This window comes from Mus musculus, chromosome 13, assembly GCF_000001635.26.
Source record: "Mus musculus strain C57BL/6J chromosome 13, GRCm38.p6 C57BL/6J".
Lineage (NCBI taxonomy): Eukaryota > Metazoa > Chordata > Mammalia > Rodentia > Muridae > Mus > Mus musculus.
Genome location: NC_000079.6, coordinates 20551419 through 21041074, shown reverse-complemented (window position 1 = coordinate 21041074; position 489656 = coordinate 20551419). Strand labels below are relative to the sequence as shown.

Genomic DNA, 489656 nt, shown 5'->3' with positions numbered 1-489656 from the left:
AAGATTTAGAGTGTAGTAAAGAATTATGCTGCCCCAGCACAGTGGTGGTAGTAGATTCTTTTCTAAGGTTCATGACCTCATAGCCCCAGGAAGCTGAGTAGGTTTTCAATATCAGGCAAGATTTGCGGCCTGATGATTGGACCTTAAGTCCAATTACACAGCTGGTGGTTGTCACCAATATGTGAATGAGTGCCACTTATTGCATCTTTATGCATATCTTGCCATGCTGATAATTGTAATTGTCAAGGTTCATGTGGGTTGCAGCTGGGTATGACTATTTAATTGCTTTTTTCCCTTGGTGGCTTTGTGTTAGTCTGGGTTCTCTAGAGGAACAGAGTATAGAATAGAAATATATACATTCAACTGAACACAAGGCACAGATCAACATATTGAGGGAAGCCCAGCCCCATCTATATCATACACGCATGTGTGTATGCACAAACACACACACATACATATATACATACATGTGTGTGAATTTATATGCATTTTATGTATGTATGTGTAATTTAAGGGCCCCAATAATTTAACAATGGCTGTCTACCAATAGAAAATCTGAAATTCCAGTAGTTGTTCAGTCCACAAGCCTGAATTTCTCAGCTGGTTGTCTTCAGTATATGCTGAAATCCTGGAGAAGTATGTTTTAATGCCAGTGAGAAATGTACTTACCAACCAGAGTGAGGGTAATTAGGCGAAGAGAACAAGTTTCCTTTTCCCACGCCTTGATTATATAGGCTGTCTCAGAAAGTGTGTTTCAGGTTGGAGGTGGATCTCACCACCCCAAAAGCTATGGGTGAAAGGTGGATTTTCTCTCTCCAAGAGACCCAGATTAAAAGTGGGCTTTCCCACTTCACATGATTTATTTATTTATTTGAATTTTTATTTTTATTTTTTTATTACGTATTTTCCTCAATTACATTTCCAATGCTATCCCAAAAGTCCCCCACACCCCCCCCCCACTCCCCTACCCACCCATTCCCATTTTTTGGCCCTGGCGTTCCCCTGTACTGGGGCATATAAAGTTTGCCTGACCAATGGGCCTCTCTTTCCATTGATGGCCCACTAGGCCATCTTTTGATACATATGCAGCTAGAGTCAAGAGCTCTGGGGTACTGGTTAGTTCATAATGTTGTTCCACCCATAGGGTTGCAGATCTCTTTAGCTCCTTGGATACTTGCTCTAGCTCCTCCATTGGGGGCCCCACATGATTTATTTAAGACAAAAATCCCTCACAGATGTACCTAGCCACTTAGGGTTTAGGTAATTTTGGATGTAGTCAAATTGACAGCCAGGAATAGCCATTACAGCTTACATTGTATTTTCTAGAATTATGTAAGCTGGACTATAGGAAAGAGGCTTTCAGGTCAGATCCAGTTCAAATCATCAGAGTCCGGAGACCTAATCCTGTGGTGTTTCCAGTAATAGGGTCCCACTCTCAACCCCTGAGAGGCAACCAAGGGCTATACCTACAGTGTTTTTGGAATCACTTGGACTACTCTAACCTGCCATTCAAAAGGAGGTTTCTCATGCTTGGGAATTCTGTTTGTCTACAGTTCCTGTGGGAAGTATTGTAAGCCCAAGTGACTTAATTTCCTTTGTGAGAAGGAGAAGGAGAGGGAGGGGGAGGGGGAGGGGGAGTGGGAGGGGGAGTGGGAGAGAGAGAGGTATATACATGTATGTACTGGGTATGATTTTAGGTAAATATAAAACAATATAATATGATTCCTTGAGGTTTTATCACACTATCTTGGTCGTCTCTGTCTCTCCTTTCTTCTCCTTTTGTACTGACCACTCTCCCATCTCCCCAGGTGGATCTTGCCCTCTATTATGCTCTTTCTTACTTCCTATCACCTGAAGCCTGATATTCCCTTCCCAAGTAGCACCCTCTACATCACAATCCCTTTATACTTTTCTGGTTTCTGGGGTTACTCTACATATATACTGAAGATTTGGAGCTAGGGACCACAGATAAGAAAGGTGCAGTATTTATCTTTCTGGGTCTGGGTTACCCTACTCAATGTAATCTTTTCTAGGTTCATCCATTTACATGGAAATTTGTGTATCTTTATGGATGAATAATTAAAAGTATTCAATTGTGTATATGCGCCACATTTGCATTGTCATCAATTGAAGGGCATTTAGGTTGTTTCCCTTTCCTGGCTATTGTGAATAGGGTGGGTAATGAACGTGGTTGAGCAAGTATCTGTGGAGTAGTTGAGTCCTTCGCACATGCTCCAAGGAATGGTATAGCTAGGTCATATGGTCGATTCATTTTTAGTTCTTTTGAGGATTTTCCGTAGTGATTTCCAGAGTGCTGGCAGCAGTTTGTATCCCTTCCATCAGTGAAAGAAGGTTCTTTTCACAACCGCATCAGGATTTACTCTTCTGTTTCTACAGCGTAAGGGCTTGTTATCTCTGTCCAGCTTAAAAAACACTTTTAAAATTTTTATTTAATTGTGTGTCTGTGTCTGTGTGTGTTACACAGATTTAAAATTTATGGATATTACTACATTCCTCTAGTAAAATTTCTGACCAATAATCACCAGAGGCCAGTAGACTGCCTCTGTGATAAGTGTATGTGTTTCTGCTTCCATAAACAAGTGTCAGAACAGTCAATAGTGTTTGTTCTCAACCCTGATCATACCAGCTATAAATGTTATTGTAAGTGACATACTGTAAATGACATAGTCAAACATATAAACAGATCAAAAAAAGATCCCTTTTCCACCTCTGAGAATTACAGGGGAATTTACAAACCATGGTTATATTAAGTGTATATAAACGTGGAAAACAATAGAAACAATGGAGGAAATCACCCAGAAATCCCTTAAGTCTCTTCAAATTCTGATTCTCTTTAGAGACTAGGATAGTGCATACTGGCTGCTTATGTGTGGAAGAGGTTGACTAGATCATTCTTCAGACTTCTGCACAATGACCCATCCTTATGCTGTAGCTGGTGAACTTAGAGGAACGTTTGAAATGTGAATATAATCACTTACAATGCTTGCCCACCTAAATTGACTTTCTTGTTTAATTAATTATGTCAGATACAAGGATTCCTTTTAAATTGAATTTTAACACTGCCCTTTGTTGTAATACAATGAATTCTGCTTTTCTTCCTGTTTATTTTAAGGAATGTTTTGTGATTCTTAGCTGAAAATATTTTAAGAAAAATTGTAAGGCCTTTTCTTCCAATGAACTCTTGAATTCTATTCTTTGTGTCTGAGCAGCATAGCTGTAAAGTTAAATGATGGGTTTGACAACAAAATAGAGAAGTCATCTCCAGGCAGCTCTTGACATTGATTTGAAATGAATAACATGACTGGGCTAGAAGACAGTGTCATTCCTGACCTTGACAAAGAGTCACTGCCTAGTGGGAATTAATTTGTGAAAGGTAAAAAACAAACGTCTTGAGAGAAGCCCTCCTTTCAGACCCTCCTCTTATTTTTAACCTGCCTTATCTTAAGGCTAAATGAGATGCAGGTCTATCCCAGAAGGCCTGTATGAATACAGACAGTAATCACATTCCATAACTAAGTGTCCAGACAACTGGTTTACTGGTGAGACTATTTGAAATGGAGGCATGAACTTCAGTTTTGGTATGAATTTATAAAAAGCAGGGGCCATGACTTGGTACAACCATTAAAAATCTGAATTGATTCACTGTCTGAAGGGAGTACCTGTAATAGCTCTCTCTAGTCTATTCCTGAGCAGGCCTTTGGGATGAGAGAGATACCCTCTGTGATGGCAAGTCTTGGTTGTCAATTTGACTGCATTTGAAATAAGCTAGAACCTAAGCTGCAGGGCATTCCAGTGAGGCATTTTTCTTAATCAGATTATTTGAATCAGGACAGCTTACTTTAAATCTGGGCCACACTTTCTGGTGGCAGCCCAGATAAAAGGATATGGAAGAGGAGAACTTTGCTTTTTTGCCCACATTCTCATTGGCAAGTTCAACTGTCAGGTTGCTGCCAAAAGTTTTAGTATTCCAAAACAGACTATAAAGACCAACATCTCTCTAGGAATCCATGAGGACTCCAGATTGGGATTTCTGAGACATCCAGTTTCACTGACTGAACAACTACCAGATTCTCAGCCTTTCAATTATTTGGCAGCCATTGGAAAGCTTCCAGAAGGAAATCTTGTAACCCAGTATAATATCTTAATATCTCTGTGTATGCACATGCCTGTGTGAGTGTGCATGTGCGTGCGTGCGTGCGTGTGTGTGTGTGTGTGTGTGTCTGTGTGTGTGTGTGTGTGCGCGCGAGCGAGCGAGAGAATTAAGACTGTAAGGTCATATTTTCTTTTAGTTGTGCAAAGAAAGATTGAAGACAGTGAATAGAAGTTATCTAATTGGGAGTAGGAGTGAGGCTATCTTTGTAGGATATTTTAATTTTAATTACATTTAATGTACTACCTATTAAATGATAAAATAAGATAGAGATTTCTAAATTTATGATTTTGATCTTTTTATTACTAACTTGGAAAAATCAATTAGTAAAACCTTTTGATAAGATCACCACAGATACAAGATAAGCTTTTACTACTGGCATGCATCTATAGGGACCAGCCTAGACAGCCACCCTGTCGTCTCTAGCAACTAGTGCAAAAATCAGGCCACATGGAGCAAACACTCCAGGAAGACACAGGAACTCTGATAGCAGTGACTGCTATGAGCTAAGATGAGTCCTACCTGACTTTCCCTCACTTTCATCCCAGTTTCCATCTTTGGATCAAGAGGAAAGAGCCCCATGTATTTCCATAGGAAATCACAAAGAATGTTCCACTGTGGGTTAGCTGTATCCATCTTATCATCTGGTTAGTGACACACATGGCATACCACTTTCCCCACTGTAAAATCTTCCCAGACCTTAGTTGGTGAGCCTCTGCCAAATGTGACACATGGAGGGGTTGGCTCTCTTGCTACACTGTGCCAGCTCTTTGTCACTTGACTTGGTACCTGAAACAAACAAACAAAAAAATTAAAATGGTAAAGGTCTATGTTGTTCTACACTTACAGGACTTTTAGTTCATGGTTGCTTGCTGTTCAGAAGTGTAGTGGTACAGTCCAGCCTCAGGAAATGGGGGAGAGAAAAAAGAGGTTCAAACTGTTAGGGCTAGCAAGGCAGTTTGGCTGTTAAGAGCACTGGCTGTTGTAGAGGCTTTAGGTATGATTCTCAGAACCTGAATGACCACTAACAACCTTTTGCAACTTCAGTGCTTCATGCATGTGGCACATGTATGTATGTGTAATTAGAACACACACACACACCAAACTGCAAAGTATCCATGCTCTGGGTGAATAGTCTTTGCCAATATAATTTTAAATATTTGCAGGTCTTCCCAATTTTTAACTTAAATGCACAAGCTAAGAATGATTACTAAAACATCCCTGTATTTATTATTATTCGCTTAATATATTTAACACGTTCTGAGATAGATTAGAAGAATGTTGAATTCTGGGAACCTAGGGATTGTATGTGTATATATGTGTGTCTTAATTCTCATATAGTAGGGCTTTAAAACACCAACTTGGTGTTTTTAATAATATATATATTCAAGTGTATCATTAAAACCTCAGGTTGGTGTTTTAAAGTCCTACCATATGAGAATTAAGACACACGTATATACATATATACATTATTTCACGTGCTAAGAGATACATTTTTTTTTAAAAAGACACTTTTCCGGCTATTAGTGTGAATTTTTATATCAATAAAAATTCTAGGAGGAGGTCAAGGATTTGAGGAAATAATACTGGCCTGTCAATCAAGAGCCTCTTTGAACTGAGGACTGAATTTGTTAATTCCAGTGAAAGCTATAATGCACAGTTGAAGTTTTTCATCTTTGCCACCAGATGGTGCAAACACATCTCTACTGGTTTTGCTAAGTTGCTTTGGTATCCTGCTCTTCAGAGGTGTGGAAAATTGAAGTTGAGTTATGCATGCTCTTAACTAAGTTAAGGTTAATCATGAGTTTAGCTTTAGTCGCAGCTAAGTATATTTACAAGTGCGACATCTGAAGGATGTATCTTTTAGGACAATGTGTGCCAGACAATTAAGCAGCCTGAAATGGAGTATTATCTATCGCCCCTCACCTTGTGTTTTTCAAATCCCAGGCTCCACAGGTTAGTTCTATCCAGATTTCCCCTTGCCTAGCATCTGCTGCCATAAGGACAAGCCATACACTTGTTGTGAGGTGTGTTCTCAGAATGGGCTGTCATTCCCACATTAAATACCTTGGCTTTGTTCATCTGTCCTATGGTGTCCTGTGAACAAAGCACTTGTAGTTTTTCTTCCTTAAAGTCTGTGTTCTTGGGACTTCAGTGCTGGCTGGAGATGCTTTGCTTCGAAGCTGTACTTCTTGGGCCAGGAAATGGTTCATAGGGTAAAGGCAGCTGACACAGACTTGATGACTTGTGTCTGATCTCTGGAGCTCCCGTAGTGGAAGGAGAGACCTGATTCCTGCCAATTGTTCTCCCATAACAATAACATGTGTGCCACTCCCAACCTGTGAACATAAAATAAAGGAATAAAATGAAATTAAAAATTAAGAAAAAAGAGAAACTATTCTTCTCTCTTGGAAGATGAGGCCACAGTCACTGGAATGCTGGGGATGCACCCCAAAGGTGGCATGGTCAGTTTCCACAGACTCAAAAAGTCTGCAGAAACCATGCACTGGAAGACTTGGAATTCGGTGAATTGGAAACAGGGAATCTATAGAGAGGTCATTAGGCACATTGTCTCTTACCTGCAATTTTGTGGGCCAGATATGCATCAGAACAGGATGTTTTGAGTTTATAGAGGAGCTGAAGGGATAGTATAGGGGTTAAGACCATATATTGTACTCAGGGGACCTGTTCATTTTCTAGTACATACTTTTGGTGGTTCACAATTGCTGTTACTCCAACAGCAGATGAAGGTTATCTAACAACTTTTTCTGGCCTCCAAGGGCACTACACACACACACACACACACACACACACACACACACACACACACAGAGTTAAACATAAATATGTTTTTTTTAAATTCATTGAGTTAATCTGGTGTATAGATAATGTATAATGTATTATGTCAAAGGATTGAGAGAAACTCCCCAATAGCCCTCATTTTTCTCTAGGGAAACAGAAATGCTTTTGTTGAAAGGGCTAAGTAGAGACCAAATGGTGTTATGTCCAAGTAGATGAGGATTTGCGTTCAGATGATTTGTGGTTGATAGGGAGTTTTGGATTGGCGTATGTAGGCAAGGTGCTGGGGCCTGTAATAGGTGTCCTAGATAGGTGTGTTAGTTCATCCAGCGCTCACAGAGCTCGCTTATTAATCATAGAATAGAAAGGGGGGTCTGTGAGAATTGGTATAGGCAAGTGGCTTTCCCAAAGTCACAGAGCTCAGCCAACATACAAACTAAGGCCTGACTCCCAGTGCGTATGTTACATTACATCGCCTCTAACACGTTCTAGAATGTGAAGTGTTATACGGGGGCAAGAACTCTGGAGAGATTTGCCAACATTTGGTATTTGCCCATCTTTCACATGGTTCTTTATTTTCTTTGGTGTCTCTGACAAAAAATATGGTGCCACAATGATCATTCCAGCTGATGGGCAGAACCAAGTTGCGGCTGGCACTACCGCTGAGAAGCCAAGTATGGCAGGGGAGGAAGCAGAGAGCAAGTGCAGCCAGCACGCCAGATGGCAGCATAGCCAGTGCTCTGAAGCTCCTGCTGTGCACAGGGTCTGGGCAGCTCATCTGCCTTAGTGCTGTGACAACAGAATCTGGCATCTAATTAATGTCTCCTGCCTCCTTTTGCAAACTGTGAGTGGACTCTGCTTCTTTATATGACATAGTAGAAGTCACTGGCTTAATAAATGTCTTGGCCATACAGGGAAAACACTCTGGCTTTGTTTTGTGTAATTTGTCAGGATGGGAATGAATTGAAGTAGTGGAATTGTAAAGTTGTGCTTTCAAGGTGACTCGCCCTTTCTATAGCCCAATTATGTCTGCTCCTTTCCATCTAGCTTCCCTTTTCTAAATTATTACACTGAGGTTTAGGAAGGTAAACTTTTATTTTGTCTCATGTATCTTTCTTGTAATGAAATCAATAACTTAGTAAAAATACAGGCGCACAATGCTTTTTATATGCTTGTAAAAATATTGCAGGCCACAATAAACCACGTAGCATTTTAATAGACTTTCCCAGTGACCATTTATAGACTTCCAAGGTTTCTTAGAAAAATGACCTGACTATAGGACTACAGTATTAGTGTCGGCCTTAAGGTCTTAGAAACTCCCTGTTGACTGACTCTGATCATGGTGAATGGCATCTGCATGCGTTTGAGCATCCTGCCTCTCACCATCCCATAAAATTGGTACATAACAAAGCAACACCAATCATAGGTGTTCCAGTTCATGAGTTTTAAAAACCAATCCCTCCACAATTTCACATGCATACGTAATGCATTTTGATCATATACTTCCCCATTATATGTATAGTTCCTCCCCTGCCCAAAACTCTTTTCTATCCAATTGTCCCATTCCTTCCATGCCCTTTGGGGAGGGGCCACTGTACTTCATTAGAGCAGTCTAGTGAGCATGGGTGGGAGGTTATTTTCTTGAGTGAGGGGAAAGCAGCAGTGATGATATCACTGAAGAATCTGACCCTTCATTAGTGACTGTTAGCTGCTCCAGCTTCTGTTGGTGTGTGTGTGTGTGTGTGTGTGTGTGTGTGTCCCTCTTTACCATGACTAACTTCTTAATGAAGGTAGGGTAGATCAGCAGCTAGAAACACGGACCTGAGGCCTAGCTTCACCGTCTTGCTTTCTAATTTGTGAGCTGTGGCATCTTGAGCAATTCTTCCCTCCATGTAAAAGTAGAGAACCATTGCAGGCCTGCCAAGGGGTAACTGTTATATGAGAAAACACATGCTCTATGTTTGTCATTTGCCACTCTGCAAGCACAGCTCTTGCCAAGGCTAGCTGTAGCATCAAGATGCTACAAGCATCGCTCTGACATGGGTAAGACTGGCACCAGGATCTGGAGAGATGCTCAGCAATTAAGAGTGCTTGGTGCTCTTCCAGTGGACTTGTGTTCAGTTTCCAGGACCCACATCTCACAACCATCGGTAACTCTAGCCATAAGGGCGCCAACATCTTCTTGGCCTCTGTGAGCACCCTCCCCATTATATCATCACCCTAAGCACAATGAAAATAAATCTTAAAAGGGGGTGGTGGCAAGATGGCTCAGGGATTATGAGTATTTTCTTTTGTTCCATAGGACCCAGGTTTGATTCTCAGCACCCACACCATGGCTCACAACTCTCTGTAATTTCCGTCCTAGAGAATCCAGTGCCATCTTGTGACCTCCATGTGCCACATGCACATGTAGATGTGATGCATATGCATACATGCAGGCAAAAAGCCTATAAAAATGAAAAAAAAAAGATGGCCTAGTCAGCCATCACTGCAAAGAGAGGCCCATTGGACTTGCAAACTTTATATGCCCCAGTACAGGGGAACGCCAGGGCCAAAAAGGGGAAGTGGGTGGGTAAGGGATTGTGGGGGTGGGTATGGGGGACTTTTGGGATAGCATTGGAAATGTAAACAAGGAAAATACCTAATTAAAAAAATAAATAAATTACATCTATATATTATACACATCTCAGTGTGGTGTGTGTCTGTGTGTGTGTGTGTGTGTGTGTGTGTGTGTGTGTGTGTGTGTGAGTGTGTGTGTGTGTGTGTGTGTGTGTGTGTGTGTGTGTGTTACCAGTCCTTTGGCCTTACCACTTTCTTGGCTTTGTGTTGCCATGTGTCCCTTCCAGGAGCCTGGAGAACAGAGACTGTTCTTCACATGATGGTTAGACAGCCTTCGATCTCCACGAAGGCCTTAACAGTCCGCTGCTCCCTGGCATACTTGCTCTAAGACCTGGCTTCTACTGATATTTGCAGAGCTACAGTGTGGAAATCACTTTAAAAACACGAACACCTCAGGGGCTTCCTGAGCCTGTGCAAAGCACAAAGAAATGGAAAGGTCTCCTGGGTCTGGAGTGCCTGGAGCTGGCCAGAAGCCCTTGGTGCCACCTTCCATCCACCCTGTCCCTGTGGCTTATCTGCTTGGGCTTGTTGAGCTCAGAAGATGTACTTACAGGGTTCGGAGGCTGCAGGGATTTTTGTAAATGTCCTACTTGATTCATTTAAAATAAAACAGGAAGTTTCTTAGAGCAGTCTCTAAGAAACTCTTACACACTCTGTTGTAGCCTTTGTTTCCTCTTCATTTCTATCCACCCAACAGCTTTAGACGTGTAATCCTCCTTAACATTGATTCCTCATGATGAGACCATTGTTTTTTGATATTGTGGTTTTAAGATATGACCCAGAAAATGGGCTTAAAAAGCAACATCTCTCCACTCTAAGCAAAAGACCAGATTAAAAGAGTCCCCTGCCTGCATGAATATTTATCCTGGAACCTCTGCCAAATCAGATGAAGGAAGTTCATCCTGCCGGGCAAACATGGATTCTGTACTCAGATTAAATGAGAAAGTGACATGGTAATAGCATACTGATGCATCCATTTCTCCACACAGCACAGAGAATGTGTACTTGGGGCCCAGGAGAGGGCTGCCTTTGGTATTTCTGCTAGGGAAGCAACTGTCATGGAAGAGGATTCCAAATACATCTTGCTTCACAATAGATAGGACTTGGAAAAGATGTCCTTAATGTCCTGGAAGAATATCAGACAGAAGAGAATCCCTACAAGCAGCATCTTTCAGGGTGTTTGTAAAGAATGTGAGGGCACAGGGTGCTGAGGTTTCATGAGATGATGAAGCTCAGGTCAAAATGGTGGATAAAGAATGAGCCGAACTGACTTCTTGGCTCCAGATCTTCAGTCCTGTGACCATCTAGGAGACTCTTCCAAACATATCAGACAATGGATTTCCTCCTCTTTGTATCAGTCCCCAAAGCAAGAAATCTTTGTACCATCCCATCCCCTGTCCTTGACATACAGACACACATGCTAAGCAGCCTCAGGTTCCTTTTTCAGAACAACATTTATTCAGTTATTTGAGATCCTTTCTTGCTACATAGCCCTGCCCGGCCTTGAACTCAATCCTCTTACTACCCCTCGGCCATATGCGCTTCTTTTGGAAGGTGGTAAACGACAAAATTCAACAGTGGCTGTAATAATCTCAGCAAGTTCGAAGCATTGATGGCTGTGAATGATGTTTCAATATAAAACTAGATACTTATTACTCGTGGATTATGCATTCGGGGATTGTGTACTTGCTAAAATTTGTTTAGAGCATGAAGTTAATACTTGGGGTGCTTTTACAGCTATTCATGGCTATGGCTATGCTAAGCCATGAAAACACGTATCTGCAACTGAGGTCTACGTAGACATTCTGATGCTCGCTTTCAGCAGTCCTAGCACAAACAGGTGTCCTTTACTTGCTATATTTAGTGACACGTTTTTGTAGCGTGTGTGCATGTGTGTGTGTGTGTGCGTGTGTGCGTGTGTGTGATTTCACTGAATGAATGTCCTCAAACAGTGTAACAGTGCATTTGTGCTGCCTGGTGTTCCTTAGTCAGTCAAGAATGCTGCATGTCTGAAAGAGAAAATATGTGCTGAGAAACTTCATTGAGGCATGTCGTACAGTGCTGCTGGGTGTGAGTTTAATGTTAATGAATCAATGAGATCTTAAAGAAGGCATCTTTTTGGAAAAAGCTCATTGAAAGGAAAGCTATAGATTGATTGGCTGCTGAAATGCTGTGACTGCCTGTTGGAGGCTGAAACCAGGGTGATGTGTGGTTCCTCTGCTGGAAGCAGCCAAGCCACTGTTTGGGAGGACACGTGACGACTTTCCAGCCTCTTAAGAACTGTCTCTGTAAGAACTGCAGGGAGACTTAGAAATATCTGAAGCAAGTTCAGCTACTGAATTCAGCTGAATTTGTTTCTTACATGCATGATGAAAGGCAATGTTCAAGTTCAGTTCAATGACAGAGAAGACCTAATATTTTCTCACTGAGATGCTGGCTACTTCTAGTTAAGCTTGTTCCTATGGTTCCCAGGTAAGCACACCTTTTCTAGGGAGATTACATAAGAGTAGAAATGGGCCCAGAACACTCATTCTGCTGTATTAATTTGAGTCTCACATGAAGACTGTTAGCAGACCTGTTTTTCTTGTGGGACCTTTCATAGTTTTCCCTTTTACTAGATTCCAAGCCCATAAGACTCTTTTGTGGCTGGAAACTGGAAACAAGTGGACACAAAGGTTTTTATAATTGTTCTGAATGGAGCATAATCAACTCCATTTGAGTAAAGGGGCACTGGACAGACATGTATTTTGGTAATAGGAGGAATTAATTATGAGAAAATTTAGGGGTGTATAGAGGAAACTTACACAGCAGACCCAGGTCTTGTAACCAGGGTACTTTGGGAGGAAGGCAACCTTTTAGTAGACAGATTTTCTTCCTTCACTTTCACTACATGGACCAAAATCCAATGGATTTAATTTGAATGTATTGATAGAAAGTTTTTTTTATAAAGCAAAAAAGAAAGGATGATCTATAAGGCACCATTAACCATTAATTAATAATTAAACTGATTCATTCATTGGAGGTCACTTGTGGTGGGTTAGTCGTTGTCCTAGTGTCTATGAACACAAGAATAAACATGGCAGCTACCTTCTGGCTCTGGAGCCTCGATTCAAGTTTAGGCATTTATCCTTAAGATATTCTAGCCTCTGAGCTGAGGAAGAACATGGAGAGAGGGGCAAGGCACCAGGTGCCTCTCAGGGAATGGCACTCACCATCATGATTTTGACAAATCTAAGGTTGAATACCTGACTTCAGGGTTAGCCAAAATGGAAATATTGGGTAGGATCTGAAACCTTCACAGTTGGCTGCAAATGAAAGGAGTCTAGATGCTAGAAGTACTTCCAGCACTAAGAGTTTCCTCAGGATGTTTCCAATCCTGGAGGAAGACCTGGGCAAATCTCAAAGAAGAAACCTGAGTGAATTGGCCATTAGAAGAGAAGATGAAGACAGAGATGGTTCTCCCATTGGCTCCTGTGATGGTTGATACTGTCAAGTTGATATGATCTAGAATCACTCAGAAGACAAACCTAATTAGGCCTGTGAAAAAGTTTCTAGATTGAGTTAATTGATATGGGAAGACCCACTATGAATGTTGGCAGCAGTGTTCTATGTTCTGTGGTCCTAGACTGACTGACTAAGAAAAAAGTGAGCTAAGAACCAACAGCTATCATTCTTAGCTTCTTGATCATGCTAGCTATTATCATCAGTGTTGTCTTTGTCGTTGTCATCATCATAATTTTGGCAAGATCATACAGCCAGAGTCATCTGGTGAAATAGAACCTCAATTGAAAAAATACCTCCACCCATTTGGCATGTGGACAAGTCCATGGGACATTTTCTTGATTAATGACATCATGTTGGACTGTACCCTCAAACGGTATCCCAGATAAACCTACCTTCCTTAAGTTTCTTTTGTCAAGTATTTTGATACACCAACAAGGAAATAACAACCTAGCCCCACACACCAGTTGTTGTGACAGTATTGGGATTCATTACTTATTTTCACTTCATATTTATTTACGTCGCATTGGTATTTTTCTCAAAAACAGAGATAGGGTATAGTGGCTTGAATATGCTTGGCCCAAGGGAAGTGGCACTATTAGGAGGTGTGGCCTTGTCAGAATAGGTGGCCTTGTTGCAGGACGTGTGTCACTGTGTAAGTGAGCTTTGAGGTCTCCGAGTGCTCAAATTGTGCCAGTGTGGAAGAGACTTTTGGCTCCCTGGGGTTCTCTAAGTTTAGATTTTTCAAAACCTATTTTAATAAGGGTTCTTAAACATTTCAACCTCCATTCTAGCCCACTGATCAAAAGTATGGAAGAAAGATTGTTAATAGGAAAAGAGGGGTGTGGAGCTGTTTAGAAGTAGTTCTTTCGGGTTATTTCAAACACGAATCAGCAGCAGCGACTCGATCCAGAAAAAACTGAGAGGCTCTGCCAAATTGGCATGAGTTCATGGGAGTGGCAAGAAGAAGCCGGAAGTTCTTTGGTGCATTTCTCGCTATGAAGTCACAACAAGCAAAGACCAGCAAAGCATTGCAAGGTAAACCAATGCAAGAGCATCGTCACTGTCTGTTGGGTTCCACTTATATTCTTTCCAAACTTCACATATCCCCTCAAGTGTCTGCCCTAGCAAAACATCCTTTCATGTTGTCTGCTTCAGCAAAACATCCTCTCATAAGACAGCTTCTAGAAAAACATCACATGACACAACTGAGTCTCCAAAGAAACCAGAAATGTCCACTTCACAGTCCCCTCCTGGCTGCCTTTGGAACTCGGCTCCTCCGGCACCATGTCTACCTGCACACTCCATGTTTTCTGCTATGATGATAATGGACTAAACCTCTGAAACTGTAAGCCAGCCCCAGTTAAATGTTTGTCTTTATAAAAGTTGCCTTTGAACTGGTGTCTCTTCACAGCAATAAAACCTTAATTAAGACATAGGGTCAACGGTTCTTTTGTGCCCCTTGATTCCTCAGCGCTCAGGAATCTGGTCAGGGCTCAGGTCTCAGCCATTAGTGCCCTCTTGGGCTGAGCCAGTCTGGAGCTGGAGTTGCTGTGCTATTCTTAGGATGCTAAACATTTCTCAGAGGCTTAGATGTTAAAGGCTTGGTGCCTGGGGTTTTGGGGAGTGGGTTAAGCTTCAAAGAGGTGAAGCATGGTGAGAAGGCTTTAGGTGGCTGGGTGCCTGCTGCTGCAGAATATTCTAACAGCCTGGCCTCTTCTTCTGCTCTTGCTTCCTAGCTCTGTCACGAGAGGTTTTGCTCTACCACAGTCTTCTGACAAGATACACGGCCCCGTCTTGGGATCTCAACAATGAGTCCATTTGAACATGTGCAGAACTAAACAACTATGAGTCAAAACAAATCTGCTCTTAATATAAGTTAATTATCACAGCTATTTTGTGAGAGTGACAGAGAGCAGAGTATTACATGGTTCAATTACACAGCAAGGTAACTCTGTAAGAGACTCTAGGCAGGGTTCTTGGCAGTGCCAGGAAGAAGGACCCTTGAGCTCCTCTTTACTCTGACAGCCTTCCTATTCAGTTCCACTGGATTCCTCACATTTTTCCCTTAAATGCAGGTTTTTCCCTTTAATAAAGACTAATTCACTTTATATGAGGAGTGTTTTGCTTGCATGTATTTATATGTACCACATGAGAGGTCTGAAGAGGGAGTTGGATTTCTGTAGCTATGGGTGGTTGTGAACAGCAGGTACTCCTAACCACTGAGCCATCTCTCTAGCCTGGTCCTTACAACTTTTATCATAAGTCTGGTCCCTTTGGCCATCTGGAAGATAAGACCTTAAAATAAAATTCTGTGCTAGCTTTCCCTTCCCCTCACCCAGCAGCAAAGCAATAAAAGACAACCAACTTCATGTGTATTTTGGGAACAGCAATGAGATGCAGTGAAAATTTTAGAAATTATTTTATTTGTAGGTGTTTCACTTGCATGCATGACTATGTACTACATGTATCCTGGTACCTGTGACAGCCCAGAGCAGGGTGTCAGATCCACTGGAACCAAATTTACAGATAGTTGTGAGTCTTGATGCAGGTGCCACATTCAATTAAAGTAAGAGCAGTCAGTGCTTTTAGCCACTAAGCCACCTCTCTAGCCTCAACTATAGATGCTTTGGAATGAAGAGAAGTGGATAGACTTCTTGTTAAAGCAATAAGCAGTTTTAGTGCAGGACTCTCTGAGCTTTATTGAGACGGAATGATTAAGATTTCAAATAAAACCAGTAACAAAATTACATTGTAACAAGTACTGGTGCTTAAAAGTAATATGAGATGCCAAAACACTGAAATGAGTTGTGTGATTGACAAGATTGCATAAGAGGACACATTGGAAAGTAAGCATGCTCGGCTTCCAGACTCACACCCAAGCCTTGCACTCTCAAACTCATCTCCCACGTTCTTATCGTCTCCTTTAAAGAGTAGTCCCTGGTAGTACGTCAGTGCCTCTGGTGGATCTGCCTCCAGGGCACATGCTCAGGTTGTGCTCAACCGAGAATGGTGCTGTGAGGGAAATGAATGGTGTAACATTTTTAAAGTTATTGCTCCCTCCCCCACCAAAGCTTACATAAGTCTTGGCAAACAACCCATGAATGGAGCTGAAGCTGCTAGGATGACTGAAAATTCCCAGTGTACCTTCCAAGGCCCCAGGAGAGACCTTCAAAATGTGTCCACATGCATTTTGAAGCTTGTGGAAGCATGGTGTTTCCAACATAATGTTTTCAGGTTATGAGTTACAGTCCATTGTCATGGGAAGCCATGGCAAAGGCAGCAGTGCTTATTGGCTTGCTTCTCTTGGCTTGCTTAGTCTGTTTTTTTATGCAACACAGGACCACCAGGGGTAGTGACACCAGGTCTGGGCTAGGCTTGTCTGTTATAATTGGTAGTCAACCACATCAATCACTAATCAAGAAATGCCCTATAGAACTGTCCACAGGTGAATCTTATGGAGACAATACCTCAGCTGAGGTTCTCTCTTCCCAGATAACTCCAGTTAGTGGCAAGTGGACAAAGGTTAACCAGCACATGGGCCATGGATGAGGAACAAGATATGAGATGAATGGAACTGGAGGCTAGTTGGTGATGTTGGCTTCCAGGCCTCAGGTGTGCCTGGTGAGTAGATTTGGTTCCTAATGGTACCTAGTATTTCATTGCCAGAAATACATTTAATGATAAAGCATGAATTGTGAACTCTTGATGACACAATTATGCCCACACCAACCTTAGAACTTTGACTTTATTGAGGCAAATATTGGAGTGCAGACAGTTTATTTTGGAAGCAGGACAAGAGAATCAGGGCTGTAAGGGGTGGGGGTGGGCCAGCATTGCTATAAGAATGTGTTCAGGTCATTGTTGTAGGTTAAGGGGGCTGATGTAAGAAGTCCACCAAATGCCAGTAACTGAGGAGACTTGTGCATGATTTCAATAGTTCCTACTTGCCACTGTGGGGCCAACTGTCTCATACCTGTGGGCTACACCAAGCACAGGGGTACCTCTGGGCGTACAAAGATTGAACCCTAAATCTGTGGCATCTCAGAAAAGGCTGAGGAAAGTGAGACACAGAAAAGAAAGTGATTGCTAGACTTCCCTTTACAAGGAACTTGAATGTCCTCAGACCCTGGTATCCTTGCAAGTCCTGGAGTCAATTGCCCACAGAGATGGAGAGAAGACTCTAGTACAGATTGAAGTTCATATATGCACAGGAACTCTGATCAGGATCCTTGTAGAAAATGGTATATAGTATTTGTATATAACCTACACATGCCTATGTACTTTCAATCATCTCTAGATTATTTATTGTGACGTAAGTTTTTCATTACTATAACAAATACCCAAGATAATCAGCTTAAAGGGGATTTTCGGGATAGCATCTGAAATATAAATGAAGAAAATACCTAATAAAAAATTGGAAAAAGTGTTTCAGAGTTGAACAGAGAAGACTTGCTGTGGGAAGCAAAGGACATTGCTGTTAATGGACATTGCCATTAAGGTCTGTCCCCAACTGAGAGGAAAGTGGTCTGCAGAGAGGCTGCTGAAGAAGGTCTTCTGGGCCTGTTGCACAGCAGCCCCTGGAATGAGCAGGTGGGAGGGTTTATCCACCTTTCTCTCCCCCAGTGATGCGCCTTCCGCGGAGACTCAGTGTCCTCCTTGGTCTCCAAACACCTCTTCAATCTGAGAGTTGAATGGATTCTCCTTTCCCAGGACATGAGGCCATTGAAGCTGTATCTTTTCCCAGACACGATTTGCTTGCAGAAGTGAAGCCACCTGCAAGAGAGCCAGAGGGAAAAGGCACTTCATGGCAAGGGACCGATCAGTAGGCCTGGGATGCCGCTCAGTTGGCAGAGGGCTTACCTAGCAGAGAGAAGCCCAAGCTTTACTCCAAGTGCCACATGACAGATCACTGAGGCACACGCCGAATCCCACCTCTCTAGACGTAGAAGCAGGAGGATCCGAAGCTCAAGTTCTCCCTTGGGCTACATGATACGTTTGCAGCCAGCCTTGTATACATGAGATCTTGTCAGACAACAGCACAACAGGAAACTCACTATCCTGATTCAGTAATTCTTTATTTCTTAAACTTTTTATCATATCGATGCTAATATTATCTGGGAGAAGCAATTTAAAAGAGGAAGAATTTCCTTTGCTTATGGACTGCAGATACATCATGGAGCAAGAGTATGGTAGAGAGAAGCTGTTCACCTCATGGCAAACAGGAAGCAAAGAGGAGACCGACTGAGGCCAGGGGCATGATGTTTTTATAAACACCTACTGTCAGGGACTCCATTGCTTCAGTCAGGTTCCAAAGTTTACTGCTCCTCTCACAATCATGCCATCAACTGGGGAGCCTAGAATTTAACACTAGAGTCTGGGGGACATTTCCTGGTCAAAGCTCAGCATTTTCCATTGTAGGAAGATCTGAGGACTGTCCCTGAGTTCCCTGCTTCCATCTCTGTGTATCCAATCCCTTCCCCTGAGGTGGGTGGGGTCTATCACCTTGTCCTAATCATTACAGTGGTGATGAACAGATGTCACATTAGTGATTGTGCTTCATAAAACAGAACTTGGTCTTGCTTGTCTGATGCTATAAGCAGCTGGTCTGATGCTATAAGCAGTGAGCTGATGCTATAAGCAGCTGGTCTGATGCTATAAGCAGTGAGCTGATACTATAAGCAGTGAGCTGATGCTATAAGCAGCTGGTCTGATGCTATAAGCAGTGAGCTGATGCTATAAGCAGTGAGCTGATGCTATAAGCAGCTGGTCTGATGCTATAAGCCGTGAGCTGATGCTATAAGCAGCTGGTCTGATGCTATAAGCAGCTGGTCTGATGCTATAAGCAGTGAGCTGATGCTATAAGCAGCTGGTCTGATGCTATAAGCAGTGAGCTGATGCTATAAGCAGCTGGTCTGATGCTATAAGCAGTGAGCTGATGCTATAAGCAGTGAGCTGATGCTATAAGCAGCTGGTCTGATGCTATAAGCAGTGAGCTGATGCTATAAGCAGCTGGTCTGATGCTATAAGCAGCTGGTCTGATGCTATAAGCAGTGAGCTGATGCTATAAGCAGCTGGTCTGATGCTATAAGCCGTGAGCTGATGCTATAAGCAGTGAGCTGATGCTAACCCCCAGCTAAAGTCCAGCAAGAAGCCGGGTGCTCAGTCCTACTCCAAATCTGTCAACTCAGGTAAGTGTGATGTTGTTTTCTCCGGTTTTGTCTCTGGATGATCCCAGAGCCTGGGTAATACACCTAGATTGTAGTTTGTGGCATCCATCCTAAGGGCGGGGCCAGGTCAGGCTATGACTATCAAAAACTTCAAAGTAACATGTCCATCCTTTTAAGTTCCTAGATTTGTGACTTAGAAACATAATAAGCACATGTTCCCCAAAACCCACTCCTGTACTCCAGGAGACAGCTAACAATTCCTTCTGGTGGTCTAAGGCCTGGGTGCTAATGAGTAGAAGAAGCCTTCTCTGGAGGAGCTCCTGGGTAGGCCAGCAGCCAGACAAGTGAAGTGACCTCACACCTGGAGGGCTATGAGGGAGAAGCACAAGCCAATAGGGAGGAAATACCAACTCTGCATGGAAGGAAAAGGAAAGGCCCTCTTGGGAGAAGCTGAACTTTTAAGGGTAGGCTCAGGGTGTTTCTTGGGGAAGCTGTGCACTAGGCAGAGGCTAAGGTGTATGCAGATGACCCATAGCTCATGGGAAGGGAAGGAAAATGACGAGGTCTGGGAGCTTCAGGCACCCAGAAGATGAGGGTGGACAGGGAGACTGTTAGGGCTTGGATCCTGAAAAGACACTGGCTTGGATTCCAAGCAGGGTGAGCATGGTCTCTTATGCCAAATGCCACTTTCTTGGCTTTTGTAGCTTTATGCTGGATTTGCTTTGTCCCCAGTGGTAGCAGGAGCTAGTCTTGGTTGTCCAGTTCTCTGCTATCCCCTGTGCATTGGATGAGGAGGCTTTTCCTAGGCAGATGATGCAAGGTCTGGCTGGTTGTTGGACCAAATGACTATCTCAACAGCAGTGTGGAAAAATAAGAGAAGTGATTGCTGAGGGCCTGAGAGGGGAGCACACTGTGGGATGGGTGGGACACTGCCCTCATGGCAGTTCACCATGCCACTTGACAGTGCTGTGTCACATTGGGTAGCTTTTTGGCACCCTGGGGCCAAATTACACCATAAATAGGAGAGAGTCAATGATCAAAGCTCTCTCTGAGTCTAAACTGTGTGTAATATTTTAGTAATTGTTAGGGAAAAAAAACCAAACAAAGCCGACTGAGTCATTACATTAATCAGCCCTAGAGGTTTTATGAAGTGCCAGAGCCTTCTGATGTGGAGCTAAAGTGTTTCCATCCAATCAGACTTTTACTTTCAGCTATTGCGGTTCACACTCAATATCACCTTGTACATGCCAAATAAACACTATACCACGTGCCCACCCCAGCCATGCATCCAACCAAGCATGTGATCACTTTGTTTCCTATTGATGTTTTAGTAAGCATACATACTGGGGTTCTTCATGAAATTTTATACACACATTTCATTACACCTCACATATTGATCTCATCCCTCTCCCTCCCCTCCTCCTCCTGGTCCCTTCTCCCTGAAAAGATACCCTTCTTCTGCATGTGCATAAGAACATATGAGGTCTGTCTCCCTTTGTCCTTGCCATATCCTTTCTTGTCTTCCCCCACCCCAATTAGGTGCTATCTTTCTCCATATAGCCCCCTTTCTATTTTCAGCATATACATATATTTAAATCTAAATTATGCAAGTGGGAGGAAATGTGATATTTCTCCTCGTGTGTATCACACATATTTTCCTTAACACGATGGCCGACAATCACCCCACTTTTTTATGAATGTAATTTCATTCTTTTTGGTTGAAAAAAACCCCATTGAGGACAGTAACACTTCTTCATCTGTTCTTGTGTGGCATCTAGGTCGCCTCCATATATTGACCATTGTGAACAAGGCTGCAGTAAACATGAGTGTGCAAGTCTCTGTCCTGTGCTGACTTAGAATCCTTCAGGTATACTCCAAGAATTGTACAGCTGGATCAGGTTCCATGAGGAACCTTCATATTGATTTCCTCACTGGCTATATTAACTTATGTCCCCATAAGTATGTAATCTTGATAATATCCATCCAACATATTACATAAAACATATACATGAACTGTATGCACACAGCACACACATCATCTGTCCATCCAGCACACATCTACTGACATGACACACACTTTCTTCTTTGTGCTTAATAGCAGGAGCAGGGCTCAGGATGGCCACCAGGCTGGCTGCAACACTCATGAAAGACTCAGACTGTCATTGAGGACAGGGGCCTGGTCTTCTGGCTTCTTTTCCTGACACTCCTCAATAAAGGATGCTGCTTCCAGGTCTGTGGAAACCTACTGGTGTGGTTTTATTTTATTTTATTTTTTAACTTTCAACCTGACACATTTAAATTATCTTTTTAATGATTATGTGGAAACAAGTCCTTTGTGGGCATTTATTTTCTTGACATTAATAAGAGAAGAGATAGGGGTGGAGGAAGGAAGAGGAACGTGAAAACGAATGAACGCACATTTGAGCTTGTGGTGACTGGTTTGAAAGCAACTAATTGGCTGTCACTCTAACAGGGATTAATGTATTTATGAGTATGCACTGCTGAAATACTGTGTCTACATTGAGATTGGCATGTCAATATGCTAGGGAATTCTGAGGATATTACCTACTTCATTCATTCATTCATTCATTCATTCATTCATTCATTCATTTGTTCATTTGACTCTCTTTGCTGAGTACCTTCTGCATGCATCTCCTCTATCCATTGTCTGTTACCACTCCCATGATGTGCCACCACACAGGGAGCCACATAGGCATCTTTCACTTCCTTTATTCCAAGCCAGCTGTTTCTTAAGCATGCTGTGAGTCTTTGCCTCTATTCATAGTTTAAAATATGAAGCTAGTATCTTGTCATTCTAGGGCAAAAAAAAATTTAACAAACAGAAAAATAGAATAAAAATTATTTGTAATTAGAATGGAGGAATCTTTCCTAACATTGGGTATTGGTCTTTTTAGATTACACACACACACACACACACACACACACACACACACACACACACTCACAAACATACACACACACTCACACGCACACACACACTACATGCATACAAAGGTATATTCATCTACATAGTATTTTAAAATACATTTTCTTAAAGTGTAATGCATAACCTATAATGTTAATCTTTTTGTGGATAGTCCCAAGAATATGCAGAGGCCCAGAGTTGTGACATTGTCCATATAATTACTTGCCTTTCCATTATCATCACATTTCCATGTTGGACTGTTTTCTTAAATGTAGATGTATGTCACTGTCTTTACCCAATGCACACACTGTGCTCCATAAGGGTGCATTTATTTTACAGATCAAACTTTATTACAAATTTTCCTAGTACTTGAGAGGTTCTCTTTCTGAGAATATCCACATCCCAGTGCAGGAGAGTACATAGGCTCTTGGCTCACTCACTGATACACTGAACATAGTCACAGAACTAAATCATGTCCAATGGAAGGTGAGGGAGTGGAAGATGACCTGGGATTTCTGGATTAAGTCCATGCTTTTTCTTGGATAAACCATTTAGAGTTCTCTTCCTTGCTCAGATGTTGCAGTTACTTTTCTTGCTTTTGTGACAAAGTAACTGTAAAAAGTTTGGGCTGCAAGGCTTCCAGTTGGCCCGTGTTTCAAAAGATTTCAGTCCATCATAGCAAGGAAGGATTATAACTGCTGGGGCCATTTCATCTCTGCCAATGCGGGATTGGGGCACAATGTGTTCACATCATGTTGGGTCAAATCCTGGGTCAATCCAGGAAACAGAGCACTCAAGTCCAGAACCAGAGACAGATGTAGCCTTCAAAGTGACCTACTCCTAAGTGACTTATTTTTGCCAGCTAGGGACAGTCTAAAAGGTTTCACAGCCTCCTCAAGCAGCAGTGCCACCCAAGGACAAACCCTTCCCGCATATGAGCTGAGGAAGGCACTTCATATTCAAGTCACAACAAATGCACATAAACACCGGCTATCTAGAGCACAGTGAAGCCATAAGTGGTTTACGAATTCAAGTTAGCTTCCTGTAGTAGAGCATGATGTTTGATTTAATTATTTGATGATCTGGAATTCTGCCAAGGGTCGTCCTATTGGTCTGTGGTCACTACTGGGAATTTGAGCGGACTGGGAAAAATTGACATTAACCCCAGGAGATATTGGCATTGGGTTTTTCCAAGGACATCTCATGGATATAGAACTCACTTTGCTTTCTTCTATGCCTGCTCAGTTTGACGTTAAACACAGAAAACGCCTTTAGTGCTTAATGCTTCACAAGGAAATCTTACTTTCCCCCTTCTTTTGCCTCCCAGAAGAAATCTTTCAAAGTGAGTTTTCTCTTTTCACCAAGATTCAGATGAGTCATTCTGAAGCTTTCTAACTCTGTGACCCTTTAGTTCTTCAAGTGGTGATGACCCTCAATGATAAAGTTATTTCTGTTGCTACTTCATAACTGTAATTCTACTACTGTTATGAATTGTAAGGTAAATATTCATGATGGTCTTAGGCAACCTCTATAAAATGGTTGTTGGCCCTCAAGGGGTGGTGATCTACAGGATGAGAAACACTGATTTAGACAGTGAGCATTAGATTTCACAGAGCAGCATGCATATGAGGTTGCCATTTTCTTTTATAATAGCAACACCTTATACATTTGTTAGGGAGGACAAGGCTTTAGGTAGGACAGAGGTTCTAAAAGTGTGTCTTTCAACGTAAGTTTTTATCACCCAGTATGTTTTCTGCAAGGACACATTCTCTGAGCTTACACATGAACAACCCACAGGATGAACCAAGGAGAGAACAAGACACACAGTATTATATCTTCCCATTTAGCCCCAGGAAATCCTGATTACTGTTATACCTGAGAACCACTGCTTCACACTGCTTCATTCAGTTGTGCACACTCACTGAATGTGTAGCTTTAGGAGGCCAGTAGTGTGGCTTTGATCAGATTTCATTATCAGCTCAGCAAATGAGCCTATTTCAGTCACGAGATTTTGAATAAAGTAGAAGAATGGAAGACCTCACAAAACCCTCATGTTTTCTTGGCAATGATGGCGTTAGACTCAAGTCATGAGCCGAAAGGACACCACTTTCACTGACTCCTTACCTCTGTGCTATTGCAAGCCTTGACTGTACAGAGGCCAGTCATCTGCCAAAGGGCATGACTGCATGTAGATGGCTGTTTGTGTAGATGGCTCCTGCTCCAAAGGTAAAGCATGTCTGAAGGGATCTTCCTGCTCTGACAGGCTCCTGTCTACTGTCATTCAGAGGCCTGAACGTTGGGTAAACCATGATATCCCCAGATCTACTGAAAATCCTTTGTTCTTCCTTAAAGTTCTCTTAGAAGAATCTACAAAGCAGGAGGGCTTATCCCTCTATTGTCTCATGTGAGTTTTCAGTGGAGTGTCTCTTTTAGTTTTTACACACAAGGCCTGATCCCATGGGGTGAGGAGGGCAGTGGAAGGGAGGAGGTGAATGGCTAGATAACCTAGAGCTTGCAAATTCCTCCACCCTCAGATGACAAACTTTAGACAAAGCTATGCTTCATGGGCCAACTGGATTGCTGTTGACAGGAAAACTTCCCCAGGAAGTGCTCTACCCCCCCCCAACCTCCCCCCCCCCCAAGCAAATGCGTCTGTTCACCTCCCAAAGTTGAGTAAGAAACACCAGGAAGACAGAATACCAGCAGGGACTGGAGAATCCTCCCACCCTTCCTTTCTATAAACTACTTTTGTCGGTTTTGTTTGTTTGTTTGTTTGTTTGTTTGTTTTTGTCTTTGTTTTTTAGTGAAATAACCATAGAGGTAAATACTAAGCCAAAAATACCTGTCTGTATTATTTTCAAAAGAGCAAATACAATTCAGAGCTTGACTATATAGAATTCATTGAAAACTTAAAATGGCTTGATGCCTGTGAAGTTGAACTGCTGCTAAATTTACACATAGACTTTATCAGACCAAAGCTGAAAATCTGCCTGGGTTGTATTTTCTCTGAAGTGCTCAGAACTCTGTAGAGAAACCAGTGGCCAAGAGTCCTCTGCTGGAGGAGGCCATTGCTCTCTTCTTCAACCTCCTCACCTGCCTCCAAACAGTCTCTTGAACCTGGCCATGTGTGGACAGAACTGATTTAAAATCTGCAAACTGAAAACATGGCAGCTGTATAAGATATTCTTAAACACTTCCATTTAAGAAGGAACTTAAGTTCTTTGTGGTGAATGGATAATGGTTGTTAGTGTAAAACACTGGGCTAGATACATGGTGGTTGCTGATTTGCCAAAAGGACCAGTCTGAGGTGGTGACTGCTTAGGAAGTAGGTTCATTGGCCCAGGCTATTCTCCTTCCTGGCCCCAGTCTCTGCACAGTTGCCATGTGGGGTCTCCTTAAGCTTTCCCAGAGAGTTTGTCTCATGAGCTTACAAAGTTGAGGCAAATGGAGACCTGGATGCTGCTCAGCTCTTTAAATACACCCATTGGCTCTGTGTTGTATGTCTCCAGTGGTGGGCATGATCAGAGTTGAAGAGAAATGAAGGGCTTGATTTATAGAAACTTCTTTGCTTGGAATAAAATAGTTTCTATTTTTCTCAGTTGGGTAGAGACAATTTATTTATCTCCAGACATAGACAACTGTGTTTGTGTGTCCTGCTAATGTGTTCATGGGCCTTGTACTTCTTTAATGTGGTCACTCTGTAGACAGTCGAATGTTGCCTGTGAGTTTATAGAGGAGGCTTTGAGTAATTGCCAGGATGGAGTGGAGGAGGTTTTTTTGCAGGGTGAAATGTGTGAGGCTTCCACGGCCGGAAGCATGAAAGATGTTGACACGTGACTGAGGAGGACCCAGGAGAAATTAGGTCTGGTGAATGCTTGTGGCTCTTCCAATGTCTTCTGATTCCTGTCATCTGAATATGGGCCCAACTTCTGAACAGGCTTCCAATTTGATAGATATTGAACCCTAAAATTATTTTAAAAGTCAAGCAGAGACAGGTTGATATTTGATATAGCAAATGAGTATGGCCTGAAGGATGAAGGAAAGCTCTCTTTGAGCTTTGAGCATCTTCTTTGAGTTTGGCTTTAGGTGCCACCATAGCTGACCTCCTTTTCATATCTTTATCCTTGGTAGACTCAGAATTCTGTTGTGCCAAAGAAATCCTACTTCAGTGAGAGCAAGTATCCTATATGACTTTAGTTCTAAGTAGGTGGGGATTGAAGCAAGAAGGATCATTTGATCCCAGAAGCCTGAGGATACAGTGAGTTCTCATCTCTAAGAAAAGGTAGTGGGACCTCACATTATTTAAAAGAAGAAGAAGGAGGAGGAGGAGGAGGAGGAGGAGGAGGAGGAGGAGGAGGAGGAGGAGGAGGAAGAGAAGAAGAAGAAGAAGAAGAAGAAGAAGAAGAAGAAGAAGAAGAAGAAGAAGAAGAAGAAGAAGAAGAAGAAGAAGAAGAAGAAGGTGCACCTTTTCAGTGGAGCCAGATCTCAATAACTAGTTTATAGGCAATAATTCTCTGAGCTCTCATCCATTTGATCCACAAAATTTAAATATTCTGAGTGCATTAGTATTTTTTTTAAAAATTGGTTGTTTTGGACCGTGAAGTGGATATTTAATCTTCTTCAAGTTTACGATGAGTTGAGGTCTTCACTGCTGTTCATCTACTAGGCAGCACTGTCCTCTCCTTTATTCTTTCCTCTTGAGGTAATTCTTCACCATGCCTGTGAAGTTGCTGAGCCCGAGGCTGGGTCAGATTCTTATGGGCATGTTGGCTCTTCCTATACATATCCAGGGGGTGGGGGCCTTGTCATTGTCATGGCCAAAGCTGGGTCAGAATGCCTGTGGTGACAGAGGACTGCCTGAAGCAAACGGCCAACCCTCCCTGTGAGGAACCAGCTTTCAGGATTTTCAAATGGCACAAGAACTCCCCCATGCTTTCTTCTCTTTTTAAAATAGAAATGTCACAAGGTGTCAAGTATATGGGACAGATAAAAGTGGAGCTTCTATGGCTGAAGGCAGGATAATAGGAGGGGAGTGGGACACGTGTTACTGAGCCCCAGCCCTGAGCTCCTGTGTGTTATACAGAAGCCAGAGCGTGGCCACTTGGAATCATTGGTCTTTGTTGGAATCTGAGAGGAGGAAAGGCTCTTACTGCAGACACTTGCAAAAGGCATTGTTCTCTCACAGTGTTCTTTTTAGAGACATCCATACTGTTTTCCACACACCTCACTTTCAGGAATCCTTGCAATTATTACTATTTTAAATATAATATATACTTTATTATTTTTTGAAAAATTTATACATGTATGTGATGTATTTTGATCATATCTCACAATCATCAATTTTTCTAGGTATTGACTTTTTTAATGGAAGGCATGGGTGATGGCTCATTTCTAATTGGCCACTAGAGAACCCAGAGCAGGTTTTGCAGGTCTCTTGGGGCAGTTTCTCAGGACTGCCCTGCACATAGTCTATCAACTATAGGAACTATATAAAAAAAATCTTGGTAAAATTTCTTTAATCTTATTTTACTTTGTAATTTTCACATTATTTTATTGAATTTCTATGTTACTTATATGTGAATACTATCTAAAAATCCTTCTGGGAATAAAATAGGACTAAAAAAAACCCATACAAATGCATGCATATATTTTAGAAAACCAAGCAGATACACTCAGTGACCACTCTGTGGTAATTCTTACCTCATTGGGGTGGAATCCATCCACAGGTTCAATAAGCTGCCATGGCTGTCCACCTCTTTTCTGCCAGTCCTCTATTACTGAAAGGCACATAATTGGAGGATTATTGGTGAGTGTCATTATACCAAGAACAAGGAGCACATGTGTCATCAGTATCCCCTGCTTTTTTCTTTGATTCTTATGTATGTGTGTTTTGCCTACATGCATGTCTATGTACTTGGTGACAATGGAGACTAGAAGAGGGCATAAGATCTGTGGGTTACAAATGGTAGTGAGCTACTCTGTGGGTGCTGAAAATTGAACCCTTCTGGAAGAGCAGCCAGTGCTCTTAACCACTGATCCATCCCCAGGCTTTGTTTTATTTCATCATGGCTTCCTCTGAGCTTTGCCTTGGGCTGGGAGCTTTCAGAACAGTAATGATCTACCCATTGCATGATTTTTTTCTAAGTCAGAAAGGGTGTGTGTGAAACGTGCTGGGTGAATGAGGCTTGCACAGCAGGGATGGCAGGGGAAATCAAGTGAGCGCTAAAATGAGCAACAACAATTTAGGTCCATCTGATCTTTTCCTCATCTGGTGGCACAGGTCTTTTTCAGACATGAGGATGACATTTTGCTAACATCTCCTTTCACATGCTGCCATTTGCAGACACTGCCTACGTGTGTCAAGCAATCACCTCGAACAATCACACAGCGTGTCAGAAATATAATTGCATAAAATTATCTCAACTTTGCATTTAGAGAGAGCATGGCTACAGAGAAAATATTATGAGCCCCAAAGTGATGAAAAGTAATAAAACTGTCCGTCAACAGGGATAAGACACTGTGCATGTCAGTTCCTCCAAGGCAGCTGTGCAATTAATTCTATGTTGTAATATCACAAAGCCAGTAAAACTTCCTCATGGAAATTGCAGTCCCTAGAGAGCCTTCATACAGAACCATCAGAAACTTCTGCTCCTGGTGAAACATCTCACTTTCCTAGTGTTCATAGAAGCCAGCTGTGTAGCTATGATTCCAATTTTTCTTTACACACCTTTCTCTAAGTCTCCCCAATCTCAAGGCCAAAGGACTATGCCATTCTCATCTCCTTAACCCAGGGAAGAATTGAGAGACTGTCTGGTGAACTCACAGGCATGAGACTGAACCAATCCTCTGTCGTTTTTGTCACTACTGCAGAGATGTCGTCCCCTCTTATTGTTCAACCCTTGTCCCCGAGGTGGCAAATAATGTTCTCCTTGTCAGAGTTCAGGGGTGGGAATGTCATGCTGATGGTGCCCTAGCAGTGTGATGCTAGCTGGCTTTCTCTTTTTCTATGTTTTGAGGTGGCCTTCACACTTGCTAGATTTCCAAGAATGGCCTTGAACTCCTGATCCTCCCACCCCTATATCCCAAGTACTAGCCTATTTCCCACATGCCTCCACCGAATCTTTTATAGTGTGTTCCTGGGTTTCCCTGGTAGTTGATAGAAGAAGTTGCTGTTGGGAGGTTGCATTCACATTTCTTGTAAGACTCAAAATGAGCTGGCCACTATGCTGTTGTGACAAGATATATTGCCCATATAGAAACCCAAATCAATTTATACTGCTACAGAAGGGCTCTTTTTTGAGGAACCGTATGGATTTGTCCTTTCAATAGATAGCTAAGAGCTGTACTGATAAGCGAGCCATACACACTTTTATGAAGAAGGGAGCTCAGTTGGTTCTTTTAAACCAAATTGCACCCCTCAACCATTTGTTTCTTGCCTTTGGAGTAGTCCCAGAAAGCTGGCCTGCCTCTGTTTCCACTTGCCTGTTCTGTGGCCACAACCTTGGAATCAGGCTTTCTGTTTTAGTTTCAATTCCTCTGCTCTAAATTCCCTTTTGTATGTCATGCTGAGGCTCCTGCGGGCTCCAGGTCACCCTTCCTGACCTCAGGGCTGCCTCTGCCTGCTCATCTGCTGTGCAATCTACCCGTGCTTATCTCACCCTCTCCACTTTCCTCTTGTCCAGGAGGGGATGAGCCAGTTTTATTCCCTTTTCAATTTTCGAGCATTGTATTAATTGTCCATCAAACCCACCTCTGGCCTGAACATCTAACAAGTTACTTGCAATGAAAGAGCCAGGAATTTGAGGAGTTTCTGTAAATGCAGAGCTGAGGTCGCCCCTAAGGACCTTTGGGTGCTCTTTATACTTCCATGGTATCCATCTCCTTTCTTCTGGAAATCCCACAGAGGTCTCTAACACAAAGATTGACAAAGATGGGGTGGGGCAGGGATTCCACCTAGTACAGACTTGAGCCTTAGTCCTTAAGACCTCATAAGTGACATTGCTTCCACTCCCTTGTGTACTTTTGCTCCACTCATGTCCCTGAAGCTGTCTCCATTTTTAGATCCAGGTCACTTTCTGCGTGTAGATATTCATGGAAGAAAGAATAAAGATGATCTCCAACAGGATGTTGGATGGACTGATGTTGGGGTCATTCTCAAGTTCATACACTAAGAGCCTAACTCTCCTGAGACGGATGGTGACAAGCCTTTGCTAGCTAGCTAGGCCATGAAGTGCAGCCCTCATAGATGGAATTAGTGACCTCATAAAGGGGTCCGAGGGATCTGTTGCCATATGATAGTTCAAAAATCTAGTGGAGGGCTCTCACCAGAACCCAACTGTGTAAGCACTGTGATCTTGGATTTATATCTTTTAGGACTGAATAAACAAAACTCTGTTGTTTATGGGCCAGTCTGGCTATGGTACTTTAATAGAGTAGCTCAGGAACACTAAGAGATGTTCAGAAATTCATAGGTAGTGTTCATAAGATCAGGCTAGTAACTGAGCTCAACCAAGACCTCAGATGCAGCCGACAAGAAACTTGTAAGAGGTGAATGAGGGAAGCCATGAGTCAGAGGCCTTTTGTATGGAATAGATGCATCGTGAGCTGTGGACTCGACGCAGACCCCCCAGGCTCATCTTGTGTGCTGGGGTAGGAAGCCTCACACAGGACTTTTTGACTCTCCATATTTGCAGAGAAAGTTGGCAAGTTCAGCTAAGATGGTTCCTTCGCCTACTCCTATGTATAACTGATAGGTACTAACAAAAACATTTGACACAAGAATGAAACTAGAACTAAAATTAACAAGACTAATTTTAGTGCAGTTTGTAAACTAGCTCTGAAAGTAAAGTCAACAGTCAGACATATGGGTCCTTAATATTTCATTTTTAGTAAGTGTTATTAATGAGTACTTTATGTGTAATAAATCATGCATGTTTCAAGTAAAAACAAAACTAAACTTGTACCTTTAGTGGCCAAAAGAAAAACTGATGAAGGAATTGCCATGATTGGGAGGTCAGGTAATTTTACAATGGAAGACAAATGTGAGTTTGTTAAATAAATGGTTTAAGCCAACATGGGGTTCCTGTGTTAAAGAGGCCAGCTTCTTTTACGTAGAGTTTCTTCTAGCATGCTTTAATCTTGGCACTAATGTTTAAAAGTGTTCTAAGTGTTTCCATTTTGATTTGAATTTTATGTGTACCAGTAGCTGCCAAACTTTAGCAGGCAGAGGCAGCCCTGCAGTCAGGAAGGGTCACCTGGAGCCCACAGGGCGATAGGCAGAGGGAAATTTAGAGCAGTAGGAATTGAACCGTCAAAGGAGTGAGATGTTGATGGATATTTTCACAGAGCAAATAGACAAAATTCAGTCATCAGAATTGATGCACAGAGATGGCCATTCCTTCTTACTCTCTTTGGAGGCTAAGCAATCCTACAGCTGTGGGAGTTATGGAAGGGGAACACAGCAGCAGAGTATATAGGAGCATACTTGCTTGCTAAGTTTTTCCAGGCAACAGAGATGTAATGTAGGCAGGAAGGGGCTGTTTTCTCCTTGTGGTGTGGTGATGAGGGCACTGGAGTCCAGGGCCCCTGTACAATGGACAGGAGCTTTAGCATCAAGTTGTTACTCCAGACAAGAACTTCTCCTTATCACCATCCTCAAGCAGTTCTACACGGAATCAATAGTAATATATTCCACCCTGCGGGGAAGCTTCCCCGTTCTCCCAAATTCTGTTCCAATTTCTGTATTATAGTAGACGACCATGGCAAAGACCAGACTTCAGACTAACTGGTTTGCCATATGAAATAATAGTCAATATTAAAGGAACACGACACCGAGTTACCAATTACACAGTCAGTCAATCCATAGGGGAAACATTGCTTTTCACTTAACTATCGTGTTTTCAAAGGTTCTTGTTACCACATAGAAGGAGCCACCGGACTATAAAGCTTAAGGGTAGGTAACTCCCAGGCAATACTCTGAGGTTTTATTTGTACCTTGACTATCACTAGACAAAATGGTTCTTTGTGACAATTTCAGGATAAGACTCTACTTTTTCCAGAGAACTGCAACAGCCGACATGGCATTTATTTCTTCCTCAATTGATTTTAGAGTGGGAAGCCCCATCAAACTCAATGCAGCAAATTGGTCTTTTCCGTGTGTGTGTGTGTGTGTGTGTGTGTGTGTGTGTGTGTGTGTAGGCTAGAAATAAAGACAAGGCTTCTCATTGAACCTGGAGCTCATCAAGTTGTCTTGGCTGTCTGGCTTAAGTTTCAGGTGTCTGGCCAGTGGTGGGATTACAGACATATGCCACTGTATGTGGGGCCTGGGCATCTGATCTCAGGGTCCATGGTTGTGTGGCTGGCCCTTTACCAACACAGCCATCTCCCCAGTCCATCCAATTTTTGTGTTGTAAGAAATAAATTAAGCAACTTGAATGATCTTGGAGCATCTGTTGGGATTTGGTGCATGATATATTTTCTTTATCTGTAAGTCAGAGAAATTTCACTCACAGCCATCTTTTCAGGGAACCACCGAAGCAGTGGAGGAAGATTTATAGGACATGTGCTAGCTCTTTCTTTGATGAATAGCAAGCTAGAAGATATTTAAAATAGAAATCTACATGCTGATCAGCACCATGAGGTCACTGACTGCTTTTGCAGACATACAGGGGAGGAAACGAAGAGCCTAAGTTCACTACAGCTGGGCTGTCTTTGAAGCCAAGGGCAGCAAGAGGTATGTTTAAGCTGTCTATGTGAAAATGGTCTTATCAGCTAAGTGGCATTTTCCTTCCACAGCTGGGGAGATGGGGTAGAAAAGAAAAGAATGTTACATGCTCAAGTTGACATTTCTCCATGGCAAATTTGCTATGTATGTTTAGTAAAGAGCCAATTGGAGAATGAATCAGCAAAGAGACAAACAAAAACAAAAAGAAAAACAAAACAAAACAAACAAAAAACAAAACAAAACAAACCACCATCACCAACACCAACACTGGACATCTGGCAATGAGCCACTGCCTTTCAGTGCTGGACCCAGACTGTCACAGTGGAGAGCAAATAGGTCTTGTACCTGCCTTCAAGTGACAGGGATGCTCAGCTACGAATGTTTCTGTCATAACAGTGTGAAATTGTATATTTCAGTGTGATGAGAAAGGAGAACATTCATGGTGCAGAAGACAGCTCGGAAACAGTGTGGTAACACAGATGGTTTTCATAGGACTCCACAGTGTGGATTTAATAAACGCCTCTGCTGGGTTTTTATTTCTGATAAAAGAAGACCTGGGTGATAATGAGCTACACCTATACCATATCTTCCTCTGGGAAACTTGGGAAAACATTTCCCTAGGTATGAGTGATGTAGGTAGGTGGTTGAACTCTGAAAGAGAATCCTTATGAGGTTGACTGTGGGGGGGTGCTTTACACTCAATGGTAATGGAGCCCAGTGGATGATGTCAGCTAACAGGTATCAGTCCTTGCTATTCTCCAGTCCTATGGACTGTGTCTGAACTGAGATAAGGACAAGGCTATAATTTTGGTCTCTTCCTACAGTTGCACGTCACAAGCACTAGGGCTAGATTTCCAGGATCATATGTTGCTGTGATTTCTAGGACGGGACACTACTCTGAGAGGTGGATCTGGAATAGATGATCCTCCTACATACTATGATACATGCTAGGATTTCAAGTTTAAAACACAAGACAAGATATTATAATAGTTCCTGAAAGGGTGATAAAAGTTCTGTCCCTTTCAGAAGGACACATGACAGGACATGGTCATTGAATGTTGTGTGAGGTGTTCATGCAGACAGGTTCCATAACATCATTCCTCTGCTACCACTCTCTTCCTTACTATGTCCATCATTGTAATAAAATGTATTAGATCTCGGCCCGAGGTTTCTACACCGCTTTAGCTATTTAAGTTCCAGATGAAGGACACACACACAACTTTTATATTTACAATAAGCCTTTTGTTTGTTTGTTTGTTTGTTTTGTTTTTGTTTTTCGAGACAGGGTTTCTCTGTATAGCCTTGGATGTCCTGGAACTCACTTTGTAGACCAGGCTGGCCTCGAACTCAGAAATCCGCCTGCCTCTGCCTCCCAAGTGCTGGGATTAAAGGCATGTGTCACCACCTCCCGGCAATAAGCCTTAAACAACATAAGAGCTGGGCAGATCCTACCCTCTATGTTGTTAGAATATACTTTCCTTTCTATAACCCGAGTTATTACTTACTATGTTTCATCTGGACTGCTCTTAACTCTAGTTAGGCAGCCCTCAAGGTCACATTCTGTTGACTCCTAACCCGTGCTGGCTTCTCCTTCTTCCTCCTGCACTCTTCTTTTCCCTCCTGGTTCCCATCCATATATCTGTAAATAACCCTAGTGAAATCATTGCACCCCACTCAGACACAGAGCCATGAAAGTAAAGGGGGTGGGGCTAGCAGGAAAATGGAAGAGTATTAATTGTGTGTGGGAGAAGGACAAGAGACAGTATCACGAGGTGAATATGACTGAAATATATCACGTGCGTGTTTGAAATGTCATAATGAAACAATTATTATGTATAATTAATATACGCTAATAAAAACATTTAAAAAGGAATCCCCTTTTGGAGGTTTGGAACCAGAGAGGTTAGAGATACCCAGCAAATTGCCTGCAGCACCAAAGATAATAAATGACAGTTGTAGAAATAACTCTGGACAATAAAAAAGTGTCCCACATGGATGTTAGACGTTATTAGATTTTTAATATCTTTGATCACATTCAAGGATGGTAATGATCAAAGATCACTTGGTGGTGCATTTGTTTATACCAAGAATTCATTAATAAGTCTTTAACTCTGCATTTTAATGAGAGGCTATTTATCAAAAATGTCTCTCCCCATGAGAGAGATGTGTGTCATGTAGGCAGGAGATCTGGTAAAGGCAGATCAGTCTTGTTGAAAGGATGTTCAGAGCTAAAGTATCAGAGTCTGTAATGCAAAATGTGTCAGCTAATGTAATATTCAATAATTCATGATGGCCATCTGCCCCATTCCAGATGCCTGGGCTGGGGGAGGGGGGCTGGGAGCGATGTACCGAGATGAGGAGTATTCCCTCTGCTGCACACACTGAAGCATTTCATTAGCATCATCTCGCTGGCAGTCAGGCAACATGGGTTTTTCTCATGGAGAAAAATGGCTTAACAATGAAAATGAATCTTGGGAGGGTTACAATCAATAACTAGGGTTTTCTTTTAGAGAGTCAAGATGTAAAGGATAAATCAGCGGCTCTGGTTAGCAAGCCTGAGTTTGTACGGCTACTTGTCAGTGACTCTAAAAGAAAAAAAAAATTTTTTTTTCCCAGAGAGTTGGGACGTGGGTTTACTTTTCAAATAGCATTTCTTTACATTTTGCCCCTCCCTAAGAGATTTCAGTTAGTTACAGGTCTAGGCCTGTTCAAGGTAGTCCAGCACTCCACCAGAGGAGGCATGGCCCTACTCCTCCCTTTGGTCACCTTTAGTTTTTAATACATACATAGAAATAAGGCATCGCTAATCTGGCAAGAACTGTTGGGTGCTCCCAACAGTTGCTTCAGAGACTTTTCAGAGATGGTGAAGTGAGGAGGTGACGTTAAGTCTCAACTTGTTTTTGCCTTTGCTCAATGCTGAGAGTTATGTCAGAGAGTTAGGGGTGAACCTCCCTAGTCTGTCCAGTGTGCTTTGTAACATAGCCCCCCACTGCAGCTGCTGTGCTTGCCTACTGTCAAGACAAAAACAAGCCACTTACTTTCATGGAAGGCAAAATCCACGTAGAAAAGATCGAAGTTTGCAAACGTCTCGGTGGTTGCAATTTTTTTCAGTGTATTGGAGAGTTGTTCGGCTCTCTGGAAGCAAGGGAAACAGGAAATTCCATGAAACCTCAACTTTGACTTTCATGAGACAATTCAGGCAGAAAAAGAAATCTATCTTCCACACACCATTCCACCGTGCTATCTCTAAGCTATCAGCGGAAACAGCTCTGCACCTTACAGTGTATTCACGTGCAAATGACCAATGAACACGAAAAATGTTACTATTAGCTATGAGTCAAACTAGTATAAATTAAAGTAATAAGAACCTACTTTTCCTGCATGGTTTGACAAAGATGAGGCAAATAACCTTGATATTACCAATGTCAGAAGCTGAATGAATGAAAACATTGATCGGTTTCATTATTTAGACAACAGCTTGACAATATGAACCAAAGCCTTACATGACCAGTATGTCTTATAACAGTTTGTATATAGGAAATAGAGATAGTACAAAACATACATCTTGTTATTCATCCTGGTGAAGAGTTGGAAACAACCTTGTATCTAACTACACAGCAGGATGGAATAAATCATCTCACATTCATATGCTGGACACGGTGAGTAGCTGTATCATTATAATGTGCAGAAACAATTTATGAACATTGGAGTATGTAATCTCAATCTAGAGGGTAAACCGCAAGATTCTTATCTATGGAAATGATGAGACACTCATATACTGATACATGGATGATATTTTTCTCTGTGTGCACGTGTGCACACATCTGTAGGTGTATATGCCTATGTGAATGTATGTGTTTAGATGAGAAAAGATAACCTCAGACAATATTGCTTAGGATCCATCCACCTTGGCTTTAGAGGCAGGAACCTTCATTGGCCTGGGTCTCCTCATTGGGTTAGGTTGTCTGGATGGCTAGTGAACCCCAGGGGTTCTCCTGACTTCACCTTCCCAGCACTGAAATTACAGGCGTGTCTCTGCTTTGGCTGTTTCTAACGGGTACCAGAGATCAAACTCAAGTCCTCATGATTACCCAGCAGACACATCACTCACTGAAGCTATCTTCCCAGCCTACAATTCATGAGACAAGTTCTCTTATTGAACCTCGAGCTAGCCTGGCAGCCAGCCAGCCCCAGTGATCCTGTCTCTGTCTCCCATGGCACTGAAGTTATAGGTATATGTGCAGCTATGCCCAGCTTCTTATGTATGCGATGGTGATTTGAACTCAGGCTCTCAAACTTGTGCAGCAAATGCACTTAGCTACTGAGCCATCTTCCTTGACTCAAAGTTGTAGCTCAGGCCTTAAACTTGTTATCCTCTTGTGTCTGCCTCTTCAACATATCCTACAAACAGTGTGTACTATCACAACTGGCTGCAGCCTGATTTTTGTTGCTGCACTCTGTAGATTTTTGTATTTTACATTTTTCAATATTGATTTTTAATTTTATTAAATAATGATTTTCAATATGTATTTTTAATTTTTTATCTCAATGTATTTTTTATTAGCAAGTTCTCTATAATAAAATTTTATTAGCAAAATATGTAGGTGGTGGGTCATGTCTGCAATCTCAGAACTTGGGAAACTGAGGCAAGAAAGAAAATTTCTGTGTGTTCAAAGCAAACCTGGGCCATATAGCCAGGCTTGTTTAAAAAAAAAACCCACAAATGTTTCCATAATCTTTATAAAGGTAATTTACCACCTACGAATAACATATAAGATATTTTGCTTGGGAAATGGATTCTGTCAGACATGTGAGGTGATCCTATCTGAGTAACAAGTCACACATAAAGGTTATCTTCCTCAGCTCCCCAGTTCACTACCTCAGGTCATATACAAGCTGTGGTGTATGTGTATACAAGCTGTGGTGTATATGTATACAAGCTGTGGTGTATATGTATACAAGCTGTGGTGTATATGTATTACAAGCTGTGGTGTATATGTATGCACACATGAGAAACATGTGCACTTGCTAGCAGACAGCCAGAGAGGTAGGCATGGAGAGAGGGCAGAAGAATACACAAATTCTTTTGGCTTCTCTGGCTCCCCAAATGTAAGATTTTGTTATTTGCCAAGTTGGTAACCATTATGCTGTAGAAGCCCATCCTGAGGAAAAGTCTGCAGCAAACACAAAGACGGGGCAGCAGCTCTACCTCTGAAGTGAGAGTCCGGAGGGTCTTGTTGGAAGACATCCAGCCGTTACAGGGATTGAGCTGAGACGGTAAAGAACACACTGATTAAAGAGGCAGAGCCACAGGGAGGTGTGTGTACGCATGCTCGTGCATGTGTGCGTGTGTGTGCAGGTGTGGGTGTGTATGTGCATGTGTGTGTGCGTGTGTGTGTGTGTGTGTGTGTGTGTGTGTGTGTGTGTGTGTGTAGCAGACCCTTGGGCTTACCTGCAGGCATCTTAGAAAGGAGAAGAACTGTGCATAGGTCACATCTTTATTTAGCTGGCCTGGAAAATGGAGATCTGATGTATCATATAGAATCAAACAGCAATGCTCAGAGACATTGGTAGGTGACCCTGCCACCCTTTCTGTTGGTAGCATTTGTCCTGGTTTGATTTGTCATTCAGCAGAGCTTTGAGGAAGACCTGTATTTTACTTCTGTCTAAGCCCAAATTAGGAAGGGGTCCTAAGGAGTCTATGACCATGTCCTTCTTAGTCTCCGAGAGGACAGGTCTGGGGCGGTAGCTTCATCTAAGTCTCTAGAGAAAGGGGTAGAGTCTCCTACAGCTCCGAATGAACCAGAGTGGCCTGAGCAAAGCACATCACTAGACAACGCCTTCTTCTTGGTAAGGTCATGAAATTCATTCCAAGTTTCTACGAAGCTCAGGGAGCCCAGTTTAAGGGAACTGACTGAATCCTCCTTTTGGGCTTATGAAACACTTAGGGCTAATTCCGTTGTTCCCTGTTGAGGAGCAGGCATTCAGAATATCTGAAATCCTGAACCAAACCCCTTTAAATAAGGCTGGGGTAGCTCAATTACACTCGGGTGGGGAGGAGATGCCAGCAGATTGTTTGTTTGTTTGTTTGTTTGTGGTTTTTTTTGTCTTTCTTGATGAGTTTCTCTCTGGTTGTCTTACTGAGTCCTAGTTAGGAAATATTTTTTATGGTTATTTTCTGGTTCAGGTTAAAGAAGTGCATAAGAATGAAGGGGAAATGCCACATAGATTATTATAATTTGTATATGAAATCCACCTCATCCTATTTCTGAAACGCTTGTTCCCTAGCCTGTAACACCCCTAAGACAGTGTCTGGAAAATTTGGGGGGGGGTGTGCCTAAATAGAAGCTGTAGGTCACTCGGAATATATCTTTAAAGGATATGTCTTGTTTCTAGTCTCTCTCTTTCTGTTTGTTAGCCATCAGGTAAAGAACGCCTACCCCCTCCACACACCTCCATCTGTAGAAGTACATGGGACCAAGCACCAGGGATCGAATCTTCTGCATTATGAGCCCAAATAGACAATTCTTTTTTTTTTTTTTTTTTTTTTTTTTTGGCTTTTCGAGACAGGGTTTCTCTGTATAGCCCTGGCTGTCCTGGAACTCACTTTGTAGACCAGGTTGGCCTCAAACTCAGAAATCTACCTGCCTCTGCCTCCCTAGTGCTGGGATCAAAGGCGTGCTATTTGACTCGAGGTATCATGTCATAGTGGTGAAAAGTCTAACACCCTGGTGTCTGTCCAGAACTGTTGAAAACACTAAATAGAGGCATTGAGATACCGTCATTCTCCCAATGCTACCCTCTCCCTTTTACAGACACACTACCCCAGATACAGTTAGTTTCCATGCTGTGACTGACATAAAATTCAGCTCCCCCACCCAGATGCTGTATCCATTAAACACTTGTCATGCTCTCAAAAATTAAAGAGGATAATAGAGCGTCTCAAAGTAAACAGAAAGATTGCCGGAAACACAGCTATAGTTTTCACTTGGACCTTAGGTAAGTTACACTGAAAAGTAGAGTTGACTTGATCATGGAGGAGACACTCAAGCTCCCAGTGTGGTGAGGGAATGCCAGATCTAAGAGCCCTAGGCTGCTACTGCTCTCTCTCTCTCTCTCTCTCTCTCTCTCTCTCTCTCTCTCTCTCCTCTCTCTCTCCTTCCCTCCTTCTCTCTCTGTGTAGGCCAAAGATCAATGTCAAATACCTTTCCCAGTTACTTTTCGCCTTCTTTCTTTGAGAAAGGGCATCTCACTGAATCTAGAGCTCACTGATTCCACAAGACTAGCTGTCAGGGAGCCACAGAGATCTTGTCTTCACTCCCTGCCTTGGAGCTGGGGCTAGATGGATCTCTCTAAAATCATCATTTCCCTTCCTTTACTCTTGTACACAGTGCCATTTTTGTCTACCGTTTTTAAGTCCACCATAAGCACTCTCAATCATTCTTCTACTTGAGAGCCCCAGAGGCATCCAGGTCATTCTTGTCCACCTGATAGCATTATGCTTCTCCTAGGAAGAGCACAGGGGACTTCATTGCAGGCCAGGACTTAATTGTGATTGAGCTCCTGCCCTGACCCCTTGAGCATGCTTTTATATGGGGAGAGACTAATGGCTGGCCCTAAGGCAGGGTTGTCTTCTTTTGACCTGGGAATGCAATTGAATTCGAGGTTAGACTTTCATCAGCAGAAACGTTCTCAGCACGCCTAAACTTCAATAATAGAAGGCATTTTCCTTCTCAAAGTTTCTAAGAAGCCTGTTTAGCATACTACTTATCTTCTAGTTGTATTGAAGGCAGCTCTCCTTTACTTCAATTCTACTATGTGTAACTTAATACTTCTTAAGCAAGGTTTTTAGTGAGTCCTTTATAGCATAAATTTTATTACTTCAAATTTGTTCTGTATTAAATTCATATATACATATAACACATGTCATACACATTATATATACATATCAAACACATCACACACATCTACACTCACACATTGCACATGCACACATTATATGCATGCATTGCTCATACATCACACACACACATACATATATCTGCACACTCATACAAATAGCTAAAGAGGAAAAGAATCTGCAAATATAATATACCTAGAGGGTGGTATCGGTTGTGCAAGCTATCCCAGAGAAAAGTTCCATCTGGTAAGCCGTATAAAATAACGTGGCTGCCATTGGGCAGGTGAGAATTTAGATGTGTCAGAGTCTGCATGACGTTGGCGTACATTTGTTCAGGAGTGGTCATTTCTGGTACTGTGTCAGCTTTCCTATTGGTGGAAGAAACAGGAAGTATCTTCATTATCAGGTCAGTAACATAAAAAACACACTGTATGTCCTGTTATTTGTACCGTTTTGCAAACTACTTATGACTTCCTACCTTTCTGGCACATAGTCAAACTGCATTTAATAACTCCAGTGGAGCCTACTAAGCTATGGAACTGGTCGTATAAGACTCTGGAATGTTTTCTCTCCCTTCCTCCCTTCCTTCCTTCCTTCCTTCCTTCCTTCCTTCCTTCCTTCCTTCCTTCCTTCCTTCCCCCCCTCTTTCTTTTTTTAACATATTGCTAGTGTAAGGAGTGTTTTAGCAGTGTGAGTTATATCTCCAGTTTGAGTTTGAAGAGAGAGGGAGGGAAGGAGAGGGAGAGAGAGGGAGAGAGGGTGAGAGAGAGATTGTATTTTACTAAATTAAAAATATCTAAGAGAAGGGGATAAAGAGAGAGAGAGAGAGACTTCTGAAGAACATGCAGAGTAGTAAGAACTAAAATTTTGCAACTTTATACTACTAAGATTTTAGAGGGTTTTTGGCAGATTTTCTGTTTTGGAGCATAAGCTCATATACCCTTACTCATGGCTACTGGAGAGGGTCTGGTATTACTTAAGACTTATTTGGAGCTTTGAGACCTAACATTTGCTTTTTAAATACTGCACACAGACCAGCATAGGAGGCAGAGGATCACGGAGGGATGGTGTTATTTTATGTGTACACACTTTGTTACCCTTTATTCTCAGTTTTTGTACTAAATTTGGGCATTCACTATTTTTCTGATAGACTACAAACCTTCGCTTATTCTTGCAGTGAAATTTACCAAAAATGATATTTCATAATCACTGTTGTTCTCTATTTGATAGTAGTTGTTCTATGTAGAGCATATTAAAAACACAGAAATCTCAAAAAACTTAGTTATGTATCTTAAGGCTTTGGGAAAAGAAAACAAGCTAAACCTGAATGTAGTAGATGGACAGAAATAATTAGATTAAGGCAGAAATAAATAAGCTACAAACAAACAAAGCTACAAAGAATCATGAAACAGATTTGGTTCTTTGACAAAATTACCCTTAGACAAACTATCAGAAACAAAGGAAGAGTAGATCCAAATTAATAAAATAGAAATGGAAAGGGAGTTATTACAACAGATACCAATGAAGACCAGAAAATAATGAGTCTATACCTTGAAGATTGTATTTTACTAAATTAAAAATATCTAAAAGAAGGGCATGTATTTCTAGATACTTATGACCTATCAAAGTTAAACCAAAATGATACAAATCAATTAAAGAGATCTATAACCAATAATATTATAGCAGAAGCAGGAAGTTACCCAACAAAGAAAAGCCCAATATCCTTCAGAAAGATCACACACCAACACTTCTCAAATTCCTCCATAGAATAGTAAAGGAAGAAACTCGCAAGCTCTTTTATGAATCCACTACACTCTAGCTAAGGCCTCCCACAAAAGGAAGAAAAATCACAGGCCAATCTCCATGACTGACACAGATGGGAATATTCTCAACAAAATACTTGAAAACCAAATTCAAGAACACATAAAAAAATGCAATCACCATGACCAAGTTGGCTTCATTTCAGAGATGCAGAAATGGTTTGACATATGCAAATCAATAAATATAATAATTACATAATTTAACTTGGCCTAAGGAATTAAATAATTTTAAATGAAATGGGCAATAGCTATTTTTTTAAAGTGCCCAACATTCTCAGCTACCAGAGCAATGTAAATTCTAAACTAAAGTTCTATTTCATCCCAGCTATAGAAAGCTACAATCAAGGACAAAATGCCAATAGATGCTGGTAAAGATGTAAGAGAGAAGCAGATATTCCCTTTCCATGGGACTTTAAATAGGTATGGCCACTGTGGAAAACTTATATGGAAACATCTTGAAAAATTAAATTTAGAACTACCATATGAACCAACTAAACCATTCCTGAGCATATACCCAAAGAACTCTGTATCCTACCATAGCCACATTTGTACGTTTTTGTCTGTTGATGCTCTTTTCATAATAGCAAGGAACAGAATCACCCTAAATGTCCATCAGCTAAGGAATGAAAAAATGTACTTCATATACACAATGGGATTTTACTGACCATCCAAAGTTTCTGCTGCTGCAGGTAACACACATTTGTTCTCTTTCAGGAGTGTTTCACCTTTTGTGTCACATTAAAGAGTTTCAAGGACAGGGATGGGTAAGTTCAAGGTAAATGAAATAGCTCCATAGTGGAAATGCTTTGCCTTTCTTCCTGAACTCCTGATCCAAAAAGTTGTCTTCCAGTTATGACCTTCAATCACTTACAAGTACTTACTGAATAGCCACATGTAGTTAGAGAACCGAGGGACGTGTGGCTGCATTATTTCAAGAAGAGCTAGCAACATCATAAAAAACATAAAAAACAATAACCAAACCAAACCAAACCAAACCAAAACAACAACAAAAAACCTTGAAGGTGTAAACAAGAGACAAACCAAATTCCTGAAACTTACTCCTGGAGAGACCTGTTATGCAACCCTCTGGCTTGGGTTTTGGATGGAAGCCCTTTGTCCATTCTGGGGTATCTACTCCACTTTGATGTTCTGCCATTTGTTTTTATTTTTCTAACCCCTCCGCAGGACATCGCAAAGAGGGTACTGCAGGGACATCCCACATAGCCAACTCTGTTACTCCATCCAAATGATTGTTGCTTCTCGGCCCAGATAGATCCTGGCCCCCCGTGAGGTCGGCACAGGTCTCTAGCTGATGTGTCCTTTGGCTCTTTGGGAAAAGGAAAGCAGGAATGGGTTGGAGGGACCTCTGGTAAAAACACGTTTAGTGATTCTAACTTTTGGAGGGAGAGCTCCTCTGCAGGCACTCTATCTAGTTGTAACCTGTTTGCTGTCTGTACCCAGGGGATCCTGGTGTAGGGACTGAACAGATGTTATCTGGCCAGACCAGTGTTGTTCTCTTTTGCAGTGAAGGCTGGAAGCCACATCTGCCTCTCTGTTGTGAGCTCCCTGAAGTCAGCGGCTCAGGCTTTTGTCATTGCATTCCATAGCCTGACCTAGTACTTGGCTCACTGGTGGTGATCAACATGTGCTTTAAGAAAATGAAAGAATCATAGATTGTAAGGAAGACCAGAGTGAGCCAGGCAAAGAAGATGGAATTTAGTTAGAGATCCTCCAGCTTCTTCCTTTGCTATTAAATGGCAGTAGAACAAATTTCTTTACTTTGTGAGCCTCCGCTTCCTCATCTGTAACAAGCAGACAGCTATATTTGCCTTTTTGGGTTGCTATAGAGATGAAACGAAACAAAGAGGAACATATCTTGCATCAGGCACAGCAGACCTTAAGGGGTATACATTCTTTACTGCAAAGTCCTGGGTGGCTCATCATAGAGACAGGGATCTAGGTCCTCACAATGTAGCATTAGTGGCTTTGGAGTCCTGGAGGGATCTAGGGAGGGACTGGCCCATGAGCAACTATGGCTCATAGAGGGACATGCTCTGCTTTGAACTGATTTATCTATACTTCATTTAGAGTTCTGTGGAAGCAAATGAGCTTTAGTCCTATTGGGCTTTGATCTCAGCACAGGCTTGGGGTGCTCAGTGAATGGCTAGGACAAGGGGAAGTTATGTGAGCAAGGAGACCTCCAGCTGGCTAATAATCAGTTATGCTACCTTAAGCAAGTCTCATGTCCATTCATGGCTTGTCTTTCTTGTTTTCCTAAAATACTAGACATATGGCCACTGGGAGTTGCTCCAGATACTGCTTCATGCTTTGTTTACCTTGAGCCACAACCACAGGCCAGATGCCTATATGCAGCATATTTTTAGGGGTATACATGGATTTTGATACATCTCTTCAAATACTGAGGGGGAACTAACAATAATGCGTAGTTTAGCAAAACCCCTTTTACTCTGGGCTATCAGAATAAATAGGATTGAATGTGAATTACATGTAGTTTCTTTGCAAATACACAGCAGCTATGCTGTTTCTTCTGCACCAGGCTGTGAGAATTAGCGTGTGGCATGTGTTCTTGTGAGATGACTGTGCTTCTTTCTATTCTGCTAAAAATGTCATGGGTTCTAAGTCTTGGATCTTGGTGAAGCGTACGTTTTTTGTGATATAACCCACAGTTGTTCCGCACATACCTTTTTGTTGTGATGTCAGAACTGACAGCTCATGGACCTGATTCACTTTTTCAGTTTCACATGACTGAGTTCCTGTTGAACTCACATACCCAGGATTTCCTTCTAAGATAAACTTATTTGACATTGGCATATTATAGCAGAGTAGACCAGGGTAGAGAGTGGAAGAGGAAGAAAGCCAAAGCTAAATCCCAGCGAAGTAGGCCCATTGTTATTTTCTTAGCACTGTTCTCATCCCTCTCAATGACTTACGAATTACAAACATCGTTTCCAATCATGGCATAAAGGACAATGGCTGGATGGTCTGATGCCTGGTTCCTAGACAAGCTGAGAAACATAGGGGATAATCTCAATTCAATTTCCTATTAGGAAATGGCACATCAATGAACAATACAATAAAAGTAGATTCAAATCCCAGCTAAATAGATCCAGCACCACCTTCGTAACATCGTTCACAACACTTATTATCCACAGCACAGGTGAGTTAATTAAGTTTCATAGGAAATCCTCAGAGTTGTGGGGTCAACTCAGTTCACAGAGGTCAGGGCTTCCCAAGGCTTCTGTTTAGGACACTACAGCTCACTTCTGAATTTGAATACCCAAATAGAGGCAAGAGTATTAACATGCCGGGCATGTTACATCAGCACATAGGAAGCCATGGTAGGAGAACTGCATGAGTTTGAGATGAATCTGAATGACATAATTAGCTCTGGGGGTTACTGCATGAGGCTCTGTCTCAAAAAAACAAAAACAAAAACCAGAAACAAAACAAACAAACAAACAAACAAACAGAATAGTATTCTTAATTATAAAGCCAGACTATGATGTGATCATTATGTTTTTCTAGTTACTTCTTTCAGAGCTAAATTTTACTCAGTTCAGATTCATTTTATAATCCTTTGTGAACATGCACTTTCCAAGATTACTTGCCCAAGAAGACGATCCCCTGTGTCCCGATGGTGACTAATGAAGTGTTGATATTCAGTAGAAATGATAATGGGTAATAAATGAGAGTTTAATTCCTTTCAAGATAAGCTAACCATATTTAAAACAGTTTCTTATATTTATGTTCCACTGACCTTTCAATAAAATTCTTCAGATTTCTGGAAGATGCACCTGAATAATTACAATTAAGAAAGTAACTGTTAGTGAGTTTCATTGGCACCATTGACGTGTGAGTCTCACTGGCTGTCCAGACCACACTGTTGATAGCAAGTGCTTGTTTCTGGTGATTTTCTGTGATGTGCTATCTTGGACCTCACCTTCCTGGGTTCTCTGTTTACTTGCCATCCTACTAACAGAACTTAAAGCCCTTTGGATTAGTGGGTTGCCATAGATGAGTAAATGATTTAGTGGATATAAGGAAAAAGTATCTATATGTCTACAAAGAGACAAAGTACCCCAAAAGGATCAGAGAGACAGAGAAAAGTACTCTCTGAGAGAGACATCTTCCTGGAAGCCCCCATTTAAGGTCCCTGTATTCAAAACACTGAGTACTGAAAGCTGAGACTCTGGGCAGTCAATTCTCTTCTAGAGGGAAGAATTGCACAACCTCTTGGCAGCTCAGTGCTGATGGTGTCCTATGATGGCTCACATATCTTCTAGGCCCTTCATTCAGTTCTACTCCAGGACTCTTAATCTCTCATTCTCAGAATAATAATGAATCAAGAAGTGTCATCATTCTTTAATGTTTTTCATAATGATAAATAAAAATCAAGAAAAGCTCAAACTTTTGTTATCCTAAAATTATAGGAGCAGGTGGAGCCACTTGAGCCCATATGGGAATTTGATGTGCAGGCCACCCACAGAGCTTCAGAAGAATAAGACTGAAGAGTTATCATAGCTGGCTAGATGGGTTGACCCTCCCCATAGGCAATTTTATCCAAGTCTCTTGTCTACTCAGGACAAGGATTGCCTCGCAGTTGTATGTAGGTAGTCATAGTAGGTCTAAAAAGGCAGCCACAGCTGGAGGTGGTGGTCACCTATAATATAAAAGCATTCCAGAAGCAGAGGATAGAGAGTTCAAGACCAGCCTGTCCTGTGTAGTGAAGTCCTGTCTCAAAACAACAAATGAACCCACAAACAAACAACAACAACACACCCCCCACAAAACCAAAAAATAACCACAAAAAAGAAACAAGGAATTACTTATTTTTGCTTGTACAAAATTTTCTCTACTACAAGGTCTTTACTATTTTTTTTATCTTCTTTATTCCTTGTGGAATCTCAATTTTACAAAGTTGCCTAAGTGGTTTGTGTTTTTCTTTCTTTACTCTGTCATCTTCTTGTTTCTTTCATTTCTGCTATGCTTTGGCCAGACTCAGCTCAACATCTTTCATCTGTCTAGTCTCTATTGTCCTCTTCTGAAGGTGTCTCCCCAGCTGCTCACTGCTGATATGTTTGCCATTGGAGAAAATATAGAAATGGCAGCTGATAGGTAATAAGAAACACAAATGACGTGGCAGAACAAGGCAAAGATTTGAAAAACTTACACATTTTATACCCTGAAATTATAGTTTCACAGAAATGGAAAAGGTTGACCCTGGGATAGAGGACTTTTATTTATTTACTTATTAAGGTGACCGTGTGTAGAACTTACATATTACTTGTTATGAGAAGAAGAGTTCATGTAGACCTTTCTTGTGGTGTCCTTTAAATAGGGTGTATTGTATCACAAGAAGATAAGGTCTCATGATTTCAGCCTCAGCCTTCTCTAACTGAATTTTAATGCATGTTCACACTGCTAGTTGGTGTTGACCATACCATCAAGTACCTCACATTCTATGCATTCTCTCAACTTCAAAAATAATTTTGATGGTCTTCTAAATGAATCTGTTAAAGTTAGGACCTGACAGTAGATTCCAGATTCTTCATAGAAAAACAATATTTAAATATATCTAGAATAAGCCTTCATAAATTAAATCATTACTTCAGCAAAACATATTGATTGTTTACTATGTTAGGTGTTGTAATTGGTTCTGGATATAGATCAGTGACTAGAAAAGACACAGCCCTGTCCATAGCCCAGGTTCAGAGCTAATGACCTCAACTTAGAAAGAGTAACCATCACTCAGCCCTGATGAATTTTTGTTGTCTAGGAGTGTCCATTTTGTTAGACTTGTCTTCAAATGGAAGTTAGAAATATGGGACTTTTGCCAAAAATGTACTGATTTTAGACATTGGCAATGAATCCAACAGGTTACGTTTCAAAATGATTTGATTATTGAGAGAACCACAGGAAAGCATGTATGACAAAATGTTGGGTCTCAGGGTTTAGAGCACTGGCTGCCCTAAAAGAGGACCCAGGTTCTGTCCCTAGCAACTACAGAGCAGTTCACAACCACCTGTATCTCCAGTTCCAGGGGATCCATTGCCTCTTCTGCCTTCTAATGGTGCTCAGACACATGTAGAGACAAGTATAGTCAGACACATAAAATAAAAATAAATAAATCCTTTTAAAATAAACAAAGTGCCACATGAACACAGTATTTTCTGATTTCATGTGAGGATATACATTTTTCATGTGTGTGAAAACATTTGGATTGCTATTTCTAGAAACATTTTATGACTTTTGCCCATTTTTGTTTGGGCTAGCACATATATTATATATTCAATATATGTGTAAGTATGTATGCACATGTATACATATGAGTTTTTATATCTGTAACAGGTTAAATATTTGTATTGCAGAGAAAGCTACAGCATGTACAGAACAAAACACAGCTGTGGTCGCGTGTGTCTTCCACCTATCTGAGCCCTCTCGTGCACAGGATGAAGCTGCATCTAATTGTTCAGAATAACTTTAAGACCCCAGATTTTTCTTTGTGTGTCATAACAGAGGACACTACTTCTCTAAAAACTTAAGATTAAAAAAATGATTTTTATTTCTCTTCTTTCTGACAACATGGTTCTGGGATTATAGGTGCATGTCACTATGCCAAGCTAAACTTTTGCTAGTACTCTGTTTAAAGGTCTTGGTGGTTCTCCAGGGGTCAGGGATGCCACTGAGCCTTTCTTTGGAGACAGAGTTAAGACAGTAGTCTCATCAGTGTTAGTCCCTCAGAGGTGGAGCCTCACAGGGCTCGTTACAGCCTGTAGAACCTAGAGAAATTCTGATGACAATGTCTCAGCGTATTCTGCTGTGACACTTGCTGTGAGTTTCACAAGCATGTGGCTCACAGAGGGTCTTGGGCCACCAAGCCACTCATGAAGCAAAGGTCTTTTAATAATGGCTATGACAGGATGTTAGGACACTACTTCTCTAAAAATTTAAGATAAAAAAAAAGATCTTTATTTCTAGATTTCTAGGGTTTTCTAGATGTGGATGTTTCCTGCCAGTGAGGCTTCCACCACTTTTTGTTTGGACCCACCTTCCTTTTCTGCTCTTTTGTGTGTACTGTCCATAGGTGAGGATGTGGATATGTGTGTCTGCATGCAGATGTGGAGGCTAGAGGAGTATACTAGAGGTTTCCCTCTACTATTCTCTGCCTAATTTGAGAGAGGGTGTCTCACTAAACCAGAAGTTGGCCATTTTGACTAGTCTGCCTGGCCAAGAAGCTCTTGAGACCTACCTGTCTCTCCACTGCCCCTGAATGCTGGAGCTACAAGCACAAGTAATCATGTCTAGCTTTTTATATAGGTGCACAGGATTTGAACACAGGTACTCATGCTTGTAGAGTCAACACTCTTACCTACTGAAACAACTCCTTGGCCCCTTTCTGCTCTTTAAAACATCTGTTACTGAAAGCACAGTGCTGGTTTTGTGAACTTGTCTTAAGCCATGACTCCTGCCATCTGCCGCTGTGGCTCTTTCTCATCATGAGCTGGAGCTCCTCAAACCATCCATTCACTAAGGAATGGACTCTGGTCTTTCCCTCCTCTTTCATGAGGTTTCCTATTTTTCTTTGCTTTTAAAGCTAGAGATGTTCAGGCACCACCCACCTCTTCTGACAGCAGTATCCTGTTTTCTTCGGTTCATTACATGACTAGTCTAGTAGACCATGCCTGCATATCATCTGCCAACTTCCTTTCTCCACATAAACTAGATTTTAAATGACGTAGATTTTTCTTATAGTTTTATAATTCATCGAGAATTTTCAGAAGAATAATTTGCCAAAAAATGATAATTTTACATTTTTTCTTTTCTAAAAATGTTTGTTTGCAATAAACAGCATCATTCAGACTAAGATATTGATCTTAAGTCCCAGATCCCAAGCATTTAGCAATCATATGTTGTGACAGTTTCTGACAGTGTTTCTACTGCCGAGGATGTTTCACATTACAAATGTTCCAGTTACAAACAAGATAAATTCCCTAAAATTATTTGAATAGGGTAGACTATGCTTCCAAATGTGTCTGCGTTCTACCTCCCAGTGACTGTGCTTTGCAAGCACTCTTCCCCTGTGTTGAGAGAGGGAGAACTTGGCATCTCCCCAAAGCTGTTTTGCTCTCAGGCCCTACCCACCACACTTACTTTCTCCTTACACCTTTTAGATACTGCTCAAACTTTAACTTTGCTGTGAAATCTACTTCTCTAGAATTAAGTAACTCTTACCTCCAGAGCGTGCAACTTACTTTTGTCCTGGTAACATTCCAACAGAACTATGATTATTTTCTTGTTTGTCTCTCTTTTGGTTTTGTTACGATCTCCATGGAAGTGGAGCCTTTACCTTGCTCATCTTCCTATTTCTAGAACCCATTGGAATACTGAACAGGAACAAAGTAAAGAACAAAGGCAAGGCACATCCAGGCTTATATAAATCTCGAGAGTATTTAAGATGTCAATAGACAGAGCAGATAGCTTTCTGTTTGATGTCTTTTATCTGAAGCTCTAAACAAAACAGATTATTGAAAAGAGATGACCTATCCCTTCACCACACTGATAAGTGCATTTATTTGAAGTAAAACATTTGCAATGCAGGTGTGCTGATGCTAGGTTGGTGAAATTTCGACAAACAGCAGGATCTGAATTTTTCACATGGCTATTGTCATGAGACTTGCTCCTTCCTGGACCAGTATGTCTTGGTTTCTTTTTGTTGAGGTGATAAAATACTCTGACAAAGGCAACTTTGGGGAGAAGAATTTATTTTAGTTTACAATTCAAGCATGGCTCATCATGTTAGGTAAGACAGCAGGAGCTTGAGGTATCTGGTTGTAACCAGACTATATCAATAGTCTATAGCAGAGAGAAAATAAATTCATGCATGCTAGAGCTCATCTCTCTTTCTCTACTTCTGTATAATCCAGGATCCCTGCCTAGGGAATGGTGCTACCCATAGTGGATGGATCTTCCCACCTCAATTGATGTAATCAACACCCCAATCCTGAACATGAAAAGAGGCTCATCTCCTAGGTGACTTTAGACTTTGTCAAGCTGGCAATTAATACTAACCATCACAAGGATGTATGATGAAATCTAAAGAAATAGTTCTCCATTGTTTTAGGATTTGTTGAATTCCAAACTCTTGCAAGAATTAAACACAATGAAAAGCTAATACATATGAAAGAGTAATTTTTCTTCTATATGATATATGTGTCATATTGAATTTTTTTCTCTTAAAAGTTCCTATAATTATTAAATACTGTGTTTTCAAGATATATTGGATTCTTATAAAAAAACAATTTTGAGCTGTAGTCACTGATGCTTTTATATCATTTTGTTTTCAGAGTGAGTATTTAAGACTTGGATACTAAAGACTTTTTCTAGTGCTTTGACCACATTATTTCAGACTCCCCAAACAGAAATGCCCTAGATGTTCTGCTATAAATAACCTTTTCCATCTCCTTTCAAGGTTTTGGGTTATGATCAAATATTCAATCCAATAGTGGTACTCCCCACATGATTCCTGGGGCCCTATTTCAGTGTGACACAGGTGACCTTAGAAATTCCCTCCAGTGCTGTTGTAGCTTTTGAAAGTATTTTAAGTATTTTCATTTTGAAATGATTGCTAAAGTTCTAAAAAATAGAACAAAGATATATACACATCCTTTACTTAGATTTTTCTAACTATATACATCTGCAATAATTACAATGATCAAAACTACAAAACTAACATGTGAACAGTACTGTTGTCTAATCTGCATACCTAAGTTAAATGTCCCTGATGACCACTTTCTTGCCTAGGTCTAATTTACTCTACTTGGATCTCAGGCCTCTTTGGTCTGCCTTAATCTGGAAAGATTGCTTAGTCCCTGTCCTTATGACCTTGACATATTTTGATGGTACTGGCCAGTTCTTAAGTGGCTTTCAGTTTGGGTTTGTCTTAATGTTCCTCATGACTAAACTCAGGTTATGCAATTATTTTGGCAAAAATACAATACCAGAAGCTCAGTTAGCTTAAGGTACAAAACTTATTTTGTTCCAGAATAGAGATCATGGGAGGTCTAAAAATAAGGAGTCCTTACGTGTGGAAATGAATTCAGCTTAGCCTGCAATAATATACTTTTTATAGTTCAATTATAGTTTGTCTCTTTATCCTTTTCTTTTTTGCTTTTATTCATTCTCAGGGAGACAAAGAGAACTGGCCCAGAGTGTTGAGTTAAAGTATCTAATTCTGACAATTCCCCCTGGATTGCCAAGACAACCCAAGACAGAAAGATGGCAAATCTAGAAAGGGGAAAGTGTAGCATGGCTTTTGGGGTTGTGACCTTCAGTAGGAGACAGCTATGATTAAAAGTCTATCACTGATGTGGTAATGGATCATGGGAATGTTATGTAACTTTCCGAGCCCCATTTTTCTCATCTGCAAAATAGAGTTGCTTTGTGGATTCACTGAGAAGAGAGCACATGTCTTTAGAGCTGGTACCTTTCTCCCCTTGAGTTTTATCAGTGAGAAATAAGATAGACAACCAGTAGTTGGGTGTAGTGACATATGTACAAGGTAGGAATTCATGAGAGAGGGGATGGCTTAGTGTCCTGTATTGTGATTTACAGATATGGTCCTATAAGCTTTGTTGATGGCTACCTTGTCTGCTGGTGGTATGTCACTGGCAGCAGGAGACATAACTCACTGTTGTTAGCTGTTCAATAACCAAGATGGAGACTAACTTTACAGAAAAGAATTTCAGGATAAGTCAGTATTACGATTTTTTTTTAAAGGACAGCGGGCAGTGGTGACACACGCCTTTAATCCCTGCACTTTCAAGGCAGAGACAGATGAATTTCTGAGTTCTAGGCCAGCCTGGTCTACAGAGTGAGTTTCAGGACAGCCAGAGCTATACAGAGAAACCCTGTCTCAAAAAACCAAAATAATAATAATAATAATTATAATAATAATAAAATAAATAAAGGATAGAAGTGCACACCCAAGAGTAGATATATGTTTATGTGGAGAGAGTGGTTCTAAATGTCCTAAAATAAAGTATGCAAATACAGTGTGTGTGGCTTTTGAAGTTACGTTGTTCAAAATATAGAATCAAAAGATTAACTAAAAATGTTTTGATATACTTATTTTTACCTAATATTTTTTTTCTTTAGTAAATTATAAAGTAGTTCATGTAGTATTTCTATACAGGTTTATAGAAAGGAATGCTAATGGTATGAGAACGTAAGTCACAAAGGCCAAACTAAGCCTTAGGTCCAGAGGTCACAAGAGGTCACTAGATGTATGTGTGTGTGTGTGTGTGTGTGTGTGTGTGTGTGTGTGTGTGTGTGTGTGTGTGTGAGAGAGAGAGAGAGAGAGAGAGAGAGAGAGAGAGAGAGAGAGAGAGAGTTCCAAAACAGGAGTCTGGGCCCCTTGTAGACAATTTGGTTAGCTGTGTGATAGTTCTTGACTTTTAGCCAGTGAGACAGTCACACCAGAGCTACCTGGCCAGTTTTATTTCTTATGTTTCTCTAATTTTTCCATTTTTCTACTCTACCTCAAGGGTAGTGGTGTGCCAGGAGAGCAGAGTTCAGTGTCCACTCAAAGGCTGAGCTGTGGGCAGCAGGGAGCTGTCATGCACAGTTTCTCATTCTGTGGGGAAATCACCTCTATTGTTCCTCACTCCTCCACTCATTTAACCCCAGGGCCTCCTTTCTCAGCCCCACTGAGGAATTTTCCCTTCACCCTCTGTGCTACAGTCTCTCTCTTCTGGACTCTGTTTACCTGATCTTCTCAACACTTTCTTAAATATATTTTATTTTTAAATGATTTTTGTTATTTGTATATGAATTTGTTATTTGTATAAGAGTGTATGGATGTGAGTATGTGTATGGATGTGTATGTGAGAGTGTATGAGTGTGTGTGTGTGTGTGTGTGTGTATGTGAGTGTGTGTATGTGAGTATGTGAGTGTATGTATAAGTATGTGTATGTAAGCGTGATGGCTATAGTCAGTTGTCAACTTGACTATATCTAGAATGAACTATAATCCAGAAACGGAGGGCACACTTATGATCTAGATCTTGAGGCTGGAGACACAGGCTTTTAATCCAGATCTTGAAGCATAGTGGCCCTGAAAAGCTTAGGCCCAAGCAAAGTGATAGATACATGACTTTAATCTCAGGAGACATAGGCAAACAGACCTGTAAGTTCAAAGCCAGCCTGGGACAGAGCAAGTTCCAAGTAAAGAACAGGTTAAGTCCAGTTGTGGTGGTACACACCTTTAATCTGGGGCATACCTTCTGCTGGAGGCCTACATAAGGACAATGGAAGAAAGAAGGCTGAGTCCTTGTTGGCCATGTGAAAGGGAATTGTGTGACATGTTTTTCTGCCCCTAGAACACTGTGACTTTCAGGACAGTCCTTAAGGCTGTGGAAGAGAACTTTGAAAACATGAGTTCAAAAATATATAATTTCTTTACTATGCAAAATATAAGGATGCATAGAGGCAACTGCACTATGAGGCAACTTGTCAGAAAAATACAAAGGCAGGAGATTCCTGAATTCAAGGTCAGCCTGGAACAGATCAAATTTAGGTCCAGGGGTAGTCAAAATTGTAATCTTAGGACAGGGTTCCACCCCACCTAGTTTATTGTTTATGCTTACAAAGGCAGGCAGATCTCCAAATGTATTTTCAATGTTAAAAACTGTGTTTGTTTTCTTTTTCTAAGAATTCAGTGGTTGGGCTGAGGTCAAGGAATGCTAATTTGTGGGTAATCAAAGGGGAACCTGGAGTAAATGACTGAATTGATATGTAAATAAAAGACTTGGGCTTTGTGGTCTATATGAGATGAGCTAGCAGAAAGCAACAACAGTTCTTCTTTTAAGCATTTTTTTTTTTTCTAGCAAGAGTTGAGCTGTCTGGAGATCTCTGGAGAACAAACACAACTCTTTTAGAATTTTTTCTAACAGGATTTCTGTTAGAAATTTTTCTAGCAGCTATCCAGAAAGAACTGCTTAGAGAGTGAACACAGCTCTTTTAGACATTTTTTTTTTTCCTAGAAAATTCCACTTTTTTCTTTTTTTCTAACAGCTTTTCTGACTTTGGTCAGAAAATACAGTGAGCATGTGAGTGTGTGTGTGCACACGAGTGTGTGTGTGTATGTGTGTGTGCATGTGCAAGTAGGGGTGCTTCATCACTTGTGTGGAGGTCTCTGCTTCTGCTCTTGGTATTTGGCTTATATGTCAATGTCAAATGCTTATGTTCATGGCCTGAGTCTGTATTTCTCAGGCTGGCCTGACTTTTGTCTCTTTTCCTAGCTTCTCTAGGTCTCTTATTCTTCAGAGGCTTAACCAAACCCAGAGGTAGGAACAGGTCAAGTGAAGTTTCTTCAGAGTGTGGAGTTTGTGGCGTTAGTGGAGAACATAAGCGTTTCATGACCAAATTAGCTTTGCAGCAAGGAGCGGGGTGGGTGTGGTATACAGGTGAAGAGGCAAACTTGAACTTGGGCAGATTACAGTCTCCAGTAACTACTCTGGGCTCTTCACAGGGATCCCTGCTCTCCACTTTCTCTGCAATGTGCACACAGGAAGAGAATCCCCCTCCCTCTGTGGTGGGAAGCTTAATCCCATGGAAAAACATGTCTTCACTATTTTAGCATTTCTGAAAGCAAAAACCTCCTAATCCAGGTGCTTATATGAAAGTTTTGCTGGACTTGCAAAAACAAAATGAGAAAGATTGCCAGTGCAGAGTATCCCAAGCTTATAAAATCTCATTTGGCATCCAGAAGGAGCACTCAGGAGCATCCTGTAAACCTGACAGTGTTTTTCTCTGTGGACTGTGAGCTGGAGTAGTAGGCCATCGAGACTCAGGAGTAGGGTTTAGTTGTTTTAAAAAGCACAGGAGTCTTCTTTATTTCAGAAGACGACTTAATAGACTTTTATTTACTTAAAAATATGCTTTATAGCCGGACGTGGTGGCGCACGCCTTTAATCCCAGCACTCGGGAGGCAGAGGCAGGCAGATTTCTGAGTTCGAGGCCAGCCTGGTCTACAGAGTGAGTTCCAGGACAGCCAGGACTACACAGAGAAACCCTGTCTCGCCGCCCCCCCCCCCCCCAAAAAAAAGCTTTATATCACTTCCCCTAGTCCTTGGTCATCACCAAGTCATCCTTTGCTTCTGTGAATTTGGGTACTTTAGATGCAGGGGCTTCCTCGTTGGGTAAGGCAGGATTCCCTTCTTAAAAGACTGAATAGTATTGCATTGCATTTACATATATTTTCTCCATCCATTTACATGTTGGTGTACATTCAGCCTCGTTCTACATCTTGGTTGTTATGAATGATGATGTAATGAACAAGGGAGTGCCAGTATCTCTTTGAGAACCTGTACTTAATACCTTGGATAAATAAATATTCATAAGTGGGATTGGTTAATCATACAGTAATTCAAGTTTTCATATTTAGAGAAATTATCCTGCTACCTTCTATAATGGATAGATGACTTTACATTCCTCTTTACATGACTCTGATTTTTCCATGTCCTAGGCAGTCCTCTTCATTAGGTTTTTATATATACAATGGCCATCCCAGCAGGTGTGAGGTGGTGTCTTAGAGTGGTTCCTGCCTTTGATATTAAAGGAAGGAAATCACTGTATTCTAGTTGTAAAGAACCATTGTCCATGCTTTAATTCTCTTCAAAGGTTGAAAATAACTTGAGAGTTTTTAGGTTAAAGAAAAGAAGTGTTAGTTGGACAAGTCCCTGCTTACCAGTGCTAACTGAGGGGGCATTAAACAAATGGCTCCTGGCCTCACATGCCTTCTGATTCCTGTCCAGCCATGAACTAGACTTAAAGAAAGTGACCCTCCTTAAGCCCAAGGAAGCTCAACTTCAGCCTTGACAAAGAACTTGTGTGACATATTTGGCTCTTCTGGGTGTAGGGGAGGGCATGGAATCAGTCAAGAACACAGAGGGCTGGACCTGCTAGTTTCTGCGTCCTCTGTAAGCATGAATCATGAGGACTAGTGAACACTCAGATGTGAAGAGTGGAGCACTGTAGCATGAGTAAAAGAGGTAGCTCTGGGCACCACTGCTTCTAAGACAGCCTCCAGAGATGGGTGCTAACTACCTCCTCTATGGTCTATTTTCTAAGGGATGAGCTCTTGGTTGGAGTAATGATGACATCTCAAGCTCAGTTCTCCTACAATTTATCAAGTTTCAGCCCTCAGCATGATCCTGAGCTCAAGAAGCCAAGGCTATTATCCAGCCCCTCCCCTCAGCAGTCCTACCATCCTCTGGAATTCACCCCTCCAGTCTGCCTCCAGTGCCAGTGGAGTTTTGAGGAATGGCCCTCTTGCTTCCCAGTCCTGGCAGGGTGTAGCCCAAGGACTTCCTGTCCTAAAGACTCCTTTCCTTATCTGGATCATCTCTCTGTTCCCTACCTTAGCTCTTGCTCTCAATCATAGACTTGCCATCTTTAGTTCATCATTTCTCATTCCCCTCCCCTTCTGGTCTCTTCCCAGGAGGAGGAAATTCTGCCTCCAGATCCCTCTGCTGCCCCATACACCACTGTTTCCTTCCTGCCTGCCAGTGTCCTCAAGGACCTGGATGCCTGGCCTATACACTGCTGCTCCATCTTTGAGAGTCCTGGTTCATACCATTGACAAATCTCTTTTATATTTACTTGCTATGTTTTAGAACCTTTGACATTGAAATGTGACTGATTTAAAACTACTGGATACATAATAGTACAGATGTGACTGGCAGCCATTGTTTCTATGGTGCTCTGATGATGGATGTTTGAAAATGTTGAAGAAGCTGTGTCTCCTGATCCTCCTGCTGCCCATCTCTCCACACCAAGCCCTGTGGCACTCAAGTATTCTGCTGATATCTCTTTTATGTATGGTGGCCTATCTGGGTCTAACAGGCTCCGGGCTTTATGATGTTTGCACAATAATAATATGGCAGGAAGCTAGAACTGTAGTAGCCAAGGGGGCTGTCCTCACTCATTACTACATTGACTTTGGATTCTGTGCCTCTCCAAAGAAGAATGGGAGTAGATGATCCACTTAAGCAGGCTTGTCATCCAGGCCACACCAAGTCAAGATTCTGGTATCACATCCCAGGTCCAACCCTAAAGTCAGTTCTATTTTTATTCTTCAAGGAAAGATTTTTGTAAGTTAACCAGAGGGGGAGGTCTCTGTTTCCTGGATCTCACTCCCTTCTCTGAGAGGTAAGGTGAGAGACTAGCCAAAACACAGCACTGGGCAGCATACTGGTCACCTCTTGTCCTGTCTGTTTCTGTAGGTTGGAGCTGAAGGGACCACTGCAGATTACCTCCCTTGCTGAATATGAAGAAGATAGGGTGGGGCTGCTCTTTCCTAAGCCTGACATCAAAGCATTATTCCTAGAATCATAGGGACTCCCACACTTCACATTCTAAAAGGCTCTGCGCATATCTGCAGACACATAAAAAATATTTTATATAACAGTCAAGATGAAAATAGGAGCTGTTTCTTTAATTCGTACCACACAATTTAAAAGAAACTCTTTAATATTCTATTCAACTATTTCTTCCCCTTTTTCTCTTTCTTGCTGGTTCTGAAAAGTAAAAGCAGCCATAAATATGCAGAATGTGGAGAGCTGACTTTTCCGATATCTAATAAAAACCTTGGGGAGTAATTGAAATAACTTGGTGTGGGCAGTCAGGTTACACGCTGCATAATATCAAAAGAAAATGCACAGCAAGGAAAAGCAGCAGAAAATAGGAAGAGGAGCTGGAGAATAAAAGCAGGACATTAGATAACGGGTAACTATGGGAAACTAAAAATATCCTCTTAGAATTCCGTTCTTAGAAGATCTGATGAGACTTGTATTCAGAGAAGCAATAATTCGAGACAAGGTGAACATTTGTATAATTCTGAGGAATGCAAATTGAAGAAAGAGAAAGCTCCCCTCCTCTCCAGCTTCCACTCACTGCACAGACAAAAGCTGGGACTTTGCCCTGGACTCACTGTACACTCTGTTGTGATGAGTGTCTCTTCCTACCTCCCTTTGCCTTTTGCTGTGAAGTGCCTGGATTTTAAAGGAGTGTGCATAGTTAAGGCAGTAGAATACACAAGGACTGGCTAGCCTTGGTTGCTGGGGGTATTCTTTGGAGCATCTCACTCTGGTCATCATGAGTTTGTCAAAAGATCGCCAGATTTTGGGTGGGGAATACGATATTGACATATTTGAGTCTTGAGATAGAAATGTTGACTCTGAAGTTACACACAAGGAAAACAATTAGAGCATGCATGTCTGAAAGAGTCAGACTTCTCATCACCCTGCCTTCACCGCATACATTTATCCCATTACTCTTTCCAGACTCAATTTATATATATGAAACATTTCAGAAAAGTAGAGTTGGAGGGAAGAAAGAAAGCAACCAATTAAAATATCTCAATGATCCTTGGCTTCATCCTACTTATCTTTCTTCTTAGATGGAGCTCTTCCCCATTTCCCTTTAAAAATATGGTAAAAATTGAACTATAATATCCAACTTATGGTCTAATTTTTCTTAGTCTATATTTTATCTTTCCTGTTTAAAAAATAGACTATTAGTCCTAATGTCCTAGAGCTGTATACAAAATGAGCTTCTGGTTTTTCTCCAGTCTATATTGAAAGCAAGTCTCTATTGAATTGGGGGCTCTTTGAGCCTCTCACAACAGCAGAGAAGTGAAGTTAGGAGTTTATATCTGTGGGGGTTCATAATCAAGTCCCTTGTGCATTGTTCACTCTCTACTAGTTGTGTTCACACATAGAGCAAGGCTAACCTTTCTCCATTGACCACTGAAGGTCACAGACAGGAAGAAGGCCTGACCTTCATTGGTGTCTGAGTAGAGTTACACAGGGTCAGCAGAAGTTTTTGTCATGTAACTTTCTATCTCTGTGACATGGGACAAGGCTGTTGACCTGTCCAAGTCTCCTTTTTCTAAGTTGCAGCAATGTGGGTAACCTCATATTTTTCTCATTCTGAGAAAAATGTTTTAACATATTGGGTAATTGAGTTGAGTGTTGTAGTGAATGTGTATATTAGAAGTTTTCTTTCCCATTTCTACCCTAACACTTCCAGAGTGACTGCAATCAATGATATCTTAGCTCTGAGAAAATACAATAATACTTGCTGAACTGTTTATTGTGTATAGGATTAATGGAAATATACATAAAGATACAAACTTAAAGTGAAATATGTTTCTCAACACTTGTGGGAGTTAAGTAAATGCCAGCTACTATTAAACAGTTAAGACACCTTTGTCATTCTTAGAAAAGTAGGGCATTCATTCCATGTAGAGTACTTATTCTAAGAAATATAGTATTTTTTAGGCAATACATTTAGTTAAAACCCATACTTCTTGGATAATTTCTGCACATCTTTAGTCAGTGAGAGATGGTAACTCATGGGCATTAGCCAGGCTGTGGTTTATTAAGCAGGGGTCTTATGAGTCTCTTAAACCAGTATGGTGGGCAGACTCACATGAGTAAAGTTTAAAACTCTGACCTCTGAAGAAATGTGGGTGAATGCTCTCCTGGGCAGAGTAGAGCTTTTGCAGTGACCTTAGTCACTTGTTTAACCAAGACTCACTTAGGTTCATGCTTCTTGAGCTGTGAATCTCTGCATTTGCCTGAGAATTATGAGAAACTTTTTGAGTGTTCGGTGACTGATCTGGCTTCCACAGTCTCTTGTCTGCATACTCTTTTTCTGTGTATAAATGTCTGGAAGGCCGGAAGACTGTGCTCAGAATGGGTAGTGCTGTTGGAAGGGAGACTTCACTGTGTTCTGGCTGTCTAATGCTAATTTTTGCAGTAATTCCCAAATAAAGTAAATTCTTACATGTGAAAGCATAAGTGACAGGCTACGCACCATTTTTTGAGATACTCTGATAGTCTCTGTGATTGCAATGGTTTCTCTTTCTCAAACGATGGTAAATGGATTTTTCTTCAATTCTGAAACAAATACATAAGTATATATTTAATATCCAGATAACCCAATGTTGATATTAAAAGAAACATGTTTCTTTGATGCTTTTAGAAGTGCAGTAAAAATGAACTCAACACACCCAGGCTTTACTGACACAGTGTCTTTATGCTGTGAATGTATTGTTGGGTAGACTGTGACACAAGGCATACCCATAGCGGAAGGTTGCTGTTGCTATCAAAGTTTTGCTTTTGTATAGGTCCCTGCAAAGTCACATCTTTCTAATACTTCCACCAAGAATGGTTGCTGCCATTTTTCAGGAACCACTCATCTTTACCGTTCTCTTACCCATTCTCTTATGTGAAAGTGGAAGACATTTTCTTTCTTGGCTGCTGTGAGACTGTGAAAGATGCTCTCGCCTTGGGGCCTGCTCTTTTCTGTACACATGTATGTTACAGAGCTTGAAGAAGCATTTGTGTCCTCATGGAAAAATGACTCCATTTCCTGTTTCCCTGTGCCTAGACTGTCTGACAGATCTTTGGATAGTGCAAATGAACTAGAAGTGTGAAGTGGCATCTAGTAATCTTTATTAGGGAACACTCTGAAGGCAACACCTATTCTTTCTTTCTTAATTCCCTCTCTGTATTCTGCTGCCCAGAATAAGAACACTACTGTTTTGGACAGTCAAAGATCCACCTTAGAAAGCCATAAGCTGGAGGACCCTGTATCCCTGGGGAGACTGGGTAGAGTAGAACTTCAATACTAGTCCTAAATTGCATGTCTCTGAGCTTTTCTGTTTAAGAAAAGCAAACTCAATTTTTATTTTATTCAAGCCATACATGAAATCTCTTCCACTTGGAGCTGAATCTAATATTAATGGACACATAGCTTGGAGACAAATTTGACACCAGTATTGGGTTATAATTATAGAACTTTTAAGCAATTTTCTTGGCTCCCTTTTGCACTATCTTTGATTTTCTATTTTATTTTGCCAAGATTTTAATTTAATTTGAATGTAATTTCATGTTATGTTGCCTGTATTTTTATAGACTTCCTAAAATCTTCTTTGAAACAGGACTATATATAAACTAATGAAGGATAATTTAACTCATAAATATTCCATTACTGTTAAAATGCATTTCCATTTTCACAAATTTGTATTTAACATCCTTGCATACAATCATCCTTTTTTTTTTCAAGCATTATGAAAATGAAGCTCATTGGATCACAGTACTTAGTAACTGTCTCAAATAATTCAGGGAGGTCAAAATGGAGGATGTTTGGGTTCTCAGGGTGCGTGGAAGAGGCCTTCAGGAAGGCTACAGATGACAGAAGAGGGGGCTGAGGAGGAGAAGGAAGAAGAAAAAGAAAATAAACAGAAAGAATACTCCCAGACTTTTATGAAGCCAGTCTCATGCTAATACTAAAACCATGTAAAGACACTACCCCCACCCACCCTCCCAAAAAACCTCTCCAAACTACAGGACAGCATTTCTGATGAACATTGATTCAATAATGCTCAATAGAAACTTGCAAATTGAATAAGAGCATACATCAAAAAAAAATTATCCATTACAACCAAGATGGCTTTATCCTGGAGATGCAGAGATGGTTCAACATACTAAAGTCAATAACTGTTATAAATCACAAGATGAATGGAAAGACAACACTCACAGGATTATTGAAGTAGCTATAGGAAAGGCCTTTGGCAAAATTCAGCATGCTTTTGTGATAAAGAAAATCTACGACGAGTAGAACTGGAGCAAATAGACCTCAGCATAATGAGTTATATATGAGAAACCTACAGCCAGCTTTATCTTTAATGGTGAAAACTTGTAGCAATCCCACTGAAATTAGAAAAGAGATAGGGCTGTCCATTATTCCAGTCCCTTTCAATATTGTGCTTGAAGCTCTAGCTGAAAGAAAAGAATGAGTGAAGAAAATCCAAGGAATACAAATAGAAGAGGTCAAACTATCCCTATTTACAGATGACATAATATTTATTACTAAAAGATCACCAAAATTCTACCAGAAAGCTTCTATAAAATGATACACTATGTCTTTAACACAACAGGTCACAGAATCAACTTGCACAAATCAACAGCTTTTCTATTCCAACAACAAACATAGACACACTCTTAATCACAATAGCCTCAAAGAAAATAATATATTTAAGAATGAACCTAATAAAAGAGGCAAAAGACCTCACAATAACAACTTCAATTCTCTGACAAAAGAGGTAGAGAAAGACACTAGCAAATGGAAAGATATCCCATCCTCATGGATTGGTAGAATTAATATTATGAAAATGATCATTCTACCAAGGGTCATTTATTAATTCATTGTAGTGTCAATCAAAAATGTCAAGTTCATTCTTTATAGAAAGAGAAAAAAGTTATACTAAAATTATATAAAACCACAATAGACCCTAGAGAGATAAAATAGTCATGAGAAAAGAGCAGCCATGCCACAACCATGCTACATCTCAAGATCTATTACAGAGCCAATTTGTGTGTGTGTGTGTGTGTGTGTGTGTGTGTGTGTGTGACAGTATAGTACTGGCACCAAAGCAAACACACAGACCAGTAGGTCAAAACCAAAGACATAAATACAAGTACCCATAACTACAAGTATTTAATATTTCACTAAGATGTCAAAAATACAACTGGAGAAAAGACAGCATCTTCAGCAAATGGTCCCAGGAAAACTGTATGTTCATATGCACCAGAATGAAATGAATAAAAGAAAGAATATTTATCACTTTGTACAACAATTAACTCCAAATGGATCAAATTCTAAACATGAAATCTAAAACATTGAAACTGCTAGGAGAAAAACATAGGCAGTACCCAATAGGAGACAGATATAGGAAAAGACTTTCTGAATAGAAACCCATTTACTCAGAAATTGATGCCAGCAACTGGCAAACAAACCATATAAAACTAAAAAGCTCCCAGACAGCCAAGATAACAACCAACTGATTAGATAGAAACTACTAGCTATACATTGGACATAGGATCAATATTCAGAATATATAAAGAATTCAAAAAACAAAGAGAAAGAAAAATCAAAAAGCAACCAACCAATCAAACCCAAATGACGCATTCAAAAAATGGGCTTGGAATTTGAACAGAAAGATTTTAAAAAAAAGACATGAAAATGTCTAAGAAATATCTTTTAAAAGTTTGTTGTTCTTAGCCATTAGCAAAATGCAACTCAAAGCAACAATGAGAGTTCATCTTACCACAGTCAGAATAGCAAAGACCAACCAAGCAACAGACAGGAATGCTAGAGAAGGTGTAGGAGGAAAAAGATGGGCCTGCAAACTGGTCCAGCCACTTTGGAAATCAATGTTGGGAACTCTCAAAAGGCTAAACAAACACCTATTATATAACCTAGCTATACCACTTTTCAGCATACTCCTAGGGGGTTTGACATCCTACTCTACAGATACTTGCTTAGCCATGCTCATTGCTGATCTATTCATGATAACTTAGAAATGAAAACAACTGAAATGTCCTTTGATGTTCTTCAGTTGCTGAATGGATAATGAAAATATGGTATATATACACACTGGACTAGTATTGCTTTGTAAAGATCACAAGGGGACCATGCATAGGGGAGGAACACTAGAGAGGGGAATAAAAGGGTACATGCGATTTGGAGGAGGAATTGGAAAAAATGAGGATGGCACTATTGTTAGAGAAGGGGGAGAGAGATGAATACAGAGGAAGGATAAAGTGGCAGTGAAGGTGTCTGTTAAAAGTCATTAGGAATCATAATACTACCTACTTAAAATTAGAAACAATACTTATAATTCTGTTTCTACCTATACATTATAGCTTAAATGAAACCTTCCACCTGGGTTGACAATTCTCCTCCTAAAGAGATGTAAGCTACCTAATAAAATCCAAATACCAGGCATAAGGAGCTCTTTTTTGGGTTACTTGCCAAGGTTATACAAGAGACTCCCAAAATATTGTAGGCCAATACTGTTGCCTTTGATTGGTTCCCAGATGTAGAAGTTAAGTCCCTATTGTTGTAAGGCACATACTTTTCAGACACAGGACCCAGGTGACCTGAGACTTTAAGTTTCCTTCCTGAAAACCAGCTTTTGTGGTACCAGATGTTCCCATATAAGCTTCTAAGAAAAGGAATCAACCAATACTTCTACCCAGCTATGATGCCTATGAACTACAACAATGGCCTGCATGGCATGATAACCCTAATGGTACAGTAGTGGCATGCATAACTTGGTGGTAACCACAGCTCTTTAAAGTCTCTTAAGGTCTTTTCAACATGAGGGACACCATGCCTGGTACTGTACCTAACCAACTACACAGTATAATGAAGTCAGAGATCTTGGAAAAGAGCCAGTAATTGCCTCTGTACTAAAATAGCACTATACATATACTATATATATATATATATATATATATATATATATATATATATATATATAACTATATATAGCTATAACTATATATAGCTATAACTAACTATATAACTATATAACTATATATATATATATATATATATATATATATATATATATATATACATATAGAGAGAGAGAGAGAGAGAGAGAGAGAGAGAGTACTAAAATATCCCAGGTAATTTTTCATCCTCACCAAAGAAAGTTACATATATTTTCAACAGATGGAGACTACTATAGAAAGCTACAACAGATCACAATGAAGATAACAAGCATTCATGTGGTACCCAGTTTCTACTGATACATCAATAATGTAATTCCTGTCCCTAAGGCTCGGGGAATACTGTAGAAAAGAAAAGGGAGTAGAAAGATTGTAGGCATCAGAGGAACAGGAAATTTGCTGTGAGATTATGTCTCCTAAAAATGACAGAGAGGCTACCCTCATGCAGTCTCATTAACAGGACAGCCTTGCTTAAGTCCTGATCAGCAAGGACACAAATGAACAGACTAACATGGCTGGAAAAAATCTCATGGGACCTCAACCCTAGACAAAGAACTACAGGCATCTGGGGAATGCTGAGGTGAAGATAAATGGTCTTCCGCAGGGACGTTCTCCAATGGGTTATCCAATAACAAGTGGTCATCTCCAATGTGTTATCCAATAACTAGTGGTCATCTCCAATGGGTTATCCAATAACAAGTGGTCATCTTCAATGGCTTATCCAATGACAAGTGGTCAGTCACGAGATCACATGGATGCAGGTAGCATTACACATTATACAGGTTATTTATGTAGTTAGGTTTACATGTGATAATAATTAATGAAAAAGAGACTATGAATTTGAAGAGAGTGAGGTTGGGTACCTGGAAGGGGCTTTTAGGGAGAAAGAGAAGAGGGGAAATGATGTAATTATAATTTTAAAAAGTTATTATTATAAAAAGTCTATAAAGGGGCTCTAGTGAAAAAAGGTGAGAGGAATCCAATTGTAGTTGGTCGTACAAATGAAGCTCTCTTGGATCATTCTTTCCAGCACAGCAGTATGGTGAATCCCACTAAGTACTCAAGGTCACCATTCTATGGAGAAAAAAAAAATGACCTGCTCCAAGTGAGGATGCTTCAATCCCACTTGGGAGGAAGAAGAAGAAACCAGAAGGCAGGGGTTGGGGGGAACTGGGATGGAGCTGGGAGAAGGAGGGGTAGAGGAAAAAGGAAACATGATCAGGTATTGGCATTGGGGGTGGTGGTGGTGATGACTGGGGGGAACAACGACCAGGAGTGAAGCCCTGAAGATCAGCAGAAAGAATGGAAACAGGCAACCTCGGGAGGTGGGAGGTGAGGCGACCCTCTAGAATGTACCAGAGACCTGCAATGTGAGAGAATCTCAAGACTCAAAAGGAGGGACCTTAAAATGCCCAGCAGTGGAAGAGGGAACTTGTAGAGCCCACCTCCAGTAGAAAGACAGGCATCAAGTGGAGGAATGGGGTTGCCATCCCATAATCAAAAACTCTGATCCAGAACTGTTTCTGTCTAAAAGAACTGCAGGGATAAAAATGGAGAAGAGATTGAGGAAAAGGAGGTCCAGTGACCGGGTCAAATTGGGATCCATCTTGAAGGGAGACTCCAAGGCCTGACACCATTACTAATGCTATGATGTGCTTACAGACAGGAGCCACCCTCTGAGAGGCCCAACAAGCAGCTGATTGAGACAGAAGCAGATACTTACACCCAACCAATGGACTGAAGTTAGTGACCCCTGTGGTTGGATTAGGGAAAGGCTGGAAGAAGTTGAGGAGGAGGGCGACCTCGTAGGAAGACCAGCAGTCTCAACTAACCTGGACCCCCAAGGTCTCTCAGACACTGAGGTACCAACCAGGCAGAATACACTATAAGCTGGTCTGAGGCCCCGACACATACACAGAGGACTGCCTGGTCTGGCCTCAATGAGAGAAGACTCATCTAACCCTTGAGGAACTTGAGGCCCAGGTAATGGGGAGGCCCGGCTGGGTCTGCGCATGTGTGTATGGAACATCCTCTTGGATATGGGGGAGGAAAAATGGAATGAGGAACTGTGAGAGGGCAGAATGGGAAGGGGATAGCAACTGGACTGTAAAAAAAGATTAAAGATGAAGGAGAAGAGGAGGAGGAGGAGCAGGAGGAGGAAGAAGAAGAGACTGTAATGGCAAACAAACCTGAGTTACACTCTAAGACCCTATCTTGAAAAGGAAACAATAAACAACAACAATAAAATAGTCTGCTAAGCTCAGCCTGAATTCCCCCTCTCTAAACTATGAGATCTTAAAAACAAAACAAAACAAAAAAAAACTTGTTTTTTTCAATTTTTTCCAATTTTTAATTAGGTATTTACTTCATTTACATTTCAAATGCTATCCAGAAAGTCCCCTATACCCCCCCACCCCGGCTCTCCTACACACCCACTCCCACTTCTTGGCCCTGGTGTTCCCCTGTATTGAGGCATATAAAGTTTGCAAGACCAAGGAGCCTCTCTTTCCAGTGATGGCCGACTAGGCCATCTTCTGATGCGTATGCAGCTAGAAACACGAGCTCCGGGGGGTACTGGCTAGTTCATATTGTTGCTTCACCTATAGGGTTGCAGACCCCTTCATCTCCTTGGCTATTTTCTCTAGCTCCTCCATTGGGGGCCCTGTGTTCCATCCAATAGAAGACTGTGAGCATCCACTTCTGTATTTGCCAGGTACTGGCATAGCCTCAAAAGAGACAGCTATATCAGGGTCCTTTCAGCAAAATCTTGCTGGCATGTGCAATTGTGTCTGCGTTTGGTGGCTGATTATGGGATGGATCCCTGGGTGGGGTAGTCTCTGGATGGTCCATCCTTTCATCTTAGCTCCAAACTTTGTCTTTGTACCTTCTTCCATTGGTATTTTGTTCCCTATTCTAAGGAGGAATGAAATATCCACACGTTGGTCTTCCTTCTTGATTTTCTTGTGTTTTGCAAATTGTATCTTGGATATTCCAAGTTTCTGGGCTAATATCCACTTATCAGTGAATGCATATCAAGTGACTTCTTTTGTGATTGGGTTACCTCACTCAGGATGATATCCTCCAGATACATTCATTTGTCCAAGAATTTCATAAATCCATTGTTTTTAATAGCTGAGTAGTACTCCATTTTGTAAATGTACCACATTTTCTGTATTTTCTTTTGTTGAGGGAAATCTGGGTTCTTTCCAGCTTCTGGCTATTATAAATAAGGCTGCTATACTGCATGGTACTGGTACAACAACAGACAGGTAGATCAATGGAATAGAATTGAAGACCCAGAAATGAACCCACACACCTATGCTCACTTGATCTTTGACAAGGGAGCTAAAACCATCCAGTGGAAAAAAGACAGCATTTTCAACAAATGGTGCTGGCACAACTGGAGGTTATCATGCAGAAGAATGCAAGTTGATCCATTCTTATCTCCTTGTACAAAGCTCAAGTCTAAGTGGATCAAAGACCTCCACATAAAACCAGAGACACTGAAATTTATAGAGGAGAAAGTGGGGAAAAGCCTGGAAGATATGGGCACAGGGGGAAAATTCCTGAAGAGAACAGCAATGGCTTGTGCTGTAAGATCAAGAATCGACAAATGGAACCTCATAAAATTGCAAAGCTTCTGCAAGGCAAAAGATACTGTCAATAAGACAAAAAGGCCACCAACAAATTAGGAAAGGATTTTTACCAATCCTAGATCTAATACGGAACTAATATCCAATATATACAAAGAGCTCAAGAAGCTGGACTCCAGAAAATCAAATAACCCCATTAAAAATGGGGTACAGAGCTAAACAAAGAATTCTCAACTGAGGAATACCGAAGGGCTGAGAAGCACTTGAAAAAATATTCAACATTCTTAATCATCAGTGAAATGCAAATCAAAACAACCCTGAGATTCCACCTCACACCAGTCAGAATGGCTAAGATCAAAAATTCAGGTGACAGCAGATGCTGGCTAGGATGTGGAGAAAGAGGAACACTCCTCCATTGCTGGTGGGATTGCAAGCTTGTACAACCACTATGGAAATCAGTCTGGCAGTTCCTCAGATAATTGGAAATAGTACTACCGGAGGATCCCGCAATACCTCTCCTGGACATATATCCAGAAGATGTTCCAACTGGTAATAAGGACACATGCTCCACTATGTCCAAAAAAGCTTGTTTTAAGCCACCTAGTTCAGAGTACTTTGTTATGTGGTAGATACCTAGAGCAGATGATTATGGAGTTCTAGGTTATGACAATTTCCTTAGATGACTGAAGGAATTTACTCTTGAGTTTCAGGCCTCCTAGCATAGAATATGAAGCAATTGTGCCTTGGTATTTTAGTAACCTGGAATATCACTTTGTGTCAACTATTCTGCAGTGTTTGCAGGGCAGGCTTGGTGTGAATTTCTGTCCATGTACAGTATCAGACATTCAAAAGACCTTTTAACTTAGAGATTCATGTTCCACAGTTCTGAGATATATTTTTGAATTATTTCAAAGATAAAATTTCCATCTCCTTTTGTCTCTCCTAGAACTATCATTTGGATAATAGCTCATCTCAACTGATCTTCTAATTGTTCTAGGTTTTTGTTTTTTTTTTTTTTTTAATTTTTGGTTTTCGTCTTGGTTTTTTGAGATTAGGTTCCCCTGTAGGATTGGCTGTCTTGGAACTTGCTCTGTAGATCAGGCTGGCCTGGAACTTATAGACATCCACTATCCTTTACCTTGTAAGTGCTGAGATTAAAGGTGTGCATTAGAAGACCTGGGTTCAACTTCCAACATGCCCATGGCAGCATAAAGCCTTTGTAATCCCAGTTCCAGAGGAACTGGCACCCTGCTCTAGCCTTCACAGGCACTTCAGAACACTCACACACATGAAATTAAAAAAGTTAAAAACATATAAAAGAGAAAAAAAACCCAAAAATCTTTGAAGTTTTGTCAGGTGTCTAATGATCTTGGGTTGTTTGATTATACTGGATCATTGGAGCCTTCTGCATACTAGTCAACTGGGGATGGAACTGCAAATCAGTTCCCTGAATATGGTCATGGTTGTAAGATGAGGTGGGTGGGTCTGAGAGACAGTTTATCTTAGGTTGGCCCATGAACACATCTGTTAAGTATTGTCTTAATTAAGTTAATGATGTAGGAAGTCAACCACTGTGTGTGGCACTATTCTGTAGACAGAAGGTCCTGAACTGCTTAAGAGTGGAGAACTCAAACCAGCCAGCACCCCACGTTTGATGGTTTCTCTCTGGGGCTGACTGTGGCTTCATTGTAACAAGCTACTCTGGGTGTTTGTCTTTCCCACAGTGGTGGACTATCAACCAACACTGCAAAAGCAGACCCCCTTGTCCCTAAATAGCTTGTTAATGGGTACTTTATTACAGCACCAGAAGACAAAACTAGAACACTTGCTCTTAGTGTCTTTGGGACTCTCCTCTAAGTATGTTCTCATTGCTTGGGAAGGTTTGTCTGTTCCGTAGTCATGAGAATACATGACAAATTACTGACCCAAGGGTTGAGTGGAGGAAGATTCTCCCAGTCCAGACAGAGGCTGTTGACCTTAGGAGCTCTGAAGGAATAATCTCTAGCCTTCTCCGAGGTGAGATAGCACAGTTGCCCACCTGTGTAGAGTTAAGTAGTCAGAAGGGCTGCATTTTCAGTCAATGCCAATATTTCTGCTTATGGCTTTCACCTCCTTTTTACAGCCACCTGTATAGATAATCCTCCAGTCCTGTGGAGTTTTATAGTGAAAACTGGGGTTGATGGGTAGCAGTTCCTCTCAGCAGCTTGGGATGCAGCCCTCCGGAATCTACCATGACTTCCCTATTTGTTGTGTTTCTTTCTGGCTCCAACAGTCCCTGGCTGTTGACTCGTCCTCTCCTCTTTGTCCTTTTGGATGAAGTCATTTACTGTTCTTGGTGTAAAGCTTCTTGGGGAGAGAAGAAAGTGCTTGTTTTCGAGCTGCTCGCTCATCCAGAAGCCTGAAAATGAATACTGTGTGGTTTATGCCCTCTGCCTTGACTACTTTATTATATTTTGTGAAAACATATGGGAAGTGGACATCAGAGGTGAGTTCAACGCTAAAATAATTTCACGGTCAATAAAGAGTGCTTATTTTCTCTGGGAAAGTAATTGTTACCAACATTTAGTCATAAATATATTTTTAATAATTCCAAAAATGAAATTTATGTACTGAAATATTGTTTTGCTCACGGTATGCTCAGCTCATGGAGACTAAATAACATGGCTATTAATCTTAGAGATACAGTCATCTGCACTGCTCATTATTAGAATACAGTTATCTTTGCCAATCACTGATAGATTCATTAACATATTTGACTAAAAGCAGCATCTATAATTTTGGGATTAAAGTCTTTACACTACATCTTGGGAATATTTAAATAACCAGAAGTACTATCTTCTTTCGTAGCCATTCCAATAAGTAATTTTCCTCATAAATTTTAGAAATTGAATTTCCTGGAATTGTGACAGATTTGGGGGTGGTGAAAGCAATTTTCTGAAATGCCTACAAGTTAAGATGGCTGACAGGGGAGTTTTCTTTATGCAGAGAGAGCTGAACTACAATTTGTGAGCACTAACTAGAGTGCTAACCATGATGAGCTGGACTACAAAGACTGCTCTCATTTCAAAACTCTTGTTCTGTGATGTTCGAGTGGATTCAAGTACCCAAGTGCAAGCTTTTGTTCTGTTCTTTTTGTTTTATTGCACTACAAAACCAAGGGTAGCGGATCAGTAGAAGAGATGATTGCTTCATGCCTGCGTTTTGGTGATGTCCCACATTTGGCCTACTGCCTGCAGCACAGACTGGCATTCTCCACACTGCTGTGGAAAGGTATATCAGGATGCTTTCCCAGTATGATCATTCCTGTACTGGACGGCCAGGCAGTGCTGGCTTTGTAGGGTTCCATTTTGGATTTTAGCACTAAATTAAGAATAGATATATGCACATAGAATGGTTTCTAGTTGCTTTCCCCAAGATTTGCTCAAGTAATGAAATTACTTCTCCAAGAGACTTCCAGAGCCCCCATTTCATTAAAGTCAAACATACAGAGCCATTCCTCCCCACCCTACTTCCATTTCTTAGGAACTCTACCTCTTGGCACAATCTCAGGGTCCTCCTAGCTTTTTTCACAGACCCTCCCAGCCCTCCTTTCTAGCGTATATCATCCCTTCTTGTCAGTTCCCAGCCCACAGGAATGTTTTCCATCAGAGACTCCCAGTGGCAACACTGGGTGGAAACACAGATGAGCACCTCAGTTAACCGACACCCAAGCAAAGAAGCTTCTTTGTTAGTCCGAGAGAACTTAACACAGAGACCCACACCAAGACAGAGGGTAAGGCGCTCTGGAGCACTCCATTCCGAGTGGGTTGTCATTACCAAGCTCTTCCTCTCAAGTCTCAGGGATCTACACAGAAGAAGAGGTGGGAAGATTTTAAGAGCAAGAGGTGATGATTGACTCCAAGGAAAGTGTTTTCCAGACAGAACAGGACTGATACACATATAAACTTAAAGAAACTGTGGGGGCACACTCAATTCTTGTGCAGGTTCAAGCCACATGGGGTCCAAGCACTTTGAGGGAGAAGTATACATGGGTCTCACTCCTAACCAATAAGCTATTTGCAATTGATACTTGAGAATCAATTACTAGGAAAATCAATTTTCTCCAATGGAGTGTCACTCTGTATATCAGCTATGCTCTAGGGTAGCCCTAATGCCCAGGAGTAGTTGCCCAACACTAAACAAACTCAATGATATTTTTGTAAACTTTTTGTTTCTTTTCTTCCTCTCTTCCTCTCTTTCTCTCTTTCTTTCTTTCTTTCTTTCTTTCTTTGTTTCTTTTTCTTTTTCTCTTATTGGTCTTTGCCTATTAAGTTTGCTTCTCTGTTCAATGAAGTTTTTTCTATGTTTGTTTTTGGATTTTTTTTAATTTTTGAGAAAGAGAGAAAAAGAAAGAGAAAGAGATAGAATGAAAATGTATAGTTGTGTGAGTCAGGTGGTTGGGAGAACATGGGAGGAGCTGAGGGAGAGGAAAACATGATCAACATATATTGTATGAAACATGGTAATGAAAAAAAATCAAGCAAAACAACATAAACTCAAGAATGACCCTCAAGGATAATGTAGATAAAAGTACAGATTTATGTGTGGAAATGATCTTGTATTGCCTTAAAGTAGAACTACTTGGAGAAGGGCAAGGGCACTTCCCAAAGTGTTAGTTTTTCATCAGAGCTCTTTATGATAAGTCAAATATTCTGGGCTTCCAGCAACAGCCATTTATCATGTCCTGGTAAGCTTTCTTATGCCTGAATTATTTTTAAGAAATTCCTATATGAGGACAGCATCTATGTCCTTCCCGACTCTCCCCCACTCCAGCTCCATCTGTGGCACCCCACCTTTCCATCACAAAGTCATGATCTCTTCATTAACTGTTATTGTTACATATATATGTAACATACTATGTATACTATATATGTTACCTATATTGCTATTATTATAACATTATATATAACTATATTATATATAATATAATACATATATGCACACATGTATATATAACATACTGAGTCCATTTGCATTGCTTGTATGTACATGTGTCCATTTGTGAGCACATGAGATTGGACAACCTATCTGAGAGCTCATCTTGGAGAAAACAGATCTGCCCTCTCTTGGTAGCCATTCATCACCTCCTGCTTATTATCTAAGGGTAGAACTATTTAGAAATTTCCATTTATGAAAATTTCACAATTTTCATAATTATGAGTTGGGAGGCTTTACAGCTGGGTAAAACCAAAAGCTATGCATTATCTAATAAACTCCTAGTCACAGGCTTGGGAAACCTCCCACTGAGTTGTTGATAAGAGGAATGCTAGAGTTTCCCATAACAAATAAGGTTTTGCCATTGCCCTTGGCTGCTTCGCAGAGCTTGAGAGTAGACCCTATCACTGAAGACACTACACATGTTAAATACAGACTTGGACGAACTGAGCTGAAATGGACCTGGAAGCCTGAAGACTGGCTCGCAAATGGGGAAGGAGTTCCACAGCTGCCAAGAGACAGGTATGACTCTCAGAGAAAAGGAGCTCTGCAGCTGCTGAGAGACAGGTCGTCTTGGGCCATTTTTTATTCTTTCCACAAACACAAGTAGTTTGGATGTAAATTTTGTGATCATATTAAGTTAGATCATGGGGATGATGGAGATGATGGAGAAGGCTAGCTGTAGGCTCTGGAAGAGATAAAGGGCAATGTTGGATGTGAAGGCCAGGGCAGATGAGTGAGTTAGGATAAAACTGGGCAACTTGGAGACTATGCTGGCTGTACTGAGGAAGGAGCTTTTCTATTAGGTAACTTTGGGGAAAAGGGTGGATCATTTACTACCTGATGTGGATGTGGAGCCAGGCCACTAGAAGACTAAAGGAAATGGATGAGAGGCCTTTACAAATTCTTCTTTTCCTTCGATACTAGTCACATACCAGAATCCTCACTTGAATTGCCAAATCACAGAGCCACCAAGATTCATTCTTGGAGTTGGGTCGACATGGAGATATGACTTGTTGAGTATTCAGAGGGACTGGCAATGGGCTAGTTAATTCTGCAGAGGAACAGAGGTCACTACAGAGAGGAGGTGCTAGGGTTCAGACAAGAAAAAGTCAGCAGGATACATTTTGAGTTTGTAAATGGGAATAGACTTTATGGACCTTATATTCAATATTCATGAGCTGCTGAACTCAAAAAGACAGCATATCTATTAGATTAACTCCCTGGTAAAATTTTTTTTTTTCTCTTCTACTGCTCCATGAGTTGAGGAAGTTATAATTCTCATCACTCTGGCTTTTCTCCACCCCAGATTTAAACAATTTATGCTACTAAGTTTGTGAGATGACTAAAATATGATAGGAACTGAGAGAATTAACAGCGTGGGTCCTTGTGAACCTCAGCTGTGACAGAAAAGATTGTTTTAATCTGACAGTGTTTCTTAGAAGGTGCTTCATGGAGCATCAGCTACTTAAGAAGCATATTTCTCTTAAACACACAGTCTTACATTGTTGCATGTAAATGTATTTAGGAAATGTCTCATAACAGCAGCAAAAACAGACCAATAGACTATGTTGATTTTTAATATACACAAAGGTCTTGGGCATATGTAATGTCCCTTAGTCAATGAATATGTTTCTCTTTATTTAAACTAGCATTTCCAAAGCTTGCTTGAATTATGAATTTTTTTAGAAAATGCACATATTATTTAACAAAGAAAACAAATATCCAGGTGAAGAGATATCCTACAGAATGGGAGAAAAATCTTTGCTATGTATACACATCAGAGGATTAACATCCATAATATACAAAGACCTCAAAATTAAATAACAATCTAATAAAAAGGGGCTAATGAAATGAGCAAATAGCTCTCCAAAGATGAAGTACAATGGTCAACAAAGACTTGAAAGAATGTTCAACCTCACTAGCCATCAAAGCAATGCAAAAAAAAAAAAAAGCTATGAGATTCCATATCATCTTTGTCACATAAGAAACTGCAGAATTTTCAACCCTAAATGGGCCCTGCCTACCAAACTATCTTCTCCCAAGTTTAAAGGATCATTGTGGAAAGTGGAAAGATTGTAAAATCCACAGGTGATGGATGGCTACCAGGAAACAGTATCCTCTGGACACAACAGGGCAGTGGTGCATATGCATTCACATCACTGTGACAGCATGCATGTGCTCTGTGCAAGCAGGAAGTTCCATCCATAGTTGGTAGCGGGAAGAACAGATGTGTGTGTGTGTGTGTGTGTGTGTGTATGTATATGTATATATATATATATATATATATATAGAGAGAGAGAGAGAGAGAATAGCTCTTTTGATCACATTCCAGTGGAAGGCTATATCCAAGTGTATACAGTGAGCACAAATTGGACTTGAATTAAGTCAATCCCAGAAGAACAGATACTGAATGCTTTCTCTTATTATAGGGTCTAGACATCATAAATATATAAAATTATGTAAATACTAATGACATAAAGATAAAAGAGACTGTCTGGGAGCAAAGATGAAGAGTGGGAAAGGGGAGAAGGGGGAGAGCAGGGGTAGTATTGGGTGCTATGCTTAAAGTACATATGTGTTTGCATTCTAATCACCTTATCCAACCCTGCATAACAAACAAGAAACTATAAATAACATTTCAAAACTGAAACTTCAGGCCTTTAATGCCTGCATTCAGGAGATGGGGCAAGTGTATCTCCATGATTTAAGGTCAGGCTGGTCTAGGCCGCATAGTAAGACCTTGTGTCAAGAAAAGGCAGGTTGTAACCTTTGTCATCTGGCAGAATTAGTATTAGAATAGTTTTTGAGGAAAATTAGTGGATTCTGTATTTGAACATTGGGATGCTCTAAAAGTCTCATGCTGTTGGCTATAAGAATCCTATTAGAGAGTTTGGAGGATGTTAATTTATTTTGGTCACTGTGGGCTAAAAAGCACACTATTCTCAGTGGAAGTTCAAAGAGAAGCTTAATTTGTCTGATATTGCCCAGATTCACCCCATAACAAATATGCCCTTTCCTTTACTCTTTCTAGTTGGCCGTTGAATTAGTAATTGTCCTTTAAACTCATTCCCTCACATTTGCTGATAACTATTCTCATCCTGTTGGCTGAATGCTGCTATTTCGTACACAACATTGCTTATAGGGCACACTTGGAAGTCCAGGGTTAAAGAGATGCTGATTGACTTTGGCACAGCTCTCATTATGCAGCTGGTGATTCAATTGAGGCTGTTTATGCTCCTCTTCCCTTGCCCTATCATCTTGCCTGAAATGCTAATTCCTGCAAATCTGGTTTGATTTGGACAATCTAAGAAAATGCATATGAGGGAGCTTTGTGACTAGAAAGCACGGTACAAATGCAAAGGGACACAATGAACTAGGTTGGCAATTCTTTTTAAGAGTTACTTTTATAATTATTTTAAATTATATGCATGTGTGTATGTCTATGTATAGGTGTGTACAGGTGTCTCCAGAGACCAGAAGAGGTCACTGGACTCTAGAACTGGAGTTAGAGGCAGTCATGAGCTGCCAAATACTGGGTCTGGGAATTACTCTTTGGTCCTTTGCAATGCAATCATCTCTATTAACACCAATCCACCTCTCTATCTCTCTCTACCCTAGGTTGGGATTTCTTTTGCTGAGTACCCATTATATGGTACACGTTGTTTCAGGTGCTAAGGCTACAAAATGGAGTAGTGTGATTTCAACCTTTGAGATGAGATGCTCTGTCTGAGTGGAGGGCAGGTGGGCTTGAAGATAATGAGTAGCCAGCTACAGTAAGCCAGGCAACGCTGCCACTGAGCACACAATAGAAGCTCAATGGGAATCATCCAGTAGAATGGGAAGAGGCAACCTGAGGGTTGATGCATGGCAGGGAATAACCAATTGGGACAAAGGTGGGGCAGATGTTTATGGAAAAATGCTCAAGCTCCCTCATAATCAAGAGATTGAAAATTAGAAAAATAATGAAATATTATTAGATTGGAAGAACATTAAAAACAAAAACAATAAAAAAACCCAAACAACAGAAAAACACAAAGCAAAATAAAAAACCAATATACTGTATTATCAGAATATGGGGAATCATGTTGTCACACAGCTGTGAGAATATTAATTGGTAAAGCCTAATTTGGAAGGTTCATGAAATTAATAATGCATATAGTTTGATTGAACAATTTTCCCTATAGAAATCTTTGTGTGCATTTGTAAGATGGCAGCACAGGATGTTCATTGCAGTATTATTGAGGATAAAGAAACTTTGAAGATAACCTGAATGTCCACAAGAGAAAGGAACCTTACTCTGAAACGCTATGTACATTAGAAAAGATCAAGGAGGTTTGATGTATTGCTAAAATAAAACACAACGTTCAGTATATTATATACAACACATTATTTATGGAGAAATTGTAACAACACACCTACTTAATTAACTACAAATGTAACCGAGGGAATACCTAGGAAGCACTGGATGAAATTGCATTACACTGATCTCAGCCCTTTCTTCTGGGAAGAGGTAAAATTCTTCATGTGAATTCACACATAAAGGGGGACTTTCATTCTTTACTCTCAGTAACTTTTTGTAAATCAAAATTGGGGAAAAATTCCTGAACAGAACAGCAATGGCTTGTGCTGTAAGATCGAGAATTGATAAATGGGACCTAATGAAACTCCAAAGTTTCTGCAAGGCAAAAGACACCGTCAATAAGACAAAAGACCACCAACAGATTGGGAAAGGATCTTTACCTATCCTAAATCAGATAGGGGACTAATATCCAACATATATAAAGAACTCAAGATGGTGGACTTCAGAAAATCGAATAACCCCATTAAAAAATGGGGCTCAGAACTGAACAAAGAATTCTTACCTGAGGAATACCGAATGGCAGAGAAGCACCTGAAAAAATGTTCAACATCCTTAATCATCAGGGAAATGCAAATCAAAACAACCCTGAGATTCCACCTCACACCAGTCAGAATGGCTAAGATCAAAAATTCAGGTGACAGCAGATGCTGGCGTGGATGTGGAGAAAGAGGAACACTCCTCCATTGTTGGTGGGATTGCAGGCTTGTACAACCACTCTGGAAATCAGTCTGGCGGTTCCTCAGAAAATTGGACATAGTACTACCTGAGGATCCAGCAATACCTCTCCTGGGCATATATCCAGAAGATGCCCCAACTGGTAAGAAGGACACATGCTCCACTATCTTCATAGCAGCCTTATTTATAATAGCCAGAAGCTGGAAAGAACCCAGATGCCCCTCAACAGAGGAATGGATACAGAAAATGTGGTACATCTACACAATGGAGTACTACTTAGCTATTAAAAAGAATGAATTTATGAAATTCCTAGCCAAATGGATGGACCTGGAGGGCATCATCCTGAGTGAGGTAACACATTCACAAAGGAACTCACACAATATGTACTCACTGATAAGTGGATATTAGCCCAAAACCTAGGATACCCAAGATATAAGATACAATTTGCTAAACACATGAAACTCAAGAAGAATGAAGACTGAAGTGTGGACACTATGCCCCTCCTTAGAATTGGGAACAAAACACCCATGGAAGGAGTTACAGAGACAAAGTTTGGAGCTGAGATGAAAGGATGGACCATGTAGAGACTGCCATATCCAGGGATCCACCCCATAATCAGCATCCAAACGCTGACACCATTGCATATACTAGCAAGATTTTATCGAAAGGACCCAGATGTAGCTGTCTCTTGTGAGACTATGCCGGGGCCTAGCAAACACAGAAGTGGATGCTCACAGTCAGCTAATGGATGGATCACAGGGCTCCCAATGGAGGAGCTAGAGAAAGTACCCAAGGAGCTAAAGGGATCTGCAACCCTATAGGTGGAACAACATTATGAACTAATCAGTACCCCGGAGCTCTTGACTCTAGCTGCATATGTATCAAAAGATGGCCTAGTCAGCCATCACTGGAAAGAGAGTCCCATTGGACACGTAAACTTTATATGCCCCAGTACAGGGGAACGCCAGGGCCAAAAAGGGGTAGTGGGTGGGTAGGGTAGTGGGGGTGGGTGGGTATGGGGGACTTTTGGTATAGCATTGGAAATGTAAATGAGCTAAATACCTAATAAAAAATGGAAAAGGAAAAAAAATTGTATCATATCCTGAGTAATTAAGTGAAATTTATAAATAAGTAGAGGTTAGGGGAAAGTTGCAGGATGTGGTAGGGCCAGTCACTGCAGCTGGAGCCACACACAGATTTTATAGGGGATGTTCCCAGTTGGTACCTTGGTGTGCCTGGATTTTGCTCTTCTTGCCTCTGTTAGGGTTTCATTCCTATGTCTGCCCTTCTTTCTGATTTTCAGACTCTGTTACTACAAGAATGCTACAGAATTTTAAAAAGAAAGGAAGGAAGGAAGGAAGGAAGGAAGGAAGGAAGAAAGAAAGAAAGAAAGAAAGAAAGAAAGAAAGAAAGGGAAGGAAGGAAGGAAGGAAGGAAGAAAGAAAGAAAGAAAGAAAGAAAGAAAGAAAGAAAGAAAGGGAGAAAGAAAGAAAGAAAGAAAGAAAGAAAGAAGGAAGGAAAGAAAGAAAGAAAGAAGGAAGGAAAGAAAGAAAGAAAGAAAGGGAAGGAAGGAAGGAAGGAAGGAAGGAAGGAAGAAAGAAAGAAAGAAAGAAAGAAAGAAAGAAAGAAAGGGAGAAAGAAAGAAAGAAAGAAGAAAAGAAAGAAAGAAAGAAAGAAAGAAAGAAAGAAAGAAAGAAAGAAAGAAAGAAAGAAAGGGAGGAAGAAAGAAGGGAAGAGAAGGGAAGAAAGAAAAAGAAAGAAAGGAGGGAGGAAAAAAAAAAACAGTCTTATTCCTAATTTATGGTTTCTCTCCAGGTCTTACTTTGTTTTGTAGCAAAACTCAATCCACCTGTGTTCATGATCACCTCCCGCCCGTCTCCCGACCCGTTCTTTCCAAGCAGCCTGCCCTCCCACCTCCCCCTGATGGAGTGCCTGAGCTCTGAGGCTCCTAGTACCCACTGCCATGCCCATCTGGTCTTCCTCCACCCTCACCTTCTTCCTGTAACAGCATTAGCTGATGGCCAGGTCCTAGAAGCCCTTTCTTTACCTAAGGCTCTCTAAATTCCTTTCCAGTCTCCGCTTAGCCTGCTGCTCCTAGATCATCTTCTGCTCCTGTGGGCTGCCTTAACCCCTGTCCTCACTGCTTTGTTTCGTCCCTGCCTTGGAGCAGAGTCCTCCAAGTTTTGAGATCAGACTCATTTACACTCTTAAAATAACTGAGGATCCTAACAGAGTAGTTGGTATGCAGAGACTGGTCACTATTTGTAAGGATATTTGATGAACATCTACTTATTAATTATGTTTAAATAACAATAACAAATCCACTACATGTTGGCATAACTTCTATTTGTTTGATATGCTTGCAAATGTCTTTCCTGGATAGCTTGGTAGAGAATAGCTGAATTCATTGCTTCCAGCTCTCATTGCTATTCAGACATTACGTGCTGTTGTGTGTGGAAGTATATGGAGAAATTCCGCCCTGGTGTACGTGCAGCTGGAAAATGGAGATGCATCTTAATATGCATTTTAGAAAATTACAGATACACATTTTGGATTTTTACATCAACACAACAAGCGGTAATTCCTTACAGATTGGTCAAGTGAAGTATGTAATGTGAAATTACATTAGTGAACCTTTTCTACCGTATCCCATTAAAATGCCTTGGCCTACTTTGTAGTTTTAATGACCTTTTACCCCTGTTAAGATTTTACACATTATATCGTGGTTATATGGAAAAAACTATGGACTCACTGAGTTACGAAAATACTATGAATACTGGTACATTTCATATCTTTGAGAAATTTAATTTTTAATATTGTCATGTATCTTATTAGATAAAGTCTAAATATTAGGAGTCAGTCAAGGTCATAGGAGGAAATACAAATTTTCTGTAATTAAGTTTTTTCCTCTTCAGTTAAAATTTTATGACTAGCAGCTAATATTACTATGTATTTTTCTTGAAGTGACCTGCTTGTTTATTTTAGATAAAATATTTACCACATATCAAAGTCTAAAAATCATAGTTCATTATGCAGTCATTTTTCTTTCAAAAAATTGTTTTTCTTTTTTGGGATAAGATTTCTCTTTATAGCTCTTACTGGCCTGGAACTCACTACAGGCTAGCCTTGAATGTATAGAATTTACTTACCTCTGATTAGTGAATGCTGGGATTAAAGACAAGGACCACATATCCAGCAATACATATTCATTTTTCAAAAGAAATGGAGTTCTATGAAAAATGAATTCAGCTCTCAGCTTACTTACATGTGTGCTTCCCCTTAGACACTACTGTCCTGTTAACACTTCATTATGCATTAGAAGTTCTCACCCATATTTGTATTTTTATCAGATTAAATGATAAAGTCATAAAATAGCACTGCAGTTTCACTGCTTCACAGATAGTTTCAGTTTTGCTTTTGAGATTTGGTCTCATGTATCTCAGGATGCCCTTGAAATCACTATAAAGCCAAAAATGACTCTGCACTTCTAATCTTCTTGAGTATTGGAATTACAGGTGTGCACCACCATGCCCAGTTTATGTGGTATAGGAGATCAAACCCAGGGCTTTGTGATTGCTAGGCAACCAAGCCAAATCTCCAGCCCTATAGGTGACATTTTTATGGGAAAATGAGACCCTTGTGTCTTATGCTGGGAAGTGAAGGATCAAGAACATAATGGCTATGAATGTAACTGACTGTTGCAGGGTTCACCCTCACATGTTCCTGGTTTTATCTCCCATTGCTTTTATATCATCGGTACAATGGCTCATGGCAAAGGCAAATTCTGTCTAAGACTGTTGTGAAAATGGGCTGTACCTTGTGGCCCCTCTAAAAGGACCTAGCAACCACAGGCCACAGTTAGAGATTTGCTGCTTCTGAAACATGCCTATCAATCACACACAATGCAAATGGCCAGCTCCATGGATAATCATTTGTTTAAACATATAAGTGTAATAATGACAGGCCTAATCATTTGCAATAGAATCACATGTAATTTGTGAATAATAGACTTAATAAGGTTATTAAACCCATTAGTGTTTAGTGCCTACCTGTCTTCTTTTTAAAACATGAAATTAGGTTAACAAATCTTAGTTGTAAATCCCTACTCTCCAATTTTACTCCCCAAGTGACCAGGTTCAGAGTGATGCATCGTTTTTTTTTTTTTTTTCCACAATTGCTCTTTCTGTTAATGTCTGTGGGATGCAGAGAATAGATAACCTTTAACTCTAAGATTCTAGGACACATCTCATTTAAAAAAAAAAATGTCCCTCGATGGCATGATTGTGCCACTTATAACAATGGCTTTCTGGGTTTCTTTCTAAGCATTTGCTGTGTCTCTAGTTTAATAAACTTAAGCTGGAAGCAGAGATGACAATGTTTAAACTAGAAAACTCGGTCTGCTTTGATTCACTTATACTGACCTCATTCTTTGTGATGGAGTCTTACTATGGTCTTAAGTGTGCCATCCCATCCTTCTATGTGCCGCCTCAGTGCTGGGTTTAAGGGTGTCTGCCATCACACCTAATCTGTGGCCTCTATTCTTACCACTCTACCCTGAGTCTGATATTTGCTAATTGGCTCTGTTTTTAAAGTTTTGTTACTTTTGTGAATTTTTATGGTTAGTTTTGGTTCCTCTGTGTGTGTGTGTGTGTGTGTGTGTGTGTGTGTGTAAGTTCTGAGATAAGATCTCTCACTATTAGTTAAGTTGGCTGGCCAGTGAGCATTAGGAAATCGCCTGTCATTGCCTTCCCCAAGGAATTACAAGCACACACCACCATTGCTAGAGCTTTACATGGATGCTGGGACTTGAATTCAGTCCCTTGGGTTTGACCATCACACACTTTACCCTGAGCTATCTATTTCCCTGGACTTCCTCCCAACCCCTCTCTTTTCTTTCTAGCTTTAGAGGCTACCCTACTCCACTCCTGCACTCTCACAATCAGCTGTAAGCACTGTCATTTAGCCCTGGCCTGCAGAGCACCACCTTTGGATAAAGGTGATTCAGATAGTCATTAATGGGTTCCATTGGTTGCTTATTCATTTCAAAGAAAGAACAATTTAAGCCCTTGATCTATTAGGGTAGGAAGACTTTGCCATAGGTATGTAGATACATTGAGTCTATCCTCAGGAAGCAGACAATGGACAAGAGGTGAGATTCTGACTATAAAGCTCCCTATGACACACTTCTCTCAGGAAGACTCCACCTTTTAAAGGGTCCATGCCCTTATAAGACACACTATCAGCTGTGGTCCAAGTGTTTAAACACACAAGTCAAGAGATGACTTTTACATTAAACAGCAACAGACATTAAATTTATAAATGAAATTTTAATGTATTTAAATGATTTGTAATTTTAGGTTTATTTTTACTTTCCATCAAGAAACAAATAGAAAACATTTTAATATTTCCAAAAATATTTTATTTTTTCTCAGATTCCCTCAACCCAGGTCTTAGAAAGCATCAAGGAAGAGTAGGTAGAGAACATAGGAACCAGGGGATGAAATCCCACCCAGAGAGAGCTAGTCTCCCAGGAGAGCTGACACACCTAAAATCACACAGGCTTACAGGAGGGACAAGCTCCATTTAGAGACAGCAAGACCAACTAACACCAGAGATAACCAGGTGGCGAGAGGCAAGGGCAAGAATATAAGCAACAAAAACCAAGGCTACTTGGCATCATCAGAACCCAGTTCTCCCACCACATCAAGTCCTGGATATCCCAGCACAACAGAAAAACAAGATTTGGGTTTAAAAATCATATCTTATGATGATGATGATAGAGGACTTTAAGAAGGACATAAATAACTCTCTTAAAGAATTACAGGAGAACACAGACTTGAAGCCCTTAAAGAGTAAATACAAAAATCCCTTAAAGAATTACAGGAAAACACAATCAAACAGGTAAAGGAATTGAACAAAACCATCCAGAATCTAAAAATGGAAATAGAAACAATAAAGAAATCACAAAGAGACAACCTTGGAGTTAAAAAACCTAGGAAAGAGATCAGGAGTCATAGATGCAAGCATCACCAACAGAATACAAGAGATAGAAGACAGAATCTCAGATACAGAGATGCTATAGAAAACATTGACACAACAGTCAAAGAAAATGCAAAATGCAAAAAGCACCTAACCAAAACATCCAGGAAATCCAGGACACAACAAGAAGACCAAAGCTAAGGCTAATAGGTATAGAAGAGAGCAAAGATCCCCAACTTGAAGGGCCAGTAAATATCTTCAAAATTATAGAAGAAAACTTCCCTAACCTAAAGAAAGAGATGCCATGAACATACAAGAACCCTACAAAGCTCCAAATAGATTGGACCAGGAAAGTAATTCCTCCCATCACATAATAGTCAAACCACCAAATGCACAAAACAAAGAAAGAATATTAAAAGCAGTAAGGGATAAAAGGTCAAGTAACAAATAAAGGCAGATCTGTCAGAATTACACCAGACTTCTCAGCAGGTGCTCTAAAAGTCAGAAGATCCTGGACAGATGTTATACAGACCCTAAGAGAACAAAAATGCCAGCCCAGGCTACTATACCCAACAAAACTCTAAATTACTATAGATGGAGAAAACAATATATTCCATGACAAAACCAAATTTACCCAATATATTTCCACAAATCCAGCCCTACAAAGAATAATAGATTGAAAACGCCAAAACAAGGAGGGAAACTACACCCTAGAAAAAGCAAGAAAATAATCTTCCTTCAACAAACTCAAAAGAAGATGACTACAAAAATATAAAAAATAACATCAAAAATAATAGGAAGCAGCAATCAGTATTCCTTAGTATCTCTTAACATCATGGACTCAATTCCATAATAAAAAGACATAGACTAACAGACTGGATATGTAAATAGGACAGAACATTTTGCTGCATACAGGAAACTCACCTCAGTAACAAAGAGAGACACTACCTCAGAGTAAAGGGCTGGAAAACAATTTTCCAAGCAAATGGTCCCAAGTTACAAGCTGAAGTAGCCATTCTAATATAGAATAAAATAGACTTTCAACCAAAAGTTTTCAAAAGAGATTAAGGAAGGACACTTCCTACTCATCAAAGGAAAAATCTACCAAGAAGAATTCTCAATTCTGAACATCTATGCTCCCAATGAAAGTGAACCCATACTCATAAAAGAAACTTTACTAAATCTTTTTTTGTTTGTTTGTTTGTTTTTGAGACAGGGTTTCTCTGTATCGCCCTGGGTGTCCTGGAACTCACTCTGTAGACCAGGCTGGCCTTGAACTCAGAAATTCGCCTGCCTCTGCCTCCCAAGTGCTGGGATTAAAGGAGTGCACCACCACCGCCTGGCTAGCTTTACTAAATCTCAAAGCACACATTGCCCCACACGCAATAGTAGTGGTAGAGTTCAACACCCCACTTTTATCAATGGACAGATCATGGAAACAGAAACACAAATAGTAAAACTCACAGAAGTGCCTTTAATCCCAGCACTCAGGAGGCAGAGGCAGGCGGATTTCTGAGTTCGAGGCTAACCTGGTCTACAAAGGGCTATACAGAGAAACCCTGTCTCGAAAAAAAAAAAAAAAAGAAAAACAAACAAACAAACAAACAAAACCAAAACAACCCAAACACAAAAAAAACCCAAATAAACAAAAAAGCCCCGAACCCCCCCCCAAAAAAAACCTCACAGAAGTGATGGAACAAATGAATTTAACAGATATCTATAGAACATTTCATCCTAAAACAAAAGAATATACCATCTTCTCAGCAACTCATGGTACCTTCTCCAAAATTGACTATATAATTGGTCACAAAACAGGCCTCAAGAGATACAAGAAGATTGAAATAATCCCATACATCCTATCAGATCACCATGGACCAAGGCCAGTGTTCAATAACAACAAAAACAATGGAAATCCCACATACACATGGAAGCTGAACAACACCCTACTCAATGATATCTTGGTCAAGGTAGAAATAAAGAAAGAAATTAAAAATGTTTTAGAATTTAACGAAAATGAAGGCACATTATACTAAAACTTATAGGACACAATGAAAGCCGTGCTAAGAGGAAAACTCATAGCTCTACATGCCTCCAAAAGAAACTGGAGAGAGCATACACTTACAGCTTGATAGCACACCTGAAAGCTCTAGAACAAAAGAAGCAATACATGTAAAAGGAGTAGACAGTAGGAAATAAACGCAGGACTGAAATCAACCAAGTAGAAACAAAAAGAACTATAGATAGAATCAACCTAACCAGGAGTTGTTTTTTTTTGAGAAAATCAACAATGTAGATAAACCTTTATTAGCCAGACTAACCAGAGTGCCTGGAGATAGTATCCAAATTAACAAAATCAGAACTGAAAAGTGACACATAACAAGGAAACTGAGGAAATTCAAAAAATCATGAGCTCCTACTACAAAAGCTTATGCTCAACCAAATTGGAAAATCTGGATGAAATGGACAACTTCTAGACAGATACCAGGTGCCAAAGTTTAATCAGTCTCATAACCCCTAAAGAAATAGAAGCTGTCATTAAAATTCTTCCAAACAAAAAAATCTCAGGAACAGATAGGTTTAGTGCAGAATTCTATCAGACCTTCAAAGAAGACCTAATACCAATACTCTTCAAACTGTTCCACAAAATAATAATAGAAAGAACTAATTTGTTTTTGAAGCCACAATTTTGCTCATACATAATCACACAAAGACCCTACAAAGAAAGAGAACTTCAGACCAGTTTCCCTTATGAACATCAGTGCAAAAATATTCAATAAAATTCTTGCAAACTGAACACAAGAACACATCAAAACGATCATTCTCCATGATCAGGAAGGCTTCATTCCAGGGATGCAGGGATGGTTCAATATACAGAAATCAATCAATGTAATACACTATATAAACAAACTCAAAGACGAAAACTACATGATCATCTCATTAGATGCTGAGAAAGCATTTAACAAAATTCAAGGCCCCTACTTAAACATAATAAAAGCAATATACAGCAAACCAGTAGCCACAAACAAACTAAATGGAGAGAAACTTGAAGAAATCCCACTAAAATCAGGAACTAGACAAGGCTCCTCACTCTTTCCCTACCTACTCAATATAGTACTGGAAGTCCTAGCCAGAGCAATTAGACAACAAAAGGAGATCAAAGGGATGCAAATTAGAAAGCAAGAAGTCAAAATATCATTATTTGCAGATGATATGATAATATATTTAAGTGACCCCAAAAATTTAGCAGAGAACTCCTACAGCTGATAAACAACTTCAGCTGGATATAAAATTAACTCTAACAAATAAGTTGCCTTCCTCTACTCAAAGGATAAACAGGCTGAGAAAGAAATTAGGGGAATGACACCCTTTACAATAGTCACAAACAATATAAAATACCTTTGTGTGACTTTAACTAAGTGAGTGAAAGATCTGTATGACAAAAACTTCAAGTCTCTGAAGAAAGAAATAGAAGATCTCAGAAGATGAAAAGATCTCTCATGCTCATGGTTTGGCAGGATTAATATAGTAAAAATGCCCACCTTGCTAAAAGCAATCTACAGATTCAATGTAATCCCCACAAAATTTCCCACTATATTCTTCATATAGTTAGGAAGAGAAATTCTCAAATTCATCTGGAATAACAAAAAATACAGGATAGCAAAAACTACTCTCAACAATAAAAGAACTTCTGGTGGAATCACCATGCCTGACCTCAAGCTGTACTACAGAGCAACTGTGATAAAAACTGCATGGTATTGGTACAGAGACAGACAGGTAGATCAATGGAGTAGAACTGAAGACCCAGAAATGAACCCACCTATGGTCACTTGATCTTTGACAAGGTAGCTAAAACCATCCAGTGGAAAAAAGACAGCATTATCAGCAAATGGTGCTGATTCAACTGGTGGTCAGCATGTAGAACAATGCAAATTAATTCATTCTTATTTTCTTGTACAGAGCTCAAGTTCAAGGGGATCCACATAAAACCAGATACTCTGAAACAAATAGAAGAAAAAATGGTGAAGATCTTTCAAAACATGGACACAGGGGGAATTTTTCTGAACAGAACACCAATGGCTTATGCTCTAAGATCAAGAATTGTCAAATAGGACCTTCTGTCAACAGGATAAAATGCCAACCAACAGATTGGGAAAAAAAATCTTTATCTATCCTACATCCGAAAGAGGGCCAATATCCAATATATATAAAGAACTCAGGAAGTTAGACAGCAAAGAACCAAATAACCCTATTAAAGATGGGGTATAAAGTTAACAATGAATTCTTAACTGAGGAATATCCAATGGCTGAGAAGCACCTACAGAAATGTTCAACATCCATAGTCATCAGGGATATGCAAATCAAAGCATCCCTGAGATCCCACCTCACACCAGTCAGAATGGCTAAGATCAAAAATCAGGTGACAGCAGATGCTGGAGAGGGTGTGGAGAAAGAGGAACACTCCTCCACTGCTGGTGGGATTGCAACCACTCTGGAAATCAGTCTGGCGGTTCCTCAGAAAGTTGGACTTAGTACTACCTGAGGACCCAGCTATACCACTCCTGGGCATATACCCAAAGATGCTCCAACATGTAATAAGGACACATGCTCCACTATGCTCAAAGCAGCTTTATTTATAGTAGCCAGAAGCTGGAAAGAACCCAGATGTCCTTCAACAGAGGAATGGATACAGAAAATGTGGTACATTTACCCAATAGAGTACTACTCAGCAATTAAAAACAATGAATTCATGAAATTCTTAGGTAAATGGATGGAACTAGTAAGTATCATCCTGAGTGAGGTAACCTAGTCACAAAAGAACACACATGGTATGCACTCATTGATAAGTGGATATTAGCCCAAAAGCTCAGAGTACTTAAGATACAATTCACATACCATATGAAGCTCAAGAAGAAGGAAGACCAAAGTGTGGATGCTTCAGTCCTTCTTAGAAGGGGGAACAAAATACTCATGGCAGGTAGAGGGTGAGAGGGACTTGGGAGGAAGAGAAGATGGGGAGCGGGTAAAGTGGGGCCAGATCAGGTAAAAGAGAAGTCAGAGATGATATACAGAGGGTCAGGAATTTGAACAGAGGTGTATAGCAATGGGGGATGGGTAACTGGGGGTAGCCACCAGCAAGTCCCAAATGCCAGGAAAACAAGAGACTCCCAGGACCCAAGGGGATGAGATTAGCTGAAATGCCCAACAAAGGGGAGGGAGAACCTGAAGAGACCATGTCCACAGATTATGCAAGGCTCCTGGAGGATGGGGCCACCCACTCATCTCCAAGTTTTTAACACAGAATTGCTCCTGTCTAAAGGAAATACAGTGACAAAGTGTGGAGCAGAGACTGAAGGAAAGGCCATCCAGAGACTGCTCTACCTGGGGATCCATCCCACATACAGACACCAAACCCAGACACTATTGTGGATGCCAAGTACTTGCTGACAGGAGCCTGATATAGCTGTCTCTGGGAGGCTCTGCCAGAGCCTGACAAATACAGAGGCATATTCTTGTAGCCAACCATTGGACTGAGCACAGGGACCCTAATGGAGGAGCTGGAGAAAGGACTGAAGGAGCTGAAGGAGTTTGCAACTCCATAGGAAGAACAACAATATCAACCAACCAGATGCCCCCAGAGCTTCCAGGGACTAAACTTCCAACCAAAGAATACCGTTGAAGGGACCCATGGCTCCAGCTGCATATGTAGCAGAGGATGGCCTTTTCTGGCATTAATGGGAGGAGAGACCCTTGGTCCTCTGAAGGCTTGATACCCCAGTGTAGGGGAATGCCAGGATGGTAAGGTGGGAGTAGGAACACCCTAATAAAAGCAGGGGGAGGGGGATAGGACGGGGGGGTTTGCAGAAGAAATACCAGGAACGGGGATAACATTTGAACTGTAAAAAAAGAAAGAAAAAAAGAAAAAAGAACCATGGGATGGGGAGGAGAGCTATGCCATGCTGTTGTGTGGATATGACCTGGCTGTTGTACACACATACTCAGAGTAGCTGTGGTTCCCTGACTAAGACTGGCAGAAGATGAAGCCACTTAAGATTCCAGTGGGATTGAAGAGGGCCTCACTAGGACCCACTCTGAGCTGAGGTGCTATTGGCAGGTAATGATGGCTGTTGTGGGAGGAAGAACAACTCATCTTTTGGGATATGGCTAGTGGCAGGTTGCTCATGTTCCAGTGGTTGACACCAAAGCCATGCACATATATATGGACAGAACTAATAAGACACAGAGGGTTATAAAAACGAATGAGTGCTTATGACTCACAAATAAACCTCACTAAAGTAGAAAGCAGTTGCTTACTGTCATCCAATAAAACCTGAAACAACACTAGGCAGTTACTGTTACTAAGAACTTGGGTTCACTTATTTTCCTGTGAAGGAAGGGAATATCAGTGATAATCATCAAGGCAGTAATGAGAGGGGGATGTTTTTGTTGACATTCTTACAGCCATCCAGTAGCTCACATGCAGAACTTACTGTATGGGAGCCTATTCTTTACTGCTCATGAACCCTGCCTTTGTCAAACACGGGTCTGAGAATGTTTCACACTGTGTACATCTTATCTTAAAGGACAGGCTGGTTAAGACTTGAAGAAGGCATGTGTGTAGAGGAGAATGAGAACTCTTTTTCCCCCCCGAGAAGTGCCAGCAAAGCAGCTAAAGTCCTGACTTACAGCAGGATCCTATCTCCTTATACCACTGAACCTGCATGCTGGGAGAACTTCCGCCTAACTCAGCTTTAGCACATAAAAGAGGCCAAGAGGGCAAGGTTTCCATCATGGGTAGGAGATACATAGGATCGCCCTGTAACAGTGAATACAGGCTTTGTTTCCCTCTGCTGTGGTTGGTTGCAGGCTTTGTTCCACTCTGCTGTGGTTGGTTGGTGATTTTAGATGTTACTTTCAAAGAGAGCCCCACCGCACTAGTGGATGAATGACTTAGTGTTGTTTCTCATCCTAAAGATAGGATTTTTGTTGTTGTCACACAAACCTGCATTTGAAAGTTATCTGAACTCAGGTAGTCTTTCTTATCTATAAAAATACTTTTCATTTACACTTTTAATTCTCCTTTCCACAGTCAAGTTGCCAACTCCCGCAGTTGTTTTATTCTGTTTACTTAACTTGTTCTTGAATCACACTGGAGAAAAAAGAAAAATCACATTGGTCTAAGGTCAGCTTCTTACTGAATTTCTGAAGCGAGATCCAGGGGAACAGATGTTGTTAATAGCAAAATTAAAGGAACTCAAAATTCCTAAAACTGAAGGGTCATGTTTGGGTTTTGAGATGTGTCAGGGCTATCATTTGTCTTCAGCTATGACAGACAAACTATGTTCCGAGAGGCTAATGCAGTTGACGGAGGAGGGAAGGATAGGAGACAGTTTCTCTTATGAACTGCATGCTTGTACTTTTATGAGGTGTATTGTTAAATATTATCGCTCACACTCATGCTGCAAGGCTGATCATAGATGCCAGAGAGCACAATCGAGAGGTCCAGCTGAGTGGAGCCCTCTGTCAGGTCTGTCCCAAGTGCCCAAACCACACCTCCCAACTGGGCTATACTACTCTTGCTCTTTAAATTATTATTATTATTTCTTTTTTAGTAGATATTTTCTTTATTTACATTTCAAATGTTATCTCCTTTCCTGGTTTCTCCTCTGAAAACCTCCTATCCCTTCCCCCACTCTCCCCACCCAGCAACCCACTCACTCCTGCTTCCTGGCCCTGGCATTGCCCTACACTGAGGCATAGAATCTTCACAGGACCAAGGGTTTCTCTTCCCATTGATGCCAGACAAGGCCATCCTCTGCTACATATGCAGCTGGAGCCATGGGTCCCTCCATGTGTACTCTTTGGTTGGTGGTTTAGTCCCTGGGAGCTCTGGGGTTACTGGTTAGTTCATAGTGTTGTTCCTCATGGGTCTGCAAACCCCTTCAGCTCCTTGGATCCTTTCTCTAGTTCCCTTAGTGGACTGTGACTCTTTTCTCCCTCCCCAAGCTGTATTTGGTCAGTGTTTAGTCACAGCAATAGAAAGCAGACAGAGACACTGTGCTCAGCCCAAAGGTTAGCTGAGATTATCCACCTCTGTATTTGTCAGACACTGGTAGAGTGATTATTATTATCATTATTATTATTTTGTGGTGCTAGGTATCAGACACAGTGTCTCTGTCTGCTTTCTATTGATGTGACTAAACACTGACCAAATGCAGCTTGAGGAGAAAAGTCACAGTCCATTGAGGGAAGCCAAGATAGGAACTCCAGGCAGGAGCCTTGAGGCAGGAACTGAAGCAGAGACCATGGAGGAATGTTGTTTACTGGCTTTTCCTCCATAACCATCTCAGCCTTCTTTCTTATACAACTCAGAACCGCTGGCCCAGGAACAGCACGAAGCCCCTGAGCCACAACAATGGCCTGGGACTTTCTGCATCAATCAAGAAAATGTCCTATAGACTTGCTTATGGGTAATATTATGGAAACATTTTATCAGTTGAGGTTCTCTCTTCCTAGACAACTCTAGCTTGTGTCAAGATGACAAAATGCCAGACAAGTCACTCAGGAACTTGTATATTCTAGGTAAGTGAGTGACCTCAATATTTCTTGTCTTCTTTCTACCAGTAGAGAACCTCAACCATACATTAATTTGTCTTGGATATTTTATATTCCCTTTAAACATTTTTAAAAAAAGATTTATTTATTATTATATGTAAGTACACTGTAGCTGTCTTCAGGTGCACCAGAAGAGGGAGTCAGATCTCATTATGGGTGGCTGTGAACCACCATGTGGTTGCTGGGAATTAAACTCAGGACCTTTGGAAGAACAGTCAGTGCTCTTAACCGCTGAGCCATCTCTCCAGCCCCTAGACAAATTAAAAATAATAACAATAAAAAAAAAACAGTTCAAGGGCCGGAGACATTGCTCAGAAATTAAGAGCATTGACTGCTTGTCCAGAGGAGGTTGGTTCAATTCCCAGCAACATGGCAGCTCACAACTGTCTATAACTCCAGTTCCAGGAGATCTGACACCCTCACACAAACATACATGCAAGCAAAACCCCAATGCATAAAATTTAATTTAAAAAGGAATCATCAAAAGATTTTTTAAAAGCATGATCTTCTAGCACAGATTATCTGCAGGTATAAGTTACATGATGGCATATAAGATGGTTTCATAGGAGCGCCATCCACAAGGGGTGTATTGAATGGTGATAGACACTGAGAGTGTCAGCTCCTAACTTTTCTTCTTAATGGAGGAATCCATTGTAACTGAGACGCCAAACAGAGGATTTTCCTTTTAATAAATAAGAGTTAGCCTGTTTATCATTTTAGCTGAATGACAGGAGCCACAGGTGTAGTGGTTCAGCTAGTGAAAAGATAGCCAGAGGCCCCACAGTGTGCGGAGGCACAAGTTTAAAGCACAAGAATAGCCAGCTGGGCAGTGTGTCGTCCACCACCTTAGAAACATGAGAGACAATATGTAGAGTCCCACTGAGCAGGCAGAACAAGCAGACAAGGTTTTTATAGATAACAATACTCAGAACAAGGATGGCTTTCACACAGGTCACAGCTGGATGGCATTTCCAGAATGAAATGTTGCTATGGTTTTAATGTGTTCCCAGAAAGTTCATGGACTGGAAACTTAATCCCCCAAATTCATTTGTTGATGGTATTTAGAGAAGGTGCTTTAAGGAGATAACTAGGGTTGGAAAAAGTCGCAAGAATGGAAATGCTGTGGTGGAATCAGTGGTTTTATAAGAAGAGGAAGAGAGACTTGAGTTAATAGGCTGCCTGGGACTAGTCATGTAATGTCCCTCCTCCATAAGGACAATAAGAAGGCCCGCACTGAAGTTGGCACTTTCACCTTGGACTTTCTGGTCTCCTAAATGATGAGGAATTAGTATATTTTAGAAAGGATGGATAAATGAGGAACTGGAATAGAGGATTAAGTGGCGAGGGGGAAGGGAGAAAGGGATAAGAGAGAGACTACAAGAAGAAACAACTAAAATTAAGCCAAATACTGAAGAGACAGAGCCTCAACTGTCCATCTCGTCACCAAATGAAGCTTTCAGTATCAGGATTGGGTACATCTTGTTGGGTTGTTGGCCAAAAGGGTCCCAGGCAAACCCCCAAACAGCACAGGCTGTTGCCAAGATATAGGTTGCTCTCCAGAAACTGACAGCAAGGCTCCATTGCTGAAGGCAACATCTAGACAGCTCACTGAACATGCAGAATTCAAGCTGGTGCCTACAAAGAACTTTTCCTCCTACATTTTAGAGTCTCTGGTAGAAGGAGGTACTTTGCACACTGTGAAGAACCAACCTGCCTCCATTTTAGGCTTAAAGGTAATCTTATAGTAAAGACAAAGACTAGCTTCATTCCTGCTTATGATTAAACCCCTGTTCCTCAAGGATTGGGCCATCCCCCTACCCACACCCCCCCCCCCCCATATAACCTTAACCACAAATGATTCTGTCTGCACATTCTAGGAATGACAATTATAGTTTCAAAAAGTTGTTCATAACCATTTTGCAACCCTACTTCTGTTTCAAAAAGTTGTATGAGTACCCATGACGACCTTGCTATGGCTACCTGTTGAGATTATCTTGTTTTGACCACCTGTTGTAGTCTGCTCTTGTAATCCCGCCTATTTTCCCCATTTGGAAACCTCCTACCTCTGAGTTATAAAAGCCTTGGATTCCTTGTTAGAGGCTGCCTCCCCTATTTCTGCCTTCACTGTTGATTTTAATATGGTTTAAATAGTAACAAGCCCCCATTCTCTCTATTGTTCAGCTCGCAGTCTTGTTTCCAAAGTCTTGGCATTTGTGCTTGTATTTCTCAGGAAAGATGAGATTTGTGTTCTATGGTGCAGACTGTTTTTCAAACCAACAGACCACAAAGACCTTCTGAAAACCAGGTTGACTTGATTTGAAAAAGGAGGCTTTGCGAAAGAGCTTTTCCACAATAACATTAAAACTTGTAACAGTGTGTTTATGCTAAATGTTAATCACAAAAGTTTCACTTCTGTTAAGCTTTGCTTTGCCTGCAAAACTCACAAAGGGCCTGTGAAAGAATTCCTCTGCTACAGCTTGGATGCCACTTCATCCTCCTACTAAGCTTGGCCTGGCCATAAAAATACAATTTTTGCCTTGCAATATCTTGGCTTTAGATCATGATTTTTGACACTATTACATTCATCATAACCTAGGCTGACCACTCAAACCCTGGTTTGAGGAGAGGCAGCCTGTGTATACAAATAAAATAACTTGCTTTAATTGGTTGACCATGATGATTTGGGTTGGTGGTCTTCTCTAATCTTTGGGATTAACAAGTACCAATGGAGAAATGTAAACACCAAGCTGATCATAAACCCTTTAATCTACAATGATGTCCTGCCTGCAAGATACTCTAGTGCAATGGTGGCACAAAGCTTGTGGGGGTAACTAATCAATATCTGATGTGACTTAGAGTCCATTCCGTGAGATGGAACCCATATATGACACTGTTTGGGTGACCAAGAGCCTGAGACTAGATATCCCAGAGACTTAGGGTAAAACCAAATACTACTGTTCTAAAAACAAACAAACAAACAAACAAACAAAACAATACAAAGCAAAACAAAATGTAGTATAATTTGTGTAGTTAGAATTAAGAAAAGTGACTTCTAGTGTCTTTAAGTTATATGTGGAAAGAAATGAGGAAGCAGGTTTGTACATTTTTCTGGAACTCAAGGCAGGAACCTAGAGGCAGGAACTGAAGTAGAGGCCATAGAGGAAATGCTACTTACTGGCTTACTCCTCATAGTGTGCTCAGTTTGCTTTCTTCTACCACCTGGGACCATCTATCTGCCCAGGGGTAGCATCTGATGCCTAGCTCCACAGAAAGTTTTAAAAATTGCTTCATTTCACATTCTGAGTGGGTCTAGTGTTGGGGTGCCTCACAGATCTTGCAGCCAGCAGGGAGATGGTGTGTACAAGGTGAAGAGTGAAACTCGAGCCAGCACCATCTTTGCAGGACCTGGGTCAAGACTTCCAGAGACTGACTGCCAAAGACGGACATCCTGGTTTACGCTTCTTACACATTCAAGCATAGTAAGACATTTGAAAAATGTTTTCACTTGACAATTTTATCACAACAAAGCTTTAGGCATAGCTACAGAGAAGCTCCCTAGCAAGACAGCAACGTACCTGTGACCTTTCCACTAAGAAAGAATTCTATTGCATGATAAGCAGAGCTCAGGACTAGCGTCTAGAGGAAGGATCTGTGAGTGATAAGCATAAGGACAGATTGTATAGGTGGAAGATGAGAAGCACATGGGGCCTCTTTCATAGGAATGGGTTCTATTCACCCTGAGATAAAGCTAAGTATTAGGCACTAAAAAATACTCAGGATACTGGGGGAATCAGGTGGAGCTGGCTCTGTACCATAGCAAAGGGCATTATGCCATTCTACAGAACAAATACAGTGAAAGTCTGACCACTTTCACTGGCGACCCAGGTGACCAGGATTCACTTCCTTCCATTGAAGAAGATAGGCCATCTCATTTTCTCCAGTGCCCCTCTAATCTGTACTTCCTATCAGTCTAGTAAAGATGTAAACTACTTAATGTTAAACATCAACCTGGCATTTCCTTCTTGGCAACTTCCTGAGGTTAAAAGATGGCTGAAGTTTATAACATTCCTCTATGAATTCAAGCTTGCATGTTTAGAATGAGAAACCCAACCAGTTCCATTATTGACACACAAATATCAACTAGGGAAAATTTCCATGTATTTCCATGCACAGGTAACTGGACTGAGTTGCACTTTACTTTCTTTTTCCAAGACCATATACTCAAGGTGACATTGGCTGGAGAGACTCATATTCATATGAAAGTAGCAATGCATGGTGGGAGTTCTGAGTTGGGGCCCTTCCTTCCCTACCCTGCCCACTTCTATTAGCGGTGTGACCTTGGTCAAGTTTCTTAATATGCCTATTTAACTTTAGATCCTTAGCTGCAAAATGAAATAAAACAAGATAATCTCCCTAGGACTCTGTATGGGTGTGGTCCTAGGATACACACTTTGGGTTCTCAGTCAACATCCATCATATGAATCCAACTGACTTATTGGAGTATAGCCTGTGTTCAAATCCAGAGCACTGAAGCTAGGATAATTCACAGACCCTCCAATGAATTCCCAGTTAATTTTATCTATTATTTTTGTTATTGTTAGTTTGTTGGATCAAACATCAAGTAAACTGCTCTGTCCCTTGAGTCAGAAAAATTCACAAATGTGCTTGAGTATTTTCTATTGAATGTAAATTGTAGCCCCCAGTAGGCACATTGCTTCCTCCCTGTAGACCAGACCCTGTTGCGGTGGCTGGACCACATCAGTGGCAGGCTTTGTATATGTTACTCATGGTCTAGAAGCATCTCAAATAATTTTCATTTTAGTATCTTGGGAGCAAGCTCCAGCTCCTATTCTCTCTGTATACAGGTGAGATACAGTGTGTGGGTGTGCCAATAGCATGGGAGTGTGCCAACAGCATGAGAGTGGGCCAACAGTATGGGAGTGTGCCAACATACCCACTCGTGGAGTCCAGAAATCCAGTTACACCAGAGAGTTGGGGCCAGTTGAGCTCATCGGTAAGGGCGGACGGCAGGTTGAGGAAGGAGTTCTAAGGGAAAGAAGTAATAAGGTAGTAATTATTCCAGGGACACTTTGTTCCTGAGCCATTGGCACCTAAAGAAGATGGTTAATCTGTGACTGCCACCTGAGAATTCACAGTAGTCAGAATCACTGGCTGCCAGTAGTCTTGGGAAGCCCGGGAGCACCTGGAGCGTCATACAACCGAGAGGGATGCACTGGGACCGGGACCTTCCCAACATCTTTCAGTTGAGAACATCAAACAGTTGACTGCTTACAAAGTATTTACCCTGAAAAACAGTGTTCCAAGTCTAGCAAGAATGTCCCTAGTCAATGGGGGTGATGCAGCTGACCCTGGGAGTCAGAAGCACTTCTGAGAAGCAGATTGTGGCTTCCTTCCTCATAATATGCAGCTATATTCAAGATGGCCTACTGTAGGGACTGGAAACAAAATGTGCTGTCTTTCCCATCAGAGAGCAAAACAAGGCAAAACTCCATTTTATAAATTACAAAGAAACCACTAGCAAATATTCAAACTCTTCCCCAGTAGGCACATTTTTGAAATCAATATATGTGCTCAAGGATGTATGCCGTTTTTTATTGGCTACACTTCTTTGAGTTAGCTGACCTCAGTGGAGTGTGAGGCCAACCTCTGGCCACTCAGAGTGAGGCACAGGACCTCCCTGAATTGGGAATAAACACTGCTGTTGGATGTGTTTGCCTGCTTGAATTGGAATGGCTACATTGCTGCAGAACTAACACTTTTCTCTAGTCAAAATACTTTGGGTTTTGTAGTCATTTTTCTGGGGACCCAAGATCCATTTCTCGCACTGTCATCTCAGCAGATTTGCACACCTGCTGTGGTGTGAATATGGTTTGTAACCTCTGAGACTAATATTAGAATTTAATCCCCAGGGTCAGGCATCCAGAGAACAAAACATAACCAGACAGACTATGGTGTATAGAGGTAGAATTTTTGTGAGGTAATTAGGGTCGGATAAGGCCACTAGGGAGGAAATCTATGATTGAATGCTGCCAGCTGTATAAGTAGGGGCACACGGTCACCATAGAGTCACATACACATATGCTTTTGGTCACCATGTGATGCTTCATACCCACTCAGCACTGCCAGCAAGGGCACCATTACTACATGTAGCCTTTAGACCTTGAGCCTCCAGAGACAGAAGCTAAAATCAACTTTATAGTGTATCTTGTCTGCAGAAGTTATTAGCAATAGAGAATGGATATACGCCCCCTTGTGGCCATTGCCACAAGGCACGCGAATTAGAGTGTTGATACAGGAATGCTCATTTGAGTCACATTTCTATGGTTGGTGGGAACTCGAGGAAAAAATGGTATCCAGCTCTGACTGCTTTTAAAAATGACTCCTGGCACAAATCCTTCCAGGGACCTAATTTCTAGAAAGTGCTCACGTAGACAGGTATTAGACACCTACTATGTTGATTGATTTGCCAGAATTAGCCATGTAACAAACAGGTGTTCATTTATAGCCACGAGCCTGTCTTGCATTGTATACTTCTCCCATGCTGACATTTACCTCAGGGTGATTTCTAGCACGATGTGTAGAGATGGGGGTGAAGAGGAAGGGCATGGCCAGGGAGGGTTGGTTTCTTGACATACACCTGCCCTGATTGTAAATTACGTCCTTTAGAGGCATAGAAATTAATTCTTTGAGGTTTCCAGGCTATCTCAGAGGAGCATGACGTCCCTAACTAAAACTTTGTTGCCCTTTGGTGCTCTGCTGGCCCACTTTTCCTCTAAACTCTTGTATTACCGTGACTCAGCCACTCTGCCTTGTAGTTCTATTTCTTCTACCACCGTGGAACAAAACCTTCCTCTCTGTCTGGTATGTTTTTGCCCTATATCTTTTTGCTTACAATGTTTGTTTACCGTAGGATTTGAGAATATTCAATTCTGCTAGAGAAGGCAAGAAAGGCAAACAGAATACATAAAGCTCTTAAGCCATATTAAGCAGAGAGATGAGTAAGCAAATGGCTTGTGAGATATAGGTAGAATTCATGAGCTGGTTACCCATAGAGCATGTTAAAAATGAAGAGAGGATTGCACTCCCCCCCCCCCATTTCTGTGTCTATAAAGTGGTGACTCCAACTTGGAAACCCCAATTGAACTAGATTGTAGGGTCTGATGGGGCTGCTCTTTCTTCTAAAGGAAGGAATGGGGTCAGAAGTTTGCTAGCATGGGAAGACCTGTCTAGTACTCTGTCTTAAAATAATAGAGGAGGAGAAAGCCATTTTGAAAAGTGCCAGCAACAGAAGGGCTTCATGCTGGGAACCAGATCTGTCTTCCACGTCCAGTTCTACAGATGCAACACGGCTCTACGATTTGAATATAGCAGCTTGAGACAGGGCTTCCGTACTCCATTCAGGCACTGTGCTATGCCCCAAGTGTTCCCTCTACTTATTTCTCTGACAAACTGGGACTAAATTACTAGCGTAGTTCCTGAAATCCTTGCTAGTATCCAGGAAGCCCAAATGGCTCTGACGTCACTCTATTAGCATTTAAGCTGTGGTGCACAGCGGCTGGTGCTGAATTGCAGCTGGAACCCCAGTGAGTTTGTATTCCATGGCTATAGTCCAGACTAGATGCATCCATTTAACCCTGGTGATTTGAATAACTTCAAAATAATGCAGAGATATGTTTTCCTCATTGAATGTTTTCAATTTCACTCATGGCAGTTTGGCAAGGTCTGGTTGTTTCTAGAGACGCTTGTCGGGAAGACGCTAGCAGTTCCTCGGGTTCAATATGTTCAGATTCACCAGAGCTTTGGGGAAGATCCAAAGACAGAGTGAGGAATGGGATAGCCAACTGAAGGACCAACACAGTGCAAAACATGTGCTTCGGATGGATGGGCCACCCCTTTCCAAGAGGATCATCCCAGCTTCCAGGAATGTAGTTTCTTGTTGGGTAACAGAAATCATTTGAGTGACCAGCTGCAGACTTCACAGATTCCCCCCACCCCCACCCCCACCCCCTCCCCCACCCCCACCCCCACCCCCACCCCCACCCCCACCCCCACCTTCTTTCGTAAGCTTGATAAACATGAAAGCAACAGCCATTAATAACAAATGTGTGAAAGTCCTTAACAAAAGGAGAACGTTTAAATCATATTAAGCAGTAAAAGCCACATTCATGCAACATTATACCCAAGACATTCCCGGCATTTACAGCAGGAGAACCACAAATGAAGAGTTCCCTCATCAAATCTTGCTTATTTCTCATGAGTATTGATGTTCTCGAAAGTTTCCTAAATGTATCGTAAATCATATATATGAAAGACTATATTTACCAAGAAAATTTTCACTTAAAAGAACTCATGATGTTCAGTGAGAATCAGGCTGATTATTGTACTGCTTGGAGTTTTCCTCTGTGTTTTCCAAAGACATGACTGAATTTATATGTCATAACTGACATATGTCTACTACTTTATGTAGTAGTTTCATTTAACATTGTTTTATGTGTGCTTTCATATATCCAGAAAAGCAGTTTTTTTATTTTTAATAATAATTATAAGTACAACAATTTGGATCCTTGACTATTTTTTAAAGATTATGTTTTACTTGCTCTTTGGCAATTTCACAAATGTATACAATGTATCTTTAGAATATCCAACCAAAATCATTCCTGGTTCATGCCTATTGGAAGCCATCATATTAGTAAGCTGGTATTATGTTCCTTTGAAGTTTTGTTAAATGAGAACAATGACATCAACTGTATGTTATCTGGCTCTTTTAATCTTCCAATGTCAGAGGTGGCATTTGGTTTGCTGCATCCCGCAATACTGTAAGCAGCTTTCGCAGTGTGTTCTCTTTCCTAACGTGCCTAACTGGGCTAGACATGATTATTTGAATACAACAGCTTGAGACATGGCTGTGCTATTTTCAAATAGTACATAGTCATTTGAAGGGATATACAGGTAACCATTATCAGAAAAGGATATAAACCTATCAGTTAAATAGGTCATTTATATTTACTTACCAGGAATGAAATTGTTAAAGAATACAAAGATGGATTGTTTTTAGAAAAAAAGGAAGTAGCTGTTGTGTTGGTGTTTCGATCACATAGAGCCTCAAGTCTGAATGAGCAGAATCAAAAAAATTGTTGGGATCATAGATCCCTGAGCGCCACTGGCCCGCGGTTCCCCTGTCGTCCTGCAGGTGGTGCATGTGAGCTTCTCTTGTTAAAGGTTTTTCAGTTCTGGAGTACCACCATACTGCTGGCTGCATGTTCAAGTTCTCTACCCATGTCACTACTGGAGTGTCTTTTCTTAAATAAACATCAAATTATCCAACTTTTAGAACCCCCCCCCCCTTACTTTCTTGCAAAGTTCCCTGCCCTTACCCTATGCCTTTAGGCTTTGCTACATGACTGTACTATGTTGCCAAATGGTACCCATTGGCGAACATGTTAGAACGTGCTGTTTTCTAAGTGACGCTTGTAATTTTCAGACAGAGTAAGAAAGTAATTATCACCGAATTCCCCTTACATGCCAGGCAAGAGGACAGGAAATATGCACAAATTGTTTAACTTAATAACAGAAGAATTTTCTTCTCCCTTTCCTTCCTTCTTTGCCCTCTCGTAGAACATCTCAGCTGCGTCTGTTGGCTCATAGTTGTATTCCCAGGTAGAATGACTGCGACTTTGAGGCCAGTCTGGGCTACACTGAACCTCTCTGTCTCACGACGCCGACGCCGATGCGGGCACCGACCACCACCACCACCACCACCACCAGAAGAAGAAGAAGAAAAAGGAAAAGGAAAAGGAGTAGAGAATTTCATGAGCAACACACTATCATGTGTTCACTCCTCAATATTCCCTTCTGAAAAGGAGTCCAGACATCCCCTTCAACCAAACAGCAGTACATTGATGTACACTGATGTCCAATCACTAACGAATGAGAAGTGTGGGAAGGGTCCCTTTCCACCCTGTATCCTATGGCTGCTGGTGTGGTCCTTGGAGGATTTCTATATCTTTTTTTCTTTCTTTTTTCCCCCTTTCTTTCTTTCTTTCTTTCTTTCTTTCTTTCTTTCTTTCTTTCTTTCTTTCTTTCTTTCTTCCTTCCTTCCTTCCTTCCTTCCTTCCTTCCTTCCTTCCTTCCTTTCTTTCTTTCTTTCTTTCTTTCTTTTTTTTGTCAGAAAAATCCCTTATGACATGTGGTCTAGATCATGCAAGAGCTCAGCTGAGCAAGACTCAGAAGACGTCTGGATGGTATGGTTGTGGTAAATCTCCAACCCAAATAAGCCTGGGCAAAGAAAACAACTCAATTAATATGAATACATGCTGTGCACCTAGATTGGGCATATCTACCACTACACTACCATCTTCCCCATCTATGAGACCCCTTAGAACTTACAGTTTCTCCAGGCCCCGTGCTTCTGCTCCACTTCCCTTCCATCTCCTCTGTCTTTCTCTATTCTTCCCCCACCTCCTTCTCTCTCAAACTTTCAGCTTCACCTTCCCTTCTCCAGCCCAATCACTGGCTCTAGCCTTTATTTTACAAATTAAGGCAGGGAGAAGTTTCACAAGACTTTCATTCCCCTGATTGAATGATTCATTTCTTGTTAGCAGCCCCTCCCTAGGAGATTGGAATTAGCATCAAAATACAACAGCCCCAGGGCTATCCACAACTGGTTTGCCCAGGCAACAGAGCTGGTAAGTAATGGGGCTGGATGGAAGTAGAAAGGGAGTAGATAGTGGCCTTTGCTATACTCAGTCTTAGCCCTCTTTTGTGTATGCATAGCTCTTGCTTCCCCCACATGCTTCAAAAATCCTATGAAATCAGAATCAGCTGAATTGGAATGCTAGTTGTTGGAAACAAGGCTTCTTGGTTGCCTTGGATGCTCTGATAGTCTGAGTTTTGGAAATAAAGTCCACAGATCTTAATCACTCCTCATCTTCATTTCTCTTCTATGGAGGCCACATTTAACATATGAAGAGTGCAGAATGAGTATTTTGGGGATAAATAACAAAACATTATGAGGCAGGAAACAGAGCCCACTTTCAGGTGCTCAGGATCTGTTCTGGCCCCTGATGGGGACAGGAAGCACTTTGAACAATGTACTTGTCATTGTGGAGGTGGTGATGGGGCATGGAGTTCTGGAAGAATAGAAAGAGAATATATCACCTGATTCCTTTCCTTGTGATCTCAGGCTGAGTGAATTACCACAGTTTAATAAAATAACATTTTGATATTTAAATATCAACAAAGAAGTTTAACTTTGTGTTTGCTTTATATACTCCCAGATGCAAGAGACTGAAAGAAGTCTCATGCTGTAGAGTTAAACTCCACTGCACACACACACACACACACAAGGAAATCTATCTATCTATCTATCTAGCTATCTATCTATCTATCTATCTATCTATCTATCATCTATCTCTATCATCTCTCTCTCTATCATCTCTCTCTCTATCTCTCTATCTATCATCTATCTCTATCTATCTATCTATCTATCATCTATCTATCTATCATCTATCTCTCTCTATCTCTCTCTCTCTATCTCTCATCTCTCTCTCTCTATCTATCATCTATCTCTATCATCTATCTATCTCTCTATCTCTCTCTCTCTCTATCTCTCTATCTCTCTAATATCATCTATCTCTATCTATCTATCTATCTATCTATCTCTATCATCTATCTATATCTCTATATCTCTATATCTCTATATATCATCTATATCTATCTATCTATCTATCTATCTATCTATCTATCTATCATCTACCTATCTATCATCTACCTCTCTATCATCTATCTATCCATCTATCACCTATCTACCTACCTATCTATCATCTATCTATCCATCTATCATCTATCTATCTATCTATCTATCTATCTACCTATCTATCATCTATCTCTCTATCTATCTATCTCTATCATCTATCTATCTATCTCTATCTATCTATCCATCTATCATCTATCTACATCTATCTCTATCTATCTATCTATCCATCTATCATCTATCCATCTATCTACATCTATCTATCTATCATCTATCTATCTATCTCTATCATCTATCTATCTATCTATCTCTATCATCTATCTATCTATCTATCTATCTATCTCTATCATCTATCATCTATCTATCTATCTATCTATAGCAGGAACTCTGGAAGTATAGCAGGTACTCTTAGCCTCTGAGTCCTCCCTCAGGCTTGCTTATTTCTAAAACAGCTTCACTTTCATTGTTTGGGGTGCCATAATCCCACCCGAGCACCCCAGATCATATCTGGAATTTGATGCCAGATGAGTCCAAGTTTCCATTCAAGTTAGAGGTGTAAGAGATCTTACTAGGTCCATGTAATAAGTATACACCTGACCTGGGTTCTCTCGCCCCACTATCCTGATCATAAACAATGCTTTCACATTATTCTTTCCTTCTGTTATCTTATAGGCTTCCACAAAACATTGCTGTACACTGTGGTGGTTGGTTTTTGACTTGATGCAAACCCAGACATATCTAGAAGATGAAACTCACTTGAGAAAATACCTACATCCAATTTCCTATAGGGAAGTCTGTAGAACATTTTTCTGATTGATTGATGAGGGAGGGCTCAGGCCACTTATTTTAAAAATATTGTATTTGTTATTTGACAATTGTACACACACACACACACACACACACACACACACACACACATGTTTGTGTGTGTGTGTGTATGTGTGATTTATCTTGATCATATCCACCCAAACTAAACTAACTCTCCCGCACTCCCCTTGACTGCCCCCAATAGGTACCTCTCCACTAATATATGTCTTTTCTTTTTTTAAAGTTATCAAGTCAAATTATCACTGTTTGTAGGCATATTTACAACCCCATGAATGGCCACACCCCTAAAGAAAAAAAAAAAAAACAAAAACGACTGCTTCTCCTCCAGCACCAGTCAATTGCCAATAGCTCCTCTGCTAGGGATGGAGCCTCGTGAATCTCTTCTCTATCCGAACTGGGATTTTTGATTAGTTTGATCTTGTCCAGGTCTTGTGCAGCTAGCCACAGCTGCAGTGAGCTCACAGCTACAACAGTCATCTCTTATCCAGAAGACAGCATCCTTCAGCTCTCTTCTCTAACCTCTAGCTTTTATGGTCTTTGTGTCTCCTTTGATACAATATTTCCTAAGCTTTCCAGGGGGTAGGTAGAGCCATAGTGTTTAGGTCTGAGGTTCAACAGTCACTTATTCTTAGACCTTTGACTCCATGTAATGACTGTTCCCTACTACAAAGAGAAGCTTCTCTATCCAAGGTTAAGAACATTACACATCAGTACAAACTTAAATATTTAGAAGATATGTCCCGCTCAGCAAAATAACATGTAGAGGTTTCCTCCCCATATTGCTAGCATGTTGAGTGCAATTAGAGAAGCATACACATAAAGTGGGTGATAACATAGAAAAGGACATGCTAGAAGGAGAGTTAAGCAGTCCAGAGAGGACTCTGCGGGGACTCACGGTTTAGCTGACTTCTGCTCCATGAGCCAAAAATGGCCAACAGAGATGGTGTATTAGGAGGTAGAATTTATGATGAAGCCTAGCATTACAAAGGGGCAGGGGTAGGCTCCACATCAGCTTTAACGGAGCCCTACCAGTTTATTGTCCTGCCAAAAGTGCACTGGGTTCTTTATCCTCATCCTCGACAACACTTGTTGATGGTTTTCTTTCTTTTTACTTTCCTTTTCTTTTTTTTTTAATTGGATATTTTCTTTATTTACATTTCAAATGTTATCACCTTTTCTGGTTCCTCCCCTGAAAACCCCCTATCCCATCCTCCCTTCCCCTGCTTCTATGAGGATGTTCCTCCACCCACCCACCCACTCCTACCTCCCCACCCTCAATTTCCCTACACTGGGGCATTGAGCCATCACAGGACCAGAGGCCTCTCCTCCCACTGAGCCAGACAAGGCCATCCTCTGCTACACATGCAGCTGGAGCCATGGGGCCCTCCATGTATACTCTTTGATTGGTGGTTTGGTCCCTGGGAGCTCTGGTGTGTGTGTGTGGGGGGGGTATGGTTGGTTGATATTGTTGTTCTTCCTATATGGTTGCAAACTCTTTAGCTCCTTTAGTCCTTCCTCTAACTCTGCCATTTTCTTGATGACAGACATTCTGATTTGGAAGGCAAGAATACAAGATGAAATTTCAAAGAAATTTTAACTTGCATTTCCTGATGGCTAAGGAGGTCAAGTACTTTTTCAAATACCAAATTACTATTTTTTTAAATGGCTGAGTTTCTTCTTCCTATGTCCCAATGGTTTTGAGATTCTTGGGGGTTTCCCTGAGATGCACTAATTAAATGGGATCCATATAGTGGTTAATTTGGAGGTGGGTGAAGCCAAGTGTAGACATGAATAACCTGAGGACAAGGAATTGTTCTCTGGTCCTAGTGCTCACTGGGTAGCACAGGAACGGACTGAGTCCTGATGGAGATGGGATGGCACCTACTGACTGGGAGACGGGGATGTGGGGTGGGCAATTATAAATGCCTTTCCTTTCAGATGTATGTTGCTTAAAATAATTCCACCTCTCAGATTTTCACAACCATGGGTACTTGGCATTTTAATCTTCTCAGAAGGCACTGGGGGCTGAAATACTAGATTTGCACCCTATTGGAAGGAAAAGACCAACTGACCTGCTCATTCTGAGTACTGTGAGAAGGCACAGAAGCCAGGAATGAGCCATGTCACCCATGCTCAAGAATAGGAAAGGAGCAGAAGAGCATTTTTTTATTTTGTGATGGCTGCTACAGAAAGGACCTCACTGTGGCTAGCACAGTTGTCTTTCTCTGCTAGAATAAATGAGTGATAACTAGAACTGAAGAATTCCTTCTCACCACTTAGCATCTTTCACCTGCTGCCCTGCAAGTTGTCAGACAAGCAGGAAATGCAATTTTGTTCAGTTTTTATCACACAGCAGCCTTTCCTCATCTTAAAAAAAAATTTAAAAAGTACTGAAAATGCTCAGATATTTCAGGAGTGGACATGAACTCAGACTGATTTCCATATTTTATGGGCACCATGAAAATAAGCCTTTATGCATGGTGGAAGCTTTTTAAGTACCCAAGAAATCCAGAGTATGGGAAGCAAAGTGGGTGGGGAGCAAGGGGCTGCAGAAGCCCTGATCCTGTCTGCGTGGTTTGTGGGCTAATAAAGAGATGCTAAGCTGACACACAGAGGCATCTCAAACAGGAACGAAGCACACAGGGCTTAAAAGACCTCGTTTCAAACTCTCGGGTGAATATGCATTTTCTGCTGCCAGATTAAGGATTCATTTTTGTCCTTGACACAGCACAAAATTCAGTCTGTGCTCCTTACCCTACAGACAACAGCCTAGCAGGGGTCATGCAAAGAGGTTATAATAGGACAGGCAACAGTTTCACAAGCAGAACGAATATTCGAGAAATTGTTTTTTTTCAGAACCTCTTCTCTTCTTTTACTTTCTTCCCCAGCCCATCACGTAATGCCAGTCCAATGAGTGGCTGCATTTAATATTTTGAAAACAGCACTTGAGCAGATGGGTGAGCAAGCGGGAGGGCAGTGCCTACTGTTGGCCTCCATGATCTTTTAACCATGCCTTCTTTTCTGATAAAGCAACCCAAGCTGTTATTGTTTTAACTTTGACAGGAAAAACAAAAAAATCCAATCAATACCATCCGTGTTCCTTGATTTACTCTGATTTTCTTTGAAACCTTTCTAAATTGAGGTCTTCCTCTTGAGGCAAGTAGCTTGATTTGTGCTTCATCACTAAGGTTCTGATGTGCTGGAGAGACGTCAAGGCTGTTTATCAAGGGAGGAAGGGGCAGGAGCATCTTCTGGCCCTCAGAGGAATGATGCCTGGAACCATGAGGCTGACTCGCCATTCTCCTCACTGAGCTACAAATACACTCCTAACCTGATTTACAGTGAACAGGGCTCTGAGGTGTGGGCTGCCTAACTGGAGGGTGGCAGGTTAGGGTGGAGAGCCTGTTGCAGGGAGAAAGCACAGGGCAGTGGACACTTTCCAGTGGAGAGATTGGGGTAGAATGCTTTGCCTTATTGGAAGACAAAGGCAAGGCATGCTGAATGATCTCAGAAGGGACAGAACAGCTTGCTTTCCCATAGCCTTAAACATGTGTGAACACAGGAAACTATTGTCGGACAGGGCTCAGCACATTATGGCCCGTGGGCTAAAACCTGCCCACTTTCTATGATGGAAATTCATTTTACTAGAACACAGCCACATTAATTAACTTACATACTGTCTGTTGCTGCTTTCATATGGTAACAGCAAGCTAAGTAGTTACGATAGAGATTATAGTATTCTAAAATATTAAATGTTCTTTTACCTGGCCCTCTATAGAATTGTTAACATTTTCACATATTTTTCAAATACATTATTAATCATATATATATTATTTATTTATTTATTTATTTATTTTTGTTTTTCGAGACAGGGTTTCTCTGTATAGCCCTGGCTGTCCTGGAACTCACTTTGTAGACCAGGCTGGCCTCGAACTCAGAGATCCACCTGCCTCTGCCTCCCGAGTGCTGGGATTAAAGGCGTGTGCCACCACGCCTGGCTCTTAAATATATTTTTAATTGAAATAGAATTATATCAGTTTATCACCTCCCTTTTTCCCTTGAGTGTCCTCCCATTTTCCTACCCCACTTTCAAGATGATAGCTCTCATTCTTTGGTTATTAATGTTTTACACACACACACACACACACACACACACACAAACATAAATACAACTGGATGAGTCAGGTTCTGTTGTTTGTGTGTATATGGTTTTAAAAGGAGGAGCAACAAGAGATAAGTAACACAAGTTGGTAAAGCCTCAAAGAATCATATTATTTTATATTTATCTAAAATTCTGAAATAAATATAAGAACGAATATCTATCTATCTAACTATGTATTATCATCTTTCTGACTACATATGGAAATTATACCACTTGGATTGACAGTACTCTCCACAAGAACCATAGGCTCTCAAAAGCCCCCAGTGGCAGGCACAAGAACACTCCATTCAAATGATGGATCAGGGTGGCCCAAGTGATTCCCATAGCAATAGAGACTATTAATGATATAGCCTTTGGTTGCCTCTCAGGGGTTGAGAGGTGGCTCTTATTGCTGAAGACACCACACACATGTGTGTGCATGTTCCCTAAAGTCCTATGTGTTAAATGCTGGGTCCTTACCTTACTGTTGTTGGAATGTTGTAGACTCCTGGAGAAGAGGGACTAACAGGAAGTCCCTAGGTCACTGATAGTGTGACCCTGAGGTAGACTGTGAGAACCTGTGACAACTTGCTTCCTGGCCAGAAAGTAGACAGTTTTGCTCTGTAACATGGTCTCTCTGAGCTGTCTCAGCACAGGCCTAATGCAATAGGGCTAATTAACCTTAAACTGGAAGATCTAAAATGAACTAAAACCTTTACAAGTTAATTATTCTGGGTATTTTTTTTTACAGTGACAAAAACTGATTAAAACAGTGACCTCTTTAGTAATTGTCATCTGGATGCATGTCTGCTCTGATTCTAGATGGCATATGAGTTGTCTGTTTCTTTGGCTTCTTTCTAGTTTAGGACACTGTACTACAACTCTAACAGCCTCCTAGATTGAGTTTCCCTGCTTCAAGTTTGCCTCTAAACTAATGTGCCCGTTAAATCCAGTAAATTTTCTGCAGTTCAAATATGACCAGCAAATTTTGCAGCATTAAGCCCTTCAGGGCTCTGGATGAACTATGAATTCAATTCTCCAGGGCTTTCAGGCCCCTTGGAGATCCCCCTCCCACACAGCTCTAATCTTGGTTTCTCACACGTGTTTGGTGAGTTTTCAGCTAACCTTCATCAAAATTGTTGCTTCAAAGCTTTGTCCATGCAGTCTTTCCACTATTGAGTCTGACACTTCTAGTTCTTCGAGCAAGTGATTGCACGCAAATCATTCTTCCATTTAAAAGATGTGTTTCTTCCTCTATGAAGCCTTCCCTTTAGTGTGGGGGCAGGTACGCTTCCCAGACTGGAATGCTTGGGAATTGCCATTTCTGGTGTGTGCTTTCTCATGAGCTACAGAGGGTCAATGGGGACCTGGCTTCTGTCAATCACATGGCTCAGGGCACAGGAGGCTCTGATAGTGCCTGTTGATTTAAACAGTGCATGGATAGTACTCTGCAGCTGGACATACCTAGTATGGCTCTAGAGATACTGCCTGAGATGTAGTTGATACAGTCAACACACGCCACAAGCACTAAAAGCCAAACTACAGAAACCTGAGACTTCTGAGCTCAACAGATTTCATACATATCTGCTGGACATAATTTTCATACCTAGCTGACTCCTATCATAAATGATGTAATTATGTACATAAAATTTCTTTAAAATAGGAAGTATTTATTTAAAGGAGCATAATTCATAATAGTCCTGAAGCAGGCATGAAGCAGCTCAGCATCCAGTTATGCCTGGATGGTTTGGTACATGGCTACATGTCTACTGAAAACGGCACTCTGGGCATTAACAAAACTGATCACCTACAGACAAAACACAAACACGGATAAGACAACAGTGAGTGCTAACTGACCAACTGGAAATTTCTAGTGACTAAACACATACAGACGTATATATAGTGAGGACGCAGAGGAAATGAGTGGAGAAATAGCAAGAAAAATCTGAGATGTGGGGTGATAGATGACTTTGCAAAATTGGTCCTGTTCTTATTATATCCTCTTTTCTGAGACAATATTTTAAAATATTTGAAAACCTGTTTGATATTTAAATGTTGTCATAGTCAAGGTTTCTATTCCTTCACAAACATCATGACCAAGAAGCAAGTTGGGGAGGAAAGGGTTTATTCGGCTTACACTTCCATACTGCTGTTCATCACCAAGGAAGTCAGGACTGGAACTCAAGCAGGTCAGAAAGCAGGAGCTGATGCAGAAGCCATGGAGGGATGTTCTTTACTGGCTTGCTCAGCCTGCTCTCTTATAGAACCAAGACTACCAGCCCAGAGATGGTCCCACCCACAAGGGGCCTTTCCTCCTTGATCACTAATTGAGAAAATGCCTTACAGTTGGATCTCTTGGAGGCATTTCCTCAACTGAAGCTCCTTTCTCTGTGATAACTCCAGCTGTGTCAAGTTGACACAAAACTAGCCAGTACAAATGTTAAGATACTTTTGTCTAGATGGTAGAATTAAGAAGTCATTTTTAACAGTTCTTAATAATTTCAGTATTTTATCTTTTTATTCACTACATACTTGACATTTATAATTTTTTAAAAAATTAGCTCTCACTGATGTTAATTTTTCATGTGTAAATGTGTTTTTCCTGTCTGTATGTGTATGCATCACACATATTTAGTGCCCTCAGAGGCCAGAAGAGGGCCTCAAATCCCTTGGAAATGGAGTTACAGATGGTTCCGAAGCATCCTGTGTGCTGGGATAGAACCAGGGGCCTTTGGAAGAGCAGTCTGTGCTCTCAACAATAGAGCCATCTCTCCAGCTTGACACTTATAATTAATAAAAGCATCAAAGCAAATCATTACTCCACTCCCTTTCCTACTTTAGGCAGATATACTTCTTTCTCCTTTGAGAGGTACTACCATCATGTGACTCTAAGCTGGTTTAGCGGAGGATATGATGCAGTAAGTGTGTTTGTATAGGGGGCCATCATTTTGAGAAGAGTATGATCAGGACACATTATCTATCTATGAAAGACGAGCAACATATAAACCTGGCTAGGGTCTAATATGGAGCTTGGATCTAAAACCAACACAGTGTGGCCTACAATAGGTAACCTCAGGTGACTCGGTTATTTGAGAACAAATCACTGTTGTTTTAAGTCACTGGCATTTGGAATGATTGGTGGCTATTGTAATAACTGCGTGATAAAAGTTTATTTTCAATATCAACTTACTAAATGAGATGCCTCTTTTGTTCTTGTCCTGGCTTCACTCTTATCACGTGATATACTATACAAATGACTGGTTCATGATGCTAGTAGCTGGGCTGACCCTGTAGACGAATGTCAACCTGAAGACCTTTTTCAGAACCTAGAAATAGCAACAGCCTAAAACAGATGATTAAAAGACACAAAAATAACATTGGTCTCTTTCTACATAGAGTATTGTGACCATGTTGATATTTGTAAATACTGATTACTTTCATACCTCCTTTATTTCTACCTCAGCATGCTGCCCTCCCCCTTTAAAGACCTAACATCTCTATGTACCACTAGGGGCCCTGGAACTCTATGTAGACTAAACTGGCCTCAAACGCATAGAGATCTGCCTGCCTCTGCTTTCCGGGTGCTAGCATCAAAGGTGTACACTACTATGCTAAAGTTCATCAACCCACTTCCACAGTCATATCTCAAAGCTATTTATTGGTGGGGGCAGGGAATCCAAATCTACACTGACAATCACCACTGTGCAGTCATTTAATCAGTTAGCTTTTGCACACAGCAGATGAAGACCATGACAGCCCACATAAAACATTTAGGCTTCTAGGTGGGGCCTACTGCCAGCCTTGATGAAGTGCATGCCTGCAAAAATCTTCTTGGTGACTCCCTCTTTTCTGCAGAAAAGATTATTCATAATTCAAGTGCAAATATTGCTTTTGTCCTATGGGATATACATCTTATTTATCATTCTTTCCTCATGGGCTATGGAAACCCCAGCTTGTGATCTTCAAGCTAGTTTTATTCACTCTGCTCATATGTTAGAGGCTATGAGAATTTAGAGGTGGGACAGTCCTTCTTTGGAGTAGTTTGATGGAGTCTCCTCTCTAAGTCAGCTTCCATATTGGTTTGTCTATTTAAAGGTTAGAGTGCAAAAGAACAAGTTTCATGGTGGCATTTTCATAGTATGTGTCCTTATGAGGGGTCTCACTCATTGCCTTCCCTAGTGCTATCCCATGTCCCCTCCCCTAGTTGATGTCCTTCTTTCCTTAGTTGGTCCCCTTTCTAACTATCACAATCACATCTTCCATCACCCTATGTCACAGCTCTCTTAAAATCTCTTTCTTCCCTATCATGATCCCCTTATAGCTTTGTGACCTTCATGTCACTTATATAACATACATGGGTATTTTTGTAAGAGAGTTTAAATTCAAGTTCTGCATATGAGATAGAACATGTAGTATTTATCTTTCAGAATCAGACTTTTTTTTCATTCAACATTATTACTTCTAGTTGTACCCATTTTCCTACAAATGCCATGATTTCATTTTTCTCTATGGCCATATAAAATTCCATTGCAAATTACACATTCATGTGTTGATAGGTAGGCAGTCTGCTCAATTTCCTGTGCACTGTGAATAACTCAGCCTTAAACACAGATGTGGAAGGTACCTCTGTGGTACACACCACGGAGACTTAGCATTCTTCATATGTAAGATAGCTCAATCATATGGCAATTCTATTTTCAGATTCCTGAGGAATGTCTACACTCATTTTCATGGTGGTCACATCAGTTTTCATTTCCCCACATCTTTGCCAGAATCTGTTTTCTTGACAATAGTCATTCTGACGATGGAAAGATGGAATCTTTAAGGATTTAGTTCTTAGAAAATTTCAGTGAGATGGAATCTTCAGCCAGCTTAATTTACATTTCCTCATGGCTAAGGATGTTGCGTTTTAAAAATATCAATTATTGTTTTTATTTCTTCTTCCAAGAGCTGTCTCTTCACTCTAGTGAGCCATTGCTGATAGCAGGATTTGGCCTTTGGGATGTTCCATTTTTGTAGTTCTTTATATATCTTGATATTAATTTCCCATCTGATGTATAGGTGACAAAGATTTTTTTTTTACCATTCTGAGTCTGTATCTTCACTCTACTATAACCTTCCATGTAAAGAAACCTCTTAATTTCATTTAAACCCACTTTATATCCTGTGCTGTTGCAGTCCCGTTCAAAAGAATCATTGTCTATGCCTGAATTTTGAAGTGCTTTCCCCTAGTAGTTTTAAAATTTCATATCTTATATTAATGCTTTTGACTGCCCTCTACATTGATTTTTTTTTAATGGAAAATGTTAGATACTAGATCTAGTTTCAATGTTTTATACATGGAAATCCAGTTTCCCCAGCACTATTTGTTAAAGAGAGACTGTCTTTTCTCCAGTGTATGCATTTGATAGATCGGTCAAAAATTAGGTCATTGTAACTGTGTTCATTTATTTCTGGGTCTTCTATTCTATTCTACTGGTTTACATGCCTGCCTTTGTGCCAGTAGCATGCTGTTCGTGTAATATAAATTGAGATTATGTTTTTTTAAAGATTTATTTATTTATTTATTTATTTATTTATTTATTTATTTATTATATGTAAGTACACTGTAGCTGTCTTCAGACACTCCCAGAAGAGGGCATCAGATTTCGTTATGGATGGTTGTGACCCACCATGTGGTTGCTGGGAGTTGAACTCAGGACCTTCAGAAGAGCAGCCGGCGCTCTTAACCACTGAGCCATCTCACCAGCTCCATTGAAGAGCATGGCTCTTTATGCTAATAATTGATGTTATTTGTTCCATATAAATTTTAAGATTTTTTTTCTGGGATTTTAATGGGAATTTCATTGAATCTGTAGGTTACTTTTTGTAGTACAGCCATTTTTGCAACATTGACTTTGCCTATCAATAAAAATGGAAGCCCTTTCAATATTTTTAGTGATGTTTCCAACTTCTTTCTTCAACATCCTAAAGTTTTCATTGTTAAGGTCTATCTTGGCTACATTTATTCCTAAAAATTTTAGTATTTTGAAGCTATTGTGAATAGATGTTTCTTGGTAAAAGTTTCTATACTGGCATACAGAAAAGCTATAGACTTTTATATGTTGATTTGGTATCCTGCTTCTTTGCTGAAATGTTTTTCACATTTGAGTTGCCTGGTGAAGTATTTAGATTCTTCAGAAGTATAGGATCATGTCATCAGCACATAAGGGTAATTTATCTTCTCCCTTTTCAATCTGTAAGCTTTGGTTTCTTCGTGCTGTCTTGTTCCTCTAGATAAGATTTTGAGTATTGAATTGATATTGAATACTAGATACTGAATACTAGATATTGAATACTAGATACTGAATACTAGATATTGAATACTAGATACTGAATACTAATATTGAATACTAGATACTGAATACTAGATACTGAATACTAGATATTGAATACTAGAAATGGAATACTAGATATTGAATACTAGATATTGAATACTAGATACTGAATACTAGATATTGAATACCAGAGAGAAGAGGCACTGTTGTTTTGATCAAGATTTAGAGGAAATGTTTTGATATTTTCCCCATTTAGAATAATGTTGGCTGTGTGTTTGTCATGTATAGGTTTTATTAAGTTGAGTTATGTTCTATTCCTAGATTCTTCGTGGTTCTTGTCAGGAAGAGTTACTGAAGGCTGTTTGCTTATTCATCAATTGAGATGGTTGTCAAGTTTCTGTCCCTCAGTCTATTTACAGGTTGAATTAAACTTCTTATTTTGCCTGTTTTGAACCAACCTTGCATGCTTGGGAAGAAAAGGTATATAATCAAGTTAGTGTGTTTTAAAATTTGATTTGCAAGAATTTTATTGGGGCTTTTTGTATCTGTGTTTATGAGGATAATTGGTTTACAGTTTTGTTTCTTGTGTTCTTTAACTGCTCTTGACATTGGGATGATCTGTCTTCATGGCATGCGGTTGGAAGTGTCTTGCCTTCCTATTTTATGAGACAGACTGAGGAGTCTTTGTGTCACTTCTTCAAAGTATGGTGGAATTGCACAGTGAATCCATCTGCTGGAGTTCCTTGGGAGACTTTTTATTATGCTTCAATCTCTTTGATTGCTGAAGAGCAAGTTCCCAGCCTGCACCTCTCTCTGTCCTTCAGTGCTGGGGTTACAAGTGTGTGACTACACATGGCCTTTTACTTGGCTGGTGTCAATCCTAACTCAGTTATTCAGATTTGAGTTTCCTGGTGAAGTATTTAGAGTCTTCAGAAGTATAGGATTCTCAGTTCTTCAGCCATCTTATGCATTAAGTCATCTCAGCATTTGTATTTTAACTTTACACTTCTTTGTTATTGCAAACACTAAAAATTTACAGAACTGTATTTAAGATTATTTCCTTTGGCTTCCTCTTATAGTATCATGATAAAGACACTGGGGTATTTCTTGAATGCTGCCCACCCTGGGATGGTGTATGTCTGGTATGTTTTTTAAGCCTCAGAAAATGTTGCATAGCTTTGAGAGAGAATAGCTTGCATAGAATTTTGGATGTATATTCTTTCCTCCCAAAGCACTGTGGAAGGGACTTCATTGGGCTTTAAAATTCAGCATTGTGATGAAAGCCAAAGCCAAATGGATTGTTCCTATTGTCTACCTGTTTCTTTTTGTCCTCCCTCATTTTCAGAAGAACATTTGCAAGATTTTGCTTGATCTTTGGAAATAAAAGTAGGACATGATGAGGAAGAAGTTTGTGTTGATACTTTGACCTCAGTGGGAGTTTTGATCAAAGACCATAATTTTATTATTATTTGGTGAGTCACAGCTTTCTCTCTGCTGTTGGCTTTTCTCTTTCTGGGTTTCTTATTCAGCACCTAGGACCTCCTGACATGCCTTTCATCCCAAATGCTTCATCTTCCTCTGAGACTCCCAGGTTCCTGAGTCAGATGACTCCTTTGGACATCCTGCTTTTGGTGCGCTCCAGCTTCCTGGTTGGTATTGGTGCTCCAGTTGTGCCTCTGGTAAGAGCAGTTTTCCTTGATCCTGCATTGCTGTCAGCACCATCTCCTGCCAATCATTGTCAAGATTTGGAATTTACTGTTTTCTACAAATCACTTTCCTTCCTCTAGCCATTTCTCAAATGGATACATAAAAATTCCTTTTAGATTTTTTCCCCCTATTTTACATGTAGGAATGTTTTACCTGTGTTCATGTGTATGAACCACATGTGTGCCTGGTTCTCGAGGAGGTTAAAAGGAAGTGTCATATCATACTCTGTGAACCTGGACTTATGGATGGTTGTGAGGCATCACATGGTACTGGGAATTGAATCAAGATCCTCCACAAGAGCAGCAAGTGCTCTTAACCATTACTCCACTAAGTCATTACTCCAGTCCCCCAAAAGCACCTTTTTTCCTACCCAAGTATTTTGTATATTCAGATGTTCAGATGTGCTTCCATGTTGCTCAGTTTTCCAACAGGACCAGGGGATGGGTGTTTGGAGAGTGTTTGGGTTAGTGGTCAATCTACTTAATTTGGAGAGAACATTTAACTCTGAAGTTTGATGACTTGAGATTGGTTTTTGCATTCTGGGAGCCAGAAGAATCACATTCAGGGATGGCTACATGATAAGGGCTTCCACTCTGCCCCCCATCCATGAACATGCATACCCTCTAGCTATAATGGACAGGGAGGTTCTTGCCATGATCTGTTGTGTACCTCACGTTTCTTACTGCACTGCTTGAGCCAAGTCCAACCCAGAAGTGTACTTCAGTCATGAACTATCACTTGCAGGGCTCTGGGTCAGATGCATGCAGGACTTCATGGCTACAAAAGCAACTCTGAGCTCTGTGTTCAGAAAGACTTGGCACCTGGTTTAATGCTCTGCTTAAGAGCTTAAGAGTCATCTATTTGCATTGGAAGTGTTACATAAACATGCGCCAATGAGGTAGCAGGAAGCTAAACCCATACAGGATTCTGTTTTCTGCCATCTCCAAGGGAATTTGGCGACTCATTCTCCCAATACAACTCCTTCCTCTGCAGATGCTGTTTTCTCCAATGGAATAGTGGCTGTGTAGTATAATAGGGGAAGGTCTGTCTTCTGATGGTGCCCCCTGACCCTGTGGGAAACTAGGCACAAGAAAAGTAAGAGTTTGGGTCTGGAATGGAAACAGTTGTTTTCTTGCTAGCAGTGGGCAAAGAAGGTGATTTCCATCTCCTGACTTAGTACTTGCCCTGTCTCAGGGCAGAGATTTGAAGACTGTTAGACTCAACTGACTACTGCAGACCTAGAATAGCAAGTTATGAGCAAAGGAGGTACCTGATTGAATTGAAATTCTGAGGTGTTTTAGGAACTCCAGAAGGTTTAGGTCTGTGTGTCTCAGGGACGATGAGTCTGCACTTGTCCTGGGTACCTTCTGTCTAAGGAAGCATTTGGTCTGGAAGATCTGGGATTATCTGAGCATCCTTCCAGCCTCTCTGAGTCCGGCTAGTCTTTCTCTGTTCTGAGCAGTTCAAAGCAACCTCCAATGATGAGTTGCCAAATAATTGTGAAATTTTGGCAGTTTCACATGAGTCCAATGCTTTTTCTATTGTATGTAAGAACAGCATTGCATAACATAAAGATGAACAGAATGTCCATGCTGGTAATTTAAGATTTAAAATTTGTTAGAATGTTTAATGGCAAATTAAAATCACCGTGTTAAAGAGGACACTGCCAAAGAAAATGAAAAGAAGAGAACCTTGTAGTTTAGCAACCATCTTAGTTAGAGTTTCTATTCCTGCAGTAAAAAGCAACTTGAGGAGGAAAGAGCTTACTTCAGCTTGTACTTTTGTATCACGGTCCACCACTGAGCATAGTCAGGGCAGGAACTCTAACAGGGCAGGAACCTGAAGGCACAAGTTGATGCAGAGGCCACGGAAGAACGCTGCTCGCCTGCTTGCTTCCTACAGCTTGGTTTCTTATAGCTCTAAGGCAGTGTTTCTCAACTTGGGGGTCCCGATCCCTTCAGGAGTCACATATCACATACCCTTCATGTCAGATAGCTAGCTTTACAATTCATAAAAATAGCAAAATTACAGTTATGAAATAGCAATGAGATAATTTTGTGGTTGGGGGACACCACAACCTGAGGAACTGCATTGCATCCCTAGGAAGGTTGAGAACCACTTCTATGGAACATCAGCCAGGAATAGCCAGGTTGAGAACCACAGCCAGCTGAGCCCTCCCACATCAATCATCAATCAAGATAAAGTGTTATAGACTTGCCTATAGGACAATCCAATGGGGGTGTTTTCTCAGTTGCATTTTCTCCCGATATGGCTCTAAGTTGTAGTAAAATGATTCAAAACTAATGAGCACAATTGACGCCTTTCAACTTGAAAACACCTTCTTTCAACTAGAACCTTTCCTCTTCAACTTATCCCCAAAATGATATGTTCCTATTAATATGACAATATATAATATCCTAACTTTTAAAACATACTAATCTTAAAATGTTAAAAAATCCCATCTTTTTAATTATCTAAAGTCTCTCTAACCAGGAAATAGGAAAAATCAAATCAAAGCAAAACCAAATTCAACAGCATAAAACGTTCAGTGCTTAACATCTGGAACCCACTCATGAGCCTTCTAGGCTCTGAAGGGCCTGAGTCGTTGGTTCTTCCCAGCCGGCCATCTGAAGCAGACCTAATTTTTCTTATAGGCTCAGGCTGTTTCCACTCTCCAATTGTGGCTGTCCTTGGTGGTTGTGCTATGGTACTGGCATTTTCTGCTGCAACTTGGCTGCACGTTCACAAATAGCCTTTTCTGGGTTTCTTTTAGGGATGTGAACTTTGCAATATGGTGCCAAGTCTCAACTTTTCTCCACTACCCCTTCAATTCTGGGCCTTCTACCATAACTGTGGCTGCACCTCTAACAGTAATCTCTCCCAGTTTCTTCTCATGGACTCCAGCTCTGCCACACAGTCCTATGCCTCAGTTGACTTCTATCACTCCTTCCTATCATTAAAGCAGACACACTTGGGTTTGGCTGCCAGCACGGTATGCAGCTCTGGTCCCCTATGGACTGTAGCTTCTGTATGCTGACCTTTAGGGATTCCTCCCAGATTTATGGTCCTCAGTGATGCTGTTCTATTCTTAATCACAGATAATTTCTCAGCTTCAGCTAGCCAGCACCAATTGTTCAAACGGAGCAAATGTTTTACTCCAGTGGTGTTGGTCTCTTGTTTATTAGAGCCAACTCTTCAACTCCAGATGATCAGATGCCATAGATACATAATTCAAACTATTGAAAGGCCTGATAGGGTGTGGTGCTGAGTTCTGCCTCTCTCAGGGTGTCCAGGTGCTCAGAGAGAAAAGAGTGAAGTCTGGTACGGGTCGGGGTCGCAGTCTGCTCTCCCTCTGGAGCATTAGATGCTGCTGTTCACTAGATTCAGGAGGGGGAAGCAGAGTTGGAGATGAGCAGGTTCTGTTCCAGGTACTGTGTGCTACATTACTGAATACTTGTGACCACCTTGTTGGGGGTCTTTGGGTATGTTCTCCGAGGTAGACACGGAAACTCAATATGAACCTAAAGCAAGTCTTTAATTCCTGATGCTTTCCACAAATGATTAGATTATAGATGTGTCCTACCATGCACATCTCTATTTTGCATTTTTATGAAAAGCAAAATCTCTACCTTTATTTTGCACTGGGCCCTGACAGTTGTGTAGATGGCTCCAGCCCAGGTATTGGCACATTCTCTCATGACAACTCCCACCTTAGGAAGCTGAAGCTGCAGATGACGGTGCCCTTTGTTTGGTTGTGGCATCCAGACTGCCCTGCCCTGCTCTCTTGGTCTTACCCTTTGCCACATAAGTCCTAGGTGTTTGCACAGGTTAACTGGGGAAGATAATAGCCCTCCTGATAAGCTGGCAGGTGTGTGCCCAAGTGCTAACCCAAGAACAATCAATCAGTTGTCATTCTATTTCACCCCGTATTGTAGTCCCTTGGCATTTGTGAGGAATGGTTTCTGAGTACCTTTGACTACCAAATTTTTAGATACTGAAGCCTCTTATATAAAATAGAACAGTATTTGCATATGACCACCAACCGCCCCTGACACTTTTAAATACCCCTGGATTACTTACAATCCCAAATACAATATGAGTGCTGTGTCAATGGTTAATGTGCTATATTTTTCAAGGAATAATGACAAGAAAAAGTCTGCATGCCTATTACAAATGCTGTTGACATAACCTGCTTGCAGCCTCTATCTATAGTTGGTTGATTCGGTGGGTGTGGAACTTGCCTGTATGTGTAGTTGCCTGTATTCCCGATCTGATCATCTGTCACATGAAAACCCCTTCCATACTGCCCAGTGTTTGATAGGGTCAGTGATTACTGCTATCTTCCTCCTTTCCGTGTTAGCTGCGAGTCTATCGTTTATGATGACTGTTGACTATGTTCTTTACAAACAAAACAAAACAAAACCAAAAACCAAAAAAAAAAAAAAAAAAAACAAAAAAACAAAAAAACCAAAAACCTTCCAGGACCTTCCTGTTCTTCAGGAAAGGGTGGGAGGTTTCTATGTTCCTTATGCTCTCCCATGGAGCATGGCTATCAGGAGCCCAGAAGCCTGCTCTTTCCAGCCTCATCCTGATTATAGACAGCATCCAAGCTGGAAAGACTCCTCACGCTCCTGACTTCCAGGGGAATCTGAAACATGACTGTGTTCCTTCCGCATAGCAGCTGGGCTTGACTGCCATCTTTGCCTTTATTCTGGTGGGAGCTGGGTTGAGCCTGAGAAGGTGAGGAGGAGAAGCCCTTTGCCTGGAACTGACAGTGGAGATAACCCACCCCCACCCTCACCCCCACTACCTTTATAGTAGCAGTAGTGATTTTGCAAAGGGAAATCTGCACCTGTCTGGAGCTGGCTCCACAATGAGAACACAGAGAACAAATGCAAAGGCCAGCACATCCGGAATGGGGACTGCCAAAATTACTTACCACAGACATCTGTGAAGCTGTCAGCCATTCAGGGGGGATGTGAAAATGAGCCCCAGCTGAGTCTCCCAGCAAAATGATTCCCCTGGGCTGTGAACCTAGGAAGCACAATTTATTTACATTATTTATATATGCAAGCCGTGGGCAGCCTCCAGAGTGAGTAGCTATGTGAGCAGATAGCCTGGTGTGTATGGAATGCACAGTACACCCCAACAGTGATGCATTGCCGCTTTTCATGTGTTGGAGAGTGTGAGGGGAGCATTTAGGAGGCGGGTGGAATTTGTCAGCTGTTGGAACTGCTAGCTAAGCGGCCACAAACACAGGTGTGCTCTCTGGCTCAGCATAACAGCAACTGCTGCACAACAGCCAGAGCGAATGATGGATGGACACGTGAATCAGACTTGATTTGAGTTCAGAAATACGCCTTACATTTTGGTTCTGGAAATGGCTTTCTTAGTGAACACAGCAATTCTCTTTAAGAGCTAATGACCTCATGGAGCAATTTTGATAGTTTAAAGATGTGATGGTCTCTTAAAGTCTTTAAATTCACATACACAAAAGGCACTGGATGGACAATTCTGGCTGATTAATAGAGAGAAGGAGATAGAAAGGTCTCTGAGCAGCCTGCATGTCTGGATGTCAGAATCACTTAATCAGATTCTGAGACGCTTCCACACAAATCACTTACTGGTGGGTACACCCTTCTAACCACTTATTGGCCTAGAAAAATCAAATTACCCCTTCAGAGTCAGATAAGTCTTTTTTCCTCTACCCCCAAACCACTGGAATGAGGCAGAGGATGAGCCTAGCTGTCGGGGCTCCCTAGCCTATGGAAGCTGCCCCTGGACCATAAGAATGGAGACAAAGAGGGTCTAGGACACCTAGGTGGATGATGTGGAGTTTCGGGGTTCTTCCTTCCTAGGCTCACTAGCCCAGAAGGTTTAGTGTTTCATCTAAGTCTAGACTTAGTTATTACTGTGGTTGCTGTTTATCGCAGTCCTGGAGACTGAACCTTGGACCTCACGCATATAAAACTAGTGTTTTAGCACAGAGCCACTTCCCAAACTCCAGATTTATTCACAACTTTATCTCCTCCTTTTCTTCTTGTAGTACTGAGGATTAAACTGAAGAGTCAGCACATGCTAAGCAAATGCTCTACCACTCACTATGCTATACCCGAGGCCATCTTTTTACTTTTTATTTTGAGACAGGGTCTCCTTAACTTCCTCATCCTTTCAAGTATTTGAGATTACAGTCCTGTGTCACCGGGCTTGGTTATAAGCATTTTTTTTTTGTCACTCAACAAATATTTCTAATTTGTAATTATATTATTTACAATTTATAAATTGTATCTATTTATAATTATGCAATGGGCCTTTCAATTTCCTCTCCTCTTCTCTGCCCCTCTGCGAGCATAGAAACATTTAGGTTTTAGGTTGATCTTTGTCAATTACATTTGATCAAGTATAGCCCTTAGGATAAAATTAGAGTATATCCAGGTAATACCTGTTGAATGAGTGCTTGACCAAAAAAGCATCTTTGGGGGTGGGTGGGTGGGGGAGGGGGAGTATTGACTAGCATAAAACGGGCATCGGGTGGGGATGCCCTAGTTTTTTTTTTTTGTTGGTTTTCAGATTGGTGGCTCAGATGCCCAGGCATTTTGGCTTTTGGAGCAGGAAGCTTTTGCTTTAGTTATTTCTGGAACTCTCTGCCGGCTAGAGCCTGGCTTCTCTCTTAGGTCATTCAGATGTTCATCTTCAGAGACTGTCTCCCCATCATAGGGTGATTAACCTTGACGTATGTTGAAAAGGACATGCAAATGATTAAATATTACTTCCTGTGTCATCATTTGGAAAAGTCCCAGATTTTGATTACTCTGCCATCCACCCTGCAGTCTTCTCTAATGTTGTCATTAAGGTTTCCAGTCCCCAAGTGAAAGAGCCAATTAAACAAATTACATCTGCATCTTCTAGATCTGCCTTCTCTTCTAGTACTGTCTTTTTCCTACTGATTCTAAAAACTAATATAAATTAGGTTCTTTAACTGCTAACCTCAAACACTGCTACATAAGGATATGTATGTATTTTTTTCCTCTTTCATTTGACTCAACTAGGAAAGAAGATCTGTTGTAGTATGGCACTGTCTTGTAGTTTATACCTTCACAGAATTTCTTCTCATATGGAATTCCATCTTTCGGATCAATACCCTTTAAAAGAGAGATGAAGAGATTAGCAGTGTGATTTTAAATGTATGAGACACATACTCTAAATCCTTCCCAACTGAATTTAACATGCAAAGGCAAATCAATATATGAAACCCGTTCAAGCCTTTTGGGCCCCTAATCCAGCATAGCAATACTTCATGGAATGAGTTGGGTTTAAGAGGAATTGGGGATAGTACAGAAAGATAACAGATGAGACCCAGTGCTTCAGAGCAATCTGGGCCAACCATTTAGAAGAAGAGCTGGTCAGCGTGACTCTTCTTGGAGCACTGAAGACTGATTGAGTCTTGAGGACTTAGTCAGGGGTGTGTTTCTACAGCTCTAAGCTGGAGATAAAAGTGTCCAGATACCTCAGGAACACCAATTTTCATCATTTTACCCTTTCGCCCCACACTTATCCCAGGGGACATTGATGAAGAGTAGAGATGCTTGTGGTTGTCACAATGCGATGGCTTACTCTTGATATCTTGGGGACAGCAGCATAGGAGGCTGTAAAATACCCTACAGTTTATAAGATGACATGTTGAACTCAAATGTTGACAACTCCAGGAGTTTAGAAAACCAAGAAGGGCAAGTTGGTCCTGAATGGGATTAAGTCACCACAGTCAAACCTCCAAAACGAAGTGGGACAGTCAGGGGAGCACCTCTCTCTTGGAAGAGGCAGTAGTAGTATTTTAAGACAAAAGTGCTTGGTGGCCAGGCTAGGATGGAAGCATTTAGCTCTTGCTCCTGGTCTTGAAAGCCCCTTGCTCTTAACGCTGACAAGAGCCATGCCCCCACTCATACACACATATTCACAAACACCACATACACATTCACAATACTCACATACCACTCACATTCACTCACACACATTCATGCACATACATTCATACACACACACACAGACACTCACATTCATATCCACATTCACACACTCACATCCACAGACTCATACACATTTACACACACACTCACACACATTCACACACACATTCATATACACTCACACACACTCATACGCATTCACCACACATTAACATACACACATTCATGTACACATTCATACATACACACACACACACTCACACATGTTAAAATACATGTACACTCATACACACACATTCACACACATACATTCACACACTCACACATTCACACACACTCACACACATTCACACACACATTTACATACACTCACACACACTCATATGCATTCAACACACACATATACATATACACACACATTCACATACACATTCACACACACACTCACACACACAGACACACACACACACACACACACACACACACACACACTCAACACATACATACCAGGCACACACACATACCACAATCAACATTACAGCCAGTGGCTACCGTGTAATCAGGGGCTGGCCTTGATGGCTACAGTCTACTTGTTCCTGAGTTTGGGATCCTGAGACATTTTTCCTCTGCAGAAAGAGACAAGTATGAAGATCTGAAGATCATGTCTTTTTCTAATTATGAATGATCAGCTTCAGGTTTTGCCTCCTGTCTTTGCTTGGCCATCTCTTTATGGAGATGGCATTACATGTCACAAAAATGTAGAGACAAAGAAAGCATTCTCACGTACTAATCCTTTCTCCTGAGGTAGGACAACAAAGCTCCAGTTTATCACAAAAAAAGAGCTACCTTGGGTCCTCTACACTGTAAAGCTCTAGTGCTGATATTCTATCCCATAAAAAGGTAGCATGACTGAGGGTAGAATGTTGGACGTTGACTCAGTTATCTGCCATGCTGTCTATATCCCAAAAGCCACAAGCCCTGATGCACACTGGAGGGAATTGCTAGAGCAAGCCTAGGTCACTGGTGTCCTGGTGAGAGAACAATGCTAATGGGAAGTTTCTTCTCTTTGTCTAAGCAGAAGAATGAAGCAACAGTTTCCTTCAAAGCCAGGAATCCTTATCTTCCATGCTCCTTGTTTGCATAGTTCCTACATATGAAAGTGCTGGGAGTGGCTGAGAACATTCTAGATCACTGGTTCTCAACCTGTAGTCATGCTCCCTTGGGGTGGCATACCAGCTATTCTGTGTATCAGATATTTACATTATGAGTAATATAGCAGTAGTAAAATCACAGTGATGATATAGCAACAAAATAATTTTATGGTCAGGGGTCAGCACAGCATGAGGAACTGTATGAAATGGTCTCAACATTCAGAATGTTGAGAATCACTGTTCTCGGAAAAGCAGAGAGGCCATGCTGTCATTGATAGGATGTAAGTATTCCCATATAAGCACTTCAGGCTTGTGAGAAAAAATTACCTCAAAAGAAACTGACCTGAATTTTCAAGACTCTGATGATTTGTAAGAATTTCTTTCATGTTTCTAAGAAATTATCTGGTTTCATACTTGAATTTGTGTTTATAAGTTGGCTTCTTTTTTTTTTTTCCATCAAGGACCCTCAAATCATATAAATTTAAGATGACTGTAGCATATGAATCTGCAGCCATTGCTGCCTACAGGTAAGTCTTGGGTTGGCTTTCTCCTTTCTCCCTGTTTCTCTTCTTGAAAGCTACAAACCCATTATGTGTAGAGAACTGGGCAGCAGAATCAGAAGCGTTGGGGAGTGAGTGATGCATGCAGGGTAATTCCCATGCTCCCTGACAAGGCTCATGAAAGAAAACAAATGGGTGTGACAAAATGGTTCCAACACCTGTGTGTGTGCTGCAAGACTGTTACCATCAACTCCCCTTCCATCACATTGTTCATACAGAATGAAGGTGTTAGACTGGGGCTGCCACAGCATGGCTAAAATGCACTGTGCCTGGGGGAGCTTGACACCAGCTCTTCATGTGTGTTAGAAAATCTTTATCCCTTATGCAAGCAGGGAAGAACAGGTCTTGTAGGCTCTCATCTTCCTGATGTGGCTCTAGAAAATACACACTGGGGAGGGCTGAAAGTAAGACATGGTGTTCGGATTCAAATCATTGCTTACCCAGATGCCATTACAGTTGGAGTCCTGATGGATATCCCAGTTGTCTGGCCTACGACGAAAACATCAGCATTGGATTTTGGCACATACAGAATACTCAGTGAAGGTTCTATGAACATGGTGTCACAGGAAATGGTACTGTAAGATAACTGTTCTTCAAGGGTGCACTAAATGTGCTGTGACATGCAAAACCTCCTCTTAGCCTCTGCAGTCTTGATTTCTGGAAACCTAGTCTTGAAGCCAGCTTAGTGTTCCTGTGGACAGTTTAGTTGTGGAGTGGTAAGCATAAGAAATAAGTCTGCAGACCATTTTCTTTAGCAAGGTGAAGCCACCAACATTGCTGGGAGCTGCGCAGCACCCATCAGCTTACAGATTTTATACCAGAATTAGTGTCAGCAAATGATGGCATAGCTTTGGTTGTTGTGAGCTATGGTTCTTGGCCAACAGGACTCAAGCAGGATATGTGTCAATGTACATGGAGTCCACACCTTGCTCTAAGGTAACAGGACACAACTCCTGGGTCTGACTGGTAGAGTTCACTTGGGAGTTGTGTCAATGTCTACAATCCTTTTTGTGTAACTTGTTTCTCCCACTAGACAGCTATGCCATAAAAGAAGCGACCTTTAGTCTTGTTTAGTGCCTAATGTTACCTGGTGTGCTTTGCAAGTATCAGGGTTATGTTAAACATATTTGGACAAACAGCTGTGTGCATGAATAAATGCAGGACCCTTCTGCAGAAACTGGGTTTCTCAAGGTTGGGGAAAGCCATTGTGTCTCACTCCAGTAAGAGTTACCTTCTGCCCGGGTACACTGTCTTGTCACTGTCATTACAGTCACGCCCTCGCCAGTGGTAGCCCCGCAGCGTCTGAAATTGAAGAGCACACACAGGAGGGTGATTATCCTGCTTTGACACTGCCCATAGTGAAGGTTAATCAGGGCTGTATAAGAGACATTGACATCTGCAATTTGTAATGCAAATATTGAAGATGGGTAGGGAAATTATGCTTAATATAAGATAAGCCATGTGAGGGAAAATATGACACCAGACTCAGAAAAAGGTGGGAGTGTATGTTTAAATGAATATGTGTCTAGGGGTGACATTGAGTGTGTGCCTGTGTGGATGTGTTAGAGTGTATTCATATGCATATACTTGTGTATACGTATGTACGTGTGCCCTTACATGTATGTGTGTGTGACAGGTGCATGTGTGTGTGAGTGTATGTTAACCACCAGTCTTCTCAGGATATAAAATAATTGAACTGTTTTGCCAGTACTAAATCTTTTGTTGGATAATCTAAAAATAATCTATGCCAACTGCCAACCATTTGGATTCCTACGGTTCTGAATAGTTTTAAACAATCAGCAAACAAACAGGCAAGATGGCCAGCATAAATCAAATCCAATCTATTTTATCAGATAATGTTGTTCCTTCTCGAGGTTGCTCATCCTTCGGGAAGTTCAGGGCAGGGCACCTGTTTGTTTGCTTTCCCAGAAACCTCACTGTCACCGTAACAACTCTAAACCAAACCCACACATGCACACACTTAAAGAGTAAGCTGAAGCAGGCTTATGAATTTCCAAAATAAGTCCACCACCCTTTTAGGAAACGCTAGTCCCATAGAGAACTGCAGCTGGGCTGGAAAGATCAGGGAGCAGAACTGGGTGTATGGTTTACTTTGATGACTGGTGACTTTATGAAGTGAAAAAACAAAAAAACAAAAAACCAAAAAATCCCTGAAAATTGTGAACTGATATATATTCATAAACAAAATTCAGTCTTGTCTTATTAAAGGAGAGAAGTTTGTAGATGAATTACAATATGCAATGAACAGCTGTTCATTCACAGCAATACTCACTGGGAAAACACTGTGCTTGTCTGAATCTATGTCTTTGAATGGCACGGCCTTCTTTATAGATCTAGAAAGGAAAACAAAACACCTGGTGAGCGGAGAAAAATAGAAATGATGTTTGTGAAAATAAGCCTCTTCGGATGCAGGCTGTTTATGTGACAGAAGCTGATCTAAAAATAAAGTCCGGCATCTGTGGACCTATGAGAGCATCAGCTGCACTTGGCCAATCACTGTTCTTTTTTCAACAGGACAGTTTCTCTCCATTGTTTAACTTGGGTCACTTGGAGAGGTAAAATAAATGAATTGGAGTTGTAGGGGACGTGGGATATCAATGTTATGGAACCCAGAAAGTAGGAGACTGCATGTTGAGTCTACTCAGTGAACTGGCACTCCTGTGGCAACTTGAATAGGAACAGCCCCCATAGGCTCAGAGATTTGAATGCTGGGTCATTAGGGAGTAGCCCTACTTGTTAGAGATTAGGATTAGGAAGTGCCTTGCTGGAGGAAATGTGTCATGTGGGGTGGACTTTGGGGTTTCAAATGCTCAAGCCAAGCTCAGTGTCTTTCTCTCTTCCTGCTACTGGTGGATCCAGATGTAAAAGTCTAACGACTCCAGCACCATGTCTGGCTACATGCCAGAACTCTCCTTGATATGACAATGCATCAAATCTCTAAACCTGTAAGCAAGCCTCAGTTAAATGCTTTCTTATATTAGCCTTCCTATGGCCATGGTGTTCTTCACAGCAATAGAACACCAAGACATCTCTAAATTGTCTTTGTACCCTTAGCATACTCCGTTAAGGAAATCTTTCTTTTTAACCACTCACTCTAATAATTTTGAGTATTTAATGAGCATTAGCTGGTAACTTACATTCCTCCTTATGAGACTGGGTAGACAAAAACATCAGTCATGATGGCCAGCATAAATCAGATCAAACCTATGGATGCTTTGATAGGAAGGACATCCTTGTGCCTTGCTATAAGAGAGGTGCTTCCTTCTTCAAAGTGGCAGCACTGCTCTCATTTGGAGGAGAATCAAATACAGGACAGAAGAAGAATGCAGCCATGAGGTGGGATAAAGCTGTTCCTGGAACTTAAAATTTAGCCTTAGTAACAGAGAACTGTCTGGGATTTTGTAATGGTTTTCTGAATAAAGGACATCTAAACAGATTTGAGAGCTTTGAGGCAAATGAATGGAGCTCAAAGCAAGTGCAGTCAGTAGCTATAATCTATTTATTCACCCTAAGCAGAGGGTTGGGAGTCTTGAGGGCTAATGAGAGCAGAGACTGAATCCAGCTGTCAGGTTTATCCTATGCCAGATCCATGGCCACTGGAGAGTAACTTTACCTGTCTGAAAGGGATCAATAATAGTGTCTGCCTCAACATATACAACTGTTCTTGATACATAGAAAGCACGAATCAATATTTTTATGATGGTGATTTCTGAACCACAGGTTGATTTAGGGAGCAAAGGAGGCTGCACTTATGTATACACTGTAAGCTGTAAATTACCAAATACTTTTCTGTATGGTACAAATTATTATTGAATGATTTTTTTAAAAAAGGGTCAAAGCATGCTATTTCTCTTTTACCATACAGGAATAATTTTCTTTTTAAGTTGGGCCAAGAAAATCCATGGTTCCAGATGCTCCTGAATTCAAAATTTCAAAGGTGGTTCAATTATAGACTTGTCACTTGGATGTCATTGGGAACTTCAATGATGCCATTAAAGAAGAGATGGGGGTCTTATATCAGCTTGAGCTGGGCAGGATGCAATGATTGGACACCTGGGGAGCTGGATGCACCCCAGCTTCAAAGCATCTTCTTTCATGTCTGACATTCCCTTCTTCTCATAACTTGAGACTCCCTGCACCTGACCTCACCCACAGAAAGGGCTGATGTTACTGGGATTCAGGCCAGTTGGCTGCATAGATCTTGTTGGCAGATGAGCTAGGAAAAGTTTGTAGCTCTTTGACTCTTAAGAGACTCTAAATGTGGGTCAGAATCATATCAGCTTCCCTCTTTCTCCAGCTATGCTAATAATGGCTGAGATCTTCAGCAAATGTAGTCGTCACGAAGCTCAAGAGATGATGGATGGTGGAGCACTGGAACACTTTCATCATGGCTTGAAGTATGTTCACCGAAACATAAGTTGAAGTTTCAACTCTCAGTATCTGTGAACCTGGACGTAAGCCAAATAGGTCTTTGAAGATGTAATCAGTTAATATGAGGTCCTTAGGATGAACCTTTATCAAATGTGACTGCCAGGCTATGACAGGTAAAACAAACACTCAGGGGAAAATGAGTCTATGAATGGTAAAGATAGAGATTGAAGGGATGTAGCTCTAAGGATTGATGGCCATACAGCATCCAGGAAGAGGCAGGGGATCATCCTACTCATAGAACCTGTCAGAGGAGTATAGCCCTGATGCCCTTGGTTTGAATTTCTAGTTTCCAGGCCTGAGAGAGCATACATTGTGACATTTTGCTACAGTAGCAGCAGGAATCTTACACAGACCCTAAATGAGTGGCTCACATCCATTAAAGCATTATTTGTACATTCAGTATTTTAGCTCTGTCTCCTGACTTGCAGACAATTATTGGACATAGGCATAGGGGTCATGGTTGAGGACAAATTGACTCACCAGGAGAATGTTTGAGAAAATGCAGTTCTTTCTCACTAGGTCTGGGGCCAAGGAATTTGGCTTTTAAGGTTGTCAGATGGTTCTGAGATATCGAGGATTCAATTTACAGCTTGATTTTAGATAAAGGAAAACAAGACCAAAGGCATTAAGTGGCTCAAGTTCTTTAAGTTAACTTAAGAAAATAAAATCTCAGCCAGGCGTGGTGGCGCACGCCTTTAATCCCAGCACTCGGGAGGCAGAGGCAGGTGGATCTCTTGAGTTCGAGGCCAGCCTGGTCTACAAAGTGAGTTCCAGGACAGCCAGGGCTATACAGAGAAACCCTGTCTCGAAAAACAAACAAACAAACAAAAAAATAAAAAGAAAATAAAATCTCTGAAAACAAGTATGAAGGATGCAGGGAACTAAATACACCTGGGAGAGGTTGAGAAGGTTGGGTTCTCATGGCACACAGGAAGTATTTCTTTAAGGCTTAGTGTTATGCTTTGGAGGTAAAATGTCCCCAGAGGCTTCTGTGTAGAAGGCTTGGTTCCCAGCTAGTGGCACTGTTAAAGGGTAGCTGGATGGGGCCCCATCAGAGGCAGCCCCTGAAGAGTGGGCCTTTGACTGGTGTTTATTTTCCAAGAGTGGTCCCCTCTAATCACTTATACAGAAAAATAAGGATAAAGCTAGACTATTTTGCTCCTCTTACTACTGCAGATATGAATTCTATGGTATTTAGTTTAAGCCCAGATATAGGATGAAGCTAAGTTTCGATAGTTTTACAGTTGTCTTTTACAATGCTGGAGACTGAACAAAGGCCTCTATGCTTCCTGGGATAACAGACTACTATTGAGCATCATTCTCAGCCTAGGAGATGGCATTGTCCATGGGTATGTTTTGGGCAGGTTGTGGAATTTTTAGAAATGCCCTGTGGTTAGAGCAATGACTGTGCTGACTGTGGGAAGTGGAGGAAGCCCTGAGAGAGAGAGAAGACCTGAGTCCTGAGAAAAGTGCATGCCTCTGACAGGGCACACAGCTCAGTAAAGGACCCATGGGAAAATGGCAAAGTCTTCTCCTGGGGTGAGGCTTGGAGACATAGTAAAGTCTTTCTCTGGTCATGTGTAGATGTTGATAGTGTGTGCAGAAGACGTCCGCCATCCTTTTTCCCATCTTGATATTTACTGCCTGAAGACTACTATCCTACAGAGATTACCCAAACCCACAGCTGTATACCATAAACCCCACCTCCTTGTTTAACTGTAATAACCCTCTTTTCCTTGTCAGCTGTATACAGTAGCCTCGCCTCTCTAGTCAATTCTATATAATGAGTACCCTGAGCTTTAGCCGTTCTGAGACTTCTCCATCAGAGACCCGGGTCCACCCCACCTCAGCTTTTCTTTCTGTCTCTCTGTGTGCTTGGTTTTCTTCATTTGCTCCCCACCCCAGTCAGGTAAAGTCCTTGAAAACATGGAAGAATTTGGCAGCCCACTTCATTCATATGTTATGTGGCAAGAAGGAGTGTCAAGCAATGGTTGCCTAAAAATCTCACTGGAATTCTGCATGCTGGGGCTAAGATTGCCTGTGATACATTTCCAAAATTATTCAAAGCAGGCTTGCCTTTTAGTTTCTGTACAAGTCATGTTTTGAGCAAGAAACATGATCAATTTAAGGAGGATGCCTTTTAAATATGAATGCCAGTTTAGTCCCCATAAAACCAGGACAAGCAGAGAGAGAGAGATGTCATATCTACTTGAAGAGTAGAAACAGTATACATACAATTCAATTTTCTGGCAGATCTTGGTCAAAAATGGTAGGGAACAAATGTTACGACCACTTCTGGGATATTTCTGGGGAGGTAAAAAAAAAAGACAACAAGAAGAGAGTTGGTTAACTCAGGAAACGGTTCCCACCATGAGACCCCTCTGTGGCCCTGATGGCTGGACAGGAATCTGGTTCCCTTTTGCTTATCCAGTTGCAGTGCTTGCTCTTGTTGCTACATCCCATATTCATTTTGCCTTCTGTACAGTGGCCTGTGTTCCTGAGACTGGAACCCAGCTTCCCCTCCCCCCAGCCCGCTGCTCCCACTTTCATAGCCATCCTTGGGCTTCTTCCCAAGTGGCTCTTGCCCACTTTGGTCAGGTACTCAAACATTTCTCTTCTGGAATGCTCTTAAAGTACACTTGAGAACACGTTCAAATAAAATGATTCTACCCTATTAGGATAGACAGGAAGAAACAGTTGATTCCCACCAGCCCAGAATCCCTCAGGTAGCTATGAGGTGTACTTGTGGGCAGTAATGTTATTTTAACTCTGTCCAAGAAGAACTAGCAAAATTTTTCAGAATAATTGTGATACCTTCCCAGCACTCTAGAAATAGAGGAGTAACCCTGATGAGTAACCCCCATGTATTCAAGGCACACAGATGTCTTCAGCTCACCATGTGGGTGGAGGTCCAGCTTTTAGCATTATCTGTGGGGTCCAAAGTGGAGGCACTAATAAAGCTCTTTAAAACCCTAGAGAGAATGCTGGTGACTTAGAAATTAGGCAGAAAGGGGATGGTAGGAAGTAAGGCAGACATGCATGGGACTTTATAACTCAAGATATACTCTATAGCCTATGTGAGATGTAAAATTTCATCTGAGACGTACTGAATTGGACACTTCAGGATGGATCCTGGAAGTCTGTCCTTTCTTATTTTTTAAAATATCATTTTCATGTCCACTCTCCTGAGTCAGTCTGCTGTCCACTAAGGCTCAAGAAAAATGATTTCAGGTCCTAGCCATTCAAGGTATGGCCATAGTGTCAGTGGCACCTGAGAGCCCTGAGAAACGCATAGCCCTCCCCACCACATATCACAAGACAGTCTGTATTTCAACAAGATCTTTGATGTGCACACCAAAGCTGAATAATTCTCAATCCTTACTCAGGGAGCATGCTGCCCCATGGAGAGAACATATGTGAAGGCTTGGCACATCAGGGGATGATAAAACATTTCAGGGTTGCTGGAGCGTTGGGATCCATAGAAGTCCACGAACCATGCAAGAAATAAGGCATTGTGACAGCTTAGGATGCATCTTCCTAAGGCTCTGAGCACAGTGGAGAATCCTTGGAGTGGTCAGGCAGAGGACTAGATTTGTATCTCAAAAGGATCCCTAGGGATGGGTTGCCTTGAGCAAGAGGGGGCGGGGAGCACAATGGAGATGTAGGTGTGGGCTTCCTAGCCTTAGGCTGCCTTGTCGACCATGTGACAGCTTCTGCTTGCTTTATGCCAGCAACACAAATCAGTCTCTAGGCTGTGCAAAGTGGCCCCTATCCTGGGATGGAGGTAAAGAGCAAAACTAAACCAGTTAGAAACCATGTTGATGTGAAACAGGGTGCAAGGCAGTAGCAGTGGAAGAAGGGGTACTCTAGAAGGTTTGAGTGAAAGACTTAGAGTCTGACTGACATCAGAACTATAGACACAAAATAAAGCAAACATCAGCATGGCCTTATACAAAACACTGGAGGCAGGTTGGAAGCATAGACACATCCTGAGACTAAGCCAGCTGCACTCAGATGTTGGAGCTGCTTCTCTTAGTATTTACTTTCATCTGAAAGCCTGTCTAATGAGTCTAATGACAATGTGGAGTTCAACATTGATGAAAGCCAACCCTTAAAAATTATGCGAACAGTCTTATAATTACTACACAAGAGGTACAATAGAATAAAATTTTATAATTGCACAACTGTTCATTGTCAAAATGCAGCTGGAAGGCTGCAGCTGCCTTTGATGTTCATTTAGCAGACACTGAGGTCAGGAAGTGCGCAGTAGACAATGTAGCATGTCCAGAGTCCCTCTGCTTCTTCTGTCTAGACAGGGTTGTTCTTATCTGATTTTTTTTTTTTTTTTTGTATCACATAAGAAACAGACAATTGTCCCCAGGCCACCTTCCCAACTGCAGACAATGTGCTTGCAAGGATAAACTGAGATGGACATATGAACCACACTACAGAAGTCCTTGCTCACACACCTGCTGACCCCTCCTTTCAATGTGAACTTTGCTAGACAGAGATGGGAGGGCTGTTATTAATGCAGAAATGGATTTAAAATTCTGTATTTGGCTGTATTCAAACCCATCTGAAAGGAAGGTGTAGGATCTAGACCTCTTCTGGGGACAGTGCCATCTAATCAGTTCCCCTCGCCAGAGGGTAAGTGATGCAGAGCAACAAACAGGGCTTGAGTAAAATACATTGGGGTGAATGGCATCAATAAAAGGTCAAAGAGTGTCTGTGTGTGTGTGTGTGTGTGTGTGTGTGTGTGTGTGAGAGAGAGAGAGAGAGAGAGAGAGAGAGAGAGAGAGAGAGATTGAGAGAGGGGGGAGAGAGAGAGAGATTCAACCATTTTTCTATGCACAGTTAACATGAAACTGACTTCTCATATGGCAGAGTGCTTTTTGACTTTGTGTGTATTACCTGGCTTTGGTTGTTCTGGGCTGGGTTTTGTTCATACTTGACCACAGGCATTTGTTAGCTTCCCAGGTGACTAGATTAACCTGTGCTTATTGTTTTGTGTACAGCTGAACAGGCTGTCCCCAGTATAATCCAACATCCACAGAGACCAATACAAAGGTGCCGCTCAGGTTCAGCGCTGAGGAGGCTTGGTGGGAGAACTCTCAGCATAGTCTCACTGGATGTGGGAAGAGCTATTTCTGGATTGAAGTGAGGCACTGCTCACGTACTAGCTACGTAAAGAAAGTAATTGTGTCTCAGCCTTCTCATCTCTAGAATGAGACAGAGGAGAAACGCTCCACCTAGTTTGTATGGGTGAGAATTAAACAAGAGGTCCACAGCAGATATTCTAAACGATTTACATTTATGTATAAGTGTGTGAAAGGCTTCAGAGGGGCCTCCATGGGCTTTCCTGCCATTCACACCTTTTCCAGAGCTTTCAATTCCTTTGACAGAACATCATTTTTCTCCAGTCCAATTTTTTTGAAAAGATAATTCTTTTCCTAAAGATTAGTCCTTATTTTTTAGGTTTGTCTCCATGTGCGTGTCTATGTCTAGGTTTGTACTTGAGAGTGTGATGTCCTCAGAGCCCAGAGGAGGTTGTTAGATTCCCTGGAGCTGGGGTTACAGGAGGTTGTAAGCTGTCTGACAGCAATGCTGAGAACCAAGTTCCAGTCCGCAGCAAGAACAGTGCGTGCTCTTAACTTCTGAGCCACATCTCCAGCTCCATCCTGTCTCTCCTTACACAGGAGAAGGCTGTGAAGAAGGCATAGTACCATTTACTGCACATTGCTCTCTGGGTCGTGGCTAGTAGTTCTACAGTTATAGTAGCCATCATGTAGAATTAATTGCAGCCAATATCCCCTGAACAGACTGTCAAAGCCCTCACACATTTTTTCCTTGATAATTTTGATCTGGAGTGGAAACATTCAGGGAGAAGCTTCTGGGATATTTTCTTAATTGTTGAAACATTCACTAGATTTTTTTTTTTTCCTTTCTGAAATTATACTTCTGTCTCACCAATTATGCTTTCAAGTCTGGTGACAGAAATATAAAAAACTGTAAAATCCTAATTAGCCTTTGAGTTCGTGCCAAGGCAATTTGTGTTAGTAAAATAAACAATGCCTTAAAATAAGTCTTCAGCCCTCACTGAGACCAAAAGACCAGCTTGTCTTCTCCTGCATTCTGCTCAGATCTCTGAAGGTGCTGGCCATGGGGATGCTGTAGTGTTTCAACTTCTTAGTCAACATAGTAAGCAGACTAGAGGAACTGGCTACTACCAACTTTTAATTATTCTGTGAATTAGGCAGTGCTGGTATCGTGATTGATTGATCAATTATGTAGAAATGTCTCTGTGTTAACATTTACCTCGGATCAGCCTTGCACATCAAAACTCATAGGACCCCTGCAGGTTGTCGTATCAAAGTGTTATCTAGGACATACAGAATGAATCTTGTTATTATTTAAATTTAACTGGGGCATCTTATAATTTTTATTTGCTGAGTCTGGTCAGCTATGAGATAAGTGATTTCCCTCCCTGCTGTTTCTCTGTTACTAAATCAATAACACTTAGACACATTGCCTGATGGTGAGTGATGAGGTAAGCCAGCAGGGAGGAGACAATGGCAAGGTCTGCATACTCTCACGACTGCTGAGTGCTGTTGCCAGCCTCAGCAGCCAGCCTACTTTCCTGCTTCCCTTTCAACTGGGACTGTCTTGCCCCACTTACAAGAATTGAGTGTAATTGCCGAGGCAGGATTCCAACAATTCCTTAGAAAAGGAGCCTAAGTCAAATACTGAACTGGCTGATGCTTGTTAAGCATTCCCTCTGTTAAGAAAGAGTCATTACAAAGAGGGCAAAAGGCAGTGGTGGTGCTAGGTACTGTGTCCAAAGTGCATGGCAGGATAGCAGGTGCTTTGAATATATAAGTCCATTAGTCCTTTTACAGAAGAGGCTATCATTGTCCTAATCCCACAGCCAGGAAACCTGAGGCTCAGTGATGTGAAGCACTGCCTGATACTACTGTGCTTTAGAGAGTTGAAGAGACAATGCTCTAACTTTCACTAGAACAGTCTGTCAGAAAGCGCAGGTTCTCAACTTGGAGACGTCATGAGACATCTCTGGTCATCACAGCAGGGGAGGGATAGATAGTGCTGCTGACATGCCCTGGATAGACAATAGAGACAAGACAGTGTTTGATAGTGTCTGATGCCACCAAACGCATGACAGGTCCTTCAGAGGAGCCAGTCCTGAATGTTGGATTCCTGGGGCTGATCTTGTCTGCCACAGAGTGAAGGCCGTGGTGGTGGTGGTGGGGGGGCAAAAGAAAAAAATGGAAATTAGCTCATGTTGCTATTTCTGTCCAAAGCAATTGCAGTATCACTGGGCTTTGCCCAGAGAAGCCTCCGGCTTCTGAAGTGTGCGAGCAGAGCCTGTGAGAGCAGAGCAGGCAGAGAAAAGAGCTGGCCTGCTGCCAGCTGATTGCTTACCATGGTAGAGGACCTCCTGAGGACTTGTCTCGCCTTCTCCAGTGCAGACTCCCAGGCCTCCTATGGGAGCAGAATGAGGTCACACCGTAACTCCTATCTCACTGGCAATTTACACATCTTTTCTAAAATCCCAATCAAAGGTTACAAATACGCAGTAAATGAGTCGTCCCACTAATTTTTGATAACATAATTTATAGAAAGGCAATTTCTTTTTACTAGGTGCCCTCATTAAGACTTTACATCTTTGCTATGCTAATTATCTTGCAAACATTACCTTGGTCAGTAGTAATAGCCATGAGAGATGCATCTATAGCAGCAGGAGGAGGAGGAGGAGGAAGAGGGGGAGGGGAAAAAGAAGGGGAAGGAGAAGGGGAAGAAGAAGAAGAAGAAGAAGAAGAAGAAGGAGGAGGAGGAGGAGGAGGAGGAGGAAGAGGAGGAGGAGGAGGAAGAGGAGGAGGATGGGGAGGAGGGGGGAAGAAGAAGAAGAAGAGGAAGAAGGAGGAGGAGGAAGAGGAGGAGGAGGAAGAGGAGGAGGAGGAGGGGGAAGAAGAAGAAGGAGGAGGAGGAGGAGGAGGAGGAGGAGGAGGAGGAGGAGGAGGAGGAGAAGGAGAAGGAGAAGGAGAAGGAGAAGGAGAAGGAGAAGGAGAAGGAGAAGGAGAAGGAGAAGGAGAAGGAGAAGGAGAAGGAGAAGGAGAAGGAGAAGGAGAAGGAGAAGGAGAAGGAGAAAAGGAGAAGGAGAAGGAGAAGGAGAAGGAGAAGGAGAAGGAGAAGGAGAAGGAGAAGGAGAAGGAGAAGGAGAAGAAGAAGAAGAAGAAGAAGAAGAAGAAGAAGAAGAAGAAGAAGAAGAAGAAGAAGTCGTCAGCAAATGCACTAAGCAGAGAAACTGCTCCAGGTCAGTGAGGAGGGCTGGACCTCTGCTCCCTGACAGCCATGGTGCAGTGACATGCCTGAGTGATTCTGTCTGTCCCTCTGTAAACTCTGTCCTCAGCAGAGTGTCAGCAGCCCTGTGGAATCTTGGAGCATTGCAGGTGTGAATAAGGCCACATGAACACATTGCATCTACCATTTCCCTGCTCCTCTCCTGGTTTTATGCTTGCTGTTCTCTTCCATCTGTTTCTAGAGCATTTAACTGCACCTTTGAAGTATATGTACATACATTGCAAATACAAAGAATTAACTCATGGTCAGCAAAGATGGTGAAAAAATTCTAAAGGACTACTGTATTTGTAGTAGGCAGAGAGCTACAACTTGAAATGTGGAGAAGGATTGCCCAAGCACTGCTTCCCAGGACTGGTATTCCAGCTCTAATGTTCCCATCCTTGGCCTGCCCCTGGGCAGCTCTGAATCTCCTGCTCAGTAACTGGCACATTCATTGGAAAACTCCATTTCTTACCCTTCCTTGTCTCCCATCTGATGCTTGAGTAAATAACCACTCTTGGTCACTGATAAGGTTATCCTTGTTTTGAAGCAGTGACCACATATGGAGGAAGAAGACAGAGCAAGAGCAAAGCCTCATGGGAGATATGGGCCTTGGCATTTTCAGATAGTCAGGAAGTTTGTCACTGATTACCTTTTGTCTGTTGTTCCTATGAACTCCTTTTCTTCAGTGTGGGCCTGTGTGGGGGGTGGCAGAGAGGAGAGAAACAACTTCCCAGTTTGAACTGGAGTCAGAGTGAACCTTCTAGGAGGAAGGAGCTTCTCAAAGAAGCCAGTTCCATTCATTCTCTAAGGGCAGACACTGAACCCCACCCCATCCTCAACCCCCACCCCACTGATATCTGTCTGGAAAAAAATGCTCCATAGTTTCAAGTTCAGAGGTTGCATTAGGTCAAAGGCAACAGACTGGTGGGTAGCTAAGAGTGCACAGGAATGACTTGGAAAAAGATGACATTCCCCAAATAGTCTTGGTGGCCAGAAACCTGGTACAAGGTATGATTCTTAGAAAACTAAAGCACCACTGTGCACTAAAACAAACAAACAAAACCCTAAAACAGCAAGGCCCTGAGTATGTTCTCTGCTATTCCTCAGTCTATCTAGCCTTAAAGAACATCCTAACCTAGGTCAGCTAAGGCTTTGGTGTGATGGAGCCATACAGTAGGCCTCTCTGTGCTGCATGCTAATGCCATACCCACTGTTGATTTCTGTTTGTGAGCAGCAGGGACAACAGAAGCGACATCAGTGATCTCTCTGACAGAAAGACTAATTAGAGTATGGCCACTAAAAACTAATCTTAGTGAAGTACCTTGCTGAATTACCTTGGGATTCCTAGGAATCCTGGAAGATCCTGGAAATTATACCTTTGGTTAAAGTCATCCTCTCTGGTGTGGCCAGGATAACCGACACCAGATCTGCATGCTGATTTCTTTTTTTGGTGGCTCTTGTTAGCCTCAAGCTCATTCTCTACATGTGAGTCTTTCAGGCCACTTTCTCTACATGCCTAGCTTTCCTCTGGGGTGGATTCCCTTGCAGACTGGGACCCCTTAAAATATTTGCAGGGCCCAACACAGCATCTCATTCACATGCCAGGTGCTCAAAAGATATTGCAATAAAAAACAAAAGAAAACTTTTATGTTGACTGTACTCTCTGCAACAGAGATGTGAGAGGAAGGAGAGGATAGGGAGGGAGAGGGGCAGAGGGGGAAGGAAAGAGAGAGGGTGAGGAAGGGAGAAGGAAGCAAAGAGAAAGGGAGAGAGGGGGAGGAAAGACAAGAAAAGGGAGGGAGAATTGTCAGCTTTGGCAAATTCAGAGGAAGGAATGATGCATCGGAAAAGAACACCCAGCACATGCCCAGAGCATCCTGGAGACATCATGTTGTTTGATTTAAAGTACCTTCTTGTTTGATAGTTTTATTCTTTTATATAGTGAACTTTAGTCACTGTCACATCCATTTCCCTCTTTCACCCCTCCCTTCCCTGCTGAATTTCTTCAACAAAGCACTTCCTCCTGTCATGTGTTTTCTTCTTCTATGTTCTTTCCTTTGATTATACCCACTTAGTTTAACTAGAGGTTCTCGACTGCATATGGGTGGGAGGCTATTGACTGAAGCAAAGGTAACTCATTGGTGGCTACAGCACTGAAGAAAATGAAGCCTTCATCCCTAGCAGTCTCTAACACTTCACAGCCATTCCCTCTGGCCTCCAGGTCTTACATTAGTTCTACTTCTCCCCTTCACAAGGAAGTGAAAGACCTTTATAATAAAAACTTTAAACTACCAAAGGAAAAACAATAGATGTTAGAAAATGGAAAGACCTCTCATAATCATAGATTGGAATACTTAAAATTGTGAAAGTTGCTGTACTGCCAAAGAGCAGTCAGTAGGTTTGATGGCATCTCCATCAAAATCCAAAAGTCATTATCCACGAAGAAAGGGAAAAATCTTAAAATTTATATGGAAATACAAAAGAGCCTTGATAATAAAATGATCATGAGCAAAAATAATACTGCCAGAGGTATCACCACACATGATTGCAAGTTATTCTGCAACAAAATTAAAATGGTGCTGGCAGAAACATAATAGAATAGAAGTCTTGGATACAAACCTATGTAGTTTCAACCACCCAATTTTAACAAAGATGCCAAAAATATGGATTGGAGTAAAGATTGCTTCATCAGTAAATGGCTCTGGGACAAATGTTTACATGCCGGCAGATACAGAAGAATTCAACTATGCGCATCCCTCACCCTATACAAAATTCAACTCATTGTTGTCTTAATGCAACAGTGGAAAGTTTTAAACCGTTAGAGGGAAAAGTAGGTAAAACTCTTCACGATACAGACTCAGGCAAGGGCTTTCTGAATAGAGTCTAGTTGCCGGAAAAATAAGACTAATAGTTGCTAAATTGTTCTGCCTGAAACTGAAAAGGAAATAGTTGACTGAGAGACAGTCTGTAAGATCTTTTCTAGCTTTAAATCTGATAGAGAATATGTAGAATACAGAGAGCCCTCAAAAACCCAGTCAATAAGAAAACAAACTACCCAGTCACCAAATAGGCTAAAGGTATGAACTGAGAGCTAAAAAGACAAAAAAAAAAAAAAAAAAAAAAAACAATACAAGCTTTTAACAGTGCTCAATATCCTTAACCCCTGGGGAAATGCAAATGAAAACTTCATTGATATCCTATCTCACTGGTGTCAGAATGACAGTAATTAGGAAAGCAAATGAAAAACATTGGCAAGGATCAGAGGGAAAAGAATCTGTCTACACTGCTGTGGGAAACCAGCTAGTTCTGCTACTGTGGAGCTCCATACAGAGATTTAGCCGAAGAAAATACAAAACAGATCTTCCCTGGGATCCAACTATATAAGTCTGAGTACCTGGCCAAAGGACTCCAAGCCAAACACATCACAGAGATGCTTGAACAACTATTGCAGCACTATTCACAACAGGTAAGCTATAGAAACAGCCTGTCTAGCCATCAGAGAATTGGATAAAGAAAGAAATACATAGGATTTTTTGAGCCATAAAAGAGTAAAGTTATATTATTTGCAGGAAAATGGACTCAACTGGAGATAGCAAGTGGTTCCTAGATTTTAAGTAGCTTCATAAATCATGTGTGATGGCATGACAGAAGTTCGACAATGGGGACTATGAAAAGTGGGGAGGGGAGTAAGGGAAAGGTATAGGGACATGGGAGAACAAATGTGCCAACATGCCATCCATACTTGTGCTAAAATGTCCTTAAGTCGTATACTACTGTGTACAATTAATATATACTATTAATTTTTCTATCTTAAAAAAGTATTGCTATTATGTTAAGGAAGAAAAACGGAGTTCCTGATTTTACATATACAGAAAGGCAAAGGAATATATCATAGTCACTGTGGGGTAACATTGTTTCTTATTCTTTCTTTGTGCCCTCTAATTTTAAGAATGAAGACCACTCCATCAATATTTGCTTATTATTGTCTCTGTGTATTGTTGGGAATGAGGGGGTGTAGGGGAAGTGGTGGGGGGAGGGAAGAGCCCAGGTCCGGCCAGAGCTCCTGTACTCTGGGCAGGCAAACGCAGGAGAGCTGCCAGATGCTTTCCACTCAGCCCTGGGTGGGCATCTAAGCCACTGATCCCACTCTACGGGATGGGGTGGGGGTTCGACAAGGGGCAGCCCCTGATACCAGGGCCCAGGGTGACACCCTTGGCCCCAGGGTTATGGAAGAGTGGGCAGAGGGAGAGAGGTTCCCACACAGGTAAGAGTCCTTAGTCGGGGCCTTGACTGGGGCACAGGAAGGCCTTCCTATGGGAGATTAGAAATGGTTCATTAGGGGAAAGCCTATCCCATCGTCCAAGCACAGTGGGCCTTGATGAACAGAGACAGTCTATAGTTTTAGAGCTTTATTGTAGAAAAGCAGGGGGAAAGAGAAAAGGTAAAAAGAGAGAGAGAGAGTGGCCATGGCCAAGAGGAGAGAAGGGGAAAGGGAGAGAGAGAAGAAAGGCTAGAGAGTAAGAGGGAGAGTAAGAGGGAGAGAGAGTAAGAGAGTGAGAGGAGAGGAGAGGAGAGTGAGAGAATGAGGAGAGTGAGAGGAGAGAGTGCGGTGGGGCCAAGCAGCCCCTCTTATGGTGGACTGTTATCTTACTGTTGCTAGGTAACTGTGAGGAGTCTAGCCTGAAGGTCAGAAGCTTGGGACATTGTGTATGGGACTACTAGCCACACTTCTCCTGTGGGGGCTGTGGAGGCGGTAATTTCGACAGGAGCCAGGGGTCCAGGAGACATGGTCAAATGCCTACCATCCCATGTAGGTGGGAATTACCATCCATTGGGTTCTCCCAGGGTTCAAGATCTAGCCTCGACTGGAAACCGGGCTGTCTGTACATAGCCCATTGCCCCACAGTGTATGGCATAGCATGTGCTGCAACAAAGGCTCCCAACTCCAGAGAGTTCTGTGTTGACTCTGTGACTCTCCAATGAGGGACCTAGGCTTGAACCCCAAAGGCACCCCTAGGTTGGGGTGTGCAGAGAGGGCATGGAGTGCAAGCTTCAGTGCTACAGTGACCTGGAGACAGAGCCTCTGATCAAGTCTGCTAGGCCAGGGGCCCTGTTGCAGCCATACTGCCTCTTGATAAAGACCATTCCTGGAGTTTCTGGGTGACTATTGTGACTAATGGCTCTGCTAGCTGTTTTGGCATGAGGTCCAGACAGTGGCAAGTTACTTTATTCAGCAATGAAGGGAAGAACATAGGGAAGCTTCAGAAGATGCTCTGAGCCCCACCCCGAGCATCACCCAGGAACAAATAAGTCCCCCTCCTCAGTATTTACAGCACAGATAAGGGCTCTAAATAAGGCTCAGGCATGGAGTTCATGGATGGGTAAACCTACTATTTGCTTCCAGGGGTAGGACAGCTGTGTGTAATGCTTGAGACCTGAGAGGAGTGCAGATTGTTTACATTAGCACACTGTAGACTTGAGAAGGCTTCTCAGTGGCCTTGTAGATTAAGATGGGCCCTTACTAAAATCTCATCATCCCCAGATGAGCTATTTCCTTATTCTCCAGTGTCACCAATGATAACAAAAATCAAGTTTCTGGGTTATGGTAGAAAAATCATAGATACAGAAGGATATATCCAGAACTGTCATTCTGGAAGGTACACTCACTATTGAATTAATATCTCCTAGCTTTGATGGCTCAGAGCTATCATTTTGGGTTTCCCATGATGTCATTAATAGTAGAACAGCAACAAAGACATGTTGAAATAAATCACAAGATGATTGAATGAGATGAAGATTACTAAATGGAGACCAGAAATACATTGTACACTGCAGGCTAGTACTTTGAAGGCAACACAGCAGGTACCAAGCTAAGGAGTACAGAATTGGAGAACTGTGCAAAACGAGAGGTTAACTCTCCACCTATTTGAATTTTGACATTCAATTAGGGAATAAGACATGCACACACTGGAGTATGTGGCCATGAGAAAAATAAAGGAAACCAGAAAGGATGCTTTTACTGGGAAAAGGGAATGGCAAGATGATTTCAGGAAGAAGCAGTCTTGTGCTGTTTACACAGTTGAAAGTGGGTGGAAAGCCATTGAGTATTTTAGTTATCAGAAATGCTATGAGGGTCCAGAGGGGCAATATATGGGTCAATATGTTGAATATTCCAGACATTGTGGCTACAAAAGGAACCTGGAAAAGTGCATGATAGATAGAGAGTGGGAAATGTTGGGGCATAAGTGGCTTATGCCTTTAACAGAACATTTGGGAGGCAGAGACAGGCAGACCTCCATGAGTTCAAGGCTAGCATGAACACTAGGGCTATATAGTGGGACCTTATCTTTATTCTTGAGTTAGATGTTGGTTATTGGGATCTTTTTAAAAAGGTATTCATTTATTGCCCTTTACCCATTTCCCATCTTGATAGAAGTGATCTGAAGGCCACAGGAATCACACCATTATCTATTTAACAAAAAAAAAAAAACCTATAATACATGCAATTCTGTATATAAATATGCACATATAGTTTTAATAAACTTTCTTCGTCTGGGTTGATAGTGCTCCCTCCAAGAGCAAAGATTACCTGACACAAACCTCAATACCAGCTGTAATAAGTCTTCTTTTGAGTTAACATACAGGGTTAACATACAGCCTATTGGTATTACCTCCCAGAGGTGGAAAGTGTCTACTGCTGAATTATTGAAGACAGCATGTAATTCAGAATCAGAGCCCAGAGACCCCTTGACTGGAATTGACCTGAAATGCCTCTCTCTGAGGACTTGCTTATATGGTGCCAGAAGGTCCCATGAAAGCTTCCAAAAGAGAGAGACAATCAACATTCCTACCCAGCTATGAGGCCTATGAGCCACATCAACAAACAGTATGGCACTATCACCCTAAGTGCACATGCCCAGACATTAGAAGTAGTCAAAAGTTCTCTAATAGGACTTAGGACCCACTCAGCAGCGGGGAGACCGTTTTTTGGTACTTGTAACAAAGAGAACGACTCTGCTAGTGAAATTATGGTCCATGGAGGAGAATCTACAATCAATAATCTACTAAATGTGCACAATCCTTAACAACAATCTGAGAACATTTGTCTTTATGGCCACAGAAAGTGTACTCTCCACCACTCATCAAGGAAATTTCTCTTTGCAAACAAAATACAAACAAAAAAAACAAACAAAAAAACCAAAAACAAACAAAAAAACAAAACAAAACCCAACAACCAATCAAAATGCAGTTGTACATCTCAATCCCAAAATGTATACACCTAGAAAACATTCCTACACCCAAGGCTTAGGGAACATTGTAGAAGAAGATTCAGGAGTTTCCTGGGAAATTGTGTCTCCTAGTAATATCAAAAGCTATCCCTATAAAATCTCATCAACATGATTGCTCAAAAGTGATCTGAACAAGGATGCCACTATTGAAAATGCCAAACTGGATGGAGAAAAGCCCATGAGGTCTCAAGCCTATAACAGAACTATAAACAACCAAGAAAAGCTAGGATCAGGAGACATAGTCTTCTTTGAGGAAAAGCATACAGATTTGTTGTCCAGTGTCAAATGTCAGCCTTGAAATACATAGAAGTAACTTATTACAGGCTGAACAGGTTATAGCTAGGAATATATGTACATACCAACATATACATGCATGCAATAATATTTAGTGAAAATAGCCCATACATATGAAAAGGAACAAAGAAAGACATATGTGAGGGTTCACAGGGAGGAAATGGAAAGAAAAATATAATTAAATTATAATTTCAGAACTAAATAATAAATCCTGAAAAAGAGAGTATATCAGGTTTAATGACAAAACCAAGTTAAAATCATGGGCCCAGAGAGATGGGTCAGCAGTTAAGAGCACTTGATGGTCTTCTAGGGGACATTAATTCAGTCCCCACTGCCCACATGTTACCCTATATGGTTCACAGACATATAAAACACCCATACACCCAAAATAAAATATTATAAAATATTTTCAAAAATTAAAAATGAAGAAAGACCAAAGTGCCAGTCTCTCATACTTACTAACTCAAACTAAACTTTTGCCAAAATAAAATAGGAATTTAATAAAATGTCCATTTAGTGATGTGAAAAGTCAGAGACATTTAGGAAAGCAGATTAGTGTACTTGTTCTAATGACAAGCACACTGAAAGTAGTGCTGAAAATAATTGCTATGTGTCCTTGGTAACCCTTGAGTGTTGTCTTTGTTTATAAAATAGGAGGGCTGCTCTTTCACAGTATGAAAAATTAGACTTTAGAGTAGAATACATATTCTAGTGAGTAGTTGAAGAGAAAGTCAGGCCACATAAGAAAATTGTGCAAGGGATCCAGGATGCTGCTTCCAACCCAGATACAGTGCTTATTGGGCAACATAAGCACGTTCTACACTCGAACAATGGATGTGGTTCTCCATTTGAACGTATACTTAATTCTGGTGTTAGGTATGGTCAGATCTTTTCAGATGCTCTTTACTTTCTTCATTTGCTTATTATGTTTCCTCATTCCAGATTCAAACCCTCTTTTTCTACTTATTTAATATCGTTATGCCTGGGTTGCTGAGCAAAACATCACTCAGACCCACAAAGCTATAATCCTTTAGACTGCGCATATGGTTCAAAGAGCCATGGACATATAGACTGGACATCTACACTCAAGTGCTGGCAAAGTACTGAAGGGCAAAATGGCCTGGAGCACCAATGATCTATGAAAGGGGAGAGGAAGAGTTACTGTTTCACTATCAGACCACATACTATTGTTTGCTAAAACACACTGTTATAGTTATCAGTCCAAATTAGAGCTATCTCAAAGATTTCTGACAAAAGGATGTTAAGATTATTGATTGACATTGTCAGTTAGATTGCATTTAACCTAAATTCCTATGTTTAAGACCTAATCTCTCAGTGTCCCAAAATATATTATACTGAAACAGGGTCATTGAAGATAGAATTGGTTTAAAAAGATAAGGCCATTCTAGAGTACAATGGGCTCTTCTATGTTACTGGTGTTCTTATAATTTGGACATGTGAAAAGGAAAGGCATAAAGAGGACAGATGACATGAAGACACAGGAAGAATGCCATCCATCTATGAAGAATACCACAGATTGAAGGCAAATTTCTAGAGCAGATGAGCAGGGGACACTTGTTTCACTCTACTCAGGAGGCTAATGCTGCTGACACTCAAACTGTAAACCTCTAATCTTCAGAATTGTGATACACAAAACTCCTGGTGTTTCAGCTTCTTAGTGTGCCATGGCAGCCCCAGAATATGGCTACAGCTTTTCTTACTCTCCAGTGGGGTGATAACCAAGAGTACTTGATCTTACCCTAAGAGGAGTTTGGATAATAGAAGAGCGGGAGCTTGGGCTCACTACCATCAGTGTCTTGGGCTGAAGGGTAGCTTGTTGAGATTCTGACAAGCCACAGAAGAACGGGAGCAGAAGGAAAAGCATATGGTATAATGTATAAGCTCTGAGGTGACAAAGCTGACATCTTCAATGGAAACTAAACACACCATACTATCAGAGACCATGATTCCATTGTTATTTTCCATTTAGCATGAATTTGGAGCAGACAGAGCTTGTAAGTTTGGGTCTCATCACTGGCTACCTATGGAATTTTGGGCAAGTAACTTTAGCATCTTGTCCTGAACTTTTTTTTCCTCTGTAAACTGGAGACAATAAGAACAAAATAATAAACATGACATTAATCTAGCATCAGTCCTAATGACAACTGTAGTTTTTATTTTGGATTGTTATGATACTAATATACACTGGAAGAACGACAATGAGTATGCCAACCTGTGTAAACTCATGATGTTTTTTTTTTTCCTTTTTAATGGTCCTGAAGCTACTTAGAAACCAGTATTATAGTTCGTTTTTTACAAATGAGGAAAAAGAGACAGAAAGATTTCATAATTTAATGAGTGTCTTTCTGTGGGAAGAGGCAAGATGGACACTCAGGTTTCTATACCCAACCATCTTTCCCACCATCACCATACTGTTTTCCAAGAGTAAAAATTTAGTTGACATTTTTCCTCTAGGAAGAAAACAGGACCAATGAAGTTTTGCTAAAACTTGGGGAATGTCAAATGCAACTCCCAGGGAGTAATGCGGGTCTAATGCAAAAGATCACATAGTCAAGGGAGACGGATGGTTTTCTTTGTCAGGAAGCCATGCACCAGGCATAGAAATTCACCCAAATGCAGATGTGGCAGCAAGCATGTGGATAAGTGTGAAGGAGCACAGCTTTCTGTCCACCAGTCATTTCTTATGTCACTGTGCTTACCCATCTTAAAGATAGTTGCTGGATATATCCATGCTACATTGTCTCATGAACTGTTTGTTAAAGCCATAATGGGACATCTGAGATTTTATACTGTGGGGTGAGGTTGACAGTGAACTCCATTAGAATACACTACAGGAAATGGTAAGTAGTGCTGTTAGTATTTCTATTTTATATATGAGGTGAACTGAGACTTAGAGTGAATAAATACTTTATCCAAAGTTAATTCCATTCAGACTTGCTTTGTGTATGACTTGCTTTGCTTTCATTTTGCTCTGAGAGATATTAGCAGGTGAGCTAAAACAAACAAACTAACAAACAAGCAAACAAAGCAAGTTTAGGAACTCTGGTAACCATATCCTCTTCCTAGAGAGTCATGGCGTATGTTACGTTTGTTGCTTTGCATTGCTTTGTGGGGATAGATATTATATAGGTGGAGTATTTCCCTAGCTGGAAGGTTTCATCCAAGATCGCTTGGCCTCATCAACTATAATGAGGAAGTATGAGGAGAAGACAGTGAACAGGGATTCGTAGGCATCTATATGCTGCTCCTGGACACTGTAAAAGCCTTGGTGAATTGGACAGGATTAGGTCTCTAACTCATCCTTCTTGCGTTCCATGATGTTACAGACCTAGATTCTGGAGTATGAGAGTGAAGGAGGTAAAGATGAATAGTGGTGTTAGGCACAAGTGTCTACGGTGACAGTTTTCAGTGATCCAGTTCTGTGCTATCAATCATAGCAGCAGTGGATTTGAAAAGTACCCCAAATGCCTTTTGTTCTGTTCATGTTTTTGACAGCAGTGACAGATTTCCACAAAGGAGAAAGCTCCTGGGATGGGAAGTGGTGATGACTGAGATGGCTGACTCTCTCTCTCTCTCTCTCTCTTTTTTTTTTTGTCAAGAGTATGCTGGAAAGAAGAGGTTTTGGGAGTGCGGAATGATCAGTCATTTACTCTGAATTTTTTTTCTAAAAGTTTATGAGAACAGGTTGTTCCTTACATCAAATTCAATGTGCAAGTTTACCTTTAAAATGGTGCAACATTCAGAAAATACTATATTCAAGGTCATTGCTGTCTCCTCGGAGAGATAAGCACAAAGACCACGCTAGCCTAAGGCACCTCCGTATACTGAATGAATGCTTGCATGCTCTCTCCTCTAATCCATAGGTTGAAACTCTTATTCCAATTTGGAGGTGGGGCTTTGTATGTGATTAAGTCATGAGAGGGTGCAGCTGACATGACACTTTGTGACCCAAGAAGAAGGCATTCCCGCATGGTGGCTCAGATCTGTAACCCCAGCACTTAGGTGGTAGGTAAAGGAGGATCGTGAGTTTGAGGCCAGCCTGGGCTATACAGGAAGCACCTGTCTTAAAAGAACAACAACAAACAAACAGTACTGAAGAAGATTCCATCAAGCTCTCTTCCTGACATGATGATGCAAAAGAAATCTGCATGGTAAGACCCAGCCCTTCTGAGCTGCCATCTTGATACATGACTTCTGGATTCCACAACTGAGAAGAAGGTTTCTGTTATTTATAATGTGTAATACTTTGACATGATAGTTTTAACTTATTCCTTGCAAACTTTATACATATACACAATCATACTTAAAAAATCTTAAGTGGTAGCCCAAGATGACCAAGACAGACTAGAAACAGTCAACCAAAAAAATACAAAAACAGCTGTGGGGTGATTTCCAGAAGTAGAAATGTGAAGGAAAGACATCACATACTTTTTGAGTTTGAGTTTCCATCACATATGGGCAACCTGGCCTTTGGGTGGAATTTGCAGGCATATTTACGCCTGTGTGCCATGATATCACACAGTGACTATTTGCCAATAACTAGGATTTAGCTTTAGCAAAGCCAAGTTTTATGTTCTGACATTTTCCAGCTCTGATAGCCATTTATAACTTTAAGATAAATAGAAAAAAGAAAGTCAGATTCATATTGTTTGCTTCCAGGATAAAGAAATATAAAACTAAGACAAAAGGCCACTTCTTTTAACTGCTTTCTTTTTCTTGCACAATGCTTCATCTTCATTCAAATTTCATCACTACCTACATTTGCTTCTTTCTTGCCCATGCTATACTGTATAGATAGCAATGAGTACCACTGGCACATTTAACCATGGCTCTTGCTTTCTTTCCTTAAGCAATGCCTTCTTTTACTTAGCACTTTATCGACCCTGCTCCTTTTCAACCATTCATTGTCTTTACCACTAACACCACGGTAATGGTTAATGGTTAATCTACATTGTTATCCTGACCATATTTAGAATCACCCAGAAGACACATCTCCACGTATCTGTGAGGACCTTTCTTCAGAGGTTTAACTGAGTAGTGAAGGTGCGTCCTCTTATTGGCTAGGGTCCCAGACTAAAGCAAAAGGAAAAGTCTACTAAGCAACAGCATTCAATTCTCTCTGTCTGCTTCCTGACTGATGACAGAATGACAAGCTACCTGATGCTACCACTGTCACTCCTTCTCTGTCAGGATGGGCTATAGCCTCTCAAACCACAAATCAAAATTAGCCCTTCCTTCCTCAGAGAGGAGCACTGCAATGAGAAAATAGGTAATATAACAGTCCGTACAATTGAGTTCTGCTTTGTCATGGATTGTCTTCCCCACTTTCATGACTTGAAAAAAATGTTTAATTCTGTGTATATGGGTCCAGTATGTGTGTGTGTGTGTGTGTGTGTGTGTGTGTGTGTGTGTGTTTGTGTGTGTGTGTGTTTGTGTGTGTGTGTGTGTGTTTGTGTACAACTTTTGGGAGTTAGTTTACTCCTTCCCCCATGAGCGCTAGGGATCAGACTCCGGTCTTTAGATTTGCACAGCAAGCATTCTTACCCACAGAGCCATCTTGCAGACCCTGGTGCTTCCTGTTTGGTAGAAAAGATAGCATATATTTTATTACTAAACTTTACAAAGTCAGAAAAAACATTTTCTCGACCTCCCTTTGTAGATGAGACCAGAAGACCCAGTGTTGCCAAAGAGGTTGTTAAAGGCTTTGCCACTGGCAATCGTTGCTTCCTTTGATTCCTCTGCTATACTGTCTCCGTGTTCACAGGGCTCTCCAGTGCAACTCTAAGGTCTAACCTTATTGATAGGATGCTAGCATGTTCTCTAAACAATGATTTCTGATAAAAATGAACAGGACAGCCAGACTGTATGTTCCATTATAGTTTTATAACAGTAGTGTTACTTTTGTTATTATTGTTGTTGTTGTTATGATGATGATGCCATTTTTCTATTTGCCCTCAAATTGTTAAATAAATTTTGCCTAGTGTTAGACAACTAAGCAGTTTGTATGCTTATAATTTTCTTATTAACATGTGTGTGTGTGCACACACACACACACTTGGGTGCAGTTGCCATGGTACACATGTTCAGTTCAGAAGAAAACTTGCTGGAGTCAGTTCAACTCTTCTACCATGTGGGTCCTATGGGTTATCAGGCTGGAGACTACCACCTTCACCAGCTGACCTATCTCCCTGATTCTCTCTTCCTTCCTTCCTTCCTTCCTTCCTTCCTTCCTTCCTTCCTTCCTTCCTTCCTTCCTTCCTTCCTTCCTTCTCTCTCTCTCTCTCTCTTCCTTCCTTCCTCTTGCTCTCTCTCTTCCTTCCTCTCTCTCTCTCTCTCTCTCTTTCTTTCTTTCTTTCTTTCTTTCTTTCTTTCTTTCTTTCTTTCTTTCTTTCTGTCTTCTTTCCCTTCCTTCCTATCTTCCTTTTTTCCTTCCTTCCTTCCTTCCTTCCTTCCTTTCTTTCTTTCTTTCTTTCTTTCTTTCTTTCTTTCTTTCTTTCTTTCTTTCTTTTCTTTCTTGCTTCCTCCCTCCCTCCCTCCCTCTTTCTTTCTTTCTTTCTTTCTTTCTTTCTTTCTTTCTTTCTTTCTTTCTTGTACTGTAACAAATTACCTTAAATGTTGTGGTTTTAAGAATGAGAATTTATTCTCTTGCAGTTTTTGAGGTCAGAAATCCAAACTCAGTTAGGGTGTCAGCAAGGCATGTCTCTTTTCTTTACTTCTTCCAGTTATCAGTGTTGTCATATTGTCTGATGGCCTTGTCACTTCATTCCCTGCCTCTATTGACCCATTTTCCTTCCTTTTTTTATTCTCTACTTCTTTTTTTTTCTTTTCTTCTATGTGAATGTATATGTGTATGTGTGCACCTGTGCATATAGAGGCAGAGGACAACCTTGGTCACAGAAGCTATCTACCTTGGCTTTTGAGACAAGGCCTCTTATTCAGTGGCACTCACTGTTTAGACTAGGCTTCCTGGTCAGTTAGCACCAGAGAACCACTGTTCTTGTCTCTGCAGTGTCAGGATTGTAGTTATATGCTACTGTGCCAGGCCTTACATGCATTCTAGGGGTTACATTTTTATATGATAAACATTTTCCCAACTGTGCTATCTCCCTAACCCCTATAGTTACACTTGCTTTTCTCACTCTGATCCTAATGTTTGCCTCTTAGAAGAATCCTGTGCTTATGTTGGACGGACACAGATAATCCAAGATAATCCCCCTATCCAGAGATCCTTAACGAAATCACATTCAAAAGTTTCATTTCTTCCATAAAATGCACCATACTTAAGCTTCAAGGTACTAAGGTATAGATCTCCATGGAGGTACAGAGGGGATTATCCTTTCTACCCTGCTCTGCAGTCACTAAATAGCTGTTGAGAGGTTAATATCTTAAAGGAACTGTGTTAGGAAGTTGCTGGAAATGGCACAGCTAGACTCTCCCTCTTCTCATGGAGTTTTTATTTGAATGGGAGACAGATGTTAAGTAATGACATGATTACTTAATGCGTTCCTAGTAAATGGTAGACAGGTAGACTGAACAGAAGGGGGAAGTATCACACAGGATCTGGCTCTACTAGGTGCTTTAGAAATACGTTTCCAGGAGGAGATAACTTCCAGTCAGAACTCAGGTGTAGATGGCCCATCGTGAGAAGAGAAGGGTCAGAAGTCATTAACATTCTAAAGCTCAAAAGATCTTTTACAACAACTCAGCTTTATTATGGTGATGAGCTTTGGGGAGCTAAAGAGGAAAATCATTTCCTTAGAGGTAGTTTTCATTCCTGAAGTCCTCAAGAATAAGAGAGGAACATTTTTCCTTCCTTCAGGAGTTGTTGTCATTTTATTATTTACATAAAATTAAAGTTCCTCCAGCAATATGTATACAGCGACTATAACTATAAACAATCATGCCCTCCCATTATTGCGTACACAATGACTATAAGTAAAAGCAATCACGCCCTCCAGTAATGTATACACAATGACTATAAGTAAAAATAATAATGCCTTCCAGTAACGTATACACAATGGTTATGGAAACTACACTTTTACTCCTCAGATTTAGGTGAGGATTTATTTTTTTCTTTTGGGTTTTAGAGACAGAGTTTTTATGGGTAGCCCTGGAACTTGCTCTGTAGAGCACGCTGGCCTTGAACTTACAGAGATCTGTATGCCTCTGCCTCTGGAGTGCTGGGATTAAAGGCATCCCCCACCACTGACCACCTGGGATTTACTTTTTACCATTTCATTTTATAGATTTGGTGACCTCCCCTTATGTTCTCTGGTTCTTGAATGTTTTCTATTTTATGCCGTGGCATGAGCAGTACTTAGTAACTTATTCAGAATTATAATCAACTGCTGCTACATTTAGTTATAGAATACCCTAAAGAGCACTGTACTAAAGACTTGGAATATAGTGAGTGGTTTTAGGTGGTTGTGGATATATTCTTGAAAGGGATGAGTGCAGGACCCTGGTTTCTAGGCCCCTTTGACAGTCTGGCCATCATATGGTGTTACTGCGTGCTCCAGCCATGATTTTCCACCACAAACCTAGAGCAGCAAGGCCGATTGGCCATGCACTGAAATCACCAAAATCATGAGCCAGAACAATGGAACAATTTTTAAAAAATATCTTGAACATCACATAAGAACTTTCTCCCTGGCTTCTCCTGATTTTTTCCATATACATGAAGTCAGGGGTAACTTATTTGTATCATTGTTTTTCTTCCAAGATAGTTAACATTTCCTTGAGTTTAGTGGCATCCAAATAAGTCTTTAAGGAAATCTTAATGGATAAATTCTCCAAGACTCGAAATCTGGATTTAAAACAGCAACAACAACAAAAATCTATCTTGGCTTCTCCAGGGAGATCCCTTAGATGCTCAGAGAAAAGACCAAGGAGTGAACCACGTCCCAACCACGTTCTACGCTCAGTGTCACAAGCAGACTTACACCTCAAATAGTTATGGAGCAGTTTAACTTAATGGCCTTTGGTACTTCTGAGATAACTTATTGCTTAATGACCATCAAAGACTTATGTGGCAGCAAATACATGAGGAACAAAGGGAATCTCATTTTCAATTTTGCCTTTTTAATGATGAAAAAAAGTAAGTGAATCTTTACCCTTAAGTTTTGGCTCTTTGAACTTTTTTCTTCTTATGAATGACCTGTTCGTGGTCCTTAGTCATTTTTCTTTTTTTTTTTTTTCCATTTTTTATTAGGTATTTAGCTCATTTACATTTCCAATGCTATACCAAAAGTCCCCCATATCCACCCACCCCCACTCCCCTGCCCACCCACTCCCCCTTTTTGGCCCTGGTGTTCCCCTGTACTGGGGCATATAAAGTTTGCAAGTCCAATGGGCCTCTCTTTCCAGTGATGGCCGACTAGGCCATCTTTTGATATATATGCAGCTAGAGTCAAGAGCTCCGGGGTACTAGTTAGTTCATAATGTTGTTCCACCTATAGGGTTGCAGATCCCTTTAGCTCCTTGGGTACTTTCTCTAGCTCCTCCATTGGGAGCCCTATGATCCATCCATTAGCTGACTGTGAGCATCCACTTCTGTGTTTGCTAGGCCCCGGCATAGTCTCACAAGAGACAGCTACATCTGGGTCCTTTCGATAAAATCTTGCTAGTGTATGCAATGGTGTCAGCGTTTGGATGCTGATTATGGGGTGGATCCCTGGATATGGCAGTCTCTACATGGTCCATCCTTTCATCTCAGCTCCAAACTTTGGCTCTGTAACTCCTTCCATGGGTGTTTTGTTCCCAAATCTAAGGAGGGGCATAGTGTCCACACTTCAGTCTTCATTCTTCTTGAGTTTCATGTGTTTAGCAAATTGTATCTTATATCTTGGGTATCCTAGGTTTGGGGCTAATATCCACTTATCAGTGAGTACATATTGTGTGAGTTTCTTTGTGAATGTGTTACCTCACTCAGGATGATGCCCTCCAGGTCCATCCATTTGGCTAGGAATTTCATAAATTCATTCTTTTTAATAGCTGAGTAGTACTCCATTGTGTAGATGTACCACATTTTCTGTATCCATTCTTCTGTTGAGGGGCATCTGGGTTCTTTCCAGCTTCTGGCTATTATAAATAAGGCTGCTATGAACATAGTGGAGCATGTGTCCTTCTTACCAGTTGGGGCATCTTCTGGATATATGCCCAGGAGAGGTATTGCTGGATCCTCCGGTAGTACTATGTCCAATTTTCTGAGGAACCGACAGACTGATTTCCAGAGTGGTTGTACAAGCCTGCACTCCCACCAACAATGGAGGAGTGTTCCTCTTTCTCCACATCCACGCCAGCATCTGCTGTCACCTGAATTTTTGATCTTAGCCATTCTGACTGGTGTGAGGTGGAATCTCAGGGTTGTTTGATTTGCATTTCCCTGATGATTAAGGATGTTGAACATTTTTTCAGGTGCTTCTCTGCCATTCGGTATTCCTCAGGTGAGAATTCTTTGTTCAGTTCTGAGCCCCATTTTTTAATGGGGTTATTTGATTTTCTGAAGTCCACCTTCTTGAGTTCTTTATATATGTTGGATATTAGTCCCCTATCTGATTTAGGATAGGTAAAGATCCTTTCCCAATCTGTTGGTGGTCTTTTTGTCTTATTGACGGTGTCTTTTGCCTTGCAGAAACTTTGGAGTTTCATTAGGTCCCATTTGTCAATTCTCGATCTTACAGCACAAGCCATTGCTGTTCTGTTCAGGAATTTTCCCCCTGTGCCCATATCTTCAAGGCTTTTCCCCACTTTCTCCTCTATAAGTTTCAGTGTCTCTGGTTTTATGTGAAGTTCCTTGATCCACTTAGATTTGACCTTAGTACAAGGAGATAAGTATGGATCGATTCGCATTCTTCTACATGATAACAACCAGTTGTGCCAGCACCAATTGTTGAAAATGCTGTCTTTCTTCCACTGGATGGTTTTAGCTCCCTTGTCGAAAATCAAGTGACCATAGGTGTGTGGGTTCATTTCTGGGTCTTCAATTCTATTCCATTGGTCTACTTGTCTGTCTCTATACCAATACCATGCAGTTTTTATCACAATTGCTCTGTAGTAAAGCTTTAGGTCTGGCATGGTGATTCCGCCAGAAGTTCTTTTATCCTTGAGAAGACTTTTTGCTATCCTAGGTTTTTTGTTATTCCAGACAAATTTGCAAATTGCTCCTTCCAATTCGTTGAAGAATTGAGTTGGAATTTTGATGGGGATTGCATTGAATCTGTAGATTGCTTTTGGCAAGATAGCCATTTTTACAATGTTGATCCTGCCAATCCATGAGCATGGGAGATCTTTCCATCTTCTGAGATCTTCCTTAATTTCTTTCTTCAGAGATTTGAAGTTTTTTTTTTTTTCCATTTTTTATTAGGTATTTAACTCATTTACATTTCCAATGCTATACCAAAAGTCCCCCATATCCACCCACCCCCACTCCCCTGCCCACCCACTCCCCCTTTTTGGCCCTGGTGTTCCCCTGTACTGGGGCATATAAAGTTTGCAAGTCCAATGGGCCTCTCTTTCCAGTGATGGCCGACTAGGTCATCTTTTGATATATATGCAGCTAGAGTCAAGAGCTCCGGGGTACTGGTTAGTTCATAATGTTGTTCCACCTATAGGGTTGCAGATCCCTTTAGCTCCTTGGGTACTTTCTCTAGCTCCTCCATTGGGAGCCCTATGATCCATCCATTAGCTGACTGTGAGCATCCACTTCTGTGTTTGCTAGGCCCCGGCATAGTCTCACAAGAGACAGCTACATCTGGGTCCTTTCAATAAAATCTTGCTAGTGTATGCAATGGTGTCAGCGTTTGGATGCTGATTATGGGGTGGATCCCTGGATATGGCAGTCTCTACATGGTCCATCCTTTCATCTCAGCTCCAAACTTTGGCTCTGTAACTCCTTCCATGGGTGTTTTGTTCCCAAATCTAAGGAGGGGCATAGTGTCCACACTTCAGTCTTCATTCTTCTTGAGTTTCATGTGTTTAACAAATTATATCTTATATCTTGGGTATCCTAGGTTTGGGGCTAATATCCACTTATCAGTGAATACATATTGTGTGAGTTTCTTTGTGAATGTGTTACCTCACTCAGGATGATGCCCTCCAGGTCCATCCATTTGGCTAGGAACTTCATAAATTCATTCTTTTTAATAGCTGAGTAGTACTCCATTGTGTAGATGTACCACATTTTCTGTATCCATTCCTCTGTTGTGGGGCATCTAGGTTCATTCCAGCTTCTGGCTATTATAAATAAGGCTGCTATGAACATAGTGGAGCATGTGTCCTTCTTACCTGTTGTGGCATCTTCTGGATATATGCCCAGGAGAGGTATTGCTGGATCCTCCGGTAGTACTATGTCCAGTTTTCTGAGGAACCGCCAGACTGATTTCCAGAGTGGTTGTACAAGCCTGCACTCCCACCAACAATGGAGGAGTGTTCCTCTTTCTCCACATCCACGCCAGCATCTGCTGTCACCTGAATTTTTGATCTTAGCCATTCTGACTGGTGTGAGGTGGAATCTCAGGGTTGTTTGATTTGCATTTCCCTGATGATTAAGGATGTTGAACATTTTTTCAGGTGCTTCTCTGCCATTCGGTATTCCTCAGGTGAGAATTCTTTGTTCAGTTCTGAGCCCCATTTTTTAATGGGGTTATTTGATTTTCTGAAGTCCACCTTCTTGAGTTCTTTATATATGTTGGATATTAGTCCCCTATCTGATTTAGGATAGGTAAAGATCCTTTCCCAATCTGTTGGTGGTCTTTTTGTCTTATTGACGGTGTCTTTTGCCTTGCAGAAACTTTGGAGTTTCATTAGGTCCCATTTGTCAATTCTCATCTTACAGCACAAGCCATTGCTGTTCTGTTCAGGAATTTTCCCCCTGTGCCCATATCTTCAAGGCTTTTCCCCACTTTCTCCTCTATAAGTTTCAGTGTCTCTGGTTTTATGTGAAGTTCCTTGATCCACTTAGATTTGACCTTAGTACAAGGAGATAAGTATGGATCGATTCGCATTCTTCTACACGATAACAACCAGTTGTGCCAGCACCAATTGTTGAAAATGCTGTCTTTCTTCCACTGGATGGTTTTAGCTCCCTTGTCGAAGATCAAGTAACCATAGGTGTGTGGGTTCATTTCTGGGTCTTCAATTCTATTCCATTGGTCCACTTGTCTGTCTCTATACCAGTACCATGCAGTTTTTATCACAATTGCTCTGTAGTAAAGCTTTAGGTCTGGCATGGTGATTCCGCCAGAAGTTCTTTTATCCTTGAGAAGACTTTTTGCTATCCTAGGTTTTTTGTTATTCCAGACAAATTTGCAAATTGCTCCTTCCAATTCGTTGAAGAATTGAGTTGGAATTTTGATGGGGATTGCATTGAATCTGTAGATTGCTTTTGGCAAGATAGCCATTTTTACAATGTTGATCCTGCCAATCCATGAGCATGGGAGATCTTTCCATCTTCTGAGATCTTCCTTAATTTCTTTCTTCAGAGATTTGAAGTTTTTATCATACAGATCTTTCACTTCCTTAGTTAGAGTCACGCCAAGATATTTTATATTATTTGTGACTATTGAGAAGGGTGTTGTTTCCCTAATTTCTTTCTCAGCCTGTTTATTCTTTGTATAGAGAAAGGCCATTGACTTGTTTGAGTTTATTTTATATCCAGCTACTTCACCGAACCTGTTTATCAGGTTTAGGAGTTCTCTGGTAGAATTTTTAGGGTCACTTATATATACTATCATATCATCTGCAAAAAGTGATATTTTGACTTCCTCTTTTCCAATTTGTATCCCCTTGATCTCCTTTTGTTGTCGAATTGCTCTGGCTAATACTTCAAGTACTATGTTGAAAAGGTAGGGAGAAAGTGGGCAGCCTTGTCTAGTCCCTGATTTTAGTGGGATTGCTTCCAGCTTCTCTCCATTTACTTTGATGTTGGCTACTGGTTTGCTGTAGATTGCTTTTATCATGTTTAGGTATTGGCCTTGAATTCCTGATCTTTCCAGAACTTTTATCATGAATGGGTGTTGGATCTTGTCAAATGCTTTTTCTGCATCTAACGAGATGATCATGTGGTTTTTGTCTTTGAGTTTGTTTATATAATGGATTACATTAATGGATTTTCGTATATTAAACCATCCCTGCATCCCTGGAATAAAACCTACTTGGTCAGGATGGATGATTGCTTTAATGTGTTCTTGGATTCGGTTAGCGAGAATTTTATTGAGGATTTTTGCATCGATATTCATAAGAGAAATTGGTCTGAAGTTCTCTATCTTTGTTGGATCTTTCTGTGGTTTAGGTATCAGAGTAATAGTGGCTTCATAAAATGAGTTGGGTAGAGTACCTTCTACTTCTATCTTGTGAAATAGTTTGTGCAGAACTGGAATTAGATCTTCTTTGAAGGTCTGATAGAACTCTGCACTAAACCTATCTGGTCCTGGGCTTTTTTTGGTTGGGAGACTATTAATAACTGCTTCTATTTCTTTAGGTGATATGGGACTGTTTAGATGATCAACTTGATCCTGATTCAACTTTGGTACCTGGTATCTGTCTAGAAATTTGTCCATTTCGTCCAGGTTTTCCAGTTTTGTTGAGTATAGCCTTTTGTAGAAGGATCTGATGGTGTTTTGGATTTCTTCAGGATCTGTTGTTATGTCTCCCTTTTCATTTCTGATTTTGTTAATTAGGATTTTGTCCCTGTGCCCTTTAGTGAGTCTAGCTAAGGGTTTATCTATCTTGTTGATTTTCTCAAAGAACCAACTCCTCGTTTGGTTAATTCTTTGAATAGTTCTTCTTGTTTCCACTTGGTTGATTTCACCCCTGAGTTTGATTATTTCCTGCCGTCTACTCCTCTTGGGTGAATTTGCTTCCTTTTTTTCTAGAGCTTTTAGATGTGTTGTCAAGCTGCTAGTATGTGCTGTCTCCCGTTTCTTCTTGGAGGCACTCAGAGCTATGAGTTTCCCTCTTAGAAATGTTTTCATTGTGTCCCATAGGTTTGGGTACGTTGTGGCTTCATTTTCATTAAACTCTAAAAAGTCTTTAATTTCTTTCTTTATTCCTTCCTTGACCAAGGTATCATTGAGAAGAGTGTTATTCAGTTTCCACGTGAATGTTGGCTTTCCATTATTTATGTTGTTATTGAAGATCAGTCTTAGGCCATGGTGGTCTGATAGGATACATGGGACAATTTCAATATTTTTGTATCTATTGAGGCCTGTTTTGTGACCAATTATATGGTCAATTTTGGAGAAGGTCCTGTGAGGTGCTGAGAAGAAGGTATATCCTTTTGTTTTAGGATAAAATGTTCTGTAGATATCTGTCAGGTCCATTTGTTTCATAACTTCTGTTAGTTTCACTGTGTCCCTGTTTAGTTTCTGTTTCCACGATCTGTCCTTTGAAGAAAGTGGTGTGTTGAAGTCTCCCACTATTATTGTGTGAGGTGCAATGTATGCTTTGAACTTTACTAAAGTGTCTCTAATGAATGTGGCTGCCCTTGCATTTGGTGTGTAGATATTCAGAATTGAGAGTTCCTCTTGGAGGATTTTACCTTTGATGAGTATGAAGTGTCCCTCCTTGTCTTTTTTGATAACTTTGGTTTGGAAGTCGATTTTATCTGATATTAAAATGGCTACTCCAACTTGTTTCTTCAGTCCATTTGCTTGGAAAATTGTTTTCCAGCCTTTCACTCTGAGGTAGTGTCTGTCTTTTTCCCTGAGATGGGTTTCCTGTAAGCAGCAGAATGTTGGGTCCTGTTTGTGTAGCCAGTCTGTTAGTCTATGTCTTTTTATTGGGGAATTGAGTCCATTGATATTAAGAGATATTAAGGAAAAGTAATTGTTGCTTCCTTTTATTTTTGTTGTTAGAGTTGGCATTCTGTTCTTGTGGCTGTCTTCTTTTTGGTTTGTTGAATGATTACTTTCTTGGTTGTTCTAGGGCGTGATTTCCGTCCTTGTATTGCTTCTTTTCTGTTATTATTCTTTGAAGGGCTGGATTCGTGGAAAGATATTGTCTGAATTTGTTTTTGTCGTGGAATACTTTGGTTTCTCCAACTATGGTAATTGAGAGTTTGGCCGGGTATAGTAGCCTGGGCTGGCATTTGTGTTCTCTTAGTGTCTGTATAACATCTGTCCAGGCTCTTCTGGCTTTCATAGTCTCTGGTGAAAAGTCTGGTGTAATTCTGATAGGCCTTCCTTTATATGTTACTTGACCTTTCTCCCTTACTGCTTTTAATATTCTATCTTTATTTAGTGCATTTGTTGTTCTGATTATTATGTGTCGGGAGGAATATCTTTTCTGGTCCAGTCTATTTGGAGTTCTGTAGGCTTCTTGTATGATCATGGGCATCTCTTTTTTTATGTTTGGGAAGTTTTCTTCTATTATTTTGTTGAAGATATTAGCTGGCCCTTTAAGTTGAAAATCTTCATTCTCATCAATTCCTATTATCCGTAGGTTTGCACTTCTCATTGTGTCCTGGATTACCTGGATGTTTTGAGTTAGGATCCTTTTGCATTTTGTATTTTCTTTGACTGTTGTGTCGATGTTCTCTATGGAATCTTCTGCACCTGAGATTCTCTCTTCCATTTCTCGTATTCTGTTGCTGATGCTCGCATCTATGATTCCAGATCTCTTTCCTAGGGTTTCTATCTCCAGCGTTGCCTCGCTTTGGGTTTTCTTTATTGTGTCTACTTCCCCTTTTAGTTCTAGTATGGTTTTGTTCATTTCCATCACCTGTTTGGATGTGTTTTCCTGTTTTTCTTTAATGATTTCTACCTGTTTGGCTGTGTTTTCCTGCTTTTCTTTAAGGGCCTGTAACTCTTTAGCAGTGCTCTCCTGTAATTCTTTAAGTGACTTATGAAAGTCCTTCTTGATGTCCTCTATCATCATCATGAGAAATGTTTTTAAATCTGGGTCTAGATTTTCGGTTGTGTTGGGGTGCCCAGGACTAGGTGGGGTGGGAGTGCTGCGTTCTGATGATGGTGAGTGGTCTTGATTTCTGTTAGTAGGATTCTTATGCTTGCCTTTCGCCATCTGGTAATCTCTGAAGCTAGCTGTTTTAGTTGTCACTGTTAAGAGCTTGTTCTTCAGGTGACTCTGTTAGCCTCTATAAGCAGACCTGGAGGGTAGCACTCTCCTTAGTTTCAGTGGGCAGAGTATTCTCTGCAGGCAAGCTTTCTTCTTGCAGGGCAGGTACCCAGATATCTGGTGTTCGAACCAGACTCCTGGCAGAAGTTGTGTTCCACTCACTAGAGGTCTTAGGATCTCGTGTGGAATCCTGTGTGGGCCCTTGCGGGTGTCAGGCGACTCCGCTGGCAAGGTAGCCCGGGGCTCGAGTGGAGCGGAAGGGGTTTGTGCCCCAGATCAAGCTCGGGTAGCCTGCTTCCCTATGTACCGCAGTCTCAGGTTCCGCGCGATTGGATTGGGGCAGGCGCTGTGTTCCACTCACCAGAGGTCTTAGGGTCCCGTGGGGAGTCCCGTGTGGGCCCTTGCGGGTGTTGGGCAAGACTCTGCTGGCAAGGTAGCCCGGGGCTCAAGTCGAGCGGAAGGGACTTGTGCTGTCATTTTTCTTCCTACTGATTTTTAATAGTGCTTTGGATCATAGAAAAACATTTCTTTGTGTGGCATATTATAAAAACATGTTTCAAGTTTTCCATCTGTCCTTTGACTTTGTGTATATGGTAGATATATTAATATTTTTCTTTCAGAATTCTTGGTCACAAAATATAATTCTTGGTCCCAGGGTTTTGTTTGTTTGTTTTTGTTTATGGTATGGCCCTGATCTTTCTTATTCAAACTCCAGATTATCTGGAATTTGCATTGGTATCATGAACAAGTAAACATGCAGCTGAATGCTCCCAACACATTCACATGCACACTCACATAACCACATCTATTTAATTCTAAGATGTAAGTAAAGAGCCCATGTCTTACCACTGATTTCAAATGTGTTAATACAAAGATATCTAAAACACATTCGGGTTTAGTTCTGGACACCGCATTCTGTTCTATTTTAGGCTGATCTTCTGTTTTTAAATGCCTTTTCTTTGTCTATTACACTGTTTTTAAAAGACATGGGTGTTTAAACATCTTTGGGAAGTTTTTTTTTTTTTTTTTTTTTCATTTTTTTTAATTAGGTATTTAGCTCATTTACATTTCCAATGCTATACCAAAAGTCCCCCTTACCCACCCACCCCCAGTCCCCTACCCACCCACTCCCCCCCTTTGGCCCTGGCGTTCCCCTGTACGGGGGCACACAAAGGCTGCTTGTCCAATGGTCCTTTCTTTCCAGTGATGGGCCGAGTAAGGCCATGTTGGGATACATATGCAGTTAGAGTCAAGAGCTCAGGGGTGGTGGTTAGTTCGTTATGGTGGTGCACCTATAGGGTTGAAGATCCCTTTAGCTCCTTGGGTACTTTCTCTAGCTCCTCCATTGGGAGCCCTGTGATCCATCCATTAGCTGACTGTGAGCATCCACTTCTGTGTTTGCTAGGCCCCGGCATAGTCTCACAAGAGACAGCTACATCTGGGTCCTTTCAGTAAAATCTTGCTAGTGTATGCAATGGTGTCAGCATTTGGAAGCTGATTATGGGGTGGATCCCTGGATATGGCAGTCTCTACATGGTCCATCCTTTCATCTCAGCTCCATACTTTGTTTCTGTAACTCCTTCCATGGGTGTTTTGTTCCCACTTCTAAGGAGGGGCATAGTGTCCACACTTCAGTCTTCATTTTTCTTGAGTTTCATGTGTTTAGGAAATTGTATCTTATATCGTGGGTATCCTAGGTTTTGGGCTAGTATCCACTTATCAGTGAGTACATATTGTGTGAGTTCCTTTGTGATTGTGTTACCTCACTCAGGATGATGCTCTCCAGGTCCATCCATTTGGCTAGGAATTTCATAAATTCATTCTTTTTAATAGCTGAGTAGTACTCCATTGTGTAGATGTACCACATTTTCTGTATCCATTCCTCTGTTGAGGGGCATCTGGGTTCTTTCCAGTTTCTGGCTATTATAAATAAGGCTGCTATGAACATAGTGGAGCATGTGTCCTTCTTACCAGTTGGGGCTTCTTCTGGATATATGCCCAGGAGAGGTATTGCTGGATCCTCCGGTAGTACTATGTCCAATTTTCTGAGGAACCGCCAGACTGATTTCCAGAGTGGTTGTACAAGCCTGCAATCCCACCAACAATGGAGGAGTGTTCCTCTTTCTCCACATCCTCGCCAGCATCTGCTGTCACCTGAATTTTTGATCTTAGCCATTCTGACTGGTGTGAGGTGGAATCTCAGGGTTGTTTTGATTTGCATTTCCCTGATGATTAAGGATGTTGAACATTTTTTCAGGTGCTTCTCTGCCATTCGGTATTCCTCAGGTGAGAATTCTTTGTTCAGTTCTGAGCCCCATTTTTTAAGGGGGTTATTTGATTTTCTGAGGTCCACCTTCTTGAGTTCTTTATATATGTTGGATATTAGTCCCCTATCTGATTTAGGATAGGTAAAGATCCTTTCCCAGTCTGTTGGTGGTCTTTTTGTCTTATAGACAGTGTCTTTTGCCTTGCAGAAACTTTGGAGTTTCATTAGGTCCCATTTGTCAATTCTCGATCTTACAGCACAAGCCATTGCTGTTCTGTTCAGGAATTTTTCCCCTGTGCCCATATCTTCAAGGCTTTTCCCCACTTTCTCCTCTATAAGTTTCAGTGTCTCTGGTTTTATGTGAAGTTCCTTGATCCACTTAGATTTGACCTTAGTACAAGGAGATAAGTATGGATCGATTCGCATTCTTCTACATGATAACAACCAGTTGTGCCAGCACCAATTGTTGAAAATGCTGTCTTTCTTCCACTGGATGGTTTTGGCTCCCTTGTCGAAGATCAAGTGACCATAGGTGTGTGGGTTCATTTCTGGGTCTTCAATTCTATTCCATTGGTCCACTTGTCTGTCTCTATACCAGTACCATGCAGTTTTTATCACAATTGCTCTGTAGTAAAGCTTTAGGTCAGGCATGGTGATTCCACCAGAGGTTCTTTTATCCTTGAGAAGAGTTTTTGCTATCCTCGGTTTTTTGTTATTCCAGATGAATTTGCAAATTGCTCCTTCTAATTCGTTGAAGAATTGAGTTGGAATTTTGATGGGGATTGCATTGAATCTGTAGATTGCTTTTGGCAAGATAGCCATTTTTACAATGTTGGTCCTGCCAATCCATGAGCATGGGAGATCTTTCCATCTTCTGAGATCTTCTTTAATTTCTTTCTTCAGGGACTTGAAGTTTTTATCATACAGATCTTTCACTTCCTTCGTTAGAGTCACGCCGAGATATTTTATATTATTTGTGGCTATTGAGAAGGGTGTTGTTTCCCTAATTTCTTTCTCAGCCTGTTTATTCTTTGTGTAGAGAAAGGCCATTGACTTGTTTGAGTTAATTTTATATCCAGCTACTTCACCGAAGCTGTTTATCAGGTTTAGGAGTTCTCTGTTGGAATTTTTAGGGTCACTTATATATACTATCATATCATCTGCAAAAAGTGATATTTTGACTTCCTCTTTTCCAATTTGTATCCCCTTGATCTCCTTTTGTTGTCGAATTGCTCTGGCTAATACTTCAAGTACTATGTTGAAAAGGTAGGGAGAAAGTGGGCAGCCTTGTCTAGTCCCTGATTTTAGTGGGATTGCTTCCAGCTTCTCTCCATTTACTTTGATGTTGGCTACTGGTTTGCTGTAGATTGCTTTTATCATGTTTAGGTATTGGCCTTGAATTCCTGATCTTTCCAGAACTTTTATCATGAATGGGTGTTGGATCTTGTCAAATGCTTTTTCTGCATCTAACGAGATGATCATGTGGTTTTTGTCTTTGAGTTTGTTTATATAATGGATTACATTGATGGATTTTCGTATATTAAACCATCCCTGCATCCCTGGAATAAAACCTACTTGGTCAGGATGGATGATTGCTTTAATGTGTTCTTGGATTCGGTTAGCGAGAATTTTATTAAGGATTTTTGCATCGATGTTCATAAGAGAAATTGGTCTGAAGTTCTCTATCTTTGTTGGATCTTTCTGTGGTTTAGGTATCAGAGTAATAGTGGCTTCATAAAATGAGTTGGGTAGAATACCTTCTACTTCTATCTTGTGAAAAAGTTTGTGCAGAACTGGAGTTAGATCTTCTTTGAAGGTCTGATAGAACTCTGCACTAAACCCGTCTGGTCCTGGGCTTTTTTTGGCTGGGAGACTATTAATAACTGCTTCTATTTCTTTAGGGGATATGGGACTGTTTAGAAGGTCAACTTGATCCTGATTCAACTTTGGTACCTGGTATCTGTCCAGGAATTTGTCCATTTCGTCCAGGTTTTCCAGTTTTGTTGAGTATAGCCTTTTGTAGAAGGATCTGATGGTGTTTTGGATTTCTTCAGGATCTGTTGTTATGTCTCCCTTTTCATTTCTGATTTTGTTAATTAGGATTTTGTCCCTGTGCCCTTTAGTGAGTCTAGCTAAGGGTTTATCTATCTTGTTGATTTTCTCAAAGAACCAACTCCTCGTTTGGTTAATTCTTTGAATAGTTCTTCTTGTTTCCACTTGGTTGATTTCACCCCTGAGTTTGATTATTTCCTGCCGTCTACTCCTCTTGGGTGAATTTGCTTCCTTTTTTTCTAGAGCTTTTAGATGTGTTGTCAAGCTGCTAGTATGTGCTGTCTCCCGTTTCTTCTTGGAGGCACTCAGAGCTATGAGTTTCCCTCTTAGAAATGTTTTCATTGTGTCCCATAGGTTTGGGTACGTTGTGGCTTCATTTTCATTAAACTCTAAAAAGTCTTTAATTTCTTTCTTTATTCCTTCCTTGACCAAGGTATCATTGAGAAGAGTGTTATTCAGTTTCCACGTGAATGTTGGCTTTCCATTATTTATGTTGTTATTGAAGATCAGTCTTAGGCCATGGTGGTCTGATAGGATACATGGGACAATTTCAATATTTTTGTATCTATTGAGGCCTGTTTTGTGACCAATTATATGGTCAATTTTGGAGAAGGTCCTGTGAGGTGCTGAGAAGAAGGTATATCCTTTTGTTTTAGGATAAAATGTTCTGTAGATATCTGTCAGGTCCATTTGTTTCATAACTTCTGTTAGTTTCACTGTGTCCCTGTTTAGTTTCTGTTTCCACGATCTGTCCTTTGAAGAAAGTGGTGTGTTGAAGTCTCCCACTATTATTGTGTGAGGTGCAATGTATGCTTTGAACTTTACTAAAGTGTCTCTAATGAATGTGGCTGCCCTTGCATTTGGTGTGTAGATATTCAGAATTGAGAGTTCCTCTTGGAGGATTTTACCTTTGATGAGTATGAAGTGTCCCTCCTTGTCTTTTTTGATAACTTTGGTTTGGAAGTCGATTTTATCTGATATTAAAATGGCTACTCCAACTTGTTTCTTCAGTCCATTTGCTTGGAAAATTGTTTTCCAGCCTTTCACTCTGAGGTAGTGTCTGTCTTTTTCCCTGAGATGGGTTTCCTGTAAGCAGCAGAATGTTGGGTCCTGTTTGTGTAGCCAGTCTGTTAGTCTATGTCTTTTTATTGGGGAATTGAGTCCATTGATATTAAGAGATATTAAGGAAAAGTAATTGTTGCTTCCTTTTATTTTTGTTGTTAGAGTTGGCATTCTGTTCTTGTGGCTGTCTTCTTTTTGGTTTGTTGAATGATTACTTTCTTGGTTGTTCTAGGGCGTGATTTCCGTCCTTGTATTGCTTCTTTTCTGTTATTATTCTTTGAAGGGCTGGATTCGTGGAAAGATATTGTCTGAATTTGTTTTTGTCGTGGAATACTTTGGTTTCTCCAACTATGGTAATTGAGAGTTTGGCCGGGTATAGTAGCCTGGGCTGGCATTTGTGTTCTCTTAGTGTCTGTATAACATCTGTCCAGGCTCTTCTGGCTTTCATAGTCTCTGGTGAAAAGTCTGGTGTAATTCTGATAGGCCTTCCTTTATATGTTACTTGACCTTTCTCCCTTACTGCTTTTAATATTCTATCTTTATTTAGTGCATTTGTTGTTCTGATTATTATGTGTCGGGAGGAATATCTTTTCTGGTCCAGTCTATTTGGAGTTCTGTAGGCTTCTTGTATGATCATGGGCATCTCTTTTTTTATGTTTGGGAAGTTTTCTTCTATTATTTTGTTGAAGATATTAGCTGGCCCTTTAAGTTGAAAATCTTCATTCTCATCAATTCCTATTATCCGTAGGTTTGCACTTCTCATTGTGTCCTGGATTACCTGGATGTTTTGAGTTAGGATCCTTTTGCATTTTGTATTTTCTTTGACTGTTGTGTCGATGTTCTCTATGGAATCTTCTGCACCTGAGATTCTCTCTTCCATTTCTCGTATTCTGTTGCTGATGCTCGCATCTATGATTCCAGATCTCTTTCCTAGGGTTTCTATCTCCAGCGTTGCCTCGCTTTGGGTTTTCTTTATTGTGTCTACTTCCCCTTTTAGTTCTAGTATGGTTTTGTTCATTTCCATCACCTGTTTGGATGTGTTTTCCTGTTTTTCTTTAATGATTTCTACCTGTTTGGCTGTGTTTTCCTGCTTTTCTTTAAGGGCCTGTAACTCTTTAGCAGTGCTCTCCTGTAATTCTTTAAGTGACTTATGAAAGTCCTTCTTGATGTCCTCTATCATCATCATGAGAAATGTTTTTAAATCTGGGTCTAGATTTTCGGTTGTGTTGGGGTGCCCAGGACTAGGTGGGGTGGGAGTGCTGCGTTCTGATGATGGTGAGTGGTCTTGATTTCTGTTAGTAGGATTCTTATGCTTGCCTTTCGCCATCTGGTAATCTCTGAAGCTAGCTGTTTTAGTTGTCACTGTTAAGAGCTTGTTCTTCAGGTGACTCTGTTAGCCTCTATAAGCAGACCTGGAGGGTAGCACTCTCCTTAGTTTCAGTGGGCAGAGTATTCTCTGCAGGCAAGCTTTCTTCTTGCAGGGCAGGTACCCAGATATCTGGTGTTCGAACCAGACTCCTGGCAGAAGTTGTGTTCCACTCACTAGAGGTCTTAGGATCTCGTGTGGAATCCTGTGTGGGCCCTTGCGGGTGTCAGGCGACTCCGCTGGCAAGGTAGCCCGGGGCTCGAGTGGAGCGGAAGGGGTTTGTGCCCCAGATCAAGCTCGGGTAGCCTGCTTCCCTATGTACCGCAGTCTCAGGTTCCGCGCGATTGGATTGGGGCAGGCGCTGTGTTCCACTCACCAGAGGTCTTAGGGTCCCGTGGGGAGTCCCGTGTGGGCCCTTGCGGGTGTTGGGCAAGACTCTGCTGGCAAGGTAGCCCGGGGCTCAAGTCGAGCGGAAGGGACTTGTGCTGTCATTTTTCTTCCTACTGATTTTTAATAGTGCTTTGGATCATAGAAAAACATTTCTTTGTGTGGCATATTATAAAAACATGTTTCAAGTTTTCCATCTGTCCTTTGACTTTGTGTATATGGTAGATATATTAATATTTTTCTTTCAGAATTCTTGGTCACAAAATATAATTCTTGGTCCCAGGGTTTTGTTTGTTTGTTTTTGTTTATGGTATGGCCCTGATCTTTCTTATTCAAACTCCAGATTATCTGGAATTTGCATTGGTATCATGAACAAGTAAACATGCAGCTGAATGCTCCCAACACATTCACATGCACACTCACATAACCACATCTATTTAATTCTAAGATGTAAGTAAAGAGCCCATGTCTTACCACTGATTTCAAATGTGTTAATACAAAGATATCTAAAACACATTCGGGTTTAGTTCTGGACACCGCATTCTGTTCTATTTTAGGCTGATCTTCTGTTTTTAAATGCCTTTTCTTTGTCTATTACACTGTTTTTAAAAGACATGGGTGTTTAAACATCTTTGGGAAGTTTTTTTTTTTTTTTTTTTTTTCATTTTTTTTATTAGGTATTTAGCTCATTTACATTTCCAATGCTATACCAAAAGTCCCCCTTACCCACCCACCCCCACTCCCCTACCCACCCACTCCCCCCCTTTGGCCCTGGCGTTCCCCTGTACCGGGGCACACAAAGTCTGCGTGTCCAATGGGCCTCTCTTTCCAGTGATGGCCGACTAGGCCATCTTTTGATACATATGCAGCTAGAGTCAAGAGCTCAGGGGTACTGGTTAGTTCATAATGTTGTTCCACCTATAGGGTTGAAGATCCCTTTAGCTCCTTGGGTACTTTCTCTAGCTCCTCCATTGGGAGCCCTGTGATCCATCCATTAGCTGACTGTGAGCATCCACTTCTGTGTTTGCTAGGCCCCGGCATAGTCTCACAAGAGACAGCTACATCTGGGTCCTTTCAGTAAAATCTTGCTAGTGTATGCAATGGTGTCAGCATTTGGAAGCTGATTATGGGGTGGATCCCTGGATATGGCAGTCTCTACATGGTCCATCCTTTCATCTCAGCTCCATACTTTGTTTCTGTAACTCCTTCCATGGGTGTTTTGTTCCCACTTCTAAGGAGGGGCATAGTGTCCACACTTCAGTCTTCATTTTTCTTGAGTTTCATGTGTTTAGGAAATTGTATCTTATATCGTGGGTATCCTAGGTTTTGGGCTAGTATCCACTTATCAGTGAGTACATATTGTGTGAGTTCCTTTGTGATTGTGTTACCTCACTCAGGATGATGCTCTCCAGGTCCATCCATTTGGCTAGGAATTTCATAAATTCATTCTTTTTAATAGCTGAGTAGTACTCCATTGTGTAGATGTACCACATTTTCTGTATCCATTCCTCTGTTGAGGGGCATCTGGGTTCTTTCCAGTTTCTGGCTATTATAAATAAGGCTGCTATGAACATAGTGGAGCATGTGTCCTTCTTACCAGTTGGGGCTTCTTCTGGATATATGCCCAGGAGAGGTATTGCTGGATCCTCCGGTAGTACTATGTCCAATTTTCTGAGGAACCGCCAGACTGATTTCCAGAGTGGTTGTACAAGCCTGCAATCCCACCAACAATGGAGGAGTGTTCCTCTTTCTCCACATCCTCGCCAGCATCTGCTGTCACCTGAATTTTTGATCTTAGCCATTCTCACTGGTGTGAGGTGGAATCTCAGGGTTGTTTTGATTTGCATTTCCCTGATGATTAAGGATGTTGAACATTTTTTCAGGTGCTTCTCTGCCATTCGGTATTCCTCAGGTGAGAATTCTTTGTTCAGTTCTGAGCCCCATTTTTTAAGGGGGTTATTTGATTTTCTGAGGTCCACCTTCTTGAGTTCTTTATATATGTTGGATATTAGTCCCCTATCTGATTTAGGATAGGTAAAGATCCTTTCCCAGTCTGTTGGTGGTCTTTTTGTCTTATAGACAGTGTCTTTTGCCTTGCAGAAACTTTGGAGTTTCATTAGGTCCCATTTGTCAATTCTCGATCTTACAGCACAAGCCATTGCTGTTCTGTTCAGGAATTTTTCCCCTGTGCCCATATCTTCAAGGCTTTTCCCCACTTTCTCCTCTATAAGTTTCAGTGTCTCTGGTTTTATGTGAAGTTCCTTGATCCACTTAGATTTGACCTTAGTACAAGGAGATAAGTATGGATCGATTCGCATTCTTCTACATGATAACAACCAGTTGTGCCAGCACCAATTGTTGAAAATGCTGTCTTTCTTCCACTGGATGGTTTTGGCTCCCTTGTCGAAGATCAAGTGACCATAGGTGTGTGGGTTCATTTCTGGGTCTTCAATTCTATTCCATTGGTCCACTTGTCTGTCTCTATACCAGTACCATGCAGTTTTTATCACAATTGCTCTGTAGTAAAGCTTTAGGTCAGGCATGGTGATTCCACCAGAGGTTCTTTTATCCTTGAGAAGAGTTTTTGCTATCCTCGGTTTTTTGTTATTCCAGATGAATTTGCAAATTGCTCCTTCTAATTCGTTGAAGAATTGAGTTGGAATTTTGATGGGGATTGCATTGAATCTGTAGATTGCTTTTGGCAAGATAGCCATTTTTACAATGTTGGTCCTGCCAATCCATGAGCATGGGAGATCTTTCCATCTTCTGAGATCTTCTTTAATTTCTTTCTTCAGGGACTTGAAGTTTTTATCATACAGATCTTTCACTTCCTTCGTTAGAGTCACGCCGAGATATTTTATATTATTTGTGGCTATTGAGAAGGGTGTTGTTTCCCTAATTTCTTTCTCAGCCTGTTTATTCTTTGTGTAGAGAAAGGCCATTGACTTGTTTGAGTTAATTTTATATCCAGCTACTTCACCGAAGCTGTTTATCAGGTTTAGGAGTTCTCTGTTGGAATTTTTAGGGTCACTTATATATACTATCATATCATCTGCAAAAAGTGATATTTTGACTTCCTCTTTTCCAATTTGTATCCCCTTGATCTCCTTTTGTTGTCGAATTGCTCTGGCTAATACTTCAAGTACTATGTTGAAAAGGTAGGGAGAAAGTGGGCAGCCTTGTCTAGTCCCTGATTTTAGTGGGATTGCTTCCAGCTTCTCTCCATTTACTTTGATGTTGGCTACTGGTTTGCTGTAGATTGCTTTTATCATGTTTAGGTATTGGCCTTGAATTCCTGATCTTTCCAGAACTTTTATCATGAATGGGTGTTGGATCTTGTCAAATGCCTTTTCTGCATCTAACGAGATGATCATGTGGTTTTTGTCTTTGAGTTTGTTTATATAATGGATTACATTGATGGATTTTCGTATATTAAACCATCCCTGCATCCCTGGAATAAAACCTACTTGGTCAGGATGGATGATTGCTTTAATGTGTTCTTGGATTCGGTTAGCGAGAATTTTATTAAGGATTTTTGCATCGATGTTCATAAGAGAAATTGGTCTGAAGTTCTCTATCTTTGTTGGATCTTTCTGTGGTTTAGGTATCAGAGTAATAGTGGCTTCATAAAATGAGTTGGGTAGAATACCTTCTACTTCTATCTTGTGAAAAAGTTTGTGCAGAACTGGAGTTAGATCTTCTTTGAAGGTCTGATAGAACTCTGCACTAAACCCGTCTGGTCCTGGGCTTTTTTTGGCTGGGAGACTATTAATAACTGCTTCTATTTCTTTAGGGGATATGGGACTGTTTAGAAGGTCAACTTGATCCTGATTCAACTTTGGTACCTGGTATCTGTCCAGGAATTTGTCCATTTCGTCCAGGTTTTCCAGTTTTGTTGAGTATAGCCTTTTGTAGAAGGATCTGATGGTGTTTTGGATTTCTTCAGGATCTGTTGTTATGTCTCCCTTTTCATTTCTGATTTTGTTAATTAGGATTTTGTCCCTGTGCCCTTTAGTGAGTCTAGCTAAGGGTTTATCTATCTTGTTGATTTTCTCAAAGAACCAACTCCTCGTTTGGTTAATTCTTTGAATAGTTCTTCTTGTTTCCACTTGGTTGATTTCACCCCTGAGTTTGATTATTTCCTGCCGTCTACTCCTCTTGGGTGAATTTGCTTCCTTTTTTTCTAGAGCTTTTAGATGTGTTGTCAAGCTGCTAGTATGTGCTCTCTCCCGTTTTTTCTTGAAGGCACTCATAGCTATGAGTTTCCCTCTTAGAAATGCTTTCATTGTGTCCCAAAGGTTTGGGTACGTTGTGGCTTCATTTTCATTAAACTCTAAAAAGTCTTTAATTTCTTTCTTTATTCCTTCCTTGACCAAGGTATCATTGAGAAGAGTGTTGTTCAGTTTCCATGTGAATGTTGGCTTTCTGTTATTTATTTTGTTATTGAAGATCAGCCTTAGTGCATGGTGATCTGATAGGATACATGGGACAATTTCAATATTTTTGAATCTGTTGAGGCCTGATTTGTGACCTATTATGTGGTCAATTTTGGAGAAGGTACCATGAGGTGCTGAGAAGAAGGTATATCCTTTTGTTTTAGGATAAAATGTTCTGTAGATATCTGTCAGATCCATCTGTTTCATCACTTCTGTTAGTTTCAGTGTGTCCCTGTTTAGTTTCTGTTTCCATGATCTGTCCATTGGTGAAAGTGGTGTGTTGAAGTCTCCCACTATTATTGTGTGAGGCGCAATGTGTGCTTTCAGCTTTACTAAAGTTTCTTTAGTGAATGTGGCTGCTCTTGTATTTGGAGCATATTCAGAATTGAAAGTTCCTCTTGGAGGATTTTACCTTTGATGAGAATGAAGTGTCCCTCCTTGTCTTTTTTGATGACTTTGGGTTGGAAGTCAATCTTATCAGATATTAGGATGGCTGCTCCTGCTTGTTTCTTCATACCATTTGCTTGGAAAATTGTTTTCCAGCCTTTCATTCTGAGGTAGTGTCTATCTTTTTCTCTGAGATGAGTTTCCTGTAAGCAGCAAAATGTTGGGTCTTGTTTGTGTAGCCAGTTTGTTAGTCTATGTCTTTTTATTGGCGAGTTGAGACCATTGATGTTAAGAGATATTAAGGAAAAGTAATTGTTGCTTCCTGCTATTTTAGTTGTTAAAGGTGGCATTCTGTTCTTGTGGCTGTCTTCTTTTAGGTTTGTTGAGGGATTACCTTCTTGTTTTTTCTAGGGCGTTGTTCCCGTTCTTGTATTGGTTTTTTTCTGTTATTATCCTTTGAAGGGCTGGATTCGTGGAGAGATAATGCGTGAATTTGGTTTTGTCGTGGAATACTTTGGTTTCTCCCTCTATGATAATTGAGAGTTTGGCTGGGTATAGTAGCCTGGGCTGCAGTTTGTGTTCTCTTAGTGTCTGTATAACATCTGTCCAGGCTCTTCTGGCTTTCATAGTCTCTGGTGAAAAATCTGGTGTAATTCTGATAGGCTTGCCTTTATATGTTACTTGACCTTTTTCCCTTACTGCTTTTAGTATTCTATCTTTATTTAGTGCATTTGATGTTCTGATTATTATGTGTCGGGAGGAATTTCTTTTCTGGTCCAGTCTATTTGGAGTTCTGTAGGCTTCTTGTATGTTCATATGCATCTCATTCTTTAGATTTGGGAAGTTTTCTTCAATAATTTTGTTGAAGATGTTTGCTGGACCTTTGAGTTGAAAATCTTCATTCTCATCCACTCCTATTATCCGTACGTTTGGTCTTCTTATTGTGTCCTGGATTTCCTGGATATTTTGAGTTAGGATCTTTTTGCATTTTCCATTTTCTTTGATTGTTGTGCCGATGTTCTCTATGGAATCTTCTGCACCTGAGATTCTCTCTTCCATCTCTTGTATTCTGTTGCTGATGCTCAAATCTATGGTTCCAGATTTCTTTCCTAGGGTTTCTATCTCTAGTGTTGCCTCGCTTTGAGTTTTCTTTATTGTGTCTACTTCCCTTTTTAGGTCTAGTATGGTTTTGTTCATTTCCATCACCTGTTTGTATGTTTTTTCCTCTTTTTCTGTAAGGACTTCTACCTGTTTGATTGTGTTTTCCTGTTTTTCTTTAAGGACTTGTAACTCTTTAGCAGTGTTCTCCTGTATTTCTTTAAGTGATTTATTAAAGTCCTTCTTGATGTCCTCTACCATCATCATGAGATATGCTTTTAAATCTAGGTCTAGGTTCTCAGGTGTGTTGGGGTTCCCTGGACTGGGCGAAGTGGGTGTGCTGGGTTCTGGTGATGGTGAGTGGTCTTGGTTCCTGTTAGTAAGATTCCTCCGTTTACCTTTCGCCATCTGGTAATCTCTGGAGTTAGTAGTTATAGTTGACTCTGTTTGGAGATTGTTCTTCTGGTGATTCTGTTACCGTCTATCAGCAGACCTGGGAGACAGATTCTCTCCTCTGAGTTTCAGTGCTCAGAGCACTCTCTGCTGGCAAGCTCTCTTACAGGGAAGGTGCGCAGATATCTTGTATTTGGACCTCCTCCTGGCCGAAGAAGAAGGCCCAAAACAGGACCTTTCTCAGACACTGTGTTGCTTTGGCAGTTCCCAAGTGGTACAGACTCTCACCTAAGCAGACTAAATTCCTAAGTTCCTTGGAGTCCCGGGACCAAGATGGCGACCGCTGCTGCTGTGGCTTAGGCCGCCTCCCCAGCCGGGTGGGCACCTGTCCTCCGGTCCGGAAGGTGGCCGGCTGTCCCCGGCCCACACAGGGTGCTGCCTCAGCGCCTCTGTGCTTCTGCCTGTTCCAGAAGCTGTCAGGTTCTCTGGCGCACCCTCTCACCTGTTCAGACTAATTTCCTAAGTTCGGCGGGTCCCGGACCAAGATGGCGACCGCTGCTGCTGTGGCTTAGGCCGCCTCCCCAGCCGGGCGGGCACCTGTCCTCCGGTCCGGACGGTGGCTGGCTGTCCCCGGCCCACACAGGGTGCTGCCTCAGCGCCTCTGTGCTTCTGCCTGTTCCAGAAGCTGTCAGGTTCTCTGGCGCACCCTCTCACCTGTTCAGACTAATTTCCTAAGTTCGGCGGGTCTCGGACCAAGATGGCGACCGCTGCTGCTGTGGCTTAGGCCCTCTTTGGGAAGTTTTAATGTTGTCGATTAAAACATACAGCAAACAACTTTCTCAACAGTTTCCTCATATGTCAAATTAGGGCACTGGAAACCATATGGGAGATTTTGATAAACCAAGGTGGATTGTCTCTTATTAGTGACCCCTAATGTGTACATATTGTGTAGTAAAGGCTTTAGAAATGTCCATTAAATGAAAAAAAGGTGTCACCATCTATGTCTTGAAACCTGTTGGCTTCTTTCAATATGCTCTTGATTAGTGCTATTTCTGGTCTCAGTACCCAAAGGTCTAGGGAGCATTCACAGTAGTGAGCAGCTACTATACGTGAAGAAACTCCAGTGCTGATGGTCAGATATCTAGGTTTTCCATATTTAATAGTATATGTTTTCATCATTTCAATGCATAAGAAAATCCTGCTCAGACACTATGCACAGTTACGGCAAAACAAACATAAGCCAGAGAGGGTCATCAAATATCAAACAGAACAGAGAAAATGATTCTGTCTCATTTGGGGTTAGGGCTATTATATTTTAGACTGTGTGCATGGGTGGGTGGGTGGGTGGAGGGTGTTATGCATTGTCAAGTGAGATGTTGAGAGAGAATTGATTCTGTTTCTTTGACAGAGGGAGTCTGTTGAGAACATTTAATTCATTTTCTTTCTCAGCTTCTATCACAAGATGGTAAGTCCTGATTACAGTGCTGAAGAGACACATGCAAACATGAGAGACTGGGTCTTAGAAAATGGACATGAGTTAAAGACATACAGAAACAAGAGGGCACACCTGCGCGCGCGCGCGAGTGCACACACACACACACACACACACACAATTAGTATCAGAGATTCATTTTCTTAATTTAAAACAAAGAACAATTGCTGATTATTAGAAAAGTTTTTGGTTGTGAATAGGCAGTTTGACAATTCATTTTATTTTTGATCCATGGACTCATTTCTTCAGTCGCCATTTACTGAATACTTACTAGATTCCAAGAGCGATTGCAGCGCTGAGAATATGCCCTCAGAAAGTTCTTATTAAGTGAAGGCTTCCCAGTGCACTGGCTGCCACAACAGGGAAATAGGTAGAACATACGGTATCAAGGTGGAACTCTGGCCTGGGTCAGAATGGCTTACTAGAAAGGGAAGAATAAATACTCATAGATTTTCTGGGAGCTTAGCCACAGGAAGTCACACATCTAAGACTGCAATGAGATATTTCCTGGGCCACACTGAGTCTATGAAAATGAAAGCCATGTGATGGGGTGTCAACACCAACAAGTTTGGGCAGGAAGCAGAGAGATACGAACAACATGAAAGCTTGAGTGTTTATATCTTGCAGATAACTCTGGGTTCAAATTGTAGCCAATTTAGTTAATATATACCTATAGGGGTATCCTTCCTGTGCCATTTTATGCCAGGCAGTGGAGACAGAGTCCTGGGCAGGTATAGCCCCAGCTTCACAACCTCATAGTCCAGCATTTAATACCTAGGAAGCCACTGGTTCTGTTCTAGGAAGGAGTAGAAAGAGTTGGACAAATGCTTCATGGTTGAGTGGAAATCAAGGAATGGCTGGGGGGAAAGGATGATGGGGGTAAGTGACATTTGATTTTGGATAGCTGGAAGGGTAGCAGATAACAAAGAAAAAGAGGGATGCTGCAAGGGACAATGCTTTCAGATTGTCAACAGCAGCTTTCAAACCTGGGCTCCAGTACAACCAACTGCTCTCACCTTTCAGTGCTCAGCAGAAGTTGTGTAGCCTGCAGATGCAGTGCCGAGGAAGACACTTAGTGATGTTCAAGGATCGGAATACTGGGCTGTAGGCCCTGAGGTGTGGCCCCATAGTTACTTCTGAAACCTGCTCCCCATTCTAATGTAAGTTGACCAATTTGAACTTTGGGATATGCTACCAAGATTGGAGTAATCCTTACATGGAAGCAAACATACATTAGCACTGCCCTTCATATCTGATCAAGCTCATCAACAAACATTGCAAAATGCTTACAGCCTACCAGGGTCAGAAATGAGATGGTGAGGAGGAAAGATGTCTTCTCACCTCCAGACTGTGAAAGATTTAAGATGCTGCTGTGAGGGAGATGGAAAGGAGATCTTTCTCAATCAGAGTGGTCTGGCTGCTGGTGGATGAAGATGAAGTACCTTAACACAGAGCTACAGAACACAGTATCCTCTAAACTGGGAGCTAAGTGACTTTTTTAGACAAAGGACCACCCCCCTCAACTCAGGTAAGGTGTGGTGAGGGAGACAGAGGGCGATTCCTACTCTCCTTTTAGGATATCTGGCTTCCTGTGGGAGAGCTCAGCAGGCAGCTCTCCTGCTTAAGAAGGAGTTACAGAGACAAAGTTTGGAGCTGAGACGAAAGGATGGACCATGTAGAGACTGCCATATCCAGGGATCCATCCCATAATCAGCCTCCAAACGCTGACACCATTGCATACACTAGCAAGATTTTGCTTGTCTTGATAAAGCTGTCTCTTGTGAGACTATGCCGGGGCCTAGCAAACACAGAAGTGGGTGCTCACAGTCAGCTTTTGGATGGATCACAGGGCCCCCAATGGAGGAACTAGAGAAAGTAGCCAAGGAGCTAAAGGGATCTGCAACCCTATAGGTGGAACAACATTATGAACTAACCAGTACCCCGGAGCTCTTGACTCTAGCTGCATATGTATCAGAAGATGGCCTAGTCAGCCATCAGTGGAAAGAGAGGCCCATTGGTCATGCAAACTTTATATGCCCCAGTACAGGGGAACGCCAGGGCCAAAAAGTGTGAGTGGGTGGGTAGGGGAGTGGGGGGGGAGGGTATGGGGGACCTTTGGGATAGCATTGGAAATGTAAATGAGGAAAATACCTAATAAAAATATTTAAAAAGTAAAAAAAAAAAAAAAAAGAAAGAAAAAGAGGAAGAGCTCAGCCTTCCTCTCAGGCTCCTTTTCCTCCCTGAACTCGTTTGAAAGAACTGTCTGTTCTCTTCTATATATTTCCTAGCTACCCCCTGCAACCACCGTTTGCATCTCTATTGCCTGAGGAATACTGCTCTATGTAATTCCTTTTACATCAAGAATTGGCTGCATTAAAGGAAAAGAGTATTATTTAGAAGCTAAGAGACTTTATAGAAGTCTTTATTTGTGAAACAAAAGTCCTAACTGTCCTGGCTACTGATGATGGTATAAAGAGATATCAGGATACCCGGATCAATATCCAAGTATGTGGTAAGTTCTCAAGAAATGCTTCTTGAAGCATGACTAAATGGATAGATGGCTGAGTAGACTTATTAGTGTGGTACATTGGTACACTTGTGTAAAATTACTGAAAATTAAGCTCTTCAGTGTATTTCCTTATAAATAAAGCCAAAGCTGCCTCTGGCCTTGAGTAACCGCCACTCTGAACATGATCCAGTCTAAGCTAAACACAGGGAAGCTGGGTCCACTTCCTACTCACAAGTCACATATCTTGAGTTGAGACTTTCAGTCTCATCTGTAGAATATGTTCAGAAATAAATACCTATGTTTGGCTCTGCGAAAAGTGGAGAGATTTGTATAAATTCAACACATAGAAACAAGTAAACACATATGTGAAAGAGGGACAGAAACAGACCATTGCAGTTTTGTGTGTATTTCTGCACTCTTCCTTGGCGCTCCACTGAGAAGGTTTAGAAGCAATGAGATCTCAGGAGCAAAGGACACTTTAAGTGTTGGAATCTTGGCTTCTAAATACCATTTTACAACAAAAAGAAGCCAGAATTTCTTGATAGAAAAGGCTGATTCTAAGGTTGTGGTAGGAAGAAAACGTAAGATGTTGATGTCTACCTGGTGTGTCTGAGAGAACCAGAGGGAAAGGAACTTTAATATACACATAGGATGTACTATGACCATCATCCTCCCCCACTTCACTCTTGTGTCTTCCTCCCACTGATCACCTCCCATTCCCTAGCAGTGATTCTTATACATTTATTTCTCAGTATATACCACATGTATTATTAGTTTAGAATTCTAGACTAGACTGACCATGCTTCAATAAGTATATGGATAACACAAATTGGACTTGGTAGGTTTTCTTATTCAAACAACCACAAGAACTAAATGCAATGTGTACCAATGTGAGAAACTGGGACAGGATGCTAGTGAGAAAACCAATGATATCTTTAGTCAAGCCTGGAGGTTAGCTAATAGTCATGCAAATAAAGTAGTTTCTTCAGTTTTGACTAAATGATATTGTGCTTATAATGGAATAATATGTTGAATTCAGTTAAGGGGTGGATCCTCTGTGTTATTCTAGCAATTTTGCTAAGCTTGATATCGACACTAGAAATTTTGGGGAAAACAATCTGGCACGCCATGCATTACCAAGGAAACTGAGGGCTTTTAGCCCTGTTAACTAAAGAATTTGAGAATTGGTTTAGAAAGAAGCTTGAGGACAACCTTGTTAACACTAAAAACAAAAGCCTCGGGCAAGCAAGCTGTAAACCTCAGGAGCTGCCTGGAGGAAGGAGAGGGAGAAGAGAAGAGATAAAGCCATGGCACTTGAGTTAGTCCTGGAAGTCAGTAAGCAAGCAGCAAGCTGTGTGGCAAAGGGGTGGGGAGCTTCCGAAAAAGAGGGAGGAAGCCCAGAGTGTCTGGGAAAGTATGCCCAAGCTTGGCAAGAATCCAAAAGAAGAAAAAAGAAATAAAAATACGAATTTTCTGAGTGATTCAGAAAAACTGGCAGGCTTAACCCAGCCTCATGGATGGTTCCAGCTCTATAGTGTAGTGATGGCATGAGATGTGGGGTTTCTGGAATGGAAATGTGTATTACCTCATTATAGGGACAATTATTCCTTCCTCTCACCTTAGCATAACTTACTGTGGAGAATATTCTCTTCACCCCGTGCTTGACCAGCTCAGTTGGATTGATGGTGATGTTTTGCTTAGTTTGACCAATTAGAGCACCATCTAGACCAGAGAAATGGCTTTTCCTTAATGGGCACCCAGAGAGATCTAATTATGGCTACTGTTAAAAAAAAAAACTGCTAAAAAATAGAAAGTTGACTTTAAAAAGAAGAGCTTAGGGGCAAGTAGACACTAACATCTGAGAGTGTGGCCTGAGCTCACAGGCTAAGTGCAGTATTGTGAGCAGTGAGCAGAAGGGCACTGTCACATGCACAGGACAGAAGTGACTGAGGACCAAATCTCAGAAAGAGTTCTACTTTTGTCCTGGAGATTTTAGCCCTAAGTCTGTGCTGCCTAAGAATTTGAGTTAGAGAAGATGGCAGATATTTGCACATTAAGTCTTAAAGCAACTTGCTTATTTTCCAGCCACACAAGAATTTGTCCCATGCCACTTTCATATAATTTAAGTACAGAGTCACTCCTCCCCATAACAATGTATGTCAGCTTCTGAGGAAGCAGATCCAAGAAGAACTTCCTGTGTACCCAAATCCATCCCCTCAGTGCCAGAGAGCTCCCCGCTCCAACGGAACTAAATTCACCATGAAGCTTCTTTGAAGTCTGTCTATTTCCTAAGATAGTGAGTGCTCTTCCTCCAGCAGAAAATGAGAAGGGCCTAGCTCCCTAGAGATGGTGGAGATGGACTATTTAAATGCAGTTTTCTGTTAATGTGGATTGGCGTCAGGGGACAAGGGGTGGTTAAACTTGCATGTACTTTTGGGATGTTGGTGAATTCAAAAGGTGCCTGTAGCACGTTTATAGAGGTTATAATTGAGACTGGTCTGGGAGTTTCTGGACTGAGGATCCCAGAGGGTGCAGTTGGGGAAGGAAGAGCTACAGTTGAATGTTAGTTTGTAAGCTGTGGCATGAGTGGCAGGTTTTGTACACACAAACATACACACAAGTGCCAGTTGTTAGGTGTTTTGAGTGCAAAGAGAAAGGGTGATGAAATACACCCCTAAAGACTATCTCTGTGGTCTTTGCAATTCGGACCAGCACATTTTACTTCTCCCTTCTCTCATTCCCCCGCCACCAATCACTTACACCCAAACCAGTCCCCATGTACTTACATCCTAATAAGGAAATCCATATAATTACTATCATAGTCTATAAAATGTGGACAATACCTACTTCCTATGATTAACTGAATTGATGCATAGGAAACACTTGGATCAGTCATTAGTACACTGTAAGGACCAGAAGTTAGTTTATGATGGTGCTTAAGAGGATAGTCAACATTTTAAGGTGTTTTATAGAGAAGGTGGTAGTTGGGATGAGCTTGTAATGCGAGTAGACCTAATACCCTACCCTACTCAGCATTCTAACTTAGTTTCATCACTTTAAGCATCTCAAGGCACTGTTATGTACCTACAGTGGGCAAAGATGTCTAAACCAAAACCTGATTTATAATTCAGGGCTGAGTGTCCTGTGTACATAAAGATGGGTGCTTCGTAGACATAAGGAGATATGAAAACACCAGGTACTCATCTGCTATAAACAAAGTACAGTAGTGCATAGGTTGTTTCCTTTCATGATTGCATAGCTGACTGGGAGATACAGTCACAGAAATAAATGAAAATTCATGATCTAGAATTCAATTTATGCTGACTTCATTTTTCTTTCTTTCTTTCTTTCTTTCTTTCTTTCTTTCTTTCTTTCTTTCTTTCTTTTTTCTTTCTTTTGTACCATGATGAAGTAGAAAATTTAGGGCTCTAACCATTGTAAGTTGAGGGTCATCTATCTGTTCTGAATAATTCTACCAACATGAAATTCAAGAATACAGTTTTATATAAAAGAGCGGATTTATGGTGGCATTTCAGAGTAATGGCTATTTTGGGGTCACTGACAGAATTGTCACAGGAAAGCCTGGGGGCTAAAGATTCCTTTTAGCTGCATATTTGTATGAGTGATTTGAACTCAATGGGAATAAACAAAAAAAGCCATGGATGTTTAAAGCTACATTTACAAAATGTAATGTTAAGGAAGAGACCCAAAAACAAACAAACAAAACCCACAAAAATCCCTCAAAAACAAAACAAAGCAACAACAACAAACCCGAAACACAACATTATCAGGAAATTAAAACTTCAGCGTAATCTAATTTTTAAAAATTATGTGAACATTTTAATGCTATCCCTTCCTGGTGATAGGGTTCCAGTTGGTTGTTTTGGAAACACACATAGCAGCTTCAGAAACCCATGTGGTGGGTGTCAGGGGTGTGGAGACACCAGCTGCATCTTTGATGGGCATGGCAAAGATGCAGTACTACTTCTGCTCATTCTTAGAGTGGTGACTTGCAGCAATCTACTAAAGCCTTCAGTGTCCCACTTCCTCCCTGTGAGCAAGAGGTGCTAATGGAGCCTGTGTCTTAGGACTGCATAGACAACTAGACAAGATTGAAGCATAACTTCTTCCCCCAGAGTCTGTGGCAAACACTAGGGCATGACAGTTATTGATGTTAAAGAAAAGTTCAACGCAGAAAACTGTGAATCTGGAGGGAATAGCCTATATTTCTGGATCAGATCTGCAGAAATAGAGACTGGTGATAGGCATTTATGGTGGAGGGAGAGGGCCTGGAGCAGTCCCTGAGGAGAATGAAGTAAGCTGCAGGGGGTGGGGGGGAATATCAGGCTGACCAGCACCCCAGAATTCTGCTGAGTGGAAGCTGAGCTCTTCTAGATGAAATCTTTCCTGTTTGGTCCCAGGCAACAAGGGTTGCTGAAATTTTCCTAAGACAGCAGCTAAAAAGGAGGATGAGGGCTGACATGTGAAAGGTGCAAGGTTCAAATCCCAGCAACACAAGCAAAAGCAGGAGATTAAACTGGGGGAGACAAAGAAATGAAATCTGCTGTATAAAATAACTGCAGACAGTATGTTTAAATCAGGTATGTTTTGTACGATCAGATCAAATTGAACGTTGTGTGAATTGCTGTGGATAAGATTCATATACATCATGGTGATTGTGGATGTCACTAAAACCCAAATCACTTGCTGTTAGGATTGAATTCAGAAGGAGACTTGTTAGCTGAAATCTTTGTCCCCCAAGGTAATGCTCAGAGTTGGAACATCAAAGACATGATGCAATCATGAAGTCTATGAGTCCACTTACCCATGAGCTCATAACTTGACAGGTTACTATAGAGTGAAGACAACCCACGAGGTAGAATCTAGTTGAAGGAAGAGGGTCTTTGAGAGAGGCAACCTTCCTTCTGGCCCCCCTCCCTCTCTCAACCATAGTGAGTTGCTTTGCCCTGCCCCCTCCCAACTTTGAATCTTGATGTCTTGTCCCTCTGCAAGCCCATGATCAGAGCCAAGTGATCATGAATCGAAACCTTTGATCTATAAGCCTAGGCAAGCCTTTGGTCATTTTAAATCGCTTCTCTTAGGCATTTTGTCATGATGCTGACAGGCTGACTAATATGTTTGCCTTCCTACAGAGAGATACATTGCTTTCTTCCAATATCAAATCCTGGTTATGAGAAGACAATATTTACATGCTATTTGACCACCAGAATTTTTTTTTCCCACTTAAAATTTACTTTTCTAGAAACCAGTGGCATCTACAACTTCTTTGGAGGAATTAGGAAAATTTCATTTACAGTCAATCACAGAAGCAGCATGAAGCATGTATCCTGGGCATTTCTTTCAATTGTTCTTGATCAAGAAAACAGTTCTGCGGCATGTCCCTCTTTCTCTCTCTTTCTCCCTCCCCCTTTCCTCCCTCTTTTTGGAGGTGAAGTGAGCAGTGGTCAACCCTAGATTTTGCTAACCACAATAGAACTACAAGTTGTCCAAAATGATATGATATAGGAGATTCTTAAAAATCATCGCAAATAATCATGACAGTGACAATAATCTTATTAGATTTCATTTTAGTAATATTTTAATGTATTATCTGTGTATAGTATGGTTGGTAACATGCTGATCATATATATATATATATATATATATATATATACTTGTTTTACTTAAGAAAGTTGTGAGGGTAATATTTTATTATAGTCATCTTTTGAGTAAGGATAGGTAAGCTTGGATGAGAGATACCAGCTGATCAGATTTTCTTAGGATGTGGAATTTTTAGTACTGATCCCTGAAACGTTCTGGACATCTTGAGATGAGTTGGTTGTCCTGTAAGAGTAATTCATTTGATCTTTGAGGGGTAAAGATATTTTTAAATCTCTGATTTATTTATTTGGTTCTTCCATCTATCACCAATACAGCTCAGGATTATTGCTAATAGTAGAATATCCTAGACTTTTTCTAATAGGAAGAGTCATCAAGGATGGAGTAAGATGGATTAATTGAAGAAATCATCTGATAAACATTGTCAGGAAGGAGGTAGGATACACAGTTGTTATATAAGTATCAGTAGCCCTCATGCATAGCAGAAGGGAAGGCCATCATCATGATACAAATGGCACCAAATACATGGATGTGGAAAGAACGGAACCCTTAGACACTGAGGGTAGTTTGCCCATAAATTTCCAGTCCTCAAACTACTGTGAAAATGAAACCCAGTCTCCCTTTATAACATTTCCAATGTGCCTACGGGCTCCTGGAAACTGACGTTCAGAGCCGAGCCCACTCACCTGGGGAAGTGGGTAGAGATGACACTGTGGTTGGACAGCACCCCGCTTGCAAAATTCCAGAGCATAGCACACCACATCAGCCTTCATAGCTTCATCGAGTCTGGCAGGAAATGGAGCAAAACAAAGCTATTAAGATCGTGCAGGCATTAGGAAGCAGAAGCTGTCTCAGAGAAAGTTAAATCCCCAGGATGGATTCTGATGTTCTCACAACCTGGCCTTAGAATGTCACCTGGTACATCTCCTGGACTGTGATTTCCTACAACACTCCTCTCTCCCGCCTCTTACATAAGGTCCTGAAAACAAGATAGTGCACACAATCCCTGAGCTGTGAGTTAGCCTCTCAGAAAACATGCTAGTATTTTCAGGAGAAGCCACAAAAATCCTGAGAAAGGAAAAACAGAAAGAATATGTTTAGATGGGAGGAACATTTAGAGTCTACTGGACTCAATAGGAAAAACTACTTTGCTATACATAGTCTTATACACTTAAATTTGTTCTTCTTAAGATTTAGTCACAATTTTGGTTTCTCTAAAAACTCAGTTATGTTACGTGAATATGTTTTTGTTTTAACCCAAGTACAGGATATAAGACTGCTTCAGATCGTCCACAACAGCTAACTATGATTTGTCTTGTGTTCTGGCAGGGGTGTGAATCTGACAGCTGAAGACAGTTTACATTTTGAATTCTGGGGACCATTGAGAGGGTATAAAAATGCCAGAGCTCCCCTGCTGCTGCTGGTTTCTGCTGCTGCATTTAATGTTTGCTGGATTGCTCGGTGCTTGTTGGAGATGTCCTGATGACAAAGATTGGACTTGCAGGAAGGAATGCAACACTGTTAATCAGCAGGAAGTAGTCTAAAGAGATCTACAACCCCTTTCTCCTCCAATCTTCTTCCTCACCCACCTAGTGTTGGGAGGTTGCAAGGGATTAGGATGAAGAAAGATGGCAGATATTAGAACTCAACAAAGTAGCCCAAAAGTACTAAGTTCCACTTAGATAATGATCTAAATCACCTCTTCCTTTTGTTTTGTTTTGTTTTGTTTTGTTTTGTTTTGTTTTGTTGTTTTGTTTTGGTTTGGTTTGGTTTGGTTTGGTTTGGTTTGGTTTGGTTTGGTTTGTTCTGTTCTGTTTTGTATTGTTTTCGAGGCAGGATTTCTCTGTGTAGCCTGGGCTGTCCTGGAACTCACTCCGTAGTCCAGGCTAGCCCCAAACTCAGAAATCTGCCTGCCTCTGCCTCCCAACTTCTGGGATTAAAGGTGTGCGCCACCACTGCCTGGCCACCTCTTCCTTACTTTAAGTTAAACATATCTCTTAGTCTTGTAAATGAAAAACATTGTTGCTGATTTTTTTTTCTAGTGAATGCCATACCACCGTCATCTTCCAATACTAAGGTTGTGTCTGGATTCAAAGGAGCTACAATAAAATGTAATGGTTCATCTTCATCGTCAAGGTTAGTGTACTTAAAGCTATCTGGGAGAAGCATCCTCCACGAGGCCATCCACAGAGAGGTCACAGAGTGGTGCTATGTAGTGGTCCAGACTTAATGAGAGAGGGTAAGGGACAAAGCTTGATGATCCTTAACATTTCCCCTTCTGCTTATTAACTGGAGATGCAACCTGACCTCGATGTATGCTTCCACTGCAGTTATTAACTGTATCCCCTCAAATCTTGAGCCAAAATAATTTCTTCTCCCATCAGTTGCTTCTTGCCAGGTATTTGGTCAGAGCAACTAGAAAAGTAACTAACACAGAAAATTGTTATGGAGAAGTGAGTTTATTACTGTGACTTCCCGACCATGTAGCTCATAGGCCTTCTGAACTTGTTTATAATAGAAATTTAGAAGAGGTTAGAGCTGTAGGCTGGAGTAAACAGAGCATACTGGCCAATTCTTATGAGAGTTCAAATGACAAGAATGCTTAACTCAGAAAGGACTCTATTTATAAGGTTCCAGAGAGGAGAAAGTACTACCTGAAATTAGATTAAATGTAATTTATAATATATTCTAGCAAATAATCTGGCTGGATTTTGTATATCCCTTAAAAAATCTGAGTAAGGTTGAATTCAAAAGTAATAAAAAACATTGGTTTGTGGAAGAAATTTCATTATTTCATTCAGGCTGTGGCGTGACTATTACTTTCTTCACTTAGAGAGGCTTAGAGTTCAAAGCAGAATGCTAAGGAACATATTCTGGTGGTGAATAAAGGAATATGAGAAAGTTTATGGCTGAAGACAAGGTGGTTGTTGACAAAGCATCTTTAATTGTTAGAATAACACAATTGAAGATACACTATGAGTTTCATAGTGGCATCGGGAAAGGTATCGCACCTATTAAAAGCTCCATGGCGTAACAATGCAAATTCCTTTTAAAGGAAGACATCTGAAACTCAGAGACTTCAGGTTAGTATCCTGAAAACACGGGCAGGCTAGGGAAATACTTTTTCTAGGTTCAGCCTTCTACTTAGATGCTACTACATCTGTGGTACAAGGAGCCAGGAATAAATTTTAAACTGGCAACAGAACTTGGCATTGTTCACATGTACAACATAAGAGCTACAGAGTCATAAAAGCTTGCCAATACCTTAGAAGGACACCAAGGTCCGACAATGAATAGCAGAGTCAGATTATGAGTGTTGACTCATGAATAGACTGCACATGAAGTAGTAGAGGTGAAGCCTAACTCGAAATGGAGTCTCCAGGACATGGAGAGACCAATATGGTGCATGAGGCATTTGTTGAGGAAATTAGCAAGCATTGCATAGAGACTGATCTAAGTGGGAGGTCAGAATTGCTACAGGTAACAGGACTTGAAGGCTAACTCTAGTCAACTCCATTGGGAACAGATGATATTTAAGAAAGTGTTTTCTTCAGATCTTCCTTAAACGGTTGGTAGAATTCAACATGAATCTGTCTAGTTCTGGGATTTTCTTTTGGGGGAGACTTTTAAAGCTGCCTCATTCTTGTTATGTATCTACTAGACTGTGTCTACAGGCATTAAATGTCGGCAGGTAATATGCATTTAGAAATTTAACCATAGCTTGTAGAGTTTCCATTGTCTAGGAATGTAAGATTTCAAAGTATTCTCCTGTGATCTTCTGGACTCCTTTGAGATCTGTTGTAACAGTTCCTTGTTTGTCTTTCGTTGTGTCAATTTGGCCATTCCTTCTTTTACCTTTGGTTTGTCTACAGATTGGTCAACCTTGTCAATATTTTCAAAAAACCAACTTTGCATACTGCTATTTGTTATTTCAGTCTCTCTCTCTCTCACTAATTTCTCGTGTGATGATGTTTAGTTTTTTTTGTATGCTGCATTTGGATTTGGTTTCTAAGTTTTCTAGACCCTTGACCCTAGACATTAGATTTTTTTAGAACTCTCTGATATTTAAGAAATATAAACATTTAAAGGCACAAACTTTCTTTTTAAGCTACCTTGTCTATATCCTAGAGGTTCTGGTAGGCTACACTCTCATTTCCACTTAATTTAGGAATTAAAACACATTCTTCCTTTATTTTCCTCCATGGCATATTGGTTATTTAAAACTGTATTGTTCAGTCTGCAGGTATTTATGTGTTGTCTGAGATTGGCACTGCTAGTGGTTCTAGTTTTATTCCACTGTAGTTTTGTAAGATGCAGGGAAATATTTCAATTATTATATATAGCATAAAGATTGTTTTGTGGATTCTATTATGAGCAATTTTGGAGTATCTTCTTTGTATCCCTGAGAAAAGTGTTTATTTCCTACTTGTGGCATGGAATATATATATATATATATATATATATAATGTTGATATGTGGTATGCTTTACTTATAAAATTTCATTTCTGATTTTTAATTTTTGAAGACATATCTAAATGTGAGACTGAGGTTTTTGAAGTGTTCATTTATTATTGTATTAGGACACATGGCAGTTTATGACTTTTAATGTTCAATTTTTAAAAAAAGGACACCCATGAGTCGGTACATATATATTTATAATAATTATATCATCTTGATGAATTGTACCTTTTACTAATGTGCAGTGGCCATCTTTATCTCTCTTGACTAATTTTAGTTTGCAGTCTAGTTTATCAGACTTGAGAATCAGACCAGCTTAGATTCCACTCCTATTTGTTTGGTAGGTAGTTTTCCAACATTTAACTCTCAAATTTTTGGATGTCCTATTTCATTTTGTGAGTTTCATGGATGAAAATATTAATTGTATCCAATCAGCCTACATGTTTCATTCATGTTATGGCCATTTATGTTGAAGGTTATTATTAAACATTTGCTATTACTGGTTCAATGCATCACTCAATCCTAATGAGAAGCTTCTTGCAGTAGATGGAAATGAACACAGAGACCCATAACCAGACCATGTGAAGACAGTGAGAGACCCTGGAACACTCAAGCCTAAATGGAATATCTTTATCAAACCCCTCTCTTCAAGGCTCAGGGAGATACGCAGAAGAGAAGGCAGAAAGAATGTACGGAGCAGAGGTGAAGTATGATGTCTGGAAGCAGGAGCTCCTGAAAAGAGCCCTTTAATTGAGCTAGTACAGGGCAACAGGAGAGGGGAGAAAGCCTGCCTCATTTTGAAGATCAGTTTCTCTCTCTCTCTCTCTCTCTCTCTCTCTCTCTCTCTCTCTCTCTCTCTCTCTCACACACACATACACACACACACACACTCTCTCTCTCTCCCCCTCTCTCTCAACTTTTTATTAATTCTTTGTGAAATATATATCCTGCATCCAATCCCACTCATCTCTCCTTCCTTTTCTATCTGCCCTTCATTCTTGCAACCTCCCTTCCTCAAAAAAGAAAAGAAAAGAAAAGAAAAGAAAAGAAAAGAAAAGAAAAGAAAAGTAGAACGATAATTTTAAAAAAGTCCTGTCATGGAAGCTGCCATGTGTCAAAGGGTATCACACAGTATACCAACTTGTCCACACATCTTTACTTGCATATGTTCATTGCAATGAGTCATTGATCTGTTTCGAGGCCTCTGGCTTCTGCTACACTATCTATACTGGATCTTCATGGGGATTCCTTTCAGATAGTCTGTTGTTGCCCAGTGTCAGGGAGATCCTGCAGCTCTGGATCCGTAGGACCAGCACTTTCAAGTACTCCTGCAGACGATAGATGGGATGGATGTTGGGGTGTGCCAATTAGAGCCCTGGATATAGGTCTGGGAGATAGCTGAATTGGTCAGCCTGCCAACTCTCCTGCTCCCATACTACCAGGATGAGTTCTCCAGCACTGTTTTGGCTAGCTCACCCAATGCCACAGCTGACAAGGGCTTGCAGGAGCAACTCTCCTGCTCTCGAGTACTCAGGACAGGCTCGCCTGTGCCTTTGCCACCAGGATCAGCTTTACTGTGCTGTCTAGGTGACACTGCGGGGCCAGTTCTCCTGAGTTCACACCTTTCGGGCCAGGTCCCTCACTCCTCTACCATCAGGGCAGCTCTACTGTGCTGCCACAGTGAGGTGCAAGACCTGTTCTCTCAAGGGCTGAGGCTGATGAAGGGCAGGGCCAACTCTTTCCCTCTGATGACTTCAAGGCCAGCTCTCTCCCCTGCCTCAGACAGTGAAGGGTAAGGAGGAAAGGGCATCTCTCCTTTGCCCAAGACACTGCCAGCAGACCAGCGATGGGCCCAGCTCTCCCTCACTTACACCCTTGGGGCTAGCTTATCAGTTTCCCAGCTGTCAAGATTAGCACTACTCTGCTGCCCGGGGAAGGGATGGGGCCAGCTCAGCACAGTGCCTATGGTAGCAGTCCAGACCAGGGTCATCTCATGGCCTTGCCTGGTAATCTGGGCTTGGGACATCAACACAGACCCCAGCTGCCATAGGACCATAGACCCAGACATGGCCACCAGCAGCAGCATGGGCTTGGATGTTCCTGTGGCCTCAGGTGGCAGTGCAGGTCACTCAGATCAGCATTATCCCTCACCTCTCCCCCAGGCAGTATGGCCCTCAGATATCCATATAGTCTCCAATGGTATCCCAAACTATGAATATCCCCCTTGGGCTCTGGTGGTAACTTGGGCTACAGATATCAACACGGACCATGGCCTCAGACATGGCTGGTGGCACCAGCCCTGGGCCAGGATATCATCATGCTCTTATCAAGTCTCCACCTTTCTCCACTGTGTATAAACCCTCGGCTTTGCTTTCTTTTCCTGCTTTTCACCATGTACTCCGTCTTTCCCATCTCTCCAGCACATATTCATCCATCATAGCAGTGCCTGCATCAGGCACTTGGGTATCTTTCTTCACTCTTTTATGGATCTTTATTGTGAACCTTTGATTTTCTTTTTAATAGGGATGAGGTAAAAATGGATTTCCCATACTTGAGGAAATCTCAGGGCTCAGCACATCCTCGTTGATGCTGGTAAGCCCTGCCCAGAGAAAATCACCTTCCTAATCATGAACTTACCTTTTCTGGGGAATATTGTGGGTTTTTTCTTTTCTCACTATGTAACTCTGGGTGACCTGGAACTTGTCGAACAGGCTGGCCTTGATTTCACAGAGGGAGTCTACCTTGCTCTGTAGGAGCTGGGACTACAGGTGTGAGCCAGTATACCCAGTTTGAGTTTAATCAACTCTGTAATTATTTTGTGAAGAATGGAGTTACAATGCTTTCTACTTTTTATGTCAATAAAAGCTATTATGTTTAAGCCATGCTATAATTATAATTTCTGCTCTTTAGTTTTCTTATGAAAATGTCCTTTCCTGATCTCTGAAGGCTACTGCACCTGAAAAGCAGGGTTTGTGACTTATAGGGAAGCAACAGTGAGTACCAGGAAGCAAGAAGAGACTAAGAGAGGCAACAGCTGGATTTTCTGAAGTGCCACTGAGAACAGAGGAGGTCAGGAGCAGACAGGAGACCTTGCACCTGGATACTGCTTTAAATGGGATTTCTACCTATAAGGCAGATAACAATAGTCTCTTCCTGCATGTCATGGCCTTAATATTCACTTCCCAAAACTTACATGTTAAGACCTAACCTTCTTGAATTATATTGAGAGTGTAGGGAGAGGCTCTGCTTAGGAATAGAATAGGTGCCCATTTATAACCAAGGCTCAAGGAGCTTGTTTGCCTAATTTGTCTTATGACAAAGAAAGAAAAAAGGCAGTATCTATGGAGCAAAGAGTGGACCCTCCCAGGCATCTAATCTATTGACACCTTGATTATGTAGCTCAAGTCTCTAGATTCATGAGTGGTAAATTTCTGTTGTTTTAAAAAATTTCCACTGTCAGGTGTTTTGTTATAAAAGTTCGAACAGGTCAAGACACTGAATGGCAAGTTTTGGAGGGAATGTCTTGTTTCTCAGGTTCCCTCTTTACAGAATCCCATGGCTATGGCTATGGATAGAAATGTAATTGCTACATAATTAGTCCATGAATTATTGAGAACTGACTAGTATGGGATAATAGGAAGAATGCCCTCCAGGTCAGGAAATGTATTTAATATTGGAAGGCAGCTATTTAGGTAAAATTAAATCACGGGGCTGTCATTTTCAGGGTCAGAATCAAAATCAACTCAAAGCAGTTTCTGACTATTTAAAACAAGGTTCAAGAAGAGGATGCATATAAGGAGAGCTCCCTGTCAGTGTGGATCCCACAGGGTGCTGGCACTGAAGAGGTACTGTTGTTGATAGGATGCTGGTTTTGATAGTGTGCTGGCACTGATAGGGCACTGGAGCTGACCAGGTGCTAGTGCTGACTGGGTGCTGGTGAAAGCCATAGCTGGCACAGGTAGTGTGCTAGACATTTATGGACAAACAAGTGGTGGACAGACCCATTCACTGCATGTGTATTTCTCCAAAGCAGTCTTACCCTTCATCCTTCTCTGCTTCCTTCCTTTCCTCCACCCTATTTCCATCCTTCTTCTCTTGACATTTATATAGTCAGAATTTTTGCTAAATACCTGGAAATATACACAGAATTAATAAAATGTAGTCATAGTCATTGAGAGCTGTCAGCTAGTCAGGGACTCAGAACTCTGTGATGTAGGCATAAATTTTTTAGAACCTGCTTTTAATAAGGGTTCAACCTTTCCTCTAGCCCACCACCCAGCAGAGGTAGTGGAAGAGAAAAGTTATTAGGATCTGGGGGAAGTGAACCTGTTCAGCAATAGTTTTGTGTGGTGCTTGAACTTCTTTGGCCGCAGTTCAGTCCGGTAGCAAACACTGAATACGACTTAGCAGCTACAGAACAGTCCTCTAGGCAGGCAGACACCAGGCACTAAAGTGCAGTCCTTTCAGCAAACAAACACCAGGTAGCTGTAGCTCAATCCTGAAGAAACCGCCAGGCTCGCCAACTGGACTGAGGTGAGGCCACAGATGCGGCAAGTCGCTGCAGCAATCTCATGAACAGGTCTTGGGTGAGTCATCACAAATTGAGCTCAGTGTAAGGCGAGCCAATACATGTGTGTCTTTAACAAAGAATAGCAAGGTGGAGCAAATGAAACCAAAGCTCAGTGCTCATCTCCCACTGTCTATGGGGTCATATTTATACTCCTTCATCCTGGGTCCTTTCACATGCTTGCTATATCTAACCATCCTTTCACTTGTACCTGCTTCAGGAAAATAGTCTTTTACATGTTTGCTTTAGCAAGACATCCTTTCACCTGTGTGGCTCAGCAAACCATCATCTGACATAACTAACTTTACAAAGAAACTAGAAGTTTCAAACTAGAGTGATAATTGAATTATAAACACAAGTCCTAATTGCTGTTCTGGAGGTTCACACAGCATGCTGTTGGTGTGTGTGTGTGTGTGTGTGTGTGTGTGTGTGCTAATTTTTTTTGTATGTGGTAAGAGTAGAATGTCCATATTAACTTGGAAAGAATCAGGGAAGCTTCCAGAAGAGGTAAATCAAGAACCAAAAGAGTAGGGTGATGTGTCTGGGATAGGTTTTAGATGTAGAAGACAAAGGAAACAACGGTAAAAGTCTTTAGGCAGAACCGGCCTGTAGTGTGAGCAAAACACTGTAGAATGTGGTGTACTGGGAAGTTGCAAGGGATGAGTTTGAATAGGCTATTAGGACCAGTCCATGAAGACTCTAGTATAGGACCCCAAAATCATAAGAAGAAAGTGCAGATCTTGAAGAATACTATGTAAGGGGATGTCATAGTTACATTTCCATTAAAAACACAATTTCCCCCCTGCAAGTTGGTAGATTTTGAAATATAAGGACAACTGGCCTGACTTTAATTCGTAGGTCATGACAATAATTGGGGTACAGGATAAAGGATAGGGCTCCTGCTGCATTCACAGCCAGAATGTAGAATAAACCCTTTCTAGTAACAGATGAGTTCAGTATTAATAAAGACAGGTGCACACAAGGAGCACTGATTATCTCTCAGATCTGTTTGATTTTAAGTTTCTGTTTTTAAACTTCTCTGGCTCTAGGCTATGCTATTGTAGGAGGTGACACTGTCTTTTGAGCTTCACCATTATATACCCAACTCTCAAGCTAATGACGCATTCATTATAGAAATACTCATATATGCAAGGAGGGATCCAAAAAACAACCTGCATGGCCATTAGTGAGTGAGTGCATAAATAGCACCCTAGAGACACAATTCAGTATCACACAGTCAGAGTGAATGTGCTATAGTGATGACAGCTATATTGGTGATCTCAGACATTCAAACAAATGACATATATAAAATGTGAAACCATGTATAAACTAAAAATATATACTTTAAAATATTATACATAATACATATTCTATAATACAGTATACATATGGTTATATTATTATTATTGTTATGTGTGCATGATGAGGAAGGTGTGTGCCATGGCACAGGTATGGAGGTCAGAAGACAACTTTGTGGAATCAGTTCTCTTCTTCAGTCTTTACATGAGTCTCAGGAACTCGGGTGGCCTGGTTTATGTGGTAATCTCCTTTATCTGCTAAGCCATCTTGCTGCCATGTAAATATGTGTGTGTGTGTGTGTGTGTGTGTGTGTGTGTGTGTGTGTGTGTGTTAAAAGTACATTGAGAGAAGGATGAACACAGAACCTAAGATGATATTCTTGGGAGTAGGCAAGATAAAAGATTTTATAGAGTTAGACTCAGTTGACTGTCACAGTCCTAGAGATTGTTTGTGGCATGGGTTTGTGTGCATATTATATAATTCACTTCACACTGGGTAAATTAAGTCACCAAGATAAGAAAACCATACATAGATGCAGCATGACAGAAATGAAGTTATTCTGAAGAGACACTTGTGTCCCTCAATCTTACTATCATGTCAGACTATTAAAAAAATGGATCCCAATAATGAAAATTTCACTAGGAATTCCATGCTGGAAAAAGGAAAATCCTGGAAGCCTGGATGTAGCCAGAAGAGAACCTTGTTTCCTATAAAAGAGATTTCACAGTTTTCACCACTTGATAGAATAGAATGCTTTGCAGAATGAAACTGAAGCCCAGATAATGATGGGTCAATGGCTTAGATTTTCATATCTCTGGGCCTCTATTTAAACTTTAGTCTCACTTCAGAACAGAAGATTAGCTGGAGAGCATTGCTGCCATCACTTTTTCCTCTGCCCAGTGTGGTCACATTGTACAAACCTCCCTCTCTACTTTTTTACTATTAACTTGGCCATTTTAGTAGGATTAGTGATGGATGGCCTAGGCCAGTGACTGCACTGTGACCTCAAGTTGGGTAACATGGCTTATTGTTGAGAGACTGTCATGAACATGAACATGACTCCTCCTATCCAGTGCTACAAAAAGTGATCAAAACAGAAGGAAAAGAATGAAAAGGAAAACAAAGAAACAGACAAGGATGGTTCAGAGGCACTGAGGCTAGGAACCCTGGAGGACAGAGGGCTGAAAGCTACTGGAAGAGAGCAGAGTATGTATTGGGAGCTCTGAGATAGTCAGTCAAGCACTTTATTGGTGGATACCATAGGGTTATTGTTGGTGGTGCTATCTGTAAATCTTGTGTGCAAAGTGCTTGGGAACAAACGGAGCCAGATTTCCACACTCTTTGTCTATACTCATATATAACTATACACCATACTCACAGTTTTATGATGTCTGAGCCAAATGTCTGAACCAAGAAATAGCAGGCGGTCTTCAAGAACAGCTTTTCTAAGAAAAATAAAAATGGTAAATAGAATACTTTGTGTTATCATAGTTTAGAACACGAGTCAGTGTTCATCTGTATGAAGAACGAAGACTAAATGATTCATGATGACTGAGTATTAGCTTTCAGTAATTTTAAAGTTACCGTGGCTATTAAAGCATCACTTCCAGGGGTTGGAGCAATGGCTGCAGAAGATTCACATTGTGACTCACACCAATTGTTGCTCTAGATTTAGGGGATGAGGTACCCACTTCTGGACTCCTCCAGCACCAGGCACACAAGTGGTACACAGACATGCATATAGGCAAGATACTCAGACCCATAACAAAATAACCCTTTCCATAAGATAATTGTGTGAATACTTGTGAATACTATTTTTCTGCAGATATTTGAAGATGATTAGTTTCTTATAAAATTATATATTTCATTTTCTCATAGCAAGGAATATAAATGTTGGCTAAGATCTCCTTTGTTGACTGACAAACACATCGAGAAAGAATCAGGGGAACTATCTTGATTTGAGGCTTTTCCATTAGCCTCAAAAATGAAATATGATAATGCTAGCCATGCAAGCAGATTAATACCAAACTTATAAAAAAAACATACACTAAATAAAGAAATGATAGAATACACCAAAAGATGGAGAGATCTCCCTTGCTTGGGATTGATATGATTAATATTGTGAACATGGCCATCTTACCAAAAAACATCTACAGATTCAGTACAATCCCTGCCAAAAATTCCAACACAATGCTTCACAAAAATTAAAAAGCAAAAACCCTTCAACTTTATGTGAAAACAAAAGGACAAAGGATAGTTAAAAGAATCCTGAATAACAGAATTACAAATTATAATACAGAGGTGTAGTAATAAAAGCAGCATGGTATTGGCATAAAAAACAGACACATTGATCAATGGAATTGAATTGAGGACCAAGATGTAATTCTACACGGCACAGATACCTGAGTTTTCACAAGTTGAAAAAAAATCACATTGGAGAAAAGATGGCATTCTTGACAAATACTGCTAAAAAACAACAACAACAAAACAAACAAACAAAAAAAAACTGTTCCAACATATAAAAGTGCAAATAGATAAATATCCATCACTTTATATCAAAATAAAACTCATGGACCATGGACCTCAACGTAAGACCAGATATTATGAACCTAATAGAAGAGAAAGTAGGGAATAGACTTGGACTCATTGTCTTAGTCAGGGTTTCTATTCCTGCACAAACATGACCAAGAAGCAAGTTGGGGAGGAAAGGGTTTATTCGGCTTACACTTCCATGCTGCTGTTCATCACCAAAGGAAGTCAGGACTGGAACTCAAGCCGGTCAGGGAGCAGGAGCTGATGCAGAGGTCATGGAGGGATGGTCTTTACTGGCTTGCCTCTCCTGGCTTGCTCAGTGCTCTCTTATAAAACCCAAGACTACCAGCCCAGAGATGGTTCCACCCACAAGGGGCCTTTCCCCCTTGATCACTAATTGAGAAAATGCCTTACAGCTGGATCTCACGGAGGCATTTCCTCAACTGAAGCTCCTTTCTCTGTGATAACTCCAGCTGTGTCAAGTTGATACAAAACTAGGCAGTACACTCATTGTCACAGGAAAGGACTTTCTGAACAGGACAAGGATAACACAGGTATTAAGTACAACAATGAGTGGGGACTCATGAAGCGACAAAGCTTCTGTACAACAAATGACAGCATCATTAGAGCAAAATGGCCTACAGAATGGGAAACATCTTTATTAATTACTCATCTGGTAGAGGCTTAGTATCTAGAAAATACAAAGAACTGAAACCCTGAACATCTAGAAAACAACCCAATTCTAAAATGGTCTATAGACTGAAACAGAGGACTCAACAACAACAACAAAAAGATACCCAAATGTCTGAGGAACACAAAATGTTCAACATCCTTAGCCACCAAGAAAATATATATTAAACCTACTTGATATTGCATCTTATCCCAGTCAGAATGGCCAAGATCAACAAAATAAATAACAGCTCATGATGGTGAGGATGTAGGGTAAGGGCAATAGTTATTCATTGCTGGTGGGAGTGTGAATGGGTGTATCCATTATGGAAATCAGTGTGGAGGTTATTAAAAAAGCTAAAAATTGATGTTCCACAAGATCCAGCTATAACGCTCTTAGGCAATATGCCTAAAAGACTCGGTATCTTGCTAGAGAGATACTTTCTCACTCATGTTCACTGCTGCTCTATTCATAAGAGCCAGAAACTTGAAACAGCCCAGATATCCATCAACTGATGAATGCATAATGAAAATGTGGTACATTTACACAATGGGATATTATTCACTTATAAAGAAAAATGAAATTATGAAAATTTTATATAAGTGCATGGAGCTAGAAACAATTATCTTGAGTGATGTAACCTACAGCCCCCAAAGAAAACCCAAATAGTGCATGTTTTATTCTGTATGTGGATGTCAGCTTTTAAACTTTAGGTATAAGTATTTCACTTTCAATAACACAAAGGGTAGGTAGGTAGTAGGGGACCAGGAAGGAGGAGAAAATCTTCCAAGGAGGGAGTAATAGAGTATAGTGTCATAAGTAGGTGAAGGAGAAACTACATAGGAGGATTAAATGGCAAGAGGATGGGATGGCATGATAAAGAAAGAAATGGAGGGAGGGACTAACACTAAAGCAGTTTTTTTGAAAAGTGGCATGGAAACCTACATGGTAGAAACCTCCTAAAATATATACATATTGTTAAAATAAGTGGGGGGGGGAGGGTATGGAGGACTTTTGGGATAGCATTGGAAATGTAATTGAGGAAAATATGTAATAAAAAATAAAGTAAATGAAGTCACCATATAATGGGGGAGACAATGCCCCAACTAGATAGTTTATGCCACCAAATAAAATTTCCAGTGCCAGGACTGGGTTACATTTTGTTGAGTTGTTGACCAAAGGGATCTCTTAGAAGCCTCATCCAAATATCACAGGTAATTTCCAAGGTTATTGGTTATTCTCTAAAATCTGATGGTAAGACCCTGTTGGTGAAGACACACTTTTGTCATCAAACATAAGAGAAATTGAGCTGGTCCACACCTAGAAGCTTGACCCCTACTTGGGAGCAGGAAAGAGGGAGAAAAGTAAACAATTTCTCTCAGCTAAAAATCCTGTGTCCTACAACACTGACCTGCCTGCAAGATATAGTGGTGCCTTATAGTGGCACAAATGTTATGAGATGTTTCTTGCAATACATGGTAACTAAAACAGAGACTCACAACTTGACGATATGCAGAGAGTGAAAGACCTTGGAACACCAACCCTAAATGGAATGTATTTACCCTGCCCTTGAGGCTCAGAGTTCTATGAGGAGGCAGAAAGTTTATATGAACCAGAGGTAGATGACCCAAGGAGGCGATGTCTTCCAGGCACAGCAGGACTGATACACATGAACGCCCAGAGACTGTGATAGCATACAAGACCTGGACAGGTTCAAAACAGACAAAATCACAGCAAGGAGAAGACGTTGAAACAAAGTCTCAGCTCAGACTAAGAAGCTTTTTGCAATGAATATCTGCTTGGAAAGGGAATATCAGTTTTCTCCAATGGAATTTAACTGGGAAGTTTAACTCTTGGAAAGATCTTGTACCCAGAAGTAGTTTGCCAATACAAATTCAACTTTACATTTTGTGTGTGCATGCCTGTGTACACACCTTTTGTTTTGTTTTGTTATTGTGTTATTCTAATTTATTTTCTCTTTGTTTTAAGTTTGTCTTCATTTTCTTTTTTAAAGTTTTTGTTGTTGCTGTAGTTGTTTTTCCTGTATTTGTTGTTGCTGTTTTTATAATGAATTTGAAATTGCATGAGTAGTAAGGTAGGAAGGATCTGGGAGGAGTAGGGGGAGAAAATATATGAACATCAAAATGTACTGTACAAAAAAAATTAAGTAATTGCTTTTAAAAAGATATCTTTTGGAGTTAAAATGAAACACAGCTTGTATTCCTTTCGGTTGTTTATTTGAGGGAGGAGTTTAGTTCTTCCCCGATTAGTCTTTACTACAGAGCAAAGGAGGACCCATTCTTATAGGGATTGCTAGACTGTATCAATTTCTAAGAACAAATACAACACATATACATGTCCAATAAGAAGATACCTTCCTTGCTGGCTGATTTTTTTTAACTTAAAACTTGAGAATCATCTTATAAGAGGAACCCTCAACTGAGAACATACCTTCGTCATATGGCTGCATGGCAGCAAAGAAAAAAATAGATGGAGTAAGGAGATATCTTCAGAAATAACATAAAATGCCAAATTGGTCTTAAAATCAGTAGACATATATCACATAAAGCCACAGAAACAGTAACCTAAAACTTATCCAAAGAAAACTCTAACACGATGAGAAAGCTCTACTAGTAAAGTCTACTAACTCACCACATCTCTTCTAAAAATGAAAAAGTACAGAATATTTCTTAACTTCTGTGAGACTAGTATCAAAATATATTCCTTCAAGAATATATCCACAAATCTCCTATAAATATAACTCCAAAGATTTTTTTTAAAAATGATATAAATCCAATACAACAATATAGAAAAAAGTTGTACATTGACCAAGTAAGATTTGTCCCAAAATTGTAAGGTGTAACATTTGAAATCAGCTATCGTATGATACTACATCAATAAAGGACAGAGCTCACATTGTTATCCATAGATGATGGAGATATTTGACAGAACACTATACATATGCTTGGTAACTTCCACTTTCTGCAAAAGAACCGCCTCAAAACCCAACTAATAATGAAAGGGAAAGCCTTCAACTTGATAAAGGCTATTCACAAAATGACTAACATGATATTAAATCACAAAAGCCAGAAGCCTTTCCCCATAAGCATTACTGTGCTAATACTAGCCACAATAACTAGTTAACCAAAGGAAATGCAAGGCACTCAGATTAGAAAGAACAAAACAAGATATTACACAAATGATGTCATCACGTAGGTAGCAAACCCTAAGGAACCCATTAATAAACGATGAGAACTAATAAGTGAATTTAATGACATTGAGCAATAAAAAACCAATAATGCAAAACTAATTGTTTTTCTGTGAAGTAGAAGTGAGCAAATAAGAATGAAATTAAGAAAACTATTTTGTTTATAATAGCATCAAAAAGAATTAAATACTTAGAAATAAATTTGACAAAATAAACAAATAATTTGACAAAGAAAAAAACAAACAAACAAAAACAGTTTGGTATGGAATGCAGACCAGTAATTCCAGAACTTGGAAGCCTGAGACAGGAGAAATGCCATAATTTTGAGGTCAGTCTATGTTACATAGTGATTTCCATTCTACATGGGGTACTGTATGAGACACTTTCTTTAAAACATGCCAATATATTGTTTGAAATTATTCTACTAAAAGAAGTTAAAAATGACCCAAATAAGCAGAAACACATACTATGTTGATGGATCAGTGAGCCAATCGTCAATGGTATTAGGATGGCAATATTCTTCAATCTGACCTACTGGTTCAATGCCATCTCCAAAACAATTGTAACTTTTCTGCAGAAATGGTCCATCTGATCCTAACTATATAAGACTTAGAATAGATTTTTCTTGTGATTTTGAAAAAGAAAATCAGTTAGAAGACTCATACTTCACAATTAGCAAGCTACAAAACTATAGTTGCTAACTAAGATAGTGTGGTATTAAAGTAGGAGACATGTGGGCCAATGAAATAGAATCAAGGGGTTAGAAATTTTGAGTCTATAGTTAAGGCTTAAGTGTGCCAAGACAATTTCAATGAGGAAATTTGAAAAAATTGAGAGCTATAAGCAGACAAGTAAATGAAATTACTCACTGTGGTGATTTGAATGATATTTGGTCCCCAGTTAGTGGCATGACTTGGGTAGATTAGGAAGTATGGCTATGGTGGTTTGAACAGGAATGGTACCCACAGAATCATGTGTTTGAATGTTTAGTCCATAGGGAATGGCACTATTAGGAAATATAGATTTGTTGGAATAGCTTTGTTGGAGGAAGTGTGTCACTGTGGAGGCAGGTTTTGAAGTCCCGGAAGCTCAAGCCAATTCACTTCCTGCTGCTTGATGATCCAGATGTAGAACTGGATGTAAAACATTATTCAGCTTCTTCTCTAGCACTATGTCTACCTGAATACTGCCATGACGATAAGGGGCTAGACACCTAAAACTGTAAGCAAGCCCCAATTAGATGTTTTTCCTCTATAAGAGTTGCCATAGTTATAGTGTTTCACAGCAATAAAACCCTAACTAAGACAATGGCTTTGCTGAAAAGCATACACCATTGGGATGGGCTTTGGAGTTTTAAAAGCCATCCATCAGTTCACTCTCCTTGCTTTCTCCTTGTGGCTTAAGATGTGAACTCTCAACTTCCAGCTCCAGCACCATGTCTGCCTGCTTTCTGCCACACTTTCTTGTCATATCGTGTTGGACTCTTAGCCCTAACAAACTTAAGTCCAAGTAAACCAGTCTATCTATACATTGCTTTGTTTATGGTACATTTTATATACAGCAAGAGAAAAGTAACTAATACATCCTCCTCATACTAGTATACAGAAAGTTTATCCCAATGGGCCATACTCATGGATTGGCAGGGTTAATATACTCATAATGGCTATCTTGCCGAAAGCAATCTACAGATTCAATGCAATCCCAACAAAATTCCAACTCAATTCTTCACAGTATTAGAAAGTGCAATTTGCAAATTCATCTGGAAAAACTAAAAACCTAGGATAGCAAAAACTCTTCTCAACAATAAAAGAATCTCTGGCAGAATCACCATGCCTGACCTCAAGCTGTACTACAGAGCAATTGTGATAAAAACTTCATGGTACTGGCACAGTGAGAGACAGGTAGATCAATGGAATAGAATTGAAGACCCAGAAATGAACCCACACACCTATAGTCACTTGATCTTTGACAAGGAGGCTAAAACCATCCAGTGGAAAAAAGACAGCATTCTCAACAAATGGTGCTGGCACAACTGGCGGTTATCATGTAGAAGAATGCGAATTGATCCATTCTTATCTTCTTGTACTAAGGTCAAGTATAAGTGGATCAAGGAACTCCACATAAAACCAGAGACATTAAAACGTATAGAGGAGAAAGTGGGGAAAAGCCTCGAAGATATGGGCACAGGGGAAAATTTCCTGAGCAATGGCTTGTGCTGTAAGATTGAGAATCAACAAATGGGACCTCATAAAATTGCAAAGCTTCTGTAAGGCAAAAGACACTGTCAATAAGACAAAAAAGCCCACCAAGAAATTGGGAAAGGATTTCTATCAATCCTAAATCAGATAGGGAACTATATCCAATATATTATATATATATATATATATATAGATAGATAGATAGATAGATAGATAGATAGATAGATAGATTAGATATAGATATAGATATATAGAACTCAAGAAGTTGGACTCCAGAAAATTGAATAACTCTATTAAAAATGAGGTACAGAGTTAAACAAAGAATTCATAACTGAGGAATACCAAATGGATGAGAAGCACCTGAAAAAAATGTTCAACACCCTTAATCATCAGGGAAATGAAAATCAAAACAACCCTGAGATTCCATCTCACACCAGTCAGAATGGCTAAGATAAAAAATTCAGGTGGCAGCAGATGTTGGCAAGGATATAGAGAAAGAGGAACACTCCTCCATTGCTGGCAGGATTGCAAGCTTGTACAACCACTCTGGAAATCAGTTTGGCAGTTCCTCAGAAAACTGGACATAATACTACCGGAGGATGCAGCAATAAGTCTCCTGGGCATATACCCAGAAAATGTTCCAACTTGTAATAAGGAAACATGCTCCACTATGTTCTTAGCAGCCTTATTTATAATAGCCAGAAGCTGGAAAGAACCCAGAGGTCCCTCAACAGAAGAATGGGTACAGAAAATATGGTATATTTACACATGGAGTACTGCTCAGCTATTAAAAACAATGAATTTATGAAATTCTTAGGCAAATGGATGTATCTGGAGGATATCATCCTGAATGAGGTAACCTAATCACAAAAGAACACACATGATATGCACTCACTGATAAGTGGATATTAGCCCAGAAACTTAGAATACCCAAGATACAATTTGCAAAACACATGAAACTCAAGAAGAAGGAAGACCAAAGTGTGGATACTTCGTATTTTCTTAGAATGGGGAACAAAATACCCATGGGAGGGATTACAGAGACAAAGTTCAGAGTAGAGCCTAAGGGAATGACCATCCAGAGACTTCCCCACCCGGGGATCCATCCCATATACAACCACCAAACCCCAACACTTGGCAGATGCCAACAAGAACCTGCTGACAGGAGCCTGACATAGCAGTCTCCTGAGAGGCTCTGCCAGTGCCTGGCAACTACAGAAGTGGATGCTCACAGTCATCCATTGGACGGAGACAAGGTCCCCTATTAAGGAGCCAAAAAAATGTACCCAGGGAACTGAAGCCCCGTAGGAGGAACATCAATATGAACTAACCATTACCCCCAGAGCTCCTTGGAACTATACCACCAATCAAAGTAAACACATGGTGGAACTTGTGGCTCTAGCTATATATGTAGCAGAGGATGGCCTAGTCTGTCATCAATGGGAGGAGAGGTCATTGGTCCTGTGAAGGCTCTATGCCCCAGTATGGGGGAATGCCAGAACCAGGAATGGGAGTGGGTGGGTGGGGGAGCAGGGGGAGGTGATAGGGAATTTTTCGGAGGGGAAACTAGGAAAGGGGATAACATTTGAAATGTAAATACAGAAAATATCTAATAAAAAATTTTAAAAAATGTTTGTGTCTTTTGTTTTAGGCAGGATTTCCTCAAATATGACACCAAGAGAACAAGAAGTATAAAATAGACAACTGACAAATAAAACTTATGGAAATCAATTGATATGACTAGACTCCTACTCCAAACATCATTAGACCAAATCATCATGGAACTAAGTACAATAGCTGAGCCTCGGCTAAGCATGGGAAGCACCATGACCAATTAACCAACGAATTGTTTCTTCCCCTTGATTCCTTCCACCCTTGGTAAAGCTGTCAGATCTTGGTACTAGATGAGTGCCTCTGAACTACCTTTAGTTCTGAATGCTGATTTATGAATTGTTACTTGTTTGCTTTTATTTTATTCCGTTGTGTAGATAATTGCTCAAGGAAACTATTTACAAGTATAAAGTATTTTCCTCTGTATAGATGTTTCCTATAAATTTTCTTCAGCCAGTGGGATCCATAGCAGAGATTCATGACTCAAGGAATACCCAGTAACTAGGCACAGGTACCTGTGCTTTTCCTTTGCTGCCTCAGGGGATCATGGGTAAGTTCTCTCTGGGGTTCTGAAATTTCATGAATTCATGCTTTGAGCTGATTTGTTTGAACAATATTTTAAAAATTCGAAATGTGTTTGAACGTGATCCTACTATAATAAATAAATCTTTCTTTGTCCATTGAGCCCATGTTGAAGGTTCATCAGAACTGCGAAAGATCACATGACCTTGAAGTATGTGGTATCTAACCAGTTCAGGCAGAAACAGAATTGGGTTTGTAAGAACTGACATTTGATAATTAGATAGAAAATAGAGGAGGAAGATAATCATGGGTTCTTTTGGACTGAAGGAGTCTACAACTCTAGGTCTTGGGTAAACCGAACACAGAAGTTCATCTTGATGTAAGGAGTCTAGAAATAATTTCCGCAACTCTAAGACTGCAAATAGAGACTTACCTTGGAATCAAAGTAGCTGCTATGGGGCTACTTTAATCCAAGTAAAATTGTTTACCTGTAGGTACCTCATAAAAGACTCAGGAATTTCCCAAAGGACTTGCCTTGGTTAGGGTTTTATTCCTGAGAAGAGACACCATGACCATGATAACTCTTTAAGAAAAGCATTTAATTGGGGCTGGACTACACTTACAGAGGTTATCATCATGGTGGGAAGCATGGCAGTGTATAGGTAGACAAGTTGCTGGAAAAGCTAAGAGTTTTTGATCCATAATCAGTGTGGGGTACTGGTCGTCCGGGAAATAAAAAGGAGGGTAGGACCCAGATCCCAGCAGAGATCCGGGGATCTGAGCAGGCGGCTGCATGCTCTTCACGCCACCTGGGTGGGAGTCTGGCTGTGGGAAGCCAGGGAACCAAAGTCCGTGGGGGGTGGAGAGGGAGCATGTCTATGGGCCTTAGAGAGGCCAGAGATGACAGGTTCTAGCTCTTGGGCATCACAGCACTTTGCTGGACACCATGGAAGAGCTGAGAACAAAGTAAGGGTCCCAGGGGCAGCTTGGTCATCCCCGGCCGAAAGGAGAAGGGGGCAGGGGGAGAAAGGGTGCTGGGTGGTTCTCATGTGGGTGAGAGTCTTTGGCTAGCCTAGGCTTGGGTTGGCTGGGGGCCATGGCTGGAGCACAGCCCTCCTGGCAGGAGGCCTGTAAGAGGGATGCCTTCTCTATTGCTCCAGTAGGCAGATCTCGATGAGCAGAGACGGTCTGTGGTTTTAAGATGTTTATTGTAGAAAGGCAGAGAGAGGGAGAAGAGTAGGGAGGTGGAAGCCATCCATGGCCATGTGGAGAGAGGCAGGAAGGGAGGGGAGAGAGAAGGCGAGAGGTGAGAGACAAGAAAGAGAGCAAGAGTTTGGGAGAGAGAGAGGAAGGGCTAAGCAGCGCCTTTTATACTTTGGTGTTGCCAGATTAACTGTGGAGGTGGAATCTAGCCAGAATACCAGGAGCTTGGGATATTGCCCACGTTACTGATAGTCACAGGACTACGGAGTTGAGGACTCGTGGTATCAGGAGCCTGTGTCTGGGAATGTGACTCACTGTTCTGTCCCTTATGGAATTTTCTACTGGGTCTCTGGAGTAAGCCTCCCTTGACCAGAACACAAACTGCCTTTCATGGTCCCACAAAGCAAGAGACTGTGTGTCACATTTGGCATAGCTTGAGTAAGGCCCCAAAACGTACCCCTACAGTGGCATACTTCTTCCAACAAGGCCACACTTCCTAATAGTGCCATTCTCTATGGGCCAAACATTCAAATGCATGAGTCGATGGGGGCCATATCTATTCAAACCTTCACAGGACTCTTCAGAGATTTCACTCCCTAGGCAATGATCAACTCATTTAACTAGCCCTAGTGCTTTGATTCTCACAGCAGAAATTCTTTGGCAGCTCAGCCTGTATCAGTTCTCATCAATCTGTTCTGCCAAACTGCATAGTTCTTCATTGCCTTCAGAGACTCTGCCCTGCCCTCCAGATTCCGGTTTGCAAGAGTTACAAGAGAAATGTCCATTGTAAAGCCATTTCCCTCTCTGTACCTGGAGGAAGGAAAGATTCTGTCCTTGAGAGCTTCTTCAATGACCCTGGGTCTATGTGACAAGCCTCTTCTGCTAAGAACCAGCCTCAGCTTGGAAAGGTTTCTGAAGAAGGGGTGTTTGGGAGCAGTGAAAGAATGACTCAGAGTCCATCCTGGGTACAAGCTGACAGCCTGTGTTCAGCTTGAGATGGCTTTCCAGATAGATCTCTCTTCAAGACAGCTCTTTGCTGGAGGCAGCTCTCTGCTTGAAACTGCTTTCTGCTCCAGACAGCTTTCTAAGCAGTTCCCTCTGGATAGCTCAGCTCTTGCAGACCAAAGCCCAGTCTTTTATATACATATTAATTCAATCACCCACCCCAGGTTCTCTTTTGTTTATCCATGAATCAGCATTTTACGACCCTAGCCCCTTTATTCTTAGAAGACAGCAACTACATTATTTTTTTAGTGCCGGTCCTTTATTTCTTTTTTGTACATTAGGCCATAAGTTCATATAGAATGGACTCTAGCAGCTCAGCTCATTTCTGTTAGTCCTCACAAACTGTGCTTCTCTGGGTAGTGCAGGTTGGTGCTTCAGCTGGATCCAATTATTCTTCTTTTTGATTTCCCTTTTCTTCTGATTGTTCTTCACCTGCTTCAGGATGCTGCCCCTGCTCTTCAAGAGCTTGATGTGCTCAATACACACATTGTTCCTCTTGGCCAGAATCTTTCTCTTAACTAGCTTTGTTACAGTGATGCCCATGGTGTGCATAGTGACATTGTAGACTCTTCCGGTTTTACTGTGGCAACACTTATAGGGCATTCCTTTATGAACAGTGCCCATTCCCTTGATGTCGATAATATCACCCTTCTTGTAGATTCGCATATATATGGCCAGAGGAATAGCTCCATGTTTCCTAAAAGGCCTAGAGAACATATAGTTGGTATCCCTCCTCCTTCCCTTTGTGTTAGTTATTTTGGTTAGTTACTGGAAGATGGCCCCTGCAGTTGACACAGGGTTTTTGTTTTTTGTTTTTGTTTTTGTTTTTTTTTAACATAGCAGTTAAGATCTGCCTGCCTTTGTAAGTACTAACAAGTTTATCTGGGTAGAATCTGGTCCTGAAATCACCACTCCCAGATCTGCCTGCCTTTGTAAGCACAGACAATAAGCTCTGAGATCTGGCTCTGAAATCACCATTCCCATCATACCTGGACCTAAATTTGCTCTGTCCTAGGCTGACCTTGACCTCAGAAATCTGTCTGCCTTTGTATCTTTCTGACAAGTTGGCTCATTAGTGCAGCTGCCTTTGTTCTTTTTGGTCAGAGAAACCTCTCATATAATTCATATTGCATACTTATAATTTACATAGATGAGAAGTTATATACTTTTTAACTTGTGTTTTTAGAGTTCTTTCCCACAGCCTTAAGGGCTGTCCTGAAGGTCATAGCACTGAGGAATATGAACACATCCTCACCTCCCACATTCATGTTGTTTCTAATTATCATAAGTCATTAACCTTAACAGGCAGAACATTCTATGAAGGAGGAACATGAAAATATGTACATTACTGTACAAACAAGCGTCACTCCCACAGCAATCATCAGCACTCTTGGAGATTCATATCCCATGGGCTCTGCTCCAGGGGTAGGGCCCTGTCATGAAGTCTCTTCCATGGCCATGCAGGACTCAGCACTCTTCTCTGACTGTTCATCATAGTAGCAAAGATTCCCTACCCAGGCTCCTCAATGTCTTGGCAGGGGATGGTTTTAGTGCTAAACCACAACAGGCAACTAGGTAATAGCAGTTTAAGGCAATAATCAGTGGTAGGTTATTATTTCTTTCCTGGTAAAATGAGCCAGTTCAAACCAGGTTAAATTAGATTAGATTAAAGGCAGGTTTGTTGGGAAGCTGCTCTCAAGCAAGTTCACTAGCCCCAGGAACTGAGATCAGGGGAGCTGCCATGGGGAGGGAGTTTAGGGAAAGAAATAAAGGGTACAGAACAGAGAGAAGGAGGAGGAGGAGGAGAGGAAGAAGAAGAGGAAGGGGAAGGGGAAGGAGAAGGAAGGGGGAGGGGAGAGGGAGACAGGAGGGAGGGGAGGAGGAGGTGGAAGAGGAGGAGGAGAAGGAGGAGGAGAAGAAGAAGAAGAAGAAGAAGAAGAAGAAGAAGAAGAAGAAGAAGAAGAAGAAGAAGAAGAAGAAGAGGAGGAGGAGGAGGAGGAGGAGGAGGAGGAGGAGGAGGAGGAGGAGGAGGAGGAGGAGGAGGAGGAGCACAATATCTGGATTAATATAGGGAGAAGCCTCTGGGAGAAAGGCAGCCCAACCCCTGTGATGGACAGTTCAGGGTATTCCAGATAGGAATTGAGGGATGCTGGGAAGACCTGGAGGTGAGATCTGCTTTGATATGTAAAATACGCACCACAGTCCCTTGTCCTGGGGTCCAAAGCCAAACAATCTTAAAAGTCCAGAAAAGGGCAAAAGTTCCTTGACTCCACCCTCTTGTTGAAGTAAAATACATCAGAAGGCTTTAAAAATACTCAGAAAAATGGTTTTGCAGGAATATGAATGGATCCCAATGTTGATTGATAGTAATATTTGTCTGGGAAAGATGAAGTTCTATTATCCTTATTGTTGCCAATGCTATGGCCAGTGTTATTTATAGAGGTTTGGTAATCCTCAAGACCTTCTAGGGTCTACATTTAGCCATATCAGAAGATCCATATACTTGGAAATTAATAAATGGACACGCTTTGTTTTGCTGTATTTAAAAGATAGCTTTGTTTAATGAACAGTTTATGCATGATCAAGAAGAAGTAAGTTAGCTAGCTATAAATGGGATGGAAGTTTCTAGACTAACATTTAATATAATTTAATAATAAAGATAAATAGTACAGTTAAAGGCATGGGAGCATCTGAGTAGGTGCTTTCTTAAAGATGCTTGTTTTCATCTAAACTCAAGTGAGATGCAGTTCAACCTACCATGTGCTGCAATACAAAGTAATAATAAGTGTTGAAAATGAATCAAAATGAAAAGTATCATAAAGTAGTGGAATGTAAAATGGTGTAGACACTTTAGTGACTAACCTCATAGTTCCTCAAATTATTTAGCATAGAGTTAGAAAAGTTTTGTTAGGATCCAAAAACTCTACTCCTATATGGAAACCAGAATACATGTTCAAACATTGAAGTAGCATTATTTTCCAGTTTCTTATGTACTTAAGAGCTAACAGGCTGAAAACCAAAATGTTGATGTCTGCACACTAGAATACTACTCAGCTCTGATGCATGTGACATGAATGTAACTCTAAAAACATATTTAAAGTTATGCAAAGTGACAGAAACCACTGTGTTAGGCAAAAGACAATGATCACAAGAGAGCAAACATTAGATGGTTCAATCTATACAAAATATCTATAACAAATAAATATAAAAGACAGGAAGTGAATGAGTGGATTTTAGGTGCTGGGCAAGGTGGACATGTGTGGTTTATGGTGGTTTGAATGAGAATGGCCCCATAGGCTTATAAATTTGAATGGTTAATCCCCAGGGAGCTAACTGTTTGAGAAGGATTAGAAGGATGAGAAGGTATGGTCATGCTGGACTTGGTCTGGCTTTGTTTCAGGAAGTATCACTGAGGGTGAGCTTTGAGGTTTCAAAAGCTCATGACAGGCCCAGTTTCTCTCTCTCTCTCTCTCTCTCTCTCTCTCTCTCTCTCTCTCTCTCTCTCTCTCTCTCTCTCTCTCTCTGCCTCCTGCCTATAGATCAGCATGTAAAGTGCACAGCCATCTGGCAGTGCCATGTCTGCTGGTCTGGACTAAACCTCTGAAACCGTAAGCAAGCTCCCAAATAAACATTGTCTTTTATAAGTGTTGCCTTCGTCATGGTATCTCTTGACAGCAATAAGACATTAACTAAGTGTAATGACATTACTAAGTGTATGTAAAGACATTAACTAAGTGTATTTTCATTACACCAGTTCATTCACTGGTGTAATGAAAATATTCTGAAATCATGGTGGTGGATTATAACTCTGAACATATAGAAAGCTACTGTGATTACGGGTTTAATCAATGACTTGTAATGCATGTGACCTTTATCTCAATATAGTGGTAAAAATCCACTGTCCCACTCAGATCCCCTCCATACAGCTTCATTTGAAGGTGACTACTGTGGAGGGGATCTGATAAACTTGGATTCTAGCACCAGCTTTCTAACCTCAGACTTGGGTAAAATGCCTCCCCTCCACAGACTTTGCCTTCTTTATCTGACAATGTGACCATGCCACTCATGGTGGAACACCCCTCCTATCCTAGTGCTCAGGAGGCTGGGACAGATGGGTCTCTATGAACTTGAGCCCAGCTTGGTGTACATAGATAATTCTAAAATACCTAGGGCTACATAAAGAAACTCTGTCTCACAAAAGAAAAAAAAAAAAAAGGAAAATGTGGTCATGGTGTTTGGTTGTTTTTACTGTAGCATCATATGACTTAAGGAATGTTTTTAAGAGAAGTTCATAATTAAGTGAGGGGAGAGGCAGCTTGGAAATGTTTAAAATAATGCTAATGTTGAAGTAGCTTAGCCTGGAGCAGAGCAATTTAAAAAATGACATTAGTGTGTTCTTTGATTAACTTGCATTACTGGCTAAGAGGCAGAGGAAATCCATCTCCCTTTGGTCTGATGAGAAGCACTATGAGTGTGTTTCTGTGATTGTGTTGCTCCACTCACAGAAAATGGCTGCAGGGTTCTCATTTGGAGCAGGCACTTCTGCAATCTCTTTCTTCAACTGGATTCCATGATTCTGCTAACTCGGGAGGCCCCTGGAGCAGTGCTGGATGTGGGAAAAGAGAGGATGCTCCCAGAGCTAAATTAGAAGCTCAGCATGCGAGAATGAGAAGCAGAAACAAGTAAAACCTCTGGGCAAGAGATAGATTTACCCAGGAAACTACAACTAGATGACACCCCAACTGTCACTGCGACCCAAGTGGTGACTGCCATAGGAATTTTGATAGGAATCAACTGTGGTTCTAATGTGTCCCTGAAGTTCCTGTGTCAAGAAGTTAGTCCTCATGCCACAGCGTTGGGCTCTGGGGCCTAATAAGAGGTTCTTGGCCCTGTGAATGCATTAATGTCATGTTATGGGATGACACAGCAGGAAGCATCACACTTGGCTCATCTTGAACTTGAACTCTGGACCTCCAGAACTCTGAGATACAAATACACATACATTTCCTAGTGCATAGTGATTGCCCAGTGATTTTTGAAAACCCTTCTTTGACTTTGGAATGGCCATGGTTTTCTGTTGTTGTTGTTTGGGGTTTTTTGGTTTTTTTTTTTTTTTCTGTTATTGATGGGTTCTTCAAAGTCTTTATCCTCAGATCTGTAGAAATATTTTCCTATCTCCTCGCTCATAAGCATGATCCAGTAGTAAAGGTTTGGCTCTAGATCTCATCTTCAGAGCTAGGAATGAAGCTCAATGATAGAAAAATGTGCCTGGCACGTACAAGGTCCTGGTCTTGGGTCCCAGTAAAACACACACACACACACACACACACACACACACACACACACACACACACACACACACACACTTAACAGCATTTGCCTAAAGCATCCTCCACTGTCTGATACTGAAAACAAAACCATCCATCTAGTGCTGAAACTCACCACCAATCATGTTTCCTTTTTCTTTTCTTTTTTTCATTCAAATCATAGGTAAAACCTCAGGTGGAAGCGAAGGTCAGAAACACATTGCACAATTTGAAAGCACAGGTCTTCTCAGGCATTGAAAGGGCAATGTGATCTACTCAGAGATTATTCTCTAGCACATGGCTCTTGTGTTATGACCACTAAGGCTAGAATTTTGTGTTTGTATAGCTTTAGAGGACAAAGGACGCTTAGAAATTATTTTTAAAATGAATGTGTATTTATGTGCATAATATTGTCTTCACCTGCTCCTCCTGCATCTGGATTATTAGACCCAAGGAGACACTAGGAGCTGGGCCTGTTATGTTTTCTAGGAGAAATATTTAGCAAGGAGACAGTTTCTTCATTATTCTGTAAAATTCATGTAGTTATTCTATACAGGTTTTTCATAGTCACTAAATCAAAATAAAATGTCCAGCCTGTCTTTAAATCTATCAAGTAGTACAACTGTTTAAACAGAACAAGAGTGCCTGGTTTCCATCTAAAAGTCCAACATTTTCTAATAAGGTCAAAATGAACTCCAAAGCCCTTTTTTTATCCACTGGATTTTTTCCTGTTGAGGAGGAAACACAACCCCCGAAACCCTGTACTGCTTTTCTTCCTCCTGGCACAGGCAGGCTTTCCTTTCACTAGGCTTCCACTCTCTTACCTTTGGACAACAGAGCTTTTTCTAGAAAAAGAAAAGTCAAGCTCAAGGTGCAAATGGTTTCGTGTGACACTGAGACCTGTTACATGGAAACAGCAAGTGGGTGGGTAGGATTAGTGGTGACTTACTCCCTGCAAATTCCTCCTTTGGAAAATGGTAGCAATGTTTCCCTCTTTAACCCAGAGATGTGAAGTGTGTCACTCTACCCAACCTGTGGTGGTGTATATTTCGTGGAGAGACAGCGTTACCCAGCTCTCTCTTTGGAAGCAGAAGGTTAAGATGGGGTGGCCTCATCTGTTTATTTCTGTCTCTTTTCTGCAACACAACATAACAGAAGGGAATCAGCACCCATACAGACAGACTAGAACTTGCCCTTTAAAGAGTTGTTATTGTTGTTGTTTCTGTATCTGTGTGTGTGTTCATGTGGGTGCATGACATGAGGGGGCGCGTGTGAGTTCTAGGGGTACAACTAGGTTGTCATGCTTGTGTGGCAAGCACCTTTACCCACTGAACCATCTCACTGGCTTCCACTTGCTTTTTATTTTGCAGCAGTTTTTCAACATCATGCCCAATGTGCTTTAGAACTAACTCATGGGTTCAATGACCTCAACCTTCCAAATAGCCGATACCTCAAGTTTGTGCAAAAATGCCTAATACAGCTGTTCTTTTTTCTAACTACTTGGTTTTAGGTGCTAGTTCTCTCTGTAATATCAGCACTTCCCAGGGTGATGCCCATGGCTGATCATATTTGGCTGTGACATATAATGTACACCACACTGGAAACCAAGCCTCTAGTACAATATTCTATGGGGGACACATTTAAACCATCTCCAAACTACAGAAGTAAGACTTTGGGCATAGTCTGAATGTTCAATAATAGAGGTATACATCAAAGACATGGCTATAGGAACAAGTGAGGCATTGTCTTAATGAGTACAGATCTTAAAATCAGAATGCTGAGTAAAAACAGAATGTTGCAAAGTGATGCCTAATTATTGATGTGAAATTAAAAACTTCACAAGGGAGAATACTGGAAAGGTGATGACGGAAGCAGTGGAGTTTTGAAATCTCTCTGAGCCCTGACAACCCCACCACACACACACACACACACACACACACACACACAATACTTGAGTAGCAGTTAACACAGAAAACTGTTAAAACAAAATTAGGAACCCCCATGAACATAACATAGTGTTATGTAAAGATGACCTATCTGAATATGCTCCCAAGGAGAGACCAGAAGTGTTAGGTGCTGAGTAATCCAACCAGAAGATGGCATCTGAGCTCAGAAGGAATTTAGCCACAGTACTTAAGGTCAGGATTAGGGACTTAGAGTAATCTGATACTCATAAGCACTTTGAACTGGACTCCCGGATCCCTTGTGAGCAGGGCCCACAATCAGTGGAAACTGCTGAGCAGCTTAAAAATAGTGTTGAAGGATGCTCCTGGTGAAAGTGGCCAAGGGAAAGATACAGAGTTCTGAGCAACAAGCAACAGAGATGGCACTCTGAGCATTCAGAAACACCATTCTGCCTCTTTCTAAGAGCTTTTGAAGACTAGTTTCACAAAATTAAGCAACAGAAATGTATCTAGGTCAACTCCCATACAAAGCTATTATAAGAAAAAAAGAATAACATTCCTACAGATAGTAAAGGCATGCCAGAAATCTTGCCAAAGAAAAGATTAAAACAGTTCAAAATGAGAGAAGTCATTAATAAAATGATATAAGACACGAAAGAAGGGAAGAAATCCAAGTCTCTAATAAGGGATTAAAGAAAGCAGGGAGGAATAGAAATTATAAAAGAAATTAAATTTAAACTATAATGAACACAGAACAAATAAAATTGACATGTGTGGGGCATTGGGCTATACACAAACAGTCTGGTCTCCAGTCAAGCTGAGGTCTGAACCCTGGAGTGGTGATAATTCACCTACATGACACGGTAGGCGTTCTCTCTTGTCTCCTGGACTCAAGGCTCCTGTTGAAGTTACTGCCCCCACAGCCCCCACAGGAGAAGCATAGTTAGTAGTCACATACACAATGCCCCAAACTTCTGACCTTCAGGCTAGACTCCTCCCAGTTACCTAGCAACAGTAAAGAAAACAGCCCGCCATAAGAGGGGCTACTTGGCCCCACCTCATTCTCCTTTCCTCTCTCCTCTCACTCAGTTTCCTCGTTCTCTCTCTCTAACCTCTTACTCTAGACTTTCTTCTCTCTCTCCTTTTCCCCTTTCTCTCCTCTTGGCCATGGCCGGTCTCTCTCTCTCTCTCTCTCTTACGTTCTCTCTTTCCCCCTGCCTTTCTACACTAAAGCTCTAAAACCATAGACTGTCTCTGTTCATCAAGGCCCACTGCTCTTGGATGATGGGATAGGCTTTCTCCTAACAAGCCGTTTCTAATCTCCTGATGGAAGGCCTCCCTGTGCTCCAGTCAAGGCCCAGACTAGGGACTCTCTCCCTCTGCCCTCTCCCCCATAACCCCAGGGCAGAGGATGTCACCCCAGGGATCTTGGCATCAGGGGCTGCCCCTTGTTCACCCCCCCCCCATCGAGTGGGGTCAGTGGCTTAGATGCCCACCCAGGGCTGAGTGGAAAGCAACTGGCAGCCCTCCCATGTCCACCTGCCCAGAGCATAGGAGGAACTCTGGCCAGACGTGGGTTCCTTCCTTCCCCCTTCTTCCCCTATGCCCCCCTTATTAGTTTCCACAGCCATGGTCTTCAGAGAAATAAGGATGAAGGAGGAAGTGATTTAATGTTATGACATCAAGGCAGGTGTTACAGTTCAGTGAGAATACTTGGCTAGTGTGCATGGCTTCCTGGGACTCATGCACACTAGTACTCAACACATACACCCATACACTGAGATGGCAAGGGATTCAAGTGGGAGGTAAAGTATCAGACAGGCAATGGAAGAATCAATACACAGATAAAAAGAAATCCCTTAAGAAACCCAAACCAAGGAAACTGAAAACATAAAAAGCCTTTCCTTCAATTAGGAAATACATATAGTTGCAACCACTACATGCCCAAGAATTTGAACATTCAATAATGAACACTGAAGCACTTCTTTGCCTACATCACTAACTTCACAGAAAACAAACGGAAAAGCATCATTCGAAACACTTGGCAAGCACAGCCCTTGACCTGAAAGAAAAAGACTTGACTGACACTAAACATTTTATTTATTTTTATTTTAAAAGTACTTATTTATTTTTATTTTATGTGTATGAGTGTTTTGCCTTGATATATGTATGTGCACCATGTGTGTGCCTGGTGCTCAGGGAAGCCAGAAGAGGGTCTTGGGGTCCCTGAAACTTGAGTTACAGACGGTTGTGAGCTGCCTGACATGGGTTTTGAGATCCCAGTCTGGGTCCAATGTAAGAGCAGCATGTGTTTTTAACTGCGGAGCCATCTCTCCAGCCTCACACTAGGCTTTTTGTTAATTAAGAGTTTCTTGGAAAGAACTCATATACCAAGGAGTTTTTGGTGTGTATGTGTGTATTTGTTGTATGTACAAGTGTGTATATGTGTGTTTTCTATCTCTGTCTATAGAATAGGCCTACAAAAATTGACTATCCAGTATAATTAAGATCCCCAAATACCCACCTTTAGTTATAATGTAGGACTTGCCACAGACAAACAAAACACCACCACCATCACAACAATAAAAAACCCAGATTCCTAAGAAAAACAATTCATTTCAAGCTTTAGGAATGTTTCAGACAAGGCTCGAATACCTGACTATTCCAGTTACTGAAGAAGCTGTTCAAGGTTATTTGAGCTCATGGTCAAATTGTAGAGGAGATTCTGACATTCTGTTCAAAGAAGGGGTTATTTGTGCTTCAATAGGATAATGGTTGCAATTGACTGAAATCTTCAAGGCATGTTTAAATCATGACTTCATATAGCATTTTAAAGAAAATGATTACTTTGGGATGATAATAAAAAACTAATGTACTTTCTTGAAAATTATTAAGTAAAGAAAAAGAATAATTTACCCTGATTTTTATAATTGAACTAGGTTCTATAGGAAAATATTCAAATAAGGTGATAAGGTCAAAGGTAGTTGAATTAAATGATCAGTTGAAATATCCAATGGTTGGGGCTGGAGAGATGGCTCAGCAGTTAAGAGCACTGACTGCTCTTCCGGAGGTCCTGAGTTCAATTCCCAGAAACCACATGGTGGCTCACAACCATCTGTAATGGGATCTGATGCCCTCTTCTGGTGTGTCTGTACTCACATACATAATATAAATAAATCTTAAAAAAATAAAGAAATATCCAATGATATACCATTTAATAAGTTGATACATTTCACCAGGAAGCATCAATAGCTAATAGAATTGCAGAGGGGAGGGAAGGAGGGAGGTGACAGAGGGAGAGGGAGAGAGAGGGGGGAGGGACATGGAGAGAGAGAGGAGAGAGGAGAGAGAGAGAGAGAGAGAGAGAGAGAATATTAGATATTTTCCAAAGGAATCAAATTGGAGTTCAAGGTTGAAAGCCTGAGAAACTGCAGCATTCAGAACAAGCATGTTTTGTTACACTGCACGCATACATGAAGTCAGTAAATCCCAGGCTGTAGACAAATTTCACAGCTAAATTTTACAAGAAAGGAAAAGATGAAAAGCTAGGCTGTAGATTGTAATAGACCTCGGAAATGTAAAAGGAGAGCAAACATGAAAAAAAAAAAACAATTATTACGAAGTTCAGATATTTTCTTTTGCAGGTCAGTAAAAGAGCCACGACTATCTGGAGCACATGGATGGGACTTCTGACTGCTGTAATTCTCTCTTCTTTTTGACCTGGGTGATTTATACAGGAGCTTACCTTTCAAAAATGAAACACTAGGCATACATTTCATGTGGATTCTACATCTGCTTTCTTTTATGCAGAAAGGGTTTTAAAAGTCGTTAACAAAATAACTACAACTTACTGTTAGATTCATATGAGTGAATATGAAAATATTAAGTCCTGAAAAAACAATACTCGTTAAGTTCATTCCTCCTCCTAGGAGCTGGTAGACACTGGTACTGGGACAGACAGTGGTCCATCTGGGACATGGTAAGCAGGGGTTGTATATGCTATTCTCGCTAAGCCTTTCCTTTTGAGTTCTAAATATGCTAGCCTGTAAGTGCACATTATGAACAATACTATTCTCAGAAAATGATACTTTGCTAATGACATGGGTACTAAATAAATCAAAGATACAAACACCATTAGGCTCAATACCATACTTTAGAGAGAAAAAAAATTAGTGTCAGCCTTCTTGATCAATTAGTTTCTGCTAAGAGAAAGAAAATTTGGCTCTAAAATACATAAGTATTACATATACAGAAAATAGAGTAAATGTTTTCTTTCTACTCAGTCTGAAACACAAACATATAGCTTTCTAAAAGCGCTTATCAGTGTCTTGGTTTTTGTAGGATGAATGAGATGGCTGACTGAGATGCAGGTGAGATGAAATGGGTGTCTCTGATAACTTCCCATTTGGGGTTTTGAGATCAGAAATCCTTTCAGGCTAGTGTCTGTATTAGTAGAACTGTGTGAGTCTGTGAATGTGAGTATAAGCAAACATAGAACTGTTTATTATTTTGACTTCTTAATATTTAAGATAATTATCATCAGGTGGGAAAATCATTATTATTGTGATACACTAATGGTAATTGGCCATTTAACATTTTCTCCCTAAATAGCCTACAGTGGACATTTTATTTCAGTCTTTATAAGTGCCACAAAAATAGCAATCTAAGGAAAGCACAATCCAGTTCTTCTCTAGAAGTCTCCCTCTTGGTGATTCACAGAGGAGGAGACAAGCAGACCCAGAACCAGGGCTCTTGCAAACTTACCAGGCAGGTAGCTGCAGAGTCTCTCCATCGCCACCTGGACTGAAGAGTTGTGAACTTCAGCCAGTTGCTCAATCACAGATACCAGTACCACACACCCTGTGGGGAGCAGAAGAACAGGTCAGCATTCACCAGGAGCTGAAGGGTCTAGGGAAAGAAAGTAGGAAGACTGGATGCTTGAGGAATCAACTGAGGCTCAAAACTGCCCTTGCTTTTGCCTTTAAATGTCTATTGCATACCTAAACACACTGGTATTTACAGAGAAGTGAGAAATGTAATGAGAAGACTATGGGTTGGGGGTTCAGAAAGTCAGGGGTTGTCAGAGTAGCTTGGCTACCAGTAAGTTATGTGACCCAGGGGCAGTAATTTATCTGGCTTATCCTCCAGAGAAATTAATAAAAAACAATGTGAAAGAAATTAAGAGAAAGAAATGTGTTTGCATGAGATAGAAGGAGGAAAGCTGTGCATACTATATAGGTTCTAACTGCTCAGATCTGTACTTGTTCCTCTGCAGTAAGTGTCTTTATTATCTTAGCCCACAAAATCCTGGCCTGTGACCTAGAGTCAGATTTTTAATTTTGGGACAGTAGTGGAAATTTTTCAGAAGACCTGGGATTGAGTCCTGACTTTATAACCTTAGACTCAATATCTTCCATTTTTAAGCCTTGGTTTCCTTATAAAGCAGGAAATAACACATTTTCTAGAGTGCAACTGTGCTGATGAGTAGGAGTGATAATGCAATTGAGTGTGTCTTTGAAATATGTCACCCCATGAAACACCCCAGGCCATAAAGTTAGCACTATTAAGTATGAAGCAAATATGCTGAGTGTCTAGAAGAAAACATGGGCACAGTAGGAATGTATTCTTTCTCTTACTTTAGCATAGGATAAGTGTGCATCCCCTGGCTTGCTTAGATCACATTTCTAGAAGGTTCTATTACTTACCCCAATCTATTAAACTGATGGAGAGATTGAAACATCCTCTTCCTTAAAAAAAGATACTCTTTCTTTGTATAAAACTATTGTCTTGGCCCAAGATATATAAGTGTATGAGAAGTTTCTAGACTTCATAAATATGAGGAAAGTGGGCACTTGTTAGCAGATTTGTAGCCCACAAGTTCCATGTGAAGAAGCTGACTAAAAGCGAGATCAGTGAGCAGGACCTCCAACCTACATACAAGTGTCATTAAAACTAAATTCTTACCATGGCCCCCAGAGAAGATGAGCAAGGCTCCTGAGCATTTCTAGACAGAAAGAAAGAAGGCCTTCTATAAAATGAGATGAAGAAATGAGAACTATCCACCTCTCTATAGAGACTGAAGTGCCTGATAACACTTTACTTACAATTGCTCTGTCCCCTCAGATTGGGGAGGGAGTGCCTACTAGACATGAGATACTGAGACCCGTGCTTTCAGGCTCATAGGACCCACTTGCTGGTGTGTTTGGTAACATAAAACCATCAAGATCGACTGGCTATATTTTCTAATTTTCTATATTTTCTAAATTTTCTTATTTTTAGCAATAAAATATTATCAAGAGAAGACAGTTTTTACCATCATTCCTTTGATAAATAGCTACTCTACCCTTGCAATGGGTCTAGTCTAACTTCTAAATATTCCTAGACTACTTCAGTCATGAAAATCACCCATAGTTCTTTGTCATCTGCTTAAGGGTTCACCACCTTTGGGGGGTTTTCTTATATCACCATATTCTTACATCACCATAAATTTAGTAGCTGATCTTGATTAATATTCTCTGGCATGAAAAGCATTATCATGTATATTTGTTCTGTTTTTAAAATAGAAACACAATGAAATCTCATTTTAGAAGACAGGATATAAAACAGGATAGCAAGATAATAAACTGCTCAACTCATCTGGTACGACCAATTGCACCTCCATTTTGAGTTTATCAAGTATATTAAAAACTCTAAACTGCAAATGGAATGTGATAAGTAGTTTTACTATAATGTAGTTGAAAAGGAAAAGGCTTTGAATGAAACACAGCATGGGTTCAAATATTGGATCAGCTGCTTGAAAATGCTGTGACTTTGAATGATCTGCCTTCCGTTTGAAACTTTATTCTTGAATTTCAAGTGGACTCCAAGTTTCTTAACAGTGCAATGGAGTCTCACTTTCTTTGCGGTCTAGCACAGGGTCTGGTTCATAAAATAAGGGCAAGACTTGATTACCGACTTGAAGAGGGCCTATTCAAGAGCTTGTTGTGGACATTTTGGTCACTAGTTGCTAGGGGGTTTCCTGGGGATGGTTAATGCCTACTTCTGCAGTTGCTTCCCAGCTCTGCTATCTCACTGGTTTATCTCAGTTTCCACTTCTGGATAACAGGTAGCTTCCCCTGAGCCTGACAGCAGATGCCATTAGAAACATTCTCAAATGTTCAGCGCTCCTTCGAACCAGCATGCAGAGCTCTGGATGACTTTCCATGGATGGTGAGCCACACTGATTGATGACTGGTGTGGACATAAAGCAGGGTGCACATGGGGTTCAGAAGTGATAGGAGAGGGCTTGGTGCTGTCACCAAGCAGAGATTTCATTGGGAATTATGTCCAGTACTCAGCCTGTTGCTAGTATGATTCTGAACACCTTAAATACAAAAAAATTCCATTACTGCCCACAAAATAATTTGCTATGGATGTCATTAAAAATATTCTCAGTCTGAACCCTTAAGCAGATGACAAAGAACTCTGGGTGATTTTCATGACTGAAGTATTCTAGGAGTATTTAGAAGTTAGACTAGACCCACTGCAAGGGTAGAGTAGCTATTTATCAAAGGAATGATGTTAAAAACCATCTTCTCTTGATAATATTCTCTTGTTAAAAATAAGATAATAAAGGCGCATAAAAACATTTGTGAATTGTCATGCTGCCTCAGTTTCCCTTAAGACACCATTCTCTGAGATACTGAATCTTAAGAGGAAATCAAAATTAGCATGTTACTCCCCTCCAATAAACCTATATCATGAAGTAAGCTCATTTTAGTCCCACCCCTTCCTCAAAGTCTTTATAAATTGTTTTCCATCCCCTCCCTTGTTAGTGGTCCTTCATCTCTCTACCCAATCAGTAGCCACATCATTCTTGCCCTGTTGTTTGGAAGTCTATACAGACATCTCTCCTTATCTGTGACAGACACTTTCTGGTAACCCCACCCCCACCCCCACCCCAGGCCAGGTACCAAAATCTTTAAATGTTCAAGATCCTTAAACCATACATACCCTTCTAGATCCTTTAATTCACCTCTTGGTTACTTGTAATACCTAATGTGATGTGTTTAGTTTGCAAATAGTTGTTAAACTGTATGGCTCAGGGAATGGGACAAAAGAAAAAAGTCTATATACATTCAAGACAGACAATTACAACACATTTTGATCAGAGGTTGATTGAATACACAGGTCTGTGAGCCATGGACATAAACAGCCCACTGTACTAATGACCTTGGACTGGCATTAGATACTCCTCTTCCTGGATACCAGCTTCCTGGAAAGAGAAGAGTTAGCTCCAGTTTTCTTCCACTTCAGAGACACCGTGAAAGAGCACCACACACAAGTACTAAAAAAGGGAGTAAAGAAAATCTTAGGAAGCATCCTCAGGACGTGTTGAGGGACTGCCTCTCGAAGGAGACTCACATGAGCAACGTACACTGGGTGATTTCGTGGCTAGAGAAACACCTCACTGGTCCTCTCTTTCTTCAAGTATTGGGTGGGCATAGGAGGGACGATGACAAAATCTGCATCTCAAATCAGAGGACTCTGGTAACATTGCTTTAACAGAGGAAACATGCATTCAACTAAAGAAACTTGTCCTGGGCAAGACAACACTAGAACCTGATGGGCTCCCAGATAAACAGTGTGATCCCTGTTGAAGGGGCAGTCACAATGTACTTCTTAAGTTTATAACAACTTTATGGCAATTAGCAGCCGAAGGACTAGGAAGAGGTGACTTGCAAGAGACCATGCAGAAAAGAAGGGAGGAAAAGCACCCTCAGCAGAGAATCAAGACCTGCAGCCTGAAAGAATATGACAGAAGGCTCCATGTTTTTCACAATTTAATTAGCAGCAGACTTTCTTCCTCCTTTATAATTGAACACTATAGTTTGTTATAATTAATGGCCTAATAGGCAGGCTAGGAGGCGACATGTGGAAACCAGCTTGTCATTCAGATCAGCAGGATTGTTGGGGAATGTGGGACATGAAGGGACACTTCTTGGAGTCTTATTTTCAGAATTCCATTCCAGTGGAGCCATGGATTGGGATTTCTCCTTCTTGAAAAATCCATTCCAACGCTTATTTGCATTTGTTTTAAACCATGGCTTAAAAGGATGTGTACAAAGTGCCCTGGGCTCCTGGGGACCAAGTCTGCTTCTTTATAGTATAGGCACAGGGCTTCCCTTTTGACTTTGACTCAGAGAAATTCCATCAAAGACTGACTGCTGTAGCCCCTTAGCACTGTTGGCTAAAATTGGAAAATCATTAGGTAGATAAAAAGGAGCCAGGCCCCGGGGAGATGGGTAGAAAAAAAGATAGAGAACAATAAAAGTCAGTTGTCTCTGAAGACCAGGCAACTCCTCCCATGCTCATCACTTTGCCTAGTGAAGAGTTATGATCAAAAGGATCCCACAGACATGCAGGTAATGGGGTTTGAAGCACTGAACATCCTGTCTGGAAACAGCTTTGATGTGGAGGTCCATCTTCACCTCCCTCCAGTGGGCTGGACTCCCTTCCAGTCGAATCATTAATTTGGGGTCTGCAGTGAATGCATTGCATTCTTCAGCAGCAAGAATGGAGGGATGGGAAAGTACTGAGTTATCTTTAAGGGGCTGGCCACTGGGAATTTGACCATGTTTTGCTGAGTACATGGGCAACTTTAATTGTACTTGGTGCATTGGGGGCGGGGGGCGGTGTACAAGGGTGGGAGGGTGGACCTGGGAGTAATGGAAAGTGAATGTATGTGACCAGGTGCATTGTAAGAATTTCCCAAAGAATCAATAACGAGATTATATTTGGAAAAAAATCAAAAGCACGAAGGGCTCACTTACAGTCTAATAAGAGATTTCACTGCTAGTGATTGTTTTCCTATAAGAGATGTGTGCTGAGCAATCTGTCCCAGTAAAGATTACCCTCTGCCACTAAGAAAAGGCCTGGCTCTGTTGAAGTGAGTGTTAAACCTGGAAATGAGGACAGGGGAGAGATATACAGTTTACTCAGTGATCTCTGTCTGCGAGCTCATCCCTGGAAAATCCCTTTTTATCTGTTGTCTGGAAATAGTGAGTTTAATAGAAGCAGACACCCCCGATTTAGTGACGAGAGGAGCAAATGGGTCTGAGTATAACCCCCTGCAACAGGGGTCCACTTCTGGGCCTTAGGCAGCTCATTGAGGCTCGGGATTCTGCATGTGGAGTACAGTAAGAATATGGACCAGATCGACAAATCTGCTTCTCATGAGGAGTGAAACTCATTTCCCTGCGCTTTAGAATGTTCAGGAAGTGACAGTGACTTGGGATGGCACCCATCCCTCAAGAGGCTCTGTGGCTCTCAGTGAGATTTGAACTCTTTTAGGTTGTAGCTAACATGTGTGAGCTAACCTGCCAGAGTGAAATTAAGGCAACCCAGCCAGAGGCCTTCCAACTAACAGTTTTATGAATGAGGCCATTCTAGATCATCCATTCCTGCCATTTCACCATTTACCAGTTGTGGTCAGCTGCCCATGGGGTCCCAGGCTATTTCAGCTACAGTCATTCAGTGAGACCCAACCCACAGAATTCTGAGCAAGTAAATGATCCTCATGTGTTTGTACCAGAGTTGCAGTGCTACAATGATACAGCCAATAAATAACATGAACACAGTGCTGCAGCAGAGACACTTTTAACAGGCGTACTTCCTCTCCTATCTGCTGGGGCAGCCACATGGGACAGACAGATTTTCATGAACACTTAAAAAAAAAGAAAGAAGATTTATTTATTTGTTTCATGTATGTGAGTACACTGATGCTGTCTTCAGACAGCACCAGAAGAGGGCATCAGATCCCCATTACAGATGGTTGTGAGCCACCATGTGTTTGCTGGGAATTGAACTCAGGACCTCTGAGAGAGCAGTCAGTGCTCTTAACCACTGAGCCATCTCTCCAGGCCATGAATACTTTTTGAGATGGAAGTTTAGAATCTTATCTATGAAAATGTGTGGCATTATGAGTGTTTTATTTGTCTTTTCTAGGGCTGAATTTACTTTTGTTGTAAATATCTAACCATTCCCTACATTTGGGTAGGTTCTAAGGCTCTGTTCCCTTAACCTAACTGTCACTCTGAATATTGCTTTTGATGAGAAAATGCCCAGCAAGTTTCAAACTGCTGACTGTGCCAAGAACATTGGCAACAAGAGAGTACCATATTAGGTAGTTACTGGTGAATGCAAGAACTTGAGGCATTAGAGAGCAAGCAGAAGGCAAGCAAGACAACGAGAAAAATTAGGCCTTGTGGAGATGGAAATAAAGCATGATAGCAGTGATTTGCACTTATACACATTTACTTAAAAATATACCACCATGGTCTCCTTTTAACTTGTGTTGATAATTCCATACCTTGGATTCTTTTTCAATTACAGCTCTATTTTATTCACTTCTCCTACCATTAATTATCTTATCCCAGTGTAATACATTTCAATAGTTAAAAACGTTATTGATTTAATTATTATTATTATTTTTACATTACATTTTTATAAAAATTTAAATAAAAATTAAAAATTTAATAAATATGACTTTAAATTCCTCTAGATCATGTTTCTTTATTAATAAAGTTAACCTAAAAACAAAATGCCTTCCCTATATATGAGAAATTACTGAATGATAAGGTAAAATCTTATAAAAATTCTAATTCTTAATGAAATGGTTGGGTCTCCTAAACTAATACCCATATCTGTTAATGAATATTATTTGTCCATACACAAAAGTCAGCATAACATACATGTCCATTTTCATTTTTTCACATGCAAGTGCCAAGAAAGATATTCACATAAATAAATGGTAATAGTTATATTTTTCATGCAGAAATATTACTCAGTTCTTTGAACTTCCTCAGATTTACATACCAAAAGTCTAGAATATCTATCATTGAAAATTACTTGAAATGATCTATAACCTGACAACTTTATTGTCTTCTCTAGTTTTTCTGAAAGAACTAAAAATCAACTGACTTGAAAAACAGTGTCATTAATCAAGGAAGTCTTTGAGGTTTTTTTCTTATATGTATAAATATACCCTTAGATTAACTAATACTTACTTCTTAACTATACTTATTATTTTGCTTACATTTGTGAAAGCTAAAAAAATTAAGAAAGTGAAGTATTTATATTGTCCTTTCATTTTGTATATATGATGTTAACAAATGCTTTTGTGTGTGGCGTTGGAAATGGTGAGGGTGAAATTAGCCCTTGATCTGGGAAGGAAACCATAGCTCAATCTTCAATGAGCAGCAGAGTTTTCAAAGCTGCCTTTTATCAAGTTGGGGGAATCCACTTTTCTTTCATAATTTCTTGAGCTATCTTAAGAGATCTTGTCAAATAATTCACATTTCTGCTGGATTGGTAATGTATACCCTTTATTTTGCTAATGTAGTGCATTCTATTAATCAACATTCAGATAATAAGTCAACCGAGCATTTCTAGCAAAGATTTGGTCATCGGGTACCTAGCATTCATTTAATTTTATGCTATGCTGAATTTATTCTGTGTTTTAAGAGATTTAAAAAAAAATCTACGTTCATACAATAATGTTGTGTAACAATATGAAATGTTAACTCTTTCTTGTGGTGTCTGTCTGGGTTTAACACTAGAGCAAAACCTAACACAAACTGGGATATATTTCCTTCTCTTTTATTTTATGAAAGGAATTAATTACATTTCATTGAAATTATTTCCTTCCAAATATTTTATGGAACTCACAGGTGAAAACAGCTCGTGAACTTGGCTGATGTCCCTTAAATTCATGTTTTTCTTGGAATTTGATCATATGCCTTATTTGGAACTGGTGCAAGTAGTAGGATAAGGTTATGCAAGACTAGACCAGGCCCATAGTCAATAAAGTATTCTCACAAGAAGATACAATGACACATGCAAAGGAGAAAGGTCACATGACTATGAATGCAGGGGTTATGCAGCTATAAGACTAAGAACAAGAAGACGTGCAACCCCAGAAGGCAGGAGACAAACCGTTTACTTCAGACCCTCAACCTCCACAACTGTGAGAGAATTCATTCTTGTGGCTGTAACCAGCCTAACTGTGGTAGTTCTGTTGTATTGTTTGCAGCCCAAGAACACTAATCCAACTTCTGATTATTAATTTAATCTCTTAACTTGATACAGGTCCATTCAGGCCTTTTATTTCTTAAGACATTTTTTTCAGTATTCTGGTCTTTACAGTTTTTCCCCCATTGTATCTTAATTCTTGACTTGCATGACACAAAATTGTCCATAATGTTAGTGTACAGGCAATTCCACTGGACTGCCTTCAGAGACCTAGCAGTTGCTCATGTCATGACCTGCCTCTGCAACCAACCACCTGGAACCCTAGGTGTGTGTGTGGTGGGGAGTGGGTATAAAAAGGACCAACCACCATCTCAGCTTTCTCTCTGTTCCCGGGATTCTCTCTTCCTCTCTCTGTTCTCTCCCCCTCTCCTCTCTCTGCCTCCCTTTTCTCTGCCCTCACGACTCTGTTCCCATCTGTCTGCCTGTCTACATGTCCACTCACCTGCTTTATCCCTGCTCCAGGGCCTCACTCCTCTCCCTCCCCAGTAAGGCCACTTTACACCAGGTCTGCGCCATGGCATAATTTCTCAGGGGTGCTCCTTGGCTTAGGCCACCAAAAGCACCCCTCACCACATTACATTTCTTAACACATAATATTCTATTATAATAATTTTAGTTTCTTGTGGGTATATAGTGATGCTTTTGTTGAGCTTTTTGAAAATTATATTTATCAATTTTAAATGATAAGTTCACTTGAAAGTTCATTGATTTTGTGTATCTCCTCCAGTAACAGTATCTGGTTTTCATTGATACACTTGTTTTGATTTAATTATTCTTTATTCTAATGTTTATTTTCTTTATTTTACTTAGCTTGGGTCTGAAGCATTGTTTCTCTGGATTCTTGAGATAGAATTCAGGTTATTGATTTTAAATCTTTCTTCTAAAGAAAGTCACATTGCTCTCTAAGCATGATTCAGCTGGTATCATAAGTCAGCTTCTTATGTCATGGTTTTGACATAAAAAAACATTACGTTGCTTTCACATTTCTCATTATTGAATTTTAATTTGATAAATAACTACATGATTTCAATCCTTTAAAATAAATTTATGCTTACTTTACTGAATAACCTATACTTTATCACAGGAATGTCTTAGCCTCAAAACTACATTCTAGGATAATTGTAACCAAGGAGTACAATGTAAACTTAAAGTCACTGAGAAAAGAAGTTGAAAAGAAGGAAGAACTTCCCATATTCATGGATTGAGAGGAATATGATGAAAATGGACATCCTACCAAAACTGATCTACAAACTCAATGGAATCCTTTTCAAAATTCCAATGTGGCTCTTCATGGAAATTGAAAACACAATCTTAAATTTAATATAGAAATACAAAGGCCTAGGATAGTCCAAGCAATCCTGAACAACAACACACCAAACAAACAAACAAACAAACAAACAGTAAGAGTTATCACCATTACAGATTTCAAGTTATACTAGAGTAATAAACAATGAAACATACATGGTATTGTATAAAGCAGACACATGGATCAATGAAATAGAACAGAGTACACATGTATAAGTCTTCAATACTACAGTTACTTCATTTTTGACAGAGGCCAACAATACTTATTGGAGAAAAGAGAACATCCTTTGTACCATGCTGGCCAAACTGGAGAAAGCATGTAGAAGAATTACACTAGATCCTCATCTCTCACCCTGCACAAAATTCAGCTGCAAATGTTTCAAGGACCTCAGTATAAGACCTGATACTCAGGATTTAACAGAAAGTAGGCAATATCCATTTACTCATTGGCACAGGAAATAACTTTTCTGAATAGCATCCTGATAACACAAGCTTTCAGTTCAAAACTAAAATTGGAAACTTTGTGGAACAACAACAACAACAAAAATCTGTACAGCAAAGGAAACTATCATTTCAGTGAAGAAGCACCCTACAGAATATATATAACTTTACCAGATCTATATGATAGAGGGTTTGTATCTAAACTATACAAAAAAACACACTAAAAACAAACAAAAACAAAAAACAACCAACCAAAGAAAAGGACCCTAAAACCTAAACATCAAAACCCAAACAAAACAAAACAACAGCCAAGCCAATTAAAAACTAGGGTATGGACCTAAGCCGTTCTCAAAAGATGAAAAACAAATTGCTGAGAAACAATTTTTTGAAAATGTTCAACATCCCTATCTATCAAAGGAATGAAAATTAGAATGTGAAGATTAAAAAACAACAGAAGCTGGCATGGTTGTAGTGAAAGGGGAACATATATGGGTGGGATTGCAAACTGGTGCAGTTGTTATGGCAACCAGTGTGGCGGCTGCTCAATAAGCTAGAAAGATATCTACTCCAAGATCCAGCTACACCACTCTGGGACATTACTTAAAGGACTCCGTATTCTACTCTAGAGATCCCTGCTCATCCCTGCTCACTGCTGCTTCATTCACAACAGTCAGGAAATTGAAATAGCCTAGATGTCCATCAGCTGATGAATGAGCTACAAAAATGTGGTGTATTTACACAATGCAATATCATTCATCTCTTAATAAAAATGAAATTGTAGAATTTTTAGGTAAATGAATGGCACTGAAAACAATCATTGTGTATGAGGTAATGCAGGATGAGAAAGACTAAGATTACATGTATTCTTTCATGGTGGATGTTAGCTTTGAATCTTCAAATACTTATGTTTCATTGTTGAAAATCACTGACAGGTTACGGGGAAGGGCTTTCAAGGAAGAGGATGCAAAGCACACTGTGATAAAGGGTTAAAAAGGAATCGTGGAATAGAATGGGTTAAATTTGGGTTGAGAGGAGGACAAGGTGAAGGAGGAGATATAGAGAGGGATAAATAATACTAAAGACCTTTCAAAAAGTCATATGAAAATATACTGTTGTAGAAGCTTCCCCACGTATGCATGGATACACATACACAAACACATAAATACACACACATGTATATGTGTATATGTATATGTGTATATGTATGTGTATATGTATGTGTATATATATGTGTATATGTTTATGTATATGTATATTTTAAGGTAAAGTTACCTTATAACTTGGCAACAATGCTGCTACTAGACACTAGAGACTAATCACTACAAACCCCAGTGCTGAGAATGGGCTGCTTCTATTGATAGAGCTGTTGGCCAATGAGGTCCTATAGAAGCCCCCAAAACTGCAGAAGCTATTACCAATGTACTTGATTATCCTCTACAATGTAATGGTAAGACCCTGTTACTGAAGACACTGCATACTGAGTCATATAACATGGAGAAGTCAAACTATTACAGACCTGAATGCTCATCATAGAATCTTTTGTTTGCAGCATATGGCATGGAGATCCACAATTGGCCAGTATTGACAAACCCTGCTATTTGTGGTCACAGTCTACTACATCCAGATAGTTCCTCTGAGCTCAGCACAAATGGAGAACCCCTTTTTCCTGGAGGGTTCTTTCTTCTCTGCCTGGCCTTACCTGAGGACAGAACCTCCACACCCGCTACCTGAGGCAGGTCACATAGTCCTTAACAGAACTTCTATTACTGTTACTGAAGACACTGCAAACTTGAGTCATAGAGCATTGAGAAGTCAAACAGACCTGAATGCTTCATCCCCATTCCTCTTTCCAGATAAGAATCTGCCCAGCAAGTACCTGGAATTCCAGGCATTTCTTAGTACTTTCCCTTCCCACTCTTCAAGGTTCATACATAGCCCTTGTTCACCCCAAATAAAGTATATGTGCACAAGCTATTTCACTGAATATTGTCCAGAAGAACTATAATCCTCAGAGCAGCCCCCACTCCCACCCCTCTCCAGCACTCATAGCCAGGCCACGATCCTAGACTCCACCTTTTCCAGGCTATGCTTCATCCTTCCAGACCAGTGTGAAGCAGAGCCTGGACTACCCAAGAGAAGATGCAGAATAAGGAAATCACAGGCCAGGGTGAAGAAAATAAGAGACCGCAGAATGCTCAGCCTTGAATGTAACATCTGCCTGGATCTCTCTATTCAAGCCATAGGGATCATTGAGGAAAAGGGGATAATAGAACGAGAGGTTGATGTGGGTGATGACTAGAAGTATATTCTGGAAACAGGAGGGCAAAAAGCACACATGAACTCATAGCAGTTATAACAGCATTCATAAGCTCTTTATGTGCCTAAGAAAGACCAAACTCTAGCACAGAGAGGGGAGTTGGCCATGAAATTTCACTCCTATTTGTGGAGGTATTGGCAGTTAATTGTTAGCTGGAAGAAGAAATGAAGTTAAGCTCCCTCTAAGCCTAGTACATTGACCAGAGGACGACCACACATCCAAGAATATTTTGGCAACACAAATTGGTCTTGATGGGTTCAAAAAAAGAAAAGAAAAGAAAAAACAGGTGAGAAAAGAACAAGGCAGGAAGGGTGAAAATAATCAAAATGTAGTTTAGGAAATTTTCAATGAACAAAGTAAAAACGTTTAAAGTTAAAAATGGAGCTGGGAGATGACAAAGTTGGTAAAGTGCTTGCACTGTAAGCATGTTGGCCTGAGTTTGACTCCTAGTACCCATATTATAAACAAACAAACAAACAAACAAACAAACACAAACGGTCCTAAAGCACACCTCTTTTGTTGTCATTAGGTGGGGGACTCTCAGATGTTGGAAAAGTCTTTTGTGGTATCCAGACACATATTCCTCATTTTTGTTTAGTTCTATCTTTTATAAGCTGTAAGAACTGTTCAAATATTACGGTATATTTTTGAATTGCATAATTTTCTTTACATTCTGTGACAATCTTTTTTTTTGTATTTTAAGGCTTCTATTAAATTCACACACATAGAGACAATACAATATATAATAGAAATATATAATAGCTTACCTCTTATCATTATAATGATTGCCTTATCATTTTAAAATATGCCACTTTGTTTTTATACTATTCTATAGCTTAAAGCATATTCTGTGCCACAAAGTAAGAAGTCTTGTAGTTTCTCTTTCTTTGTCAGATCTTTCTCCTTCCTTGTATTTTTATCCTATTTATGCCTTTAAATCTAGGCATGTCTTTAGTATACACAATCTAGTTAGATTCTACTTTACAAAGAACAGGTTGTTTTGATTATATTGACCTTAGTGTGACATGTGTGGTCCCCACAGAGAATGTCACTCTGTGAGATTTCTAGCTGCTTGTGTTGTTCATATGTGTTCTTGTTTGGTCTTCTGTCTTTGTTCTTCTTCCCCTTCCCCTTCCCCTTCCCCTTCCCCTTCCCCTTCCCCTTCCCCTTCCCCTTCCCCTTCCCCTTCCCCTTCCCCTTCCCCTTCCCCTTCCCCTCCCCCTCCCCCTCCCCCTCCCCCACCTCCTTTTTTTATGTGTGGAAACAAGGGTAGTTAGTATTATTTCATCCCTTTTATCCCTAGTGACTTTTTAATTAGAGTTTTACTTGAGTGTTTGTCTTCCTTGTGGTTCCTGAATTAAAATGTGTAGCTTCAATCAATCAAAATTTATATCAAAGTAATAGTAATTTAATTAGCACACAAGTTTACAGATTTGCTCCTATACTGTTCCATTTCCTCCCCTCTCTTTGGGCTAATTCTCTCATGTTAGACCAGACAATACAGTTACTGCTTTAAGTAGTCTTATTGCACATATTCAAAGCATATTTGTGTATATAAATATATTATCTCCTTTTATATATACCATAATTCATGCTTTCCATCTCTTCTTATGACTTTAAATTACCATATAGTATGTTTTATCTCTGTTCAAAAGACTTCTTCTTTTAGCCCTTTTTAAATTTTAATATATGTTTATGTCTGAAGAGCATATATGTATGTACATGTGTATATGGCATATATGTGTGTATGAGTGTTTTCATATATGTGGAAAAATGCATGTAAAAGCCAGGGGCTGACTTTGTGTGTCTACTTTGATTGTGTTCCACCTTATTTGTTGAGGTAGGGTCTCTCACAGGAACCTAGAGTTCAAGGATTTGGCTAGTATAGGTAATGACTTGTTCTTGGGATTTCTTGTCTTCCAAGCAGAGGGATTAGAGGCCACACTTGCCCAATATTTATATATATACTAAAGACTGGATTGTGGTCCTGACACTTGTGTGGCAACTTTTCCGCCTTTATAGTACTTATTTTTTTAAGTTATTTATTTTTACTTTACCTATATGAATGTTTTGCCTGAATGTACATATGTGCAGTGTGTGTGTGAGCCTGGTGTCTACATAGTTGTAAGCCACCATGTGGGTGCTGGAAATTGAACTTGGGTCCTCTGCAAGGGCAGTAAGTTCTGAGCTACTGAGTCATCTTTCCAGCTCCCCTTTTGTACCTCTTATATGACAAAATTGCTTCTCGGTTTTATTCATCAGGACATGTGTTTATATTTTATGTTCATTTTACGTTGTAATTTAATACAGTATAGAATTCTGGGTTACTAACTTTTGTCCTTTCTCAGCACCTTATGTCATTCGACTGCCTTCTGCCTGCACGGCTCAGAAATGAGGCAAGCCATTAGTTACTCTGCTTTCCTGTGCAAGAGACATCGTTTATTTCTGTTGTTGTGTTCAAGGGCTTCCTATTACATTGTTTTCAGGAGACCAGCTATGAGGTGTCAGGATTCAGTGTGAATTTATTCTGTTTGAAGTTTATGAAGAGTCTTGGTTCTATGGGTTACTATTTTCCTCTGTTTTAAAGTGGTGTTGACTGTTACCTTTTATTCAGACAGCTTTACAAACTTCCTCTTTCTCTTTCCTCTCCTTAGAGTACCCACTTCACAGATGTTGAGAAATTGGACATCGTAGCACTGGTTCCCGAGGTTTGAATTATTTTCCTTCAAGTCTGGTCTTCCTTTAGCTTTGTTTTGGATAATTCCCATTGATCTGTGCTCAAGGACTCTTTTGTGAATTTCAAGTCTGCCCAGCCTCTCTAGGGAATTATCATTGGTTTTCAAGTCTAGACTTCTCATTTGGTCTGTTCTTATCATCTTATGTGTCTGTTTGAAGTCAATTTGCTGAATGTTGGCAAAATACTTTCAATTTAGTTCTTTCCCATGGATTTCTGTGATTACCTTGAAGTTCTTGCTAAAACGAGTCCAAGATAAGGCAATTAGCTTGTGGATCTGTAACTTTCCGATTTTCCCCACAGTATTGAACATCTAATCAATCAGTCTCTGCAGACACAAAGCCTCTATCCAGGAGTTTTGTTCACAACTTGAGAGTTGCAAAACAGTAAGCTTCTGTTTTACAGAAACAGAAGGCTATGGCATTGGAGCAATTTGTTTTTCTTTCCAGATTAGCAGAATGAAGTTTATTCATAAAAGCTTAAACATAAAAGCCCTGATTTAGTTAGGGTTGCTATTGTTGCAACAAAACACCATAACAAAAAGCATATTGGGGGGAGGGGGGCTTATTCAGCTTATACTTCCATGTTGCTGTTCATTATTGAAGGAAGTCAGAATAGGAACTTAGTCAGGGCAGGAGCCTGGAAGCTGGAGCAGGCACCTTATGAGGGAGCGCTATTACTGGCTTGTTTCCTCTGGCTTGCTCAGCCTGCTTTCTTATAGAAGCCAGGACCTCCAGTCCAGGGATGGCCCCGCCCACAATGGACTCTCCCACTGCTCACTGCAGCTGGATTTTAAGCTTCTTCCTTTCTGATGACTCTTGGCTTGTGTCAAGCTGACACACAAAACCGGACAACACAGACTATGAAACTGAAAAGAAAAAAAAAAAAAAACATAAAGCATACAAAAATCTCACCAGTAAATCTTGTCCAGACAGAAACCATTGCTATTTACTGATCTCTATTACATGTGCAAGGTTATAATGTCTATTTGGAGAACGACTTTGGGCATAACTCAGAGATCCTCTTATGTGATGTTACATAGTATTCAGTTTGGTGGCCTTTCCCCTTCCTTTTGAGCATTTTGATGTCTGTTAGATAGATTTATGAGGCCTTTGTTCCTGGTGTAGTTCTCTGGTGTGTTTCATGTTACTCTGCTCACAATAACAAAGGAATTTGTGCATGTAATTGGGATGTTAGTCAATTTACTTTGAGTTATTATTTTTTTCCTGAGTGGGCCTGAAATAATCAGCGAATTTTTTTTAACTGAAGAGTTTTCTCTAAATGGCGCTGGACAGAAAAGACATCAGTACGCTGCTAACTTCTTATGCTGAACAGCAGCCTTTAATATTGAGTTTTTAAGCAAAGAGACCCTGAGTCTACAAATGGGAGGTGTTGAATGCTGTCAGCAGCCAGTGAAAATTTAGACCTAAATGAGTCCTAAAAGAGAGTTCAGCCCTGCGGTGGGCCCCTCTCCCCCCCACCCCCCACCCCGCACCTCCCCACTTCCTCTTCACATATTTGAATGTTAGGAAGGATTAGGAGGGGTGGCCCTTTTTAGAGAACATCCCTCATGTTACAGATGGTGGGCTTTGACATTTCAAAAGCCCTCACCAAAACCAGTAGCTCTCTTTCTGTCTGTCTTCAACTACTACTCCAGATCCATGCCTTCCTGCCTGCTTCCATGTTCTCTGCCTTGAAGGTCATGGCTCTCACTGGGAAACGGTAAGCAAGTCTCCAATTAAATGTTCTTTATATACTGCTATGGTCACAGTGTCTTTTCATAGGGATGGGACAGTATCTAAGACAAAACCCATCTGACATCTCGATTTTAACCCTTTCAATTCTGAGCAAAGAAAGAACCCAGTTTACTATGTCCAAATTTCTGATGTATAGAAACTATGAGACAATGAATATGTGTACATTTGAGCTTATTAGTGGAGAACAATTTGTTACATATCTATAGAAAACCACACTATGAAATCATTTTATTATTTATTTTAAAAATTCCTTAGTGCATATTCACTGAAGAGTCCTGTGCTATGTCAGTTTTCATATCACAGCCTATGTACAGAGGACAGTTGTTAGCATTCTGTCTAAGCTCTGCCCCACAGTTATCTGGCAACAGCCAGGTAGGCCTGACCCACTATAAAAGGGGCTGCTTGCCTGCTCTTCACTCTCTTGCTCCTCTCTTGCTCTCTTGCTCTTTCTCTGCTTCCCCCGCCTACCACGTGTTCATGGCTGGCCTCTACTCTCTCTCTCTCTCTCTCTCTCTCTCTCTCTGTCTCTCTCTCTCTCTGTCTCTCTCTCTCTCCCTGCCTTTTTCTGCCTCTACTACTCTCCTAACTCCCCTCCCCATGCCCTGAATAAACTTTATTTTATACTATACATGTGGCTGGTCCTTCAGGGATAAGGGATGCCTCAGCATGGGCCCTTGGAGGCATCCCATTCCCCCACACCTCACCACACCTCCTTAGAACATATCCTCCCCCCCCCACCCCCATTTATCTTTCTCTAAACACATCACCAGGTGAGTTACTTCTCTCTTTCTAGCATGTGGGCTCTGAGGATCAAACTGTAGGCTGCCTCCCCTGGGGGGAGGGTGTCTTTTTAAAACATCTTCTCCCCACAATTTCTGCTGAGTGCCTAGGGGAGATTTGCAGGTGCCAGGCAAAGCTTCTGTCTTCCAGTCACCTTTCCTTTCCTTTTTAAAGTGTTGCTACAGAGAGTCTCTTAAGGCCTTCGAGGCTCTGTCTTAAGTGGCTCTTTTTGCTTCCTCTCACTGGGATAGGAAAGCTCCCGAGACTGTGGCAATCCCTCCAGAATGGACTCTGGATTTGTGAAGTTTCCTGTTTTGCTTAGCTGTTAAAGTACAGTTCTACCCATCACCCACCTCTTCAGGCAGCTGTTACCAAAACTCTCCAGTGTTTTCACTGAAGATTCAAGGGTGTTGTATCTATGTGTCAGTCACAGCTTCCAGAGACCACTATGAAATCTTTCTTGGAAGAGGAATCTCTGCTTTAGACCCCCTCAGATTTACACATGTACTTTCCACATGTTAGCATTTAGTTTCCTTGGAATCTACTTTGCAATAGGTTTAATCTCTGGACTTTTTAGAACACAATTTCAGCCTAGTCTTTCTTGGTTCTCTGAGTCCTTGTGATGTGGTATCTCTATGTGTAATATGCTCCCTTGCCGTGTGTGATTCTCATCCTGCTGGGAAGGAAGGTGCAGAGGGTTAAGCAACGTCCCCAATCCACATGTGCAGAGTGGGAGAATCCAGACTCATGCGTCTCAGAGCCTGGACTTTCTTTTCCTTACTCTTCCAGTTGTTCCTGTGTGAATAGCTAGAAAAGTCAGTAAAATGCTGCACAGAAAATGCAAGGCACGAGTGATCTCAGCATCCAGAGAGAACCGTGCCAGAGATTTCACTTAGTTCTGCAATTCTTTTGTTCCTTCCTCTTCCCACAGAACATTCACAAAGAGAAATTATTATTAACGTTTCCCCTAAAGATCCCCATGCTGCCTTTATTTTCTAAAACTTCTGCTCCCTGTGTGACCTTGTCTGAAAGTCACAGATGCTTTCTATTCTCTGTTGTGTTTATCTGGGTTTTTGTTGTTGTTGTTGTTGTTGTTTTGTTTATTTTTTTCTTTTCAAGATTTTGACTCCAAGACACTACAGAGAAAAGAAACTAGACAGGATACGAGTAACGCAAGTGATCAGAAAGCTTCCATTTGCATAAAGATTGTACTGAAGTCAATGATAATTTAAAATTAAAGGCAGAGCGCTCAGGAGAGGAGGGTACACAAGATTACCAGAACGAGGAAGGAGTGGAGAGGCCCCCAGAGAACCAGGGGTGACCCGCTAAAGTCAGAGGGTCTGGAAGTCATTGGAGCTGCCTAAAGATATCAGACTAACAGGGTGCAACCATAGGATTGCTGTGAGATGGCCCTGTGATCTTTATAGCCGTGAGACCTTGGCTACAGCTCAAGGAGCTCTTAGGGCTAAGGACAGAGCCCACTCTAAGTCTGAGATCCGTGAGTATTGTGGTGGTTTGAGAACTAAATCACTGTTGAGAGGTGAGGAAAGGAAGAGGAGAACTCCTGGCATCCACAGGGAATGTGAATGGCAAAAGGAAATGCTTCCTGATACCCACAGAAACTGTGTCTGTGAGCTGCTGCCCAGTTAGAGACAGACAAACTGAAATCTGTGTGTCCCCAAATTATGACCATGACTTACACCCTTCCCTGCCAGCTCTGTCTAACAGCTCTGTCTCCAGTCTCTGTGAATGAAACTCTTTCCCCATTTATACTATTTTGAGACCCCAGAACCACCTTTGTCTCTTACTCCAACCAGAGTTTCTGGGGTATGCCGAAGGGAAGATGGTCTGATTCTGAGGGCATGCTTAACAAAACATGAACAAGAGCATGAATGAAGCTTTGAAACCCTTATGGCTTCCTCAGATTTAAAAAGTACCTTCAAACCCTCAAAACTCAATGAATTAATTTAACTGTCGATGAAAAAGCAGAAGGACTATCTGGCTTGTAAATCATCCTGTACTGAAATTAATGTTTTACAAAATGAACCTGGCTTATTACTGATTCTATAACCTTTGGAAAGGCAACACATAGTCCAGAGGGCAGATGGGATGGCTAGTGAGTGACATGGAATTCCCACAGCTAGCTCTGATGCAGACCTGTGTCCGCAGGTCTAGTGCTCAGTACCCCAATACAAGGCTCCTGTTCATCTGTAATGGGATGCTGCTCAGTAACCTGGTACCTTCTGTGGTGACTCCTTTTAGAGTGTCTGGTCCGTTACAACAACCCCACCCCTCTGGGGTCTGTATCTGCACCTAGGTCTTTCCTTACTCCCATTCGCCTCTTATTCAGTGGTATGATGGCAGCCCAGGTATTCTCTGCTATAAAACTGGGATTGGCAATCAGATGGAGTGGATGTGGATGGGAGCAGAAAGGATCAGGTAGGTGTGTGTGTGTGTGTGTGTGTGTGTGTGTGTGTGTGCATGTGTGTGTGTAGAAGCTATCTTAGTTTCAGACCCATTAAGCCACTGACCTCTACCTATGTGGTACAGAAAATCACCATCCAGGCTGTATCCAAATTCCTTACTGAAAAAAAAAAAAAACAACAACAAAACAACATGCTGCAACAAATGGCTATTATTTTCATTTGTTCTGCAACAGTGGATATACAGAGCATATTCCTGGAATTCTCTTAACATGGCTTCCAACAATCCACAGCCTTGCTGGGGACCTGGCAGGGAAGGAAATGGGAACCTTGTGTCCACTCTACTGGTGTGAAGGTCTGGGGATATCATGGTAGATTGCTAGACTAAACCCATTTGTATCCCCCTGGAAACAGAAGTAACTCCCGGAGACTTTCCCTGGTGGATTTCATTTGATAAGCTTGAAGCAGCTTTGAGAAAATAGAATGGCAGCAAGCTGTGATTTTAGGAAACTAAGTAAAGATGACCCCTCATCCTACACCTGGTTCCAAAGGAACCATTGAATCGGGTTCTTTGAATGCTATTTTAAAAAGGCTTTGCCTCTAGAGACACATTCCCTGGTGTGTATAATAAAATCATGGTTTTGTCAAAACCTGACTAAGTCAGACTTTTTGTTATTGCTTCTACACAGAACTCCTAAGTGTCAGAACTTGTACCCAGGTTCCCTGTGTGTAGTATTTGGCCACCACAGTTATCCATAGGGTGATTTTTGGGCAGGACTCCATATTGAGTCTGTTTACTCGTAATTGTTTCTTAGTTCTGAGTCTATGTGGCTCCACTACCCATGCCATCTCAGTCCCCTCTTCTGCTACATGTCCATTGTATAGTATGAATATGGAAGTTGTCCTGGCTAGGGTTACCATTGCTGTGATGAAACACCACAATCAAAGCAACTTGGGGGAGGAAAGGGTTTATCTCAGTTTACACTTCCAGGTAACAGTCCATCACTGAGGGAAGTCAGGGCAGGAACTCAAACAGGGAAGGAACTTGGATGCAGGAGCTGATGAAGAGCTTGTGGAGGGGAGTTGTTTACTAGTTTGCTCCTCATGGCTTGCTCAGCCTGCTTTCATAGAGAACCCAGGACAACCAAGCCTAGGAAACAACCCACCCACCATGAACTAGACTCTACTCCATGAGTTCCTAATTAAGAAAATGCCCTGTAGGCTTGGCAGTCTGATGGAGGCTTCTTAGTTGAGGTTCTTTCAGATGACTTCAGCGTATGTCACATTTGACATAAAACTGGCCAGCATAGAAGGTTTCACCTTATTCCCCATTGTCCTCAGAAGATGTAAAGCAAATACAAAGAGAATTTGGAAATAAAATGTTCCTATGAAGGAGAAATCACAAAGCCAGATCTCAGTCAGTGCTCAGAGTTTCTGTCAGGTCACTATAGCTAAATTCCCTAAAAAAATTGAAGGATGCTGAGGGGATGAACCCTTACTGTGTACGAATGTCACAGACACACATGCAGGGTCTTAGTTTTCACAGTTCCCCAATGAAGTCTATGTTATTATCCCTGTCAACTAAGGAGAACACAACAGTATGGAGAAGGCTAGGTAAGAGGCACTAACAGACCAGCAAGAGGAAAAGGAGGAGGAGGAGGAGGAGGAGGAGGAGGAGGAGGAGGAGGAGGAGGAGGAGGAGGAGGAGGAGGAGGAGGAGAGCAATGCAGTCCAGATGTCTAAATTCAGCACCATGTCGAGAACGGAAAATTTCAGATACGAACGGAGCTGATCCAAAAGAACACCTTCCCCATCACAGAAGGGGGTTTTTTGTTTGCTCACCTTTGAGACAGGGTCTCAATATATAGCCCAGACTATCTTCCATCTGGTGATCTTCCTGCCCCATTTCCTTTAATGCTATAAATACAGACAGGTATGTACCACCATATCTAATTTTGATCTTGAGGAATTATTGTGCAAGCAAAGTACCAGACCTCATTGTTATGAACACATAGACAAAATTAAAATGTACATACCTAAACAGCTTTGGCCATGGGAGTAGCTGTCACCTGGCTGGTCCTCAGAGGGCACAGAGGCCAATGAGTGAGAGAGCAGAAGAAGCAGAAGGGTGGTCTTGAAGACTTTCCAGGGAAACTTCATCCTGAGCTGTACCAGGAACCACACTCTTGGACCACAAGATCACTCCACTTCTCAATGTTGCTTGGCCCCTCTGTAGTTACCACACCCCAATGCACACTGCCTCGAGCACACTGTGCAACACACACACACACACACACACACACACACACACACACAGTAGCTATTCTGCCATGTCTGAGAGAAGTTCAGATGTCCAGATCTGGAAGGGCTGGAGAAGTTCTAGTAAGGCAGTCCCTCTGAGCAAAGACTTCAGGAAAAAGAAATACCCGAGTTGCACATTGACAGAAACAGTACTTCCGGCCTCTGGCTGAAGTCAGTGACCACATGAACCTTGAGGTTTGCCCGAAGCACTCTGTTGGCTTGGAAGAGAGAGGCCCTTCCTGTTTCATTCTTACAAAATGAAATGAAATGTAAAGTAAAACCTAAGAAGAAAACTTAACACCACCTGCACACAGCCAGCCCTTCAGCAATCAGATTGGCAGCACCCACATAGTGAAGAAGTTATAGTTGTAATGTAGAATAATTATGACTATAAAGTGTAATGCAGAATTATATTTAAACTTATTTAGCTTTCTTCTAACTGGCTGTATGTGTGGGGATGGACTCGTTGCTTTGTCAGAGAGCCTTCTGGTCAGCGGTGACTTTCCTCTAGCAAAGAATGAGTATTTCTTGCAGGGCCCAGCTTTCTTAAAGTCTTCTATTGGATATGCAGAAAACAATGAGCTGTCAGCAGGACTAGATCTTAAATCTAATAAGAAGAAAAGATGTGCGCGCTAGCTACTTCGTATTGACTTGCCTGGGCAGGCTGCATCGCTTTCCCTGAGAATTTGGAGACACGCTATGTTTTCCACCTGAGGGCCATTTGCTCACATTTAAGAGACTGATTTTTCTGCTTTGAAGTCAAGGATTTGGCACTGCTTTTCTGAGGAAAGCAATCTGGAAAAGGGGACTTAAAAATAAATGTTTTGGTATTTTTTAATAAAATACACCAAACACTCAGACAAGCTCAGAGGCTAAAGTACCTCAGTCTAGATAAGAGTCCCTTCTTGCTTTGGCTCTGAGAAAAGCTTATTACAGACTTAGTTAATTCATATTAGCTAAATTTATTAGCATTGTCTTGTTTAATAGAATAGCATTTTTTCCAATTTCATACATGTATTCAATGTATCAAATTCATCGTCAATCCCACTCTACACACACACACACACTCTCTCTCTCTCTCTCTCTGGCTACCCCCTATGATGTCTCCTTCTCTCCTCCTGGTCCTCTCCTGAGGACAATTAGCACTGCCAGTTGATACTGACTTGACCTTGAGTGCAGGTGAGGCAGGGTTTTCCCAATCCAATCACACTAAAATGTTAGGGAAGCAGGAGGCCAGTGATTGGACAGTGAAAAGGGAGGCGGGGCTAAGTATTGCAGAGCTGGAGAGCATCTTAGGAAAGAGGGGAGAAAAGGAAGGCCAAGATGAAGGCGGATGTAAACCAGTGTGGCTTTAACCAGCCATAGGTAATTGTGATATCATAAGGTTAGAATATTTGGGATAAAGTTCTTATCATTATCAATTGGTTCTGAAGTTATTGTACTGACATCTTGTAAATTGAGAATTTATTGATACATAAATCTTTACTGGTTAATTATAAGCTTTAAGAGTTTTGATTCTACCGGGTAGATGGGTGCTTTGGTGGCTGACCATGGGGTGGACGGTTGTTTCATGGGGCTGGTGGCAGCGATCTGCCAAGGGACTCAGGAGCTCTGACCCAGAGAGACTGCCAAGTGGAAATTACCCGGCTGGAGACATGTGAGCCAACTTTCTTTCTCCATTTTTATCAGTTACCTTGGGTAATGTAGTATTACTGTATAGGGATACTATGAGCATTCAGGTAATGTTAAACCTAAAGCACCATGGCAGTAAGGAGTAAATGTGTAGTAAATTAAAGCTCTGGCTATTTCCCAAGTGCAATGCAACTAAAGCTGCGGCCCAGGGCAAGCATGGGGAAATTCTAAGGTTCTATGATAGTTGCAGGGCAACATGCAATGTTTGGGAAAATGCCACAAACAGAAAAAGGCAGAAATGATTGAAACATCTTTTCTGGGTCAGTCAGTCTTCCAGAGTGCATGATCAGGTCTGTCTGACCCAGAGACTGAAGGCTTGTTCCAGAAAAGCATTTGGAATTGCCTCAAGGCCTGAGAATCTGGTAGTCTCGGTGCCCAGCTGCATGCAAGCATGGAAAACCTCAGGGTCAGGGGCTGTGCAAGTTGTATGTACTTCATCATTGCTATGTGATCAGTCAGCTCCACCTACAACCAGCCCATGACTTGGAAACTTTGAACGCATCTGGTATGCTTGGGCTTTAAGTTGGCATAGGACGAGATCCTGACTTATCTCTTCAGAGTAAGCAAGTCCCTTACCGTCTCAGCAGGTGACATGCCTCTGCTAGAAAAGGATGGTTTCCTTCAGAGAGTAGTACCTACTATATAGCAGACATTCAATACATGCCTTTTCACACATGACCACTGAGAGGGCAGTATCAAAGGAACCCAGAAATGGGCAAATGGTGTTACTGACACAGAAGCAACATATACACGCACATCCTCCACTAACCAAACCTCAGTGGTCACAAAAGTCAGGGCTCTCAGAGGGGTGGCTGTATTTCCTAGCAGTACTCCATTCGTTCATCAGGTACTGAGTACACATGACTTATACCTCTGATCAAACTGGTGAAAAGACTTGGGGCCACCTGAGGTTTGTAAGAACTGAGGGGCTCCTGGGTGATACCCCCCAGAGGAGCACTGCTGTCAGATGCTCTCATTTGGGGTCTCGAAGTCGGTTCCTGAGAAGTCCTGAGATTTCTTCCTTGCTGCACTTTTCCCTTCTCTGCTCAGAGGCAAACCTGAGCAGTAGGGGGAGGCTGGGGATTTGTGATCCTGAAAACTGTAATTGTGGTTCTGGCTTGTTGCACTTGAGTCAGTAAACATCTGATTGCAATGATGGCCTCTGCTTCTCATCAGGAAAAGAAGTAGAGACAAATGTAGGTGAGGAAAGACAAGGTAGGAGCTGGCGGTGCTACAGGGAACTTCTGGGCTCAGCCTTTTCGCTCTGTGCCCAGGTTTCTACTGCTCTCTCCTTGGTCTGGCTCCCGACTTGTCATGCTGGCTGGCTAGACCCAGACCTGCTGTAGAGGGCACTTCCCCTAGTCTGAGACCCTTTCTACACCATGCCTGCTCTGCTCAGGAGCTGCAAATTAATCCTGGCAAGGAAGAATTTGGACTTTCTAAAAGAGCTGCAGAGGTCAGATGGGGAAACTCAACCCATTGTCATAATTTCCCCTTAGTAACTGTGCATCCTGAAACTATCTATCTATCTATCTATCTATCTATCTATCTATCTACTTCTTCATTCACACTTTATGTATATGATTGTGTGCCTGAATAGATGTATGTGCACTACATATAGTCAGAAGAAGATGTATCCCCTGGGAGTTTTAGTTCTCCACCTGATGTGGATGCTGGGAACCAAACCTGGGTCCTCTGATGGGGTAACAAATGCTCTTACAGAGTCATTTTTCCAGTCCTTTATTTAACTACAAAGTGCTGCTTATCATGCCAATATTATAGCACTATTATGATGATTAACAGAGTGTACTTTAAATCTCTAAAATTTAATGCTAGTTAAATGTAAAGCTACAAACAGAGAATGACAAAGATCTGAGATGGTATATATGCCAGCTACCAGGATGTGGTCAACACCCACTGTATACACATATTGAAATGTCACATGGTACCTCACAAGTATGTGCAATTGCTATGCATCAATTAAAAAGTCATTCATTTAAAATGTAGATCTGGCAATGAACCAGCATTGCCTTTCTGTAGTAATATGCTGAATTTTAACATTTTACACATTAACTCAGGTACATTTTAAAAGCTTTATTTTAGTAATGCAGGCTTAAAACTGCAATGTTTAATAGGGATTCAGAAAAGCCCAGAGAAATATGTTTTCAGTAAGTGGTAGTGACCCTTATGTTTGAAAGGTGAGTTTTTATTGACGAGTTCATGAGGTGTCAACTGTGGGTACTCCTACTGGTGGAAAAATGTGGAGACCAGGGCAACTCACTCCTATTAGGCATACCAGTGAAGAGCCAGTTACCAGAAATAATCCTGAGCTCCTCCACACCTTGTGAATGTAGCAATAGAATAAGGGTCCTGAAAACTGCCCAATAGGGTTTGTGCTCTGATACCCCTGTCCCACCCTCTGACCTATCACTCAACCAATCATTCACATTGGCATTCTAGAGTTTTAGAATGGAGTTTTAATTTAGAGCTTTAGAGTGGAGTTTTCGTTTAAAGCTTTAGAATGGAGTTTTAGTTTAGAGTTTTATGATGCTCTTGATCAATTTTCAGAAACACATACATCAGAGCGAGCTGGGGACATGGTTCAGCGGTTAAGAGAGTGGTTGCCGCGAAAGCAAGAGGACCTGAGTTCAAATCCTCAGCATGTATATGAAAGTTGCGTATAACTATGCTTTGCTAGAATGCCAGCACCAAAAGACAGATGTGGCAACTGCTGATGTTGGGGGCTTGACAGCCTTTGGCATAGCCATAAGGCAGGGGGTGAGGGAGGAACTTCAGCTTCAGTGAGAGACTATATCTCAACAGCTAGGATGTAGAGAGAGAAAGCTTCCTCCTTGTGTGTGTGTAACTCCCCCCCCCCCACACACACACACACATATTCCTCCCTGGAAATATATTTGTGAGAAAAGTGCTCATTTATGACAAAACTGTCTGGAAGGCGGATCAGGTCTATCAAGTAGAAGCTTTTTCATCTCCTGGGCATTAGTTAAAGGAAAGGAGTTGAAGTAGAATGGAGGGAGGAGAGCAAGAATGAAGGACACACATGTGCTGCTGTGCTGTTAGTGAGACAGGCATATGGCAGTGAGAGGCAGAGTGGCAAAAGGGTAGTGCTAACAGGAGTCTGTCTGACGGACCTGGGAGGCTACTTTGCATGCATTAGAGAGATGATGAGGTGCCCAGACCTTGTGTGGTGTATGTGGAGATCAGTGAGTAGCTGAGTTTTCTGTTTGGAGCAGAGCAAGGCAGCTAAGAGAGGCTGGCAGAAGCAAGTACAGAGGTGGGCAAGCTATGTAAAACCAGGCCTCAGGGATTCACTGGGTATCTTAGGAGGACTGCAGACTCTCATTTGTGTCAGATCAAGGCTAGGCCGGTTTAAACCATCTTCATCTGCCTCTCCGACCTATAAAGGTAAGTTTGAATGCTTATAACTAAGCAAAATAGATACAGCTTTATTAAGAATGGAGTTCATTCAATTCATTTTAAAGAAAGGAAATCCAGAGGTTATCCTACTACCCTAGGGCTGGCTTTTATCCTCAGGAGTGGCTTTAAATGGCTGCTTGCACCTTGTTTTTCTGCTGCAAGTTAGGAGAATACAGAAGCAGAAAAGAGCGAGCTCATGTGTTCCCTAGGAGCAAGATCTTCTTCAACATTTCTGCTTACATTTCATTGGCCACACCTAGTTGCAAAGGGTTCTGGGAAATGGAGTCACATGTTTACTTAAAAGTGCAAGGGAAGCGAGCATGCGTATCTTTTTTCTCTCCCTTTTGAATGATGGGCAGATAATGGTGCTCCCTGGAAGCCTTTTAACCCAAATCCTGTGTTGTTCACAGAAATGACACTGTCAAAAGCCCAGGTGACAACCTCAGCTGAAGTTTGACTGTTGAGGGTCACCTGGGTAGGGCCTTGTGTATAAGTAGGCCCCAGTCTTATTGGGGGTTTGCATCTGTATTTCAAAAACATGAATCAAAAAATAAATAACCAGCTACAAACTTCCTGACAATATGTTCATACAGAAAGCTGGAAATTAGGGATGAACAGAAAGCTAAAAAATGCTTTGTGATTCAGGTAGATGACATAGAATCCTGCAGTTGTATGGGATCCTTAAATTAGTTGGCCAGAGTAGTGGTGGTCGCGAGAGGTCTGCACCATGCAGCCTCTAGATAAATGAAGACATGTCTGTACTCCAGTGGACAGTGATGACTTCACTCCATCTGCTCAGATGCTCACATGAGCTTGGACCAGTGGGTCACAGGCTGTGTCCTGGCTTCACAAGGCCTTGTGATTAGATTTAGAAAATAGACAGGGTACCATGGTCATAAAACTGCTTTGCATGTTGGGTAACAGAGAGCAGGCAGGACTTGGGGAAGTCAAGAAGATCTCCCCACGTGACCCTCTGCTGAAATAGCATATGCTTTGAGAGGAAGAAAGCCACAGAAACACAGCTAGTGATGAAACTGGAGTGAAAGAAAAATGGCCATTTCAGTCTGAGGACATGCTGCATCACCCTATTGTTTAGGATCTCAAAGTTCCCGGTGCCCATCACATCAAGCGTGAAGGTTTCAGAGTCTCGCAGACCTCTGAGTCACCTGGAGTCAGCTAATGTCTCCTCTCAGGTTCCCAGTCACATCCCTCAGGTCTTTTACATTTTGAGCATACTGAATGACTTATAAAGACTTATGTTTGCATAAATACATAGTTTGCATAAAGACTTAAGTCTGCATATGACATTTATATGCATAAAGACTTATGTCTGCATCATACATAAAGACATGTTGATGCCCCAGGTTATGACTAGCTGCCCTTGTCCCCCTGCCTCTGCATGTGCTGCCCCTTGTAATATCCCTTTCCTGGTCTTGCAGACTGCTCCTTTCCCTTCAAGTTCACTTTCCTTAGAAGGGCTCCCTCTTCTTGATCAAACATTCTTTGCTCCAGTCTCAGTGTTCCCCGGATGTTCTGGCATTAGTGTACATCTGGGTCTCCCAGAAGCTGTGAGTTCCTGGATAGCAGCATATTTGGTACCATCTGCAGTGCATGTACCAGACTCTGAGATTGTTAGTCGGACAAAAGTGAGTGAAAAGAGCAAAATAAAGAATAGATGTATTAAGTATTGCCATCAGCATAGCAGGGGAAGGTATTTCAGGGTATTTTTTGCTTTGTTTTATTTGGGGGAGTATGATTTTTTTTTTAAAAAAAAGGATTTGAGGCAGTAAATTTGGGCCCCAGAACTAAAGCTTAGAGCCAATACTGAGAAAAATGGTCAGCACTGGAGACTGTACAGTCTGAGCATCAAGAGGGAACTCCACAGGGGACTCCACAGGGAATTCCAGAGGCTGTTCCAGGTCTGTGCAGAGAGAAAACAGGAAGCCAGAGTGCAGTGCCTCAGGATGGTAAAGTCCAAAGTTTCATCATTTCCTCATGGTCTGTTACACTATTTCTATCAAGACAGCAAAGTTCATTTCCTTGAAGACTTGTGCCTGGCCAGCCCAGGGAGGGTGAAAGGCAGCCTTGCTGAGCTCAGGTTCTATGAATTCAAGCTACTTGTGGGGTCAAAAGGGGGCATGCCCTCTGATCCCTAGTCAGGAGAAAGAAGAAAGGGTGGCCTTGGTGTGCGCACCTGCAGCAGCAGGTCCTCTTCAGCATACAGATGTGTTTACTGCACTTGTTCTTGGTTGACATCAGAGTCACATGTGGAGAGGAAAGAGTGGCTGACTGAGACCCGGGTTACTGAGGGGCACCCTGTTGGAAGGAATGGAGTCGATCTGAGAGGACCTGGGCTTTTCTTTTCCACCCACTCCCCAAAGAGAACTTAAAAAAGAGACTCTCTGAGCGCATGCCTTTAATCCCAACACTAGGGAGGCAGAGGCAGGTGGATTTCTGAGTTCGAGGCCAGCCTGGTTTACAAAGTGAGTTCCAGGACAGCCAGAGAAACCTTGTCTTGAAAAATCAGAAGAGAGAGAGAGAGAGAGAGAGAGAGAGAGAGAGAGAGAGAGAGAGGGAGAGAAAGAGAGAGAGAGAGAGACACTCTGGTATCTGCTGTAGTTTTCAAACATGTTTGTTTAAGAGAATCCATGGAGGGCAGTGAACAGGGTTCAAAAGAAACTAAATCCAATTTCAAGGTATACATCAAAGATGGGTTTATTTTTATTTATCTTGAGACATTTCATTCTTTGTGTGTGTGTGTGTGTGTGTGTGTGTGTGTGTGTGTGTGTGTTTGTGTTTGTGCGCACATGCACATGTGCATACCAAGGGTGATGAAACCAAAGGCATTATGCACGCTTGGCAAATGCTCTGCCACTGCCTACCTCTCTAGCCTTGTACTAATGCATTTAAAAAAGAGAGTAAGGAGAGTCAGAGGATGAAGATGAGGGCTGACAGAGTCAGGGAAGTGAAAAATTACCACAGGGACAGGAGTCCAGTCCACGTGGCGTCCATCTGCTCTGCTAACTGGCACTTTCCAAAGTCTTCTGCTCGGCTGCAGACACTGGAAGGCAGGAGATGTGACTTCAGGTACCGCTGAAACAAGACAAGTTCTCCAGGCAGCCTTAATTCTTCCTAGGCTGGTACTTACTGAAGGGAACGAGGGAGTAGTTAGTTAAGGTAGCCCTGGGGATGAAGCTTTGAGCTGGCAGAATCTACACCACCATTGCCTCTAGCCTTTAGGCCATGGTGGAGGTGTGAGATGGGGTTCCAGAGCCTTGGTAAAGGACAGAATCTGTCACCATGAGTGTTCCTATTAAGAATTTGTTTTTCTCCAAATCTGTACAGGCCTGCAGCCAAAATGCCTAGGCCTCATCTTTCTGAGAAGTAAAAGCCCTGACTTGGGGATTTGGATTCCAGACTTTTGTGTGTGAAGTCTGTCTGTTTCAGAGATCATATGGACTCTGAGGTGACAGGAAAAAGGAGAGGGCCTGCTGGTCTGTGCCTGCAAGGGAGCCTGCTGTGTGATTGAATTCCACCTTTGACCTCCTAGACCAGAGAGAATCCATTTTTGGCTCTCTAGACTTGCTGAGTTGCCAGGATATACGGTTCAGGTCCCTAGACAATTCTAATAGGATTGGAGAATCACACAGTTGAGCTTGGATAACACAACACAATGTAAAACTTGTTTGTCTGTTTGTTTGTTTTATATCCCTGTCTTTTGGGGATATAACAACAGATAACGAGGATGGGCTGCAGCCTTGGGATTAGATAGGGTTCACCAGTCTGTGCTGCATCCAGGTTATTAAGGGTTTTACTCAATCTGGCCTATTTATTTAATGCTGTGCTGTGTTGGTTTAAACCAACCTCAAAACACAGGCCATGTCTAGTAACCAGAGGAGACCTTGAATGTCCCAAAGAGTTCATAAGCAGACTAAGGAAAGAACTACATATATAAGGAAAGAACTACATATATAAGGAAAGAACTACATGTATAGACCTCCAAAGAGAAATCATTGTTAAGCAGATTCCTTACCCATCTGGTCTCCTAATAGAACTGCTACTGCTTGTCATTACTGCAATGGGTACCAGGAAAGGAGAGAGAAGGGTCACAAAGTCGCCTGACCAGAGATGGCTGTTAGGCGTGTTGCAGCTGGAGAGGACAGTCACAATGACTTAGGTTGGTGCACCGTCCCTAAGCTAGCAAGTAAGGCATTTGCCTTAACTTCATTCTTTCCAGGGTTCAAGGAGACCATGAATCTAGTTAGTAGCTTAAAACACGGGCAGACTAGTTAGTAGCTTAAAACACGGGCAGACTAGTTAGTAGCTTAAAACACGGGCAGACTAGTTAGTAGCTTAAAACACGGGCAGACTAGTTAGTAGCTTAAAACACGGGCAGACTAGTTAGTAGCTTAAAACACGGGCAGAACTACAGAACAGATGTCAGAGGGCTGGCGTGATGGTCTCGGACCAAGGTGCAGGATGGGAGCCCTCGTTCTGAAGCTAAAGAACCTGCTGTGTCCTCTCGTGTCCCTTCCAGGGCTCTCACTTCCCACTTGTCCCAAGAAACCATTACAATATTAGTCACTCACACATCAGTCAAATAAATATTTTGCAAGAGGATATAAAAGTAATATCAAAACTGTTGGCTGAAAAGAAGTCACATGCCAAGTTGTAGTCAGAATGAAGTAGGCTTTTTCTATCCGTGTGGCTGTTAGATTTCACAATTTCGAAAGTCATTCTTGTGATATGCCTTGCTAAAACAATTACCAAGTTGCTTCCTTTCTTTTGCTTCTCTATGTGTGGCCATTATGCTGGGATTTTGCACCTGGGCAAAGATCAAGGTTTGGTTTCAGACTCATTGGTTAGTCAGGTGTAGAAAAAGGCAGCCTCTGGCCCTCATCTCACTTACCCCAGAGCAGGAAGGAACATGCGCTACTCGTGCTAGAGAGGTCTGAGATGGTCAGTCTGCAGGAAGCTCCTACCAACCGGATCCGCACCTGGGTTTGACTGCTTCAGTTCCTGCTAAACAGGTCTAACCCTCCTGTTAATACCTTTCTGCCATCATCCAACTCTTGCCCTTTCCTATGAAGCTAGGATGGCGACCTTCTACCACAAGTGTTGCTGGAATCTTACTGGAGTAGCCTGACCTCTCAAGTCACATCTTCCTGCACACCTGCCTTTGTACGTGTTCCAGTTTGCTTTCTGTTGATGTGTCAAACACCACGAGCAAGCTTCCAGAAGCAACTTGAAGGAGGAAACGGTTTATTTAACATTTAGACTTCAGCCCCTCATGGAGGAACGCCAAGGCCAGGACTCAGGGTAGGAGCTTGGAGCACAAACTGTAGAGTAACACTGCTTACTGACTTACTCTCTGGCATCCTAATACAACCCAGGAACCTATTTAAGGGTAGCACTGTCCTCAGTGGGCTGGGCTTTATTATATCAGTTAACATAAAAAAATGCTCCACAGACATGGCTATAGAGGAGTCTGAGCTGGATAATTCTTAACGGAGACTCCTTCAGATAATACATGACTGTGTCAAGTAGGACATTTTCACCTGTAGAGCCTCACTTCATTAGCAGTGCTGAGGTGACCTCCCCTTTGCCCACTTGGGCTTGTGATTTTTTTCTATCTCACTGATCTTCATAGCTGAAGTGATCCCTGGATTGTTTGTTTGTTTGTTTGTTTGCAACTCATACTGTCTGAGTTAGGATGTTCCAAACACTAGAGTCATTGCAAGTTAGAGAAATAATTTAGAGTTTGTAGTAAAGCCTGAGAAGCCATCATAATTTTCCTTATGACCTGGTAACTAGTCATCCTTATGTTAATGCCACATTTGGAATACTGTGGGAGTGCTGTAGCTTGCCAAAGTCATGCCCTGTCCCTTGATATGTGGCCTTTGTGACGTCATGCTCCATAGCTCATGCCAAAAGACAATGGGTCAGCTCATCTGATATTTTCCAGAGAGTGACTCTTAGGAAGCTGTCACCCTGCAAACTGGTTGCTCTGAGTAAAACACCCAACCAGAAATTCGATTCAGATATTTGAGAAGACTTCTCTTTTGTACCACTGAAGAATGCCTGAGGCATCAGCCTTAAAATAGGAAATCTTATTTGGGGTTTAAAAGATTTCCTGCCATTCTTTTTTTTTTTAATTAGGTATTTTCCTAATTTACATTTCCAATGCTATCCCAAAAGTCCCCCATACCCTGCCCCCCACTCCCCTACCCACCCACTCCCACTTTTTAGCCCTGGTGTTCCCCTGTACAGGGGCATATAAAGTTTGCATGTCCAATGGGCCTCTCCTTCCAGTGATGGCAGACTAGGCCATCCTTTGATACATATGCAGCTAGTGTCAAGAGCTCTGGGGTACTGGTTAGTTCATAATGTTGTTCCACCTATAGGGTTGCAGATCCCTTTAGCTCCTTGAGTACTTTCTCAAGCTCCTCCATTGGGGGCCCTGTGATCCATCCAATAGCTGACTGTGAGCATCCACTTCTGTGTTTGCTAGGCCCCGGCCTAGTATCACAAGTGACAGCTATATCAGGGTCCTTTCAGCAAAATCTTGGTAGTGTATGCAATGGTGTCAGCATTTGGAGGCTGATTATGGGATGGATTCCTGGATATGGCAGTCTCTAGATGGTCCATCCTTTCGTCTCAGCTCCAAACTCTGTCTCTGTAGCTCCTTCCATGGGTGTTTTGTTCCCAATGCTAAGAAGGGGCAAAGTGTCCACACTTTGGTCTTCATTCTTCTTGAGTTCCATGTGTTTTACAAATTGTATCTTATATCTTGGGTATTCTAAGTTTCTGGGCTAATATCCACTTATCAGTGAGTACATATCATTTGAGTTCTTTTGTGATTGGGTTACCACACTCAGGATGATGCCCCCCAGGTCCAACCATTTGCCTAGGAATTTCATAAATTCATTCTTTTTAATAGCTGAGTAGTACTCCATTGTGTAAATGTACCACATTTTTTGTATCCATTCCTCTGTTGAGGGGCATCTGGGTTCTTTCCAGCTTCTGGCTATTACAAATGAGGCTGCTATGAACATAGTGGAACATGTGTCTTTCTTACTAGTTGGAACATCTTCTGGATATATGCCCAGGAGAGGTATTGCGGGATCCCCCGGTAGTACTATGTCCAATTTTCTGAGGAACCATCAGACTGATTTCCAGAGTGGTTGTACAAGCTTGTAATCCCACCAACAATGGAGGAGCGTTCCTCTTTCTCCACATCCTCACCAGCATCTGCTGTCACCTGAATTTTTTATCTTAGCCATTCTGACATGTGTGAGATGGAATCTCAGGGTTGTTTTGATTTGCATTTCCCTGATGATTAAGGATGCTGAACATTTTTTCAGGTGCTTCTCAGCCATTCGGTATTCCTCAAGTGAGAATTCTTTGTTCAGCTCTGAGCCCCATTTTTAAATGGGGTTATTTGATTTTCTTGAGTCCACCTTCTTGAGTTCTTTATATATATGTTGGATATTAGTTCCCTATCTGATTTAGGATAGGTAAAGATCCTTTCCCAATCTGTTGGTGGCCTTTTTGTCTTATTGACAGTATATTTTGCCTTACAGAAGCTTTGCAGTTTTATGAGGTCCCATTTGTCAATTCTCAATCTTACAGCACAAGCCATTGCTATTCTATTCAGGAATTTTTCCCTGTGCCCATATCTTCGAGGCTTTTCCCCACTTTCTCCTTTATAAGTTTCAGTGTCTCTGGTTTTATGTGGAGTTCCTTGATCCACTTAGATTTGACCTTAGTACAAGGAGATAGAAATGGATCAATTTGCATTCTTCTACATGATAACTGTCAATTGTGCAAGCACCATTTGTTGAAAATGCTGTCTTTTTTCCACTGGATGGTTTTAGCTCCCTTGTCAAAGATCAAGTGACCATTGGTGTGTGGGTTCATTTCTGGGTCTTCAATTCTATTCCATTGGTCTACTTGTCTGTCATTATACCAGTACCACGCAGTTTTGATCACAATTGCTCTGTAGTACAGCTTTAGGTCAGGCATGGTGATTCCACCAGAGGTTCTTTTATCCTTGAGATGAGTTTTTGCTATCCTAGGTTTTTTGTTATTCCAGATGAATTTGCAGATTGCTCTTTCTAATTCGTTGAAGAATTGAGTTGGAATTTTGATGGGGATTGCATTGAATCTGTAGATTGCTTTTGGCAAGATAGCCATTTTTACAATGTTGGTCCTGCCAATCCATGAGCATGGGAGATCTTTCTATCTTCTGAGATCTTCTTTAAATTCTTTCTTCAGAGACTTGAAGTTCTTTTCATACAGATCTTTCGCTTCCTTAGTTAGAGTCATGCCATGGTATTTTATATTATTTGTAAAATAATATACAAAGGTGTTTTTTCCCTAATTTCTTTCTAAGCCTGTTTATTCTTTGTGTAGAGAAAGGCCATTGACTTGTTTGAGTTAATTTTATATCCAGCTACTTTATTGAAGCTGTTTATCAGGTTTAGGAGTTCTCTGGTGGAATTTTTAGGTTCACTTATATATACTATCATATCATCTGCAAAAAGTGATATTTTGACTTCTTCCTTTCCAATTTGTTTCCCCTTCATCTCCTTTTGTTGTCGAATTGCTCTGGCTAGGACTTCAAGTACAATGTGGAATAGGTAGGGAGAGTGGACAGCCTTGTCTAGTTCCTGATTTTAGTGGGATTGCTTCCAGCTTCTCACCATTTACTTTGATGTTGGCTACTGGTTTGCTGTAGATTGCTTTTATCATGTTTAGGTATGGGCCTAGAATTCCTGATCTTTCCAAGACTTTTATCATGAATGGGTGTTGGATCTTGTCAAATGCTTTTTCTGCATCTAACGAGATGATCATGTGGTTTTTGTCTTTGAGTTTGTTTATATAATGGATTACATTGATGGATTTTCATATATTAAACCATCGCTGCATCCCTGAAATAAAACCTACTTGGTCAGGATGGATGATTGCTTTAATGTGTTCTTGGATTTGGTTAGCGAGAATTTTATTGAGGATTTTTGCATCGATATTCATAAGGGAAATTGGTCTGAAGTTCTCTATCTTTGTTGGATCTTTCTGTGGTTTAGGTATCAGAGTAATAGTGGCTTCATAAAATGAGTTGGATAGAGTACCTTCTACTTCAATTTTTGAAATAGTTTGTGCAGAACTGGAATTAGATCTTCTTTGAAGGTCTGATAGAACTCTGCACTAAACCCATCTGGTCCTGGGCTTTTTTTGGCTGGGAGACTATTAATAACTGCTTCTATTTCTTTAGGGGATATGGGACTGTTTAGATCATTAACTTGATCCTGATTTAACTTTGGTACCTGGTATCTGTCTAGAAATTTGTCCATTTCGTCCAGGTTTTCCAGTTTTGTTGAGTATAGCCTTTTGTAGAAGGATCTGATGGTGTTTTGGATTTCTTCAGGATCTGTTGTTATGTCTCCCTTTTCATTTCTGATTTTGTTAATTAGGATTTTGTCCCTGTGCCCTCTAGTGAGTCTAGCTAAGGGTTTATCTATCTTGTTGATTTTCTCAAAGAACCATCTCCTCATTTGGTTGATTCTTGGAATAGTTCTTCCTGTTTCCACTTGGTTGATTTCGCCCCTGAGTTTGATTATTTCCTGCCTTCTACTCCTCTTGGGTGAATTTGCTTCCTTTTGTTCTAGAGCTTTTAGGTGTGTTGTCAAGCTGCTAGTGTGTGCTCTCTCTAGTTTCTTTTTGTAGGCACTTAGAGCTATGAGTTTCCCTCTTAGAAATGCTTTCATTGTGTCCCATAAGTTTGGGTATGTTGTGGCTTCATTTTCATTAAACTCTAAAAAGTCTTTAATATCTTTCTTTATTCCTTCCTTGACCAAGGTATCATTTAGAAGAGTGTTGTTAATTTTCCACGTGAATGTTGGCTTTCCATTATTTATGTTGTTATGGAAGATCAGCCTTAGTACATGGTGGTCTGATAGGATGCATGGGACAATTTCAATATTTTTGTATCTGTTGAGGCCTGTTTTGTGACCATTTATATGGTCAATTTTGGAGAAGGTACCATGAGGTGCTGAGAAGAAGGTATATCCTTTTGTTTTAGGATAAAATGTTCTGTAGATATCTGTTAAGTCCATTTGTTTCATCATTTCTGTTAAGTTCACTGTGTCCCTGTTTAGTTTCTGTTTCCACGATCTGTCCATTGATGAAAGTGGTGTGTTGAAGTCTCCCACTATTATTGTGTGAGGTGCAATGAGTGCTTTGAGCTTTACTAAAATTTTTTAATGAATGTGGCTGCCCTTGCATTTGGAACATAGATATTCAGTATTGATAGTTCCTCTTGGAGGATTTTACCTTTGATGAGTATGAAGTGTCCCGTCTTGTCTTTTTTGATAACTTTGGGTTGGAAGTAGATTTTATTTCGATATTAGAATGGCTACTCCAGCTTGTTTCTTCAGACCATTTGCTTGGAAAATTGTTTTTCAGCCTTTCACTTTGAGGTAGTGTCTGTCTTTTTTCATGAGATGGGTTTCCTGTAAGCAGCAGATTGTTGGGTCCTGTTTGTGTAGCCAGTCTGTTAGTCTATGTCTTTTTATTGGGGAATTGAATTTATTGATATTAAGAGATATTAAGGAAAAGTAATTGTTGCTTCCTATTATTTTTGTTGTTAAAGTTGGCATTCTGTTCTTTTGGCTGTCTTTTTTTTTTTTTTTTTTTTTTTGGTTTGTTGAGGGGTTACTTTCTTGCTTTTTCTAGGGCATGGTTTCCGTCCTTGTATTGTTTTTTGTTTTTTTGTTTTTTTGTTTTTCTGTTATTATCCTTTGAAGGGCTGGATTCGTGGAAAGATAATGTGTGAATTTGGTTTTGTCGTGGAATACTTTGGTTTCTCCATCTATGGTAATTGAGAGTTGGGCTGGGTATAGTAGCCTGGGCTGGCATTTGTGTTCTCTAGTGTCTGTATAACATCTGTTCGGGATCTTCTGGCTTTCATAGTCTCTTGTAAAAAGTCTGGTGTAATTCTGATATGCCTGCCTTTGTATGTTACTTGACCTTTATCCCTTACTGCTTTTAATATTCTATCTTCATTTAGTGCATTTGTTGTTCTGATTATTATGTGTCGGGAGGAATTTCTTTTCTGGTACAGTCTATTTGGAGTTCTGTTGGCTTCTTGTATGTTCATGGGCATGTCTTTCTTTATGTTTGGGAAGTTTTCTTCTATAATTTTGTTGAAGATATTTGCTGACCCTTTAAGTTGAAAATCTTCATTCTCATCTACTCCTATTATCTGTAGGTCTGGTCTTCTCATTGTGTCCTGGATTTCCTGGATGTTTTGAGTTAGGATCTTTTTGCATTTTGTATTTCCTTTGATTTTTGTGCCGATATTCTCTATGGAATCTTCTGCACCTGAGATTCTCTCTTCCATCTCTTGTATTCTGTTGCTGATGCTAGCATCTATGTTTCCAATTTTCTTTCCTAGGGTTTTTATCTTCAGTGTTGCCTCACTTTGGGTTTTCATTATTGTGTCTACTTCCCTTTTTAGGTCTTGGATGGTTTTATTCAATTCCATCACTTGTTTTGTCCTGTTTTTCTCCAATTCTTTAAGGAATTTTTGTGCTTCCTCTTTAAGGTCTTCTACCTGTTTAGCAGTGTTCTCCTGTATTTTTTTAAGTGAATTATTAAAGTCCTTCTTGATGTCCTCTACCATCATCATGAGATAAGCTTTTAAATCCGGGACTATCTTTTCGGGTGTGTTGGGGTGCCCAGGGCTGGGTTGGGTGGGAGTACTGCATTCTGATGGTGGTGATTGGTCTTGGTTTCTGTTAATAAGATTCTTACATACGCCATCTGGTAATCTCTGGAGTTAGTTGTTATAGTTGTCTCTGGTTAGAGCTTGTTCCTCAGGTGATTATGTTATCCTCTATCAGCAGACCTGGGAGACTAGGTCTCTCCTGAGTTTTACTGTTCAGAGTACTCTCTGCAGGCAAGCTCTCCTCTTGCAGGAAAGGTGCCCAGATATATGGTGTTCGAACCTGCCTCCTGGCAGAAGTTGTGATCCACTCACCAGAGGTCCTAGGATCCTGTGGAGAGTCCTGTGGGGACCTTGGGGGTGTCCGAAAACTCCGCGCCCAAGGTACCCCAGTGCTGGTGTGGGCCTAACTTACTTGGCTTAGCAGTCTTTACAGGGGGCTAGAAAACCACACTGATTCTTCATTCCCCCAATGCAGATTTATTGTACATCTCCAGGTAGGCATTGTTACCTGCATGAAAGTTAAGGAAATTTGCATAGATGTCTGCCATTACTGTTGACTAGTGCTGCCATCTGGTAAATTGATTCATTTAAATGTAGTTGAATTACTTTTGCATTTTGTCAACTATTTAGCCATATGATCAGAGCTGACAGCTACATGCAAAGCCTGACCCAGGGACACACAGGAGGCCACTGCTGCCGTAAACAAAAAGCTGACTTTGTACGGCAGTATGTTTTACTGTGACTGCAGCTGGCCTTTAGCACCTGTAAACAGGATCATTCTTGTGTTGCAGCAGGAGCCAGAATAAAACAAAACAAAACAATCTCTTACAAAAAAACCTAATCACTGGGCTTTTTAATGTACTCATAATTATTCATAAAAAGCATGTTATATTGTAGTCACAAACCATTCTGACAGTATTATGAAAGCTATCTCTCTTCCTTCTGGAAAAATGAACATAATACAAGCACATTAAATATTAAAGACATTTTCAAGTTATTCTTTGACAATTTCATACATGTAAAAAATAGCATGTAAATGAAAGAAAGATGAAATTTCAAGACCTGTAAATCATATAAAGTACTCAGAAATTGCTGGTTGTTTGTGAGCCTAGAGGCTGCCTGGGGCTGAGAACAAAGAAAAACAAACCCGGGCATGCACTGTAGTTAAAACATTCCTGGGAACAGCTTGACCACAAAGATAAAGAGGAATTTGAGGACATAACAGGGCTATCTGAACTGAGTCAAATTGACCAGATACTCTGCTAGCATTGATACACATCCAACTCACAGAACTCTGACACCCTGATCTGCATGTACATGTAATTTTTCTGCTGGTGTTTGAATAAGCCAATAGTGTGTTGCTATGCTGAATTCCCCACCCTAAGCCCCCTACCCCCCAAGACCCCTAGCTTTCCAGCCTTGGGGTCGAATCCACTATCTCCTGCATGAGATACATTTCGACCCGGAGCTCTGTCATTAAACTGCCTCATGTGCTTACAGCAAGGAGGATTCTTGGGTTTCTTTGGGTGCTCTCTTTCTCCTGAGACTAGAGTGGGGGTCCCTGAAAGGAGGTCTTACATAAACATGGTTGCTAGTTGTTATATTTTGATTGTATTCACCACCCTCTCCATTTTCTTTTCTCCTTCCTACTCTTTCTGTAGGCCTCATTTCAGCACATACCCCTTCTTCTGTGTCTTATAAAAAATGTAACCCACAGAGTTTAATTTATAGCAAGCACATGGCTGTGAGGTTATTTACTGGATCAGGGGCCATTTGCCAGTGGCTACATCTCTGAAGTAAATGTATTCATCTTCTCCCATACTTTATTGACTATAATAGCTACTCAGCTAAGGGTGAGGCCTCACATACTCTCCCCCCATCCAGGACAGAACATTGATGGGCTCAATCTCATGCAGAAAACCATAGCAACCACGAATTCATGGGTGCAATGATGTGTTATATCTAGAAGACAGCTTCCCCCATTAGTCTTCCCCATCCTCTGGCTCCTACACTCTTCCTGCCTCCTCTGTGATGTTCCCCGAGACTCAAGGAGACTTAGATCTGAGCACCCAGCAGTCATTTCTTCTCAGCATTTGACCAGTTTTGAGTCTGCATTAACTGCTGCCCTCTGTAAAGAGAAGTTTCTCTGGCCAAGGCTACATAGTATTAAAAACCTAAGGCTAACATTAAATAAAATTAATTAAATTAAATATTTAGTGTTGTATAACTTATTTAACCCCAATCTGGGATTTCTACTGCACCTTTAACCATTCAGTTCCTGGGTGAAACACACACACAACTTGCATATTTACAATAAGCCTTAATCAGCATAAGAGCTGGGCAGATATCTACCCTTTATGTTGTTAAAATCCATTTCCTATCAATAACCCCGAGTTATTAGTTATTATGTTTCACCTGAGCTGCTCTTAACTCCAATTGGCTGGCTCTCAGGGCCATATATTCATGAACTCAACTGACCCATAGTGGCTTTTCCTTCCCCCTCCTTTTCTCTCTTGTGATTCTCCTCTGGCCCCCCAAGTAAGATGTCTGTGTAGCAAAACAACAGGCATATGTTTTGCCATAGAGCCTATGACTTTCCCAGCCATGGGGTCTTGGCAAAACCTAAATAGTACCAGTCATGAATGAACTTACTGCTGTGGCATGAGCTTCAAATCCAACCAGAAACTGTTTGGTTACTCCCGTAATATATGTATGTACTATTTTAGTGGCAGACATCTTGGAGGGCAGGAAAATATTCACCACTGAGTAAGCCCATAGATGGTGTTTCTTCCTTAGTGGCCTGCATAGAACCTTCTGGCACAGTGAAAGCTACCAGCTAGGAGGAAGTGCTCAGGTCATTTCTATATATCTTGCAGCCAAAGTAACTCATGAACTCTAAAAAAATCTTATCTTTTAAGGCAGTAGTTCTTAACCTTCTTAATGGTGCACCCTTTAATACAGTTCCTCATGTTATGGTGACCCCCAACTGTTGCGGTAAATATCCAACTCAGATATGCCCCAGCAATGAAAACACAACTCAATTAATATGAATACATGCTCTGCACGTAGATTGGGAAGATCTACCACTACACTACCATCTTCCCCATCTATGAGACCCCTTAGAACTTGTGGTTTCTTCAGGTCACATGCTTCTGCTCCACTTTTCTTCTTCTCCTCTGTCATCCTCTCTCTCTCTTTCTCTCCCAAAACCTTCAGCTCTACCTTCCCCCTCTTTCTCCACCCAATCACCAGCTCTAGCCTTTATTTTATACATTAAGGTGGGAAGAAGGTTTACATGAACCTGAGTGCTGACTCATTCCTTGTTCGCAACCGCTCACAGGAGAACAAAATTAACATCAAATACACTTAGCCCCAGGGCTATCCACAACACCCAACCATAAAATTATTTTGTTGCTACTTCACAAGTGTTATTTTGCTACTGCTATGTAATACCTGATATGCAGGATATCTGATGTGTGACCCCCAAAGGGGTTTCAGCCCACCCTACTGTTCTAAGGGCTCACGAATCTCACCTAGCCAAGAACTATTGCCTAGAAGGAATTACTTTTCTTAAGTATTTTTTTCTCTCTATCACAAATGTGAACTTCCATGAATAAAATTCCTCTCTTTAAAGTTAGCAATTTGGGTGAAGACATTGTGTAGAATCCCTTGGCATGCTCTTAGAGTGTGGACTACTCCCTTCATGTTGAGCAGAGTCACCAGAGAGCACATGGTGAAGCTCGTGTTGATGAGATGACTTGGTAGTGTCCAAATGGTTTTTGTTGCTGTTATTTGCTTGTTTTGTTTTGTTTTCTTCTTCTTTTCTTTTTAAAATTATTACTTATTTATTTATCACAAGCTAGATGTCCTGTAGGTGCCTTCACTTCACTTCTTCTTTCCAGTTTGGGGTATTAAAAAACATGTTCCTCTGGATCTTTATTGTACATATTTGTGCAAGTTTGTATTCCTCATTTTTTTTCCTTGAGAAAATCTACTGAGAGCAGGTACCGGCCTGCCACTGTAGGTTGACTCAGTTTCTCTGGCTGTGGGAGAGATGCTTTCTGAGAATGGAACACTTTATAATTGGTTATGGAAGTTATTGGTCAATGTGGGATCCTGTAAATGGTTCCCCAAAGACATATATTTACTATACCTGAAATCAGCAAACATGTTTGATTATCTGGCAAAGGAGATTTATTTCTTGGTTTTTAGATTAATTTCTGTCTTGAAGTCAGGTGATACCCTGGGTCTATCAGTTTTAAATGTTATTATTTCAGCATTTCTGAGAGTGAAACACAGGTCCTTGTATATGCTAGATAGGAGTTCTATCACTGAGCCACATCAGTAGCATAATTCACATTATTAAAAGAGTCAGAAGAGCCACAGTAAGAGCAGGAGATGTGGCCAGAAAAACAAACCTTGGGTCATGGAGAAAAGGATGCTACAGGCCAAGGAACATGAGGGCCACTGAAAGCTGAAAAAGTAGAGCATCTCCCGGAAGAACATAGATCTGCCAATACATTGATTTCTGTGTTTAAGAGCCTTTTGGCTTTCAGACATCCAAGTGTATAAGATGAAGTTTGAGTTTTAGCATACTTTTATAATTTATTATAATAAGAACAGAACAAAATATGGTCATTATTGGTCTAATTTTGGAAGGATGAAAGGCTAAACTAGAAGTAAGATCAAATGTGCACATTACCTGATAGGTATCATTAGAGAATTTCATGAATGAAGAAACTAGGATCAGACAGATTAACCTGCAAGAGCACAGGGGCAGGATTCAGACCCAGATATGTAAGATTCCCAAGGCTGTTCATTACATACTGGGTATCTGGGCTCCTCCTTGCTCAGGCTGCTATACAGATCATGTTCAATTAGTATTAACAAAGTAAATGATGAGAGAATGAATGGGAAAGTGCTATCAAAATGTCTACACAGACCTTAATATATGCCTAATGAATAGCAGAGTTCAACAAAGCCTTCACAGTCACTTCTGATAACAAATGTTATTATATCCCATTTATAAGCATACCTGTCTAAAAGATGAAAGACTTCTATCATTAGAAGGAAATAAAGAAGTCACGTCTTATTAACCTAAGCAGCCAGACTCTTTGTAGAATTTCTGAGCCCAGTACACATGGAGACAAAAATAAGGGATCTAGAATGGATGAGCCCAGTCCTCAAGGGGTGTCTTTTGATTAAAATTATGAGTGACTGAGTCTAGAGGTCTGACAGAAACCTGCAAAGAGAGACAGGAACATAAAGCCAGGAGAGGCTGTTCATCTTGGGAAATGCTAAGCTGGAAGAAACCCAGAGGATGGCTGTGTTACTCAGCAGGAAGCATGCTCAAATTTTGTGAATGTGAGCATCTCCTAAAACATTAAATCAAGCTACAGAATCCTGGAACCTTTCCTAGGCATGCCATTAGCAAGTTATAAAAGCATTGTTTTAGGAAAACAGAAATCTCAGTGGAAGAATGGCACACAAACTCATGGATTCCAAGAGCAGAGGTCCTAATGAAGGCACAGGACTGGACTTATCCAAGAACAGTGTAGTAGTTAATCCACCAAGAAAGGGGACAGCAGCAGTTTCTGGGCCAGGGTCCTGGGCTGAATAAAAATGAGAAAGCAACCAGAATAAGAGTGTTCTCTTCCTACCTGCATAGGCAATGTGGCCATTGTTCTCATGTCCCCACTGCTCTAGCTATAATCAACTTGCCCTTCATAATGATGGACCACAACCTCAAACTGTGATCCAAAATAACACCTTCTTCCTGAAGTTTCTATTGTCACAGCAATGAGAAAAGTAACTAAAACAGAAAATTGGTACCAAGGGATGGCGTTCCTTTGTGATACACCTCACTGTGTGCAGATCATAAGCCCTTGGGGCACCTTTGAAAGAGGAATTTGGAAGGATTTGAGGGTGTGGAATAGAGAGACCGTGGGTACCATACACAGATTCAAATGTCCATCCTGGTAAAAATTTAAAGTATCAGACAGTGGAGGCCTGGCTCATGAGGCTTTAGTGGGGAACAAGGAATTAGGAGCTGAGCTAGAAGACATTTAGGTTGCATTCTAGTAACGAAGCTGACTGGATTTTGACCATGTCCTGAGAATTTGATTGAGGCTAAATGCAAAATTAATGAACGAAGTTGTTGGCAGAGGAAATGCCAAGAATAACAGCATTCAGACAATGGCATGGTTGCTGCTGACTCCTTTTGGTCAGAGTTACAAAGAGAAGAATATGTGTGGGAAAATGTGCAGTTTGAGTTTTTAAAGGGTGTTTGTGAAAGTTGAAAGATGCAGACAGAAAAGAGAAATCTGAAATAATCATTAAAAAGATTAGCGTCCATTGGGTAGTGAGTGATTTCCACTTAATTGAAACATCTACTCCCAGAGGGGGAAAATGAGGCTAGTAAGACTCAGGAAGTATACAAAATTTGCAAGTTTCAGGAATTTTGTGTAACGAACAAAATTTATGAGGTCTTTCCCCAAGGTTGTACAAACATTTAACAGGTGCCAAAGGGGAAAGACACTCAGCCAAGCTGTTGGCAATTCCTGTGATGATGCCCAGGGATGCAGCTCTCAAGAGTTATCACCTATATCGGATGGGTTTTTCAGTGATACAGCTATCTTTGAACCACGCATGGTTCTGTAGGTATTATTGTGCCAGAAAGCATTCATGAACCCCAGAAGACCACGCGGATGACAAACAGATATGTACAAAGAGAGAGTGTGCTGTATCTGAACATAATTTGTCAAATCAAGCATCAAACTTTTAATACAGAAGAAAATAGGGAAGTTAGGTGACACATCAGCAAGGTACAATGAGGTTACTAGATGCTTAATGACTCTTACACAAAACAGAGGAATGCAAATATAAAGACTGGCAGGAACTGGGCAATAAAACAACTGAGACAAAGTCAGCTCTATCTAAGGTCAGTCATATTCTTAGATGCCATGTGTGAGGTCTTTACACTCTCAGGGCAAGGGCTTTCACGCCTAAGCCATAGGTAATTCCGCTCTAGCTAACCTTCTCATGAATAATGCAATATTCTAGTTCCTCCTTAAATCACAGCCTGATCTACTTCCTAAACCATTGTAAATTTCTGTATATGTGAGTGTCTTGGCTTTTATTGTAAGTGATTGTGTGGGGGGACTTTCTACTATTAAGTAATGTAGTCTGCCATACATAACTATAATAAGAATTCTAAACTTACTTTGCTAAGCTTGCCCTGAGATTTCTAACTCAATGTAGTAGATAGTAATGCCTGATTTCTTTCACTATCTCTCTTACAATACTAGAGGCAATTTGAATGTCACTGAATAGGTAACATTCTTACTGAATTCCAAGCCCAGGGTTGGCTCAAGGACTACCTAGGGCATTGGTGAAGGCCAGGAAGCAAAGTTTGATTTTGCTTAAGTATTTGGTAAGTCATTGCTTGGAGGCACGTATAATAAAACAATGCTGAAAGAAAGCACACAGATTCATTAGCAAGGACAAGTTTGGAGCATTCGTTATACGGGATGCCACGGTTCCAAGAGACTACATTTCCATGAACTTTTCACCTTGAGACTGTGTCCAAACTTTTGGGTCTGTCACACAAGTAACTACTGGAGTGGGTGTAGCAAATAAGCTGTAGGGGTCCTTCCTGGTACTTGAGTGTAGCTTTGGCTCAGCTGCAGGTCAAGTTGTCAGCCTTTTCTCTCTATTTCTCTCTTTTAAGATGGGATCCAATTAAGATAGAGTAGGTTTGGCCTCTCAGTGTCCCCTCACCCATATTCTGAACATGAGCCCAATAAATTCATTGATTTGCTGATTTAGACTTTGATAGAATCATTATTTTTATCTATTGTTAGTGTCATATCTAGGTAAATAGACATTTGTTCGGGATTACCCAGAGAAAGTCACACAACAGCATGATTAAAAGGATACTTTCTTGTCTGCACTGGGACAACAATAAAGATTCCTTAAGGGTAAGCTTACCATCATTCAAAGGCCCTGTGTCAAACCAACTTGACAACAGAGAGAATGCTACCCTGCTCAAAACAACAGCTTAGGGAAATATTTTCCATATTCAGCTAGTAAGGCACATAGAGGTCAACACAGCTATGTGAAGTAGAAACTTTTCTTTGGAAAGTCTGTTAGATGGTGTTTTGCTAGAGCAAATTTGTGAAGGAATGTTTAGCTAAAACAGACACAGGAAAAAAGATATTCTGCTAAAACAAACACCTAAAAAGAGACATGATGAAGGATTCTTTGCTACATCATGCTTGTGTTGGTCTGCCTTCCATTGTGTAGCTGAGCTACATTTGTTGGGTCTCCACATACCAAAACATACCAAAGACTTCTGGTGCTGTGCTGTAGATTCTTGCCAGTTCCTAAGACTGAGTGATATCAACTGAAACAGACTCCGATGCTAAGGTAAGACACAAGCTAAGGCAAGATATGTGCTGAGACAAGGCATGTGGAAGACACATGATGGTTGGAAGGTATAAATAGGACTCGACAGACAATGTTGGAGGCTGAGATAAGCTTTGCTTGTAGAGCTAGCTACACAATGCTTGTGGGATGCTGATCTTTGCTTCCTGGTCCCTCCTGCTGACTTGAGCTGAAGCTGGGGTCTGACTGTCTCTGCTAGGTTGTGTTACCACTGTTGCTAACCTGACTCTACCTAATTGGACAACTGGTGTATCAGTGAAATGTTTGTGAGTGGGTCAAGCTGCCACTGCTAACCTGTAAACTGAACTGCTGATTTCCAGATAACACAGATGGGAGGTGCTCCAAAGAACCTTTCTAAACAGGTCCAATTCTTTGTATCCTTTTTCTCCTACTACTGCTGGTGGGTGATGGGCTAAAAGGGAGGTTAAAGCATTTAAGAACCATCATTCAAAATAAGATTTGAAAAAAATTAAAGTTACAGCTATTATAGAAGGGGACTTGATAACAGTCTGAGATAACAGAAAACCTAGTAGTATCACCCTTACAATTTTGCAGGCATGGAAAATGTAGAGAATAAAAGCTCTCGGAGGCTTGGACCAAGTTAAGGAAGACATTGAGGCCAGGAAATGTGTAGCAGAGTTGGATTTCCTGTAGGAAAGCTATGGGAGGTCATTGCACAAACATGTTGAAAGTGAACCCCGAATTGCTGTGGAGACCCCAAAGATATTGGAGATATTTGGATCCAAAGAGGTCTGTTGAGGAAAGCTGTAGGCACCACGTACAGTTGGCTCAAGAGGATGTACTGTAGGAAGCAGAGCTGGAGGGGCAGATACCCAAGCCTATTGAAGTGCAGGTGGTGCCACCACAAGCATCCAGTATTGAACATAGAGCTGAAGAATTTGCTATTTTCTCTGCTTGGTTCAATATTGATGCAATCTGATTTTTCTCTATCTTTCTGGCCCTCTCTTTTGTAAATCAGAAAGCTTATTATGTTCCACTATGTGTTAGAAGAATATGGTTTTTAGTTATTATTTTATAAGGAAACACAGTTCTCAGAAGAGACTTTGGAGTTTCAAGCAGTGTTGAAATGGCTAGACCAGGTGTCCTCAACCTGTGGGTCACAACCTTTTGGGGGGTCAAATGAACCTTTCACAAGGGTCACCTAAGACCACCTTGCATATTTGATATTTACATAAATGTTCACAACAGTAGCAAATTAGAGTTATGAAGTAGCAACAGAAATAATTTTAGTCAGGGTCATCACTTCATGAGGAGTTGTATTAAAGGAACACAACATTAGGAAGGTTTAGAAACACTGTGTGGGACTGTGCATGGATTTAAAATTGGAATAAAAGCATATTTGCAACTTGAGTTGGCTATGAGACTATGGGAGCAGGAGTGAGATATAAACGTTTAAAAATAATGTTTGGGTGTTAACAAAGAGTGTGCTCATGGTGGCTGTTATTCATTATCAGTGTGAATAAATCTTAGAAACACCTAGGAGATACACCTCTGGGTGCGCGTGTGTGTGTGTGTGTGTGTGTGTGTGTGTGTGTGTGTGTGTGAGTGTGTGTGTGTGTGTGTGTGTGTGTGTGTGTGTGTGAGTGTGTGTGTGTGTGTGTGTGTGTGTGTGAGTGTGTGAGTGTGTGTGTGTGAGTGTGTGTGTGTGTGTGTGTGTGTGTGCGCGTGTGTGTGTGTGTGTGTGTGTGTGTGCGCGCGTGTGTGTGTGTGTGTGTGTGTGTGTGTGTGTGTGTTTCCAGACAGGTTTAGTTTAGGAGAGAAGACTCCCCAACCCAAACATGGGTAACACCAGGAAGTCCATATTAGAGAAAATGAGAACAGTGAGATGAGATGTTCATGTCTTTCTGCTTCTTTTTGTTGTTGTTGGTTGGTTGGTTTTTGTTTTTGTTTTTGTTTTTGTTTTGTTTTGTTTTTTCGAGTCAGGGGTTCTCTGTGTAGCCCTGGCTGTCCTGGAACTCACTCTGTAGACCAGGCTGGCCTCAAACTCAGAAGTCCACCTGCCTCTGCCTCCCAAGTGCTGGGATTAAAGGCGTGCGCCACCACTGCCCAGCGTCTTTCTGCTTCTTGACAGTGGGTACAATGTGAACAGCTGCCTCATGTCCTTGCCACCAGGCCTTGCACACCAGAAAGGACTGTGTCCTCAAACCATGAATCAGAATGGTTTTGATTTTCCCAGTGTTTTCCAGTTTGGTCACAACACTGACCAAAGTAACCAGTTCAAAGTGAGTCCTCTGTTTTCTCAGAGCTCCTGTTTTGTTTTTCTCTTAGACTTTGAACTATTTAATGCTTTGGGCCATAGTAGCTTGTAAGTTTATATGTTTCAGGGCCAATGTTTTCAGTCTTAGTTTAAAATTCTCATGAAGAGATTGGTTGGTCTCTGCAATACTGGAAAGGGAATCCAAGAGAACAAGACTGCTTTCAGAGTGTAGGGGAGAAAGCTGGTATGAAGCATGAGTAAGGCAGTCTACCCTCCTTCCTCAGGTTGCTCAAAAGGGCTGACATCCTCCTCAGAGCATTAAACGAGTTCTAGAAAAAAGGAGAAATGGGAGTGGGAATGAGTAGAAGAAATCTGGGACCTTCTTCTTGGACTTGAGCTTAAAAGAGTTGAGTCAGCACACTCCTGGGTTGTTAGTCAAGAAATGGATCTGTAGAGGGAGGAGGGGCAGCTTGGCTCACTGGGTCCATTTCTGTCACGCTTTCATTATATTACCATAAAGAATTTAAGGGAAACTTGCAAGAAAAAAGGTAACAAATGGTGGATATATTATTTCAAAAGCAGAAAATTGGTTAATCCTTATATTGGGATTTTACAACAGGTGACTGGACTGATTTCTTCCCATTTCCTTAATGAGTCTTAGGGGGAGAATTCTTATTTTAATGTAGTTTTAATTGCTTTGTTCTTAGGTCAACTTGTTTTATGATATTAAATTATTCATTTCTACAAGAAACATATAAATAGAAGTGAAGTACCTAAGTGTCCTGTATGGCGTTTAAAGATCTTAGGCAAGGTGGAAAGGAGGCGAGAATAAAGGAGAAGGGACAAGTGGCTAGAAAGAGTGGCTTTGATCATTTCCAGAATCATGACATTTCAGTGAGCTGACCTCAAGTGTGCTGTGCAATTGGATACTAGTCAGTATCCTTCAGCCAAGACTACCTGGAACATACCTACAATCCACAAAGTCAGAGCTATTAACATAGTTGTAAGGCCCACTGCACACCGAGGGAGCTCACAGAATCTTCAAAGGGAGGACCAGGCAAGTGGTGTTAATTGACATGGTTTGACCAAGTGTTGTAAGTTGGGGATTTCTGGAAAGCAAGTGATCCTGTCCTTGCTGTGTATGGCTGTGTGCAGTAGCCACTGAGTCAATTACTCTCAGGTCCTACATTTGGGACACGTGGGTCTAAATGGCTGGCATTTAAGGACTTCAGGATTTAGAGTGACTGTAGTCTGCAAAACTCATCTGTTTTGTGATTGAGTGTGGGGCTTATATTTTTAGAACTGTAGCTTCTGCTTCGTCAAGCCCTATTCTCAGTTGTCACAGGTCCATACTCAAGGTTCGCTGCCAAAAGGTCTCTATTTTTTTAATATCACCATTTTGTTGTTGTTCTGGGTAGCTATGTTATTCTTCTGAAATCCCACATGTATAGCACAAATAGATCTAAAGCCACATAGCTTCTTTCTGTAATTTTCTCATTCAGAAACTCCCATCACTACATAAGTCATTTCATTATCTCCTTCAAAATTCTATACTGGAGCTGAGTGTAGTAGATGTTCTTAGTCCTAACAAATGATGCTCAGCTCAACAGATGACAATATCAGGGACATAGAATAAACTCCTAGGATTACTGTCTTCTTCCAGTCAGACTCTTTCTGGAGGCCCAACAGGACACCTAAATGCCAAGCTGCTTCTGGGAATGTGTCCTGTGGAGTGTGAGCCACCCTAGTAGCTAGAACAACAACACTGAGACACTACTACACACTCATTGCCAGGCTTGATACTCTAAAAAGACAGAAACAACAGCTATTGGAAAGGATGTAAAGAAATTGGAGCCACTGTAAACTGTCCGAGAAGAATGTAAAGCTGTACACATGCTATTGGAGACAGTGTGGCTGATCTTCAAAAATAAGAGTAAAATTGGCACATGACCCAACAGCACCATTCTGGGTATACCCAAAAAGACTAGAGGTGGGATCTTTAAGAGATACTATACATTCCCACTAACAGTTAATTGTTCCACTATTCAACAGCAAAACAGTAGACAAGGCAAGTGCCATTGATTCCTGAATAGATAAACAAAGTACAGAATAGCCCTGCAGGGAAATTCCTGTCACTTCAACAACAGAGTAGCAATATTACAGCATATTGTACTTTGAAGATATTGTGCTAAGTGACATACACTAGTCACAAAAGACAAATATATGAGCTCAAATAAAGGAGACACACAGGACAGGTAAATGCTCAGGCAGATAGAATGCTGAAAAGGGAGAGAGGAGAGTTATAAACAGGTGTAAGATTTCATTTGGGGAAGATGTTGTCCTTGAGATGAATGCTGGTGATGGTTGTGCTATAATGAGCTACTTCATGACATCAGGTTGGAGACTTAAAAGCAGTTAAAATGGTAACTTGCAAGTTATATGCATTTTACCATAGATGTAAAGTTTAGCAAAAGTACACAGCATATGGTGGTACATACTGCAATTCTACCTACTCAAGAGGCTGAGGCAGGGAAATTGCAACTTTAACCACTACCTGAACTAGAATAAATTAAAGCCTAATCTAGATAACTTTGACCCTGTCTCAAAAGAATATATGAAGTGGCCAGGAGACGTAGCTCAGTGGAGATCACTTACTTAGCCTGTATGACAACCTGGGTTCAATTTCCAATACAAAAAAAGCAGAGAAACTACAATTATCAGCAGATGATAGGCATTTGAGGGCTAAGGAAACCACATTTTATGACAAGTCAAGGGATATTCTCCAAAGCTGAGGTCAGAGGCTGAGTAGTGCTATAATGAAGTAATTTGAGGGATGCTTCTCTGAGGGGCAGTTGCAGCTGCTACATAGTCAGGGGTTGTCAGGGTGAAGGATACAAAATCAGAACAGTTAAAGATCAACTTTCTCCTCTTTCCTCTTTCAAGAATGTTCAGTGAACTTGAGTGTATTGATTACTGTACGTAAGGGGCATAGTCAAGAATCTGTTGAAATGTCTACTCCATTATTGTGAGTGTGTTACTGGGGGGGGGGAGAGAGAGAGAGAGAGAGAGAGAGAGAGAGAGAGAGAGAGAGAGAGAGAATGAATGAATATTTTGGGTATCTTGAAGAGTACAAAGCAGAGAGAAACAGACTGGACAAGACTAGAGCTATGAAAGCAAGGATAACCAAAAAAAAAAAAAAAAAAAAAAAGCAAGAAATGGTAAGAAAGAGAAAGGATAGCAAGATGGTGAGAGAGCAATAGTAGGTTATAATGAGGATCCGTAGGTGGGGAAGGGACATCCATGAGTTGGAGCAGGACTTGGAGTTTAAGATAAGGGTAGGGGTAAAAGAGGCCTGTTGTGTTTTATAAAAAAGAAAAAGAAGCCAGGGATATGTTTGGTAGAGGTGTGATATGATGTGAGGAAAGGGGATGTTTCTGTGGGCCCATGCTGAGGCATCCCTTTCCCCCGAGGGACCAGTCACACAATGAGACTAGAGTTTATTTAAGGAATAGTGAGGGGGAATTGAGGGGATAGATAGATAAATAGATAGATAGATAGATAGATAGATAGATAGATAGATAGATAGATAGATAGATAGTGTAGAGGAGTAGAGACAGGCCAGGAACACATGGAGAGAGGGGGGGGGGGGAATGGGGAGAGAATGGACAAAGAGGGAAGAGGGTAAGAGTGCAAGAGGAGAGAATGAGGAAACTGGCTTATCATATTTTTACCACAAACAGGAAGGAAAGGGAGAGAGAATGGAAGTAGGTTAAGGTTATACAGCTTTCCCAGCCTTATTTCTAGGTTTCCTCCAGGTGGGTCCTATAGCAGAGAATTCTGCCCTGTCCCCTGTGTCCTCCATTACCTGGCCCACAGCTCTTCCTGCATTCCCAGAAGTCTGCTGTAATTAAGGAACCAGAGGCCTACTGTAGTCTGGGACTACAAGAGGTCTGCTGCTATCAGGCCTGCCAATACCAAAGACAATCAGATGGCTAAAGGCCAACATAACAAGAGCCAGGGCAATATGGTACTGCCAGAACCCAGAAAGCCCTGGTTATTCTAAGACAGCTAAAGCACAAGAAAATTACCTTAAACACAATCTTATGAAGATAATAGAGGACTTTATGGTGGGAAAGAAACACAGGGAAATGCAATCAAACAAGTGAAGAAAATAAATAAAAGTATTCAAGATCTGAAAATGGAAATTAAAGCAATAAAGAAAATACAAACTGGGATGGATAAATCTAGGTAAGATAACAGGAATAACAGAGGCAAGCATTATCAACAGGACACAAGAGACGGAAAAGAGAATCTCAGGCATAGAAGATACAATAGAAGAAACAGATACATCAGTCAAAGAAAATATTTCTAAGAAGTTTCTAATACAAAACATCCAGGAAAATTGGGATACTATGAAAAGACCAGACCTACAAAAAATAGGAATTGAAAAAGAAGATTCCCATCTCAAAGGCCCAGAAAATATTTTCAACAAAATCATAGAAAAAATTTTCCTAACCTAAAGAAAGAGGAGATGTCTACATATGTAAAAGAAATTTATCGAACACAAAATAGATTGGATCAGAAAAGATCCTGCCACATAATAACCAAAACACTAACTGTACAGAAAAAAAAGAAAAAGTATTAAAAGCACCAAAGGAATAAGGTCAAGTAAAGTATGAAGTCAAACATATCAGAATTAAACCAGATATTTTAAAAACTAGAAGGGCCTCGACAGATGACTTGCAGTCTCTAAAAGATCACAGATGCTAGCCCAGACAACTATAACTAGAAAAACTTCCAAAAGCATAGATGGAGAAAACAATATACTTCATGACAAAACCAAATTTAAACAATATCTATCAACAAATTCAGCCCTACAGAAGATACGCTAAGAAAACTCCAACTCAAGGAGGTTAACTATAAGAAAACATGGGAAATAACTCCACACCAGCAAAAACAAAAGAAGGGAAACACACAAGTGTGCATGTGCATGCAAGCGCACACACGCGAGCGTGCGCGCACACAGACACACACACACACACACACACTACTACTACTACTACTACTTCTACTACTACTACCACCAACATCAAAATAATAGGAATTGACAATCACTGGTCATTAATATCTCTCAACATCAATGGACTCAATTCCAATAAACAGACACAGACTAACAGAATAGATGTGAAAAAGGATCCAACATGCTACTACGTATAAGAAACATACCTCAGCAACAAAGGTAGACATTACCTCAGAGTAAAGGGCTTGAAAAAGTTTTCCAAGCAAACAGACCCAAGATTCATAGGAGTCACCATTCTAATATCTCATAAAATAGACTTCCAACCAAATTTATCCAAAGGGATGGGGAAAGCCACTTTATACTCATCAAAGTGAAAATCTACCAAGATGATGTCTTCATTCTAAACATCTATGTCCCAAATGCAAGGGCACCTACATTTATTTTAAAAAACAAAACAAAACAAAAAAAAACCCAAACTAAAATTTAAATAACACATCGAATCCCAACATTAATAGTGAGAGACTTCAATACCCCACTTTCAACAATTGTCAGGTCATTGAAACAGAAACTAAATAGATAAATAATGAAATTAACAGAGGTTATGAATCAAAGGAACTTAACAGATATCTACAGAACATTTCACCCAACCTCAAAAGAATATACCCTCTTCTCAGTGCCTCAAAGAACCTTCTCCTAAATCGACCATATAGTCAGTCACAAAACAAGTTTTAACAGATAGAAGAAAAATAAAATAAATCATTGTAACTTATCTGACCACCATGGATTAAAGCTGGACTTCAACAACAGTAGAAATACAGAAAGCCTAAAAGCTTATGGAGACTGAACAACTCTCTACTCAATGACCACTTGATCAAGAAAGAAATAAAGAAAGAAAAAATTTCTAGAATTCAGTGAAAATGGATTAAGGCACAATATATCCAAATTTATGGGATACAGTGAAAGCAGTGCTAAGAGGAAGTCTATAGCACTAAGCACCTTTATAAAGAAATTGGAGAGATCTCATACAGCAATTTAAAAGCAAACCTGAAAGCTCTAAAACAAAAATAAGTAAACACAATAGAAAGCAGGAAGTAATCAAACTCAGGGCAGAAATCAATAAATTTGAATACAAAGAATCAAAAAAAAAAAAGTTGGTTCTTTCAGAAAATCAGCAAGATGGACAAATCCTTAGCCAAACCAACTAAAAGGTAGAAGAGAGACTCTATCCAAATTAACAAAATCAGAAATGAAAAGTGGAATATAATAACAGCAAAGGAGGAAATCAAAAGATTCATTAGGTAACTTAAAAAGCCTGTACTCCAAAATATTAAAAAAAAAAAACTAAACAAAATGGATGATTTTCTTGATAAATACTACTTCCTAAAGTTAAATCAAGCTTAGGTAAACAATTTAAATAGTCCTATAGCTCCTGAGGAAATAAAAGCAGTCATTAAAGTCTCCTAGGCAGAAGAAACTCAGGGCTAGATGGTTTTAGTGTAGAATTCTACCAGACTCTCAAAGAAGAGCTAATACCAACACTCTTCAAACTATTCCACAAAATAAAAACAGAAGGAGCATTGTCAAACTCATCCTATGAGGCCACAGTTACCCTGATACTTAAATCACGCAAATAATCAACAAAGAAAGAGAATTTGAGACAAATTTTTCTTAGGAACTTTGGTGAAAATATACTCAATAAAATACTTGCAAACCAAATCCAAGAACACATGAAAACCCATCATCCACCATGATCAAGTAGGCATCCCAGGGATGCAGGTGTGGTTTAATACAGGAAAGTGCATTAAAATAATTCACCAAATTATTCATCAGATTCAGCAAAGCCTTTGACAAAATCATATTAAAAGTCTTGTAGAGATCAGGGGTTCAAGGCACATACCTAGAGACAATAAAGGCAAAATACACTAAGCCAATAGCTGACATCAAATTAAATGGATCAAAACTTAAAGCAATTCCATCAAAATCAGGGACAAGACAAGGCTGCTCACTCTTCTGCATATCTATTGAATATAGTACTTGAAGTTATAGCTAGAGGAATAAGACAACCAAAGGAGATTAAGGTGATACAAATTGGAAAGGAAGAAGTTAGAGTGTCTCTATTCACAGATGATCTGGTCGTATGTGTAAGTGACACCAAAATTCTCCCAGAGAGCTCCTACAGTGGACAAACACCTTCAGAAAAGTGGCTAGATAAAAAATAACAAGAAAATCAGGAGCTCTCTTTTACACAAATGATAAACAGGCTGAAAAAGAAATTAGAAAAACAACACATTTCACAATAGTCACAAATAATATAAAATATCTCGATGTAACTCTAACCAAGTAAGTAAAAGACCTATATGACAAAAACTCCAAGTTTCTGAAGAAAGAAATTGAAGAAGAGATCAGCAAATAGAAAGCAAATGAAGAGGATTAATCTAGTAAAAATGTTCATCTAACCAAAAGCAATCTACAAATTTAATCCAATTTCCATCAAAATTCCAACACAATTCATTACAGACCTTGAAAGGGCAATTAGCAACTTCACATGGGGAGGGGAGAAACCTAAAACAATCCTGTACAATAAAAGAACCTTTGGAGGTATAACCACCCCTAATTTCAAACTCTACTACAGGATAATAGTAATAAATACCACATAGTATTGATATAAAAACAAACAGATTGATCAACGGAATAGAATTGAAGACTCGGAAATTAACCCACATACCTACAGACATGTGATTTTTGACAAAGAAGCCAAAACTATACAACGGAAAAAGAGAGAGCATCTTCCATAAATGGTGCTTGATGCTGGTCTATAGGGATATCTGCATGTAGAAAAAAGAAGACAGATCATCTTTATTACCCTCCACACAGAATTAGAAAGCTAAGGGGACAAAAGAGTGGGCAAGCTTCTTATTGTTAATTATGTCAAGACAGGCAGCACATTTATGACTTGTGTGCCTTAGTTACATAACAGGATAATGGTAACTTCCTTTTTTGCATCCTTTCCTAGTCGACGATGCAGGTCCAAGTGGATCAGAGGCCTCAACATAAAACTAGATACAATGAACAGAAGAGCAACAGCTCAGGCACTACAAGCAACAGTTAATAAATGAAACCTCATGTAACTGAAAAGGTTCTGTAAGGCAAAGGACACTGTTAGGACAAAAAGGCAGCCTACAGAATGGGAAAAGATCTTTATCAACCCTACATCAGACAGAGGCTAATATCCAAAAAAAAAAAAAAAAAGATAAAGAATTCAAGAAATTACACCAACAAACCAAATAACTCAATTTAAAAATGGGGTACAGAGCTAAACAGAGAGTTCTCAACAAAGGACTCATTAGTAGCTGAGAGAGACTTAAAGAACTGTTCAATGACCTTAGTCATCAAGGAAGCACAAATCAAAATGACTCTGAGAATCTATTTTACACTGTCAGAATGGTTAAGATCAAAAACTCAAGTGACAGAACATGCTAGTGAGAATGTGGAGCAAGGGGGAACATTTCTCCATTGCTGGTGGGAGTGCAAACTTGTAAAACTACCTTGGAAATCAATTTGGCAGTTTCTCAGAAAATTGTGAAAAGTTCTACCTCAATACCCAGCTATACCACTCCCAGGCATAAACACAAAGATATTCCTCCATCCCACAAGGACACTTGCTCAACTATGTCCATGGCAGCTTTATTTGTATTAGTCAGAAACTGGAAACAACCTAGTGTTAGTAGACAGTTTGCTGAGCTTAGCCTTCTCAGGAGTAAAATTTACTTTGCTGGGACAAAACTGAATTCATGTTCCCAGGCCCCAGAACTCAAAGCCTATCCTGCTTCTTCAGATGTTTCATGTTTGTCTGTTAACCAGTAAAGGAAGCAAAGAGGGAAGATACTGTTATCCTGTTATATAACTAAGGTACACAAGTAATAAATGTTCTGCCTGTCTTGACTCAATTGACTACATTCACCTTGCCCAGATAAGCATTCTGAATTCTGGTTCTCCTTGTTCTACTGACTACCTGCTGCTTGCCCACTCCTTTGTTCCATTACCACTCCAGATTCCAGGTCAGAGTCCCAGAACCAGAACGGACCTGACTGCAAAAGCTGACTCAAGGACCTTGAAACCAGGCCACCCGCATAAGGCCCAGTTACCAGTATTAACCCCTTGTGTCAAAATATGATTAGTTAATGCAATAGCCCACCCTGTTCCCCCTTGTCTTGTGTTCTCATCCTTTAAAAATGTTGTGTGATTTTCCTTTGGAACACAGTTCAGATCTCTATCTCCTTGCTCTCTCAGAAAGTAAACCCTTTATTTCAAGCTTCTATCTCTGAAATGAGTTTTCTCAGCTTCCACCCTGGACCCAACACTAGATGTTCTTCAATCAAAGAATGGATAAAGAACATATGGTATATTTTACACAATGGAATACAACTTATCTGTTAAAAACAAGAATATCATAAAATTTGCAGGCAAATGGATCAAACTCGAAAATATCATCCTGAGTGTGGTAACCCAGACCCAAAAGAAAATGCATGGTATGTACTCACTGATAAGTGGATATTAGCCATAATGTACAGGATAACCATGATACAATCCACAGATCCAAAGAAGCAAAGTAGCAGGGAGGGACCAAAGAAGGATGCTTGGATCTCTCAGAAGGTGAAATAAAATAGTCATATAAAAATAGATGGAAGGAGGAAACTGGATGGGAGAGGGGGTGGGGAAGGGAACAGAGTAGAGATCAGGTAGGGTGGGGAAGCTCTGCCATGGGAGAGACTACTGGGAGCCTTTGGGGGTGACTGTCGCTGAGAATCTTAACAGCCGAGACTATGGCCTGAAGAGGATACCTCCTGTAGCCAGGCAGAACTTCCAGTGGAGGAAGGGGGACACCAAACCACCCACAGAACTTTTGACACAAAATTTGTCCTGCCTACAAGAAGTGCAGAGATAAAGATGGAGGGATAAAGATGGACTGGTCCAACTTGAGACCCATCTCAATGAGAGAAAGCCAAACCCTGATATTATTATTGATAATCTGCTATGCTTGTTGACAGGAGCCTATCATAACTGTCTTCAGAGAGGATTCATCCAGTAACTAATGGAGACCCACAGGCGTGTGGAAGAGTTGGGGGAAGGAATGAGGGAGCTGTAGTGGTTAAGGACACCACAAGAAGACCAACGGAGTACATGACCTGGGTCCATAGTGTCTCACAGAGACTGAACTACCACCAAAGAATATGCATAAGCTGGACCTAGACACTTGACATGGATGGATGTAGCAGATGTGCAGCTTGATCTTCATGTGTGTCCCCTAAAACTTGGAGGCGGGGGCTTTCTCTGACTCTGTGGTGGGCCTTTGAAACTCATTCCCATAGCTAGGCTGCCTTGCCTGACCTCAGTAGGAGAGGATGTGCTTTGCCCTGCTGTGACTTGATGTATCAAGTGTTCGGGTGATCATGGAAGGCCTCCTATTCTCTGAGGAGAAGGGGAAAGAGGTTAGGGGTGGGGCTGGGAGGAGAGGAGGGAGCTGGGCTTTGATCAGTCTGTAAAGTGAATAAATAAATTAATGGAGAAAAAATGAAAGTCTTCCTACAAGGCTACCTCTCCTAAAGGTTTCACACGCTCTCTAAACACCATCATCAACTAGGTAGCAAGTCTTCAATATGTCACCCATGGTGACATGCCTTGTTCACACCATAAAAATAGTTTTCTGATACCTAAAGGCAATGAAGCCAGTATGTCAACAAGATACCACACTATGACAACAATCTAAAATGTCCATCAATAGCTAAATCCCTAAAGGGAGTGTGGTAGATATACTCAATGGCATACTATTCAGTCTTTCAGGGGAAGGAGAAACCTGCTGTTTGTAGCAACATGAATGAACCTGAAGACCATAAGTAAGCCAAGCATGAAGGCAAATTCTTCATGATTTCAGGCATGTAGGCGGGCAAGTTAAACTCAGACAAGTAAAGGATAGAGTGATTGTTACTAAGAGCTGATGTGAGAGGGAGGGAGTGATGATCACCTAGCACAGTGGTTCATATGGGTGAGAAGAGATTTTCACAGAAAGTTAATAAGAGACTATTCTTATTTCACATCCTCTCCTACTGAGGTCAGACAAGGCAGCCTAGCTATGGGAATGAGTTTCAAAGGCCCACCACAGAGTCAGAGAAAGCCCCTGCCTCCAATTTTTAGGGGACACACATGAAGATCATGCTGCACATCTGCTACATCCATCCATGTCAAGTGTCTAGGTCCAGCTTATGCATATTCTTTGGTGGTAGTTCAGTTATTTCAAAATAACTAAAACAAATTTCCTGTGTCTCAAGACAAAAAGTAATAGGTGAGGTGATTGACATATTAGCTTAATTTAGTCATTTCACCTGCACATCACATATCAAAATATCACAATATACTATATTGATATACTTAATTATGACTTGTCAATCATAAGCAATATTAATAATACCTTTAAAAGATGAATTGAAGCCTAGCCTATATGTTTAACTTTGTTAGTTTGTAATGACATCAAATGCAAACCTTCATGCTTCTAGGAGGAAAAAAAGACTCTTCAGTGAAGATTTTAGGCAGCTTCCCAGAAACATGTGGAGTGAGAGGTGAGGTCATGAGTTGCTCCCTCCCAGGGGTTCTCAACCTTCCTGATGCTGTAACACTTTTACCCACTTCCTCATGCTGTGGTGACCCTCAACTCTAAAAATCGAGTTTGCCTCCTGGCCTCAAGCTTCTGAAATAACAACTCAGATATATATTAAATATATAAAATATATATTAACAAATGCCTTGGCCAATTAGCTTTGGCTGGTTCCCCAATAGCTCTTAAATTAATAGCCCACTAATCCTAGTCTAAATTCTGCCACTTGACTAGTTTCCTGGTCCTTAGCTGCATGCCACAATCCTCCTCTCTGTGAGGGTAGACTCCTCCTCCCCTGCCTACCTCTCTCCTAGAATCCTTACTCTTGTGGATGTTCCACTTCTATTTCCTGCCCCAGCTACAGTGAGCTTTCATTGACACATGTCGCATCCATACAGTCCATAAGAGGTTTTTCTCTATACCCAACCATAAAATTATTTTCCTTGCTACTTCTTAGATGTAATTTTGCTACTGTTAAGAATCATCATGTAAAGATAGATGAACCCTTAGCTAGACTCACTAGAGGGCACAGGGACAACATCCTAATTAACAAAATCAGAAATGAAAAAGGAGAAATAACAACAGATCCTGAAGAAATCCAAAACACCATCACATCCTTCTACAAAAGGCTATACTCAACAAAACTGGAAAACCTGGACGAAATGGACAAATTTCTAGACAGATACCAGGTACCAAAGTTAAATCAGGATCAAGTTAATGATCTAAACAGTCCCATATCCCCTAAAGAAATAGAAGCAGTCATTAATAGTCTCCCAGCCAAAAAAAGCCCAGGACCAGATGGGTTTAGTACAGAGTTCTACCAGACCTTGAAAGAAGATCTAATCCCAGTTCTGCACAAACTATTCCACAAAATAGAAGTAGAGGGAAGTCTACCCAACTCATTCTATGAAGCCACAATTACTCTGATACCTAAACCACAGAAAGATCCAACAAAGATAGAGAACTTCAGACCAATTTCCCTTATGAATATCGATGCAAAAATACTCAATAAAATTCTTGCTAACCGAATCCAAGAACACATTAAAGCAAGCATCCATCCTGACCAAGTAGGTTTTATTCCAGGGATGCAGGGATGGTTTAATATACGAAAATCCATCAATGTAATCCATTATATAAACAAACTCAAAGACAAAAACCACATGATCATCTCGTTAGATATGGAAAAAGCATTCGACAAGATCCATGATAAAAGTCTTGGAAAGATCAGGAATTCAAGGCCCATACCTAAACATGATAAAAGCAATCTACAGCAAACCAGTAGCCAACATCAAAGTAAATGGTGAGAAGCTTGACGCAATCCCACTAAAATCAGGGACTAGACAAGGCTGCCCACTTTCTCCCTACCTCTTCAACATAGTACTTGAAGTCCTAGCCAGAGCAATTTGACAACAAAAGGAGATTAAGGGGATACAAATTGGAAAAGATGAAGTCAAAATATCACTTTTTGCAGATGATATGATAGTATATATAAGTGACCCTAAAAATTCCACCAGAGAACTCCTAAACCTGATAAACAGCTTCGGTGAAGTAGCTGGATATAAAATTAACTCAAACAAGTCAATGGCCTTTCTCTACACAAAGAATAAACAGGCTGAGAAAGAAATTAGGGAAACAACACCCTTCTCAATAGTCACAAATAATATAAAATATCTTGGCGTGACTCTAAGGAAGTGAAAGATCTGTATGATAAAAACTTCCAGTCCCTGAAGAAAGAAATTAAAGAAGATCTCAGAAGATGGAAAGATCTCCCATGCTCATGGATTGACAGGATCAACATTGTAAAAATGGCTATCTTGCCAAAAGCAATCTACAGATTCAATGCAATTCCCATCAAAATTCCAACTCAATTCTTCAATGAATTAGAAAGAGCAATCTGCAAATTCATCTGGAATAACAAAAAACCTAGGATAGCAAAAGCTCTCAAGGATAAAAGTACGTCTGGTGGAATCACCATGCCTGACCTAAAACTGTACTACAGAGCAATTGTGATCAAAACTGCATGGTACTGGTATAGTGACAGACAAGTAGACCAATGGAATAGAATTGAAGACCCAGAAATGAACCCACACACCTATGCTCACTTGATCTTCGACAAGGGAGCTAAAACCATCCAGTGGAAGAAAGACAGCATTTTCAACAAATGGTGCTGGCACAACTGGTTGTTATCATGTAGAAGAATGCGAATCTACCCATTCCTCTCTCCTTGTACTAAGGTCAAATCTAAGTGGATCAAGGAACTTCACATAAAACCAGAGACACTGAAACTTACAGAGGAGAAAGTGGGGAAAAGTCTCGAAGATATGGGCACAGGGAAAAAAAATTCCTGAATAGAACAGCAATGGCTTGTGCTGTAAGATTGAGGATTGACAAATGGGACCTCATGAAACTGCAAAGCTTCTGCAAGGCAAAAGACACCGTCAATAAGACAAAAAGACCACCAAGAGATTGGGAAAGGATCTTTACCTATCTTAAATCAGATAGGGGACTAATATCCAATATATATAAAGAACTCAAGAGGGTAGACTCCAGAAAATTAAATAATCCCCTTAAAAGATGGGGTCAGAGCTGAACAAAGAATTCTCACCCGAGGAATACCGAAAGGCTGAGAAACACCTGAAAAAATGTTCAACATCCTTAATCATCAGGGAAATGCAAATCAAAACAACCCTGAGATTCCATCTCACACCAGTCAGAATGGCTAAGATCAAAAATTCAGGTGACAGCAGATGCTGGCGTGGATGTGGAGAAAGAGGAACACTCCTCCATTGTTGGTGGGATTGCAAGCTTGTACAACCACTCTGGAAATCAGTCTGGCGGTTCCTCAGAAAATTGGACATAGTACTACAGGAGGATCCCGCAATACCTCTCCTGAGCATATATCCAGATGATGTCCCAACCGGTAAGAAGGACACATGCTCCACTATGTTCATAGCAGCCTTATTTATAATAGCCAGAAGCTGGAAAGAACCCAGATGCCCCTCAACAGAGGAATGGATACAAAAAATGTGGTACATTTACACAATGGAGTACTACTCAGCTATTAAAAAGAATGAATTTATGAAATTCCTAGCCAAATGGATGGACCTGGAGGGCATCATCCTGAGTGAGGTAACCCAATCACAAAAGAACTCAAATGAAATGTACTCACTGATAAGTGGATATTAGCCCAGAAACTTAGTATAGCGAGATATAAGGTACAAGATGGAAAACACATGAAACTGAAGAAGAATGAAGACCAAAGTGTGGATACTTTGCTCCTTCTTAGAATTGGAAACAATCACCCATGGAGGGAGTTACAGCGACAAAGTTTGGAGCTGAGACAAAAGGATGGACCATCTAGAGACTGCCATAACCAGGGATCCATCCCATAATTAGCCTCCAAAGGATGACACCATGGCATACACTAGTAAGCCTTTGTTGCAAGGACCGTGATATAGCTGTCCCTTGTGAGACTAGGCCGGGGCCTAGCAAACACAGAAGTGGATGCTAACAGTCAGCTATTGGATGGATCACAGAGCCCCCAATGGAGGAGCTAGAGAAAGTATCCAAGGAGCTAAAGAGATCTGCAACCCTGTTGGTGGAACAACATTATAAACTAACCAGTACCCCTGAGCTCTTGACTCTAGCTGCATATGTGTCAAAAGATGGCGTAGTCGGCCATCAATGGAAAGAGAGGCCCATTGGTCAGGCAAACTTTATATGCCCCAGTACAGGGGAACGCCAGGGCCAAAAAATGGGAATGGGTGGGTAGGGGAGTGGGGGGGAGGGTGTGGGGGACTTTTGGGATAGCATTGGAAATGTAATTGAGGAAAATACGTAATAAAAAAAAATAGATACACCACAAGTCATTTCAGCCACAACATCATTATCAGACAATAAAGCAATCTCTTCCATATAAAAACAAAACAAAACAAAAAAAGAATCATCATGTAAGCCGGGTGTGGTGGCGCACACCTTTGATCCCAGCACTTGGGAGGCAGAGGCAGGAGGATTTCTGAGTTCGAGGCCAGCCTGGTCTACAGAGTGAGTTCCAGGACAGCCAGGGCTACACAGAGAAACCCTGTCTCGGAAAACCAAAAAAATAAAAAAATAAATAAAGAATCCTCATGTAAATGGCTGACACTCAGGGCATCTGATATGCGACCCCCAAAGGGTTCACAAGCCACAAGTTGCGAGCCCCAAGATGAGCAGAGCCAGGGGGAAGTGAGCCTGTGTTAAGATGAAACTACTGGAAAGGCCTGTATCAGCTGATGGATTAGAATTTTGATATTAGCTATACAGAGAAACCCTGTCTTGAAAAACAAACAAAGTAAAACAAAAAATTTTTGATATTACTATGTTATTCTTGTTTTGTGTTTCTCTTCAGCATTATTTCTTTGAAACCCTTCCACCTTTCTTTTGGATGAATAAATTGCTTTTCAACCCGCAGGAGTGCTGAGATGTTGGGCCAGGTGAATTTGTTGAAAGGGCTGCTGTGTTCTCTACAGGATGTTAAGTGGTACCTTCTCCCTCTACCCAGTAAATGCCCTCTCAAGTCTCTCTCTACTCCCACCTCCCACCACTAAGTGTGACATTTGCAGTCTCTAGACGTTTCAAAATGTCCCTTGGAGAGCAAACACGCCCTTGGTTGAGAGCTATTGATCTAGAGATTGTGATATGCATTAATTCCTACTGATGTCAGTTTTCATCTTATATAAGAACAGTTTACATTACTAACCCAATTTGACTTCTTCTTCCACTTGTTCTAGTGTCTCAAGAACATCCATTAAATGCTTCATTACGTTTGCTGCCTAACATAGCATATATAATACATTGAATTTCATATATGTCACATATAATATATTGAATTTCATAAACATTAACATTAGTTTATATAATACTCACTGAGGTTAACCTGAATTCAGGTTCTTCTGCCTTTATTAATGCAATTCCTATGGAATTATTTTTACTCTGCCTGAAGGTTTAGCCTTAATACATGTGAAGAGGCTTGTGTTGATTCTTCCAGGTCTCGCATACCCACCAATGTTATTTTAATCTCTACGTTGATAGAAATGTCCTAAGCTTTCAGTTATTTTCTTTCAGCTTTTTAATGATATTGTCCCACTGTGTTTTGTATTCCAGTTTCTAGTGATACAAACCTACAGACGAGTTGCATTTCATCCGGATGGAATGCCTCTTTTATTCTCTGACTGCTGTGAAGATGTTTTTATGTCTACCATTTCCTACAGTTTATTTGCATGGGTATGGAGCTGGTTTGCATTGTGTGGATCCTACTCAGAGGCTGCTGAACTTTGAGAACCTGTTTTAATTTTTTATTTTTACTTATTTTTGTTGGTGATGCTTGATTTTTTTTAATCATCAGTTTTGGAAATTAGTTTTGATAATGTACTCAAATATTGTATCTGCCTATGCCCATTCTTCAGTTTTTCACATCAATTACATACATCCTAAGGTTTGGGGTGTTTGTTTTTGTTTTTCTAATTTTTTGCTTTTTTTTTTTTTTTTTTAGAACAACTCAGCAAAATAAAATTCCGGTTTATTGTTGGACATTTTTTCACACATATATCAAACAGGCCAAAAATTAAAAATAAACAATAACATCATAGACAAAAAAAAAAAAAAAGAAAAGAAATCTTTTTATCTTTGGCCTTTTTAACCGTCTCATACAAACCAACTACTTATCGTACAGCTAGGTACATACACAAAAAAGTTACTGGAATGCTCAGAATAAGATGGTTTTTTGTTGTTGTTTTTGTTTTTGTTTTTGTTTTTTTACAAGTTTTTTTTTTTTCTCCTTTGAGATTACAATGAACGTGGTCACACCACTAGTGAAGTCTGAAGTAGGACAGAAAACGCTCTGAAGGCTGGTTTGGTCACCTGTTATCATTAAAAATGGCTGACCCCTAACAATATGTACAAAAATATAAACTGTAAATAAAAAATACAAAGACATTTTTCCTTTTAACGTATTTTTAAGAAAAAATGCAGGGCCTGAGAAGTTCTGGTTCTTTTTTCCTCCCATGTTGCCAATTCATATTGTGGTTTTGGTGGGGTGGTGGAGAGCGCATGTCATCTGTGGGTGACACTGCCCACTGTGGGCAGGTAAAGCCTGCTTCTCTACTCGAAGGTGACCACATTTAAATTCTGAGACCGGAAGTGGGGGTGAATAGGTCACAGTGTGTAAGGTAACTTTTCCTTTTGCTGTCTAGTCATCCTCCTCGGTCTTCTGCTTCTGCTTCTTGGTGTCGACGTCGTCATCCTCATCATCCTCAGCTACCCGCTTGCCCGTAAGGAGCCTCAACTTCCTCATCTTCATCTCCATCCTCTTCCTCACCGTCACCTTCCTCCTCCTCCTCTTCCTCCCCACCTTCTTCCTCTTCTTCATCTACCTCATTGTCAGCTTCCTGCTCCCAATTTTCCTCATTTTGAGCGTTCCCATTGGCAGGTGCATCTCTTCCATTCTCTGCCTCCTCCACAACTTCCCTCTTCTCCTTCAAGTCCTTGGTGGTGATCTCGGAGCTGGTGTGCACTGCCGCGTCTGACATGGTGGGGCACGCCCGTGGTCTGATGCAGCGAGTCAAGTTCGAGCAAGAAAGCTGTCCGTGTAGGAGGTGGTGGGCAGAGAAGGTGGCTGCAGTGAGTGTGGAGCATGACCCAAGAACAATGCAAAGATGGCTTTTCGGAGCAGCCAGTCCTAATTTTTATTTCCCTTTTCCATTTGTTTCCTTTTTAATTTGGATACCTTCTGCTGACAAGCTTTCTGGTATCTGCTTCCTTTGTCAGAGTCAGCTATGTTACTAAGCTTAGTCTATTTAGGAGTCTGCTGAACTAATAGAGCCTATGAATTTCCAATCCAAATTCCAAGGATTTCCACTTGAGTTTACCTGTACATTCTGATACTGTGAGGAAATTCCCCACATTTAATTTGTTTTGTTTTGTTTTGTTTTGTTTTGGTTTGGTTTGGTTTGGTTTGGTTTGGTTTGGTTTGGTTTGGTTTGGTTTGGTTTGGTTTGGTTTTATAGTTAAATTTACCTCAAAGCTGATATTTGATAAATTATATACTTACAGTATTCTGGTTGTTATTCTGTTTCCTGGGCTTTTTAATCTCTTAAATTAGCACTGATTTCTTCCTATTTCTTCTCATGCCTGCTAATTTTTCCACTAATAATGAACTGTATAAAAATAGAAAATGGTGATTTCCTGCATGCCGTTGTTTTCTTCTGTTCTTTGTTGAAAAGATGAGAGCAAGAAGTCCTCGTGTGGTGGTTAGTGTTGGCGTTGCCCTTCTCTTCCTGGCGGCATCCTTCGAGAGTTTCAAGTAGAAGCCAAGGACTTTTCCAGGGCCCCTCCCAACATTCCTGTCTTCAACACATCTGTTTCTCTTTGATATGTCACAAATTGAAATTTCTGCTGAATATTTGCCCTTTCAGAAGTCACTTTCTTCTTATATCACCTCACAATTTAAAGACCGTTAATATCTTGGGAGATGTTTTTCCTCAGAAGGCTTCCCCTCATCTACAGCCAAGGAAACTCAGCTTCCTGACGTTTCCCACACTGTTTTCTCCTGCTCAGGCTTTGTAGTGATTTCCGGTGGAATGTTCCTGAGGTACCAACCGCTCCATCACAGTCAGAAGAAGTCTCTCTGCTCTTACTTTGTAATTGAATCAATAGTAGACTTAGAAATGCATGGAACATTTTAAACAAAAAGGAAGGATATTTGTGTCATTTATATGCATGCTTTTTGTCCGCCCTCACCTTTCTGAGTTATGCTGTATATAGCAAAATGTGCAAACCTTAACTTTAGTCTGATAAGGTGTGTATACTCATGTAAATATGCATTTTAATTTTAAAGGTATTTTCTCTGTGTTAATTTACCTAATCAACACTAAAATCATTTTGGCATCACAGTCACATTCATAAATCAAAATAAATTTTCACACACTGGTTTTTATACTGTTTACTTAACCAACAGTCAATTACCATTTTAATACACATTTCCATACCTGGCTTTTGGGAGGAGAATAAATGTTTTCTAGAGTTAAGCACGTCTCTGACTTTATTTTTAAATTAAGTTTTACAAGACTTTGCTTTCAGTAATAAATAACTCTCAGACTGAAAATTTTGTTTATTTTTAAATATTTTTTATCATATGCTAAATCATTTTATTGTTCAAAGATTTAAAAAGAAAACTAGTCAGAATGTTCTTAAATATCCTTATCAGTAAGTCTAGTCTGAATATAACTAATATTTACAGTTCAATGTATTCTACTTGATACTTTATACATATAGCTTTTTAAAATAAAAATAGTGTTCATAAATGTGTATAAATATTCTCTTAAATATTTCCAGGAATAATTTTCCTCATGTCAACAACTACATTTCTTATTTAAATGAGAATTTAAACATAAAGAGTCTTACTAGTGTTTTCTTTAACAATACCCTGGTTTTGAATATGTGTATTATTTCCAGTAATTAGGTTGTACATTCCCAAACTGGAAAAAAAAGGGGGGAGGAATTCTAATGCTTTTTAAGATGTGTGCCTGTGGGATTGCTTACTCATGTTACACATATTCTTAGCTTTTAAATCATAAATGTTGAATTTTGCTAAGGATTTTAAGTATGGATTCATATGATCATGTGTTTTCTGTTCGACCTGTTTAAATAAGCACTCACACTGCTTGCATTTTTTTCAAATAAACTTTGAAATAGCCTTGTTTCCACACAATAATCTAGATTTGGTTGTTCTATATGATTCTCTTCACATACTGCCGAATATAATTTTGGCAGGAATATAATTTTATATGTCTACAGTCTTGAATGACATTAGTCTGTGTCTTATTCTGTCTGTGTTGAGTGTAATAGTCACAAACACTTGTACAGACTCGTTATTTTTATATTCTGAGGTTTCTTTCTTTTTTTATTAGATATTTTCTTTATACACATTTCAAATGCTATCCCAAAAGTTCCCTATACCCCCCCTCCCGCCCTGCTTCCCTACCCACACACTCCCACTTCTTAGCCCTGGCATTCCCCTGTACTGAGGCATATAAAGTTTGCAAGACCAAGGGGCCTCTCTTCCCAGTGATGGCCAACTAGGCCATCTTCTGATACATATGCAGCTAAAGACATGAGCTCTGGGGGTACTGGTTAGTTTATATTGTTGTTCCACCTATGGGGTTGCAGACCCCTGCACCTCCTTGGATGCTTTCTCTAGTTTCTCCATTGGGGGCCCTGTGTTCCATCTTATAGATGACTGTGAGCATCCACTTCTGTATTTACCAGGCACTGGCATAGCCTCATACAAGACAGCTACACCAGGGTCCCTTCTGCAAAATCTTGCTGGCATATGCAATAGTCTCTGGGTTTGGTGGCTGATTATGGGATGGATCCCTGGGTGGGGTAGTCTCTGGATAGTCTATCTTTTCGTCTTAGCTCCAAACTTTGTCTCTGTAACTCCTTTCATGGGTATTTTGTTCCTTATTCTAAGGAGGAATGAAGTATCCACCCGTTGGTCTTCCCTCTTCTTGATTTTATGTTTTGCAAATTGTATATTGGGTGTTCTATGTTTCTGGGCTAATATCCACTTATCAGTGAGTGCACATCTATTGACTTCTTTTGTGATTGGGTTACCTCACTAAGGATGATATCCTCCAGATACATCCATTTGTCCAAGAATTTAATAAATTCATTGTTTTTAATAGCTGAGTAGTACCCCACTGTGTATAAATGTACCACATTTTCTGTATCCATTCTTCTGTTGAGGGACATCTGGGTTCTTTCCAGCTTCTGGCTATTATAAATAAGGATGCTATGAACATAGTGGAGCATGTGTCCTTATTACCAGTTGGAACTTCTTCTGGGTGTATGCCCTATGCTGAGGTTTCTTATGAGACATTCTTTACCAGGATGTACTTCTTAGCTTGTAGGGAAGGCTTTATCTTCTTCCTCATTTCATCAACACAGAAAACATTCCATCACTGTTCTCTTCACTATTAAGGTTGGGTCCTTTTCCTTTTTTTTGCCTCATATGTACAGATATATTTTCAAAGACTTGAATGCCCACTTTTACCTTTTATGGTCTTTGGATATTCGTGGTTTTAATCTGGTAGAACACTTTCTGTATTCAGGTCCACAGATGTCACTGTGGACACCATCTTCTGATTGTCCTTTGTCTTCTGGATATACTTGGGGTTACAGCTCTGGACCTCAAGCTTTAACAGGTTAAGAGGACCTAAAAGCTGAAGCCAAGGAGTTAAGTCTCAGGCCAGGTCACTTATGGGCTGGCTGCTCACACAAAGGACTGGAGAAGTTCTACAGAACAGAAAAAGATTTTGGAAAACCTAAGAGGTAGAACCTTCAAGTTCTACTGGCTGATAAGAGGTATGGAGAGAAAACTATTACAGCAATAGACAATGTCCAGAAACATGTCCTAGGCTCTATGTTGAATCCTGGTGCCTTAAAATGAGCATGAATTTCCCTGTTAAATCTACTGGGCAGTCCCTGATATCTACTGGCCACAATCCCTGATATCTAGTGGGCTGCCAGTAAAAGCGAAAACTTTTTTTTTTTAAATAAAACAAAAAATGAATCCACCACCAGACCCCAATGGGTACCATTATAATGTTCTCCTCGATGCCCTTTGGACATCTGTGCCTAGTTGCACAGTAATTTTAATGATTTCAGTTGTTCTGCTTCTCAAGAACTCCCAAAGCATAAATGTCACTACTGGACCTCTGTATCTAGCAGCGGGGACTTTTCTGTAACTCATGTTATTTGGGGTTTGTGTGACCTTCCCACCAGAGGGGTTTGTAGTTGGTTGAGTTCCTAGTGACCCCAGCAAGTAGCACTCAATTGAAGTTGTCAAAAATGAGAGAGATAGCTCATGGGGGACTTGCTTTAAGACATTGGTGAATGGTGCAGCTACTAGGGAGGGGCCACTCTGACATCGGAGTTAGACCTTGTGGCTCTGCAGGCAGGATGGAAGTTGCTCCACAGCCTCCAGATTAGAGTCAGCGGGCAAGAGACCCTGCTTGTTATGGGAAAAACAAAGGCAGGGTTATCACTGTGTGTGGGGCGGTGAGCTGTGTATAGACAGCCTGGTCCCTGGTTGAGCACAGGCCTTGAACCTCAGCAGGTGTTCGGCCACGCCTCCTGGGCCCCTGGCTCCTGTCTTAGCTACAGCCTCCCACAGTCCCCCCGCCCCCCCTTAGAGAGGTGCGCGGCCATTAGTCATGTAGGCAATGCCCCAAACTCCTGGCATTCTGTCTGGACGCCACCCCCACAGTTACCTGGCAATAGCCAGGTATGCTCCTCCCCACAGTTATCTGGCACTTGCTATGCAGGTGCATCGACCAATCAAATTCTGTGAGGCCATGCAAAGGGATGTCCATTAGAGCACTGGAGCATCACATGGGTCTTGGTAGATCTGCCCAGAGGGTTTTCAGCAGTCGTCAAGACTTAAAGGATTCTGGGAAATGGGGAAGAACAAAGCGTAAAGAGGCACAGTGGGATCCTGAGGTAGTGGCTGGAGCCAGAGATTCCTATCAAGAAAGAGCAGAGCTAAGGCTAGCTGTGGGGATAGAGACTGAAAAGAGACCATGACATATTGTGTGTATTTTCTTCCACGGAAAAGCAGGGCTCCTTGGGACATACTGGGTTGTAGGGTAGACGTGGAACATGGAAATAAAGAACGTTGCTGGGAAACTTAGGTTCTCAACCTTAAATTCCATTTCATCATTAACATCAGATGACTCTGAAACCTCTGTAAGGAAGTGGGTCCCAGGGTCAAACAAGACACAGTCCTGGGGCTTCACTTTGCACTTGGACACAGGGTGAACACTCATGAGAACTAATATTGGAGGAGGCATAACATTTAAATATTATCTGCAAGGTTTTGCAATGCTTGTATATTTTGTTTATCTTACTTTATTGGCTTTTAAATTTTTTGACTATGACTTGATGTAAGAAACACAGTTTATGCTTAATGCAGAGCCCATCCAATAATTCCACTGGAAACTACAGTTACATCACGATACCCTATTATATTCTATTATTCAAAAATGTTAGTCATTTGGCCTTCTTAAGTCGATTTCATGCCTCATATTGGATAGAAAATGTGTCTTTCTCATGAAGTTGAGGGGAAAACATAGCTGAAAGTGTGAGATTATAGCAGAGGAGACATGGCGGTTCTGCCTGTGAAGGAGGGCAGTGTAGCCCATGGGAAACTCCTGTACACAGAGCGATAGCATGAGCAAGAAGGCATCACTAAGAAGAGCAAGTGATTTGCTCCAAATTAAAGAAAAATTCAGATATCTATAAAAGTACGAGATATCATTGCTGAAACTGCTACATAAACGATTTTGAAATAATAATAAATACTCCTTAAAATTGTTGAGTGATGAAACAAATCTGAAATATGTTAAAAACTTTATTCTCAGTATAGGTTAAAATGTGTAGTAACAAAATCAACTTTTCATCTCCCTTCCTTTGAGACACAGTTTCACTTTGTAGGCCAAGCTAGCCTGGAACTCAGAATGTAGCTGTCGTAATTAGGGTTACGATAGCCGTGATGAAATACCATGGCCAAAGCAAGTCAAGAAAGATTTATTTGATTTATATTTCCTCATCAGTGTTCATCTTGAAGAAAATCAGAATGGGAACTGAAACAGGACTTGCTCTCCGTGGCTCTCTTTGCCTGATTTCTTATAGAGCCCAGGACCACCTGCCCAGGGGTGACCCCACCACATCAATCACTAATTAAGAAAATGCATTACAGCCTGGTTCACAGCCAGATCCCTAGTGGCATTTTTTCAACTGTCATTTCTTCTTCTCTGATGACTCTAGTGCATATAAAGTCGACAAAAACGTTTGAGTACAGTAGCCTAGGCTAGCCTCAAATTTGCAACAAACCTGCTCTGCCTCAGCCTTGTCAACCATGTCTGACTCAGTTTACCTCCTCGTTAAAAACCCAGGATTGACTGACCTGACTGCAAAGCTTCTGTTCTGTAGCACGCCTGCCCTGGGCTCATGAAGCAGTTAGGAGAGCATAGGCATCGATAGACTGCTCAGAGCACAGTGACAGGGTAAGGCCTCCGAAGACAGATTTGGTGTCTTAAGGGACTGCTGTGTTTATGAAGGGACTTATCAGGCATTTTTTTTCTCTTAAAAGTGATAGTAAGTTTCAGGGTGTAGGAAATACTGTTTGTCTTTGCAGCTACACATACCTGCTATTGTAATGTGGAGAGTCCTATTCAGAAAACCCTTTCCTGTGCCAGTGAGGTCTTAGGTTGAGATCCTTGATCCATTTGGAGTTTTATTGTTGTTGTTGTTTTGTTTGGTTGCTTGTTTGGTTGCTTGCAGGGTGATAAATACTTATATTCTTTTAATTCAGCCTTTCATTGACCAGCACCATTTGTTGAAGATACTCTCTTTTTCCTACATTCATTATTGGTCTCTTAGTAAAAGATGAGTTGACTGCATCGGTGTGGGCTATGTCCTTCCTCAGTTTTATTTCATTGACTAGTATGCGTTCTTTTATGCCAGTACCTGGCTGTTTTTATTACTACAGTTCTATGGTATAAACTTGATACTTTGGATGGTAATACCTCCAGCTGTTCATTTATTGTTCATGATTGTTTTGGTTATTCTGAATTCTTTTTTTTTTTTTGTTTAAAATTCAAGATTATTTTTCTAATTTCTATGAAGAATTGTGTTGAAATTTTGGTTGGGATTGCATTGAATTGGTAGATTGCTTTTGGAAAGATGGCCATTTCACACTATTAATCCTTTTGATCAAAGATCATGGAAAGTCTTTTATTTCTGATATCTTCAATTTCTCTCTCTCTCTCTCTCTCTCTCTCTTGTTTGTTCTTTCGAGACAGGGTTTCTCTGTATTGCACAGGCTGTCCTGGAACTCACTCTGTAGACCAGGCTGGCCTCAAACTCAGAAATCTGCCTGCCTCTGTCTCTCAAGTGCTGGGATTAAAGGCATGTGCCACCATTGCCTGGCTTATTCTTCAATTTCTTTATCTGTGTCTTAAAGTTTTCATTGTATAGGTCTTTCATTTATTTGATTAAATTTATTCTAGAATTTTTTGATACATATGTGAATACTATTGTTTCTCTGATTTCTTGATATATTTTCATTTCTGTATAGGAAGGACTAATGATTTTGAGCATTAATTTTGTATACTGCCACTTTGCTAAGTGTGTTTATTATCTTTGAGAGATTTTTTGGTATCATTTGCAATTTACAAAATAATATCATCTAATATAATCTGTAAATAGGAATGCTTTCATTTTCCATATATATGTATATTTATATATACACACACATTCATTTCTTCCCTTATCACATCTGCACATCTTCACTTATTCTTATAGCCGTACTTAACATTTCCAGCACAATATGGGCAGGTTGGGGTGTGGACAACCTTGTTTTTCCCTGATTTGGGTGGAAATGCTTTGAGGTTTTCTTAGCAAGATGTTGGCTGTGGGCTTGCTTTATTGCCTTTATTATATTAAGATATGTCTCCTGTTTTCTTAGATCCTGTAGTAATTTCTTTTTTCATTAAAGGATGTTGGATTTTGTCAAAGGTCTTTTCTCTATGTGATGAGATGTTCATTTGGTTTCTGTTTTTGAGTCTATCTATGTGATGGATTCTGTTTATAGATTCACAAATGTTGAACCATTTTTGCATTTCTGGGATAAATATAATTTGCTCTTACTAGATTATCTCTTTGATGTGTTCTTGAATTCAGTCTGAAAATATTTTATTGAGAATTTTTGCATCTACATTGATCAGAGACATTGGCCTGTAATTTTATTTTTTGTTGGGTCTTCTTCTGATTAGGGTATACAGATGATCTTGGTTACTTAAAAAAGATTTGAAAATGTTCCTTCATTTTTTTATTTTATGAAATAATTGAAAGAGTATTGGTGTTCTTCTTTTGAGGTCTGGTAGAATTCTGTGCTAAATCCATCTGCCTTTGGGATTTTCTACTTTGAATATTTAAAATTACTTCTTGTATGCATTGGATATTATAAGTCCATTTAAGTTGTTTAGTCTATTTCAGTTTATCTTTAGTAGTTGTGTTGACTAGCTCCTATGTCAACTAAGCAAAAGCTAATGTCATCCAAGAAGAAGGGATCTTAGTTGAGAAAATGGCCTGTAGGTAAGGCTATTTTTTAAATTGATGATTGGGAGTGCCCAACTCATGTGGGCAGTGCTCTTCCTGGGATGGCAGTCTTGGGTTCTATAAAGAAGCAGGTGGAGCAAGCCATGAGGAGCAAACAAGTAAGCAGTACTCCTTCATGGCCTCTGCAACTGTCTCTACCTTGAATTCCTGACCCAACTTATACAATAACATAAACCTTTTACTTCCCTAGTTGATTTTGGAGGTGTTTAAACACAGCAATAGAAACTATATGTAAGCTAAAAATTGGTACCAAATCATGGAGTATTTCTATGATTGACCTGACCATCTGTTTTGAGGAATATCATGGTAGCATTTGAAATTTGGGCTGGAAAAGCCACTAAGTATTCAGAGCTTAGTCAGTTGTTCTGTGGTAGCTTGGAAGATAAATGTATGACAAATGTTGAGCTTGTAAAGTTTCAGAAATAAGGAAATACTCTACGAGGGCCATTTTTATAATATTTTGAATTAAAAGTGTAGTTCTGCTCTGCTGGGATTGAACAATTGGATGTAATTAACAAGAGGCCAGTACAACTGAAATAAAACCATTACTTTGCTGGAACAATTGATACTCGTCATGTAGGACTGGAGAATCAGCTATGATTAAGCAGAGACTTGGCATCATTAAGGCAAAATCTTTTGGGACATGTTTCCTAGGGTAAGCATATAGATGCTGTGGTTCAAAGGAGGTCAGTATCTTCCTTTTAGACTTCCAAATCTCTGATCATTTGCCTATAGATATAGGTACCTCTGAAGAAAGTGTTTATGAGCTTCTGAGGTAATGTAATCATTGTTACCTATGCAACATGGCACTTCTCTTTTGTATGTTAGAACATACCTGTAGTATGATGCTGTTTGGAAGTTCATTGAAAATATACATGTACAGAAAAAGGGTTTTATGCCATGCAGAATATTGGGTTTTTTTTTTAAGATTTATTCTATATATGTGAGTATACTGTCATTATCTTCAGCTACACTAGAAGAGGGCATTGAATCCCATACAGATGGTTGAGAGTCACCATGTTAATTGCTGGGAATTGAACTCTGGACCTCTAAAAGAGCTCTTAACCTCTGAACCATCTCTCCAGCCCTATGTAGAATATGTTGAGAACCACAGAACGCTTGGCACACAATGACTCAGACTCAACCTCTAGTTTAGCTTTTTGTATTATTATGCAGAGCCCTCCCCGCCACCCCACCCCCTTCCCCCGCCCCAGAGAAGATTACTTAGATGTAGTTTATAGCCAAGTAGAAGTCTTTAATTCAGCCATCTAGAAGTTTTTAGGTATTCGGGGCTGGAATGTAACACCAAGGATTTAGAGTAAGGGCCTTTTAACAGCAACAACTACATCCTGTTATCTTACTTGGCAGCTGCAACGGGAGGTTTTGTGAAAGCCAGCTGCTTGACAGAAGCTAAAGTAAGCAGTTAGCTGGAGTTGGGGGTTACATAAACAGGCAGTTTAATAGAAGTCAAAATAAATGAGTTGAGGTATCTTACCTCAGGTTCCTAGAATAGGCTTGGGAAATTTTCCATGAGACTTTCTATCATGAATATCAAATTCTAATCAAACTTAAAATGGCCTTAGCAAGAATACAAGATGAAGGAACTTCTGCACTGTCTTGCCCTGTCACAGTATCCATATGCCCCAAATGACCCTGGATTTGTCTTAGATTCCTGATTTAGAAAACTCAGGATCCCTAAGAAAATTTACTTTTTGTTCTGATGAAATATATATGTGTGATCCTTTCTTTTTTAGAACTTTGTTATAACTGTGGAAAAGGTTTAGATATATTTACTCTGCCTATTCAACACTAAGACCATAGTTAATAAAATTGTGATATATATTTTTTTTTCTGCTTCATGGGATGATTGATATTGCCCAAATTAAAATAGGAAATATGTGAGATGATAGCTGCTAATTTAGTTCACTATATTAACATTTTACTATATATACAAATATACCTTGATCTCATAGAATCACATATATATTAAATATGCACAATAAATTTACTTAGAAGATAAGAATAACTAAAGGAAGGTAAAAAAAAAAAAAAGAACTTACATTTGTGGCTTTGAATCCCCTGCAATGCTAGAGAATCTCCTTGTGACCTGAGAGACTTTTCTTTGAAAAGCACTCATCAAGAAGGACAGAGCTGGCCTCTCTGCAGCTTCAGTAGTTTAGAGTTCTAACTGACACAATTGCCAACTAAGGGACATAGCTTTCTAATAGCACTGCCTATTGGGATGTTTCCCTTCTCTCTGCACTAAGCCTCTACTTGCCCTGCTCTCTACTTATTCATTCTTGCCCCTTTCAAGACCAACTATCCCATGGGAATTCATGTAAATCTGTTTTCCGTACGTTAGTTGTTACTGAAGAAAATGTTTCCCCATTTTTACCAATGTCCAATTGTTTTAGACAATATTACTTTAGGCAATGGGCATATACATTTGTATTTGAATATGTGTGATGCACACATGACCTTAAAGATCAGAGAAAAGAACCCAAATCCACAAAGGGAGATGTGGGTTATGGGAGTTCCATGTTAAAATTGTCAGGTATCAAAGAACTAGAGAGAAAAAATGTAAACGTTGACAATTAAATTCTCTAAATAAATAATCCAGCTTGTTTTGTTAGGCAAATCATTTTGATGAGACGCTTTGATCTACCAGAACAAATATCAACTAGCAGTGATTCAAGTAAGACAAAATTCTTTGGCTAGTAAATGAGAAATGGTTTCTGTTTTCAAAGGCTATCCAAGAGGGAAGAATGAAGGTAAATGGGAACAGGCTGAATCTATGAGAAGAGACACTCAGTAAGGCTTTAAAGAGGGTTAAAAAGCTGGAGAAAAGTACAGTCCAGTGACAGATTGGACCAAGGACACTAAATAGCAGAGATCCATCACTCAACTTGATGCTCATTGCTGTATGAGAATCCTAGCTCCAAATCTGAGAGTTGTAACCTGTCTGCCAATGTACCAGCTTCTGGATATATTTTTGTCCCTCCTGAGGCCAGAAGCATGAGTCAGCACTGAATCACATCCCCCCAAAGGAAACCTGCCTCACAAAAATACCTTCAGCATCATTGGAAGACTGTGAAAAGGACTTTGCTTTAAGCAGAGTCTCTATTAATCCCTGCTTAATAACTCCCTTTTTGCAGGCCTTACTTATATGCTCTGTTTGCTGGTGACAGGATAGTGTTTGACTTTTCCTGGGCAGACACAAACAAGAATTCACTTATCCAAGATAGGGAACAAATAACAGACTAAAGGATTGATTCCACCAAAGCTCAACTTGGTGACTAAATTTATTGGGGCTATTTACAGTAGTAGGGTGAGAGGTTACTTACTGGAGCATGGATGACTCAAAGGTAGCTGCGTCACTGAAAAGTCCAAAACAACACTGGTAATGAATTATGAAAGTTCCATCCCTAAAGCTCTCTGGATGCCTTCTAGGCATCTCCAAAAGTCAGACAGTCTCCTCTCCACAGCAGTCCTTACTGTTTATATGACCTTAGTGAAGGAGGGGCCTTGTAAATTTGGTAAGTTTCAGGACTTCCTGAGACTTGTGAATTATTTACTTGCTGTGCTAGTTTTTTTCATGTCAACAAACTGGAGTTAACTGGTAACTGAGAACCTGTCTCCATCAGACTGATCTATGGGACATTTCTTGGTTGGGGTTTGATGTGTGAGGATTCAGATTACTATAAGTGCTGCCATTCTTGGGCAAGCAGGTCTGAACTGGACAAGAAATGTAGCAGAGCAAGCCATGGGATCAAGCCAATAAAGAATATTTCTCCACCGTCTCTCCTTCAGTTTCTGCCTCCAATTCTTTTAGTGGAAAATCCATGCCCTAACTTCTCTTAGTGATGGACTGCATACAATTCATCTCAGTGGTAGGATGAAACCAACCCTTTCCTTCCCAAGTTGCTTTTGGACAGTATTTTATCATGGCAAAAGGAAACAAACTAGGGCACTTCCTAAATTGTAATGAGATTGCTTACAAGATGACTCAGTTCATTTCAGGGAAAGTTGCTATACAACATAGAAGCTAGGTGTCTTCTGTAGCTAACCCACCTTTTATAACCTGTGCAGTTGCACAGAGACCCAAGCTCTAGAAGCACTATGTAGTTTAGTGCTGCAATTGCACTCTCTTAAAGTTTTGAATAATTTTGATTTTAAGTACTGTTTTATAAGTAAGGTCCACGGGATGCTGAAGCGTGTGCATGGACGATGCAGTATGAATGTGTTCTCCTTTTCTCCTTATCCTCATAGGACATTGTAATGCATACGGAATGCCAGGGACTCAGTCTCTGGAAGTTTAGCAAGACTCAAAGTAAAGGTGAAGGAAGAATGTTATAGTGATCACTAAGCAAAGCACTAAGCAAAAACATTCCCATGTTCTTTTCACATCTGAGCCTGTTTTCAACACAAAAGAAGTCAGTGGAGCTCTAAGAAATACAAATAACCAAGCTCCCTGTAAGTCTTTCTGGAAACCACTTGTTAGTTGGTGTGAAAGAGAACAGAAGAGAGCCCTGAATTTTCCTACAACTATGAGAGCATATTGGCTTTTGTAATTAAAAAAAAAATCAAGGAACAAGGGGGCTCTAGCTTGCTGAAGGACACCTGGGTTACAACTGTGCCATAACTCCCAAATGGACTGTGTTGTTAGAAATCAGTCTTTGAACATAATAAAAGTTCGTTTATTCCTAAGATAGAATCCATGCACAGTAATCTATATCATCAATAGATGGCTCTCCTTCATATGGTGATACAAGAATCTAGATGGCTTTCTTCCCAAGACCTTTATTCCATAGCATTCTGGTAAGTTTCACAACTTTCTGGTACTTATAATCTAGGATCAGAGCTTGGAAAATGTAGGATGGGAGGTCCATGTGGGCCATACAGCACTACTGCTCATGTTCTAGGGACTAGAACTCAGTCACATGACCACACCAATGGCCAGAGTGGCTTGAAAACATGGTCTTTTCTGTGTAGCATAGGAGATGGAATGGGTGGGATGAGCAGCAGTCACTAAAGAGAAGAACATTTGAGCAGTTCCCATGGAGAGAGCAGTGTGCAAAAGTATGCAGCAAGAGGGATTCTGTGGTGTAGGCAGGAGCCATGTGTGACTTTGGGTTGTCAGAATGCTGCAGGAAAGGAGAGGTTGCAGATAGCATATTAACAATATAATGCTCAGTCCCCCTCCCTAGCTACATTTAATGAAAAAGAGAAAAATAAGAACATTTACGAGCTGATAATGATGTCTTACTCAGCAACCAACCACATGCAGCAGGGTGGCCTCATGGGATTATAACAGAGCTGGAAATTCCTGTACCTAGTGATATCACAGCTGTCTCATGGTCACAGTATAACACCCCATGCATGTTGTCTGTAATGATTGGCTGTAGCGGTAGCAGTTACATAGAAGTATTGCATTGTACATAACACGGGGTAATGATCACAAACAACTGTTTATGTTCTCTCTGTTGTACTATTTGTCATTACTTTAGAATATACTCCTACTGATAAAAAGGTTTATGGTAAAAAACAATCCATTGTTCTATGCTGCCAGCAGCCCCACATGTCTACTGTTTGCCACACTGAGTGACTGACCTAAGTCGTCCGTGTTAGTTTCAGTGTTCTGATGGCTACACAGTGAAACTATCTGATATGATGCTCAGACTGCAGTTCCATCCTAAATGACACTTGCCCATATTGGTGCTTTTTTGTGTTTGTGGGGGTGAGGAATCTGAATCTGCCCTTTCCCTTTTCCTCTTTAGGGAATGGGGGCAGGGAGGAGGAGGCCTGGAACAGAGGGCAGAGTGCAGCTAAGCCTGTATCAGCATATATTCTAACAGCTTAGCCCTGTAGACGCTCAGCCTTGGAGTTGGCACTCCAGGTGTGAAGAAACTGCAGGCAATGGTATGTTCTTTGTGTGTGTCTCTTTATGTGCACTGACTGATGTGGCATTTGTGACTGGACAGAAAATGGCAATGGAATCCCCATTTTAGTGTGATATCCAGCAGGCACATTACTAACCTAACTGTTCATCCTGGCACACTCACCCCATCGATGGATTTCATTGTACTGTTTAATCTCTTCTTCAAGATGCCTAAAGAAAGAGCCCAGGGCCTTATACAGAGATAGTGATACCCTCCTGGGAGTGTAATCCACAGCCAGTGTAAACTGTACTAAAGGGGAAAGGAACCAGCCATCTGCATTAACTAAGTCTAGCCAAGGAAATTGTTTCTGTCTGCCCATGCTTGACAAATCAATTGATCTATTGCATCATTCCTTGGCTTTTCTGAGCGTGAGCAAGGCAGCTTGTCTGTAGAAATGCATTCCCGTATCGAACTCGAATCATCGACAGGAGGTTGTCAAGGGATCATAAGAGAGAGCCTTTCCCCAGCATCACTTCTTCCATGAGATTGCTCTGGCCTAAGCTAACAGAGGAACTGACCCTTTCCTTTCCTTGTTTTGTCAGGCTGCACTTGTTCCCTGCAGCCTGTCTGAAGTGCATTGCAAACGGACATTAGCCAATGCCACCACCCAGATGGATTTTCTCCCTTCTGCAAACCCTTTACAACGGTCATGTGATTTCTGAACTTTCATCCCTCCTTCTTCATAGCATGGCCCAAGTGTCCAAAGCCCAGAGAATTGAAGTCTGTGTTCACAGCCACTGGCTTGTTGCCTAATCAATAGTTCCCAGTAAAAAGAAAAAAAAAGTGGTGTCCTTTTTATCAAAGGAGGAATAAATGTATTAAAATTCTGCAATAAAAGCCTTTTCCTCCTTCTATTGTGTATTTTTGGTCTTTTTATACTTTTAAAAATTATGTTTGTGTAATATTATTTTTAAAGAAAATTAAACATTTCCATCTTTTTCTTGAGTTTTTGCCATTTTTGTTTTTTTGTAATAAATCTTTAAATGTAATTGTAAGATGTAAATGCAAATATGAAAGCATGTTTAAGTTTATGGAAATCTCCAAAACCATAATTCCAGTTTCACAGAATATACTTGCATAGACCCCGCTTTCCCTGAAGCACTGCGACAACAGAAACAATGAAAAATCTGTTTTTATTTTACTTCTTAGAAAGCATATGTTCCACCAGCACTAGCCCCCAGTCTGCTGACAAGGAAGGCAAGACTTAAAAGAAAGAAGACTCATGCTTTCCTGTTCCCTTCGTTTTGAGGACATCTCTTTCAGTATACAGTAATCTACTATGGAAAAATATAGCGGGAAAGAATGTGTTTGACAGAGCCTTTTGACTGCTCATATTTTCTGGAAAGCCAGTTCCTTCTTTCTCCTTCCTAGCAGGCTCTGGAAGGAAGAGGGAGCATACTCCCCCTCGGCTATCAGCCCCTCAACTGTAGACATAACACTGATTTCGCACCCACTCGTGTTTCATGAGCTCCCAGTTAGGTGGATCCTTTAGGAGTCTCTGCTCATGGTGTGTCTCAAAAGGTTCTATACTAGAAACACAGCAAGCGCGCTGGTTATTGCCCATGCTCCAGTGTAGCACTGGGTGCGCAAGACCCAAGTTCAGAGAAAAATATTAAAACCTTCAGGATGACCATAGCAGAGAAGAAAATGAAGTGTGAGTCTTTCTGGACTTGGCTTTTTGCTGTCTGCCTGGGAAGTCAGCCTTGCTGGTGGGGTATGCTCAGACATGACAGAAAGAAGTTCCGTGCAGAGCCATTCCTGGCTGCTTGGCTTTTTCTAGTAAAAATATAGGCTGTCGTTAGTTTGTTTATATATCTTACCTAACTTCATCCTTAAACTGTTGTACAAATATTAAATGCATTAGTGATTAACTCTGGGGAAAGAAATAACAGCACTTCACTCTTGGAGCGATTTCACCAAGAGAGCGTCAAGATTTTAATTCTCCACTTCGTATTCCCTCTGTAATCAGTCCTTCATGTGTCTGTGGTCTAAGTCGGGATCTATCTGTCCCTGCATCTGTATTTCTCTGTGTGTCTGTCACTAACAAAGGACTTTGCTTTATTGAATAGAATAGAAAGCATCCCATGGGAAAGGAATGAGGGATACCATACAGAAATCTTTAATAGGGTTTTACAAGGGATTAACTCATTAACTCCAAATGACCCAAGTGACGCAGATAACAAACAGTACTACAAATACCATTGTTTATATCAAGCAATGTGGTCACCGTTTATGACCATAACATTTATGGCAGATATTCATCTTAGAAGGAGATTTCAACCTCGGTATTTGCTGCTTCAGCATTATAAAGGAGATTGCAGCCATGCTTTAGCTTAGGTTGTAAAAGCAGGTTATGTGGGAAATACAAGACAAGTAAGGTTGACTGTTATATCATTACCTTAAAAAGCAGGTTAAACAAAAAGGCTGAATGCCCAGGAGGACAGCAGTCTCAAGGTTTAAGGGACCTCAGGCATATTGTTAACTCTGACTGGGAGGTCCAGCAAAAGTTCAGTCTCAGAACAGAAAAGATATTTTATCACAATACAGTGCCATACTATTGCATTTTATGGATACAATTAAATATAAGGAATGAAAATAGCACAGAGTTATGGCATTGTTAACTTAGATATCATTATGCTCAATTTTTTTAAGAAAACCATTCATATAATTTTAATATTAATTTCACTGAAGAACTGGTAACAATCCCTAATGTAGCATTACCTGGAAAGGGAGGTGATGTGATCTGTTCCAAGCTGTCTTTGCTCTCTAAGGTCAAGTCTTTTTTCACAACAGGCATGGGCAGACTAAACATATATTGTGTAGGACTACATATTTCCCCCTATCCCTCTTTCATTTGGTTCTTTGTCCAGGACCCAACAATAAGGCCTACTTTACTTATGGGAGCTGAGATTTTCTGAGAACATAAAAGAATTAATTCATGTGCATAAGTTGGATTTTGATGGAAATTTTTGGGGTTACTAGAAAATCATATAAAAAATTGTTGGTATTCACCATGATTCTGATTAAATCGAGGAGAAAATAGAATATGATGTTTCAGGAGGCAGGTATCTCAATGGATTGGGGGAAAAGATCACCAAAGATTCTGCAAAGTCAAAGAATGTAGTCATGCTTGCAGATTTCATAGGTGAAACTTGAGAAAGAAATTTTTTGGGTAATGGAAATGTCTGCTCTGTGTGTGTGTGTGTGTGTGTGTGTGTGTGTGTGTGTGTGTGTGTGTGTGTGTATAAGGGGGGGAGGGTCCAAGTGAGAATACTCAATTCCAATTGGGTGGGAGAAGAAAGCAATCACAGGAGGGGGGCAGAGGGAGGGAGGGGCATGGGTGGGAGAAGGGGGAACATGATCAGATATTGGGAGGGGGAAACAGGACTGAAACCATGAGGGCTGGCAGAAAGAATGGAAACAGGCAACCTTGGGAGGTAGGAGGAGAGGGGACCCTCTAGAATGTACCAGAGGCCTGGGAAATGAGAGACTCTCAGGAGTCAAACGATGAAATGCCTTACAGTGCGGAGAGGGAACTTGTAGAGCCCACCTCCAGTAGAAAGACAGGGCATCAAGTAGAGGGATGGGGTTGCCATCCCATAGTCAAAAACTCTGACTCAGAATTGTTCCTCTCTGAAAGAACTGTAGGGACAAAAATGGAGAAGAGACTGAGGCAAAGGGGGTTCAGTGACTGGCTCAAATTAGGATCCAGCTCAAGGGGAGGCTCCAAGGCCTGACACTATCACTGATGCTATGGTGTGCTTACAGACAGGAGCCTAGCATGGCGGCCCTCTGAGAGGCCCAACAAGCAGCTGAAAGAGTCAGATCCAGATACAAAAGTACCCCAACCAATTGAATTTGGGAAAACCTGGAAGAAGCTGAGGAGGAGAGTAACCTCATAGGAAGACCAGCAGCCTCAACTAACCTGGAACCCCAATAACTCTCAGATAATGAGCCTCCAACCAGGCAGCATACACCAGCTGAAATGAGGCCCCCTACACATATACAGCAGAGTGCTGCCTGGTCTGGCCTCTGTGAGAGAAGACACACTTAACCCTTGAGAGACTTGAGGCTCCAGAGACTGGGGAGGTCTAGTGTGGTTGGGAGATAGGTGGAGAGGTGGGGACACTCTCTTGGAGATGAGGGAGGAGGAATGGGATGAGGAACAGTCAGAGGGTGGACCAGGAGGGGAATAACAACTGTACTGTAAAAAATGATTAAAGAATAATAATTTTAAAAAAGAATGAAAAGAAGAAAAAGCACAAGAAGTGCATACAGATGCTGGGATGCACATTCATACACACAGAAACCCCACAAGAATAACATTAGAATACATAATATATAAACAAAAGATTAGTCATATAAGAAATCAAAAGAAAATGCCAAAGCATTGTGTTACACCAACTTCCGAAAATATCATTGAATTTGTTTTGCATTGGCCATCTACTGCTCAGTATGGGGCCTCCTCTTAAGTTTGATTTGTATATTCAAAGAGACTCCTCTGGAGAAAGCTAGTTTTTCCTTTGTGAACAGTTATCAGTTAGAAATAGCTTCTGAGCTAGGGATGGGGCTTGTGTCTACTTTCCCTCTCAGTGCTGGGACTCTATCTAAGCCCCACCCCCTTTTTGTTGCTAGGCAGATATAACAAGACAGCAGACTCTGAGTTGCTTAAACAACAGATATTTCTTTGTTCAGTATCAGAGTTGACATTTTGCTTTTCTCCACACAGCTGGCCGATTGTGTTCTTACTACTCAGACATGGCCTGTTCTCTACGCCTATGTCCCCACTGTTTCTAATAAAGACATCAGTTATAGTAGATTAGAGTTCTGCCCCTATTACCTCATTTAAAGGCCTTACCTCCTCATACAATCATATTGGAAAGAGGTGTGTTAAACTATGAATCCTGAGGGGACACAATTGAATCTGTAACGTCCCCTAGGTAAAATATGCCATTATCTCATAATGAAGAGAAAGACTGGCCAGGCAGGCAGGAGTGGTGGGTGCCTTTTATCTTGCTCCCAGAGTTGTCCTGACAGGCACAAAGGTTCTTACTTCACCTATGCCCTTGTTATTGGCATCTTTTCACTTCGATGGTATATGTATATTCAGGTTACAAGAGTTAGCAAACTACAGAAGTGACTTCTTCCCAAGAACTTCCACTCGATTTGTTGCCCATCTATACCCCTTCCTATGCTATCGGCTGAGCAGAGATGAAGGAGACTGAGCAAACTGGGAGCAAAGGACACTTGGCGGAAAGGACTCAGAATCATTTCACTGGGCTGTGTGAGCCATTTCAGTGATGGTCAGTTTTCTTCAGTGAAACCACGGCTTAACTCCTGTGCAGCTATCTGGAAACAAGTCACATGAGTTCTCCCTCTCTCCCTTGGTATGAAAACTGTTTACTGTTCCTCCCTTCACTTTCTCTTCTTTGGCATCCCCCTCCCAACTCCTAGAACAACTGAAACATAAGAGACACAATGCTAGCACACAATCAAGTAGCTGTGTCAAGGTAAGTCTCTGCCTACCCACCGTGCATCACTTTCAGTCACCATTGCATATTTCTGGACTACCTACCCTACGCCCGCCCCTGAGTTAGGCCATTTGGAAGTGTCTGGGAACAAAATGAGGAAGTAGGTACTAGGAAAGCATGCATTCAGTCTGAAAGACAGGGGGATGATGTGTCCTGGCATAAACTAGCACAGGCTGATTACATATGCAGGCAATCATGAGTGTCACAGGAAGGTAGAGGCAATGAGGAGGATGAGGAGTGATGGAAGACTCAGGGGCAGCCTCTTGGGAGAAAGATCTACTGGATCATTTCTTTTAGCACCTCCAGAATTCTCTGTTGTCTTTGCCATACCCTGTGTTCTACATGGACTGCACTAATAGGTCTTCTTGGTTGCTCTCCCACTTAAAGAGTGACATTAGAAAAGCAATGAAAAAGTTGGGGTTAAGTAGATAGCTGACTCAGTGACATGTTTGCCACAGAAATATGAGGACCTGGATTTGATCCCCAGAATCCATCCTGAGTAACTGGAGCGGGGCTATCTCCAAGGCTGTTGCCTGATCATGGGATACATTCTTCTAGCTGGGCTGCCTTGTCTGGCCTCAGTGGGAAAGGAAGCACCCAGCCTTGAAGAGACTTGAAGTGCCAGAGTGAAGGGATATCTAAGGGAGGCTCCCACTTGCTCAGAGACATAGGGGAGGGGGGAGGGGGAAGGATTATGAGAGGTGGGTAACTGGGAAGGGGGCAGTGAGAAGGATGTAAAAAATAAGTAAAAAGAGAAAGAATGAAAGAAAGAAAGAGAGAGAGGGAGAGAGAGAGAGGGAGAGAGAGAGAGGGAGAGAGGGAGAGAGAAACATAGCTGATCAATTGTTCAAATAAATTAAAAAAAAAAAAACCAAAACAGAAAAAGGCTGGGCATGATGGCAGGTACTGGAAAACCAGAGGTAGTTGGATCTTTGTCATTCACTGGCCAGGCAGCCTAGCCTACTTGGTAGGTCCCAGTCCAGTAAGAGACCTTGTCTCTGAAAACAAATAGGGTAGTGCCTGAGAAATACCCAAGATTGACCTCTGGTTGCCACCTGCACACACACACACACACACACACACACACACACACACACACACACACACACTTGAACAAAAACAGTAAAACCCAGTAGCATACCAAAGTCAGGCTGTTAATTCTAGTGTAAAAGCACTCCTGAAACCAAGTTGTTCTCTTTCTAGGCCATAGGTAGAGCAATGGATACAATCTCCACCAAGGGCTACAAAACTTTCTGAGCTTAGTAATTTTTCCCTCACCCCCACTGATGTTGACCCCCATCGTACTTCTCCAACCTTCCTTGGTTTTCCTTAAGTCTACCATTACTTGTAAATTTCCCTTTCATTGAGCACTCAGATCACCATTTGAGCATGCTAACTGCTTCCCACTGGACTTATCACATGTGCAGTGATTACTCTTCTGTAGAATGGCCCTTGGGTATAGCGTCCCTCTCCTACTGGAGTGCCCAGTTTGGGACGAGAGAAGACATAGAACTAGCATGTTTCTTTACACATGTTGCTCGTAGTGTATTTCTATATAATTTTATCATAACCAAAACACTAAGTGGAAAAAATGTATTTGATTTACATTATTAGAGACATTTTCATGAAAGCATGTCATCAGAGAAAAAAAAATTATAGCATTGAAACAAGGAAGCTGAGATGACATGGGATTGGAGACCTGGTACAAAAGCATGCCTTATGTCCCTACTTCCTCTAGCTAAGGCTGTATCCTTAAATATCCACAAGTTCCTAAGATAGTGTTATCAGCTGGAGAACAAACAACCCTTAAGGAGCATTGCATATTCAAACCCAATATTATGGAAAGGTACTTCGTTTTAATCAGTTCTCGTGTTCTATTTGCTTTTAAATTCTCCAAAAATGTAATGAGAGCTAAGAAACACAATGAGCAGAGTGTCATAACACAGACCAACAGTGGATATGAGTGAGTTTACTTTAGATTATCCATTAAAATTCACTATTGTCATTTGTTTATATTCATTTATGGAAAACAAAAGTTTTTTGCCACATGCAGTTTACTCTTGTGGTTATTATATACAGCCTGAACTCAGGAGAACTCTACTCAGGAGACCTTTCTTAATCCTCAGGATATAAATTGTCTGATGCTCTGAATAAAGTTGGCTGTTTCACGAGGCTTTAGTCCACCTCATTTTTAGGCTCTATTCTAGAAGAATAAACATTAGAATTTTAACTTAGTTCTGTACTCTGAGGAATAAGGATTGTAACTATGTAACAACTCAAAGAGAAGTTCCAAGATAAAAAACTCAAAGCAATGCAGTATCTCTGGAAGCATTGGACAGGTTTGTCCATCATCAAAGACCTTAGCGAGGCAAGGACAATCATGCCTTCCACAACCCCTTCCCCTGTTTGTTTGGCTGCTTCAGAAGGCAGATGGATCTCAGAGAATGATTGCAGATTGTCCCAGGCTTAACTAGGCGATTACAGCAATCACAGCTGAGGTTTTGCATATAATAATGTCATTGGAGCAAATTAAAACCCAGTTTTGTCACCTGGTCTTCAACTATTGGTTTGGGAACATTCTCAAAAAGCATGCAGGAAATATGGCTCTCAGCCAGATTCCTTCCTTCCTTATTCAACAAGCCACGACCACGGTAGCCAAAGATAGAGAAATGAGAGCTTGACATGGACTTTTTTTCCTTGCAGCCATTTGGCTAGAACCACTGCTGACTGTCCAGCATTCCAATAGCTGAGACCAACTGTCTCTAGTAAATCAACTTTCCACGAAGTGGGACAATCTGTACTCATGGAAAGAAATTGTATCATAAATATACATTTGTCTTCTATTCTTAAAATTCTTTTTCTTAAAGTTAGTTTCTCTTTAAAACGTGTGTGTGTGTGTGTGTGTGTGTATGTGGTCTGTATGTGTGTATGTGGTATGTATGTGGTGTGTGTATATGTGTATGTATGTGTCTGTCTTTGTGTGTATGTGGTGTGTGTGTGTGTGTGTGTGTGTGTGTGTGTGTGTGTGTGTGTGTTTGATGCATGGGGTTCCCATAGAAGTCAGAGAGTAATTGGTCCCCTTTATCTGGAGTTAAAGGCAGTTGTGCTAGGAACTGATGTCTGATAGTCTTCAAGGGCTGCAAGCATTGTTAACCTCTGTGCCATCTCTCCAGTGTAGGGACCATTTTGATGCTAAGGTTCTGTTCCCTAATTGGTTCTTGATCTGTCAGTAAAGAAATCATGTGCCAATTGCTGGGCAGAAGGGATACGCCGGACTTCTGGATGCCTGGAAGCAAGCAGAGACACCCAAGGAGAGGAGAGACAGCGTTTGCCATGCTTTGGGAAGAGAGAAAAGGCAAATAGCCACATGAGATCTCAGGCCGAGCAGTGGCCTGTGGTCACTCGTATAGGCAGATGGTCAGGTATGTTTATCAGGAACTAGGTGTAACTGAGCAACTAAAGTTTAAACCAAGTGGAGAGGTGAGGATTTAAAAAAATTGATAAGGGGCACGCTTTTCGTGGCGGGAGATTGTAGCACCCAGCATTTGTGTCAGAAAGCAGGTTGAAAATTAGCAACCTGTGTGTGTCTTTTATCCATGGATTCAAGGAAAACTGGGTTGAGGCTGGTTCCACGGCCCATTCCCAGAGCTTAGGTGGGATAGCAAAAAGCTACATGCTACACTCCAGCCTCCTTTCTCAGAATTCTTACATAAGCATTTTTGCTTGTGAACCCACAAATGCCCTATCCTTTGATGTGGTTACAGGATTTCACAACCACCTAAGCCTCTAATGTGGTGGTAAAAGTGGTGACAATGGATTTTCTTTTTTTTTTTTTCCTTTCATTTTTCCCCTCTCTTTTAGCATTGACTGTTCTTCTCTAGCTCCCTGAGGCTTATGGAGGCATTCAAGCAACCTGCTGAAGAGAAAACTTAAAAACTTAGGACGTGTATCAGCAGTCAACATCTGGTGCCATCTTCCCTGTGAATGGAATATTAGGTCTATAATCCAACAGAAATGAGTGGCTGGGTTAAGGTGTGATGTTTGATGTGCTAAGAGTTAAGACTATCTCTGGGCCATTTTGAGGTTCTTCATGTCATTGAACTAACAAAGAGGCTTGTGGTCCCTCTACTGGCTAGGCTGGCTGATACAGCGAAGTTTTAAATAAACTTCCGAATAATCCTTTAAGTCTATAAATTTAGCCAACTAAAAATGCATTTAAATAAACCAGAGTCATCAATGTACGAGAGAAAGAGGTTGATGGAGTAAGGGGATATTTTATCACCTGTGATTTCTCTTCTAAAGAAGCAGAGGGTAAACATCCTAAGAGTTAGTAGATAATTACCCTACCCCATCTCTTCCAAGGGCAGCTTCTGCCAAGATGCTTTTCCATTCTGGCACCCATTCTTTGGAATCTGTAAAGCTTCCATAGTCATCTCTGTAATTTGTTTTTCATATTCTACATAATCTTTATTCATAGTCACATCAGGGTTTGATGATTGGCCCATAAAGTAAACACAAGCCAAAAATCATATATGCCTTAGCCAAGACTAAAACAATTGCCAAAGCATTTTGTTTGAGGAAGTAGGCATTTTCTTTCTATTTGCCATGCTTTTCTACTGCAGTCTTTTTCTGGATGTGTTAAACACCATAATTCTGCACTAACACTCTGTTGGCTTGACATTAACAAAAATCACCACTGAATTCTCCAGCCTGCTGTGTCTTCCAGATATGTTATGGTTACAGTTCAATAACGTCAAAATCATAGGGTCAGGAGCGGTAAAGTCACAACAGCAAAGGGACATTGTGATTGGTTGTTGTGTTTTTGTCCTTGCCAGAGCCAGAGGGGCTTGGCAAGAGGGAAGTCCAGCTGTCCTTTTTCTGAGATTAAAGAATGGCATCCAGGAAATCCGGAAAGCTACACTTAGAAACCAAGGGTGAAAGAGATATGTGATTATATCAGCTGGAACTGACCTTCAGCTGCAGGCTGTAGTTGTTGGAGGGCTAGTGTCAGTTTTAAGTTTTAAGCTAGACCTATTTAGCTTTGTCCTGGCTGATCCGATCCTACAGATGTAAATGGTCTTTCCTGATTCTTCCTTTCCTACAAAGGCAGTATTGCTAATTGGTTAGAGCTTTAATAAAGAGTATCATGCTTACTCTGGCATCTGTTGACCTGTCTCAGGTTTCTATTGCTGTAATAAACACTATGACCAGAAGTAACCTGGGGAAGGAAGAGTTTATTCGGCCTATGTATCCCAGATCACAGTCTGCTGAAGGAAGTCAAGGCAGGAAGCCAAGCAGGGCAGGAATCTGGGGGCAGGAACTCAAGGAGAGACAATGGGGTAGAGCTGGTACTGGTGTGCTCCCCATGGCCTACTCAGCCCATTTTCCTATACAACCAACCCCAGGAGGGACACCAACCACAGTGATCTGGGGCCTCCTACATCAACCACAAACCAAGAAAATTCCCTATATTTGATCTTCTCAGTGGAGTTTCCACTTCCCAGATAACTATAGCTTATGACAAGTTGACAAAATAGCCAATAACAATCAGGATAGTCACTTAAGACTAGTTGCATAATCATTCCCAAATTCATATCTTCTCAAAAAAGGGATTCCTATCTATATTGGAAGGATGTTATATGGAGTAAAAGAGATTATTCTTATAAAGCATGTTACATAGTACCCAGTGCCTACCAGAGCTCAGTAAATGCTAGTGACAGCTATGATATTGCTAGTGCTGGTAATGTTGATAATGAAGGCAATTTCTCCAGGCTGCAGAGGGACAAACAATTCAAATAGTCTTGAAACTTCTCTCCGTTTTCAAGTGGTTTTCCTTTACTGAAAGAGAACACCATTAAGAGAATACAAGATGATACAATTAAGAGGCATATATCAAAGTCATTGACATCGAATGTGGTTGCTGTCAAAAAGTGAGAGCACACCCGTGAGAGATGAAGCAGGGCTGTGTTTCATGGCAATGCTCTCGGGAAAATGGCCAAAGGTGCAGAAACAAGAACTTGAAAAGGAAGAACGAGAGAAGCCTGTACATGTACTGGTTATACATTTCAATAATTGACAGTGATATAGTAATTTATACTACCATGTTACAGAACTTATTATAGGTAATTGGTTCGCACAGTTGGGGAGACTGACTTAGCAAGCCCTGAATCCATAGAGTAGGCAAATAAAAAACACAATCAGGAAAGAATGTCATGGATATAAGTTGACTTTCTCTCAGGCAGGCAGTTGGGGCAGAAGACCCAAGAGGAATAGAGGGGTATCCTGGAGCTGACATGAACTCCACAGCTGTTTTTTTGGTCTCTAGCTCAGGAAAACCCAAAGCTGATGCTGATTTTAAAATTTTCCCATTAAGTCTGGTCTGCGCAGGATCATCTTTCTTTCTTTCCCTCCCTCTTTCCCTCCCTCCCTCCCCTCCCTCCCTCCCTCCCTTCCTTTATTCCTTCCTCCTTCCCTCCCCCCTCTCCCTCACTCCCTCCTGTCCTCTCTCCCCTCCCTCTTTCCCTCCCTCCCTCCCCTCCCTCCCTCCCTCCCTTCCTTTATTCCTTCCTCCTTCCCTCCCCCTCTCCCTCACTCCCTCCTGTCCTCTCTCCCCTCCCTGCTTCCCTCCCTCCCCTCTCTCTCTCTCTTTCTTTCTTTCTTTCTTTCTTTCTTTCTCTCTTTCTTTCTTTCTTTCTTTCTTTCTTTCTTTCTTTCTTTCTCTTCCTTGTTTTCTTTTTACTATGAGTCAACTGATGGGACATATGTAGAAACTGATGAAAAATATGTGTAGAATCTTTTCACTGCAACATCTAGACTAATATTTGCTGGGTTTGTAGGAGACCATGGGAGATAGCTGCTGCCTCCTTCTGTCTGTGGCACCTGCATGGGCGTAGGCAGGGTGGGGTTAGAACCAATAGACATAAGACATGAAATAAAACTATGGATACTTATTTGCTGCCAGTAATAAAGAATTTTAGCTCTGCCCTGGAGTCTTATGTATTTTTACCAGCATCCATAAAACAATAACTATGAGTTAACATTCACTTCTAAGTCAGGTAAACTCAAAGACCCCCTGCAAGTCTTGGTACATAGGTAAAGAGAAAGTTTTAGGAACTCAATAGTTCCTTAAACATTAGGCTTTTAAAATAATGAATTATATGGTTTTTTAAATCATAGATTTTTTTTGATTATGTATACAGCAATCTTCCTGCATGTACACCTGCAGGTCAGAAGAGGGCACCAGATCTAATTATAGATGGTTGTGAGCCACCATGTGGTTGTTGGGAATTGAACTCAGGACCTCTGGAAGAGCAGACAGTTCTCTCAACCTCTGAGCCATCTCTCCAGCCCAACATTTTACTTTCAAATGTTACTTGGTGTGTGTGTGTGTGTGTGTGTGTGTGTGTGTGTGTGTGTGCACATACATGGAAGCACACACACCATATAGGTGTAGTCCCTGCAGAAACCAAAAGAATGTGACTGATCCTTTGGAGTTTTCGTTAGTGTGGTTGTGAGTCACCTGATATGGCTGCTTGTTACCAAACTTGAATAGATGATACAGAGTACTCTGAACCCTTGTGCCATCTCTCCAACCCTGAAAACACTAGACTTTAAATCTAATAGAAAACTCTATACAAATAATGGATTTTGTTTAAATAAACAAATAATTTTTTAAAATAAAGAAATAATTGTTTTTCTTGAAACTATTGCTTGGTTCTTACAATCTGGCAAAAAAAACTAGACATATTTATATTTATATAATATCTATATCTCTATACATCTATATACATATGTATGTTAATTGATGTGTGTGTGTGTGTGTGTGTGCACAAGCATGCGCACCATATATACACCACATGGGTGAGGCCAGAAGAATATGACTGATAAATATATATTTATCTAACTCTCAAACTGAAGCTTCAGAGATTCTATCTGGATGTGATGTTTTCTAGTAATCTGGTTGTATAAGATTTGCCCTTGAATTTTAGCTCTGGATCTTATTTTCTTCAAATACAAAAGAAGAACAGCAACATTTGATTTTTGTTGTTGATTCAAGGTAGATGATGCTGAAGACAACTTGCAACTGCTGGATCCCCCTCTTCTTTCTCGTCATTTCTACTTCACACACAGTTGTAGAGTTCTCATTGGGATTATGCATAATTTTTACTTGAACCAATTCCATTCAGTAAAAAAAATGTGTTTTTCAGATATTTTAAAGATCAATTTCTATATTTCTTTCTCAAGATTCTGATACTTAAGTACTATCTTTTTCCTTTCAAATCTTTTTCAGCCTACAAGCTTCTTCTTCTTCTTCTTCTTCTTCTTCTTCTTCTTCTTCTTCTTCTTCTTCTTCTTCTTCTTCTTCTTCTTCTTCTCCTCCTCCTCCTCCTCCTCCTCCTCCTCCTCCTCCTCCTTCTGCTTCCCCTTCTCCTTCTTCTCCTCTTTCTCTTCCTCTTACTCTTTTTCTTCCTTTTCCTCTTCCTCCTCCTCCCCCTCCTCTTTCATCATCACCATCATCATCATCAACAACAACAACAACAACTTGTGTAGTTTTCCAAGTAAGTGCCATTTGCAAGTACTTAACATTTTATAGTTTTCATACTGTACTGACATGTGACCCAGCCATCTAACAGGCCTTCATTATGCAGGCCTTCACCATGAATCCCAAATGTTGCTGTGAGGGTTTGGATCTCACACATCTCCTGAAGTCCCATGTGCTAAAGGCTCTATTGATGGCTTGTAGAAGTGGTGGAGCCTTTAGAAGTTAAAGCCTAGGCAATTGTGTGCCACTGAAGCAGCTCTAGGACCCCAGCTGCTCCTCACATCTTTCTCTCCTTCATGCTGCCATGGAAGGCAGCCTTGCCTACCATGTGGTCCTATCATAGTGTTCTGTGCTACCAGAGGCCCGGAGCATGAAGCCTTATATCAAATTCTTTCTACTTTCCACAAAGATCTCATCTTTGGCATGCGGCAGAGGTGGACACTGATTCAGAACTTCTGACTCTAGGCCTCTTCTTCTCTTCCTCTCACTAACAGACTCCATTTTTTTCTCTATCTTGTCTGTTTTCCTCTTGCTGAGACATAGTTTTCAAGGTCTTTTTATGATATTCTTTTGTTTGCTGGATCTGTTTCAATAAACATAATCTCATTTTTGAAAGACGTTGAGTCATCAAGAGAGCTCAGAATGTTTGCCACCAAACCTCATGACCCAAGTAAGAATAGTAGAAATTTCAGAAAAGGAAGAGAGAGCCTACCACCCCAAATTGAACTCTGGCCTCCAAACATGTACTGTGGCAGACGTATGTCCACATACATACACACAAAATAAATAAAAATAATAAATTTTGCCCTTCCGCTCGACTCGTGACTCGAGCCCCGGGCTACCTTGCCAGCAGAGTCTTGCCCAACACCCGCAAGGGTCCACACAGGACTCCCCACGGGACCCTAAGACCTCTGGTGAGTGGATCACAGTGCCTGCCCCAATCCAATCGCGCGGAACTCGAGACTGCGGTACATAGGGAAGCAGGCTACCCGGGCCTGATCTGGGGCACAAGTCCCTTCCGCTCGACTCGAGACTCGAGCCCCGGGCTACCTTGCCAGCAGAGTCTTGCCCAACACCCGCAAGGGCCCACACGGGACTCCACACGGGACCCTAAGACCTCTGGTGAGTGGAACACAGCGCCTACCCCAATCCAATCGCGTGGAACTTGAGACTGCGGTACATAGGGAAGCAGGCTACCCAGGCTTGATCTGGGGCACAAACCCCTTCCACTCCACTCGAGCCCCGGCTACCTTGCCAGCTGAGTCGCCTGACACCCGCAAGGGCCCACACAGGATTCCACACGTGATCCTAAGACCTCTAGTGAGTGGAACACAACTTCTGCCAGGAGTCTGGTTCGAACACCAGATATCTGGGTACCTGCCTTGCAAGAAGAGAGCTTGCCTGCAGAGAATACTCTGCCCACTGAAACTAAGGAGAGTGCTACCCTCCAGGTCTGCTCATAGAGGCTAACAGAGTCACCTGAAGAACAAGCTCTTAACAGTGACAACTAAAACAGCTAGCTTCAGAGATTACCAGATGGCGAAAGGCAAACGTAAGAATCCTACTAACAGAAATCAAGACCACTCACCATCATCAGAACGCAGCACTCCCACCCCACCTAGTCCTGGGCACCCCAACACAACCGAAAATCTAGACCCAGATTTAAAAACATTTCTCATGATGATGATAGAGGACATCAAGAAGGACTTTCATAAGTCACTTAAAGATTTACAGGAGAGCACTGCTAAAGAGTTACAGGCTCTTAAAGAAAAGCAGGAAAACACAGCCAAACAGGTGATGGAAATGAACAAAACCATACTAGAACTAAAAGGGGAAGTAGACACAATAAAGAAAACCCAAAGCGAGGCAACGCTGGAGATAGAAACCCTAGGAAAGAGATCTGGAACCATAGATGCGAGCATCAGCAACAGAATACAAGAAATGGAAGAGAGAATCTCAGGTGCAGAAGATGCCATAGAGAACATCGACACAACAGTCAAAGAAAATACAAAATGCAAAAGGATCCTAACTCAAAACATCCAGGTAATCCAGGACACAATGAGAAGACCAAACCTACGGATAATAGGAATTGATGAGAATGAAGATTTTCAACTTAAAGGGCCAGCTAATATCCTCAACAAAATAATAGAAGAAAACTTCCCAAACATAAAAAAAGAGATGCCCATGATCATACAAGAAGCCTACAGAACTCCAAATAGACTGGACCAGAAAAGAAGTTCCTCCCGACACATAATAATCAGAACAACAAATGCACTAAATAAAGATAGAATATTAAAAGCAGTAAGGGAGAAAGGTCAAGTAACATATAAAGGAAGGCCTATCAGAATTACACCAGACTTTTCACCAGAGACTATGAAAGCCAGAAGAGCCTGGACAGATGTTATACAGACACTAAGAGAACACAAATGCCAGCCCAGGCTACTATACCCGGCCAAACTCTCAATTACCATAGATGGAGAAACCAAAGTATTCCACGACAAAACCAAGTTCACACAATATCTTTCCACGAATCCAGCCCTTCAAAGGATAATAACAGAAAAGAAGCAATACAAGGACGGAAATCACGCCCTAGAACAACCAAGAAAGTAATCATTCAACAAACCAAAAAGAAGACAGCCACAAGAACAGAATGCCAACTCTAACAACAAAAATAAAAGGGAGCAACAATTACTTTTCCTTAATATCTCTTAATATCAATGGACTCAATTCCCCAATAAAAAGACATAGACTAACAGACTGGCTACACAAACAGGACCCAACATTCTGCTGCTTACAGGAAACCCATCTCAGGGAAAAAGACAGACACTACCTCAGAGTGAAAGGCTGGAAAACAATTTTCCAAGCAAATGGACTGAAGAAACAAGCTGGAGTAGCCATTTTAATATCGGATAAAATCGACTTCCAACCCAAAGTTATCAAAAAAGACAAGGAGGGACACTTCATACTCATCAAAGGTAAAATCCTCCAAGAGGAACTCTCAATTCTGAATATCTACGCACCAAATGCAAGGGCAGCCACATTCATTAGAGACACTTTAGTAAAGCTCAAAGCATACATTGCACCTCACACAATAATAGTGGGAGACTTCAACACACCACTTTCTTCAAAGGACAGATCGTGGAAACAGAAACTAAACAGGGACACAGTGAAACTAACAGAAGTTATGAAACAAATGGACCTGACAGATATCTACAGAACATTTTATCCTAAAACAAAAGGATATACCTTCTTCTCAGCACCTCACGGGACCTTCTCCAAAATTGACCATATAATTGGTCACAAAACAGGCCTCAATAGATACAAAAATATTGAAATTGTCCCATGTATCCTATCAGACCACCATGGCCTAAGACTGATCTTCAATAACAACATAAATAATGGAAAGCCAACATTCACGTGGAAACTGAATAACACTCTTCTCAATGATACCTTGGTCAAGGAAGGAATAAAGAAAGAAATTAAAGACTTTTTAGAGTTTAATGAAAATGAAGCCACAACGTACCCAAACCTATGGGACACAATGAAAGCATTTCTAAGAGGGAAACTCATAGCGCTGAGTGCCTCCAAGAAGAAACGGGAGACAGCACATACTAGCAGCTTGACAACACATCTAAAAGCCCTAGAAAAAAAGGAAGCAAATTCACCCAAGAGGAGTAGACGGCAGGAAATAATCAAACTCAGGGGTGAAATCAACCAAGTGGAAACAAGAAGAACTATTCAAAGAATTAACCAAACGAGGAGTTGGTTCTTTGAGAAAATCAACAAGATAGATAAACCCTTAGCTAGACTCACTAAAGGGCACAGGGACAAAATCCTAATTAACAAAATCAGAAATGAAAAGGGAGACATAACAACAGATCCTGAAGAAATCCAAAACACCATCAGATCCTTCTACAAAAGGCTATACTCAACAAAACTGGAAAACCTGGACGAAATGGACAAATTTCTGGACAGATACCAGGTACCAAAGTTGAATCAGGATCAAGTTGACCATCTAAACAGTCCCATATCACCTAAAGAAATAGAAGCAGTTATTAATAGTCTCCCAACCAAAAAAAGCCCAGGACCAGATGGGTTTAGTGCAGAGTTCTATTAGACCTTCAAAGAAGATCTAATTCCAATTCTGCACAAACTATTTCACAAAATAGAAGTAGAAGGTACTCTACCCAACTCATTTTATGAAGCCACTATTACTCTGATACCTAAACCACAGAAAGATCCAACAAAGATAGAGAACTTCAGACCAATTTCTCTTATGAATATCGATGCAAAAATCCTCAATAAAATTCTCGCTAACCGAATCCAAGAACACATTAAAGCAATCATCCATCCTGACCAAGTAGGTTTTATTCCAGGGATGCAGGGATGGTTTAATATACGAAAATCCATCAATGTAATCCATTATATAAACAAACTCAAAGACAAAAACCACATGATCATCTCGTTAGATGCAGAAAAAGCATTTGACAAGATCCAACACCCATTCATGATAAAAGTTTTGGAAAGATCAGGAATTCAAGGCCCATACCTAAACATGATAAAAGCAATCTACAGCAAACCAGTAGCCAACATCAAAGTAAATGGAGAGAAGCTGGAAGCAATCCCACTAAAATCAGGGACTAGACAAGGCTGCCCACTTTCTCCCTACCTTTTCAACATAGTACTTGAAGTATTAGCCAGAGCAATTCGACAACAAAAGGAGATCAAGGGGATACAAATTGGAAAAGAGGAAGTCAAAATATCACTTTTTGCAGATGATATGATAGTATATATAAGTGACCCTAAAAATTCTACCAGAGAACTCCTAAACCTGATAAACAGCTTCGGTGAAGTAGCTGGATATAAAATAAACTCAAACAAGTCAATGGCCTTTCTCTATACAAAGAATAAACAGGCTGAGAAAGAAATTAGGGAAACAACACCCTTTTCAATAGTCACAAATAATATAAAATATCTTGGCGTGACTCTAACTAAGGAGGTGAAAGATCTGTATGATAAAAACTTCAAATCTCTGAAGAAAGAAATTAAAGAAGATCTCAGAAGATGGAAAGATCTCCCATGCTCATGGATTGGCAGGATCAACATTGTAAAAATGGCTATCTTGCCAAAAGCAATCTACAGATTCAATGCAATCCCCATCAAAATTCCAACTCAATTCTTCAACGAATTGGAAGGAGCAATTTGCAAATTTGTCTGGAATAACAAAAAACCTAGAATAGCAAAAAGTCTTCTCAAGGATAAAAGAACTTCTGGCGGAATCACCATGCCAGACCTAAAGCTTTACTACAGAGCAATTGTGATAAAAACTGCATGGTACTGGTATAGAGACAGACAAGTAGACCAATGGAATAGAATTGAAGATCCAGAAATGAACCCACACACCTATGGTCACTTGATCTTCGACAAGGGAGCTAAAACCATCCAGTGGAAGAAAGACAGCATTTTCAACAATTGGTGCTGGCACAACTGGTTGTTATCGTGTAGAAGAATGCGAATCGATCCATACTTATCTCCTTGTGCTAAGGTCAAATCTAAGTGGATCAAGGAACTTCACATAAAACCAGAGACACTGAAACTTATAGAGGAGAAAGTGGGGAAAAGCCTTGAAGATATGGGCACAGGGGAAAAATTCCTGAACAGAACAACAATGGCTTGTGCTGTAAGATCGAGAATCGACAAATGGGACCTAATGAAACTCCAAAGTTTCTGCAAGGCAAAAGACACCGTCAATAAGACAAAAAGACCACCAACAGATTGGGAAAGGATCTTTACCTATCCTAAATCAGATAGGGGACTAATATCCAACATATATAAAGAACTCAAGAAGGTGGACTTCAGAAAATCAAATAACCCCATTAAAAAATGGGGCTCAGAACTGAACAAAGAATTCTCACCTGAGGAATACCGAATGGCAGAGAAGCACTTGAAAAATGTTCAACATCCTTAATCATCAGGGAAATGCAAATCAAAACAACCCTGAGATTCCACCTCACACCAGTCAGAATGGCTAAGATCAAAAATTCAGGTGACAGCAGATGCTGGCGAGGAAGTGGAGAAAGAGGAACACTCCTCCATTGTTGGTGGGAGTGCAGGCTTGTACAACCACTCTGGAAATCAGTCTGGCGGTTCCTCAGAAAACTGGACATAGTACTACTGGAGGATCCAGCAATACCTCTCCTGGGCATATATCCAGAAGATGCCCCAACTGGTAAGAAGGACACATGCTCCACTATGTTCATAGCAGCCTTATTTATAATAGCCAGAAGCTGGAAAGAACCTAGATGCCCCTCAACAGAGGAATGGATACAGAAAATGTGGTACATCTACACAATGGAGTACTACTCAGCTATTAAAAAGAATGAATTTATGAAATTCCTAGCCAAATGGATGGACCTGGAGGGCATCATCCTGAGTGAGGTAACACATTCACAAAGAAACTCACACAATATGTATTCACTGATAAGTGGATATTAGCCCCAAACCTAGGATACCCAAGATATAAGATATAATTTGCTAAACACATGAAACTCAAGGAGAATGAAGACTGAAGTGTGGACACTATGCCCCTCCTTAGATTTGGGAACAAAACACCCATGGAAGGAGTTACAGAGACGGAGTTTGGAGCTGAGATGAAAGGATGGACCATGTAGAGACTGCCATAGCCAGGGATCCACCCCATAATCAGCATCCAAACGCTGACACCATTGCATACACTAGCAAGATTTTATTGAAAGGACGCAGATGTAGCTGTCTCTTGTGAGACTATGCCGGGGCCCAGCAAACACAGAAGTGGATGCTCACAGTCAGCTAATGGATGGATCATAGGGCTCCCAATGGAGGAGCTAGAGAAAGTAGCCAAGGAGCTAAAGGGATCTGCAACCCTATAGGTGGAACAACATTATGAGCTAACCAGTACCCCGGAGCTCTTGACTCTAGCTGCATATATATCAAAAGATGGCCTAGTCGGCCATCACTGGAAAGAGAGACCCATTGGACTTGCAAACTTTATATGCCCCAGTACAGGGGAATACCAGGGCCAAAAAGGGGGAGTGGGTGGGCAGGGGAGTGGGGGTGGGTGGATATGGGGGACTTTTGGTATAGCATTGGAAATGTAAATGAGTTAAATACCTAATAAAAAATGGAAAAAAAAATAATAAATTTTAAAATAGCTTTCAAGGGGCTGGAGAGATGGCTCCGCAGTTAAGAACACTGACTGTTCTTCCAGAGGTCCTGAGTTCAATTCCCAGCAGTCACATGGTGGCTCACACTATCTGTAATGGAATCCAACGCCCTCTTCTGGTGTACAGCTATAGTGTACTCACATACATAAAATAAATAAATATTTTTAAAAAGTAGAAGATTTCAAAGATCAGTTCGAGCATATATAGAGTCAAGGGCGGTTGGTGGCATCAGGCAACAGTTGAGGCAAATGGCTTTGTGTTCTCATTGGAAACTTCTCTTCATCCCTTTCCCCTTCCTCTCTAGCAGATGTGCTTCCTTTTGTGGAGCAAGAGTGACCAGCAACAGGCTCCATTCAATCTCTGCAATGCTGCTATAGAGAAAAAGAGAGGAAGTCGTCTCCTACATATGTCTGAAAGTAGATCTGTTTGTCTATTCAAGGGACCCAGTCAGGGTCCACTCAGAGATCTGTTTAACTAGCAGAAAGGGCTCTATGCATGGGCCCTCTCAAGGTCATATGCTTGAAATGGAGACTGCCCATGTCAAAGGAGAAGGTTAAAGGAGGGTATGCCTGAGAGCAAATCAGAACAGAACAAAAACCCAGAGATTTGCCAACCAACCTGCCATTCTCAATTGTCACAGAGGACTCAAGTTCCATAGAGAGATTTCTCTGAATTTTTCACAAGACTTTATTCTTCACAGAAAAGAGATTATTCACTGAAATTCATGTGATTTAATATCCCTAAAAACCTTTATGTAAAAATAAATTAGAACTTGTGAGAGAAAGTATTTGTCAGACCACACATCCTGATTTAGAGCTCAGAAAATGTGGTCCTTGTCATAGGTAAAGACAGCAGGCCACGGGCAGCTGGGTGTCTGTCATCCTTCCACCTGCCCACCTACAGGGCTCCGCTTCTTGGCAGCCTGCTTGAGCACTCATGAATATATATTTAATAATGCAACAGTTATGTGATGCCAAGGAGACTTTGAAGTGACTAAATTTAAAATGAGTCTTAATACCTACAGCGAGAAAGGGAGCAGAAGGGAGTGAAGAACGCTCTGCGAGTTGAGAAGACACCTTACAAAAGAGCTAAAACCAAGTGTGTCGAGACTCTAATCCCTTTCCCTCTGTGCAGGGAGTCTGGTCCCAGGCTTTTAGAACTCCAGCTTAAGGAAGCAGAAAATGAAAAGGGCTGAACCACACCATTTCTGATCAGGCGTACAGCGTGCAGACTCAACGATGTTACTGTTGTAACCTGAAGAAAACTTTACTACTTACCTGGACAAGACCAACAGAAAACAGCCAATTGGACCCAAGGGACATTTGGCCACAGAATGAGAGGAAGAACTGATTAGGTTTCTACTGGGTGACATGTGGCATAATTTAAACATTATCATTAAATCAATTTGATGTCATTATTAAGTGACAGATTTAGGACTGGGGAGGTAACAAAGTAGGTAAAATACGGTGTAAGTGTGAAGATCTGGGTTCAAATCCTTAGAAACCACATAAATTTGGGCACAGAAGTTCCAGGCTGTAGTCCTACTCTTCCTAGGCAAGATGAGGGGGTGGAGGGAGACAAGTAAACCCACCAGACAGCGTGGCAAACACAGTGGTAAAGAACCAATCAGAAACCCTGTCTCAAACAAGCAATGGTTGACACTTCAGGCTGTCCTTTAATCTTCACATGCAACCACTCAATATGATCACACTCACATACATTTTACACACACACACACACACACACACACACACACACACACACTTCTCTTACTCATACATAGTGACTAATTTCAAAGATGCAAAATACGGCATCAGAAGGAATAATATGTTGGAGTGGTGCTAGACTAAGAAGTGGATGCCCATGTAGGTGCGTTTCAGTATAATGCTGGCTCTTGAAAATAGAAGAAAAAGAAAAAATGCAATGAAATTGAGAGCTCTTTGGCAAATCCAGATGGTTTCATGTGTGTGTGTGTGTGTGTGTGTGTTTGTGTGTGTGTGGTGGTGGTGGTGGTGGTGGTGGTGTCGGATTCTAATATTCTTTAGCAAAAGCATGATAAAAGTGGTACTCACAAAGACATCAAATGCAAACGGGCATGTAAGTGCTGGACAAAAGGAAATTCTACTGAGTCAATTAGTTTTACCCCCATCAAGGTCCGAAGAAGCATCTTCTTGAGATGTAGTTGGGAGCATGCCCAGTGTGACAGTTGCCCCTGAAACAGTGAGAGTCAAGTGAGCTCTGTGGAACAGATACTTAAGACAGTAATGTGGAATGAGGAAATAATCCATGCAGAAAATGAGAGCCACTCCCAGTAACAGGGAAAACCAAAAGACAGCAGCCAGAGGAAACAAAGTTAAGAGAGAGTTTAAAAAGCAAAGTTGTAAAAAAAAAAAAAAACTGTTAAAATGATGATGCAAAGTCAACGTAGGCAAGCCCTGTAAACGCATCCCTTAGGCTCGGTGTTCAGGGCTCACATACTTAAAGTTACACAAAGCTGCATTCATGAATGTCTGCTTTCACAAACATCTCTGCAGATATTTATACTCCGTGGCTACTGGAGAGCCTGTTGATAGGTTAGCCTTTAGGATTCTTGGCTTCCCTCATTCATTCCACAAATAATGGAAGTGATGCTACTACTAGATAGTAACACATAGTGCCTACTATGTGCCACTCACTGCTCCAAGTGCTTTGCATGAGTAAGTCATTTAATTAGTTTAGATGTGAGCCCTAGGTCAGGGACTGGCCACTTGTCCTTCACACTGCAACCTGAGCTCCTCCCACAGCTTTAGATACCAGTAGGTGCTCAATAAATCTATTTTTTTGAAGTATATGTGTGTCTGGTGTGTTTTGCACTGAAAGTTCCAGAAGTTTATGTTAACCTGATTATCACTCAAAACAGCAACAGCCATTACTAGCTGGGTTTTCTAGATAGTCACTCTGTGAATGTCAGGCCAGCAGTGGAGGCTTGATGTTTTCTTCAGTGACGCTGGATTGCTGGGCTGTGATCACATGAATGTGGCAAGACTACAAAACATGCAATGACCTACGACTTTTTGGACAGAAACTGATGATGACATGAATAACCCAATGGGGACAGCAGCCAAATTCATATTCATTCTCAGTCCTATTTATGAAGTGCAGCACGTGATGCAAAGGCACTTAAATGCTTCACAGGTGAGTGTGAAAAAAATCAGAAAAGAGTTCATGTCTTCCTTCATGTTGCTGCCAGTATCTGTGAGGGGAAAGAAGCGTTAATTAACGTTACCTAAGATGAAGGATTGATGCTGCTGAAGGTTGAAGGTTGAGGGATGAGTTCTTCCTACTAGAATAATCTAGGACCAACAGAGGCACTGGGTTGGAGAGATGGGTCCCATTTCTCAAGATTCAGCAAGCACTGGAATTCCCCATAGTTCAATGACTCCCTATCAACCAGCAGAAATAAGGAAGGTAAGCAAAGCTCACGCCCATTGCATTAAAAAGATTCAGGCATGGCAATAATTCTGCAATTGGAATTGAGAGTAGTGATAATGATACCTTTGAAAGTATCATTTGAAAATGAGGAATTCTAGAAAGAATCTACATCTCTAATAGCATGGATAGACAAGCCATGAAAGATTCATACAATCAAATGTTTTTCATAAGTAAGAAATGATATACAGAGATATTAAAAACATTGTTAAAGGAAAACAACACACTGTAAAACGTGCATGTGCTTAGCTTTTCCCTAGGAACTGTGCCCTTTCATCTTCTCTCTTGCTAACACATCAATCACCCCTCAGGTGAGGGGTTATCTCTGTGGGTAAAAACTCTTGATCATTTTAGATTTTATTTCTCTTTTCCTTATCTTTAGGTTTTTGGTATTTTTCCTGATGGATACATCTTAGAAGTATTCCTAGAAGAAAAACTAGGATGAATCATATAATGAGCTAGTGTGAGGTGGGGAGAGACAAGGCCAGTGTGCTGGGCACAGAAACTTCATTTTGAGCCCTGGAGTCACCATCAAAATGGCTCCACAGAACTAGAGCAGTTCAAGCCTGGGTCTTAATAGCCTTGGATATCAGGTTCTTTAAACTGCCTTGCAATCTGAAACCAACCTATGTCTATGTCACAGTACTGCTCAGACCACCACCTTCTAAAACTAAGCAGCTGTAATCCGAAAAGAACACTGCTCCTTCTGATAAGTGGGGTCCCAGATGATATACTAGTCTGATCTATCAATTTTATGAATGGTTGGCACTGTTTTACTCTGATATATTTGTGTGTACATGTAACACACCTCCCTATAATGCACATACAAGCTAATAGCTGACTGTCATGTATTAATATTTTTGGTAGTTTTTGACATCTAGACACCTTTTCAACTACATCAGCTGCCTATATTACACAAAGTAAATGTGTACATTAGTATAACATCTTTAAGTAAAACCAAGATGTTGCTGTTTGAGAATTTCTGTGTGTGTTCACTCTACCTCAATGTAGAAACAGTACGTTCACAAGTTGTCCCTCAGCTGATCCCCTGTTCCTGACTCAGCAGGGGACTGGCAAAGACTCAACTAAAACTCATTTGGCGCAGCTAAAGACTTAACCAAGGGTGGTATGCTGAGGCATGAACAGGGTTCAAAGGGCTCAAAAGGACAAGAAGGCATGCAAGCACAAAGTAAGTTACAAAGTGGTTATTAGGTCTAGAGCTAATGGGGTCAGGACTAAAGATAATATTCCTGAACCCAAGAAGAGGTGACACCCAGGAGAACGGTCACTTCATGAAGGCTGTGACTCTGAAGTCACAGGCAATCCAAAGTAAAGTCCAAGAGCACAGAAGCAGCTAGCTGATGGATCTCTCTTTCCGTCCTCCAGCTTCTCCTGTTTGAAGCCAGTTAAGAAGCACCTAGGAGGTACTCTAGAGGGATGCACAGTCCCAGGAGCAGGAAGAAGGGGTGGTGAACAGAGAATGGACAGCAGGAGTAGAGAAGAATGAAAAGATGGGCCCATTCAGCCTATTCACATGCCGATCCCTTCCAAGTGACTGCTGTGTCCCAAGCGCTTAAGCAGAGATGTGTTTGACTCAACAAGCCCTGCTTGGGGGGTTGTAAGAACGGTCAAGCACAGCCCGAGAGGCAGCTTCCCTTTTGGAGAATATTTTTCTATTTACAGCATTTCAATAGTGGCAGCTCTGTGCAGATTAGACTACCGGTGAGGTTGGCTGTCTTGTGTCTGCTCACTGTTCTGCATAATGGAGCACTCTGAAAACCCTGACTTCCAGAAGGGTATTATTTCTTGTAATTAAACCTGGAGTAAAAACACAGTTGAATTTAAGAATTTTATATAAGAAAGTTTTCTAGGTTCTTTGTTGCTCCAAAAAGAAAAGCACAAATAAGATACAACACAGGAGAGGTGACAGGAGGCAGGAACAAAAACAAATAGCATAATGAGCTCTTCAAAAGGCAAGTCACACACTGCTTCCTCAAGCCTTACTTGAAAGATGGTGGCAATCATGCAGTCTATTGGAGAGTGCGAATTATTTCTGGGACTCGGGGTATGGACAAAGGCAATGGATTACCAAAGACAGAACAAGTGGGGGTCAGGAATTACAGAACATGTTTGGTAGTTCTTAATGTCCTAACCCAGCCAGTCATGGAGTCTAAGTTAAGTTCATATGTACTTCCCTCTTCCCTTCTCTGGCTACACCGGAGGTCGTTTTCTTTCTAAGAGCTGTTGCTCTCCTTAGAGGTCAAACAGAGGATTCTAAATAGCACTAGTATGTTCTTCAGCACACAGCAGACTAGCTCCTTTAGTGCCTTGAATTGGTTAGTATTTCCAACCAAATGCATAAGGCTTAGAGACTGGATGTTTCTTTTCTGGTTCAGATCCTGCTGCTGTGTAAAATTTGAGTAAAACCATGTCAGGACCTCAATGTCCTCATCTGTAACATGGGAGTCATGGGAAGATAGGAAATAAGACAGAGAGGGTTTTAGGAAGTCATTGACTGTAAAGTCAGGTGGATACTGCGCCTGTATGTATCATGTAGTATGCATTAGCTCCTCCGCATTCCCTCAGACCTCTTGTCAGCAATCTAAGGGGCAGAGGAAGGAGGGACAGCTCCCTGCCGTTCCATTCAGCTGTTTGAGGAGTTCCCCTGAGATGTTTAGTGACCTTGACCCAGACTAAACATAGAGGAGACTCCCAGGACTATCCTGGTGACAAAGCAAAGATTCGGTTTAATGAAGACATTTTAATACTGGCTTAAGCATAAGGGTCAAGGAAAAGGGTTGGCACTCAGTGTGCAAGAGACACAGCAGAGTGTGGGTGTGGGCTTTACAAACAAGAGTCAAAAAAAGTAAGACATACCCAAGTGTGGGTGCAGGCTGATTGTTTTTTAACACTAGTCATAGATAGTATGTGGGTGAGGGTTGATGTTATTATCTTTAAAGGTTGCTAAGAAACCTAAATGAGATCTTAGGTTGGCTCCTGAGAGGCACATGACAAGACTATAACTGATAAGACTCCCAAGATGCAGAAAGGCAGGATATCATCATTATAAGCAATATTAATATTGATGTTTATAATTCATAGGTATGTGTGTGTTGCAGGGAGACAAGGCACTCCCCAACATCATGTGCCTTTAAATCTTGAACTTGGTTCACTATTGCTCTAACATAAGGTGAGTGTATGTGGAAGGAGCATGAACTCTGTGCTGGTAGCCATAACTGTTTGTTACCACTTGTGTTGAAATGTGCTTCTCAGCTGGTGTGAAACTTCACCCAGACTCTCAGGTGAGAGTCTCTCAGTTTCATGCCACTGTAGCTGTCTGTTCTCCGTATCCTTTCCCACTCCATGACTCCTAACAGAAAGGCACAAATCAAATTCTCTCAAAATTGGGAAAGTCCTATTTTAAACTTATAGCTCTTGTAACTTTCTCTGAGACTTTCAGAACAGTTGCATGTCCTTGAGTTGCTAATGGTAGTGGCATTGCTAATCCCAGGCATAATCCCTGTGCAGTTGTGATGATCTATAAACAAAGCAACAGCTTGGTGAGGAGAAATGCCAGCAGATATTTCAGAAGCATCTGAGTTTAAAAAAACCACTTTTACACTGTGAGTAAATATGTCTTATTAATCTGCTTTTAAAGTGATATATTTAATATTTGGTTTCTCGTGACATGAAAAGAAACTACAGCATGATGATATTAAGAATCCCCTAGTGGGCTCTGCTCCTCTCTGTTCCAGAGACAGCCTAGTCCTGTAGACAAAATGGTGAAGGTCGGTGTGAACAGATTTGGCTGTATTGGGCGCTTGGTTATCAGGGCTGCCGTCTGCTCTCCACATGACAGAGTGGAGATTGTTGCCATCAACGACCTCTTCATTGACCTCAACTACATGGTCTACATGTTCCAATATGACTTGACCCATGGCAAATTCAACGGCACAGTCATGGCCGAGAATGGGAAGCTTGTCATCAACGGGAAGCCCATCACCATCTCCTAGGAGCAAGACCCCACTAACATCAAATGGGGTGATGCTGGTGCTGAGTATGTCGTGGAGTCTACTGGAGTCTTCACCACCATGGAGAAGGCCACAGCCCACTTGAAGGGTGCAGCCAGAAGGGTTTTCATCTCCTCCCCTTCTGCTGATACCCCCATGTTTGTGATAGGTGTGAACCAAGAGAAATATGACAACTCACTCAAGATTGTCAGCAATGCATCCTGCACCACCAACTGCTTAACCCTCCTGGCCAAGGTTGTCCATGACAAGTTTGGCATCGTGGAAGGGCTCATGACCACGATTCATGCCATCACTGCCATTCAGAAGACTGTGGATGGCCCCTCTGGAAAGCTGAGGCATGATGTCTGCCCAGAACATCATTCCTGCATTTACTGGTGCTGCCAAGGCTGTGGGCAAGGTCATCCTAGAGCTGAACGGGAAGTTCACTGGCATGGCCTTCCATGTTCCTACCCACAATGTGTTCATTGTGAATCTGACATGTCACCTGGAGAAACCTGCCAAGTATGAAGACATTAAGAAGGTGGTAAAGCAGGCATCTGAGGGCCCACTGAAGGGCATCCTGGGCTATACTGAGGACAAGGTTGTCTCCTGTGACTTCAACAGCAATTCCCATTCTTCCACCTTTGATGCTGGGGTTGGCATTGCTCTCCATGACAACTTTGTGAAGCTCATTTCCTGGTATGACAATGAATACAGCTACAGCAACAGGGTGGTGGACCTCATGGCCTACATGGCCTCCAACGAGTAAGAAACCCTAGACCACCCACCCCAGCAAGGACACTGAGAGCAAGAGAGAGGCCTTCAGTTGTTGAGGAGTTCCTATCACAATTTGGCCCCCAACGCTGAGCATCTCCCTCACAATTCCATTCCAGACCTCCATAACAGGAGGAGCCTAGGGAGCCCTCTCTACTCTCTTGAATACCATCAATAAAGTTTGCTGCACCCCCCCCCCCAAAGAATCCCCTAGTGGAAGATTTTTCTTTGACTTACCTTTCCAAAGAACTTCTGAGATGATGAAGATATTTTTATTCTTGTACCACATCTAACTATTGATCATTTGAAATGTGGCTAATCCAACTGAGGAATTAAATTTCAAGTTTCAATTTATTTTAACTGATTTGAATGTAAATTAATTTTGGACAGCACACTCTAAGGGCATCAGCATTGTACCCATGAGGAACAGAAAATCCAGACCACTTTCTAGAATGAGATTTTAAAAACTATTTTATTTGATAACTCCATACATTTATGTGAAGAATTTCAGACATTTTCATCCCTCATTACCTTCCCTCATCCCACCTCGCTCCTGCTGAAACCTTTCTTCTTCCCAGCAAGCTTCCCTCTGTCTTAGTTACTGCTCTATTGCTGTGAAGACACCAAATCCAAGACAGCTTATAAAAGAAAACACTTAATTAGGGGCTGGATACATTTTCATAGGGTTAGTCTATGATCATCATGTCAGGCAACCTAGCAGCAGGCAGACAGTCTTGGTGCTGGGGCCGTAGTTAAGAGCTTATATCTGATTCACAGAGAGGGAGAGGGAGAGGGAGAGGGAGAGGGAGAGGGAGAGGGAGAGGGAGAGGGAGAGGGAGAGGGAGAGGGAGAGGGAGAGGGAGAGGGAGAGGGAGAGGGAGAGGGAGAGGGAGAGGGAGAGGGAGAGGGAGAGGGAGAGGGAGAGAGACAGACAGACAGACAGACAGACAGACAGACAGACACAGACACAGATACAGATACAGAGAAACAGAAAGAAACAGAGACACACAGAGAGAGACAGGGTCTGGCATGGGATTTTGAAATCTCAAAACCTACCCAACAAAACCATACCTCTGCATCGTTCAAACAGTCCCAGAAGAGGTGAACCAAACACAAATATGTGAGTGTATGGGGAACATTCTTATTTACACCACCACATTCTACTCTCTGGCCTCCTTAGGCTTGGCCATATCACAATGCAAATTTCATTCAGTCCAACTTCAAAAGTCCCCATAGTCCTTCACAGTCACAACATTGTTTAAAAGTCCAGAGTCTCTTCTGAGACTCAAGGCAATCTCTTAACTGTAACCCACTATAATATCAAAACCAAATCATATACTTCAAATATACAACAGAACAAAATATACATAACTATCCTGAGAGGGGTGCATAGTGAGGAAGTACCAAACCAAAGCAAAACTGAAATCTAGCAGGGAAAACTCCACATCCTAACTTAGCTGGATCTGTGGATCTCTCATTCCTTCCAGCTTTGTTGGTTACAGCACACTTCTCTCTCTTGTGCTGGTTACACACACTGATTGCATCTCTCCTCGGAAGATATCTCATGACTCTTGCATGTCCAGCATCTTGGGGTCTCCAAAACAATGCAGGCTTCAACATCACAACTTTACGTAATGGCCTCTCCAGACCTCCGTGCAGGGACTCCATTGCCACATGTCTGGCCTCTGCAGCTTTCCTTAAATGTAGAGAAATGTTCCACAACCCCTTTATTCCAGTATCATTGACTTCAAACTAGAGTTTACTTGAGCTGGAGTCTGACCCCTTTCCTGACTTACATAAGCTTTAACTTGTTAGAAGTTTCTTTTGTTTAATTGACTCGGTGGGGTCTTACCCTGAGGGTACCACTCCCTTTAGTCTATTTTGAATCAGGCCTTTTAAAAAAATCTTTTTACTCCCTTGAGTAAGAGAGTTGGATCCAAGGATATATTTCTTGGTTCTCTTCTTCTCTTTGAAGTGCACATTTTGTGTTTCTCTCTGCCTAGCTTGGACATTTTCATTGTAGATCTGCATATAAGAGAGATCACTAATAGCTACATGATAGAATCGACTTTAGGCAGTCTTGACATCTTCTCTGCTAATGTCTTTAGTCCAAAACCCATTGACTTAGTCTCTAACAGACCTTTTGGACACAAGCAGAAAGCAGCCACATTCTTTGCCAAAATATCACAAAAGTGGTCTGTGAAACCTCTTAAGCTGGACTGCCATGGTCCTTGTTGCTCTCCACATCACTCTTCCAAGCTTCAACTAGAACTGCTCACTAAGTTCCACTTACAAAGTTCATCCACTTTTCTAGTCCAAAGTCCCAAAAAGTCTTCCGTATTCCTTCCCCAAATGGCAGTCAGGCCTGTCACAGTGGTATACCAGTCCCTGTTTCAAATTTCAATTTTTGTCACTAGTTTATTGCTATGAAAGAATTTAATTGGGAGCTTACTTACAGATTCAGAGGTTTAGTACATTATCATCATAGTGGGGAGCACGGTGACAACCAGGCTGGAGCTATAACTGAGAGCAGTATTCTGATCCATTGGAGGTGGGAGGGAAGCAAGCCTAGGTCTGGTGTGGGCTTTTCAAACCTCAAAATCCACCCACAGTGACACACTTCTTTCAACAAGATTACACGTTTTAATTCTTCCTAAAAAGTTCCATCAACTGAGAACCAAACTTTGAAATACAGGAGTCTTCAGAGACAATTCTTATTCAAATTACCACAATTTCCTACTTTTATGATTTTTTTTTCAATTAACAAATATAAATTTTAGTGACCCACTGAGTTTAGTTAGTTTGATTGCATGAACATTGGTAATGAGAGGGTTATTCATTTTATATGCATAAAAAACTTATTGGTGGCCCCATCACTGAATAAAATTAGACCCCTTCCTCCTAGCAAGCATTAACTGCTAATAGTCTCTCACGTGTAGGGCTTTATAACAACCTCCCCCACCCATGATGAGTTCTTCACAGGGCTACTCTTGTACAGATTTTGTGCCAGTAAGCATGGCTACAGTGATATAGCTACAGTAATGTAGCACATTCATGTGTAGAGTAATTATAGTATATCAGGAAGACATCTTTTTGAAGCACACCTCCCAATCTTCTGGCACTTTGGTCCTTCGGTCCTATCTTCTGCCTTGTTTCCTGAGGCATGTAGGGAATGAAATAGACATCCAACTTAGGGCAGAACATGCAACTGTCATTTATTTTTAGCACATTGACCTGTGCTATACTGAGCACCATGGTCTGCATTGACCACTGACCACTGCAATAATAAGCCTTCTCTGATGAAGGCTGAGCAGCACTAATTTCTAGACATATTTAGGAGGAAGTTTGACAACATGTTCATGTAGCAGTTCACTAACAGTAATTAATAAGTTCTGTCCTAGGACCTATGACCTCCCCAGCCATAGGCTCCTGACCAGGTCTGTAGTACCAAGTATGAATTGGTGGTTGGTTACTCCATAATATTCATGGCACCATTCACCAGTGGACGCATCTTGCCTTGAAGGTTAATATTGCAGCTTCTAGGGTTTACAGTTCCAAAAGATGACTTTTCTAGCCCAATAGCCTGCATCATACCTCCTAACGCTATGTGTGAGAGTCAGCAGAGCTTGATACCAACTTAATTTCTCTATGTCCTGTAGTCAAACCCTGTGGTGTCTTCAGGAATAGGAATTTGCAAGTTAGTTCTGGTGAGCAATCAAGAGCAATGATGATAGCCTACATTGTTTTGGGGAGAGTTTTCAAGAGTGAAACTATTTACGTTTGATGGTATCCTGAGCATTGGAGAATGTAGAAGTATTCCTGGCCAATTATCAAGCCCTTTCTCCTAGTTGAATCAATATTTTCAGACATTGCCATTTATTGCCCTAGGCTCATAATTACTGCTCTTTGTTCTTTAAAATATTTTTCTAATTATTAGCCAGAAACTAGGTTCCTTACCAAGTACATCCATTAAATGAAATTATTAAGAATTTATTGTCAGCAACCAAGTCAGGTAGATGCACGAAAGGGCAAATTCTACATTAATATATCGTCAAAGTGCCCATTATTTTAGTTTGCACTAAATAATCTAAATAATTATTCTTTTCTCCTTTTCCATCTCCTCTTCCTCTTCTCCCTCCTCTTTTTTCTTCTTCAAGTTATGTATGACTGAACGTGTTCCTGCCTGATGTGTCTTGCTTTTGAACATCTGTTCCAGGCCCTGATATAAGCATGCTCTATGCCCCTAGACATACAGCATGCTCACCACATTCACTTCCTAACCCACTACTCTAAACTAAGAATATTCAGTAATATATATCATATCTTAAACTGAGCATGCTCAGGAATGCAGAACAAGTTCCCAATGTACTTTCTAATATGAACCTGTCTTACCTCCAGATTAAAATCTCCACACTTCTTTTGTCCTAGGAGAGGATTGCTTTGGATCTAACTCCTGAGCTCTCCTAACCTGCTGTAGATAAGAAATCTTTCTCTACTCTTTATATTCAGATTGTAATTATTGGCTCTGAGCACACTAAAAGGAGATCCCTTGTTATTGGCTATATTATCCATGTTTTTGGATACTGTGGCTTCTTTGCCAGTTTTTGTGATGACATTGATGAGGTCACTGAGGGTTGCAGGAATGAGTTCTTTTTCTCTGCAGGTTTCAAGAATTAAAAAATGCAGGGAAAAGCAAGGTGTCAGCACTCAACATTTTATGGAACATTTTAAAACTCAAATTTTATGGAAAGCAAAACCAAACAAATACTTACATATACACTCAATGAGAGAGAGAGAGAGAGAGAGAGAGAGAGAGAGAGAGAGAGAGAAAACAAAGCACTCTAAGACAGACTTCCACAGTGAGAGGGAATATAAACTGCAAAGCTAAAGTTTGTCTAGCAAAGCCAGACTTGTTTTTATCTTTGGTGATGAGAATAAATTGCCTTTCTCTAGAACTGGTGGGAACTGGTGTTTTGGACAATCACAGGGGACTAAATACAAACAAAAAGGGGTGTTGGGGAGGCTTCTCATAAGGGCTAGAAATGATACAGTATGGGTCTTGCGTAGGCTCATTTCTCTGCCAGTTAAGGAATTAAAAAGCAGGAACAATCAAAGCAGGAACAAACAAAGTGAAACAGGTAGCAGCAGAGAGATCTTATGCACAGCAGACAGAGTTGGCAATTAAGAAAGGTGTTTGCCAGGGATGGGAAAACACATAATACACACACACACACACACACACACACACACACACACACACACACACAGCAGATACACAGAGAAAAAGACCTGCAGAGAAGCAGAGGGAAGGACTCAGGAAACCAAACCATCCAGTCTCTTCTGAAGGACTGGGGATTTTTAAGCCTCTGAAGAGTTTTTCCTCTTCTAATTTAAGGCTGACCAGTCTGAAGAAAGCTATGATCATGATCAGCCTAAAACTTCTGTGTGACATGTCTAAGCAGACCTTGAACTTGTTGAACCAGCTGAGAGAATCAGAGTGAGAGGAAGAAATACATCAGTTGGGCCCCTGATGGGAGACAAAGGCCTACCAAGTCTCTGCCAGCCTTTTGTCTCCAGTCAGGAGAATGAGCAAGAAGCCACCATCTTGGTGATTCATCACCTTTATAATGAGGTAACCATGGTCCCTGTCTCTATCTGTCTGATAGAGTCTGTTGAATTTTTAGTTTCCCAGTTCCCACCACAGGGGTCCTCCTTGTGGGAGGTTCAAAAGTCACTTCAAACAGTACCCTCAGTGAAAAAGCCTACCAAGCCTTTGTTTGGATGAGGGAGAAGCGTAGAGTTGGCCATCTCAGATGTGTAAGTGAAGGAAACGCTAAACTACCTGCTGCCGGCTTCCTGTCTCTCCTGGGGCAGTCTGACTCCCGGGCCCTGATCTGAAGTTGTTGTAACTCTGGCAAATTATGTGCTACAGAAGTGGAACTAAATGAGTCTATTAAAAATGTGAGATCTCAAATGAGAGAAATGGGGTTCATTTCCCAGTATTGTCAAAACTAGCTGTGTGAGAGTTGGCAAGTTGATTGGTGCTGTTTCTCAGTGTTCTCACTTATAGATAACAGGGATGATTGCAGTAAACAGAGATGTTTGGGATTAAATGCACTAACATCCACAAAATGCTTCCCTTTTATTAGCAACAACAATACCAATAGTAACAACATGCTAATTTTAACTACCATAGTTCCTATTAAATATAGTTTTGTTGATAATTGTATTTGATAAGTAAAATATGGTGATGCCAACATAGATTATAGATATATCTTGTGTCCAAGGCAGGCTTCGTGAGTAAGAAAAGAGAAATGTATACAGAGAAATATTCTTACACAAATAATCTCATGCCTTTACCATGTGTCTTGGAGCTCCATGCATGTTGTGCTGTCCAGTTTAATGACTACTTGACACAGACTTTAGTCATTTTACAAGAGGGAATCTCAATTAAGAAAATAATTCCCCCTTCCAGCCGGTCCACTGCAGCACTGTGGTCCCTGGCCCGGGGGAGTCTGTGGACACCCGCAAGGACCCACACAGGATCCGCCACGGGATCCTAAGACCTATGGTGAGTGGAGCACAGTGCCTGCTCCAATCCAATCGTGCAGGACCTGAGACTGCAGTAATTAAGGAAGCAGGTAACCCGGCCTGATACGGGGCTCAAGTCCCTTCCGGCCGGCCCACTGCAGCACCGTGGTCCCTGGCCTGGGGGAGTCTGCGGACACCCGCAAGGACTCACACAGGATCCGCCACGGGATCCTAAGTCCTCTGGTGAGTGGAACACAACTTCTGCCAGGAGGCAGGTTCAAACACCAGATATCTGGGCACCATCCCTGCAAGAGGAGAGCTTGCATGCAGAAAGTACTCTGACCACTGAAACTAAGAATAGAGCTAGTCTCCCAGGTCTGCTGATAGAGGCTAACATAATCACCTGAGGAACAAGCTCTAACCAGAGACAACTATAAAAACTAGCTCCAGAGAATACAAGATGGCAAAAGGCAAACATAAGAATCCTACTAACAGAAATCAAGACCGCTCACCATCATCAGAACGCAGCACTCCCATGCCACCTAGTCCTGGGCACCCCAACACAACCGAAAAGCTAGACCCGGATTTAAAAGCATATCTCATGATGATGGTAGAGGACATCAAGAAGAACTTTAATAACTCACTTAAAGAAATACAGGAGAACACTGCTAAAGAGTTACAAGTCCTTAAGGAAAAACAGGAAAACACAACCAAACAGGTAGAAGTCCTTATAGAAAAACAGGAAAACACATCCAAACAGGTGATGGAAATGAACAAAACCATACTAGACCTAAAAAGGGAAGTAGACACAATAAAAAAAACCCAAAGAGAGGCAACGCTGGAGATAGAAACCCTAGGAAAGAAATCTGGAAACAGACTCGAGCATCAGCAACAGAATACAAGAGATGGAAGAGAGAATCTCAGGTGCAGAAGATTCCATAGAGAACATCGGCACAACAATCAAAGACAATACAAAACGCAAAAAGATCCTAACTCAAAACATCCAGGAAATCCAGGACACAATGAGAAGACCAAACCTACGGATAATAGGAGTTGATAAGAATGAAGACTTTCAACTTAAAGGGCCAGCAAATGTCTTCAACAAAATTATAGAAGAAAACTTCCCAAACCTAAAGAATGACATGCCCATGAACATACAAGAAGCGTACAGAACTCCAAATAGACTGGACCAGAAAAGAAATTTGTCCCGACACATAATAATCAGAACAACAAATGCACTAAATAAAGAGAGAATATTAAAAGCAGTAAGGGAGAAAGGTCAAGTAACATATACAGGAAGGCCTATCAGAATTACACCAGACTTTTAACCAGAGACTATGAAAGCCAGAAGAGCCTGGACAGATGTTATATAGACACTAAGAGAACACAAATGCCAGCCCAGGCTACTATACCCGGCCAAACACTTCAATTACCATAGATGGAGAAACCAAAGTATTCCACGACAAAACCAAATTCACACATTATCTTTCCTCGAATCAAGCCCTTCAAAGGATAATAACAGAAAAGAAGCAATACAAGGAAGGAAATCACACCCTAGAACAAGCAAGAAAGTAATCCCTCAACAAACCAAAAAGAAGACAGCCACAAGAACAGAATGCCAACTCTAACAACAAAAATAAAAGGAAGCAACAATTACTTTTCCTTAATATCTCTTAATATCAATGGACTCAATTCCCCAATAAAAAGACATAGACTAACAGACTGGCTACACAAACAGGACCCAACATTCTTCTGCTTACAGGAAACCCATCTCAGGGAAAAAGACAGACACTACCTCAGAGTGAAAGGCTGGAAAACAATTTTCCAAGCAAATGGTCTGAAGAAATAAGCTGGAGTAGCCATTCTAATATTGGATAAAATCGACTTCCAACCCAAAGTTATCAAAAAAGACAAGGAGGGACACTTCATACTCATCAAAGGTAAAATCCTCCAAGAGGAACTCCCAATTCTGAATATCTACGCTCCAAATGCAAGGGCAGCCACATTCATTAAAGACACTTTAGTAAAGCACAAAGTACACATTGCACCTCACACAATAATAGTGGGAGACTTCAACACACCACTTTCATCAATGGACAGATTGTGGAAACAGAAATTAAACAGGGACACAGTGAAACTAACAGAAGTTATGAAACAAATGGATCTGACAGATATCTACAGAACATTTTATCCTAAAACAAAAGGATATACCTTCTTCTCAGCACCTCACAGGACCTTCTCCAAAATTGACCATATAATTGGTCACAAAACAGGCCTCAATAGATACAAAAATATTGAAATTGTCCCATGTATCCTATCAGACCACCATGGCCTAGGGCTGATCTTCAATAACAACATAAATAATGGAAAGCCAACATTCACGTGGAAACTGAACAACACTCTTCTCAATGATACCTTTGTCAAGGAAGAAATAAAGAAAGAAATTAAAGACTTTTTAGAGTTTAATGAAAATGAAGCCACAACATACCCAAACCTATGGGACACAATGAAAGCATTTCTAAGAGGGAAACTCATAGCTCTGAGTGCCTCCAAGAAGAAACGGGAGAGAGCACATAGTAGCAGCTTGACAACAGATCTAAAAGCTCTAGAAAAAACGGAAGCAAATTCACCCATGAGGAGTAGATGGCAGGAAATAATCAAACTCAGGGGTGAAATCAACCAAGTGGAAACAAGAAGAACTATTCAAAGAATTAACCAAACGAGGACTTGGTTCTTTGAGAAAATCAACAAGATAGATAAACCCTTAGCTAGACTCACTAGAGGGCACAGGGACAACATCCTAATTAACAAAATCAGAAATGAAATGGGAGACATAACAACAGATCCTGAAGAAATCCAAAACACCATCATATTCTTCTACAAAGGGCTATACTCAACAAAACTGGAAAACCTGGACGAAATGGACAAATTTCTAGACAGATACCAGGTACCAAAGTTAAATCAGCATCAAGTTCATGATCTAAACAGTCCCATATCCCCTAAAGAAATACAAGCAGTCATTAATAGTCTCCCAGCCAAAAAAAGCCCAGGACCAGACGGGTTTAGTGCAGAGTTCTATCAGACCTTGAAAGAAGATCTAATCCCAGTTCTGCACAAACTATTCCACAAAATAGAAGTAGAGGGAACTCTACCCAACTCATTCTATGAAGCCACAATTACTCTGATACCTAAACCACAGAAAGATCCAACAAAGATAGAGAACTTCAGACCAATTTCCCTTATGAATATCGATGCAAAAATCCTCAATAAAATTCTCGCTAACCGAATCCAAGAACACATTAAAGCAATCATCCATCCTGACCAAGTAGGTTTTATTCCAGGGATGCAGGGATGGTTTAATATACGAAAATCCATCAATGTAATCCATTATATAAGCAAACTCAAAGACAAAAACCACATGATCATCTCGTTAGATGTGGAAAAAGCATTCAACAAGGTCCAACACCCATTCATGATAAAAGTCTTGGAAAGCTCAGGAATTCAAGGCCCATACCTAAACATGATAAAAGCAATCTACAGCAAACCAGTAGCCAACATCAAAGTAAATGGTGAGAAGCTGGAAGCAATCCCACTAAAATTAGGGACTAGACAAGGCTGCCCACTTTCTCCCTACCTCTTCAACATAGTACTTGAAGTCCTAGCCAGAGCAATTCGACAACAAAAGGAGATCAAGGGGATACAAATTGGAAAAGATGAAGTCAAAATATCACTTTTTGCAGATGATATGATAGAATATATATAAGGGACCCTGAAAATTTCACCAGAGAACTGGTAAACCTGATAAACAGCTTCGATGAAGTAGCTGGATATAAAATTAACTCAAACAAGTCAATGGCCTTTCTCTACAGAAAGAATAAACAGGCTGAGAAAGAAATTAGGGAAACAACACCCTTCTCAATAGTCACAAATAATATAAAATACCTTGGCGTGACTCTATCTAAGGAAGTGAAAGATATGTATGATAAAAACTTCAAGTCCCTGAAGAAAGAAATTAAAGAAGATCTCAGAAGATGGAAAGATCTCCCATGTTCATGGATTGGCAGGATCAACATTGTAAAAATGGCTATCTTGCCAAAAGCAATCTACAGATTCAATGCAATCCCCATCAAAATTCCAACTCAATTCTTCAACGAATTAGAAAGAGCAATCTGCAAATTCATCTGGAATAACAAAAAACCTAGGGTAGCAAAAGCTCTTCTCAAGGATAAAAGTACCTCTGGTGGAATCACCATGCCTGACCTAAAGCTTTATTACAGAGCAGTTGTTATAAAAACTGCATGGTACTGGTATAGTGACAGACAAGTAGACCAATGGAATAGAATTGAAGACCCAGAAATGAACCCACACACCTATGTTCACTTGATCTTGGACAAGGGAGCTAAAACCATCCAGTGGAAGAAAGACAGCATTTTCAACAATTGGTGCTGGCACAACTGGTTGTTATCATGTAGAAGAATGCGAATCTACCCATTCCTCTCTCCTTGTACTAAGGTCAAATCTAAGTGGATCAAGGAACTTCACATAAAACCAGAGACACTGAAACTTACAGAGGAGAAGGTGGGGAAAAGTCTCGAAGATATGGGCACAGGGAAAAAATTCCTGAATAGAACAGCAATGGCTTGTGCTGTAAGATCGAGGATTGACAAATGGGACCTCATGAAACTGCAAAGCTTCTGCAAGGCAAAAGACACCGTCAATAAGACAAAAAGACCACCAACAGATTGGGAAAGGATCTTTACCTATCTTAAATCAGAGAGGGGACTAATATCCAATATATATAAAGAACTCAAGAGGCTGGACTCCAGAAAATCAAATAACCCCCTTAAAAGATGGGACTCAGAGCTGAACAAAGAATTCTCACCCGAGGAATACCGAATGGCTGAGAAACACCTGAAAAAATGTTCATCATCCTTAATCATCAGAGAAATGCAAATCAAAACAACCCTGAGATTTCATCTCACACCAGTCAGAATAGCTAAGATCAAAAATTCAGGTGACAGCAGATGCTGGCGAGGATGTGGAGAAAGAGGAACGCTCCTCCATTGTTGGTGGGATTGCAAGCTTGTACAACCACTCTGGAAATCAGTCTGGCAGTTCCTCAGAAAATTGGACATAGTACTACCGGAGGATCCCACAGTACCCCTTCTGGGCATATATCCAGAAGGTGTCCCAACCAGTAAGAAGGACACATGCTCCACTATGTTCATAGCAGCCTTATTTATAATAGCCAGAAGCTGGAAAGAACCCAGATGCCCCTCAACAGGAGGAATGGATACAAAAAAATGTGGTACATTTACACAATGGAGTACTACTCAGCTATTAAAAAGAATGAATTTACGAAATTCCTAGGCAAATGGTTGGACCTGGGGGGCATCATCCTGAGTGAGGTAACCCCATCACAAAAGAACTCAAATGAAATGTACTCACTGATAAGTGGATATTAGCCCAGAAACTTAGTATAGCGAGATATAGTGTACAAGATGCAAAACACATGAAACTGAAGAAGAACGAAGACCAAAGTGTGGACACTTTGTTCCTTCTTAGAATTGGAAACAATCACCCATGGAAGGAGTTACAGAGACAAAGTTTGGAGCTGAGACAAAAGGATGGACCATCTAGAGACTGCCATATCCAGGGATCCATCCCATAATTAGCCTCCAAAGATGACACCATTGCATACACTAGCAAGCCTTTGTTGTAAGGTCCGTGATATAGCTGTCCCTTGTGAGACTAGGCCGGGGCCTAGCAAACACAGAAGTGGATGCTCACAGTCAACTATTGGATGGATCATAGGGCTCCCAATGAAGGAGCTAGAGAAAGTATCCAAGGAGCTAAAGAGATCTGCAACCCTATAGGTGGAACAACATTATGAACTAACCAGTACCCCAGAGCTCTTGACTCTAGCTGCATATGTATCAAAAGATGGCCTAGTCGGCCATCACTGGAAAGAGAGGCCCATTGGTCAGGCAAACTTTATATGCCCCAGTACAGGGGAACGCCAGGGCCAAAAAATGGGAATGGGTGGGTAGGGGAGTGGGGGGAGGGGAGGGTGTGGGGGACTTTTGGGATAGCATTGGAAATGTAATTGAGGAAAATACGTAATAAAAAAAATTAAAAAAAAAAGAAAAGAAAATACTTCCATTAGACTGGCCTGTGGGAAAGCCCGTGGTACATTTTTTTTTCTTTTTTCAAATTTTTATTAGATATTTTCTTCATTTACATTTCAAATGCTATCCTGAAAGTCCCCTATATTTTCCCCCTGTCCTGCTCCCCTACCCACCCACTCCCACTTCTTGGACCTGGCATTTCCCTGAAGAATATAATGTTTGCAAGACCAAGGCGCCTCTCTTCACAATGATGGCCAATTAGGCCATCTTCTGCTACATATGCAGCTAGAGACACGAGCTCTGGGGGTACTGATTAGTTCATATTGTAGTTCCACCTATAGGGTTGCAGACCCCTTCAGCTCCTTGGGTACTTTCTCTAGCTCCTCCATTAGGGGCCCTAGTTGTATCCTATAGATGACTGTGAGCATCTACTTCTGTGTTTGCCAGGCACTGGCATAGTCTCACGAGAGACAGCTATATCATAGTCCTTTCAGTAAAATCTTGCTGGCATGTGCAATAGTGTCTGCATTTGGTGGCTGATTATGGTATGGAAAGCCCAGCTCACTGTGGGTGGTACCACCCCTAGATTGGTGGTCCTAGGTGTTATAAGAAAGCAGACAGAACAACCAGCCATGAAGGGAAAACCAGTAATCATCATTCTTCCATGGCCTCTTTACAGTTCCTGCCTCTATGTTCCTGCCCTTACTCCCCTCGGTGATAGAGTGTGACCTCGGAGTTGTAAGATGAAATATACCCTTCCCTTCCCAAGTTGCTATTGGTTATATTGTTTTATCACAGCAATAGAAACCCTAAATAAGATAGAAATTTATTCCAGAAGTTGGGTATTGATGTGACAGACCTAGCCATGTTTTGGGAGGATTGTAGAAGGATTTTGAAATTTGAGCTAGAAAAACCATTGAGTGTTTAGAGATTAATGGGCTATTGTGTTAACTTGGAAGATGAGACTGCTGAGGGCAATTCAGATGATGGAGGCCTGCTTTGTGACATGTCAGAGAAATATCTAAGAGTCTCTTAAAAATGTAAAAAAGGGGCTATTCCCATAATGTTTTGTGTCAAAAATCATTAAAGTAAAACATTTGCCTTGCTGGGACAATGAATGGTTTTCTGGGATTGAGAAATTAGCAGTAGGTAAGAAGAAATGTGCATCACAGAGGTGAAATCTTCTGGGAGTATTTCCTCAGAGTCTGTACACCTAATCTATGATCCAATGTGTGTGTGGGAAGGGGGCAAGTTTGCATCTAATGCTGGCAGCTGAACTAGTAATGTATAAGAGTTACCTAAGTGGTAGTTGTTTTGAAAGCAGGGAGGAGTCATAGAGAGCAGCTGAGGCTTGACTCTGTGGAGCCCTGAGAAGTGGGAGAGCCATTGTTGAAAGCACAGCTACAACTGCAGTAGAAGGCTCAGGACTGAAACAGTTAATGAGAAAGCTGAGGTTTAACACCATATGGCAGGTCAGGAATCCCTGAAGAAAGCCCAGGAGAGACTATTGATGAAGGTTAAGAGGGACTCTATCATTTTTGGAGAGGCTATTGATGAAGATTCAGAGAGACTCCAGCATTTTTGGGTGTACGATGGGAAAACCACCAAACACAATAGTAGCCAAGGAATGGAGCTGACCTCAGCATAGAAGGAAGACAAGCTACATGTGTTGAGAATGACAGAACCAGAGAGTGTATCTTCCAAGTCCTTTGGATCTTAAAGAATTATAAGTGAATCTCTGATGTCTGTTGAAGTTTGGTTTTGCTTTGGTTTGATTGTGATTGTGCCTTGACAAATCTTCCTTGGATCAAAAAGTTATTTAACTCATTTTTTTTTTTAATTTTACAGGAGCCTATAGCTAAAGAGACTTTGAAATTTTAGAGGTCTTGAAGTGTTGTAGACATTTGGGGGAGCTTTAGAGAGACTATGGATATTTTAGGGCCTGGGTATTTTAAGGGCTTTAGGTATTTTAGACACTGGGTATTTTAGAGAGTCTTGAACTTTGGATTTTTGAAAACAGACTGAACCTTGAAATTTTCTTAAATTTTTAGACTGTGAGACTTTTAAAAGTTGGGAAGTCTTCTTGGGGATAACAAGAAAGGAAAGGCTACGGTTTACTAGCAATATGTTTGTGTGCCAAGCTGAGATGGGGTCAGTTGTGCTGGACAGTTTTACATCACTTTGGTACAAACCAGAGTCAACTGGGAAGATGAAACTTTAATTGAGAAAATGTTCTCCCATCTTCCCAAATTGGCTGTTGGCAAGCCTATGATACATTTTCTTGATTGATTATTGATATGAGAGAGCCTAGCTCACTATGGGCAATGCAACCCCTGGGCTGGTGGCTCTGGTACCTATAAAAATGTAGGTTGAGCAAGCCATGGGTGCAAGCCAGGAAGAAGTACTTCTCTATGGTGGCGCCATCAGCTACCCATTTCAGGTTTCTGCCATTTGATTTCCTGCCCAGATTTACCTCAGTGATGAGAGTGCTGTGGAATTGTAAGGCAAAATAAACCCTTTGTTCCCCAAGTTTATGTTGGTATTGGTGTTTCATCACAGCAATAGAAACCCTAATATAGAAGGGGGATTTTATATAATAATAAGAGGTTTACAAAACCATAGAGTTAATGGGGAGGTGTGAGAGGCAAAGGAGTCATCATCTAAGATCTGGGTCTGAAATGTTAAACCCAGGAGTTCCTAAGGAGGTCCATGACCTCCTCTAGTCTCATCTGCTCACAGAGCCACCTCAACCTCTGTTTCTTTTCAGCTTTGAATATCTCTGACTGACCTTGGGTAAGAAAACCTGTGTGGGACAAGTAGAGATGCTGAGTTCATCTTGAAGAGAGTCATCCAATCACCAGGTGGATGTGTGGGAAAGGCCCTAGTGTAGATGCAACACTCAGCACCCCTGGTTTCCAGTTGGTAAGTTGTTTTACCTCTTGGATTTTGTGCCTGTCGTTATCAAAGTAACAGTCATTAAATGTTTCTCATGTCATCAGAAGCACAATGAAGACTTGGTTAGCATTGTCCTTGCACCACCAAGTATAAGCAGATAACATTTATTGAAATGTGTAGTTATAATAACAACTGGACATGTTTATAGGATACTGTGATGGTTTGTATATCCTTGGACCAGGGAGTGGCACCATCTGAAGGTGTGGCCTTGTTGGACTAGGTGTGACCTTGTTGGAATGGGTGTGTCACTGTGGGTGTAGATATAAAATCCTCACCCTAGTTGCCTGGAGGTCAGTCTTCACTAGCAGCCTTTGGATGAAGACATAGAACTCTCAGCTCCTCCTGCACCATGCCTGCCTGGATACTGCCATGCTCCCACCTTGATGATAATGGACTGAACCTCTGAACCTGTAAGCCAGCCCCAATTAAATGTTGGTTTTTTTTTATAAGACTTGCCTTGGTCATGGTGTCTGCTCATAGTAGTAAAACCCTAACTAAGACAGATACCATACAATATTTCAATACATGTATGTAGCAGACAGATTTATTTTGAGGTCTCTCTGTTATATAAACTCTTGAATATTTTCATGCCAATGGTTTTTGTAGAGCTGAAATTGCTTGATGTCCCTTGATATCTTACTTTTTAATCCACAATGTCAAAAAGTCTTATGATGGCCCAAGTGAAGACATTTCTACCCTCTTGAGCCCATATATGGTGATCAGCTATGGCTGGAAATGGAGGTGACACCCATCATCCAAGTCTTATGTAGTCTAGGAAACAGGATGTGTTGCCTTCCACTGTCTCATTCCCAATGGCTGATGTGCTGAGAACTGTTATGGATCACAATTTGATAGTCATAGATTCAATTCAGTAGAACAGTCCTGAAGGAACTGAGCTTCTTGTCCTCCTGGACTGAAGATTCAGTCAGAAGGACTTGAGCTCACACCATGAAGTAAAGAGAAATAAACTGTGTCTGCTTGCACCCCCTGACATCTATTTTGCTACCCAGCAGCTTGGCTTGCCTTCTAATTTGTGCCATTGGATTCAGAACCTCCTACGTAATTCCTCAATTATGCTATTAAGGCATCTCTCTTGTAGGGGTGTGAAAATGAGCTTGAGGCAGATTTCACATCAGAAAGGCCAAGTCCACACACAGCTAGCTAATTTTAGTTTGAAAGACAGGGCTTGAGAGTGGTGGGTGAGCCAAACAAGGAAGGATACAAGTGAAGGAGAGACCTAAGTGTCAGACACTAGCTTGGATATCCCACAGAAGCAGGCAGCCCTGGAAAGGAACAGGGTAATCTACCCAGGTTTACAGAAGAGATGATGAGAAATGCTTCAGATGCAGAAGGCAGTGGCATTTCTTGGTTTTCATGAGCACTGCTGATATTAAAGGCAAACAAAGTTGATGGATGGAGCAGTCCTTCTTACAGCCGACACCGGGGCGATCGTTCGTGTTTAGCAGAGCTGCATGTGTGTTTCCATCGATAATCATAATTTAAAGATCCGAAGCAATGAAAGCATCACACTGAGATATCTTTCTGCCTTTGGTGTGGAGCTGGCGTCACAGACAAAATGAACTGGAAGGTGCTGCCTCTGTCGTTGGGGGAGGGGAGCCCAGCATGCACATTTACTGTGCCATTTACTGCATCACGAACTCGTCAGTTCTATAAATGTCCTTTCTGTGGACTGTGGGACACCATGAATTATTTGTCTTTGCACTTTCTGCTCTTAGGATAACCAATAAATATTTAAATGAATGAACCTAGTCCAGCCTCCTCACTTTGCAGTGAGTCGTTCAAAGTCAGAATTAATTAATCATGGGGGAAATGCTACTGCTTGTTTGTCTTGTGAGCTGAAAGGTTTATTTTTCCTAAGCCATAGTAGTAAAACAAACTATTTATTAGGAGACTTGTAACCCAGACCTACATAAGCACATAAACACATGCGTAAATGCATAGACACATACTTAGATACACAAAAATCACAAAACCCTCAAGGAAACACAGACATATATAACCTACACACACAACACATACACAAAACAATGTTACACATTGAACTTCATGTGACCTATGAGTAATTGTTTGAAATGTAAATCAGTCCTAAATACGGCACTGAAAACCATATGGTATATATGTATACTAAAAGGATTATTTGGGATGGGGAGATGGCTCAGTCAGTAAGGTGATTGCTACACGAGGATGAAAACCTGAGTTCAAATCTCTAGCACCCATATATGAAGCCAGGCATCACAGCCAATGCCTGTAATCCCAGGACAGGTGTGACATAGAGAACAAGATTGGCCAGCCAGCTAGAAGAGCCAATCAGTGATCTTCAGGTTCAGGGAGAGATTCTGTATCCAAAACGCATGAGGTGGAGAAGCAATTAGGGAAGACACCTGGTGTCAAGCTCTGGCCGCCACATGCATACACATAGAGGCACACACGTGCATGCATGAACACACACAGAATAATTGGAGGGATCTTACATGAAATTTCAATTTAGCCATACAAACTTCATTTTTCTTTGCTGAATTTACCAACTCTTATACAAACACATATTCAAAGAACAGCAGAAACACATTTATAAACTCAAATATAGGCATAAATACACATGCAAAGTGGAGATTTCTCTAACAGATACTGCCATTACCCAAGTAGCCGTTACACTATCAGTGCCCGCTTCATGTGATAGAGCTGGGAGGATTCCAAGGTGGGATGACAGATATAGGGAAGGATGTGGTTTGAAGTAGATGCAGAAGCTAGAGTCTCTGCTCACTCGGTCCTTATGCAGTAGAGGGAAAGAGCCAAAATCTGCAGTGACATGAGTCGATACTCTAACAAGGACACTCTCTCCTACACACACACACACACACACACACACACACACACACACGCCACGCATGCGAGCGCACCCTGGAGAATTTAGTCACAAACATGAATAGGAACAATTCCTTCCACGTAGTTTTGTAAAGAGATTCAGACTCCATCCAGCAAGAAGCTTCATTCCCTAAAAATCAGATACGAAGCTTACAAATATCCCTTTCAGCATTGTTTTTTAGAGGATTAGAACAAGTGGACAAATACAAACACACACACACACATACACACACACACGACATACATATTTGCATTTATACACATATGCATATATAGTATACACATATGTGTATGTACATAATACATGCGTGTATGTACAAATAGATAATACATATAAATTTAAGTATAAAATAAGTCTGCTTATTTTAAAATAGCAGCAACAGCCGAATCACATCTGTGAAGCTACAAACTCAGTAGTTGCTCAGGCCACAAAGCTGGAGGCTTCAGCAGTCACAGTTTGGAATTGAAAACCTAGAAGGGTCCTAGAAAACGGATGGTTCTTAGTCTGGGATGGAAGCCTGTAGCACTGGCTCCATCATCAAAGGAAACAGCAGAATCAGGTAAATCAATTCAGCAACAAAAGGGAAGGCTAATCAAGCAAAGAGGGTACTGTCTTGTCTTCCTTCTCCTTCTCCTGTATCCATTGTATCTGGGCTGCTACCAGATGGTGCAGCCAATAGGCAGTGAGGGCTGTCCAAATTAATTGAGGCAATCAACAACTTCTTCTGAGGCTCCCTATTCAGATGTAGTGAGATTTAAGCATACTAAATGTTTTAGTTTACCATTCTGCTTCTCTTTAAGGTGCCACCCACCCCTAACTTAGAAGTCTTATGTGGGTCCTTGACTTGACTTACTTTACTACATCTCTTATCTTATGATCATCACACAACTGCCTATGTCTCTTGAAATCACAACGAAAGTTCTTAGCCATGCTTCTGATAACCTGCTTTGGTCAATGGCCATCCTTGGTCTCTCGCTGCCACTTACCTGGATAGTGATCTCATTTCTACCACCTCACACAAAAAGCTGTCAAATAACACATCTTTTGAGCACTTTCTAGAATAAGGCTCTTCACCCTCAGGGCTCAGACTCTAGTCCCATCATCTTAGCTTAAGCAGTGATCCTGGTCTACCAAAATGAGTTACTTTTCCCACGAACACCCTGGCACTTACAGAGCTCAGCATTTCTCACACCATTCTCTATGCATGATGCGTTCTCCTCCTCCCCTGGCTAGTGAATTAATTATCCTTCAGATCTACTTCAAATATACTCTGTGGCCTCATCTCTTACTGCCTTCCACTCATGTAGAATTAATCACGCCTCTTCTGAGCACCCATGGCATTTTGCAAAAATTGCTTTCTCTCTTATCATTATATTTATTTATTGACATTTGTGAGTCTCTCAAGAAACTTGTGAACCATTTTGGGGCAGGGTTAACTCTTATTCTTATGTATACCCCACCTAGATTCCCATTATTCAGAATATTAGAAAGAGCTGCTGCTAGTAGAATGTTAATATTGGCATTTCCCACTGTGGTTAATAGCTGGGGTTTTTCGATCAAAGAGATAGCATTCAAATCCAGAAAAATATCTATGTACTAGCTCTAAATATGTAGTTATTATGTGGTAGGCAGAATGATCTCTTCCTAAGATATTCACAACTTAATTTCTGGAAGCTGGGAATATATTGCATACGTGTTAGAGAAAAAAATCAGTCAGCTTTTAGCTTAGGAAGTGTCTCCTAAATGATCCAGGTGCACCAATTTATACCTGCCCCTATTGATTCATGGGAGATTGGTTCCAGAATGCCAAACTCTATAAATTATCAAGATCCTTACATAAAGGACATTAGTATTTGTATGAAACTTATCAAGTATTCCCTTACATATTATCATCTCTAGACCATGTGATTTCTAGCACAATGCCAATGCTACACAAATTATTGTCATAACCTAACATTCAGAGACTAATAATATGATTGCATTTCAGGTGTATTTTTAATCTAAGATAGGTCAAATCCATTTAACACAGAACTTATGGATACAGGGGGCTAACTGTAACCACAGAGGACTTTGACGATCCAAAGTCAGTCTGTGAAAACCCAAAATCTCTTAATCCTGGGCTTCTATAATTTTTTTTAAAGCTTTATATTTCTTACTGAAAAAGAGAATGACCACAGTATAACCATTGACAAATCAAATCAAAACCAAACTCCAAACCTCAAATTAAATCCTGTAGCTCAATGTGCTGCATCTGGAATTTACTCGCCATCTTCTGGGCCCCAAATAACTAGGGTCCTTCCATCTTTCTGGTTCTGACCTTAAGAGCACATAGACTTCATCGCATAGGCTCATGCTGGCTTCACACCATAGCTGGTGCTATCCTGGGTGGTAATCTCAGGTTTAGGTCTCTAATGTACTGGGCTCTTTTGTAGAATAGATTTTATGTCAGCTTGATACAGGCTAAAGTCATCTGAGGGGAGGGAACCTCTAATAAAGAAAATGTCTTCATAATACTGGGCAGTCAGCAAGCCTGTAGGACATTTTCTTAATCAGTGGCTGATGTGGGTAGGGGACAACCCATTGTGGCTAGTGCTATCTGTGGGCTGGTAATCTTGATTTTTATAATAAAGTAGGGTGCACAAGCCATTAGGAATTATCATGCTATATTTCTCCATGACCTCTACATCAGCTCCTGCCTTGCTTGAGTTCCCACCCTGACTTTATCCAATGCTAAACAGTGATATAGTAGTATAAACTAAATAAAACAGTTTCCTTTGGTTGTGGTGTTTCATCACAGCAACAGTAACTCTAAGAGAAACAGGTACCAGGTGTAGGGTATTATAGTGACAGACCTGACCATGTTTCAGAGAGGATTGTGGAAGGAGTTTGGAACTTTGTACTAAAAGAATAATTGTGTTGTAAGAGCTCAGTAGGGTATTCTGTTGGACTTTGAAGCATGTTGAGACAAGACAATGTAAACCTGGCTTGTGAGGTTTCAGAGGGAAGCAAAGACTCTACCTGGCCTTTATGTGAATAATCTGTGGTTCTGGTCAGCTAGAGCTAAGAATTAGCTGTAATGAACGAGAGACCAAAGCCAATAAAGTTAAGCCTTTGCTTTACTGGGACAAATGATGCTGGTTAGCTGTAGCTGAAAAATTAGAGGTGATTGGAACTACCATCACTTAGGCTAAAATTTTTTGGAAAGTGTTCCTGAGAGTCAGCACACAGAAGCTGTGTTTCAGAGCTGACCAAGATTGTGCCTTACACTGGCAGCCAAACTTGATAGTCTAAGAGTCACTCGGGTAATACTAGTTTTGAAAACATGAAGGAGTCATTAAGAGTAGCTGAGGCTTGAAACTGAGAGAAACCAGAAGAGGTTATTGGTCAAAGTGCAGCCTCAGTGGAAGTTGAAGGTCCAGGAATGAATGGGTCTTTCAGAGAAGTTTAGGCTTGGACAAAGTGGAAAATTCTGGTTTCTTTGGAGACTCAGTTGTATCATGTGATCTTTTTCTGGAAACTGTCTTATGAGAGGATGTTTTTGATGAAGAAACATGTGGGAGGATGTTTTGTTGAGAACAAGCACGTGGTGTTTTTCTGCAAGCTGCCTGGAAAAGGGGCATTTGATGTTTCATTAGAGCGGATGCTTGAGAGAACACATGATGTTTGCAAATGGTATGAATATAACCCATCAGACAGTGGATGACACAGTGTGGCATTGGTTTTCCCTGCCACTCTTTGGTGGTATCGTTGGGCTTTGCTGAGACTGGTATTCACTGATGATGCTGTGGCATTGGTTTGCCTTGCCTTCTTTGCTGATCGACATTTGTCATCACTTCATAGAGAGAAACAAAGAACTTCTGGTGGTATTCTGGTAGCTTCTTGCTGCTTCTGTGGACTTGGGCTCATTGGCAGAGCCTCATGGTTTCTTCTGAATTAAACTGCTGTTGCTGATTCTTGAATAATTCTTGGGAATTGAACTGCTGATATCCTGACAATACAGATTTTTTTGCCCCAAGAACTATTTCTAAACAGGTCCACATCCTCCTTTGCTCTATTAAGTCTTCCTTTCTACTACTTCTAGTGGCTGGTGGGCTAGAAGGGAGGTTAAAACATCTAAGTACCCTTATTAAAATAAGTTTTGAAAAATATAAGCCTATACTTGGCACCGTGGAAGTAAAGTCCAGATTCAGTAAAAGACCCCAGATGCCAGTGCCATCAGATGACTATCAAGAATAGCAGCAGCAGTGGACTGGAGTTTGATAAAGCCTAGAAGAGACACTGCATATGTTGCAGAGGGCAGAGCTGGAGAAGTGATGACCCAAGTCCTTGGAGGAGCCCAGAAGATCATGAGTGGATCCCAGCTACTAGACATTGTATTATTTATACATTTTATTAATCATTTTATTTACTTACATTTCAAATGTTAACCCCTTTCCTGTTCTCCCCTCCATGATCCTCTACCCCATCTCCCCCTTTGCCTCTAAGAGGGTGCTCTCCCACTCACTACCACCTCACCCCTCTAGCATCCCCATTCTCTGGGGCATCAAGCCTCCACAGAACAAAGTGCCTCCCCTCCCACTGATGTCAGATAAGGTAATCCTCTGCTACATATGTAATGGAAGCCATGGACCAGCCCATGTATACTCTTTGGTTGGTGGTTTAGTCCCTGGGAGCTCTGAGGGGTCAGGTTAATTGATACTGTTCTTCTTCCTATAGGGTTTCAATCCCCAACAGCTCCTTCAGCCCTTCCCACAAGTCTTCCATTGGGGTCCTCCAGCTCAGTCCCAAGGTTGTTGGTTGGCTGTGAGTATCTGCATCTGTCTTAGTCAGATGCTGGTAGAGCCTCTCAGAGGACACCTGTGCCAAACTCTTATCTGCAAGCACACCTTGGCATCAGCAATAGTGTCAGGATTTGGTCTCTGGATGGCCTTTTCTTCAGTCTCTGCTCCATTTTTATCCCTGCATTTCCTTTAGACAGGGAGAATTCTGGGTTAAAAAATTTTAGATGGGTGGGTTACCCCATCCCTCCACTGGGAGCCATGTCTATGTACTGGAGGTAGTCTCTTTGGGTTCTTTCTCTCTGCTTTTGAGTATTTCAGCTAATGTCATCCCCATTGGGTCCTGGGGGCCTCTTGCATCCCTGGTATCTGGGACTTTCTAGTGGTTCTTCAAGTCTCCCCACCCCCTATGTATTTCTATTCACCCTCCTGGTTGCCTGGATTTTTCTCCTTTCTCTTCTCATACCTGGTCCTGCCTCTCTGTCTCCTTCCCTTCGCCTCTCCCACCCAGGTCTCTCCCTCTCTCTGCCTCCTGTGATTATTTTGTTCCCCCTTGTAAGTGGGTTTGAAGCATCTACACTTTGGCCTTCCTTCTTGTTAACCTTCATACAGTCTTTGAGTTGTACCATGGGTATTCTGAGCTTTTAGGATACTATCCACTTTTCAGTGAGTATATACCATATATGTCCTTTTGGGTCTAGGTTACCTCACTCAGGATGATATTTTTTACTTCCATCCATTTGCCTGCAAAGTTCATGAAGTCATCATTTTAAATGGCTGAGTAGTATTCCATTGTGTAAATGTACAACGTTTTCTGTATCCATTCTTCCACTGTGGGACATTTGGGCTGTTTCTAGCTTATTTATTATTAAAAAAAAAAGTCTACTATGAAAATAGTGGAACACATGTCCTTGTTATAGGCTGGAGCATCTTTTGGGTATATTCCTAGGATAGTATAGCTGGATCTTCAGGTAGAGCTATTTCTAATTTTCTGAGGAATTGCCAGATTGATTTTCAGAGTGGTTGTTCCAGCTTGCAATCCCACCAGCAATGAAGGAATGTTCTTCTTTCTCTGTATCCTTGCCAGCACCTTGAAAGCCTGAGTTTTTGATCTTAGCCATTCTGATTGGTGTAAGGTGGAATCTCAGTTGCTTTGATTTGCATTTACGCTTTTGAGACTTTGGATTTGCTCTCATCTGATTGTGAAGAAAGTATTTAGTTTACTTTCGATTTTCACAGAAGCACATAGTTGAGAGATTATGAACCAAAGAATGTATTCAGAAAATGTGGTTCATTTACACAAATGAATACTATTCAGCTATTAAAAACAAGGATATCATGAATTTTTACAGGCAAATGGATGGAACTAGAAAATATTCTGGGTGAGGTCACACAGACCCAAAAGGACATGCATGATAGGAGCCTAGCATGGCTGCACTCTGATCGAGACAGATGCAGATTCCTACAGCCAAGTGTTTGATGGAGGGTCAGGGACCCTATGGAAGAGTTAGGGGATGAAGGAACTGAAGGGATAATAACACCACAGGAAGAACAACAGTGTCAACTTCCCTGGACCTCTGGGACCTCCCAGAGACGGGGGGCACCAGTCAAAGAGCATACACTGGTCAGTCTATGACCCCTGGCCCATATATAGCAGAGGACTTCCTTGTCTGGCCTCAGTTGGAGAGGACGTGCCTAATCCTGTAGATACTTAATGGCCTAGGGTGGGGGGATATATAGGATAGTGTTTCCGAGTCTAAGGGGAGGGCAGAAGAGGGGAAATAACCCTCTGGGGAGGACTGTGGGGGGTAACATTTGGGATTTCAATAACTAATTAAGAAAAGTGATCTTAGATTTTTTTTTTTTAAAAGAGACTGGATATTTTAAAGGGATTGGTTTTTCAATGTGTTTGAATTTGTAAAGACTGTGAGACTTTAAAAGATATTTATGTTTTTAATGTGAGATCTTGGAGATGGACGAGAAGGAAAGATTATGGCTTAACAGTAATGGTGTTTGTGTGTCAAGTTGACAAGATGTCAGTTGTACTGTATAGTTTTTATTTCAACTTGTCAGAAGCTGAAGTCATCTGAGGGGAGAAAAACCTCAATTAAGATGTCTCCATTAGAGTGCGCTGTAGGCAAACCTGTAGGGCATTTTCTTAGTCATTAACAGAGGAGGGCCCAGCTCATAGTGGGCGGTGCCATCCCATGGCTAGTTGTCCTGGAACCAAGCCAAAAAGTAGCATTCCACCACAGCCTCTACATCAACTCTTCCATCCAGTTTATTCCCCTGCTTGAATTCCTGTCTTGACTTCCTCTATCAACAATGAGGTAGGAGTATAAGCCCAAGAAACCCTCTCCTGTCCAGTTTACTTTACATCATGGTATTTCATCAGAGCATTTGTAACCTTAACTAAGACAGGTCACCACATACTGCTTCTTTGTCAATGGGCTTCTGCTCTCTCTCTCTCTCTCTCTCTCTCTCTCTCTCTCTCTCTCTCTCTCTCTCCCTCTCTCTCTCTCTCTCCCTCTCTCTCTCTCTCTCTCTCTCTCTCTCTCTCTCTCTCTCTCCCTCTCTTTCAGACTCTAACCCTGACATATGGTGCCAAGTCTTAGCCACTCTCTGTGGCTCCTTCAATCTTGGTGTTTCCACTGCAACTGAGGCTGCATCTTCCCTAGCAGCTGTCCTGGCATCTCATAGTACCAAGCTTCAGACTTTCTCCATGACCTCTTCAACCCTTCAAAACCAGTGTCATGTCGGAGACTTACGCATTACCAAGTTAAGTTGCTAGCCTTGATTTCTTAAGGACCACAGCTTCTGTTAGTCCTTTTGTATGCAGCCCTCAGCTGAGAAAATACTGCATAGAAGATTCCACTTTGGTAATGCTGGTCTCGTCTAAATCACAGGTGATTACTCGGCCCTCAATAACCAGCATCAATTGTCTCAGTAAAGCAAATGTTTCCCTTCAATGTCACTATTGATTCTTCAGCCCCAGCTGACCAGAAACTACAGAAGGCAGACCAGTGTTCTTTGCCATACTCCCACATTCACTACCCTAATAACGTGTTTGCCTTTCTTTGAAAGTTCATGAGTTATGCCTCAACTGTCTGCATCACTCTCAACAAGTTTATCTTGCAAGCTACCACAGAGCAGCCCATTATGCTCAAAACAGTCAATGGCTTTTCCAGCCCAAAGTTCCAAAGTCCCTCCAAAATCCTCCCCAAAACGTACATGGTAAGTTCTGCCACATCAACACTTCTAGTAGCAAATTTTGTCCCCCTTTTGCCTTTGTTGCTGTGATGAACAACATGACCAAAGGCAATTTGAGAAGGAAAGGATTTATTTCACCTTAGAAACTTGAGTCCAAAACTGAAGCAGAGTCCAAAACTGAAGCAAGTTTTCCCACTGACTTGCCTTCCATGGCTTGCTCAGTTTGTGTTCCTGTACACCATAGTAATACCTTTTCAGAGGCTTCAGCAGCCACAGTGTGCTGGGCCCTTCCACATCAACCATTAAACAAGAATTAAACTCTGCCCTCCAGAGTTATCTATAGGCCAGGCTAACAGGGGCAAGTCTTCAATTAAAACTCCCCCATCTCAGATTACTCTAGTTTGTGTCAAACTGACCAAAAAATTAACCAGCAAAATAGGCACATCTAAGAGAGTTCTTGATCTTGCTCACCTGTTTTAGCCTCAAAAGCGCCACCTCATAGAGGTCAGAACTTCACGCTGTTGCTTGGGGCAGTGGAAAAAATTCAAGAAAGAATTTTTGAGGAGCCACCAGGAAGATAATATTTCTGGTGTAAAGTTCCATAATATTTGACTGAAATACACATTGAATACCTATTATATACTGAAATACACATTGAATGTCTATTATATACTGAAATACACATTGAATACCTATTATATACTGAAATACACATTGAATGTCTATTATATACTGAAATACACATTGAATGTCTATTATATAATGCTTGAAGAAAGACACAGGCAGCTTCTTTGGAGGTTCCTGACATGAACCTTTGCTTCATGTCAGGAAATGGAGGGTGGATGATAAGATAAATTTTCTTTTTAACTGGCATTTGTCTGGAGTGTAAACTCTACAAGACAGTACACTTCTGGCGGACTCATCTTTTGTCAGAAAGACAATGGTTCCCACCATACATCTAAGAAATTTTTCTTTAAAGAAAATGGCGTGGGTCACAAGTCCCTTCCGCTCGACTCGAGACTCGAGTCCCGGGCTACCTTGCCAGCAGAGTCTTGCCCAACACCCGCAAGGGCCCACACAGGACTCCCCACGGGATCCTAAGACCTCTGGTGAGTGGAACACAGTGCCTGCCCCAATCCAATCGCGCAGTACCTGAGACTGTGGTACATAGGGAAGCAGGCTACCCTGGCCTGATCTGGGGCACAAGTCCCTTCCGCTCGACTCGAGTCCCGGGCTACCTTGCCAGCAGAGTCTTGCCCAACACCCGCAAGGGCCCACACGGGACTCCCCACGGGATCCTAAGACCTCTGGTGAGTGGAACACAGTGCCTGCCCCAATCCAATCGCGCAGAACCTGAGACTGCGGTACATAGGGAAGCAGGCTACCCGGGCCTGATCTGGGGCACAAGTCCCTTCCGCTCGACTCGAGCCCCGGGCTACCTGCCAGCAGAGTCTTGCCCAATGCCCGCAAGGGCCCACACGGGACTCCCCACGGGATCCTAAGACCTCTGGTGAGTGGAACACAGTGCCTGCCCCAATCCAATCGCGCAGAACCTGAGACTGCGGTACATAGGGAAGCAGGCTACCCGGGCTTGATCTGGGGCACAAACCCCTTCCACTCCACTCGAGCCCCGGGCTACCTGCCAACAGAGTCTTGCCCAACACCCGCAAGGGCCCACACAGGATTCCACACGAGATCCTAAGACCTCTAGTGAGTGGAACACAACTTCTGCCAGGAGTCTGGTTCGAACACCAGATATCTGGGTACCTGCCCTGCAAGAAGAGAGCTTGCCTGCAGAGAATACTCTGCCCACTGAAACCAAGGAGAGTGCTACCCTCCAGGTCTGCTTATAGAGGCTAACAGAGTCACCTGAAGAACAAGCTCTTAACAGTGACAACTAAAACAGCTAGCTTTAGAGATTACCAGATGGCGAAAGGCAAACGTAAGAATCCTACTAACAGAAATCAAGACCACTCACCATCATCAGAACGCAGCACTCCCACCCCACCTAGTCCTGGGCACCCCAACACAACTGAAAATCTAGACACAGATTTAAAAACATTTCTCATGATGATGATAGAGGACATCAAGACGGACTTTCATAAGTCACTTAAAGAATTACAGGAGAGCACTGCTAAACAGTTACAGGCCCTTAAAGAAAAGCAGGAAAACACAGCCAAACAGGTAGAAATCATTAAAGAAAAACAGGAAAACACATCCAAACAGGTGATGGAAATGAACAAAACCATACTAGAACTAAAAGGGGAAGTAGACACAATAAAGAAAACCCAAAGCGAGGCAACGCTGGAGATAGAAACCCTAGGAAAGAGATCTGGAACCATAGATGCGAGCATCAGCAACAGAATACAAGAAATGGAAGAGAGGCGAGACTCGAGCCCCGGGCTACCTTGCCAGCAGAGTCTTGCCCAACACCCGCAAGGGTCCACACGGGACTCCCCACGGGACCCTAAGACCTCTGGTGAGTGGATCACAGTGCCTGCCCCAATCCAATCGCGCGGAACTTGAGACTGCGGTACATAGGGAAGCAGGCTACCCGGGCCTGATCTGGGGCACAAGTCCCTTCCGCTCGACTCGAGACTCGAGCCCCGGGCTACCTTGACAGCAGAGTCTTGCCCAACACCCGCAAGGGTCCACACGGGACTCCCCACGGGACCCTAAGACCTCTGGTGAGTGGATCACAGTGCCTGCCCCAATCCAATCGCACGGAACTTGAGACTGCTGTACATAGGGAAGCAGGCTACCCGGGCCTGATCTGGGGCACAAGTCCCTTCCGCTCAACTCGAGACTCGAGCCCCGGGCTACCTTGCCAGCAGAGTCTTGCCCAACACCCGCAAGGGTCCACACGGGACTCCCCACGGGACCCTAAGACCTCTGGTGAGTGGATCACAGTGCCTGCCCCAATCCAATCGCGCTGAACTTGAGACTGCGGTACATAGGGAAGCAGGGTACCCGGGCCTGATCTGGGGCACAAGTCCCTTCCGCTCGACTCGTGACTCGAGGCCGGGCTACCTTGCCAGCAGAGTCTTGCCCAACACCCGCAAGGGCCCACACGGGACTCCCCACGGGATCCTAAGACCTCTGGTGAGTGGAACACAGTGCCTGCCCCAATCCAATCGCGCAGAACCTGAGACTGCGGTACATAGGGAAGCAGGCTACTCGGGCCTGATCTGGGGCACAAGTCCCTTCCGCTCGACTCGAGACTCGAGCCCCGGGCTACCTTGCCAGCAGAGTCTTGCCCAACACCCGCAAGGGTCCACACGGGACTCCCCACGGGACCCTAAGACCTCTGGTGAGTGGATCACAGTGCCTGCCCCAATCCAATCGCGCGGAACTCGAGACTGCGGTACATAGGGAAGCAGGCTACCCGGGCCTGATCTGGGGCACAAGTCCCTTCCGCTCGACTCGAGACTCGAGCCCCGGGCTACCTTGACAGCAGAGTCTTGCCCAACACCCGCAAGGGCCCACACGGGACTCCCCACGGGACCCTAAGACCTCTGGTGAGTGGAACACAGCGCCTACCCCAATCCAATCGCGTGGAACTTGAGACTGCGGTACATAGGGAAGCAGGCTACCCGGGCTTGATCTGGGGCACAAACCCCTTCCACTCCACTCGAGCCCCGGCTACCTTGCCAGCTGAGTCGCCTGACACCCGCAAGGGCCCACACAGGATTCCACACGTGATCCTAAGACCTCTAGTGAGTGGAACACAACTTCTGCCAGGAGTCTGGTTCGAACACCAGATATCTGGGTACCTGCCTTGCAAGAAGAGAGCTTGCCTGCAGAGAATACTCTGCCCACTGAAACTAAGGAGAGTGCTACCCTCCAGGTCTGCTCATAGAGGCTAACAGAGTCACCTGAAGAACAAGCTCTTAACAGTGACAACTAAAACAGCTAGCTTCAGAGATTACCAGATGGCGAAAGGCAAACGTAAGAATCCTACTAACAGAAATCAAGACCACTCACCATCATCAGAACGCAGCACTCCCACCCCACCTAGTCCTGGGCACCCCAACACAACCGAAAATCTAGACCCAGATTTAAAAACATTTCTCATGATGATGATAGAGGACATCAAGAAGGACTTTCATAAGTCACTTAAAGATTTACAGGAGAGCACTGCTAAAGAGTTACAGGCTCTTAAAGAAAAGCAGGAAAACACAGCCAAACAGGTGATGGAAATGAACAAAACCATACTAGAACTAAAAGGGGAAGTAGACACAATAAAGAAAACCCAAAGCGAGGCAACGCTGGAGATAGAAACCCTAGGAAAGAGATCTGGAACCATAGATGCGAGCATCAGCAACAGAATACAAGAAATGGAAGAGAGAATCTCAGGTGCAGAAGATTCCATAGAGAACATCGACACAACAGTCAAAGAAAATACAAAATGCAAAAGGATCCTAACTAAAAACATCCAGGTAATCCAGGACACAATGAGAAGACCAAACCTACGGATAATAGGAATTGATGAGAATGAAGATTTTCAACTTAAAGGGCCAGCTAATATCCTCAACAAAATAATAGAAGAAAACTTCCCAAACATAAAAAAAGAGATGCCCATGATCATACAAGAAGCATACAGAACTCCAAATAGACTGGACCAGAAAAGAAATTCCTCCCGACACATAATAATCAGAACAACAAATGCACTAAATAAAGATAGAATATTAAAAGCAGTAAGGGAGAAAGGTCAAGTAACATATAAAGGAAGGCCTATCAGAATTACACCAGACTTTTCACCAGAGACTATGAAAGCCAGAAGAGCCTGGACAGATATTATACAGACACTAAGAGAACACAAATGCCAGCCCAGGCTACTATACCCGGCCAAACTCTCAATTACCATAGATGGAGAAACCAAAGTATTCCACGACAAAACCAAGTTCACACAATATCTTTCCACGAATCCAGCCCTTCAAAGGATAATAACAGAAAAGAAGCAATACAAGGACGGAAATCACGCCCTAGAACAACCAAGAAAGTAATCATTCAACAAACCAAAAAGAAGACAGCCACAAGAACAGAATGCCAACTCTAACAACAAAAATAAAAGGGAGCAACAATTACTTTTCCTTAATATCTCTTAATATCAATGGACTCAATTCCCCAATAAAAAGACATAGACTAACAGACTGGCTACACAAACAGGACCCAACATTCTGCTGCTTACAGGAAACCCATCTCAGGGAAAAAGACAGACACTACCTCAGAGTGAAAGGCTGGAAAACAATTTTCCAAGCAAATGGACTGAAGAAACAAGCTGGAGTAGCCATTTTAATATCGGATAAAATCGACTTCCAACCCAAAGTTATCAAAAAAGACAAGGAGGGACACTTCATACTCATCAAAGGTAAAATCCTCCAAGAGGAACTCTCAATTCTGAATATCTACGCACCAAATGCAAGGGCAGCCACATTCATTAGAGACACTTTAGTAAAGCTCAAAGCATACATTGCACCTCACACAATAATAGTGGGAGACTTCAACACACCACTTTCTTCAAAGGACAGATCGTGGAAACAGAAACTAAACAGGGACACAGTGAAAGTAACAGAAGTTATGAAACAAATGGACCTGACAGATATCTACAGAACATTTTATCCTAAAACAAAAGGATATACCTTCTTCTCAGCACCTCACGGGACCTTCTCCAAAATTGACCATATAATTGGTCACAAAACAGGCCTCAATAGATACAAAAATATTGAAATTGTCCCATGTATCCTATCAGACCACCATGGCCTAAGACTGATCTTCAATAACAACATAAATAATGGAAAGCCAACATTCACGTGGAAACTGAATAACACTCTTCTCAATGATACCTTGGTCAAGGAAGGAATAAAGAAAGAAATTAAAGACTTTTTAGAGTTTAATGAAAATGAAGCCACAACGTACCCAAACCTATGGGACACAATGAAAGCATTTCTAAGAGGGAAACTCATAGCTCTGAGTGCCTCCAAGAAGAAACGGGAGACAGCACATACTAGCAGCTTGACAACACATCTAAAAGCCCTAGAAAAAAAGGAAGCAAATTCACCCAAGAGGAGTAGACGGCAGGAAATAATCAAACTCAGGGGTGAAATCAACCAAGTGGAAACAAGAAGAACTATTCAAAGAATTAACCAAACGAGGAGTTGGTTCTTTGAGAAAATCAACAAGATAGATAAACCCTTAGCTAGACTCACTAAAGGGCACAGGGACAAAATCCTAATTAACAAAATCAGAAATGAAAAGGGAGACATAACAACAGATCCTGAAGAAATCCAAAACACCATCAGATCCTTCTACAAAAGGCTATACTCAACAAAACTGGAAAACCTGGACGAAATGGACAAATTTCTGGACAGATACCAGGTACCAAAGTTGAATCAGGATCAAGTTGACCATCTAAACAGTCCCATATCACCTAAAGAAATAGAAGCAGTTATTAATAGTCTCCCAACCAAAAAAAGCCCAGGACCAGATGGGTTTAGTGCAGAGTTCTATCAGACCTTCAAAGAAGATCTAATTCCAATTCTGCACAAACTATTTCACAAAATAGAAGTAGAAGGTACTCTACCCAACTCATTTTATGAAGCCACTATTACTCTGATACCTAAACCACAGAAAGACCCAACAAAGATAGAGAACTTCAGACCAATTTCTCTTATGAATATCGATGCAAAAATCCTCAATAAAATTCTCGCTAACCGAATCCAAGAACACATTAAAGCAATCATCCATCCTGACCAAGTAGGGTTTATTCCAGGGATGCAGGGATGGTTTAATATACGAAAATCCATCAATGTAATCCATTATATAAACAAACTCAAAGACAAAAACCACATGATCATCTCGTTAGATGCAGAAAAAGCATTTGACAAGATCCAACACCCATTCATGATAAAAGTTTTGGAAAGATCAGGAATTCAAGGCCCATACCTAAACATGATAAAAGCAATCTACAGCAAACCAGTAGCCAACATCAAAGTAAATGGAGAGAAGCTGGAAGCAATCCCACTAAAATCAGGGACTAGACAAGGCTGCCCACTTTCTCCCTACCTTTTCAACATAGTACTTGAAGTATTAGCCAGAGCAATTCGACAACAAAAGGAGATCAAGGGGATACAAATTGGAAAATAGGAAGTCAAAATATCACTTTTTGCAGATGATATGATAGTATATATAAGTGACCCTAAAAATTCTACCAGAGAACTCCTAAACCTGATAAACAGCTTCGGTGAAGTAGCTGGATATAAAATAAACTCAAACAAGTCAATGGCCTTTCTCTATACAAAGAATAAACAGGCTGAGAAAGAAATTAGGGAAACAACACCCTTCTCAATAGTCACAAATAATATAAAATATCTTGGCGTGACTCTAACTAAGGAAGTGAAAGATCTGTATGATAAAAACTTCAAATCTCTGAAGAAAGAAATTAAGGAAGATCTCAGAAGATGGAAAGATCTCCCATGCTCATGGATTGGCAGGATCAACATTGTAAAAATGGCTATCTTGCCAAAAGCAATCTACAGATTCAATGCAATCCCCATCAAAATTCCAACTCAATTCTTCAACGAATTGGAAGGAGCAATTTGCAAATTTGTCTGGAATAACAAAAAACCTAGGATAGCAAAAAGTCTTCTCAAGGATAGAAGAACTTCTGGCGGAATCACCATGCCAGACCTAAAGCTTTACTACAGAGCAATTGTGATAAAAACTGCATGGTACTGGTATAGAGACAGACAAGTAGACCAATGGAATAGAAATGAAGACCCAGAAATGAACCCACACACCTATGGTCACTTGATCTTCGACAAGGGAGCTAAAACCATCCAGTGGAAGAAAGACAGCATTTTCAACAATTGGTGCTGGCACAACTGGTTGTTATCGTGTAGAAGAATGCGAATCGATCCATACTTATCTCCTTGTACTAAGGTCAAATCTAAGTGGATCAAGGAACTTCACATAAAACCAGAGACACTGAAACTTATAGAGCAGAAGGTGGGGAAAAGTCTTGAAGATATGGGCACAGGGGAAAAATTCCTGAACAGAACAGCAATGGCTTGTGCTGTAAGATCGAGAATTGACAAATGGGACCTAATGAAACTCCAAAGTTTCTGCAAGGCAAAAGACACCGTCAATAAGACAAAAAGACCACCAACAGATTGGGAAAGGATCTTTACCTATCCTAAATCAGATAGGGGACTAATATCCAACATATATAAAGAACTCAAGAAGGTGGACTTCAGAAAATCAAATAACCCCATTAAAAAATGGGGCTCAGAACTGAACAAAGAATTCTCACCTGAGGAATACCGAATGGCAGAGAAGCACCTGAAAAAATGTTCAACATCCTTAATCATCAGGGAAATGCAAATAAAAACAACCCTGAGATTCCACCTCACACCAGTCAGAATGGCTAAGATCAAAAATTCAGGTGACAGCAGATGCTGGCGTGGATGTGGAGAAAGAGGAACACTCCTCCATTGTTGGTGGGAGTGCAGGCTTGTACAACCACTCTGGAAATCAGTCTGGCGGTTCCTCAGAAAACTGGACATAGTACTACCGGAGGATCCAGCAATACCTCTCCTGGGCATATATCCAGAAGATGCCCCAACTGGTAAGAAGGACACATGCTCCACTATGTTCATAGCAGCCTTATTTATAATAGCCAGAAGCTGGAAAGAACCTAGATGCCCCTCAACAGAGGAATCGATACAGAAAATGTGGTACATCTACACAATGGAGTACTACTCAGCTATTAAAAAGAATGAATTTATGAAATTCCTAGCCAAATGGATGGACCTGGAGGGCATCATCCTGAGTGAGGTAACACATTCACAAAGAAACTCACACAATATGTACTCACTGATAAGTGGATATTAGCCCCAAACCTAGGATACCCAAGATATAAGATATAATTTGCTAAACACATGAAACTCAAGAAGAATGAAGACTGAAGTGTGGGCACTATGCCCTTCCTTAGATTTGGGAACAAAACACCCATGGAAGGAGTTACAGAGACAAAGTTTGGAGCTGAGATGAAAGGATGGACCTCGTAGAGACTGCCATATCCAGGGATCCACCCCATAATCAGCATCCAAACGCCGACACCATTGCATACACTAGCAAGATTTTATTGAAAGGACCCAGATGTAGCTCTCTCTTGTGAGACTATGCCGGGGCCTAGCAAACACAGAAGTGGATGCTCACAATCAGCTAATGGATGGATCATAGGGCTCCCAACGGAGGAGCTAGAGAAAGTAGCCAAGGAGCTAAAGGGATCTGCAACCCTATAGGTGGAACAACATTCTGAACTAACCAGTACCCTGGAGGTCTTGACTCTAGCTGCATATGTATCAAAAGATGGCCTAGTCGGCCATCACTGGAAAGAGAGGCCCATTGGACTTGCAAACTTTATATGCCCCAGTACAGGGGAACACCAGGGCCAAAAAGGGGGAGTGGGTGGGCAGGGGAGTGGGGGTGGGTGGATATGGGGGACTTTTGGTATAGCATTGGAAATGTAAATGAGCTAAATACCTAATAAAAAATGGAAAAAAAAAAAGAAAATGGCAGCCATTACACAAAAACTAGTGCATATATATATATATATATACATATATATATATATGTGTGTGTGTGTGTGTGTGTGTGTGTGTGTGTGTGTGTGTGTGTGTGTGTGTTTGTGTGTGTATTCCAAGCAATGAATTGTGTTATGAGATTTTCATACATATACATTTCTTTCTTTGGTTTTATTTGTCTTCCTTGTTACCATTTCTTATTTCTCCGACCCACTACTGGTCCCCTTATTTTTCTCAAGTATTTACATATGAAAATATGTGCTTCAAGTTGTTGGTCAGGCTAATCCAAATGACTCCTAAAACAAATAGGCTATTAATGTTGCCTTTTGTTGCCTCCCAGAAGGTGAAAGTAAGTCCTGGAGCTACTGAAGATACCATGGGACTGTGGCATAGGGTCCAGTATATCTGATGTAGGGGGAATATAAACACATAAATACTTAAATGCAATCTGCTCTGTTCATATAATGTTACTTTTATGTATGTATTTTCAGGGCTAGCCGTTCGCTATTGGATGACCAATTGGTGAGCTCTTCCCCAAGCAAGACTATTTCTTTTGCTTTTAGTTTTCCTTACTTGTCTGTAGTGCTTTGTTTAAGGTTGAGGCCCCATGGGCTTTCTGCCTTCCTGGTGTCTTTGAGTGTTATCCTTGTTCAGGTCATGTTTAGGCAGACATGTTAATTAAACTTCATGGATGTCTCTTTGGACATTTCTAGGAGACACGATCTCACAGCAAATTTCAAATTCCTTTTGCTCTTCACCCCACCTCACCTTATGCAATGATCCCTGTGCCTTAGGTATGGCAGTTGTGTCTTATATATATTGGTTGGAATTTTGCCCCACAACTCTGCAGTTTGATCAGTTTGATTGGTTGTAGTTTTCTGTAGTGGTTTCTGCCCGTTGCAAGAAGAAATTTCCTTGATTAGGGAGAAAAAACTACATTTTCTTTCTTTCTTTCTTTCTTTCTTTCTTTCTTTCTTTTTTTTTTTTTTTTTTACTCATTAATCTGTTGATGGGTAACTAGGCTGATTCCATATCTTGTTTTTTGGATATAGTGCTATAATAGACATGTATATACCAGTATCTATGTGAATACAGACGGGAGTGTGATAGCTACATCATATGGTAATTGTACAGTCACATGTTTTTTTATTTGTTTGAGAAAAAATCTTACTATGTAGCTATAGCTGGTCTTGAATTTTCCATGTATCTTAGACTGACCTCAAACTGCCCTTGCCTCTCAAGTGCTTGGGACAGTGGCATGCACAAGCACACAGAGATATAGTTTTTTTGAAAAACTCCTGTACTGATTTTCAGGCTTTATTTTTAGACATATCAAATCTGAACTTTGAATTGTGGGAACCACCACAATAGTTTTATTAAGAGTCATTACAGTGGGACATGAGGAAGGGCTCTGTGGTCATCCAATAAGAAATTGTTTGTTTCCCAGAGAGCTCAAATTTCCTGCAATGAAACCATCAAACCCTTGTTTATAATAACCAAAGAAAAAGAGGTATATCACTTCTCACTCAGATACTAGCATACAGAATTATGGCTTCACAACTGTAAGATGTCTTTAATACATGAATAATTATATCAATAGTTAAACATGGAATGAAGAGTCATTCATTGATTCTTGATAATTTTTCTCCTATGATAATTTTCCTGATAAAATTTTGTCCCTTCTCCTTTAAGAATATTTATAGTTTGGCATATGGCATGTATCAAAACTCTCATAATGTAGAGGAGCTTAAAGCCTTCATTTCAGTGAGAGATACTATGAACGTTGAATAATAATGGGCCACATTATTATTATAGTTACTATTGCTCCACAGGAATTGAAATATGTACACAGGGAAATAAGCTAGATTCCATTAGACAGTTTACCCATCATATACTTGAAATAAACTTAGAGTGAGTTGTCTTAATATGACTTCTGAGACTAAAAGTCTTTGTCAAGGTCAATGTCAACAGAAAACAGATAAACATCCTCTTGCAAAATCTATTTCATTGCAGTTTACAAACTAGTTGGGGTTTTTAAAAAGTTCCTGTCTCTACACATATCCTAACTTGTAACTATATAAGCAAACTATGTGTCAACCTTTAGATATGGCTATGGTGGCCAGATAAAGCTCACAAATTCTATGATCAAGTTCACAAAAATTCTTAACTGTTTAGTGGTGTGGTCAGCTCCCATTCCACCAGTTCTTCAGTCTTCTGTTCAATCCATGGGAATCTTTGTTAAATCCAGATTGTGAGTCTTCTTTCATGAGCTGTCTCAGGCTCATTTGGAGGTACAGGTACCATGGAACAATGGAGTGACCAAAGGAAACAAGACAATGAAGCAATATAAGAACTGGGAGGGGCATATGAGCAGGAAGGGGATAACTGTGTGCCATACTAACATTAGGAATTGCAAACAGCATTGAAAGCTCATTTGTAGAGGAACAGTATATTATCGACTTTACTGTAACAACCTACCTGATGGAAATAATAAGAGAAAAGGGATTTATTGGACTCATTATTCTTGTCCATCATAGCAGAGAAGGCACTGTAGAGTTAGTTCATAGTTATGGGAATATAAGTTGAAGGCTGCTCACATTTCGGTGAATCAGAAAGCAGAACACTGAAATGGGACCAGCCACAGGTCTGAGATATTACCATGCTCATTGTAACTCACTTCTAAGAGCCAGGTTCCACAGCATCCTGAAACAGTGACACCAAATAGGGACCAGGTATTAAACCACACGTATCTGTGGGGATCATTTCAGATTTAACCATGAAGAGGAAGATGTCTCTTTTAAGCTTTAACGATTGTGTTCATCACTGTATTAGTTACTTTTGTGCCTCTGTGATAATACATCATGACCAAAGGCAACTAATGGACAAAGGCATTTATTTTGGCCTAAAGTTCCAGAGGGAGATTCCATAAATACATGGTAGGCATGGCAGCAGGTGACCAAAGCAGAAAGCTAAAGCAATCACATCTACCCCAGACAGAAAGCAGAGTGTTGGCTTAAATTATTCTCAACCTTATTTTAAATAACGGTTTATAAATACTTAAACCTCCCTTCTAGCCCATTGCTCACGAGAGGTAAAAGAAAAGAAAGTTACTAGAATGTGGGGGAAGTGGACCTATTTAGAGATTGTTCTTTGGAGCAAACTCCAATCTTCATTGACAGGAAATCACTGGTTCAGTTCACAGAAATCAGCAATGGCTGCTCTATCCATTCGCAAACACTTCACAAATATACCAGCAGTCCAGTAGTGATGGGATAGCAAACAGAAATCATCGGTGGTGGCATGACCCAGCGGAAACAGCCAGGCATTGGCTGAATCAGCACTAGTCAGCAGTAGTGACTGGACCACCAGGGACACCAGAAGATGTTCTTGTCTTTGCTTTGCTCAGCAAAGATGGGAGACCAAGGAAGCATTGCAAAGTTAGCTATGCAAGCAAGCCCCCGTCACTGTCCACTGAGTCCTATTTATATTCCCTTCAAACATCACGTGTTCTCCACGTGTCCTGCCTCACCATGTATCTTGCCTCGGCACATGAATCTCTCTTAGCAAAACCTCCCGTGAGTCTGTATCAGCTAACATCACTCTGCCAATCTCCTGAGTTCATGGAAGTGATGCCACCAGAACACTACCAGAGTTTTTGGTGCATTTCTCTCTATGGAGTCAGGACAAATGGAGCTCAGCTACTAAATATATGGTGAACCAATACATGTGTGTCGCTAGTGAAGAATCCTTCATCATGTGTCCTTTTAAGTGCTTGCTTTAGCAAAACATTCTTTCATGAGTGTCCACTTAAGGAAAACACTCCTTCATGTGTTTGCCTCAGCAAAACACCATCTGACACAACTGACTTTCCAAAGAACCCTTAAGTTTCCACTTCAGCAGAGTGAACTGAGAGTGTAATGAACATGTAAATTCTTAGAGCCCATTGTCAGTGACATACTTCCTCCACCAAGGTTCCACATCCAAAAGGTTCCATAACTATCAAAGCAGCACTGCCAACTAGAGACCAAGTGTTCAAATATGTGAGCCTATGGGGGCATTTTTTTTCAAGGAAACCATCACAATTGTTTTATATCCAAACAGAAACATACACATACATGTCTGACTGGGAGTTGGGAGAAGGTCAAATGTCTTGACATGGCGGTACAGCCAGCAGTAGAGTTGTGAAAGGATGAAAAGGCTGTCTGAAATTCGCAACCCTTTACATACAAACACACAGCAAATGCCAACTGGGTAACTGTACACCAGACAGCTAGAGGCATCGACATTGCAGTGTGGGGAGCTAGAGTATGAGATCTTTCGCTGACATAACGGCTTCACTCACCATACATGCGGTTCTGTGTGTGTGTGTGCAAAAAGAGATGGTGGCTGATTGTGAAAGGGAATAGAGAGGCTCAGAAATGCAGTTACTACTACTTGTACTTCTGGTGACCTGCTTCTTTCACCTCAAGTAGTGTGATAGTTCTGCACCGTAAAGCACATGACATTGCTGGCTAAGTCTTGGCTACAATTTCCTTGCAGGCACTCCCTTCTGGTCCCAGGTAGTAGAAGATTAGGGCTCAGAAAGCATTTTTGGTAAGAGGCACTGCTGGAGCTGAGATTCGGGGTTTCAGCAGACATTTGTAGGTTATAACTGCCATTATTTCACAAATAAGAGATATAAATGGAAAGATATAAATTAAAAAAAACACAGCAATTCAGAAATCATGAGCAAATCAACAAGTATCTATTACAGACCCGAGAATGACTTGAAATATCGGGGGGGGGGGGGGAAGGTGGCTGATAGCTCTTTACCTGGAACTTCCTGAGTTAGCTTTCAATGAGGAAATGAAGAGTTAGAATAGCACAATAAATCTGAGGGGTCAGTCCTGAGAAACTAAAGCAAAAACACATGCTAGATTCAAATGTCTGTGTACTGTTTGTTTTTGCTGTGATTTGTTTGATTGTGTGTGGGTGTGCATGTGTGTAAGTCAGAAGTCAAATGTCCTCTCTACCATGGGACCCAAGGAACTGAACTCAGATCATCAACTTGGCATTACGTCCCTTTACCTGCTGAGCCATTTCATTGGACCATGACTAGTATTATTTTGTAATAAACAGGCGAATCACCAACAATGCTACTATTTAGTCATAGCATCTGAGATTTTAATGACAATAGTTTCAAGTGTGTGTGGCCATCCATATATACTCTTACAAGTACACTATAAAAGTATATTTTCTTATGCTTTCCAGAAAGTTGTTTCTTCAGAAACATTTAATATATTTCTGATTAAATCTTAGGCTCAAAATTTTATGCCTGTGTTATATTTTCCAGCATTCTGTCATGGTACTGCCTATTTGCAGAGATGCTATATATAATTATTAGTATTCATAATTGCCTTACCAAATTCTCCTATTTCTGTTGATTCCTATGTAGTAATTATAGTTTTTGAAAAAAATGCTACTTTTACTTCAGTCATCAACTTACACTTATTTTTTTATATCAAGTTAGATTACCCTGCTCTGGAAGAACAAAATTTGTCAACAGAGGCCATTGAGGCACATATGGTCTATGCTTAACTGTAGTAAGTCATCCTTATTATTTTATTGTTAAATATGATATCAAGTATTACTCTTTATCATATGACAAAGATAGGTGATTATTTCTCTCTCTCTCTCTCTTTCTCTCTCTCTCTCTCTCAATCAAGATTTTACATTAAGAACAAATGCTGACACCTGGAGAGACAGGCAAGTGATTAAAGTCCTTTCTGGGCAAATATGAGGACTCATGCCTAGGGTTTCTGAAAGCAGGTAACGTTGGGTGTGGTAGCAGGTACCTGGAATCCCAGTGCTCCAATATCAAGATGGGAGGCTAGGAAAGACAAATCCTGAAAACCCACAGGTCAGCAAGCCTGTATGCAGCAATAGGTAACAGAGACCCTGTCTCATATGAGGTGGCGGGGACAGTGATGCTCAAGACTGTCCCCTGACTTCCACACATGCACTTCAGCACATAAGCAGCCATAGTCTAAAGCATTCACCCCTCAACCCCCACACAGCATACATGCCACAATTTAAAAAAAAATGGACCAGCAGGATGGCTCAAAAGGTAAGGGCACTTACCCCAGTGCTAAGGACTTGAATTTGATCCACAAGACCTAAATTGCATATTGGGAGAAAAGAACATATGCAACAAGCTGTTCTCTGATCTCTACATGTTCATAGTAGCATTCACAAACAAAAATTAAATAAATAACTGTAAAAGAATGAATGCTATTTTTTTTTTCCGAAATGTTTTTTGGAATCTAATGGGATCATTATATGATTATCCCTCTGCTAACCTCTTTATAATTTTATGATAAAAATTGTCTAATGTTTTCTAACTAGAAAATACATTTAACATATACTGCAGAGTAGTGTAAGTGGGGAACAGCTGATGAGGAGTCAGAAACGGAAACTGAGGTGGAGGATGGAGACAGGCTGTCCCTCAGGAGCGCTGGCCCAGAAGGCGAGAGAAGCAAAAGGAGATCGTCACCAAGGTGTCTACTGTTATTTGAAATGTCAGTGATCCTTGGTTGTACTTATTAAATCAAACACTCAGAATGGTAAATAAACAGAAAGGAAAGTCAAATTCCTTATAGACAATAGAGAAGGCATGTAATATGTTTGACATGTAGCTGACTGCTTAGAGGCTGTGAGAAGTGTCAGAAGACAAAGTACAAATATATAAGGCCTGGGATTTAGAAAAAAAATTTTTTTAAACCATGGAGCAAAGTACAAATTCCTGAGGATCAGGGAGGCCTTACTGGACAAGAGGGTTACAAAGCCATTTTCTAATGTCCAGCCATCTATGCAGTCCAGCCACCAAGCTTGCTTCCTCCTCGTATGTTACTCTATTATGACCTGACAGATTTAGTTGTTGACATTTCATGGGAATTTTCCTACATGTCATCATAACATTGATCTTAAATTTCTAATTCTTGTTATTATTGATCTTGGCTTGTGATTATATTTTCCTTGTAAAATAAGCCAAGAGAGGTTAGTTCTTTTTATTTTTGTAATGTCTCAAACGAGATGGGACTAACTTCTGCCTGAAAGTTTGACATTTGTTGAGGGGGAGGGTTTTGCTGTGTAGTCCAGGCTGAGCTCACAACCTCCCTACCTCAGCCTTCAAAGTGCTGGAACTAGAGGTATGCACTCTGCTGCCATGTAGCAGGTCAAAGGTTTGGTAGGATTCATGTGAAATCACTTGGTTATCGGTACAGAAATAGTTTGATGATTTTGGTTTTTTTTTCTTTGGTTTCTTCAGTGTTTACTTGTATGTGAATTTTAACCCTCTTTAAAAATTTATATTTTCCATTACTCTAATTTTCATTCTTAAATGTATTAGCTCATTATTTTACTTAGATCCCTTGGTGTGGTTTTTGTTGTTTTGTTTTTAGACAGGATTCTCTACATAGTGCTGGCTATCCTGGTGCTCAGTACATAAACAAGGCTGACCTTGAACTCATAGACATGCGTGCTGCTGCCTCCCTAGTGCTGGGATGAAAGAATGTTATACTACTTCCAGCTCTTTTACAATGCTCTTAATCACTCCCCAAGTCGATATCTATCACATGTCTGTCTGCCTGTCTGTCTGTCTGTCTTCTGCTTATTGATTTGATGGAGACACAATTTCAGACTTCTGGAACCATGGGGAAAAGCATGAATTAGAAAGAATGAGAGTATCGCTTCTCGGCCTTTGGCTAAGATCAAGTGTAGAAAGAATGAGAGTGCAGTTTTATTATTATACAACATCCACTGACTCGTTGTATAGTCTTCAAAGCTTCTTTCTTGCCCTTTAAAACAAATGACCAAACTCGTACATCTAGAATGCAAATAACTAGGACTTCACTCTGTAGGACACTCTGTCCCATTTTACTGGCTGAGTGATGGGCTTACCTGAAACCTGTTTATGCCATTTATGAAAATCATTACAATCTCAATATCTATTTACATGCTATCAAGACAATGAATATTAATGTGAAGAAAAGCTGTTTCTATGAAAACTTGGCTGGATGTTTTGCAAAGGCTCCATATTAAAATCATTGCCTTAACAAAGAAAAGTGGTTCGTGCCTGAATTCCAGCACACAGCAGGCTAAGACAAGAAGATTGTACTGAGTGTGAGGCCAGCTGTGGCTACAGAGTGAGACTCTGACTCAGATAAACAAACAAACAGCAATAGCAACAACAAAGGTTGCCTCACACTTTCTATCCCATTAGATATGGGAGAGAGAATTGTTAAAATCTGCAAAGTTACCACCCAGCACTAGGATTCAGGACTAAGTGAAGATGCGTTATAGAAATGGCTGATGTTAGACAGTGTTGGAGCACTGCGGTCAGAAAATTCCACTGCCACAAGAAAAGAGAATGTACCACAAAAGATCACAGAATAACCGTGTTTTAGTTTCTAATAAAGTATAAGTTGTTCTGAATTATCTCTATACCCCTCTTCTTCCCTCCCCCCACTGTTTCTGATTGAGGTAGGAAAAGAATCTTTACTGAATACTACTTTCCTCTTGGTTAGCTCTTATTTTATTTTTTTATTTTAAGAAGCATGAATGCATGCTTTTTTTGCCTTCATTCATGTCTGTGCACCACTTTCTTGGTGCCTGTGAAGGCCAGAAAATGGTATAGAGTCCCTTGGGACTGGAACTGCAGACAGCTGTGGGCTTCCATGAGTGCTGGGATGTGATTCTGGATCCTCGGGAAGAGCATCAGTGCTCTTAGGAGCTGAGCCATCTCTCCAGCTTCTACTGATTAATTCATTATGGTTTCAAAAATTCATTTAAAATATTTTAATTATTATACAGTATCCCCTGATGATCTTTGGATTCCACTGGAATCAGGTATGACAACTTTCTTTTCATCTCTAATAGCATCTCTAATTTTACATGCATACAGTGTGTTTAATTACGACCCCTTCCACTCGCTGTCCTCCAGTTTCTTCCCTATTACTCCTTACCACTATTCTCCCAGATATTCATGTGGCTGAGGTTTTTTTTCCCATTTTTTTAAAAAACACAATGAGTCCCCTTTTTGCTGCCCTATATTTGTGTAGGTGTAGGGCCACCTACAGAAACATGGACACTTTGTAATTGGACTTAACATCCACGGCACAGCACAAAACCTATCTATGCATGGCACTGTTAATAGGGCCTGTGGCAGGCTGTGGGGGAGAACTTACTAATATTATGTTGCTAAATGGACATAGTATTGAAATTGATTTTTGTCTTTAATGTAAACACTTACAGGTATAAGTTTTCCTTGAAGGGCTGACTGGGCTGAGTCTTGGGGTTCACTTTACTATGCTCTCATTTTCTTTGGTTTTAGAAATATTTAGATTTGATTACTGGAGTTCTTCAACAATCCACTGATCTCTAAAAGTGCATTCTTTAGTCTCCAAGCATTGATGTGTTTTCTGAGGTCTTGCTCCGGCTTTCTGGTTTATTTCACTCACTGAAATTGAAGAATAAAAATTTTTTACTAAACTCTTCTTCACCCCAGAGCCCGACCCCTCCCATCTAGAGATTGTTCCCGGAACACTCCTAAACTTTTCACCCCAGAATGCATTCCTGAACTCCTCATCCTAAAGTTCGAACCCTCCCAACTAAAAACTGTTCCAAGAACATTTTTGAGATAAAGGCCTCCTGGAACAACCTCAAAATGAACCGGGTACATTGCCAAATGATAGGACATGACCCCTTAGTTACGTAGATTCCTTTGGCAGAACCCCTTGTCCCTTGGCAGAACCCCCTAGTGATGTAAACTTGTACTTTCCCTGCCCAGTTCTCCCCCTTTGAGTTTTACTATATAAGCCTATGAAAAATTTTGGCTGTCCGTCGATTCTCCTCTACACCACTAGGTGTATGAGTTTCGACCCCAGAGCTCTGGTCTGTGTGCTTTCATGTTGCTGCTTTATTAAATCTTACCTTCTACATTTTATGTATGGTCTCAGTGTCTTCTTGGGTCCGCGGCTGTCCCGGGACTTGAGTGCCTGAGTGAGGGTCTCCCTTCGGGGGTCTTTCATTTGGTGCATTGGCCGGGAATCAGCGCGACCACCCAGAGGTCCTAGACCCACTTAGAGGTAAGATTCTTTGTTCTGTTTTGGTCTGATGTCTGTGTTCTGTTTCTAAGTTTGGTGCGATCGCAGTTTCAGTTTTGCGGACGCTCAGTGAGACCGCGCTCCGAGAGGGAGCGCGGGGTGGATAAGGATAGACGTGTCCAGGTGTCCACCGTCCGTTCACCCTGGGAGACGTCCCAGGAGGAACAGGGGAGGATCAGGGACGCCTGGTGGACCCCTTTGAAGGCCAAGAGACCATTTGGGGTTGCGAGATCGTGGGTTTGAGTCCCACCTCGTGCCCAGTTGCGAGATCGTGGGTTCGAGTCCCACCTCGCGTTTTGTTGCGAGATCGTGGGTTTGAGTCCCACCTCGCGCCTTGTTGCGAGACCATGGGTTCGAGTCCCGCCTCGCGTTTGGTCACGGGATCGTGGGTTCCAGTCCCACCTCGTGCAGAGGGTCTCAATCGGCCGGCCTTAGAGAGGCCATCTGATTCTTTGAGTTGCTTGTGGTCGCCGCGGAGTCGCCGCCGTTTCTGGTTTCTTTTTTGTCTTAGTCTCGTGTCCGCTCTTGTTGTGACTACTGTTTTTCTAGAAATGGGACAATCTGTGTCCACTCCCCTTTCTCTGACTCTGGAGCATTGGAAGGAGGTGCGGGTCAGAGCCCACAACCAGTTGGTGGAGGTCAGAAAGGGTCCGTGGCAGACCTTTTGCGCCTCCGAGTGGCCAACGTTTGGAGTGGGCTGGCCACCTGAGGGTGCTTTTGACTTGTCACTAATCACCGCCGTCAGGCGAATTGTTTTTCAGGAGGAAGGGGGTCACCCTGATCAGATCCCCTACATTGTGACCTGGCAGAATCTCGTCCAATTCCCACCTCCATGGGTCAAGCCTTGGACCCCAAACTCTTCGAAGCTGACGGTAGCGGTTGCCCAGTCTGATGCAGCTGGAAAGTCCGGCCCATCAGCACCCCCCAAGATCTATCCAGAGATTGACGACCTCCTCTGGATGGACTCCCAACCTCCCCCTTACCCCTTGCCCCAACAGCCACCTGCAGCTGCCCCACCACAGGGACCAGTAGCGAGAGGGGCTCAGGGACCGGCGGCGGGGGGGACTCGGAGTCGCCGAGGCCGAAGCCCCGGGGAGGAAGGGGGGCCAGACTCAACAGTTGCCCTGCCACTCAGAGCACATGTAGGAGGGCCAGCACCAGGACCTAATGATCTCATTCCTTTACAGTATTGGCCTTTTCCCTCTTCTGATTTATACAATTGGAAAACTAACCACCCTCCCTTCTCAGAGAACCCCTCTGGACTTACTGGGCTCCTTGAATCACTTATGTTCTCCCATCAACCCACTTGGGATGATTGTCAGCAGCTTTTGCAGGTTCTTTTTACCACAGAAGAAAGAGAAAGAATCCTGATGGAGGCGAGAAAAAATGTTCTGGGAGAGGACGGCACACCCACTGCCCTCCCTAACCTCGTGGACGAGGCTTTTCCCTTGAACCGCCCCAACTGGGACTACAACACCGCGGAAGGTAGGGGACGCCTCCTTGTCTATCGCCGGACTCTAGTGGCAGGTCTCAGAGGAGCCGCTAGACGGCCCACCAATTTGGCTAAGGTAAGAGAGGTCTTGCAGGGGCAGACTGAACCACCCTCAGTCTTTCTTGAGCGTCTAATGGAGGCATATAGGAGATACACCCCTTTTGACCCCTTGTCAGAGGGGCAGAGAGCCGCTGTAGCCATGGCCTTCATTGGTCAGTCCGCTCCCGACATTAAGAAAAAGCTGCAAAGGCTGGAGGGGCTCCAAGATCATATGCTCCAAGATTTAGTAAAAGAAGCAGAGAAAGTCTATCATAAGAGGGAAACAGAAGAAGAGAGGCAAGAGAGAGAGAAGAAAGAAATAGAGGAGAGGGAAAATAGACGGGATCGCCATCAGGAGAGAAATCTGAGTAAAATTTTGGCCGCAGTTGTGAATGATAGACAGTCAGGAAAAGGTAAAATAGGGCTCCTGGGCAACAGGGAAGTGAAACCGCTAGGTGGCAGAAAGATACCACTGGAAAAAGACCAATGCGCCTATTGCAAAGAGAAAGGACACTGGGCTAGAGATTGCCCTAAAAAGCGGGAGCGATCCAAGGTCCTGACCCTAGAAGATGATTAGGGAAGTCGGGCTCAGACCCCCTCCCTGAGCCTAGGGTAACTTTGTCCGTGGAGGGGACCCCTGTCAACTTCCTGATAGACACCGGAGCAGAGCATTCAGTACTCACTAACCCCCTAGGCAAGCTGGGCTCCAAAAAGACCATGGTAATTGGAGCCACTGGTAGTAAATTTTACCCCTGGACGACCAAACGAGCTCTTCAGATAGACAAGAATATAGTGACCCACTCCTTTCTGGTGATACCTGAGTGCCCTGCTCCCCTCTTGGGGCGCAATCTGCTAACCAAACTAAAGGCTCAAGTCCAATTTACTTCAGAAGGCCCACAAGTAAGCTGGGGAAAAGCCCCTGTTGCCTGCCTTGTCCTCAACACAGAGGAAGAGTACCGGTTGCATGAAGAACAACCCAAAAATGCAGTCTCTTCAGGTTGGCTAACTGCGTTCCCCAATGTCTGGGCAGAACAAGCAGGAATGGGGTTGGCTAAACAAGTGCCTCCGGTTGTGGTAGAACTTAAAGCTGATGCCACCCCCATTTCGGTGAAACAATACCCCATGAGCAAGAAAGCTAGAGAAGGCATCCGGCCTCATATCCAGAGGTTGCTGGGCCAAGGAGTTTTAGTGGCCTGTCAGTCCCCCTGGAATACACCACTTCTGCCGGTTCGAAAACCAGGGACCAATGACTATCGCCCGGTACAAGACCTCCGGGAGGTTAACAAAAGGGTCCTGGACATTCACCCCACAGTCCCGAACCCGTACAATTTATTAAGCTCTCTCCCACCTGAAAGAACATGGTATACAGTTCTGGACTTAAAAGATGCCTTCTTTTGCCTGCGTTTGCACCCTAAGAGTCAGCTCCTGTTTGCTTTTGAATGGAGGGACCCAGAGGGCGGACAGACTGGTCAACTAACTTGGACTAGGCTACCACAGGGGTTCAAAAATTCCCCCACCCTGTTTGACGAGGCCCTCCATCGGGATCTCGCGCCTTTTCGCGCTCGAAACCCTCAGCTTACCCTACTACAGTATGTGGATGATCTCTTGGTTGCGGCAGCCTCGAAGGAGCTGTGTCACCAGGGAACTGAGAGGCTCCTTGCAGAACTGAGTGACTTGGGGTATCGAGTTTCGGCTAAAAAGGCACAAATCTGTCAAACTGAGGTAACCTACCTGGGGTATACCCTCCGAGGGGGCAAAAGATGGCTCACAGAGGCCCGGAAGAAGACTGTTATGATGATCCCATCGCCAACTACCCCACGGCAGGTACGTGAGTTTCTGGGGACTGCTGGCTTTTGTAGACTCTGGATTCCAGGCTTTGCAACCCTAGCAGCACCTCTATATCCTTTGACTAAGGAAGGGGTTCCTTTCGAGTGGAAAGAAGAACACCAGAGAGCTTTTGAGGCTATCAAGTCGTCTCTAATGACTGCCCCCCGCGCTAGCATTACCAGACTTGACTAAGCCTTTCGTCCTATATGTGGACGAGAGAGCGGGTGTAGCCAGGGGAGTGTTGACACAAGCACTGGGACCCTGGAAGAGACCTGTAGCCTATTTGTCAAAAAAATTAGATCCTGTTGCTAGTGGATGGCCCACATGTCTGAAAGCTATTGCAGCAGTAGCCCTGTTGATTAAAGATGCTGACAAATTGACAATGGGACAACAGGTGACTGTTGTGGCCCCTCATGCCTTAGAAAGTATCGTGCGGCAGCCACCTGACAGATGGATGACAAATGCCCGAATGACACACTATCAGAGCCTGCTGCTAAATGAGTGTGTAACCTTTGTGCCCCCTGCCATCCTCAACCCAGCTACCCTTCTCCCTCTAACAAATGATTCCATCCCAGTACATCAATGTATGGACATCCTCGCTGAAGAAACTGGGACCAGAAGTGACCTGACTGACCAACCCTGGCCTGGAGCTCCCAGTTGGTACACGGACGGCAGCAGTTTCCTGATAGAGGGGAAGCGAAAGGCTGGAGCTGCGGTGGTAGACGGGAAAAAGGTAATTTGGGCAAGCGCTTTGCCTGAAGGAACGTCGGCACAAAAGGCTGAACTTATAGCGCTTATTCAAGCCCTCCGAGAGGCTAAAGGTAAGATCATTAACATCTACACTGACAGCCGCTATGCTTTTGCTACCGCACACATCCATGGGGCCATCTACAGGCAGCGAGGGCTATTGACCTCGGCTGGTAAAGACATTAAAAACAAAGAAGAAATTCTGGCCCTGTTGGAAGCCATACATGCACCTAAGAAGGTAGCCATCATCCACTGCCCCGGCCACCAAAGAGGAAAAGACTTGGTGGCCAGGGGCAACCGAATGGCAGACTCAGTAGCAAAACAAGTTGCTCAAGGGGCCATGATCTTAACTGAAAAAGGTGATCCGCCCAAAAGCACTGAGGACGAGAGATATAACATAAAAGAGCTATGGTGGACCAGAGATCCCTTCCCATATTTTTTTGAAGGGAAAATAGAATTAACTCCTGAAGAAGGAATAAAATTTGTGAAAGGACTACACCAATTCACCCACCTGGGAGTTGAAAAAATGATGAGACTAATTAAAAATTCCCGATACCAAGTCCCCAACCTGAAGTCAGTGGCTCAAAAGATTATAGACTCCTGCAAACCATGTGCATTCACTAATGCAACTAAAGCCTACAGAGAACCTGGAAAGAGACAACGGGGAGACCATCCTGGAGTGTATTGGGAGGTAGACTTTACTGAAGTTAAACCTGGAATGTATGGTAACAAATATCTGTTAGTATTTGTAGACACCTTTTCAGGATGGGTCGAGGCGTTTCCCACTAAAACAGAGACTGCCCAGATTGTGGCCAAGAAGATCCTTGAAGAAATCCTGCCAAGATTTGGAATCCCTAAGGTAATCGGGTCCGACAATGGACCAGCCTTTGTTGCCCAGGTAAGTCAGGGCTTGGCCACTCAGTTGGGCATCGATTGGAAATTACACTGTGCTTACCGCCCTCAAAGCTCAGGACAGGTAGAGAGGATGAATAGGACCTTAAAAGAGACCTTGACTAAATTAGCCATTGAGACCGGCGGGAAAGACTGGGTGGCTCTCCTCCCTCTTGCGCTCTTCCGAGCCCGGAACACTCCTGGACGTTTCGGGCTCACTCCTTTTGAAGTTCTGTATGGAGGACCTTCCCCCCTAATGGAAGCTGGTGGAACATTAGTTTCCGACTCTGACCCTGTCTTACCCTCCTCTTTGCTTATTCATTTAAAGGCCCTAGAAGTGATTAGGACCCAGATTTGGGACCAACTGAAAGTAGCCTATACCCCAGGGACCACCGCAGTACCCCACGGGTTCCGAGTTGGAGACAAAGTCTTGGTCAGGCGGCATCGAACCGGCAGCCTTGAGCCATGGTGGAAGGGACCCTATTTGGTGTTACTGACAACCCCTACTGCGGTAAAAGTTGATGGAATCGCCTCCTGGATCCACGCCTCCCACGTCAAGAGGACCGCCAGCCAAGATGAAGAAAACCACGACGACAATTGGACAGTGGCAGCCACTGACAATCCTCTTAAGCTTCGTCTGCGTTGCAGGCGCCACTCTAGACCTAGGGAATCTTAACCCTCATGCTCCAATTCAACAGTCCTGGGAGGTGCTTAATGAAAAGGGAAACATTGTATGGGCAACCACTGCAGTCCATCCCCTCTGGACTTGGTGGCCTGATCTCACGCCTGACGTCTGTAAGTTAGTGGCAGGATCCCCCAATTGGGACCTCTCAGATCATACTGATCTTAGCAACCCACCCACTGAGGAGCGGTGTGTCCCAAATGGGATAGGGAGCACATATGGGTGTTCGGGGCAATTCTACCGAGCTAATCTTAGAGCTGCACATTTTTATGTTTGCCCTGGTCAGGGTCAGAACAAGAGGCTTCAACAAAAATGCGGGGGGGGCATCAGAATACTTTTGTGGTAAATGGACATGTGAAACGACAGGGGATGCTTACTGGAAGCCCTCCTCTAAATGGGACCTAATCACGGTAAAACGAGGTAGTGGCTATGATAAGTCAAACGAAGGAGAAAGAAACCCCTATAAATATCAAGAGAGTGGGTGCGCTTTTAAAAACAGAGCACCCTCAGGACCATGCAAAGGTAAATACTGCAACTCCCTACGTATAAGGTTCACCGAGAACGGAAAACAACACCGTCTAAGTTGGCTTAAAGGAAATAGGTGGGGTTGGCGAGTATACATTCCACTAAGAGATCCTGGGTTCATTTTCACGATCAGACTGACAGTGAGAGACCCGGCAGTGACACTCGTAGGGCCCAACAAGGTCCTTATAGAACAGGGCCCCCCAGTCGTACTGGCTCCCCCAAAGGTCCCGACTGTACCAGTTCCACCAACTCCACAGCCCAACACAGTGGTACCCTCCCTAGGAAAACCTACCTTGGCTTCCCCACCGCCCCTAGGAACAGAGGACCGTCTGGTCAGTCTTGTCCAAGGAGCTTTTTTAGTTCTGAATAGAACTAACCCTAATATGACTCAATCATGCTGGTTATGCTATGCCTCTAGCCCCCCTTATTATGAAGGAATAGCTCAGATCAGGACTTATAATACTACTTCAGATCATTCTCAATGCCTTTGGGGAGAAAACAGAAAGCTGACTCTAGCAGCAGTTTCAGGAAGGGGGCTTTGTCTGGGCCGGGTACCTCAGGATAAAGGGCACCTCTGTAATCAGACCCAGAACATCCAGTCTAGCAAAAGTGGTCAGTATTTGGTACCTCCCCTAGACACAGTGTGGGCTTGCAATACCGGTCTCACTCCTTGTGTGTCTATGTCTGTTTTTAATAGTTCCAAAGATTTCTGCATTTTGGTTCAGCTTATTCCCAGACTCTTGTATCATGATGATAGCTCTTTTTTAGATAAATTTGAACATTGGGTCCACTGGAAAAGAGAACCCGTTACCTTAACTTTGGCAGTTCTATTAGGATTGGGAGTAGCAGCTGGAGTAGGTACAGGAACCGCTGCCTTAATTAAGACCCCCCCAATACTATGAAGAACTACGTGCAGCTATGGATATTGATCTTAGAACTATAGAACAGTCTATAACCAAATTAGAAGAATCTTTAACTTCCCTGTCCGAAGTGGTGCTGCAAAATAGAAGGGGATTAGACTTATTATTCCTTAAAGAAGGAGGACTCTGTGCTGCCTTAAAAGAAGAATGTTGTTTTTATGTTGACCATTCAGGAGTAATCAAAGATTCTATGGCTAAACTTAGAGAACGCCTAGATATACGTAAAAGAGAAAGAGAAAGCCAACAAAGATGGTTTGAAAGCTGGTTTAATAAGTCCCCTTGGCTCACCACTCTCCTCTCCACTATAGCAGGACCTTTAATTACACTTATGCTTTTGCTTACTTTTGGCCCATGCATCCTTAATAAGTTAGTAGCTTTTATTAGAGAAAGGATAAACGCAGTACAAGTTATGGTACTAAAACAACAATATCGGGTCCTTCAGGAGGTTGAAAACTCGTTCTAAGATTAGAACTATCTTCTAGAAGAAGTGGGGAATGAAGAATAAAAATTTTTTACTAAACTCTTCTTCACCCCAGAGCCCGACCCCTCCCATCTAGAGATTGTTCCCGGAACACTCCTAAACTTTTCACCCCAGAATGCATTCCTGAACTCCTCATCCTAAAGTTCGAACCCTCCCAACTAAAAACTGTTCCAAGAACATTTTTGAGATAAAGGCCTCCTGGAACAACCTCAAAATGAACCGGATACATTGCCAAATGATAGGACATGACCCCTTAGTTACGTAGATTCCTTTGGCAGAACCCCTTGTCCCTTGGCAGAACCCCCTAGTGATGTAAACTTGTACTTTCCCTGCCCAGTTCTCCCCCTTTGAGTTTTACTATATAAGCCTATAAAAAATTTTGGCTGTCCGTCGATTCTCCTCTACACCACTAGGTGTATGAGTTTCGACCCCAGAGCTCTGGTCTGTGTGCTTTCATGTTGCTGCTTTATTAAATCTTACCTTCTACATTTTATGTATGGTCTCAGTGTCTTCTTGGGTCCGCGGCTGTCCTGGGACTTGAGTGCCTGAGTGAGGGTCTCCCTTCGGGGGTCTTTCAAAATCTGATAGGATGGAGGGACATTTGTGTGTGTGTGTTTGTGTGTGTGTGTGTGTGTGTGTGTGTGTGTGTGTGTGTGAAGCTTTTTTTGTCTCTGTAATGTGATCAGTTTTAGAGATGGCTCCATTTGCCTTTGAGAATATCTATTTCACATCTGTTGCTGTGATGACCAGTTAAGCTAAAACAGAATTTAGCTCTAAGATGTCTTTGCTGGTTTTTTATTTGGAAGATCGATGTAGTCATGGGAGTGGGCTGTTGAGGCCTCCCATTCTTACTGTGCTTGAGGGTATCCGGCCTTCCTGTCTGTGGCTTAGCCTGACCAGAGTGTTTAGTACAATAGACATCTCTCTTATTCCCTAGGCTTCCTTTCTTTAGGACTTGGTCTTAATCCCTATTACCTAGGACTCCATTGATCTTCAGATAATACAATTCAGGCCTGAAGCAGGTCACTTAAGAGGTGGCACTCAGGAAGCAGAGATGCACAGTGGTTATAACCAAGAACACCATTTTCAACATTCCCGAAGGAAAGGTTGGCGTCTCCTCCAGGCTGAGCCCTGACTTTCCTTCCATGATCCCTTCATATGTTCCCGTGGGAAAACAGGGGTCAATCAATGGATAATGGTTCATGTGGGCCTGTTGCAATCTATGGATACATTTCCAGACCAGTATTTTCATTAACTAGTTAGTTGTAATTATGGGAAACTCTTTATTTACTTATTTATGCCTTGCTTCTTTAATAATGAAAACATTAAATGGTCTGAGTTTTCCCTAAGGACAGTTTTCACTAGAAAGTATTATAATTAATATTTTCAAAGTAGCTTGTAACTGCAATTTGATTTATTATTTAATATTGGTTATTTTGTAGAAATAATTTTTAGTTCCCCAAGCTCAAAAGAGGACTTTTAAATTTATTTTTTTTCTTCTGGCTCAATTATCAGTTCTTAGCCTTCTGCTTGGCAGACAAGAGCTTCTCTTAAATATTGAATGAATGAATGAATGAATTCATGAATCAGACAGAAGGGAGCTCATAAGACTTCAACTTGAAAATATATTAATGTTGTATTTGTGGCCCACTTAGGTTCCCTTTTGTAAATGTTTCAGATATAATTTAAAAAGAGCACTTTTTGGTATGACAGATGGTCTCATTGTGTGTATTCATCAGAACCGTGTGTTTCAAAACCTTTAAACTGGCATGTGCTTTTGTCTATTTGATCTTTAAGTTTATGAAGACAACTATTTAAAAATCTCCCACCATGACTTAAATCTTGCTAAAAATGAGACGTTGTTTCTCTGAGCTAGACGTTACTTTGTGTCTTCTAAAAGCAGTAAGATGGTGGGACCACTCCGAAACACAGAGTTCATCAGCACAAGTCTGGGCAATGCTTAGATGTTGCCCAAAGTCCTTTCATCCTTCTGCGAAGTGCGGAGGGATAGTGAGACTTGGTGTATTTTTTCCTTGCTGCTTCCATGTGGTCACATCGTTTCATGTCGTTCATGAATCCAAGGCGACGTTCACAGAGTTTGCAGTGAAAGAATGATTCCTGGAGTTGGTGGGACTTACTATGTGCATGGAGCTGAGGAGGAGTATCATGTTTCCGGTTCTCCTTCTTCCTGATGTGGAGATAGAGCGCCCAAGGATACCAGCAAGTCCTACGCTGTTACATTTGAAATGCTTAGGGGCTGCTTTGATTTGTTTGTTTGGTCTTTGTCTCTGGAAGAAACATTAAACAGCAAGCAAGCATCATTTCCACGCACAGAGAGCGCTCCAAGGAGTTTTGCTAGCATTTCATGGTCTCTCTGGGAAGAAATGTGAGATTTGGAAAAGCTGCTACAGTTTATTAATTCCATTTATTTTCAAAGAGAATGGTGGATTGTTTTACGTGGCAATGCTAAAGAGCCTAGTCTACACCACACACGCAGACACACACAAAGGTGTGCAAGTGTTTTCCTATGGCTATCACAATTGTGGGTGTTTGGTTGTCATGTTCTGTTTTACCTTATTTCTGGGACATGTTATTTGACATGTAGAATAGGTGCTTGCTATATTTCCATTGTAAATTCTACTTTTGCTCATTAAGAAAATAAACTTCCTTATTTGATGTGTTTGAACTAGATTACACATATTTCTACCCGTAGCTTTTTGCATATGTATACTTTTTTAGTCAGTCTCTAACTCACTGTTTTATTCAAAACTTTATGGTTATTTGTGTTAGATGTGTTTCTTGTTTAAAAAGCATATGATCTGATGCCCTTCATCTGTGATGAAGAGTATAATTAGTGCTATGCCTGTGACCTCTTCCTTATATTCTCCAATAAATGTAACTTTTTCTTTTCCACAATAGGTGCTTCTCATTCTTAATGTATATTTATGTTCCATCTTTTTATTTAGCCTTGTCAAAAATTAAAACTCTTTCTTTTGCAAATTAACTGTTCTGCTTCTAGCTTATGAATTTCAATTTCTATGTCTATTACTCATTTTCTTGTTAAAAAGCATGAACCATACATATTTATTTTATGAAATATCTTTTTGTGTTTTGACTAAAATGATTTTTTTTTAAATGAGAACAGCTGATATGGCTAAAATTACAGTACTCTCACCACACACACACACACACACACACACACACACACACACACACACCCCACTACCACCACCACCACCACCAACAACAACAACAATACCACCACCAATAACAACAAAAACAAACAAACAAACAAACAAACAAGGCATAGGCAATCCTAAATTGCAAAGTTATAAAATAACAAAGGCAGCACTGAGTACATGAGGAAAACTTTTCCTAGAACAGCAGGAGTCAAATTAATAAGGTTTCTCCCTCCATCCTGGCTGTGCTCACCTCTGGAGCTCATCTTGCCAAGGCAAAGAAGCCTATGTGCCCATCACCATGCTACCCTCAGAAGCCCCACCATCCTTGATTCAGCTGGGGGGCCACCCTGGTCATATCTTCTGTTGCTATATCAGTAATCTCCATAGTCACCCTGTATATGAGAACCTCCTGGTTCCACTTCCTTGGCCATCTAGTTTAGGGGCTTTTTTGGTTTGCAGTCATTTCAGTTCATGTTAGAGGACCTGGCTCATCGCTGTCTGCCACCTCCACCACTTGCACTAGAGAATCCTCCCCAGCCACTGCCACCACTCTGCCACCTCCTCTACAACCTCCACAGTCAATAGGTCCACCTTGCCCTCAGCCTCCACAACCAATTCCACCACCCTGATTAAAGTCTGCTTTACAGGTTGGAAATAAAATCTTGGTAGGGTTCCCAGAGAATTCTTTACCATCAAACCATTTGATAGCTCCTTTAACAGAAGGTAGGTCATCAAATACAATTGTTGTCTTCACCTGTCAGCTTGCCAGCTTTTCTGTGTGTATGCAAATTAATCACAGACTTTCCATTTTTAAAAAATATCTGCCTTAATAATCCCAATCTGTTGGAAGTAATTAGCCATAGACTCAATTGTAACATTCTCACACAAGCCTTAAAGATGGCATTGCTGTCTGAATTATGTGCCCATGCTTCCTCCATGGTTTTTGGGTTCATAGACACTACTGCTGTGGTTGTAACCACCTTCATCAACCTTATCCACAGCCCCCCACTGTTCTGCTGGTTCCCCCAGAGCCCCCACCCACCATTACTCTGGTCTTGATTGCCACAAGTACGACCACCACCACTGATGAAGGAAGGAGTCATCTGAGCCCGAATTGCTTTCACCACTTTCTTCCACTGTTACTCTTGCACTGGTTCTGCACTCCATAACCCTAAATCAGGTTACAGAAGCTTTGCTGCTATCCATAGCTTTGTTGCTATCGAGAGTTGCTGCCATACTGTTGGTTATTGCTTCCACGCTGGGGCTGCCCACAGCCCCTGCACTAAGAACTGCCACCTGATAACTTTCCCAAGATGCAAGTTGGAGCTGGCTGGCTGTTGGGCATAGGCAGGGTAGGAGGACTGATGCTCTGCCTATAAGAGTGGGGAACTCAGGCTGCTGCCATAGCCTCCAGTGGAATCATGCTCCCGGAAGCTGATTATTATAGCCTGTGTTCTGTGTCTGTCCATACGAAAAATCATAGCTGCCCTGACTGGTGATAGCCACTGTAACTCTACTGGTCATAGGGAGGCTTGCGCTGTTGGAAATAGCCCTGCCCAGACTGAATACGATAGATACATAGCTTTTAGCCATGTGCTGGGTGTAATTGTTTGAAGCCACAGCTGCACACATACGCTCAAGCTGCTGACCTACAAAATCCAGATCACTGAGAACTGAACTATGAAGCATTTTTGCTATGGCTTAGCTATTTCCTGTTTGGATGTGAGGTCCATGCCTGTGGTGATAATGACCCTCTCAGTCATCCTTATCTGTGGTCTTAATTTCTTCCTTGATTCTATCGCTTAACAATTTTTTTTGTTTACAAATAATTGTTTTTAAAAGCCAGTATGTTGATAATATGCCATTTTTGAGAAATTTGGTTGATATAATAATTTTTTTGGAATTATTGAAACCCATTATATAGGCTAAGAAATTGCCTTTTGAAAATATATTATGGGCGATTTTAATAATTGTAACTCACAACAGCTAGCTAGCTTGAAATATGATGTTATTAATAACATTAATTTTTAAAATCCATTCTAATTTTATTTTTCTGTATCAAAGTATATTACTAGATGCTTTATTTTTAAATCAACTCCTCCTGTTTCTAATAGGTTCTTCATTATTTTAATACTATGTGATTCTGTGGATAGACTCAACATCACTTAAGACTGTTTTATATTTATTGTAGTTGTCTGACAATATAAAGCCACTCTATCCCATTTGGTACTTCTCTTTATTTCAGCTTTATCGATGGCATTGCTGTCGGTGCCATTCCTATTCCGTTCTGTCTCTAGTGTATCTTCTTCAGCTTCATTGCTGTTTGCTTGCTTTTTATTTCTCTTTCCTTCCACCTTATTGTTTTTTTAACTTTTCCCAATTTTGAGTTTCTGAAAAATAATCACATATAATTGTGGTTTACTTAGCTAAGATGTAATTTTCATTTCTAATACTTAAAGTTCCTTAATTAGTATTCATTTTAATGATTAATTGATTTCATTCTCATCTTGTCATTTTATTTTATACTTTTAAGCATTTCCTTTATCTTTCCTAGCTTATTATCTTGTTTTTTATTACATTAGTTGATGATTATATTTAAACCTTGAAACGTTTTAAATTTCTTAAGAAGTACAGGGAATTGGATGAATCCATACTTCTGTCTTCCTTCCTTCTTCCCACATCTCACTTTCCCTTGTGTTTTCCCAATAGAGACTGAACTTCCCACTCGGTTCAGTTAATAGTAGTGATTCTTTTTATGTTGTGAACATTAAGTTTACTTTAAAACTAATAATAGCTATTCATCAATTTTTGCTTCAAGTTAACATCAGTTGCTTATACTAAAATGCTTGCTCTGTTCACTCTGCATATGCTGTGGATTAGATGTGTTTCCTCCACACAGAGTGGTAAGCATGCCCAAAGATTGATGCCCAGCATGCAGGTTCTCAAGTGGGGGACCTTTAAGAGAAGGGGGTGTCCAAGGACACATAGAACATGATGTGAACATAGAGATGACAAGAGGACATAGAGATAAAACAAGACTAGTGAAGTACAAGGGGAGACTAAGGGTAGGAGGAGAATGGGGGAGAACAGGATGGAGAACCTACTAAGAAAACAATTTTCTCAAAAGTGCCACAATGATACATAACACAATGCATCTTGACTTAATAAATAAAATAAATACTGTTAGAAAAGCAAGTGAGTTAATAAAAGGGAGTGAAGACATTAGTGTTTCTGCCCTCAAGAAGGAGTTATTTTAGTACAGTCCGCTCTTTAAGGTGACCCAGGTCTTCCCAGCATCTACATCACCGCTCACAGTCTTTTGTAACTCCAGGTCTAGGGAGTCTAATGCCTACTCCTGGTCTTCATGGGCATTATATACATGGTATACAGATATGCATGTATATAGAACACTCAAACACATAAAATTAAATCTTTACTGTAGTTCTGTGGAGTGAACTAGCTTGTGGGAAAGCAGGCTGTTAGAGCAAGGCCACCCCATGCACTTGGCTTTCTCTACAGTCATTTCCCTTCTTGCAACTCTACCCATGTTGTAAGACAGCCAATCGGAGTCTACCCTGAATCCAAATTAATGAGAACATCTGATTTGGAGCTGTCAGACTACAAAACTCTGAACTCAGTAAGCTTTATAAAGTGCCAGCTTCATGTACTATTTTCTTTAGTTTTTGTTTTGCCACAACAGAAAACAGACTTAGTTCCATGTTGAAAATGTCATTCCATTCATACTTTAAACAATATTTTTAAGGCACAGTATGTGGTATGTAGGTGAGAAAGATCTACTCCCTCAATGTATCATATTTTCCTGGTGCTCTCTTATGATCATTTATCATTGTATTTTCTTCTCACATGCAATGGCAATTCTTTTTTAAGTTAAAGGGTATTTTCTAAAATTCTCCTGTGAAACGAGCTAATTTATATTTGGAAAAGGCTTAATTTTAATTTCTGGATGTCTGTAAGATTTTCTTCCATGTCTTTTGTGTTTGTCATGTGAAAATAGGAACTAGAATCCATTTTTCCCTAGAATCCATATTTTGAAATTTGGGCATGGGATTTATAATTACAGTGCTAAGAAATACTGATATGCAGATCCTTAGAGCTTGATAGCTGTCCAATCTAGTTTATTTGTAGAACTCCAGGCCAGTGAGAGACCCTGACTCAAAAAACAAGGTGAATAAAAATGATGCCTGAGATTGTCCTCTGGCCTTCACATGCATATGCACAAAGATGTACACTCACTTGCTAATTCCAGTACATCCACACATATACATGCACCCCACCCCACCCCACACGCAGAGGGGGATATATTATATTTTTTTATCTGAGCATTCACACACATAAAATAAGTACATGATTTTATCTTTCTATTAAAAGGAAACATCACGCCCATACTATTTGTGCAATTTTCTTTCTTTGAACAACAAGATATCATGAAGGTCTTCATCCACTACCTTATTCAACCACTGAGATGGATATCTGAGTGTATGAGGCTTGAGTGTATTGGCCCTGCTATTTGCAATAGCATCTGTGGAAGGTAATGGGTACGTGTTTCATCAATTGCAATGCCACCACAAAAAGGGCTTCAGCCACCTTATAGAAATGATGGATACCATCAAACTTATTTTATATGAAAACAAGTAGTCTTTATTCCTATGTGGATTTTAGGATGATCGTGAAAAACTGGTAGAACCTGCTTGTATGATTTCATACAAGACATCCTTTTAGCCAAGTTCTGTTTGGGGACCTTGGTAAAAAGGGAGGGAAGTGAGGGAAATCTCTCTTTCCAGAAGGGACATGTACTAAAGAGACATGTACCCCAGCACCCATAGATCTCATAATATAGAATTCATACATTATAATTTTTAGAGTAGAAGATTCATAAACAAATGAATGTGGTGTCCTAGTAGCTACCTGTTTGAGGAAGTGTAGCAAATGATGACTATGACACTCATGATCTACTGGGTGCCATGATACAATAAGAAAATATTATATGAATAGTGTCAAATAAACCAGAAGATTTTTAAAAAATATGTACAATAGACTACCCAGGAGAAGCCATACAACTACATATCACTTCAGCCCTTATTTTGAATACAACGCAGTCTTACTCATTCCAGAAGCCAGGCTCAGTCCCTTTGATTCTGTAGCTCCACCCTTCCAGTCCTTCAAGGTAGCCACTTAAGCTATCTGCCCTCTACGGTACCCTCCTGTAAGAGTGCTGTCTGTGTTAGTTGAATACAACCTGCTTGACTCACCACACCGATCCACATGTTCCACACAGACTGTATGGGTGTCAGTGTGGTCACCTGTTAGTAAATGGGGATCTGTGAACTTGTGACACTTTGCTCTAGGCCTCAATCCCTTGCCCTTTCTTTCTCTTCGGATCTCTACTGGCTGATTAGACAGCCCTATTTCACACAGCTTCACTTCTTTTGCCTTCATGGCATATGACTGCCTTCTTACTAATCCATAGATGATGTACTGCTTCTTCTGTTTCATAAATTTTGTTAATTTAATGGCTCCTTACTCTAACCAAGCTTACACACTTGAACCCAAATTCAACACCCTTTGACCTCTCATAGACAACGGCCATCTTTGTAGGAAGACAAGGGATGCTGAAGACAAGACACACAGTGACATCTGTGAGGAAAACAAGTTTCCCAGGAGGGATCACCACCATATTTGAACCCTTGGACATTAGGTTATTCACTATGATAAGAGAAAACCCCACCAAGGACAGACTGTGAATACTGATGGCCATCAGGAACATCATCAGGAATAAAAGGACTCCAAGACCAAACTAAAGGAAAGATAGCGTCTCATACTGCTAGCACCTGGATTCAACAGTAATCAAGATTTTTGTAATACTCTAAAAGATCTTTCCATTTGTTTTTATTTGTTTGTTTTTTATTACATTTTAAGGTAATCTTATACTTTCTATCAAATTTACCCATAAACACTGAAGTCTGTGTCTAAAATAAGATGAGAGTTTCTTATATTACCACCATCACACCTAACAAACAATAAAAACCGTGGGTATCAGGAAATACTCAACGTTCTGATCTGGTTCCTCTGACTATCTTCAAGTGCCTTGGCTTTCCGACTTCCCGAGTGCTCATTCTTTCTCAACAGAGCCTCTAATCCAGGGCAGCCTCACACCCTGGCCTTTTGCATTATGACATCTTGCAGTCTTATAAATGTCTGCACTCAGTTTTGTAGCCTTCTGTCACTAGCTTATCCTCTCTTTCACCTGCACTTTCTATAAACAGGTAGCTTTAAAGGGTCAAGAGGATTACCCTTCATTATTTTTGGTAAATCTATCAGGTGGGGCCGCAAGCCTCCCACTGGATCACATCAAGAAGCAGAACATCTGAATGGGTGGTTTCGAACTCCACGCAGTGGTTCCACTGCTGGACTTATTACCAGACTGAGCTTGCCCTTCACAGACTGTCTTTTTTTTTCTCATGATGACAGCCATTGCACACCATTGCCCAAATCAGCTCATAAGCTTACAACTCCACTAACCCAAGTTCTCATGGTTAAGTAGTCCTTTTGCTCATTGTCTGGGTTTCTTTTCTAAGGTACAGATTCTCTTCAGTCCCATTAAGATGCTGAACATGTTTTTCAAGTATGTCATCTGTATTTGGTCATTGCCTCTTGTATAGGGAGAGATTCCTTCTATAAAGGTTTTTGTTGTTGTTGTTGTTGTTTTGCTTGTTGTTTGTTGTTTGTTTGGGGACTATAGAAGTTTACTGAATGACTGTGACTTTATTTTTTACTTGCTTACTCAAGCAAAGACAAATAAGTCTTTCTTTTCAGGTTTGGACTCCAGTCTTACATGAAAGATAGACAAATGTGGCAGGCACAAGAGTAACAGAACACAAGCAAAGTAAATTCAAACTGTCTGTAGGCTGAGGGTTTCTACTCTACTCAGCCCTGGCTTCTGGCTCCTGGCTGCTGAGACAGCAGAGTTTCAGGGGTTGGGGTGGCAGTGGGTTTAACTTAACCCTCTCCACCAACCAGACTATTTCCTAATATTTATTTCTTTGTCATCAAAATTAGGGAAGGAAGGGGCTTAAACACAAGGTCCTCCATAAACATTCACAGAAATGTGAGGCAATTTTTGAGCCATACCTTTGGCTACAAGGCCACACAGTACAACAAATATGTGTCAAAACATCAAAAACCATATATGGTACATTAAGTTCTGATGCTGACTTAGCTGTTGTAAACATCTTTTCCATCTTTTTTCCGTTCCCAGAACTTCTGGAGTATTTCAGATTCCTTCTCTGTTGTAGCAATACGAACTTTCACTTTGGATGAGGGGGTCTTCATTTATATATTTCCTTTATATATATCTGATATATATCATTTATATATCTTCCTTTATATATTTCCATTCCTCACTGTGGTGTGTTGATAAACAACACTTGCTATAGGCTCAGAGATTTGAGTGTTTGGTACACAGGGCACGGCACTATTAGGAGGTGTGGCTTTGCTGTAGGAGATGTGTGATTGGGGGAGGGGTGGCCTTTGAGGTCTCAGAAATTCAAACTAGATCTCTTCCTGCTGTGTGCAGATGAAGATGTAGAACTCTCAGTTCCTTCTCCAGTACCATGTCTGCCTATAGAGAGAATTTTGGTTTCTTAAAAACACAGTTATATTATGTGATTATGTTTTTGTTTTAATCACAGGTATCATTTTTGTCAACAGCAGATAGTTTATATTTGGGATTATGGAGAGTCCAGAGAGGACCTCTGGTAGCAGCTGGTCTCTGCTGGAGCTAGTCCTTGCCTCTGTGTTTGCTATTGCTGGATTGATGGTTTGATGGATTTCTGGATTGATGGATTGATGAACTGATGGATTGATTGATAGCTGGATCGATGGTTGGAGATATCCGGACAACAGAGATTAGACTTACCCCAAAGAACTTGATAGCCCTAATCAGCAGGAAGTAATCCAAAGAGGTCTATGCTCCCTTACCCCTCAAATCTTCTTTCTCTCATGTATAGTGTTGGGGGGTTGGAAGAGATTGGGGTGGAATAAGGGTTAAAAGGGTAGTAGATACAAGAACCCAATAAAGTAGCAAAAAATCTATGCCTACACCTGGCCGCCTGTTGCCATATTTCCCACCATGATGACAATATACTAAAGCTAAGCCCCAATTAAACACATTTCTTTTTAAGAGTTGCTGTGTTTATGGTGTGTGGTGGTTTGTATATGCTTGTCTCAGGGAGTGGCACTGTTTGAAAGTGTGGCTTTGTTGGAGGAGGTGTGTCACTATGGGCCTGGGCTTTAAGACCCTCATCCTAGCTGCCTGGAAGCCAATCTTCTACCAGCCTTTCGATGAAGATGTAGAACCCTCACCTTTTCCTGCACCATGCCTGCCTGCCTAGAGGCTGCCATGCTCCCACCTTGATAATAATGGACTGAACCTCTGAACTGGTAAGCCAGCCCCAGTTAAATGTTGTCCATCAGAAGCCCTGAGGGCAGCAGACAGAATATAAACAGGCAACCTCAGGAAATAGGAGGTTGGGGGGACCACCCAGAATGCACCAGAGACCTGGGAGGTGAGAGACTCTCTGGACTCGTAGGTGCCCAGACAGTGGGTAGAGGGAACTTGTGGAGCCCACCTCCAGCAGGAAAACAGAACATTTGTGGGGTTGCCATCCCACAGTCACATCTCTAATCCATAATTGTTTCTGTCTGAAAGAATTACAGGGATGGAAATGGTGAGGATCCTGGAGAGAAGAAAGTCCAGCGACAGGCTCAAAGTGGGATCCAGCTCAAGGGCAGATCCCAGGGCCTGACACTATTACTGAGGCTATGGAGAGCTCACAAAAAGGGACCTGTCATGACTGCTCTCTGAGGAACAAGCAGCTGACAGAGTCAGATGCAGTTATTTGCCCCCAGCCAATGCACAGAAGCTGCTGATCCCTGTGGTTGCGTTGGGGAAGGCTGAAAGAAGCTGAGAAGAAGGGCGACTCTGTAGGAGGAGCAGCGGTCTTGGTTAATCTGGACCCCCAAGATCTTTCAAACATTGGACCACCAAACAGACAGCATACACCACCTGATATGAGGCCCCCAACACACATACAGGAGAGGACGTTCAGGTCTGTGTTCATTCAGAGATGAAACACCTAACCCTTAAGAGACTGGAGGCCCCAAGGAGTTTAGTGGTCAGGTGGGGTGGGGGGTGTGTGAGGGCATGCACGTGGAGATGGGGTGGGGTGGGGAAGAGGTGTGGGATGTGGAGCAGTTGGAGGGTAGATGGGGAGGGTGGGAAATGGAATATGGAGTGTAAAAAAAAGAATTACAAATAAAATTAAATTTAAAAAATGTTGTCCTTATAAAAGTTGCCTTGGTCATGATGTCTGTTCACAGCAATGAAATCCTAACCAAGACATTCATCAAGCTTCAAAATCTTTAGCAGTTCTACTCTTCTTTCCAAAAAGCAGTGTCCTTGGGGAGGTGACAAAAGAGTCACTTCTTAGTTGAGGTTTCCCTTGTCTCTTTCTTTGTAGTTTCTAAGGACCCTCTATTTCGTTTCCTTTTAACTTGCTTGTTTTGTGGCACTAGAAATCAAATCCTGAACCTAAAGTTTGCCAGGAGGTGTTCTACAATTTGTGTACAACTATAGCCTCATCCTTTTATGTAATATAAATGTCTATTTCCAATGGCTCCTGATGTGGATTCTATATTAGTAATCAACATCACCTGTCAATTAAAAGACAATCTATTTACAGTCACAAGTCATCTTTGGACCATTCCCAAGAGAAAAACAGATTTCACCAGGGTAAATTTCTGATTCCCCTCTCTCTATTCCGCTCTGGGTCTTGTCCTCCGGAGGACCCACCCTATAAACCCATAGGTTAATTCAATGCCTGGCACCTACTTCAGAAAGTTCCATTCATTATATTATTTCATGATGTAAGTGCAGTTGGTGAATATACAAATCAAGAAGTTGTGTGGCTTACCCACTCAGACAAAGCTGGGCATGCACAAACCCCCCAAGGAGAAGATATCTGCAAGAAAACCTATTTAAAACTCCTGCTGGAGGGGGAACTTGAGAAGTGGAGATTGCGTGAGCCTGGCATCTATCTTCCTCCTCTGATTTCAGCTTTGCCGAGTCTCTGACTTCTCATTTATAGAACGATAATAACAACATTGCTCTGGGTGTTACTGAAGAGCCACAACTAAATGTTCACCTAAACCCCTACACCAGAGAAGCTTTCAAAATTTCCCATTTGCAAATCATTTATTAGAATCTGCCTTTCCACTGTGAAACTGGCTCAGAAGAGTAACTGTGAGAACCTGATAAAGTTGTACTTTAAGGACTTTACATTACCGTGCTGATGCTGTGACGAGCCTGGGAGGCTGGTATTATTATTATTCCTACATAGCTGAATGGAGATCTTCCACACGCAGCCTATTCAGGGGCCGCCACAGCAAGGAGGTTCATTTCTTTTGTTGGACAGAGGCACAATAGCACACCAGGAAGGAGGAAGCTATGGATGAGGCAGCTTCCATTGCCCCGCTGGATTCGAGGATCAGATGGTGGTCTACATGGATGGTTTGTTTGAATGTATTTGGTTTCTCTGGCTGTTTTAAGGTGCAAAGAAACCGAGGCAGCTGGCATTTATTGCACATGGCCTGCCTTGCACATTAACTACAGAGGTTTAACGTCTTGGTTGTCAGGGAGCTGGAAAGTCAGCATCCCCTGTTGAGTTTATTCTGGCCATGTCCATTTTGTCTCTCACCCATTATATTGCCTTGGGCTGTTTGTACCTCTGTTCCCTCCACTGTAATGGTAAGGCCAGACTAGGTAGACAAAGGCTTCAGACATAGAGTTCCAAACAGAGATCAGGTCCACAGGTTACTTCTGTCTGATGTGGTTGCACTCATCACCTTTCCTTGCTGAATGTAGGAGCTACCTGAAGGGGCTTTGCCCCCTTTGCCGTCTATCCCCTCATCTAGAAGAAGACAATTAGGAAAACAGCAGCAACAAACCAGGAGCCAATTCTCTGACAGAGCTTTTATAGGAACCAAGCAGATAATGGTTGTAAGGTAACTGGCACAGACAAGACCTACTAAATATGGATTTTATGGTTTTTGAGAGAACAAGCATACACTTTGTAAAAAAAAAAAAAAAAGCTGCATATAAAAGTACAGGAACTGGTGACTGGACAGGTAGTTGAGAATTTATGTCTCCATATCTTCTGGTTGCTGTTGGCTTTTAACAAGGAGATTGGAGATATTTGCCTGAAACATCTTCCAGACAGCTCTCCTCTGAGTAAGGTGTTATGGATGTATCTGCTCCCTCCTAATTATAGTAAAGTGTCTGAGGCCTTGTACATTATTCCTCCAATTTCTTTTCATTGAGATTGCAACAGATCCAAGTCCTTTCTGCTGTTTTTCTTCTCCTGGCAGCCCCCACAGTGGCATCTGCTTTCTATTTAGAGAGCCAAGCCCACAGACAGTAAGCTGGTCTGATTAATCAGAAATTGCCATGGGAGGATAGACTCTCTCCCTCCCATCCCTGAACACAACAGTGAAGCTTTTGCATTCGGCTCATGTCCCCCAAATTAAAGCATTTGGCCTTCACAGTTGGTGTATTTCAGGCCCATTCAGAAGCTGGTCCCATGCCTGATGGGATTTCTGGTTACTGGTGTAGCTTCCTGACTCGTGTTGGGGAGTGAATGGCCAAAATCCAATTTTGAAGAAGTATAAGCCAAGCCAATGGGAGAGTGGAAATGAAGGTGCCTTTGAGTTATATTCCCAAGGAAGCAGCACCAACTTGGACAGTTGGAGGCCTCTGGGCAATAAAGGCTGAAACCCAGCATGTTACTCATAATAGACACCTGCTTCTGGCACTGCTCATATCAGTCCATGCAAACTATGCATGGACCGCAGCCTTGGAGAGGACATTGTTCAGTCACATGGGTTACACTATTTTAAAGGAATAACAAATACGAAGTGTGTTGATAAGACTCTAGCCATCTCAAAAGCAGAATGCTTTTTTTTTCTCTAATAAATGTCCAATCAAATAGTGTATTGATCCCCTAGTTGGAATTCAGCAGAGCCAGGGGTATAGATTTAGCTGAAGTTATTATCAAAACTCGGGTCTTAATGACTACAGAGACCATGCCTCTGACTCTCAGGGCTGCAGGTTAGATGTTCCCTGACCTCTTGTCATCCTGTCCTTAAGATGGCTGGACAGGATGCTGAATGAAGAGGGCTTTGAATTGTGCTGAGCTGTGTGTGCACTTGAGGCTCTTCAATCGTTTTTTTGGCAGTCTCATTTGTTATGTCTGTGGGGTTTGCAGATGGGGAATTGCCTAGGTTTCAACGTGAACTTAGAGCAATTCTCTAAGCCTGTGGGCTGTGGCACCCTGGCCTTGAGGAAATGGTCTGACCAACCATCAGTAATGAAAATAATGTGTCTTCTCTTTTGTGGTCTCGAATTCTTACCACAATCTCCCAAGCCATTCAGCAATCAAATGGCAATCTACAAAGTCAGCTCTGGTTTGTTTCCAGAGCAACTATCTCTCCTAACTACATCACATGGAACTGAACTGAGAAGTCTGAAAAGAGATACCCAATCTGCTCCCCCCCCCAAATAAATAAATAAATAAATAAATAAATAAATAAAAATCAAAAAACTTAAACTTTTGGCTACAGAGCTGCCAATGAGAGGGGCTGGCAAGGTTGCATGGGTGCTGGCAGAAAGCTCTCAATTCGGCCCTTATTGTGTTATCTTTTACTATTTCTACTTTGGCTTCCTCTCCTGCTATTAAACCACCACCAATCACTTCCTTACACTGGTGTCCCTTGTGTGCTCATGAGCATGGGAATGTACATTTTTTTCTTTCTAGACTCTGAAAATCATGGCAGAGGGTCTACATATATGTTTTTGTGTAGGAATTCAGATGCAAAGAGGTGTCCTCCTGAAGGAAGGCCAGCAAGTTGTCCTCTAATTGGGTTTTCAATGAGAAGATTATGTTGCCCCACCTCTAAACTCCAAACTACTTGCTTGACCTTGGACATGACAGGAACAACTACCAAGAGGACATTAGAGTGGGCTTGCCCTTTAAGAAAATGCCTTCCTCCACAAATCCGCATGGCTTACTTTTTTATCTTCTTCAAATCTTCTGCACCTAAATATTGACTTATTTTAAAAGTTTCTCCATTTATTTATTTTCACATTGTGTGTGTGTGCGCGCGTACATTTGTGTAGAGTTCATGTGTGCCACAGTGTGACTGTGGTGGTGAGAAGACCATTTGCAGGAGTTATTTCTTCCCTTTTACCATGTGAGTATAGGGGATTTGTGTCTTCAGGTTTGGAGGCCTCACAAAACTTACATCCCATATAGTTCCTGTGGCCTTTGGCTATACTCAAGCATACTATCAAAGAGGACTTCCATGATTCCCTGATCCTACATCTCTCACTCCACATGTGTGATGGTTCACATTAATCTAACCAAAAGTCCTTATGTGTTATGTTAACAAATTATCACTTCTCTTTTATGAAACAACCCCCTCCAAAGGAAGGAGTTTTGGCCTTTTCTCACTTTATACATTTCATATACCCCAAATAATACCTTTATTTACCATTATTTTCATTACTGATGGTTGGTCAGACCATTTCCTCAAGGCCAGGGTGCCACAGCCCACAGGCTTAGAGAATTGCTCTAAGTTCACGTTGAAACCTAGGCAATTCCCCATCTGCAAACCCCACAGACATAACAAATGAGACTGCCAAAAAAACGATTGAAGAGCCTCAAGTGCACACACAGCTCAGCACAATTCAAAGACCCTCCTCCTGTCCAGCCATCTTAAGGACAGAATGACAAGAGGTCAGGGAACATCTAACCTGCAGCCCTGAGAGTCAGAGGCATGATCTCTGTAGTCACATAGTAGATGCACAAATATTTAATAAATTGATTGGGTAAATACACTGACACAGCCTTCGAGATTGTTCTCAAGTTATGTCTCTATTTTGACATAAGCATGATATTTAGTCAGGAGATGCCACACTCACAAAATAGAGAGGACGGGTTGTTTGGGAATATGAAGAGTAGCCTGTGAATTTTGTGTAAATGGACAGCATGACCTCCAGCTTGGTTCAGTCAGGAGAGGTGGAACCCTTAGAAAAGGGTCCATTTGTGACCCTCCATGCTGTTCCACACCAGATGTATAAACTGACAGCATTACCACTCTATGGTATTGTTAAATGGAAGGTTTTTTATTTCAGATATAAGAGATAGAAAGGGAGTACAGACAGAATCCAGAACAGAGCGAAAGAAAGACATAAACAGAACAAGGCCAGCAGGCTGGACATGGTCAGGGAGGGAGAATAGCAAGGGATAGAGAATAGAAGAAACACAGTGAAAGAAACAGGAAGAGAGCAGAGAGAGAGGGACAGAGACAGAGACAGAGAGACAAACAGAGAGACAGACAGAGACAGATAGGGACTGACAGAGATAGAGAAGGCGAGAGAGAGATAGGATTCTAAGGAGAATGAGTAGCTAGGGGGAGAGAAATCCATGAGCTGGAGAAGTTCAGAGTAGAGCAAGAGGTGAGAAGGGCTAGGATGGGCACGGACTCTGAATTTTGTACCAGGAACTTTGTGATACTGAGGGAGCCTAGAGGCCTGCATGAGCTTTGGTAGCTGATAGGCACCACAGATAACCATTTGTCCTTTCTGCTATGATAAGGGAAATGAGTCCTTTCTGTAGAGGGGAACTGGCTTGACTGCACAAGTTCCCGAGGAATGCTGGCTTTTATCTAGCTGCCAGACTGCAGTCCAGGCTGAGTCCGTTTCTAGATATCTGGATTGCCTTTTAGAGTTTGAAGAATTGCAATGTTCTTTGCACCTGGCGAAGTCATCCTCCCCATCTTCCCCCTCTTCCCCCTCTTCTCCCTGTTCCCCCTGTTCCCCCTCTCCCCCCTCTTCCTCCTCTTCCTCCTTTTTCCTTCTCCTTCTCCTCCTCTTTCTCCTCCTCTTCTTCTTTTGTTTGTTTGAGATTGTTGGTTTGTTAGATGGTTTGGTTTTTGCAAGTACACCTTCAGATCTCAGGCAGGTTAGAAAGCGTATCTTTGGATACAGTTGGGCCTCTAGAGAACAGTAGAAAGCAAAGATTTCTGCAACAGACCTGAGTCAGTGGTGGTACTCACTAACTGTGTGATGTCATATCAGTTACAAACCTCAGCCTTTTCTATGGAAATTGTTTGTCACTGTTTAATATTTTCCAAACAATATTAGTAAAACTGTGCTCTGGTAGACGCTCCTTGAAGAATACATTTCAGGACTGGAGAGATGACTCTACTTTTCAGTGTATAGGACACTCTATTGCACTCTGTCATTTTCTTCCTTATAATTTCAGTTGACATACAGCGCTTGTACTTAGAGTACCAGAGGACTCAAGTTTGGGTCTCAGCACTTCCAAACGGCAGCTCCCAACTACCTTTAATTCCTGATACTCAAGTGTATCATCATCTACCTGCCAGCTGGTCAGGAGTCTACACTGGTGTTTTAATTCTCTAAATTAGGTGTGATAAACGGAGAGGAGCCCCTACCAGTCCTGGTTGTAGACTCAACAGCTGTCCAGCATAACAAAAGGGCAATTCAAATCCTGCCCCTCCTGGCCAACGCAGGAATAATTGCAGGTGTTGTAATATTAAATGCTGTGACATTGTGATATTCAGGAATCTTTACAAGCAGCTCCAGAAGAATCTGACAAAAATCACACTGGGCAACAGTTCTCACCTGGTGCATTTATTAAGGGGAACGGGTACAGATGCATCCTCTGGGGGAAAGGAAAGGAAGAAGGGGTGGGGGAAGGGGAAGCTTAGCTTTTTATTAGGGTCATGGCATAATGTAATATTTGCTTCTTTGTTAAAAAGAAAAAAAGCACTAAACATGTTAGAAATAGAGGAGAAAATCCTCATATAGAGATGGCATGGTCTAACATAAAGAAAGCCCTAAAGAAGCCATAACAATAACAAATTAAAGGTGCTGGAAAGACAGTTCACTGGGCAAAGTACTTGTCACATGAGTGTGGAGACCTGACTTCAAATCCCCAGAACCCATGTGAAACTGGGCTCAAAAGTATATGTCTATGATCCTAGCACCCCTACAGTGAGCTAAGAGACTGGAGAATCCCAGGGAGCTCATAGGCCAGCTAGTCTTAGCCTGGCTTTTCAAACAGTATCAACCACAACAGCAATGGGGCGTGGGGCATGTTGTTAGGGCTTCAAGATGAACTGAAAACAGAGCATACCTGCCCCATCTTTACCACTCCTTTTGTCTCTACAGTTCACCATCTCCATATTCTACAAAAGCAATACTACTTTATCATGGCTTTGGTTCTCTTTCTTTATACTCATACCTTTAATAATGAATACATTAGCATGCACCATACTGTCAGTGCTCATTTACTCTCTAACATGGTTGGTACTTCAGGAGTGATGCCTTTTACTCTATTTTCATAGCCTACCTCTTGATAATGACTGTTGTTTCAGATAGTATTTATTCTTAGGAGGAATGCCAGAACTGGCACCTGGCTCCCTGGGGAGCAGTCTAATAGAAGAAAGGGAAGGTTGGGCCAAACCTAGTCCCTCCTGCACACTGAAAACACTTCCACTGGAAAAGATGACCAATGCAAAGGAAGTTAACTGATGGTGTAACTCCAGATATGCACATCTCAATGCAAAAGCACAAGCACTATGAAAAGCCAAGATAACAAACATCATCCCCAAATTACCAGTCTCATATTAACAGTGAAAAATGAGACTGTCTTGGGTGAAATTCCAAACAAAACGTTCCAACGAATCATGAAGATATTAAGAGAAATCAGAGAGAAAACAAAATCCCAAAGAGCTTATTGAAATAAAGAAGTCAATGCCTGATATGAAAATGGAATTAAAGACACAAATGGTGGCTGTCCTCTGAGAGGCTTCACCTAGCAGCTGACTCAGACAAATGCAGACACCTACAGACAGATGCAGACACCCACAGTGATGGAGCTTGGGGACTCTTCTAGAACAACAGGAAGAAGGATTGCTGGCCCCAACCAGGATAGGAACTCCACAGGAAGATCAACAGAGTCAACTAACCTGGAACCTTGGGTGCTTTCAAAGACTGAATCACCAACCATAAAACATTCATGAGCTGGATCTAGGCCTCGTTGTTGCACATATGTATCAGGTGTGCAGCTTGGTCTTCACGTGGTTCCCAACAAATGGAGCAGGGGCTATCCCAAAAGCTGTTGCCTATACAAGGAATGTGTTCTTCTAACTGGGCTACCTTGTACGGCCTCAGAGCGAGAGGATGTACGTAGCCTCACAGAGACATGAAGTGCCAGGGTGGGGAGAATACCCAGGGGGCCCCCACTCCCTGGAAGGATGGGTGAAGAGGAGAAGGGGGAGGGGGATGGGTGGAAGGATTGTGGAACGGGGTGACCAGGAGGGGGCAGTGAGCAAGATGCAAAGTGAATAAGTAAAACAAACTAAATTAAAAATAAAAAATTAAATTAAAAAGAGAGAGAGGGAGGGAGAGGGAGGAAAGGAGGGAATAAGAGAGACAGAGAGAAAGGGAGAGAGAGAGAGAGAGAGAGAGAGAGAGAGAGAGAGAGAGAGAGAGAGAGAAAGCCAAACTTAGGTCTGGAATTGAAGACATCAGTGAATTGAGCAGAAAACTCAGTGAAAACCCTCCCCAATAGAACGGATCACAGAAAGGACAGACAATCAGGGCTGGATGACACATTAGAGGAACCGGAGCATTCAGTCTATGACATAGATAAATTAATAAAACTTTATGGATAGAACATGGGAAATGCTTGAGGGATCTTGAAAAGACACAATCTATAAACTAAGAGCATTTACTAGAACACCAAATAGATAGGATCAGAAAAGAAAATCCATTTTCACTGTATAATTAAAACACTAAATATTACAAAAAAAAAAAAAAAGCAACAAAGGACTGTACTGAAAGCCACACAAAAAAACCACAATGTCATAAATCAAGGCAGACCCATGACTGTAACAACCGATTTCTCTACGGAAACTTTAAAAGCTAGAAGAGCTTGGAACAACATATTTTCGGTTTTAAAAGACTCCAACTACCAACTGAGACTATTTTGTGCAGCAAAACTGTCTGCCATGATTGAAGGAAAAAAAGAAAAATTTTGCACGATAAAAGTTGACTTAAGTAATTTATGACCATGAAGTCTGCTTTAAGTTGAAAATAATAATAAATAAATTCAAAAGGCTACAGAGGCAAAAGAAGCCTAAGAGATTCTAGAAGGGAAGTTAAACAAGCAAGGATTAGAGAAAACACCAGACACTATAAAACCAACAAAAAGACAAAATAATAACTCTGGATATTAGTGGTTATAATTCCCCAATAAAAGACAAGCCAATTAGATAAAACATACAAAACAACAACAACAAAAAAAACAAACAAACAAAAAACCAAGATCCATCTATTTGTTACCTTTGAGAAACATGTCCCACCATCAAAGAGAATACCTTATGGTGAGAGAAAAAAATGTATTTCAAGCAAATAGAATTAGAAAATGAGTGCATTTCACTATAATATCTGATAAATAGAGCTTAAACAAAAACTATTTGGAAGAAATAAAGAAGTTCACTTCTTATTGACTAAGGGAGCAACCATCAAGAAAACAGTATAATTATAAATGTATACTTAACCATCATCCAATTTGATAATTAAAAAAATGCTTCTAGATATAATGTCAGATTAGTCAAACACAGTAAATACTTTAATTTCTGATTCTCACCAATAGACAGATCATCACGACAAAAAAGTTAGAGAAACACTGCCGTTAAGTGGCATCATATATCAACTGGCTCTTACAACTACACATTACATCCATAGGCGGCAGAACACGCACACTTCTCAGCAGCCTTAGCACTTTCTCTAAAAGAAATCAGATAACCGGACAGAAAGCAAGTCTCAACAATCAAAAAGGAAATTGAAATAATTTCTTATATCCTATCTGACCACAACGGGATAAAGATAGAAACACACACACACACACACACACACACACACACACAGAGAGAGAGAGAGAGAGAGAGAGAGAGACTGAGAGACTGAGAGAGAGAGAGAAAGTCTAATTTCGTGTACATTAAAACAACACACGTTTGAATGATGGATGGAGTAATTTAAAAATCAAGAAGGGACTGCCATTTTCTAATTCCAGTGCTGCCTGTCACTCACAGAGCCCCATCAGGGAGAAGCCATAAATAAGGTGATGCTTATATCCTGACTGGTTCAGCACCTACTGCCTGCAAATCCACAGTGGGTAAAGCAAATGGCTACAAAAGCTGATCGCCAGGGTGCACCCTCTCTTGGAGGGTGAATAAACTTCACGGTTACAGGCTGATAGGACAGCACTCTACAATCAGACACTATCAGAAGGTTGTCAAACTTCTGATTTGCAGTCGCCCCTTCCAGCATCTGGTGTGAGAAAATGCTCCGGACTTCAGAACAGGTATGTTCTACCAGAGTGGTTGACGTCTTTGAAAAATGCCAACTTGTGTGCCTAACCCTACAGTAGTTATGTGAAAGGATAATTAGCTCAGAGGCCACATTCATGAAGAATGTGCTTAACAATCCACTGTAAGGGAAACATTTCATTCAAAAAACCACATTTTTTTTTTCTGTTCTTCTGGTTATTAGCAGTCCTGAATGTCCAATTTCCCCCCATGGGCTCAAAAGATATCTGAAATACTTAAGATTACTATTGCTGGGATGAAAAAACACAAAGAAAAGCAACTTGGGGAGCAAAGGGTTAATATGGCTTATGTTTCCATATCTCTGTTCAGCCCTGAAGTAGGTCAGGGGCAGGAACTAAAGCAGGGCAGGAACCCGGAGGCAGGAAACTGTTTCAGAGGTCAGGAAGGAGAGCTACTTACTAGCTTACTTACACTTGTCCATTCGGCTTTATTATAGAACCCAGGACCTCCACCCCACTGGTGGCATCACCAACAGTGTGTTGTGCCCTTCCGTATGAATCACTAATTAGGAAAATGCCCTACAGGCTTGCCAACTGCCAAATACTATGGAGGGAATTCCTTAGTTGAGGTTTCCTCCTCTCAGATGGTTCTACCTTGTGAATCTCCACATAAAACAAACTGATACAATCGACCTGTTGTCAACCACACAGAAACACATCACTGTTAAGCCATTTTTCTTCAATTCCAAGATCACACATTAATTTCAACACTACAATGTAAAACAGTACCTAAGCATATGATTGCAAGAGGAAAAGCAGAGTCCAGGAATCAGGAATTGGTAGCTTTTCCATGTTTCACTTGAGTGTGAGTTTCAGAAGTTTAGAACTCGAGTTTCAGAAGTTTAGAGCATAATCATCATGGCAAGTAACATAGTGGGTGGCAGGTGGGCAGGCGGGCAGGTGGGCAGGCATTGGAGCACTAGTTGAGAGTTACATCCCAATTAGTAGGAAGAAAGAGAAAGAGCAAGAGCCTAGGTCTAGCATGGGCTTTGGAAACTTCTAGCCTGCTCCCAGTGGTATACCTCCTCAAAAGTGATCACACTTCTTAATCCTTCTAATCCTTTCAAATAGTACCACTCTCTGGTTACTAACCATTCAAACGTATGAACCTATGGGGGACATCCTTATTCAAACCACCAAAATAACTAAAGCAATCTTAAGAAAAAAAAAGGAATATGCTGGAGGCATCACTGCAAGCGACTTCAATTTATTTTACAGGGCCATAGTAATAAAGACAGATTTATTCATTTACCATTATTTTTCTTACAAGTGAATACATTCTCATTATATGTCTACCACATCTTCATTATCCTATCAGCAGCTGATGAACATTTATTTCTGGCTCTTTTAAATCCAGTTTGCAATGAACATGGATATATATATATATATGTCTCTGTAGGAGATTATAAAGTCCTTTGGGTATGTCCAGGTGTGATGTAGATCATATGGGAATTCTAGTGTAGCTTTAAAAAGAATGCTCACACTGATTTCCATAGTGGATGAACCAGTTTACACTTCCACAACAGTGACTAAAGGTCGTCCAAAGGATGGGGACATAGGAGATAGCAGTAAGCACATGGCAAGATAGGTTCACTGTTGCAATAGTGGAAAGACTGCTAGGAGAGTAATCAACTGCTTGGTTTTTAAACTGGATTCGAGATCCTTTCCACAGGATGTCATTCACATCTGGAATATAAAACTGATCAAATGACCATAGCTATGAAAGTCATAGATCCTAGTAAGGAAGTGTCTGCTGCTGTTTTAGCAAATGGACATGTGCCTATCATATTGCCTCTAAACAATTATATTATGTCCATAAATTAGATTAGTTTTGCTGTCAGTTTTTAGTCAAAGAAGCTTTTTTTAACCATGGGAAGCACTAATGGCAGAGATTTATAACTGATCAAAGTGATAAAAAACAAACAAAGTGATCTTGAATGTTCATCCATTGATGAGATAGCTATATAATTCCCTCCAAGATTCAGGGTAAATGGTACAAAAAGGGACTGAAATAATGTACAAGCTACAAAAGGGGGCAGATAGTTGTGAGACTTTGTCTTAGGACATGATATGGCTATTATACACTTTTTGATTTTAATTAATTGTTTCCCTCCTTTTTTACTTCCTTTAAAACTTCTCATACACCCCTCCTTGCTCTCTTTTAAATTCTCAGCCTATTTTTCACTGATTGCACATATGTATGTGTCTGTATGTATATGTGTGTGTGTGTGTGTGTGTAACACAGACTGTATATACTATAAGTACACACACACACACACACACACACACACACACACCATACAGGATATCCTGTTTATTCTTCTGTTGCTTGTATGTTTTCAGAGCTGGCCAATTGGTATGGGATAACCAGCTTGTATGCTCTTCCCTGGGAAAGTCTATTCTTCCACTCTCAGTATTCCTAAGTTGTGTGCAGTTTTTGCCTAGAGCCGAGGCCCCATCACCTTTCCCCTGTCCACATCAGCATGTCTGTTAGTGCCATTTTTGTTCAGGTCGTGCTTAGAAAGTCACAGTGATGAGACATCATAGGTATAGCTTTTGGCATTCCGAGGAGAGAGAATCTTCCAGCAGGCTGTATAAATGATACTATGGTATTTATACTAGGAGGTTTCAGAGGCTCTGACAGTTCTTATTGTCCCGTGAACCCTATTGAATCACTTGCTCCACAGGAAGCTGTGTTCACCACAGTGCCTTAGGGAGGCCAACACTGAGAAAAATGAGATCCTCTGCAACCAGCAGTACAAGTGAACCCTCAACTGAATCCTGAAATCACTGTAAATTCTTTAGAGATGGCAGTCCTTTCTAACCATAATCTTATGTGAGACCCAGAAGAGCAGGCAGCTAAAAATCGCTGAGTACCAAACCCTCAGAAACTGAGAAAAGAAATTATTTTCACTGCTACTAGACAACTAGGGCAGCATTCTGATTTCACAGTAGGAATGCCTGTCTTCAGAACTTGTAATATAGCAATACTTTTGTCAATTTAAAGTTTCTCATTTATATTTGAAACTGTTGGTTATAATTTTCAGCCATATTTTTGTCTCTGTCTCTGATTATTTGCACAACTATCTAGCCACCAACAGTGTCTGCCCTTGTGTCGGGCTTCAAGAACCGGTGACAAAGATCATACCTCATACAGGGTTCAGAGAAACTAAGTCTTCAGGGATGACGACTGCATTTGGTAATAAATTTCATGGAATAAATAAACTATTGGTCTGCATGAGGGTAACTAGTTGTGAGTCTACAATGAGGTAACATCTTTTCTATGTGCATAAAGAAGGCCTTTGTGAGGAATGGCCCTTGAGTTACAAGGAAATTCTTTATAGGGTAGGTTTCAGAGGCTCTGCCAATTCTTATTGTCCTGTGAACCTCTTGAGTCCCTTGCTCCAGAGGAAACTGTTTACAAGGGAAGAGTTTGTGATGAGAAGGCTCTACAGAAAACAGCAGGGCAAGGCCCTATGTCAGCCAAGCAAATCCAAAGGAAGCTCTTCCAAGTAGCCACTGTATCAACTCTGTCCCTCCTTCCTGGCCCTCCCAGGATGCTGGTGGTCAGGATAGCAGCTGTCCCTTCAACTGGGTACTCATGCCAACTTTTGGATTTGCTATCCTCCTGCTGCCTTCAACGTCTCTTGCCCCTATTAAAAGCAATAGAGAACACTCTTTCAGGTTAACTTGTTGAACTGTCTTATGGCCTATGAAAGATGTATTAGAATATATATGAAAAACCTTTAATTCTTCATAAGTACCAGGTTTTAATAAGCATTTCTTATCATCTTTGCTCCTTATCTACCAGTTTCTCATGAATCTTCAGAGAGCATGCCATCAAGGGAAAGATCAAACATATTTTGTCACATCTTCCCAGGCCATTCTCCAACCCAGTGTCTGGGACAGTGCTCCACGGCCCTCTTATTTAATAGCTTATGCCTGCTGTGTCAATTTTGGAATGTTTCTGGGGCTGTTTTGAGTGTTTCTCACAGTCCTAATCCTCGGATATGTTTTGTTGGATTTGCCATGATGCTTAATGGGTTGTCTAGAAAAGCCCAAACAAATCCTCCCATCATGAAGACAAGTCGACGCTGTGCTCCATAGGGCATGGGCCTCTCTACTGTTCTGCTGATCTGAGCACCTATCAACAGTGCAACCCACCTGGTTGCACTGCCAAGCTTATGTTTCAAAGGATTTAGTTTAGAGGAAGATCATGCTTTATATTTCACACTGTGGCACAACAGCAGAGTCAGCCATCACTGTCAATTTGATGGCAGAACTGTGTGTTCTGAAGTGAGCTATGGAAGGCATTGTGACCCTTGAATGGGGGATGACATGTGTACAAGTCCTTCTGTTTCATGTGACAGTGCAAAACCATTGGAAAGCTGGTTAATTTCAGTTTCCTGTCCCCCGACTCTCTACAACATAAATTATAATGCTGTATGTGTCACCAGATTGGTAATTGAGAGAACGCTTGCCATCTTCAGATGGGAAGATAAATCTAGCCGAACATTGCTAAGCTGCCCTTCCCAGAAAGCTCCTTGCTCCTGCCTGGACCAGTTACAAACTGAGTCATGAAGTGTGATTTCTCCTTCTATGAAAAGACAGAGATTAATGAGTCAAAGCTAATTGTTGCCACAAAGAGGATGCTTTCCAGCTGGAAAGGAAGCTGAGACATAATGAGGATGCTAGTTGAGACGACTTTATATCATGTCCCCTTAAACCTAAAGAGTATCAGAGAAGTCTTTGCAGAGGTCTGAGGGGTGCTTGCATACTATGTGAAATGAGATATTTCTTTGCTTTAATTTTCTCAAGACAGTAGTCTCACGATCTGAAGAGGAAAAACCGTCTTAAATGCAATTTTTGTAAAATCATTCATCTCAATAGGTAAATGGATAAACTGGATTACTTGCAAATTGAGGAACATTTCAAAAGATGCCATTGAGAGGATAAAGGGGCAAGTGGCACAAAAATACATTTGCAGTATATATATATATATATACACACACACACCAAGAATCAGATCTGGGACATAAAAATTCTACAAAGTAATCAGAATAAATAGTCTTGCAGAAATGTGAGGAAAAGCATGGAATCGATACTCCACAGATGATAGGCTTCCAAATGACCAGTAGCTATGTAAAAATGTGCTGAACAAGTGGTCACCAGGTCAATACTTTCAAACTACAATGTGATACTAGCAAACTTACCCTAGAAAGGCTAACTAGAAATAACCAGACAGTCTTTCATGTTGCTGTTAATGGAAGAGACTGTAACATATATACATTGTTGGAAGAAAGTCACAAATTTTTTTTGAAAACTGTCTATTAATAGCTACTCAACTGAGGATAGGAATACAACAATTTCACTCCCAGACAAACACAAAAAAAATGGGTATATACTCACTGCAAAATATATACAAGAATTCAGGGTGACACCATTAACACTAGCTAAGAACTGCACCCCAAATATTCATCAACAGTGGAAGGTGAACTCTGGTGTTTCACAGAGGAAAACCAGGGGGCCCTGAAACAGAATCAACCACAACTGTGGAAACCAAAAGAGTACCAGAGTATCACAAATTTTGAGCAGAGTAAAGAAACTGAGTTCAAAAAACAACAAATCCAATGACTCCATCTGTACAAGACTTTGCAAAGGGATAGCATGAGAAGCAGTTGTAGTTGAAGAATGGCTAGAAACCTAAAGAGGATTCTACAGGCTGTGATAATTCTGGCAATATCCTGTTTCTTGATTTGGTGCTGGTGTCTCTCTTGGTAAGGATTCTTTAAGAGATGAATTTATGATTGACATTCTTTCCTGCATTAATTCTATACTTTAAAACTTATACTAAAAATCTCATTGCTTAAGAGGTAGCTCAGTCATTAAGAACACTTGCTGTTTTTGTAGGGGACCCAGGTTCTGTTTCAAACACCATTATGGAAGTTATTCAGAATTCTAGTTCCAAGCAATGTTACACTTTCCTTTGGTCTCTGCATGTGCTACCCCCACAGACACATAGGTGTATATATAAAATAATTTTTGAAATTTCTCAGGCTATGAATATAGCTCAAGTGGTAGAGAGCTTGCTCAGCCCTGGTTTGCTCTCCAGCACCACATGAACTGGATGTGGCAGCACTGGTCTGTCTATAGTCCCAGCACCCTTGAAGTGGAGGCAGGAGGATTAAAATTTTAAAATCTCTTTAGCTACTAGCAAGTTTGAAGCCAGCTTGGGCTACATGAGGCTCTATCTCAAAACAAAACAAAACAAAACAAAACAAAACAAAACACCTGTATAAATAAAAGATGTACAAAATATTGTATATTTATGTAATTAAATACTATTGAGCAATAAAAGAAGGGAAGCATTGATAAATCTTTCACGTTAATGAACCTTGAAACTATTAGGCAAGATAAATTTTCCAACCATAAAAAGTCATAAATCTTAACGTTCCATTCCTATAAAGTATCCAGAATGGGCAAATCGAGACAGAAAACAGATTAGTTGGTTGCTGCAGATAGCAGGGCAGAAAAACTGGGAGTGACTGATAGTGGTGATAAGGTTTCTTTTTGGCATGATCAAAATATTCTGGAATTAGATAATGGTAATGGTTTACAACATTTCTTATATCCTAAAAACTATTGAGTTGTACTTTTGAAAGAGATGACTCACATTAGTTATTAATTGAAACTTAATTTCCTAGTCTTTCCTCATGCTAGAGTATTTGCATTCAAGATTTTGGCCTTCCCCCAACCATCAAGACATGGATTCTTTAACAGTTGCCATGGGCTACCTAGATCATATGAACTAGATAATGGAGATTTGTTTGGGTATCCTGGATCAGCTATCATCACCTTTTACACTGAGCATGGTTTTGTCCCTTAAATCTTCATCAAGAATCACTGTGTAAACACTTTTAAACATACTAGCCAGTAAATAAGCACACACACCCTCCACACACAATATTAAAGTTCTGCTTTAATATTTTTATATTTTAATAGTGTCCACAAATGCACATCTGTTTCAGAACACTTGTCTATAATAAGGCCATTCATCAGGAAAAAGCCTAATGCTTGCCCAATGAATGGACATGAATGAAGGATCTCGGGTTGTTCATGTTCCTGGACCTAGTAGCTCACTGATGCTGTTTATCCAGGTGAAGCAAAAATGGATGCTTTATCCCAGTGAATAGTGTGCAAAGGACAAGAGGGGAAGTATGGAGACAGGGACTCACTGAACACAGAAAAGTTCCTGGACACAGAATCTGGGGCTGTCAGCCTCCTTCTTTCCCAGCACCTTCCTGGAGAACAGAAAATCATTGGTAATGGGATATTATAAAAGTAAGCCAGATCTAAGAAAGACAGTAGCCTGTGATCTGTTGCTCATACGACTGCACTTCCATCTTTCTCATTTCTTCTCAGACCTCCACTCATCTGTCTATACTCACCCTCGCTGCTTAGAGCCTCAGTCTGGATAAAACCCTGAGTGAGAACACGGATCAGTGTATGGCCTTGATCAATTGAAATCAACTGGGGAGTTTTGATCTGAGCAACCTCTCTACGTGATGTGGGGCTGTATAAATAGATGTAGAAAGTAGGACAGTGAGAGCAGTTGGGCTGTTAAAACAAGGCCATCCTCACTCACCTGCACCACCATGTCCTCCCCAAAGTGTCTGCTCCGTCCTTCAGGTCTGCAAGCACAGAGGCAGGAGGGGTGAGGGAGAGAAACTGGGCCACCTTGCCTCTCCTTGATTAGCTTCCAATTCTTTGGAGAGGAAGATGGCAAGCAAGAACAGGTGTTTTTCCATTAGCGGTATTCCCCCGAATTAACTTCTGTCTAATGCAGCAGGAGACAGTGTAACTATGTACAGCCTGTGCTCTTATAACTTGTTCTTTCCGCCTTAAAGTCCAAAAGAAATTCAGACATAACAGGAAAACATCAATGGGGGATTGCATGATAACACTTAAAATGATTTCCTGTTTGAAGAAGTAGCAGAGGCTTGTTGTCCCTCCTCACCCTAAATCTCATTCTTCACAGCAAACGTTCATGATAACTTCAATACTTTTACACTTGTATAGAGGAATAGGTAGACAGGCTGAAGTAGGTTTACACTTGTATAGAGGAATTGGTAGACATGATTAAGTAGGCTTACACTTGAACAGAGGAATAGGTAGACATACTTAAGTATGATGGAGCAATTGTTCTCAAACTGGGTCACTCAGTCCTAAGAGGTTTGTCTAAAGTGCAAATGGAGCACCTGTTTTTATGTTTGACAGACATAATGATGAGGTGTTTTGCTGAGCAGTTTCTCAGTTGCTAAAGTAGCTGTCCATATTTCTTATTTCCTGGGATGCATGTCTTGTGGTTCCCTTCCCATAATGAGGGTTGGTTTTTATAACCAGCAGAATATGACAGATGCCATAAAGTGTCACTTCTATAGCTAGACTATAAAAATTACTGAAGTTTCTACACTGTGTGTCCTTGGACTTCTTTCTGAACAAAGTCAACTGTCATGTCCTGGGGACACTAAAGAATTTTATAGATCCCTATTGAAAGAAGCCGAGGCTTCTCACCAACAATAAGCATGGTTTGTCAATCCTCTGAATTAGCCATATGAGAGGCTGTTCCTGGGCCCTAGTCAAATCCATGGATAACTACAGCCCTATCTTATAAGTGGTGTTCGATTCCCCTCATATTGCTGACCCATATAAACTGTGAAATAGCAAATGTGGTCATTTGTGGGAGGGTAATAGATAACTCAGGAGAACACTGCTCTGACACACACTATTGGTCCCAATGGTCACTCTTTCAAAACAGTTCAATGCCTTACACTGGAACACAGATCGACACTGCAGGTGGTGTAGTGGCAGCATCCAACACTACAACAGGCTGAAGTTTCCCTGGCAACTTCCATATTGCCAAGCTAATCTCTAAGCATTAATAAAAGAAGCAGATGACTTCTTGCTTCTGTTAATAATGCCATAGTTTGACATAGGCCTCCTCATAGCCCTCACTGGTTTTCTTTTTATGAAAAAAAAAGTGTTTATGATTCTAGGGATGCATTCCAGGGCCTCCTACATGCTCAGCAAGTTCTGTACCACTGAGCTAAACCCCTGTGCAAGTTTGTTTTTAGGTCAGCAACAAGATTATAGGTTTAGATTTTTCTAAACCTACTTTATTTGAGGTTCTTGAATGCTTCAACCTCCCTTCTAGCCCACCAACCAGAGATAGGGGGAAAAGAAGGTTAATAGGAAAGGGGGGCTGTGCACCTGTTTAGAAGTAGTCCTTTGGGGGTGATTCCACTCTTCCTTTTCATGATACCAGCAGTACGGTCCCAGAGCAAACACCAAACACAAATCAGTAGAGGTGGCACAATCCAACAGAAATCAGAAGGCTCCAATGCATTGGCACAAATCAGCAGAGGTGCCCAGAATCAGTCAGAACACCACAAGAGGTTCTTTGGCACATTTCTCTCTATGAAGTGAAGATGAGAGACAACCAGTAAAGACCAGTGAGGCATTGCATGGCATTGCCATGAAAGAGGGTCCTTTCACTGTGGGATTCTACTGATATTCTTTCTAAACATCACACATATCTCTCAAGTGTCTGTTCACAATAAAACATCATGTGCCCTCTCACAAGACAGCTCTCAGAAAAATAGCATGTGATCTAACTGAGTTTTTTTTTTAAAGAAACCAGAAACTTCCACTTCACAGGACAAACATATTTACATAAATATTTCATTACGCACTGCATCTCCAAGCTAATCTCCAGTTTACAGATGAGAGGATTGGGATTCTGAGAGGTGGATCAAACACCTGTAGGCTTTTTAGATACAGCTCTTGTTATTGACTTTGATTTACTATGATGGGACTTGGAGTAGATTATCCTCCACTGTCATACTCTCTATGCATAGAGATCACATGGTCGAGAATTACTTTTGTATTCTTGTTGAGTTCCAGGCACAATGATGAACCTTGGAGTATTTCTGGTGGAGCAGTGAACCTGGGCTGTGCTTCTGCAAAGCACATAGATTGTTGGCTGAGTTACCCACAGTTTGCCCTGATTTATCTATTTATTGACTAAAACTCACAGAGGCTAAGAGTCTCTCTTGGACAAGATGTCTGGTACTTGCAAATAGTGATTTCAAAGGTGTTTTTTAATAGCATAAATGGTACTCGGAAGAAATTGATTCCGACCATCTATCTCCTTTTCTAGAAAAATCCAAGGTTCAGAAAGCAATAGCTAATAAAAAATAAGTTGAATATACACCTGCATGAGAGATGGAGTCAAGTGCTTTCCTCCATATGATAAAATAGCTTCTTAGATCCCAAAGCTTGTGAGGTAAGACCACCCTAATTATTTAACTTGTTCTGACAACAGAGTCTAGCTGACTACTCAGCTTGAGCTATTTCCACACTGGGGTTGGAAGTGAACTTGAATCCTGAAGTAAAACAGGTTTTGCCTTACAGGGTAAAAAGTGCAGATGTGTGTACTCTTGGACTTCATTTCCAAAAACCTAAGTGGAAAATTTATCGGCAACATTATAAAGAAATTGGGTGAGGAGTAAGGGGAAAGATGTCTAGTCTGTTCTTGTGCATTGAGAATTATATCCCGAACTTTTCTTCAAGATCCTAGTTTGTTATAGTTTGCCCTGCAACCTGAGAGTGAAAAAGCAGAAACAGAGGGCTGGGACTTCATAGTTTTAGTGGCTTCCTTCCTTCCTTCCTTCCTTCCTTCCTTCCCTCCCTCCCTCCCTCCCTCCCTCCCTCCCTCCCTCCTCCCTCCTTCCTTCCTTCCTTCCTTCCTTCCTTCCTTCCTTCCTTCCTTCTTTCCTTCTTTCCTTCCTTGCTGAAGAGAGAAAGGACATGGACGTAGGTGAAGGGAGAGTCTGGGAAGAGTTGGAGAACAGGAAAGAATATGATAAAAGTATATTAAAAATCAGAGAATAACCTTTTTAAAGGTACAAACATTGAACACATAGAAGGTTGAAGAGTGAATGAGAACATAGTTCAATAAGATAACTTAGAGCAGGAAAAGAGAAATTAACAAAGACCAATTAATTATTAAATTAAATCAAAAGAATAAAACTCATCAAATTACATTTATCAAAGACATTTTAAGCTTGAAATATTAAAAACAATAATGACAGCAATGAAAATCACACAAAAACAAACAACAGTTTTCAGAGGCCATGGACACTCTAAAGCCTGAATGGGTCTTCCAGAATGAGGGAGGTCCTCCACCCTGAGCTGGAGGTCAAGGTTACAGCTCAGCTACTTCCCCAGAACTTAAAGGTGAGCGAGCCTTCAATATAAAACCCAAACTGGGAGCTTCCTCCCATGCTCTCTGCTTCCTGTGCTGCCAAGCATCCAACTGTAAGGCTGGCTTGCTGTTTCCCCTTAGGCTATTTCACGGCTTGGATTTGGTTTGTCTCCAAAGTCCCCTATGTGGGAACTTTCTCTGTGGTGGTACTGAGATGGTAGAACCTTTAAGGGGTGGGGCCTACATCCCTGGGCATACTCTGTACTGTCCTACTTGACATGACTTTGCACAGTCACTGGAGCATAATCTCATTTTAGACAGTAGAAGGGAACTGGCCATCCCTTTTTACTAGCTGACACGGTCTACAGAGATCACACTTCACAAATTCTGTCTTGGTTAACACATGTTTTATTCAAAGAAAGACTGACAGATCTGAGACAGAGTAGAAAGCTTTAGGGCCAAGAGGCTACTTAATAATCCATGCCAGTTCCTCTCTGGCTTTGTCCCTCCACAATGGAGCAGAGCAAGCCATATATTATTTTTATTAATACAGGAGGATTCCAGTCAAGGGACCTCGGGCCATGGCCCGGGAGCCTTTTGTCTCAGTAATCTGATTAGACGCTCAATCTTCTGTTGCTATCTTGATTCAGGCCCACACTAAGATGCACAGTATTTCTGGGCTCTGGAGACGCACTGGTGCTTTCCGTGCATCAAGGCATTTTGAGCTTAACACACTGTGAACTGACAGTTCTGAGGGGGTTTTACCAAGGTGGGAATGGCAATGCGTCTACAGAGACTTCAGGCAGTAAGCTCTGATGCTGGCATTCCTGGGGGGGAAAAAAAATCACTGGTGCTTATGTGAAAGCAGCTTCAAGTGGATGCCTTGCTGACAGCAATCAGATTTAAAATTAGCCCTAATGCGCTTTCATCAAGGAAGACTTAATTGCGGAACCCAATCAGTACGCAAAATACTCCAATGACAATTTTGCTGACAGTGTAATTCTAAACACACTGAAGGGTTTCAAAATGTGGATAAAATCTTATCTGTGGAAGCATTAAGTTTTTGGTGTCGGATTAGCCTGCCTCCATTTAAACCCATCTCCTCCTGCTCTGTGTTACAGGTTGTATACATCTAGCATTTGTGAGTTGTTCCTACCCTTTGGCAGTATCTTTCTGGATGGATACACCGTTGCGAAGGAGGGGACTCATATTTACCTGCTATGTGATGGATCTGGACCGGAACTCACTTTCTCTGAGCATCAGGTTTTCCACCATTAACGAAAAGGAACAAGGCTGACCTTCTCAGGTTGTCAAGAGAACTAAGTTATAAGTTATTCTCCATCTGGATAGCCTGCCTTTTTAGACCCAGACACAGCTGTATCTATGAACTCTAGCACCTTAAAGTTTCCACTGAAGCACCTGTGACTGGCATGGCTTGCCTGTGTGGTTTAATGGTTCTCAACTTGGAGTGATTTTTGCCTCCCCAGGGACAACTGGCAATATTGGGAGCCATTTAATTATCACAACGAGGGGATGAGGGGCTGACACTATTGGCACAGTGGGTAGAGAGCCTGAATGCTGTCAAACATCCTCAGGGTAGTAGTCACCTTCCACGTCAGCATTTCACCTGTCTGCCACCTGTTCACAATTATCAACAGTGATGAAGCTGGACAATTTTTCCTGCAGAGGATAAATACTGTAATTCCCACATTCCCTGAAGTAAGGGGTATGCGTTCTATATTTCCCTGTCTTGTTTTGTTTTGTTTTGTTTGTTTTTTATTGTTTTTGAGACAATGCAGGATAGCTTCAACATCACCATTTCTACTGCTTCCGCTTTCTCAACTAATGGGATTGCAGGCATGCACCATCCTGTTGAGTTTATCTTCAGTTCTTAAAGAAATATTTTTTTTAAAGAAGATTGTGGAGAAATATTTAAATGGATTGCAGTGAGCACAAATTAATTACCAAGTGTCTCATCTTCTCTTTTGTCCCTGTGATGAAACGCCCAGACAGAAGCAGCTTGAGAAATCAAAGTTTACTTGGCTCATAGCTCCATATTGCAGACATCATGGCAAGGGGGCCGTTGTGACAGGGACTTGAGAGGACTTGTCACATTATATCTGTGGTGGAGAGGAGAGAGGAACAAGCCCGCCCACAGCCTAACCTGAACAATGCCTCCCTGAGACTCCCTTCCCAGGTGATTTTATATGTGTCAAGTGGACAGTCAGGAACCATCAAAGAGCGCTGCCTCACCCTGCATCAGCACAGTTCCTTTGGACTCGAAGTCTTTCATTCAGTTTTCTCTCATGTAACACATAGGCTTTGCTAATTTTGCTATTCTTCCCATGTGTTGATGCGGAACTTTGAAAATTGAGACTCTTTGCATGCGAAGGTGAGTCTTCAGATCTGTCAGGGAGTTTTCAGAAGGTCCTTGTACATGGCCTCGTGTAAAGAGGTGTGGAAGGAGACCACTAGCATCACTGTCGTAACCCTAGGACAACTGGTTAAACAAGACAGTTGTGTGACTTACCTTCTCCAGGTGATGGATTTTAGTTGGTGACACAAACACATATAGATATAGTCTATAGTCTCAACCTTATGTGACAGGATGGGGAATATATTAAATTATTCATGATAGTTATTATCTTGATTTCAAGTAATTCTTCTCTAGGAATATGTTTTTAGATTCTCCAATTTTTAAGGTTTTTATACACAGTAAGATGCAATTGGTATTATTTTGAAAAGAATTAAAGAGACATTTCATCTGTATCTTCTTGGATCTTATGTTCTGAAGAATCCTCTTCAAAGGTGGCAGGTTGGATGCTAGCAAGCTGCCGCTCAGAGATAAATTGCTCTCCTATCTGCCCAGCTGGGAGTCACGTCTGGGTAACAGCTGCTTCGATAATGACTTTATTTGTGATAGATGAATTCTTGCTTTACAGATGCTGAAATAACTTGGGCCAAATGAAACTGCATGTTTGACTATTCATTTCTTCTCTTTACACTCACAGTAGGTGCCAGGATAGATGGCTGTGAGACAGGGTAGGGGACTGATATGACATTGTTTTCCTCTTCAGACAGGCCAAGTCAGTCAACCATGGGCTCCTGGAGAGCCCCACGAATGGATGACCAACTCACAGCAGCAATGCAACCCACCCAGCAGCACGTGCGGCTGAGTCTGAAGTCTGCTTCCACCCCAGGTGCGTGTGCCCTTTTCCTTGGCATTTTGTCACGGTAACATATGGAAATTCTGAGATTTCCTGAGAAACAGTCCTGAGAAAGATTGTTCTCACCTGGAAAAGAATTGCTAGTTTGCAAAGGGGAAAATGTAGCAGAGCACTTAAGAACTCTATATTCTTTATAATATAGAGTGATTTTGTAATTCTAACTTCTATATTTACTCATTTACATTGATCTATCTGTCTATCAATCATTTATCTATCATCTGTATCAGTCATCTATCTCGTGCCTACCGTTTATCTATCTAATCTATTCATTCATCTACCAATCACCTATGAGTTGTTTTATTTTTAATTATCTGTATATGTGTGTGGGTATGTATGGGTGGGATGAATTCAGATGCATGAAGATGCCGAGGTATCAGAAACCCCTGGAGCTGGAGTCACAGGCAGTGTGAGCCACCTGACACAGGTAGTCTACAAAAGCAGCATATGTTCTTAATGGTTGAGCATATATATTTTAATCTAACTCTCTAAGAAAGCATCCCTCCAGTGTTCATAGGCTACAATGATCCTGAAGAGAATGGAGAAGATGTAGAGAAGCTACCCAAGAGGGACAGAACAAATGGAAGAACCAGGAGGAGATGAGTTGGGAATTTGCAGGAGCTTGCTGCCTGACAGAAGGGATGGCATTTACAGCATTGGTGTGCTAAACAAAAGAACAAAGAAGGTTCAGTGATGAGGAATGATGTGCAATTTTGTCATGCTATGCAGAAGAAATTGCATGCATTTTTACACTTATTACAGTTGGCTCAGGTAGCCGAAGCCATAAAAAGGTAAACTATAAAGAGAGGGCCACCACTTTCAGGAAAGACAAGCATAGAGCAGTGTGCTTTGTACCGGGCAGCCAGTGAACAGTAGTTGCTAGAACTAATGACAGACAGAGGCCAGTGTCCATCACAATCTCATGTCCAACAAAGCAAGCTGTGGAGATTTTACAACTATTTTTGGCAGTAGATAGAGTCCCTTGTAGCCACTGTCTGCACTGTCTTTTCTGATCCTGTTCAGCTTTTGCACAGTGACTTAGCTTCCATATTTAGCTTTATCTCTGCAGGTTGCACCACTGATCCTGGTTTTCCAGGTCACGTCCAACTCCTGACACGTCTGTTCTTCACATGACACTATGGCACTTCCCATGTGAAGATGGGGATAAGATTTGGATACGGAAAACCAGATTTTAATTTATTCTAGCAAGAAGGAATAGAATTTTATTTTCAAATTCACAGGACCCTCAAAGTGGACATGGGCTTGTCTTTGGGCATCAGAAAGGCCTAACTGAAAGTTTTTAGTATGTATTATTTAACTGAATATTTACTCTATGTTAAACATCATCTATTGAAAGTAATAAATATGCTATAATTGTTAAACATTTCGATGTTTAAAAAGAATTGTACAAATTTAAAGCAATATTTTCTTGGCTATTTGAGAATTTCATGGAATTTATTTTGATTATATTCACCTTCCCACTCCTTCCCAACTCACTCACACCCCAGTCTTGACTCCACATCCTTTTTTTTTCTTTTAAATAACCTATCAAGTCCATGGCTGACCTACCAAGGACCACACACTCTTTAAGAAAATTGATTCTCCCTGCTCCCAAAATCATCAACTTAAAGGTTGCTGTGTGCCCTTAAGGGCTTTGGTCAATGAAAGTTACTGAATGTAATGAATGTTTTCCTTACATCTGTGTCCTTAGTCTGTAATAAATGGGACATTTTAATGGGTGTTTGAGTTTGGGATACCATGGGTCTTGCAAAGGCTGACTTAAAGATGATTTTTTTTTTCAATCTGGATGGTAGTTTAAATTAATGATGACTAAGAGTCTATTAAAAATAATTACCCATATTGGCAGAAGTCCTCTTTACTAGTTAAAGATTTAAGAAAATCCGGGAGAGACAAATTCGGGGTGTAAATAGGGATGCAGCTGCCCATAGGTGACAGGAGAAGCTGATTGGTCAGACAGGGTAAGACGAGGAAAAAGACAGCCCAGCTGAGGCCAGTAGAACTCAAGGGGAGCTAAGTCTGTGCCAGCCATGGTGGTAAGTCAGCTGAGGCCTGAGGCCCTGGAAGCAGCAAGGTGCAGGATGAGTGAACGCAGAGGGAGAGGGTAGCCTATTGGCACAGGATTTTATTTTTCTGTTTTGTTGTGTTTTTATTTTTTCTTTGACTGAAAGTAGACCTTTTTGTATGCAATATGTATTGATTGTGACTTCCTCTTCCCCCTACTCCTCTCAGTTCCTCCTCACCTCCCTCGCCATCTGGATCTACACCCTTTCTGAGCATTGAATTTCAATGGCTTGGAGAGTTGGCTTAGTGAATAAGAGTGCTTGCTGTACAATCATGAGGACCGCAGTTCAGATCCCAGAGCCACTTAAAAGAAACAACTGTGCATGGTTGCGCAGGCCTAAAACCCCAAGGCTGCAGGGTTCAGGAGGGGACAGGAGGCTCTCTAGGGCTTAATGGCCATCAACAGCCAAAATTCACATTCAATTAGAGAGCCTATCTCAAAGAAATAAGATGAAGCATGGTGGTCCAGGACATTCAACATCCTTATTTGGTCTCCACAAACATAGAAACGTTTATGAATCTTAAATTAATTTATTAGTAACTATTAATTGTTATTATTATTGTGTGTGTATATGTCGTGTGTGTGTCATCTCTGTGTGTGTGCATATATGGTGTGAGAGTGCATGTGAGGTGTGAGAGTGTATGTGCTATGTGTGTGTGTTGTGTGTGTACATGTGGTGTGAGTGTATGTGTTTGGTATGTGAATGTATATGTTGTGAGTGTGGTGTGTGTGTTGTATATATGTGCATGTGTTGTGAATGTGTGTGTGTGTTGACTTTGTATGACTTTGTATGTGTTGAGTATGTATGTGTTGAGTATGTGTGTGTTGTGTGTGTGTGCTGTGTATGGATGGACGGGTTGAGAGTGTATGTGTGTGTGGTGTGAGTGCACATGTGCCACAGTATATATGTGGTGCCTTCTCCCAACTTTGGGAGAAGGACATTTCCTTATGAGTATGATGTTTAGAAACATGAAAGCAGTATATCCCAACCTGTTTCCAGGAAGTCCAGATTTAGGCTTGTTACTCAGTGACGCAACTATCCTTATATCGGGAGGTTTTAAAAAAATTGTAGTCATTTTTCTCCTTCATCTGAGTATATCCTGATGATTTTTCTGAATTAAAAATAAGTGTTGGGCTTGAAGTGATTATTTTACATATATAGCTACTCTCAGAAGAAATAAAATTACATGAAAATTTTAATTCCAATTATATTTTCATATAGTATACAAACCCTCTTTTGTGGGCTTATTTTAAATTGTGATTTTGTTTTATCTTAGATGTTCCATTAACTATGTTGAGTTTTAATTTTTCTAATTTTTCCTCTCTCCTTATAAAACAGGGTCTCCTCTTTCCAATTGCAGATTTGAAAGTCTGTGCCCAAAAAGATCTTGTTTTGGACTGTTTCAATAACATCTGTGCTGCTATGTCTGCTTCCAATATCTTTGACTCCAATCTTTCCCGGACATAGCGCTTTACGATATTTCTGAATTCTAAAATGGACAGTGACACCCCTAATGGATTTTCTTTTGTCTTTAAGTAAAAGTCCCTTGCTGACTCTGTCACCGAATTCTTGCTCCCTGCCTTTCTTCTTCTACAGTGTTAGAGCTCCGTGTGTGCCTTCCCTGCCAGCCACAGAGAAAAATGCAGATTCCTGGATTGCCCAAAATGTGCCATTTACTTCAACTGTGATAAAGATCCCAGTCTCAGACTGTTATGAATAACAGAAGAGAGGGAGAGTGAGAAGAGAAGGGTGGGGAAGGGGGGAGGGAGGGGCTACTTTTTGAGCACTGACAGCTGCAGACATCTCATTCATACTCCCAATTGATAAGAATTTCATTTTATCAGTGAAGGAAGAGGCTCACAATGGCTAAGTGACTTGCCCCCAAATCCTAATTTCCATTCAGAGAAGTCCAACTAAACCCAACTATTGCATTATCTCATTTCATTATGCTTCCCTAAACACTCCCTTTCTGCCTTTCTTCTTGATTTTAGATATGGGCCCCCAGCCCTATTATCTGCTTACTCATGCATTATTCCGGAAGCCCAGGGGTCCTCTGAGCTTTCTCTCCCTCAGTCCCTGCTTAATTAAGTTTCTGTTTCCAGCTTGTACTGCCTCTTTGATGACTTCATCCCCCTCCCCTTTCCAATTGCAGATTTGAAAGTCTGGGTCCAAAAGGTTCCAGCTTGAGACTATTTTCAATAACATCTTTGCTGTTATGTCAGCTTCCAATTTCTCCAACTCTAATCTTCTCCCCACATAGCTGCTATGTGGTATTTCATGTGAATGCTAAAACAGACAACAACACTCCTAATGCATTTTCTTTTGTCCTCAAGTAAAAGTCCCTTGCCGACTCATCACTGCATTCTTGCTCCATGCCACCAGCCACAGAGAGGCTTGCAGGTTCTTGGGTGGCCACAAGTGTTCCCTTCCTCCTAACTCTTTGCTTTACCTAGAAAGTTCTTTTCTTCCATGGTGGGGACATTTTCTAAGCTCTAAATAGATTTTCTGCCATTCACTCCCTCATTTTCCATTACCACAGTATTTGCTTTTGTTAACTTTTGGAGACAGGGTCTCACTATGTATTCCAGGCTAACCCTGAATGTGAAATCCTTCTGGTGGGATTACAGATGTGAGCTCCTCATCTCTTTAGCCCTGGCTGGGCTGGCACTCACTATGTAGACCAGAGTAAGCTTGATCTCATACAGATCAGCCTGCCTGCCTCCTAAGTGCTGGAATTAGAGATGTCTGCCAATGTTGCTTCACCTTGAACATGGACAAAAGTCTCACTGCACTGGACTGGAACCCTACATTTTGTGGTTGAAGTTACCATCGGCATTCCCTGCTCTTAGAAGTAGTTGCGGGGATCATTATGGAATTGAATATCAGCAAATTCAGATACAATTTTTTATTTCAGATAAAGCCAGATTGGAGAACAGAACTTGGACTTCATGATAAACAGGATTCTTGTTTGCACTACATGGGGCTTGGACAGTTGACGCCAGAAGTATCCAACTTGAGGCACGGGTCTCAATGTGTGTGGGAAATGTCTTAAGCAGCCTTGGGAAATAGGTGAGATGTTGAATATGGGCAACCATCCTTCCCCACCTTGCCACAAAATAAAAGAAATGCAGAACAATGAGAGCGTGTCCTTAAGACGCTGTCAGTCTATGAAAAGGTGTGTCTTCCATACAAAAGCTCACCAGGAGGAACCTGTACTCATATTTACTGCAGCAGTATTCACAAAACCTGGGGATGTGGGATCTACTTCAGTGCCTAGCAACAGGTGAGTGAAAAAATAAATGGTGGTGTGGGTACACAATGGACTATTATGGAGCCATAAAAAGATAAAATACAGTCACTTTCAACACCTCGGGTGGGACTGGAAGACATTATTAAATGAAATATTCTCAAGGACAGTAAGCAGAACACCCACCATGGAATCCTGTAGCTGAATAAGGAGTCAATACTGGAGGCTGGAGAGAGCACATGGGGTATACAGTGGGTACAATGATAGTTAGGAGGGCTACATTCTGGGGTCCTACAGTGCAGGAGTGTGTGGATACAGTTCACAAGATTGTATATCTCGAGATCACTAGAAGAGGGGATTTCCAGTGTATTCACTATATAGATATGATAAATGGTCATGGCAATAGAGAGACTTTCTCACTACCCAGTGTAACATGGACCAAAACACTATGCTGTCCCACACTTGTGCACAAGTATTATATATATACATGAAAAAGAAAAAAAATGTCCCCACAAATTTCTAATTTATGGGCCAAAGTAGGAATACCAGGAGATGAATTCTTCCCATCCAGGCCCCAGGAGGTGCATCTCTTAAACTTTGAAGTGAAAAGTGCTCTGCCTCTATCCACTTCCTTTTATCTAACTTATCACACAGCAGGTAGAACAGTAGATGACTCCATCAGGAAGGGCATGCATGTTAATAAGATCCAAGCTTAAGGATGGAGGAAATGTCAGCCTAACACTCCGATGTGGGCACTCTAGTGGAAAGAATGACCCCTGTGAATGACTATGGATTTTGCAATTTATGGAGTGCTCTGGACCATGTCACTGGAGCCCAGGCCAACCTGTAATTGACCATCTTGACAGCCACAAAGAGCAGTCACCTGCATGTATCTAGATCTTGGCTGCCAGTTCAGAGTGGCTTAGCTGCACTGCATGGGGTTCTGTCATCCCTCCCAGCCCTTAGAGCTTACGATCCATATGACATTTGTAGGGGAGCTGACTTAAGAAGAAATCTCTGTTGTGCTCTGTTGGGAACTTATTAATTCACAGTAAGATTGGCTTTGGCGTAACTGATTTCAGGTGTGTAGGTTTGTATTCTTTTTCCGTGGTTCAACATGTCCCCTTGGTGTCAGTAGTGTCTTTAATTGGACTGGCTCTATAAGTCATGAAATGGTAAGGAGACAATAATGGGAAAGTATGCCGAGGAAGCAGCAATATAAAAGGAATAGATCATATTTTTGTACAGTGAGTCTCATTTCCTTGGTGAGTTGGGGTGTGCATCCTAGAAATGATATCGGCAATGCTTTAGAGCTCACGATCAGTGCTTCCCAAATGAACACCTACTCAAACATCGTGGTTCAGAAGTCTGGAGGGGCTGTCTGCTTTGCATCTCTAACAAATTCCCAGGTGATGGATATGCTGGAGTAGCAAGCGCCCACATTACTAAATCAAAACACCAGCTCCCCAACTCTTCACATTTAATTTTATTCCACAGCATGTTTAAGGGAGTGTTACTCTCAGGAAGATGTTTGGGATTAAAATAATTAAAAAAAAGCTGGAAAGTACACACATTTATGTATCTCTTCATTAAATATATATCTGTTTGGCAAAAAATGTTAGACTCTTTTATACAAAAACAAAGCCAACAAAACAAAACAAAATAACCCCAAACCCTTGTAAAATTTAAAGACCTATAATAATTACAACGATGTAAACTTGGATGTCTGACAGCTTGACCACCCTGGAAAACCTGGGCTGTAGCAGGAGCCCCAGAGAGAAGGTCACACGGAACTGTTAGATAGCAACAGCCGCCTTAGGGGCGGTTAGGTTTAGTTTATCAGAGATGGAGCAGGACTACTGACTTCATTTGTGCTTTCTGCTAAGGGCTGGGAGCTCGAAGAAATGAAGAAGGCAGGCCTGGGCTGGGGCAAAGAGAGGAAGCCCAAGACTAGACAGTGTGATAGAGGGATTGGTCATGGTCACAGTGCAGACAAGGAACAGGCATGGACTCTGTGGACAGTTTGGGAGACCTGATGCTGTAGACAACTACAATGAGGATGCTGCTGCTACAAGTGAGACCAAAGTGGACCAGAGCAAGGCCAAGGCAGGAAAGGGAGAGAGAGGCAATGTGAAAGCAATCTCAACTCACATAGAGCTGATGGTGTGAGGTGACCCTAGAGAGAAGGGGTAGGAGGCCTTTGGTCTTCTAATCCAGTAGCAGAGCTATTTTATCCAACCCTGGCCTTAGGAATTTCTCTTGGTTTGGTGAGCAAATATGGGGCAGCTTGGGGCTAACTGGCTTTCCTACTCCAGGCAAGAATGAAGGAAGGAAGGAAGGAAGGAAGGAAGGAAGGAAGGAAGGAAGGAAGGAAGGAAGGAAGGAAATGCCCATAGCTGGATATAATGAGAGGACTCTTCGACTGTTACTAGTGGTGACTTTTGCTCATGACCCATCGCTGAGCTGTAGCAATGGTAGAGGATCTAAAACACTGCGTCAGGAAATAGATTGAAGTAGAAGGTGAGATGCCAGAGAAGATGGGGGGGGGGGGTGGCGCTAGGGTTAAAAATGAGGCCAAAGGAAGCTGCAGCTTCCCCTCCACCCAAGGGCAGTTGCAGCATGTGGATGTGTTTGCTCTGCTCTCTGCTGATAGCTAGATCTTCCAGTTTGGGAGGAATGCGTCTGGGTGCAGCCAGTTCAGTTACAGTCATAGACAAAGTCATAGTTGCTAGGTTCCTTGGGGATAGGCGGAGGTGCATCCGGGATCTGGATGTTTTCCAGGTCCAGCAGGCGAAGCTTGATCTCCATGCTCAGCAGGGTGTCCAGGTCATTGCGTGTCAGGTCACTCATCATGTCCTTCCCAAGCAGTGCATTCAGCCCATCTGTCCAGATGCAGTACTGGTGGGAGAGGAGGTGGCAGTGAACATCATTGATGATAATCATAGGTACAGCAATTATAGGCACTTAGTACCCAGCATGTGCTGGGAAGTCTTTGGTATTCATCTAATACTCGCACCCTCTCTGTACCTTCTATTTAACAGAAACAGGAACTTCTGTTATCATATGTTTTTCAAGTTAAGAAAATCAAAGCACAGAGGATGAAGTGATGTAGGAAAAAATGAGAGTGGGTAGGTTTTGCACTCAGGCAACCTGACTCTAGAAGCATGCTCTTATGTGCAATAGTGTTTCCCTATGGAACATGAAGAATTGGATTCCCTCATATTGCTAATTAAGATGTTGGTAGAATGTATTCCAATGTCTATGCTTAGCAGCAGGCCAAACATTCCCTTCCTTGATATTTAACACAGTTCCCTGTTTAGTACCTAGTACCTTCTTACCATGTCTAATATTTAAGCATAGACATTGACAGCTCAGCTGCATCATGAAGCCAAGGTGGCCTTTGTCTTTCTTAGCAAAATAAGACTGAGAAAATAGCCTTCAGCTGCTCAGTGTTTGATAACTAAATTGGCTAACATCATTGGTTATCTTAGGAAGATGTAGGTTGACTGCCTGCCTGAACCTCCTGTGTCCAGGTCTCTAATACCCAGGGCTTCTAGTAATCTATTCCTGGGGACATCACCCCATCATTTCTTTTGGAAAACACACTGGACTACATTATTAAGCATTTTTGTTTTCTTTATAAAACAAATAATAGTCTTTGTCTGTTCAGTTGACTGTGAACTTTGGGGGAGAAGGAACCATATGCCATTTATCAGAAAACCTACATTGTTCTTTGCAGATTCCTCTTCAGACAGTAGAGTTCTGCTCTAACTTCAAAAGAGAACCATTAGCAGCTGGAGAAAGAGCCAAGATCTCAGAAAATGGCCTGCATATTGGATGCTGCTTATTCACCTGTTAAGCTGCCCTATTTAGGATTCCATGCTGACAACTGTTTTGTTTCTTGCTGGTTTGGAATGCCTTCTAACATCTGCTCTAGATTCCATCTTTTCCTGTAATCTCTGGGTCAAGCTCCAATTCCAGGTCCCAATGAGCTTACGAACCACATGTCTGGCTACCTAGGGCGTGTCCCACGATGTGATGGGAGATTTCAGCAGAAGCAATTGATACCAACAACCACTGTGACTCTATGGAAGTCTTCCACGGTGCATGCCAAAGGCACTGGTGTGAGCTATGCCTGATTAGAGCAGCATTAATCTGTAAGGATTTCTTTCTACCTCAGCTGTGTGATCTCAGCCAAAGCCTACAGCCCATCAAAACTCAAATGCACTGTTAAAACATTTCTCGAAGCACAAGTACGCTCATGAATATCTCAGACATTTTGACCACATCTGCTCACAGAAACAGACAGAAATAGATACCTAAGTCCTTGGCTGGAGATTACGGATTTTGTTGGTCAGAGGTAGGAGACTTTATTTACAAAAGCTTCCCAGTTCGTTCTGACAAACAGCCAGGTATGGGTGCCACTGAGTGCTGTGTTCCCAAAGGCCTTCACAGCTCTGGTCGCATGTCACAGTGATCCCTAAGTCCTAGGACTATTGTCCTTTGAACAAAGACTTCCCAGCCTTGGCTACCTTCCTGGTACAGATTAACCTACAGCAATAGTGCTTTTGAGAAACAGCAGGCGGCGACCTTTTCATCAACAATTACATTGACCTATAAACAAAAATCGTGTACTACTAAATTTGAGTTGAAATTCTCAACACTAATTCACGATATATTTTACAGTAAAATCTCGCTTTTAGCTGTTTTGTGAAGATTATATAAAATTATAGCTGAATTGTGATAATTTTATCTTTTTACCAAGGTTCTGTTTGCTAATTACTAAAATTCCTATTAAAAGTAAGTAGGCTTGATAGAAAAAAAAAAAAAAGCAGGAAACATACAAGGGGAATCTGGACTATGTTATCCAGCCAGAAAGCCAGAAAGCCAGAAAGACATTAAAGACATAGGGCCATGTCACCAGGATTCATAAGATAACTTGGTGATGCTTGTATTATTTAGGATAGGGTAACCTGGATACTAGTAAAGACAACAGCAAGAAGATATAAAGACACAAATATATTTAAATTCTGACATCATAATGATATTCAAAGACCAAACTTACCTTCTTTATCTTCTTTAGGACATGCTTGTTATTTTAGTAATTTGTGAAGGAATCAAGTATTTGTCCCGCCATCATGTGTTCTAATTTTAGGAACACAAGCAGTTGTTGAGGCCTGGTTCTCTTTACATCCTCTCACTCATAAATAAAATGGGAATGACTGAGACAAGGCCTTTTGCAAACTCTAGTGGAGCCAGAGTTTAGACAGCAATCAATCATTTGTGGACACTAACCTTTACAAAAGAGGCAAAGCAACAAAAAGAAAACACCACCGGGGCTACTTAAAGGCTGCACTTGAAATAGGTGAGACTTCTGACTACCAGGAACTCTTGGGAAAGAGATACTACAATGATGCTGCAGCTTGGGGTAGACAGAAAACTCGCCTTTCAAAGATATCTGCTCACAGGACCTAGGGAAGAACTTAAGTTGTGTGAAAAAATTAAGGCTGATGTCAGTTGACTATAACAGAGAGAGATTAGTTTAGATTATCTAGGTGACCCAGTGTAATTCCAAGGGCCTTTAAGGTCAGAGAGAAGAAAGTGTCAGAAGAGTGAAAGACAATGACTTCATCACAGAATAGGAAGTGAGAAAGGTTTCCAGAGAGAACTCAAGTTGCCATTGACAGAACTGATAAAGACCAAAGAATCCAGGTGGTCTCTGAAGTAGTTTATCCTGTGTGTGTGTGTTTGTGTGTGTGTGTGTGTGTGTGTGTGTAAGTATGTATGTGCACATGTACACACAAACACATGTGCATGTGTGTACCACAGGGTGGAAAGCGTTGGTCCTTGCCTTGGTCCTTGTTTAAGACAGGGTCTCTTTGTTGTTCATTGCTGTGAATGCCAGGCTAGCTGGCCTATAAACTTCTGGGAATTCTTCTCTTCTCACCACACTGCAGATGTGCTGGGATACTAACCATGCTAGTTATGGTACCTGGCTCTTGCATGAGTTCTGGTTATCACAGCTCAGGTCCTTACCTTTGGACAGCAAAGGCTTTGCCCACCAAGCTACACTCCCAGACCCTATTATTATCCTTTCCATTGTCACGTATTCAGTTTTGGGAGGCCTCTTTCCTTCCTGGATAAATGAGATTATCTGTAAAAAGAACCTTCTATTTCATGCAGCAATTATGAAAATAAAGTGATACTAGATATGCAAGTGTCTTGAAGGAATTGAAAGTTCTTATAAGCATATAGAGTCTATAAGAAGTGGCAGCTATGTTAAAAAAAAAAAAGCTTGGCAGTCGTAGAGCATTTATCCTTATCTGGAATTAATGCACACACTGGGGAAAATAGCTTGGCACTGACTTAAGTAACAGCCCAACTTCTATTTTTGGTTGTTTTCTATGTCTCTTCTATATCTTGGATATGTTGGCCTGTTCATAACTACAACTTTATTTAAAAACAGAAATAGGAAGATATGGCATCTATTTTCAGAAAGATGAAGACAAAGTCTTACCCTTCTGCAAACTAAATGTCAAGTGACACAGAATTATATTTAAGTACCATTCTAAATGCAGGATTTGTGTCTAATCTTTCCTCTTTCTTTGGGATGGATAATTTTATTCAAAACCTTCAAACCAGAGAAAACCAGACACTAAATACCTTTTAAATGAACTCAATCTCCTCGGGGAGATGAGAACAAAAGTCAGATTCTATTAAAATGTTCCTGTCCTTCTAAATGCTGTTTGTGCAGTTACATGCAAAACAAAAATTTGAATGGTATTATCTAAAAATAAAGTTTCAAGCATGGTGTGTGGGGGGGGTCTAATTTACAAGCGAAAAAGTTAAATCAATGGTAACTGCTACTTTATTTTACAAGTGCATTTTCTTAGACTTATGCTAAATATTTTAAATATAGCTGACAGTGTGCTTCAAGAAGAGGAACAAATTATACATATAACAAGATGTCAAAACGGAATGAAAGCATCTTGGAAATAAAATTCCAACAGCAGAGACAGCCCTAGACCTCTTAAAATAGCGAAAAGAGACTTCGTATAGAAGCTACTTCATCAGATGGTCCCACGAACAGAGACATTAGTTTATCTGGAGAGGGTCTAGAGCAAAAATTAAATATTCAGTACACATCAAAGCCAGAGCCAGGGCCTCCTCTGCCTCTGGATTGGCTAAACCCTTGCTGATCCTGAGTCAGTTTTCTTTAAGACCATTCTACAGTCTAGACTTTGAATATCCCCCAAATGCTGTGTTAAAGGAAAAATATTGGGAGACGCTGGACATTTCAGGAGGTGAGCTCAGTGGGAAGAGTTAGGACTTTGGATGGTAAATTCCTGAAGAGGGACATTGGGACATTGGCCCTGTCTTTCTCTCTGCCTCATTGCTGCCACGAAGCAAGCAGTTTCCTCCTTCATGTGCACCTGACACCCAATCTAAAGCAACTGACCACAGCCTCAAGCCTCAGAAAGTAGAGGTCAAATGTAAACTGCTATTCCCGAATCAAATGCAAACCGCGGGCTTTTTGTTATGGTAACAGAAGGACAGCTGGGCAAACGCATGGGGCTGATTCAGCGGCTAAGAAGTTTGAGCTGGTGGTTTCCATGTCAACAAGACACCCTTCTATTCATGATTTTCAAAGGCAGGTTTCTACAAGAAGTGATGTTTCTTCTATGCTAGAATTTTACTTATTTTTCTCTCATCAATTAACCCTTACCAAGACCTCTTACCTCATGCTTATCAGGAGCAATGAAGTTCAGTTGGCAATTTGAGTCGTATAAGATGGAGAAAGCAAGTTCAAGCACCTCCTAGGAGAGAACAAAGAACCATCACAGAAAACAAAGCTGGTGGGTGAGCTCAAACATGGAACATGGCCTCTCTTCTGTTTGGAGAACAGGAGGAGCCATGAAGCTGGCAAAAGGAATGAGGGGTGCAGTGCTCCCGGGTGCCAGCGTGAGTCCTCCTCTGCATTCAGCACAGGCCTGCACGAGCCATCTCACTTTCATACGAACACAGGCACAAGCGTTACCACTGCCTTTTCATGGGGCAGGGTTTTAAGAGCTCGATGGCACATGGCCAACACTGTGTATCTCCCTTCCAAGAAGATAGAAAGGTAGTAAAGCCTTTAATTAGCAGTGTTAAGGGTAATCATTTTTAGTTACTCCTAGCAGACAGAAACCCATAGAGGTATGGACCCTCCTAAATATAGACGCTACCTCAGAGGTAATAAGACTTCTGAGTAAACCCTATTTTTGAACCAAACAAAGGATATACACATCCAAGACATATCCACTGAGGCTATAGGATACCAAGGAGAAGTGTGGATGTCAGGGTCAGAAGACATTAAATTACTGATGTGAATTTACTGAGTGCAGACGATGAGCCGGACCTACAGTGCCAAGGGCTAAAGGACACTTTCACTGCACTGTGGCTGGATAAATTTGGCTGACACACCTAGGGCCATGTCTAATACATAGGCCATAAAACACTGCTCAGAGTTTGTGCTGTACTCATATTGGGGAACCATAATCACCCTACTGGTTGGAGAAGTCAGCAGAATGGATCTCCTGGAAGGTAATAGCCGATAGCCCACATCAGAACCCCACTGGCTCCTGACTGGAAGGTAATAGCCAATAGCCCACATCAGAACCCCGCTGGCTCCTGACTGGAAGGTAATAGCCAATAGCCCACATCAGAACCCTGTTGGCTCTTGATCTGGAGGGAAGAACCAAGTGTTTTAATAGCAGCATTCTGACTGTGATAATGTGTGCTCTAACACATGTCCCTTCAACTCTGTTAGGTGCCTCTGATCTCAGCCTCTGCCCTGTTAGGATCTGGGAGTAGCACTTTTGAGAAGCTGACCGCAAAGAAAGCCAGACCTCTCTGGATCATTTCCTATTCACTATCTATGAGAGCATTTGCCTTTGGCAAGTGACTCATATCACAATGCCTCAGAATGAAGAGTTCAGATGAATTAAAGAATTCTTCCAAAATAAATCCCAAAGACCGTGTGTTGTCTGGAGCCACTCGGAACACAGCCTACCATCAAGATACTTGGGCTCTCATGGGGTTCTCTGTCTGGTTCACCTCCAGTTGTCCTCTCTCTAGGAGGGGGCAGCTTTGCACAAAACCTAGACAGTCATGTATCTCACACTCAAAGGGGCCCCTTACTCCACCAGAAATAGAAACCCTGGAAGGAAAGGATGCTGAGTCATGGATGCTTGCCTGCATAAACTCCTCTCTCCATTTCTTATTCACTTTCTCCCTCAGCCCTCCATTCAGGCTTCAGTGAAGTTATGCAACAATCACGCAAGTAAGCAAGCAAGCAAGCAAGCACATTTTGCATTGAGTTTGGCATCTGTTTCCACAACACTATCTCAAGGCCTTTAAATTTATAATCGAAACGATGATAGTTATAGCAGTGGTACCATAAATTGATGTCATCTTTAAAAAAAAATCAATAAAACCCCCCCACATATCAGCAACCATGAATTCCACTCCTGGGAGTATTTAAAAAAAGATCCCAAAGCAAGCAAAGTTACATATTATTACTTGTAGGAACGTTATGAGAAATTAAATCTCTCCTGCTCCTTTGAGTATTAAGGAAATCACAAATGGTGAGATAATTATGAAGGAGAGTCTAATGCTAAATGAAAAGAAAAACCAGAAGAAATGTGCCTATTGATCCAAGTTGTGATAATGCAGCCTGTAGACAGTGATTGGCAGTGAGATTGTGAAAAGAAAATGACCATTGAATGCTCCGACTATGGGTCATTATGTCCTTTTAAGGTATGTTTCTGATAAAATTGTTCTGGATTAGAACTCTTATAGAAATGACTTTCTCTTTATTGATCTGATAGTCGGTCATTGGCAGGACTCTGACTCATACTTGAGAGACTGGAGGAAAAGGAGGGGTGGCTTTGCTTTGCTTGAAACTCTAGCTTCAAGGAGGTCCTTTGGAAAATAACCAGGAAGAGGTGCATTTCACCGAGGTCTTTCTGCCCAAACCTGTGCAACAACTGTGCCAACAGCTGGTGTGAATAGCACACAGCCAGGACGCATGCCCTTCAGTTGGTACAGAAGCCACTGGCAACCAGGATGTTGGAGCTGAGACGTTTTCTCTTTTGCAGAGAGCCAGAAGGCACACAGGAAGAAGCACAATGACCTTGGGCTTTGCCCTCTTTGGGCATACATTTCTCAGGACATGAAGGATCTGAGCTGTCGTGACCTAGATTCCTGATAAACACAGGCAGGAAATGGGAAATTTGTGAGAATGTCAATTCCCACTCTAATCTTCCCAGGGCTGCCTGGGAGGGTGGGAGGAACTCATTCTCGGAGCTGCATGCCTGCATGAAAGGGTGCTATCATTTTTAATGGGTTTTATTGACATCCCTGGGTTGCTGTCACTGAGTCATTTGCTGAAGGTCGACTGGCTTCCCACCACTTTAAGAAGGGAGGAGGCAGAGCTGGAAGCAACAGTACCTCCCAGGCGAACTCTCCAGAAACTGCCACCTGTCCAAACTCCCATAAGGAAGATGGGCTCCAGGTGGCAGCCGAACAGGCTGACACTGATTTTGGGCAGTGTCCCCCTCTGAGCCTCCTAACACACACACACACACACACACCACTCACAGGTATCTAATACCTCGGGGCTTTGTTGCTCACTGTGAAAGGTCTTCTGTTCCTTCCGGATTTATGTGAAAAGCTAGATCTCCTAGCAGCTCATCTCTGCCCTGTTCCACTGAGGTACAGGACTTCTTTGCCTTGTCCAGGAAGGCTGTGCATGAGCCTTGATGAGGAGAGAGAAGGGACAAGAGAAGCTGAACAACCCCCCACCTGCTGAGGCCTCTGAACTCCTAATCTCACACTCTGTCCTGTAGCTCTGGGATCGGTGAGAAGACATGCAGAATCGCAGATACTCAGAGAAGCAGCGCCTCAGCATAAGGAGGCATTTGAATATTCATTTTTTCATAGGTAAACGATGGACTGACAATGAGAATAGAAATATATATTTACACAACATATCTTTAGTATACAGTGTTGGCTGTCATTTTTCATATTGCTTTGAGTAACAACACATTGGCCATTTTCCCCAGAGCACATTGAACTATGTGGGGTCTCCAGCTAGCCAGTCACGTGAAGAGTAAGTGTTTTGATGAGATACATGAAATAGTTTCATAGGTGTAGATGTTAAATATGACCATAGACATAGTAGTAGATTCCAAAGCTATTAATTTACGTACCTATGAACTTGAGTTTCTATGTTAAAAGAAGAAAAGCTGTCTCTTACTCGTTTAACACAGCGATTGCCCTTTTCACAAAGGTTCTGGCTCAAGTTTATCGGAACAGCTGGACAGTTCTCAAACCAGTGACTTCCCTTGTTCCTGTCTAGTCATGCATGGGACACTTTCCCATGAGGAAGTGCACCTGGGTCTCTTCATGTGCCCTTTACCTGGAAGCTTGCCTGCTCACTACCTGGGGAATGTCATTTTAAAGCCCAGCTCAACTGCCATTTTCTCCTGACTAGACTCAGATTTGCCTTCGTTACCTTTGTTTTTATTTGCATTTTTAAGGTATGTGGTAGATAACATATGACTATGTTCATACATAAATCTTAGACCACTGGACACCCAGAGCTAGGGCTGGACCATACTAATCTGCATTTCTAGCACCTGGCAACAAAGACGATGTTCAATACACTCAATTAACTAAAGATGAATGAAGTCAATCAAATAGCAGGATATTTAGTTAAAATGAGAACTTTTAAACTCATACATCAAGGTCTAGTAGAATCTGCTTCTTATCTTGGTTATCCTGGCAAGACAGAAACTGGGCTCTGTGGAGCAGTCAGAGAGACATAGGGAGCCAGGGAAAGCAAAGCAGGCTCCCTGTAATGGTGGCTCTTGTCACAAAACACTGCAAGGGGAAACTGCATGGGGGTGGATATCAAAGTAGGACCAATAAGGGAAAAGGGGGGACCCAGCAGCCCCTTTTAAATTCCATTCATTTTGTGGACTCCCAAAGGCTATGCTCATCCTGAAGGGATAGAGCAGTTACTTTCTCGTCCTCCATACATGGCCTTCTGTCTTTTCAAGATGTCCATTTCTTTGTCTGAGCCAGAGAATGACCTCAGTGATCCCTAGATAGCTACTAACAGCCACAATATGTTTCTTTCTGAGCATGAAAACACAGTAGTTTCTCTTCCAGGAAATATATTCCTATTTGAACGCCTAGCATCCACTGAATGTGAGGAGTGGGTGTGGCGGCAGTCCCAAAGGCGCCAGGGACTGCAGCTAAGTCATATGACTTGCACCTGACTTCCTCATATAAGCCACAAACATCTTGAGAGCTGCGCAGGTGTACCAGGATACCGGTGAATCCATTTTGATGGGGATATGCCCCTGCTGCCCTGATTAGCTTAAGCTGCGTGCCTGGTGAGGTGGCGTGGCCTGCTGTGCGTGGATGGGAACTGAGAGTATAAAAGAGTGAGAGGTCCAGGGTTCGGGGGAGATATAAACAAGAAGAAACAGGACTGAATAAACGTGTGCAGAAGGATCCTGTTGCAGCGTCGTTCTTCCTGGCCAGTTGGGCGCGCGGAAGAACTGAAGTCTATGTTTTGGTCATGGTTGATGGCTGCTTAACTACAAGCCCCATGACTAGGGAGATAAGCACCAAGAATCCAGACTAAAGCACACCACAAGACACCAAAGACTTGCAAAATTAAAGACTGTGAATTTACAATCCCTAGTTTCCTTAAAATTGAATTTTTATCCCCCTGTGATAATTCAAATGTCATAAAACTCTACTGGAAACGACCTCATACTTCTTGCCTCCATAAACATCTTCCTGTTGTACTAACCTCTGTTAAATGTTTTAGACTCTAGCTCAGTGGCTCTCAACCCCTTTGGCAAACCTCTGTCTCCAAAAACATTAACATTATGATACAGAGAAGTAGCAAAATTGCTGTTATGAAGTAGCAACAAAAATAATTCTATAGTTGGGGGTCACCACAACGTGAGAAACTGTATTAAAGGTTCGCAGCAATAGGAAGGATGGGAACCACTATTCTAACTCCAAGAGCTTGAGCCACATCTGCCCTGGTCACCATTCTTTGTTAGACCTCATCAGATCTGTGAAGGTCAATGCTGACTGACTAAATATACAGACAGGTGCTCTGCAGTAGGCACCTCAAGGGAAGGATCAACTCTCTTTATATTGCCATCCTCTGGCACTACAAGACTAAGTCGCTATGAACAAAGTCTCTTGTTTCTGGATGCTAATACCTAAGATGGCCTTGTTCAGCAGTTTAGTTCATGGAGAGTTCTGTTGCACAAAATCTCAGAAGCTGTTTCATAGCTGCAAAAACTGTCTGAAGAGCTAACACTATACCTTGGCTTTTGGACACCAGGCAGAGGTGGTCCTGCTGTGGGCATACTTTGGCTAACTCTTCCTTGAAACTGCAGATAGCCTTTTCTTACCCATAAGTCTCAAAGGGGGTGACAGTGTCTTTGGGTACTGGAAAAATAGTTGTGGGTTAGGAAGAATTGTGGCTTTCCTTTCTGCTTTTGACACTGCCTGAAAAATAAGGTCTGTGGATAATAATATCACAAGGCAAATAATTCTCAAGTATATGCAAATGACAGAGCCAGGCTGATGGAACACTGCGTTAGGCTGGAAATGGCAGGAGTGTCTGGAACACCTGGTAAGCACAAGGAAGCAGCTTCGACTTACAGACAAGTTTATCTATTTACAGCAGTATACCCTACCCACCCATCTGTGTACCTCACCCTACAGCAGCTTTCCATAGTCCATCCATCTATTCAATTTTTTTAATGACATCCTGAAAATAATGAAAACACCAGCACCTTAGAAAATATTTGCTAATTTGTTTGTGAATTTGTAAGTGCGTGGCATGCAGTCTGAAAGAAGAAGGCCAAGTACCCACTTGTAATGTGTTCTCACGATCCCGTCTCCACACCGGTTTCTCTCTCCTCCTTTCCCTATCCTTTCACCAGGCCACAAAAGAATTAATCCCCTTTTCCTTTTACACTTGAGTTTTCCCTTGTTTTCAGTTTCATTATCTTTAATTTCTATTCTTCGTGCCTTTTATAGTACTCTATGACAGGGACACTATTGCTTTCAGAGCACGCTTCTCTTCTAAGCACCTAATGTAAATGTCCTTACAAATGATGCTTTCACTGCATCCAGCACACATTGTGTTTTGAATTTTATTTACTTTTGAGATACAAAATTTATCTTATGACTTCTTTAAATTATTGGTTAAAGTGTGTTGTTAAATTTCCAAATATTTACATTTTTGGTTTCCTTTTTGGGGGGGGGCTATTGGTTTGTACTTTAAATTTATGGTGACCCAAGAATATGCTTTGTAATATTATTGTTCTGGAAAAAAAACATAACGTTTTATTTTTGTCATGATGAAACCAAATCAAGCATGTTTAGTGGCTCAATGCGTAACCTGGTGAATGTTTGTTTGTTTGTTTGTTTTTGGTGAGCTCAAGAAGAATGAGTATTGTCCTGCTGGCTAGAATATTCAATTAATGCCAATTAAATCAAGTTGATTGATGGTGTTGTTCATAGCACCAATCAATCCATTTGATTGGCCTTTGCTTGATCTCTATTGGTTGCTGAGGTCCCTTTTGCTCTGTCAGTTTCTGGACTCGTGTATTTTGATGCTTCTTGTTAAGTGCGCATGTGTGTAAGGTAAGGTTATTGTGTCTTTGGGGAAAATAGCTCCTTGATAATTTTCTCTCTTCTGAGATCTGATCTGTATAAGGTTGATAGAGTTAGCTCAGCTTTCTTATGATTAGAATCAGTATGGTGTATTTTCCCATCCAATACTTTAAAGTTACACTGGAATTAGGTTTCTTACAGACATCATATAGTTTAATTTAATGAAAATCAATTTGTAGTTGCTGTGCCTTCTCCATGTTCCTGTTGCCAGCCCAACAGCTCAGTAACAGCTTTGCCGAATCGCTACCCAGCCACTTCCAGCATCTACAAATGAGGTGCCACCTGGGGCCCTATGGGCAAGAGGCTGGAGCAGGAGCTGATGAGCCCCAGAATGTCTGGCGATTGACAAATATCTGTGCTTCTGAATCCGACAGCCTTTCCAAATGGATAGGCACATCCATAGAGCTATGAAGATCTGAGATATAAACTCTCTACAATTCCACAGTTGCTACCTTTACAGCTATCCAGTGTTCCCCAGACCCTGACAGCACTCCAGTGTGGACATCCCCAAGGTTAAGTGGTCTGCCCCGTATAAGGTCAGGAGCATTTACTCTCTGTCAAGAACCTGCTAGGAAAACCCCACACAGCCCTTTGAACACACATTCTGCTGCTGAGCTCTGGAACATCCCATGGCTAAGCGCACTGACCCCATCTGTCCAGCCTCGCTCCTGTGTCATCATAGTTACTCCTGAGATGGTCTATCCTTTCTTTATTTATGTACAGATCTCCGTTTCTTGAGTTGTGGTGATTTTTTTTTTAATTTTCTTTCTTTTCTTTTCTTTTTCTTTTTTAGATTGTTTTTCGAGCTGTGGTGATATTTTTGTTTTCTTTTTTTAAATTAAGTTGGCTAAACCCTTTACAATGTATATTAAGTAAATACACTTTGATCATTTTAAATAAAGATCAGTTTTAAGATTGTCTCTTAATGTACTTACTGTTTATAGTGAAGATGATCAGTGCTATGTTTAGATCAACATGAGCATGTTGATAACATGATCTACTTCTTCTGCCCCTTCCCTTCCGCCTTCCCTTTTAATGAGTGTGGCGATTGCTCCTTCCTGTCTCCTTAATTCAGCTCCCATTGGCTCCGCTTAACCACTTATCCACTTATCCCACTGCAATGCACTCTTTCTACTGTGAACACGTGGCACGGCTTTCGTGTGGATGACTTAAAAATTTTTATTTTATCTTCCCCTTTGCTTTCTCTGATATGACTCTTGCTTCTACTTTGATCTAAGTTTCTAGGCCTTATCATGTCTATTCTGTCAGAACCAATTCATTTGAACACTTCTTGTATAATGTTGACTTTTTCTATTGTAGCCTAAAACATTTTACATCATAGTTATTACTTTCCAATCCGACGAGTTCTCTATCCCTGTCGTTCTGGTAATAGGCAAAGAATTTACACAATCTAAAGAGAACTAGATCCCTGATCCTGATGGCTGTCTTGTTTCTGTAGCCTGCCCCACCTCACCCCTTTTTAGGGTAAGAGGAGGCATGCCTCTAATTACTTTGGAATGTACTAGTAATATGGAGTGACATAGTGAGGTCTTTAGAGTGATAATTTATGTTACTATAGCAAGAAAATTTTTTTCCTTGCATGCATATGTGTATGTGGTATGAATGAATGATCATATGTTTGGGTTCACATGTATGTGTTTTGAGTGTACAGGTATGTACACTCATGCACCTGTATCTGCAGGCTCAAAGTTGACATTCGGTGACTTCCTAGATCATTTTCCATTTTACTTACTGCCCCAAGGTCTCTGGCTAAACCTGCCACTTTGTTCAGCATCTTAATCTAAGGAGGAGAATGACAGCTCTCAAGACCTCCACGTGCTGGGCTGAGGTAGGAAGCCTCTCTGAACATATTTTACAGAATTCCGAGTTCCCAGTCAGCATGTTCAAGTCCTGGCAGACTGCTCCACTGCCAGCCATCCTTCCCAGCCCTCTGGGTTAGACTCTTGTGTTGTCAATTTCTGCACATGGCTTCCTGCTCAGTTCAAGTGTTATCTAACCAAGAACCTTTCTGAAGCTGAGCAGAGTCTGTGCTCTCCGAGGCTGCAGATGGAACACCTGACATGTGAAACATATGGCAGTCCCTGCTGCTGTGGAAGGAAGTCAGCACCATAAGAGGCAAACCATGAAATCTCAGACTTGTTGCCATAGTTTAGAATGCTCGTTGGAGTCTATGCACAATACAATCCTTGTCTTTCTGACATGGAAACCCCCACAGGTGTTACGCAACAGATTACCCCAGCCCTAGTCTCTCTAGCATTACTTCATAGTATTATGCTGGTCATTGGAACATCTTATAGGCCAGTGCTCGAAAGAAGAAGCGAACATGAACTTGAGTTGAATTCTATCCACATAACACAGCAGCAAGGATCTTGTAACTCAGCATCCTCGCCTTTATCTTCCCCTTCTGACATCTTGAACAATGCCTTCACAGTACCTTTTGTTTTCTTTGAGCATAGTTGTATGCAGTGACCTTTTATCTTCATTTGAAATCAGAAAACAGGGATAACGCTGATTGATAAGCAGGATAGATTTTTTTATTATTCATTCCTTTTAGACACTGTTTTTAGAATCAAAGAAATAAATGATCGATCCATGCAGCGTTTGGCATCTAGAGCAGCCAGGTAAATCTAGACTTTGTTTTGTTTTGTTTTTGAGACAGGATTTTGCTGTGTAGTCCAGGCTGGCTAATGATTTGTTTTCTTGCTTCTTCCTCTTTTGTGCTAGGGTTTCAGGTGTATACCACCACACATAGTGAAACTGTTTTGTTGATGTAGCATAGAACAAAAGATGCCCATGGGTATATGCAAAGAACTGGATCCTTAATGGACCCTCTGACCTAGAAACAGAGAAAATTTTCTGTTTTTCAAGATTGTATCCCCACCCTGTTTACTCAGAAAACATTGTGGACCATCATGATAGAAGCTTGTTGGTAAACTAAAAGGGGATGGGGAGAAAAGCTGCATTGTTCATGGCACCTAGGCATGTACTCCTGTGTATTACCCTCCTTTAAACCTCATTTGGATACTTAATAGACTACTCTCTATGACTCTGATGGCTCAGGTGCTTAGTGTTTTCTCATATCCTTTGACTCATGAGGCTGGTATCGGCCTGTCTCAGGCTTCACTGAGACTCAGTGAGAGCATGTACGGAGAGGAACTACCATACATAAGAGGCGAGAAGAAGCTTGCAGAATGGATGAAGATAAGTGGAGGAGGCTCATTCAGAGACAGAGGGAGGGCAGCCATTGTACTTTCTAAGGTTAGAAGTAGACAGAGAGTGACAGGAGGGAACAGGCACTAGAAAAGTGACAGAGAAAGAGTAAAAGCACCACTCAGGGAAGGAATGGATTGGGAAAGAAGAAAAGAGAAGAGCTGAGATGTGCAACCTGACATAAAATACCACGGGGAACCATCCAATACATGCATACGCGAAGGCTGGCTCACTGCAGTGTATAGGCAGAGGTATTTATAGTGATTTAGAAAACCATACCTTGTTTTGTTTAAGGGCACCTTTCTCTTTCATATGAGGGCAGTCCTTTCCCGTCACCACTGCTTTGATATCTGCCACCGGCACTGCAATTCATAAAAATAATGAAAAGTTAAGACACCACTGGAAGCACCAATGTCAATAAAGGAGAGAATGTACTCATTGAGTTTGCTACCATGGTTGGCACTGCCTGAGACCACTGCAGAAAGAGAAAGGCAGAGATGTGACAAGAGGAAGAGAAGTCAGGCAGTGTCTAGAAACTAGATACCTGAGCATATAATGTTTTGGTAAAATGTATCTCTAGCATGCTATTTCCATAAATATAATCTGGTTCACTAAAGCCTGAAATAATACCCATGATAGTGGTGTTGTAAGCAATGGTATTATAATAAATGCTACAGTAGGTAACAGTGCAATATGTGTAGTTCTACTACTGACATTGTAAGGGCTTCTGAGTCCAAGGAGCAATGCCAAGTGCTTCATATGTATTGGTATCTCTAGCTACAGCACTTGCACCTATGTTGTTTGTGTCTGAGGGCTGGATGAACTGAGTAAGTGGATCTAGCTCAGATCACCAATCTGACTCCAAACAGTTCCGAGCTTTCTTTCCAAATAGCTCTCTTTCCAAAACCATGAACTGTCATAGCAGCTCAGTAAGGTTTGGTTGTCCTTGTTCAACAGGCAACTCAATAAAATAAAGGAAACCTTCCTTTCTTACTGAGCCTTTGGAAAATAATGCAGTTAGAGAGAATGATGCTATCTTACGGCTTGCTCGGGAGCAGGGAGAAGATAAGAAACAGAAAAGGCTCTGCATTCAGAACACTCTTTAAAATTAAATAAGAGAGACAAGGACGAGCAGCATGGCACAGAATCTCAATGAAAACAAACAAACAAACAACCACTATGTTATCCATCCTTCTCCAATCCCAAATTGTTCAGTCCAACAATGATTGTGAATCCAGCTGCATATGCTGCCTAGCCTGGGTTTGCTAAAAGAGGGTTGTAAGCAACCAGTTCCTTACCCTTTTTAAAAGGAGAACATAATGGCAGATTTCATAGTCAAAGCTTATACATGTTCACTGAAGAAGTTAATTGGAATGTGGATAACAACAAAATTATAAAGTTATGGAATATTGAAGCAACAGTAAGAGCTAATGTCCCAGGAGTACTAAAACTCAGCGTAGTTTGGAAAACAAACCCAGAGCTCTCAAGCCCATGGAAGGGCGCATCTTATGAGCTTTAATCTCAGGAGGCTTCGCCAGCATCTACTTACCAACATCTACTCCCCCACCATGTAGCCTGATTTGTGTCCACTCTGTCCAGAGTACTTGCATTCAATTTCAATATCAATGTCTGGTTCCTCCTCCTCACGGACACAAGAAGACTATGCTCCCCAGAAACGTTTATGGTTAGCTGGGATCTTGTGACTAGGCAAGATGTAAGAGAAAATACTTATCTAGACTAAGGGGCTGAAGTTCTAATCTGCCATTTCTTCTTCTTGTGTTATATTCAGATTTTGCACTTATGTCTGTATGTCAAAAGGAGATTAGCTTGTGGCCCTGAGTGATTGGGAGGGTCCTTCATCAACATAATGGGTGGAAAGTCTTTTGCTGTGCACACTAGAAGAGGGGCTGTTTGCTCTGGTTCAACTCAACCCTATGCCTCAGCTGCCTTTTTGGCCCTCTCTCCAACTCCTTTGAATAGGAATCCTGTAGGTGGGTGTTAAAAATCCTGAGCCTATCTTAAACACTGACTTCGGGTCTTACAAGTCCAAGTTCATAACCAAGGACTAGCTAGTCTTGCTGCCTCTGTGGCTGATCTGTCTGCAGGGCATAACTGAAATCTTGGGGAAGTTGGTTACATTTGCAATAGAGACATTGAAGGGAATTTTAAAATCTAATTAGCAAAACAATTCGTAAACCTTCCTAAAGCTTCCGCTGGAGTTGAAATGACAAGTACATTGTAGGAAATCCTTTGTTATAAGATGCGAAATGTTTCATGAACTCCAGTATCCATTCTCTACAAAAGTCAGCTACTGTTTGGCTTTGAAGACATGGAGAATGGGACAGGGAAGACAAAAGTGCTTTGGATTGTCTTAATGCAAAGGATTCACAGGAGAAAATCTCTTTTCATATTGTGGCCATACATACTTTATATTTAAATATCCATTGTCCCTTATCAGAGAGATAAGTTGCTGTGTCGCTCATGGGATAAAGACTAAAAGAAAATACAAACTACTAAAAATATCGTCGTATTGAAAAGCTGTTCTCTCATTTCTATCTTTCTTCCTTTCTTTCATAGCTTTTCTCTAGATGCACTGGAAGATTAAACATGGGGAGAACTGAAAACAATTTCCTCTCCAGTCCAGGGGTAGAAACAAAGGGGGTCACACTCACACAGTAGGGAGTTCCTGAAGATTTCAAAGCCAAGCTAGCTTTGTGATTTGTTCTTTCAACATGGGAGAACGATAACATGGTGAGGCATAGAGCTGGGAGAAGCAGGAGGTCATCAGGGAAGGAAGCAGCACCCTTACTCCATGGCACATCTTCATCTCTCATATTTGCTCAGTTTGAGAAGGGTTGGGCAGATGGGAAGCCTAAGGTTCAAGATGAAGAATTCCTTGCACAATGTCACACAGCTAGCCAGGGACAGATCTGATTTTAGTGTCCCATGGTCCCTTACTAGGCTTCTGTTCCTTTGTGTTTGGAAGGTGTAAGCACCTGCATCATAATGAGATCAGCCACAAATAAGGGTTTCACTCTAAGGACATGGAATCCTTACTAGTATCTTCACTTGATCTTAGCCAAAAGGCCGAGACTCGATCCTTACTAGCATCTTGCAAGAAACCTTACTTATAATTTAAATGACAAAATATTTCTAAAAAACAAATGTGTGGCCACTATGATGCAAACACTTTTAGCTTTTTTCCCTGGGGGAAGTCAAGGGAAAACATCTTCAGGAAGGGCTGCGAGCCTTGAGAACACAGTGTTTGTAGACACTGCTATATGCAGATATCCTCAGTAGAAGCTTCTGTGAGTGATGAGATACAGGATGGAGGCAGGCTGCTCCAGCAGTTAGGACAGAGCCCGACCTTCCTAATCTAGCATATCAGCCCCACAGCACTCAGGGATGATCCATACCTTACCTTTGGAACCAGAAACTAAGGCTTTAGGGGCTTGACTAACCTCTTGTTCTAGCACGTTGGGCCTGCTCCAGATCAGAGTCTCAAATCATTTTTAGTCCAGACAGAAAAAAAAATAGTGAATTACAATTGGCCATGGAGCTGTTTGGCTGCCTGCAAATACCTTCATCTTACTGTTTACTAACCCATGGCTGTCAACTAGTTATACTTAATGCTTCTCTACCTCACTTTTCTTATCTATAAAACATGGATGAGCCTTTCCTTCAGGTTGCAGAGTAGATAACTTACATAAGCTCTGAGCACTGTGCCTGGCATACCTTATGCACTTAGCAAATAGCATCAGCCATTATTCCTATTACTATTAATCTGCATTAATTCTCTCAGTGGATGGAGGGAGCTGAATTCTTCACTGTGCTTTCATGACCCAAATCCCCCACTTTGCCTGGCTGTCAGCTGCTCTCGTCATCCTCGATAATAGGCTTAATCTTTGAGGGGGCATCAGCCTGTGCTTTCCTCCCTGTCCCTCTGATGTGGGGGCAAAGAACACTGGCCTAGATTCTTTCAAACAGAGGCCTTAGAGGGCAGTAGGCACGGCTAAAGCAAATGAGCTGGAGTGATAGGGTGATGGGGATGGCAGCCTATTAAGCCTGAGGAGGGACCAGAGAGGAGATGCGAGGGAATGTAGATTTTTCAAGGGCCTAGTTCCTGTGGACCAGAAAGCATACGAAGAGCAACAACTCAAAGCTTTAGGGAAGAAGACAGCCAATGGAGGACCATCCTCACTAGGACTAGTAGTAAAAAAAGGTCCAGGTAACCAAGTGATTCATCAGTCCTTTACTGTGCAGCCCTGGTTAACTCAAGGAGTGAAAGACAAGTCCTCCTGGCCTTGGGAGAGAACAAACATACACAGAAACGTGATGACTCTTACCACTAATTAATAGTAACTCCCCTTTTAATTGAAAAGTAAGATTTTTTTTTAAAAGTTATATCTTGATTACAGTTTTTCTTTCCTCCTAGTTCCTCTCCTCTTCCCCTCTCCTCTGGATCTACCCCCTTTCTGTCTCTTATTAGAAAAGAACAGTCTCCAAAGAAATAAAAATGAGACAAAATAAAATAAAACAAAATAAACACATCGGAGTAGTACAAAACAAACAGAAACAAAAGAGCCCAAGAGACAGATGTCATCACAGAGAGCAGCCTGTTACACACTCAGGGATCGTATAAAAATACAAAACCAGAAGGCACAATAGACACACAAAGAACCAAGGTTGGGAGGAGGGAGGGAAGATAACATTTTAAAAGTTGAGGAAAAGAAAAGTCCCGATACAGCATTATCAACCAAGGAACCTTCAAAGATGCCACTGAGTTTGTGTTCTGTTGGCCTTTTACTGCTCGGCACACAGTCAGTACCTTAAGAGCAGTTTGTTACTTCAGTGAGACCCCCTTGGGGAAAACTAAAATTTCATTTGCAAGTGGTTTTTGGTTGGAGATAGAATTTGGGTTAGGGACAGGGCGTGTGTCCAGTTTTAGCCCTAGGACCCCATCTGGTGCAGACCCATGCAAGCCCTGTGTATACGGCCTCAGTCCATGAGTTCATAGGTGCTTTGGCCCTGTTGTGTTTTGAAAGCCTTGTTTCCTTGGTGTCCTCTAGCCTCTGTGGCTCGCATATTCTTCCCACATCATCATCTGCAGGGTTCCCTGAGCCCTGAGAGAAGGGATGTGATGGAGACATCCCTTTTAGGGTTGAACATTTCAAGGTCTCTCACTCATTTTTCTAGTGGAATACCTTTTCTGCTTCTAAGAGTCCAGGCAGAATACAGAATTGGCACAGAAAGCAACCAAGTGTGTGCTGGAAGCTGTAAACTTAGTTTCCTAGGGCAGGGCAGAGCCTTCTTAGGTACACAACTTAACTTCATTTTGTAATGTAAGCATACCCCCTGCTCTGACCCCTACGTAGATAGATAGAATCTCACCAACACACAACCTCCCCCACCCCACACACTCTTACACTTATATAATTTCTACTTATTTCTCAAGAGATACAGTGTGAGGTGGCCTTTGGAATTCTGCATCCCTGGGCTTGAAACGCTGCAGAGGAAAGGGAGGGAACTCTTGGAGGCATCTTCAGGAGGAAGACTGCTACCTTCTCCCAGAACCCATATCAGTCCCTGTCTACTATGCAACCTGTGTGGAGAAAGGAGAATCACAGCTGTGTTCTCCTGTGAGAACCCAGGCCAGAGCTCTTCTTGCATACCTAAGTGACTGCTAGTTTTCTCTACCCTGGGGCTTTGGAGGTGAGGGGACATTGCTTGGTGGGAAATCCCAACAACTGACCATTAGTTAATAGGGCCAGCCAACTTCTAGAACTTTCTCTAGGGCTTCTCATTTTCTAAGCATTGATTGTATTACACCTAAAACTGGCAAAGTGCCAGCTACATGCCTATGCTCAAGATGAGAAGTGGATTGTCTATCTGTAGGCGTGAGGATAAATTATATGCTCAGTTAAGTGAAGAACAGATTTTCAGGGTAGAGCCAGGAGTGTAGTGATTCTTTTGCCCAGAATACTTTCTCCATCTCTTGGCCAGGTGAAGAAGGTCCTGGGAGATGATACCCTAAACAGTAGTAGTTGTTTGGGGACCAGAAACTTCTAATGCTTTTCCAGATCACTGGCTATGGACATGTCCTAGCTCATGAGAAATTTTTCTTTTACCAGTTAACAGTAAGTGGAGAAAAAGGGGGACACAGGAGTGTGCTTTTCACATAGTGAACTCAATGAGCAGAAAGGACTGTCCTTTATTTTAAGATTAAGCCTTTCTTACTCTGTGTGTGTGGAGGGGGGCGGGGGGGTGTGTCGTATGGTGTGGTATGGTTTCCAGGCATAGCCTTTAGTTGTGAGTTTCAGATTACTATTTTCTGCTATGGGGTGTCACGGATGCATTCTGGGAAAGCAGCTTTCCTGCAGATGGAAATGAACTGTATGACACTTCGAAGACCAGGCTGTCCCATTTTTAAACTGGAGGAAGATTAAATGTTCTAGGCTTTCTGCATGAAATGTCAGCACAGAGTCTGAAAGTGTCAGGAAGTTTCCCACTCAGGTTTATTTTTGCTTCCTGTGGTCCTGAGCTGTACAGCAGGCAGTCCAGATTTGACTTTCATGGGCCCTGGGGTGATGGAAGGGCAGATGTGAGACAGCAGGCAGTAGGAGGTCAAAGACACTACCTGGATATGGCTGTCTAAGCACAGCAGGATCAGTGCTACTCTTAAAGGTTATTTAAGCATGTCTTGACAACTGGTCCCTGGTTGATTTCTCTGACTAGAGTGTCCTCTAAGACTATATTACTTCTGTCTCATTTTTCTTCCAAATTAATTCACCATCCTGGCATTTTTAAATGTTGCTTTAATGACTTTTAGTCTCTACACTTAGCACTGAATCTTGGAACTTGTTACCTGCTTTGGTATTAGGTTAAAAGGGTCACATGCTACTGTCTCTTTAAAAACACATGTTAAAGCAAAGCCCATGTAAAAGGTAAATAAATAGAAATAATACATACCTTGGAGGATTACTGGCTTCCTGGGTCATTTATCATATGTTTCCAAGTTTCTGAGTTCTCAAAAGTAGTATTTGAATCTTTCACTAACTCTATGTTCTGATTATAGGGCACACTAAACCATATGTGGTAGAGGTTGCTTCATATAAGTTATAAGAAATTATTTTAGATTACTTGGAAATACAATTGATAAAATCAAGTTTATATATGAATCCCTTAAAATACCTCTATATACATACACACTATTCAAATTAGACACTTGGACTCCTACTTCACCCTTTAGGAAACGTATGTAAGCACCACTCTGACATTTGTTCTACTCATCCCCGAGCCTCAAATCCTTCCAGGTTGTGATCTTGGTGGGAATGCACAGATTGAAGTTACAGGATGAGTCAAGTGCAAATGTGTTCATTTAAGTTAAGAGATTTCTGTATGGGATACTATGAATAAGAAATAACTAATGGTCAGGCAGTGGTGGCACACGCCTTTAATCTCAGCACTTGGGAGGCATAGGCAGGCGGACAGGGCTACGCAGAGAAACCCTAACTCAAAAACAAAAAGAAAGAAAGAAAGAAAGAAAGAAAGAAAGAAAGAAAGAAAGAAAGAGAAAGAGAGAGAACGAGAGAGAGAAAGAAAGGAAGAAAGAAAGAACGAAGAGAAATAACTAGTGAACCAAAATCTAGGTGTCCTAACCCAGAGAAGGAGCCACTCACATTTGTCCTGCAGGGAATCGTGGGGCACTTCTCCTTGGGGGCTCTCTTCCAAGTCGCCATAATGTAAGACCTTGTGATTTGGTGAAAGCCGACAATACCAAAACTTGTCTGAGGAGAAAAACACATGTTTAAACGGTTAATGATTCTGGTTTTCAAAAACATTGTCATGACGTTTCTTAACAGTGCTACCTAGAGGAGAAAAGTCATTCATTTGATTTTAGACCTGCGGTTCTCAACCGTCTGAATGGTGTGACCCTTTAATAGAGTTCCTCATGTTGTGATGACCCCCACCCAGAAAATTCCTTTTGTTGCTACTTTGTAAGTGTAATTTTGTAATGTTATGAATTGTAGTGGAAGTATTTTTGTAGACAGAGGTTTGCAAAGAGGGTTGCGAACCATAGGTTGTTGAGAACCATAGTTTTAGAACTTAAGAAATACTGGATTTTAGTGTGCTGGATGGTGAAGCTCCCTTCTGATTTTGGTATTTTTGCATCATGCACTGCATACATTGGTGACCAACGAGAATGTCACCAAACCCTTCTATCTCAATGGCAAAGTATTTTTCAAGAGGGTAGTTTATATGGGCATTCTATCAGTGCCTGTAACCACCAACAGGGCTAGTCCTTAGCCACAAAATCTTGGCAGAGTGGAGAGAGGTGAGGGAAGAATAGCTTTGGGGGGTTTGAGATGCTTCTGCGTTGATCTTCAGCCTGCTGAGACAGCCGTACACAAGGTCATACTGCAGTTAGTACAAACACTTGCTAACAGTCCATATCCACAATATGTGAATAAAGTATCAAGATATTGGTCATATACTTGGAGGTAGGGCTCCATCAGAAATTGCCTGAATAATTTAGGATTTAGGGAAAGAATGAAGATATACACAAGCAGCTTCCCTCCTAAACCTTTCAGTATAGTGCCTGAATGGAAGTGGCCAAGAATTTAAGGATATTCTTACTCTGGATTCTCACAGTTTCAACCCTTCAGCTCTCAAGGGTGATGAGAAGATATGAGCAGGACAAAGGGAGGGAGAAAAAGGCAAATATTACTGGTGTAGACCTATATGTTTACAGATCAAGAAGATAAACCATGGCTCCAGTGTTTGTATAGCTATGAAGGCTCAATTAGATGTTGCCTCCACCAGAAAGGCTTCTTTGAGTAACATTATGATCTGAGCTTCTCCAGAAATTATGTGCACAAATAAAACATGGGCTGACATGATTTACATATACATGTTAGCCATCTTAATGTTCCCTGCTGTGAAACCCAAAGTAAGCAAGCCAAGGTAATGCCCCCTGGTACACACAAGGCAAGCAGCTTTCCCTAGTGGATATACCACAAACAGTTGCTGATCAGACAAAAGATTCCAGGGTCCTCATCACCCTGGACAGTGTATGGACGTCGGCCACTGTGCTCATAATGGCTATGGTCCCAAAGCTTTGGAACAGTACTGGATACTGAATGTGTGCACGGTTGGTGCTGGGCTAAACTGGAAAATGAAGACTTAAGGAGATTTAGTTCAAGCACACCAGGCACACGGCATCTGGGCCCTACCAGCCTCTTGGTACTTTCATGCACCTGGTTCACCCTATGGTCTTGGTCAAATCACCTCATTACTGTACCCGCAGTCCTAAATTGCTCTGAAACTACTCTGACAAAAATGCTGGCTGTCCATTACATTTTAAGAAAAGAAGATTTTCAATATAAAATTGTTTCACTGAAAAAGTCCTATCTTAACCATGATTCACTTAATCAACAAAAAGCTTTAAAAATGGAAGTAAAGGCTACATAATCAACAATGAAAATGCCCAACTTGACCCAGGAAAGGAAATTGTCTGTGATTCTTGACTTCCTAGAGGATAAGAGAATTTTAGAATTGTTTGAGAATCCCTGACTGTATCTAGAACATGCCACTTAAAGGAGTCTGAACTCTGCTGAAAACTAAAACTAAATGAAACACTGAGGAGGAGAGGAGGAGGAAGAAGTGGAGGAAGAGGAGGAAGAGAAGGAGCAGGAACCAGTACCCCCCAGAACTCGTGTCTCTAGCTGCAAATATAGCAGAAGATGGCCTAGTCGGCCATCATTGGGAGGAGAGGCCCCTGGTCTTGTGAAGATTATATGACCCAGTTACAGGGGAATGCCAGGGCCAGGAAGTTGGAGTGGGTGGGTAGGGGAGCAGGGTGGGGGGAGGGTATAGGGGATTTTCGGGATAGCATTCAAAATGTAAACGAAGAAAATATCTAATAAAAAAAGAAGAGGAGGAGGAGGAGGAGAAGGAGAGGAGGAGGAAGAGGAGGAGGAGGAGGATTATGCAATGCCCATGAATTGAGGAGGATTATGCAATGCCCATGAATTTATTTGGGCTTGCCAACTTCTCAAAAATCATTTTATATATTCAGCAATCACAGGTGATTATGGAGTGGACTTCAAAGAGAGTTAAGCAAGTTATTCCCTCACTAATTCATAGCCATTATAGTCAGTAAATGTAATATTACTGGATTTCCACAAGAAGAATGCATTTGGGGGAACTGAGCTAGAATTTACAATAGGAATTGTGAAAATCTGAGGACATCAAGTGTTCTGAGCATCCCAGAACTGTTGGAGCCTGAGATGACAGGGCATGATGGTCCTCTCTGCACACAAACACTTCACGGCCTATGGCCTGGTCTACATGGCCTATGATGACCACGACGTTTTGTAAGGTATGTTACCTCTGAGGAACTTTTGGGGCTAAGTGTGTTACTGATGGGTAATGGGAAGGAGGCCAGTGAAGTGTGACACTGGGATCCTCTCAGCTCTTCTGTTGATTAAAATCTGTCTGCTCTTTAGAGAAATACCTTCTTTGCAGGCTGGCTGTAGCCCATGATTGAGTTGTACTCTGCGAAGCCATTAAGTCCATATGGTGCAGGGATCATTTATCCTCAGCTTGGTATGATGGAAAGAATTATGAAATTGAGCTAGTTTAAGACAATGTGGCATGAAGTTTCACAATGTATATTCGTTTGTAAACTATATTAATTTTTGTATTGCTGCTTATGCCTAGGATAAATTTATTTATCTAAGAATATTTGCAGTCAAGAATTCTTCAGGAATAGAAAGCAATCATTAAATGAATGACAGACATAAAAGACTGACACTCGAAGACTGCCACAAAGATGTTCCGTCAATTCATGGTGGCAGTTAGAGAGAAAGACCACATAAATGATGTGTCCAGGCCTGGGAAGTAGGGACAAAGACAATCTAGGATAAGAGGAGGGAATTTCTCTTGCTTACATAATGCATTCTTAATTATCGCTTGCCAGAAAAGACCACATACTTCAAAAAGATGCATGGAAGCTTACTTACAGAAACACAAGAGGCTACCTGCATCTCTGGCCTGTCTATCTGCTTTGTAACTAAACAGAACTTTTTCCTTGAAGAGGTTTAAATTACCTTGTGTTACAGAACCATCACCCTTCCCTGGTTTTCTTCCTATCTTTAGCTAGTTCTTCTCTTATTCTCTATCCAAGTTCCCCTTACTGTCCACTACTAGAATGGCCAAGAGCAAAAGGGACTAGGCATGACTGATGGAAGCAATGCATTCCTCTCTTTCTCAGCAATTTAGAAGTTTTGGATGGATTACAAAACAATGAAGCAGCAGCTGAAGAGACAAAAAACACATCTTGATTTGTGATCAAGTGGGAGGATGCTAAGGTAGCATTTTCTTTGGCATGGAAGCTGTAGCCCTTAGGGTGAGAGCCATCATGGCATTGTTTAATTCTGTCTCAAAGCTAGGGCTGCCATAGAGGAGCATGAAGCTTCCTGTGCCCACAAGCACAGCACACCAACACATCAGTGTCAGGGACACCAACACAGTGGCAGAGACATCAGTGTCAGTCAACAGCAGCAGCTTAATTGGTAGTTTGCTTTTGTGAGAAAAATGTGCATTTTCCTTTTAAGACTCAGCGTGATGCTATGAGCTCCTCAGTCCCTTTGGGCAACACAAGAGTGGATCTCGCCATTAAAAGCAATTAGCAAGAAGCAATGAGAACATTATCAAAGATTGTTTACTGGCATCTATGGAGGATGTGAGAGCTAATGTGGAGGCCTTGCAGTCAATTACAAACTAGAATGTATTAACAGTTGTCTTTCCTTCTCCAAACTAAAAAATATGGAGGCAATTTTGTGCTTCAATCTTTTCTTTTGCTCTTATTCCTTTTGTCTTTCAGTCCCTCCCCCATTTTTCCTTTTCTTTGTCATTGATCCTCCCCCCACCTTGCCTTCCTCCCTCCATGTGCCCTACCCATGTTAAGGATCAGAGGGTTTCAAAGCCCTTATTTTCATTTCTTTTCTCTACTGCACTAACTCTCACCAGAAGCAACCTGGGGTTGGGTAGTAGGGCTTTACTTGGCTTACAGTTCCAAGTCACAATCTGTAGTTGCGGAGAGTTGACGGCCAGGCAGAACTCATGGAGGAACTGCTTCCTGGCTTGTTCACAGGTTCATACTTAAGTTAGTGTCCTTAGATGGCCCAAGACTGCCTACCTGCCTGGGGATGGTGCTGCCCACAGTGGGCTGAGCTCGCTTGCATCAGTAATCAGGACAATCACCACAGATACCACAGACATGCCACAGGCTGGTTTGATCTAGGTGATTCTCCAAGTGAAGCTTTACTCTTAAGTGTTTCTAGGCTATGCCAAGCTGACAGTGAATGCTAACCAGCAGAGCCCAGAAACCTGGGGAAAGGTCCAATTAAAGCAACTTCTGATGTCATGTGGATTACTAAAAGCTACAAAGCAGAGAAGTGAAAGTTTTGTAACACTGTCCAACAGAACTTTCTACAATAATGAAAATTATCTGCATTTCTTTTATCCAATAAGAAAATAAATTTTAAAATTTCCCTCATTATTCTACCTTAGATGCAGGTAAGTATGCCTTTTGGTCTTTAGAAGACCAGAATATTGAGTAATAACGTGTGGTGTGTGACGTGCTGGATATTCAATAGACATAAGAATTGAGTCTGTTTAATTCTGCTTTGGAAGCAGGGGACTTACTAGAGTTAGGTGCACAGCCACATTTGGTAGCATGCCCCGAGAACCTCTTGTCACAGACATGGGGAAGCATTTCCTAACCTATGTTGTTAGAGCATTTCCATTAGGATGTTCCATTTTGCTAGGATGCCCTAAACTCTATCAAATCACCATTGTGTTCAGAAGGTCCACATCTTGCCTAAGACTCAAACTTTCCAAGTCAGAACAGGTCTGGACTGTGCCTCAAAAGAGAAATGTCACTTTCCCAGTGATGAGACCCACAGATTTCTCTGTTGGCTCATGGAGGGGAATGGCACCTGTGGTTGGCAGGTAAGTCCATTCTACCTTCCAAATACTTCTCGATTCACTGAATGTTTTTCAAAACCAGAGACTTGTGTCATGCATCTGAATTCTGCCTCTTGGAGGCATTGTGTCCTCTCCTAGCTCAGGATTCCAGAACTCTCACACACTCAGGAAGATGACTGGCCTTAGTAGATAGTGGAGTAAACACGTAGACCTTGATTATACACCTGATTCCGATACTCAGCTTTAGCCCTTAGCAAAATTATAGCCTGAGAGACTGCTGTTCTTCACTTGCAAAGTGATAGCTTAACTGCATGGGTAAAGCATACATGATGTGTACACCCTGCATCCTTCACAGAACTGGCTACGAGCACACGCTCATTCCAATCCGAGGACATGTCCCTTTAACCCCACTGTCTACCCTTCCACCTTTCCGAAATGGTGGTTACCTGTTATTTTGACCTATTGAATGATTTTTTCCAAAATTCAACTGTTTTTCCTTCATTTGGAAATGCACACTTATTTATACCTGCCTTTTTGTTAAAATGAGCTGATTAGGTTTCATGAAACACCAAAAGAGAAATGTAATTAAAACAGAGGAAAGAAGCAGCTTGCTGCCCAAAAGGGTTGATAAAGATGCTGCGCCTGAATGGTCCATTTGGCTCCAGGTTTCTGACTAAATTATGAGAGGTGTGTGAGGTACAAAGGCCTTGGTGGCTGAAGTGGGAAGACAAGCTTAACTCAGTGCAGAATTCTGAGATAACTCAGTCATGTTGGCACTTAAAGACAGGAAGCTACCAGGCATCTTTCGTGAGAAGCAAGCTTTATGGTATCATTTTTTGAAATGAGTCTCTGGTATCTAGCCCAAGGGTTATCAAGACCATTCAATGCAAGTGATTCTGAGAAACCTGAATTTCTAAAATGTAGAAAGCAGAGGGAAATGTTGGAGACTACACTCTCATGAAGCAATAATGGCTGTACCACAGACAACTTCTAGGTGTATATCATTGCTCTCCCCTCTAGGAATACATGGACAGAGAAGAATGGCAAGCCTTACATTGTGTCAGCACAAAGAGAAAAGCAAGCCTTAGATATCCAATAGCAGTCTGCTTCCTATGTTTAAAAATTATATGCCCAGAATGTGCAACCTACAATAATTCTGAGTAGTTTTGATTGCTTGATGCATCATATTAAGTCCTAAAGAGATTTTACTTAACCCTTGCGACTACCCACTGTGTGTAGGAAGTAATATCATCTTTATATGACAGGAGAGGAAAAGAGTCCAGGTCGGTCAAGGAGTAGATTGCCCAGACTGGAATGCAGAGACTGGGACTTAAGCCACATTAATATGTATCACATGACTGTCGTCTCCCAGGTATGAATATGGCCAGATATTCCAGAAGACCAGACTTGTTTGCATCAGATTGTCCAAGTATCAGAGTTATGGATGAGATAGGATGATAGGCAAATTCCAACTGCATTCTGACAAAATGTAGCTAAGGAAAAGATGTTTTGCAAACTCCTCCACTTCCAGTTCTGTGAGACAGGGAACTTTCAGTTTTCCCTGTGAGCTTAACTACTGAATCTGCTCATCCATGTCCTCCTCCCTGTTAGACAAGTTGGACGGGACAAAGGATGTGGCCATGGCTCCTACGCAGGGAGTAACAGATCTAATCTATGACAAAGTCTCCTTGAACATGTATGTACTTGAAGGAGTGGAAATCAATTTTACAGCCCAGCTGACTTGGCTGTGCAAAATCTAAATGCAGTGTTCTGATGGAGCAATGGGAAAGCCTGTGTATCACAAGCAGAAAGCTGATAATCAGACTTGTATTGCTCTGCCCAGGTGTTGCTAATTCATCAGCTAGATACTAACACCTTTATTCATTAGAAATTTAATCAACCTGGTCTGGCGTGGTGGTGCACGCCTTTAATCCCAGCACTCGGGAGGCAGAGGCAGGCAGATTTCTGAGTTCGAGGCCAGCCTGGTCTACAAAGTGAGTTCCAGGTCAGTCAGGGCTACACAGAGAAACCCTGTCTCGAAAAACAAAAACAAAAAGAAAGAAAGAAAATTAACCAACAATGAAGGATAAATATTCTTTAGAATAAAAATCTGCAATTATCTTATAGTGGAAGGAAGTTTTGGTAGTCTATCCATTTCAGCCAGAAAGGAATATCAAATAGGATACTGGTCTGAAGGTTCAGTGTAACTCCAAGCACTGGGATTCTACTGGCATCAGTGACTGCTTTTAGTGTGTCTATATGCTTTTCCCATTCCAAATACTTCTGGGTCTTTTGCTCAATGTCAAGTACAAGAAGAAAATGTTTTAAGTTACACTCATGGGCCTATAGATTCTGGATATTGATCTGCTCAGAGACAAGAAGGAGATGAGGGCATACAGCTAACTAGCTAATAGGTCTCAGAGATGAGAGTGCTGCTAGACTCCCACATTGTAGGGTTTGCAGACATCAGATGTCTTGCCTGAAGACACTAATGGGGCTAGCTGTAGGGCTGAGAAAGCCAAGACAGAGTCTTTTCACTATCAGACCTGTTTTGTTGTTGTTGTTTTGTTTTGTTCTGGTTTTACACACTCTTCCACAAGAACAGCGATTCTTTTTAGCTTGACTCCTAGGGCTACATTGCAAAAGTCTTGGGAAACAGGTATTGATACTGAGTGCAAACTGCTCAAGTCCATATAGTTGTACAAGGGCAGCCAATGCTTAGCACTAGAGTATAATGTCTTCTTGGAGTATCGTGTGCTTGGACATGAAGACCAGCAAAAGGAATGCAAGAGAAAGAAGGGAGTGACCTCATTGTTCAGGGCTAAGTTTAGGAGATGAATTCTCTTCTCCATTCCTTTTATAATGCAAGCCTTTCTCAGGTTCAACTCAGCCTTTCGATACTCTGTGCCCCCCTCTCTATCTCCCCAATCCTTTTCCTAGGCTTAGTGTAAATCTTCAGGCTTCTCGTCCTTTTCAAATAACCCTCACTTACTCTAGGAAGTTCTGGCTGGCTTTTGAAGTCCTTCAGTGTGATTTTCAATGGTAGCATCGACATATTTCAATTACTGAGCACTCAGCCCAGAGCAGTTAAAGTAAACAGGCAGGAAGATGGGCACAAACACAAATTGATTACTGTCATTAGTGGGTGAGCTTTGTGTCTGAGCAGAGCATCTATTGGGTTTTAGAACTACCTGCCAGAGTTGCTCCCAGCTCATCACTAATACTGGTTCGCACAGTTGTTGATGCTTCTGCTTATGGCTGGCTCTTTCTCAGTTTCCTCACCTCTTCTCAAATCTTAGTTTTGTCTCCCCACTGTTTTCTTCTCGGACAGTATGGTATTAATGCTTTGTACGGTCACAAGCACATAGAGACAGCAAGGAAACAATCAAGGCAGAGGAACAGTCAGGGGGTGCTTCTCACCTAATGTGTTTGGTCTACTGCTGTCTTTTTTGATTTGACATTTTGAGGTCAGAAATCAGAGACAGATCAGAAATCTGTCTTGGAAGATTCTGGAAATAGATTCTTAAATCACCTTACTTATACCCCTCAAAAATAACGCTGACCTGAAACAGCATCAGTGTGAGAGATTTGAGAATATGAACCATCCATGCTGCAAGTGCCAAGACGCACCCAGACATGCTGGCCAATTTCCTGATGGTGCAAGGGGGTCACAAAAAGAAGGATGTGGTGTCAGTGGCTCAGCATCATCTGGTAACATCTGGCTCAATGGGTAAAAAGCACTCGCTGTGGAAGTCTATTGACACAAGTTTAATTTTGTGAACTTACAGTGAAAGAAAAGACTCACAAAAGTTGGCCTCCAGCCTCCGTTTGTGTACCATGGCATGCATACAACTTTACCCACACATAAGTGATATAGACACAGATATAATAAGGATAAATAAAATAGATATTTAAAAAGCAAAAAGGAGAAGAAAGGGCTTGTAGCTTTAGAGGGCAATTCCTTGCTTTCCCAGAACTTTACAAGTTACTCAACTCTCAGGACCTCCATTTTGTTATGTACACATGTGCACAATTATAATAAGTACTTCATAGGGCTATCCTGAAGATGGATTTCATTAATCCAATTGTGTATTATTCAATTATGGTGATACATTCCAAGAAATGCATCTTCAGGTGATTCCATCATGTGACGGTTGTGAAGTACATTTATACACAAACTAAGGTGGTACAAAGTTCCTAGTGGCCACCATTGGATGTGTGGTCCCCTGTTGACTGACACATGATTGATGGCTGTGTGTAAACATATTGAGAGAATAGCCTTGCACAGGGTTCAATCACAGCATGTATTAGCAGTTGTTGGCACCACCACTAGTAGTAGCCTTGTATGACTAAATGCCAAAGAACAGCCCTTTAGCTCCATGGATCTTTTGGTCATTTGTATTTTGGTTCTCCCTACACATAAAACAAGAACTAACCTATACTGACATTCTTTTATCAAGCACAATGCTGTCCTTGAATGACACTATGTTCTTGTGAGTACCAAGAAACAAGCTACTGTTTTCCCTGCTGGTATATGGAATTCCTTAAACCATACCTTGTCTCCGGCGAGCATTGAGTTTCCTAAAGCAGGTCCCTTCCACAAGGCGGTTCAGGCGCTGCTGTTTAATCAGCTCTAAGATTTCTGGCTGGATCTTCTCCTTTAGTTCCCTATTGGAGAATAAACACATTGTATTACACAGTGCACCCTGATAAACAGCCCACTGTGAGCTGATGGGCAGGGAGCATAAGCGGCCTTCTTTCATCAACACCTCAGGACCTTCTCAGCACTGCTTTAGAGAATCATTTAGAGATTTTTCTAAGTGGTGTTTGGAAAATCTAGGCCTGAGTTTCCTGTTGAAATAACAGTATTGGGTTTCTGACATTTACAGACTATCCACAAAAGTACCAGCCACTTTTGTGACTTTTCCCCAGAACAAAGCCTTCTAAGAAAGTCCTTATTTACAAAGTCATAGATGCGTTTTAGGCAAAAGTCCAAGAAATAGATTCCTATTTTGTGGCTGACCAAACAGGAATGTCGGGTGACCATGCAATTGCTAGATCCCATCACTAACGGTACCTTGAGCAAGGATCCCTTTTTGCTTTCCATTCAATCTCTCACAAATGAGAACCATAACACTGTCCCAGATTCTAGCCCACAGAGATTGAGATAATGATGGGATAAATTAAAATTATTTCTAACTTGTCTCAGGCTAATAGGATGTAATTTAGTTTTAGATGAACTACACGGCAAAGCTTCCATGACAGAGTGCAGTGGTTTCCGAAACCTTTAAGGGATTTGTATGATACAAAGCTTTATGAGCATCCTGGCATTCGAGGCTAGTAAAGTCAGCAGTATTCTGATCAAAGCTGTACAGGGAGCGGCAGAGCTCAGTCCTCAGAGATGTGTTAAAAGTATTGCCTATAACATGGATCCAGACATCAGAAAACCAGGTCCAGTCTAGGCCATGTCTATGACTAGTGTTTCACACAGCTCATTTGAGTCTCAGTTTCTTAACTGTGAACAAAGACTAGAATCGGTCTTGAGAAAATGCTATGACTCCCAAAGGAGACAGTGTTAGCACTGTCTTTATAAACACTGGACAGTAATAGACACAGTGCTGATCACATACCTCGGTGATCACCTCCCTTTTGCTTAGCTAAACACTCTAAATGACCATTATGACAGGTACCCAAGGCTCATGTATTCATCAGATTTGATCTTGAGTCTGTACTCTTTCTGGCTCTGGGCAGGACATCTGCTTCCACCTATTCTTGATTTGTGGGTGGGGTAGGCACTTGTGCTCAGCGAGTACTCACGAGACTGGAAGTACATTGTGTAATTTTACCTCCTTTAATTTCACTTCTTCCAGGAATTTGGAGGATGAGTATTTAATATTACCATTTCTATCCTACAGATGTGGCAACTCCTCATGAAGGCCAAGGGTAGAACAGAGTAAAGACTCCAGTCTTTCTTGTGATAATATGAATGAAAGAGAAAGGCAAGCAGGACAGGAGAGATGGCTCTGCAGCTGTGAACATTTGTTGCTTTTGTAGAAAAAACAGATTTGGTTCCTAGCACCCACCTGGCTCACAACTGTCTGTAACTCCAGTTCCAGGGGATCTGGTGCCCTCTTCTGGCCACTGTGGGCAGCAGGCATGTATATGCCTATATACACATGCATGCAGGCAAAAGACTTATATGCATAAAATAAGTAAAGAGTTTGTTTTTGAAAAAGTAACATAAGAAGAACTAATGTGGTAGTTAAACTTAATTTTCAACTTAACAAATCCTGGTAGATAGGTTTCTGGGTATAGTTGTAAGATATTATCATGGTTGTGTTAATTGAGGTAAGAAGAGCTGCTAACTATGGGTGGTATCACTCCCTGGACTGTATTAAAAAACAAAAACAAAAACAAAAACAGTGAGCCATGTACAAGCATTCTTTATATTCCGCAAAGCTCCCACTGCTGTAACTTCTCTGGCATACTGTACACTAACCTTCAACCATAAGCCAACATAAAGACTTTGTCCCTTTAACTAGCTTTTGCCAGGATATTTTGTCACAGCCATGGGAAAAGTCATTATGACAACTAGTACACATTTGGGAGCTAAAATGCCCTTGAAATCCTGTGTGGTATGGAAGTGCCTTACTAATGACAGAGCTTGGAGCATTTGCGAAGCTTTCTGTCCACAGGCCTTGGAGGGCCTCTGGTCAGGATTCCAGATCACAATTATAACTATTGATTATTCGTGCTCAACTTTTATAAAGTACACTAAGCAAATCACAGCTTTAATGAACCCTGCATGGAATGGGGACGTTGAGGACTGCATAGGCAGCTGTTCATGGTGGTAAATCACAGCTGCAGTCTTCTAAGTCTCGGTAACTGGGCAAAGAAGAAAAGGAATCCTCTGGGGATGGAGAGAGCACAGGAGAAAAGAGTTTGGAACACATCAATTTTGAGGATAGCTTTGATAGGCCATGGTTAAGATATTAAAATGTAGAGATGAAAAATAGGAAAGTCCAAGAGATTTTAATGATGTCTCACGTTTTGAATAAAACTTGGATATATTTATCATCACACATGCCTTTACCATATCCAGTAGATGTACTGAAAGAAGAACTAAATCTGTATCTCTCAAGGGAACTTTTAAGAGTCAGATTTCTTCCTTCCTTCCTCTCTTCTTCCCTTCCCTCCCCTCCCCTCCCCCTCCTCTCTCTCTCTCTCTCTCTCTCTCTCTCTCTCTCTCTCTCTCTCTCTCTCTTTTTCTTTCTTAAATGAAGCTCTAAAACAACTGGGCAAAGGGAAATAAGAAAGACTTAAAAATATTTTTTTAACTTCTTCGATTTTCTTGCAAATAGACTCAGTAGCCATATATTCACCCAAAGCCCAGATGACTCTTACCAATGTGTTTCTGTGACTGAGATATGACCTCTTAGGCATGCCACATAAGAAAACACTGGGCTATAGCCCCCTCTGAAATGTTTAGCTTATTGTCATTGAGTTTGGGGTGATGGGTTCTACGCTGACTTATAAATGAAAGAAGAGAGAGATTAAATCAGGTAGATTAGACAGCAGTTCAGTCTAGAACCTTCTCTAGAATACAATTCTAATCAAAGCTCAGCAAGGCCAGTGCAGTACTTGGAAGACAGACAACACCACTAGACTGAGTTTAACTCTTAGCTTTCTGTCTACCCAGCTCAGATACTACTGGTCATCTAGAACATGGTTTGGTAAATATTTCTAAAGAGCATCAGATAGTAAATGTTTTAGGCTTTCTAGGTTTTTAGGTTAATAGAAAAATGAAAGAATATGGCTGAATTTTAGTCAAACTCATGTACAGAAAGTGACAGTGTGTAGACTTGACCCAAGAACTATGATTCGAGGACCCCTGATGGAGAAGGGCACTTCAGAAGCACTGGGCTGAGTGAGAATGGCAGTTTCCTAGAAACTGATCTTTTCCTGTCTCAGTTGTAGAGAGCTTCAGGGCCCAGTCCCAGTCTGCTTCTTAGCTAAACAGATCCATGGGTTTAAGTACCAATTTTATTATGACAGCCCTCAAATTTGTATTTCTAACCTACACCCATCTGCTGACCTCCAAACTCATCTGCCTGACCACTGTCTCGGATGCTCCATAGCCTGGAATGTTCAGAGATGAACTCCTGGTGCCTTGCTCTCATTATCCATCCCAGAGTGCTGCCCTTCGGCGGTTTAGGCCCAGACCTAGAGCCCATCTTTGATTCTTCTCTTTCTACAACTACATAAAATCTGCCAGGAAATACCATTTCCCTTTTCTTCAAAATATAACTAATGCAGAGTAAAACCTAATCTTATGATCTCTTGCTTAAATTATTATTACAGCTCCCTCACTGCCCTTCTTGCCTTTAAATGGGTCTCCTCACAGTGTTTCCAATGCAGAACTCCATGGTTGTTGTCCACTAAAAACCCCAAATGGTTCCAGCAAAGTCCTAACCACTATGGTTCTAGATGCCTCCCTAGAATCACCTCCTATCGCCATTGTACTCACTCCCTCAGGTTCTGCTACATTATCTCATGGTTCACTAAAAACCTAGGTGTGCTCTGACCTCAGGATACATGCACAAGTAATTCTTTCACCCCAATACAAATTTGTATGCTCCTTGAATCCTAATATATATCTTCATTCAAATGTCATCATTACAATTAAAGAGATATTTTACCACCTTTATAATTATATTTTATTCTTCTTATCTTGCCCCATGTAGACTTTCAATCTATATAGCCATTCTATCACAACATAACTTGCTATTCTTTTACATATATTATACATGTATATTATCTATTATTCCCTCTAAAATTTAATACCATAAGGTGTATATGTTGTATACACCTTATGACCTCAGGATACATGCACAAGTAATTCTTTCACCCCAATACAAATTTGTATGCTCCTTGAATCCTAATATATATCTTCATTCAAATGTCATCATTACAATTAAAGAGATATTTTACCACCTTTATAATTATATTTGATATAATTGATAAATATTTGTTAGATGTTTGAACACGGAACATGCATACCTATATAAACTGACCTACTAGAAACGGCTTTGAGTGAAGCACTAGGCTGGTTAGCTGGTCTTTAGGAGGTGATTCTAGGGAGGCATCTAGAACCATAATGGTTAGGACTTTGCTGGAACCATTTGGGGTTTTTAGTCTTTAGGAAAGGTGCGGTTTGTGTGTATGTGTGTCTGTGTGTATGTATATATCAGCCTTACTTCTAGGTCTTTTTTTCTGATTCATTTCTCTTGTATATTTTTAGCCACTGTGACAAATATACAAATGCACTCAGGGTTTAGGTTTTCTATTTATGTACACTACTAACATGACAATTTGCTAAGTTCTGTGTTTTGTAATAAGAGTGATCATTCACTCAGTGCATAGCATAAACTAAGCATGTGCTGGTCAGTTTTCACATACATATGAAATCCTTTTCATATACACATAGTCATGTGAATCCTTGTAGCAGCCTAACAAAAGGATGGTGTTCACTGCTTGGAGAGGGAATAGGCAGGCTTAGAATGGACTGTGCAACTTCCCAATGTGACACAGCTGCCAATGGCTTCACTGAGAACTGAGCTGGTGTCTGAGCTCCAGGTTTCAGCACATTTTACTTGCCTGCTTTACTGCTCTGTCCTCGTCTCCTCTCTTCTTCTAACTCAGTCCTACATGACCTATTTCTGGAGTGTTTAAGCTCTGTATATTTATTAGCCTGTACCAATAATGAGAATAGATTTATCTTCTCTGTTAAGTGGCAAACAAAAACATAGCTACTCTTGGAAATCATTCATCAGGAACCAGGAAATAATCCAGGCTGCTTCTTCAGCCCTAGCTCTTCACCAAACATTTGTTTGGGTAGAGTTTCCTTTTTTCCTTCTTGGGATACATGACCATTTTTTATCAAGGCAAGGTTGATGAGGTTTTCATGGAGCTGAGGTTTGGTAGTGTGTTATGTGTGATGCTCAGGCAGCCAAGGGCAGGACAGAATGCAATGGAGGAGATGCTAGAGAGCCAGTGAAGAGCAGTGGCCTGGTGCCCATGTTCTAGCCTGGCTGATGCCCCTGTTTGCAAACTTAGGGCTTGAACTAGACAGGCTTACCAGCTTTGGTACCCTAAGCACTGAGCTGACATGGATGCAGTTCCTGTGATCTTTGTGGAAATTTAGATGTGCTTCCTATAACACCTAGCAGTCTGGGATCAACCGCACCATTCCCCCAACTTGTGAAGTCTGGATACTGAGGCACCTTAGTGCTTCTCAGCACCCTGGGCTGAGCTGACCATGGAGGGATTGCCCAATATGCATTTGTTAAAATGATTAAAGAAAGAAAGAAACTAAACATGCACAGCGATCCTCCTCGTTCTCTGGGGTGACTTTGTCTATCTTGAGTCATGTTAACTCATTTTAAGTTGACTTACATTTCATCCAACCCCACGATAAGTTCCCCATCTAGCAGATCATAGCAATAAACCAAACAGATCCCCCTCAGAGACAAACTGTATCCTGATTCCTACCTGCTGCTAGCAGAGGCTATAGCTACAGGCTGGTCCCTCAGCTTCTTTTTGCAACGCTAAGGTTTTCTATCAGCTCGTTATCACTGTGCTGCAGTTATGTTTACCAACAATTCCAGGGAGACCTGGTGCTTTCCAGTCTCCTAGACAAGAGGGGTATCAAAGTCACATCTGTGACAGCACATGGAGCAGAGCTTTGCAAGCACAGGAAGGCAGAGCAGGGCAGTGCTCACTCTGGGCAGAGCCGACATCCTCCTCTCCAACAGTCATGGTCAAGCACTGAATCAGACTCACTTGGCTCCGCTGAAGTGGTAGTAATTTAGAGCCACTTGGCCTTCATTTAATCAACTCTTCAGTTCTCCATTTAGGTTTTAAGAATTGTCAGAGCATAATAAAGTGTCCTTGTGTTTGCATACTGGCTAGGACAGATGACTGCAAATCTAGCATTCTGTGAAGGTAGGTCCTGAAAAGGTGTGTCACCATCTGTCCTCCTTCTGAGTGAGCAACTGCTTTTCTCAAGACCTAGTTACTGATTCCAGTGACCCTGTGCTTGGTATTTCTGACTGCAACTATCTTGTGGCTGAGGAACAAAAAAACCAAACCAAACCAAACCAAAAAATCAAAACAAACAAACAAACAAACAAAATCCCACCAAACCAAACCAAACCAAACCACGACAACCCAACCAACCAAAAAACCCAGTTGTGTCTCTTAAAAGGACCAGTATTATATGCACGATATGTCTTAGGGTTTAAAATGACATGAGCCAAGTCCCCTAGAAGCATTCTCTGGCCCCTGCTGATGAAGTTCATGCCCACTGAAGTCTACAGTTCTAACGTACAGCTTCTGGAGGTGCTTAAGAACTGAAAGCGCATGAAATATGTCACCACTTGGGTACTGTGCTCTCTAACCTGTACATTTCCTTAACTTACTCTCAGTCTTGTACATGCAGAGCCAATCTGATGGTGTGGATGAAGGAGGAGCTCAGAGCCCAACAGGTTCAAGGCCAGCTTCTTGCCTAGGCTGCTTCTCCCTCTTTGGGAATAACACGTGCCTACCTCAAGGGAAGTGAGGAATGAGCTAGAGTAAAGGGGGTTTTGTGAATTGTCAGCCATTAAAAATATCAGTGTATATAAGCAAAGAACACACACAGACACACATACACAGACACACACACAGACACAGACACATGCCACTGAGCGAGAAAGAGAAAAGTAGATAATACATATAAAAGTCCAGACGAAGTCACTTCTAATCCTCTTGTGACAGAGCAGAAATAACTGTGGAGTCCCTTCCCTGCTTCCCACCTTTACCCCTCTGTCCTTTTCTATAAAATACAAAGGTGATGAATCTAATCTGGTTCTTAGCAAAGAAAAACAGGCCAGGTCTCAGAAGAGATGAGGTGAACAAAAGAGCTCTTATTTTCCAGATTCAGAACACTTCAGAGAAGGAGATCCATGAAGTTTTGGAATGGTTGCAAGTGACATTTAATGCAAAGCCCTATAAATAAAGGAAGTCTCTGCTGCCTTCCCCCTGGGATCCTCTAGATTTACAGCTATAAAGGCGACAGGAGACGCTCTGATGCTAACCGCTGGCCTACAGGAGATGCTCTGATGCTAACCGCTGGCCTACCTGCGGGGAAGGCAGAGGGTTGTTCCCTTTCCCTCCACATCTCCCCCTAGGACTTATGCTACCTCAGAATCTCAATGCTTTAATGATTGGTGTGCCTCTCTCTGGAAAGCATGACATTTTGCCACTTAAGAAGTACCTGTGTGAAATACAGCTTCACGTGAGAAAACAAGACACCTAGCCCTGCTGTTACATCACCCGGTCATTAGGGGGCAGTAGTAGAGACCGAGCAGATGTGGGTTACTTACAAAATCGGGCGAGACTGGAAATCTTCCTGGTTCATCCTCTCAGACTGGCGGATTTTCAGGATCTCGGTGTAGCTCAGGTTTTGCAGCTTGCTTTTGAACTGGTCCAGGGAACTAGGCTTGGTTGTAAGCGCTCTCATAACCTGCTCCTTCACCACCTGCATTACCTGTCAACGGAAAACAAGATCATTACATTCCTGGGGCCAACCTTTCCTGTTCAGAAACGACTCCCACGTTAAGCTCCTTGCTCCCTGGAGCACAGTGTGACCTCTGGGCTCCAACCTTGAGTGTGCTTTCTGAAAAGATAAACTTTCATTATGTATACTTCTATTTTTTCTTAAACTGTGGGAACCACAAGGAAGAAAATAGACTAAGCTGAAGTGAAGGGCAGGGGAGAGTGCCTATTTGCTCTATATATTATCTGACAGCTACTGATATAGCAGTATAAACAGTACAAACTCAAAAGTCAGAAAGCAACAAAGGCCAAACCACAGCTAAAAGCCTGCATATTAATTATTTCTTCCAGGAGAAAATTGCTGTGATAAAATTAACTGTGCGGTTTGGCTGGCACCAACTCAAATGAATACAGAGATACCTACAGCTCTCAGACCTCATCCTCATATCACTAGGGTCTAAGTCTTCATACACATTGTGCATTTGGAAATGGGTACATATTCTTTCTCTTTGAGTCGGCCACTAAGCAGAGAAATCATTATATTACAACAGACATATCGCACTGGAAACTTCAAGAAAATAAGGACATGGTAATTTATGCCCCTAGACAGGTCCACATGGGGCCATCAACCATTGCCTATATTAATGCATATTCATCTTCATCAAACACATAAAGAAAAAAAAGGTCAGAGGACCCACAGGGTATCCAGTAGCTATTCTTCATCCTTCATTACAAATGAGAACTTTTATTACAAATGTTACCTTTGATTGGGTTTGCTACCAAGTACCCACTGCCCTAGCAGGTACTGTGTGAGTGTGTGTGTGTGTGTGTGTGTGTGTGTGTGTGTGTGTGTGTGTTTGTTTCTCTTTACCCACTTCAATCAGCAAACACATATAACTTCTATTTTATGAAGAACTGAAGCTTCAAAATATTAATAAATTAGCTTAGAATCACAGTCAGTTGGTATGCAGATAAGCTGAGATTTAATTTCAAGTTTGTAAATATTCTACCACTTCTTATCCCACCCTTCCCTAGTGCTGTTTAGACATTTAAAAATAAGATAAAACTATGTATGTGCATCTGCTTTGTGAAAATCGTGGAAGCCAGCACTCTGTTAGGCATCATCTCATTTAATCCCCTCTCTAATAGAGAGGAACAGGATAGGAGTATTGTACACATAAAGGAACTGAGGGAAGATTGATAACTTGCCTAACATAAATCTAGAAGCATTCTCGGGGACCAAGTATGATGGCTATAATATTGACTTTATGTTGAAGAGATATGAAGCAGATACAGACTCTGCCTTCTGTGGGCTAACGGTCTAATGAGATGGAAATAAGGCCCAAGATCACAACAGAAGTGTGGAGAGAACCAATGGTGACACACTCCTGACAGATGGGAGACACTGTATTCAAGAGACGTTTGATATCATCTTTAGAGGAACAATGGGGGTTCCACTGGTGTATACTCAGACAAATAGCCTACAACACTTCCACTCATTAGCAGCTCTGAACCGGGGCTACAACTAAATCAGAAACGACTACCTAAGCTTCATTCCATGCTCCAAGTGTAACAAGACAGGACACTTTCCAGCTGAACTTCAACTGCATCTGTTTTTATACTCAGGCATAATTGTCAATTTGGGATGCTTGACAAATTTTGAAATTCTAAATATTTCATGCCATGAAGCATAATCAACAGCTAAATGTGCTCAAGACTGAATTCTGGTGTGTTGCCATTGGGGGTTGCCCGCTGCCCATTTAGGGAGCCTTGGAGTGAAGCCAGTGAGGTAATGGTTTTCCAGTGTTATTTGCTCTTCTGGTAGGATGGTGGAGCATGCAAGAGAATGGTGCAATAATTAAAATAAAGAAGTGGCATTGTAAACAGTATCAGGACAAAACTGACACAGTGTGGAGCTCACTCCATCCCCTTTGTTTTACAAATGAAAAACTGGAAGTTCAGAGAGCTGGGTGGTTTTCCCAATGCATGTATTTAAGGAAGTGTCCCAAGAGATGGCAGTTTCCACGTCATAGCTGCTGAGATTTATGCTTGGGCTCATAGGTGATCATGTGACCTAACTGCTCCATCAGCACCCTTGTCCAGGCTGTTCCAATTTAACTTGCGATATACCCAAAGCCTGCTCTTTCTCAGGTTAAGACTAAAAACATACCCCTTAATACAGAGGATGATGGGACATCTAGACAGCGTAACAGAATCAGGCAAAAGGCCGGGCACTAATTGTAGAGGACTGACAGAGGTTATGCTTTGTGCAATCTGAAATTCCTCTAATTTTACTTTTTGATATTTTGGTACCTGAATCAGTTTTCTTTTCTTAAAATTTTCTTCTTCTCAAGTGGATATACATTCTACTTTCTTAAGTTGATATGAATGGGACTCTTGCTATTTTCAATCAGACTCCCAACAAATATCTGGTGAACTCTGAGAGAATAGCATCTTATGGGTCCGAAGAAAACAGACAGAAGGAGCCAAGGGGGAAGATGAATAGAGTTGATGGCACTACTTTAATAAGAAGATAGCCTGGAGAATTGGCTCAGTGGTTAAGAGAAACGGCTGCTTTTCCAGAGGACTTGGGTTTATTTCACAGAACCCACATGCTGTCATTCACCCTAGTTCTAGGGAACCCAATGCTCTCTGGACTCTGTGGGCATTAGCCATATAAGTGGTACACACCCATACATGCAGGCAAAATACCGGTGCACATAAAAATAAAATTTGAATTTAAAAAGGAAAATCACTTTTAAATTTACCTTTCATTATATACCACAGTTGAATATTTGCTTGGAAACAATGAATCCCTTACCAAATTCATGGACATATTTCTAGTCAAACCTGATGCTCGAGCCTCATTAACTGCTGATACAAGACTACTATCCCCACTGGGAAGAATACCTTGAAGAAAGGCCTTTAAATCTTCCTTTCAACTTGGAAAAACAAAAAGCATAAAACTTTCCCTAAAAGTAGACGGGTTGACTGGCATCTGCAGCCAGGAGGAGGAATAAGAATGGAGTGTATGAAGCATAGATGAGCAGCTGGTGGGCCAACACTAGCTTTCCCACCCCGGGCTCACTTTCTTCTGGTGCTGGCCCTAAGAAGTTCTAATGTTACTCTCAATGCCAAGCAACATATGGAAGAGTCGGTAGGTTGTTTTTGTTTGTTAGTTTTAAGATGATAAAGTAGTAAGTGAAACATCTCTCTAGCTCTTTGCAAAATAAATTCTAGCTCCTACAGTTTTGTAATTAATGATGTGAATTCTCGTCATGTCATGTATAGAACAGAACAAGACACTTTCAACACCGTTCTTTGAAAGACATGGAATCATCGGCCATTGATTTGAAAAATCTGCAGATGATAAGGCAGGGGCATCAGTAAATGGCTAATGAAACACTTTACCCAGGGTGCCCATACTGCCACAGACACCAAAGGGATTGAGCTCTTACGATATGCATTTGTTGTTGTGTTGGCATTGGTCCATTACTCAGGCGATGTCTGCAGCACCTGGGTAGTTTACCCCACACAGTTTGTTCTCTGTAAGGTCTTATCAAACAACACAGTGTGGGATTCCCATAGGACATTTGTACCTCACAGAGAAAAGCTTGGCTCCTTGGAAGACTGTTTTAAAAACTGAACCAGACAGGCCTTGGGTAAGTCAATCTAACTTCTATTCATTTAAACTGTTCCTGGGTCCTACTCCAAGACCCACAGAGCTTCTCTGTGTTCCTATTCCCATCTGCTGAGGCCTTGTCTTTATGCCTACAACCTTCCAGAGCGTCAGCCATTCTCTCACCCCTCACATGTTAGTAAACTCCAACTCAGGTAAAGGTGCTGAGGGACATTGGGTGCCTTGTTCTAAATAAGCTCTCAGAATACACTGCCCCTCCCCCACCTGAGATGGCTTTTTTCCATCTCACAAACGATATGATTTTCTTTGGTATCGTTAACCATACTTTGTCTCCATTTCTTTAGTGTGGTCCTCCTCATGATGCTCTGAGAACCCTGCCTCTACCATGTCTATCTGAAGGAGCAACAAGGCCTAATTTGTCGACAAAAACCAGCCTGTGTTGAATGAGGACAAAGAGACTTGTCCTTTCTTTCTCTGTACAGCACCACTTCAGAGTATAGTAATTACTTGGCACATTCTGTTAAGGAGCTGAGGACCATGAGCTGGGAAGAGGAACAGTTTTCTGGAGACTGAATCCTCCCTATGGTATTAGCATATTTCCAGCTAGAGTTCTGAGATCTCATTCATCCACATGACAAAGCCTGTTCTGAAGGGACCAGACACCTGTACTCATATGACTGCCAAGCAAACCCACTCGTGAATTCCGAACCAATGATCAGAAAACATGGAACCATCAGGGATTAGGTGGTCACCTGCTCACAAAGAGCTGGAAATGTTGCTCTAGGGTCATGGCTGCCAAGTGAAGTCTAGTGGGATGTTGACTCTTTCTCCTGCCCTTTCCTTCCGTTCATTTCATAGTGTATGTGCTGACCTTTCCTAGAACTGTTGCCCCATATCTGACCTGCTTTGATCAGTAGACTTTGAACTTAAGTCTGTCCTTTCTAGCCTCTCCTTCCAATTTCCACCCCCTTTCAAATGATAAAGCCAAGTCAGTCACTTGTTAAAAACTATAGTGACTGAGTACTACTTTTGGTGTGCAGACTGGACAGTCAACATGTCACTGGTTGTGATAGCGTTAATTGTCAATTGAATGGAAGGCTAAAATCACCCAGGAGATGAGGCTCTGGGCCTGTCCTTGGGGGATTATCTTTATTATATTAATTAAGGTGGTATGACCCTTCCAGAATGAGTGACAGAAAATGCCTGAACAGAATATACAGATGGAGAACATGAACAGAGCACTGGTGTGCAGAGATGGTTGCTCTCTCTTTCTGATTAGGGATGCGATGTGACCAGTTCCCGAAAGTGCCAGTGCTTTTCTGGATATGATGGACTGCAGCCTAGAACTGTGAACTAAAGAAGCCCTTCTGCCTTAAATTGCTTTTGTTACTGAACTTTGTCCCGGCAACAGAAAGGAAGACACGAAGGCATCTTTCATCTTCTCATCTTTGCTGGGCCCCACACGTGAACTCCGAAACCTCTCCACACACGGGATAGTCAGCACGTTGGCTCTTTTACCCTCCCTCCTGCTCTCTTTCCTTCTGCTATTGAACCTTCCTTTTAATACCTGTTCTCCTTTTAGTTCTGCCTGAGAAAACACTGCTGATATGCCTTCCTCTTTCTGCACACCTGGGATTTGATCCTACATCCCCTATGACAGTACTGCCTGCACCACATGTAGACTCCCTGTCTCCTTCACTTATTACTCTGTCTTCAGAACCTGTGCAATCCAGTCATGGAGTAGTTATTGGGGAAAACATCTGTTTTCTTTATGTTTTGAAGGTTCATCAAACGTCAAAAGAAAGAATCTAGAAGAAAGCCCCCAAAGTCAGTGGTTTCCAACCATCAGAGAAAAACAGAGTTTAGGATGAGTTTTGTCTGGCTCAAACATCAAGACTTTGATTCTAGGAAGGGTTTCTGGAAATGGGTTCCTTCCAGGATGCTAATTTACACTTGGGGTTGAGGAATCTGGGCTTGAGCAAAGAGGACGGATGAGATAGGTAAGAGGACTGACACGCCAGGGAAGGCTAGTGTGGCTGCTCTTGCTCTCAGCATGCCTGCCTAGTGTGACATACAGATGCCAGCTGAGGACTTGAGTCATTAGCTGCTACCACCTGCCAGTCCACTAAAATATAGAGGACATCAGTGCTCTTGCCAAGAACAGTCAGGCACCAAGAGCAAGCAGCTATAGCCAGGCAAGTGACTGCTCCCAGCCTGTTTGGACAGGTTCCTCAGATGTCACCTTTACTAGGGTCATACCCTGTTTCCTGGGCTGTCTCTTTCTGATGTAGCCACAGAGCCTGTGTTGAAGGCATCTGGTAACTTCAATCATGAATGCTTTTAGAAGGACGGCAAACATTTTCCTAAGGAGCCCACAATTCCTTGGGCAGCAGTCAGAGTTAGCATCCCCAAATACATGACTAGAGCAGAGCAGCCATCCACTGTGTATCAATCCTGAGCAGGCAAACTTGTGACTGGCAGAGTCCAGGTAGGGCTGAGGGAGGACAGCTGTGAGAGTATCAAAGGTGATTTTTCAAGTGTACCTTGAGACCATAACAGAAGGGGGTTGCTGTTTTCCTCCTCCACTAACTGGTTTTTGCTTCAGAGAAAGTGGGACAGCTTCAAGCATCCTGTCATCATCTGAACAGAGATCTCTGAGGACCTTGGGCGTTATAACCAAGATAATTCATTATATAATGGCTGACTCAGTGCGTTCCATGCAGATGATAATACAGAGATGCCCAGTTCTGAAGACTAAGGTGGGTAATGTGAACAGCTGTTCTGCCCTTCCTGGGGAGTCCTTTTAATGTAAGGTTTAAGGCATTTATATAGGTGGTAAAAATCGTAAACCTTTCAACCGGCAAGTCATGTAAAAGGCAATCAGCGCTGGGGTCACAGAAGAACAACGGCCAGGGAAGCGCATGCTCCTCCCTGCCGCCTCTGCTCCTTCATGGAGGAAGCTGGAGAGTTGCATTCCTATGATCAGGAGGCATGTAGCACTGTGACAAACCACGTTGCCCCACTGAAACAGGGAGCCAAATTAACATGGGCAATCGGGCTAAATTTGCTGGTTAGCAAACTGAAGGTCCCAGAGGGCAAGAGAAAGATATTTTCACCAGCGTCTGATAGAATCAGCCCGAGGCAAAGAGGAATTGTGCCAATCACATTAGAGAATGACATTTAATGCATGGCTTTAAATAAACTGACAGGACAGGCAAGCCACTACAAGTGTGTGTAAGGAGGGCAGGGGAGGGGGCTTGTATTTTTTCCTTATTGGGGTTGGGGGTAAAAGGGGAGCATATTTTTAGCAAGCACATTACATTTTGGTCCTCTAATTCCTGCTCACGAATCTCATAGACACGCTGCCAGCACGGCCGAAGTACAGTCCCTGCAAGGCCTTTTGAATTTACACAGAACACTCCCAGCTGGAAAGTCTATTGAATGAGAGCTACTGCGAGTTGGTGGGGGGGGGGGGGGTCTGTGGTCATTGAACTATGGCTGCCCGGTAATGGGGGAGGAGGAAGAATCAGACTTTGCTGAGATCTTTAGTTAGGACGGGAAATTAACACAAGTTAGGCAGCCTTTTCTTCTCGCTGTGTGTGTGTGTGTGTGTGTGTGTGTGTGTGTGTGTGTGTGTGTGTGTGTATCTTTGTGTGTGTACGTGTGTATGCATGTGGAGACCAGAGGCCACTGTTAGGTGTTGTCCTCAGCCACTCTCCACATTATTTGCTGGAACATGGCTTCTCACGGAAGCCAGAGTGCAAGACTTTGCTAGGTGGGCTGGCCAGTCACTCCCAGGGCTCCACCCTGCTCCCAGCCTCGGAGTTACTAACATGAGCTGCCACACCCACCTTTTATATGGTTGTCGGGGGATTCCGGATCTCGTGCTTGCTTAGGGTGCACCTTTACCCTGCTGAGCCACCCTTACCTCAGCTCCTCCTCACATGGTCTGCATAGCTCTCCTGCCAGCAGGCACTACAGCCGCTTGCAGACCGCGTGAGGTCCATCGCTGCCTCCTTTATGCTCCATGTTTAAGGCCTGTATGAGGGAGCCAGTGGCCACTGGGCTACTCCTTTGGTCTCAACAGCTGAATGTTGGAATTTCACTTAACTCATCTGTATATTTCTTGTTGTCAATTCACTTGTGGAGTGAATGGAAGAGAAGAGGAACATAGCGGGTACACATAAAACAGCCTCCTATGATGTGGCAATCAGACACCAGGAAGGAGTAAATGAAGTGTCTCTGGTCTCATTTTGAAGGTAAAACCTAAGCTGTGCCGGTTTAAATCTCTCAGCCTGTTTTGAATTCACTATTAAATAGTGACAAATGAAAGTGGAGAACCTGCTCCACTGGAAGGGAGATTTAATAAACTTTAAAAGCAGTCTGCTTAGGCTCAAACTCAGAGGAAATGGAGTGGGAAAAGAACGTCTGGTTCCATAAAGAAGCCCTGGTGCCAGGCAAGGCTGTAGAGCTGAGGACATTGCATAGCTGACTCAGCACATCCTCCATAGCTGACTCAGCACATCCTCCATAAAGAGCTGGCATCCAACCCTGGGGATGCCTTGTGCAGACAGATGGGTGGTGGGTACAGGAGCACACTGGTCAACACTCAACTGTACGTAAAGCCACCCTTCAGTATCTTCGAGGGATTGGTTTGAGGATACTTGTGGATTCTCAAATCTGAAGATCTGAATCTCTTACATAAAATGGCATAGTGTTTGCAAACGCCTACCTATATCCTCCCCTCTACTGCAAATCACTTGCAAATGAGGTACTGTACCTAACACAACATCAGTGCTGTTCAGTAGCTTTCCTAACATACTGTTTATAGAATAAAGACAAGGAAGAAGCTGCATACACTCAGCATAGAGACAACCCTCCATGGCCAAAGATTTTTGATTCCTAATCTGGATACCATGTCTATAGATATAGAGGGCTGGCTGTCCTCACCATCCGTCTCTAACTACCTCTCCCCATACAGAAAACACAAGGCTGACTGTGACATGGTAAAAGCCCTATTCTCAGATGGAACATTGAGACTACCATGAGACTACCAAGTCCAGCTGATTCATCCTAAGGATAAATACATTTGGGTTTAAGTTTATGTAATAAGTTTTGCTTCCTGGTATTGGTATTAGATGATTTGGCTGGTTGTGGTGGTGCCTACTGGTAGGAAATGCTGAAGAGGTAAGGCAAGAGATCACAAGGCAGGAGACGCTGTAGGGGAGTAATGTAGATGCAATACTCATATATGATACTCATGTATGAAGTTCTCAGAAACTTAAAAAGAAAATTTAGAACTATAATCAATCTTGCATCTGCTCAGCTAATACTTCACACTCACAGTATATATATGCTCTTCACTGGGTGAGATGCTGGCAGGGCCAAGAACTAGACCTAGTGGTCACCCAGAGAAACAGCAGGGAAGATGGTACACAAAAAAGTCCCAGTGACTTCGGAAAGCGCTCTGCGGGTGCAGGCTCTTCATATAATTCACGGAAGGGCATTCAGAGTGAGTTAAGCAGTCCCCTCGCTTCCGCATCAGGCAGAGCTCCAGTCTTACTCCAGGTTTCACCAACCGCATTTCTCAGAGCACACAGAGAATACTTATTCACTACTTGTCTCTCAAGTAAGACCTTGAAAACTCTACAGGAAGAGACTACATCTCATTAGTCTTTTTTAAAAATATCACCACTGGATTCTAAAATTCCTTCTAACTAGAAAAATTCCCCATCGGTCCAGTAAATTGAAGGTCAACTGGACCGTATTTCTAGAGGTACATGAAAAATATGATTTCTGGCCAGTCTTTGTGAAGACCAGGGACAAATCCCTGTGATAGTCTTAAACAGGTGAGAAAAGGGCTCATAGCAGGAGCGATGATAGATTAACTCGGGTAAGCACATGGCCACACCGGCACTGTGCTGTATTTCTCCCAGATGGTTGAAATGGAGACATCTCATAAATCCCTAGGCCCTTTCTTTCCTTTGCAGGTTATTATAGTGTCCCAGGGCAGAAGAGCACTCTCCAAAGTAAAGTAATTGTGAGCCATTTATTATGTTTAAAGGAGAGCCTGCCATCCATTACAGCCACCATGCTCAGACAATTAAAGTGGTGGAAGTGACTATGCAAAACTTGCTGCCACTTGCTGTCTCAAGTCACATGCAGAACTGAAAGGGCTCTGCGCCCCCTTGCAAGCCTCCCTCCCCCCAGTATCTTTTTCTGTTCTTCGTCCAGACCACTCACAGCTCTGAAGCAAACTGTCCCGTGGCTTCCAAAGAGTTCACTGGGTCTGCCATGCTCTCTAGATGCTGATGCTCTCTTTGCATCCAAAGCAAGGAACAGCATGGATGGCAATGGTGTGACGTGCACACCAGCATTCTCCTTTACCCCGCCAGTGGTCCGCATCAGTAACTTACTACAACACTTCCTCCCTCTGAGCCAGGATGCTGCAAAGCAAGATATTGCTACCCATCAATTGAACTTCATGCACAAAGGCAAAACACTAGTTAATTTTAATGCACAGCAATGAGCAATACCTTTGGATCAAATATTCTCAAAAGTTCCAATGTCTACCAACTGAAATTCCTTACAGATTAGTCAAAAACATATTATAACTTGAACTTGAATGTGTTTTTATGTGCTCATGGGTTTTTGGTTGTTCAGTCCAATAACTAAATGGTATTTCTATATCATCGCCATCTTGATCATTGAAGCCCATATACATATCTCTGAAAATGGCATAATATTTGGGGTAAGAATTGACCTATGGGCCATATCAAGCACCCTGGAGGGGCTGAGGAATACCATTGAATGAATGAAACTATAAGCAGACATTAGGTCCAGTGATAGACCTTCTGATACCTAGAACAACTCTATCTACATTAAAAATCCAATGTTTTATACTGCTAGGGAAACTGGAGTATATTTAACTTCTAGGAAATATTTTAGAATTATAATAAGAATGAAGTTAAGTTTTTAAACATACATATGTATTCATATAACGAAGATGTTCTTGTGCCCTCTTCATTAAAAGAGAGCCAGAACAGCTGGGATTTGAGGTCTTAGACGAAGAGAAGAGAAGAGAAGAGAAGAGAAGAGAAGAGAAGAGAAGAGAAGAGAAGAGAAGAGAAGAAAGGAAGGAAGAAAGAGAGGAAGGAAGGAAGGAAGGAAGGAAGGAAGGAAGGAAGGAAGGAAGGAAGGAAGAGGGAGGGAGGGAGCAGGGCAAGGAAAGGAAACCAGGAAAAATCCAACAAGGTTATGAAGGCAAAGTTAAGAAATGAATATAAAACACAAACATATGAAATGATTATGTCCAAAGGAACATAATGCAGAGAGAGCTCAGATACACATGTACTTCTTGAGAAGGACCATGCCCATGACAGTGTCCTGGAAACTTGAGTCTCCTAATGGCACTGTAGCCACCTAGTGTAAGTACATTTGATGATGTTCACAAATGTTCACCTGACTGCTTTGCCCGAAGTTGTCCTTACTGCTAATCAGCACATCACCAGAGAATCCATGCCATGTTAAACATGGTATGTTTTAAAGAAGGAAGGATAGTATCAAAGGAGGTTGGGTTTTTCTGTAAGAATGTTTATTATTTATTTATTAGATATTTTCTTTATATACATTTCAAATGCTATCCCGAAAGTTCCCTATACCCTCCTTCCACCCTGCTCCCCTACCCACCCACTCCTGCTTCTTGGCCCTGGTGTTCCCCTGTACTGGGGCATATAAAGTTTGCAATACCAAGGGGCCTCTCTTTCCAGTGATGGCCAACTAGGCCATCTTCTGCTACATATAAAGGTACCTATCATGCAAAGTGACAACTAGAGCAAGCTTCAGAAATAAATAGATGTTCAACAACATCGTGGTAACTCTAAGATTCTTTTTGACTCCTTGTATTTTTTCTTTGGTAATTTCATATATGCTATAATGCATCTTGACCACATTTATGGCAACTCTTCCCTCTCACTCCCCCACACATCATCAAGAAAAGTATATACCTTTTGTTGGACTTCGTTACGTATTTCATTCTTAAAGTAAAAATATACTTTAAAACTGAAAATAATTTAATATCTAGTGGCTTGCACGTTGTTATTTTGTTACTTTGTTCTTCTTTCTTTCTCTACCCCCTTTCTTCCACCCTTTCAACCCACTAACACTAGATAAAAAAGAAAAAAAGATAGAGAGGAAAGGAAAGATATCCTTGAATAAAGTCCAGGATCAGCAGTGGGAAAATGATATCATTAAACTACTTCCTAATGATTAGGGGCATGAAGCTCCTTGGGGCAAGTTTGATCTGTACCATCAGGATATGTAATTTCTTCTTTGTGCATGACTACCTAAAAACCCACAACCAACAATTCCCACATTTCCTGACACCTCTCAGGACCCTGTTATTTATGTATCCTCTAAAAAGTCTCCAGAATTGTTACCCAATAGGGGTGTGAGATTTAGAACTAAAGAGTAAATGGGTCTCTCAACCTATTTAATTGCCCTTCTGCATGAGTAGTCTACTAGACATTGGGCAAAAGGAAGTGAGCTTGGCACAGGTCACAGATGTATGTGCATCATATGTATCTATGTATGTGTAGCTCTAATGAGTTGAGAATCCTGGAATTTGGGGCTGATGTTAACATTGAGAGACAGGCTGAAGCAACGGAGAGACAGAATTCAGTGAGTTACTCAAAACAATATTCTAGAAAGTGGAAAAGCAATGCTATGGACCTGAAAGTTATAACTCTCAGGCTTCTTACTGTCTGCTGTGCAGGCAGGGATGCCCAGTGATCACCCCAAGTGCTCTGTGGGTTAAAGGAATAGCCCCATCCAGGTGGGATGTCCAGAAGACCTCTGTGAGCTGAGCAGGTTCATGAAAGAGGGTAAGATTTCTAAAAAGAAGAGGGGTGGATAGGACTTCTAAGCTGACGGAAAGGCCACTGCTCTGATCATTTCAGAGTAAAGTCCAAGGGAAATGTTGTAATGGAGTCAGGAGAACTGGATTTGATTCCTGGCTCAATCACTCACCATCTGTGCATCCTTGGTCAAATATCTGACTTGCTCTAAGTCTCAGATTCACAATAAACTGGACAGTGCAGTACAATCCCTCCCCCAATGATTAAAAAAGAGAATCTTGTTAAGATTCTCTGAGGGTGTTGGATACAAATGGCTGGTGCTTATTTTTCATTTAGGAAGAACTAGGAGTTTGAAGACAGGTTGAGATCAAAGTATGGACACTTGGTGCAGCTACATGGAATGATGCAGTCTGAAAATGATGGTGGAAGTGCATGATATGTAAGGATGGATGATAAAAGCCAAAGACTATCAGCGAAGCCTAGGCCTGAGGCCCCTGGTATC

At 41.3% G+C, this 489656-nt stretch overlaps 2 protein-coding genes, 1 long non-coding RNA gene and 1 pseudogene across 20 annotated transcripts in view; 1 reads left to right on the top strand and 3 right to left on the bottom strand.

Annotated features, from left to right (window-relative positions):
* Positions 1–4457: 4457 nt before the first annotated feature.
* Positions 4458–246972, bottom strand: Aoah (acyloxyacyl hydrolase). Of its 7 annotated transcripts, XM_011244309.1 has the most exons (22): positions 246558–246972; positions 224458–224553; positions 200913–200979; positions 189897–189996; positions 140546–140605; positions 135344–135414; positions 130950–131010; positions 129888–129958; positions 129097–129145; positions 126075–126123; positions 123921–124015; positions 99170–99261; positions 61529–61611; positions 46408–46444; positions 45581–45655; positions 41005–41177; positions 38362–38420; positions 38119–38178; positions 35948–36044; positions 27887–27963; positions 6239–6510; positions 4458–4960 (listed from the first exon to the last, which is right to left on the bottom strand). In XM_011244309.1, the coding sequence occupies exons 1-21, from the start codon at positions 246679–246681 to the stop codon at positions 6259–6261; spliced, it is 1848 nt and encodes a 615-aa protein (XP_011242611.1). In that variant the 5' UTR covers positions 246682–246972; the 3' UTR covers positions 4458–4960; positions 6239–6258. The 7 variants fall into 7 exon arrangements, with proteins under 7 accessions (XP_011242611.1, XP_017171010.1, XP_011242612.1 ...); XM_017315521.1 differs by lacking the exon at positions 38119–38178; XM_011244310.1 differs by lacking the exon at positions 45581–45655.
* Positions 30479–104272, top strand: Gm32242. Of its 5 annotated transcripts, none has more exons than XR_873156.1 (5): positions 30479–30525; positions 32710–32918; positions 43344–43404; positions 51575–51680; positions 103852–104272. It is a non-coding gene; the product is annotated as a predicted gene, 32242 (long non-coding RNA). The 5 variants fall into 5 exon arrangements; XR_003950520.1 differs by lacking the exon at positions 103852–104272 and adding an exon at positions 101948–102229; XR_873155.1 differs by lacking the exon at positions 103852–104272 and having other exon boundaries at positions 43344–43393; positions 51575–51799.
* Positions 246973–292238: 45266 nt separating the features above from the next.
* On the bottom strand, positions 292239–292590 carry Gm7614 (annotated as a pseudogene).
* Positions 292591–432721: 140131 nt separating this feature from the next.
* The window catches only part of Elmo1 (engulfment and cell motility 1), a 517847-nt gene continuing 460912 nt past the window's right edge, over positions 432722–489656 (bottom strand). For 5 of the 8 annotated variants that reach the window (XM_006516547.3, XM_006516546.3, XM_006516545.4 and 2 more), the window contains 6 exons: positions 476488–476651; positions 468618–468730; positions 458749–458856; positions 451349–451431; positions 440818–440895; positions 434544–435976 (listed from right to left, as the gene is read on the bottom strand). In XM_006516547.3, the coding sequence (XP_006516610.1) occupies positions 435776–435976; positions 440818–440895; positions 451349–451431; positions 458749–458856; positions 468618–468730; positions 476488–476651 (747 nt within the window). In that variant the 3' untranslated portion in view covers positions 434544–435775. Of the gene's footprint in view, positions 435977–440817; positions 440896–451348; positions 451432–458748; positions 458857–468617; positions 468731–476487; positions 476652–489656 lie in introns of all 8 variants that reach the window. The other 3 variants (NM_080288.2, NM_198093.3, XM_006516544.4) reach the window with 2 other exon arrangements.

Bases quoted from the DNA above. Each gene is read 5' to 3' on its own strand.
- Aoah (XM_011244309.1), bottom strand. From the start codon at position 246,681: ATGAAGTTTCCCTGGAAAGTCTTCAAGACCACCCTTCTGCTTCTTCTG. The intron at 124,016-126,074 runs GTATAAACTACA...TGTGCTTCCTAG, and splicing joins TGAGAAGAAATTCTGTGAAG to GTTCACAGCCCAGGGGAATC. The intron at 38,179-38,361 runs GTAAGCCCAAGG...TTACCGTCTCAG, and splicing joins CCTTTCTAAGATGCCTGCAG to CTCAATCCCTGTAACGGCTG.